Source organism: Emys orbicularis, chromosome 6 (assembly GCF_028017835.1).
Source record: "Emys orbicularis isolate rEmyOrb1 chromosome 6, rEmyOrb1.hap1, whole genome shotgun sequence".
Lineage (NCBI taxonomy): Eukaryota > Metazoa > Chordata > Testudines > Emydidae > Emys > Emys orbicularis.
This window is the reverse complement of record NC_088688.1, coordinates 86,299,321-86,876,036: the sequence shown is the minus strand read 5'-3', so window position 1 is coordinate 86,876,036 and position 576,716 is coordinate 86,299,321. Positions and strand designations below refer to the sequence as shown.

Sequence of the window (576,716 nt, the reverse complement as noted above, 5' to 3'; positions counted from 1 at the left end):
ATACATCCAAGGTCTTTCTCCTCCTCTGTCGCTTCCAATGATAAGTCTAGAATTTTATAGCAAATTTTTTGTTGTTAGTCCTTAAGTCCAAGGTCATGCACTTTGCACCATTAAATTTGATCCCATTTCTATTACTCCAGCTTTCAAGGTCATCCAGATCTTCTTGTTTGATATTCCAGTCCTCCTTCATATTGGCAATACCTCCCAACTTCTTATCTGCAAATTTTATTAGCACAATTTGATGTTTCTTATATTATGTCATGATATCATAGGAAGTCTTACTTACTAAACTCATAGCAGGCAATGTTTACCCAATGCCCTTTGCCAATATGAACCTACTTCTAAGTCATCCTAAATATTCTGCCATATAAAGGTGGTACATATTTTAGGCTCCCTATTTTATAGCCTCCATCCTGTTGTGATCAGTTGTATCCAGATTTAGTTCTGTTCTTCAGTCTATACTAACATATGGATGTATCTACTGCTGATGACCAGAGTCTAGTTCTTGAACCATAGATTGCTCTCAATATTTACCAATATATATCAAAGTTACAAAGGTTGCAGCCTTAACGCTTTATAGGCTCTGTACTGCCAGAGGTCACTTTCTTCAATGTTGCTACTCAAATTTTACTTCTGTAGCAAACAAGAATTCAGGCCAGGTCTACACTACAGAGGTTTTCTGGCATAGCTATGTTGGTCAGGAGGGTGAAAAATCCACCCCCCTGACTGACATAGGTATGCCATCAGGGACCTGCCATCAAGGACCTCCTTCTCCCCTCATCTCCCTTGCCCCACGTAGACACAGCTATACTGGTAAAATAGTCATGTCCTGATTTAACTATTGACAAAAGATCTCCTTATGCACATATCAGATGTATCTCCTCAAGTGGGCTGGTATAGCTATTCCAGTATTGCTGTATCTGCAATATCTTTTTAGTGTAGACTAGCCCACAGATTGTTCCTAGAATCTGCCATCTTCAAGTTCACTGAGTCAGAAACCACCTTCGATAGTCTCATGGTATTACGGCAGCCACAAATTCCTGGGTCAATACAGAGGAATCATTATAGCAATTTACAACATTATTACAGCAAACATTCTGTTACAAAAATAACTATAGACGAAAACCCAAGACAAGGGATAAATATTTCTTTTGTGTATTTAAAGACCTGGCTGTACTGTGTGCAATATTTAGTGATGTAATAAGTAATTGATGAATCCTTTATTTATTTCTCCTTCACTTTCATTAATGTTATGTGGAGTATGTGTAGTCATTTTTCATTTTCTTGTCTGTGTTAATTAATTAATAAAGTACTTTTTCATATATCGTTGACTACTGGTTTTATTTTGCACTTGGTACATCAACCTCCTATCAACTGCTGTGTCTGAGTGGAAAAATCTAGTCAGCTTCTGATGGGGCAAAGGCATCTTTCCTGTGCTTGGATATAATCTATTTTGCTGTTTTTTAATGTTTTGTGTTAAATGATTACTGACATATTTGAATTTGATGAGTGGGACAAATACCCCATCAGGATTCCATAAGCAGAGCACAGAACAAAGGACCCTGGTGCATGGATGATTGCCAGCTGCCAGAGCACAGCAGCACAAGCCACTTTCAACTCCAACTCCATTTCCATCAGGGTGCCAATTGCCATCCTGTACTGCTAGGAGGGGGCAGCACAAGGTCAGCCAGGAGATGAGTTGATTTGGCACATCTCCTAGGTAGCCTTCACTGGCAGGATTCCCCAGCTAGCTGTTCTCCTCAGGTAGAAGATCTGTCAGGGAGCACTAGTTTTATGTCTGCCAGCTCTCCTCAGGGTGAAAATACCCTAAAGTTTATATTTTGACAAAACACTGGATTGATTTACATGTCTTTAGGATTGAATAAACATAAAACTTTACAGCATGATTCTCCACTGCCTTGTATTTTCCATCCTTGAGTCCAGTTGAGCTATGTTAATCACCTCCTCCAAGTGAGGATTCTCATGGTTTACCTTGGAGCAACTTTGGACTGTTGTAACTTATGCTGGCAGTAACAGCCGTTCCATTGTCCCAAGTTTGCTTGATCAGAACACATTCTCCCCCAGCTTTCCCCAACATCAGGAGTTTATCCATAAGGATGTTTCAGATTATTTCCATGGTACAGTGACCAAACAGCAAAGTCTGGTGGGGGTGGGGCCCTGGCAAAAATACAGTTATGTGGAACATTAAGTAGAGGAAGAAAAATGGAGCCAAAATGCTGCTAAGAGAACCTTCTAGCCTCTTTGCTTTTCAGAAATGTATTCCTCACTGTGCTGTGTAGGAGTTTCATAGTTAATGAGGTCTTAATAGCATTTTTGGCTCAAGCCTAAAATTTTTTCTGTATGGCTAATGCACAAAATTTATTCCAGCAAAAATGCAACATAGGAGCTTTTTGCTCAACTTTTTATGGATTAAAATTGCACATAATGAGATCTTTCTGTAACAAGGTTTTTTGAGTGCACACATTTTGTGCAAGCAAATCTTTTTTCTGTATAATTTGGTTCATGAAAACTGTTGTTAGCCAAAGCAATTTTTTGTATGCAGTATCAAAGATCTGAACAAATTCTTTTTTTCATTATTAATACCACCCTTTTAGTTTACTCTTAAAATGGTATGTTTCCTGGATCAATATCCATTTTCTGTGCAATCATCTTGCACAATACAAAACAGCTAAGAGTATTATAAAGAGAATAAGGATGAGAGAGTATTATTAAATAAGCAATAATACATGACACAATGTGTGGATAGTTAAGCAATAAGATACAATTTGCTATGTGGCTATGCTGAAATATTGCCATAATTTATGTGCATTATTAAACATGTCTCCAAGGGTCAGGTGCAGCAGTAAGCCCCCAAATAGTTTTGTTCCAGTATGATAAACACCTAAAATATTTACAAATTCTAACCTGTGATGTTGTGCCAAGATATTGTTCCATATATTGACAAATCTGAATTCAGGATTTCTGAATACCAAAATATTAATGCATTGTACTTGCAAATATCTCTTGACATTGACAACAATGTCCAATACGTTTCATTGCAGCTCCGTCTCTCTTGGTATTGGGAAAAATGATTGATTCAGGTGATAATGACTGAATTAGTGGATTTGAAAGTTTTACCCACAGACAATAAATTCTTGAAACTGAATATAAAATCTGGAATTTCACTGACTGTTAAAGCCCTAAGAATTTCCATGCTGGACCACGTCTGTGATCTATCTAATCCAGTATCCTTTAACAGGGGCCAATACCAGATACTGCACAAGAAAGTGCAAGACATCTGTAAGGGGCAATTATGAAAAACCCAGTCATAGGAGTTTTACTAAAGTCAGGCAGTTATTGATTGGCTTGTGCCCTGCCCAGGACGATTTGTATCATTTTATAAATTTTAAAATAACTATGGACTTCAATATTAATTTGTGTCTAATCTGAATGTACTCTTGGTTTTAATATCTTGTGGCAGTGGGTTCCACAAATTAGGGGTGTGTGTGTGTGTGTGTGTGTGTGTGTGTGTGTGTGTATATATATATATATATATATATATATGAAATATGTTTTATGAGTTTTACATTTGTTTCCAGTTAATTTCACTGGACACCTCCTTGTTCTTGTATGAGATAGAAATGGCAAATGGGAGCCTCTGAATTACTTTTTCTGAACTGATCTGTATTTGATGGATTGTGACTTTTTAAATTAGCTGCTTACATAGTTTTAGCATGCAAGTTGATATCTTAGATAAAGGGGGTGGGAAATTGAAAAATTCTTTGAACCTTTATGGCAAGTGGCTTCTGAATACCAAACAGCCATTTGCAGAATATAAATTGCCAAACTAAAGAAAAAAAGCTGACAGAACTTCCATTGAAAACATGTCGCAGTGAAAGACAAAAATTAGTTTTAAAATCTAACAGCCATACTTAATAAAGAGAGTGAGCTTGAAAATCAATAAAATTAATTTTGATTAATTAACCTTTCCAGTGCCTGTAGCTCAGCCTTATTTGGCCTTCTGTGATGTGAACTCCAAATGGAGTTTTTATTAAAGAAGCTCCAATTTACTCTAAATTGATAATATTCCTGAGATTTGTTTCTATAAACTAAAACTGTACATGCTAATTAACAACTTGGAGCTTGCTTTTAGCATTCCCACTCACAATAGTACCTTAGCATACAAATTGCCCTACTGAAAGGAATGGAGCTACTCATGGAGAGAAGTACGTTTCTGCCAGTGTAGTGGTAGCAGAATCTTGCTCTTGGTATATATCTCTCACTCGGTATCCTTATTATCTTTATTATTGTGGAACCTAGAGGCAACTATCAATATTTGTTGGGAGAGGAGAGAAAGAGGACCAATATGTTATGTGCTGTGCGAACGTAGCGATAGACTGTAAACTCTTCATGACAGAGACTAACAAATGAGTCTGGGGAAAAACAAAAGGAAGAAGGAATGTAGGGGAAGGAGGATGAGTATAAAGAACATATCACAGAGTTACATAGGTAGCTATTGCACAACTTGATGGTTCCAAATGGCCTTTAAAAATTGTTGGCTAATTCAGCAAATAATCCAAGTTTCTGCTATGAACAGGAACAAGTAAATATGACAGTTCCATATTGATTGCATAGGCAATAAGATAAATCTGTTAAGAGAATGTATATCAGCAAGAACTTCCCAGCCACCAGATAAAGAAAAAGGTTCTTTATATCCTCTGCAAGAAATATATTTCAAAGTCCAAGTTTAAAAGTAACCTCTGCTCTTTTATGTTTCTGCCAAAGCCCGGTGGGTAACCTGGCAGCTTTTAAATGTCTAACTTGTAGAATATAGGACATGACCTATACACATTGCTAAGCCAAAGCAGCCGCTCTGGTCCTACCCCTTCTCCTCCTGTATTCTAGTTACGCTTTTCCCCCTTCTGATCCCTGGGTATAGGCATGCAGAGAGTTCACACAGGATACCCATTGCTCTGCATAAATCCTCTGCATCTTGTCAATCAAGCTCCTCCCCCCCCCCCCCAAAAAAAAAGAAAAAAAAGAAACAAAACTGAGAAGTAACATAGGCCAGTAAATAACAGCAGTGAGTTCAGAAGCTGAAAAGTAAAAGTCAGTGTGATGAATCTTACATCCTGAGGAAGAATGCAAGCTATAGCAAACCATATAATGGTCATTCCATCAATTGGTATACGTAAACAGGTAGCAGTAGAATCATATAGTGATGCCTCATCTGCACTTGTAGTAGTGGCATACATTTAAACAGGAAAAAGTTCCCAATTTTGACTCTATTGCAACAAAATATATATAAATATTTCAGAATTCAAACAACAAAACAAAACAATGGGGCCAATCAAAACATAATATATGGCTAGGTCTGCAGATAGTGGCCATCTGGTCCCAGGTTTCATATGATTATCAATTCAAAGTTACACTTCTGAACTATTGTAAGGTTTGTCTCACAATCTCAGTATGGTTACTCAACATGGTGATGACCCCTCCCCCCATAATGTTATCAGTAATATAGGGAATGCATTTGTCTTCTTTAAACTGGTCTATTCAGATATTACTTACAGAAACAAAACCATATACTTTTCTAAAGATTCACCATTGCATTTAGCAGGCAATATAAAATGAAATGTATTAAGTGCTCTTGAATTGATGCTTCAATTCTTTATATTTTTTGTAGTATCACTCAATGTGCAATCACCAAGTCATCTCAACGAAATCCAAGACAAATTTGTAGGACCATCGAATATTTCCCATTTTTTTGGGCACAGGTATCATTGTGATATACTGAAACACATTAGAGATTAATATTTCTGTCCTTTAAAGTATAAAAGGTTTACATCAAGTTACAGTGAGTGAAGGGTGGGCCTCTCAAGTCTGGAGCTTTGGTTTAGATAAAATAGCTTATTTGGGGTTTTTTTGTTTTTATTTACTCAGAATTAGAGGGTAAATGTGGCAGAAATATAACTTCATAGAGGATTCTAGGGACTTCTTATTTCCATCTGGGTTGTAGATAAAACTAAGAACTGTTATTTTTGCACTTTTGCTTCTGAGAGTAATCAAGTTTATGGACTGAAGAGGTTTTAAAAAATAATTAAACATTTCTGAATCTCGTAATATATTCAGGTCACATTTGGTTTAAGCTTTGAGTGATTGACAGGGTCATTTTTATTTTATTTGTACTTATTTAACCACCTTAAATACAGTGACATAATTTTGCAGGCTATGTACTTACTAGATCTATAGCAAACAAAATTCAGTGTTCACTGAATCTGATTCTTGTCAGCTAGATTATGGTTCTTCATTTCTCTTCCTCCACCTATGTGACTGGGAAAGAAGAAGACTATATCTGGATCCATAGCATGACAGTGATGTACACTCTGAACTTTCCTTAGATTCGACAGTCAGTTCATGTAGGCAGCAGTAGACTCAGTCTCCCATTAAATTTCAGACCATCCTCCAATTGTGCATACTCAGGAATTCGGATCTTCCTGGTTACAGGTTTCATGGATCCCAACAGCTGGCTCAAATTCTACTTAGTCTCTTTGTTATGCCACAATTTTACCATAAGTATAAGCCATATTTTGAAAGGTATTTAGGCATCTAAAGATGTAGCAAGGTGCCCAGTGGGCTTTTCCCAGACTCTTGGAAAGAAAGACAAGATGCAATGGACATGTTTTAATTAGTCGGCAAACTTTATTATTTAACTCATCTGGGAACTAACATAATTCATACAGTGCAAGTCATAATGCCTTCCTTAATTATTTACACCTGGCAGAAGACTGCCATCAGCCATCCCACACCTCCATAGCTTGTCCCAGCCCATTTCTGGAACCCCACTGCACTTCCCTCATGTGCGGTTTAAGAGACGGGGGGGAAGGGGCTGTCTCCTCGCTGTACTGAGCTTACACATCTAACTCCCCGGATGCAATTAGGAGCCATAGGTGCTTTTGAAAATCCCACTACACACGCATCTACATCTTTATGAATTTGTCCCATGATGCTTTGATTTGATAACACTGGAGTATTGGCTAGTTGAAAATCTGCTGCACTATACATGGTGTTTTGTGTTTTCTTGGAGTGTATAGATTTTTTTTTTTTTTTAAAGATGTGGGTTGTTCTTTAAAATGATTTTCATTAGAACATTTACAAATGAGAGGAAAAAATAGCTTTGGCAAAACTATCATTGACCTGATAGTCTTCTACATTGCAGGCAAGCACATTTGCAGTAAGTCATGGGTGCTTATTACAAGTTGGGGGGGGGGAAAGTGATTAGGAGGAAGGATGTGATGGTAACACAGATCTTATTATTTTGGAATAAATCCATGGTCTGTCTAGCTAATGTTCTGCCTCTGACAGTGACCTATGACCAGTACTTCAGTGGAAGGCAAAAAAAACCCAAAATACCTTGACAATGCATTTAGTAAATGAGATACCATACTGTGAGGGAAGATGTCTTCCTGGCCAAGGCTGAGGATCTCCTTATGAAATGGGAGTACTGTGGCTTCTAATAATCCTGTAATGTTAATTTTTTTTTCTGAAGATTCTATTTTTATTTGTGTGGAATCTTTTAATTTTACGAAGACTTTTACCTTAGTAATATCTTCTGAGAAACAAGCTAAATATGGACTACGTTAGCAAGAAAATTCTTGTATCTGTTTTAAACTGATTAACCATTTAGTTTAATTGAATATCACATTTTTATATATTCTGGAAAATCTGATTAGCCTTTCCTAGATCTTTCATAATTTGACATCTAGTATTTCTCTGTAGTATTTAATCTTCCCTTTCTCTTTTCTATACTTAATGATCCCTGACTTGGATATTATTTAAAAATAAATTTCACTTTCACCCACTTCTAATCAAGGTCAGTGACCTCTGAACTCTTCTGTTTCTGATCTACCTTTTCCAAGATATGTGACCAAACTGAAAACAATATTCAAGGTGATGATGTACCAAGTTATTGATACAAGCTTAATGCCATTATAATATTTTTCTGTATTATTCACTGAACACCACCAGTCCACATACTGATCCTGGGGCAGCCTGCTATTAACCTCTTTTCACTGAGAGAATTGCCTATTTCTTCTCACACTTTGCTTCCTATCTCTTAAACAGTTTTTAATTCATATCAGAACTTCACCTCTGACACTGGGATTGTTGCCAAGTTCCCTTAATGACCTCTTCTGAAAGGCTTTTATAACAATTTGTTGGGAAGTCTAAGTAAATTACATCTACTGGTTCTCCTCCTCTATCACTATATTGTTAACTATTCCAAAGAATTTTAACATGTTACAACATAATTTACCCTTGCACGACATGCTGGATTGTCCCGGTCATACTTTTAGAGGAGCTTTAAATCACACTCATGTTTTTTCTGAATTCTTTTTCCTGGATTGTCTGGAGAGGCTTAATAATGTTAGTGTTTCATTTGTATCATTCTTAGATAGAGGCTGATATTCTTAGAAAGATAAGCAGGAGTAACTGGAATTTAGAGATCAATATTGGTAAATAATCAGAGCCCAGACTTTTTTCAGCATTATGCTAGGTGTTCTTAGTTATGTACATTTGCATGAGCCTAGAATATGTGCATAAATACTGGGTATCTATTCTTGAATGGCGTATTAATTGTGTGTTCATGGCCACTTACACGCACAAGGTCAGAAAGGCATTTATATCTATCTTCGCACATGTCTATCAGTTAGCTTCATGCAAATATCAGAGGGGTAGCCGTGTTAGTCTGGATCTGTAAAAAGCAACAAAGAGTCCTGTGGCACCTTAAAGACTAACAGATGTATTGGAGCATAAGCTTTCGTGGGTGAACATCCACTTCGTCTGACGCATGTAATGGAAATGTCCAGAGGCAGGAATAAATATGCAGGCAAGAATCAGTCTGGAGATAATGAGGTTAGTTTAATCAGGGAGGGTGAGGCCCTCTTCTATCAGTTGAGGTGTGAACACCAAGGGAGGTTGAAGTGTTCTCCTACAGGTTTTTGTATATTGCCATTCCTAATATCTGACTTGTCCATTTATCCTTTTATGTAGGGACTGTCCAGTTTGGCCGATGTACATAGCAGAGGGGCATTGCTGGCACATGATGGCATATATAACATTGGTGGACGTGCAGGTGAATGAACCGGTGATGTTATAGCTGATCTGGTTAGGTCCTGTGATGGTGTCGCTGGTGTAGATATGTGGGCAGAGTTGGCATCGAGGTTTGTTGCATGGATTGGTTCCTGAGTAAGAGTTGTTATGGTGCGGTATGTGGTTGCTGGTGAGAATATGCTTAAGGTTGGCGGGTTGTCTGTGGGCGAGGACTGGCCTGCCTCCCAAGGACTGTGAAAGCGAGGGATCATTGTCCAGGATGGGTTGTAGATCACTGATGCGTTGGAGAGGTTTAAGCTGAGGACTGTAGGTGATGGCCAGTGGAGTTCTGTTGGTTTCTTTCTTGGGCTTGTCTTGTAGCAGGAGGCTTCTGGGTACACGTCTGGCTCTGTTGATTTGTTTCCTTATTTCCTCGTACGGGTATCTCCAATGGATCATCAGTGATCTACAACCCATCCTGGACAATGATCCCTCGCTTTCACAGACCTTGGGAGGCAGGCCAGTCCTCGCCCACAGACAACACTTCAACCTCCCTGGCCACACAGTAGCAGATGTCAAGGTAGCCATCTTACAGCAAAAAAACTTCAGGACCAGACTTCAAAGAGAAACTGCTGAGCTTCAGTTCATTTGCAAATTTGACACCATCAGATCAGGATTAAACAAAGACTGTGAATGGCTAGCCAACTACAAAAGCAGTTTCTCCTCCCTTGGTGTTCACACCTCAACTGCTAGAAGAGGGCCTCACCCTCCCTGATTAAACTAACCTTGTTATCTCCATACTGATTCTTGCCTGCATATTTATACCTGCCTCTGGAAATTTCCATTACATGCATCTGACGAAGTGGGTATTCACCCACGAAAGCTTATGCTCCAATACATCTGTTAGTCTTTAAGGTGCCACAGGACTCTTTGTTGCTTTTTACAGATCCAGACTAACACGGCTACCCCTCTGATATTTGCATGAAGCTAACTGATAGACATGTGGTTGGTTGGATTGTGAGATCATGTTGTTCTAATCAGATTATGGCCCATCCTTTTTATCAGACCTTCTTTCAAAAATATACAGACAATATAACTAAGCTGTTCAAGTAAACCAAACCAATTTCATGAACCTGTCTTAATATTTTTTTCTTTCATTTTTGTGACATTAATTGGTAACGGTTGGTTATAAAAAGTCATAAGGAGATTATTGTGAAAGACCTTGAAAAGTAAGAAGGTTTAAGGTTTTATTGAAGTTAAAAATTAAGTTTTGTCAATGAAACTTCTGCATAAATTATTCATGGGATACCATAGTGCATGAATAATTCAAGCTGTATTTTTAATTAGACACATAAAAAAAGTTCAATAGCAGCCTATTGGTGCTTTAATGATCTAGAAGCAGATCAGATTTGAAACACAAAGAACACTTGCTCAAAGTGAAATTAGCAGACAATTATTAAACATCTCATTGTAATTGAACTGCTATCAGTACTGTTTACATCATAATGAACTGTATGTTTGTGGGTATATAGTGTATATGAAATGCCAACAAAATGGAATCCAACAATGAGATTTTTAATGAAAATACTGTGGCATTTATAGGCTGTTATTAGAACTAGAAAAATGAGCCATGAATAATAAGCTTTTGAGACCTAACCGTGCAAAATAATGGAATATTGTATATTGGCACATAATAACCATGGCTGGTTACTGTTAATATATTTCTGAAAGTTTGCATAAAGAAATATCCTCATGACTGGAGTCTTGCCCTTCTTGGTTTGCTCTAATATAGTCTGAGGTGTTGGGGTTAAGGTCACTATCATATCAGAATAATATAATCAGAATGTTTGTCTTATTTTAAAACTTCTTTTCTTACTGTTTTAAGACGACTGATCTGTATAGGCATAGAAATGCCAGAAACTATATAGATATTGCCACTAGATCACAATGCAAATAACAGATCAGTGTTCTGATGATTTTCCCCTTTGGGGTGCCTGGAACACTGGTCTACTCAGGAACAAGGGAAAATCAAAGTAAAAATATTTTTCATACCATTTCTATATATTCTATGGCTGCTAATATATCATCAGAGTATTCATTTTCCAGAGGCCGGCACCCCACATCTAATATTTCAGACCCTGTAGTGCTTGTTCCAACCGGGTATTACAAAGCAACAGTAGCAGATCTTCAGGAAAGTCACCCAAATTTAACTGAGAAGGCCATGCAGAGAAAAAGCAGTGGTGAGAAGAGAATATTCAAAAGAATATGTACATCTATGGAGGAGGAGTGTTACAATGCCTCACCTCAAATTTGTCTCTAGAGCCCCCCAATATTCTAAGCACAATCCAAGTGTAGTGTGATATGAGTTTTCATTATAACTGTTCTATGAGGCTGATGAGATGGCTATGATTAGGCTGCTTTTGCTGGAAGTATTAGAATCAGTCAGTGGGAAGGGTTGGGGATTAGGAGATATTAGCACAGAACACTAGAACCCAATCCTGTCTCCTTCAGGTGATGTAGACAGAACCCAATCCTGTCTCCTTCAGGTGATGTAGACAGAACCCAATCCTGTCTCCTTCAGGTGATGTAGACAGAACCCAATCCTGTCTCCTTCAGGCTCAGAGTCTGGAGGCCACAGACATTCTTGCAGGTGGTCTTAATTTCAGGAGTGTAGCAGGGCTTGGGGACATAGGAGCTGTGCTGTCAATGCCTTCCTTCTAGCAGCTTCCCTCCACCTCCCCAATGCTGTATGATATTGGTGCGTGATAAGGAAACCAAATTACATTTATGTTGAGCGATCACTATTAAACTTGCCAAGAATTCCTGTGGCACTGATTGGTAGCAAGCCTCATCTCTTTGCATCCTAGCCTCACACCACTCTCTCTGAAGAGCACCTAGAGTGCATATCATGGTAATAACACACCACATTTGTGTTTTACCCTATACCCAACTTAATTCTATTTCCATTCATGCTGGAGGAGGCAATGATCAGGTCACCTAAAGGGAAAACAAAATTAAGGTCATTCCTTGCACTGCTCAGCCTATGTGTGTAGTTGGTAAACTCTAAAAACTATTTTCCGAAAGGCAAAATGTTCCATATTCCTGGAAGCAACTGACAGCTATACTAGGGAAAGTTTTTTTTACAACTGCTGCTTTAACAGTCAGATGAAAAAATTGTTACTCAAGTAAAATTTATTGACAAAGTTTTATGGAATTTTTTTACTGCACACCTTCTGGTACTGCCTTCAATTTACTGCCTGCCATGGAACAGAAGATTGGCATTGGTAACATCTGATGTTTTGTACCTTCTTTCTGCATGGATAGAGACATTTTAACCTACGCTTGCTTGTTTTATTGAAATGTTCCAGCAGTTCTTTAAAATCTAATACACTAGTAAATCAATAATCACAGAAAAAGCCTAGGTTTCTACACTTCTTACATCAACAAGAAAAAAAGACTGTTAGGCTGGCAGCTCATATTTCTTTAGGCATTGCCTATTTTTTCTTTGACTTTTGGGAAAATAATGCACTTGATTTTAAAGGTGAAATTAAATTAATTATTAATGCAGTAATATTACTATTTGCAAAATGACCTCCATTCCAACTGTCTTCTGATGCTGTTTGAAGACTCAGAAGCCATTTTGGTCTGCATTGCTGCAACCTGCTACAAAGTAGAGAGACCTGCTGTGCTTTCTCAGAAAATTTGTTTTTGTTGTTTCTTGTGTTTTCTTAAACTAAAATTATTGTACTCTGAAAGTACATATTTGTTCCTTGAATGTGGTAACATACCAATCTATGGGCCAGATGTCACCAGTGTACTGTAGCTACATTGCACGGCTTCAGTGACACAAAAAAACTGCAAACTCACAGTCTAGTTGAGCCACGTTTGTGTCACCAGAACAGCAGAAGCATCTGAAGCATGCCAGTAAATCTGGCTTCTGATAATGCCATTCTGACACCTTTTTTCTTTTTGGTGTCTTGTGGGTTGGTGTGTGAGGAGAAAGAATGACATCAGTGCATCTTAAACCAGTCCTTTCCTATCTTTGTATAGATCTCATATTAATATTTGTGGGTATTATGTGGATTTAGGATAATGTCTAGATTGAGGTTTGTACAAGTTTGATACTAATTTCTCATGATTATATAACTGATCTGGCCAATAGCATATCCTTTCTCTTCAGATACAGAAACAAACATTTATATCTCAGTATTAATTTTAAGAAATAATCAAAATTTAATTCAGTGATTTGAACAGCAAGAAAATAGTGCATTTTGAGCCTGGCTGACTAATCTCTCTCTCTCTCTCTCTCATCCTATGCCTTCAGGAAAACCAGTTCATCACTGGTTGATCAAAGATGTTAGTTTTCTATGTCAGAACCTTTTTTCTTTTTCTATAGTTTTGATCCATGACATGGGCAAGATGAGGTGATCTGTAGTGTCACTAATGCTCCAGCTGGCATAGCCTCTCAACAGAAAATGCTATAGAGCTATTCATAACAGTCAAAGAGAATGTCATCCTAACTGTTAGACATCTGATAGAAAAAGCCTAAATAACTGCTAAAGCATCAAAATACATTCTCAGTAAAAATGTATCTGCAGGGAGTGTGTGTATGTATGTATGTATGCAATATAGCTGTAAGATCTTGGCATCTTTCGTGCCTGGAAGGCTGTTGTTTCCCCATTTTTCTCCTTTTGTCATCATGTTATAATAAGTTTTAGCTTGAAATAAAAATCATATAAATAAAAGTGGTGCTTCTTAGTAGGTTCAGTAGGTTTATCTGTTCCAATATATTTATACAGTGAGGGGGCTCCCTGAAGACTATATTGTATTAGCAGTAAGATATATGTTACATGAAGGATTTTTGTAGTCTCCGTTGATTGCTTTATCTTCACAGAATGTATCAAAGATCAGGTTGTCAAGAAAACATGAACCAACTGTAACCTGATACCTCGTTTGGGATCAAACACATTTATTTGGCTCTAGAAGCCATATAAACTTTAAAATTGTCTGCTATTCCATATCTCTGATTGTTAAGTTGTAGGTAATTCTCTAGGTAGTACTAGCAGTTAGGAAGTTGTACATATTTGATGCCATTTGACAAAATACTTAATATTATGAGCATAATTTAGAAAGTGATATATGAGTGATGTGTGCTTGGTAAAATGACCAGCTTTGCCCTAACTTTCTGTTGTCCACTCCTATAAACTAAGTGTGCTTTTTGTGCTTAAAGGATTTCTCAGAATTGACACACTATCTAGTTGTCTCAGTCGTAATTATTCTCCCTTTAAGTAATGCTTGTGTTCTTATTGTTTGATCCTGATATTCAGCTGCTCTGTGCTGCATGGCTGGCACATGGTAGTCTTAAAGCAGTCACATTGGGTCACAGAACAATCACCCCTGTTTAGGAACCTTCTGGTGGCACAGATCTGGCGTAGTATTTCATATGTTCTGCCTCTATTTGCCTGAGTAAGGGACTGTGGCTGCAGGAGAAGGAGGTAAGGCCAGGGATTCATTATGCAATGGTAATGATCACAGTTCAGGGCAGCTGCATATGTATTGGGTCCTTGCAATGATCAGAAAAAGAGATGGTCCTAGGCATGTGCAAAAAGAACACCATTTTGTCTGTGGTGCTGTCTTGGTGACCAAATCTCTATGGCAAAGAATAGAATTAGGTAAATTATCTGTAGAGAACAGTCATATGATTAATTTTGCCCTCTGTTTTTGATTGATTCACAAACAGACTTTTTTCTAACAAATCTGCTCATTATTCAATGAATGTGTGTGAACAAGTTTCAGTGGCATACATTGGATAGAGATCAGAACATGGCATGTCAAAATTTGTGTTTTTTAGTGTATAAAAAAAATGCGTTTTCTGGTTATTTTTCCGATCTCTTCTCAGGAGTAATAGCCATAAAGTGTGTTTACAAAGAGGAAGGATGGTCTAGTGATTACAGCAGTAAGACATGGAAGGCCTCAGTTCAAGTTCCTCCTCTGGTACTGGCTTCTTGTGTGACCTTGGGCTAGTCACATAGCCACTCTGTGTCCCATCTGTAATAGGGGGATAACAATACTTCTCTACCTATCAGGTGTGCTGTGAGGAATAAATACGTTAAAGACTGTGAGGTGCTCAGATGGTACAGTGGCGAGAGCCATATAAGTACCTTAGATAGCCTTTTGTGACCTGTTAAGGATGAGAAGATTGAGGACAGCAGCACCCTATTGGCAGCCCTTGCATGTCCTTTAAAAATAAGACTGGCACTGGCCAAGTCCATTGAATCTGAATCTCATTAAGGTTGAATTCCACTTTCCAGTGAATCTCTATTGACTTCAGTAGAGCTATGACAAGTTGACACCAGCTGAGGATCTGCCCCAGAAACTTTAACGTTTCATAAATGGGGAATAACTAATTCTGTGTTGAACAGTAATAGACAACTCTTCAAATCTTGAGGCCAGATTCTCATTTACACTACATTCACATTGATTATGCCAACTGTATGGCCTCTTTACACTTAGAGTGGTAAAAGAACACAGGTGAGAATAGGTCTTTAGAGTTCAAGTTTTATTGGGATAAACATCCAACAGTTCTTAACTTTGTTCAGAGCATGAAAACCTCTGACTATAAAAGTAACAAGAAACTGTGTGAGGATACTGCAGCTTATCTCCTTTAGCAACATATTGTGTTGCTGTGACACACACAGCAAAGAGTCACATCCCACCTATTTAAGAAAGACTTCTGAAAATACACATCAGCTTATCTTTCAGCTTCCAGACTATTTAATAGATGTGGGCTGAGAAATGAAGTTCAAATAATGATCCAGTTTGTGTAAAACTGAGTTTGACTTTGAGGCAAAGACACAAAGACAGATGAGAATACGGTGAGTGGGCCCAGGAGTGCACACAGAGAAGGTGGTGACTTTGGGGGGGAAAAACAAACTAGCTTTCTGGAAAGGGAAAAATACACTGCGGGTTCTGGGCCTAAATGGGTCCCAGGCTGGGACCCTTGGCTCCCTTAAAGAATGTAAGTTGGCCTGTTCTTTCCTATAATTCAAGGGGGAAGCCCATCTAACTCAGTTTGTAGTGAAGTGTAAGACTAGATTGACAAATTATGCTTGTAGTCTATTTGTTGTTCTGAATTTTCTCTAATGCTTTGTCCCATTGGCCAATATAAACATACTTGTTTTAGAAAGGTTGTTGGTCACTATATCACTGGCCACAGGTCCCCCAAGTGAGCACCAGAACCTATTTGGGCCTGTTCAGTAATGAACAGCTGACACAGTCAGGGTGGTACCTGACCCTGAACTAAAGTAGTGGAATGAGACCTGACATTTGAGGATGTGCACTGAGAAACCAAAAAGGGGACAGAGTTGCAGCTAGCCCTGAACACTGAGTATCTCTAGGTTAAGGTTACACACTGAAGAATAATAGTTGAGACCATTCTACCTTTCATACCTTCAGAAATCTGCACAAGGGGAGGAGACAGGAGATGGCCAAAAGACACTGCTCACTGGAAGATTCCAAGAGCTCCAGCCACAGCTGCCTTGATTACTCAAATGTGTATATACAGAGGTCACCCAAAGAAGTAGCCATCAACTTTATTCTACACTTGCTTTTAATCAGTCACTGATACTGTATTTTACAGCAAAAAGCTTCAGGAAATAGAGGAAGGTTGTACTCAGTTTTACTTTTAAATGTGTGTTTCTTCCCCCCCACCCCCAATGGAAAAACACAGTGATTATTCAATGTAAACTTAGATTTATATATTAGTACAAAATGACGATGTGTAGGCATTTGTATCTAAAATTGCATTGTATTGTGTCTTAGTAATCAAAAGATGTATCTATATGAAAAATAACTTCATACATAATCTTATTTCCAAGGTGTTTTTCTTTGATTCACTTGTTCTTTATTCAGTTGATCCATATATGAATACCTAAGAATTTCCCTGAGGACACAACTACCCCTGTTTCTGTTTAAAAGTGGCAATAAGTGTCAGCTTATCCAGTGCATGTTTACTGTTTCCAATAATAATGCATTGACATTTCATTTCTAAATTGTCCAAATACCTTAACTGCTTTATTGTGTTCAATATATACTGAAAACAAATATGCAGAACAGAATACATAAAGGAAGGAAGTTTCTTTTCTCTCTTGGAAAAAGAACAGGATTATTTTCAAGACAAGCCTATAGTAAAAACAGAGAAATTCTTTGGGAACAAGGGTATGCAATATATGAGGAAAGCAGTACTGTGGGGCATAACTCAAAATACAACAGAGAACCTCGAGGCTATCATTTAAATAGACCGAAGATGATACATGAGAAGATATAATTGTGCCTACAATTAAGAAGTTTAAAGGGCTTTTATAAACAGTACACAATAGCAGAGAACTGAGAAATAAAGTGACACTGCAGAAAGAGTTTACCAAATGCAGAGGTGTCAAATGTCTATCCTGCTTTCATGTATTTTTTTGCACCTGTAGGATATAAGATTTCATTTAAAATCAAATGTTTCTAGATCTCTTGGTTACTCCCAATGCAGTGTTGTCGTCCTGAGGCTTCAGATAACCTGAAATAATTACTGAGTTGTGAACTCTTTTCCACTTCAATATTTCCTTTAGAATGTTAATTCTGAAGCTTAGTGATGACACTTTGAATGTCAGCATAATCTGTTTAATTACTGATCATTTTATTGAATGAAATGAAGAAGGGAGTAGGGAGTAAAGGAGTGAAGCCTCCAAGGGATGGGGCAACTTGGCGTTGCTGCAAGGTAGGAAATACAGAATGTTATTGAAGTGCTATTGAAATGTGAGAGGTGAATTTTCACAAGTCAATATAGTCATTCATCAGAGGTCTGAACTATAAGGGTAATAGAATTATAGGCAGGGCTGATAGTTTTACTTTTTATGAAGGTTGCCCAACACCTCCCATTATAAGACCTTATTTTCAGTTGTTTATAATTTGCCAATCTATTTCAGCTGAAATTTTACATGTCTACCTCCTCCTGATTTTGGGGGGGGGAGGGGGGGGGGAGAAATAGCCAAAATGGCTCAGCCATTTCCAAGAACAAGGCAAGTGAAAAATGTTGTTTTACCCAGGTTAAAAATTTCTGGCAACTTAATTAAAAACAAACAAACAAAAAAATTCCTGTGTGTGTCCATGCTTTGGAGCTGGGATTTGAATTTTGGTAGAATAGTGCCTTTGTGTCAGGGATATACTTTGTGCTGTCCTGTGAGAATCTGCCCAAATTATAAACCTTTGAAAAATTACAGTTTGCACTTGCTCAGTCTTCTTAGATTTTAGCAGATAAATTCCTTAAAGATTCCAACCACACTGAGAATGCTCCTGCCTGGGGCTAAGTAGGATGTTGCCTGCAATACCAGCTCTGGGTTACTGTATACTATGCTGGGTTCAGGTCCAGACAGTGGAACTGGAAGCAGGGAGATGCTGTCAATGACTCTCCCCTTCCTCCCCCCGCCCGCTGGGCCCAGGCCACCTGAAGTTGGGGGATGTGGGAGAAAGTGGGGCTGGAGCCTCATGGGGAAGAGAGTGGAATTGGGAGTTAGGGTGAAAGGGTGGAGATGGGGACGGGTTGGGAAGGATAGTGGAACTTAGAGTGGGATGGGGTGAGGCGAGAGGGGAAATAGATCTGACCAGGCATTGGGATGTGAGGGGGAAATTCAGATTGGTTGGAGATGACTGGAATGAGGAGCTTGGGTGGGGCGATGAGACACTAAGATTGGATGTAGAGCCTGGGGAGGGAAATTCAATGGTGTTGGTGGAATGAAGGGGCAATAGGATGCCAGGATGTGTGGTGGGAATGGGAGGCAGGTTGGATCAGATGCCAGGAAGAGAGGAGGGACTAGAACTGGCTCAGCAAGAAGATTAGGCAAAAGGAATTGGGTCGAGGCAGGGGTAATTAAAAATGGCTGGGCAAGGAAACAGGGACTCAGATAAAAGCTTGAGGAGTGGAGACTGACTGGCTAGGTGAGGAGAGTGGGAATGGGTTAAGGAGCCAGGCAGAGGAAGACACGGGACAGGGCAGGTTGCAGGAGATGGGGAGAATCATGCTTGGGAGGAATGAGCAGAGGAATCTGTGCACACTTCTCTCCCGAGCCCAGAATGAAATCCGTGATTCCTGAGTCTCCCCATTTCTCGGCTGCCAGCAAAGATCTGTGAAACCCACTGTCCAAGTGTATCACCCCCCCTCTAGTGCTGATCCACAGAGAGGATGATAACCTACTACTGCTATCAGACAGTCTGTTAGCTCAAGTGGCAGAGGTCTAGTGTTTCCTAACTTTTGAGCGTTTGACTTTGCAAGCTTACTTATGTTCTTTTAACAGTTTGTGTCCAATATTAATATCATGTTTTTATATAACTGAAGGTTTCTTAAATGTTCCCATTATATATTCTGTATAAGGGCTATATGATTTACTACAGCATTTAACAGTTAATTAATTAAGTTGTTTCTTGAGCAATAATACTAGTTACCTCCTGTAGGGTTGAAAGAATTAATAGATGCATATCTTGTAATTAATTGTGAATTATTAAAACCATTGTCAAGAGACAAGTACAGTTCAGTAAAAGTGAAAATTACATGTTTGTATAGTGTCTTCCAGATCTCCTGGAGATATGATGTGGTAAGATGATAAAAGAAAATAATATAGTAAAGCACATTAAGAACATTACATGTGAGGCTCTGAATGTGGAAAGCAATTTGGGTGAAAGTGATTCTGAAATGATGCATTTTGTTGTTCTAACAAAAGGAAGGAGTAACAGTAGGAAAATAACATTGGACCTCAAAAAAGGAGACTTTAACCAACTCAGAGAACTAGTAAGCAAGGTCCCCATGGAACAAAATCTAAGGAATAAAGGAGTTCAGGAAAGCTGTCATTTTCTCAGGGACAACATTAAAGGCACAACTACAAACTATCCTGATGTGAAGGAAAGATAGGAAGAATATGAAGAAGCCAATATGGTACCACCAGGAGCTCTTTAATTACCTGAAAATTTAACAGGAATCCTACAAAAAATGAAAACAAAGACCAATTGCTAAGGAGGCGTACAAAAGAATATGCACAAGCATATAGGGACAAAATCAGAAAGGCTAAGGCACAAAATGAGTTACACCTAGTAAGGGACATAAGTCAATAAGAAGAGGTTCTTTAAATACATTAGAAGCTAGAGAAAGATGAAAAAAGTGTAAGTCCTCTATTTAGCAGAGAAGGAGAGCTAATAACAGATGACATGAAGAAGGCTAAGGTGTTCAATGCCTATTTTGTTTCAGCCATCATTAAAAACGTTAACGATGATTGGACACTCAACACTATATTAACAATAGGGGGGAAGGAACTCAAGCCAAAATAGCTCAAGAACTGGTTAAAGAATATTTTGAAAAGTTAGATGTATTTACATCAGCAGGGTCTGATAAAATTCATCCTAGGATACTTAAAGAACTTGTTGAAGATAATTGCTAACAGTTCTGAGATTGCTTCAAGAACTCGTGCAGGACATGTGAGGTCCCAGAAGACTAGAGGAGGGCAAACATAGAACATACTTTTTAAAAGGGGAACAAAGAGGTCCCAGAGAATTATAGACCAGTCAGAATAACTTCAATTCTTGGGAAAATACTGGAGCAAATTATTAAACAAGCAGTTTGTAAGGACTGGGAGGATAACAGGGTTATAAGGGAGAGCTAGCATGTATTTGTCAATCATGGCAAACCAACTTAGTTTTTTTCTTTGACAGGGTTACCGGCGTAATGTATGGGGGGAGGGGAGAAACAGTAGTACCGTATGACATTCTCATAAACAAACTAGGGAAGTGTGGTCTAGGTGAAATTACTATAAGGTGGGTAAACTGCCTGGAAAAACCACTATCAGAGTAACTATCAATAGTCCCCTGTCAAAATGGGTATCTAGTTGAGTCTCATAGGGGTCAGTCCTGGGTCTGGTATTCAATATTTTCATTAACGACTTGGATGACTGAGTGGAGAGTGCACTCATAAAATTTGTAAATGACACCAAGCTGGGAAGGGTTGCAAACACTTTGGAGGACAGGATTAAAATTCAAAATGACTCTGACAAATTAGAGAATTGGTCTGAAATCAACAAGAGGAAATTCAGTGAAGACCAGTGCAAAGTACTTCACTTAGGAAGGAAAAATCAAATGCCCAGCTACAAAATGGGGAATAACTGGCTAAGTGGTAGTTCTGCTGTAAAGGATCTGGAGGGTTCTAGTGGATCACAGATTGAATGAGTTAATGTGATACAGTTGAAAAAAAGCTAATATTCTGGAGTGTATTAACAGTAGTGTCATATGTAAGGTACAGAAGGTAATTGTTCCACTTTACTCTGGACTGGAGAGGCCTCAGCTGGAGTACTGTATCCAGTTCTGGGCACCACACTTTAGGAAAGATTTGGATAAATTGGAAAAAGTTCGGAGGAGAACAAAAAAAAAAAAAACAGGATTAGATAACCAATTGGGTATGCTTAGTCTTGAGAAAAGAAGACTGAGGGTTGACCTGATAGCAGTCTTCAAATATGTTAAGAGCTGTCATAAAGAAGACTCTGATCAATTGTTCTCTATGTCCACTGAAGGTAGATCAAGAAGTAATGGATTTAATCTGAAGCCAGGGAGACTTAGGTTAGATATTAGAAAAAAACTTTTCAACTATGAGTAGTTAATTTCTGGAATAGGCTTCAAAGGGAGGCTGTGGTATCCCCATCAATGGAGGTTTTTAAAAATAGGCTGGACAAACGCCGGTCAAGTGTAATCTAGGTTTAGCTGGTCCTGGTTCTTATGTGGTAAATGACTGTTATTCTCACTGGAACATAAAAATGGCCATATTGGGTCAGACCAATATTCCATCTAACCCAATATCCTCTCTTCCAACAACGGCCAATCCGGGGGGAATGAACAGGCAATCCTAGTGATCCATCCCTTTCTCCCCCCCCCCCCCAGGGTCTAAAGACATCCAGAGCATGGGGTTGCATCCCTGACCATCTTGGCTAATAGCTATCGATGTACCTCTCCTCCGTGAACTTATCTAATTCTTTTTTGAACCCTGTTATAGTTTTGGCCTTCACAACATCCCCTGGCAATGAGTTCCACACAATGGCTCTGTGTGATGTTTAGAAGTACTTCCTTTTGTTTGTTTTAAACCTACTGCCTATTGGGTGACCCCCTGGGTCTTGTGATCTGTGAAGGAGTAAATAACACTTACTTTCTCCATAATCTGTCATTATTTCATAGATCTCTATTATATATCCCCCTTAGTCATCTCTTTTCCAAGCTGAAAATTCTCAGTCTGACTTGGGGAGGCCCTGAGTGGATAGGAGTAGAGGTAGTTCCTTTTGTGCTCATAATCTCAATGTTTCATTAAGCAACTACAAAACCTAGGAGTAAGACTGTCTGTGTCATCCTCCTCCCTTTCTCTCCCCCACACCCGCTGGGCTTCTTCTAGTGTCCTGTTTTGTTCCTGTCCTGTAACACATTTCAAAAGTGGTATGTTACAGGAGTATGTCACTAGAGTAGGGCAAATGAGGAGGCAGGATTCCCGGGTTCTACTATCAGCTCTGCCATTGGCTCACCATGGGAATTTGGATAAATAAGTCTTTGCATCTCAGATTCTCTATCTGTAAAATGAGGGTAAGGCTATTCTTCTGGAATAGTCACAGGCTGTGTCTGGTTATGGAAAAAGTACCTATATCCAATGGAGGTGAAAAATAGATTCTACAGTCCTTCACCTCTCCTCTGTGCAGCACACACAGATTAAACTGATTACTAAAGACAGTGGTACAAATAATACAATTCAACATGCAAAAAACACACACAAATCCCAAGTGCATACAACACAACAATCAATAAAAGGCAGTGCAGTGCTGTTAAACCTAGAAAGCTCTTTGGCCTGTCATCCCCCATGAAGACTTAAATTAAACATTCTGGGGATCTGTATCTTCTTTGTCTCCAATGGAGCAAATAAACTCTGACCACAGTAAATTAAACAAATGTGAAATGTCCAATAAACAATATTTTGTATGTCATAAAGTACCATTACCTGTCGCTAAAGTGATCCAGAAGAACAGTGGAACTGAAAAATGCTAGGCATGAACAGTGGGCATGAAGTCATTAGGCGTTTTAGGTGTGCAAAAAATACAGGATTATGCCCCGTTTATAGTCTTTTCCCAATAGCAAAAACTATATAGTCATTGTTACATCAACATTTTCACCATAACCTGTTTTTTTTGTTTTTGTTTACATGGTTGAACTATCAGAACAATTATTTTTTGGCCTGACGTTTTCCATGGTGGAATTATTGGTTTATATGGGCTGTAACAAGTGCACTACATTTGAGCTTGCCATATGTAAAGGAGTTAATTTTACCATGAAAGTTGCAGCTAGCATCATAGTTTCCCAAAGCAGCCAAAGGTATGCTCATGGATGAAACTTGAGTGTTTAAATTTTAAACTTTAAATGTTATATATAATTTTCACCTAATGAAAGGACCTATCCAGAACAAGCCCATTTGAAAATATCAGGTGATAAATTCAGTTTTTTAAAAGAGGCTTGTCTTGTTTTCAATAAAAGTGTATTTTTGTCACCAGTGTATAACCCAGAAAAGGCTGAAGTGGAATTTAAGTGCTACATTCTGGCCTTACCCATCCACTTTGCAAAGGTGGAAATGACTCCACAAAGTGCAAGGCAATGGAGAATCAGATGCTATGTTTTTAGAAGCCTGTATAAAAGAGTAAAATGGTCAATGGCTCAACAACTCCTTCCCTAACTCTGAACATAAGAATGGCCCTACTGGTTCAGACCAAAGGTCCATCTAGCCCAGTATCCTGTCTTCCAACAGTGGCCAATGCCAGGTGCCCCCAGAGGGAATGAACAGAACAGGTAATCATCAAGTGATCCATCCCCTGTCACTCATTTCCCAGCTTCTCGCAAACAGAGGCTAGGGACACCATTTCTGCCCATCCTGGCTAATAGCCATTGATGGACCTATCCTCCATGAATTTATCTAGTTCTTTGGAGTTGTATAATAGGCTATGATATAAATGAATGGGGTATCAGAATGAATCAATTGGCTATATTGCATGTCAGATTAGAACATATACATTTCTCAAATGTTCTATTTTATGAATTCAATTAATATTGTACTTCAGGTATTTAAGATGAAGTTCTAATAAACTTAAACACTTATTGATATGCTACAATAAGATTTTTTTCCCACAGCACAAATTGTATCATGATTTTGTATATAATGCTTTATCTCCATTGACAATTTTATTTCTTGAGAGTACTGTCTAGGCCTAAACCCGCAATCAATCAGCGTAGAAAATCTTATTGGCCTCAATGAGAGATCTGAGCACAAAAACATTTCAAGGTCAGACCCATATATGGGGCCAGATCCTTAGTTATTCCCAGGTGAAAAGCTGCTTGATTTCTGTTTCCTGATTTTTTTTTTCTTTTTTTTTTTCTCTTCTTGGTATTCTCTTCTTAGTGTATCTTATTTTTTATTCAAACTTAAGAACCCACTTTGAAGAGAGAAATGGATTATTTGCTTCTCAACCAGCCCATTTACTCCTGTTCGTTGGAAGTGGAGCACGGTAGTTGAATTATATTACTACAGGAAGGGCAATGTCAGTGAAACATGACAGTCTGAAAGTGACACTAGCTAGCTTTCAAAATGACAATTTCAAATTCAGTGAAAAATTCAGGAGTCAAAAATACTATTGCATATGAATTAGCATTTCAGACCAGATGCATTGTGTCTAGGGGAGACAACAGTTTTAAATCATCAATTTATTTACTATTTTAATGTCTTTTGGCATGGCTGTAGCAATTTTCTTCTCTTTTATTATAAGAGATACTTCCAATCCTCATGCTTTTGAACATATATATTTCAAACAGTAGGTCACGAATCATTCAAAGCTATGATTTAAACTAATAGTGTTAAATGAAGAAGTTTTCCTGTGTGGTATTTGTTTGCCAGATTCACTGAAAGATGCTATAAATCTTGATAACTAAACTTTGTACTAACCATTAAATTAACATGCTCCACAAATTTTATTGTTGAACAAATCTTTAGTGTCGTTACCTTATCATGAATCATTCTATGTCAAATTTGCCTTTTTGCTGCTTAGGAATATCAGTCTTAACTTAAAAAAAAACAAAACAAACAAACAAACAAAAAAAACATTAAGCTATCATTCTGCCACTATGCAGAATGATTAGCCTGTTAAACATTTGTAGTCAGTGCCAAGTCCCAGAACATGCAGTTGTTTCTTTTAGCTCCCCATTGTCACTTAGATACGAAGAGAAATGTATATGAAGGCACTCACTCTTGTGAGAGTTATAGGGAATATACTGAACTGCACAGATAAGCAATTACTGTGCTTTCCCACCTCCAGCTTTTTAGGGGTCAGCGTAGTCCTTGATGCTGATCATATTCTTTTCCCATCAACTTTGTTTCATTTTGTAGATATTTTACTGTGTTGGAGTTATCTTATCTGTCAGTTTAGATTCCACTTCTTTCAGATGACCGGCTTTTTCAGTGAGACAAAGTCTTTGAAGGAAGGGTCCTATGCCAATCTCTTGGTGATCCTGGAAAGCAGAACACCAAATTTTGCATTTAAAAAGTTTTAGGTGCACAGTTTTTTGTTGTTGTTGTTTTGGGGGGTGGGGGTGGGGGGGCTGCAGTTAATGATCCGTTCATGGGTTGGTGCAAATACTAACAGTAGGAAAGATGCTCTTTCAATTAAGACACTGGAGTGGGATTTAGGAGTTGCATGTTCCTTTCCTGACTGCCACATCATTCATGTGTAACTAGGGAAAGTCACTTAGCACAGAGATTATTATTGGTGATGGTAATACTTTCCTAGCTCACAAGTGTGGGCAAAATTCAAACTGAAAACACACATGTTACTGACAGCTAATTTAGAACCCATTGTTTTGTATGTGTAGTTGGGATTATGTTTTCCAATGTGCATTACTTTGCCCAGTCACCCAGTTTTGTGAAATCTCTTTGTAACTCTTCATATGCAGCTTTGAACTTAATTATCTTGAGTCACTTTGTATCAGCTGCAAACTTTGCCTCCTCACTGTTTAGCCCTTTTTTCAGATCATTAATGAATATGTTGGACGGCATTGGTCCCAGTACAGATCTTTGGTGGGACTCTGTTTCCTTCCACTATGAAAATTGACCCTTTTATTTCTACCCTTTTATTTCCTAGCTTTTAACCAGTTACTGATTCATGAGAGTACCTTCTTTCTTATTCTGTGACTGCTTAAGAGCCTTTGGTGAAGAACCTCATCAAAGGCTTTCTGAAAGTCCAAGTATGCTATCCTCTGGATCCTCTGGACAACCAATGTATAGGTTTATATATTGTTAGATTTGTCTCCTAAAAAGAATGGCTTTGCTGGGGGAGTCTCCATCACATTTTCTTCAGTGAAGACCAATGCAATGAATTTATTTAGCTTCTCCACAACAGCCTTGTCTTCCTTGAGTACTCTTTTAGCACCTTGATCATCCAGTGGCCCCACTGATTGTTTGACTGGCTTCCTGCTTCTGATGATCTTAATTTTTTGTGTCATTTTGCTAGTTGCCCTTCAAATTGTTCGATAGACTGCCTAATTATACTTTTAAACTTGACTTTCCAGAGTTTATGCTCCTTTCTATTTTTCTCAGTAGGATTTGACTTCCAGTTTTTAAGATGTCATTTTGTCTCTACTTGACTCTTTTTTGCTCTGTAGTTTAGCTATGGTGGCACTTTTTGGTCCTATTACTTGTTGTGTTGTGTGTTTTTTGTTTTTGTTTTTTTGTTTTGTGTTTTTTGGGGGGGGTATACATATAGTGTGAGCTTCCTATTACAGTGTGTTTTAAAAGTATCCATGCAGTTTGCAGGCATTTCACTCTTGTGACTGTTCCTTTTTATATGTGTTTAACTAGTCTTATTTTTGGGTAGTTCCCCTTTTTGAAGAAAAAATGCTTCTGTGGTAGGTTTCTTTAGTATTTTCCTTCCTACAAGGATGTTAAATTTAATTACATTATGGTTCCTATTACCGAGCTCTTGAGGAATGTTTACCTCTTGGACCAGATCCTGTGCACCACTTAGGATTAAATCAAAAATTGCCTCTCCCTGTGTGGGTTCCAGGACTAGCTGCTCCAAGAAGCCGTCCTTAGTGCTGTATACTCTCTGAATCCTGTCCTGAGCTTATATGTCCCCAGTCAATCTGAGAATAGTTGAAATCCCCATTATTATTTGGTTTTCTGTTTTTTGTCACCCCTCTAATCTCACTGAGCATTTCACAATTACTTGTCACCATCCTGGTCAGGTGTTGGTAGTATATTCCTACTGCTATACTCTTATTATTCAAGCATGGGATTTCTACCATTGAGATCCTATTGGTTTGATTCCTTTAAGATTTTTACTATATTTGACTATGCTTTCTTTCACATTTAATTCTACTCATCCAATGGCACGACCTGCTCTGACATTCCTGTGTGTTTTGCACCCTGGTCCCATTGATTATCATCATTCCACCAAGTTTCTGTGATGCCTATCATATCAATACACTCTTTAATAAAAGACATTCAAGTTCACCAATCTTAGTATTTAGACTTCTGGCATTTGTATACAACCACTTATAAAATTTGTCAATATTTAGTTGTCTGCCTTCATGTGATGTAATTGAATGGGACTCTCTTGTTTGACTGTTTCTCTTCAATTCCTGCCTGTACTTGATCAATTTCTATTCTCTACTCTTTACTAGGATACAGAGTATCCCTTTTAATAAATCTTCCCATAAGGGATGTGCCTGTCTAAACAGTGTGCTCCTCCACACCTGTAGGCTTTTCCCCCAGCCCTGAGTTTAAAAACTCCTCTATGACCTTTTTAATTCTACATGCCAGCAGTTTGGTTCCATTTTGGTTTAGGTGAAGTCCATACTTCCTTTATAGGCGCCTCCTTTTCCCAAAAGGTTCCCCAGGTCCTAATATATCTAAATCCCTTCTCCAAACACCATTGTCCCATCAACGTATTGAGACTCCATAGTTTTGCGTGTCTAACTGGCCTTGCATGTGGAACTGGAAGCATTTCAGAGATTGCTACCATCAAGTCCTAAACAATAATCTCTTTCCTAGCATCTTAAATTTGACCTCCAGAAACTCTCTCCCAGCTTTTCTTATGTCACTGACCACCGGCTCCTCCCCAGCACTGCACATAAAGCTGTCTACATATCTCAAGAGGTCTGCAACCCAGCAGTTCACCATGTGGTTCTGACAGTCATCACAAATCCAATTATCTGTGTTTCTAATAAATCAAATTCCCCCATAACTATTACCTGTCTCTTCCTAATAACTGGGGTTTCCTTCCACAGATGGATATCATCAGTCTGAGAGGATACCATGACATCATTTGTAAGGAAGGTCCCAATGAAGGGACTGTTTCCCTTCACTCCAGCTTGCGAGCTCCTTCCCTGAGACTTTCATCCTCCTCCTGTCAGACTGGGGGTAGGACCACTCTGAGTGTCTCTCCCTTAGCTCCTCCAATTGAGCCACTCTTCTCTCAAGAGGCCATACTCTGTCTTTGGGAACCAGGAGTGGCTTGCAGCACATGCCACCTGTCATACATGCTGTATTCAGAGCAATAAACTGGATAGCCCTCACTCTGTTGCTGGACTTCTGCCTGCATTATTTTTACTCTTGCTGGTTTTTTTGTTCTTTTGTGCGTGTTGTTTTTTTTCCCCATGGGGGCAGGTGGTTATTGGCTTAAGTTTAGAGAATGTCAATTAAGTGTATCTTGCTCTCATGCTCCCTCACAAAACTCTCCTGTTTGCTGCTTCCATTCACTGGTTCCTCTGGTTGCTTAGGAGCTGGCTTTTTAAACTACTGTTCTCCCTGAGTTAGCCCTTGTCCCTCATCAAGTGATCCTAAAGGGATTAGAGATCAAAGGATGGCAGGCTAGAGCCTTGTTAGGAAGCTCTCAGTCTTACCTAGCAGGCCACGATACATAGCACATAGTCCCCCCCCTCCCCCCAATAGACCACACTATAAACTTAAATCAAGCAGGCACAAAAGCAAACAGACAGATGACCAACTCACCCCAATGGTCACATAGTCACTTCTCCCCTGGAGAACTCCCTCACAAAACTCACCTGTTTGCTGCTCCTGTTCACTAGCTCCTTCAATGGGATGATGTTAAGAACATGCATACCCTCTGACTGTTCTGCATCTGTGCCCTGGATATGGTACTTCAAGCTCCAGAGCTGTTGGTCTTGCTTCTTTCCTTCACAAGCACTAAAAGGAAAAGAAAATGTCATTTCCTTAAAACGTGTACAGTACAATGTTGTTAATATTCTACAGTGGTTGGCAATGTAATAAGTCTGCTGACAAAAGAGTTTGGTTTGGAGGAATCTGCAGAGTCAGTGAAATGGAAACTCAGGGCTCAATGGAACAGTAAGATATTAAAATATGCAAACCGAAAAAAACAATTTAAATTGAATAACTCAAATTATCTTTAAATAATAATAATAAAAAAAATACTGTCGGGTTGAAGGTAAAAATAAGGTTTTTTCCAACTCTCCTATAGAACAGTTTTAATGTTTCAATGACAGTGTTTGGTTTTAGAAAATATTTCAATTCATCAAAACTAAAGTGCAGAGCAGTAAGAGTTGGCAAAAACCTGCTAGATTAGTTGACCTATCTCCTGGCCTGTAACTCTTCATTTTCTAGTGCTTGGTACAATCTAGTTTAAGTGTCCCACCAGTTGCCAGGGTAATTCATTCCACAGTAAAGCTCATTGTCAGGAAGTTTCTAATGACAATCAGTCTAATAATCCATGTCATCATTTCAAATAATCATTTATATTTGCTGTTTGTCAAGATTTTTTTTTCATATTGAAATGCTCAATGGGGTTTTTGTTTGATTTTAAAGTTTGTGCAAAATCCATTGTCATGGATGAGATATCCAAACACGAGAAGTATACTTTTCCTGGAGTAGCAGCCATGTTAGTCTGTATCCGCAAAAAGAGCAGGAGTACTTGTGGCACCTTAAAGACTAACACATTTATTTGAGCATAAGCTTTCGTGGGCTACAGCCCACTTCTTCAGATGCATAGAATGGAACATATATTGAGGAGATATATATATACATACAGAGAGCATGAAAAGGTGGGAGTTGTCTTACCAACTCTGAGAGGCCAATTAAGTAAGAGAAAAAACTTTTGAGGTGATAATCAAGATAGCCCAGGACAGATAGTTTGATCAGAAGTGTGAGAATACTTACATGGGGAGATAGATTCAATGTTTGTAATGGCTTAGCCATTCCCAGTCTCTATTCAAGCCTAAGCTGATTGTATCTAGTTTGCATATCAATTCAAGTTCAGTAGTTTCTCGTTGGAGTCTGTTTTTGAAGCTTTTCTGTTGCAAAATTGCCACCCTTAGGTCTGTTATTGAGTGACCAGACAGGTTAAAGTGTTCTACTGGTTTTTGAATGTTATGATTCCTGATGTCAGATTTGTGTCCATTTATTCTTTTGCATAGAGACTGTCCGGTTTGGCCAATGTACATGGCAGAGGGGCATTGCTGGCACATGATGGCATATATCACATTGGTAGATGTGCAGGTGAACGAGCCCCTGATGGCATGGCTGATGTGATTAGGTCCTATGATGGTGTCACTTGAATAGATATGTGGACAGAGTTGGCATCGGGCTTGGTTGCAAGGATAGGTTCCTGGGTCAGTGTTTTTGTTCAGTGGTGTGTGGTTGCTGGTGAGTATTTGCTTCAGGTTGGGGGGTTGTCTGTAAGCGAGGACAGGTCTGTCTCCCAAGATCTGTGAGAGTGAGGGATCATCTTTCAGGATAGGTTGTAGATCTTTGATGATGCACTGCAGAGGTTTTAGTTGGGGGCTGAAGGTGACAGCTAGTGGTGTTCTGTTATTTTCTTTGTTGGGACTGTCTTGTAGGAGGTGACTTCTGGGTACTCGTCTGGCTCTGTCAATCTGTTTTTTCACTTCAGCAGGTGGGTATTGTAGTTTTAAGAATGCTTGATAGAGATCTTGTAGGTACTTGTCTCTGTCTGAAGGATTGGAGCAAATGCGGTTGTATCTTAGAGCTTGGCTGTAGACAATGGATTGTGTGGTGTGTCCTGGATGTTCAGATCAAAACTTTTGCATTCACATTGCTTAGAAATGTCCTGCTTTCTAGATCTATTTGACACTTACAAAGCAAACTGTGTTTGAAAAACATTGGCTCAGAACTTTTAAAATGGTCGTGTTTAAATCAGATTTTTGTGGAAGCACATTTAGATTTTTTCCAGTCTTTTTAATTAATGCATTCCAGATGCTGTCACACCAGAGCTTTATAGCACCGCTTTGTTAGTGTCTCTTGTCTGCATGTGCAAGGTAGAACGTTACAAAGGAGCCTGCCATGTAGACTGCTCCTTAAAGTCAAATACAGTTTTAGTCCCTAGGCTCTCCTTTGCCTTGGCAACTCAAATTTCCACTGGCCTTTTTGCTCCTACTCATATTTAATTTCTTTTCACTATTATTCTTTCTGTCTTTCAGTACTACTGCTTCTGAAGTTTCTCCCTCCCAATGATGTGTGTTTCAGATTATTTTTACCTCGATGTCTTACTTTGCATTGGTTCCAGGTGTAGGGTGACCATATTTCCTAAAGGGAAAATGGGACATTGCCTGGGGCTATGAGCCCCCCTCCCCGTGCTGGTGGTTGCTGCTCCCCGGAGCCCTCCCTTACCAACCCAGCACAGGGCTGACATCACCACTCACTCCCTCCACACGCTCCTCCGCACCCCATTTTTTTTTTGACAAAAGTGGGCAGTTGTCCCGTTTGCTTTTGCCAACTTGATCAGTTGGCAAAAGCAAACAGGACAAATGCCCATTTTTGACAAAAAATTAGGCTGCTCGGACAGGGCTTAAAAAAAGAGACTTTCCTGGCCAAAACGGGGCGTGTGGTCACCCTATCCAGGTGAGGTCTCCAACAGTGAAAGACTCATGCATTTATATACTACAGTATGACACCTAGGATCTGTATCTCCTTTCACACTGGTATAAGTCAGGAGAAATTACATTGATATCAATTGTGTTCACTCTAGGAAAAGTGAGTGAAAAAGAATTAGGAGCCTAGGCTCTCAGATTACCTGTACACAGACCAAGTTAGTTGAAGACAAAACTTTGGTAAAAGAGAAAAACACTATGGGATGTATTTTTAAACTGCAAATATCACCTTGTGCTTTAGATGTTTATAGTTAATAAAACTGTGGTTTTATAATTTTGTTTCAAATATTTTCCTAGTGAAATAAATCAATATATCATTCCATACTTTGTAATTACTGACATTCTTTTGTGGATTCTGTTCATTCTATTTTTTTCATATACAGGATTTTATTGATTTTATTTTCATTCTTGGATGAATTAATGGATTTCTTCAAAACTATTGTGTGCTTACTACATTTGGGGGCAAGTAAAATGCTATTTCTGTTCTATTTTTATATAAAAACATTAATGCTGGTAATTTAAGGTAAATGCAACTTGAACTACTAACTTGTAGTGGCAATAGTATTCCCCTGAAGAAGTTGTCTCAGGAAGAGACACTAGTTTCTGGATGGGAGTGTGGGCTAGTGGTTTTAGAAAGCCTCGCTAAACACAGATTTTTACATTCATTCGGAAAGGCATTGTGGCTAAGAGATGCCATGTTAGAGATATGGGTTCTACTCCCCATCTATGTCAGAAGTGACCTTTTGCAACTTCTCAGTTAACTTCTTTGTAAAATTATGCTTTCCTTCCTTCTATGACATCTTGATCAATAGTAGGGGCTATGAACATCAGAAACTTAGCACCAGTTAGTGAAACAACCAAGACTAAAATTCATGGTCTTATGCTGGCTTCCAACCTTGTGCATCTTTCTTCAGGTCAAAGGAGGATGGCAGCTGCTGTTGCTGCATTCTGTCTGGATACCTAGTAGCATTTAGGAATACGGTCAATACAGTTGGCATGTAAAAGGCTGTGGGAGACTGGTACGTGCTCAGTGCAGATGAATGTTTTAAAATTTTATCAGCAAGGCTCTAACAACGTTTATTGAAAAGAACAGGAGTACTTGTGGCACCTTAGAGCCTAACAAATTTGTTAGTCTCTAAGGTGCCACAAGTACTCCTGTTCTTTTTGTGGATACAGACTAACACGGCTGCTACTCTGAAACTTGTCAAAGTTTATTGAGTGTGCAAATGGCACTTTTTTGAGACTTACAACAAATCTTCTGTTTCTCTAACCAAAACAGAAATTGATTTGATTTTTCAGACAGCTTTTGTTTATGGTAAAAATTTGTGTATTGGTAAAAATTGTTTAGGAAAAAAATCGAAACAACTTTTTTCAGAACTTCCAATGAAAAATAATCACTCTTCAGTCAGCTCTACTTATAATTCTGCCAAAACAAGGTGGATTTTCATGGAACCTACATAAGGTACTCCGCCAAATATCTGCCCCAAACCAACCACAATGCTAAAACTCTTCAAAGAAACAGAAGACATTTTTGACATTGACAAAACTACCTACTTCCCCTTCAGCTATTTTCAAAAAATGGTTAACTCTTTCATCTGAAGCTTTTCATGCATAAAAAAGTTCAGCCTGAGACATGAAAAGGTATAGCCTGAGTTGTTAAAATTGGGAAGAGTTATAAACAGCTGAAAATGGGTTTATAATGGAAAGACTTTGGCTACTTTAACTTCAAGGGTTCCTAACAGCTCTGCTAAATTATCCTTCCTTTTCGTCAAGTATACTATTAACATATTTTTATAAGACTCCAGAATTGAAAATAGGCAAAAAAAAAAAAAACGATTAAAGAAAAAATAGACAAATAGACAAATAAATCATAAAGAAGTCATCATATGTTTGATTTCCCCCTACGAGTAGAGGGTACAATGTGCTGCACACCAATTGGGAATATTGTTGGTAGTATTGCCACTGCCCTCCACTAGCAGAGTCAGATTTAAACTCTGGCCAGGCTTCCATAACATTCATACTGACAGTAACCGCACTGGACGTGCTGAGTCATTGCTATTGCCCCACTTCCTTCTTGACAGATTGTATCCAAATTGTGGGCAGTGCCAGCCAGTCCCTGAAGGAGCTGTGGTTGCCAGCAGCTTGCAACCAGAATCCAGGTATTGAATTTGACCCCAGAAGTAGAGGTACTCAATATTTTGTTATCTGTTTCCATCCTTATTTCTCCTATACCTGCTTCTTTCATACTTGATGGGGCATTGCCAGACTTAGTTCCTTTAGGCTAGGTCTTAAAGACTGAGAAGAAAGTTATACTGGCGCCTTGATGAGTGAGGTTTTTTCTTTTTGTCCACAAGGAGGTTTCCTTTAACTGGCTTTGAGTCGTCATACCTCCCATGTCTCTTCTTCCACTCCTTTCCCTGTGATACATATTTTAATTTTATAGGATCTCTTCAAAACTTTAAGTTAAATAGATGCATATCCCCTGGCACCATACTCCACTCCATTGCTTCCTTATTATCATACTAATTGATTACTTGTTGGATGTATAACTGAAGCAAACAATGAGAATAGTTTGTCTCCATCTTTCATATATGAGACGCTGATTAAGAAAGTTAGGGCAATAAAACATTTTCTACCATATGAATATCAGGTTTTGAAAGCGATAATGAAAATGCTGGCCTTTTTACCTTTATGGAGACTGAAATTCATCTATTAATCTACAGAACAGGTAAGGCATATGCAGGTTCTCACCCGATTAATGTGTTTCTATCATCTTAAGGATGAACTGCCATTCTGCGTGATATGGTAGGTCATTTTCCCTGTCCATTCAGTCCTTGGCCTCTCTGCAGAGGCAGCATCAGGAGTGACAAATAATTCATTAATACTGTTATGGTAGTGGCTTCTTTGAAACATACATATGACCACTACAAAAGCACTGATATCAGCTCACTTTATAGAGGTCACTGAACAATCAGCAAACAATGACCATTTTTGGTCACACTCAGTCCAGCTAGGTTGCATTAGAATCCAAGCTTTTCTTCACTAAGGCAATTTAAATACAACATACTGGCAAAGTGTGTGTCGCATCTGCCTCTAGTGACTGTTCCATGAGAGAATAATAGCCTATTGCTGTTACCATGTGAGGGAGTTTATGCCTTTAGCTCAAAAACCAGAGGTCTGTAATATAGTACTTAGATCCCAGACCCAAACCCTGCTGACAGTCCATATCAGATCAATTGTTAAATATTTTTTTACTAGCCCACCAAGTTATCCAGTGACCTAACAAAAATGGAACTTGAAATTGACTTTCATTTTCAAAAGAGCTACAACCAAGGATTTCAATAGCAAGACAGCCCCACTACCACCCCATTAAATATGTAGTCATAGGTGTTTTATGTTGTAGTATGAAAATGAGTTTTATTTTAAATATTTAATTGAGCCATTGCAAATATTAAATACTTTCACATTGGTGAATGCACTTTAAAGAATATGAAGCTAAGAAAACAAAGTATTTCACTGAGACTATAACATGTAAATAATTGATAAGACAGATAGGATAGGTAACAGTACATCTATAGCACATGACATTAAAATGAAAGCTGTCAATAATTAAATTGGTCTGTCTTCTCCTGCTACTTATTTACATCTTGTGGATTTCATTTAAAAAAAAATCTGTTCTGTTGCATGCAAATGGCAGCAAAAGATTTGCTACATTTTTTCTTCATTTTATAAGTGTCATTCTTTCATGAAAAAGTGTTGTTCCTGAGACTTGACATATATTTTAAAGCCTGTCTCATTTGGAGCAGACCCTGTGCCAGTGCACATATTTCAAACTGGCTGTTTGAGACTGGTACAGTCATATGTTCAGGCTATAACTTTATAAGCTATTGGAAAACAGGATGTTAAATTGTCTAAGTCGGTTTTATTTGTGAAATTTGGGCTTTGCATAAAGAAACAATAAGTAATTATTGCATTGTTGGACATTCAGGTAGCATCTGCTCTGGGTAAGGATTAACTTCAACTTGTCCTTGTCCCCCTCCTATTCTGGCTATTCCTTATCACCTCCTTGACACATTGATTCACTTATTTGTATGCTGACAATTGGCAAATCTACTGCCCCATATCTAACTTTTCTTTCTCCACTCCTGTATTTTGGGAATCTTGCCAATCTCCTCATATCCTGGGGATTGCCTGCCATCAATTCAGGTTTAGTAAAGCTAAACCTAATCTCATTTTAATTGCAAGACTCACTTTGCTGCCATTTATTTTTCTCCATTGCTGTTAATAGCACTTCATCCTCTCTCTCACCCAGACTTGCAGTCTCAGGGTCAGCTTTGCCTGGTTGCTTGGATCTTCTTCATGGGCATCCAAATCTTATATATGGTGCTCAGGTAAAAAGGTCATAGATGTCTTAGATTCTGACACATCCTGTCTGTCCCAAGATTTCATGCAATAATCATTCTATCACCACTTACTGTAACTTCTGTAAAAAGAACAGGAGTACTTGTGGCACCTTAGAGACTAACACATTTATTTGAGCATAAGCTTCCGTGGGCTACAGCCTACTTCATCAGATGCATGTAGTGGAAAATACAGTAGGAAGAATATATATATATCACACACAAAAACAGACTCTCGTTGGAGTCTGTTTTTGAAGTTGTTTTGTTGTAATATTGCGACTTTTAAGTCTGTAATCGAGTGGCCAGGGAGATTGAAGTGTTCTCCAACTGGTTTTTGAATATTATAATTCTTGACGTCTGATTTGTATCCATTTACTCTTTTACGTAGAGACTGTCCGGTTTGGCCAATGTACATGGCAGAGGGGCATTGCTGGCACATGATGGCATATATCACATTGGTAGATGTGCAGGTGAACGAGCCTCTGATTGTATGGCTGATGTGATTAGGTCCTATGATTGTATCCACTTCAATCTCTCTCTCTCTCTCTCTCTCTCTCTCTCTCTCTCTCTCTCTCTCTCTCTCTCTCTCTCTCTCTCTATATATATATAATATAATATCAGACGTCAAGAATTATAATATTCAAAAACCAGTTGGAGAACACTTCAATCTCCCTGGCCACTCGATTACAGACTTAAAAGTCGCAATATTACAACAAAAAAACTTCAAAAACAGACTCCAAGGAGAGACTGCTGAATTGGAATTAATTTGCAAATTGGACACCATTAAATTAGGCTTGAACAAAGACTGGGAGTGGATGGGCCATTACACAAAGTAAAACTATTTCCCCATGCTTATTTCCCCCCCCCCCCCCACACACACACAGTTCCTTATATCTCCTTGTCAATTGCTGGAAATGGGCCATTTTCATTACGACTACAAACAGTTTTTTTTCTCTCCTGCTGATAAAAGCTCACCTTAACTGATCACTCTCCTTATAGTGTGTATAGTAACACCCATTGTTTCATGGTGTGTGTGTGTGTGTGTGTGTGTGTGTGTGTGTATACATACATATACATATATTCCTACTGTATTTTCCACTACATGCATCCGATGAAGTAAGCTGTAGCCCACGAAAGCTTATGCTCAAATAAATGTGTTAGTCTCTAAGGTGCCAAAAGTACTCCTGTTCTTTTTGCGGATATAGACTAAACACGGCTGCTACTCTGAAACCTGTAACCTCTGTAGATTTCCTGAGACCCATCACTCCTGCAAAAATCATGCAGCCAAAATAATCTTGGCTACAGATCACTTTCAAGACATTGACAAACTCCACCTGCATCCAGTGTCTGACATTATTTCCCCATCTACCTACCTGCTCGACTAGCAATGCCATTGATCTCTTTCTACTCCCTTCTCTGTATCTCTTTCTCATGCCACTCCTTCTGTACAAAATATCCTCCCACTCCCATCTTGCCAAAACATCCTTAATGATTTATAAAACATAAAACAAAGTTTTAAGGTCATCCCTTCTCAGGGATTCTCGATCTGAGTGTATTTGAATCTATTATTTGGATACAAAATGCTTTCAATTGTTGTGTCCTGTGTACTGCTAAATATAATTATCTATTTATTACTATTGCATAATATCCCTAAACTATACCAAAATTTTCTAATATCTCATTCCCCACAGTTTTTCATAAGTCTGGTTACACATCTCAAGTTACTGAAGGCAAAATCTCAATGGTAAAGTTATACTGCCAAATATTTTGTTGATTAAAAAGCCATCATAACCAAACATATCTACTTTTTTGTGACTGTCAAATAGGAGGGCATTAAAATGCTTTAATTTCTATATGGTAGGATGGGATTTTTAGTTGTCATCCTTTTATGCATGTCCTTGTAAATAATACATCTGGGATTCAAAACATTTTCAATTGTGAGTAGTCTAAAAACTAGCTTACATTTTAAGGAAGTCTCTTTTATTCCTGTTTCTGTATAGTGCCCTGAAAGCTAAGGGAAATGACTGTTCACTATCAATAAAGATGTCACAAGTATTGTAGGATTCTGCCTACTGTGGTGAGAAATAAATTGATTTTTAGATTCTTCTGAGCTAACACCTTGTTCGGATTCCCTTTCAGAGGTTTTAAAATTGAGATAGGTTTGCTGTTCCACTTTATCTGATTAGTCAATTTTCACAGCTTTGGCCTTAGTCAACAATTTCTCTGTTAAATTCTTCCATAGCCATGGTAATAAAAATGCAGTTCTACAAAGGCAAAGCCATATCCCTCAGCTCATGGTGGCTGTTGTTTTTTAAATACTGCTCCTGGTTTTAGAGAGACAAGGTAGGTAAGGTAATATCTTTTATTGGACCAACTTTGTTGGTGGGAGAGACACGCTTTCAAGCCACACAGAACTCTTCTGTCCTTCACCACTATCATAATCACATGTTTTTGCACTAGGTATGCCTTGTGAGCTATCATTTGAAAAATCATGATCTGCCAAACATTAGTATCCTATTGAATTATGTATTACCATTGTATGTGAAGTTATGAAGTTTGGCTATCTGTTTGTTACTGAAATCTGTTTGTTACTGGGAGATGCCTACAGCTAGCCTTTCAGTGGCAACAAAGGAGCAACTAACACCCCCCAGATATATTTACATCAGGACTTGCCACCCATGTGTTTATGGTACATTAAGAAGAATCTACTCTCACAGTGAACCCCTCTTGAAGTCTCCCGAGAGAGCATGCACACGATGGGGCTGTCTAACCCCCCATGACACAGCAAGGCTCTTTACTGAACCTGGAAGAGTATAAAACAAGGGGCAATGACATCACCACTTGACGCCCTCTCCTCCTCCTCCTCCACCTACTCTGAAAACAAGAATGTTTGGAAGAAAAAGACTTTGAACTGGGGAGATTGGTCCCAGGCTGAGCAAGGAATTCAGCCTGTGTATTAAGAACTGTGAACTGCTTACAATGCCTCATGGAGTGAGGAAAAAACTGTTTGATTCAACTCTTGCTTAGTCTGAAAGTTTAGGATTTAGAATGCATGTTTACTTTTTATTTCTTATGTTACCATCTCTGACCTTTTTGCCTACCACTTATAATCACTTAAATTTAACCATATAAAGATTTTATTTTAACATTGTATCTATCTTTACCAGTGAGTTTGTCTAAAGTGCTTGTGGAATCTGCTCAGATTACAAAGGTTGGTGCATGTCCACTACCTTTTGAAGGAGTAGCAAACTAAAGGGGGTACAGCAATCCCACAGTCCAGGTTATACTGTGGGGGGTATCACACTCACTCACCTTTTCTCTCTAATATGGTGGGAACAGCATGGGCACAACTACACTGCATGCTTCTGGTTTTGTCATTTTGGTGCAGGAATTGTATCAACATCCAAATCTTTTAGGTTTATCTTTCAACAAAATAATTATGGCACTTATGGTGTTCAGACAAAAGAAGCCACCAAAGCAAACACTGCAAAATTGCTCATATCCAGTGGATCATGCATTGTAACAAAGAAGTAAATGTTAGATGGAGAATATAAAATTGCCAGTATGAATAGAGCTGTGTGAAACATGGTGTTTTCTCTTCATAGGGTTTTATGGCAATATTTTCTTTGCTTGTGAGCAAACTCCAGTTTTGCATTGACTTTTGCGCTCAAACATTAAAACAAACTCCGTCAAAACTGTTGAATTTTACCTAGTTTCACGTCAAAGCCACTGCATGATTCTTGATGGAGAGCCTGTTTTATTTCAGAAGCACTATGGTCTACCGGAATGACTACAGTTATGGGCAGGATCAGGCCCAATTATAGTTCTTCCACTGATTTGCTTGCACTGATCCCTAACTTGATGGCCATTTTCCCATTCTATCACAGGGCTTGTCTACACAGCAAATTTTAGTTTGCACTAGTTTGCACTAGTGTCATGCTCTAAATGTTCCCTAGTGTGCATTAACTTAGTACTGTTTGAAACAGGATTATATTAGCATGCACTAGAGAACTTTTAGTGTATGCCAGTAGGGTCCACACAGATCAGGCAGTGAATGACATGCTAGTGCAGATTGAAGTTTACACTAGTCTGGTGCAGACTAAAATACCCTGTAAACTCTTTGCAAAGTGATGTAAGAAAATTAGGCACCTCACAGAGATGTTGAGAGGACTAGGACACCTGACAATGTCCAGTGAAGCTAATGGAAAGATTCCTGTTGATTTCAATGAGTTTTGATCTGGCCGTAAGTAATTAATGTCTATACAGGGTTTTGAGCAAGTAAACATTTTAGAACTGCATTATTAAAATCACCCATTTTTCTAGCTTGCTGAAAAAGTTTGTGAAGCATGATTCAAGTAGTGGTCTCAGTACTAGCCACTTGAATATAGAACAGTGGTTCTTAACCTGTGGCCTGTGGGCCACTTGTGGCCCAATCAGCACAGAGCTGCAGCCCATGTGACATCCTCAGGGCCATACAAGTAGTATTGGTGCAGTCCACAATGGTAAATAAGTTGAGAACTACTGCTACAGAAACTGAATCACACATGGTTATATCTGTAAATTCAATGGGATCAGCTTCCACACATTATACTAGCCTGAACAAAAGACCTGCAATGATGTATACACAAAGAGCAAGCCAATGTTCCAAGAGCAAGTTACTAGCGTGACTTATTTTTGTATTTTGGATTCCATGAAAATCAGCTACTATGCTAAGTTAGTAGTACATATTATAAGATTCAGTAATTCACATCCAGAATAATGAGAGGATCGCTGAAGTCACCAGAATGATGGGTGTAAATAGGCTGTGTCAAGACTGTATGTGAAAATTAATTATGGCAATCAATCAATTAGTAATGGACAAGTACTTTTAGATAAGTAATGACTTTTCATTAAAAAGGAAAGATAATTGTAGTACAAATGTCAAAAACAAAACTTTGAATTACAGAGCATGCAACTATGAACTCCTGATCACACACACTTCCCATTGCTATAAGTGGAACTAATACAGCTAAATAAGAACTGTTCATTCACAATGAGTCAAGTTTGCAGGATCAGGCACAAAAGACTGTCTTGCCTTCTAGATGATTAATCACCATTTCTCAATGTTGTGTCCAGAATGATTTTACTTTTTTAAGCAAACATGTTTTTCCAGGAAAAAAAAATGCTTTGGGAAGTTTAACAGTCCTTGCATTTCATTTTTTAAACATCCAGTATTAACATCTGATTAACTTCTTACGTAAGTCTCATTTGTGGCTACAGGTGAGCTCATAGATGTAAATGAATACTCCTTCCTTAACATTCACTTGTAACTCCTTCAAAATAAAAGTGCAATCGTGGGCTTTTACACTATAGAGGGACACTAGTCAAGTATTGAACACTCTTGTATCTCTATAGAACCACAGCGGTTCTGCATGTGTCTTAATAAATTAGCTAAGCATGCTTTTGAATAAAACTATTAATTTACGCATTTAATCCATTATAAAATGCTTTTCTAAAGCTGCAAGTGCAATGTTTCATTCTTATTAATATTTCAGTTAAGAATGTGGGCAGTAGTTAGTCTCCAGAGGCCATTGCCAGCACTGTACCGTCTGTATCTCATCTGTCATAAGGAAAGCAGTAGTGTGATGCTTGTAGTACTGAAGAGGTTCTACAGACAAGCTGGGATGCCACAAACAGCAGGAAACATTCAAGGACTCAATTAGAGGGGAAGTAATCTGTCACCTGGGAAAAGCTTCTAGCCTCAACATTTTGCAGTATCCACAGTAATTGCTACATGCAAACAAAAGCAAATTGAACAGCTAGAAAAAAAATCCATTCCAAAGCAAGGTGAACATTCCAAGTTAACAATTTGTTAGCATTTCAAGGTGGGACGGCTAGGTCAAGAGATTCCATATGCAGGAATGGCCTTAAGGACAATCATAGCAAGCAATCACTTGTGGTCCTGCTCTTCTGTGTCTCTCCTATCCCATGCAGCTCATAGGCTGACCATAACTCCTTGGCAGGCAGCACAGCTGGGAAGTAAGTATTATAAATAAACATGCTTTCACCCATATATAAAGATTAGTCACAATAACTTTACTCTTTATATAATGAAGACATCCTTTGTACATTAGAAGTTTCCCTTGTATTGGGAGCTGGGTGCCTCAGCTGCCTGCTAAAGGAAGTTTCAAGTGTCCTTTACTCCACTGGAGTAATGTAGAGGACACATGAATGGGAAAGGATCAGTCCCTATGGAGAACCTCTCATTAACTTCAATGGTAGCAAGATCAAGTCCTTGGGACTTCATCCAAAATCCAGTGAGGATAATGGAAACATCAGGCCTATAGTGAGGGTTGAGGATATGGTCCACTGTATTCTCTTTTACGTGCTGCTGTTCCCCATCTATGTAAGCGTTGATTTTATTTTTTAAAATTAGATTCTGCTCTCAGGTTTTTAAAGGGATGTACATGCTGCTGTGCTCAGTGTTGCAACACCTAAATCTCATTTTCAAAAGGGATTTAGGTACTTGGGAGCCTAAATCCTCTTTTGCAAATGAGCCCAGCAACACCTAAAGCCCTTTAAAAATCTGGGGTCGAGTGATTTAGGAGCATAAGTCCCATTGACAGCTGTCACTTCCAAATGCATTGATCCCTCAAGCAGAGGAGGTATTTTGTGACTCACTCCATCATTTACATATTTGGATGTTTCCAAGTCCCTTGTCATGTTGAATGATTACCTATGGAGTAGAACTGCACTGCTATTTTCTCCATGGGGAGAATACTTCTGGAATGAGTGAATCACACGTGCAAACTGTCACACTGGATGGCATATGGTATCTTCAGGTATTCTATGGTTTATTGAATAGAGCTGATGGTAGGACTTATTAGAATGAGCTTTTAAGTAGTGATACAATCACATATTATACCTATTAGTTAAAAAGCATTTAATCAATACCTCTTAAAGTGTAACCCCAAATGCTTAACAAGGTCATAAAATTTTATAAATATTCAGCTCTTTAACAATCTTTTAAATACAGGGCAAACTTTTCCAACACATTTTTTCTGCATGAAAATTTTAACCTGCAAGTGTTAATATCTGGATACAAAATTGTTTATTATGCCTTAAAATATGTATGTTTTAATTTCAAGGCCCATTACATTAGTCAAGGGAATGCAACTAGCCTTGTAGAATCTCTCAGCTTTAGGCTGCAGAAGACATTTTAAAAGAAGCAATAAATCTCTGGAGATCATACCAAAACCCACACAAATTATTTGAAATGGAACTTGTGAAAGGTCATTGAGCCTGAAAATGATGCACTGAATGTCTATTATCAAAACTTTGTAATGATGACCACTTAACCTTTTCATATACTAATATGAAGTTCATAAAGTCCTCCCTTAGAATGACTCTTAAAGCTAAACTAATTCTTATGCTTTCTTACATTTTCTGTCCAGGAATTTGAACATGCAAATATGTACACAATTTGCAATGTTTTATTTCTTTTAAATTTTCCATATATCAATTCCAATAGGGCCAAAAGAAACCTAAACAAAAAATATGCCATGAACCATTTCCCTGCCAGAGGGATACCCTTGATGATTTCCTAAATAGCTACTCAGGGATTCAATGGGAGTTTTTCTCACTTCTTTTCCCCATGATATTGAATATCATGAGAACAGACCACTTAAATACCTAGAATTCTATTATGTCCTATCTTAAAGGTTTACTAGATCATCAAAGTAAACACACACAAGTCTTGTGCTGCATATTCGGCTTTGGGAGGTTTAAAGCATTGCAGATTTTCACAAAGCACACCTAAATAAGTGACTTGTGCTTACAATTCCAAACTTGCTGAAAGTTAGTCATCTAAGTAAAGCACCTGACTTTGAGCAGGTCTGAGCTGCTGTTGATGCAATGGGAGCTGTGGGTGCTCAGTACCTCTCAGAGTCGGGCTAATTATTGATGTGCCAAAATGTGCATTCAGACTTGTAACTTTAAGCAAGCACCTATTGACTCTAGATACTGCATAGGTGACTAAAAAACTTGTTCTTGTTCTCATATTCTGCTTGCATGGGATGCAATTATTGAACTGAAACTTAAAAAAGAGAGCTATGTTAGCTCCAAATACCTAGTTGTCGTAGCTCTTCTCCAAGTAACTTTGGCTGAAAACAGTTGTACTGTCATACAAAAGTGTTTCACTGAAAAAAGTATTATACTAAACTAAACAAGCTTTTAAGCTACTTTGCTAATGTCCATGCTATTTTAGTTGAGCTTCAGAAGGAAAAAAGCCTGCTATCAGCAGAAGCAAGATCTATTAACAGGATTAACTCCACTTTCTATTAAGCCAGCATTTAGCAGACCAGAAGGAAGTGTAAGATTACCACTTGGATCACAGGGTTTGTGAAAGATAATACTAGAAACTTAATAATGGGAAGAAGTGTAAAAATATTTCTTTCAACCTTTGTCCTTTCTGAAATGTATGGTTCTGACCTGGCTAGCCTAATGTAAGCCATTAGGAGATTTCAGCATCACCTGCCCATACCAAAAAGGAAGATAAGAATATCGGTTAGTCCCTTGTTAAAAGTCTGAATTCAGTGGGCTTGGTGTCACAGAATTTTTAAATACATTTTTTTTCTTCTGTGAAGCTGGCTTTAAAGTTAGAAATAAAATGTGTTTATTGGTTTCAACAGTCTTTAATGGACCCATGCTTTTCATTCTCTACCTTATACAGACGGGACTGTCTCTGCCAATATCTCTAACAATCAGCACCCACAATTTCCCAAGATTACAGCGTATGAAGAAAATTGTCTCCAGTGTCGAGCCGCTACATTTCCCCCTTGATGGAGTCTGCACTGCCAGCGAGAGGAATAGTTTTACAGAATTTTGAGATGCATTCACAAGACTCCCTGAATGCCATTTCAGGCATTGCTCTGAAAATTTCCCCAAAGTTCCTGTTTTGAAGATCTCTGACGGAAACAATGGGATACTGGTAGGTGTTTCAGGGAATCCCAGAATCCACCAATGCAAAAACAGCAGACAGAGAGATCATGATTAGATGTGCCAAACTGTTTGTTTCAAAAGCTGAGTTGCTGTGGGGATGTGTTGCACTAGTGCCAAGACAACTGGTGCAACTGTGCAATCTATGCCCCTAAAAAGATGCACTTGCCTATTTTTAAATACCACCATACTTGGGGAGGGAGGGAGGGAGAAATCTATTGGACCTCCCTTTAAAGGCAGTCAGGAAACATCTTCACATGAAGGCTTTAGAACTTCTCTACATGGTGGAGAAAAGTTCTAAAGCCTTCATGTGAAGATAAGTCTTTGGGGATAGCTCTACACCAGGGGTCGGCAATCTCTCAGAAGTTGTGTGCCAAGTCTTCATTTATTCACTCTAATTTAAGGTTTTGCGTGCCAGTAATACATTTTAACCCTTTTAGAAGGTCTCTTTCTATAAATCTATAACTAAACTATTGTTGTATGTAAAGTAAATAAGGTTTCAAAATGTTTAAGAAGCGTCATTTAAAATTAAATTAAAATGCAGAGCCCCCTGACTGGTAGCCAGGACCCGGGCAGTGTGAGCGCCACTGAAAATCAGCTTGCATGCCTCCTTCGGCATGCGTGCCAAGGTTGCCTACCCCTGCTCTACACCCTCATCTAACAGTGTAATTCCATAGTGTTTCCCTGCTCCCTCAAGGTTAGGCAACAGTAGGCTCAAGGAGGAGTCTTGACTCTCTCTGCAGAACCCCTTTGCTAGTGTGTTTTAATCTCACATGAAGAATGCTATCTGACCTGAACCAGCTGTGATTAAATGATCATCACTGTAGAGAAGATAAAAGAAGGAAATTGCATTTGCCACACAGCATGAATGTGCACTATTTTTAATGGTGTTGGGGCACTAGAGTCAAGACTACTCAGTGCTCCTAACCTATCAAGGAAGAGATTAAACTCTTTGCCATTCACTAAATGTGACTATCACAGTCAGATGTCTTACCTCGTTGCAGTCAGTGCTTCTGGTTTTTCCTGTATAAAGAAATGCACTAGGGGTCTTCTTCAGCAACTGCAATAGAAAGTGTAATTAGGACAATTAGTGTTGTAGAGGATATATTCCCAAAGGATTTGCAACCAACCAGAATAATCAACCTTAAAAATGAAACAACCTGAAAATCTGAAAGCTTTGATTGTAATTCATAGAGAGAAAGTCTAATGGTACAGTAAACTGTTGGTTTTTGAGGAATTTCTGTAATGCCCACTGGATAGTTCCCTAGATGCTTGTTTTAATGCCCATGAGCGATTTTAGGCATGGAGACTTCTTAGATAGGCTAGACACCAACACATCAGAGAGGATCCTAGCTGGGTTACTGCTCGGATGCTAGACATGTATTGAACATTTTTATTGATTTTAAAGAATGTTTACAACTAAGGAAGTCTCAAAGTGGAGGATTTATGCTGGAATGCCAGACAGTTTGTATTTATTGTTTCCCTCTGGATACTAGTTTCATTCCTTGTTGCAGTTAATTAATTAAATGATAGCTCAGTGTTAAAGCTATACAAGGATTCTGTGTGAATTTTCTCATTTAATGTTGTCATTTCTTTAACTAAGGTTATTGACTGTTACAATTTTGGATGCATGGTTTAAAATCTGCTTGTTCTTTTATTAAGAAAACATGTTTTTTCAAACTTTCCCTCAGAGTAGGAGAGCATTATTCTAAATTTAGTTAGGACTAATTTTGATTTTTTAAAATATTGGGCCTGATAAATTGAATATTAAAGCTCCCATTGATTTAAGTGGGAGCATATTTAGTTAGTTAGTACCCATTATTCCTCCGGTGTTTAGGGCAGTGACAAAGCGCCTCCACTCCTGTCTGTTTCTGGCAAGTCTTTCAATGGTTCCCCAGCTATGTCCCGGGTTTTTCAGCTCAGCTTTCACAGATCTTCGCCATGTTTTTTCGGGCGGCCGCATTTTCACTTGCCTTCAGGTATCCACCTTATTGCTATTCTGGTGATGGAATCAGTTTCCACCCAAAGCACATGGCCAATCCCTCTCCAAAGCCACCTGATAATAATGGTGCTCAGATCCTCTTGGCTGCACTGTTGGTTTGAGATTGTTCTGAGCCAAAAGATAGGGAAGATTTTTCTGAGGCAGGTTGTATGGAATGAAGACAGTTTGGACATGACATATATTTTGTCATTCCCCAACATCCTGCACTATACTGTAGTGTTGAGAGTACCCAGCTCTGATAAATCTTGAGTTTGGTTTTGGTGTTACATTTTGATGATTTCCAGACTGTATTTAAGCTCCTGAAGGTGTGCCTAGCTTTATTGATTCTGTTCCTGATGTCCTGTCTTGTTCCACCGTCCTGGCTGATGGTGCTGCCTAAGTATGTGAATGTTCCTACATTGGTGAGAACTTGATCCTCTACCCGTACTGCAAACAACCCTGTCCCGTTCATAAAAAAAAAAAAAAAAAAATTACAGAAACAGCGGCGGGAAATACCACGAGCACTATAGCAAGGAACAGCAGGAGGTCAAACGACTTGTAAGGGTGGACAAACAAAATTATATTGTAAAATAAATAACACGTGGGAGCATAGTTTAGCTGAAAACTCTCGTTAGCTGAAATGGGAATGTCTTGTGCCCGCATTTTAGTCAGCAATTGGATACTGGTTTAGATAGTGCGGGGGTTCAGCTAATAGAAGGATCCATTAGAATTGAGAGGAGGAGTCCAAGGAGGAGAGCTCCTGGGAATAAGCCAAAGAGCTGAAGAGAAGAGATGAGTGAACTAGCCACTAGCACTCTTCATACGTTGAAGGCCCTTAGCACACACTGGCTTCAGTACTTCAGTGCATAAAAATTGCTGTAAACGTTTAAAAAAAAAATCAATAAAGATCAATAGCTGCCTGTCATCCTAGCAAAAGCAGAGCTATGAGCCACACAGGAGTTTTAGGCTTGTGCTCACATAAGATTCACTTAGTGGCAGACATGGTAAGTGTCCTATGATAATTAAGGTGTAAAAAATTAGAGTACGTGTAACTCTCTAGTAGGAGTTGTTGGCCTAAACTGTTCATCAGAGTCAACAATTTTACCTTTCATTTTACTATTTTAATTACACGTGCAAATTAAAAGGTTTTTTTTTCATAATACAAATAATGAAACCAAGGAAAAGAACTAATCCTTAAGCACATGAGTTTTTCAGCACATCAGGTGACTTCAAACCAAAAACTGAGTGCAGAGTTTAAAAGTAATAGATTGGGGCAGGAACTGTCTCTTACTATCTGTGTGTTTAGTGCATAGGACAAAGGGGTCGGATCTTGATTAGGACCTTTAGGTACTACTATATTGAAAGTAATAAATAGTAGCTATTCAAGTATTCAGATATATCCCAACAGGGCATATTCTTGAAACTTCACAATCAAGTTTCTCAACTGATCAAGGATATTGCAAATTTAGAAAACATTCACAAGTCTAGGATGATTCAGGGCAAGGAAATTAACATGGAGTTAAATGGGAAACCACTGCAGTCCATATGGTATATGTAAGCAGAGTCAGGATAAGCTCTACCCTGACATCTGGTGGTGAATTATGGTGAGGGTGGAAAAGAACTTCAGGGGCTGATGTGTTTGCATAGGCACACCCACCCGCCTAGCCTTGGACAACAACAACTGAAAGTGGTTACTTTGGCTGGTGTGGGATCCCCGGTTTCTCTGTTATTGGGGCAGGAAGAATAAAGTGTTGTTACCCTGATTCTGTGAATCAAGGCCAATGGAACTGTTGTATGACAGAGGGACTCACCAGTAACTAAGTAGCACTTGCTAGACAAGGGGCATGGATTACAAAACCCAGTGAATGGAGAGAGGTTGGGGACAGGTATGTGTAGTTGATGGTATGGGCCCCTTTTGAGGGCCTGGAACACCAATTGCACTACCCCCTCTCTCCACTGTTGAATAGCAGAGCTAAGTTTGCTTCCATTAGGAGTCTAGCTAGAAGTTGCTGAGCTGAATTCACTTTGGGCCAATGGTGCACCAGCACTGGGGCTCCCCTACTAAGAGCTGAAATCACTAAAAGAGCTAAAATTGCTGAGCTGAGATCACTGAGTGCTGTGTTAACCAGTGGGGGAGCCTGAAGAAATATTGCTAAGCAGCTGGCAGAGCCGAGCAGTTTGTGGAACAGTTGGAGCGGCCCATGGAACAGCGAGTGGAGCAGCGCAGAGCGGAGCTGAGCCATTTGCGGGGGCAGCTGGAGCAGTTCATGGGACGGCTGGAGGAGCGGAGTGGCGCGGTGCGCCTGGTAGAGCAGAGCCATTCGTGGTAAAAGCTGCAGCAGAACTCCACGGAGAGGTGGGGCAGTCGGCCTCGGACCACGTAAGGTGCCCCTTAACATCCCATGTGCCCCCCCCATTTCCGCCCAGGCTGGGGGGGTAAAACTCTGCAGATAAACTTTTGAACTCTGTGGCGGCACTGACCAGGGACAGAGACTTTGGGGGTGTTGGACTTTGGGGTGATTGGACTTAAGACCCCGAGGGGAAAAGGATACTGCCAAACTTACTTGGAGGTAGGTCTTTTGCTCATGGTTTGTGTTATGAATCCTGTTTGTGGTATTTCCCCAACATAATGCTGCATTGTTTCCCTCCTTTATTAAAAGGCTTTTGCTACACTCAGACTCCGTGCTTGCGAGAGGGGAAGTATTGCCTCCTAGAGGCGCCCGGGGGGTGGTATGTAATTGTCCCAGGTCACTAGGTGGGGGCTCGAGACGGTTTTGCATTGCATTATTGAAACGGAACCCCTAGATACTGAACCCGGCCCTTGTTGCTGCCACCTCAGAGGGGCAGAAGGGTTACATATAGAAGGAGTCTTTTCCCCCCTCCTCAAACACTGTGATGAGACCATGACAAGGTCTGGAAAGCCCCAGACTTGTATTGCTGTTTGCACTTGAGGGATGCTAACATGTGCAGGTGCAATGTCTTACAGAGTTGCCGACAGGAGGGTTCATTCTGGGGGAACAGTCTACACATTGCACAGTTTAGTTGAGATGCTGGGAAGATGGTAAAATCTAAAAACTACGTATACTGGGAATGGCAAGCGTTGGGTGGTGGCTGGAGGGGACCACTTCCAGTATGGACCCAGGGAATGTTATTTTAATAATACATAATGTGTTCAAGGCTACTGCATGTGATATACCCAGTAATAACCTTTGTAATTTGTTTGGTTTAGGGAATAGAAGAAATAGAACAAGGTTGGCAGAACACACTTTGGAACAGTTGACACCCATCAACCAGGTCATATCTGAACAAAATAATGAGGTGGACACCACCATTCTAAGTCTCTGTCCTGTAGTTCAGACATAATATTTGTTTTTGATGGTTGTACAATTAGTAACCACCACTGTAGTCCTGGGTGTGTATTTTTGGGTAATAAACCTTTTTTTTTTTTTAAGTGGAAATGTAGGCCTTGCATGAACAATGAAAGGTAAGAGAGGCTAACAATGGACAAGGCATGAATTCACAAGTGGCCTTGTAAATAATATGTAGCTAGTAGATAAACAGTAAGAGGAGGAATAGGTGATAAGCTTGTAGCTGCACATACTAGCACACTTTGTAGCACATGGCTAGCTCATGATCTATACAGGGATTGGTTCACAAAATTAGTAAGCCAATCAAAGTGTGTGAAACAATGTAGAATGTAACATGCATGTGTTGGTCTGTTTTATAATTATGTACTTTGGAGTTGTAGTGCGCCCTAACCCACTCCCGTACATCTGAGCCTGATCACCTGAGGTGTAGCTTTATGAAATGTCAGTTAAAAAAACCTCAGTGATGAGTCTGGATTCAAACTGACTTTTTGGATTCCAGAGAACTGGCTAAAGTGTTCTCCCAGAACAGGATGAAGTGTTCTGGATAACCCCAGTGCATCCCACCAGATGGGAGAATGGATTTAATTAAATTCTAACCCAAATCATACATGGGCCTGGTTCGTTCTCCCAGCACAAAAAAGTGGCTTTTCAGAATGATCCTCCTGCTCGCATGCAATTAAAATGCATTAGACCAAGCCAAAATCATTTCAGAGGCCTGCTGATTTTGCCAAGAAGTACTTTGCAGTGGTCAGTACTGAGTGTTAACATGGTAAAATAACTGATGATGAACATCAGTATCCACATTAAAATATGAAGGCCAAAAACTGTTTGCAGGGATCAAGACTGTGAGCCAAAGGCTATTGAACGACCCCTCTGTTGCCTGATTATAGGGGATTAATAATATTGTTTATATGATATGGGTCATATGCTCACCAATTAATCTGATCAGAAGATAAGATTTTTGTCCCAGAATGAGGCTACACAGAGTTTTGCAAGGACCCTTGGGATGTATGATCAGGACACTCACACTGAAAACAAAATACATCCTTAAAGACTTTTATTGAGATAAATTGAATAATAATCAAATGGAAAAGTAATCAATCATAATTTAAAGGCAATAACATTGTCCTAGAGGTACATGTGGTATTAGCTTTCTAGATTAATACATTCAAACCCTTCCTTGGTAATCTGGTAGTAAGAGACAAAGAACCAGCCTTGCCTCTGCCATGCCAAAAGAGTCCTATGGTTCAGGTTCCTCAATTCTCAAGTGGGAGATGCAGAATTTAGGAGAAGCTAGAGCTAACTTATTGCCTGACTATAACTAACTAACTAGTTAACATGGTGGGTTGCCCATTTTATCAACCCTGAGCACTATGTGCCCACTTCCCATGTCCCAAACTTAAGTTCCTCACACACAAAATATCAGGATACACTTACTCTATAGGCTGGCATGTTCATATGTATTAATGACCATTAGCTCATTCTCACATCTGTTATTTCCAGCCTAACCAGTTATTTCCATGTTCTTTGTGGTGTACCTGTTAAGTTTAAAGAGGGCATGAATTTAGGTAGCCATCTATTTATGCCAAAGATCTAATTTGCTTTAATTCATCATCACTTATCTAGGCTAAAGGTCCTGAACATATGTATGCTAACTTGCTTTAGCTCAACATACAGGATGTAGCCTGTAGACCCCTTGTGTTATGGCCAAAAATACTCTAGTACAAATCTATAAATATATTATAACAAAACAAACAATCAAACCCAAAAGAAAAGATCTAAGCAAGCACCCCTTAACACACACACACACACACACACACACACACACACACACACACACACACACACACACACACACACACACAATTAATTCAGTGGGCTTTAGATCCAGTCCACCAAAAGAGTAGCCTAATAGAAATTAAGTAGTGAGTAAAGGAAAAGAGAAGGAGGGCCACAAAAAGACAAGGAGAGGCAGAGAAAAGGGTTAGAAAGAAAATTAAACACACTGAAGAGGTGTTGGCTCGGGCAGAGCAAAATATAAGAGACACATTTTGAAGAGCGAAGGCTGAAAATTATAACCTTCTGGGGATTCATCATTTTACTCAGAATGGGCAAAACTCAAAGGATTAAATTTTAGTTTGTATAAACTTGTCTAATCTTATCCCTGAACCTCTTTTTGTTGAGAAATTGCACTGAAAATGTAAGAAGTCAGAGTGTTTTATTATAGTTCAAGTATGTCTTGGTTTCAGCCATGCTAGGATATTACCTCCCTCGTTCTCTTTTGGCAATTCCTGTTAAACAGACACTGCAACAAGAGTGAAAATATTACCAAATTTAACCAAACTTCCTTGCTTTGTAGAAGTTTTAGTTCTGGGTCAAGGTTTGGGTCAGTTCTTATTTTATCTGAAGTGACTGGTTTCTAGTTCATTACCCCCTAGAAGAGTATTTTCACTGAAAAGGGTTGGATGTTGTTTTTTCCAACTATCTTTCTTCTCTCTATGGGAAACAAATGTTTAATGTCAAGCAATGAACTGTTACATTTACAACTGTGTGGTGAGAATCCACTTTTCTTTAATTTTATAATTCATATGAAAAAGTGTTTTACATGTTTCACTTTGAGGTTCACTGGATGTTAAGAAACTGCAATACTATCTCCTTAAAAATTATTCAGTTATGTTTTTCCTCCACTGATGATGCTAGCCAGAAAAATCATAGAGGACAATTGCTTTATCTTCATTACCAATGAAGATTATTAGTATATCTACAAATTCTAAAATATGCTTGATGAAACAATAATAGAAGAAAGAGTTCCACCACATCCCAGTATTAGTGAACAAGACAATTAGAGGCATTTGGAAGTGTTTACGTTTTTTTGCCTCATTATTTAAATGAAAGTGAAAATCCTTGTTGTGTATAAACAAATTGGCTAGATATTTATAAGCAGCTTAAAGTAGTGTTGACAAACTCCAGAGATTCAGAGGTTTAGTTCAGCTAAGAACCACAAAATCCATATATCTCTCCAGACTTCTCAAAGCAATCTGACCTTCCTGATTCATCAAAATAGTGCCGAAAGTCTCATAAGCAAAATTATAGGGCTCTCATGTGGTTTATGATGCTTCTTGTTTCTGGTTGGGGAGGAAAGGACATGATTCTAGCCTCTTACAATATTTCAAATTCCTGAACTTCAGACAGATGCAGAAAGTGCAAGGTATAAACAAACAAACAAAAAGTTTTTGAAATCAGTAAATCAAACAAGATTTCTGGACCACCCACTTATTCCTCCCAGCTCCTGGAAAAAAGTTGGAAGTGGAGATTTAAAAAGGGATTTGGTAAAAGATGCAGATAGCATCTTAATTACCCACATTAGTTTCCCCAGTCCAACTTATTATCTATTTTTAACAGCTGCATTACTTCCATCATCAGAGAGGTACAGACCTGCACTTATATCCCAAATAAATGCAGGTCTGTAACTCTCTGATGATGGAAGTAATGCAGCTGTTAAAAATAGATAATAAGTAGGACTGGGGAAACTAATTGTATATCTATCTGAGGAAATCGAAGTGGGTTGCAATACAAGGGGGTGAGAGTTTTCCAACGTAATTTTTTGGCAGCCTTTAAAATGTCAAATGTAATTGTAAATGTAAATTTTTTTTTGTACATTTCCGTGACTATTAGTGATTTTATTCTTTCAGATATTTTATCAAAGTTCCACAGAAGTCCACTATCCAGAGATGTGTAATCCACAAAAAGAGTGATAACCGCAAACAGGGAGCACTCCTGGAGACTAGTTAAACCGGTATTTTGTTGAAAGGAAATAACAGTATGCTTTAAAATGTGAGATACAGTAGAGGGTAATGTTTGTTCACAATAAAGCAACAAAAATGTGGATATTTTTCTGATACAAATAAATGAGTGATTCAGACAGTAGCCGTAAGTCTGTGACAAGCATGACACTGGGTCAAATTCTGATTTAATTTACACCCCACCACCAAACTGTAGTCAGTGAAGTTGCCCTGATGTAAACAAGAACAGATTTTGGCCCCTTACATTTATGGGTGCCCAAAAAATGCATGACATTTTAGCTGGGCCACAGCCTGGCCTGTAAAAGGTTAATTCAATTGCATATAAAGTACTGTTACTCAGCAACCAAGAAAAGTATGTTTTTTACTTAGCAATGTTTTACTGCTAGGGATTTAAATGAAAGTTGGTGTTCAACAACTTGTAGGAGAGACTCAGAGTAGGGAGAATTGGGTTTTAGTAACTCAAAGAAAATAGTGATACTAGAGACATGCAGTGCAGAAAGACTTTTATGTTAGATAAGTCTCTCAGTTGTATGGGTGAAGTCAGTGAGGTTACACTTGGAGTCAGAAGAATTTGGCACAATAATTAATGAATATTCTTAAATAAAGCTTCACTCCTTGCCTCCTGGCCAGAAGAGATGGAGCTGGGCCTTATAAGAAGTCTGAGGGCACTCAGGGATGGAGAAAAGATCTAGGAAATGAGTGATGGGGAATTCTTGCTCATGCTGGGAAAGGCCTTGGGTAAGCAGAGTAAGGAAGGCTCCAGGGACAGGATTGGTCCCTGTGGTGGACTGTAGGGGGAAAAGGGAGCGAGATGTAGGGAGAGACTGTGGAGAAGGCAGGACACTCCTGTGGAGGGAACCTGCAGGGAGCAGAGTAGGCTCCTGTGGGAGTGAGCCCTGAGATATGGTTTGTAAACAGAGAAAAGAATACTTCAGTAGCCCAAGAGTGCAGAATTATCCAGTTTTCTTTGGACTTATTTATGATATCCTGGAAGGTGTCTGAACTTCAGTGATTTGGTCAGAGGGCTGAGCCACAGATCTAGGGCTAGATGAAGGCAGCCTGCAGGACATGCTGGAGCCAAAGATAGAGGCAACATCTCTGCAGTGATGCAAGGGGGGTGGTCCAAAGGTGAGCGAGCACTGCCCCACCATCTTTCCTTTTTTTAAAATACTGACATCTGTTTTGTACAATGGTAACTGTAGTGTTAAAATCTATCTGTTGGTAGGAGGTCAGTGCTTCAGCAGGGTCATCTTAATTCAGAATTGTCCAATCCAATTTAAATAACTTTTAAGAATAAGATTTCAGGAGAAACTGTATCGAATGCTTTACTGAAATCCATTCTATTACATCTATTGCTTTCTTTTCATCCAGTAGTTGTTTTATCCTACTAGAACTCTGCCACAGAACTCTAACTGAAATTAATGGGATCTCCATGCTTGAGTGCTTCCCTCTTGTACTACAGTAAATGTCAGACTTTTAAAGGTATTAGCTCTGACACTCCCATTGTAATCAGAGTTAGGTGCCTAAATACCTTTAAAATACACAAAGGAATTTAAGCATCATAACTTCTAACATTTATTTACCTTGCCACTCAGTGGAATCCACAGCCCTAAGTTAGGCACCTAGGGTCCTTACACAATGCATGGGGAAATAAGTCACCTAAGAAAGGGTTTCACAAAAGCCAGCATGCTCAGAATAGAGCCAATTAGGTGATAGAAGATACTGAAGAGAAGGGTTTGGGCTAAGCCTGGTGGGAGGCAGACACCCATCTCTACTTCTGATTCACATCTGTGAACCCGCTCCCGGTGTTAGGTGCCTCAGATATTTCAAGAAAGGTGGAGAGTGCAAACCTCAACACAACAGCTGGGGGAAGGGCTGGCAGCAAAGGCCTCCCTTGCCCTGATTACCCTTATGCCAGTAATTAGGGCCTCATCTGGGATATGGAAGAAAAAGATTCAATTCCTCTCCTCTCTGATGTGGAGAAGGGATTTGAACTTGGGTTTCCCATCTGTCAGGTGAGTGCCCTAACCACCAGGCGTGTGTGTGTGTGTGTGTGTGTGTCTCTCTCTCTCTCTCTCTCTCTCTCTCATATATGCATATTTAGTTATTTATATACAGTAGAATAGCTTCAACAAGAGAGACTGAACCCCATCCCCAGCAGAATAAGCCACAGACTAGTGCACGGTCTCAAAGTCCCGGCCCATGGGCAATCTGTGGCCTGAGAACCTCCCCACTGCCGGCTCTGTCTGCTGCAGGCGCTGCCCCCCACAGCTCCCATTGGCTGTGGGAGAGGGACAGAGATACCATCATTAGTTGCCGGGCAGAGTCCGCCATGGAGGCAGCATCATTAGTTGCCGGGCAGAGTCAGCCATGGAGGCAGCATCACATTTTTTTCCACAATGAATATAAACAAGTCAAAATACCAAACACAACTATCTGATGCACACCTTGCTGCAATCCTGAAGGCTTCAACTGCTCAGTCACTGAGGTCAAACATCAATGAACTGAAGCATTGCCAGGTGTCTGGCAAACGCTAAAAACTCTCTGGCAGGCGAAGAATTGTATAAAGTTGTATGACAGTTTTATTATTTCTAAAAAATTAGAAATAAAAAATACAATATAAACATTTTCTTTTCTGAACAACATCTTCAGTGACATTATTGGCCCACTGGGAGGATTTGAGGACTGGCACTGGCCCTAGGCAAATTGAGTTTGAGACTCCTGGTCTAGTGGTTAGGGAAGTCATCTGAGAGGTGGGAGGCTTGTTAACAGCTGTGTTCATATTCTTTCACCACATCAGCCAGTGGAACTGGAATCATAATGCTCAAGTTCCCTGGAGGTATGGTCACTCTGGGGACACAGGAAAACAGCAGAATGTGGGGATTTAGACTGGAAGCAGCTCATCCATAGGGACAGAGTAGTGCACAGGGTTTGACAAAATTCCACTTGTTCAATTTCACCTGCATTCAGCTTCACCCTTTGCAAATGAAACACTGACAACTCTCAGCCCTTCATAGGCATCACATGACTCCTTCCCAGATAGTGTGATGATCAAATGCAGGTGGCTGGTCTGTAGCCCTTAAAGAGGCAGGCCACCCTGTTACAGCTAGCTCTACATTTTAAAGGCACAATAGATCCCTAAAAACTTCATTTCTTGCCTTAGGAATCCACAATTCCAGGTGTGGCGCATGACTAACTGGGGTTTTATCCCTTGCCTTGCCAGGGATGGGACTTAAGCCCCATCACAGATGCATTTTTTAGTTGTTTTTGTCAGAACAGAGGAGTTTCATCTTTGTGGGGGGAAAAAATCTTGAGTCGTGTTATTTCTATGACATGACAGGTTAGAGTACTGACAAGTGGACAGAAATGAGGCTGACAGACCATGACAAAGAGATGCTGATAAACATCAATATGGCAACTAGTGGAGAAAGCCAGGAATTGGTGTTAAATCCATTCTGATTCAACATCTTCAATAATGATATGGAAGATACACAGCCTCACTCAATCTGTAGATGACATTTTTTTAGGAAAAGTTTTGACCACCTCTGAGGACCAAGAAATAGTTCAGGAGGACGTAGAAAGCTTAGAATTATGGATAGACAAAGTGATATTTTGATTGAAAAATGCAAGATTATATAAGAGAAAAATAATGGAAAATAAAAAGATTAAATGGGAGGGAAAAACTTGAAAAGCATTGATGCTGAAAGAGACCTACAAGAGGGGTGATGGTGACTCAATCTTATTACAAACCTTAAGAGTTCTAAACTCACCAATCTGACCCAATAATGGTGACATTATTAAATGATTATTATGCCAAGCAAACAACTTGCTATTTTTCAGCTTCTTCCCTTTTAAACTATAAAGAGAGTCTCCACTAGGGTGACCAGTTATCTCGATTTTATAGGGACAGTCCTGATTTTTGGGCCTTTTTCTTATATAGGTTCCTATTACCCCCCCCCTCCCCCATCCCAATTTTTCACACTTGCTGTCTGATCCCCCTAGTCTCCACCGCCAATTTGTGTGTAATCATTTCAGATTGAAAATTCAAATCTTAAAAATCACACACAAAGCAGACCTTCCCTCTGTGGCAGCTTACAAGGGTACTCCACTTACCCTCTGCCTGTCTTCTGGGATGGGAAAGCAAAAGATTCCATCCCTCTTCATCTCTCTTCCCTGTCACCCTCCTGCCTCACTCCACATTTTCCCAGCTTCTACCCACATATTCAGCGATGTGTACCTCCCTCCTTCTCAGTCTCCACCCTGTCTTGCCAAGTATCCTGCCCTGTGTGTCTCTGTGCCCCAGCACATTTTCCCACTCCCGACATCATCTTATTCTTCTCATTCTCTCGCTCTCTTTCTCTGTATTCCCCCATCCTGCTCTTTTCATAATCCCCTTGCCCCTACATGCTTCTTCACTCTCTCTCCCCCCAGAATGTTCGCTGAGGGTAGCCTGTGGTTTGTTGCATTGGGAAGACAGGCACCTGGTAGCAATCTTTATTTTGGTCACAATAATGAGAACGCTCCTAATATTCTTAATAATTAAAGAGGAAAAAACAACAAAATCAACAAAACCCCTTTAAAATTGTGATACGTGTGATAACATTGCAACACTTGGCAACTCTGTAGACACGCGTTTGCAAAATGATATATCAGCAAGAAAGTCAATGCTATTTCAGGCTGCACAGTCATGGAGCAAGGAGGTAACGGTTCCTCTCCACACAGCTCTATTGCAACTATACCTGGAATACTGCATTCACTTCTGGGTACCTTATTGTTATCTGATATTGGCAAACTGTCAGGAACTCAGAAAACAGCTCCAAAACTGCTCCGAGTTGGATGGATTGATTTATGAGCAGACATGAATAGCCTGGTGAATTAATGATGGACAGTGAATATTTGTAAATTGTAAGTGCCAAGGAGGGAGTGGAATTATTTAGGGTAGTAGAAGAACTAGGAATAAATGGAATAAAATTAAGAAAAACGAACAGTTAGGTTGACTATCAGGTAAAACTTGTATGTTATAAGACCTTCGTTAGGCTGTGGGGCTGTTTCCTAAGGGACTAGTGGATGCCCCATCACTTAATATATTTAAAACAGTAGATTGGATAATATATTAGAAAATATAGGAAATGATTCTGCATTGGCATGGAGACAGATAAGTAGGTTCCATTTCTGCATTGATTTCAACTGGACCCCCAGTGAGTAAAGTTAAAGATAGGTATAAATCTGTGGGATTGGGCCCTAAATTATCTTCACATCCTAGAGCATGGCTATTACAACCTTTGAAACTGAAAATTTGTTGTAGACAATAAATTTATGGGCAGAGTCTAATCCCAGGTGTCATTAGAGTAAATCTGGAGTTACTCACTATCTGAATGGAATAACTCTGGATTTATATCAGCAAAACTGAGATCAGGATCTGTTCTATAAAATCTGAGACAAAAAATGTACCATTTAGAAATTTAACAGGGCTTTTATTTTAGTGGTGGTGAAATTGTTCAGAGGAGACCTGCTGTGTTTTCTCCATGCATTAATCATTTGAATGTGGCTCTTATACATATGAGATTATATCGTAACTTTATTTAATATTACAGGAAACCAGCAAATGATAATTTATTATAGACTGCTTTTAACCCACAGCTTGAAACTCTGCACCTTTATTTATTATAAAACATTCTGCAATTTTCTACTTCTCAGAGATAATTACACAGATGGCAATTTAAGTACAAAGAGCTATGAATAATTAGTCTTTCCTTAATTTATCAAATGAAAGAATTTAAATAGTTTATTTCTTCTGAAAATTAAAAAAAACCACATAATTGCAGTCTGCCTCCAATTATAATATTTATAATAGAGACTAAAAGAAAAAGCATAGAGTGAGTGCTGACCTGTAAGGCTTAATTCACAACAGTATTCTGCCACTCTTAGAATGACATGGCTGCTTCTTTCTTAGAGATTTCATGTGTATTACCATAATTAACAGTTGAAAGTATTGAATATCAAGGAAGAACTTACATTCTGTAATGCATTCTTTCACTGAGCCCTCTGGAAGTAGAGGATCAAGTTGGCAAATACCCCAGCAGGTAGAAGCTTCAGGAACTTATCTATAAATTTTCTAGCCACATATTCAGTATAAATGAATGCACTTGACATTATCTTCGGATTATGTGAAAGTCATTCTTCTATCTTATGGACAATTTGTTCTTAAAGGTAGATTTGATATGAGCAAACTATACCTCTAATAAAGAGTTTCTGCTTCATTTTGATCCTGCTATTAAAGAACTTGGATGACAAATTCTGATTGTCTAGTCCTGCTATATTTCCTTAGGTGAGAAATTCCATTAACTGCAAAATAATATATTAGTAGAAAAATGGAGGGCCACATTTTTTTTTTAAAAAGGGGGTGGGAGTGGGGGGTTGGCTCATAAGTCCATTTTTAAGCACCTAAATAAGTAGCTTGATTTTTCAAATGTGCTGAGCATCTATCAGTTCCTACTGGAGTCAATTGCTCTTGCTAGTGCTCAGCATTTTTGAAAACCAAGTCTTCATGTAGGACCCTGATTTTAGATGCCTGCTTCTGAAAATCTTGGCCTTAGAACTTAATTTGTGTCATCTATTTTGAACATCTTACATGAGATTAATTATTAAAGGTTAATATCATCTTCTGAACTTGAAGCCTTCCCTCGCTGTCAAATATTGCTTAAGGCATGAACAAATCTCCACCATCCCTGCCTATCTTGGGCTGTTTTTCCACCTCCTGTATGTTAAATCTTATACGTTTTCCCTCTCTAAACATTGTTCAGAGGGATTCTTTCAGTTGGCCACTTTTACATGCCCCTCCAGCTGCCCACCATTGGCACCTGTCACGGCAGGTGCTCTGGCTTTACCCTTAACATATGACCCAACTATTTTCATCTTCTTTTCTGGATAGCTTTGGAGATAAGGAGTTGAACTTTCTAACAAATTTTGGCATTGGTTATAAATTCATTTCATTTAGTACTTAGTATTTTCCCAAGACATTTGATTTCAAAGGTATTTAAATGTCTCTCTGTACCATTGGTGGATTTCCAGATTTAATATCTATATCTTGAAGTGGAAATAACATTTGAGTTCAAGATTCATAGTTGGGTCTTTAAATTGTAAATTTTCTATGACCAAAGCTTAAGCTGATGAATCCATATGCCAATTTGCCAACCTATGACATTATTTCCTTCTGGACATCCACTTTACCTTGGCAATAGCATGCAAGCCATGTAAATTGACTCTCCTCTTTTATACCTTTGCCTTCCATGTAATGCTTGATCTGGGAGTTGCTGGGTTTCATTGTATTTGTATTTTTTCATAACTACTTTCTTATGATTCTGGACAATCTTTCAGTCGTTGCCTGCATGCTGGTTGAGCTGCCGTTTAGAAAAGCTAGGTCATCTACCTAAATCTAATTTCATTTTGGCCAACATTAACATAGCAAAGTGCCTGCCTAGTTTCAAATTCAGATATTTACTCCTTTGCTTCCACCAAATCTGCTGAAGATTAAAAGTTGTCCAGTTTGAACATCCGGGCATGGCCATTCAACAACCATTTTCCAAAGGTTCCACAGGTACCTAATATAGAGAACTCCTGAGTGGGAGGAGAGCTCATAATAAAGTTAGCCACAGAATACAGGGTCAAAAGGAAAAATTGAGGATGCATGCTTGAGAAATGTAAAATACTGCTTATTTCTTCTTTTATCTATCCATTAATATTAATAGCAGTATTTGTAATGTGATATCACATACAGGCACCAGTCAAGAACTCATAATAAAGTTAGCCACAGAATACAGGGTCAAAAGGAAAAATTGAGGATGCATGCTTGAGAAATGTAAAATACTGCTTATTTCTTCTTTTATCTATCCATTAATATTAATAGCAGTATTTGTAATGTGATATCACATACAGGCACCAGTCAAGAACTAGGTCCTCCTTGTGCTTGGCACTGTTCACATATGCAACAAAAAGATGGACCCTGCTTGCTAGGGTAGCTTCTGTAGCATTTAAGACTAGACACATGATTCATAGATTCTAGGACTGGAAGGGAACTCGAGAGGTCATCGAGTCCAGTCCCCTGCCCGCATGGCAGGACCATGATGAAGACCTTGGGTGAAATCCTGCCTCATTGAAGTCAATGAAAAGTTCCTATTGACTTCAATGTGACCAGAATTTCATCCTTTTACTTTTGTTTTATTCTCGGTTTTCTCTCTTCATAAATTTGTTTTTAGGTAGACCACTAGATCTTAGAATGTTTTGTGGAAAAGTTGCATGGCATGGTCTATCTGAGAATTTCCTGAAGACCAGCCCAAAGAGGTAAAATAGCTGAAATTGTTTGTGGGGTGTGGTGGAATTTTTCTGTTTTTGATTTTGCATTTGAAAATAAAGTTGTATTGAAACAACATGTATTCAACAACATTTCTTATGTCCAGGGTGTAATTTCTGGTCAAAAATATGAGGGTGAGAGAAAACCCCTTGCTAGAGGTTACAGTATTCACTTAGGTTGTGGGAAAACTGGGTGCACATCCCTGATCTGAATCAGGCAAGTGAGTGGCCTAATGGCTTTTCTGGGATGTCTCTATGTGTCTGTCTATCTCTTCCCCTCCCCTCACTCCTTTTCTCTTCCCCATATCGTTAAAACAAAAATCAGAACAAAAACAAATGTTGAATATTCACAATTTTTCACAAACTGGAAATGTTTTCCAGCCAGCCCTAAAAATTGCTTTCCTCCTCGTTTTCTTTTTACAGGTCTTTGGAGAGTACTACTTTGGGACTTCTTGGTCAAAAGCAAGTTAATTAAGGGGCCATTTCCCATAAGGTGTTTTGCAGTCAGACTGCAGTCCTCTGGATGTACAAGGAACACCTCTATAGATGGCAGATGAGAACTGAATTCAAGGGGCATAAGCTGACCGTCCACTTGAGCCTTTTGTAAAATGGAAATTTAGCTAGAGCTAGACAACATTTTTATTTTTAATTGAAAGGTATTTTCAGTGGAAAATGGACTTTCGATAAAAGAAATGTTCACAATAAAATGTAGGTTTTCCTTGCAATGTTTTGAGTTAAAAAAGGAAAAAAAGATATTAAAATAATATGCTTTTAGTAGAAAAATCATACTCACATTTTTTTAAAAGTAAAAATCTCACCCCCTACTGGAGAAAGAGAAAAAGTAAACATGTCTGAGAGTTCATTCCCCAGCCCCCCCCCCGAAATGGAACACTATATTTCAAATAAATATCAAACAAAAATTACAAAGTGTGAAAAAATTCAAACAAAATGATAAAAAGTTCCCTACATTTCAAGACATACTTACTTCCTCCTCTCTCCCAACTGGCTCTAATTTATCAATACTTTTTCAAAACTGTTTTCATAGGAAAAGTTGGTCTCAGGGAATGTATGTTTTTAAGGGTTTGTCTACACTTGAAATGCTGCAGTGATGCAGCTGTAGCACTGTAGCACTTCAATGAAGACCGTACCAGTGACAACGGAGGGGTTTTCTCATCGGCATAGATAATCAATCTCGCCAGGAGGCAATACCTAGTTTGACAGGAGAATTCTCCCATCAGCCTAGCACTGTCTGCACTCTGGGGGTTAGGTTGGTTCAACTGCATCACTCAGGGGAATGGATTTTTCACACCCCTGAGCAGTGTAGTTACTGACCTAATTTCCTAGTGTAGAACAGGCCTTATAATCAGAGCCAGTTAGGATAGTCATGGTTCAGTGAGAAATTTCACTCTCCTGCAGCAACTTTCTTTAGCTCAATTCATTAAATCTACGCCAGTCATTTGGTATAGTAAACAGAGTCATTGATCCTGGGATGATGTTTTACTATGTACCCTGCTTTGAAAATAAACACTTCATCTTTGCAGCAGGAGACCATTTTCCCTTTTTATCATCAATTTAACACTCAAATACTTCTATTTGTGTGGGGGGGGGGGGAGGGGGAGGTTAAGAGTGTGTTCACATTAGAAAGATAAATTAAACTAAATAGTATTTTTGAGTGAATCTTTTGTTTAATATACTATTAAACTTGCTGAGGATCACCTCCAGACAACTGAATGACAGCCTGGAACCATTTTACAAGTGTTAAATCATGATTTTAAAAGTCCTATGTTGCCTAAGAAAGGATGATATTTTTTCCCCCAATGGTCTGGATTATATAAATTACCTCTATTACGTCACAAATTATAAACGTATTTTGTGATTGGTGTTCCTTTCCTTTTAAAAAGGAATCTCCCTTCTCCCCCCCTTTTGAGGACCTACCAGCTACTAAACCTGGTTGTAATCTGGAATCAAAATTTTAAAAGAAAATGCTTGAGTAAAACCAAAGTATGGCTGCTGGGAAATTAATTCATGGGGAAAAGGTGTCAATTCAGCAAAATTCATTATCCTATGCACTAAGCTCTCAAAGGGTAAAATTCTCTCCTGTGCATGTCTGATGTAAGTGCTGTGCTTACACTCTGCCCAAACTGTTTAGAGGTTCATATTGCAACATATTTTACAAATATTTTATCATTTCCTCTAAGAAAACCCAAGTCCATTCAATGACTCTCAAGACAACTGAATATTATGAAAAAATAAATCTTGTCTTGAGCACACAGGCCCCAATTCAAGAAAGCACCTAAGCATGTGTTCACATGTTTTTCTGAATAGGGATAGATTTAAGCATGTGCTTAACTCCTTTCTTGAATTGGGGCCACAGAAGTCAGCATTTGCATCAAGATTTTAATCTAGCTACACAGTGAGTTTTAATCTCTTCATTCTTTAGAATTATATGGGCAGCTGATTATTTCTATTCATTTTAATAGGAACTGAGGCCATGATCCTACAAACACTTTTCTGTGTGCTTAACTTTAATAATATGGGTAGTTCCTTTGATTTCTATGGAACTAATCATGGTGCTACTGTTAAGTACATGTGCATGTGTTTGCAGGATCAGGCCTGAATGGCAAATTTTGCTTCACACCCTGATAAAGATTGATCATAACTGTTGATATTTTTCAAAACCAATTATTTCTTAGATTTACATAGCTGCACTTGTTTTCTTCAGATTAACTTGGGTTTGTGTTAATCCTAATTCTTTTGTACACAAGTACATAGTGTACAGTACTAAGAAATTGGAACAACTCAGTCAATACAAAATAAAATGTTTCACAATAAAAACAAAATCCTGGGTATTTCTTATATTAAAACTGAGTTTTGAGAGTCCAAAACTCTGATTTGTAATTTTAGACAGATCTTGACTCTTAAAAAGATCTGACATGGCTCCTGCCGGCAGGTCATTATTCCTTCATTAGCTAAGAATTAACATGTTTTCTTCAAAGGAGCACTTTGTTTCGCCTGCATCCTTATTGGAAGACTTGTACTATTCTATGAATATTCTAATTTTTAAAAAAAACAAGGTATTCAAAATAGTCATAATAAAGAAAGAACATTTCAGCCATGTGAAGATGTGGTTTCAATCAAAACAACCATATTAAGGAAGATTTATTATTTAAATGGTTAAATTAAACAACACAGTTAGGCTAACTTAATTGCTTTTCCCAATTCAAAATTCTCATGTGTATGAGTTTATAAACCATACAAGGTGGACCAAGAACAAAGATACCTTAAGACCAGCACTTAAAGTTGTCTTAAAGAAGTCATGTCGTGTCTGTCATTTCCTAACTATGGAATAAATTTTTGGGGTACTGACAACTTCTTTAAATACATTTACTTTAAGGAGGATACGTTTTTTTGTGGGGGAGGAGTTTATTTAAATATTAGAGAGTGGAAGCAAAGGAGATACTAAGGTGAAATGGTAAATTTGCCAATGGGGGAACCTATTTGGAAAAAGTAGCATGATACTAGCAGCAGCACTGCAGAATCTGATGAGCTGTTCCCCAAATGTTAAGTGATGGGTTTGAAAAATCTAAACAAATTGAAAAGTCAAAAAATAAACCAGAATAAACCCATAGGATTTGTTCCCCACCTGAAATGACCACAAACTCCATTCCCAATAGACATACCCTGCTCCCATATATAGCATATTCAGTATGACATCATTGCTGAAAAGTACATGCAACATACAGAAAAATGACCAAAGAAAGGGTGGTTATATCTGCACACCAAAGTTAATTGGTGAATGTTATGTCAGACTTGTGGATGTAAAGACTTTTCCATTAGTGACCAATGTGCCTCACATGCACCTCAGATTTTTTTCTTTTGACTAGCTGTCTCACCATGTGCAACTCATTCCTCTTTGAAGTGCACATCTACTCTGAAAAGCGACTAGACAAATAATATTGTGAGGTTCTGTGTTCATGCTATTTAATTGATTCCAGATCACATTCTCCTATATTTACAAATTAAAAGTTGCTCCTCTCACTAACTGCCAGCCCTGAAAACTTAGTCTGGGAACTCAGTCAAACTGTTTTTTTTATAGCTTCTGCTGGTTGAACCAGACTGGATTATTGCAATACAATGTATGATTGCTTGAAAGCAATAACGCCTAGAAAAAAGTTGCAGTAGTTCAGGAAGTAGAAAGAGCTCTCTTCACAGCTATACAGAGTACCGAGAACACATTCCCTTAATCTTTGTTCAACCAGCTCCCTGCTGAACATGGAGTCTTCTTAACCCTTATTTACAATACCTTCATTCATTGTTTGTTCATTTCTATGTGGTAAACAGAAATGAAAGAAATGTCTAAGGGAAAAGTGCAAAATATGAAAGTGAAATTCTAAATTTGAAGACTATAAAAATTACTTAAGCTGTTCCTTTAAAAACAATATGTATAATTACCCAAATTTTGATTCTGGCATGAGCATTAATGTCAAATCAAATTTGGGGATTACTTTAGAAAAATAATTTAGCATTGTTTGTTTGTTTCTTTCCAGAGGTGTATTTCATAAACTGATAAACACAAAACAAAATATGGAACCTCAAGGAAGCTAAAAATAATAAAGCTTTGCGGTTTTTTTTTTTTTTGAACATTGCATTTTATTGTATAAACCGCTAAATATCCCCTTATTTCTTCCCAATAATGTGGGTTTATTTAATTAGCTGGACCCATTAAAATACTGTGGATGGCAATTATAAGGTTCATCTTGCAGAAAATATTGTAAAAGAAAAAGCATTTCATATCCTATTACTGTACAATGATATAGTTGCAGTTTTAAAACGTTAGACAACTTCTGCTCCAAGATTTATACTCTTTAGATGAATAAATAACTATTTTATTCTCATGTATTCAGATAATGCCAATTCCAGTTTCAACAGGATTCAATTTGGAATTGATTCTCATTTAAATCTGTAGCTTAAAGAGTTTACCATCATTTTGTGATCAATTCTAAAAATAGCAGTAGGCACCATTTACCATATGGATATTTGTTTCGTTGGAAAAAAAACAGAGGAGTCCTGTGGCACCTTAGAGACTAACACATTTATTTGGACATAAGCTTTCATGGGCTAGAACCCACTTTATCAGATGTATGAAGAAAAAGATACAGGAGCAGGTATAAATACATGAAAGGATGAGGGGTGCTTTACCAAGAGTTAAGTCAGTCTAATGAGATAAATCAATTAACAGCAGGATACCAAGGGAGGAGAAATAACTTTTGAAGTGGTAAGAGAGTGGTCCATTACATAGAGTTGACAAGGTGTGAGTAACAGTAGGGAGAAATTAGTATTGGGGAAATTAAGTTTAGGTTTTGTAATGACTCAGCCACTCCCAGTCTTTATTCAGGCCTAATCTGATGGTATCTAATTTGCAAATTAATTCCAGTTCTGCAGCCTCACCTTGGAGTCTGTTTTTGAGGTTTTTTTGTTGAAGAATTGCCACTTTGAGGTCTGTTATTGAGTGACCAGAGAGATTTAAGTGTTCTCCTACTGTTTTTTGAATGTTATGATTCCCGATGTCAGATTTGTGTCCATTTATTCTTCTGCGTAGAGACTGTCCGGTTTGACCAATATACATGGCAGAGGGGCATTGCTGGCACATGATGGCATATATCACATTGGTAGATGTGCAGGTGAACGAGCCTCTGATGGTGTGGCTGATGTGGTTAGGCCCTATGATGGTGTCCCTTGAATAGATATGTGGACAGAGTTGGCACCGGGGTCTGTAGCAGGGTTTGGTTCCTAGGTTGGTGTTTTTGTTGTGTGGTGTGTAGTTGCTGGTGAGTGTTTGCTTCAGGTTGGGGTGCTGTCTGTAAGCGAGGACTGGCCTGTCTCCCAAGGTCTGTGAGAGTGAGGGATCGTCCTTCAGGATAGGTTGTAGATCCTTCATGATGTGCTGGAGAGGTTTTAGTTAGGGGCTGTAGGTGACGGCTAGTGGCGTTCTGTTACTTTCTTTGTTGGGCCTGTCTTGTAGTTGGTGACTTCTTGGTACTCTTCTGGCTCTGTCAATCTGTTTCTTCACTTTGAAAGCTTTGTTGCCTTGAGGGCCCATACTTCTAAGCTGGTTTGATGTAGACACTGTATCACTGATTAGTACTCTTGTGTCTGATGAAGTGGGCATTCACCCACGAAAGCTTATGCTCCAATACTTCTGTTAGTCTTAAAGTTGCCACAGGACCCTCTGTTGCTTTTTACAGATTCAGACTAACACGTCTACCCCTCTGATACTTGACTGATTAGTATGTTCACTTGGCCAGTCAGCTTTTTTTTTATTTTATAAGCAAAATTTAATATTTGTGTTTTTTTTCAAACTTTGCTTCAGTTAATTCCTGTGTAATCTTTAAAGATCCAATATTAGTTAAAGGAGTTTTATCACTGACTTCAGTGGGAATAGGATTGGGTTCTGGATGGTCAGCCGCAAAGTAACTTGTAAATCTTTGCATGAGCTAGAGCAGATGTAGTTACTTCACATGGCTCAAAGTTATGATGTTGGTCCATTTGAAAATAGATGTTGTTTGATACCATTTCCTATTTTCCTTACTGTTTGAGATCCCAAATCTTGCCTTTTAATTTAGAAGTCTGGACAAATACTATACAAGGACTCATTTTCAGTTTTTATTTTGTGGACAATTTCACATAAATTTATCAATGTTTATTGCAAAAATTAAAAATGGTGAAAAATCAGTGCAAAGAATTAACTTCACAGTTTTCTCGGTAAATATCAGAGTGGATGAGAGGATAGAAAAAAGCAACAAATAGTGTTACTTAAGAGTATTGAAAGTAAAAAGTTTAATGCTGTGGTTTATTTCATGAACTGTATATTAATAGTATGTACATCTATGCACAAGCGTGTGTATGCGGGGTATCTTCCGCCACATTATCTTACTTTAACAGATAGCCTCCCTGTGGCAGGGCGCTGCAGGGGAAGCTCCTGCCACTCCAGCCCCAATCAGGGGAAATGGGTTGGGGCTGGGTAACTAGCTAGGACTGGCCTGGAAACTGGCCACACCTGCCAGCCTCATTAACAAGGTCTAAAAACTTGGGAGGAAGTGATTGCCGCGGGAGGGGGGCGGGATGGCAAAATCTGTAAATAAGCTGTAAATAGTTTTGCGCTTGGTGGTGGGGACCAGACACAGGAATAAAGAGCACAGGTGTTGCACCAGCTTGAAGTTGTCCTGACTCATTGGGGAGCTGGGCCGGGAGGCTGAAGCCAGCGTGGCATAGTGAGCACCCCGTTACACTCACATGTACACGCAGACTAATTTATTATTGACATAAACTCATCTACCTAATGTACTGGATTTTCTTAATATAATTTTCATGTATTTGAGTGGTTCAAAATTCAAGTGAAAGTCAGTAAAAGCCAAATAATACCTTTTGTAAAACCCAGGAATTTTTCAGTAAAAACTGAAAACAAAAGTTCTTAATACCACACCACAATTCCCCAGGAAGCCACCTTCCTTTAATTTCTTCTAAGGCTCTCATTGATAGAAGTCCAATTGTCTCTGCTAGGCCAGATGAAATCCAATGTAGCATTCCAGAAACAGGGTGGCATAACATTTGAGGGCACCTCTGACCCTGGAAAGCTCTGAAATGTGCAGTATTTGAATATAACAATTGGTCAGAATCCAACAGAGAGTCTGCTAGACCCAAGAGTTAGAACCTTAACCCCTCAGTATGATACAGCAGTGGTAAAGGGCCTTTTGTGAATCCGAGCTAGGGAGGTGCTGAGGTGAAAATTACATGACCTGAAATAGGGAGGGCCATAAGCATGAACCTTTTTCTCATGAAACTCTTTAAATATTAATTGAATTCAGTTCTATCCAGGGGCCACAGCAGGGGATATATAAAGCTATAATGAATTGCAATATCATGGTACTGTACATTCTTCAAAGCTTCAACTCAAGGAGCAAAACAAAAGAATGTGGCAGCTAGCCAGTGGAGTGCATTAATTACAAAGACAGTGGCCTCAGTGTGTTTGAAGTTGACTTACCAAGTTATATATCATATACATATATTTTGAACAGCATCCAATTGTTTAAACTCCCCCCCCCCCGACCCTTCTATGCCTCCAACCCTTTCTTTAGGAACACTAATCTGCTCCCTTCCCTGGCTCCCCACCATCCTCTTTCTTTATATTACACGTCAAAGCTCCTTATAGTCCTTCAAAGAGCTGAAGGGAAGATTTGTAAAGGTCTTTATGCAGCCTAAAGATACTGAAAGGACCTAGGCTTTTGAAAATCCCATTAGGTGCCTATCTACATCTTTAGGCACTTAAAGACCTTTAAAAATCTGGCCCTGAGAGCCTCCTGATAGGGGATTAGTTTTGCTTGCCTGACATTTAAATCAATGGCATTTCAGAGCACTCATCCCCTGGGTGGAGGCATTCATTCACCTACAGGTTCAGGCCCCAGAGTAACTATAATGAAACTCCATTTATAGTGAAATGGAATGCAAGACCCATTTGATTTGCTGCAATGCAATGTGAAATTCTAGTTACAATGAACTAAAATAGTGAATTTATTCTTTTTTAAGAGGAAGAGTGACTTCAAGAAATTTTTGAATTCCATAATCTTTTGATCTTCTACCCTTGATGTGTATTTTTCCATAACTCGAAGCCTAGTCTCATCATCCTCACTCAAGGCCTGATCTAACTCTCCTTAATTGAAAGACTTCCATTGGATCAGCCTTAAGCAGGAATGAGTTCAATAGCATGAGATCAGCAGAGGGTCTGTGGCCTATGAACATTCTTATAAAGTCTTAAGTCTTAAATGAGACTTAAGTGGTGAGTAGCCATTGTACTTCTGTGAAGGGCATGGAAGATACTTGTCTTTTTATTTTTAATGAATACTGTGTGTATCTCTATTTGGTGGAGCTCTGGGGTGTATCTGGCTGGTAATTCCAGCTGGAGCTTTCCACACATGACCAGGAACTAGGCAACGACCATAATTCAATTGCCAGAACTTGATGAACAATACAATGAATCCATTGCTGGAAGTCTATCACCTAGGAAGATACATGCACTGGATTGATCAGGTTCAAGTACCACAGGGTTAACAAAGGGCTTTTATTTGAATAAAAGTCTGCATGAGAACTCAGGAGAAAAACTGATTGGGCATCAGACTGAGAGGTAGAGGCTGGAGGGGTAAACTGCCTCTTCCAGACCACTGTTGGGGGAATGGAACTCCAGATACTTTGATTACACAATGCATACTGCTTGCAGCACAGGGTACGGGATGTTGGGCTAGACACAGATTGATTATGCAATGCTTGCAATATTAAATTTGGAATTTTTTTTTTGTTTGTTTTCACCAAAAAGTTTAGCAGTGATTGGACGAAATCACTGGTTAGATACCTGCAAGTAAACATCACTAGTTAGATACCTTCAAGTCAGCAGGACCTGACAAAGTATATCCTATAATACTTAAGGAACAGGCTTTGAGAACTCATGGAGGACAGGAGAGAGCCTAGAGGACTGGACAAGGGTAAACAGAGTATAGCCTACCTATAAAAAAGGGCAATGAGTATAACCCAAGGAATTAAAGACCAGTCAGCTTAACTTTGGTCCTTGGAAAGACAATGTAGCAAATAATCAATCAATTTTGTAAGCACCTCGAGGATAATAAGGTGATAAGTAACAATCAGCATGGATTTGTCAAGAACAAATCACATCAAACCAAGCTAATAGCCTTCTATGACAGGACAACAGGCCTTGGATGGTGGGAAGCATTAGATGTAATATATTTCAACTTTAGTAAGGCCAGGTCTACACTACAGACCTATATTGGTGTAACTACTTTGCTCAGAGGTATGGATTTTTCACACCCCTGAGCAATGTAGTAATACCAACCTAACCCCCTGTGTAGACAGTGTTATGTCAACAAGAGAGCGTCTACAGTCAGCATAGCTACTGCCTCTTGGGGAGGTGGATTAACTATGCCAATGGGCGACGCTCTCCCATTGGTGTAGTAGTGTCTTCACTAAAGTGCTACGGCCATAGAGTTGTATGTGATGACAACCCTAAATCTTTTGATACCCTCTCACATGAAATTCTCATAAGCAAAATTAGGGAAATATAGTCTAGACAAATGTTCTATAAGGCAGGTGAACAACTCATTGGAAAACCAACTTGGAGAGTAGCTATCAATGGTTCACAGTCATGCTGGAAGGGGATCTGCAGGGGATCTTTCTTGGGGCCGGTTCTATTCAATATCTTCATAAATATTGTGGATAATGGCATAAAGAATACACCTATAAAATTTGTGGACAATACCAAGATGGGACTGTTGGAAGCACTTTGGAGGACAGGATTAGAATTCAAAATGATGTTGACAAACTGGAAAAATGGTCTGAATTAAGTAGAATGAAATTCAATTAGGACAAATGCAAAGTACTACATTTGGGAAGGAATAATCAATTGCACAAATACAAAATGGTAAATGACTGCCTAGGAAGGAGTACTGCAGAAAAGGATATGGGGGGGGGGGAGGGGAGTGGATCACAAACTAAATATGAGTCAACAATTTAATAATGTTGCAAAAAAAACCCAACAACCCCAAATATCATTCTGGAGGAATGGCAGGAGTGTTGTAAGCAAGATACAAGAAGTAATTCTTCCACTCTGATCAGCACTGATAAGGCCTCAGCTGAAATACTGTATCCAGCTCTGGTCCCCACACTTTGGGAAAGATGCAGACAAATTGGAGAAAGTCTGTGGAGAGCGGAGAGCAATAAAAATGGTTGAAGGTCTAGAAAACATGACTTATGAGGAAAGATTGAAAAAATTAGGTTTGTTTAGTCAGGAGAAGAGAAGACTGAGGGGTGACATAACAGTCCTCAAGTATGTAGAGTTTATTGTAAAGGAGAGTTTGATAACTTGTTCTCCTTAACCACTGAGGATAGGACAAAAAGCAATGGGCTTAAATTGCAGCAAGGGAGATTTAGGTTAGACATTAGGAAAAACTTCCTAACTCTGAGGGTAGTTAAGCACTGGAACAAATTGCCTAGGGAGGGTGAGGAATCTCTGGCTTTGGAGGTTTTTAAGAACAGGTCAGACAAACACCTGTTGAGGTGGACTAGCTCATACTCTCTCCTGCCTTGTGCAAGGGAATGGACTAGATGACCTATTGATCCCTTCCAGTCCTACATTTCTATTAATCTGTGATTATAACAAGGCCAGTTTTGAGAGGGGGAGTTAAGTGCCTAAATATCTTTGAGGATCTGGGCCTCTGTTCTTCATTGCTGTCCATCCTTCTTATTTTACATTACAGAGAATAATTTCCACAATAAAATTTTATTGTCAGGATAGGATTTTAAAATCCTCTGTTCATGCATAATAAGATCACTGAGATTTATCTTACTACAGTAAAATGTATATGCTCATTTTGCTCACTATCTCATAACTCTGTGGCAGATTTCATGAACTACCAAGCTTCAGATTAACTAAGTGGACACAAAAAAATATAAAAATTTGACTGACTGAAATAAAGAATTCCTGTTGGCAGGCACAATAAAGAATGATAATAGAGCAGGTTGAAAAAAATGTTTTAAGTGACAAATTTTGATGAAAACAAAATCTTTTTCATTTTGGTTTACATTTTTCCTTGAACATAAGAATGGCCATACCAATGGTCCATCTAACCTGGCATCCCATCTTCTGACAGTAGTTGGTGCCAGATGCTTCAGAGGGAATGAACAGAACAGGGTGATTTATCGAGTGATCCATCCCCTCACATCCTATACCAAATTCTTGTGGTCAGATATTTAGGGACACCAAAGGCATGCCCATTTGGCTAATAGCTGTTGATGGATTTATCCTCCATGGATTTACCTAATTCCTTTTTAAATCCACTTATACTTTTGACCTTCACAACAGCCATGGCAATGAATTCCATATGTTGATGGTGTATTGTGTGAAGAAGTACTTCCTTATGTTTGTTATAAACCTGCTGCCTATTAATTTCCTTGCGTTACACCTGGTTCACGTATTATTGAAGGGGAAAATAAGACTTCCTTATTCTCTTTCTCTACATCATTCATAATTTTATAGATCTCTATCATATCCTCAGTCATCTTTTTTCTCATCAAATGTCTGAACAGTCTGTCTTTTAAATCTCTCCACATATGGAATCTGTTCCATACCCATAATAATTTTTGTTGTGTTCCTCTGTACTTTTTCCAATTCTAATATATCTTAAGTGGTAACAGCTAATTTAGACCCCATGATTTTGTATGTGTAGCTGGAATTATGTTTTCCAATGTGCATTACTTTTCATTTATCAAATTGAATTTTATCTTTCCTTTTGTTGCCCAGTCACATAGTTTTATGAGGTCCCTTTGTAACTCTTCACAGTCAGCTTTGGACTTAACTTCTGTGAATTATTTTGTAACATTTACACACTTTCCCCCCTCGCTGCTTCCCTCTTTTTCCAGAATATTTATTAATATGTTGTACAGTGCTGGTCACAGCACTGATATTTGGGGGACCCACTATTCACCTCTCTGTACTGTGAAAACAGACCATTTATTCCAATCCTTTGTTTCCTGTCTTTTAACCAGTTATTGACCCATGAGAGGCCCTTCCCGCTTATCCCATTACTACTTAAGAGCCTTTATTGAGGAACCTTGTCAAAGGCTTTCTGAAAGTCCAGGTACTCCATATCCACTGGATTACCCTTAACCACATGTTTTTTTGCACCCTCAAAGAATTCTAATAGATTGGTGAGGCACGGTTTCCCTTTACATAAGCTGTGTTAACTCTTCCCCAACACACCATCTCCATCTAGGTGTCTGATAATTCTGTTCTTCAATATAGGTTCAACCAATTTGCCTGGGACTGAATGTAAACTAACCGGCCTGTAATTGCAAAGATCTCCTCTGGATCCTTTTTAAAAATTCGTCATCCATATTAGCTATTGTCCAGGCATCTGGTACAGAGGCTGATTTAAATGATAGGTTACATGCTACAGTTAGTAGTTTTGCAATTTCATATCTGAGTTCCTTCTGAACTCTTGGGTGAATAATATCTGGTCCTGATGACTTATTATTTTTTAATTTATCATTTTGTTCCAAAACCTCTTCAATCAATACCTCTATGTGGGACAGTTCCTCAGATTTGTCACTTTGAAAGAATGGCTCCCATGTGGGAATCTCCCTTTCAGCCTCTGCAGTGATGAGTGATGCAAAGAATTCATTTAGCTTTTCCACAATGGCCTTGTCTTTCTTGTGTGATCCTTTAGCACCTCGATAATCCAGTGGCCACTGATAATTTGACAGGCTTCCTGATTCTGATGTACTTAAAAATGTATTTTCTGTTAGTTTTTGTGTCTTTTGTTAGTTGCTTTTCAAATTCTTTTGTGTCCTGCTTACTTATACTTTTACACGTGACTTGCCAGAGTGTGTGCACCTTTCTATTTTGCTCAGTAGGATTTGACTTCCAATTTTTAAAAAAATTGTCTTTTTGTCTCTAGCCACCTGTATTGGAGTGTCTACCCCACACAGGAGTGGAAGGGGTTAATGGAGGCCAGAGGGGCCAATTAACCTAGCAGACTGAAGGTTGAGAGAGAGCCCTAATTAGAGGAACAAGCTTACCTGTACAGGAACAGGCGGGGCCTGTATAAAGCCAGATAGCTGGCTGCAAATGGGGAAGCTGCAAGGAAGCAGGCTGCAATCACTCCCTGAGTGGAGGGAGTGGTTAGGCTGGCAAACCCAGAGAGTGGGGGGAAGTCAGATAGGTAGGAAGAAGCACAGGGAAACAGCAGCTCAAACTATACAGGGACCATTGCTACTTGTTATAGGGTCCCTGGGCTGGAACCCAGGGTAGATGATGGGCTTGGGTTCCCCTACCAGCCACTGGGAAGTGGCAAGGGCGTTGGAGATACTAGCCAGACATCAGGTCTGGAAAAACTGTCAACTTCCACAAAAGGGGAGGACCTTAATGACTTGGCCACAGGGCTAAGACACAAAGAGGAAGCTGCAGAGCTGGGAGTGAGTGGGGCAGCAGGGTGAGACAAGATGTGGCAAGACTTCACCAGAGGGGCAGGGACTGCTAGCAGGAAGCACTGCTAGCAGTGACTGACCCTGAGACACCACCTCTTTTATCTGTTGTGTAGCCATGGTGTCTTTTTTTTTTTTTTTTAAATTGGAGTATACATTTAATTTGAAACTCTATTATGGTGTTGTTGTTTTTTAAAGTTTCCATAGAGATTACAGGCATTTCACCCTTGACTGTTTTTATTTCCATTTAACCAGCTTCCTCATTTTTGTGTAGTTCTCCTTTTTGAAGATAAATGCTACTTTGGTGGGTTTCTTTGGTATTCCCCGCCCTCCCCAAGGATGTTAAATTTAATTGCATTAGGGTTGCTATTACTGAGTGGTTCAGTTATATTCATCTCATGGACCAGATCCTGTGTGTCACTTAAAACTAAATCAAGAATTGACTCTCCCCTTGTGGGTTCCAGGAAAAGCTGCTCAGAGAAGTAGTCATTAATGCTGTCTAGAATTTTATCTCTGCATCCCATCCTGAGGTGACATATATCCAATTAATGTGGGGATAGTTAAAATCCATGTTCCTCCCTCCTCCCCACCATTTTATTAGGTTTTCTGGGTTTTTTTAGCCTTTCTAATCTCCATGAGCATTTCACAATCACCTTCCCCATCCTTCAGGTGGTTGGTAATATATTTGTACTGCTATACTCTTATTGTTGGAATTTGTATCCATAGAGATTCTATGTTACAATTAAATAAAACATTACGATTTTTACTATATTTGTCTCTATGCTTTCTTTTACATATAATTCTACTTCCCCACCAGCATGGCTTTTTCTGTCATTCCTATATATTTTGTATCCTGATATTGTTGTGTCCCATTGATTATCATTATTCCACCAAGTTTCTGTATTGCCTATTACATTAATGCCCTCATTTAATACCAGACACTCAAGTTCACTCATCTTAGTATTTAGACTTCTAGGATTTTTATGTAAGCACTTACAAAATTTCTCAATATTTAGGTGTCTGCCTTCATGTGATGTTTTTTTCATTTGACTGTTTCTCTTCATCTCTTTCCTGTATTTTATAAACTATCTTCTCCTCTTTACTAAAATGTAAAGTATCCACTTTAATAAATCCTCCCTGAGGAATGGGTCTGTCGGAACTGTTTGTTCCTCCACAACTGTTGGCTCTCTCCAGCCCATAGTCTAAAAACTCCTCTACAACCTTTTTAATGTTACATGCCATCAATCTAGTTGTTTGGTTTAGGGGAAGCCCATCCTTCCTGTATAGGTTCCTTCTGCCTTAAAATGTTCCCCTGTTCCTACTAAACCCAAATCTGTCATCCAAGCACCATTGTCTCATCCATGCATTGAGACCCTGAAGCTTTGCCTGTCTAACTGGCTGTGTGCTTGGAACTGGAAGCATTCCAAAAAATGGAGGTGCTGGACTTTAATATTTAGCAGCCTAAATTTGGCCACCAGGACCTTTTACGTACTTTTCCTTATGTCATGTATCACAACTACCAGCTCCTCCACTGCAATGCACATGCCTATCTAGATGTTGAAAAATGTCAAGCTTTCTTTGAAAAACTGTAAACTGAAAAATTTTGACAGTATATTTTGAAAACGTATGTTCAACTGGAATTCAACTAGTTTTATATCTGAAACCACAAATAAATATGAAATGATATACAATTCAATGGCATGGATTTTTTTTTATTTACTTATTCATAGTAAATATTTTGTCAACTACCATACGTAAAAGATTTAGCCCATACTAATAACGCATTTGTTTTCTGAAGCCAAGGTATTCTCTAGAAAAATAATACTCTCCACCCAATCAAAGTAGAAATGGACTTCAGTTTCTCAATTTGATCTTTGACAAATTTAAGTCATAGTCCAACTCTCACTGATTACAATGTCCCTTAAAGGGGACTCAGTCATTCCAATATAAAAAGATCAAGTTAGGGGCTTGCTGCTCACCAGAACAAAAAATATAACGCTAACTCCCAAACAAAGCAGAAGAGACAAGAGAATATTGGGGAGGTCTTTCTATGATTGTTTAATATCTATGATCTTCTAATATACATCCATTTCAAAATTTTGTAGTTTGTATAGTCCTAATTCTTCATGTTTTATAAAATGCCAAAATAATCCAATCTAATTTATTCAGCACCAAGCTACTTGGGTCAATTGAATATATTAGTTACATAAATTTTCTGATCTTAGATGAAAGACTCTTTTCAGAATGCATATTTTATAAGGTTTTAAATACATTTATTTTATTTGTAGTTTTTATGTTACTAGTAATCTAAAGCAATTCTGCAATGTAGTCACCCACCACAATCTCTAAGTGACCACAGTTAGGGCTATTTGAGAAATCTGCACATGGAATCATTTAAATCGCCACTTAATCTAAGTTTTCTTCCTTTGACTGTTTCAAAAACAATCTCATTGTCCACATCCTTATTGAAAGTGTGTTACTTCACAGCTGCTTCTCCAAGCATGTTGACAGATGTCTACTTTATAAGTACATGTTTTTGGATGGCCAGAAAGTCAGAGAGATGTTAAAATATGTTGTCAACTGCCGAGATGTGCTGAGCTGCTAAGTAGATGTGGACATTGGCTGCCTAGTGACCTTTGAGTAGCAATAGTAACGTTTTAAGGACATGGGATTTATTTAAACTCCTCAAAACTGTTGACATTTTACATAAGCCAGAGGAAACTCTGAACTGATTTTGTTACCTAGGAAACATCTCCCTTTGGTATATATTAATATGGGTCAAAGTCATTCAGGGTGTAACTGCATTACATCTAATGAAGTTACACCTTGAATGAATTTCTAGTGGTCTCTTAGGCATCAAAGATAAATGTGCCCCATTTGTGTGCAGGATAGTCATTGTACTTTGTCAAAATGGGTTTGTTTAGCTGAATTTATACTGTATTTGCTTTTATTGTTAATTCAGTTCTGAATAATTTCCTTCGTCATTTTTTAGAAAGTGAATCGTAAACTTACAATATTTCTTCTTTTTATCTTTTCCTTGCCCTTTGCACTTGTGCTGTTAGGGATTCTCTCTCATTTGTTCACATATTCTGGTTTACAAGGTTAAAAAAACAAAATCAGAAGTTAAGTCATACTCTGTTTCTGCATACATCTCCCAAGTACTACTAACTTCAATGGGTCTTCTCTCACATGTATGTGCACAAGCTGGCCACATTTTATTTGGCTGTGGATTTTATAGGCTGCAAACAACTCAAGCACTGGGTAATATCTGCTCTCACATCCACGCATATCCCCATGTACTAATTAATATTATTTTTAACTGAACATGGAAGTGCCAGCTTTGGAAAGAAAGAAAAAATATTTTGGTTTGGGAACAAACTGAACCAATCAAGAACCATTTCAGTTTTTAAATCTTCAAAAAGCCATTAGCAAATTATAATAAAAGTGGCTTTGGTAACATCTTTTCTCAGTGGGTTATATAAATGTTTGACCTAAAGACCTCAATTATTATCTTTCTTTAGCATACATGAGGGCCCAAGCCAAGGAAGTTCATCTTCCCATCTGTTTTTTGACATTGCCCTGGAGCTCATTGTATTAGCCATTAGGCAAAGTAAACTCAAAGTATATGGAACTCAGTACAGCTAGCACGACTATAAAGAGACTATATACTAATGGGATTTTATTTATAACAGAGCTTCAGTCTGTCCCTGGGTTTCTTAAACTTATTAATGAATTTTATCAAATTTTAAAGCCTAAAATAAACTAAAACAATCCTGAGTTCATGCCCATTTCTGTAGGGTGCTTTAGATCTCAGTTTGTGGAGTTGAATTTTAAATGGGAGATAAATGTTATCAAATATCTTGGGATTAATATATCTACTAATGATAAATCTCTGGTAAAATTGAATCTTGACACTCCCTACCCTGAATTGGCCTCAGTAAAAATTGATGTTGAAAGACAGGAACGACTGAATTTGACCCTTGATAAAAATCAATATAATTAAAATGCATATCGTCCCCAGGCCATTGTATTACTTTATCTCTCTGTCAATACATGTTCCAAAATCTTTTTTTTTTTTTTAAACTTAAGATAAGGAAAAAAATGGGAAAAGAGTCAGTGTTTTGTACACTAAATTTAAGCAAGGGCCCGAGCTGCCAAGTTCAGAACTCAATCCGCATCTAAACTTTCCCAAAGTTCAGGGATTTGGGGCATGGGGTTTTGATTACCCCAGTATAGAAATAGCACCCAGTTGCAAATTTCAAAATTTCCTCAAACATGAACATGCAACAGAGACTTTGTTCTGAGCCTAGCTCCATAAATATGTTCTTGCCTATGGAGGAAAGTAGTTTGGGGGTTTGTAATATCTCTGGAAAATCACAGATCTGAATGTTGAGAAATGTTAAATGAGCCTCACTAGATCTAAAACTGAAACTAAGGAGGCTCAATTAGTATCATAAAGACCACTGCCAAAATGAGAGCTCTTAGTCCCCAATTCTACAAGCAGCACAATGTAAATGCAGAGGTCTGTCTATGCAGGTTTACTTGCATGATTGGGGTCTTAACATGTGTAATAGTAGCAAATATTGTTGCTGTTAAATTTAAGATGCATTTATTGAGTAAGGTTAAATAGCTTTCTTTTTCTTTTAAAAGTTTTGTAGAAAGGGAAAAAATGGTACAGTATATGAACTATGTAAGAGCTAGGAATATGGCAGGGAGCATTACCTCTCACCTTACAAAATGATTAGCATGAATATAACTTTAATTCTAACCTGTAACAGAGGCAGGGAAAATCATCTTGATGAGTAGTTTTCTGGCTCATGCTAAAATGAGCTTTTAAAAAAAGATAAAGTGTCTGTATGTGATACAGTCTGTAAAAGTTGAATGCATTTTTATTGTAATAAGATTCTTTATCAATTATTTTGGTTCCTAAACATTTAACACTTAAGTTAGGTGGCAGCCTAAATTTAAGTTTCCAAGAGTCAGGCAAAGTTTAAATATATTTGCCATCGCATAATCTGGTAAAAATGAGGCTCAATGAAAGAATGACACCATTATTTGTCTCATTATTATCCTACCTTATATCCTGCCCTTTGAAGTTTAGCTAGAGTGCCTCCTGATGCATTTTTTGCTTGCTCCAATTTAATTTTCTGCTAGGGATTTAATTCCATATTAATCTTGATAAGTCTGTGCTGTCCCTCTGTCCCCATGTTTTTTCACACTATACAAGTTCTCTCATAATTTTTAATGGTTTCCAGTTTTTCTGGAAAGGCAATTAATGCTAAAATTTATTCCTTCACTAAATCCTGATTAATTTCCCTTATTTTAATCTAGACTCAGTGGTGGAAACATATTATTTGGCACTAGTAGAGACTTATTCTTGATGTTTTGGCCAGAGCTCTTGTTAATTTGACCGCACCATGCATTAAGCTGAGGCAGGGAATTGTTGTTGGAGGAAGGTGTGTACCTCGTTAAGGGGTTAGAGAGGCATGGAGTGACTGTTACGGCAGCTGCAGAGCAAGTCAGCATGGGGATGCTGACTCCTCCCTCCTCCCAGGTGAGCAGAAGAGGGGGGGAGGGACTATATAGGCCCAAGCCAGGCAGAAAAGGCCTTTGTTTACCTGGACTTGGAAGACCAGCACACACCCGCCCATTCATGGAAGAGGTCAAATACCACGTTTGGTGAAATACTGTTGTGGGCATTGCAGTAGTCACTCCTTTCTCCGCAGGCTTGGGAAGGAATTTTTTCCCTCACCGCTAGATTGGCCAAGGTGATCTGGGATTTTTCGCCTTTCCCAGAGTGTTTTGGGGGGGGGGAGGAGGAGGAGGGGGCTTAGTTGGGGGAATGAGGAACAGATGTTAGGCTATGATGTTGCAACTCATTATGTAAAGATAGGGCATATGTCCAGGGCAGGTACTCTGTAAGGAAGGGATACAGTGGTCAGATAAAATGGATTTGTAAAGGATTTAAAGGAGGTGTTGGAAATGAATGGAATGGGTATGGCTGGGATGCCAACCCCTCTTCCTTTATAGCCCCAGCTTGGCTGGGGTCCAGGAAGGGTAAGGGGGAGGACCGATGGAAGCCCCCAGGTATATTTGGAACTGATCATGGAATTACCTGCACTGTGCACTCTTATCTGCTGTGTACTCTGAGACAGGTACATTTTGTCCTAATTAAATCACATCTAGTGCCTCCTTCCAGCATAGCCGGACAAGTCTCCCTTTACATTTTTTCTGCTCCTCCCCATCCTTTTCTCTTCCTCATCAAGTAAGACAATTAAAAGTTTTTATGACAATTACAAACTAATATTCTGAGATGCAAATATTTCAGTACTTCAGGAATAAGGCAGCAAGGAAATGAAGTTTTAAAATTGGTTGGGAAAATAGACATTATGCAATTTAGACTTTGTCTGGAACTGGAACAGTAACAGTAACTGGAACAGAAGCAAAACTCAGTTTGTAAAATATTGAAAGGTCCAGTTCCTTGACAAAATTGGTGTAAAAGTAGCCACGAAAGAACTCTTCTGTATTTACTACTTTTCACTGTGAATTTCTTGTTTTTCCCCAAAGCTCAGCCTTAACTAGTACTGAGAAACAGCTCTTACAGCACAGCAAAAATCTCTCAGTTCTGTCTTACCTTCCCAACTGTCACTGTCCACTTTAAATCTCTCAAGAGAATTCCTATTGACACCTATTATAAGGTGGCACATTGGGGTATTGTGGGAACACACTAAACTCTGGCAATCCCTAGCCTGTGTAACAGCTCCTCATGGACTGTTCAAATGAGTGAATATAACTCAAAGCCAGCCAAGCCACCCCTGGGATTGGAGGGGCAGGAAGGTAGAGGACAGCTTTACCCTTTCCCACCCTTTTTGGGTGTGCTGAGCACAGATCTGGTGCACCTGGTTATTGAAACCAAAATATTTATGAACCCAGTTGCTGCTGATCCAAAATACCTCAGACCACTTTGCATGGTGTAAAAGACTACACAAAGTACAGAGCAACAATGAGCCAGTCCCACTGAGTGAGAACTATTTTTGTGTGTGTGACTATTTGTACTTGACATGGAAAATAAACAGCGTGTTTTTGACTGGAATAGGGCCAGACTGCAACACTTGTAAACTGCCCTGCTTTGATTGTATGTGGAGCTGAGGGAGAGCTCCAGAACGGATGGGTGGGTACACCTGTCTCACCCCCAATGAATGGGCAAAAACAATAATTTATAATAGTTACAATAATAATCCATGGAATCCTTGTTTATATTCAAGCACTGGAGAAAATTCATGTTCCTTTACTATTTTATGTATTAATGCTTGGCTGATGATGATGTTCGTCCATCGTTATCAATGAAGACCTCAACAACTCATTCTTTCGATGACCGGGCTTTGTGCGTCCGAAGATGACTGATCAGTCCGATTCGGGCGTGGAACGTCCTGTCACACGTCGGGCAAACATGTAATGGCACTGTCGATGATGTATGAGCAGCTCTGGACTTGCGCAGCTCACGCTTTTTTCCAGCCTCAGCAATACGCCTCGCCTCAGAGGTATTACTGCCTGTGTGAATGAGGCTGTGCCATGCTGAACGGTTCAGTGCGAAGGTTTCCCATGTGGCGGTGTTGATCTCGAAGGACTTCAAAGAGGTCTTCAGCATGTCCTTGAATCGCTTCTTTTGTCCTCCATGGGAGCACTTTCCCTGAGTGAGTTCTCCGTAGAAGAGCTGTTTAGGAATGCGTTCATCTGACATTCTCACAACATGTCCGGCCCACCTGGTCTGGGCTCTCATCAGCAATGTGTGAACTGACGGCAGACTGGCTCTAGTAAGGACATCAGTATCAGGCACTTTGTCCTGCCATCTGATTTTTAGAAGCTTTCGCAGACAGGAAATGTGGAAGTGATTGAGCCTTCGTGCATGACTCCGATAGACAGTCCACATCTCGCAGGCGTACAGCAGAGTTGGAAGCACCACTGCTCGGTAGACCTTCAGCTTCGTTGATAGGCTGATCCCTCGACGTTCCCAAACATTGAAGTGCAATCGGCCAAAAGCAGAGCTGGCTTTAGCAATTCTGCAGTTTACTTCATCATCGATTGACACTGCTCGGGAAAGAGTACTGCCCAGGTACGTGAAGTGGTCCACTGTCTGAAGTCTCTGTCCATTTACAGTGATGGACGGTTCTGAGTACGGAGCGTGGGGAGCTGGCTGGTGCATGACCTCAATCTTCTTGATGTTAATAGTGAGACCGAAGTTATTGCATGCAGTTGAAAACTTGTCCATACTAGCTTGCATTTCTGGCTCAGTACTAGCATTCAGAGCACAATCATTGGCAAAGAGAAAGTCTCAAAGTACAGTTTCCTTCACCTTGGTGATGGCACGCAGTCACCTCAGATTGAATAATTTCCCATCAGTTCTATACTTCAGGCCTACTCCTTCAGTGCAGTGTTGAAAGGCATCAGTCAAAGTGGCAGAGAATATCATGCTGAACAAAGTGGGTGCTAAAACACACCCTTGCTTGACGCCGTTGGTGACTGGGAAGGCCTCAGATGTTTCACCATCATCCAGGACACGAGCCATCATACCGTGATGAAATTGACGTACCATTCGTATAAATCTGTCTGGACAGCCAAATTTCGACATGATCCTCCACAGGCCCTGGCGACTGACAGAGTCAAATGCTTTCGTGAGGTCCACAAAAGTTGTGTAGAGTTCACGATTCTGCTCTTGACATTTCTCCTGTAGCTGACGCACAGCAAAGATCATGACAATAGTCCCACGACCTTTGCGGAAGCCACACTGTGATTCTGGCAGTAAGCCCTTCTCCAGGTGAGTAATCAATCGGTTCAACAGAACCCGTGCAAGAACTTTCCCGGCTGTAGAAAGCAGCGAAATTCCACGATGATTGTCGCATACCTGGCGATTGCCCTTCCTCTTATAGAGGTGCAAGATGGACGCGTCTCTAAATTCCTGTGGAATGGTTCCCTGCCCCCAGAAGGACTGAAACAGCTCAGTGAGTTTCCGTAGCAGCACGGGTCCACTGACTTTGTACACCTCTGCTGGTATGGCATCTGACCCTGGGGCTTTGCCACTTGACAGCTGATTGATAGCTTTCTTCACTTCGTCCTCTTCTGGTGAAGCATCCATGGAGTCATTGATTGCAACTTGGGGCATCTTGTCAATGGCCTCATCATTGATGACTGAGGGGCGATTGAGAATTGCTTCAAAGTGTTCAGCCCATCTCTGGAGAATCTGCGTCTTCACTGTAAGGAGCACAGTACCATCAGAGTTCAGGAGGGGAAAGCTCCCAGAAGACTGTGGACCATAGAGTGTGTTAAGGGCTTCATAAAACTGCTTAAAGTCGTTCCTGTCCGCATATGCCTGTATTTCATCTGCTTTGGCGCTCAGCCACAAGTCCCGCATTTTGCGCAATCAGTTCTGTACTGTTCTGCGAACGTTGATAACGGCGGTCTTCTTTGCCGCCGAGGATGGATCGTTTTGATATGCACGATGCAGGCGGTGCTTCTCAGCAAGTAAGGCCTGGATTTCTGCATCATTTTCGTCAAACCAGTCTTGCCACCTGCATGTGGAGGGCCCAATACCTTCGATGCAGCTGTATGGACAGTGTTGCGGAATCACTCCCAGTCTTTCTCAGCGTCATCCTCAATACGAAGATCAGCAAGCTCATTCTCTAGGTCTTCCGCTAGATTTTCAGTGATGCGGCTGTTCTTCAGCTTCGACACGTTGATCCTTTTGAGAGCCTTACAGCCTTGTGGTCGTCTCTTCGGCATGATACGGAGCTTCATTTTGGATACTATGAGCCTATGATCCGTCCAACAGTCAGCGCCACACATAGCTTTTGTAACCCTGACATCTTGTCTGTCCCTTCTCCTGATGATGACATAATCAATCAAATGCCAGTGCTTGGAACGGGGATGCATCCACGAAGTCCTGTTGCGGGTGGGAAGGCGGAAGACCGTATTGCTGATCAGAAGGCCATGTGCTGCACAAGTTTTCAGCAGTAACAGGCCATTGCTGTTGCACTTTCCCACTCCATTTTTCCCGATGACTCCTTCCCAGGCTGCGGCATCGCATCCGACTCTTGCGTTAAAATCGCCAAGCAGAATCAGCTTGTCTGTGCGGTGCACTGACGATAGCAGAGTATTTAGTTCTTCGTAGAATTTATCCTTCACATCCTCTGGGTTGGTCATTGTAGGAGCATATGCGCTGATCAAAGTAGCTTGTTTTCCTTTTTGAAGCGGAAGCTGCATTGTCATGAGCCGGTCATTCATACCCTTGGGGGACCTGGCAAGTTTCCGAACAAGATGATTCTAGATGGCGAAGCCAACTCCAGATTTGCGATGCTCATCACTGCTGCGGCCACTCCAGAAGAATGTATAGCCACCACCTGACTCGGATAGCTGTCCTTCATTAGCAAGGCGAGTTTCGCTAAGGGATGCAATGTCAATGTTGTAGCGTGCGAGCTCTCTAGCGACAAGTGCTGTTCTTCTCTCCGGTCTGTCTGCCGTGATGTTGTCCAGTAACGTGCGCACATTCCATGTGCCAATGGTGATCGGTGTCACTCTAAGTTTTGTTTTTGTTTTTGTTCGACCACTTTTATGGGATCCCCGCCAGCTGCGGTATGCTGGCCAGGGTAAGGTGAAGCAGGCAATGTTTAGGGCACCTTTTCTAGCCCCCTCCTCGTTCTACGGAGGTGAGCAGTGCAATCCTGAATAGGGCTGCTCAGTCGCTCAAGAAGATGCCGAGCTCCACTGCTGCTTCGGTCAGTGAGGAACGACCATTATGCCTGAGCCGCCTATGTGCAGGTCCGCGGCTACAGCTCCCAGTGTATCCACACCTGCTGCTTCGTCGCTCGCCCATCGCCACAGGACTTGATATGATGTGATATGATATGATATGATGTCGAGACTTGCGCGTGAATTGGATTAAAGTGAGGGAGAGTTGCGCAACGTCAGCCTCACTCTCTCTTCCCAGTTCCTATCTGTATCCAGTGGCAGGACAGAAGTCGAGACGGCTAATCATCATAACAAAACATTACATAGCATTCTTTTAGCCCACTTTCTTAAAAATCCAAAACTAAATTATTTAAACTACACTTCAATTTAAATATTTTGGCTTTAGGACATACAGCTTAGTTATCAGTGGAATACTGCTGTGTGAGCTATTAAGGGAGCTTGTTTTGAGTATTACTAAAAAATATCTTGAAGATTTCATGCTTCCCAGAGACATAGTATTACAGTGCTTATGTAGATAAAGATTCTACTTATGTCAATGGGAGCTTTGTCTGAATAGGGACTCAGACTTTAGATGAAGATCTTCATCTTCAATGATGGAAGGAACACTAGTTTCTAGAAGATGCAAACTCATGTATGTAATTAATACCTTTTGGACTTAAAACAGATCAAGGTGTCCTTCAGTATGGCCATTGCATCAATTTTGAACATACTAGCTAATAGTGTTTATTAACTGCATCATATAAACCCACCTTATTATGTAACAATTGCCTAAAGGAAGAGAACAAGTATAGAAAACTCAGATCGTTTCCTCAAATAGGGAATAGGTGAGACTCTGGAAAGAATGAGAATGTTGTCTTTCCTCTTGGTAGACACAATGGGCAAAGTTTGGCTCTTATTTGCACTCAGACAAATTCACTGATGCCAGTGGTATTTGGAAAACAGTCAAAAATTCACCCAAACACATGTGAGTATGTAGGAGAGAGATAAAGACGAGGGGGGGGGGGAGGATGGACACAAATAGACGTGTTTACTAGAAGAACAGAATGGAGATTTACAGTAGCAGATGAAGCTGAAGATAGTACAAAGTTTCTGTGGTACTTAAGCCATCATCTATGTAGTTTATTTACAGTGCACATCAGACCACATAATACCAGAATGTAGCATTGATTTATATGCCATGACCTCAACAAACTCACCTAACCTTGTATGCCCGCCGTGCACAGATGGCTTGTGAAGTCAGGCCCAAAAGCTCCAATTCAAAGTGAGACAGCAGCTCTTAACTCATTTCCACTGATTGGATACATTACCTTGAAGTACTTTATGAATTATTCATCAGATTCATATTTAAATTTCCTTTCTGTCTGCTGCTAACATCCATGCAGACTATGTAACATTTTGTATTGCATAGATTGCATGCTGTGTGAGACAAAGACCATCTTTAAGTGTGTGAAGAGTGCCTAGCACAATGGGGCCCTGATTCCTATATGGGGCCACTAGGTCTTACTGCACTATTAAAAACCAAAACAAACAAAACTCAGCAATTTATAAATAACAATAACAAAGTTTTCATTGATTTAAAAAAAAAAATTCCCCTCTGGAATAATTCTGAGTGACTTCAGTCTGTTTTGTTTATATGTCCCATGAAAGGAATCAGTAGGAAAGAACCTTGTTAGACAATCCATTTGGATATTACCTCAATTCTTGGCAGGAATTAGACTTTCTGTTTTATAAGATCATCATCAAAATCAAACAATTCTAAATAACCTGGCTTTTGAGTACATTTTTTTTTGTTTTATTCTGCCACCTACTCTAGAGAACTTAAAAAAAAAATGCTGGCAATTTATAACACCATAAAAATCATATCAGAAAAATTAGCAAAGTTGTGACTTCTAGAAATCACCTGCCATGACCCCTCAGTTTCAATAGCATCTGCAGCTCTATGTGAGCTGATGCCTTACAGCTAGACATACTGTTTGCTAGCTGCCTGTGTGAAATAATATTGAGAAAATGAAACTGATATGTAAGGAAGTTGAATCAGTGGTATTTCTGTGTCAATCTCCTCTTTGTCTTTTGTTGCAGGTGCATATACAATATATATATAAATTGGGACCAAGATCCAGATTTACTAAGGTATTTAGACACCTAAAAGATGCAGATGGGTGCCTACTGTGATTTACAAATACACTTCTACCCTGATATAACGCGACCCGATATAACATGAATTCGGATATAATGTGGTAAAGCAGTGCTCCGGGGGGGGGGGGGGGGGGGGAGTGGGACTGCGCACTCAGGCAGATCAAAGCAAGTTCGATATAACGTGGTTTCACCTATAACGCGGTAAGATTTTTTGGCTCCCGAGGACAGCGTTATATCGAGGTAGAGGTGTACATGTGTAAATCTAGGCTTTAGGGCTAGGCTCCCAAGGGATGACTTGGGTGTCTAACTGCCACTTTAGGGGCACAAAACTACTTAAGACCTGATGGCACTGAACTGCTTAGCATCCTAACAAATGCCTAAACTCTGGCGGGATGCTCCAAAACAGATCAGTGAAGATTTGAACCAGGGTCTCCATATCCCAGGTGAGTGCTCTAATGACTGGCCTATTGGGTATAAGGACACCAGTGTCAGTGCCATCATTATTCGTGTGAAAGAGCTGACACAGCTCTAAGCACCTAACTCCAGGAAAGGGTTCACAGTTGTGAATCACAAGTGGAGAAGGTGTCTAACTTCCTTTGAGAGGTGGGGCTTAGACCACACACCCGTCCTCAGTATTTCCTATTGGCTAACTTAGGCTGCTGTCCATTTGTTGTTGTTTTCTTGGAATCCCTTTCTTAGGTGACCTGATTCTCCCCAGGCATTGTATAGGGAGCTGAGGCACTCTCCTTGCTTCTTGGGGGTTGTGATTTCCATAAGGTGGCAGGGTGCCTACAAGTTAAACACTGCAATGCCTAAGTAACTTTTGAAACTTAGATGTTTGTTATTTCAGGCACTTTTGAAAAATTTTACCAACATGCTTCCATGTTATATAAACAATAACTTACTATGTCTTTCCAATTAATGTTTGCTAGTGCATCTATCTAAATATTTAAGATGCCCAGAACATCAGAAACTTGGCTTGTGCAATTCAAATGCCTGTGTTTGAAACTTCAGCAGAAAGTAACAAAGGATCAGTGTATCAGCTGGTGTAAATTTGTGCAGCACCATTGAAGTCCATGGAACTACATGAATTTTCACCATCTGAGGACCTGGTCCAATATTTCCAACCTAAAACAGCAGAAAGTTGAATTCTCTTGTAGTTTCTGAAAACTAGGGTGCAAAGCCTTGAATGGCAGTGTACTCACTGTAAAAGTTTGAGCAGTTAGGGACACATGCTCCCATGTAAATCCTGTCCATAATAATCATGAAAGTCTTTTCTGGAGGAGTTATCTTAAAGTAACCACCAGGCCTTACCCATGCAATTTCCCCAGATAACACAAGAAGAACAAATAAATGAAGATTGAAAGAATGATGGAAAATGTAAAATAATGCAAATTAGTGCAGAATCTTTCCTCATGTGGCTATTTCCAAATAAGATTAGTAAAATTCATTTAACTTTCTATAAACTTCATTTAGTTTCCCTATACTGGCCTATAACATCATTTCCCTTTGATCTAATTCATTTTCCACTAGTCTCATGCTTCCAGAACATTATTTTTTTCCACTTTGCAATTTAGGAATGTGATATGTATGTCTGAGGTTTTGTAATAAAAAAAAAAAGTCTGCACACAGTCAGCTTTCCTTTATTTCACTAATGTTTAACTGGTTGACCCAATGGCATAGAAGAAACACATTGGATTACTAATTGTCAAACCAAAATTTGGTGGGGGGGGGTACTGTCCCATATCAAATAATTCTTCTATCTCTTTAACAATTTTGACTTAATTGGTTTGCATCATTGCAAGGACCTTTATATCTAAAGATGCTCTTTCCCCAAACCATTCCCACCCCACATCTTCCTTTATCATATTATATCAATATGATTTTTGTACTTGTATTTCTATAATTTATAAATGCTAATGGAAATAGCAGCATCCCTTAACTTGCCCAAGTTATGAGTACACTTTCTAAGAGCAGGCACCATGATGAATGGATGTTTCAAACCCAGTGGCAGCATTAAGTCAGGGCCATATCTGATCAAAAAAAAGTCAGGCTCTAACATATCTAATTGTCAGCATTTTCTTTAATTTCTCTCACAAGATATCACCATCTCCAGAAGAAAATATCCGTAACAGAGTTAATACTACTGGCACTACTGCAGAAAACTTGCTCTGTTGTACAAGTGATATTGATGGCACTGAAACTGATCCATTTTCAAGACAGGTTGTGCTGAAAATGACTTAAGTCAGATCCAGATTTTTTTTCCAAATCCGATTGCCTTTAACTACACAGGGAGAGAAGCTTATAATGGTTATTTCAGATGGTTGTGCCATTTTCTTTTAAACTTTAAGCACCTACTTCCATGTCCAGTGAGGGTCTTTCTTTTGCTATTAGTCAGCATTGGATCAGTTTAGATGTTCTAGATGTTAAAAAAAACAAAAACAAAAAACAACAACAATAGGCTGAAGTCCTCATGCAAAAATTCCCCTAGATTAATGTGCCTACAGTTGTACAGATAAGAGTTCAAAAACTTTCAGTGGAAACTGGCTTCTACAAAAAATAGGGTTTTTGACTAAAAGTGGGTTTTTTGTTTGTTTTTTATGTGGAAAATTTTGACTTTTGGCCAACCCCCCCCCCCCCCCCCCCCCAAAACCTGAACACTGAAACGTTTTCAGTTTAAAAATAAAACACTTTTGGCTGCAAACCAAAAAATAGATCTATATCCAGAAATGCAACCACAGTGTTTCATAGGAGTTCAAGTTCAATTTTCCCAGCCTAACTCCCTTTGTGATGTTGCATTACAGCCAGGGAGTTCCTTGAGACACTCCAGTGGCTCAGCATGTGGAGAAGATGAGAGCTAGTCTGACTAGAGAGTCTCATAGCGGCGAATGGGGGAATGAGGTACTCAAACTACAACTCCTAAGCGACATGACAGCTGTATTTCAAAACTGAAACATTGTGAAAAGTGAAAGTTTTGGGCTTTCAAATTTTCACTAAAAAATCAGAATTTCTTCAGGACAAAAATTGTCTTGATCAGCTCTGATAACATATACTTGTAAAAATGTAGGCCTTTCCTCTTGCACATTGGGACCTAAGGTGCTAGCTGGTTTCATTCTCAGTGATCACAGTAAGGAAATAAATATATTTTAATTTCTGAATTAACTTTTAAAATATAGTTGCAAGTTTTGGAAACTTCAATAAAATTAATGACGTGATAATGAAATGGAAACAAATAATGATAGTAGAATTAATAATTGTCCAGAACTAAAACCAGAAGTGTTAGCTTACTTTAATAAACTCTATTTGAGCAAGATTTTCCAGTCAGTTTATGTATATGATAAATTTGGATATGCTCAGGAAAAGCATAAAGAACACATGCTTGAGAGGTTACACACACTGCTGGGAGGTGCAGAGTTCCCTTTCATTTCAGTGAGAGGTGATAGTTCTTAACACCACTCAGAAGGCACACAGTATTTTGCCAGATTGAACTCTACAGCTTTTGGGAGCCTAGCAGAAGTGACTTTCTGAATGGGTCACTCCCAAGCCATGGATGCAAACACTGTTAGAAAATTTCAGTTGTGTACTCACACATATTTTGAATCTACCTAATCTACCCATGCATAATTTTACAGCATGACTGGCAAAATTCTACTTGTCTAGTGTAAATAAACTGTTGCTGAGCAAGTAAAATAAATTTAGTGGGTTTTTTTCTATATCTTAAAAACTTGAAGAATAGATTTTGTTCCTTGGCAGGTACCTTTTTATGACAAATTTACAAGGTTTATACAGAGTCAATTACACATGTGCAACACCACTGCAATAAATAGGATCATTTGGTTTCACTAAGGTCAGAATCTGGTGCTTTGTGTTTGCTGAAGGTGGGGAATTGGTGCCTTTCTTTTGTTCTTCAGGATGTTACATATAGTAGACACTACTTGAGTTACTGTGAAAGAAAGTGTTGTTCAAGAGAATTCAGCCAAATCCCAGGTGAAAGTGAAAATAGAAGCTAATTAGCATAAATAATTCCACTCAAGCAGCTCCCCCAAGTGATATTCCTCCCAAGTGAGCTGTAAACAATAATTAGCTATCTAGACAGTGTTCAACTAGTGTACCTGTGCTTGTAAAAAGTTTTCTGGCATTCCTTTTAGATCAGAAGTGAAGGTCTCATTTAACTGTATAATCTTGGGAAAAGTTATAAAAAAGAAATGAGTGGTTTCATATTTATTGGCAATATCTGTACCTTGACACGACTGCACTTCAAATTCAAGCACAAATCCCAAACTTAAATGATGTGGTTTCAGCTATCCCCTAAGGAGACTACTTTGTAAAAGTACTATGCATACGTTGGCACAATTTTCTGTGGTTTCTTAGGGAAGGCCATAATTAAGTTATGCTGACTACAGAGAATAGTCTCTGGGTCAGAGCTGAGGTTAATGGAAAGACGTTCATATGGCACTTGTGTGCCCACTGGGTCTTTGAATAAAAATGGGACTTCACTTTCCATTTCTTCCAGTGCCCTCAACTTTCAAGAGCAAACATGCACACATTTAAAACTGAGTGAAGTCAGAAATATTGCAAGAAATAGAAATTATTTCTTCATTACTCTAAAGCAGCTTTTTTGTAAAATACATGAAAATTCAAAACACAACAAGGGACAAATCCTGTTCTTGCTTCTGTGGCTATAGAGGCTGCCTTAGCAGTGGCACCAGTGAGATTTGACTGCACAAAAGGGAGACTGGAGTTTGGGGAGCCTTAAAAGGGGTATAATTGCCCTTTGTGATACAAGCTAAGCCTTGCAAGGTGCTACAGCCTGGCAAAGCGAAGGGACAAGAGAGGGGTGAAGTATGGGTGGGGTTATGAATAGGGCAGGGAAAGTCACTGTTAAATGCTTGTACCCATGGGATCAAGCTGAGTTGCAGAAGCCATTAAGATGGAGTAGCCTCTTCCAGGTACATCTGTCCAGAGCCTTATGTTTGTTGCTGGACAGAAAATTTGGTTCCAATAGAACAACTGGAATAATAATCATGTCAGGGACCTGCTGAAAAGGGGCTGGGTCTGCTGTTTATATTTTGATTTTATATTCATCACTGTCAAGGTACAAATTTGTAATATTCTAAATATTCCATACGGTAGGGACTCTTTCACAGTACGGACCACCTCTTAGTATTGAAGCCATCTCATGGACCACGTCTCCTCTTGGTCTTCCAATAATGCTCAGACTTTTTATCACACATCATCCCTGTGCCAGCTGCTTGTGATTGTATCACAAATATAGAAAAGCACAGTTAATAGAATGCAGTAAAATTCCTTGTTTGTCCTTTCTGAAAAAAGAATCTGTCCCTTTTGTTCCTCTTTTCAGCACTCTTCCCCTCACCCCTTGCCACTCTCAGTACATGCTACTCCTTTCTCTTTCTCCGTCCACTCAAAATCAAGTCTCCCCCAAAGACAATTGTTGCCCTACACACAATCAATTTCCTCCTCAGGCAAATCAATTCACTTCACGCCCCAATAAAAACTATTCTAATTAATATAAAAATACAGAGATATGCACACATCATCACAGGCAATCCCCTGACTCTGAAATTTAGTTCTGCTTACTTTTCCACAATCACAACCCATCCCCCCGTCACCATGCATTAGTGGGTCACTGCTGAGAATACCAGATTCAGGACAAACTGCTGAGAAATAGGGCAGACTCACCCCCAAACTAGGTGTTGTTCTACCATTAGATAGTAACAAAAGTAAACTTCTGTCTCATCACACTGTTGGGGTCCACTAGGCATAGCTACCAGGTAACTCGGGAGAGTGGAAGACCAAAGTGTCAATGAAACTCTCTTGCTCTGGGCCTATCTGAACCCCCAAACTCCATCTTGTGAACTCTCACCTACTTCTGTGTTTACTGCTTTACATGCTCTGTAGCAGGCTGAAGCAGAAATGTATTGGTCAGCGTTTCTAGCAGATGGCTGCAGTTTCACTCACACTAGCAGAAATAATAGAGATAAGGAGGAGGGAACAGAGGGGTAGTTAGTTTGCAGATGTCTAATTCAAGGTCGCAGAGACTGGGAAAGTTTTCTCACAAGCTTATTGTAACAGTTGTCTGGAAGGGAGGGGTGGGGGAATAGCCAGACAAAGGCTTACACAGAAACAGTTTGGGGTATAAAAGGTAAAAGTTATTTGTATTTGTTGCACTGGATTTGAGACATGCTGGTCTCCTAGTGCCATTTCAGAGCTCTGAAATAAACTTGGCTTGCTTTCTCCCCTCGGTGTCTTTATTGGTGCTAAGCACACCGGGCCACGGACCTTTGATGTCCCCTCGAGCCCCTTGAGCGGCCAACAACACTGATTAACACGAAGTCAAAAATGCAGTCTTTTTGGGAATTCCAGCCCTTCTCACACCACCCAGACATTGGACTTTATGGTGACTAGCTACTGAAAACCAATTTAATCAACCATAGGGTTCTTCTAATCCCAAGAGATTAGCCACATAGACAGGTCAATATATAACTCAAATTTTACCCAATAATTATGCTGCTGCCACTCCTTTAGTCACTAAAATCTAAAGGTTTAATAAAAAGAATAAAGAATAAAAAGAGAATATGAGTTAATAATGGCTAATAGATCATATACATCAAAATAATTGCAAAGGTCTTATATTCACTTTTTAGCAGCAATGGCATAGACTGCTGGCTTGTAAAGTCTCTCTGGTAACTTCCAAAAGATTAGAAGGTCCTCAGTCCATAGTTGGAATGCTCCTTTTTGTTGTAAATCTACAGTCCATAGAATCAGGGATGGAAAGAGGCAAAATGGAGAGATTCCAGGGGTCTTTTATATCCCCTGCCATGTGCCTAGAAATTTATAGTCTCAAACAAAGCTCACAGCCCAGTCTGCGGAAAGCTACTGGCGCAAGATGGAGTCCAGGGTCACATGAGCATATCACATATGGCTTGATGACTCACAGGGGGTAGCCATTGGCACCCTTAGATGAGGAGGCATCTACAGGAAGGCTTACTGGGATGAGTTTCTTCTATGGACCATTATTAGACTGAAGTGTCCTTAATGGGTAGGGCCCTACCAAATTCAGGGTCCAGTATGGTCAATTTCACAGCCATAGGATTTGAAAATTGGTAAATTTCATGTTTTCAGATGTTTAAATCTGAAATTTCACTGTGTAACCATGGGGGTCCCAACCCAAAAGAGGATTGGGGGGGGGGTCGTGGGATTGCCACCCTTACTTCTGTGCTTCCTTTGGAGCTGGACTCTGAAGACAGCAACCACAGAGCTTTCTGTAGCCACAGGAGGTTCCTGGAGGTGAGTCTGATCTTCCCCCCAGGCTGCTGGGAGCACCACAGCCAGGGGCACCTAGCTGCTAGTCCTGGCCATCTTGGGAGGACAAGACTTACTCTTCCTCTGCATGTTTGACTTGGATACCTCTCCCGGCTGCAGAAAGCTCCGCACACCCTTCCACATTCCTTGCCCCCATCGCTCCACATCAAGGAGGAGGGGGAATGCCTCTGTACAGGGTGCTCCAGATGCAATTATTAGCTTGTTTCAATAAAATAAAAAAAGGTCATGTGAACTTGACAGGATTTATTGATTGACACTTTACAGCAGCAAATAACACTCAGGGCTCAACTTCCTGATTGGTAGATATGGGCATCTGAGACAGTTTTGTAGGGTAGTGATCGCAGTTAGTAGCCTCAAACTTGAGAACCACAGCCTTAAGTTAACAAAAACAAGTGAAAAAACATTCTGGTTTCAAATGTCATTAATTGAATGTCAGCATGGAGCATCCAGCAAATGTGTCTTTCCTCATTCCCTGTCTCTGTGCTGAAAACCTGTCCATGTTTAGACACTGCTCTCTCTGCATCCACTGAGTTTGTTGCAATTGTCAGATAGTGCTCAGCTAGCTTTGCAAGATGGGGGATTCTGTCTTACACTGGAACTCAGTGGAAGGCAGAATACACCATCTTGCCTTCCACTGAGCCAAAGGCAAACTACAGTCCGCTTCTTTCACAATATTTTTGTAAGCAGGCATCTCCAGCCTACAATTTTTATCAAAGCCAGGAATTGCATTAAGCAAGGTTAAATGCACCACCAGCAGGTGCATTTATGTTGAGTCAAAACTACACACTGCTTTTAGGACCCCTGCTGCAGGTTGTTGAAACTTTTGAGCCCCTTTTGCTACATTGCTTGACTCTTCCCCATAGAGGTAGTATTGTCTGAGTTTCTTTGACATGCAAGAAAAACACCTGCTGAGTACTGGCATTTGACTCAGCATTGTCAGCATGCTTTTCGTTTGACTGTGCTTCAGCCCAAAACAGTACATCCATTACTTTGTTGTACGCTTGATGGATTGTGACATGTTGAGATTCAAGCCAAGCGATTAAGTCCATGAGTTCTGTGGCATTCTTGGCAATGAACTGACTTTCCTCATTCAGCTGAGCATTGTTTAGAAGAGTTGACAGTTCGGTTAAAACCTGCGTTTTCGGTGTCAGTGTCAGCTCTTCTGAGATGAATGCAGCGTAGTACTTCAGGGGAGCTGAATGGTATTGTATAGCCCGAAACCAGGAATTCCAATGAGTAATTACTGGCTCTGGGGGAAGTGCAATTTTTTTGTTTCCCCCATTTCAGTCGTGTTTGCAATGTGCTGCCAATCAAAGTTTTCAGCTAGGGCAGAGTTTAAAGATCATTTTAATGTAGCTGACCAGGTATCAACTTTACCAAACTTGCACCTCCACAGCTCACTGACAAGAGAAATTCTATGTGCATTATATGTAATATGGACAGCATTTGGCATTAGATCTTGGAGAACTGATTTGAAAGATTTCGTCATGTAAATTGCATTGTCACTTATAAAAGCAGAGACTTTGTCAAAGTTCGCACTATAGTTTGAAACTGAGTGTAGTTTCTTGAGAAACTGTAGTGTAGTTAACAGCATCTAAATAAATGCAGTCAGCGAGCACTGTTGTTAGCTTTCCCGACTGCACATCTTCGGCCTTGTCAGAAATAAAATCAAACAGAACATGCAGTACATAATTGTCTTGCTCATCTGTGGACTCATCGGCAATAATTGCAAAAGACTCACATCAGTTAATCTGAGACTTCATCACCTCAAAATGTGTAGCAAAAACTTTTGGAAGGTAGTCCTGTCATAGCTTATTCCCACTTGGTAAGCCACCGGAATTTTGTACATTTCGTTGAATGAATTCTCGCAGCTTTGGGTGATCAAGTTTTTAAAGTAGCTAAGGTGGGATGGGCCCTGCCCCTGTGGGATGGATGACTGGGAATGGGGGATGGTCAGATCCTGCCCCTATGGGAGGTCCAGGGAGGGGCACACTCACACTTAGGAGGTGGCACCTGTTGTGGGGCTGTCTGGGCTCAGCTCCCCCCTCTGAGTGCTATGACCTTGTCTCTGGCTAAAGTTTGGCCTTGCTGCCTCCTGTCACAATTTCAGCTGGCTAGTGCGGCCTCCTACAATGTGATTCTTAGGGGTGAATTGGAATCTAACACACCTATTACAAAAAACAGGCACTATGAAAGCATAATGCAGCCCATAGGAAAATGTGACCTCATAGTCACTGAACTGAAAAATAGGCACCTACTGAAGTTTGTGATCGCGGATAGTAAGCACCACTGACCCATCTTGGGGAACACAGTGATACCAGCCATAGATCTGATCAAAGTGAAGTTCAGAATTTTATAGCTGCAGTGCAAGGAGCAAAAGAGGGTGGCCCATGGACAATGAAGACAACTTTAAAAGCATATGGCATGTTTTCAGAGGTGACAAGTGCCTTGAAGGAAAGCTGCAATTGGAAGTAGACCCCATTGTGGAATTTGTGTGTTTACCACAAAGAAAAATCAAATGGCACAATATAATCCAGTACACAAGGAGCAGAGAAGGCATATCATATCACCTAAAAGGTGTGTATATATATATATATATATATATATATATATATATATATATATATATATATACGCACTGTGGCTAGCCTGTGTCAACTTACTCAGGCTAAATGGCTCTATAACTGCTGTGTAGATATTTGGGCTCAGGCTGGAGCCTGAGCTCTGGGACCCATGACCCCATTCTGTCTTTCTCGCTGCTCTCCAGCTCCTTCGTCCTCATCTGGCTTTCTCTCAAGTATCTCTTGACTCACTGATGGTGGTTCTCTCCACGGTTTTCTCCCAAGTACTTAGCCATGCAGCTCTCCTCATGGAGCTTAACCTCAAGAGCTGGACACCATTACTTTTTCAGTGTTAGATGATCCCTTGATGTAGCAGCTTCTTATGGTGACCATGGCAGTAGCAGCAGCAGCTTGTGGGTGGAGAAGACAATTATAACTTGTATGAAGCAACAGCCCCTAGTGGCAGCTCTAGTACAATATAGTTTCAGATGTAGGCTTACATAATTGGGGCCAAGTCAATAGTTTACATTGCTGTTTCACAGACGAAGTGTGGAGCACACTTTACAATATAGGGAAGTTTAAGTAACACTGCAGATACTGACTTGCCTATATATATTAATCTGTAGCTGTTCAAGCCCTGGCCTGCCTGTTTGCACAGCGTCTAGCACAACAACAGGGCCATGAGCCTGATTCCTGATGGGGTCTCTGGGTGCTACTGCAACATAACATTGAAATAGATAACAAATAAAACCATGCCAATTTTGCCTTTGTTAAGGGTAACCACTGTATAAAATTGCTTCTTGAGCAATCCGAGAAAAAGAATGATCTTCAAATACTGTACTGTTAAAGCACTAGAGATTTTCACTTTCTTTGCATTCTCTTTGTTGATAGCCTCTATTGCTGGAGTCTATTTTGGTACATCATTCTTTGGGAAATTATTGCTTCTATTCATCTTTCTTATAGAATTTTTATAAAGGAAAACGTAGATCTATTTCTATGCGAGAGGTTGAGATGAGAGAAAACAAGATTTATTGAGTTACAAACAGGACGCTGAGGTAAGCAATTCTTGCTTTTCCTTGGCATCAGTGTTTCTTCAGCACTAACAACAGCAGCATAATGCTGTATTTGTTCCAAAAATATCTTTAGCTTTTACGAAACTCCTACTACAGCATTCCTAGGTTATGTGAGCAGTCTTTACACAAATCATCTCACTGATGGCAATGGACATTTTGTATGGGTTAGTACTACTCACAAGGAACAAGGGTTTGCAGGATCTTGCCCTCTACACCTTATCTAGCACCCCTTATAAGTTAGTTACATTTTTCCATTGATTTAAATATATTTTAAAACTAATGACAACTTACTGGTTTCCTTTGACATTCCTCAATACTTTAAACTTAATTTTGTGCCTTAATTTTGAATGAGCTGTCACCTTCAAATGTCTGGGGCTCAGTTGCGCCTGTGCCAGATCTAACCCACAGCCCTAGCTGGAAGAAATTAATACTGCCAGGAGCTGGGTAGAATGGGAGATAGGAGAAAGGCAGTAGAAGGGGGAGAGCTGGGCGGAGAGGGACTTATAGAGGAGCAGTCCTAGGAGTTGGTTCTCTATAAGAAAGTCAGGAAAGATGCAGGCAGGGATATCTAACCCTACAGGGTTGGAGAAGGCTGTCAGAAGTGAAGACGAGCCCCAAGAAGGAGGTCTATGGTTATCCTGTCCTCAGCAAAAAGGCATTTGAGCCCAGGATTGTGACTAAGAAAGACCTAAGGGAAAGGACTCTCCAGAAAGGATAGGCTGGTACATAGGAAGATGCCTTGGTAAAAAAATGAAGTGAGTTTGGATTTGAGTTATTGGGCACATAATCCATTTGTTTAGGGTTCCCAGGGTTGTGAAAACCCAGAGCAGAGGGTAGGTGTAGGTTTCCCCTATACCACATCACTGATAGAAGATGCAGCAACCCCTACTGTTAATTGGAAGGAAGAAGAGAATGACTTGAGGCCAGAAAACATGGACGCTGAGCCCAGGGAAAAGAGACTGGAGACTTTGTGCAACCGGAGAGACCCTTAGAGGAAGGACTGCACCTGCCACACATCTGGGGAGGAAGGCTGATATTTTTCCTTTCGATTTTATTACCCTGGAAGAAGTGGACCTTTTTCTTAACTGAAATGCTAAGTCACCTCAGCAACAGAACCAGGCTGAGAGAATCATAGAAGATGAGGGGAAACTAATGTAGGGTGGCTGCAGTGCCATGCCATAATGGGGCATGCTCTGGGCCTGCACCCTGCAACGTGCAGGGGATTGGTCCTTCTTTGAGCAGGGGGCTGGACTAGATGATCTCCTGAAGTCTCTTCCAACCCTGATTTTCTATGATTCTATGATATCTATGATTCTATGCCTACCCCAGGATTTTGAACAAATTCTTCTCTTAACTACAACTTCATAAATAACCTGCATCTAATCCACCATAACTACTACAGATTTATGTTTGTATAGTTAAGAGCATAATTTGGCTCATTCTTCCTACTGTATTTAGTCACTTCCATTTTCAAAAATGAATATTTCATTTGCCATCAGAACTGATTTCCTTATAAGATGCTCCATGCTAATATTCTGGCAAGACCCCATTTATCAGCCCGACAATCTTAGGAGGAGGAGTACCTTACTTTGTGAAAAATCAAAGGAACAACAGAAGGAGCCATATTCCCCAACCCTGTAGGGTTATATATCCCTGCCTGCATCTTTCCTGACTTTCTTATAGAGAACCAACTCCTAGGACTGCTCCTCTATAAGTCCCTCTCCGCCCAGCTCTCCCCCTTCTACTGAATATAAGGCAGGGTATTGCAGTATCTCTCTTGAGACAGATGAGACAGTACTTGGGTATAGTGAACACAAAGTAGATTTTTTTTACTTAGGATGTTACACATTTGCAGATCTGTACGCTCCTAGGCTCTGTAGTTCACAGACTGAGCAATACAGCTTTGTTATGCCCTCTGTTACCACACAAGAAAGGTCTCAAATCTGGTCTGTATGGAGTAGATTATTGACTACTCTACAGAACAATCTGGTTCTTTAGGAAAGAAAGTTGGAATTACATGAACTTACTGTGTGAGCTTCTTAGAGGTGAAGAACAGAGGACACAGCCCTGGGGCTGGTCTAACAGCTGGAATAGGCCCTGGCGTAATGTACATAGCCTTGAGAGTTAGTCAGGCATGGGGAATATATTGTCTGTGGGTTGGATTCAGCCCATTGCTCAATTTCAACTGGCCCACACATGGGCGGTGGGTCCCATAGGCTGGGGAAGGCTCCCCAAACAGCCAGGCATGGACATGTTCATGCTCCGCCCTGCCCAGACCCCACCCCCCTCCTGTTTACCACCATGCTGCAGCGGGCGGCTCCTCCAGTCCCCCTGTGCTCCATCAGGGGCCGGGGGCGGGCTGTGATGATGCCACCCTCATGGCACTCTGGGACTGGGGAGACTTGCGCGCTGCCCACCTTCCTGGTGCTCTGGGGCTGTAGAGGCTGTGGCCCCACCTCTTCCCGGAGGCCCCTGCCCTGCCCCCTACTCACCGCAACACACCCTCCCTCCGGCATTTGCTCTTCCCCGCCCTCACTCAGTTTCACTGGGCTGTGGCAGGAGGTTGCGGTGCAGGAGGGGGTGATGGCTCCAGCTGGGGGTGTGGGTTCTGGGGTGGGGCCAGAAATGAGGGGTTCAAGGTGCAAGAGGAGCCTCCTGACTGGGGCAGGGGGTTGAGGTGCAATAGGGGCTGCAGCTGAGGGGTTCAGGGTGTGGTAGGGGGCTCCAGGCTGGGGAGGGGGTTGGAGTGTGGGAGGGGGTGTGGGCTTCGGGAGGGAGTTTGGGTGCAGGAATGGGTTGTGACCTGGGGCAGGTGGTTGGCGGCTCCTAGTTGGTGGCACAGTGGGGCTAAGGTAGGCTCCCTGCCTGCCCTGGCTCTGCGCTGCCCCTGGAAGTGACTGGCACATCTGGCCTGGGTGGAGGCACGGCCAGGTGGCTCTGCAGAATGTGCACTACCCGCGCCTGCAGGCGCCACCCCTGCAGCTCCCATTGGCCACAGTTCCTGGCCAATGGGAGCTGCGAAGCCAGCATGCAGAGCTTCCCTGATCGCCACTGCACTGCTGACTGGACTTCCAATGGCCCAGTCAGCAGTGCTGACCGGAGCCACCAGGATCCATTTTCGATTGGGCATTCCAGTTGAAAACCGGATGCCTGGCAACGCTACTGGGGTCGGGGGGCTAGCAGCCATGGTGGGGAGGGCTTGGGATCAGGTGTGTGGCCCACAATTGATTTCTTCAGTTGGTCAATGGCCCATGATAGAAAAAAGGTTCCCCTCCCCTGGTCTAAGTTATGGTAGTCTCTCTGTGAGCTGCAGAGATGCCTGGAATCTCCACTGCAAGCCTTCCTCCTCTTGCCCCTAGCTCCACCGCAGCATGCCCCTTACACTAGGGTTTGCAAGAAGGTTGCAGTGCAGTGCCAAGGGACTCTCCTGTCTGGAACCACAGCTATTAGGACCCCTTTATCATGCTCCAGCCCTTAGGGGCTCCAGCAGAAAGAGCTTGATACCCCCTGAATTGCATCAGACATATCATATACTTCCTGGCTTCAACACCTATTGACCAATTAAAAATCAGAAATTCAGAATGCTATAGAATATTTTTCACTTTCTAAAACATAACAAATGGAATTCAAAAGAAGTTAGTTGTAGTCTATTTCACCTTCATTCTGCTTTGTTTATAAACTTCTTCCAACAAGTTTTATTATTTAGCTTCATATAGGGAGACAACGACATTACTACTTAGCAATAATAACAATAAACTACAACTCGAAAGACTACTGTTTTTATATGTACTTACCTCTGCACAAAAAATCTAAAAACTGATCTGCTGAATCCCTCAATTTATTTTGATTTGATTCTTCAGACTCAAACATGACTGATTTTGGTGGGTTTAGACATCTGCCTAAACTTTTCACACAGGGCCATATTTTGCTCTGATTTACAAAATTGTAAATATGAAATAACCCCATTGAAACCCCATGCAGCTTCATGACTCCATCAATTCAAGGTTTAGTGACAGCTATTTATACTAAAGATGTCTGCTATTTCTTTGAGGCCATTTCTAAGTTGTTGAAAGCTCATGAAAAAGTATCAGTTTATTCAGCATCATAAATCCAGGACAGGGATTCTCTTAGAAACCAGAACGATCAAAGGTAATCCCCCACAAAAGAAACATTCCAAAGCTCCTTTCAAATTCTTCATGGGAGAAATTTTGACAACTTCCTGATTTATTGAACATTACAGTAGTTCAGTTCCCTAAAAAGATGTCTTTCTTTTTTTGGCTTATAAAATGGTTTGTCAAGTGGAACTGCTGTGTGCTGTATACCCCTTATTATGGCAATATTTTTGCTATTTAATTTTAACTTTATTTCTTAAATATAACCTCATATTTAAGTTAAGAAAATTCTACGTGAGCAAATCCTTATTCATGAAAAGATTAAATTTCTTGCCCATAAATGGTATACAGCATGCATTATTTTTGTTAACATTTTAATAGAATTAAATACAAAAGAAATGGACAAAAACACTTGTGGGAGAAGTCACACAATAATCCCATAACTTCAGGAATTCAGCTGGAAAAGTTCAGCTGGTTCATATGATTCCAGCTGGTAAATTAGGTTTTGGAAAATAACAATAGGTCCTTTGACCTACTAGCTCCTGGTGCTACTAAATGACTCTCAGATACAATAATATTGTTTATGATATAGCATAGGATTTTAGCTATCTAGTTACCAACTAGTAGATGCTAACAGAGACCAACAGAAGGAGTCTGATAAATGCTATTGACATGTTGACCAGGTATTTAAAGAGCAAAACTTTTTCCTCTCTTTTTGATTGTCCATTACTGACCGTGTTGGCTATTCCCTTCACAACCTAACCTAATGTAAAGGCATATTGAGGATTCGCCCATTCAGCTCATTCTCTCATACGTGTAAAGTATCTATTGTATAATCTCCAGAAAACAAAAAATTCTGTCTTATCTAATAGGGTTTATAATACAGTCTTCAAGATTTCCTTGATAGTTTTATTTGTTCAAACTTCTTCCAGCTTTTTAACTATGTGCCATAATATAAAAGAGTCACAAATCACCATGAAAACAGCACAACTATATTTCTATCCTAGGGAGGCTTATCAGTATTTTTGTTTTGATAGAGTTATTGTGTAACTACAAAATAAGCATCTCAGTTCATGAGGTTCATTTACTAGACATGAAAGAAAGAAAAACCCAACCAACATAAGACACTCCACTGCACATGTTTCTCCCACGGGGGACAGGATGAGTGAACAATCAACATGCAGGGCCAGCTCCAGGCAGCAGCGGAGGAAGCACATGCCTGGGGCAGCACATGCTAACGGGCGACATTCTGTCCATTCTTGGCGCGGCATAGTCCGGGCGTTTTTTGTGGGGTTTTTTTGCTCGGGGGGGCGCGGCAAAAATGGTAGAGCCGGCCCTGTCAACATGTGACAGATGTGTAATCATATTGCTTAATGCTTTATAGGAAGGCATTCAGATACCATGTTGATGAGCATAGTATAAAAATCTACATAGAATAGAGATGACTAAATTTATTCTGACCATGACAGAGTTTTCGACCATCACTCAGGATTTCTTATCCTCTAACAGAGAGGTTCCCAAATTATTGTTTCTCCCCCCACACTTGGAGTTTCATGTCCCATGCATGCTCCCCTGCCATGGGAAACAGGAGAGGGATCAATTGGCAATGCTGAGGAGAGTGGAAGGCACAGGGTGTTTGGTGCCAGGAGGTGGGGGTGTCTGTGGGAGGCAAGGGCCTGGGTGGCAGTGGGTGCATTTGTGAATGCAAGGGATTATAGACATTGGGTGGCAGTGCAGGGGGGAGGCAGGGTCACCCCCAGTTCACTCTCACCCATTGCACCACGGATACCAGGAGCGGATACCAGGTGCCCAGCCATCCCCATCTGCAGCCAAACCCAGAAACTATTTGCCACTCCTGGGGACACTCTGCTTCCTCCTTGTTGCTTCTTTCCAACAGCGTAAAACTACAGCTACAGTGACCGCCCTGCCCTCTCCTCCAACCAAATCTGGCACCCCTGCAGTGCACAGGAGCCTCAATGCTGTCACTGTGCCTACCTGACCCCAACTGGAACAAAGCCCCTTCCTGGAGCCCAGGCAAAATTTACAGCTGAAGTGGCAGGACAAGGTCAAAAATGAGGAGCTTCTATGTCTCTGGGCCTGATTCTGGGCTTGGATCAGTGTAACTCAGGCTTAGGGCCACTGAAATCATAAGAGTACCACCAATGTGAGATCAGGATGAGGCCATGTGTTTCATCTTCTTTTTATCCATATATTATCATTAGTGACTTTGTGGGGAAGGGAGTCAGAGGCCTCGAATGCTGAATTCTTTGCATGAAAAAAAACATTCCCATTGTAATTCTTTATCATTTATTTTATGCCTAATGGGATTGGTGCTGTACAAACATAAGACAAAACATTTTTATTCCTTTTCCTAGTAGTTTACTATGTAATTCAGATAAAGGTAATATAACCAAGACATATACTGGTAAAAGACCAGAAGAGATAGCAAGCTTGAAGTGGAGTTGGTGTTATGGAGAAATTATCACTGAAAGGCTTAACAGAAGAGGTGAGAGGTTTTAAGGATGGATTTGAAGAGAAGAAAGGAGGTAATTTGGTTCTTGAGAAGATTCAAAGAGTTTGTCTAAGCATAACAGATGGCATGGAAAATGGCACAAGAACAAAAATGGGAGAAGCATGCAAATGCATAGCTGCTGAGCAAAATGCATAGGCATAGAGCTGAGCAAATCATTCACAGTGGTTTATTCATTGAATTTCACCTCATTTTTTGCAAACTGTTCACAGATGTCTCAGAGTACTCAAAACTATTTGTGAAGTTAAAGATTTAAATCATTGTGAAATGGAGTCAATAGGAGTTAAATGGTACTCAGCACTTTTGAAAAATCAAGCCATATATTTAGGTGCCTAAACATAGCCGTAAAAATCTATTTTTGAAAATCTTGGACACTATATGTACATACATTTTAGTGATTGTTTTAAGGCAAACTGCACCATTCCTCCTGGAAGCACTGAGAAGAAAGAACAGGAAACAGAACTAGACAGTATCAGTAAATATATTGCTTGAAAAATTTATTAGTCGAATTTTTTGAAGTGCTAGGCTGTACAGCCCCAAATTGTACACCCTTTTATTTATCATGCCAGAGGAAGATGATGTTCCACTGTCACCTCTAAACTTCCTCTGTCTTCTATAATACAATTAATCTGTAGTTTAGATAATTATGTAGATACTGAATCATATATTAAGAAGGTAAAACACATAATTTCATTATTAGTAAATGAGTTTTCTATGTTTTCTATGGGAGAGTTATGAATATTTTTATACGTGGTGCTTTGATGATTTTCTAACTGATTTGATTGGCATTAATTGATTTATTTGCTACTTGTTGAAGAGTATAAAGGAAAGCAGGGGGTAGTTTGTTTAAAGGAAGCAGCACAGGGAGTGACAGCATAATTTGTGCAAATTGTCAGAGGTTGTGTTAAAAGACAGAGTTAAAATGTTTTCTGGTACAATGATTTGCTTTTTACCTTTCCAAGAAAAGCTTTAAAAATTTAGAAACATGAGATCTGTTTGATTTTTGTATTGCAACTTAAACAAAAAAACAACACTATTTTCATCGTAAGCACGAGTTGTCACGTGAAAAGAATAAGGACCATTTTCAAGTATATTAGCCCTGCAATGTGAAAGTGTAGGTACTACAAATATTTTTAAAATAAAGATAGACTGGAAGGGATTAATCAACCAGTCTGGAGAATGGGGCGGGTGGGAAAGGACGAGGAGAGCTTTTCTCCTCTCTTTTTAAGGATGACCATGATCACGATCAGTAAGTGAGATAAACAAGCTTTCCACCCCCACCACCTACTTGGTCAGAGAGAGACCACGGACTACATGCTGCACAAGATATGGGTAGGGTTAGGTTGCTTGTCGAGAACAGTTTACTTGAGAAAAAATATATAAAATCAAAGCTTTATGAGATTGTTTTGTTAATTTTTAAAATCTGAGGAACTGAATCCGATCTTACACCAGTCTCACAATGTCATAACTCCACTGACTGCAATATAGTTAATTAATCTGAATCAGAATCAGACCACAAGAGTGAGTATACTAACCCAATAGTTCAGTATGTGATTGTGTTTGCTATAGATTTGAAGTTAAATTTTCTTCATGAAGCTGAAATAAATCCAGCTAATATTTGCAGAAAACATTGTGAAGCACATACATAAAACTTATATGGACAGAGTATTTAGTCCCCTTAAGGGCTTTGAGATCATAACATTGTTATTTGTTCTCCCCTCTGCACCGAGCAGCCTGCCAGCAATCATTTTATGGTCCTCCAAGTCACTTTATCTGAAAAGATGAAAGCAGAATTGGCCTAACAATGCATCAGCATACAAAATTATTTAAGAAGTTGGTTTTCTGTAGTTTGGCAGCCTTTTTTCTTTTGAGCTATGTTATTTGTGACTCTGGCATATGCTAAGAACTTTGCTTTACCAAAAAACTAAAGCAATGTTGAAAACAAATCAATTGTGGATTAGTTGAAAACCCAGTGATGTGCTTCCTCGGTAGAGTTGGTCTTGCTATCTGTGACCATTATCTAATTACCCTCTTTTGAAAGCTTTGACTCCTTACTCCTATCTTATATTTTAAACATGGTATTTTTTTTTTAAAAAGCCACATATACATGAAATGGCTGCAAAAAAAATATCCTTTTTATATTAACTAGCATTCAGGGAACTTATCTGATGCTGCTTACCCAACTTTACTTTCTAACAGTTTATACAAATGGAATTTATTGCCCAACATATAATCAGGTTGACAGCTGAATAATTTACCTCAGGTTTTGAAATCTGCAGTCCTTATGCACTTGTAATTCCAAATGCATTCTGTGTATATAACATCTATAGGTTCAGAACTAAAAGGATTGGACCACTATTTTATTTTGTTTATTCTTCTGAAAAAAATCCCTAGTTTATTTTTTTCTGATCCACCCTGTTTTCTTTTTATTCTCTGTTTTGCCACACTTAAAACTTTTTTCCTTCCTACACTACATAAATCTTCTTTCCATTATTTACTGTGTATAGATTGCAACAGTTTTTGATGTCTTCAAATAAGCCTAAAAGTGTTTCCACTTGAGACAATTACAAACATCTTCTGCCTCACCATCTTGGCTGTTTAGTTCTTACATTCCTGCAGCTAAGTAGGTTTTACAAAGAAATAAGATGATAACAGCTCTAAAAATACCCTTTTAGATTTTGTTGAGTGTTGATGTAAAGGTAAGTTTTTAGGCAGAAGGTAGGTAGTGTGAATTTGAAGAGTGAAAAGTGGATGGGGAAAGGGTTAGGGAGCTGAAATGTGTGCATTGAACAATTCACATAAAAAATCAACAGCAAAATTCTCTTTGGTTTGTTGTGTATTTAGATTATGGTGGAGGGTGTTACAGCCCATACAGTCATGAATTCTCAGAAACATAAATAAACAAAGACAAGAAGATATTTAAATAATCCAAGCTAAATGAATTGTTATATTCTGGGAAAGACAGTAACTAGCTGATCTCAGTGTTAATCTAAAGTGTCAAGGCTTTGATACAAAATGAAAAGTCACCAACCAAAATGCATAGTTAATACAAGATTAAACATGGATCCTAACAGTGCCTGGTACGGTCACTGTTATATTGTAGTGAGCTGGGTGAAACCTTGTTATGGGTTCAGTTAAAATCATATTGAGAAACTGCTCCTTTTGTCCTTGGGTCCTTCTGGATTCAGAGACACAGGACTCTGTATATTCTTTGTAAATAAAACTGCATCAAAGAAATACCTATCACCAATTTCTACTTCCAACTTGAACATCCACATGGCCCCATGCTCTGACTAGCCGCAGTATATTTTTTAATCATTCAGTTCCCCCCAGGCCTGCAGTATCTCTTGCCAGAACTCCTGTGGCACTCTTGACAGAGGAAGACCACAATGTCTTTTTCCATGTCCTTTCTCTCTCCCTTTCTCAGTCTCCCTTGTTAGGCCAGAATACTTTGTTTCTTCAATGAGGTAGAGCTGATTGAAACCCGGAATTCTCATTTCATGGGAATTTTCAGCATTTTTAAATTAGTTTTGGTGCTATTCTTTCATGAAAAGTCAGTAGTACTAGCACATCAGATACACTTCTGTTAATGAGATGTCATATGTGACATAGTATAAGAGTTGAAATATTCAGTTTTTATCTTATTCTATTTTTAAAAGCATTAAGGGCAGCTGCTTAGTACTGATTGAAACATCTTATCTCCTTTTCTAGAACAAAGTGTCTCCTGTTTGCTTGGCAATGAAACAGTTTGACACCGACAAATGATTTTAAATGCTGCCCCTAATGGTCCTCAAAAAAGCTAAAATAAAAACAACAGAGTATTTCAACTTATTATAATATAGAACATTTCAATAGTATGTCACATTATGACATTGTAGTAGCTGCTGACATGCAAAGAAATGTAAAATAATAAAAATATAAAAAATACAAAAATTAAAATGAAATTCAAAATGAAACTTTAAAACACAAAATTATGAGTTCTCCCCACTCCCCAAAAGGTTCAATTCAGTTTCCCTACCACCTGCAGGAATTTCAGTCAAAATCAACATGTTTTTCAAAACATTGCAATTTTGACAAAAATGGCATTTTTCATCAAAAACATTTTGAGGCAATATTTCTGACCAGCTCTACTCTGAGGCCACCCAATTAGTCAGCACTTTAGTTTAGATTTAAATTAAAGATAACAGGAGTACTTGTGGCACCTTAGAGACTAACAAATTTATTAGAGCATAAGCTTTCGTGGGCTACAACCCACTTCTTCGGATGCATATAGAGTGAACCATATATTGAGGAGATATATATACACACACATACAGAGAGCATGAACAGGTGGGAGTTGTCTTACCAACTCTGAGAGGCCAATTAAGTAAGAGGAAAAAAAAACTTTTGAAGTGATAATCAAGATGGCTCAGTACAGACAGTTTGATAAGAAGCAAGTGTGAAAATACTTACAAGGGGAGATAGATTCAATGTTTGTAATGGCTCAGCCATTCCCAATCCCTATTTAGCCCTGAGTTGATTGTGTCTAGTTTGCATATCAATTCCAGCTCAGCAGTCTCTCGTTGGAGTCTGTTTTTGAAGTTTTTCTGTTTTAAGATAGCCACCCGCAGGTCTGTCAAAGAATGGCCAGACAGGTTAAAGTGTTCTCCCACTGGTTTTTGAGTATTATGATTCCTGATGTCAGATTTGTGTCCATTAATTCTTTTGCGTAGAGACTGTCCGGTTTGGCCAATGTACATGGCAGAGGGGCATTGCTGGCACATGATGGCATATATCACATTGGTAGATGTGCAGGTGAACGAGCCACAGATGGTATGGCTGATGTGATTAGGCCCTATGATGGTGTCACTTGAATAGATATGTGGACAGAGTTGGCATCGGGCTTTGTTACAAGGATAGGTTCCTGGGTCAGTGTTTTTGTTCAGTGATGTGTGGTTGCTGGTGAGTATTTGCTTTAGGCTTCTTTTCCATGGGTCCAGATGATGAAGATGTACAAATCTGTACATTGATGACATCTTCATCATCTGGACCCATGGAAAAGAAGCCCTTGAGGAATTCCACCATGATTTCAATAATTTCCATCCCACCATCAACCTCAGCCTAGATCAATCCACACAAGCGGTCCATTTCCTGGACACTACTGTGCTAATAAGCGATGGTCACATAAATACCACCCTGTACCGGAAACCTACTGACCGCTACACTTACCTACATGCCTCCAGCTTCCATCCAGGACACACCACACGATCTGTGGCTCGTTCACCTGCACATCTACCAATGTGATATATGCCATCATGTGCCAGCAATGCCCCTCTGCCATGTACATTGGCCAAACCGGACAGTCTCTACGCAAAAGAATTAATGGACACAAATCTGACATCAGGAATCATAATACTCAAAAACCAGTGGGAGAACACTTTAACCTGTCTGGCCATTCTTTGACAGACCTGCGGGTGGCTATCTTAAAACAGAAAAACTTCAAAAACAGACTCCAACGAGAGACTGCTGAGCTGGAATTGATATGCAAACTAGACACAATCAACTCAGGGCTAAATAGGGATTGGGAATGGCTGAGCCATTACAAACATTGAATCTATCTCCCCTTGTAAGTATTTTCACACTTGCTTCTTATCAAACTGTCTGTACTGAGCCATCTTGATTATCACTTCAAAAGTTTTTTTTTCCTCTTACTTAATTGGCCTCTCAGAGTTGGTAAGACAACTCCCACCTGTTCATGCTCTCTGTATGTGTGTGTATATATATCTCCTCAATATATGGTTCACTCTATATGCATCCGAAGAAGTGGGTTGTAGCCCACGAAAGCTTATGCTCTAATAAATTTGTTAGTCTCTAAGGTGCCACAAGTACTCCTGTTATTTTTGCGGATACAGACTAACACGGCTGCTACTCTGAAACCTGTCATTATGCAAGGCACTGCATTTAGCCGTATGGAGTGGAAATCCATCAACTTCATGAAAAAACTCGTACAGATACAGACAGACATCATCTTCCTTTCCAAATGCAAGCAGATGGACATCATACCAAAAGGACTAAAGGTAAAAAATCCATTACAATCTACATATCACACAGACTATGCTGAGAGACTGTGTCACACACTCTCAAAGAAACTGCGAAACCACCTGATCAGCATCCTATACAACAAACAGGGAAAGATTAAGAATGAGCTCTCAAAACTGGATACTCTCATAAGAAACCAACCTTCCACACAAACTTCCTCATGGATAGACTTTACAAAAACTAGACAAGCCATTTACAAGACAAACTTTGCCTCTCTACAAAGGAAAAAGGACACTAAACTATCTAAACTGTTACATGCCACAAGGAGCCACAACAGTAGTTCCCTTAACCCACCCAGCAATATTGTTAACCTTTCCAGCTATACTCTTAGCCCAGCAGAAGAGTCTGTCCTATCTCGGGGCCTCTCCTTTTGTCCCTCCAGACCCACGAACATGATACAGTTCTGCGGTGACCTAGAATCCTACTTTCGACGTCTCCGACTCAAAGAATATTTCCAACATACCTCTGAACAGCATACTAACCCACAGAATCCCCCCTACCAGCACTACAAACAAAAGGATTCTGCGTGGACTCCTCCGGACGGTCGAAACAACAGACTGGATTTCTACATAGATTGCTTCCGTCAACGTGCAAAGGCTGAAATTGTGGATAAGCAACATCACTTGCCCCATAACCTCAGCCATGCTGAACACAACGCCATCTACAGCCTCAGAAACAACCCTGACATCATTATCAAAAAGGCTGACAAAGGAGGTGCTGTCGTCATCATGAATAAATTGGAATATGACCAAGAGGCTGCTAGACAGCTCTCTAACACCACATTCTACAGGCCATTATCCTCTGATCCCACTGAGGATTACCTAAAGAAACTACACCATCTGCTAAAAAAACTCCCTGACAAAGCACAGGAACAAATCTGTACAGACACATGCCTAGAACCCCGACCAGGGACATTCTATTTGCTACCCAAGATCCATAAACCTGGAAATCCTGGACGCCCCATCATCTCAGGCATTGGCACCCTAACATCAGGCTTGTCTGGTTATGTGGACTCTCTCCTCAGACCCTACGCTACCAGCACTCCTAGCTATCTTCGAGATACTACTGACTTCCTGAGGAAACTAGAATCCATCGGTGATCTTCCAGAAAACACCATCCTGGCCACTATGGACGTAGAAGCCCTCTACACCAATATTCCACACACAGATGGACTACAAGCTATCAGGAACAGTATCCCCGATAATGTCACAGCTAACCTGGTGGCTGAACTCTGTGACTTTGTCCTCACCCACAACTATTTCACATTTGGGGACAATATATACCTTCAAGTCAGCGGCACTGCTATGGGTACCCGCATGGCCCCACAGTATGCCAACATTTTTATGGCTGACTTAGAACAACGCTTCCTTAGCTCTCGTCCCCTAACGCCCCTACTCTACTTGCGCTACATTGATGACATCTTCATCATCTGGACCCATGGAAAAGAAGCCCTTGAGGAATTCCACCATGATTTCAATAATTTCCATCCCACCATCAACCTCAGCCTAGATCAATCCACACAAGCGGTCCATTTCCTGGACACTACTGTGCTAATAAGCGATGGTCACATAAATACCACCCTGTACCGGAAACCTACTGACCGCTACACTTACCTACATGCCTCCAGCTTCCATCCAGGACACACCACACGATCCATTGTCGACAGCCAAGCTCTAAGATATAACCGCATTTGCTCCAATCCCTCAGATAGAGACAAGCACCTACAAGATCTCTATCAAGCATTCTTAAAACTACAATACCCACCTGCTGAAGTGAAAAAACAGATTGACAGAGCCAGACGAGTACCCAGAAGTCACCTCCTACAAGACAGGGCCAACAAAGAAAATAACAGAACACCACTAGCTGTCACCTTCAGCCCCCAACTAAAACCTCTCCAGCGCATCATCAGAGATCTACAACCTATCCTGAAAGATGATCCTTTACTCTCACAGATCTTGGGAGACAGACCTGTCCTCGCTTACAGACAACCCCCCAACCTAAAGCAAATACTCACCAGCAACCACACATCACTGAACAAAAACACTGACCCAGGAACCTATCCTTGTAACAAAGCCCGATGCCAACTCTGTCCACATATCTATTCAAGTGACACCATCATAGGGCCTAATCACATCAGCCATACCATCTGTGGCTCGTTCACCTGCACATCTACCAATGTGATATATGCCATCATGTGCCAGCAATGCCCCTCTGCCATGTACATTGGCCAAACCGGACAGTCTCTACGCAAAAGAATTAATGGACACAAATCTGACATCAGGAATCATAATACTCAAAAACCAGTGGGAGAACACTTTAACCTGTCTGGCCATTCTTTGACAGACCTGCGGGTGGCTATCTTAAAACAGAAAAACTTCAAAAACAGACTCCAACGAGAGACTGCTGAGCTGGAATTGATATGCAAACTAGACACAATCAACTCAGGGCTAAATAGGGATTGGGAATGGCTGAGCCATTACAAACATTGAATCTATCTCCCCTTGTAAGTATTTTCACACTTGCTTCTTATCAAACTGTCTGTACTGAGCCATCTTGATTATCACTTCAAAAGTTTTTTTTTCCTCTTACTTAATTGGCCTCTCAGAGTTGGTAAGACAACTCCCACCTGTTCATGCTCTCTGTATGTGTGTGTATATATATCTCCTCAATATATGGTTCACTCTATATGCATCCGAAGAAGTGGGTTGTAGCCCACGAAAGCTTATGCTCTAATAAATTTGTTAGTCTCTAAGGTGCCACAAGTACTCCTGTTATTTTTGCGGATACAGACTAACACGGCTGCTACTCTGAAACCTTAAATTAAAGAGAATTTCATTGGCAATTGTATAGAAACAGAGTGCACAACATATAATGAAAAGGTACAAAAGAAATATGTCTAAGTGAATAAAAATCACCAAAGCAGTACTAAACTTAGAGAATATCAAAAATTGCCTAGAATATGGCAGGCCTTTGCCTTATCACAGCCTAAATTTGCTCTCTGTTAGTTGCAAACTGAATGCAGCATGGAGGAGCCATTGCGGAGTTGGATACAGCTCCCTCATATTCTGCCTAGCTCCACCCCAGCCTTGGCTTAGATTAGAGCAGCCTGGGCACTGCCAGCTGGACCGTCCATTAGTTGGAGCACAGCGCACACTTGACATTGCTCCTGACACTCGGCAGACATAGGTAGCATAGCAACCAGTTACATGCCTTCCTGCAACTCCGAAGCAAATCTCTGCTCCTTTTATATCAAAAGGAGCAAAAGGAGTGGAACAGGACATTTAATCTGACCATAATTGCCAGTTATTCTTTTGTAGAGCTAACGAGTCAAAACTCTAAACCACCACCATATGATGAATCAAATAGAGGAAGAGGCTTTGCAGTCAGTCTACAGTGGGTTCAAGAGAGCCGAATTATATTTGTAAAAAAAATTGCACGAAGAGCACCAATTATTGAAATGCTCAGTATTTGTACTGTACAGCCAGTCAAATTATCAGACAGGCTGGAAAACTTCTGTCAGTCTGTCTATATAAAAAATCTTCTAGATCAGTGAAATCCACTTCAAAATAACTTGGCAACTATGAATAATGGATTACAATGGGCAAAACCTCATTTCCCAACACAAAATGTTAAAGTCAGTATAATGGATTATAATAGAAAGAGACTTCAATATCAAAGCTGTAAGAAAGACTGGAAGAAAGCCAGTGTGCCATTTCTAAAAAAGGGTAAACAGGATGACTGAGGTAATTTTAGGCCTGTCAGCCTGACATCAATCTCAGGCAAGAGAATGGAGAGGCTGATATGGGACTCAATTAGCAGAGAATTAAAGGAGAGTAATGTAATTAATGTAAATCAACATGAGTTTGTGGAAAACAGACCCTGTCAAACTAACTTAATATCTTTTTATTTATGAGATTATAAATTTGTTTGATAAAGGTAATAGTGTTAATGTTAATAGTTAGACTTCTGTAAGGTGTTTGAATTGATTCTACATAACATTTTTGATTAAAAAACTAGAATGATATAAAGTTATCATGGTACACAATAAATGGATTAAAAACTGGCTAACTGATAGTCTCAAAATATATTTGTTAATAGGGAAATGTCATTGAGCAGATGTGTTTCCACCCGCAGTGGTCAGTTCTTGGTCCTATAATATTTAATATTTTTATCAATGACCTGGAAGAAAACATAAAATCATCACTGATAAAGTTTGCAGATGACATAAAAGTTGGAGACATGGTAAATAATGAAGAGGACAGGTCACTGATTCAGAGTGATCCAGATCACTTGGTACGTGCATTTTAATATGGCTCAGTGTAAATGTATACATTTAGGGACAAAGGATTTAGGCCGTACAAGATGGGGGATTCTATCCTGGAAACCTGTGACTCTGAAAAAGTGTTGGGGGTGTGTTGGATAATCAGCTGAACGTGAACTCCCATTATGACACTGTGGCCAAAAGAGCTAATGTGATCCTTAGATACATAAACAGGGAATCTTGAATGGAGTAGATAGGTTATTTTACTTCTGTATTTGTCATTGGTGCGACTGCTGATGGAATTCTCTGTCCAGTTCTAGTGTCCACAAGTCAAAAAGGATGTTGATAAATTGGCGATGGTTCCAAGAAGAGCCCTGAGAATGATAAAAGCATTAGAAAACGTGCCTTATAGTGATAAGCTAAATAGACTGAGTGCCCTGAGCCTAACAAAAAGCAGAAGAAGGTATATCAAGATCCAATAGTTGGAAGTTGAAGTTAGACAAATTCAGACTGGAAATAAGATGTACATTTTTTACAGTGAAGATAATTAACCATTGAAACAACTTTGTGGTGGATTCTCCATCACTGACAATTTTAAAATCATGAGTGGAATTTTTTTCCTAAAAGATATGCTTTAGTTTGTATTTGGGGCAGGTATATGGCTTGTGTATACAGGAGGTCAGAACATTGATCACAATACTCTTGGACTCTATGAATCTATCATTTTGAATCAAAGTTGAGTTTAGTTTCATACCTAAATTCTTTATTTGGAACATGTAACCTCAACAGAGAAACATAGGGTAGTGGTGGCAATGATAGATGTGCCCTTCTTGGACAGACACAAAGGCCATACTCATGTTGACAGACTTCCCCATAATATTTCATATCATCTACCATGGAGACCTAATGCCTAGTCTTGGATGCATGGCAAGAGTTAGCAGGGATCACACTGAGAAGGTTTCAGTCATTCTTCTAAGAATGCACCCACAGAGTCATGAAGGAAACCTTCTTCCCTTCCAGAGCTCTGTTGAGTTCTGTCTGTTGAGTTCCACAGGCATCCATGCTTTCCACAGTCCTGTTCAACATCTTCATAAAGGTCCTAAGCAACATTCTGAATGGGCAAGTACTAAAATGCCAGCTATATGCAGATGATCTGTAGCACTATCAAATGGAAATGGCACCAACCCTGCCTATAAATGGCATAGCTGAGAACAAATACTGGATGAAAAGCAGTTGTCTGAAGCTCAATCCCTGAAAGAATGCAGTGATGCCAGTAAAGAAATGGAAGCACTTTGAACAACAGACCACAGGATTGGGGGCTCCTCATTTCTTCTTGATACCCAAATAGCAATGGCCTTTTTAATTGACAGCCAGCAGGAAGACTGTGCCTCCTCCTGTTGGTGTCATGGTCTCCAGATTTGATTACCAGAACACCTCAAAGGGCACTTTTCATGGAGCAGGATTACACCTGATGATCTTTAATTTTGTCTGGGAGTCAAGAGGGAATCATTAAATTCTTGTATCAATCTTTGTTATTTTTTATAAGGCAGAGGACTGTGAGATTTGCAGTCACCCTGTAGAGCTCACATTTTCCCATGTACAGTGAGTTGCAGAAGTCTAACCTGGTCTAATCAAGAATGGTAAGCACCATGTTAGAAATGAGATGGGATAGTCTCTTGGCCAGCTGGAGGTGACAGTTGGCAGTCCTTGCCCCTGTTACAATATGCATGTCCACAAATAATTAATAGTCCAGCCTGACCCAGAGGCTGCACACTATTTTGAAGATGAGAGATAACCTACTCTCCACCAGTGGGGATGTCAGTGTCTTAGCAAGTTCTATGAAGTATTTCCCCTTCCTTATGGTTTCACTTCTCTCTTCCCTGTATTAAATCCCCTGTATTAATGAACAGCTGCCTCACACTATTTCTTGCAGGCATTGAGGTCCTGGTGATGCTGGAGGCTTCATTGCTGGAAGAGGAGGTATGTAGCTTGTCACCCACATACTGTCCATTAAAGTCCATGGTGTCCCAGTCACACTCTCTCTGAGAATGCTCATATAAATATTGAAGAGGTGCTGCTGGAGTCTGTTCACCTCCACCTTCTAAATTAGTTTTGCAAAGAAAAGAGATTGTGGAAAGAAGACAATAATTTGTGAGGTCAGGAGTAAGAAAACATTTCTAAAATTAGCTTCATTATTACATGTGGCTGGTAGTTGCTTTCTTTAAAGGAGGCATTGATGAGAGTTATCATGGGGGCCGCTGGTCTTTGTTAGCCTGCATTAGCCATGTGGAACATTTTTGTGCACTTTGAGATTCCAGTAGAAAAATATCTATTTTTAATATTGACAGAGGGCTTGCCTATATGACAACTTAGTTTGCAGAAAGGGTGTAAATCTACCTCACAGCTAGCCTGCTGCACACTAATTCTTTGAGTGGACCCTGTTGCCACCCACTAACATTTCCCTAGTGCACTTTAATCTACTTCTGCATCAAAGTGGGCTAGATCAAAGTGTACTAGGGAACTTTTAATGTGAAACAGAAGTATCCTGTAGCACTGCGGACTCACCCCTGTGGCGCCTCCTGCTGGTAATCCTTGGGAATTAGCTCTTCGACCCAGGAGCACCCTCTGCAGGCCAGTGATCCACTTACCGTTGGCCCCCCGTGTCCCTCCCAGGACCCCATTGCTCTTGTCTCAGGGTTCTGCCTCCTGCAGTATCCCACAGTCTTACTGGGTTTCCCCCAGCCCAGGGGAACCCCCACCCCCTATCCCCACATCACCTCAGTTGTGGCTACTGCCAGTCTCTGTTTAGCCCCCGTGCCCTGGGGCGGACTGCAGTCTATCAGTCGATCATCAAAGGCAACAAGGGGTTTGGACTGGCTGCCTTTACCCACCCTCCAGCTGCCCCTCTGCAAGCCCAATACCTAGGTAGGTTGCAGTCTGGGGAGTTGCTGGCCTAGGGCTTCCCAGCTCCTAAGGCCTTTCCCCAGCCCTGCCTCACTCTAGGTCTCCTGGGTGAGTTCCCTAGCAGCCAGGCCTGTCTCCCTCTCCAGTCAGAGAGAGACTATCTGCTTGAGCTCAAGCCTTTATAGGGCCAGCTGGGCCCTGATTGGGGCGTGGCCCCAGCTGAACCTGCTTCCTGCCAATCAGCCCAAGCCTCTTGCCCTTCCACAGCCCTCCTCCAGGGCTGTTTTAAACCCCTCAGGGCAGGAGCCGGTAACCACCCCGCTATATATCCACATGGAAATGTAGTGCATGGCAGACTAGTGCAAGGCAGCTTGCTGCAAACTAAGTGTTCATATAGGCAAGCCCTGAGTGTTGTAGTTCTCTGCAGATGTGGTATAAGAAAAACATAGTATTTTTCTATGACTGTATTGGAAAAATATAAAGTATTACACAATGTAAATATAATGAAATTATTCTTTGACAAAGTAGCACATGTTGGATTCTGTCATAACTCTGCTTTATAGAGTTGAAACAAAGAATGATATGCTAATTTTCCTTCCAAGATATTATATTAAGTTCCATGCAGGAGGGATAAATTCTGCTGTCAAAACTGCATGGAGGAACTTGACTCTCATATTCTACTCTTTTTACTTCTGTAGACTTCTCATTTGTGCCATGTAGGACAATATATATTCAATAAAATCCAAAATGACAGCTCACTGATGGCAACCCTTGTTAGAAGAATTAAGTGATCCCAAACCATACTGTTTCAAGGTATGTAAAAAAGGTGAGTCAACATAAATATCCTGAGCCATTTCCTACAATTTTCCCTACCAATGCTAAGATTTTATTATTATGATTTACTATTCATTTTTACAGAATATACTATTAGCCATGGAACTCATTGCCACAAGATGATATAGAGGCCATGAGTATAGGGGCATTCATAGATTCGACATTTTATCTGTAAACTTAGAATATTCACACACACACATTATGTAGGACAAAACATCTACAAATTCTCATACCTCAGATAATAAGCCAAAAACAGATAAGGATTAGGAAGAACTTCTTGTTTGTGTAGGTTATCCCATAACTGTCAACTATGGATCTTTTTGAACCTTCCTATGAAGTACCTATCACTGTCAAAAACAGGGTACTTGAGTAGCAAGACCACTGGCCTGATCCAGTAAGGCAATTTCTATGTTTCCTATAGTTAGGTGTAATTAGGTCTGTGACCTTGTCTGATGAAATCATTTTCTTGTTAAAGTTAAATGCTCATTAAACTGTGCTACAGTATCACTTTAGTGTTGCCCAAATGTATCTGTGCCCAAAGTTGTATTTAGGACTCTAGAGATGCTCTGCTAATTACATGATCTGTTGAGCTACAAACGTTGTCCCTTTTTCTGCATGGCTGTATTTCAGCAGCACTGACAAGTCAGAATCTGTAATCCTTCATTTACTTACAGAAATTACCTGACAGCACTTCCAGCTCAAAGAAGGAATTGTGTTGGTTCAAAAATTCATGGTACAAGGGATCTCTGCCTCTGGAAATGTCTGTCATCTCAGAGTTTGAATAGCAGTTGAATAACGGTTGAGGCATTATAATCCTGTAAGCATGCCATCAGGCTACGCACAAGTAGCATTCAGAACTGAAAGTGAGCCAGATTGGCAGCAGCTGTAAATTGACATCAATGAAGCTATGCCAGTTTACATCAGCTGAAAATCTGACACTCGATCCTCTAACCCTTTAAAATTTAAGATGTATATAAATTGGACTTTTATCAAGTTTATTCTTGAAAGGGCCTCCATCTTTAACACGTATAGGCTTCTTCACAACATTTTACTACATTTTATCTCTTTTTCTTCTTCTTTCATACTACTGTTCAAATTGGTATCTCTAAGGTCCACTTATTTCCAGTCCCTGTACCAAGTCTTTGGCCTTGGTCATCTTCTATCCATGATCATTGCAAGGGCCAATGCAACTCTCAGGTCTCCTCTGGAGATGTACATGCCAATGTAGCCTAGCCCTCCCTCAACTTATCTTCACTTGGGGCAATCCGCATTAGCCTCCTCACACCTTATTTCATTTCCTATCACAGATTGTCCAACCATTTTAACATCTCAGCATTTTCATTTCCATGGTGATTTCCTTTCTTGCATCTGGCTAAGTCTCTATTCCATACAGTAGGATGGGTCAAATTACAGATTTATATATGCTACCTTTCAACCTATGGCAGGACTAAGTATTATCTAGACCATCCCTCACAGGTGTTTGTCTAACCTGGTCTTAAAAATATTGATGATGAGTAGCAGAAAATTTCCAAACCTGTTCTTAAAAATCTTTCTGGTGGGTAGCAAAGAATTTCCAGTAAATATTGGCCTGCATCAGGGGTCAGCTTTGAGCCCTTTTTTGTTTGTAGTCTTGGATGTGGTAAGTGAGAATATATGAAGTGAAACGTTGTGGAATATGCTGTTTGCTGATGACATAGTGATATGTGTGGAAGATTGTGAGACCCTGCACATCCTTTGAAAAGTGGCAGCACAATTTTGAGCAAGATGGACTTAGAGTGAACTTTGGTAAAACTGAGGCTATGATAGCTGAAGGAGGAGGACCCACCATATGGGATTTTATAGTCAGATAACTTAGAAAAGTGAAAGAATTTAAATACCTAGAATCAATCGTTGCTGACTACTGTAGTAAAAAGCAGAATTTGCCCCTTTTGTTTTTTACTACAGTAGTCATTCTGTCATACATATCCTGGGAAAGAGGGACATATCCTTCTGGCACACTTCTCAGTCACAAACTGAAAACTAATTCTCTTGGTACGCAATCATATGCCTTCTCCAAGCTGTTTCTTCAAAGTTCATTCACACAACCAGAAATTGCACATTTGAATATGACAATCCCCTATATTCTTGACTCAAGTTCATAGCACCCACCTGGTAGTGTGAATTAGCAGAAATAAATAGGCATTTTCAGAAGGGTTCCAACCCCTGACATTAGGGGTACCTCTCCACTGGACCTGGAGGTATAATTTCCAGCTCAGGTAGACTTACGTTGTAGTTTCGAGTGAGCTATTGTTCTAAAAATAGAAGTATTATCTCAGCAACGTAGGTGGCGGGACTAGCTAGTCACCTGAGTACAGTCCCACCCAAGATCCTACATATTTACAAGGGTAGCTAGCACGTTCCACTGCCAGAACCACAACAGCTACATGGCTATTTTTCAGCATGCTAGCTCATCAAAGCTAGGGTGGTGTGTCTACACCTCCAGCTCCAATGGACACATACCCTAAAGTGAGTCAGCAGAAAAGCCTTCATTGCTATGCACATTTCTACAATCTGTCACCCTTTACAATATTCCTTTCATAGCTTTAAGGTTCCAAAAACAAACTATAAGAATTACCTCATCAGATAACCATTTTAAAATTTCACCTATAGCATTTAAACATTGTTCTTCTATTTCTATTAAATAATGCATATACAGAAAATGTTACTGCTTTGTTTTATATAGTTATGGAGGGCAAATATTTTCCATGGTCAGTCTACATTGAGTAAAATTAATCTAAATGGTTGCATTACCTTTTAACTTCTATCCACTGTAGATTCCCCGCTGAGTTTTAACCATCCAACAAAGATCTAGACTGTAGTCCTGCTCATCTTATAATGAGGTGGTAAGTGGATTAAGTAGCATATGAGGTTTGATAAATTATTTGTGACTAATGTAAAAAGATGGCCTTGTGTTTCCAGTGTTAAATATTACCAATTAGCTGGTCACTTAGGAATCCTGGCCAGGTTAAAAAATGGAGATTCTTAGATTCCAAAGCCAGAAAGAACCATTGTGATCACCTGGTCTGACCTCCTGTATAACACAGGCCATAGAACTTCCTCCCAAATAATTCCTAGAGCAGATCTTTTAGAAACACATCCTATCTTCATTTAAAAATTATGATGGAGAATGTACCATGACTGTTGATAAATTGTTCCAGTGGTTAATTACTCTATCTGTTAAAAATGTACGCCTTATTTCCAGTCTGAATTTGTCTAGCTTCAACTTCCAGACAGCTAAGTTCCAGATATCAGTGTAGTATAGCAAAAACTCAATACCAATAAACATCACAACTTTCATATTATAATAGTATGTATTGACATTAAAATTTCCTAGTCCTTCTCAATTAACACAGAGTTGCAGGCAGCCCACCAGGGCAGAGTTTTTATGTCCACGTGAAGAATCTGCTTTTGTACTTTGTGGCCATGTTGGCCTAGATCTACTAGACTGATATAATGAGTGCTGGAAATCTAGTTCCCTTCAATGTCCCAGGTCTAAGATATCAAGTGACTTTCATATATTTTGTAATACTGTCACTTATATTTTATTAGTCATTAAACAAGGATTAAAAAAATATGAAGACTGTAAAAGTTGTCCAAACATCTGATCCAATCTGGCCACACACAGCTGATCATAACTGATTCATTTCATACATTAGATTGTTGTCAGAGTTGCTATGTATGCCAGAACAAAAGACTGCATAGTGTATTTTAAGAATCCAATGACTAAGAACCTTCAACTATTCTTCCATTCTGTCTTTCCTGTCTTTGAGGATTTCCAAAGAGAAGAACCTGTGATGTATTTAAATCAAGAGGAGATGAATCTGTTGCTTAGATATCTCCTGGGAAGATTTGTGGAGGCAATAAAAATGAAGGAAACTGCAAGATTATTGGATGTGGAAGCTGTTAACAGAACTAACAGCCCAGGGGCCAGATGAACACATTCAGATTGGATTTTTAACCACAGAGACATTACAGCAACTATTAGAATTGGAAAGAAATCACACATTGACAGCATTGTAATTTCTTTTTCACTCTTCAGGAGTTTCTTTGATAATTCAGTGAACTGTGAATTAAATAGGTGCCCAGTTTCCGGCTGAGGAGGCCTTAGTCAATCATGCTTCATTGGGATATTTGAGTCAGAGTTAGAGCTTTCTCTGAACCAGACAGTGTAACATATCATTTAGTTTTTAAACTGTAACATGATATGAGCTTTCAAATGTCCTACTAAGAGCTGATACTGATACCTTGAATGCCTGATGTGAGAATATGTCTACACAACAGTTAAACACCTATGGCTGGCCCAGGTCAGCTAATGCAGGCTCCTGGGATTTGGGCTGCAGGACAGTAAAGTTGCTGTGTAGATGCTGGAGGTCGGGCTGGAGCATGAGCTCTGGGACCAAGGGAAGGGTCCCAGAGCCCAAGCTCCAGCCGGAGCATGAATGTTTGCCCTACAATTTTTAGTCCCACAGTCCAAGTCTCACGAGCCAGCATCAGCGCTTGGTTGTGTTGTGGGTCTTTTATTCCAGTGTAGATGTACAGACTCCAATGGCCATGTATAGACTCCAATGGCCATGTGAACATCAGATTAGGTCCCATCTTGGGTTATCTGGTTGATAAATATTTGTCTGGTAGTCAGTGCAAAGGTGTCATATTTTTGGTAATATCAATGTGCAGCTCATGACGATTCCTCCTGGTACCACTGGGAGAGAGCAAAACTGGAAAGGACGGGGGAACTTAAGAAGACAGCCTGATGGCTCCAAAAAAGAGAGAATTTCAAATTTTAATCTCTAAAGGGAGTTCAAGAAGACATGGGGCGAAATACACCCTTGGTGTAACTACACTGAAACCATTCACTTGGGTTGAATTTGGTTTTAAGTGTGAAACCAGAATGTGTAATTTAGATTAAAAAAAAAGAACCCAAAACAATAAAAAATGCTAATGCATTACATGATTCATGACTTACATTAAAGTTTTTATCAAGTCTGCAGAATCACTGTGATCTAATTTCATTTTTTTCCCATTTTTTCAGACTGCTCTAGGGCCTTATTCAGAACTCTGTACTCACTGTTCACGCAATGGAAGTTTAATCTGAGTAAGAAGAAATTTAATTCATTATAATATTTAAACACAGGCTTTATTCCCTTTAGAAGGGCCAATGTGCACTATAGTTTTTTCCCGACAGAAATGTTGTCCTGATGGATGATAGAGAATAACAGTATATCCCTGTCCCATATCTAGGGATGGAGACGATGATAAAGATTGTCAATGATAGTAAGCTATATGTCCAGCAATAAGTATTTTCAGGAGCGGGCCTTGCATTATAAGAGCTTATTTAGAATATAAGCTACTTATATGCAACCTGACCTTGCAAACACTTATGTATGACTATCTTAACTCATGCAAATAATCCCATTAAGCTCAGTGGAATATTCCTGCAAGTAAACTTACTCACAAACATATCTGTGTTATTTTGGACTTAGATTTCTAGCTCCTTATTTAGGACAAAATTCTGCTTTCCATGCTGGAGAGAGGGGCTATGTTATAGCTGGGGTTCCCAAGAGGAATTCCGGCTCCATTTACTTTATTGCTGGAGCATTAGCTATGCCAGCATTGGAGATGGCACAGCATTCTACTTGCTCAGTGGCTGGCAAGCTCTGCTGACTGGTGAAGCTGGGTGGCAGGTAAGGGCAGTGGTCTCACTCTACCTATGTTCGGACAGCTAGCTGAAAAGCAAGAAAGAACTACTCATCTCAATGGAATTCTAACTGACTGCTGTACAGAGGCAAAGGAAGTGGGGAGAGGTTTTCTTTGTCCTTCGTACCACACTGATGCAGCCTCACAGAAGCTGATCAGTAGCTGTCCCTAAGGTTACAAACTCTTGGGGGCAGGGACCATGTTGTCTTTTTCTGTATAGCCCCGAGGACAATGCTGACACTCAACAACAGTAATGATGTATATGGTTCATTACTGAACAGCAATGGTACAGGGCCAGTAACTGTGATAAGAATGTGCTATTATACTGTACATAAGGTATCTACAGTGATCCCTCTACTAAGGAACATATTAAAAGCTTTTTTCCCCCTCTACCCATTTGCTGCAGTAAAATTGTTACTGAAGTTCAGATCTCAATTTCCAGTAATTCACAGGAGAGTTCAAAGCTCTCAAGCGACATTTATTTTATTCAGCCTGCAGAATTCATTGGCATGTCTGCTTATGTACAGTTTATACAGACATATTGCTCAGACACATACAATGTATTTTGCAATGAAAGCTGAGTTACAGTTTTTCATAACCCAATCTTGAAGTTTTTCTCTTCGTGGATTTTCTTTTTTTGAAAAATATCTGTGTGATAGAAGCTTTAGGGCTTGCTGATAAATTGAAAAACATGGATTTGGAGTCAAGGGCAGCAAATTCTGGAAAAGGAGGGGTAATTCAGGGATTCTAATTAATGGCTGATGAAAGTCTTGATAGTTATGTCAGTAATAAAAACCAAAGTGGTATAAATTCACGAAATTTAAGGACCATTAGACCCAGATCCTTGGCTATGGCTAAGGACAGCACAGTGCAACTTGGTATGTGGCCTTTGTACTCTATCCAAGCCTTGGTCTCCTTGCTTTAAATTGCACCAGCTGTCAACAGTAACTGGGGATCAGGCAGATTTACAGAAATAGTGGCGAAGCCCTCTTTTCCCCAGCCACACCCCTATCCTGACTGTAAAGAGAGGATGGGAGTAATAGGAGCCACTACCCCAGCATTACATCACCAGAGGTTCTTCCTGTTTTTAGGCCATCTCTCATCAGGGCCAGATTTAGGGGCAAGCGAACCTACTATGGCATGAGGTTCCTTGAGATGGGCTTTGTATTTTCTAGAGATCTGCTTAAACCACACAGTTTTTTCAGCTCCTTTAGTCTAACCATGCCTTAGGCCTCCTTTATTTTGTGACTGGGTTGGGGAATAGCAATGGGGATTTACTGAGACATTTGTTGGATAGTCACCAAATAGATCAAGTGGGATTATTATTTATTATTATTATTAATTATTATTATTATTATTATTATTATTTTGCTTGTTTAAGGACAAATGTGTCATCAGTCTGTGAAACATTTTAGTATCATTATATGTAGACTTCTGACAAGGAAGAATTTCAGCATTTTGACTATACTATACCAAACTGCACAAGTTACATGTTTAAAGAGCTGTCAGTGTTATGGGTATGGATGCAGGTTATTAGAACTGCAGGTCAGAGGTATAAAGCAGGAGCAAGCTAATAATCAGTAAATCTGCAGAAATGATGAAATATGGAATTAACCTAGTAGGAAAACAGATTAGAGGAAATTGTGTAAACTTGTCAAAAAAAAATTTTTTCATACATCTGCAGGGGAAAAGATTTTTCATTATAAATTCAAAGAACATTTATATTTAGCATTACATTTGGAAATTATTAAGAGTGAAATGTGAATTTAGTCAGAGACAAATAGTATAGGCTTTTATTAAATTGGATAGATTAACCCAAAACATAGCCTTCCTTCTAAGTGTCTTATCGGAGCTAATCCTTATCCATGTATTATAAAGGCAATGAAATATTTATCAAATGTCTTTTCAAAAATTATTTTTGTAAATGTATAAAGACCACAGCCTGTGTTTTTCAAAGGAAATCTTTGCATAAAAGGAATGAAAAGGTTCATACACATTTCAACTTTATGTGGTATTTTGCAACTATTTCTGAATAATGTGTCCATGACTTAAGCAAGTACTCTACTTAATCAAAGGAGACATGGCCTTAAAGATTGGGTGTCATTTACATATAGCGCTGCAGAAAGCCATTTGACTGAACCTTTTCTTGTGGTTGCACACTTACTTTTGCTACTGATGATGACAGCAGAAATAAATGCTATGTGCAGAAAAAAATTACATAGATTTACTTGAGTAGGCAGGCCTTCTACTGAGAAAGAAGAATATCAAATCATGACTTCAAGGAGTCTAGTAATATAGAGTCCACCATCTTTCTTGAAAGCATTTTTCATTGGTCAAAGTTGATCTTACAGTTACAGGTCTGGTTCTGCCATTCTGACCTACCTTGAATAGTACCTTACTCTGCAAGTAGTCCCATTAATATCACTATGTTGGCCATTGCATAATAAGGCGATGTGGTTTTACTTCAACAGATGGTTTCATCCTGATAGACATGGGGAACAACAGTCTCTCTCTCTCATCTAGAGATAATGGCTGTAAATGGGCATTCCTGTGGAGAAAACAACTACTCAGCAAGGGTAAATTTCAGTCTTATTGATATTAAATTCTGTTCAGCTTCTCAGACCCTTTTCTCTGTTCCTGTTTATGCCTACTAATTCTCCTTTACCATCAGAGTGCACCATGTCAAAGTCTCACGAGAGGTGCAGTACAGGGCAAACAAAAATATTTTTGCTTCAGGGTTCACGTTTAAATCCTTAAGTCCCCACTTGCTAGATGAACAACTGGATCTCTTGGCTACCAGTTGCCACTAGCTATTTCACAATAGCTCTTCTTCCACATTAGACTGGAGTAACACTATATGTATTCTACAATATGTATTCTGATTATTGGCTCTAAAGTGAAATTATATATTTCTGTCTACATGCAGTGGCAACCGTTTTGAGTCCTTGCTTAAAATGGTCCTGGTTTCCCATTTGTTGTCAAGTTTCGGGTTTTTTCCGCCACAGATGTACTGAGCTTGGTATTGTACCTGGAGCATGGAGCCAAGCAATAGGGACAAGAATGTTGGGTGTCACTTGTTTATTATAGTATTGTATTTACATAGTATAGTAAAAGGTTTTCAATATTATTACATACACTTTGGAATGCAAAATAATATTATAATATTGTTTTTCTTCTGAGCCTTGATTGTCATCAGTACAATAGGAATATATATTTTCTACTGTCACAAAGCTTTTAAGTCTTCATTGAGCAAAAGGAAATAAACCATTTACTTAGTTCATGTGTTTAATTTTGTCTAGAAATACTTATGTAAGTTTGTAACTGGAACTGATCAAACTTTTCAAACTAAACTGAGTTTTGATGGAAAATGCTGGTTTGCCAAATGTGAAATGTTTCACAAAAGTAAGTCAGGTTTGATGAACTTTTATCAAGTCGCAAGCAGGCTCCACAGCAGTGAAACTGACAAGAATGTCAATTTCAATCAGCTGCTGCTGCTGGTGGGGAACATATTTTGTTTCAGAAACACCATGTATTGACATTTCTTCAGGAGTTCCAGCTCACAAGAAATTTTGAAAAAAATGTGGTTTTAATCTCTATTTGTAACTGCCTGCATGTATTTTTAAAGAGGATTTCAACTGTGATAATATCTGATATCCTCCTACTCTTTGCCTTTATACTCTGATGTGCCAGATGTACTTTACCTAGTAGCTGGAATAAGGCCAAAGAAGGCAGCACATAGCTAAATGCATCATTTGCATGCCAAGGATTGAAGCACAAGTCTCTTTAGACACATATATTCTCTGCCCATGCCTGCTCCGTCTTACCCTGCACTCTTGAGGGTAAATGAATTGGGAGCAGGATGCAAGGAATCTGAGACTTACTTGTGCTCTGTCTGGAGGACTATGCTTAACATTGAAATGTACACATGTGCTCATGCTTGGATCTGAGTTCAACAACCTTGGTAATTTGTTCCAATGATTAATTACTTGCACTGTTAAAAATTTACGTCTTATTGCCAGTCTGAATTTGTCTAGCTTCAATTTCCAGCCATTCCTTCATGTTATATCTTTCACTGCTAGATTTGTTCCCTATGTAGATACTTTTAGACTATAATCAAGTCACCCCTTAACCTTCTCTTTGTTAAGCTAAATAGATTGAGTTCCTTGAGTCTATCACTGTGAGGCATGTTTTGTAATCCTTTAATCATGCTTGTGGCTTTTCTCTGAACCCTCTCCAATTTATCAACATCCTTCTTGAATTGTGGACATCAGAACTAGACACAGGATTTCAGCAGCAGTTACACTTAACCGTATTAAAACACATATTGTTGGCTTGTGCCCAGTGTACCAAGCGATCCAGATCTCTATCAGTGACCTGTTCTTTTCATTATTTACCTCTTCCCCAATGTTTGTGTCTTCTGCAAATGTTATTGGTGACTTGTTTTCTTCGAAGTCACTGATAAAAATGTTAAATAGTGTAGGACCAGCAACCCCACGGGACCCCACTAGAAAAACAACCGTTTGATGATGATTCTCAATTTACAAATATATTTTGTGACCTATCACTTAGCCATCATTTAATCTATTTAAGGTGTGCCATGTTAATTTGATAATTTTAATCATGTCATATGGTACTAAGGTAAATGGCTTACAGAAGTGTAAGCATCTTGCATCAACCCTATTACCTTTATCAACTATAATTGTAAACTCATCAAAAAAAGATCTTGTTAGTTTGACAGGATCTATTTTCCATAAACCCATGATGATTGGCATTAATTATATTATTCTCCTTTAGTTCTTTATTAATCAAGTCCCATATCTGCTGCTCTATTATCATGCTAGGCATTGATGTCAGATTGATCCGACTATAATTTACCTGGGTCATCCCATTTACACTTCTAAAATATTGGCACAGCATTTCTGAAACTTTCCCAGTGTTGCAAGAATTATTGAAAATCAACATTAATGGGCCAGTAAGATACTCAGTCAGCTCCGTTAAAATGCTTGGATGCAATGTTATCCACACCTGCTGATTTAAAAACACCTAACTTTAATAGCTGCTCATTAGCATCCTCCAGAGATATTAGTGGAATGGAAAGACTTATAATATGATATGACTACATCATCTCTTTTCCCCCAATAGAAACAGAAATATTTATTGTACATTTCTGCCTTTTCTGCATTATTATTAATAATTCTACCATTTCCATCTACTACTGGAACAATATCATTGTTAGAATTCCATTTGTTCCTAATATACTTTGAACAACTCCTTCTTATTTTCTTTAAGTCTGCTGGCCAAAGAGTTCTCCTTGTGCCCCTTTGCTTCCCTTATCAATTTTCTACAATTACTAGTTTCTGATTTATTTTCATTACTATCAATTCACCCTTTCTTTCATTTGTTTATATATAGCTTCTTTCACCCTCCACTCTAAACCAGGATAGTTTTTAACCAATATGACCAAAAGTTAAGGCTAGATACTCAAAGTTTCTGAGTATCTGGCACCACCATTTATGTGCTGAAGACAATCAGGACAAATTCTAAATAAATTAGAACCAGACTATACCCAGTCCAGGCACAGGTGGGGAAAGAAGGGAATTGGGAAAGGGCGTACAAACCATCCTCATGAGCGCAACCACAATTAGAGTCCTTGATGGCCATGAGTGGTGGATGGGTAGTACATGATGTAGCCCTTTAAGGAAAGTAGCACTCCAGAAGGCATGGTATCCCCAGAGCTCCTACGGTGGCTCCATATTATTGCCTATGCAGAGATGTATTTATGAAGCAGAGCCCTAAATAAGGAACATCATAACTATTATTTATTACATGAACTCACTTAATGGAACATAAGAGATGCTATGAGAACCCAACAGCAATGTCCACTTTGAGTCAGAGGGTCTGATTCTCTTCTCACTCACTCACTCTGGTTTTATATTAGTGTAGCTCCACAAATGTTACAAGAGTTAGTCTGATTGGCATGCCAGTACAAGAGAGAGGAGATTCAGGATTATAGTGTAATAAGATACTACTAACTTTTCAACATCAGATACACCTGCCACTATTACTGCTGTAGTGGAGCCGGGTACTGCTTGGGCCTACTTCTTTGGGGCTATTTTGATAAGTTTTCTGTCATTTAATTGCCTTCTCCTTTTTTCTTTTAGAATTCTGAAAACTTATTTCTTACAATGTCCTTCAATTTCCTTACAAACAAAACAAGAACAAAATAAAACAGTACCTTTTTAAAGCCAATTATTTGCACAGAAATGCATACAAGATGAAAGCTAAGAGATCAACCCCTCCATTAAAGAGATTTTTTTTTTTTAGCTAGTTTTATTTTTAGCCTGTATTTACCTCCCCACGGGCAACTGGATGACCGCTTTTCCTGCTTCCAAGGTCTCCCCTTTGGGGCAATGAGCAACATTTCTGATAACAAGGAAGAGACTTAGATTGCAAGTGAGCGAAGCTGGGAGCTGAACTGTTACCTTGATTATTTCCCTCTTGCCTTGTACTGTGACATGCTGCTTTGGCTTTTGTGTCTATATATTGGAAAACTGGGAAATGGCACTGAGAAAAGCACTTTTTCCCCCTCAAACCTTGTGTGTGTGTGTGTGTGTGCGCGTTTGCCTATGTGTATTATATATATATATATATATATATATATATATATATATATATATATATACACACACACACACATTAAAAATAGACTACACTGGTGGTACAAACCTAACAATCTTCAAATTAGACTATATGCCCTTTGCAAAAGAGACTGTCTTCCTACCTTGCTATGTGTTTGAGCAGCTTGTAGCATAATGCAGTCCTGACCAGAAGTACTGCAATACAAATATTACCGTAATTAATAATAATAACACCGATTACAATCATGCAAAATCACTAAAACAATGAAGTGTTGAACGTGAGGAACTAGAGATGATTTTTGCCTTTGATTTACTGGTGGTGAGGCAAGAGCACAGTCACAGTAGGAGCAAGAAAACAAGCCACCATGTGACTTGGAAAATATACTGTTACATTGCTGGGGTTTCAGAGGAATTTTGTCAATTAAGCCCCAACAGCAGATGACCCAACACACATGGTTTTGGTGTCATTTGTCAATTATTATTCAAGTTAAATGGGCTTTAAATCCTTTTACTTTGGTGGGGGGAAATATAAGCAAGAGTTGGGGGGGGGGAAGGAGGGATAGCTCTAGTGGTTTGAGCATTGGCCTGCTAAACTCAGGGTTATAAGTTCAATCTTTGAGGGGACCACTTAGGGATCTGGGGCAAAATCAGTACTTGGTCCTGCTAGTGAGGGCAGGGGGCTGGACTTGATGACCTTTTAAGGTCCCTTCCAGTTCAAGGAGATAGGATATCTCTATTTATTTGTTGTTGTTTTTTATTAATTTTGTCTGGCTGTGATGTAGGTATTTCTGAGTTCTTACAATATCCTATTCTAACCTCAAAATCCTTCCACTCTCAAAATCAGTTCTTTGCCTGTCTCTCTTTGCTCTACACCACGCTATGCTGTAATGGCTCCAAAATATAAGGGGTGGGGGGAAGTTTCATAGAATATCAAGGTTGGAAGAGACCTCAGAAAGTCATCTAGTCCAACCCCCTGCTTAAAGCAGGACCAAGCCCCAGACAGATTTTTTCCCCTGATCCCTAAATGGCCCTCTCAAGGATTGAACTTACACCTATGGGTTTAACAACCAATGCTCAAACCACTGAGCTATCCTTACCCCCATTACATTTGTTGTTTATTTAGAAAGATATGGCTTATCCCATACACAGGATGCTAATACTAACATAGAGCTCAATCATTCCTTAAAGGCAAAGGAGCCACAGCTCTGAGAGAGCTCCTGCCTCCAAGCTCCAGGTATGCAGGGGGTGCAGAACACTATCACCTCATTCTTCCTGGCCCCTGTTAGTATTTCTGATGGTAAGAGAGAGCAGTCTGCATCTGAGTGAGTGAAGGGACTGAAGATATGTCCAGCTGCTGTGCAGGGAAAGAAGATTCTGTTTCTCGTGCCCTACACCTTCCTATCAAATCCTGGAACAGCTGGCACCGTCTGGTCCATAACCCCTAATAGCAATGCTGTGACTCCTCTGGGGATTTAACTCTAATGAATACAGCTGCATTGGCTCTTGAAGCTTATTGTTCTGATCTTAAACCTCCCAGGTGAGAGTCAAAAACTAGTTGGATCTTTAAGACAATGTTTTTTTAGGTCACTTTCAAAACTGAAACTGAGAGATGTTATTGTTCACTATAAGCTGAGGACATAGAGCTTTTATACATAGGCTACTAAAAGGGCTAATTAAATTGTGCATCCACAATGCTTGAGTCACACTTATGTAGGGGTGACACGTACCCCAAAATAGCACCCAGTAAACCCCATATTCATCATTCATATATGGTTCTGATATTTCATACAAAGCATGACATGTTGTCATAACTATAAAGGGAAGGGTAACAGCTCTCCTGTGTACAGTACTATAAAATCCCTCCTGGCCAGAGACTCCAAAATCCTTTTACCTGTAAAGGGTTAAGAAGCTCGGGTAACCTGGCTGACACCTGACCCAAAGGACCAATAAGGGGACAAGATACTTTCAAATCTTGGGGGGGGGGAAAGGCTTTTGTTTTGTGCCCTTTGTTTAAGGGGTTGTTCGCTCTTGGGACTGAGAGGGACCAGACATCAATCCAGGTTCTCCCCATCTTTCTAAACAAGTCTCTCTTATTTCAAACTTGTAAGTAAAAAGCCAGGCAAGGCGTCTTAGTTTTACTTTGTTTTCTCAACTTGTAAATGTACCTTTTACTAGAGTGTTTATCTTTGTTTGCTGTACTTTGAACCTGAGACTAGAGGGGAGTCCTCTGAGCTCTTTAAGTTTGATTACCCTGTAAGGTTATTTTCCATACTGATTTTACAGAGATGATTTTTACCTTTTTCTTTAATTAAAAGCCTTCTTTTTAAGAACCTGATTGATTTTTCCTTGTTTTTAGATCCAAGGGAGTTGGATCTGTATTCACCAGGAGTTGGTGAAAGGAAGGAGGGGGGAAGGATCAATTTCTCCTTGTTTTAAGATCCAAGGGGTTTGGATCTGTATTCACCAGGGAATTGGTGAAAGGTTTCTCAAAGCTTCCCAGGGAAGGAAATTAGCTTGTGGGAAATGGTGGCAGCAGACGAGATCTAAGCTGGTAGTTAAGCTTAGAAGTCTTCATGCAGGCCCCCACACTTGTACCCTAAAGTTCAAAGTGGGGATACAGCCTTGACACATGTAAGCTATCATATGAAAGGTCATGATCTGCTGAACCCCATTGTTCTGTCAAAATATGTATATCATTAGTATATATGAAATTATGAGATTTTGCTGAATGTTTGTTATTGACATATGTTGTACGTTTGGGACTCCTCAGCTGCTAGTTCTCCAGTGACAACAAAGGAAGTGATCCACACCCAGGTGGGTGTTAGACGACCATTAATCAGCAGGGGGCGTTGTAAACAAGTGAGTTACAATTCTGTAAGAGAAGCACCACACAATGGAGGTTGCTCAACCCTGTGACTCAGCAAGGTATACCAGGGACATGAACTACGGTCATGTCTACACTGGCAGAGTTACAGCGCCAGCAATTACAGCACCGCTCAGAGAGCGCTGAAGGGAAACCCCCGTTGTGTGTTCACACTGTCAGCTGTCTGCACAATAGCGTGTTCACACTTGCGGCGGTATTCGGAGCGGTGCACTCTGCACAGCTATCCCATAGAGCATCTCTTTCTCTCCTGCCGCTAAGACTTGTGGGAAGGCGGAGGAGGTCGCGGGGCAACCTGGGTCCTAGCCCAAAGCCCCACGATGCATTGCTTTGCATCCCAGCAATCCCTGTGCTTCCATCCACATTTGGTGCCATCTTTCAACGGTTTGTGTACTGCGCGCCCTGCCTCTTCGGGCTGCAGGAATGGATCCCGACCTGTTGACCAGTATGCTGTTCACTCTGACCAACACATCACGAGTGGCAGTGGAGTTATTCCTTAAACTATAAAGTCAAGAGGCGTGCAACATTGATCTCGTCACACATAGTAGCTACGATACAAGATTGCTTGTGGCGTTCATGGAGGTCCTGACCATAGTGAATGCAGCTTTTGGGCTCAGGAAACAAGCACTGAGTGGTGGGATCACATTGTGATGCACGTCTGGGACGAGCAGTGACTGCAGAACTTTCGGATGAGGAAAGCCACATTCATGGGACTGTGTGATGAGTTCACCCCAGCCCTGCGGTGCAAGGAGACGAGAATGAGAGCTGCCCTGCTGTTGGAGAATACAATTGCACTGTGGAAGCTGGCTATTCCAGACTGCTACTGATCAGATGCTAATCAGTTCAGAGTGGGAAAGTCGACCGTTGGACTCCTGTTGATAGAAGTCTGCAGGGCCATTGATCACATCCTGCTCTGAAAGACTCTGGGCAATGTATGTAACATTGTAGATGGCTTTGAACAAATGGGCTTCCCTAACTGTGGAGGGGCGATAGATGGCACACATATTTAAATTCTGGCACCAGACCACCTAGCCACTGAGTACATTAATTGCAAGGGGTATTTCTCAACGGTTCTCCAGGCGCTTGTGGATCACCGTGAGCGTTTCACAGATGTTAATGCAGGTTGGTCTGGAAAGGTGCATGCCGCACGCATCTTTTGGCCTGTTCAGGAAGCTGCAAGCAGGGACTTCCTGGACCAGAAGATCACCATATGGGAAGTCAAAATGCACATTGTGACCCTGGGAGACCCCACCTACCCCTTAATACCGTGACTTATGAAGCCAAACATGAGGCAACTTGACAGCAGCAAGGAGCAGTTCAACGACAGGCTGAGCAAGTGCAGAATGAGTGTTGAGTGTGCTTTTGGCCATTTAAAAGCCCGCTGGCACTACCTCTATGGGAAGCTGGACCTGGCCAATGACAATATTCTTATGCTTATAGCCATGTGCTGTACGCTCCATAATATTTGTGAAGGGAAGGGTAAAAACTTCACTCAGGGCTGGACCACAGAGGCTCAGTGCCTGGAGGCTGAGTTTGAACAGCCAGAGACCAGGGCTATTAGAGGGACACAGCATGGGGCCATAAGGATCAGGGATGTCTTGAGACAGCAATTTGAAGCTGAAAGCCACTAATATTTGTTGCTATGCTCAGGATTGCAGTGCTTGTAGTGCTAGGTGATGATTGGTGCAGATGATGCAATATGTGGGTTTAACATAATTGTATGTTGCTTTGCATGTTGCTTTCAATTAATGGAATAAAGATTGCTTTCAAACCAACACAATTCTTTTATTAAAAGACAACAACCGGAGGAGAGAGTCAAACAAACAAACAAACAAACAAACAAAAACCTATCAGCAGTGAGGGGGATGAGTGAAGGGAAGGTCCCAGCAGGAGGAGGGGTCCTGGGACCGCTAAAGATTTGTGTGTGTCCAGGGATCATATCCAACCTTCTCCTTTGGAGTACAGTGCAGTGGGTACTGTACTTCAGCAGGGCCAAACTGCAGAGGGATGGGTGTTGAGTGCAGTGGGTACTGGGAGTCCACAGGGCTGGACTGTGACACAGGAGGAGTGGAATGCTGCGGGTACAGACTGGAGCCAGGAAGTTGATAAGAGTGTGCTGGCGGTGTCTCGGGGGGGTGCATGGGAAAGAGTTTTGTGACAGTGGCTGCAGGGGAAGGCGAGCGGGGAGCTGCTCGGTTTGCAGTGCTAGTATTGCCTGAAGCGTGTCTGCTTGGCACTCCATAATGTTTAAGAGCCACTCCGTGGCCTCATTCTGGCACGCTGTATTCTCCTTTCGGTCCCTCTTCTCGCTGTCCCACCACTCCTTCAATTCTTGTTTCTCAGCGGCAGAGTGCATCATAACATCATGCAGAAAGTCCTCCTTAGTTCTTCTTGGCCGCTTTCTAATTCTGCACAGCCGTTCAGCTGCCAATAGCAAAGAGGGAGGCTGGGCTCCCAAGGTCATATCTGTGAAGTTTAAATGCAACATTTTACAGAAGCAGTATTGTTTGCAACACAGAGAACACTGATTCAGTGATTTAAAACACAGCCAGTACTCACACACCTGTCACTAACTGGCTGACCCCAGGCAAGCACACATGAGTCACAAGACCCACAAAATGGTGAGTACCCACAGGGGCAGGCTAAATCACTCTTCCCGGACCCTGCTGTACACTTGACATGTGGCTCTTGGGGAGCTCCAGTACTGTAGGGGGAGGCCCAATAATCATTCCCCACACTTTCCACAGGATGTGATCATTACGGAAGCTATCTCGCTGCTGAGGGTGAGCAGGGAATCAAGGGAGGGTCTTCTCCAAGAATTTGGCTTCCACCGTGGCCCGTATATGGCTCGCCTGTGTGCAGCAATGGTCCTCCCACCCCCCATGATGGCACAGTGGTGTGGGTGAATTACCATTAATGGGGCAAGAAATAAAGCAGCTCTGCCGAAGAACCTGCAGCAGCGGATTGCCCAGTATCTCTACAAGAGTTTCCTGGAGATCTCTGAGGGAGATTCCCATGAAGAGAGGGAGTCAATCAATAACCTGTTCCACTGCTCAGACTAGGCATGTGGTGGGAGACAAGCCTGCTTTCTGCAACCCTCCTGCCCCCAACAACTCGCTTCAGCGAGTCCCAAAATCAAGTCCACTTACCAGGGGCTAAGTACCAGTGCACTAAATGGCTTGGCAGTGTGTACACCTTGGGAGTTACAACCCAGAAAGCTCCTTTACTGCGCAGAAACTTGCCAGTGTAGACAGGGCCTAAGGCTATGTGCTCTGTGCACCTTACAATGTGACAGCAGTGCCGCTGTAAGGTACACAATGTAGCCACTCTTTGTTGGCAAGAGAAAGTTGTCCTGCCGACAAAATAAAACCAACCCCAAATGAGGGGCAGTAGCTTTATCGATGGGAGAGTGTCTCCCACCGACAAAGCACTGTCCACACCAGTTTTTTCACACCCCTGGCCGATAAATGTTTTACCAACAAAAGTGCAGTGTAGACATAGTCTAAGAGTATAAGATAAGGGACAGCGGCATCATGAGGCCACCTTTCTCCTCCACCACCTACATTGAAGGCAACAAGAATGCTGGGAAGACACAGACTGGAGCTGAGGAGACTGGTCCCAGGCTTAAAGGGAAAGCCTGTGTATTAAAGACTGTATCCTACCTGCAACATCCAGTGGGGTGAGAAAAACTGTTTGATCTAAATACTGCTTAGTCTAATAAGTTTTAAGATTTAGACTGCAAGCTTACCTTTTATTCTTGGGGGGGTGGGGTTGGTACCTATCTCTGACTTCTTATGCCTACCACTTATAATCATTTAAAATCTATCTTTCTGTAGTTAATAAATCTGTTTTATATTATGCCTAAAACACTGAGTTTTGGCCGAAGTGCTTGGGAAATCGCAGCACAGTTTACAAAGGTTAGTGTGTGTCCTCTCCACATTGAGGGAGGGGACGGACTGGGTAATGAACTTACACTGGTCAGGCTTCTGATCAGGGCAAAACAGTACAGTTCTGGGGTGCAAAGCTGGTGGTTAGGAAGACTTGCTGGAGCCTTTCTCTGTGTGATTTGTGAGCGGCTTGGGAGCATTCATGCCATTTACCTGGGTGTGGGGCTCCACATGCTGTTGTACTGAGTGATAGCACCTGGCGGGTTTGCTGCTTGTCACTAGCAAAGCCTTGTGAGAGACAGCCCAGACTGGAGAGTTAAGGGGGCACAGAACTACCCCCGTTCCAGGTTGTACCCCAGGAATCCCATCACAGTAGGGCACATCCACATCAAAAAGTGCATTCTGACATTTGAAAATCTGAACCTAAAAGACCTTTTGTACTTATTTTTCTTGGTAGGTGATAAAAAATTTGTAATTTCAGCGGAAGTGAAATTACCTGGTTTTGAAAAAAATATAATGTGGTTTTCTGTCTGTCTTCTGAAGAACTAATACATTTTGTGTGTCTGTGTATACATTTTCATTTACACGCATGCATTAAGTTTTACATTCAGAAGCCCCAAAATGAATTCATTTAAGGAAATGACAAAAGCAGGTAAGGTGATTGTACTTTTGAAGGGAGAGTTCTATAATACAATGTATCCTCAATTATCTGAGCAAAACAGTAAAGCCATTAATGTACATTGGATCTAGTCTAGGCATTAGAATGCACATTTCTTCCTGTGCATTTCTTTTGCTGTGTCACTGCCATCTTTTTACAATAATTATTTATATATCAGTGGCCTTGGCTGTTTAAATTGTTGATGTCTTTTTAAGGTAATTGGACCAGCTGTTCCTTAAGATAAACTCAGAGAGCACTCTGGAGAATCTAAAGGAAGTTTAAGACCAATGAAAACGAACCTTGTTGTCTTTTGAAATCAAAGGGACAATGTTAAATTAATCATGTCGGCATATTTTTACAGATTTCACCTAATATTACAACAACGGAAAAAGATTAGAGAAAAATAGAGGTTCTCTCTGTTGTTTGTTTGCTTGCTTTGTGCATTTGACAGCTTTTCACATATAGTCAGTTTAACTTTTCCCCATTTTAGTTTCCTTTTCTGTCTGTGTGAATTGGTCATACAGCAAGATGGTAGAGAATTTTTGTAAAAGAAATAGGTAAATGTGAATGTAAAAATCGTAAGTGTTGGCACAGGGAATCAAGGGCAAGTATCTTAAACTATTAACTCTTTTTCAATTGACTAGATTTTTAAGTTGATGTTGTCCCTTTAAAGATGCCTTGGCTTGTGAAAAACAGACATAAGTGGACGTTCTGAAGCATAATATACAGCCAGATTAGGAGTGGAAGGGGGAAATAGCAGGGCATCTGACAACATTACAAACTGTTGTCAAATTATCTCAGTCCTTCTAGGCACATTCCATACTACAAGTTGTGACCTTGTCATTTTACGTCTATAGGGAACCTTACTTCACTGTAATAAAATTGTTCAGTGAGATTCATTAAGCTGAATCCAGATTTAATAGAACAGAGCCTGGATAAATACTTTTGATCTTCAGGGACATGGGACTGGAAACTGGTTGATTGGATTCCTTTCCAGGTTATTAGTGTTATTTTGGCTTGGTTGGTAGAATTTGATGCTTGTTTGGAAGCCTTTTGCAATATATTTGTGGGCTCATTCCAGTTCCTAATAGATAGATGGACATATTACAAAACCATAATAACTGGCAATCTTTTGAGTAAAGTCTAGTACTGAATGCACTTGGAGACATTTTGTCACCTATGTAAGGAATAGTTTTATACCAGTGGCCTACCTGCCATTTCACAGAGCAAGACATGCTGAAACCATTCTGAGGGTATGTCTACACTACGAAATTAGGTCGAATTTATAGAAGCCGGTTTTATAGAAATCGGTTGTATACAGCCGATTGTGTGTGTCCCCACATAAAATGCTGTAAGTGCTCTAGTCGGCGGACCGCGTCCACAGTACCGAGGCTAGCGTCGACTTCCGGAGCATTGCACTATGGGTAGCTATCCCACAGTTCCCGCAGTCTCTGCCGCCCATTGGAATTCTGGGTTGAGATCCCAATGCCTGAATGATGCAAAACAGTGTCGCAGGGGGTTCTGGGTACATGTCATCAGGCCCCTCCCCCTCCATCAGAGCAACAGCAGACAATAGATTCGCGCCTTTTTACCTGGGTTACCTGTGCAGACATCATACCACGGCAAGCATGGAGCCCGCTCATCTCATCTCACTGTCACCATATGTCATCTGGGTGCCGGCAGACGTGGTACTGCATTGCTACACAGCAGCAGCTAATTGCCTTTTGGCAGTAGACGGTGCAGTATGACTGGTAGCCTTCATTGGCGATCTGGGTGCTGGCAGACGTGGGGCTGCATTGCACACAGCAGCAGCCCCTTGCCTTTTGGTAGAAGATGGTATATTACGACTGGTATCCGTCGTCATCGTACTGCAGTGGCTGTCAATCATGGGCACCTGGGCAGACATGCTCAGTCCTATCGAACTGTCTTGATGATGATGGCTATCAGTCGTAGTATGCTATTTTCTGCCAAGCGCCCAGTATTTTCTGCCAAGCACCCAGAAGATGCCGAGGGCTATCAGTCATGCTGCACCATCGTCTGCCAGCTTAAGATGTAAAAAATAGGTTTGTTCTGTATTCATTTGCTTCCCCCTCCCTCCGTGAAATCAACGGCCTGCTAAACCGAGGGTTTTGAGTTCAATCTTTGGGGGGGGGCATTCTGTGTGACAGTTGTTTGTGTTTCTCCCTGATGCACAGCCACCTTTGTTGATTTTAATTCCCTGTACCCGGTTCACTCTACTTCCCTGTAAACCAACCACCCCACCCTCCCCTCCCCCCTTAGAGCACTGCTTGCAGAGGCAATAAAGTCATTGTTACTTCACATTCATGCATTCTTTATTAATTCATCACACAACTAGGGGGATAATTGCCAAGGTAGCCCAGGATGGGTGGGGGAGGAGGGAAGGAAAAGGACACACTGCAGTTTAAAACTTTAACTCTTATTGAAGGCCAACCTTCTGATGCTCGGGCAATCATCTGGGGTGGAGTGACAGGGTGGCCGGAGGCCCCCCCACCGTGTTCTTGGGCGTCTGGGTGAGGAGTCTATGGAACTTGGGGAGGAGGGCTGTTGGTTACACAGGGGCTGTAGCGGCGGTCTCTGCTCCTGCTGCCTTTCCTGCAGATCAACCATACGCTGGAGTATATCAGTTTGATGCTCCAGAAGCCGGAGCATCGACTCTTGCCTTCTGTCTGCAAGCTGACACCACCTATCATCTTCAGCCCGCCACTTGCTCTGTTCATCCCGCGATTCATCCCGCCACCTCTCCTCTCGTTCATACTGTGCTTTTCTGTAGTCTGACATTGACTGCCTCCACGCATTCTGCTGTGCTCTCTCAGCATGGGAGGACATCTGGAGCTCCGTGAACATATCATCCCGCGTCCTCCGTTTTCTCCTTCTAATCTTCACTAGCCTCTGTGAAGGAGAAACATTTGCAGCTGGTGGAGGAGAAGGGAGAGGTGGTTAAAAAAGACACATTTTAGAGAACAATAGGTACACTCTTTCACGTTAAATTTTGCTGTTCACATTACACAGCACATGTGCTTTCATTACAAGGTCGCATTTTTCCTCTTATATTGAGGGCCTGCCGGTTTGGTGTGAGAGATCACTCACGCAGTGCCAGGCAACAGATTTCGGCTTGCAGGCAGGCATGGTAAGACCCAGTCTTTTGGCTTTTTTAACCTTCTTAACATGGGGGAATGGTTTCAAACAGTAGCGCTCTCATTTCCCATACCAAGCACCCGTTGGGTTGGCCATTTAAAATGGGTTTGCAATGTAAAAGGAGGGGCTGCGGTTTCCGGGTTAACATGCAGCATAAACCCAACTAACTCCCCTCCCCCCCCCCACACCCAATTCTCTGGGATGATCACTTCACCCCTCCCCCCCACCGCGTGGCTAACAGCAGGGAATATTTCTGTTCAGAAGAGCAGGAAGGTGCACCTCTGAATGTCCCCTTAATAAAATCGCCCCATTTCAACCAGGTGACCGTGAATGATATCACTCTCCTGAGGATAACAAAGACCGATAAGGAATGGATGTTGTCTGCATGCCAGCAAACACCGGGACCATACGCTGCCATGCTTTGTTATGCAATGATTCCAGACTACGTGCTACTGGCCTGGTGTGGTAAAGTGTCCTACCGTGGCGGACAGGATAAGGCAGCCCTCCCCAGAAACCTTTTGCAAAGGCTTTGGGAGTACATGAAGGAGAGCTTTCTGGAGATGTCCCTGGAGGATTTCCGCTCCATCCCCATACACGTTAACAGACTTTTCCAGTAGCTGTACTGGCCGCGATTGCCAGGGCAAATTAATCATTAATCATTAAACACGCTTGCTTTTAAACCATGTGTAATACTTACAAAGGTACACTCACCAGAGGTCCCCTGTGTGCCCTCAGGGTCTGGGAGCACGCCTTGGGTGAGTTCGGGGGTTACTGGTTCCAGGTCCAGGGTGATAAACATATCCTGGCTGTTGGGAAAACCGGTTTCTCCGCTCCCTTGCTGCTGTGAGCTATCTACATTATCTCCATCCTCATCTTCCTCATACCCCGAACCCGCTTCCCTGTGTGTTTCTCCAGTGAGGGAGTCATAGCACACGGTTGGGGTAGTGGTGGCTGCACCCCCTAGAATGGCATGCAGCTCCTCGTAGAAGCGGCATGTTTGCGGCTCTGCCCCAGACCTTCCGTTTGCTTCTCTGGCTTTGTGGTAGGCTTGCCGTAGCTCCTTAATTTTCACGCGGCACTGCTGTGCGTCCCTGGTATGGCCTCTGTCCTTCATGGCCTTGGAGACCTTTTCTAATATTTTGCCATTTCGTTTACTGCTTCGGAGTTCGGCCAGCACAGATTCATCTCCCCATATGGTGAGCAGATCCCGTACCTCCCGTTCGGTCCATGATGGAGCTCTTTTGCGATCCTGGGACTCCATCACGGTTACCTGTGCTGATGAGCTCTGCGTGGTCACCTGTGCTCTCCACGCTGAGCAAACAGGAAATGAAATTCAAATGTTCGCGGGGCTTTTCCTGTCTACCTGGTCAGTGCATCTGAGTTGAGAGTGCTGTCCAGAGCGGTCACAATGAAGCACTGTGGGATAGCTCCCGGAGGCCAATAACGTCGAATTCCGTCCACACTACCCCAATTCCGACCCGCTAAGGCCGATTTTATCGCTAATCCCCTCGTCGGAGGTGGAGTAAAGAAACTGGTTTAAAGGGCCCTTTAAGTCGAAAGAAAGGGCTTCGTCGTGTGAACGTGTCCAGGCTTAATTCGATTTAACGCTGCTAAAGTCGACCTAAACTCGTAGTGTAGACCAGGCCTAAGTGTATTACTGGGCATCCATTCTGCAGGGTTAATAATAAATCAAATCAATCACATCTATAAATATCCTTAAAGAAACAAATGCAAGTATATTAGACTTTAAATATAACTGTTTCCCAATTTACTACTTCCTAGATCTGTTACTTCAGTCAATATAAGATCCCTGGAAACTTTTTCAAATATAGGGTTCCTGCTGACACATTCATCACCTCAAAGATGACCAGCCAAATTTCTCTGGGGCTGGGCCATTCTGTTTCCCCTACAGATGCACAAACATCCATGCCTCACATAACTCCTCTAAGGATGGCAGTGTTATCATCCAGCTTTGCCTTCCTTGGGTAATCCTGGTGCAGTCTTGATTTTCACAGGATGGTACAGGGCTTCCTTATTTCTCTCACTAACCTTGTACAGGTGCTGCTTCTCTCAGGACTTCTTCTTCCTGGGTGATCTATCGTTCCACAGAACTGTTCCAGTTTCTATATTGACTCTACTGTTGCAACTACCCCCATACCACATTAGGCAAAGGAAGCCAGCATCAGCTCAACATATAATAGAGCCTCCCCTGGTAGCGTTCCATTTGAAGGCTTCATTTTGTTGCATCCTTTATAAGTTATGAGGACTACTTGGTTAAAAAAACAAATCCTTCCCCTTCCTCCCACTCCCACTCCCATTCGCTCTCTCTCTCTCTCTCTCACACACACACTTTAACCAAAACCAGAGCTGTAACTAGGTATTTTTGCGCCCGAGGCAAGAATATAAAATTGCGCCCTCCCCCCAGACCGGCTCTTTGGTGGCAATTCAGCAGCGGGTCCCTCAGTCCCTCTCGGAGGGAAAGCGCTGAATTGCCGCCGAAGAATGAATGAAGGGGTGGTGGTAGAGCCTTTGATTTTGGGGGATCAAGTCATGACTTTTGACTGCTTGGGCTGGTAATGTTGCTTCCAAGATGGTCTTTGTTTCCAGTCCAGTTCCAATCCAGAGAGGGACTCACAGGTTAAGAGAGGAGGGAGGTGCTGGATATCAGCAGTGGCCACTAGGGATCAGCATGTGTCCTGAGAATGCTGGGAGTTAAGATTTGCAGGGCAGGATCAGGGGTGGCAGGTTTGTAGAAATTTTGGTGGTGCCCAGAACCCGCCCCCCACCCAAACTCTGCCCCCCTCACCCGCCCAAGGCTCTGGGAGGGAGTTTGGGTGAGGGAGGAGGTCTGGGGTGCAGGCGCTAGGCTGGGGCAGGGGATTGGGGTGTAGGCTCTGGGAGGGAGTTTGGGGATGGGGGTGTGTGGAGGGAGGGGGTGCAGGTTCTGGGAGGGAGTTTGGGGATGGGAGGGGTGCAGAGGGATGGGGTGCAGGGGTGAGGGCTGTGGGTTGTGGCTGCAGATGAGGGGTTTGGAGCGTGGGGGGGCTCATGGCAAGAGTCGGGTGAGGGCTCTGTCTGGGGCTGGGAATGGGAGGTTTGGGGTGCTGGAGGGGCTCAGGGCTGGGGCAGAGGGTTGGGGTGTGGGGGGATGAGGGCTCTGGCTGGGACTGGGGATGAGATGTTTGGGATGCTGGAGGGGCTCAGGGCTCGGGCAGAGGGTCAGGGTGTGGGGGGATGAGGGCTCTGGCTGGGACTGGGTATAAGGTGTTTGGGGTGCTGGAGGGGCTCAGGGCTCGGGCAGAGGGTGCGGTGGGGGGGGTGAAAGCTCTGCCTGGGGGTGTGGGCTCTGGGGTGGGGCAGGGCTGGGGATGAGTTTGGGGTGCAGGCAGGCTGCTCCGGGACAGGGGCCAGAGGACTCCCCCCAGCCCTTTCCCTGCCGGCAGCAGCAAGCTATGGGGGAGGAGCCCCCCTTTCCTGCCCCCCCCAGCAGCACACTCACCCCACCACTGTCACTGCATGTGCTCCTAGGGCCCCTCTCAGGTCCAGGAATCTCCCTCGCCTCCCCCGTGGTGGGTGCTGGGGGGCGCTGCGTGCGCCTCCTCCCCTGCTGTTGCCCCTGACTGTAGTCTCACTGGGGGTGAGGGATGGGGCTGCCTCCTTGCCCAGCATGGGGCAGGAGCGGTGACTGCAGGCATGGGGGGGGGCCCCTGTGCTGCTGGAGGGTCCCATTGAAAAATGAAAGGGTCTGAGGGGGAAGGGCAGGCTCAGAGTCAGTCTGCCCTGGCAGTGGAGAAGGGGGGCACTAGTACCCTGCGGCAGCAGTTGCTGCAGGGAGGCAGCATGGAGCTGCTCTGCTCCGGGTCCGGGAAGGGTGGGGGGGAAGCAAGTCAGAGCCCAGCCTTGGGGGAGGTGCGGCGGGGCGGCAGGTGTGGCTGGGGGGAGATCACCCCGGTTATAAATATCTCTGTGCCAGCGGCTTTTTTTTTCCCCACCACTTTTTGCGCCCCTCGGCTTTGTGCGCCTCAGGCAAGTGCCTTACTTGCCTTGCACTTGTTACGGCACTGACCAAAAGTCATGTTTGCAAACATTTTCATTTAGCAATGTCAATCCTGCCTCTTAATAAACAGCAGCCATTTCAATGGTTTGGATATGCAGATTAGAAAACTTTTGCTTCAGTTCCTTTATTACCCTTGCAGTAACTACTATTTCCTTGAAGCCTCCTCAGTAAGGGGTTTAATAACCCTTATATCTAGACATGATCCCTGCAAGTCAGGAGTAAAGGTCATTGGGTTTATTTTCCAATGCTGTCACTCTAGCACATTCACAGGAAATAGAAACATTGTGGTAGGTTTTCAAAGACACAAATGGATCTTCGGCACCCAATAACCATTTAAAGTTACAGTCAATGAAAGTCAGTGGGAGTTGGATGCCTGGTTGCCATTTCTGCCTTTGAAAATCACCCACAATTCTTATTATTTAAAAACAAAACCAAAATTAAGATCCATTCATCAGCCAGAAAATTCAGTTCTCTGAAAAGCTGTCCCTTTAAGAACATCAAGCTCGCTCTCTCTTAACTTACATTTTTGTGTTCTTTATGGCATCTCTGTTTAAAATGTCACTGCTCTGGACATTTCCTCAAGACTGTCACTCAAAGGTCTTCTACCATATTTCCAACAGCACTAGCTGAGTTATAGAAAGATGCAACACAAATTATTTGCCACTTTCAGTTTTATTTGGAAAGGCCTCACAATAAAAAGCAAAGGATTCAAGTGTAAGATGGTCACAAAGCAAAAGGTATACTGCTTTGAGAGGAAGATAGAGCTGGTAGTTAAGGCAAAGGCCTGGATCTCAGAACACATGGGCTCAACTCCCAGCTGTGTCACCTACTCTTTGAGACCCTGGACAAGTCATTTAATCTCTCTGTGACTCCGTTCCCCATCTATAAAATTCCGAGAGTAATAATTTATTTTTGCTTGTGCTCTCTGTTTATTGTATAACCACTTCTAAGCACACACTGTGTCTTACTATGTGTATTGTAGCAGCCAGCACAATGGAGTCCTGATCTCAGCTGGAGCCTCTAGGCACTACTATAATATAAATAATAATGTAGACAACATATGTTTCATATGTAACCATGGGTAACAAAACAACTTTGCAATAGAAACCCAGAAAGAAAGATGAAAGAATTAAGGTATAAATACTCTTGGGAAAAAATGTAATTGGGCAGTTTAACCATCAGATATACAAGTATCACTAGATCTATACATATGTTGACTATACAGCAAGCTATTTGCATTGTGTGCCCATTGTGCTGTGGAAATGCTTTATGGAACTGATTCTACTTGTTGTAGTCATAAATATTAAAAAAATAAAGTTCAATCTTGGAACTTAGACTAATGAATTGCTATTCCAGTGTTTGTTGTTGTTGTTTGCCTTCTTGAGAAGGTCATGATACAGCGCATAGACTGGAGCTTTGCGGAAAGTTTACAATATAAAATATTGACCTGAGCATTTTCAACAGGGAATTTATATTGGTGCCCTACCTTGAAGTTACTTTTGCTTTTATTGTGTTGCACATAATTTTACACTGTTGAACTAATGTCATAAAACTTGATGCATGTCACTTATTAACACACTGTATCAAATCAGAAATTTAGGGACGTATGTGCCATTTGCAAGGCTAAAGTGAAAAGTGAAATGCAAGACTGGGTATATGCTTTCATTCATTGATTACCACACTTCATCTTTAATAGCTAATAGTGTGAGGGATTGTGACATCTAGAAACTGTGTACAGCAAAATCCAGCTGATGTTTGACTTGTGCTGCTCTCATTTCCTGCAGCTCCTTGAAATGAACAGAACCTGTAGCTAAAAACTTCATTGTCAGAATGATGAGCAGGGCATGACTCCAGGCAATATTTACAGTCTTGCATAGATGTATGTCAAGTTTAGAAAAAAACAATAGCAAGTAATTGCATTACATTACACTGCTTATTGGGCCTGATTCTACTATCCTTATTCACATTGGGCAATACCTTACTCTACACATAGTCTGTTGAAATCAGTGGCCCTGATTAAGGTGCTACTCTGTAGGCTAGAATGTGCCATTTAGAGCAACAGATGTGTGCTGGAGGCAGTGTAGAGCTGTACTATCCCAGGAGGAGTACTAGAGACATTAGAACAGGTTTTTAAAGGTGTTTAGGTGCCAAAAGATGCAGACGGATGCCTTATGGCATTTCCTTAAATGCCCAAGCCTTTTAGGCACCTATATTAATGCCCACTGATTTCAATGGAAGGTAGGTGCCTCACCTGCTTAGGAGCTTTTGAAAACCCTACTAGGCACCTATACAGTATACCAGTGGTCCCCAAGCTTTTCAGCATCATGCCTCCCTTACCCCTGTCTGTTCCCACTCCTTGAGCTGGGGCCGGCAGCGGGGACCATGGCTCCTGGGGAGGGTGAAGCAGACAGTGGTAAGAGGACCAAGGCTGGGGCTGAAGCTGGGGGGGGGGGAAGGGCATGAACAGAGGTCTGCAGCTGGGGGTGGGGCCAGAGCAGAGTGGGGCTGGATGGTGCTCCCTCCCTGTCTCCCATGGGGGCTGGCCTGGGCCCTACTACAGCCCCCCTGAACATTCCTCTGTGTCCCCCTACAAGGGCTGTGCTCCATAGTTTGGGACTTCTGCCATAGACCTTTGAAAAACAGGCCCATTCTGACTCAGAGAGGAAGAATGCCTCCTGAAAAGTCCCTGTCATATGGGGAGTGTACAAATGGCTACACCCCTGCACAGGGTGCAACACGCCCTGCATAGCTGGCTATGGCTCTTCCTTCTGCATGCCTCACTTTGAGCACCATTTGTCCCCAGAGCGCACTTCAGTAACACTTCTGTGGGGAACTTGCAAATCTGGCTGGACATTATATGGGCTGTGTCTAAGGGTATGTCTACACTACGAGAGTAGTTCGATTTTACTTAAATCGAATATGTGGAATCGATATTACAAAGTCGAACGTGTGTATCCACACTAAGGACAGTAATTCGACTTTGTGAGTCCACACTAAAGGGGCAAGCATCGACATTGGAAGCGGTGCACTGTGGGCAGCTATCCCACAGTTCCCGCAGTCCCCGCTGCCCATTGGAATTCTGGGTCGAGCCCACAATGCCTTCTGGGGAAAAAAATGTGTCGAGGGTGGTTTTGGGTAACTGTCGTCATCCAACCATCACTCCCGCCATCCCTCCCTGAAAGCGCCGGCGGGCAATCAGTTCGCGCACTTTTCTGGTCAGTGACAGTGCGGACGCCACAGCACTGCGAGCATGGAGCCCGCTGCGACTATCGCTGCAGTTATGGCCGTTGTCAACACCTCGCACCTTATCATCCACCTTTTCCAGAGGCAGATGCTGAGAAATCGGGCAAGGAGGCTACGGCAGCGCGGTGAGGACATGAAGTCTGAGCAGGGCCGTCTCTAGGCACCAGCAAAACAAGCTGGTGCTTGGGGCGGCACATTTTTAGGGGCGGCATGGCCGGCGCCAGAATGCCGCCCCTAAAAATGTGTCCCGGCCACCCTAGCTCACCTCCGCTGCTGCCGCTCGCGCGCCGCTACTCTCCCTCCCTCCCAGGCTCTCAAGCCTGGGAGGGAGGGGGAGCAGCGGCGCGTGAATCAGCTGTTTCGCGCGCCGCGGCCGCTCGGGGTCTCCCCCTCCCTCCCAGGCTCTCAAACCTGGGAGGGAGGGGGAGATCCAGAGCGGCCGCGGCACGCGAAACAGCTGTTTCGCACGCCGCTGCTCCCCCTCCCTCAGAGCCTGGGAGGGAGGGGGAGAAGCGGCGCCCGCGCCGCGGCCACTCGGAGTCTCCCCCTCCCTCCCAGGCTCTCAAACCTGGGAGGGAGGGGGACACTCCGAGTGGCCGCGGCGCGGGCGCCACTTCTCCCCCTCCCTCCCAGGCTTGAGAGCCTGGGGGGAGGAGGCAGGGAAGGGGCGGAGTTGAGGCGGGGCCGGGGGTGGGGTAATTAAAAAATGGGGGGGAGGGGCGGCCAAAATTGTTTTTGCTTTGGGCGGCAAAAATCCTAGAGCCGGCCCTGAGTCTGAGAGTGGCACAGACCTGTCACAAAGCACGGGACCCCGCGCTGTGGATATCATGGTGGCAATGGGTCATGTTGATGCTGTGGAATGGCGATTCTGGGCCCAGGAAACAAGCACGGACTGGTGGGACCGCATAGTGCTGCAGGTCTGGGATGAATCACAGTGGCTGTGAAACTTTCGGATGCGGAAGGGAACTTTCCTGGAACTTTGTGAGTTGCTGTCCCCTGCCCTGAAGCGCAAGGACACCTGGATGCGAGCAGCCCTGAGTGTCCAGAAGCGAGTGGCCATAGCCCTCTGGAAGCTTGCAACGCCAGACAGCTACCGGTCAGTCGCGAACCACTTTGGCGTGGGCAAATCTACCGTGGGGGTTGTTGTGATGCAAGTAGCCAACGCAATCGTTGAGGTACTGCTGTCAAAGGTAGTGACCCTGGGAAACGTGCAGGTCATCATAGATGGCTTCGCCGCGATGGGATTCCCAAACTGCGGTGGGGCTATAGATGGAACTCACATCCCTATCCTGGGACCGGACCACCAGGCCAGCCAGTACATTAACCGAAAGGGCTACTTTTCAATGGTGCTGCAAGCACTGGTGGACCATAGGGGACGTTTTACAAACATCAACATCGGATGGCCGGGCAAGGTTCATGACGCTCGTGTTTTCAGGAACTTTGGTCTGTTTAGACGGCTGCAGGAAGGTATTTACTTCCCGGACCACAAAATAACTGTTGGGGATGTGGAGATGCCCATAGTCATCCTCGGGGACCCAGCCTACCCGCTAATGCCCTGGCTCATGAAGCCCTATACAGGCGCCCTGGACAGTGAAAAAGAACTCTTCAACTACCGGCTGAGCAAGTGCAGAATGGTGGTGGAGTGTGCTTTTGGACGTCTCAAGGGGAGGTGGAGAAGCTTACTGACTCGCTCTGATCTCAGCTAAACCAATATCCCCATTGTTATTGCAGCTTGCTGTGTGCTCCACAATCTCTGTGAGAGCAAGGGGGAGACCTTTATGGCGGGGTGGGAGGTTGAGGCAAATAGCCTGGCTGCTGATTACGCCCAGCCAGACAGCCGTGCGATTAGAAGAGCCCAGCGGGACGCACTGTGCATCCGGGAGGCTTTGAAAGCTAGGTTCCAGAGTGAGCAGGGTAACCTGTGACTATTAAGTTTGTTTACAGAGAAGCTGAACCTGCCCCCGTTTCTTTACCCAGTGAATGTTCACTATCCTCTCCAGTTACATACCCCGTTCCCCCCCTTCCAACACACGTTTAAAAATAAAATCACTGGAAATTTGTTAATGAACACAGTTGTCTTTATTACTGTTTTCGCGGTAAAGTGTTGAAACTGGGACGCAGACTGTGGTGGGGAGCGGGTGTAGTGTAGTGATGCAAAGGACGCTTCTAAACTCGAGGAATGACAGGCTCCGCACTGGTGGACTGGTTGTTTCAATGGAGCCTGCCACCCCTCCTGTTCGGGACTCTGTGTGTGGGGGCTATGTGACTTTGTGGCAGGGGGGAGGACGGTTACAGATCCCCTGCTGCATGGCTCTGTGATCCAGGATAAGGACCGCTGCATAAGATCTCTAACCGCCCTCCCCCGCCACAAAGTCACATAGCCCCCCCCCGAACATGAAAACCACCTCCCAGACTGACCAGGGTGCCTAGTGACTGCAATGTGTGTGTGACCTGCTGCTGAACCTGCCCCCGCGTCTGTACCCTGGTAAAGGTGACTGTCCTGTCCAATTACCAACCCTCTTCCCCCCCTTCAAACAGACTGTCCTCAAAAAGAACATGATGGAAACAGTAATTAACAGGAACGTATTTTTTATTAGCAACTACACAGTTAGGCGATGAACCTGGGACGGGGGCTTGGGTGAGGCGGGAAGGAAAGGACTTTTGGGGAATGACAGCCTTCTGCTCCTTGAGCAGTCTGCAGGGGTGGAGTGAGAGTTTTCACGGACTCTGCCGCCCCTCCTTCTTGATACTTTTGGTGAGGGGGGTATGGGACTTTGTGGCGGGGGAGGGCGGTTACAGATAGACTGCAGCGGGGCTCTGTCCTCCTGCCTCCGGTCCTGCAGAACATCCACAAGGCGCCGGAGCATGTCCGTTTGCTCCCTCATTAGTCCAAGCAGCGTTTGAGTCGCCTGCTGGTATTCCTGCCGCCACTTCTCCTCCCGTTCAATGTGTGCTCGATGGATTTGGGACATGTTCTCCCTCCACTGGGTCTGCTGGGCTGCCTCGGCTCGGGAGCAGCCCATAAGTTCTGAGAACATGTCGTCCCGTGTCCTTTTCTTTCTACGCCTAATCTGCGCCAGCCTCTGGGAGTGTGATGCCAGGGTAGGTCGGGAGACAGTCGCAGCTGTGGGATGGGAAAAAGGGAGTGAATTCCTCAGAAAGATAAATTTTGTTGTGAACAAAGAACATAGTCTTTCTCTGTGAACAAGACCATGCACAGCACCTATCACATGCGCACTCAGGACAAGGTCGAATTATCGGCCTTCGCATTCAGTGCCTGGGGTCTTGCAGTGCAGATCAGAGAAGTGGGGCAGGACAGCGGAATTTGGGTAGCAGGCTGACATGGTAAGCCGTAGACTTGTGGCTGCTTAAAACTTTAATAATAGCACTGGCCTCCTTTCACGGTCAAAGCAATGCTCCTAGCGTTGGCCAGTTCCTGCTGCCAGCAATCCGGCAAGCATGAACTCTGCCCCTGTCCCACCCCCTCGCGGCTGTCCCAGGGAAAGATCCCTGTATGCTGCCCCTCTCCCACCTCCACCGCGTGGCTGTAAACCGCCGGTTACAGTTCTGTAAAGGAACAGGCAAGCAGTCCCAATACTAACATTCCCCTACCTAATTCAAAGCAGGTCACCATGAGCGACATCACTCTGATGAGGATTTCAGAGACCGAGAAAGAACGGCTGCTTCGGGAAAGCCTGCAAAGACCAGGGCCGTATGCCACCCTGCTCTGCAAGGCAATGATACCGGAGTACTTGATGATCTCCTGGCGCGGAAACGTTTCCTACTACGGAGGACACAATAAGGCCGCTCTCCCAAGGAACCTCATGCAAAGGCTTTCCAATTACCTCCAGGAGAGCTTCGTGGAGATGTCCCATGAGGATTTCAGCTCTATCCCCGGACATATAGACCGAATTTTACTGTAGCTGCACTGGTAAGGACTAAACAGTAGAGCGCCTAGGGCAAACCAATCATGATAAACCGGACATTGTTAGATTTTTTTGCAGTAGTTGCACTGCCAAGGACTGAAACGTTAAGCACCTAGGGCAAACAAATCATGAAGAACCCACTGTTAATATGAATGTTCTGTTCAAAATAAATGTTTACATGTTTAAAACACTTACCGACTGATCCTTCCCCTGATTCTGGGTCAGGATTAACGCCTGGGGACGGTTGGTAGGGGATCTCTGTGAGGTTGATGAAGAGATCCTGGCTGTCTGGGAAATCAGCATTGTAAGCGCTGTCGACTGCCTCGTCCTCCTCATCTCCTTCCTCATCTTCCCCGTCCGCTAACATCTCCGAGGAAGCGGCCGTCGACAATATCTCATCGTCAGAGTCCACGGTCAGTGGTGGGGTAGTGGTGGCGGCCGCACCTAGGATGGAATGCAGTGCCTCGTAGAAACGGCATGTCTGGGGCTGGGATCCGGAGCGTCCGTTTGCCTCTTTGGTCTTCTGGTAGCCTTGTCTCAGCTCCTTGATTTTCACGTGGCACTGCGTTGCATCCCGGCTGTATCCTCTCTCTGTCATGGCTTTTGAGATCTTCTCGTAGATCTTTGCATTCCGTCTTTTCGATCGCAGCTCGGAAAGCACGGACTCATTGCCCCACACAGCGATGAGATCCAAGACTTCCCGATCAGTCCATGCTGGGGCCCTCTTTCTATTCTGAGATTGCATGGCCATCTCTGCTGGAGAGCTCTGCATCGTTGCCAGTGCTGCTGAGCTCGCCACGATGTCCAAACAGGAAATGAGATTCAAACTGGCCAGACAGGAAAAGGAATTCAAATTTTCCCGGGGCTTTTCCTGTGTGGCTGGTCAGAGCATCCGAGCTGGGACTGCTGTCCAGAGCGTCAACAGAGTGGTGCACTGTGGGATAGCTCTCGGAGCTATTACCGTCAATTTCCATCCACACCTAGCCTAATTCGACATAGCCATGTCGAATTTAGCGCTACTCCCCTCGTTGGAGAGGAGTACAGAAGTCGAATTTAAGAGACCTCTATGTCGAACTAAATAGCTTCGTTGTGTGGACGGGTGCAGGGTTAATTCGATTTAATGCTGCTAAAGTCAACATAACCTCCTAGTGTAGACCAGGCCTAAGGGAGGGATGAAGAAAGCTTTTCCCCTCCCCTTAGCCATGCGTCTATGGAAGGGGTAGTCACAATCTGGCCATATCTGAATAAAGTTGGGAGACTCTGGTGCTGAGAGAAGGAAAATGAGGGTACTGAGTGCTGAGTGTATAGCATTGCAAATCCCAAGCATTCAAAAATTTTAAGTGAGGCGCCCCAAAATCACGAGGGTGGCCTAAAAATCATGAGATTTGGGGAGGGGGGGAGGAGGGTTATTTGCCTTCTGATTTTTTTAGTCTCTCAGGGTCACCTTTTTAAGCTTTTCTCCACATCCATGAGGGCTGGAATCTTCCTTTTTAAAAACACAGAAGTGAAAGCTGAGAATCTTGAGTAATCACCTGACTGCAGGAATGGGGCCTTTAAGAAAAACACCCAGTATCACAGATTCATGGTAGACTCACAAGAAGCCAACAACACTAAGTGTGAGGGAGCTGAGCAAGTCCATGCGCCTGTGAGGTAAAACTGAAAGGCTTTGTGTTTGTCAACTCTCTTGTGATAATAGGCTATGGGGCTCAATACAAGGGTAACTTGTTGAGATTATATGGTCTGTGTTATACACTAAGTCATGCTGCCTGATCGAATGGTCCCTTCTGGCCTTAAAACCGATTAAATTCTTTTAATATTCTTTTTGTGAAATGTCATGAACTTGTATCCAAAGGTACACATTTAGTGTGCATTTAGTGTTTGAGATAACTGACATTTACCTCTCCAAGTCCCCAATATTTATTCACTTTAATCACATTGGGTATGAATATTTCATAAAGCTAAAACAAAGAACTGCCAGAAATTCCACCAGGCTTTTGTTGTATACCACCTCCATTCCCCACTCTCCAGCCCTGCACACCCATCTTTGCTTGGATGCTGATACTAAACTTCCCTGCCACTCAGATCCATTTTCACTTGTTACAAATATGACTGGCTATTAGGGTATGTCTACACAGCAAAGAAAAATCTGTGGCTGGCCCATGCCAGCTGACTCAGGCTCCAGGGCTGTTTCATGGCTATGTAGACTTCTGGACCTGGGCTGCTAGCTGCTGTATAGACAAACCCTCAGTTCCTTTTGCATGCCTGGGATATTGTTCTTGATTATTTCTTAATTAAAGCTTGCATAAATGAAGGTAGTAAGCTTCTGCAGTGAAATCTTGGCCCCACTGATGTTAATAGGAGTTTTGGTACCAAATAGTATACCATCCAATCTGTATGTGATTAATCTGTATTCTAGTGTTCACTGAATTTTCCAGATGTATGTATCAAAGGCTTGATTTCAACGGCTTCTCCTTCTCAGGCTCCAGCATTTCCTTTTGGGAACTGCTGAAAAAGAACAGGGATTGGATCCAAAATCTTTTACTAGGATCCAAAGCTTTAGGTCAGTTGGGTGCTCAACTCACCCAATCTGCTTTTGAAACAGATTTCTGCTGTTTTTGTTTCCAATGTATTACTTTACAATGGCCAAAAAATGTGACAGCACAATATTGGCTAAAGCTGATCTGCTTCAGTGAGAAGGTAAACTTGTAGATGCTATGTGTTCCTTCTAGGAGCAATAGAGTAAATAAAAAGATCATCTTCTCCCCCTAGGATTCAAAGTACTTGTTAGACAAGTTGGGCATTTCATCATGAACCTTTTAAAAAAACCTGAAAATGTATATAGTTAATTTACCTAGTAGTTAAACTAAGACCTGGGAAGTCTTTACATGGAAAAACAGACTGCACCAACATAGCATAACAACTACCCTCTTGTTTTAAAATATTTGTGATGTTTGCTCATTGCAACCACAAGGCTCTTGTATTATTTGGAAGTGGTAGGCAAATTCATAGGACACCTTTTCCTGGCTGCATTAAAATACCCTGATAGTAGGGAGTGTGACAAAGTCAGGCCAGACACCTATCAGAGAAAGGAGGAAGGCAGGTATGCCAGCTGTAGAACCATAAAGGCCCTTTTTCCCTATGAGCTGAAAAGAGGCTACCTCAGGTCAATTGGAGAGACCTGAGTCTCAGGCCTGGTCTGCACTGTGGGGGGGATCAATCTAAGTTACGCAACTTTAGCTACGTGAATAACGTAGCTGAAGTTGACGTACTTAGATTTACTTACCACGGTGTCTTCACTACCGGCCGGATCGGCGGGCAGTGATCGATCCCCGAGCGCTCTCCCGTTGACTCCTGTACTCCAGCTTGGCGAGAGGCGCAGGCAGAGTCGACGGGTGAATGTCAGCAGTCGACTCACCGTAATGAAGACACCGCGCTAAGTAGATCTAAGTATATCGACTTCAGCTATGTTATTCACGTAGCTAAAGTTGCGTAACTTAGATCAATCCCCCCCACCTCCTAGTGTAGACCAGGCCTAATTAAGGTCTGCCTGTGACCTTTAAAAACCCATCTTCTGGTGAGAGAGGGAAGAGAGATGAGACACAAGCTGGAGCAAGGGTAGTGGGAGCAGGGAGAGAAGGCTTCTCCTGAGTGGAAGGCTGATTTCCTCCCTATAGAGGAAGCAACTGAGCTAACAGATATGGTGGGGGAAGGACTGATGCCCAGAAGCCAGCATAGTAAGGCAACACCCAGAGAGGGGCCAGGGAAAGCTATTCCCTTTTTGTGTTGTGAGTCTCTCTTGTTTGACTGAAGAGTATTTTTTGGGCCTACATGGAGGCCAACGATGTAAATATCGGAAAATAAACCCAAGTGAGGAATAAAACTGTCCAGAGTGGGACTGATTTACTCCAGGTCCCTCCATAGCTAGAGGGGGGAAACGCTGAGCCTGCTGAGGAGAAGGAGATGCCTTGCCACAGGAGGGGAGTAGGGAGTAAATCCAAATCCAAGGAAGATAATAGAGCCTGATTCTTCATCCTTCTAACTTCTATAACTAATATCCCAATTTATCCTTCCTTTCAGACACTTATCTTTTAAATACTGCAAAAAATGGTTGTTTTCATTATGTCACACTGAAGTAGTTACATTTCTAAGAAAAGGTACCAACATAAAGTCTGAATTCACCTGTGTGGCTGAACATGAGCACACTGTAGATGACTGACACTCAACAATGATTACTCAGCCCTGATCTACACTGGGGGGGGGGGGGGAGGGATTGATCTAAGTTATGCAACTTCAGCTATGTGAATAATGTAGCTGAAGTCGACGTGCTTCGATTGACTTACCGTGGTGTCTTCACCGTGGTGAGTCGACTGCTGCTGCTCCCCTGTTGACTCTGCTTGTGCCTCTCGCGGCGCTGGAGTACAGGAGTCGATGGGAGAGCGCTCGGGGGTCGATTTATTACATCTAGACTAGACACGATAAATTGATCCCTGCTGGATGGATCACTGCCTGCCAATCCGGCGGGTAGTGAAAACATACCCGTCAGATTAAAAAAATAGATGTGCTTCTGTTCTCAAAGTGGGCAATAAGAAGGGAAGACCATAATAACCAGATGCATAGGAGCAGTCACTAACTGAATGCATTTTATTCCACCGCTCTACAGACCAAGGGACTCTGGCAAAGAGTTCATTGATTTCAATAAGGGACGCAGGATTGGGCCTTAAGGTAGTAGAAAACACTTCTAAGATATAGAGAGGGGGCTTGGTAGTGCCCAGGCCGAAAAAATAAAATATTTTCCATTGAGGAAAAAATGGGGACAACCTACTCTGTTGTGGGGAGGGCAACTCAAAAATGTCTATACATTTCAATTTAAAAAATTATATATTCCTCCAGTAATCCATAATGAGAACAAGTTGCTTTGGCAAATTTGAAAAAAAAGGATTTAAAATTATGAGTATTTGAAAATTCAGTGCAGTGCATGCACAGTAAAACACACATATAACATTTACGGGGATAACTTAAACATGCAGCAGCCATTTAACTATGTACCAAAACGGACAGTCAACTGAAATGATTCATAGATTCATAGATTCATAGATTCTAGGACTGGAAGGGACCTCGAGAGGTCATCGAGTCCAGTCCCCTGCCCGCATGGCAGGACCAAATACTGTCTAGACCATCCCTGACAGACATTTATCTAACCTACTCTTAAATATCTCCAGAGATGGAGATTCCACAACCTCTCTAGGCAATTTATTCCAGTGTTTAACCACCCTGACAGTTAGGAACTTTTTCCTAATGTCCAACCTAGACCTCCCTTGCTGCAGTTTAAGCCCATTGTGTCTTGTTCTATCCTCAGAGGCTAAGGTGAACAAGTTTTCTCCCTCCTCCTTATGACACCCTTTTAGATACCTGAAAACTGCTATCATGTCCCCTCTCAGTCTTCTCTTTTCCAAACTAAACAAACCCAATTCTTTCAGCCTTCCTTCATAGGTCATGTTCTCAAGACCTTTAATCATTCTTGTTGCTCTTCTCTGGACCCTTTCCAATTTCTCCACATCTTTCTTGAAATGCGGTGCCCAGAACTGGACACAATACTCCAGCTGAGGCCTAACCAGAGCAGAGTAGAGCGGAAGAATGACTTCTCGTGTCTTGCTCACAACACACCTGTTAATACATCCCAGAATCATGTTTGCTTTTTTTGCAACAGCATCACACTGTTGACTCATATTTAGCTTGTGGTCCACTATAACCCCTAGATCCCTTTCTGCCGTACTCCTTCCTAGACAGTCTCTTCCCATTCTGTATGTGTGAAACTGATTTTTTCTTCCTAAGTGGAGCACTTTGCATTTGTCTTTGTTAAACTTCATCCTGTTTAACTCAGACCATTTCTCCAATTTGTCCAGATCATTTTGAATTATGACCCTGTCCTCCAAAGCAGTTGCAATCCCTCCCAGTTTGGTATCATCCGCAAACTTAATAAGCGTACTTTCTATGCCAATATCTAAGTCGTTAATGAAGATATTGAACAGAGCCGGTCCCAAAACAGACCCCTGCGGAACCCCACTCGTTATGCCTTTCCAGCAGGATTGGGAACCATTAATAACAACTCTCTGAGTACGGTTATCCAGCCAGTTATGCACCCACCTTATAGTAGCCCCATCTAAATTGTATTTGCCTAGTTTGTCGATAAGAATATCATGCGAGACCGTATCAAATGCCTTACTAAAGTCTAGATATACCACATCCACAGCTTCTCCCTTATCCACAAGACTCGTTATCCTATCAAAGAAAGCTATCAGATTGGTTTGACATGATTTGTTCTTTACAAATCCATGCTGGCTGTTCCCTATCACCTTACCACCTTCCAAGTGTTTGCAGATGATTTCCTTAATTACTTGCTCCATTATCTTCCCTGGCACAGAAGTTAAACTAACTGGTCTGTAGTTTCCTGGGTTGTTTTTATTTCCCTTTTTATAGATGGGCACTATATTTGCCCTTTTCCAGTGTTCTGGAATCTCTCCCGTCTCCCATGATTTTCCAAAGATACTAGCTAGAGGTTCAGATACCTCCTCTATTAGCTCCTTGAGTATTCTAGGATGCATTTCATCAGGCCCTGGTGACTTGCAGGCATCTAACTTTTCTAAGTGATTTTTAACTTGTTCTTTTTTTATTTTATCTGCTAAACCTACCCCCTTCCCATTAGCATTCACTATGTTAGGCATTCCTTCAGACTTCTCGGTGAAGACCGAAACAAAGAAGTCATTAAGCATCTCTGCCATTTCCAAGTTTCCTGTTACTGTTTCTCCCTCTTCACTAAGCAGTGGGCCTACCCTGTCTTTGGTCTTCCTCTTGCTTCTAATGTATTGATAAAAAGTCTTCTTGTTCCCCTTTATTCCCGTAGCTAGTTTGAGCTCATTTTGTGCCTTTGCCTTTCTAATCTTGCCCCTGCATTCCTGTGTTGTTTGCCTATATTCATCCTTTGTAATCTGTCCTAGTTTCCATTTTTTGAATGACTCCTTTTTATTTTTTAGATCATGCAAGATCTCGTGGTTAAGCCAAGTGGTTATGATGTATAAAGGCAAGACATATTGAAATGCTGGAAGAAGTTATGTCCTTTGTGACCCTGTGATTTAGAGGAATGAGCATAGGAAAGGAAGCTAGTTGAGTTTCCCTTTCTATTACAGCCACTGATGAGCTTGATAGTACTTTACACGTATACTGCTCAGAGAGGTTGATTTGCCCAAGGTACACTGAAAGACACTGCTTTAAAACATAGAGCTTCAGACTTCTATTTCCATGTCTAATTGGTTAGACCAAAATTATCAATGGAGATAGCTTTTGCACTCACTCTTAGTTTTTCCCTCTGTAAAATGGGTATTACTTATTTATCTAATGCATGAATCCCATTGCCCACTTGTTTAATCCAAAGTTTAAACTACTTAGTTTACTGATATTCTTATTTGGTGACTTATGAGATGTGTTACAGATAATCCACTTTACAACAAATGGGGATTGAGGTGCCAGTCCACCGATGCTAATGTGTACATAAGTGCATCACTGAATCAGCATAGGGAAGAAAACTTGGAGATTGATTACGTTTTCAATAGAGAGGGATAAAATATTTGCAATCAAAGTTTTCTTGGTTTTGGCTTTATGAAATTGGAGTGATTTTGACAATTTTTACATTGCTTTTCTGTATTCTGAGTTGGTTTAGTTCATTGTGGTAGGTCACATCAGCCTGGTAGTATTGATTCTGGTGTCCTGATTGGCTGAGCCTACCATATGTGGTCAAGAGGACTAGTAGAAAGGTATTTTCTCACTTTTTAAGAGGGCACGGCTGCATTAAATTAGAGAACAGTAAAGGTGTCAGCATCAGCAGGAATCTGTGAGTGGCAGTATGATTACCTAGCACCACAGCCCCCAAAAGATATTGCAGAAGTGGGAGGTCCATTTACTAAAGATCCCAGAGAGTAGCAGTCCACTAGTCCTTGCTCCAATAAAACTCCATTAATTACGTCAGAGTGCTAGGGATCATCAGGCACAGATTTCTCATAGACAAATGAATTATATGGCGACAGAGGGTGATATGTTCCAATAGGGTCCTTCATAACATGGTTCTGATATTTCAGATAAGCATCCAAACTGTGAAACTAATTAAAGCTCCCCATCACTAGCTGTATAATTTTTGTTTGTTTTTTTCTTTTCCTGATGAAAATGTTGTGCAGAATGCTTTTATGTGTAGTTTAGTTATACTGCAATTCACTTAGTCATACATGTAGTCTGGCTAAATTTATTCTGGCGTTTGAATATTTTAAAATGTATGCTTCTCATAGTCACAAGTCCATACAATTCAGTAATGGATCCTGGTGGGAAATAGAATAGGTTATCTTCATCTTCTGCCACTTTGCTGCAACAATAACCAATGGACTCTATTTCTTCTTAATTAAAAAGTGTCTAAATTAACTCTGAAATGACTTAATGGAAAATAAACTGCACATTATCTAATTCATCCTCACAACACCCCCCTGCTGCAAAGATAAATATTATAATCTTCATTTTCGCTGAGTGGGAAACTGAAACAGAGAAGTGAATTGTCCAAGGCCACACAGCAAGTGAGCGGCCAAACTGGAATGAGAATGTAAGGCTTCTTGACTCCTGGCCATGTGTCAATTCCTCTAGACAGTGCCACCTCTAGGATGCCTCTAAAGTATCTATCATAAATCTTATATAGCAGAGACCAGAAATGGCTCAGCGGCTTTTTTTTTTTGACATTTATACATAATTTATACATAATTTTAGCTTTGGACCAATGCATATTATTTAACATATATGTAGAGTGCCTAAACATTGTTGCACTATGGACCTATGCAAGTCCCATTAAGGTAATGCCCTCAGTCAGACTAAGCCCTATATTACTAAGAGCCAGATGTTTCTAGTCCTAGGATGGCTTAAGGAACTACTCCATCCCTAACACTCTGGGGCACACAGTGCACCAAAAGGGATAGGGACTGATTGGGAGGATGCTGTGCCATGGCTCTACTTTCCCAATACACCAGCCTGCAGAACTGCCCAGTTACTCAAGGGGAGTAAAATGCAATCCTCAGAGTAGTATAGAAGCAAGTGTGCTGGATGACTCCACATACTCCTCCTTAGGTAATGTGCTTTCACACTGTCCCACTGCAGGGCTATATCACATAGGCACAATCTATCTCTAAATAACCAACTCAATAATTGCTTTAAAAAAATCCTACATGTAATTAAACCTGGCATTGTTCTGGCATGCTCTGTACCTTGCATGTTATAGAATGGAATTTGCTATAAGCATGCAAACTAGCACCTACACCAGTATGAAAGGCAACGAGGCCTCATGGTGAGCAAATGCAGAAAGGCCAGCTTGAGCTATTGCCAATAACGCATGTTTTATTGTAAATGTAGTTAGTTTAAGACTATTACCATGTATTAAAGGAAATTAAAGATGACTACAGCAATGGAGAAAGGACTGTTAATCCCTAGGAAGTGCCATACTGGGTAAACAGGTACTACACAAGGGCAAAATTTCTATCACTCTATATATTATGTGTCTCATTTAAAACATTTCATTTCTAAAAATGTAACATTTAGCTATCATGGGGTACAGAATAACAGGCATTCACTAACACTTTCTTAATTGGATTCTAACTAAATAGGTTTATTTGTAATCATAAAATAAGACTGTCAAAGCAACTTATAAACATTTAAAATTCACAGTGTAATGGGGTACTGTTGCCCACTGTTGTTACTTTCTATAGAGGAAAATATATACTGCTGTGCTTAATTTACACCTGGAAATACTTTATTGTGCCAAATAAATAGCTGAGTGTCAATCTGAAAGTAAAAAATAAAATAAAAAAGCATTTCTAAGCACGCTGTACAAAAAGTAATTGACAGATGTCCGTGATAACACAATCCAAATAAACATTGTTATACAAAATGAAAATATATCTATACAGAGCTTTATAAAAGAAAACATTTCCAGAGCTGTTTATAAAACAATTATCATAATAGAAAATGTATCAATTTGCACTCTCATTCCCCTTACGTATTCTGTGCTCTGGGAGCCCAGCACACACAACACAAATACAGCAATGTACAAAACATCTTCTATAAAAATATAAAGCTATACTGCACTTCAATGCAAATCTGGACTTGGTGCATTTTTCAGAGGTTTGATATCATATTTTAAACTGAATCATACATGAATCAGTTACTATCCACCAGGATTCACTGAAGAAAACTTACACTATAGAACTACTTTTTTTAACTTGCACAGGAATACATTTAAAAAAAAATGCATTTTCATTCTAAAAAGTACTTTCAATGTTACTCAAGTGGGCATATACTATTTACTTATTTGCTGAAGAAAAAATGCACTAACCACCAAACATCTCCAGACTAGTGAACATACTAGTTTAACTATACCATGCGAATTATCCCAGGCACATTGAAGCCATCAAAACTTATATGGTTACCAGTCCTAGCCAATATTGCTTCATCTAACAATCAGCATCTGAATGCTGCCAATAAACTGGTCACCAAGGCACAGCAAATGTCACTTCCCAATGTCCAGGGATAGACAGGAAGTTCCCTGTCACTGACTCTGTAGTAGCAATCCTACCTGGACAGTGCTGCACACTTTCCATTCAGCTGCTATCATCTTGAGCTCATGGTGGTGGACCAAACAGGAGAGAGATGCTGCCACTACCAGGAACTCTCACATCATCACTAGGCAGGATGAACAGCTACTTGGCTTTGGGCTTCCATGCCAGCTCTAGAGCCAGCCTAATGGGTTCAAGTGTAGTGTGGTTCACTGGGCCAAGACCAGCCATGCCGAGGGTATCCAGGACAGCCCACTGCTGTTGGGTTCCTTGGAGGTCTTCTCAAGCTGAACACCGCTGACTCTGACTGGAGCAAGGCCATTTAGCTGTTGTGGTTCCTCCCTGTCCCCCCTAGCCTAGCCTTGCTTGTCTTGCCCACATACAATCACTGTATAGCTATAATTTGTGTCTGTTGCTGATACACAGATCACACATAATGGGCCTTCATTCCTCTTTCTTCCAAAGCTCACATTGACTTCAGTGGGAGGTATGGCTGTTCAAGCAATGCAAGATTATAATAGACATGAAAGGCTGTAAAAACACAAATTGTTTAAGTTCTTCCCCCAACTACAGCATCACTATATCCTCAGCGGGTATAAATCAGCGTAGCTCCATTGACGTCAATGAAGGGAGATTTATACTGGCTGACATTAACAATTAGAAAGAAGTAAGATATCACATACACCTCTGTGTGATAACTTCTGACAAATATGGATTCTTTTTATTGGTGACCTCACTAAGTGCACATTTGTTATTATGATCAACATTTTAGAGCACAGTTTCAAAATATAGAAAACATTAGCTTGCTGACACTATGTAGCTGTGTTAAAGGTAACAAGAAATGCTTATTTTTGCTGCAAAGATATCAGAATGTGCTTATGTTTAGTTATTTAATGAAGTGTTGTTGATGCCACTTAGTGCAAGACATATGTGAGGCGATATGCAGGATCTATAATTTATATATGTAGAATGGATTTACAGCTATTAGTTTACAGTAAAGCTTTTTTTTTTTTAAATGTGCAACAGTAAATGTGGTAGAGATAATAGAGAGCAGCCAGGGTGACTAGAAGAGTACTAGAAAGGGCTAATGAAGTAGACAAGAGGACTAGGGGAAGGAGGGATAATATCTGGGAGAGCTCAATATCCCAAGGAGCCTAAGAACATCCGAGAAGCTGCCCAGGTACCTTAAACTGGACAAATTCCCTAGGCTAGAGTACACATGGCTTAGTGAAGGAGTAATTTACTCATTTTATACATTCACTCCTGGCTAATTCTGAAATCTTACAGCTTCACTGCTAGCAGCTACTTTGTTGTAATGGAATTTGTGCTCTGTTTTGTGCTTATCCATATTAAATCCATCCTGTTCGCTTCAACTATTGCCCACTTACATGAATCTGCTGGGCACTGATTGCTGCTAACACATGGCATGTGAGTATATTTGCTCCTTATGCAATGGTCCAAGAACAATTTTTCAGGTGTGAATCTGTCCTTACACACAGAATAGGAGAGGAAAATCAATGTAAAGACAAGGAATAAACTCCTGAAACAAATTGGCTAAAAAAATATGGGTAATTAACATATTGTTTAAAAGAGTGATGCTGTGTTCCATTATAATAATATTTATCATTTATATAGTGATTTTTCAGCTTCAAAGTGCTTTACAACATTAATAATTCTACCTACACACAACCCAACTATTTTTCTCCCTATTATACATATCGAGCAGAAAGGTTAATGGTTTCCACAAGGCCAGAGAGGGGTGTGAGGGGTAAAATTTGAAGTACCTGGTTCCTTGTCTAAGGTTCAAATCACACATTTCTTTATTCACAGAAATATGATGAATGTCTGATAATTACTTATGTCACTTTTAAACAGGCACTTATCAGTTCACTGATATTGTAGCAGAGGGTCATGTTCAGTACCCTTTTTTCTTGGCCCAGTGTCCTTTATGCTGGATACTTTCTAGTTAATGCTGGCCACATCAACTGTTTGCAGCATACAACTGTTTTCTAAAACAAACACAAATAACCCACCCCCCAAAAAAAACAAAACATGAGACTATATTGTGCTAAAAAATGGGGGGGGGGTACAAAATTGTACACTCGTGTCTTCTGTAGTGGGTATCACATCAGAATAGTTAGAGGATTCAAATGATAGATTTTAGTAAGCATCGTGGCGCACAGATTTTTGTATTCAAATCTGAAAATATAGCCTAACCAGTACTCAGTCTCACATGGGTGCTGTTGGGTGCTTGGTGTCTAACACAACAGCCATTGATTCCTCCATATTCCCCCTGGAATTTAAGGGGATTTGGGGTGGCTGCTTCTTTTCCCTCATGTAGGATTTTAGGGGCTTTCAGTAAAGCCCACTGCCTCACTTAATCTGCAAAACAATCTTCTGAAGGGAAGGCTGGAGATGCAGCCCCCTCCCCCCCAAAAAAATACATGGTTGATTGTTTAATAGAGCTGTGCTTGAAGTAGATACATATACACAATCCATTGCGTTTCTAATTGCTTGTTTGTCCAAAATATTGCAAGAATGTGGATTATTTCCCACTACATTGCACACTGGACTGTCCATCTTTTCACTCTTTCCAATCATTGTGTAAAGTATTAGGGCTTTGGGCCATGGGTTCATATACTGCCTAGATCAGTAGAGACTGTGGGCCAGAACTCTATCCTTGATTAGCCCCAATTCAATCTTATTTAAAGCAATGTATTTGCACAAGAATAGCTGAAGGCAGAATTTAATCACAGGTCAAAGAGAATGGACCTAGCAACTTATATGAAATGAGGTCATGGTTTCATTTCAGTTCCCCCAAACCAGGGCCGGCTCTGGCTTTTTTGCCGCCCCCAGGCAAAAAAGCCTCCTGCCGCCCCACCCCGCCCCCCCAGGGGAGGGCGGCGAGGCCCGCCGGGGAGAGCGGAGCTCCGGCGGCCAGAGCACCGGGGGGAGGGCGGCGAGCCCGGCTGGGGCTCCGCTCTCTGCGGCGGCCAGAGGCTGCGCCGGGGGGAGGGCGGAGAGCCCCGCCGGGGCTCCGCTCTCCCCGGCGGCCAGAGGCAGCGCCGGGGGGAGGGCGGCGAGCCCGGCCGGGGCTCCGCTCTCCTCGGCGGCGAGCCCAGTTGCTGCCCCCCTCCAGGTGCCGCCCCAAGCACCAGCTTGGTGGGCTGGTGCCTGGAGCCGGCCCTGCCCCAAACTATCACCACAACTAGCACCAGTTGGTTCCTTTCTTTGGCAATTGAAGCAGTGAGATAAAAACACTAAAAGGGCTGAGAAGTCACACAAGCCCAGATCCTGAAAGGTACTCAGGCACCTAACTCTCTCTCCTTTAGTGTCTAAATACCTTTGAGGATCTGAGCCATAGTCCCTCCAGAACAGAACTGATGCAAACAAGCAGGGTTAATTATCAGATCTTGCACCATAAATACCCCTGTCATATTCTGATGTTGGTTCCTTGTGCTGTCAGTTTGCCTTTATACAATTTTATCCTTTTATTTAATACTGATTTCTGCAGTTTTTCTAACTAATAGTGCTCAATCTCATTAAATGATCAGAAGCTCCAGGGATTCATTTGTGTTTTGTGCTGCAGAATTAGGGCCTGATTAATAAACTTCTGATCACTTCAATTATGTGGCATTTTTGCATGCTCTGCAACTACACCCCAGAGAGTAATGTTTTCGCAACATGAAGTTTTGTGAATTAAATTCTTTTTCTGTTGCAAACAAGAGGACACATTTTCCTGATAATACAATGTGGCACTGCATAGCTCTGTACGGTTACAGCTTCAATATGAATGTGTGACCTTCCCAAGTTTTCTCAAGTTAATGCATTTTATTTCCAAAGTCACTTGTTGAGCTGTAATAATTATTTTATTCATCCTGTGCCACATTCCAGAAGTATATATTAGCATCAGTGTTAATTTTTGGGCTGTATGACGTGTTTCTCATTAAATGTTTGTAGCGTGCTTTCACTGCATTTAGTATGTTACACAGGCTTGGGCAATGCACCAACAGAAGTGTTTGTTTGAAGATGAATGAAAAACAATTATTATTTTGCAATGATTGACTAAATATAGGATGTATAAATGATTGCAGCCCTTATGCAGCCTTAGCCCACACAAAGCATTACAAATTTCCTCAGGTTTCATGCCACTGTTTACTGTATTTGCCATGGAAATGGGTCAGTGCATAGTAGACATGCTATACTAGGTCTAGGATGCACAGCATTTTTATAAATAACCACACTCACCAGTATGTTATATGCACTTCTACTTTTTTTACTGCTTTAAGAAAAAAAAAGAAGAGAGAATCAGTATATTGTCCTAAGTTTTAAACTTTTTTATACAAATTTTTAAAAATATTTTCCTCACTTTCTTTTAAAAATTGTTTTATTAACAGAGCGAGGCAAAAGATTACACATTGGGATAAGAGGGTCAAGGAAGGGACAGCACAATGGTGTACAATGTATCAGTGCACTTTGGTGCCACCATTTTGTTGTACCCATAAGAAGGCAGCAAATAGTGGATAATGTTGTTTCATTGACTCTGAACCTGTATATACCGGACTCCATCTATGAATATATGATCAGTCTTTCTATGGCAGAAAATGGGCATTTATTCCTTCTGAGAGATGCAATTACGGTATGCTACAAATGTGTAGATGTGCATTCAACAACCACCACCCGTTTTTTTTTTTCTTTTCTTCACACAGTAAAACGCCATAAAAGTTCTTAAACATAGTGTGTCATTCACACAGGGATTTTTTTTTTCATATTTAATTATTTTGCAAAATGGGTCTTTACTGAGCTACGGCCTTCCTGTTGCCTTTTTTTTTTTAAAACACCCATCAATGAATAATGAAAGACTACAATCATTCTTTTGACAGAAAGTGAAAGAAGCAGCTTTTCTTTCCATTTTGACACTCAAAAACAAAGTTAAAACAAACAAATGGAGGAAGAAACAACAGGTAACTGGAATGTTAAATTTGTATATTTCCAACTTGTCCTGGTGTGGATACACTTTGGGTTCCTATTACAATCTGAAAAGTATGTGGGAAGTGCCCACAAAGTATAGTGTCTCTTTTATAATTCAATCAAATATTTCTTTGTGGCGGCAGCATCCAACACATTGAGATCTCCAATATCATAAAGAGTTTAGTCCTGTCCCATATGGTCACTGCTGCACCCTTGACTGGTAAAGGTATAGGTAGCTTAAATGGGGTTCTTACATCAAGTGTTTATTTGGAATAGCAGTTGCACATAATGAATAGAGGAGAGTGGGACATTCATACCAGTGCTATGGAGGAGGGAAAATATTGGCAGAGTCATTAGTGATAGAGGGATTTGATCCAAAGCCCAGTGAAGGCAATGGAAAGATACCCATTGAATTCAATACTCTTTGGCTCAGGGCTTTAAAGAGGGACAAGGTGCTTCGCTCTTTAGAGAACAGGTTTGGGGCAGGGGGAGAAGAGGGAGAGTTTAAATCAGACTAGATGCAATTGCAATAAAACAATGTTTAATGGTTATGACCCAGGAAATGTAGGAAAAACTCAGCACTGAATAAAGAAGAGGGACAGAAGGAGACTGTGTGCCTAAAGGATGTGTGTTTGAAAAGGCTCCCAGTGTCAACAAGAAGGGGAGAAATGTACTCCTAGACATGAAGAGGAGCTGTAAAGAAGACAGTAGAAAAGGGACTGTGAGACTCCAGTGAGGAGTTAATAAAAGTGAGGAAGGAAAACAAACCTAAAGGAACATATTTTCAAAGAGACCTCTACTCACCCTCTAAATTTCTGTAAAGCAATTTTACACATGCACATTTTTGGCCAAACTTTTGTGCTCAGATAATGTATTTGGACATCTAGGGTGGGATTTTCAAAAGTGTTCAGAGTTGAGCTAACCCTATACCCATTGACTCAGTGGGTACTACCATTGGTTTCAATGAAAGCAGAGTTAGGTCAGCACTGAGTAATTTCTAAAATCCCATCCCTATCTTTTCAGACAGAAATGATATTTGCATTCTTAAATCCAGGTTTTAGACACACAACGCTTAGTAACTCCAGAAAAGCTCATGTCCCAGAATGGCTCAGACTTAGAGGCAAGACTTCTGAAAATTTGGCCTAATTATTCTATATGTTTGGCTTTGAAGGGAAGTTATTATAATTTACTGTAATATCTCATTGAGGTATTATTAGGTATTATTATGGAGTGCAGTGCAAGAGAATTAGAGCATCAGGAAGTGTGCTATTTTTAAAATGTCTTATCTTACCAGGATCAAAAAGAGAAACTGATTTCCTTTATTTTATACAAATTAACCTCGGGACTTGGAAGATCATATATCTGCTGCTTTCAGAGAGCATACCTTTTGTAGTGAAGGGAGACAATTACATTTAGGCTGCATTGATAAATTTCCAAAATTTACCAGCCCAGGTACTCTATTTGTCCACCTTCTGCTGTTATTATTAATGATAATCAATAAGTGAATGATATTTTACTCATCTTTACAAATAAGCAGCACTCAGAGGGTGCTGGATTATGCAAATAATGTGGTAATTTGCTGCAATCCACTGCCAAACACGTGATGAAAGAGCTTGTATAATTTAGTGGCACACTTTGTGCACACTTCAGCCTGCACCTTGATAGAACTGCAAACTTCAAAATTAAATTCAGTAGCTAAAGATTGTCAGTGTGTCCAATTGAATAAAAAGGGCCAAATGGATCCAATTACCCCATTCTCCATAGCCAGGTTAGAAACTGATCTGTTAATGTCATCATTGGTCATTTCACATGGAAAAATAAGTAAGGGTTTTGTTTAGTTTTGGGTATCTGGCTTGATGACTCACGAGTAGAAGTTGACACTGGCCAACAGTGGTGGAAAAGGGATTCAATATCAGGAAGCCACTGGGGATCACTATAAAGCAACATAGCAGAGTTTCTCAAGTAAACGTTACAGTTCAACTTTGACCTTGAACAAAATGCCTGAATCACAGATTTTAAAGAGATGGATGGGGGCAATAGCTTAACAATTCTCCCACTTAAAAACCATATTCAGCATTCACGTTAAAATTCAGTTGTAGAAGGTCACATCAGAACAGTCAGAAACTACCAACAATGAAATTGGTTACAATATCTAATTCACTGTTACATAAAATGCATTTACGGTATAATAGCTAAGGAATGCATGTAATTTAAAGAGGCCTCCTACAGCAATCACTGAGACTGAACATATGCAGTATAATAGGTCTCAAATCCATTGCATTTACTTTGAGTGCAAGAGCTTTTTTGTCCATTGAGAGCCCCTGGCTTAGCAAGAAAGTCAGACTGTCACATTATTATATTAAATTAAATCATAAATGCCAATCAGAAGAAGTATTCCTTTTGATTTTCGTTGACTGTATTTTGCATGCTGAGCTCACATTTCAGGGCAGTCTCGGCACTGTCCTCATTTTCTGATCCTTTTGCCTCATTTTTTTTATATACGCTTTTTTTTTTATAAATGCGTACAGCTATGGCAGTGATGCAAAGCAGGATGAATATCACAACTGCTATCACACCTAGGGAGGAGAGAGGAGGAGAGAAAATTAATCAGATATACTAGTCAAATAATAAGTGAGGTTCATAGCCGAGGTTCAACCAGTGTGTGCTGTAGAACCGATATGGTGGGACGCCCAAGAGGGGAAATGGAAGTATGACAACAATCCCCCTGAAACTCCCAATGAAACTAGAACTTCAGAGCAAACTGGTGCAGTCCACAAATGAACAGGCTTGGCCAGAAAATGCAAGGAGTGAGGAGCATTCAGAAGAAGTGCTAATTCAATACCTCCCCGGACATCCTTTTATGGAGTCTAGCCAGAGTTTAACGCTTCCCATCCCCAGATATGATGGTGCCAGTACCAATACCTGCCCTCCCCTCTTAGAAGAAAATCCCCATTCATAAGTAGTTTCCTTTGGAAGCACAAGTTGGGGTGGGCAGGTGTTCACAGCCCTAACTTATGCCCCCTACTCTGAATCAAGCCCTACATCTATACTGTATCGTTACAGTCTACTATTAGATGTTTGTCATAATAATCAAGACATGCTTGATTGAAAAAGACCACATGTTCTTTGGGCCCCTAAGTGAAAAAAATGTGGGGTTCTTTTCCTTCCTGTAATCAGGATTGTGTCATTGTGTGTGATGGGTGAGGTGTGAGCATGCCTGGTCCCTGAATGAACAGGAACATTTGTGGCTCCATGGATAGCATTGGCTTTGCTACTTCTTCAGATGTTTTTGATTTAGTCTTGCCACACAATACCAGCACCACACCAATCATCACAACAATAACACAGTAGTCCAGAGCCTGCTGAATGGAGGAAAAATAAAGGGTGAGAGAAATATCTTTGAACACTTATAATTTGGGGAAGCACTCAGATACCATGGTGATGATCACCATATAGGAGACTAAATAGATTGGGCAGATAGGATTAAAGCTGCCAGTACTGAAGATTTATAGTACAGTTCCTGTAACAGGGTAGGGCAAGAAAGAGAGAAATGCTTACAGTTCCATATCAACCACATAGCGTAAATGAAAACAATGCATCCGTTCTAAAATAAAAGCAATGATTTGGCCATTTGTCATCATCTCATAAAAATCTACCATCTTCAAAATGCTTCATTTTATATTAAGTTACAAGGACCTTATTGTGAATTTTTTCTCTATATATAGAAATCTCACTGATGTTTTGAGTGCAGACTGACTGCATGATCTTTATTAAGATACAGTAAAACAAAACAGTGTACATCCTGGTGTAACAGCACATACATACTCTGAGGGCTTATCTATGCACAATTTTCTAAAGCGATAGAGTTAAGGTGGTATAATCCCTTATGTGTTAATGCAATTATACCTGTAGAAAGGTGCTTATATTAGTATTGGGGTTTAACTAATATAACTAAAGCAGCATAAAAACTGCGTGTACACTAGAGCTGTGTGAATTATTGATTTTTTGGTTTTATGGCACTTACAATAAAACAGTTTCAAGTCAACCCAAGAACTAATTTATTTAAATTTCAGCAAATTGAAACATTGAAAAAAAATAATTTGTGTCAAATTAAACATTTTGATTTGAAACTAAATGTTTCATTTTGATTTTTGAGTGTACTTTTCTTCTTAAATTAAAATAAATCAAAGGTAATTTCAAAACAAAAAGTCATTTTGATTGAAAAATCACAATATTTTGTTTTGAAAATGTTTAAATGAAACATTTCAACCTTTTTTTGAATTGTTGTAGTAGTTTTTTTAAACCAAAATAATTTGCCAAAATCAACACAAATTTGTGAGTCAACCCAAATCTGTATTTTTCACCAAGGAAGAGTTTTGGTTGAAAAATTTCACTCACGTGTAGTGTACGCCACTCTTAATGTGTTCAATAGCAATAACCAGAGAGGTTTACATTAAAAATAGTGGGAACTTCAGTGTCTCTTGCAGTTCAAAAACAATTATGGTTTTAATACACTTAAAAACATAACCCTCTAAAATGTATCTAGCACATAAATTAAGTATCTTTCCTACATAATAAGTAATTATGACAGATATAGACACATGTGAAAACCCAGTATCAGGAACCAAGTGTAAAATCTTGACCACATATAAGTCCATGACAAACTCCCAAAGAGGACTTCAATAGGACTGAATCTCACCCCCAAAAGTTAGCATGTTTTTAGGTACTAATTTTTTGTTTGTATATTTGTTTTTCATTATGGCTGAATATACAGTAAATGTACAATGGGCTTTTAAGACTTGCAGGTGCCTAAAGCTTGCGGGTGTTCTCAGCCATTGCTCAGTTAATAGTCTGAGTTGAGGTGCTTACTCTATAGTTGTTTTCTATTTATGAAAATGAAAACAAGAAATAGGAGGCAAAATTGTACCAAAGTTGCAACCTAAAATTAGAAAGTTAAACATTAAAGGTCCAACATATATGGTGGCACAAACAATCAGGGTCTTTGACCTTTGAGTGACGTAAACTGTGGAAGAAATAATTGTGTGTGCAAGAGTAGCTATGTTTCCCCTTCCTTTATCTGCCTAACCCAGTACAGATCCCAACTCTCTTCTACTGACCAATCATGTTTAGAAGGAGGATGACCCATGTCCTGGTGCTTTCCAGGGCACCCTTAGAGATCCTATACTTAGGGAAGTGGGTGCAAATCAAGCACCAGCCAGCTTGCATGTGACTATCCCAGACATGCCACTCACACTTGCTTTGTATCTGTGGGATGCTGTTAATGCTTGCACTCCATGGGACTGAATTTCCATTACCTTGCACCTCGAGTTGTCATTTACATTGATACACAGTAAGTACAAAGTGGGTGTGGTACCATTCTGATTTGGTAGCAATTAACATTCACGTTGTACAAATATAAATGACTAAACAAGATGTAAGGTAGTGGAGAATTAGGCCCAAGACTAGGAAACATCAACATCCAGTGAGTTGTACAGCAGTCACTAGGCTGTATAACTGATATTACTGGAGATGATGTGTCAGATGAGAAGAACCCAATTTGATTTTTCAGAAGCTGAAATGAGTTTGCAGTGCTGACAGTAAGAAAAAAAAATCATTTTATTTCTAAACTGAGAACATTTGATTTGGAAATCATTGAGTGACAGACAAACACAAAACCTTAAAATCGCATGTTTAATGTTACTTATCAGAGTAGAACACCTTAAACTGTGTTAAAATTGCAGTGTTTTTAGGTTCATGAACATCTTCCTTTCTTCCCTTGCTACAACTGTAGGCTTGAGATTTCAGACTATGGTATTTTTTCCCCACCCTAACACCTTTAGTGTGTGCAGCAAAGGGTTTCTGTGGAGAGCTAAGTAACTGATTTTAAAAATCAAATGGATGTTTGTTTGTGTTTAAGTTTTAGGTGAGTTAACAATTACAGATCTTTCACAGCAGGTATCCTATTTCTGCTTAGGCCAAACTCCTTGCAATCTGCAGTACCAGTCTTCTAGAGAAAAGTGGTATCAGGATCAGACAAACTGTAGAAAGAATAGAAGGAGCATGTCCTGATGCAAAGTCACCTTAAGTCAACAGAATGCCTTTGAGCAAATGATTTGGAGATTCTGAGTATAGGACCCAATCAGAGTGGATGGATTATAGAGTGCAGACTAGACAGATTTACATATTCACAATCCAGTTATTCTGCTGTGAAGAACTACACTATGATTATCTAAATATCTTCACTCTGATTGGCAGAATATTAGAATAGCATATTATTACTGACATGCATCCGACGAAGTGGGCATTCACCCACGAAAGCTTATGCTCCAATACATCTGTTAGTCTTAAAGGTGCCACGGGACTCTCTGTTGCTTAATACTGAGAAAATTACAAACACTAGATAAACCAGACACCCAGAACCAATCAGAACTGAAGGAATGGCATAACTTGAAAAATCTGATTGGCTGAGACAATTCCATTTCAGTATAATAATAATAATCACAAATTTGTATTCACTAGAATGAAAAATTAAACTGTGTGCATAAGACTCCTCAAATGCCTCGATACCACGGTGATTGGCACCTTATAATTTCCCCCCACCCCCATTAGTTTGTCTAACAAATTAACCTAGGAAAGGTGCTTGATTCAGAAGCACTTTTGTTTGGAGTGACACTTTGGTTTGCTGGAGGGGCCCTTTGGTAGGGAGGGTTCTCAGTCCCTTTTTGTCTGAATTAACCTTTCCTTGCAGGAAAAGTAGCATTTTTTTCTCAAATCAATGTTACTCAGTGACACTAAAATAACTGAAATCCCCATTGACAGAAATTGTCTGTGGGTGGAATTCATCTATGACACAAAGGATCACCACCAGTTTCTTAATCATGACTTTATTGTACCATAGGGTCCTGCATGAGGCTGTACAAATATATCTGCATACTTCTCACTTCCCACAAAAAAGGGGAATGAAGGTTGATGATGGAGTGGGCCGCAGACGACCCAGGTGAGGGGGTTATGGAATTGACTTTTACATTAACCTAGTGGCCCCTCTGGCTAGAGTGGTGGCCCTATAGCCTTGAATAGCAGTCATAGAGGGTCTGTGCTGCAATCTCACATTCCAGCCCTGGGTTAAATGTTGGATTTCACCCCCTCAGCCCACTCATCTTCACACCCATAGGCCATTATTTTTCAAACTTTGTGGGAGTGAAGCTAATTTTCTCCTATGAGAAGACATAATAGTTTGGTACTGAATAGTCTTCCTGATTTACAAGGAAATTTTGACAAATGAATGACTAAATACCAGAATAGAGGATAGTTCTAAGACCCTCTCAAGTTTGTGACAAATATACATATAACATGCTATGTACAATATAAATCTAATTAAGGTTGACAGTACCAATTTAAGTTAAGGGTGAAAAACATTACAGGGATGTTGCAGCTATTCCCAAAACAGGCATTATAAACCTAGGAAATTCAAAGTTAAGGATTAATTTAAAAGAAATTCAAAAATGTTAAGACATGGAAATGCACAATTAAGAAACCCAAACAATTAAAAAACCCAACACAATTAAGAAATCCTTAACACTGCTCAGTAGTGACAGTGTGAGAAAAAATGTGGGGAAAAAAGATGTTATCTATAAACATCGATTTAATTTAATCTGGGACTGCAAACACTATGAGACCTTAACCATAATCCTTTGGTTACTCAAAAATAACAGGAGTACTTGTGGCACCTTAGAGACTAACAAATTTATTAGAGCATAAGCTTTCGTGGGCTACAACCCACTTCTTCGGATGCATCCGAAGAAGTGGGTTGTAGCCCACGAAAGCTTATGCTCTAATAAATTTGTTAGTCTCTAAGGTGCCACAAGTACTCCTGTTATTTTTGCGGATACAGACTAACACGGCTGCTACTCTGAAACCTTTGGTTACTGCATGTCATATTACAAGGCAGAGTCAAGGTTGATGAAGTGACTGAACTGTGCATGTCCATGCTATACAAAGTGTTTGGTAAAATATGGAAAACACACTGTAAAAGAAAGAAATATTTTGTTTGGCTAGCTGAGGCCTGGTCCAAACCCCAGACAAATCAATGAGTCTTTCTATTAATCTTAAAAGTAGTTGGATCAGGTCCTAAAGCCATAAGTAGAAGTATCTATTTTATTTTCTATAATTTTTGGTTGAGAAGTCCTCGGATCTGATTACTATTCATTGAACCTGGTACCAATAATACTAACCTCGTACTTTTCTTTTCATACCTTTACCATATATAAAATTATCCACTCATTTCAGGACACTACATATAATTTCAGGACATTTCTAATACAATTCTAATGTCATTTCAAGACATTTCTTGGCTCTCCCAAACATTAGTAACAAAAGTAAAAGCACTGTCAACCTTCTGTATTCAACATTGTTAACCGAAAATATTCCAGAATTTGCCCTAAAATTGCAGACTTTAGCACTACCATTTAAGCAGGCAACCTTTGATCAACTGTTGTTTTAGTGGTTTTAAGGAAGTGACTTGTGTGGACAATACGCCATTAATCATCTGCAATATTGGGTAGAGGATGCCATCATTTCAGTTGTTCTATATGTGACTGCATATTCTGTAGTTATAAATCCCTTATACTTGGTGGGAAGATTTGGTAGTTTTATTCCACTAAATTTTGTACTTTGTATGTTCAGGCTCTTAAGGCCCTTGCAAAAGAAACATTCAAAATTTAACCAGAGATGACAAATGATGGACTCTCTTTTTTCAGTACAAGTCACTAATTGAAATTGAATCACTGAATGATATAGCAGAAAAACCATTTTCAGGACCAAAGAGAAGTTCCTTCATCTCTCCTCTTCCAAAGAAAAAAAAATACCATCAGAAAACTCTCACAGGATAGAATCTCACAGGGTAGCTATTTAAAGAAATGTCACTGTCATATATTTGTTCCAGCACCATTTGTGGAAACTGAAATTCTACCGAGAGTTTTTTGTCCCCAGACTCACATTATCAGACTTGCTTGACTTCTCTGAAGTTTATTCTTCTGAAGAGAGAAAATTGTCAGGCTTTCTAGCAGCTCAGTTCAAAAGTTCTGAGAAGTCTGCAAGAGCCACGATCAAAACCTGGATTTGCTGACTCCAAATCCATAGTACTCAATTTCAAGGTTTTCTATTGACAATATAATGTACACCTTGAACAAAATAAAATGAGACTTACACAAGATAAGTGCCATTTTATTTCATTTTGAGTGATCAAATTGTGTATGATTCTCCCACTGCAGAACCTTTAATAAAAACAGATTTTCTTAAAAAGTGCTTAAACAAGAACTAAATGTGATTTTCCTGAAAAAACAGTTAGGTAGATCAGCAGAAATTGTAAGGAGAATCAAGAAAAACAATACTCTGATCAACATTAACTATATTTTTAACATCTTAATGTGGATTTTATTTTCCAAGTTTTTTGAAACACTGAAAATCAGTGCAAATGGAGCTCAATCCATGAGTATATTGCACTGAATGGCAAACCAAAATGAAACCGGCCTTGGGGTACAACAGGCATTCAAGCCATGCAAATTCCCCATTTTCTCAAGCATAAAGGCAAGGCAAAAGCTGTGCTGCTGAGATCTATTTAACAAAGGGCTTCCTCACTTTGAACATGCTCCATTGGCAAAAGTGAATCATTGTAAAAGCCAAAAAGCCATAAAAATGCTCTTTCCTTGAAAATATGCTGTATGCCCTAAGGTATCCAAGTAGGTATCCATATCATAGATACTTGCATTAAGCAGCTTAGTAAACTGTTCTTAAAATGCTGTGCATCAATAGAGTATTCAAATATTTATATAAACTGTCACTATATAAGCTAATATAATAAGTAGACAAGAGTTAATGATATTTTAAAACATCACTTTGACTTTTTCACTCAGCTCCTAACACTTTGTAGTAAAACGGAGCTTCTTTTAATTTGACACTGTTTTCCTTGTGCACCCAAAAGTTCCACTGACTTCACTTTAGCATTGAAAGATTCAAAGTTAATTTTAAAAATGGTTCCAGTGAAGCTTTTATAGTCCCTATTACCTCCAATAATTGCAGAGTCACTTCGGATTGCATTAGCTAAGGGCTCTCCCTCATCTATTGGTCCAGAATGATCTGCAACAGAAAAAAAAAGGAAAATGACAGACAAGTAGAAAGGAGGATTCTCAAGATACTTATATATGGTTATGGTTCACACACAGTATGGAACTGTGAAGTTAGTGTGGGTCTACATAGTTCTAAAGATCAATGTTGTAAATCACACTATGTGGAGGTGAACAGGAAAGTGAAAACATTAAGAGGAAATGACAGAGGCTAGAAAAATGGAAGAGAAGAACAAACAGAACAGAGCACATTTTCAATCTACCCCTGTCATGTATACCCACATTAAAAGACGGTAACGAATGAAGTTCTGAGAACCCTTCTTGTGTTTTAGAAGGTAAAACAAGTGATAGCCATATGCTACCTGCAAATGAATGGGTTGTTTCACTCGATGTTGAGTCAACTCCAGTTGAAGTACCGCAGTTAGATTCAGTGAAGCGTCCCTTTACAATGACTGGTGCTGAGCTGGTATGGTGCAATGCAGCCTTCAAAGGAGCAAAGTGGTTGAACTGCACTGAAGAGAGACATCCAATAAACCCCTGAGAGTTTGCCTTCATTGTGTCCTGATCTATATCATTACTTTCTGTCAATCAAAAGAAAAAGAACACAATCATAGTACAAATGTACAAAACAAAGTGAAAGAAGAATAATTAAATAATGAACCTGAATTCCTCTGACTATATTTATGCTACAGCAACAGATGTAGATTTGCTGAATTCCTTTCTTGTCTGTCTTTAATGAAAAGACAGCGAGATATATTCAACTTTTTTTTTTAAATGGATGACAGTTGCTAGTCTGCTGAGGGACATGCAGTTAACTCACTATAGTAAGTTGCAAAGCAAAAAGATTCAAATGTAACTAAAATATTTAAATTAAAATGTATCCCTCTTTCATTCTGCAAAGAAATAAAGTACATTCACGAAAAATACATATTATACTATGCTCTTACTCATAAATATGTACATTATGGAATCATATTATTTTTACAGATTCACTACTCCTTTCCATCATCAGCATATCTGTCAAACAAAAAACATCTGCAGACCTCAGATACTGGGAACTCATACAGATGCCTTGCTTGTGAAATGTTAAAAATGAATATTGGTCCAATCTAGTGTACCTGTTAAACATGATACCTTTCCTGCTTCACTAAAGGGGAAAAAAAAACCTACTAACTGTCTCTTGGGTTACCTTCATAAAAAGTATTGCCCTTTCAAAGCCCTTTGTCTACTCACCACCCAGCATTCCCCTCTGGAATGTGGATAGAACTCATCTGTGCTGGCAAATTTAATTTAAAAAACAAATTCTGGGTAACACATAATATTAATTGTCCCAAAGATATGCTTACAGAAAATAAGTTTCTGAGCTCTGTCCAAGTTAAATCATGCAGTCACAGCCTCTACATTACCAAATATTACAAAGTTGATAGAATGTATGCTCAGTCTAAGCACAGAAATTAGCTCATAACCTTTGCAGTGCTGGAAGTTGTCACCATTATATCAGTAAATACCTGTACATTAGTTTGTTGCTATGTGATGAATGGGATGACCAACTCAGTCTTACCATGTGAAATGAAAACCTGGATAGGATGTGGCAAAATATAAAACTTAACACCTTCATCAGACAATTTCTGCTTAATTCAAAACAATTTTTAAATAAACATTACTGGGACCTCAGCAGGACACTGCTTGCTCATTTCAAATGACAGATTCTATAAAAGTGTGATAAAATTAACCACCTCTAGTACGGAGACTCATCTAAAGAACATGGTGGTTAAATGGCCAGTAGCTGGTCTATACTAGTGTTCCCACCATACTAACATTGGAGCTGCACTGCTGGTACGGCAAATGATGGGAAACAGCCAAAAGTCATGGCTAGAGCTGCTAAAATGGGTGAATTTGCCTCACTGCTATGTGCTCTTTAATAGGTTTGGGGCCGTGTCAGCACAGCACCATCAGAACTGTGGGAATATACCCTTACCAATGAAGTTGAGCAGCTCGAGAGAAGAATCATACAGAGAAGCCCTTTAAGCTGGAGAGGGGACAAAGATTGTCCCAAGATGCGTATGAAGGAAAAACCCTTTGTCTAACTGTGAGTACGATGGAAAAACTGAGTAGGATAGAAAACCTGGCATCCTTTGCCAATAAAAACAGATTTGGATATTTAATAATCCTTGTGTGTGAATTTCACTCATTTACTCTCCTAAACAAAATAACATATCTGAAGTCTAGACTTTCCTGACCATTTGTAGTAATGGCATGTTTTTGAAAATAATGTGTTGGGGGGGGGGATTAGTTTTGTGGTGCACTGTAGCTCTGCACTTTTCACATAGGTATTTTATACCAGCATTTCAGCTCATTTGCTAAGTGTATTTTGAGATGATTCATAAAATAAAGATAAAGTTCTCCCACCTACATTATCTCCTTCTACAAAGAGCTTGTTTTGAATTCTGCCTCATCTATCTGTCCTCAATGGAGTGCAGAAGGTTAGCAGACACACAAATCTTAAGAGAACAATTTTAAAAAAGGAACTAGTGCAATCAAGAGACTTCTGTTTGACCTCTCTCCTGGACAATTTCCAACAATGATGATGATAATTAAGGTTTCACGGGTTTCAAATTCCTGTCAAGTGTAATTTTATGTTGAATTATTTTATTTGCTTGACTTTTTACACTGTCTAGACTTTCATGACTGTCACTTAGCAAAACAGAAACACTATTCATTTTTGACATTCAGAGCTAAATTTAAATGGTGCCTTAAAAACACACTTGTACAAAATTCAGCATTTGTACATAGTTTTGTGGGCACAATGGCTACCTGCACATTTTTGCTGACACAACTATTATATCCTCATATGAAACTGTGGTCTGAACAGTCAGCATTGATCCACTAGCATGAGTGGATATATTTCTGTGTCTGCAGGGGATACATCTGGCTGCATGTCTGTAACATAGATATTTTCATTTACACTGTGAAATTTTCAAAACATGAAAAAAACAGAATATATAGAATAACTAACATAACGTTCTGGTGAAATCATTTACATACAAGATTGTAGTGCTACTAAATATTGCAAAGTGGGTGGAGTATACTGGCCAACTATTCTGCTGGAACAGAAGTATTAGAAAGTTAAAAATATTTGTATTATTTATTACTGATAAGTAGTTGCTGTGAGGATGCTTAATTTAATATTCTTTCATTGCATAATCACTTTTCTGTGCCTGGGATTTCTTCAATATAGTTCTAGGAATACTACGACAATTTCAGAGCCCTCTTTCTTATCTAGTTACAAGAGTAAAACATGTTTACTTCTGACAAAAATTATCAGTAGGGAAAACAGGAAACAATACGATATTTCATGAAATTTCTTGCTACCTTCATTAACAATCTAAATGCCAAAGCGAAGAGAGTAACAAATGGTTACATGGCTTTATTTCAAAAGTTGTCACTTCCCACACTCATGCAAGTACTAGAAATAATAAGATTAAACATAGCAAACAAATATTTTGCCAATAGAATTTCCCTTAAACGGATACATCTTGGCTAAATTCCTGAATAGTTAGGGTTACATCCGGTACTACAAGTTTGTAGAAACTTTTTCCCCAGATGAGTATCCTGTATTGTTCATTTGTTGCATGTGTGCCTAGACTAGCTTTGCTGACTAACATAAATAAAAAATCTGGTGAAATAATAAGAGTTTAAAATATGTCCCATGTGAACTCTCTGGACGACACCTACATGTACAGTAAACGAAGACAGCTATATAGGAGACTCAGAACATATTTTACCAGTGACTCAGAGATGCATAGTAAAATTGGATACTACATATTTACTGCAGAGACTCATTGAATTCCAATTATGTGAAAATTGCAAATTTTTGCCATAACAGTTTTTTTTTTAAAACCAGCCTTTAAATGCCATTCTACTGTGGTTTTAAACAGTAATGCAGGGCTGGTGGACAGAAGTAGGATTTTTTAAGCAACTATTGATTAGCAGCTGTTTCACTGCAGCACTTGTATAGGTGAATACAAACACCATGGTTTTAATAGGCTGATTTTATTAAGAGCTTGAATCCTTCCCTTACTCTTCTCTTTAACCTCTCACTCTCCTCTGGCTGTTTCCCCTTGCAATACAAGCATGCACTAGGCTCTCTCATAACAAACAAAATAAAAACACACCCTTGACTCCACTTGTCTCTGCAACTACCACCCCAACTCTCTTCTCCCTTTCATGTCTAAGATTATTGAATGCACTGTCTACAAGTTCTACGTGGAGTTCCTGTCCTGCAGTTCATTCCGAGACCCTCACATTCCAACTTCTGACCCTTGTCTGTTATTGAAACTACTCTCACCAAAGTCTCTAATGACCTCGTCCTAGCTAATGTTCAGAACCAGTACTTCAGCCTCATCCTTCTTGACCTGCCTTTGACACCACTGTAAATGATCTTTGTGAAATCACATCATCCCTTGGCTTCCATGACTGTCCTTTCCTGGTTCTCCTGCTCCCTCTGTAATCACTCCTTTTGTGTGTCCCATGGAGAATCCTTCTCATGCACCCACCAGCTTTCTGCAGGGATTTCTTTGGTCCCCTTCTCTTCTCCCTCTATGCCTTTTCTCTGGGTAATCTCATCTGCAAACACAATTCAACTACCATCTCTATGCTGACGACTCACAGATCTACCTCTCTGCTCCAGATCTGTCTCCTGTCCAAACCAAAATGTTGGCCTGCCTAATATCTCCTTGTGTATATCGACTGTCAGCTCAAGCTCAACATGCCTAAAATAGCGCTCCTAATAGTTCCGCTCCTCGCCCACCCACAGCCCTCCCTGCTACCTCCTTAATCACAGTGGACAACACCACCATCCTGCCTGTCTCCAAGGCCCTTAACCTGGATGTCATCTTCATCTTGCACCTGCCACTATTTCCTCACATCCAGGCTATATCTAAATCTTGTTGCTTCTTTCTGAGTACCTCTCTAAGATACAGCCTTTCATATGCATTCACATGTATCCTCTAATCTCTCAATCTCATGTCTTGATTACTGCAGTATCCTTCTCTCTGGCCTTAATATATGCAATCTTGCCTTGCTCAGATCCATTCAGAATACTGCTGCAAAGATCATTTTCCTAGCCTGTCCCTTGGACAATGTCACCCCTCTGTTTGCCTCCCTCCATTAGCTCCTCTTCTCTGGAAGCTATTTGTCTTCATTTTCACGGTCTAGCCCCATTCTATCTCTCATCTCTCATTCAGAACTGAAAGATCAGCTCCAACCTATGATTGGTCCATGATGCCAGCCTCCATTGTCCACTTGTTAAATTTTCTAACAAGCACCGTCGTGCTTTTTCCCATGCTGTCCCTTACATTTGGGAGGATCTCCCCATAAATGTTCACAAAACTAACTCATTATCCACCATCAAAACCCTCCTCTAAAGTCTCCTTTGCTCTGATGCCTAAAAAAAGCCCGACAACAGTTAGGGTGCTGGTGTGCTGAGCCCACAGCCTATCATGCTAATGAATATTGTCTCATTGTTAACTTGTACTTCCCCATCAGTCTGTCTGTATCCATCTGTTGTATCTTGTCTTGTACTTAGACTATAAACTCTTTGGGGCAGGGACTGTGTTTTTTGTTCTATATTTGTACAGTGCTTAGCACAATGGGGTCCTGGTACATGACTAGAACTCCTAATGCTACAGTAGTATACATAAAGTCACTATATTTTACTTCTCAATGAAGCAGAGCAATGGTCTTGAAACTGCATCACTCCTTTATTAATAAAAATTAACAATAATTAATAATCAACTCTTACTGTTCAAATTTCTGTACAAATATTAATTATGCCAGACAAATATTATTCCCTTTTTAGATATGAAGAAACAGATTGAAAATGTCAAATTCATCTGATTGATTATGAACAGCTACCAAAAGCTTATCTACACACAGAAATTGTGCTGGTTTAAGTTAAATTATTTTAAAACCTGATTTAGTTAAATGGTGCAAACTTCTGTGTGGACAGTTATAGCAGTTTAAAACTCATTATATGGGTTTAGCTAGTGCCTGTAGATTTACAGGTCTAAGAAAGGGTTACAATCAATTTCAGTGTGTTCACACTCAGAATAGCACTGGTTTAACTGAACTGATTTAAAAATCTCACCTTTAGTTACCACTGTGTGTGTAAACAAGGCGTAAATAGAGCTTGTTGAGAACATACCCTTATCTTGGTTGGCAGGGAAAGGATTACCATTCTTTCCCTGAGAAGAAGAACTGCTCACATAGCTACCTGCCCTCATACAGGGATTGCAGTCATCACTGTCATGAGTCAAATGTCAGCCACCCTCCTCAATGGATGGGGAACTTGTTGGGGCCAGAGGTGATTGGGACAGCCACAGTTGAATGGGGAAGGAAAACACACACTGAGGGGATGCAGGTGTGTCCCTCCTCTTCAGAGTCTATAGCCACTCATTGGCTAGCTTGGGGAAGAAGGGCGTTGATTAGTCCCTTGCTCTCCACTTTCGTTCATTTAAAACATAGCCCAGGCCATGTGAAGGCTCCTTTGGCTCCGTTCAAGCAGCAGCAAGATTTTACTGTTGGACTGGGTTCTTTCCACTTCCCAGATTCTACCATTTTCTGGATGACAGAACAAAGAGGAATTGAGGTGGGCTCTGCACATAGGAGAAGCAGCGTCTGGAGAGTAAATAGGAGCTCTACAACCTCCTTTCCCTGTGTTTGTAGGGTGCACTTCAAGTGAGGGGTGTCTGTCTTACCATGGGGATAATACCCCTGTTCCCCATCCTGGCAGCACAGTTGCTCCAGGAGCAGGAGCTCTGCTGGGGGAAGGTTGACAATGCCTTGCACTCCCCACTTTGTCCCTACTTGCAGGTGACAGATATGTGGAGCTGCTGCTGCCATCATGGTCCTGCTGCTGGGACTTGCTAGTGTGCTGCTTCCCCACCCTCTCTCCCTGCTCATGAGCAGGGAAGTATGAGGCATGTCGGACACCTGCTACTGCTGATAGTGCAGCAGAAGGCACTTCAGGTGCACACTCCCAGAGCCATTCACCTGGGACCCAGCAAGATGTGGTGTCCCCTTCCCTCCCTCCACAGCTCATGGTGGGATGCTGTGGACCTCACTCAGTGGGGAAGGCAGCAGTCACAGACAGAGACTTGGGGAAGCTGGCAGCTGCAGCTGCCTGTCCCTGTGCAGCTATAGCTGGGGCAGGTTCTCCTGGGGGAAAGGGGAACATTGGAGTGGCCAGGTATTGTAGAGGAGGGTCTTCTCCTGGATGCATTAAGAGTTGTTGCCTGTGAGGTGGTTGAGAACACCACTTTATTGGGGGAATTGTGGGTTTAGGGTCACCATCCATGGGGAACAAGATAATCAATTTCCTAAGGCCTTTGGAGTGGATACAAACCAGGGGAAGGCTCTGATGAAGATGAAGAGTTGCAGGAGTAGGGGAGCAGGAGGAGAAAGGGGATTGAGGAGCAGACTAGGACAGGGAGATCTCAGCAGACAGGAAGCAGGACCCCAGCTAGGGCCGTTCACCTTGAGGCTGTAGACTGCAGATTTCAGCAGTTTGCCCCACTTGACAGGAGAGATCCATTGTTGCTGCCCCACCAACTTTAGATCTTTGGTATCTGACAGACTTGGGACTAGTTGAGAATTCAGTTGCCCCAAGGACGGGCAGTAATTATATGGCCTGCCTTACAGAGTTCAGACTTTTGAACTCAGGAAGGGCTCCAGCATCTATGGCTCATCCCTAGGCACCAGGTGGTGAGATATGTGAAGTCACTGGTGCACTCTGGGTTAGCTCTCTCCACCAGGTAGGTGGCCTGTCCTTTGGTGCAAGGTTACCCAGTCCCACACAGAGATTTCATTGTGCGGAAACTCTTAGAGGAATGGTTCAGAGGCGACAGGCATCCCATAACCATAAACATTCTTGCAAGGTTATTAAATTCTCTACCCAGGACATGAAGTTGTGGGACAGAGGCCATTTTATTTAAGGCAGCATTTGTTGTGGCCTTTTGTTGGCACTTCTAGGTACCTCAGTCGGATGCGGACACATCCAGGCAGGCACTGGAATTATCGGATATATATTTGTCACCCAGAGCAGTGTTGTTATGCTTAAGGTAGTCTAAAATGGACCAGAATGGAAAGGGGCTTCCGTGGTGTAATGGGAATGTGTGGCTGAATGCCTCTGTGCTGGCCATACAGAGCCAGGAGCCGGGTCCACTCTCTATTCATGGGGATAGCAGCTTCCTGACGAACTAACAGTTTGCTGAGGTAATGAAGAAAGCTTTGGCCTACTGCAATCTCAACCCATCTAACTTTGGTACACATTCTTTCACGATTGGGGCAGCAACACTGGCAGCATGGAAGGGTTTTGACTTTCACAAGGTTCAGGCTATAGGGTACTAGAAATCTAATTGTTACAGGACTTATGTCCACCCCAGGAGAAAGGTTACTGGAAATGGCAATAAGCAAAACTAAACCTGTCTGTTTCTGATTCCAGGGGCTATTCAAAGCATAGTCAATGTTTGGACTGTGGGCACTCTATAGAACATGGGGCTCACAAGACGGTGGCCAGGTCAGCAGGTGGATAAGGGAAACCATGAAAGAAAGTGAACCTTGAGGTTACTATGATACTCTTGGAGACTGGTGGTTCTGTGGTCCAGCACAGGGACACTTGTTATAATTGGCCTGAGTTTTTCAGGGATAGTGGAGTACATTTGTCAGATGCAGGGGCTGACATTTAACTTAGGAATGTGAGAGAATGAAATGGGCAGGAGTTCTGATACCAGGCATTATGGATAGACAGGGGCATGACCAAGCAAGTCGCTGGTACCAACCAATGGCAGGTTTTCTAGTGTGGTCAAAAGGATTAAAGAACAGTTCATAGAAATAAAAGACCTGGGATTTTGCTGATGGGCCTTGTGCCCATGGAATAGGGGAAGACAATGTGGCCTTCATAGACCATCTTTAGTACCTTCTCCCTCTCACTGGGGGAGGGGAAGGGAGTGGCAGTAGGATACAAAAGAGTGAGCCGAGTCCTAGGGGTAGGCTGAGGAAAGTCTACCCCAAGTTATGGGTTGTATGGTAGGAGCCCCTCAGTGGAACCATTTAAAATGCCTGACAGATGATTGTATGGATGACAGAGCAGGTGGTGCCTTCCCCTGCATAAAGTTTAATAAAGTTTAATAAAGGTGCAGCTTGCCCTGTATTTGTCCTCATTTGCTGCCATGTCTACATCCGTATGGCTTGGCTGAGCTGAAGTTACTTTGTCAGGAAACAGCTATAAGCAGGGAGAGTTTAATAGTTTTTCTGAACTGTGGGATGCCTTGAGAACCAGCATCAGCCTGGAATAAGGGGATAAGGCTCATTGAAAGAAGCCTTTTGCATTTTATCTTCCGAACTCTGGATGCAATCAGTCTTTTGCCTACATTTAGCTAAATCCCGGTATCCTCTAGCCCTCAGTTTGCCTGTTTTGTCACAATATTACAGATGAAATTGAAAATACCTTAAATTGCAAGGCTTAGGTTTAGTGAAAGGAGAGAGAGAGACCTGGCATTTTTCAGTTTCTCCAGGAACCTAAGATTATTTTAAATGTGCAGGTAGTGGCCCTCAGATTTGCTTTTCATGAAAACCCTAGGCTATATGTAACAGTGGGATAGTTCAGACAAGTGCCTCAACACCCTGAAGATTATTTTCAACAAAGCCTTGTGTTTTCTGATCAATAATAAAATCTTTTCTGATCAACACCCCAAAGCAAAACTAAGAACATTATGATTCAATATTTTGGTAGCCTTGCCCTTGCATATTCTTTGTTAGGTCATGCTCTACCATGTTACAGTTGGAGCAGCAGCTCATATTCTAAACTTAGTTTGGACACTATATTTAAGAAAAAAAATAAATGTGAGCTGTTCAGGCCACAGCTGATATGCGGAAATCTAGGTCATAATCAAACATGCCATATACATTCATTCTATAAGCCTAAAGCCCAATTAACTAACAGCTTTATAGAGTTTGCTTTCCCGATCTAGTTTTCAGTTAGTGATAAGTTAGGGTATGTTTACACTACACATCACTGGCGGCAGTGTGGCAGTACATACACACTGCAGTTAAAAGTAAGTAGTGTCCACACGGCATTGTGTAGCTATACGTGGCAGTGAAAGGCTCTGTCTGTGGGAAAAGGCTGCCTCCCCTCAACCAGAGCCTTTCTCCACTGCTGGAACCTTTCCCTGTGGCAGGGAAAGACTGTAGCAGTTCAGAGGCAGCAGGATACATACACTGCTTTAAAAAAAGAAAGGCTACATGTGGGGGAGGCACTGCTTGGGCATATGAAAATAAAACAAACTGGAACACTTTGGGATTTTTCTTTAACTACATTACAGTATGTAATTTTAAAAATAATCAACTTTCTACTCAAGTTCAATCTTCCAAAATCTTTACTGATATTTAACTCTAAGATTTTCCTTTCAGAAAACAAAATTTCTGCCATCTCTCATGAAAGCCTATTTTGCCCAACCCATATTTCATCATTTTCTGTATCCACTAAAATCAAAGCGTATCTGAAATTTTAAAAAGTTGTGGAATTTACAAGGATTTGAAACTTTTCAAGAGATCCAGTTATCTTTGAGCTTGGGGATAAGAATGAGCTATCCAGTGATTTTCTTCAATTCTATTTTTTTTAAAAGCCAGGGGGAATGTTGATGTGGGGGTTATGGTGCAAGAGGACAAGATGATGGAAAGTATGATCTGCTAGAAGGCAACACCATACATGCTGGTTCTAAGGGCACCAGGAGCAACCTCTCTCTAGCAGGTTTAGAGGACACTTGATCACATGGGCTATAAGTACCTACTCTGGGAGAACACATTTGATTTTAGGTAGTTTTTTTTAGGGCCTGTTCCACTGAAGAGAATGGGAGTCTTTCCAGTGGCTAGACACTGACACTATCAACATTCTGATTAGAAACAGGAAGCATCTAACAGTGGGGATAGTCAACAATTGGCATAGTTTACTGAGGTAATAAGTTGAATTATCATTACTTGGAGACTTTACATAGAAATTGGATGGCTTTCTAAAAAATATGTTCTAGTTAATCAGAAGTATTTGGCCTCAAAAGTGTTTACTTACATGGCGGGGGGGAGAGAATAAATCCCTTCCACTGCAGGAATTATGGGTCGATCTCTATAGTTTATGTTATCCAGGGAATCAGACTAAAATGATGATTGTAGCCTTAAATTCTATGAAATTCTCTGGCTGCATTAGCTGCAGTGGATGAGCTCCAAGGATCACTGTGACACTACTCCTGGAGCTTGCTCCCTAAGAAGGGAGTGCCACAGTACAGATGGATTCTGCTTTTATGTTAACACATTCTCAGGCTTTGTTATTTTCCACCAGATTCCATTTTAATTGCCGGGAGTGGGTGGGTGGGTGGGGGGGGGGATGAAATACATAGTACACTCTTCCTTTCCCCAAGGAGGTCTCCTCCCTCCATTGAAAGCTATCTGCAGAGTGTAGGAACAGCAGCTGGGAGGAGTGCTGCAGAGATGGTTGACTCCCACCTCTTTCCATGACAATCAGCCATTGCCTGCTTCTACACTCTCAATTAAACCAATTTAAAGCCAATGAAAGTTTGATTAGAATCAAACCCATTTGATTAGAAAAAAGCCTTAGCCAAATGGACTTGTAAGCAGGGCCGGCTCCAGGGTTTTTGCCGCCCCAAGCGGCACAAAAAAAAAAAAAAAAGGCCGCGATCGCGATCTGCGGCGACAATTCAGCGGGAGGTCCTTTGCTCCGAGCGGGAGTGAGGGACCGTCCGCCGAATTGCCGCCGAATAGCTGGACGTGCCGCCCCTCTCCGGAGTGGCCGCCCCAAGCACCTGCTTGGCAAGCTGGTGCCTGGAGCCGGCCCTGCTTGTAAGTCCTTAAAGTACCCTATGAGCCAACTTCTTTGTGCTGCTCTGATGATTCAAAGCCGCTAGAAAACTGAGGAATTCCCCATCTTTGGTCCTACACCAAATGCAGGTTGGCTGAACGAGAGAATCTGTCCCTTAATTTCAAAATTTGATCAAAATAGATTGTTACTTCTGCTAGAATTTATGTCCCATGCTTTAACATCAAACTGATTTTTGCAAATAAATGATCAACTCCTGAATATGAGGTTTTATAATGGAAAAGCTGTCAAATCCTTAATTCCTGTACCTGAATGGTGGCACTATGATACTATCATTACTTTGCAACTGAAGTGTATGTTTGGCACTGGGAAATTACTACTTTTCAAAGACTTAGGTAATGATTCAGATGTGATGATTATTCGTCCTGTAACTGTTTTTAAAGCGGAATCTATTTCCTGCATTTTTATCTCCTACTGTATATTTCTGCTAATGCTGTCTTCTACATAGATGACACTTTCAGAGTGCTCATGCCTTTTTTGTGCTTGTTGCCCAAAAACATTCATGCATTTTGAGTTTTACTGCTCTAAGCCAATAATAATACAGTACAGGAAAAAGGTTCGGTGTGTCTCCAGGGAGGTATCCTGTGCAGCGATGTTACATTCACCTTACACAGAAAGCGTGCTCCCAAAATTACACATTTCAGCTGGTACTGTTTATATGATGATTTTACAAGTTACACGTCTCTTTACATGTCTCTAAAATCAAACCCATCAATTGTCCCAGTTCCCGGAACTTGTGCTGTTCCTTCCCTAACTTAGTTTTGGATACTAACATTCCAGGTACTGGTCCATGAAGACTTCAGTCTTGTACTAAGACAGATAATGAACATATTTTGATTTTGAGATGTTTCCTATATGCCAAAGCTTACTTCAACTAATGCAAGGTATTGTGGGATATTTACAATAGCAGAACAGGAGTATAGTACATTTGGCCTATATAACTATTATATTATTTGTGCTTAATGATGCAGATAACGATATTATTAATATGATGTATGCACTTGCCAGCATATATTAGTCAACACTAATTATCACTATGGGTATTAGTATGCTTAGATTAATTATCTTCTACACAAGATTATTAAATTGTGAGTCTATGTGGTTTTATGTAAGGATTATCCTGAACAATGTATCTTTAAAAAAAAAATGACAACAGCAGCCACCTTAATTCTGTCTCTCTATATCAACACATTACAATGCAGGATTTATGGCCAACCTGAAGCTAGTATAGAGTCAGTTTAGCCCAACAGAATCTATACAGTCTAGAGGAGGGCAGAGAACTAAGGGTACGTCTTCACTACCCGCCGGATCGGCGGGTAGCAATCGATCTATTGGGGATCGACTTATCGTGTCTAGTGAAGACGCGATAAAATCGATCCCCGATGGCTCTTAACAAATTAAGACCTCATTTATCCCAAGAGGAGGAGGGGAACTGATTGCAGCTTTCACAATGCCTTTAATGTATGTAAAGCTTTTAGCTATGATAACCTCTGAATACATGTCTGTAGACAAATAATTATTTCCAAGCTTACCACCCCAGCCCAATGGCAGAATGGACATTTTGAGATCCAGGCTTTACCTCTCAGTGGAAGTTATCATTTGTATTCCATATTCATCCTCAAACAGTATTTCTGGACCTGTTACTATTCCAGAAATACTGATTTACCAAAGCTGTGATGTTATTCCCAGATGTACTGTACCACAAGGAGCAAATTAGACACTAGGCAGTAAAATATCTTTAAACTAAGCCTTGTAAAACTGTGTTAAGAATCACTTTTTAAAACTTCTGTTTATGGGGAGGTAATGTATAAAACACAGAAAGTGTTCCTATACCTACAGAAGGAATATAAAGTAAATATATCCCATACACTATTCGTGGGGGAATTCTGCACCACAGTGTGTGCACAGAATTCATGTCCTAAGCAGATTTCTTTGCTTCCTCATCATTTTCTGCAGGGAAGCAAAGGAAAGCTTCAAGAGGGGTCATGCATCCTTCCCCAGCAGTGAGGGCGTGCCATTTCCAGCCCAGAGAAGCCAGCAGAGAGGCAAATCATGGGGGTGGGAAGGGCTGGAGGTGCCCATGGGTGTAGATGGGGGAGAAGGCAAACAGGCATGGGGGAACATGTGAGGTCATGTACCACTACCCCCTTATTCTGCGAGTGCAGAAGGGTGCTGCTGGGCTCACTGACTCTGTAGCTGCACATTGCCTCCTGGGTCCTAGTGCCAGTCTTGCACCCCTTTTATGTGTGCTGGGCACCTTCCTGTTTTCTGAACAAGGGTGAGTGACCACATGTGGCAGGGCAAAAGGGGCGGGGGTGGGATGTGGGGAAGAGACAGTGATGATTGAAGGGGGATGGGATAGGGCAGGGAGAGGGGGATGTGGGAGTGAGGGGAGAGGGATAGGGGCAGGGGACAGTGAGGAGAGGAAGGGGAGGGGATGGGGCACTGGGGAGGGGATGCGGAAGAAATTGGGGTAGAGGAATGGGGAGAGCGGGAGTCAGGTATGTGGCATCCTTGCAGCAGCAGCAGCAGCAGCAGCTGGGGCTCCCCCGTTAAGCAGGCCCATTGAACCCCCACTCTAACGAGCCTCCCCCCCACCTGCACCTGGACTACCCTGCTGATCCCCCCACACCCAGACCCCCACATGCTGAGCCCCAACTACCTCAACCTGGACCCCCCTGCAGAGTCCCATTATCCCTGCACCCAGAACCCACAAATGAGCCCCTGTGCATCCAGATCCCCAATAAGCTGCCTGCACACAGACTGCCCCACACAGAACCTCAGGTTGCCAACCCTCCAAGATTGTCCTGGAGTCTCCAGGAATTAAAGATTGATCTTTAATCAAAGATTATGTCATGTGATGAAATCTCCAAGAATTTGTCCAACCAAAGTTGGCAACCTTAAGAGAACCCTCTCACCCCACACCTGGATCCCCCGCCACCCACACTAAGCTCCTCCACACTTGGATCCTGCTGGGTTACCTACCTACCCATCCCTGCTGCACCTGGAACTTAGGACCGGACCCAGGGTGTTTCTGGGTCAGGCCCAGCCCTTGTGCTGTGTCAGGGTCGCGTGCAGCCTCGCTGCTGAGTCCCTGTTCCAGGGGAGATCTAAAGGGTGATCTCCCACCTCCGTGCAGCCAGTGGCCTGTGCTCCCCACTGCCATGCTGGAGCCTCCACATTGATTTTTTGACAAATAAAATTGGCAGAATTTTAAAATATTGTGCGCAGAAATTTTATTTTTATTTTTATTTTATTTTTTGGTGCAGAATTCCCTCAGGAGTAATAGAATCATAGAATCATAGAATATCAGGGTTGGAAGGGACCTCAGGAGGTCATCTAGTCCAACCCCCTGCTCAAAGCAGGACCAATTCCCAACTAAATCATCCCAGCCAGGGCTTTGTCAAGCCGGGCCATAAAAACCTCCAAGGAAGGAGATTCCACCACCTCCCTAGGTAAAGCATTCCAGTGCTTCACCACCCTCCTAGTGAAATAGTGTTTCCTAATATCCAACCTAGCCCTCCCCCACTGCAACTTGAGACCATTGCTCCTTGTTCTGTCATCTGCCACCACTGAGAACAGCCGAGCTCCATCCTCTTTGGAACCCCCCTTCAGGTAGTTGAAAGCAGCTATCAAATCCCCCCTCATTCTTCTCTTCTGGAGACTAAACAATCCCAGTTCCCTCAGCCTCTCCTCATAAGTCATGTGCTCCAGACCCCTAATCATTTTTGTTGCCTTCCGCTGGACTCTTTCCAATATTTCCACATCCTTCTTGTAGTGTGGGGCCCAAAACTGGACACAGTACTCCAGATGAGGCCTCACCAATGTCGCATAAAGGGGAACGATCACGTCCCTCGATCTGCTGGCAATGCCCCTACTTATACAGCCCAAAATGCCATTAGCCTTCTTGGCAACAAGAGCACACTGTTGACTCATATCCAGCTTCTCGTCCACTGTGACCCCTAGGTCCTTTTCTGCAGAACTGCTACCTAGCCATTCGGTCCCTAGTCTGTAGCAGTGCATATATATAGCAATATGAGGTGAAAACTCAATTCCTTATCTGTTAAAAGTCACAAGTTGCTAGATTTAGGATCAGCCATACTTGCATCCCACACAATGCTATTTTAAGCAAATAGATACATTTCAACATTAATTTCTAAAAAAATGAGCTTGTAAATATTGGAGAATGGATATTTTGAGTTAATCACAAAACAATGAAAAAGGTCAAAGTGGTGATATTTGCTAAACAGTTCTATTTCCACATTCTTGTGTCAAAAATTGCTGGAAGAGCAAGACATATACAAAACTAAACATCACATGATCATGAGATATAAAAACATTCAGTATTCTAACTGCTTTACTAACAAAGGAAATAGCATTCCCTTCAAATTCTTCCCACTCCCACCCCTTGCTCTGTCAATCTGGTCTCATAACAAATAATATTATAAAAAGACTGTCTTTGAGAATGGTTATGATCCTTCCTAGCTTCTTTAATTAAACTGACAGGGATAATAAGAATGGCAACTGGGGTTAGGTAAATTCCATCTAGAACATTATTACAGAGAAAAATAACAGGCAGCTATTGACAAGTCACTACTGGATGAATGACTTGGTCACTCTCCATAACTTAATCAATTAAAAAAAAAACACTGGACATTTTAGCTTACAACATCTTAACCCTAGCTGCATTGTTTAAAATCAAATTGAAGGAAGAGTCTCTGACACATCAACTAATTACTGATTAATCCTGGGTTTATACATATGATTTGATCATGATTTCGTTTTTCAAGAGTGTAAGAAAAATGCCATGTTTCATTATGCTTGATTGCAAAATGAGAGAGATAAGTGTGAAATTATTTTTAATGGAATCCACTTGCTCATCTTGCAGGAAGCACTTACCCATGATTATATGTGCACTTTGACAAGACTAAAGTTTCTACCTTGATTGTCACTCACTGCCTAATTAAATCTAAGACAATGAATGTCTCTCAATAAGATTAGGGCTATTATTTTTTATGTGGCATGATGACATTTTGATCCATGTTTCAGAAAAAAATGTGTGGTGTTCTACTTACCTAAAATCTTTCCAAGTACAAGGGATTTGATTGCATTGAATTCTGTACCTGAAGACAGAACGAATTGCATCCTTTCATTCTGGTTAATCTGCAAAATTGTTCAGTGAGAAACAGAAGTAGCATAATGGAAGAGAATTCAGTTGGGATGTGTAGGTAGGGGAGAGGATGAGAGAAGGTGAAAGAAAAAGAGGAGAAAATAACAACTTGTCATTCGTACTATAAAGGTTAGGATAGCAATACTAAAAAGTGAATCAGCCATTAAAAGGCAGATAATTTTATAAACAACATGGTATAACTTCTTCAGAACCCTATGATTGTGGCTGAGATACATTTAAGCATCCCCACCCTAGTATACAATTCTCCTTTATCTAAACCATTTAGATAAAGCCTTTGTATTCATCTATAGGCAGAATATAATTGGTAAGCCCTGTGAAGAGATGCAAAAGGCTTTTAAAAAATAAAATAAAAGCTCTCACTTATCTCAAAATGAAGCTTTAAACATGAAACAATTAAATGTTATGCAGTGAATGCTGTGCTTCCAGAGCCACTACATAAATTGCTTGCCTTGAAATACTGGTGACAGTGCATAACTGCATCATCCAGTTCTTATCCAAATATATTATTTGATTTGTATCAGAGTAGCAGCCGTGTTAGTCTGTATCCGCAAAAATAACAGGAGTACTTGTGGCACCTTAGAGACTAAGTCTCTAAGGTGCCACAAGTACTCCTTTGATTTGTATCGTTCAGAATCATCAATATTTATTTTACAATAGGCCCTTTTTCCAATGCCAGTTTCTACAAATATGAATTGTGTTAGCTAATCTTCCAATTTCCCTAGAAATCATGAATCAATATAGATACAAACACATTTTCCTAGCAAGTGTTCCCCTAGTCCTAAAGCAAGTGCTGAGCAATAGCTGTTGAAGAAAATAAGGGCTTTGGGTACTCATCTTTGAAAACCAGACCAAATACTTTGTTTTAAATTATTGTTAAATTGCTATAGTGCACTAGTACTGCTCTCTTGTACCCTCATTAAAATAAACAAAACCATTGACAACTTTTATCTGTTGGGGTAATTAGTAGAGTGTTCCACATTCACACACAATCTAGGTTGAACTAGAAAATATTTCATTGCCTACTGAAATGAAATGAGAAGGTGGAAGTGACCTTTTAAAACGGACAAGGTGAATGTCAAAGGGATCTTTTAGCCTAGACTCTCACTTTTAAAGCAAGAATCTGCTGTGTTTTGCTTTATTTCCTTGAGGTATTAAAATACAATTTATGTTGGGGGTACTCCTTTTATTGAATTTATTTATTTCATTTTGCTTTGGGTCTTGTTCCATTTGATGACAACCCACTTTTTTGCTTAACTGCATTACCTCTACATAGAGCATTTCCTCCTCCCTGTTAATCTTGACATGATGAAGCAGCCCGTCAGCCATGCTTTTGAAATTGATGCTAAAGACATCCGGATCTTGATGGCTATCTAGCTTGTACCTAATCTGTAAACTTCCTGAAGGGATGGAGTAAGATATTTTAGTTTCAGAACTAAAATATGTACAAAATAGCAAGTGTAGATCATATATACAATACTTCCTCTTTTGAGACATACATAATATGAAAAGTTGTACAAATGTCTGATTAACTTAAAGGAACAGCTTAAATAACAGACACAAATGCAAACATGAAACGAATGAAAGAAAGAAATAGAAACAATGACTGGAAACCATGGTTGGTCTGGATTACAAAATTAAGATATGCCAGTGTACAGCAAATTTCCACTATGTAGCCTCATAGAAGAGTTTATGTTGCAGTTCATATCAACAGTGGTGCCCCAAATATAAGCCATAATACAGCGGAGGGCAAACTACAGCCCGCGGGATGGATCCGGCCCATCAGGGCTTTCAATCAGGCCCATGGGATTGCCAGCCCCGTGGCGCAGCGGGGTTAAGGCAGCGTCCCTGCCTGTCCTGGCCCTGCGCCACTCCTGGAAGCGGCCGGCACCACGTTCCTGCAGCCCCTGGGGTTGGGGGAGGGCAGAGGGCTCCATGCACTGCCCTCGCCTGCAGGCACCCCTCCTCCCCGTTGCTCCCATTGGCTGGGAACGGGGAACCACGGCCAATGGGAGCTTCAGGGGTGGTACCTGCAGGTGAGGGCAGCACGCAGCGGAGCCACCTGACCCACACCACCCCCAGTAGCCACTGCCGTACAATCTGGCCACTTCCAGGAGTGGCGCGGGGCCAGGGCAGGCAGGGAGCCTGCCTTAGTCCTGCTGCGTGCTGTTGCCACCCCAGATCTGCTCGAGGTAAGCGGTGCAGGGCCAGAGCCCCGCACCCCAAAACCCTCCTGCACCCCAACATCCTGCCCTGAGCCTGCTCCCGCACTCCGCAGCCCCTCCTGCACCCCAACCCCCCGGCCTGAGCCCCCGACCCCCGGCCCATAGCCCCCTGCTGCACCCTGCACCCCTCCTGCACCAAGCCCCTGCCCTAAGCCCCTTCATGCACCCCGCACCTCTCCTGCACCCCAGACCCTTGTCCTAAGCCCCTTCCTGCACACCGCTCCCCCTCCCACAACCCGCACTCCCTCCCACACCCCAACCCCTTGCCCCAGTCCTACATTCATGGCTCTGCATACAATTTCCCCACCCAGATGTGGCTGTCAGGCCAAAATGCTTGCCCACCCCGCCATAATATCTAGCACTGTTCCTGAACTAATAACTGCTTTACAACCTCAAACTCATAGTGATTGATCATTTGGTAGGACTGGGAATAAAATCATGATATTCTCCTACACTGTGATAAGTGTAATAGCTCTGTTCCTGTTTAAGAAATGTTCTGAGCACTGTGGCCACACCAGTTCATGGTTTTAAGAAGTGACAGAATTTAGGATCTTATGCTTCAGAACACAGACCTACACATCATTTGAGCTGGAGAACCTCTATTAGCTGTAGACGTAGGGCTTTTTATCCAACAGAAAGCAATACAAGTCCCAAGCACCTGAGCAGACCTAATTTATCTGTTCACTGAAGGGCAGTGGTATAACATTAGCCAATGTATTGTGTAAGGCAGACAAAACACTTAGAATCAGGAAAACTAGAGCAAAGATTTAAAAACAAGGATACTGGACAAAATTAACTGCTGGCCTAAATGGGCACAGCTCCATTGATTTCAACTAACTTATGTCCATTTTGGCTAAAAGTGTATTTGGCCAACTGTATTAGCTTGCAAAAATGCTTTGGGTCTAGCATGACATAATATGAAATTAAGATAAATAAACTGTAATATTATTTATCATAAAACTACATGTTTGTCATTTCTGGGCTTTGGAAGAATGTTATAGTAAACATCTATCAAGCCTAACCAGACAGTTTATTTCAAAATAAGCAAAGAATTTAATTTAGGATATTTTTATATATTACCAAAGGGTTTCCAGCATTAATCAAACAAATACTTATTTCCTACATGGATTAAACAAATATTGTAGGAAAAAATCATTTTAATCAGGTATTGCTGCAATAATTTTTCGTGTGGAAAGCATTTATTTTTTGGCCTTGCTGAAAAATAAATCTTGCACCTAAAGAAAGTGACAATGGAACAAACATGCTTTGGTTGGGATTTGGGTCTGAGAATCAGAAGAAATTCAGAGTTGTTACGATAGCTCTGAAATTCAGTCATAATTTTGTTCATTCAGTTTTGTTGTTGTTGTTGAACACTCACCATTTTTGGCAAGAATAACTGAGAGATACTCCTGGTAGAAGGAGCTCACATAAAGCAGTAAGCTTGGAGTCCGTGTTGTCCGAAAGGTAAATGAGATTACCTCCCTGATCAGAGTCATGTCAGCGTAGAAAGAAGAAGCATGAGAACTGGAATTTTTAGCTAAGGTGTAATATTCTTGAAAATTGTACACCACTGAGGTGCCAGCTCCAAAATAGGCAGAAATCTCTGAAACGACATGTAATTTAGTTTTGTTAACATCCTGCAACCAAATATTAAGGTTTTTCTTTTTTTACAGAAAGGATTTTTAAAATATTCATAGCTACTATGATTAAACTGGAAAAGAAATATCAGTAGCACTGTTGATCAGCATGGTAGATAAGAATATGGGCCAATATTGCCCTCTCTGCAACCAATCCACACACGGAGGGGACCCTCTACACACAGATTTCCCCTTCCTTGTGAAAGTGTGTGTGTTCAACCACTTCTGCTGTACTATCCTGCCCTCCTTCAGACCCTATGTAGGGTGCTCTCTGATTTAGGATTTGATGTTGCAGGAGGGGGCAGAGTGGATAGGATGGGACACAGAATGTCCCCCTTCAATCCCTGTAGAAATTATCTGGTACAGATAACACAGATTGGAGCTATCTTCTCTTTTCCACATAGCCCTCAGACTTCGGAGACATTTTGGAAAGTACCATGACCCATAGGAGTAAAGTGACCTGGTCCACGGTACTTTTGATATAGTCTGGAGATGAAGAAAGCCTATTACTGTAGGTCATCCAGTGCTTCCAGCTGCAGCACAGAATTAGTCCCTATGGTATATAGGCTAATGTTACCTTGTCTAGTTTAAAACTTCTCGATCAGTGAGGTTTCAAATCCTAAACAGGATAAAGAGCCTTATCTTGCGAACCTAACTACTGCTGTGTAATTCCAGGGACTTTGTGGGACTGGATCTCCGATGTCTTTCTTTGTCATAAATATTTAAAAGTTCATATTTCCTTCTACAGTTTATTATTTCTCCAGTCTAAGAACCTAATAATAGTTTGGTGCCATATTTTGGGAAGTTATTTAAAAAATAAAAATAAATGAAACATCAGGTGAAATAATGCAATAGGAATTTCAGGTTTACAAATCTTACTATTAAGAAATAAATTTACCATGTATTGAAGGTTTTATGTAAAGGCAGATAATGTCTCAAAAAGGGGTTTTATCCACTCCCTTTGCAGTTTCTGAGTATATATGACTCCCTTACTGCAAGGTGTGTTTGTGAGGATGTATTGGCTCCCAAATAATAGAAGTGGCAGGAACACACGGAGCTCCATTCTGCTTCTTTGGCCTGACCATGAGTGTGATCACTGATAATGATGGGAGTTGAGGTCACTCAGCACTTTGCAGGAGACACTCAACACCTTGTGGGAACAGGCCCTTCATTTTTAGCTGCCTAACAGGATTATTAAAAAATAACAGAAGTATTATTTGGATTATTTTATTACTGAAAATTCAAATCTGTGGCCTTCTAATTGACCATCAGTGCACACAATGAATGGAAAATGTTAACAATTGTGGGCCCATTCATATTCCCTGGATCTACATGCAGTGGGAGCCATTTAGCTCTCTCCTTCAGGAAAATAACATAATTAGATCTTCCCCTTCTCCCCACCCATAATTAACTCCCCTTCTGAAATTTGGATTTGGAGGACAGAAATTAAATAGTTTGTTGACTGACTTTAAAAATACATTCCTTAATGACAATCTTATAAAAGGAAACCAGAAACATTGAAAAATGTGACGGCATCTTTTAACATACAACTTCCTCCCCTCTCCCGCCCACCTAGAATAAAATGCCCACATGTCCTAGTTTCATCATTTACCAAGATTAACTGGCTAAACTATTTAGACTTCCTTTTGAAGTTCTCTGGTTCATTATCTGGAAGGTGCAGACAAACAGTTTTCTAAGCCCTCTTCGCATTAGCAAAAGGCATTACCACAGCTAGCAGTTGTAATTTTTGATTCTAATAGCAGAGATGCATCAAGCAGGGAAGGTTACTGATGCTCTCAAGTAATGTGAGTATCAGCTTTAAAAAGTACATACTGAATTTAATCCTTTGGAGACCCATAACGGGGTTTAAGTGAACTATTCACTGGCTCTGCAGAAATACAGCTGAAAGCATATTTTTCTACATTAAATAAAGGTGAAGTAAAAAGACATTTTTGCAAATAGAAGTTTGAAGTGTATAGACACATCTCTTCAGATAGTGGCGTAGAGCTTGCTCCAGATTGTATGAGTTGGAATAGTTTGCAAGGATTATCATTTTCAATTATTCATAATGACAGAAGAGATCATTTTATAATAAATACTCAGTAGTTACATGCTTCCACATGTGACAGATTTACTATTTATGCTTGCCTTTCTTACAGAATGGCCCGGTGTAAGCAGAGAAAGCGCAGTCACAAGAGAACCCATTGTATTTCTCTCTACATTTTCCTCCATTGTGACACAGGTTACCGTAGCTGCTACAATGTCCAGGACAACCTGGTTCAACTCCTGGAGTTATTTTTGCTCTCTCTTCAAGGTCCAGGGCTATTCCATTTAACTGCAAAGAACGAATACATCCCAGAAATCCTTTCTGCCTGGATGCTGTTCCACCTGAAATAAATCCATATGAACTTTTTAAATTAAAAAGAATGGATGTGTAAGAGCCTCTGTTTTACAGCCCAAACATTCCATTATGGTCTATGCATGTGCAAATATTTATAAGTAACTCTGAATGTATATCTTGGTTTTTGTTTTTGTCAAGTAATTACAACAAATTCTTGAAGCTTTTTATCAAAGGAAATGATTTCACACAACAAAAGATACCAAGCAAAGGTACGTTGTATTAATTCACAGAAGAGGAATATATGGGCATTAGATTTAAAAAAAACAACAATCCACAACACCTCTATGTGAGGACAGGGAGTATAGTCCAGTGGTTAGGGCCCCAGCCGGGGACCTGGCAGACCCAAATTGGATTCTCTGCTCTGCTGCAGACTTCCTGTGTGATTTTGAACAAGTCACTTAGATTCTCAGTGCCTCGGTTCCCCAACTATAAAATAGGGGGAGTACTTCCTTACCTTGCAAAGGTGTTGTGGGTATGAATACATAAAAGACGGTGAGGTCCTCAGGTGTGGGGGTCATATACATACTATAGATAGATAATTTACTCTTCTCTTCTTTAGATTTCTCTGTGTTCTGACTTTTCTATGTTTGTCTTTAAGACTGTAAACTCTTTGGAGCAGAGATGATCTTTATGTGGAGCACTGAACAGACTATATGGTGCAAAGAGCCATAAAGGCAGAGAATCTGGCCCCTGAGGAATTCCTCTAGTACAAAGGGCATGCAAAGGTGCTTTCCCTGGCAAAAGGAGGCTGGAGTGCCTCTGGCTATTCCTGGCTGACAGAATGACCTCTTTGGGGCTACAGGCAGCCAGGTGAAAGTAAGGGTAGTTCTGAGGCTGCTCTAACTTGTGCTAGGAGCTGAAGTGGTTCCCAACCAGCCCCAGAATAGGAAAGGTACAAAAGTGCCTAAAACAGCTTCTCCCTCTACAGCCCAGATAGTGCAGTGAGAGGAGCTAGGTTACATCCATGACTTGGGCTTTCCGTCTATTTTCCATTATCATGACAGTCTTACTTTCTTGCTAATAAGCTTTTTAAGTGGAATATAACCACTATTTTAATGCCCAATACTCTATTTTTTCCATATATGTAAATACCATTGACTTTAGTGGGCTTATCAAGCAAGGAGCACTATTAGAACTCAGCCCTTTGTTTCTGTCAGTGGATCCATCTAAATATTTAGTTACTGCAAGCCTTCACTCAGCAGTCTTTTATATCAACATAAATATTCAGTTGTCACTGCTGCCAGGATTTTAACAGATACATACAGTCTTTAGCATTCTCAGCTACAGCTGAAAAAAGAGAGATGAAAAAAAAAAACCGAAGAGAAACCTGATTACTGTGGTTTTTAGTCCTTTGATCTTATTTACAAATCTTCCTTTGTGGTCTCATATTTGATTGCCATTGTTTCTGTATGGTATGTCTCCTGACAGCTAACATCTTATTCACTATGGTATTCAGAGAGATGAGGCAATCTACAATCCCTGTGAGAACAATACTTGCCCGTTGTTAATAATTGCTGGTCTAACATGCATCTAGAATTAGCTTCCTTTAAAAAGCAAAGACAGCAAGTACCATACAAGTCCAATATTGTCTGCAATTCTTATGTATTTCCAAGTTTATTTTTAGTTAAAATCCTATATCCAATTTTTCTCAAAAGTCTTTTTTTTATTATTATTATTTTTATGATTCTAAGAACATATTTACTTCCTCCTTTGAAGAATTTTGGAGCTTTAGTGGAAAAGGTTGATTTTAAATGTTCATAAAGCAGAATGGGAGAGATGTGGGTTTTAGCTAATGAATTACTTATAACAAGAGCTGGTGTTAATTATTTTTACAAAGTTATTAGGGTTTTCTCCCATCACAGTTAGAAATTTGGAGAAAAACTTTAGTTGAAATTTCATCAGCAACACTACTCAATACATATGAGAAACAAATACAAACAAAGGCCTTAAGAGTGAATTAAACTTTATAGTATCCAGAAAGATATCTGTTACCTATACACTGGTTTTATGACTTTCTAATGTTATATACTACAACAATGCATCAAATATTTTTGTGTAACACTAATTTGAATGCTTGTTATTTATATACCATCCAAAGTGTATGTACTTTACAAACAAATAAAGGATAATGTTTCTACTCTGAGATTACAATTTTAATACACAAGAAGATGACTCATAGTTAATTATGGCAGTTATTATGCAAATAAGTTGATACATTAATAAGGATTGACTCTGCTAATGCCATTCTTAAACCACTGATGTCCACTGTTAACTAGATGTTTTCACTAGCCTATACAGGCTCAAAAAGTAATGACAGATTGTACAGCTAATAAAAATAGACAAATAAAAAGTTTGATTATCCCTCCCCAAAGAAAAATGTCATTTGACTTAACAGAAAATAATAATAAAAAAATCAACCTGATCATATGAATAAGCTGGGAGTTGTTGAAAAGATACAGTATCCTACAGACTGAATTAACTGTAAAACAAAATAAATTACAGATTCACATTGATCCATATGATTTAATTAAAGCCACAAAACATAGACATTAGCTAAAGGCAATTAATGAGTGTCAACAAAATTTTCTGAACCACAAACATTCACTGTATCAGATGTGGGAAAAACATTTGGGCAAGTAAAGTTAGTTTGGTCAAGCTCTAATAAACCATTTGTATTGCATCAAACTTTTACTATACCATTTGGATATTATAAATTTAAGCAAATGCCACTTTGTACGACTTCTGCTCCGAAGAGTAATTGCAAAAATCTTTTAGGGATTGCAAGGTACTGTAGTATACCGGCTTGTGAGGGAGGGATAACTCAGTGGTTTGAGCATTGGCCTGCTAAACCCAGGGTTGTAAGTTCAACCCTTGAGGGGGCCACTTAGGGATCTGGGGCAAAATCAGTACTTGGTCCTGCTAGTGAAGGCAGGGGGCTGGACTCAATGACCTTTCAAGGTCCCTTCCAGTTCTATGAGATATATTTCCATTTGACCCAAGGATCTAAAATGAAAGGAACCAGCAAATTTTTCACAGAGAAATAATAATAATTAAGACATCTTACCCTGTAACTAAAAAAAAATGTAAATGCGGTTATAACGGAAGTTATCCATATGTTAGACCTAATTTGAAGAAAGCAATCCAGGCTGCTTATTCAGATAAAAATAAAACTATTTTTGACCTGATTACCTCACAATATAAGATGGGTCTAAAGACATTTATGCAGGTGAGAAACTATTTGGCTAAATGAATTACAAATCTCTCCACTCAAAGCCCATAAGTGAATTGCTGAACAGTGACATTGACTGGCATTGGGAATAAAGGCATAAACAGGTATTGAAACAGTGAAAAATACTGGTCACCAATCTACCAATTTTACAGTGGCATGAGTTATCAGGGATGCATTATCAGTATGTGCCTCTTCTGGAGGACAAAATTAATGTCTTACAAGGAAGAGTTTCATTTGTATCAAGTAACAAACAATTCAGAAAAGAAGTTGCACTTCTTAAGTTCCTCCATGAACTTTTTTCATTCTTTTATGAACCCAGTTATATTTTTTGCTCTTCACAACAACCCCTGGCAATGAGTTCCACAGGTTGACTCTGTGTTGTGTGAAGAACATGTTTGTTTTAACCCAGCTGCCTATTGATTTCATTGGGTGACCTCTAGTTCTTGTGTTATGTAAAGGGATAAATAACACTTTGCTATTCATTTTCTCCACACTATTCATGATTTTATAAACCTCTATCATATTCTCGCATAGTCATCTCTTTTCTAAAATGAACAGTCTTTAATCTCTCCTCGTATGGAAGCTGTTCCATTCTCCTGACCATTTTTGTTGCCCTAGTCTGCACCTTTTCCAATTCCAATATACCTTTTTAGAGATTGGGTAACCAGAATGGCAAGCAGTACTCAAGGTGTGAGAATACAAAGGATTCATATAGTGTCATTATGATATTTTCTATTTTATTATCTATCCCTTTCCAAATGGTTCTTAACATTCCGTTACCTTTTTGACTGCTGCTCTACATTGAGTGGATGTTTTCAGAGAACTATCCACAATAACTCTAAGATCTCCTTTTTTTGAGTGGTAACAGCGAATTTAGACACCATCATTTTGTATGTATATTTGGGATTATTTTTTTCCAATATGTAGTACTTTGCACCTATTAACATTGAATTTCATCTGCCATTTTGTCACCTAGAGAGAACGTGGGTGAGGTAGTACCTTGTTACTTAGTGTATGTTTTTTAGGTGTATCTGCCTCCCATACACCCTCTCTCGACTCCCTCAAAAACTCCCTATTTGATGCTCCTTTTTACTAGCTCCTCTGGTTGCTTAGGATCTGGCTTTTTAAATCCCTGTTCTCCCTGAGTTAGCCCCAAACTTTTGTCAAGGGACAAGGGATCAAAGGACAGCAGGATAGAGCCTTGTTAGTAAGCTCTCAACCTAGCTTAGCACACTCCTGCCACAGTCCAGATCTAGTGCTGTCACATTATAGAGGGCACTCACCCCACCCCCACAACAGGTACCTTTGGGAGTCTTCCCCATCTCTTACCCACACAGTTCCTGAGCCAGTGCCACAAGGAATCAAGTTCTCATTAGACTCCCCTACCTTCCACACAATCCTTGTGTACTAAACCCCAGTCTCTTCTCAATAAAACCACTCCTTTAATATTTGTATCTTTCACCTGGCTCACAACCCTGATCCCCTGTGGTTTAATTGTCAACTCCTCCCCAGTATGTAATAAACAAACAAATGAACAAGTTAACATTCTTGTGTGAACCTCGCAATGCCTCTTGACTTACATGTGTCTGTCTTCAGAACTACATTTTTCAAGGCATTATATGAGTCTTACATTATCAACAAACAACATATAAATAATACTGTGTATTTTTGTGTGGATGTTACTAATATTTATTGAACATGTATCACTTATATCACTTAATTTCACTTATATAGTATTTCTATGTTCAAAGAGACTCACAAACATAAATTTAAATATGTTAGCAGCAATTCTTCCATATATTAAGTAGAAGATGGCCAATACTAGGATCTTTCAGTCAAAATCCCTTCCCCAAAGTATGGTCATTTAAATAAAGATCTGAACTGCTACTGGTTTTGCAAGACCAAATCACAACCTCCCCAGCTGATTTGCATATTAATTAACCTCAGCATAAGTATTTTATTAAAAGTGCTAGTTAAAAGGCAGGTGACCACATCCTGCAGTTGTTACTCAGGCAAGAGTTCAATTAGATTCAATGTGAATTTTGCCTGAGGAAGAACTACAGGTTCAAGCCTTGAATTTGTAAGTGGACTTTGAAAATATTGTATTTCTCCCACTTTTGTATTAAGGTCTTCATCACACCATATTAATCATATTTAAAAGCCACTGGTTCCTACCATTCTTCTACCCTCACATGCAGATAATAAGGAAAGAAAGGGTCACCCACCTACAAATAGCTGACTGTTGAGCTGCAAACGGATATGTCCATCAGACGGTGCAGTGAGAGTCCTTTGGGGAAGCTGATCCACTTGTAGCAATGCTTCTTTGATGTTTCTTTCAGCCTTCACATAGTGCCACTGGTTGTCATTTAAGGGAGTGGGTGATTGCATTGTAACTTCAAAAGGTCCATTTCCCACATCAAATGAAAATGTCACTTCAGATGGAGCTAGAAGCAATACATAAGAAACACATAAGTTAGCTCTCACACGTAAGAAAGTTTAGAATCTTGGTCATAAAAAGAAATTCATTAAATGTTAGAAAGGGTTATTTCCTCAAAAGACCTGTCCTATTATTCTCTTCTTCTGGTTATGATGGGATGGTAAAATTATTTGTTTCGTGGACAAATGACTTCCACAGCAATAGGGAGCTATTCTGGCCTCAAAAAAGTCCACTCTTCAGACCATTAGCTATTGAGAGCAATAGTTTGTTTAAAGAATGAATACTGAAGTTATGTCCTCAAAGCAAGTATACTAGTTGGGAAACAGTGACTGTGCTAGTTTCTTTAGTTTTAATGTGAATAAAAATCATTTCCTGCCAACATGCTAATTGGCTGTCATTGATACCTTTACATTTTAGTTACCAATACCCAGGGCCGGCTCCAGGGTTTTGGCCACCCCAAGCAGCCAAACAAACAAACAAACAAAAAAAGCCATGATCACGATCGCGATCTGCGGTGGAAATTCGGCGGGAGGTCCTTCGCTCCGAGCAGGAGTGAGGAACCATCCGCCGAATTGCCGCCGAACAGCTGGACGTACCGCCCCTCTCCGAAGTGGCCGCCCCAAGCACCTGCTTGGTAAGCTGGTGCCTTAAGCCCCAAAAAACAAGTTACACCCTCAGTAGGCTAAAATCTATTTTCTGATAAGTTGATGAAACTCCCACTGGCATTAAAAGACAGATTTTTGGCTCACACAGCACACATATTGGGTAATGGAAAGTACTAGTCTATTCTAACACCTGGTAAAGTGTCCAAAGTTTACTTCTTATCTTTGGGCTATAACATACTTTTCTGCACAGTCTTATTTCCAAAAAGTAACTCACATGATTCTTGTCTTGAACTGAAATGCTTGAGTTAAACACAGCAAGATTCTGACTTTGTTCCCAGGAGTACTTAACTCCTTATGACTTCCTTTTTACAGACATTGGAACTACAAAAAGGGGTGTAGTTTGGACTAAGGGGATAATTTTATGCCAAAAAAATAACTGTGTCAGTTCCTGATATACCAAAGTGTAAATTCCTAGTATACTGCTCTCTGTAAACAGCATTACTGGACACCTTTCATGAGCATAACTTATGTTAATATCGACCTTTGGTAGAGTAACTCCCTCTGCAGTCTCATGAGATGCATAGTCAATAGAAACTGGATGGCCACATGTATCTACTCACGTAAGCTTCCACTGCAAACCTAGGCACCAATGAATGATAGTAGGCTAGAGTTTCTGCTTACATAAATCAATGTAATTCCACTGAAGTATATGAGCTACACCAATTTATATTCTCTGCGTATCTGGACCATTATGTGGATTTGGGACAGCCCCTAGAAGATTATGGTTCCATAAACAATTACAGTTATTTTGACAGCAAGAGATATATATAGTGGTTCTTTTAATATGCTGCTTTAAGAGAAACTACTAATTTTGTTCAAGCCAACACTTTGGTATGTCAAAAAAGGTTACTTTTAGCATGACTAAGATCAGAAATAGAATATAAATTAACATTAGAACTGGTAAGAAAATTTTAAGATTTTCTGTGAAAAGATTTGTTTTCTTTTAAGCTTTTCTCAAAGCCCACAAATGTGTGTGTGTGTCTGTGGAGATAGATATATCTATCTATCTCCACAGACACACACAGAATTTATAGTAATAAAATCAAATTAAAACTAGTAATCCCTAATCAAACAATTACCAACCATTTACATTACTGGGGATTTGATTAAAGGACTAAAGACCTAGACCAGAATCTAAGACAATGAAAAGGTTCCTACTGACATCCAAGGGGTCTGATTTAGGTTCTAGGGGGAAAGCAATGATATTAAGGGCTAGTCTACACTGGCAATGCTAAAGGATGCCGCAGTAGTGCTTTAACAGGTCTTGTGTGGTCATGGCACAGCTCTCACAGCGCCTTAAAACCCCCACCTAAACGAGGGGCATAGCTACTAGCGCTGGTGCACTGTCTACAGTGGCGCTATACAGCACTGAAACTTGCTGCACTCAGAGGGATGTTTTTCACACCCCGAGCCAGAAAGTTGCAGCGCTGTAAATTGCCAGTGTAGAAAAGCCTTTAGAGCTGGGCAAAGGGAAACTGAGAAACTTCAAACACTATTTAAAACAAAACACTAGAGGTTTTTAAACTCTTTAGGATGTAGATGGGATCAAGGTATCAGAGTTTTTCACTTTTTAAAATACCTTTAGATCAACTTTGACCAACTTTGCATCGATTTACACCTCATACATGGAATCCCATTGAAATCTATGGGGTTGCATATAATGTTAATCGGCACAAAATTTGGCTTCTGTTGAGTACCTTGCATGGAGCAAAACAAACACCGGAGTTAAAAAAAAGAGCTACCATAGTGTCTGCCTTGTAATTAAAAGGAGCCATATCCTGAAATCAATGTCTAAGCAGAACTCCACTTTGAAGTTAACGGCCAGTTCTGCTTAAAAATGGTATATGGCACAAGAAGACAGGTGTTTCAAGACTGTTTCATATTAAAATGATTGTGAAGGTAAATCCCTTCCACAGCGACTATCTTATCAGACCTCTCAGAATGAAAGGAATGCAGCCACTCAACAGTCACAGTTAATCCATCCCTGCTGTTAACAAATAGGACACTGTCAGAGTAGTATAGACCAAAACTCAAAGAAAGAGACTCCCTTATTTTTCCTCCAAGAACCAATTCTGTGACCAAAGGAGCAATAAGATCGAGCAATCTTGTCCTCAGTGCAAACACAGAACTTTGTCAGATGTACAAGCAACCCTGATTAACTAGGTTTTTTACAACATGGAACTGGTCTGCTTACTGGCAGGGGCTGATTAGGGTTTTGTGGGGCTCCTGGGGCAGAGCAAGTGGGGGTCCCTCCCCACCCCTTCTGCCTGCAGTCCCCTCTGCCCCGCCCCCGAGAGCTCCTGATGGGGAAATGGGGTCAGGGCACAGGGACTTGCCCTGCTCTGTCCACCCCATGCTTCAGCCAAGGAGCAGGGTCATAGCATGGGGGCTTGCCTCGCTCTGCCTGCCTGGCGCTCCAGCCGGTGAGCAGAGTCGTGGCACGGGGTGTGGCTGGAGCACCAGGCAGGCATAGTGGGGCAAGCCCCCATGCGCTGACCCTCTCCCTGGCTGGAGCACCGGACAGACAGGGGGAGCGAGGCAAGCCCCTGCACTCTGACCCCACACCTCAGTAGGAGCACTGGGTGGGCAGAGCAGGTTGGGGGCACAGGCCCCAATTGGCCAGGGCCCCTGGGCACAGGCCTCATTGGGCCAGTGGCTAATCAGCCACTGCTTACTGGGTGTATGTGATGATTGTGGCAGAATTGAAGAAATATTGTTTTTTTAATCCTGCAAAATAGTGGCATTATTAATTATTATTATTATTATTATTATTATTTTAAATAAAAAGCCACTCTGTGTCAAAACTGGTCCAGTTCAGCATGGATCTTCCACTACTAACATTCTTCCCTCTGGCTTCACTAGTCACAAGTCATTATGTGAATAATATGGACGTATACCAAACTCAGTATGTGTGAGGGAGAGTTATGAAGATTGTGATGGGTGGGGGTAGGCATGAAATAGGTGTGTATGAATATAAGTATTTATGACAAGAGATAAAGAGTCTTATGATCTCCAGCTGAATTGGATAGATTCTGTGTGTGAAGGGGTGGCTGAATTTCTCCTATTTAGGCTGTGTCTACACTGGCAAGTGAAAGACAGAACTTTTGTCATTCAGAGGTGTTAAAAAAAACACACGCCCCAAAAGACAAAAGTTTTGTTGATGACAAGGGCTGGTGTGAACAGTGCTTTGTTGGCAGGAGAGATAATGCTAACACCACTCCTTGGGGGTGGAAGTTTTTTGTCAGCATGACAGCTCTCTCCTGCCGACAAACAGCGGCTACTCTGCGCGCCTTTTAGCGGCACGTCTGTAGCGGCACAGCTGTGTTGCTAAAAGCTGTGTAGTGTAGACATAGCCTTAGTATTCATCCAAATGCTTTCCTATATAGATGTGTAATTTCTACCTCATTATACCATTTGTTCTGAAGTATCAGCATCTTGAGCTTGGAACATCAACATACCACAAGAATGTCATTATTGCTTCTGAGGTTCTGCTCTGAAATGCTAAAGAAGAGCATATTATTGAAGTTTTCTGTATTTCATGGCTCTCTAGGCTATTACATCATTGTACTGTATACCAAATCACACCGTTCTAACTAGAGTGACCAGATCACCCAAGTCAAATATCGAGACGCGGGGGGGGAGCGTGGCAGGGGGGCGGGGCAAAAAAACCCCCACCCTTCCTCCACAAGCGCTGGAGGGAGGCCCGGGAGACGCAGGGGAAGCGCGGGGCCGGGATGAGTGAGAGTCCGGCCTGGCCCCAGTGCAGGCAGGACTCAGTCGGGCGGTAGGGAGAGTAGGGGGGTGGCCCGCGGGGCCAGGCGGCAGCTGTTCTCCCCCCCGGGCAGCGGGACTCGGGAGCAGCCGCTGCTGCAGCTCCCACTGCCGCGGGGGGAGGAAGCGGCCGATGGCCAAGCTCGGCAGCTGCGGCTCTGGCACCCGGGCCCGAACCTCCCGAGCCCGGGTCTGCTGCGGGGACCCAGCAGCGCGCACGCTGCGCCCAGCCCCTGGCCAGTCACGTCTGGGCTGCTGCCCAGCTGGTGCTATCCCGCGGTGGCCCCGGAGTGGGGGCAGCAGGCCCCAGCCCCCACGTCCTGCTCGGGTCCTGCAGGGGAACGAACGGGCCTGGGCTGCCGATGCCTCTGCCCCGGGGCCGCCGCGGGATTGCATCAGCTGGGCAGCAGCCCATACGTGACTGGCCAGGGGCTGGGCGCAGCGTGCACGCTACTGGGTCCCCGCAGCAGGCCCGGGCTCGGGGGATTCGGGCCCGGGCGCCAGAGCCGCAGCCGCAGCCGCCGAGCTTGGCCATCGGCCACTTCCTCCCCCCGCAGCAGTGGGAACTGCATCAGCGGCTGCTCCAGAGTCCTGCTGCCCAGGGGGGGAGAACAGCCGCCGCCTGGCCCCGCGGGCCGCCCCCCTACTCTCCCTACCGCCTGACTGAGTCCTGCCTGCTCGGGGCCAGGCCGGACTCTTACTCACCCCGGCCCCGCTTCCCCTGCGTCTCCGGGGCCTCCCTCCAGCGCTTGTGGAGGGAAGAAGAATCGTGAGCCTGGGGAAGAGGCGGGGATTCGGGGAGGGAGCCAATCGGGGGAGGAGGGGGCGGAGTCGGGGGGTGCGAGCACTTCCGGGCTCCGGAGCATTTCCTTGTTTGTCCAGTGTCCTGACCGCACATCGGTCGGGACGCGGGACAAACAAGGAAATATCGGGACAGTCCCGATAAAATCGGGACGTCTGGTCACCCTAGTTCTAACCGAATACAATTCAATGATACTGTTGCCTAATATGGAAAAATATTAGGGGAAAATAGGTTCTCTCTCATTTGAATTCAGCATTACAAAGTGCTAATTTTTGACAATCTAAATGAAAGCAAAAACCAAAAATCGTTTATTAAATATGACTTACAATGCAGCTCTATCCTTATGAAGTCTTTAATCCCCAGGTTCTCTAAAAACATGCCAGAGGAAGCTGTAGTCTTAAAGAAAAATGACACATCTGCACTGAGTTCTCCATGGAAAGTAGGGAAATGAAGATATGAGGCCTCAGTATTGAAGGAGGCTGAATTCCAAAACGTCCCTGGTTACAGCAAAAGAAAACATTAAATGAAACAGCAATGTCTAATATTGTTTTTATATGTTTTTAACCTTTACAACTAATGAAGCAAAGAATCCAATGCAAGAAACAGTTTGTAATGTATGTCATTATGCATCTCTACTCTTAGAAGAACATGTAAACACTGATTTTATGTGAATTGTGATCATAGCCCTGCTATAATATGTTACATGTGTGATCGTGGGTGGAATTGTCACTTATAATAAAGAAGAAAAGCTTATTTATACACATAGACCCAGACCCTGCAGTTGTTGAAGGCAATGGGAGTTCTTCTACTAACTTCAAGGCAGTAGGATAAGTCTCTTAATTTCTATGGAAGTACCGTAGTTAACTAGTGTCCACAATGTTTTGCCCTTTAATTGATTAAAAAATTAGGGACTCATACTGCTTTTTTACTCTCATGAGTACTGAGACTGAAGTCAATGTGACTACTTGAGTAACGGTTACAAGGTCAGATCCATAGATTCCAATGGTCTTATTTTTCCATCAGCTGATATTTCATTATAATTTGTTGAATTTTGCTCTCAACTATTCAAAAACCTATCTAAAACCCCTAATAGAACTAAATCTAATGGGGATGTGCTCTACATTCATGAGGCCCAATTAGAAACACCTTGTTCTTATTACTGACTTCTTATATGTATATCTATCTTTTTAATAAACTATATTGCTTTCTAAATCAAATGAGGCATCCAATATCTTCTTATGTAATTGAACAAGGGCAGTGCATATTTTCCTGCTAATGCTGTGATTTAGTATGAAATAGATGCAAAAATATGACTTTCGCTCCAAGCATTCTGAATTTTTGAAAAAAATCCCAATTTTCTAAACTTTTCTCTTACCTGCAATATAGATCTCTAGAACACATTGTGCCCTTAGGGGCCTCATTCAAACCCATTGAAGTTAATGGAAATACTCCCTTTGACTTCAGTGGCATTTGAATCAGGATTCTGATCCTCACATAAAGCTCTCACTGATTTCAACATTTTGTGGGTTTTTTTGTGGGGTGTTTGTTGGGGGGGGTTGGTGTGTGTGGGGAAGCAATCGGTACCTTCATTGTGAATAAGAGCTCTGCATTTGGGTTTGAAGGTACTCATTTTGCTCTTAAAGAGAAATGCTACATGTTAATCTTATTGTCTGCTATATCCATTGCCTCCTCTGTGAAGTAGTGGAGTGACTACATCTCATCTCATATTTTGCTTTCTCTCCCTCAAAAGTGGGTACTGCAGATCTGGCCATTTGAGGGCTTTGGAGAGTGACACTTCCCCAGTACACAGTCAACATTCAATCAAGAGCTAACCCCATATCTGGGATACAACTGGGTGTCTTTTTGGTTGAAGGTCACCTACTCCAGCTAACCCTGACAACTAGAACTCAGCCTTTCACCCAGATAGCCCAGGTGTCCAGCCTCCCTGTCTCTGGGAGCTGGAGAGGCAGAGAGCCCAGGTGCCCAACCTCTCTGGCCTGAGAGATGAAGGAGGAGTCTGAAAGCTGGGGAGGCACAGAGTGAGAGTGCTCAGCTTTGGCAGCCCTCCTGAAAAGCTTTTGCCAATTTCACTTTCTGACTGTTGGCAGAAAGTGAAATTGACAAGGGCCTTCCGAATGGTCATTCGTTATCCCAATGGAAAAAATGGAATTTTTTGATAAAATTGAAGTTTTCTTGTGGAAAATTTTGGTTTTGCAAAAAGGGCCTTTTTGATGGAAAATAATTGAAATTAAAAAAATCCCAACATCTCGACTTACAAGATTATTTAATTACTCCCTACACCTATGTGCATACCAGGTATTCTTCCTGCACAGTTCCTATTTAGTATGTGGAAGTATCTGTAGAAGCATCATTTCCACAATGACATCAGGATACAACAGTGTAGGGGGATCTTTCAGTAGCACAGCGCTGACATTGTGGCATTGTGCCAGCCACTCCCTGTGATTGGTGTAGATGCCACAGCCGGGGCAAAGGATCATCCCTGCAATGTGGCACACCCCAGCTGGCACAATAGATGCTTGGGGCTGTTGCCTGCCAGTATAAGTTAGAGCAATAATCAGGCCAATGTTTTTACACCAGAGGACTGGAGCAGTTAAAACATGGCCCAGGAGTCGGGGAGTAAAAGAGTGGCTTTTCACCTGACTCTCTTGAGTTGTGTTGTGGGCTCCTGAGCTGCAGTCAAGAACCTGCATAATCCCATGGCGGGAGGAAAAAATCTGAAGAAAAGACCTAACATTCTGGAGTCATTTCTTTTAGCCCCTTTTGTTTTTTCACTGTCTCAGATCATATTGAACTTCACTGCAAGTATGGTTAGTGCATATACTAGCTATTTAGTAAATAATGGGCTAGTTGTTGCCAGTAATTCAACACAGTTGGAAATTTAATACTAGCAATTTATACAAAATGGGTTAAACATTGCTGGCAATTAGAAGGGAAAATAAAGACAATTGTCCAGCATAGAAATTATGTGATTAGCTCCAATGAACCATTTGAATATGCATCTGAGTGGCAATGGGGCCTTTAGCATGGGGGACAGATTTGATAATTGCCACTCGTTCATCATTTGGCAAGTGAACTAGAACATTTTAAGGTAAAAGGTAGAAAACTCCCCTTCTCCTTTGATTATGATAGCTCTGATCTCTTTTTGAGACCCTCATATGGAAAGTGCCACTGAAGTCCAAAGTTGAAAGTATAATTCTTCCTATTCCTCCCTTACTCCATCTTTCTTTTCTTTTCTTTTTTACTGCATTATCCCAACCCTGAAACAGATACATAAAGTATTTATGAATATTAAGATATTAAAGGGATAGCCACAAAAAGAGCCCCATTAGTAAATATATAGTGCCAGATCCTCAGCTGCGGCAAATTGGTGTGGCAAAAGAGATACTTCAGTGTACAATATCTGAGGATCTGGCCCACAGTCTCTGTTTAGTAAGCTGAAACTAACATCATGGAATAAGGAAATCGACTATATTTAGCATTTTATTTGAGATGGTAAGACTTGAACCTCCACAAGGACTAAAGAAAAAGCAGAAGAAAGGCAGCCCTGTTTGCTATAAATAAAACAACACCCATATCCATACTGCAAATAATACTTTGCTTTCAAGATTTCAGAGATTCATTAAGGAGAACATTCATTAACAAATCATCTTTTATCTTACCAATTTTAAAATAAAATATAAAAAGACAGGAAGAAAAATAAAAACATGATAGTCAAGTTAGTAGTTTTGAATGCTACAAAGCTAATAAAAAAGGACTCCTTCACAACAACTTTTTAGTTGTAAAAAGTCATTGGAGCTGTCAGAACATCATTCTTTTTTTATTTGTAACAGCTCCTCTGTTGATACTTTTAAGTGCTGTATCACATACTCTATGTGTGAAACTCCAGCAGGGATCAAAGTGAAGGGAAAAAAGTAAACAAAACCAAATAGCTTCAAGTGTGAAACAATTTACAGTTTTTAGTGCAGATCAATTGGCAAAAAGAATATAGTTTTCTGTAGATGTCTCCTATGGGTGTGTGTTGGGGCTGGGGGAGGCAAGACAAAACTCTGCCTGGCATGGCACAAAATTTACCCATCTCTTACAGATGAGTTTAGCTAAAGCACATAACTGGTAATCAGGAGATCTAGATTCTGTTCTCTAAGATGCCACAGATTTCCTGTGTGATGATGAGCCAGATATTTAATCTCATCCCAGTTTCCCCAGGTATAAAATGGAGATAATACTGTCCTATCTCAGAGGGGTGTAATGAAGCTTACTATATTAACATTTCTAACATACCCAGAGGTCCCCCAATGCTACTACTGTATATAAGAGCCACATGCTGGTCCCACTGAAGTCAGAAGCTTTGTGTTTCATCTAAAGTCAGATCCTTACCATGTTTAAGTGCACATTATTACTCTTACTTTATAAAGCTGTACTTCTATTGAAAATTGAATATCCTGCCAAGCCTTACAGAACTAGTCCAACTGACTTCCGTGAAACTACAAACATGAGTAGGGTGTGCAGTATTTAGCCTATAGATGAAGAGGCTCTTTGGTCTAGTTTACTCCATTTTGCCTTCTATCCTGATAGTCTGGTTTTGTTTCTATGTGGATGTGGTCGCTGCTTCCCAAGTGCCCTCTCATGGCCTGGGGTGGCTTTGTGGTACCTTGTGTCAGTTTCTCTTAACCTCGGCAGCCCCCCCATCCAATGGTATTCAAAACAAGGTTCTCAATCTAGGATTCAATTTATTAAATCTTGCCAACAAGGTGGCATAAACCAACCAGAACTTGCAACAAAAAAGACTTCATCCCAGTCTAAGGCTGAGCCCAGCCCCTTGTCCCCATGGATCTGTCTTCCCTTCACAGTTCACACACACTTCTGTCCCAGGCCTAAACTGAGCACAGCGCCTCCCATTTTCCTGCTCTCTCGGCAGTAACTCCCAGGCCTTCTTGCCTGGAGTTTGGCATTCTTAGCCTTCTCCACAGGCCTCTGTTTTATATATCCTGGGCCTGATCAGTCCTTCACTATTTTCTCCACCTGGGGACATAAGTTGATCTTGTCACGTATGGAGCTGAGGTCCATCTCCCCTTAAGGTGGCCTTCTATATAAAAGTACATTAGAAAAATGATTTTTTCCCCGTTGTGGAATATCAGAGGTGGGGGTGGGGGTGGTGCTGGTAATAATCAAACTCTGCTAGTTACATGACTCATTCACATGTTTCTTTTCACATTTACCCAACATTTCTTTTGATGATGCAACATGGAAAAATTCCCATTTGCTCAGCACAGCAGTGTGGAAGGCACAATTACTAAAAATCTGCAAATTACTTCTTCTAAACGGATCCTCCTAACATTCCAAAATCTGGCAACTGTTTGCCTTTGATAATATGTGAGTACAGCTGCCCCATCTGTATCACTACTTCTAGCTCCCCTGTACTGCCGCTTATTATAAAATTCATAGATTATAAAGCGATAAGGGACCATTGTGATAATCTAGTCTGACATACTGTATAACACAGGCTATGAGATTTTCCTGAATTAATTATTGTTTGAACTAAAGCACTTCTTTAAGCAAAATATCCAATATTGATTTAAAATTTTTCAACAATGGAGAATCTATCACTACCTTTGTTAAATTGCTCCAATAATTAATTACACTTGCTGTTAAAAATGTACACCTTATTTCTAGTCTGTATTTGTCTAGCTTCAAGTTCCAGTCACTGGATCTCACTATATATTTCTCTGCTAGATTAGTGAGCCCTATGTTAGCATATTTCTATTCTGCATTAAGGTAATTATAGACTATGATAAAATCACCCCTTCACCTTTTATTTTTTTTTAATCTAAACAGATCAAGTTCCTTGAGTCTTTCACTATAAAGCATGTTTTTCAATCCTGTAATCATTCTTGTGGTTCTTCTCTGAACCCTGTCTAATTTAGCAATCTCCTTCCTGAGATGTGGACACCAGAACTAGACACGGTATTCTAGTAGGAGTTGCACCAGTACCAAACACAGAGGTAAAATAACCTCTCTACTCCTACTCGAGATTTCCCTGTTTATGCAACCAAAGATTGCATTAGCCCTTTTGACCACAGCATCGCACAGTGAACTCCTGTTCAGCTGATTATCAGCCATGATCCCCAAGTCCTTTTCAGTCACTGGTTTGCAGGATAGAGTCCCACATCCTGTAAGTATAGCCCACATTTTTTTTTTCTAGGGTGTACATGCATATTTTTAATAAAAGTCAAGGACAGGTCACAGGCAATAAATAACTTTGGCCATATTAAAACACATATTGTTTGACTGTGCCCAGCTTACCAAAAGATTCAGATTGTTTTGTATCAGTGACCTCTCCTAAGGAGCATGGATCAGCGTTCACATCACACTACACATCAGTACCTGGCCCAAGCCGGGGAAGATAGTGATCCAACCAGCAGACCAAATTTGATGATGAATCCTGGTCACATGCTACCTGAGGTGCATTGTGCATACACTAAGACGTGACCTCTCCTCATTATTTACTACTCTTCCACTCTTTATCAGTGATGTTTTTCTCTTTTCTTCCAGGTCATTGATTAAAAATGTTAAAGAGAGTTGGGCGAAGAACCAATCCCTGTGGGACACCACTAGAAATACACCTGTTTGATGATTATTCCCCATTTACAATTATATTTTGAGTGTTATGAGTTAGCTAGTATGTAATTCATTTTTAATGAGTGCATTGTTGATTTTGTATCATTCTAGTTTCTTGATCAAATTGTTGTGTGGAATCAATAAAGCTGTGCAAATATCTGATTTTTTGGTTCATGGCCATACCAAGCAAACAAATAAAAATCAATGAAACAAAAAGTTGAAAAATAAATTCTTTCTGGGTCACATGAAATGTTTCATTCAACCAGAAATTTGTTTAATTTTTGAGCATTTAAAAATTATTTAAAATATAAAATTAAAATAAATTTTGAAAATGAAAAGTAATTTTGAATAGAAAAAATACTTTCTTTCAAAAATGTCAAAACAAAATGTTTTCACTTTTTTTTTAAACTGAAACAATTTGGTAAAGTTGACACAAATGTATGACATATTTTGGTTTATCCTAATCTATACTTGAGAGATCTGTCTTTGTATAATTTATGAATTTTGGTTGATTTTATGAAGTTGCTGTATTACTGAATGCTTCAGTGGATGTGTTGTCAGCCTTTTGTTATCAGAGCTGGTGTCCCATCTCTCCCAGAACAGAGACAATGGAGACACATTAACATTAATAGCTCCCATTCGAATGGAAGCACATCAGGATAATGGGATGGCTGATGCCTAGGGGAACCAGGAGGAGTGGAGTCACACAGCGGGTCCTGGATCCTCACTCACTCAAATCCCAAAGAAAGCTCAAGAGCAGTGAGGAAACGGAGGCAGGGATTTGTTTGTGTTTCTTGGTTTGCCTAGATATGTACATCTCTTTTGCTGTCTAAAGTAAAAAGTGATTGTGTAAGAAACCCTGTGAAAATTCTGTCTTTGCTTCCACTATCACATGTCCCTGAAGGGATAAAGCATAAATCAGAGTGCCCACAAAGTTGGAACTCTGGGAAGAGTGTACTTAAGCTACTGGGGAGTCTGGGGAGCTGGCACTAATCTCAGGACCTATGCAGTTGGGCTGTGGTACCCCAACTCTCAGAAGGGGATGTTAGACACAGGATCTCTACCACAAGAGTGTGCCTGGAGACACAAAGGCAGAGACAGTGCCTGGACTCTGCTCAGATTCAGCAAGCCAAAAGCACACAGGTCCAAGCACTGGGATTCAAACACAGGAACCTGGTGAGTATCCCGCAGAGGGAGCTTGACCAGGACTGTGACAAATGGCATTAATTATCTTACCTTCCTTTAATTCTGTATTAACAGAGCCCCATATAAGCTGTTCCGGTATTTTGCCCAGGATCTATGCACAGTACTAGCTTTCTTCCAGTTCTCTGGAACTTCCCCAGTGTTCCAAGATGTATTAATGGTTCAGAGAGCTCCTTGGCCCGATTTTCAGAAACCCTAGCATACAAGTTATCTGGACCTGCTGATTTATAAATGTCTAGCTTTAGTAGCTGCTGTTTCCATTTCAATTGTAACTAAGGAGGATGTTAAAAGTATTTCACCATCATCTTATGATACTAATGCATCACTTGGCTTTTTCCCAAAAACAGAACAGAAATATTTATTGACACTTCTGCCCTGCTTGCATTATTACTGACAATTCTAACATTTCCATCCAGTAATGGGCCAATATCATTGTTAGGATTCCTTTTGCACTCAATAACTTAAAAAAAAAACAAAAAAAACCCACACCCTCTCCTTCTTATTGTCCTTAACTCTGCTGATCAGAGATTCATTTAGTCTCTTTATTTGCACTAAGCCCAGCTACTATGTCAAATCTGAAACCAAAATCTGTGGGATACAATTTGTTAGGTACACAATAATGTGCAAATAGAAATGTATGAAGGAAAATGGAGAAAGCCAACAGCAGATAGCCCAAGACTATATTGTCAAGAGAGAAAGGTGTGGCTATGTGTTATGAGCAGAGGACTGAGAGCTATGAGGTCCCATGGTCTGACCGTGGGTACTTGAGAATCCCACAACCTCTGTGGGTCAATTTCTGCATCTGTGAAATGGAGATAATAGATATACCTCTATCAGGTGTTCGGAGATAATTAATTAATATTTGTATAGATAGATTATGATCTATAGATATAGATGTGGTAAGAATTATATTTATCTCAAATACTGTATTGCCTTGACATATTCCTGTCATATCTCAGCTTGACTTCTGGTCCGCATTAGTGTTTAGAAGCTATGGAGTATACTTGTGTAAATGACAGCCAATGAGGATAAACAAACACCTTAAAAAAACCCTATTTTATTCACCGTCATACTGAACACACTGTTTAAGCCAATTCAGTGCACTATTTGCAGATCTACTTTATTTTGATGTTTGCCATAAACAATTATTTTTCATATATGTATAGGTGATTATTGGACCATGAGATTTCACAACCTTCCAGCCTTTGAATGGAGCATAGTGTATGTATGTCAGGAAAGGAAGTAAACATCCTCCCTCAGCCCCTTCTGAAGAGTATGCCAGTGAGCAATTACGATGCTACAAATTTCTGTCTGTTAAAAAAGAATAAAGGAGATAGGTAAATAAGAGGATATCCCCCTTGAAGTGGAATCATATAATTTAGTGTTTGACAGTGGCACAAACAGAAAGAAACAATAATCTCTGGTGAGCACTCAAACCACGAATGTGAGTCCAAGAATATCTATTTTTCCTTGTTCAACAGCACTTCTGAGAAATGGGTATTTGCTATGAGATCTTATTTGTGTTGTTCTCCTGCCCAGAGGCGCAGAACAAAATAAATGTTACTACCATGCTTACAATTAGAATGCCATGGATGTTTGCCATTGCATAGTACCAAATATCTTACTGGTACTCTGCATTATTCTTTTAAAAAAATTAAAAAGTAGTTCTAATATTTTTCCACTAATCTAAAAGATGTGCTGTTTGTGTTTTACAAAAGAGTTTTCATTAATCTGTGTTCCCTTTGGCCTTATTTTGTCAGTGTTATCTGATTTCAAATTTAACACACTATAATATATGGAAAATTGTGTTCAAGCATAAGGTGAAACTATGTCCTAGTCATAGCATGGTCAGTGGAAATAATATTCTTATAGGTCACAGCTGTTCATTTTTCCCCAGGAAATCAATTGTTAAAGAGTAATCTTTGATTCATTCTCTTTAATATTATCCAGGCAGAATGATTTCAATGACTAGTGATCCTACCCTGGTGTAGGACCTGGTAGTACTAGTTTGGAACATAATATCCCTTAGCACAATTTTCTCAGCCACACCAGTACCCATTTTAGCTAAGTACTCATAGTATCTCAGGTCCTTTCAAATTATGATATGAAGATACCAGATAAAAGGAGTGGTGTAAATTAGTGGACTGCATGTCCAGTAAGGGGTGTATTTCTCCCAACACACTGCAGCACATCTTAATCATCTCTGCACAGTCATGCTTTAACCAAAAATGGAACAACATAACACAAAACCCATGAGTCCCAATGTCTTCATGCTATTCAAACTAGATCCATCATTACCTCTGGTCTACCTCCTCATATGTATAATACCTAATTATAAATGCATTCTGCTTCCTTGAAGATAGAGCCAGGTGAAATTTTTCAGGTGAAAAAATGCAGATTTGGCAACACCAAAACATTTTGTAAGGTCATGTCTATTTCACCAACTTGTTCATTTGAAAAAGAAACATTTTTAAAAAAATGTGAAACATTTAGTTTTGACACATAGTAAATGAAAAAATTCAATTTTTCAGGTTGAAATTATTTTTCATTTCAAAATTCCTTCATTATTATTTTCAAAAATTGCAAAAACATGAAAAAGACGTTCAAAGTCAAAATCAAACGTTTCATTGGACCTGAAATGTTTTTGGGTTATTTTTACTTTTTGATTCTCCAAAAACCTGAAATAATGTCATTTGCGTGTAGATGCAAAATTATTTTTTATTTACTTTTTTCAGAACTGCCAGCAAACTGAAAAATCTGTTATTTGCACACCTCTGCTTGAAGATCCTGTCTCTCTCTCCCTCGTTTCCTATTGAATTAGCCATTAACAGTTGGTTGATCTTAAAATACATTGTAGACAGTTGAACACTAAGTGTGTAAAACTAGTGAATTATTTGTAGCTTGAAAGTTTCGGTTGTTGTTACTTACTATCACCCCGACAAAGCAAAGGCCCAAGCTTGTAAGCTGCTTCAGAATTTGGTCGGTCTGTATCTGTGACAACAATTTCAGTTACTGGTAGATGCTCTTTATAAGAGAGGAATCCAGTATCATTAGCCCTGAAAAATTAAAATAGAAAACAAACATCTCCTAAATATTTCTGATTAACAGTCACATAAGAGAATTATATTGTCCTTTTAATGGACTCATTGAACTAAAAAAAGAAATACATTTAGGACTAAATTTTAAAAAGTTATAGCTGTACTGTTCAGGTAAGATGGGTGATTGTGTGAATAAATGGGAGCATACTTACAAATACTTTCATATTGACGGCATGGTCAGTAAGAGTATTTAAATCTGTTGCAGGCCTAAGTGAGATCACAGAATCAAGTGTGTAGGCTTAGGGTTGTCATAATCATGACATTTTATTTTCAACATAATTAGGTACTTTGCTTCCTTCCTAAACCTAGTGTGCATTTTCATGTGTCAGTAATTTTGTCTCATAAAGAAAGCAGTGCATCTAAGATGGCTTGTTCTCTAATTGTGAAAAATTAAGATACTTTGAGAGTGTAATTTTAATCATTTTGACATTCTCTTCTATTTAATTTTATAAAGTTAAAAAGGCACACTGAAAAGACAACAAACCACAAAAGGATACAAAAATCAAAACTGAACTAAGCATGTAGAGTACAGAAATGACCAATATATATTGCTTAAATTATTCAGAGAGGGAGACAGGGTGGTCTACTAGTTTGAGCCCAGGACTGATAATCAGAAGATCTTTTAACCTTAGGTAGGCTATTAACAGCATACATAAGCTATTAATCAACTAATTTAGATAGGAGCAGGACTGGACCTTTGAGTTTCATAAGTATTCAGTACTGGCCTAACTTTGTTCCCATTGAAGTCGATGGGAGCAATTAGATCATCAATGACCTCTTTGGAAAATTCAACCCTTTGATCCATTTCTAATTCACTGATAACATATTTATTCTGATAAATAGTTTAAGACTACATCCTACCTTAACTGACACAGAGACGGGAATCAGAAACAACCACAGCATCCACAGGTAAGAGCAAGGGAATGCCTTGTGAAACACTCTTTGCTATTATCCTGAGCTGTGTGAAAGTGCTAGATACACTTCCCAACATGCAGACCATCTCTCTCTGTGGATGTGATAAGCTTTTAGCTACCCATCTCTCCTAGAGTTCTATGGACTTGCACTGGAGGGGAGTGGAAAAGGGTTTGCTTGTAGAACTGAGTGAAACTGATGAATTTTTCCACCCCCCCCCCCCCCCCGCCCCCAAAAAATCATACAAATTCTTGGCATTATTTTGTACTCTAAAAGTGCAATCATTTGAGAAATATCAGCAGACTAAACCTTTTTTGCTGTGAAGCATGAAAACTACAAAAGCATCTTTTGCATGCTTTTTTGGCTAGGAGTAGTTCAATTTTTGAGTAGGGCTGCAAAAATTCACTCAGGAAAAGTTGTTGTTTCCCTTCAAGCCATGTGCTAGAGTGGCCTAAACCCAAGGCTGGGAATAAAGTGGTCTTGAGTCCTCAATCTATCCATCCCAGTGAGTGAACTTCATAATACTTGATACTTACATAGAACTTTACAAACATTATTTACCTGTGGGATAAATAAATACAGTTATCTCTATGCTATGGATGTGTAAACAGATTCAGAGGTTTTGACTTGCCCAATGACACACAAAAAGAACCAAGATTGGAAGCCAGGTGTGGTCATGTCTAATCTACAATGCCACAGTGTTCCCCCCTAAAATTGAGATTTTCAGACACATACAGTAACTTGGGGTGATTTAATTTTGGGTTCTTGATAGTTCCCTAAATCCTGCCTTTGTAATAGAGCAGAACTGAACTATTTCTGAAATACCCATGCCTCTCTGTGCCCAAAGAGGCATTGAGGTAAATTCCATTTTTTATAATGTATCGTTCCAGAACAAGTGAAAATGCAAACATTGCATTGTAAGAAAAAGATGCAGAGACATAATGCACATTTTGATAAATTGTCAATAAACTATTTTAATATACTTATTCAAATTACACTCCATGGTTAAAATGGACACATACATGTTCCCAGTCTGTATCTATTTTGTCTTATCTCTTTTATACAGCTGTATAAAGCACATATGACAGGGACATATGAATGTGAGCAGGGATTAAATGGTGTGTGCCCAAAGTGAGCAAGAATATATTGCACATATTAGAAACTATTCAAAATCCTGTCTCAAAATGTGTTTACTTATTTACGTTTATTTGACAGCTGGCAAACATAAGCTCTCTATATTTTTGTATGGTACAGTAATAGGGAAATTCTGTGCATTTGTTTAAGCTCTGTAATAGAAAGAAAATAGGCAGATATTACCATGTGAGGAATGCACTGAAGATGCACATTCTTTGTGTTTCTAAGTACATTTGTAAATCTATGGAAACTGTACCGGGTTGTGACTAACCCTTTGTTGTGTTTTCATTTCTGCATCTGCCAACTTTCCTAACCAGCTCCCCCTCTTTGGAGTATCAAAATTCCCAACCCAAGCCCACTAGCTGTTCATTTGAAGGAGGGCCGAGTGCCTATTTTGAGGACAATGGGATCCATGGATTCCTATTTTATACAGCAAGGATAGCAACCTGCTCTCTCCCTCACATTCTCTATCCCAGTGCCAGGAGGAACCACACCCATGCTCCTCATTTTCATGGTATTCTCTGAGACACTGCACCCCATATTCTTCAAAGTGATATTATGATATGATTATAGCATACTTATGATGTATTTTATGCAAGATAAGTCATGTGAGGTGTCATTGGAAAAGTTATGATTATCCTATTTGTATGCATGTGTCATTTTTGTATCTGAAGTTAAGCATATTGACTATGTATCTGTACTTCAAATGTAGTTAAACCTGGGTAACGCCCACTAGACAAGATGCTTTCAGTCTAGATAGTGGGTGGGAAATATTCAGGCAATGGGCCATTAGAAAAAACAATAGGCCTTAGGAGAAGCTTATCCCCCACATGGTAAGCCTTCCTGAGAACGCTACAGATAGGCTGTAAGTAATGGTTACTATGACTCTACAAGGACATGTGGCCAGGCCACATGATGCTGGACTACTTTTTGGGATGTCAGTATTTTTCCACAAACCGGTCTGGGAACTGAGTTTTGAAACATAGTGTTCCCTCCATGTGCTAAAGCTATATAAGGCAGGGAGTGACATCATGTGTGGTTCTTCACTCCCCACACAAGAGGATTCCTGGAACCTAAGGAACAAAGACTGAACTGGCAGAAGTGCTGGACCCAGGCTAAAGGGATTTCTAGCCTGTGTATGAAACACCTGGGGATTCCAAGATGCAAAGCAATTGTAGCTTGTGCCTTATGAATCTACAAGTCTGCCTGCTAGGTAATCTGATTTGATCTGTTTGCTCACTTATGATCACTTAAAATCTATATGTTGTCGTTAATAAACTTGTTTTTGTTTTAATCTAAACCAGTGAGCTTTGACCGGAGTGCAAAGCCCTCCAGCCTGCACTTTCACCAGCATTCACCCAGGCAGCAACCTAAGTTACCTGTAAGCTGTGCTGCCGCACAGCAGCCTATTTAACACCACGCAGGCACTTAGGGAACCTGCCTGGGGACCTGCCATGTCAGGGGGAGGGGTGCCCCTCCCCAAGCCCCCACCTAGTCTGGCCTCCAACCTGCCATGGGAAGGGAGCCCCTCCCTCAGCCCCAACTCACCCTGCAGCCCGGACCTGCCGCGGTCGAAGTGGCCCGGACCCAGCCGTGGCCGGATTGGGCCCAGGCGTGGCCAGGGTGGCGTGGCCCGGGTGGCCCTCCCCCGTCCCGGACCTGCTGGGGCTGGGGGAGGGGTGCCTATCCTGCAGCCCCAGCCCCAGCCCTCCCGCAGTGGAAACAGGTGCCTCTCCCCCCAAGCCCAGATGCTGTTGCGGGAGAGAGCTTCAATATTTTAATAACTGAAATACATACCAAATGTAAGCCTTTAACCACTGGCAAAACAAGCAATTTACTGAAAATTGGACAGTCTAAATATAAAAATATATCATCCTCAAATAGCAACTAAATACAAGAAATCACAGCAAAATATTATATATTAACCCCTTAATTTAGCTAATGATGGTGAGAAATCATATTTTGAACTGGGGGTAGCAGCATATTTTACAGGTTTGTGTGTTTTTGTTCCTAATAGCACTGCTTGTCCATAGCTGCTAAATCCTATATAATTGTTGAGTTTGTTTTTCAACAGCAAAGAATTGAGCACAAGCAAACAATACAAAAATCACCATTCATTTCTGTCAGCATCGCAGTTGCAGTAATGCTGGGAATCAATGCAGCTCCCCTCTAATCCACAAGCACATTTCTGAACATCAGGCAAGGATCCTCCCCAGTAAGTTTGTGTTTCATTGGTTCTTCCAACCCACCAGCTCAATGGAATCCCATCTAAAAGACAGGTTAGAGGAAAATTAATATCTGATCCCAGTTCCTGCTCCTCCCAATTTCCCTCACCCAAACAAATTTCCAAGCATTACGTAAAAAAAAAACCAATTTAAAAAAATGACCACATTACTTTAAAAATGCTAACCAATTATTCATTTTAATATTTTATTATCAGGGATTAAATGATAGTCACAGCTTTTTGCTTACATTAGTGGAAAAGAGATCTGGTAGTCCTTGTTCAGTCAGGCATGATATTAGAATCATTTATCTTAAGCAGTCCATTTATGTACTTTCTTTTAAAATAGCACATGAAAAAAGAGATGCCGTCACCCTAAAAATCAAGTTAATTTATACTCTGAGGCAAAGATCAATTTGAGATCATGGAAATACCAGTGAGGAAATGAGAAGAGTAAAACGCATTATAAATGGATTCATTTCATTATTGAGAATACTAAACACACCTTTGCTGCATATTAAGCATCTGGCTTAGTACTACTGTGTGGTGAGAATCAGAAATGTCAGTAGTCATGAGTTAGATCACGCACAACAGTTGCGGAATTTATGTAGTCTGAGACTGTAGAAATCATGTTAATGGTTGTGCTACATAACCCAGTTGATGTATCCAGTGACTAACAGCAAAGTTTCTCAGAGCCTACTATATCTCTGTGCAATGCACCCATTCAGCATTGATTATAGTAAAATGATAGAGCTGGATGTCTTCTTAATTCTGCAGTACTGCACATTAAGTTTAAAGATGATGCCAAGTAACCAGAGCAGTAAAAGCACAAAATATACAGAAAAAGATAATTGCTAACGCATATGAAGCATGAAGGTAATCCATCTTAAATGAGAGTGAAGAAAGGTGAAAGATTAAATGAATACAAAGTCAGGGCATGAGAGGAAACAAGTGCTGTCAAATGGAATGGTGCCTCATAGAGGCACTTGGTTTGTGTGTTGTTGAAGCTCTCAAGTTTTCAGCAGTGGGCCCACACCAAGAGGCTTGCACTTAACCCAGCTTCAACCTTACTTGCAACTGCCATGGCTTATTATAACTCACTGTTAGGTAAGACCTCTGTTATGCTTACAATCTCTCAGCTCGTAAACATATTGACTGAATTCATTACCACACAACTGCCAGCCCAGCAGGCCTAAAAAACAGTGAGAACAGTTCCTAGAAAAGTCAGACATGCTCAGTGGCATCAATGTCTAGCATCGGTATTTGTGTTTGCAGCCCATCACACAGGGAAGAAAAGCTAGAGAAGGTTTATAAATTATTTATGAGACAGCACTTTAAAAAATAAACAAAACAAAACATACATATATAAAACCAGGATATTTCTCCTGTTTCAACAGCTCAGAAACTCTGGTCCTGTAGTTCTGAGTGAATATTCCTGCTCTTTAACTGGGGACACTGGACTATCTTTAAAAGCAATCCTGAAAACATTTGTTTGCATATTAGCGTGAGAGCAGTATAGCTACTAAAGGATCATAATGATTAGCTAGCTCTGCTCTGGCAGTGAATATTGCTAATCAAAATGATGCAGCTTCTTCAAAATGAACACACAAAATTATTAGCATAGCAATTCTTCATTGGAATCATTTATATGCTCTACATAGTGAAGACTGAGTGCAATACATTCTTAAGAATTGTTCCAATAAAAATTACTTTTTATACTACATGTCCCAAAATTATTTCACATAACTATCATCAAATGCTGCATTTGTTAGACATGCCCAGTGGAGATTACGGATCACAGTAGTGAGAGGGATAAAATTATGTGGACAATTTGATAATGTACTTATTTGAATTTCAAAGAATTGTATTGTGTTCATATTGTTCAATGAAAGAGAACATGCTATATTTTTCTGCAAGATGTTATTTGGATTTTGTTTAAATATCAAGAATGGTATAGTAGGTAGCTATATGTGACTGGATTCTTTTATTTGCTAATTCTAATGATCCAAGGAAATGCACACACAAAATGCATTCAATCAGGGAATGAACAGTTGTGATCTTAAATAGGACAATGTTTGATAAAGAAGATCTTGCAAAATCATATTCAGAGTGCAATAAAAATAGCTAATTTGAGAAGATACATGCTAAAATTGCAATCAGGTTGATTAATTTTGCCTCCCTAAAACTCACCCTGTATTTTCAGTTTGCTACAGTATTCTTCTTCGCTTCTCAACATATATTCTAAACACTTGGGGAACGTATGATCCTCCCACAAGAGTCATTATCCTTGTGCTGTTCTGCAGTGGAAATATACGTGACAACAGAGGAGTCCTCTGTGGATAAGAATCCTGGGAATAAAAAGCCAAATGGCAACTGGAGCAAACACAGCTACTACAAGGTGACTGTAGCCAACAAGAAACTCATTGGAAGTTTCAAAAGGCAGTGGTTAGTCAGAGGAGGATGATCACATACCAATGTGGTAGCTGACTTGTGCTCCATCCTGCTACCACAGTCCTTAGGGACCATACTCTTCAAGAATTTGGGGAGTTCTGCCTGTCTTGCACTAGCGAGCTGACATTCAGGAGTGGAAATCCTGGCTGATGATATCTTTAGAGGCACGCCAACACTTGGCAGCAGGTTGGCGACATATGAAATTAGCAGACAGTCTCCATTTAGTATCTAAACAAAACCATAGAATCCAAAGTCCTCTGAACTTGTAGGTTTTGAAATCTGATCCTGGATCTAAATGTAAATTTTGTCGCTCTCCTCTATATTTGTAATAGTCTGCACAAAACTGTGAACATGCCTGAACTTTGTTGGAGTTCTAAAGTCAGCATCAGGGGCAGTGCTGGTTTGCTTTCACCCCTTCCCCCCCTCCCAGCATAACCCTCTGATAGCAGCTGCCACTCTCTGTATGTCCAGCTCTGAAGGCAGAACGGAGAGAGCAGTGGCTGTTGGCCAGGCACCCAGTTCCAGTAGTAGCACGGGAGTAAGCCTGGGCGGGGGACAGAGGTGTCGGAGAACAGCCTCTGACCTGTGTCCCCGCCCACCGCGGTGCGCTGCCCAGGTCAGGCGGAGGATTTAGGGCTCCCCACAATGGCCTGACTGACCCATTGCAACCTGGGCTCTTGGGCCCTGTCCCCCACAGTCGTTGCTCCCCAAGGGCTCTGCCGGCCCCAGAACCAGTCCCCCCCATCTTGGTGGCTTTTACTGCCTGCAAGCAGCTGGCACCATGCACTGCCCAGCTCTGACTTCCAGACTCTGACCGGGTCAGGGGGTGGGACCGTTGGGGGCAGGAGCTGAGGCCCACCTCAGCCCTCTCCCTGCCGGAAAGAGGCTGGCACCGTCCTGGTCATGGTCTCATTTCTAATTCTTTATGGTCACTAATTCTAATTCTTTATCACTAGTAATGTGCACAACTCAAAAGATGCAGAGTTTATTTAAGATAAGCATGTCAAAGTTTGTATGCTTATTTGATCTATCCAAATCTTGTGTGTCTACAAAACTAGACTGTATAGGTCTAGAGATAAGTCCTCAACCCACCATCTGTTTGCCTTCTGCTAGAGAGTACATAGTTGGAGCGATTTATATGCCGACAATCCCTAAGTTACACAGGGGGCTTGTGAGTTAGATTCACCTTCCCCATGCTTCTCTGAGTTCAGCTCAGGAAGATATGAAGATCTAGGCCCAAGACAACAGGCCTCCTCACTATATTTCTGTTACTTTCAGTTTCCCAGGAGATCAGAAATAAAAACAGTCTGGGGGGAGGAAAAGTTAACATAACCCTTAAAAAAATAATAAAAAGTTGGGTTTGGGTTGGTTTCAAGGAAGGATGAAGTACAAATTGATGCTCATTTTTATGGAAGCTGTTAGTTCATCCCTAGTGTCTACATCACAAAAAAAACCTATGACAACTGGTACTTTTATTAGTAGTCTCAGCACAGAAATCAAAGACTGAATGGGCTTGGAGGCTGATCTACCTTCTCACCTGTAGAAATGTCCTTTCCAGAACAGAGTGAAAGTGCACTGTGTAGAAACATGGGAAACGTTATCTGATATTGCTCGTGTTAGCACTGTTACAACTGATTTTAAAAAGTCCTACAAATTCTGCAAAATACTTTCTTGCTGAGTTTTACTACTTCTAGCATGAAAAGATTTAAAATGAGACAGGGTCTAATATGAACAAATGTTTTCACTGCATTAACTTGCTGATAAAACATATATATGTAACCCTCACCAACCCTGAATACAAATGTATAGAATCCTAGAGTCTCAGTGAGACTGTTCTTTTTCCTTTCTGTGCCTGTCTTACAGTCTTGCATTTTTGCTCAGCAGATGTGTCTGGCAAACACTTTCATCTCTCACAGTCGCCTTAAAATTGTTAGTTCTGAAATGACTGTATTAATCCTAGCAATCCTAACTGAAATTTAAGTCAGACATTTGGGAAATCTAATTGGGCATGATCCTGCATTCAATCCTTCAATATGATTTATTCCCCCTGAAGTCAGTGGGAATTATGCATATGTGTGAAGAGAGGGGCACCTTTTGGGTACTTTGATATCAGATTAGAAATGTTTGGCCATTTGGTCAGGAAGAGATTCTGAGTTAAGATATGTAACTTCTTTGTACTATAATCCCTGGTGATCACTGTAGTAGTATTCATATAAAACATATCGTGAGTCAGATGCCTGTATACCATGGAGTTGGGGCTCTGTATGTTAGAAAGGAGTTTGGGAGGGAATGAGGGAGGGAGGGAGAGGTAGTGTCAGGGAAGCAACACTTTATGCAGTAGGCTCACCTGTAAGCCTGGTAGATTTCTGAGCAGCAATTCTCATGAGAGTTAATGCTACTCTCTGCAGAAATTCATTGCATTCCATAACCTCTTTGAAGGGAAGGTAGGATGCAGAGAGGAGAGCTAAAGTCTGCTTAGCTCTTGACAGCCATTCTGCTAAGAGAAGTAGAGCTCACAGGGCATGGAGGAATGACCAGTTTTCTACTGTAGTACCACTAAATCCCTTGATAGGAGAATGGCAAGTATGGTGTGTGACATGAGTCTTAGAATTTCTAGTGGACTATTCGCCTCTCACAGATTTTTGTGACAGAGGAGACAATTGAGGCTTGATTTGCAACATCTACATATCAACAAAGGAACAAGGAATATAATCTTTCTTTTCAAGTTATTTTTTTTAAATTTAGAATACATTTTCAAAATTAAAATAAACTAAATAGATTGCACTCTACCTGGTGAGAATTAAAATAAGACTTGAACACAACAATCTAGTTATGATATTTTGTTAAGATTTCTTTGACTACATCAGAAGGGCCTGTAATTTCCTTCATAAAATAACTTTTTTCCCAATCTTTTTAGCATTTTACTTTAGGTCTCCTCTGTGCTTGTGTATTTTGGACACTGGCATATTAATGTCTGCGATACTTTACCTCATGCCATTTGCAAATTCAACCACTATACGATGCGCAGTATCTGAAAGACTTCAGCTGATATTTATGCAGTGTATTGTGTTCCTTTTATCAAATGTTTGCTCAATATTTAACCATTTTTTGACTAAAATCTAAAAATCCCCTAGAGGCAAGTCAGGAAAGGCTTTGTTATAATTTCTATTAAATTGTAGGTTTAAAGAAGACATTGGTTTTGAAGGAAGTTAATGCTTTGAATGAAGCTCATTATGAACTGACCTTGATTTTTTTCTGGTTCAAATCCCACTCAACAATTTATAGATTTGGGACTTGTTTGCTAGATATTTAAGGATTTTACAAACTATAGTGGCAAAATGCCATAACCTTGGCTAAATTAAGTATCATGAAACATAATAAGATTTGTCTGCTTTACTTACCTCGCTTATTTAAAAGCCTTGACTTTTTGCAGTGGTAAGCAAGCTCCTGTTCACAGTGTTCTGCATAGTTAATTGTAGCCTGAAGCTGTTCTAGGGTGGCAGTATACTTGAAGAACACAGTATGTGGGTTCTCTCGATTAGCATTTTTGACTCTGGTTAAGTCCGTATTGTTGTGCTGTATAACTGTCCAAGTCGTATCTTACAAAACAAGGAGGGAAAAAGTAATGCAGAATGTAAAATAGCTGCAAAAGTTAGCAATGGAAATAAAATGTGTAGTGAGGTACACCTGGGATTAATGTGAGTTTTCCTGTCCTTTTGGGGATGTGAAAAGGAACACAACATGTCTGGGTAAAACGTTCTGCAATTAAATACTCTTGATAGGATATCAATGTTCCCTTTTTTGAAACTTCTGTACTGTGCATTCTGTCCTGCGCAATTACCAGTCAAAGAAATACTAGATGAAGAGAACCAAATATCTATTTTCCAAACAATACACAGACCCTAAGCTGAAGTGTAATGGAGTAAAAATCACAGACCCTAAGCTAAAGTGTAATAAACTTTTCCTATGGTTATTTCTCCAAGGTATACCTTGTTTATAAATGGTTTCAGAGTAGCAGCCGTGTTAGTCTGTATCCGCAAAAATAACAGGAGTACTTGTGGCACCTTAGAGACTAACAAATTTATTAGAGCATAAGCTTTCGTGGGCTACAACCCACTTCTTCGGATGCATATAGAGTGAACCATATATTGAGGAGATATATATACACACACATACAGAGAGCATGAACAGGTGGGAGTTGTCTTACCAACTCTGAGAGGCCAATTAAGTAAGAGAAAAAAAACTTTTGAAGTGATAATCAAGATGGTTCAGTACAGACAGTTTATATTTATAAACATTTTGTTTATAAATGGAGACCAAGTTATATCCAGGCTTTCATTATCTGCACAACATTTCACACTATTTTTTTTGAATAATTGATTTTGTCTTAGAGAATATATAGCAATGGCCAAAACTCACTTTTCCACTGCCCTATACAAAAAAAAAAAAAACAATACCAGAAACAACAATGGACAAACTGAATAAATCCAAGTGTTATATTTATTGTGAAGCAGAGAGGAAGACAGGTGCTTCCACCCACCCCAAAATCAAATTATAACTATAATTTCTGACATGTGTGACTGTAATTAAAATATCATCTGTATTATCTACACAAATGTATGATGTGTACTGGGGCTGTTTTTAAAACACAAAATGTCTTTCTTTCCTGACATTTATTGGGAGAATAAGTGAAAACCTTAAGTAAAATAAAATAAAATATGTATTGTGACAAAGTTTCTCCTCTATCTTGGTGGGTCCTGCGCTTATTGGCGGATTTTCTTGCCTCAGAGATTCACCATGTGGGTTGGGGAACAGCCCAGAGACCTTCCCCTCTGGAAGAATCCACAGTCCAGGTCAATTGGGAGGTTTGGGGGGAACCCGGGCCCGCCCTCTACTCCGGATTCCAGCCCAGGGCCCTGTGGACTGCAGCTGTCTATAGTGCCTCCTGTAACAGCTGCATGACAGCTACAACTCCCTGGGCTACTTCCCCATGGCCTCCTCCAAACACCTTCCTTATTCTCACCACAGGACCTTCCTCCTGGTGTCTGATAACGCTTGTGCTCCTCAGTCCTCCAGCAGCACACCCTCTCACTCTCAGCTCCTTGCGCCTTTTGCTTGTTTTTAAATTTAATTGGAATTTATGCGGATTGTTGTTTCTATACATTCATCCATCCTCTGCACCCTCCTCTGATATGAATTCTCTTAATTTAGTAATGGAAACGTCCTGCAGAGTACTGAGAAGGGCCTGAGCTGATCAGTTATGCCATTTTTGTCATCTAGTTCTATGCTTCCAATGAAAGATAAGTGACATGCCAGTACAGTTCATATTAGCTAGCCACTTTCACTATGAGGCATTTAGATGCATGTACCATTACATTCTAATAACGCAAAACTTTCTCAAGAAGAGGGATAGTTAAACCAAGTGGATGTGGAAACTACAAGAATTTTTTTTAACGGTAAGAGGAAAATAATCTTGTCATGTTATCTTCAGATAGGCCTGGTACTACTCTAACAATATCTTCCCTTGTCTTATATTGTTGCACTTTCTATAAATGCTTAAAGAATGCACATATATATTTTTATTAATGAAAAGTAGTCTTCATTCAAATGTATTAGGTATATAATAATCAGGTGCTGACTGAGTATATACTAGTGACCTCTTGGCCTTGAAAGTAATTTTTTATAGCTATCTTTGGATGTGAGCAGGGGAGTTTAGACATGGATCCAATCTGAACAGCCCCTAAATTGAAGGAAGTTTTTATCCAGTTTTCAAGACGAGGCCCATCTTTAGTTCAAACGCTTCCCAGAGAGAATGACGCCGGGAAACCCTCATAGGGCAATGTTGATCACAACAGCACCTTAATATAGGCTGCAGTTAAATGGAATGATCTAGCCCATTTAACTGATTTGGTTTGTAAATTTGATTGTAAGACTTTCAAGACAGAGATTTTGCCTTCCTGTGTGTTTATATAGTGCCTGGTATAACAGGGGGCCCTCAATTCTAACTGGAAACTTTGGACACTACCTCAATAAAAAGAACAATAACAATACACTATAAAAGCCATAAGTAATCTTATATCACCTGGATTGATCTGAGGTCATACTTTCTGTAATGATCCCAGATCACAAGGTATTTAAGAAAGGGACTATGATTAATTGAGACAAGAGGAAAGCAAAGATTATCAAAATATTATTTCCAAAAATATTGCTAAAATTGCTTGTATCTTATGTGTTACTATGTCAGTTGATATATTCTTGTATTATCTACTAGTAAAAAAACTCCAAATGATTTTTCTGAATAGTGAAAAATGCCTTTCAATGTCATCTTACTGGAAAAAAATGGTAGTAAGGATATTATATTACTATCTATATTGATTTCAAGCCATCTATTGGTGCATGATGTACTGCATGTCCACAGAGTGACACATGTATGTTCCTGTAAATGTAAGACATGCAACTTTTTCCTGTAATATGGACTCTTTCCAACTTGACCCCCTCTATTGTACAAAGGTGACAAATCGGGAACATCAAGAACATTTGATAAATTTGATAAATATTCTTACATTAATCATTGTAAGACTGATCTCTAGTTTCACAATAGTTGTGGCAGGAAAGCAGTTCTACTTAGAAATTGTAAAAGACATGGTAAAAGTTGCAGCAAATAAATTAAATAACCTTAATGTTACAAAATAGATATAATAAAATCATATATTTTATAATCTACCTGTGGCAACAGGGTAATGCTCTGGTTTGCTTGTGCTTTGTGAAGTTATAAAAGACAGTTTTCAGCCACACTAACAAAACACAAGGAACACAAAGAGTCCGACTGGCCATGACTATAGCACAGGTGACCAGGAGAGAAAGCTTTATACACACCACAAAATTTTAAGGACAATAGCAATCACTGTGCTTAGGGAGTGCAGACTCATGTTCCCCTAGGGATGGTAAATTGCTTTAAACAGGGGCTGGAGGTAATGCAGCACACTGTTCTGTCTATAGAATGATGCAGCTTGCACATTCCCTTCTGTGCACTGGGGAGAGGCGGACTGGGATTGTGCCCTCAGCTAGCCCTATTAAGATCTGTACAATCTAACCCAAATATCTAAAACTATTTTTTGAGAATAAAGATGAGTGAACTGGTTGCTTCTTAAATCTGATTTGAGTCAGCTGAGTCAAATTCAGAATCAGCAGTTCAGCAAACTGTTGGGACTTTATACCCAACTTAATTCTAGTAGTCATTGGAAATGTTAATCGCCCTCTGTCCTTGCTGGCTTTGCACCTTCTGTAAGAGCTCACTGCTGTAGTCTTAACCATTTTGTTCACACTGAACATATTTGTAGGATTCAATTCTCCTTGGGCTTTAATCAATATTTTCCTTCTAACTCTAACAGTTCTGCAGACCTGTGCCCCCTGTACTTTATTTCCTATATTTCTTGCAAACTGGGTATGACTGACACTAAAGGAAAATTTAGAATAAGAAAAGAACTAGTAATCACCTAGAGGATAAGCATGTAGCAAAAAGCCTATGGGAAGCATCCAGACGCCTATTAATCAAATATTGAACTTAAATTAATCTATGTATGCAGATTTATTACCAATACTTGTAAATGTTTTGCTAGAAGAAAGGATTCACGCTAGTGCTGTTGGGAAACAGGGAGCTAAAAGTGAGAGCAAGTTCAGAGCTATTTTTTCTACACAGCTCATAGCAAATGGAAAGAATAAGAGAGAAACAAGGCAGCTGTTACATCTACTTCTACACCCCCAGAAGGGGCGAAACTAAAAGAACAATATTTCTGAAAAAAGTTTTGTCATCTTGATTGGCTCTTTGGACCCAAGGCTTATGATTTTGAAATTGACCTCTAAGAACGAGAGAGGGTAAAGGAACCTCCCTCCCAGCTGTCAAAAAATAAAGCCACATGAATGTCAACAGCAAGGCAGCATTGCAAGAAATGTGGGCATCTGCCTTCATGGCCTCTGGTGGGAAAAGGGAATACCAGTCATGAGGAAACTGGGAAGAAGACAAATATAGTAGATTCATCCTGTCAGGCTGCATCTCTAGATGAGGAACTGATCAATGAGATTTTCTTAATGTGTTGAATAAAGAGTGACTGATAGAAGCACTAGCAGCTGTTCATGGATACACAAGGAAGGATAAATCAGACACTAAGCTGTACCTTGGAGAGCTGGTTTCCTCCTGATACTGTTTAAGGACACTGGAGTCTTTCTTCCATGAGCTTCTTCTTTGGTTCAACCTCATATTAATTAACAATGTAGCTAGCACTCTCTGATTTCTCTTTTTAGGGGCCAGATAGTTATATTGGTGATCTCACTAAATGTCAATCCAAAAGTATGTTACCAATATCAGGCAGACCACTTTCTTAAAAAGTCAAAGCACAGTCTTTGTTTTTTCAGGCAGAGTTAGTGGTTGAGATTTCCAGTGTTATCTAAATCCCGGCCGCACTGAGTTCAAAGGAAGTTTCACATTCACCTTCCATTATTTTGATGGAAGATATGTGTAAAGCCCCCTACACTGTTTTGAAAACCTCAGCGAGTGGCTTTGCTTAGAGGTAGACTTCTATCAATCCTTCAAGAAATAAACAAGATTATTACAGATCAGTAAAATATCTCTTTATTTTCCCTCAGTGTAACTATGTTCAAAGAATATCAGTATGGTTGAAAAATCAAGCACTCAAAGTTTCAAAAGTACCAGAAATAAAGTTGTCCATGCAAACTGCCTTAAAATTTAGGTTTTGTAAAAATATATTGTTATAAAACATGAGACCAAAAAAATGTTTCTATTAATTTTTCCTATTGTTTCCAAAATAAACAGTTAATTTTTTAATTAAAAGTTATCCTGAAATGCTTATAACCCTAACATTGCAACACTGGGATAGTGCTGGAAAAACTTTAAAGTGAAAATTGCTATAAAATGACCACAAACAAAAGTAAAACTAATTAAAAGTAAAGAACACAGCATAAAAATGAAAAGCATATTAGATTTTGAACTAATTCAGCATCTACAATCTATGGTTAATTGCAGGCACACATAGCAGTAGGCACAGTTAAGTTCAATTGGATGTCTAAATACCTTACTGATCCACTCATTGGGGGTGCAAAAAATAAGGCCATATTTTGAAAATGAGACTTTATGAGTCCAATTAGTTAAACCAAATCTACCCAAACCAATTACAAGTAATACACAATTCAAAAGAGAAGGTTTAATATCAGTATTTGTCCCACCAATTGAAGGTCAACTCTGAATTACAATCTTTCATAAGGGTAGGGGGGGAAAAAATCAATAATTTTCCTCCGAAAATTCACTTATATCTCAGTTTCTTCAATGCCTGCAGAGAAGTAAGATCTAGCTTCATGAAATCAAAACTGTGCAGAAAATGAACTAGTCTGAAATCCTTCACAAATAGGGCATATGTCCCATTTACGCAGAGCACAACAGGAACCCAGTGTTAGCTACACAGTCTGAGTCTTATTATTCTAATTTCTCTGCTTAATTCTTTGTCAAATATACTGAGTAGAGGAGTCACCTTCACTTTGCTGTATACATGTACATTAAACTCTTGAGATACAAAACTTCCTACTTTGCTTCGATATAATGAGCATGCATACAATTCCAGCTGTGAGTTAAGGAAGTTTATCATCTCACCTGTCATATTGCAGTATACAAGAAACGGTCCCAAGGGGCCACTTCCATCTGAATCGATATAGTAAAAGCCTGAAGTGTTCCCTGTGTGCTTATAGGCTTCACATGATTGCTCATAGATGGCTGTAAAAGAACATCTTCCATCACAAACGTAATGGCATTATTTTACCTTTTATTTGGGGCAAGGAAAAAATGTGGGAAGTTGAACAATATGACATGCATTCAAAGGTGAGGAAAACAGGGGAAGTCACACAATAAAAAACTGTACTATTATTTGCATCAGTTAATAGAATTTCATTTTACTGGGGAAAAAATCTGAATGGGTGTTTTTATGGATTTGCTTTTTGGCTCCTAAATTAGGGTTCTTAGGGAGGGACAAATGGCTATGAAAACCAATCATTTAAGGTCAAAATGAGTAATATTTAGCAACTGGCTAGATTATGAGGAACTTGGAAACTGAACATTAACCTTTTCAATTTTATCAGATCTCCATACAATTTGGCAGTGGTATAGTATTTCCAGCAATTCCAACGGACGTATTTATTTCATGAAATTTTTTACTCATGCTTTTGGCTGCTGGGAAGACCTTGTTTCTTCCTCTGTTTTTTTCAGTATCAGGGTAAGCTTGTTGTCAAAGTCTGCAGTCCAAGAGTAAATAAGCAGCACAGAGAAAATTTTGGCTCTTCAATCCCACATAATATTGATTCTACACCACTCAAGAGGTAGTGATCTGAGAAGGTTTTATATGACCAAACCTTTGGAAACTGGACTTATGAATGCAGCTCTATAATTAAATGGCAACACACTACTAAGTAAAATAATATTTCTGGGTAATAATTGCACATCTGAAGTGCATCAGTTAAACCTTCTTAAATTATCCATTGCTACCTAGTACAGTTCTCCAATTAACTGTTTGTTTTTGAACTTGAACGTACTTTGTCAGAAAGAAACTTTCCTTAACAAATAAAGAGACAAGGCGGATGAGGTGATATCTTTTATCATGCATACTTTTTAAAAAAAAGACATTTCTAAAAAGAATACACAAAATAAAACAAAGAACACACACTTTTCAATTTCCTGTATAAGTGGGAACACAACACAGTATGAATTATGAACACTGAAGGAGGCTTTTATCCAAAAAATTTGTCTACTTAAGCTCAATTTATTCAGATTTACAACTGGGTATATTATTACACAAAATAAGGTAACATTATTGAAAAGTGCTAGGATTGACAGCACTGTAGCTAAAATCTAATGTTAATCCACAGAGCAGGTTCAGCAGAGGCAGAAACAACGTAAGCTTCCCTAATGCCTGATCCCTGAATTGGTGTAGAAAGCTGCTAGGCCAATCTACTTGTCTATTTGGTCTTTTGCACCTCTATCAAGTAGGGTTCCACAATGTAAATTGTGATGGTAGTTCTGTGATATACAGATCTATCTGGTATGACAGTCTGAGAGCACAAATTTTAAGGCTGCCCAAACTGCTTCATGTAGTAACAACTTTCAGTATTCAATGCCCATTAAAGCTAATGAAAAGCCTCCCAAACAAAGAACCTGGGGTTAGGTGAGTGCCATTTTTTCCCAGTTCTTTTGCTGATGCATTACAATATGATCAGCCATATTGGATTGGGTCCATAATACTGAATTATAAAGTAAGGAAAATAAACATCCTCATTAGCTAAAGATTACTAAATGGACCATTTTTGCCACTGCTGGAATATCCAGTAGGCACAGTCAAGGTCACTCACAAGTTTCAAATTATAGCTCCTTAGGGTAAAGAGCCTTAAATCAATTCTCAGTATAAAATAAAAGGATAAAAGTACTATAGAGGCAGTATGCAATAGCATATCATCATATCCATTTTGAATTTTATACTAGTAGTGACAGCATGGAAAATTCTAATTCCTCTAAAGCAGATTTTGGGAGTATGGTCTCATGCTTCACAGTGTTGCCACTAATCAAGAACTCATTGCTAGGCCTATTACATCAAGAGTCTCAATGTTTATTCAATAACTAAACAGCCATATTCTCTTTTTCTGTAATTGCACAGAACTCCCATTGAAGTCAATGAGAGTGTAGTTCATAGAATAAGGGAAGGATACGACCCTTAACTTTGAGACTATTGACAGAACAGCACCATAAGACTGTACAGTTGGAACCATTACTAAACTACTGTAAACAAATTTAAAGGGACAGAATGTTATACTGCTGCAACTACTATATCATATCTACTGTATACTTCACAGTGCTTTCTTATTATTAATAAAATGTATTATACCTATTTTTCAACATTAAAAAATTGAGCAGGACGACTTTCATATACCTTATACACACACCATTGGGCTCTTGATGAAAAGTTAGAAAATGATGGAGTCCATCCATTTTTTTTACACCCTTCATCAATTGATTAAGTAGATAATTTATTAAAAATTATGATGCTTAGTCTTGTCATCCTCTAATAGAATACAAAAGGAACAGCTCACAGTGATCTTTGAAAAGCCTGTACCATCAATGTTCTTCCCTTGCTATAAAAATTTTACCTTATCCATAAATCTTGAAAGGCTAGCTATCAATTCATTTAGAGTTCAGATGGCACAGAAACAGTAATAATTGTAGGTGGTCTTTATAAAGTTTTGCATTCAATGGAAACAAGCAGTTTTTCCAAAATCTGAAATTTTTCAGAACAGACCAGGAGCCTACCCTCCACATGATCCCCAATAGGAGTTTTGAGGGCAAACAACTTAACTTGTTTTCAGAGAGAGAGCGATGGACAAATTTATGAGTACAACTGTATGACCAGGTTGTTTGTGGCAGTCAGGGCCGGCTCCAGCATTTTTGCCGCCCCAAGCGTCAAAAAAAAAAAAAAAAAGCCGCGATTGGCAGCACCTCTACCGCCGCCGCTTCATTCTTCGGTGGCAATTTGGCAGCAGATCCTTCCCTCCGAGAGGGACTGAGGGACCCGCCACCGAATTGCCACTGAAGAGCCGGACGTGCCGCCCCTCTCTGTTGGCCGCCTCAGGCACCTGCTTTCTGTGCTGGTGCCTGGAGCCGGCCCTGGTGGCAGTAGCGGGCTTGGCTCAACAGCACTTACGGTTTATTTCTTATGTTCCTAAAGCTCATGCTTCAGGGTTTCAATTGGCCACTGGCATAGGTCAGGAAGAGATTTCTCCCCAATGCAGTGAATTCTGGCAGGCTTTTTGGATGGCCATGGCTGGAGATGGGACACTGGGAGTGTGGGTCAGGGCTTTGAGGTGGCACTTGGCTTGGCTGGCTGAGTTTTGCTCACATGCTCAGGGTGTAACTGATTGTAATATGTGGGGCCAGGGAGGAATTTTCCCCCAGGTCAGATTGGCAATGACTTTCGCAAGGTTTTGTCTTCCAGCATATGAGTGTGGCTCACTTGTCAGCATTATCTGGGTATATCTCACTTAATCATTTCCCTGCCATTGCAGAAACATCGAGCACTAGTGCACCTTGGTCCCTCCTATTCTGTGCCAGTGGCACATAATAGTCTAGGTCTCCTATGAGCTATAATACTTTGATCTAATTTTGGTTGCTGGGTTTAGTGTGTGGATGATGGGTGGTGTTGGTAGCCTGTGCTGTTACAGGAGATCAAACTAGATGACCTAGTGGTCCCTTCTGGCCTTAAGCTCTATGAAAGTCATAACTATTGTGCTACAGGGATTGTATAAATTGTGTGAAGATGGGTTTGTTTTAACCACACGATTTTTTCTTTTGGCTATAATAATGTATAGTCTTTTTGGTATTTTCAAAATTCCTTTTATAGTGCTTTAGACAGATTTTTTTCAAGTATGCATGCTGAGAATCTGAGACTAATGACTTTTCTTAATAAACTGTCCCAGTAAACAGGAAAAAACTAATGGGCTTCATGCTCATCTCACATATCCCAGTATAAATCTAAATCACCTTCTGGGAAATCACTGGAGTCATATTAAACTATTGAAAGTAAGACAAGATTCAGACCATGGGTGTGAAACTCATTCAGTTACATTTATGGTTACACTGATATTTTCTGAAGTTCTCTCTTATATAGGCTGATCCTGAAAGGACTCCATGTGCAAAACTCCTACAGATGAGTGAAAGGTCGGTGATGTGCTTGCTAGATTGGGTTTACAGGGCCTTATTATCTTCTCATATACACCAGTTTTACCCCACAGTCACTCCCTTGAAGTTACTCCTTGAAAATTACTTAAGCATGTGCTAAAGTTTAAGTATATGCTAAACCCCACTGACTTCAAAGTTAAGCATGTGCTTAGTCCTTTTCTGAATAGCGGTGAAGTTAAGTACATATCTATATGATTTGATACATCAGGGCCTTATACCACTGTGAGAGGAGAATTAGGTCCTCAGTAAGTAAATCATGAAATCTAAGAACTAAGGGAGAAATATTCAAAGACACATAAGGGATTTAGGACCACACGTCCCACTGACTTGCAATAGGACTTGTGCTGCTTAATCCTTTAGACAATTTTGAGACTCTTTCCTTGAATCAACTCTTTGTGAATATTAACAAAACTGACATGCCTTTTAATAAAAAACTGTTTCTTGTAGCAGTAAAATAACTCATAACTAAAACAGTATAAGAAAGTGTCTTGGGCTTACAGTAATGGCAAGTAGCCCCCATGTAACCTGTATTTGTACAGTTGCAGTAGAAGCTGTTCCAGGCCTGTGTGCATTCACCACCATGTTCACAATAATTAGGCAAACATCTAAAAGGACAAAAAGAAACATATTCACCTTAGTACAAGTACATGACATTTACAGTAACCATAGTTACCACAGCATGAAGGTGGTCTTTATGACAAAGATGATAACCGAGGTGCAAAGGTGGATGTTGTATGTATGGGTGAGAGACCTGCAATGAAAATACATAAATCTTGTAGCCATATTGCAGGAAGATATCAACAGGACTGAAAGAAAGTTGGGGAAAAGGAATGTCCCCTTTATCTTCCCCCACTAGACTCTAGTCACTGCTCCTAAGGATGCTAATGATGCAATAAGAACATGAAACATATATAATTTTCATTGTGGCTACCAGCAAGGCTCTCCAATGAAAGTATGGTACCAATTGATACACCAATGATAAATTAACATTGATAACACTGCTCTACAGCCAAAATGCTTCTGAAATAAATGTAGTCAAACTTTACTAATTCTGGGTCACTGAGAATGAAAATGATGCTTAAAATTGTTGATTGGCTCTAGTTTTCAAGATATGCTATTGGGTCAGTATATACGACCCTTGACTTGGGAATGGCGGAGGATAAGTGAGTTATAAAGGGAAGGGATCTCAATTTAAACCAGAAATGACTAAAATACATCTTTGACTGGATCTATGAATAAATCTATGACTGGGTTTGGACAGTACTTGCTTTTTAGGCAAAACAATGAATGATGCAATCTGAAGCTGGTATTGCGTCATACATGATATGAATTGCATCATGTTATTCCTAGAAGTCATGGATGATGCAATCATAACGAAGCTTACATCACTCGGCAGAACAAATTGCCCTATATCAGCTCTAGAAATCATACAGTGTCGTGCTCTCTTATTTGTCAGTGTTTGATTTTGCAAAGGGACACATTTCTGTTTAGCCAAAGTGAGCAGAGATGCCTCGTACTTGTGTGAACAGTGCAGATAACTTCTGCTATGTTTGTGGTGAAGTGACTTTTGCATCACAAAAGCGCAGTATAACCACTATGGTTAAGAAAGCCTATCACCTTTATTTTGGCAGCAAAATTGGAGATCAGGACAAGAGGTGGGCCCCACACATATGCTGCAACACTTGTGCAACAAATCTTCGCCAGTGGTTGAACAGGAAAAGGAAATCTATGCCTTTTGCAGTGCCAATGATTTGGAGAGAGCCAACAGATCATACCAGCAATTGTTACTTCTGCATGGTGCCTCCAGTTGGGAAAGGTGTGTCAAAGAAGAAAAAGTGGACTGTGCATTATCCAAACATTCCATCAGCTTTACGCCCAGTACCCCACGGAGAAGGACTGCCGGTTCCTGATGCACCAGAATCATTCTCACTTGAGTCAGATGAGGAAGAGGAAGAGGATGAAACTTTTGGTCCTGAACCATCAATGTCACAGGACCCACATTTTCTCCCATCCTCCTCCTCTGAACCACACCTCATAACACAAGGTGAACTGAATGACCTTGTCAGGGATTTGGAACTACCCAAGAGTAAGGCAGAGCTGTTGGGCTCCAGACTACAGCAGTGGAATCTCCTGGCAGGTGATGTTAGGGTTTCCATGTTCCGTGACCGTCAAAAGGATCTTGTCCCATTCTTCTTCATGGAAGGTGATCTTGTAGCCTGCAACAACATCGATGGTGTGATGGCAGCCCTCAACATCGTTCACGATCCAGATGAGTGGAGACTATTCATTGATTTATCGAAGACGAGTCTTAAAGCTGTTTTACTGCATAATGGCAATGTTTTGCCATCAATTCCAGTTGGTCATGCAGTCCATATGAAGGAAACCTATGACAACATGAAACAACTTTTGAGGTGCATAAACTATGACCAACATCAGTGGCAGTTTTGTGGCAATTTGAAGGTTGTTGCTCTCTTGCTTGGTCTGCAGACTGGATACACAAAGTACTGCTGTTTTCTCTGCGAATGGGATAGTCGTGCAAGAGATTCCCACTCCATCAAGAAAGACTGGCCACTCCGACAGTCATTGGAGCCTGGGAGAAAAAGTGTTCAGCATCCACCACTTGTTGAATCAAGGAAGATTTTGTTACCACCCTTACACATCAAGCTGGGTCTGATGAAGAACTTTGTCAAGGCCATTGACAAAACACAAGCAGCTTTCAAGTACCTCCGTGGAAAATTTCCAAGGTTAAGTGAAGCTAAGATAAAGGAAGGTGTCTTTGTTGGTCCTCAGATTCGTGAACTTCTTTGAGATGATGCATTTGACCATGCACTGCGTGGCAAGGAAAAGACGGCATGGAAAGCCTTCCAGTTAGTGGCAATAATTTTTCTCTGAAACAACAAGGCAGACAACTACAGGTTGTTGGTGGAAAACCTCCTCAAGGCATACAAAAGCCTTGGTTGCAACATGTCATTAAAGATACATTTTTTGCACTCTCATCTAGATTTTTTCCCACCGAACTGCGGAGCAGTGAGCGACGAGCACGGCGAGCGATTTCACCAGGACATTGCAACAATGGAGAAACGCTATCAGGGCAAATGGAGCCCATCAATGCTTGCAGACTATTGCTGGACAGTGACAAGAGATGCTCCATTTAATGAATACAAGAGACAAGCCAAGAAGCGCCGAGTAGACACTGAATAGGACTAAACTATGTACATAATAGTTTTTTGCCTTTTGTTTCATAATAAATTTTATTTATATAACCCTTTTGCTGATTTTTAAAGTGTTACATAAACAGGACAGGTGAAATATTATCATGTAAAGCAACCATAAACACATGAAAAGACCTAGGTTTACAATTTATGATTAAAACTCTACTATCTACACAATATACATAGACATAAAATGTAAAAACTTAAATATCTTAGAAACAGTAGCCAATCAGTTGTTTTAGTTGTCATATTTGAATTCAGCACATCAAAATACATAATAAATAGCACATTTTATCTCTGAAGCAGACGACTTCTCAAAAATTGTAGACCAGTGTAATTCACTGGCAAATTTTCTAACAGCTGCATTTTCTTCCATAAGATCTTTCATAACAATGCAGTAATTCTGTGGATCATTGTCCCTATAATATGACCATGAGAAGTATAAAATACTTCTCTTTTCAGGAAACTATAGGAATAGGCAGTTGTCATCATCAGAAAATAAATATTTACTGACTGTTATCATACAATAGTATCTGAGATACTTTAGTTATTTCCTAGTCTAAGTACAGGCAAACACTTAAGTATCTCAGATCCTACAGTGAGGTAACTATGGATGAGTCCAGACTGTTAATTCTGCTTTCAGTTGCATGAGTGAAAATCTGGAAAAACTCCATTATTTCAGTGGAATTACTTTTGATTTAAATGGTGTAACTAAGAAGAAAATTTAGTCATAAGTATTCAATGGTGAAAACTGCATGACTGTCCCTCAGTATAAAGTACAAACTACTACATGATTTGGGGGCAAGAGGATAAGAGAATAAAAAAATATTTTTCCACAATCTTAATTAAAAAGATACTGAGTTGGAGACTTCATGTTTTACTTAATTGTTATTCAGAATGTATAGGGAGGTTTTACTGCTAAGGGTAATCACTAATAATAATTTTAACAAAAAAGACAGCTTAACAATTTCTTTCACACTATCTGAATACTATTTTTCAGTACATTTAATAAACATAGAGAAGTATTAGTTTAGGGGTGTAAGAAATGCCTCAGTGTGCTCATCTGTCTGTGAATATTCAGATTCCTACTTCCACTACTGTTAATTCTTTATGAACCCAATCTTTCCTACATATCTAGAAACAAAATGATAGGAGAGATTTCCGAAGGAGAAAAATTGAACCATGTAAATAAATCTGATTCCACTGATTTCAGCGTAGTTATACCTATGAATACAATCTAAGGAGCTGGCCTTTATCTCCTACCTCATTTGCACAATAGGTTTCTGCATCTCAGCTCTGCATGATAAGTTCAGTATTAGCTGCAATATAATTTCTGAGTAATTCTGACTTGGGGTATAAAAATAATCTTTATATACTTGAGACTGAACTATTGTTATACTAAATAGATGTCGTTGGAAGGAATTGTTCTTGCAGAACAAATGTGGATAGTAAAGGTATTTAGAGCTACCCTAATGATTTATTTTTAATGCTGTATAGATGTGACCAGTCATCAGCTTTAACATTCACACATATGCTAACAGTCAAACTCATAAGCCATTTCTATAATTGTCATTCAGCACTTTTTTCTCCATCCTGCCTCAGTTGTTTCTCCTAGTAAATATTTAGTATCCACCTTTACTGATAAATATATCAGTATCTGCAAATCTTAAGGGATTTACATGATTGCCATTTATATTGACTCCCCTTCCATTTCAATTTATCTTTTTAACAGTCTTCACAAGATCAAAAATGTAGGTGATATTGAAGATGCTTAAACCAGGTTTAATATAACTAGAAACAATTTAAGTTATAATTAAAACTTTTTAACATTGAATTTTAGATCCCCCTTCCATTATAGGTTTCATAATACAAAATAGTCACTAGATAAATCAAAAGAATACCATACAAATAATCTAATTCATTGCAACCCTGACTGAACTTAGATTTACAATAGTCTTCTCTATGAAGGAACACATCTCTTAGTAAACCTTTTCCATTGATGCTGCTCCAAAACATAGCTCATTTCTCACTAAATTACCATGCTCCATTTATTCCAAAAACACCAGAAAGAGAGTGGATCTGTCATTTGCCATGTGGTACTTGGCAGCATACTTTTTAGGTGCATGACATCTACAGATGATGTGTAACTTGAAAACTAAAGCAATAGACCGAAGATAATCAAAAGCTAATCTTCAAAACAACACATTGAACCAGAACACAAATACATCTTTTTCAAAGAAAGAATGTAGAAATTTACACATCAGTAATGTATTAAAGACATCCTTCCTGAACACTCTACTTATTAGGTTTGCAAATTATGTGTAAAGATACAAAGGTGTAAAGAACATGTATGGAAACCTGTGTTATTTTTATTTCCTTCATCTGTGATTAAAGTATATTCATCAGCTTTCCTAGTGCTCCAGAACTTACATCTCCACTTGAACCCTTTGATTCCATTTTCTGCGGGCAAAACACCAACAGCAATAATTCTCTGTGGGCCATCTTACTTCTCTGTGTAGGGGCGGATGTAATTATGTCAGATGCATCTGACATTTTCTCCTCAGAGACTGAATGCAATAACTTCGTAAGGCATTTAAACTGACATATTGTCCTTTAAAGCTATTTTTGGGATGGTCTGTGTGTAATTAGCATTTAATAAATATGATAGTAAATGGATAGAAAAATAGAGAGAAAGAACACTAAGGAGTAATAGTTGAAGAGAAATATTTGTATACCCAGGGGGGTTTATGAGCCATATAGCTACACAGACACCTGTAATACCATTAAAAGGGCAAAGTGAAAGAGCAAGCCAAGAGCGATGAGTAGGAAAGAGGCATAACAAGGTAAGTACAAAATGAGGGATTGGAAAGATTGTTGCAAGGTATTAATAAAATATTAAAAATGAATAATCATAGAAAGTTAAATGAAAATTGAACAAAAAACAGAGACTGAGAAAACATGGCCAAGTGCCTAAGGACCAAGGAAATGACCAATAGGCAACCCAAGAAATGAGTATGATGAATTGTTTGGGGTCTATTCTCCTCCAGATACATGGGAAATCAATACACAAAGAGTAACTTGTGTTTATGTTAGTAGAAGTTCAGTGAACTTATCGTTCCTCAGAAAAGACCATTAGATTCAACAGTCCAATTATTGCTGTCCATTACACAGATTTAAATCCTCAGTAACTCCAGAATATTGTCAATTGTATCAACTATGGGGAATGTGGGGACAGATGCTACATTACCATAACATTTAATGATGGGGAGAAAAAACTTCAAGAACAGACTGGATCTATTGTCAAATTCTGACAAATATATTGAGATCTCCCCAGACAAAAAAATAAAAAACAGTCTGGGAACAGTTAAATTAGTAAAGGGGAGAGACTAGCATATGTGTGCAGTTAAGTAAGGATATGGGGAGATCCAAAAAGTTAAAGATGTTTTGCTTGACTTCAACTGTGGGGAAGCATCCTTCACTGGGAACAGATACACCCTGATATTGTTAAATTCGAGCTAACATACTCCCTTTCCATCCCAGCCATGTAAAAAGCATTCTTACATGAGAATACTTGAAAATAGATGCATTGAACATGCAATACAGTACAAATTGTATAATACAAGTTGCTTTAATAGATATAAACAAAACAATATAGAGAGGCAAAGAAGAATGCATATATTCAGCAGGGATTTGAAATGAGACAGAGTTAGTGAGAGAAAGAAACTGGAAGACTGATAAACTACATAAAGCAAAGGTGATGGGATTATGTGAAGGAGGTCAAAAGAAATAATGTCTAGAATAAATCCATGTTTAAAAACAAAAGAAAGGATGCTAACATGAAATGAAGGATGCTGAAGTGGATGCTGAAATGAACCTGGTATGAGAATGGATAGGGTGGGTAGCAATATGCTGAACATGCTGGAGACCTGAAAGCTGATATTTGCAAGGCTGTGTAGAAAGGAGTTGCAATAATGAATGCAAGAGGTGATCAAAATTAGAATGAAGAAAATTTCAGCAGATGGAGAAAAGTAAAATAATGACTGAGATGTGCACCAATTTCTTTCTCTAATTGATATGTTATTGACCGTGATGGAATGCATTTATGGCTCATTACTGGGGGATCCATGGTCCTACTAGACCCTGCCCCAAAAAGCAGTGAGCTGAAAAGAAGGGCTTGGGCGAGCAGCGACGCCAGCCTTGCTGGGGGAGGCGGATTCGGGCAAGCCCCATGTAGTGTCCCATTTTCTCTTTGGGAAATATGGTCACCCCAAGAAGGGCATGGTGCTTCACAACAGAAAACAATACATTCTATCAGAGATGTTGGTGAAGAATAGTTGGTGTCCGCTGGTAGGCTAAAGTAATCAATACTGATGTGTTACAGAGGACTAGTCAATAGACTGTAGAGACAATGACTCAAGAAAGAAGGCTGAAGTGGTTTGGATATGTCATACAGATGTAAAAAAATATTCCTAAACAAGCCCTTGACTGGATATCACCTGGTGAAATGTGGAAAAGACGACAGTGGATGACATGACATGCTGCTGTCATTGAAACAGACTATGATGGAGCACGAAACAGCACTAGAGAGACAGAAGTGGACTCTGGTTTGCCTCCTGTGTCACAAGGCATGGAGATGTCTAATCTACTCTTTCCCCCACTCTGTCCATGTGTTGCAGGAAAAGAGCAAATGGCTTGTCAGATTTGGAGTGTGTGGACCTGTTACTATAACAATAAGAGTAGCACTCTTATGCTTTGGCAATTAAGGGGCAGTGGAGATAGACATAGAAAGGAATGAGAAAGAGGGAGAAGATACAGAACAGAAAGAATGGAAGAGGAGAGGTAATGGATGAAGTAACATTGGATAGAGAGAGTGAGGAAAGGGACAAAATGAAGAGAAAAAGTGGAGAATGAAAAAAGAAAGGCGATAGCAGGTAAAAAGCAAAACAATTTGGGTGGAAATTATACCCTCCCTTGTATTCCATAGCCATCAGGGTCCAACAATTCAGAGGGTGAATCCTGACCCCACTGAAGTCAAGGTGAGTTTTGCCCTTGACTTCAGCGGAGCCATAAGTGTACATTCACACTGCAGTGAAAGAGACACACCAGTCTAGACACTTGGGCTGGAACCTGGGCTCCGAGACCCAGAAGGAGAGTCGGTCTCAGAGCCCAGGCTCCAGCCCAAGCCTGAATGTCTACACTGCTATTTTTTGTTTGCAGCCCAAGCCCTCCGAGCCCAAGTCAGCTGACCTGGGCTCAGATTCAGTGCCACAGGTGTTTTTATTGCAGTGTAGACGTATCCTGAGTGTCTCTGTCCCTCACTCTAGTTCTGGAAATTTGAGAGATAGGATTAATGTTCTATATGGAATAAACTACTAAGGGCAGAAATAGAAGTTATAACTAAGGCTATGATTTAGTCATGGGTATTTTTAGTAAAAGTCATGGAGAGGTCACGGGGCTGCAGAGCCATGCCAGCAGTGGCCAGTGTAGCTGTTCCCTGGGGTCAGCCAGACTGGCCACTGCAGAAGTCACAGAGGTTGCGGAAAGTCACAGAATCCATGACTTCCGTGACACAAATGGAGCCCTAGTTATAACTATACATTGTTATATACTGAGACCACTATTTGTGTGTTGACCAATTCTAACTTAATTGAAGTGATAGAGTTTTAAACAGACTGTCTTGCATTCTTCCATCTTTGAATTTTTCCTCTCTGTAAGTTTATTTGTAAAATTAGGGAAAGGACTACAAGAACAAAACAGCAAACTCCCTTCTTAATATCAAAAGATAGAAATGACACTAGTAGTGACATCAGAATGGATTAAAACGGAACCCTCTTAAAAAGATGGGAAGCAATTTGTAGAAATGTATACACTTGCTCAGTTCTGAACCTACCCTGAGCAGATTGTCAGCTATGATGAATCATAGCTAATGTAGGTTTATGACAAACTACAGTACTCTAGGGCAGTGGTTCTCAATCAGGGGTACGTGTAACCCGTGGGGGTACTCAGAGGTCTTCCAGGTGGTACATCAACTCATCTAGATATTTGCCTAGTTTTACAACAGGCTATATAAAAAGCACTAGCAAAGTCAATACAAAGTCAAATTTCATGGACAATGATTTGTTTATACTGCTCTGTATACTATACACTGAAATGTAAGTACAATATTTATATTCCAGTTGATTTATTTTATAATTATATGGTAAAAATGAGGAAGTAGGCAATTTTTCAGTAATAATGTGCTGTGATACTTCTGTATTTTCATATCTGATTTTGTGTGTGTTTAGGTGAGGTTGAACTTGGGGGTACACCAGACAAATCAGACTCTTGAAAGGGGTACATTAGTTTGGAAATGTTGAGAGTTTACTCCCTAGAGCAGTGGCTAACACTACTAATCTCAGGTATTAATGTTCTGAGGGGGAAAAAAAATAGTTTTATATGACCTGCATATAAGTATCTGTTTACTTAAAATTAGAAGGGGGAAATGTTTTTTGTTATTTTTCTTTATTATGCAAATTGAAAACATCAATCACCAACAGCTTTATTACACTCCAAATTTGCACATTTATGGTGAATTCCCTCAGCCTCTAAAAAGGGCCTTTCCCATTTTCACAATTCCTTGCAAGGAACAAATATAATAGGCTACACATTACTTTTAAAAGAGCACTCCACTGCAATTCTCAATGAGGACAGCACTAGGAGTTTCAGTTACAGGAAGGAAGTTGTTTATTCCATAAATTTATAAACTTTTACAATAAGTCAAAACCACAACAAATGGTTCTAACCATATTTACTGTAATTTTATTTGTAAGTACTGACTTAATACAACTGAAAATATCTTCTCTTCATTGTAATGAGTACATCATAATTGTTCTAGACTTTAGGGCATATGTGGAAGAGTCAAAATGTTCTATTTTCTGAAAGCTCTATTCTTGAACTCCAGGTAAGTGTGAAAACAACTCATTCATAAATAAGTAAAAATAAATAGACTTTCCTTACCTGTCTATAATACCACACAAGTCTATCTGAAGGTTACTGAAGTTACCAAGGGAATTTTTCTGTACTGAAATTAGATCCACTGCTTTGCTACCAATGGTAATAAGTCTCATACATCCTTGAAAACCAGCAAATGGACTTTTACATTCAGAGCTGTTGCCATTGTTAGGACAACCTGAAACAAACAAACAAAAATAACTGATTTTGGAAAAGATTCATCTTACAAAATCAATTTGTATATTTCAATCCATACTCTAAAAGCAGATTGAAAGCTGCTGATTTCCTGTCTCTGGGGGCTTTGTGGGGAGAGTTTAGCCATGAGCTCCTTTGAATGACGACTTTGAACCTCTTGGCCTTGTAGTGTAATACTATAATTCTCTTTTTGTTCCTGTGTACTGATGTAATTTTTATATGGAATTACATCAAAGAACTGGGGTAAAAAATAACCTAAACATCAAAACCCAAATTCAAATGAGGTTTATCTTTACGGAAATAAGCTGTTCACAAACACACTGGTGTTATCAGTCAAAATATTCAGAGTGAGAGACTTGGAAAAATAAATTTTATAACTCTTACACATTCCAAGTTAAAATAAAAATAAAAGGAGCTACTGAATATACTGATGCTTATTTATTATTGTACTTTTTGTTTTGGTAATTTTTAAAAGGTATACACATATATTAACTTTGAACACACAAATATAGTGCCAGTAAAATATATAAATGAAGTCCACTGAAAGAAACCAGATCAGCAGGCATATTGTGAAAATGTTGCTGCAATGGAAGAAAAGGATATAATGAATAGATCATAGTAAAGGAATACTATATGTAAATCAGTTATCTACTGTAGTATTCAGGTTGTTTTCGGGAGAAGGGGAATTCTATTTAGGACTCATTCACTTTGATATACAAAACAGTAATAGGTTACTGAGCAGCTACATGACAAAATATGCCTCCAATTTATTTGTTTGCTGGCTTTCTTCCAGAGGTCAGCGTTACAACAGGAACAAAGTACAGGGAATGCTACTTTGCTCTTAATCAAACAATATAACCTCCTGGGTGGGATCAGTCAAAGAGCTTCTTGTCTCCTAATGTTTGCACGCAATGACTTAAAGACACTTCCACGTTCCATTGAGCTAATAGGTATTTTCTAAATCTTCCAAAAGGATGGTGGCATTTATTCTATGGGAAAATGAAAACTAAGAAATACATTGAAGTGAGTGAAAAACAGCACTGAACGCTTGGAGAGATTTTCAAAAAGTATACTACAGAACATGAAGGAAAACAAGGGCTCCTCCTCTGGCAAGGCATTGGACTCCCTTAACTCTTATTGCTTTGTACAGGAGTTGAAAGTGCTTAGGACCTCATCAGTATTGGAACTTAAGAATTACAACATTTAAATCATATACTACTCAATGGGACTAAAGATTTTTTACATGGAAATAATAACCAATTCTGTCCTAATTCACACCCTTGCAAGTCAATGGATTTGCAAGAGTCCAAGGGAGGGCAAAATTAACCCACAAGAACCTTAAAGATCTATTTTATTAAATAGTTTTTTTGTAACTTGTGGCAAGACAATCACTACTTGAATATTTACAATTAATTGTGCATTTTAAAAATAACTAGCTCATAGATAATTTTGCAATTACTTTTTTTCCTCATAGCATTCTGAAGTTCTACTATTTTCTCCAGAATAAATTTAATCCAGTCTTATATTCTTTCATAACCTTTTGTCTTTTGAAATATTTTGTCTTCTCATCATTCTATTAGTAAAGAATAAATCTTTAACATTAATATTAATGAAAGTGGTCTTCAGGCTTGTGGTCAGCATTCTAAGTTATATATCAAAGTGAAAGCAATAATTCCATAAATCATGCAATTCACCCTATGTGAATATGTATTTTTCATTAATTTCTCCTTGTCCTTACAGTTGCCAATCACTATTATCATTTCCAAGTAAAAGAACTGGAATATTCGGCATTTTCTTGACTCCTGTGTGATCTGTGCTAGCGTTTGCCCACAAAGCTAAAGAATTTCCAAACTAATTAAACAGATTCTTAGTAAAGACTAAATCTCTCTCTAATATTTCATATTCCCAACAAAAATACATCTCTTCTACTGGAATGCTTCTCTTCATATTTATACCTGTGTACAGAGACACACTACATATTTCAGCAAATTCCAACATGACATAAAGAAAGGGTGTTCCAAACTCCGTTGCTTTTCATCAGCCATTTCCCAAGTTTGGATGACATTGTACAGGCTGCTGACTTGATCATAAAGCTGTACTCAGAGAAGCTGAGGGGTGGATAGTCAATTAGAGATTTCAGTGGTTTTGGCATTAATTTTAACCCCAAAAGATGTATAGAAGTGTTCTGTTGTACAGCTTAATTGGTTATGTCATTTTTTACAAATGTCCATGTCCCTTCTGACGTGTACACCTGTGCTATCAGCTCTGCAGTGTTCACTGGTGCAAAGCACATAATCAGAAATGTGGGAGCCAAGAGCCGTTCAGAAAATACAAATATGAAACAACATTTTCCCCTTGTTTAAACAAAAATATAACAGATATTATCAATCTCTCTGTCTATTTATTTAGTTTTTTATATGTTGGACCTCACACCTTGGTATCCGAGGAAGCCTTCATATTAATCAAAGTCACTTTTGAAAATGGGAAGTAGGTGCTTCTAAAAATTTTGCCCATGATGATCATAATGATCCCTTCTGGCCTATGAAACTTGTATTTACAGCAATTAACCATTTAAATAGTTACAGTGAGTTTTGCAATTCCTAGATTATAAAGCCAAAGAGATCATTGTGATCATCTAGTCTGACATCTTGTATAACACAGGCTACAGGTCTCCCCAAATTAATTATCATTTGAACTAGAGTACCTTTTAGGAAAAAAACAAAAACACATCCTATATATTGATTTAAAAACTTCCAGGATGAAGAATTCTGGAAGAATTCATCATACTAAGTACAGAGAATATTGCAAATACCACAAATACTATATAAATTATAAAAGACAAGTTTTTAAAGGTGCCAATTATACAATGAATATACATAATCTTCCAGAGGATAGTTCCATTAGTAAGTGTGCGTTTTAACTAAGAAATTAAAGGACAACTTACTGCTGAAGCAAACAGAACTGCCAATAATTAATTATTTTTCAGATGCTCTCAAAACTTCAAGACACCACAAACTTCAGTACAGCCATACACATTACTTACCACCTAAGTGAGAGTGCAGCAATGAAAATTAACCCCTGTAGCTAATAGCCATTACTATATCACAACATCATAATAATTAGGAGCAGAAAAGAATCTGTAGTAAACCCAGGCTTGATTCTTTCCCGTGACAGAGCTCCTCTTAGCACATTTAGGTGGGAGGGGATAAAAGTTCCTGATTCTTAGGGCCAACCACAGCCCTAATTGTTATAACAGTGCAATATAGGGGACTATATTTTTAAAAGTGCCTAATGAGTTTGGGTTCCCAGACTGAGTTTTAGAGAGTGCTGAGCACCCACACTTGAAAGTCAGGCCTCTTTAAGGAGATTCAAGTTGAGAACATAAAACTTGAGGCAAGCCAAATCATTAGGCACATTTGAAAATGTAGGCCATGAACAACAAGCATTGTTTATTTATAGGCTGTTATCAGTATAAACAGAAATAGCATCTTTCACCTCCAAAGTAGTAGGTGTCTCCTGAATAAATATGTGTAGGTACAGCAGCATGAGCAGATGAGGTTACATCATTGTCCACCATTAGGCTCATACGACTTCGTTTGGCAGACAAGGAAACTGAATGCCACTGGCCATTATTTAATCCAACACCTAGGAGGAAAAACAAGAGTAAGCTGAAACATCTACAAATACTATTTGTTAAAATAGTTGATCTTCATAGGTTTTAAATGGAAAGCATATGATAAGCATTTAATAAACTACAGTTACTCAGATATACAAAGAAAGAAAAAAGAAAGAGGGGATATCACTATATCATGTGAAAACATAGAACCTTCTTCCATTCCTTTTCCTTACTTTCGATAGTTAAAATACCTTCAGTGGATGGCAAGTGATGTTCCTAATGATCAGTAATACATCTCTTTAAAGTTAGTGCCTATTTTTGTGTCCTAACTGAGTAGGGTCTTCTGGAAAGAAGCACACAGATGCTTTATATAATTTCAAATTAAGATTCCACAGACCCTGCAGCTCACAGAACACAGTGAGCAGCTTCTCTACCCATGACTAAATGAACTCTTTAGTAAAACTCCCAAACCTGGAATGAACTCCCATGACCCAGCTGCTATACTTAATACTCTAACAGAAAAACCTGGCATGCATAATGGAATGAATTCTCCATAAACACTACACCAATAGAAAATGCCCCCTCTCAGTCTAAGCAAGTTACAGTTAAGACATAATCATGGTGTCTGATACAGTACTTTACAGATAGTGGCTGTAATGTTGTGTGCTATTACCAGGACATTATTTAATCTTTGAAAATCAAATGTAGCCATCACCTGGAAACCCGCAACAATATCAAAATGTTGTAAATGCTGGGATTACTAATGCAACTGTCATGTCAATGTTACAGTATTTATTTTTGTTTGGTTGTCGGTTTTATAGGGACTTTGGGGATGACGTCTTGAGGTTGTTTACCAGGAGTTTAGGCATATAATACCAGTTGATATTAACTAGAGTTGTATAGGTGAATATATCAGGTAACAAACTAAAGCTCCCATCCAGGAAAGCTCAAGCATATTAACTTTAAGCACATGCTTAAGTGCAGTTTTGAATAAGAATCCTCTTTTGAATCAGGACCAAATATTGTAGCTCTTGAAATATTTAGGGCTCTTTTCTTCACTTGTATACTCTGCAGAGAGATTAGATTTGTGTGTTACTTGAGTAACTGGTTTTCCTATTGAAATGTCATTTATTTCTACAGAATGTAGAATTTGGTGTGTATTCTGGGAAAAATTGTAAGCAATTTGAACCATGCATTTATGCTAAAAACAGAGAAAGGAAAACATAACAAAAAGGAAGAAAAGGTTCAGATGGCCAAGTTACTCATAAGCCAGGATTATGTAAAGTATTATAAAACAAGCACATAAGAGAGTTTTAACTTGCACAGCAGCACACACTGAGCATATAAATCTTAGTCTCATAGACCTCAGCAGAATGACAAGGGGTGTATATCCACATGGATAAACTGTCTGTGAAGAAGTTCTCTAATATATTGGACACTAACATGTTGTTTCTCTACATTAGACTTATGTATCTTTTGTCTTTCCCTATTTGTTTTTCCACTTCAACAAGCACATTTGTTGTGGACTCTAAAAGGAGAAATTTATTCTCTATTCAAATTAGAATTCTGCTATACCCCCTCCTTAGGCGGAATCTCAGGAAACCTGGGGCCTATAGATTGTCTTGTCCTGCCCTCATGCCTTCTTGAAGAGGAATCCTTTCCAAAACTCAGTGCCAGAGAGCAAGAGGGGTTGTTTACTGCCATTCTGCCAAAATGCTGACAGTGATTCTTTGGAGCAGTGATGTTCAATGGAAAGGGGGTATCTGAAGATCTAAAGTGCGCTCCTTCTTACTTCCCAAGAAAAGGGAAACAAAATATGTAAGTGGCAGATTTGGTGGCTCTAGCAGTAGTCAGAAGCACTGTAACATGGTAGCACCCACGTCTCACGAGCACCCTGTGACCAGGTGTGCTTCTGCACCTCTCTTAGTCTGTGGTGACTCGTCAGAGATTTCTCAAGGGTTTTGAGACATAAACAAACATACTCTTCCAGTGTATGAGTCCCAGAGGGCCCTTCTGGTGTCCTCAATGCTGTTTTAACACAGTCCTGGCCCTGGTATCAAGCTGTACCCCAGGGCTTCGTCCCTGGAGGCAATGGTTTTGCCCTCTCTGGGCCCTTCTAGTCCCAGCTCTCCAGCTGGACCACTATACAGTTCAGTTCCCCTTCTAGGAGGTGTATCAAAGTCCAATATAGTCTAATCCCTGACCCTCTTTGGGGTCTTCAATCTCCTTTCTGAGGTTAGTTCAACTCCCCTCTCTGGGATTAAGGTCATTCCATCTGTAGCTGGTGGGTGGGATCCATGGACCCTATGAATAGCAGCCATGTGCTGCTGTGTCCCCTTTAACTCTTCCTATGCTGCTACCATTCCCTGGACCACTTTCCTGTGGCCTCAGCACCTTCACAATTGCTTCACCCTTACCATAGAGCTGACATCTTGTGCTCAGTCCCAGCAGCGAGCCAAGAACTCCTTCTTGCTTCCCCAGTCCATTTCAGCAACTGCTCTGACTGTGATCCTCAGCTAGCTGGGAACACCAGCCTCAGTCCTTAAGCTCCCAACAGCAACTGACTGACTCTAGCCCTGCAGCTCCTTTCATGTGAGCCTGCTGGGCCCTGACTGGCTGCCCCTTGCAGCTTCTCTTTAACTGGCTGTTTCCCATGCAGCCTCTCTAGCAGGGCCGGCTCCAGGCACCAGCTGAGCAAGCTCGTGCTTGGGGCGGCAGATTCTACGGGGCGGCATTCCGCCCAATCCTAGGGTGGCACGGCCGCTTTTTTTTGTTTTGTTTGCCGATCCAGCCACCCTGTAGGGGGCGGTGGCGCGGAGGAGGGGAGTGCCCTGCTGGGAGTGGGCTGCGCACTCCGTCTGCCCCAGCCGGTGCCAGGTCTGTAGCAAGCCCGGCAGGGCAGCCCGCGTCCTTCCCTCCCCGCCGACCAGAGCGGTGCGGAGTCCTCCCGGCAGGTGGCGCGGCGGTCGAGGCCGCATGGCAAGCGCCCTGCTGAAGCCTTGGCCGCCCCCTTCTCTCTCTCTCCCCACTCCCTTCCCCTCCCCCCCGCTAGCCGGGGCATGTCGGCCGCCCCGCAGTTTTTTTTTTTTTTTTTCCTGCTTTGCCGTTCTGGCCGCCTTGATTTTTTTCCCCCCTCTTTGGGTGGCAAAAAAGCCAGAGCCAGCCCTGCTCTCTACGCCGCTTGGAGGACTCACCTCCACAGCTCCTTTCTGGGACAGGGTGTGGTAGGAATCACAAGACTCCAGCAGTGGGCCTCAGTGCCTGGTCACAAGCATAAATAACATTATCTTGCAGGATAAACTGATTTGTGAATCATCTTCTTCAGGAAAACTTCCTACTAATGATATTTACAGAATGTGCTATTTTTCCAAAGGGAAATATTAGAAGCCTTAGCCCAGATTCTCCCTTGTGCTGTCACCATGGTAGACACAAAGTAGCACTAAAATAATTGTACCTGACCATGGAAAGATCATCCCACTATAGTGGGATCCTTTGGTAATACAGAACTGTCATAGCAACCACTGTTCTTCTCTTGCCATCGTAGAGCTTCCCTGCACTCTAATGATCTCCAGCTGACAAAAAACAAAAACAAAACAAAAAAAAACAACCCTTGGGGCCATTGGTAGACAGTGTAATTGACAGCAGCCTTCAGGGGGTTGGCTTAGTATAGGGTTATTTCAGAATAAAGGGAGTGCAAGAGTGCCTTGGCTACTGGCAACTTTAATATTTGAAACTGGTCTGGACAAGGCACTAGAAAAATATTACTCTTATGTAGACAGTTGTTATGCAGCATCAAGGGGTTGGATTTATATTGAAGTATTTAGACCAGTGGTGGGCAACCTGATTGCAGGCCGTGAGACATTTTGCGGATGTTGACCATCTACAGGCATGGCCCCCCCGCAGCTCCCAGTGGCCGGGGTTCACCGTTCCCGGCCAATGGGAGCTGCGGGAAGCGGCGGGCCACAGGGACATGCTGGCCACCGCTTGCCGCAGCTCCCATTGGCTGGGAATGGCAAATCGCGACCACCGGGAGCTGCGGGGGGCCGAGCCTGCGGACGGTCAACATCCACAAAATGTCTCGCGGCCTGCAATCAGCTTACCCTGATGGGCCACAGGTTGCCCACCACTGATTTAAATCTATCAGGTGTTATTTTCCATATCTTCCATGATATTCTTAGTACTATTGCACAGATAGAACTAATCACATGTATCAAAGTGTTTTATAAACTTCAAATAAAAACCACCAAAAAACCACAACCAGATAAAACAGTTCTTAATGTAAGTCTTTTAATCTGCTCTTGCAAACAACTGAACAAATAATGCAGAGTGTTTCTATCAAAGAAGAGCTAAGTATGCCAAAACATAGGATTTGGATCATTCAAATGAAGACGTCAAATGACAAAGTTAAATCTAAGTAAGAATGTTTCCCATTTCCCAGGAATTTAATTAATTCCCTTACATTAACCATTGTAGGGCTGCCCTTCAAGTGACAGAACAGAACATAAACAGCACATATTCTACAAAACTTGTGTTCATCATACCACGTTTTTATAATGGCCAAACACAAATTTTGAAAACAAAGTAATGTTTCCATATAAGCCATTTTCCCATTCATCAAAGAACTGCATAAGGCCTTGTAGGCCTAAAATAACACAAATGAAGAAAACATAACAGACACAATCCTTTGAGGTAGCTCAAGTCCCTCAACATGTCATATACCCCAACAGCATGGAGTTTTCCTTTTGGCACTTCGTTTTGCCATGCTGGGCTAGTTTTGTGTTCCATGTCTTCATTCTGACTGAAACAGATTTACAGTCTAACAAACTTTATCAGCCTCTAATCCTTGGTATGGCATGCAGCCTCAATAAACTTTCTGCTCTAATGGGATTCCATTTTCAAAATATTATAAATGAAAATCACAAGTATTTGAACAATGTGCAGATTACAGAATGTTCTGTTACAAAGAGGCAGCCTGCATGAGTGACTAAAGTAGAGGAACTAATTTGGTTAATGGGAAATGTGTAATAGAACTTTCACAACACCATCTACTCATCTTTGGCTTCTTTATAGTAATTTATTGGATATGCATAGAAATACACAAAGTTGTTTGGAGATATAGCTCATCTCCACTTTGGACAGAATGCCATCCAGAAGGATGCTATTGGAGTTGGACACCCATTCGGCCCACCCTGGAGTAAGGACCTCCATAAAGTCCCTTGGTTAGACCTGGATGCTATAGAATGCCAGTGGGAGAGGTAGAATGAAACAGTCCAGAGAAAGTCCTCCACTGCAGATATGGACCTAACTAGATTAATGAACTGAATATATTTATTTATGTAGGAGGGGTAGTGTAGTGCTGAATGTCTGCAGCAGAGGTCAAGGGGTCACCAGTATAGATTTTGCTGATGGAAATTGTATGATTTTTTTTGCTGAAATATATCTGTGGAATTTTGACAAGAAACATTTCACACAAAAAAAAAAAAAAACCAACAAGAACCCCCCAACACACAAAAATGAGGAGGAAAATGGTGATTTTAATCACACTATTTATCACACCAGTATAGGGCAATGACCTTTAAAAAATATCCACATAGTCATAGGTAGGCCACCAACATGGTAGTATCTGAGTATCTACAATTACACTTTCTACAAAATATCACCCAGAATTCTGTGTGAGGTCACCCATGACAGAAGGAAGATAACACTCTTCATAAACACACACACGGCAGTGTGCATGGCTTTCAGTAAGTAATGAAAGACTTTGAGCAGGTCTAGAAGATAATAATATGTAGATTAAACTGAAGTACAGCATCTGAATGTAATGGTTTTAAAAATCATTTAATTAAAAATTACATTTTTAAAAAGGCACTGCACATTAATAAGCTGGGTAGTAATATTTCAAACATTCATCCATATGGTAACTCAATTTGGACTCATCATTGAACACAAATTAACTTTGTTTCATTTCTTCCTTTTTTCTTTAAACTGTGTTCTATTGCTTTCTGAATATTTGATGACCAACTTGCAAAAGGGGCTACAAAGGAAAAAAAGATATTAAACAACCCGTCTGTAACAGAAGGATTTCGCTTATTATAACTTAATCACTCATGAATTTAATACGCCATTCTCCTTTTTATATGGCTCAAGAAATCTTTAAAAAACTCATGGTAATGAATTCTGAGAACTGTGCTCAAACTAATATGCTCTGATTTAATTATCAAATTTTGTATGTGTGAAAGCCAGGTCATGAGTCTTTGCCTGTAGGGGAACAAACCTGTCCAACCATCCATAATTTAATTACTCAATCTCCAAATGCAGACTTGATTTGCTTCAGTGAATGTAGCAACAACAAACACTTCAAAAGCTCAAAAAGAAGTTCACTGTATGGTTTTGTTAGATAACTTCCTGCTTTAGGAGAGAATAGGAGTTGTGGGTTTGTTTATTTGTTTGTTTGTTTAAGAAATGCATTAGTGTTCTGCATTTGCATAGACAAATGTTATTCCATATCTCAGACCATATGGAGGGCTTGTGGTATTCATCACATAATAAAGATAAATCACATTTTAATATAGCATTTCAAGATTTATTGTGAGGATTTTCAATCAATTGGGAATATGTTATGTATTTTTATTGCCACTTTATAGTTTACTAATTTGTCATACATACATGTCAGTAGTCTACTTAGAAGTCATACTACCTTTAGCAGGCCTGTTAAAGTGATATTGCATTGAAGCCATTTCATTAACATATATCATATAATTGAGCTGTGATTGAAACAGCTTCTGAAGAAGTCTAATATATCACAGTAAACTACACATCATTGCCACTCTTACTGTGGAATTAACATTTTCTGATGGTGAGCATGAGGAAGCATGTTAGTAATTAAAATGGTGCTCTCTGTACATCATTTATTTTAGTTTAAAACACACACCTGACTGATCCTGCTCCCACTGAAATCAATAGTTAACCTCCCATTTATTTTCAATAAGAGCAGGATTGTCATCTTTATGCAAATTCCAACATTGCTTATTACCATTACTGGCATGCAATCTTTTCCTGAATTAAAATAATCAATTGTTTAAAAATTCCTATTTCCATTATTATAGACATGTGGAAAGATAATGAGCTGTAGAGTTATATTTAATATTTCCCCACCCCCACAAATTAGCATTCTGTATCAGCTGGCATAGATAATGGAGAAGAGGGATCACATCACAGACAGAGAGAAATGGTGTATTCTAGTGGACAGGGCACAGAGCTAAAATTCAGAAGACCTCTGTTCCATGCTCAACTCTGTTGCTGACCCAGTGGGGGTCTTTGGGAAAATCTCTGTTTCACTGATTACCCTCTCCGTTGTCTGTCTTATCTATTTGAACTGTAAGCTCCTCTGGGCAGGGACTGACTCCTACTACGTGTCCGCCCAGTACCTAACAACTTTAAGTGGGGCCTCTATGCATTACTGTAATACAAATATTTTTGTATAAAAAGGAATCACAATCTCTAGTGAGAACATTGACAAATATTAGTTTCTTAATAGTCTAATAGGACAGTAACTGATTTCCCTTTCCCAGATGGAAAATAAGATAAGATGCTCAAATTCTACAATTAAGGGATTCATATAAGTGCCTGATTCTCCAATGCACAGTCATGCAAGTAATTTGTTTCCTGGGAAATTTGTCAGTAGTTTGAAATGTGCACATATGAATGTATGTCAGAAAAGGGAAAAAACACTGCTTTCGAAATCTTCAGATGTAATACTCACATGAGCAAGGATTACACACATGAACAAGAGTTCCAGGACCGGCCCCTTGGAATGGATCGTTGATCCAAATATAATAGCTCATGTGACACATTTATGCATAGAAATTAATTTTCTGTTACCTGCAGTGATGTCACTTTGTGCTTTTCCTGGTTTATAGGTGCTCATTTTAACTTTCCCATCACTCAGATAAAGGAGGAGACCACCTGAAGTCTGGTGTAGTTTAGTGGACAACAAAAGTCCCTCCTTGTTCCAGGTGCGAAATTGAAAACTGATGGACACTTCATCTTGTCCTGATGTGCCAGGCAATGCTAGGTAGCTACTGGAGCTCAGAAAAGTGACAGGAACCATCTGTGCTTCTGAACAAGAGAAGGACATGTTGCCCTGAAAATAAATAAAATAAATGCAGCATTAGGGAATGTTCTGAGAAACACAGTTCATTCCAGTTGCATGAAGTTATGTGTGGATACCATACTGCCTATGGTTCATCATGACAATGAACAAAGGCTAATGTTCATATTCATTTTGGATGTTTTAGTCCAAAATTTAGGTAGGACTATGAATAAATAAGAATATCAGACATCAAAAGAAACATTCACTAAGTTGTTCGTCAGATCATAGAAGCCAATTCCCTCCTAGGTAATCACAGGGTAGATAGAGACCTGTACCAACTAAGGTAAGATCCTGGGTTACACACATGACAGAATGACATCCCAGGGAGTACACAGAAGTATTCTGTTTCTGTTTTATTTTGGACTCAGCCTCTGGGAGCTTCAAGAGCTTAGTAGGACTTCCAGATGCCAGATAAAATTCCAATGGTAGCAAGAGTCTGCTATGAGGTTTAAAGGAGATTAAATGCTTACAGGGAGGAAGAGGTGTTGCAGAGGGGCTGGTAAGTGCTATATGGTGGTCCATATTTGGTTCTTGGGAAAGTCAGATTATTGGACTGAAAAACAATCTTTCCAATTCAATGTAATTTGGATTCTGTACTGAACTCACTCTGGTGGGTGGGGAAATGCAGATATAATTGTAATTCACCCAAATAAGAAGCACAATTTTAGTAAAGCAGATGACCTCACTGCACATTAAGCAGTGGGGCTCTTTGTCTGGCTTGTTGGAGAAAGTGACTAGAGAGTCAGAGAGTTACCTGCTAATGGAGGCAGCTCCATATCAGCATCCCCACAGTGACCCATCCCCCCACCGCAGGTGACCAGAAGAGAAGGGGACTATTTATGCCCACATCTGTGCAGTAGAAGCTCTCTCTTCAGCTGCACCAGGCTGAGCAGCACCCAAATAAGAAGCATGGATTTAGTAATGCAAAAGGCAACGTGCCCAGTTGGCAAACAGGGATCTTACAGTACACATACAGTTATAACTAGTGCTACAAGATATGTGGATCAGAATAGCAACAGCAGATTTCCACAGATTAGTGACAGAGCTAGTTAGTGAACATTTTAGGACTCTTGATACTCATACAATACGAACTATATGATCTAAACACTTGCTGGCATCTTTCAAACTGTAAATAAAAATCACACTATATCAGGGGTTCTCAAATTGGGGGTCGGGACCCCTCAGGGGGTCAGGAGGTTATTACATGGGGTGGGGGGGTCGCGACCTGTCAGCCTCCACCCCAAACCCTGCTTTGCCTCCAGCATTTATAATGGTGTTAAATATATAAAAACGTGTTTTTAAATTTATAAGGGGTGGGGTCACACTCAGCGGCTTGCTATGTGAAAGGGGTCACCAATACAAAAATTTGAGAACCACTGCACTATATCTATAATGGCTAACCAATTTTTTTTCTGGTTGAGACAAAACCTTTACATTTTCTAAGGTACATAGAACTATGCCTTACCAGTGCAGGGCTGTAACATCTCTTTAAGAAAATATACATCCCCAAATCAGTAAAATATGTTTTCTTATGAAGAATCCAGAGAGAAACTGGAACACGCACTTGCTTCTGACCTTGGCAACATTATGTCTAGACAGCAACTAGACACCCATGCTTGGGCTGCAGCATGTTTCACTGCTGTGCAGATATCTGTACCTGCAAGGCGAGAGGGTCCCAGAGCTCGGGCTCCAGCCTGAGCTGGAAGTCTACACAGCAATGAAACAGCCGTGCAGCCACAGCCCAAGTCAGCTGGCATGGGCCAGCTGTGGATTGTTCTTTGCTGTGTAGACATACCATACGTTTCTCTATTCTGTTTTTTACTGTCAGTGGGGTTGAGGGAGGAAGCTCTCTGTTTATGAACGGAACCACAGAAAGGTGAATAGTAAACTGAGTTGACCCACAGTGAAAAGGCAATCATCAGACTAATAAAACTTGTTAAAAGCTAAAAGCTTTACCATCTGCAGAGTCTCCCTTCACATCATTTGGACAGCTGCCTGATACCATATCAAACTAGCACACTGCCTATTTAATAGGCATTCTGTGGTAGCCCATATTTTCTGGCACTTTTACAAGCCTAAGACACTTCCTAAATATTTTTCAACCAAAGTAATACAGCAGTTTATATTATTTGAGATGAAGCTGATGTAATTTCTCATCTCTTGTTCAATTATTCTGTAACTACATCTTACTAAACAAGTTCCCATGAAGAGACAATCAGAAAGGATACTACCTACTTATTTGTTTTCTATCATTTTTTATTGAACTTCTGGAATGTTTTCAGAACAGGTTCATGCAACAAGTAAAACAAATTAAAGTAGGGAAGGGCTCAAATATTCCAATTTATGGGAGAGAGAGATGAACTGGCCTGATTGTTTAGCCATATTTTGGCCCCAACTCAAAGAAAAACATGTTGAGGTTGGAAAAGTCTTTTATTTATTTATTTATAGCTATTTTCTTTTTCAATTCTTTGCTTCTGGCTAACGTTGGAAGTGGAAATTCCAAAAACCTCAAAAAAACTGTTCATGTGATATTATTGCCCTGAGAAGTAGCAGTAATTATAGCAACCCTTGCAAGAAAGTGTGCAGTAGTGAGTTTTGCAGTCCAAATTTCTGGATGCTAGAGGCTTGGATAGGTCAGATAAGTTATTGAAACCAAACCTCTAACTGGTTGGGGTTTGTCCAGTCACAGCTCTTGGTTGTACCGTGGCAAATGGATTAAAACATACCAGGCTAAATTATATCTCTTCAGACACAAGGCAGTCTAAAATGGGGAAAAGCATGTGAATGCCTAAGTGCTGCAGAAGTAGCCTCTGTAAGACAAAATGCTCCTGAGTGCTGGTGAGGAATAGTGCATTTGCTATTTGCTTTAAAAAACAAAACAAATGCCTTCTGGCATTTGCTAGTAGGCACAGGTGATGAGGACATGGCCACAACACAGCTGTACTCTGACCTCTCTACAATTCTGAGGCTGTCTGGCCTCAGCATTCCCAGAGCACAAATACCCAAACTCTGTTTGCCTCTAGGAGAAAAGAACTGAGGATGGAAATCCTCAAACTGCTGAAATTCACATGGAAGCAGCAATCTTCTAGCCCACATTTCTTGATTTAGACTGTGATTTGATTTTCTATGTATCAAAGGTTGAGAAGCTTTGGGTTATTATTATAGGACACTTGAGATTGACTTTTTCTTCCAGTAAGAATCTCTTACCATAATGTAGATCTGAGGTTTACGTCTCTTTGCCAAATCAATAATGTTTACTCCATTGTAATACAGGTTTTCAAAACACCCATGAAAATTCTTGCGTGGTAATGTCACTGATTTTCCAGGCACTGGGATCCCTCCAAAGCTGAGCTTAGAAAGAGAAGAGAAATCAATAATACTATTAAATAATTTTCTGAAAATCTGCTTGCAAAGCTGACGATAAATTTTAACAACAGTATAGCAGCAGCAGGCAGAAACTGGACAATTGTGAATCAATCTATTTTTTTAGCTCTTTGCTGTCATCAAATCTATTAGCTTAAGATATAGGTTAACAAAATGTAGACCATATACAAATATGTATGCATTAAAAAATAATTTAACCTTAGAACCTTTATTTTCCTGAAGAGGCTCCTTCAGGAGTTTTAGGTAAAAAAAAAAAAAAAACATGCCAAGAAAAAGTATATTGCTTTCATAACTCAGAAAACCTTTACATTTTGGAAGTAAATGGGACATATAGCAAACAGCAGGAGTTCTCAAACTTTTTCATAGCGTGAATTATATTTTAATATAGAGATTATTTCTTGGCCAGTTTATCCTTCCATTTTTGACCCTGTAACAACTACAGCAATCATTTACATTGAAAAGTAATATTAGAAACATGTTTATGCATTTTTAGCCAACTTAATGAAAAAAAGTATTTTATCACACTGTCTGCTAAAACTCTTCATTTTGGGATAGATCCTACATGGTGCTGAGCACTCTGGCTTTGATCCAACGAACTTAAGCATGCATAGGCTTAACTTTAAGCATCTGAATGGTCCAGTTGAAGGAATAGGATATTCAGTGCTTAAATTTAAGTATGTGCTTAAGCACCTTGCTGGATTCAGGCCAGAGTGTTCAGCATTTAACAGGATCAAAGCCCTTTATCTCCCCCATTCATCTGTTTTGCTTCTCTCAACTGAAAATAGGAGGGGAGCCAGCACTATGTGATCAGCCAGCACTCCACAGAACTGCTCCAGGGACCAGTGTTTGAAAATCTCTGCAGTACATTATACACACTCCTTTAGAAAAACCTGTAATTTGCAGAAATGAGAAAGATGTGTGGAAGATGTGAGGCTCAGAAGCTTGTTCATTGTGCAATTTCTAGATTTGTGGTAAATGGAACTTTAAAACTAAACATTTCAGAGATGGACCGTGTCAAGTTGATTTTCTTTGACCACACCTTGTGGTGTGATTTTTGGGATATGTCTGTACAGGATTTTGGATGTTACTAGAAACCACCATAAAAATAATAATGAATATAGAATCAAAAAGATGATCTGTGGACATAGTTTTGACGTTATTGACATAAACTGTGACCATATAGATCATTGTTGCAACCAGGGTCCTATGGTTACACCAGTTCTTGTACAGAGGAAGCCCAGTGGGGTGTCTATGGAAAGGTTGTAGTTTGCTGGTTATGATTATGCTGTCTGTATGTGTGTATCATTTTTGGATCTGAAGTTATGAATATTGGCTATGTATTTGTTTGATTCTAAATAGCCTCAGTGAAGCATTTGGTCAGCTTCTTGAGAAAGGGCACTTACTGAGAATAGTCCTATCAAGAAACACTTAACTGACAATGGACTTTGGGAGACACCAATCCACATCTGAGCTTTCCTGGGAACGTTCAAACTAACATGTAAACAATGGTGTCGGCCTGCAAAAAGCTGAATCATCCATAGACGTGTGACTTGCCCAGGTGGCTACAGACTCCATCTTGTTGCTGTGATTTAGCACAGGAGAACAAAGGGGTTTCTGCCCACATGAGAGAGAATATAAAAGGCCCTGGAAATCCCTCCATTTTGTCTTAAGATTGCTCAAAAGATAGCCTCTCCACCCCAAAGAGATGCCTGAAAGAAACTGGAACAAAGGAGAGTAACTCCAGGGGTGTGAGTGATTGCTGGACCCAAACTAGGAAGGAGTGTAGTCTGTGAAAGAAGCTCATTGGAGCATCTCTGAGGGTGAAATTTACCCGCATTTAGTTTCCTATTGTATTAGAGTTAGACTTGAGTGTTTTTGTTTTATTTTGCTTGGTAATTTACATTGTTCTGTCTGTTATTACTTGGAACCACTTAAATTCTACTTTTTTACATTTAATAAAATCACTTTTTGCTTATTAATTAACCCAGAGCAAGTAATTAATTCCTGGGGGAGCAAACAGCTGTGCATATCTCTCTATCAGTGTTATATAGGGCAAACAATTTATGAGTTTACCCTGTATAAGCTTTATACAGAGTAAAATGGATTTATTTGGTGTTTGGATCCCATTGGGAACTGGGTGTCTGGGTGCTAGAGACAGGAGCACTTTCTAAGTCGTTTTCAGTTAAATCTGCAGCTTTTGGGGACATGGTTCAGACCTGAGTCTGTGTTTGCAGCAGGCTAGTGTTTCTGGCTCAACAAGACAGGATACTGAAGGCCCAAGCTGCCAGGGAAAATGGGCTCAGAGGTAGTCTCAGCACATCAGGTGGCAGTCCCAACAGGATCTCTGTGACCCAACCCGTCACTGCAGTGTCCTGTAAGGTTTTGCAAAAGTATGGTAAGAAAACATTTCTCTGATCCATTCCTTCCAAATATAAACTTCACCAAAATTTGAATTACTACAAAATTCCCTAAACAGTTCTGTTCCCTGCACTTACATAACAAAGGTAATAAATGTAATAAATGAAAGGTAATTTTCACACCTCATAATCAAGGTCCAAATAATTGAGTTCCCCCTTTGCATGAAAATGATGACTATGTTTATCCACTGTAAAATTTACTTGATTGTTAAAGTGTTCAATGAGGACTGAATGCCAGTGCTGATCATCCAAAAGGCTGCCCAGGGTAATATTAGCAGAATGAATTTTAGCATCACCTTGAGATGAGAAAAAGAACAAACTGAGATTCATTTTATACAAGAATATGGATATTTAAACAGGCTCCTAGCTTATGGCATACAATAGGTTAAAATAAGCTTAATATACAGGGATTTTTGACACAAAATCTAATGGGTGCAGCAAGACTGTACACCCCATAGCCATTACCTAAATTAATGAATAAAGAAAGTTTTCCTTTTACTAATTCCAATGTAATGTGATCTCCATTCTGTCCTCCTCTGTGCAGTAGAATCCCATCACTTTGCATTGTTTTAAACTTCAGAGAAATCACATCTTTCAGGGCAGTCATGGATTTTTGATTGAATCTGTAGAGCAGGCAACTTTTCCCATCAAAATCAGCCACCTCAGACCCTAGCAATAAGGGAATTAAAGATAACTTGTAATCGTATGTTTAGACAACAAGGGGTTTACTTTGCTTCATAGTGCATGGATGAAGTGTGAAGGAAGCCTTCCCCTCCACACCCCACTACACACCAACTCAGGACCCCGTTAAAATGGCACTCCTTGTTCTCCCGAGTGCCAGGACTTCTCCAGACTTGCACCATTGCTGGCACTAGACTCCCCAGAGTGAGTGGCTCCGAGGGGGCATAGCCTCTAAACACTTCTGTTACTTAAAGTACACTCTGAAGCTTGCAAAAAGGTAGCACTGCAGCCTTGTGACCTGGAAGTTTTGGGCCTAATTCTGATCTCATAGTATTCTGACACCAGTGCAATTCTATTAAGTTCAATGCAATTGCTCCTGCTTTATACCAGTGTAAGAGGAGCATTAAGCCCATTATGTCTTACTGAGGCCTGGTCTACACTAGGAGTTTATATCGAATTTAGCGCCGTTACATCGAATTAACCCCGCACCCGTCCACACCACGAAGCTATTTAATTCGACATAGAGCTGTCTTAAATTCGACTTCTGTACTCCTCGAAAACGAGAGGAGTAGCGCTAAATTCGAAATGGCAATATCGAATTAGGCTAGGTGTGGATGGAAATCGACGGTAAAAGCTCCGGGAGCTACCCCACAGTGCACCACTCTGTTGACGCTCTGGACAGCACTTCGAGCTTGGATGCTCTGACCAGCCACACAGGAAAAGCCCCGGGAAAATTTGAATTCCTTTTCCTGTCTGGGCAGTTTGAATCTCATTTTCTGTTTGGACAGCGTGGAGAGCTCAGCAGCACTGGCAACGATGCAGAGCTCTCCAGCAGAGATGGCCGTGCAATCTAATAGAAAGAGGGCCCCAGCATGGACTGATCGGGAAGTCTTGGATCTCATCGCTGTGTGGGGCGATGAGTCCGTGCTTTCAGAGCTGCGCTCCAAAAGAAGGAATGCAAAGATCTACGAGAAGATCTCTAAAGCCATGGCAGAGAGAGGATACAGCCGGGATGCAACGCAGTGCCGCGTGAAAATCAAGGAGCTGAGACAAGGCTACCAAAAAACCAAAGAGGCAAACCGACGCTCCGGATCCCAGCCCCACACATCACGTTTCTACGAGGCACTGCATTCCATCCGAGGTGCGGCTGCCACCACTACCCCACCAGTGACCGTGGACTCAGAGGATGGGATACTGTCCACGGCCGGTTCCTCGTCGGAAATGTTAGCGGACGGGGAAGATGAGGAAGGAGATGAGGACGACGAGGCAGTCGACAGCGCTTGCACCGCTGATTTCCCCGACAGCCAGGAGCTCTTCATCACCCTTACCGAGATCCCCTACTAACCATCCACAGCCATTACCCCGGACACCGAATCAGGGGAAGGATCAAGCAGTGAGTGCTTTAAACATCTAAACATGTAATTTTAACATAACTGGTCCACCGTGGTAACACACGTTCCCACGCCATGAGTCCAGTAAGTAGTCCGGGATCATGGCACGGCACAGCATGGCGGCATACGGCCCTGGCCTCTGCATGGTCTCCCGAAGCATTCTTCCCCTCTCGCTCTCCGAGATCCTCATTAGAGTTATATCGCACATGACGCCCTGCTTTAAATTAGGGAGGGGAATGTTAGTATTGGGACTGCTTTACAGCCACGCGGTGGAGGCGGCAGAGGGGCAGCATACAGTGATCTTTCCCGGGGACAGCCGCGAGGTGGTGGGACAGGGGCAGAGCTCATGCTTCCCTGATTGCTGCCAGCAGAGAGTGGCCTTGCATTCAGTGCGAAAGGAGCCCAGTGCTACTATTACATTTTTAAGCTGCCACAAGTCTACGGCTTACCATGTTTTCCTGCAACAAAAGTAGAGGTGTCCTGCCACGCTTCTCTGATCGCAACTGCAAGACCCCAGGCACTGAAGGCGAGGGCCGAAAATTCGACCTTGTCCTGAGTGCGCATGTGAAAGGTCCAGTGCATGGTGTTGTTCACAGAGAAAGACTATGTTCTTTGTTAGCAACTTCATTTATCTGTCTCAGGAATTTACTCCCTTTTTCCCATTCCCACAGACACATCTGCGACTGTCTCCCAACCCAGCCTGGCATCAAACTCCCAGAGGCTAGCGCAGATTAGGAGAAGGAAGAGAAAGACGCGTGAAGACATGTTTTATGAACTTATGGAGTGCTCACGAGAGCAGGCAGCCCAGACGACACAGTGGAGGGAGAACTTGTCACAAATGCACAGAGCAGTCATGGAACGGGAGGAGAGGTGGCGCCAGGAGGACCAGCAGGCTACTCGAACCCTGCTTGGACTAATGAGGGAGCAAACGGAGACGCTCCGGCGCCTAGTGGATGTTCTGCAAGACCGGAGGCAGGAGGACAGAGCCCTGCTGCTGTCTATCTCTAACCGCCCTCCCCCGCCACCAAGTCCCACACCCCCCTCACCAAAAGTCCAAAGAAGGAGGGGCGGCAAGGGCCGTTAAAACTTTCAGTCGGCCCCTGCACACTGCTGCAGCAATGGAAGGCTCTCGTTCCAAAGTTTGAAAAGCCCTTTCCTACCCATCTCACAATAGCCCACGTCCAAGTTTCCTCCCCCCCTTTTCATGTGCGGTTCATAATAAAACATCTGTTTCTGTTAAGTACTGTTTCCGAGAGTGTCTTTTAGAGGGGATTCTGTCTGAAGGGGGGGAAGGGGTTTGTTACTTGGACAGGACAGTCACCTGTAGCAGGCTACAGAGGCGGGGGCAGGTCCAGCATCAGGACACATACACAGTACAGTCACCAGTTACCCTGGTCAGTCTGGGAGGCAGTTTTCATGTTCTGGGGTGCGAGGGGGTTGATCTGTGACTTTGTGGCGGGGGAGGGCAGTTACAGATCTTCTGCCGCGGTCCTTATCCTGGATCACAGAGCCACGCAGCAGGGGATCTGTTACCCTCCGCCCCCTGCCAGAAAGTCACTTGGCCGACACATACATGCAGTCCCGCCCAGGACTGCTGGCAGGCTGCGTTGAAACAACCAATCCAGCACTGCGGAGCCTGTCATTCCCGGAGTTTAGAAGCATCATTTGCATCAAAACAATAAACCAGCCCCCCGCCACAGTCTGCGTCCCCGGTTTAAAACATTCCCGCGAAAACAGTAAGAAAGAGAACCTTGTTCAGTAACAAAACGGAACAGATTTTATTTGTTGGGAAGGTGGGGAAGGGGGTATGTAACTTGGAAGGATAGTCAACAGTAACTGGGTAAAGAAACGGGGGCAGGTTCAGTATCTGTGTCCACAAAGTGAACAGTCACTGGAGACCCTGCTCAGTCAGGAACCTGGCTTTCAAAGCCTCCCTGATGCACAGCGCGTCCCGCTGGGATCTTCTAATCGCCCGGCTGTCTGGCTGGACGTAATCAGAAGCCAGGCTATTTGCCTCAAGCTCCCACCCCGCCATAAAGGTCTCCCCCTTGCTCTCACACAAATTGTGGAGCACACAGCAAGCAGCTATCACAATGGGGATATTGGTCTCGCTGAGATCACAGCGAGTGAGTAGGCTTCTCCATCTCCCCTTGAGACGGCCAAAAGCACACTCCACCACCATTCTGCACTTGCTGAGCCGGTAGTTGAATAGTTCTTTCCCTGAGTCCAGTGCGCCAGTGTAGGGCTTCATGAGCCAGTGCATTAGCGGGTATGCAGGGTCCCCGAGGATGACTGTAGGCATCTCCACATCCCCAACAGTTACTTTGTGGTCCGGGAAGTAAAGACCTTCCTGCAGCCGTCTACACAGACCAGAGTTCCTGAACACCCTAGCGTCATGAACCTTGCCAGGCCATCCAACGTAGTTATTGGTAAAACGTCCCCGATGGTCCACCAGTGCTTGCAGCACCATGGAAAAGTACCCCTTTCTGTTGATGTACTGGCTGGCCTGTTGGTCCGGTGCCAGGATAGGGATGTGAGTCGCATCTATAGCCCCACCGCAGTTTGGGAATCCCATCTCGGCAAAGCCATCTCTGATGAGCTCCACGTTTCCCAGGGTCACTACCTTAGATAGCAGTAGCTTGACGATTGCCCTGGCTACTTGCATAACAGCAACCCCCACGGTAGACTTGCCCACACCAAAGTGGTTAGCGACGGACCGGTAGCTGTCTGGCGTTGCGAGCTTCCAGAGGGCTATGGCCACTCGCTTCTGGACAGTCAGGGCTGCCCGCATCCGGGTGTCCTTTCGCTTCAGGGCAGGGGACAGCAACTCACACAGTTCGAGGAAAGTCCCCTTCCGCATGCGAAAGTTGCGCAGCCACTGGGATTCATCCCAGACCTGCAGCACTATGTGGTCCCACCATTCTGTGCTTGTTTCACGGGCCCAGAATCGCCGTTCAACAGTATCAACAAGACCCAGTGACAGCGAGATGTCCTGGGCGCTGGGTCTCATGTTCTCAGAGAGGTCGGAGCTAGTGTCCGACTTCATGCCGTCACGGTGGTGCCGTAGCCTCCTCTCATGATTGATCTGCAGCTGCCTCTGGTACAGGTGGAGGAGAAGCTGCGAGGCGTTGAGAACTGCCACAACTGCAGCGATGGTCGCAGCGGGATCCATGCTCGCACTGCTGTGGCGTCCGCGCTGTCAGTAATCAGAAAAGCGCGCAAACTGATTTCCCGCCGGCGCTTTCAGGGAGGGAGGGAGGGAGGGAGGGCGTGAGTGACGGACGGATGACGACAGGCGCCCAAAAGCACCCTCGACACATTTTTTTACCCAGAAGGCATTTGGGGCTCGACCCAGAATTCCAATGGGCAGCGGGGACTGCGGGAACTGTGGGATAGCTGCCCACAGTGCACCGCTTCCAATGTCGACGCTTGCCCCGTTAGTGTGGACTCACAAAGTCTCACAAAGTCGAATTACTGTCCTTAGTGTGGACACACACGTTCGACTTAGTAATATCGATTCCACATAGTCGAATTAACTAAAATCGAAGTACTCTCGTAGTGTAGACAAGGCCTGAGTGAGGGACAGGACTTTCAAGCTACCCCGACGTGGACTATAACTTTAAGCCACTATTAAGGGCAATCTGTGTGTTTTTATATTCATTTAAATTAATATTAGTTCATTTTATTCTGGAAAATGAATAAAGTTGATATTAGGAAAGAAAACCCATTAATTATGATGTAGTCAGTCAGCCCTGGTTCTCTTCTCACCTAGTGTAACTCCACTGACATCAAAAGAAATACTCTTTTTCTACACCAGTGAGATGAGTATCAGGCCATTTAGATTTAGAACTAGAAAAAGGAGCTTTGCTATATCCCATTGGTTATCTGTTTCTCAATATGAGAAATATTTTGCTAGAAATGGAAACATCTTGGATACATAAGAGGTCATTAGAAATTCATACTATAATACACGAAAGAAAGCAAATGCTCTCTAAATTTAACAGATAAAGAACACAGTGACAGTAGGGAGATGCATGTTTTTATGTTTTTTCAGTTATTTTGTTTTACATTTATAGTCTCAGTGACTTATTATAACAGGCGCATTATTGCAGCTGTGTGACAGCTGCCCCAATGAAGTCTACTTTCTGTCTTGTGAAAATGTTTTATCTAGTCTCTTTCAAGGTCACATACATTCACTTCACCTGAAAAAAAAAGTGATTTTAGACCAATAATATATAAAAGAATATCTGTCAAAATCAGTTGTATATTGAACAAGAAAGACATGAAGGAACTGATATCACCAAGAAAAGCTCTTAGAATATTCACACCTCATAAGTAAAGAAGAAAAAGGTAATTGTCCTTGAAAGATACATTTGTGAAATAAATGAAGATGTAAAGGGCACCCAATAAAATATTAAGTTACTTTTCAACTGACTGACTGACTTCTTCCAAGTCACTGGAAACACATTATCTATTTACTAACTTTATTTAATTTGACCAAAAAAATTGCTCCACATTGTGGCATAAAAATGAACTCAATTTAAATTATCCATAGTATTTAAAGTTAGCCATTTATTTTCACCACTCAAAAATCCTTGTCAATTTAATGCAGCTATGTTTTGAGAATGTAGTCTGTTGATTTTCTCCACATCTTGTTAATGTACTTTGTTCTTATGAAGAATTCATTTACCAAGTGCACAATGAATATGCATTACATTCTGCCTAAAAAGCATCTTCATTTGACTATTGTTCTTTGTTATTCCACTGAATAAATGTTGAAAGGAAAAACATAAATCCATGGCAAATACAAATGATGTGCTTTATGTTTATTAGATTGCAATAAACAAGTAGGAGTGTCAATAAAACAGAGCTTTTTTTTTTAAGCTTTCACAAATGTAACAATGCAGTTAAAACACTCATTAGACATCCTTAACAGGCACTGACAATAGTGTGCTTTCATTATTGGTACACGCAGGTATTGGTATTAGCTGTTGACCAAGTTGAGCAACAGAGGAAGAATAATGTATATGCCTGCTCTCCAAAAACACTTCACTATTCACAATGAGCTTAACGCTGTAGTGCAGTGGATCTCAAACTTTTTTACTGGTGAACCCTTTCACATAGCAAGTCTCTGAGTGTGACCCCCCTTATGAATTAAAAACACTTTTTTATATATTTAACACCATTATAAATGCTGGAGGCAAAGCGGAGCTTGGGGTGGAGGTTGACAGCTCGCGACCCCCCATGTAATAACCTCGCAACCCCCTGAGGTGTCCTGATCCCCAGTTTGAGAACCCCTGCTGTAGTGCTTCCTCAGTCCTTACTTGGGGAAAAAAAACCTTTAATATGAATGAGTGAAGACTGTGAAAAGAATGCGTCTGACGAAGTGGGTATTCACCCACGAAAGCTTATGCTCCAATACTTCTGTTAGTCTATAAGGTGCCACAGGACTCTGTTGCTTTTTACAGATCCAGACTAACACGGCTACCCCTCTGGTACTGTGAAAAGAATGTAACTATTGATCATAGACATTATTAACATTCTTGTGCATCTACCATTTTTACCATCAATTCATTCCCACCAAAGTGTGAGGAACAGGGGTAGGAAGAGGAAGAGAGGACAAAATGCATACTGGTCATCAGGGTAGAAGTTTATGATTCTAATTAACAAAGAGTGTTACTACTTTTTCCCCCTTTACTATAGTCATTAACTCATATTTCGGTGAATTTGTTACCTGAACATCAGTCTCAGTAGGTTTCTTCTTCTGCCCTTCAAGTAAAAATATTAAAAGAAAGGTAAATGAAAAGGCTGATTCACTTTGTGAACGCAAATCTTTTAATTATCATTTTTCACAAAGTCAAAACACAGGCATGTTTTCAGAATTATTTAGTCCAAAACTTAGCTATACTCCCAAAGATACATAAGTCCCAAAATACAGCAGAGCTGTCATAAATCACAGAATGCTGTAGCTCCCTGCATACCACAGAATCAAATTTTTCAATGGTTCTCAACCAGAAAGTAAAAGTTTTTGATAAAGCTAGTCAAAGTATTAGTTGCAAACAACAGGTTTGAGTTTTGCAAATTTGTTCATTGTTTGAAGTTGTCCAATGAACACTCCATAGAAACAAATTTCAAACTCTATTCACCGCATGTATTCCTTAATCGTTATCACTTTATTTATATGTATTGTTCCTGGTTGGATAATTGTCATTGTTAAAGAGAAGGAAATGAAGATCAAGTCACTAGGCCTCTGTTTCTTTTAAGGAGAGAGGATGGGAACAGTTTATGGAGTTAGGAGGAGCTAGGTTTGCCACTTGAATCAGGCCTTGCATGAAACAAAACAGCTGGGAGAAATTAGGTTACTGTAATATCATAGATAATGGGCCACATTTAAAAATATAGTTTTGTCATCACATTTGCACAGAGTTCTTGCAAGTGTATATATTATCCTAGCTATACAGATTGTGGACAGACCTTTGTCCAGCTTACTTAATTGTTCCAAGGATTTTGTGTAGCCCTAGTATAAAGGGGGTCGTCACAAACCCTTTGCTGCAATCACTTAACAGTAGTAGTGCCAGGGCTCTGGCCTGGAGGTTTTGGGATCACAGTCCCCATGATGTTATGTTGCTGCTAAGTATTGTCTCCCATCTTAATTAATGTGTCTACCAGGAACATTTCTTGAATTTACTAGTGTCCATTTTTTAAATTCTGTTTTCATAGAGCACAGCCATTGTCACAAACCCTTTAGAAATTGTAACAAAAGTGTATGTGTCTGGTCCCATTTAGGAAGGGGATGGTTGGATCTCCATAATGTCCTCCAAGTCAGGGAAACATTTCAACTCATCTGTCCTTTTGTTGTGTGAAATATGAATTGTTTGTAGCTGCATTTACTGGTCATCCTCAGATGGACTGAGCAAGAGAGGTAGTAGTTGAGGGGAAAAAAGGAGTCTGCCAAAGAGACACATTTAGGCTTCATGCAGCTGCCAGGGGTCAATTCTAACACTGACACTGGCAGCATAGCTTCATCCTCACAATCTGACATTTCAGCTAGTGACAAAACACAGGAAACTGCTGCAGAGATGTATCTGTCTAATTTGCACACTTTGAATAGGAAGAACAAGCAGCCAGGAGCTGAGAGGCATTTTTTTTGTAAATACAGAGGATATGTTGCCCAATCACAGCATGATGCAGATGAGGTCAATATATCTGGGGAAGAGTATTCATCTGCAGCTGGCAAATGAATTTTTTCTTCTTCTGAGAAAGAAAAAAAAATGCCAGTTACACTTAAGGAGAATGAAACGGAGGAACTTGGCAGAGACAGCAGGAAAAAAAAAACCAGAACATGGAGAACAATACTATGGAGGGACTCTTTTATTCATACAATACATATTAAAATATTAAAATTAATAATCTATAATTTCATAACTTATTATTGCTATTTGTGTTGCAGTAGTCCGTTAGAGACCAAGCAGGTCAGGGCTGCTTTGTACTAGGTACTGTAGAGAAAATGACAGTGCCTGTTCAAAAAAACTTATACTCTAAAACATGCTGTGTGGAAAATTTACAACAACTGCCTCACTTATATGGATATCTTTTCTGGAGATCATTTACTTCAGTTAGTTGATAAGCTGAAGCCACCACAGCATGAGAGAGATCGAGGATACTAGCCATCAGTACTTGGGAGCTGTCACTTGGATGACAGATATTACACCAGATAATTTAGAATTAGTGCTAGCTATGATATGTGATATGCTATGTATATGTTTCCCCAAAAATATCATTGCTGGTGCATATGATTACATGGAAGATGTACTTAGGGGTGTCTGGCCTTCTCTGAAATCCAGTGTAGAAAATTGTACAGAGGGGGATCAGTTGGGCTACAGCAAGATTTGAGCAAAATTAAACCTATTGCTGTGCAAAAATGCATGCAACAGGTGGCTTTTGATTTCATGTACCTGGAACAGCATTATACTGCATGGAAGAGAAAGATGTGAGACCTTACAAAAGAAACGACTACTCCCACTTCCAGACATATACCCACAGACGTAGAAACATGATTAATCAGTAGACTTTTCTTACTACATAATCTGGGGGCCTTTGGAATGTTCTCTTTAAATAAGTGAAAGTGATTTTTTTTTTTTTTTTTGCATAGAAGCGTAAGTGTCCATGCTACAGAATTCAACAACTAAATATTCTATGGTTTCATGTTGTGAGCTGCATGTGCTCTCAGGTTTTGGAGTACCTCTGAAAAGAGGAGATGAAGAACAATTATATTGGGCATCATAGGTGACATTTGCTCATCTGCAGAGGGCCCGCACAAGGCTTATGCCGCACCTATATTGCACTTATAGAGCTAAAGTGAGACTTAAGTGGTGTATAGACCCTATATTGGCTCTCCCAGCAGGGATGGATTTCACCCTTTTTAGATGGTTAGCTCTTCAAAGCAGGGATCTTGTCTGCATATCTGTGCATAAAGCACCCATATTACCATACTCCCTCTATTTGCTGTATAAATCACAATTGCTAAAGGAGGTAAAAATCATGCCAGTGAGGGTTGAAAGAGTGATTTAAATGGATCTACACTGATTTATACCAGTGGAGGAGCTAGCCTATGGTTTTCACATATTAATCCAACAGTCCATCTTGAATGAGTTGCTACCGTGGAAGGTTATACATGTCTCCACAGTGTCAAGACAAAACAACATCCTGTAACTCAGTTATTAGCTAGCAGTACTGATCAAAAAATGAATAGGTCACATCACTTTACCCAAGAACCATCAGAGTGATATCCAAAATGGCAGCATACTATTTTTGTTACCTACATATTTCTGCAATGTTTAATGATGATGGGGCAAATCCTACTCTTAAATACATTGGTGTAAATGTAGAGTAACTCCACTGAGTTCAAGAGAATCACTCCAGATTTCATGTGGTTGTAGAATTTGGGAAAATAGCAATCTAATTGAGAAGTAAATATTCTATGAAAAATAGTATACGTTAACATTGAATGTTGCATAATATGATATATATGATTTCCAGAGTGGGAATGGAACTATAACAAGGGAATGGAGAATTAACATAAGGCTGTAACTGGGGAATGTAAATACAATGTAATTTAATGACTGAGGAATCATTATTTTGGGCATTATTTCAGAATCTATAGAAGGTGGAGGTGTTCAGCACTTTGCTGCATACAGAAAGAGAATATTTGATTATAAGGTTTGATGTAAAAGATTTATTGTCATGAGTTTGAGACAGTTGCATTAATTATGATTAATGATGCCATTGCAATAGTCAGGCGGGTACAGTTGATCCCAAATGAGCACTAGTAAAACTCTTACCCCACATCATATAATCATATATTGTGTAAATACCAAATATGTTACTTATAAACTATTTTTAAAACGCTTTAGATTGCCATTTTAAAAATGGTATTGCATTCATATGTTAAAAGCAAGGATTGTACAGCAGTGTTAAAATGACAGAACAAGTGGAAAATCCCAACCACAGCGGATAAATCTTGTTTTGTGTGTGTAGACTGAGCTTTTCTTTTTCTTTAAGCTAACTGTGTCTCTGATTAAAAAAAATCCTGCCAGTTGTTTTTCTTTTTAAATGTATTCTCCCATTTTTCAGAGTATAGGAGCACAAATGCTGCCTGGTTCCTTGTAATTTACCCATTGCTCCTGTTTTTCTTGAGTTGGGAGAGGGTGTGTTAATACTTGATTAGAACTTATTTATATTAATAACGTTTTAAATGTATTATATTTCTTTATATTTATAAAGTGAAGTTTCAACGCCAAACATATTGTGCATGAGACTCTTATGTTCCAATAACTGCTTGCCCATAAGGCTGAAAGTTAATTGCAGTACACACACCCACACACATCATATAAAAACGTAATTTCACTTAAAATAAATTTAGGTTTAAGAAACTGAGAACAATAATTCTAAACTAGACATTAAAATCAACAAAATATCAAATGATATAAAATAATGCTTTGCAGTTCTGTGGGATGACCAATTAATCATTTAAGCCTAATAATATCCCTGTTAAGCAGGGTAGCAGTATTAAAACAGACTTATGGACACGTAAATTGAGGCACAGAGAAGCCAATAGATGTGTCCAAGGTAACAAAGTGACTCAGTGGCAGAGCCAGAAATAGAATCTAATTGTCGCAACTCCCAGCTTGGAGCTGCTCCCTCATTTTACACAAGACACTGTAGCCTTATCTATAGTTATGGGTTACTTTAACTAATTATGCACTCCAAGGTGAGTGTTCTCACGTGTACTTTCAGCTGTGAGAGTTCAGCCCCAAGATTAACTACAGTAGCGAGTATCAGAGGGGTAGCCGTGTTAGTCTGAATCTGTAAAAAGCAACAGAGGGTCCTGTGGCACCTATAAGACTAACAGAAGTATTGGGAGCATAAGCTTTCGTGGGTAAGAACCTCACTTCTTCAGATGCAAGTCTACAGTAGCGAGGTTATCAATAGCAGGGGGAACCCCATAGTTAAAGTTAAGATTTTGTTACAGTTATCTTTAGTAAAAGTCAGGGACAGGTCATTGGCAATAAACAAAAATTCACGGAAGCCATGGTGGCTGATAGTTCTGGGCCCCCCGCCACCATCATGTCTGACAACTCTGTGGCCCTTGCTGCAGCCCCAGCGGCTCAGAACTCTGGAGTCCCTGCCCCCTGCGGGGGCGGATGGCTCTGGGTCCCCACCGTCCCAGGGGCTGGGAGCTCTAGGTGCCTGTAGCAGCTGGGAACTCTGGATTCCCCCACCGCCCACAGTACCTTGGAGCTTCAGGGCTGATGGCTGGGAGCTCTGGGTCCCCCTGCTGCCCGCCTAGGGTTGCCAACTTTCTACTCACACAAAACCGTACACCCTTGCCCCGCCCCCTGCCCCACCCCTCCTCCAAGGCCCTGCCCATGCCCCACTACATCGCCCCTCCCTTTGTCACTCGCTCTCCCCACCCTCACTCACTCGCTCATTTTCACTGGGCTGGCTCAGGGGGTTGGGGTGTGGGAGGGAGTGAGGGGTCCAGCTGGGGGTGTGGGTTCTGAGGTGGGGCCAGGGATGAGGGGCTTGGGGTGCAGGAGGCATTGCCCTGGATTTGAGGGGTATGTATACCCCAGAATGTGATCAAACTAATTGCAACCATATTATGTGCATTCAGCCACCCTAAATTAATAAAATAAAACACCACATAGTTAAGGGTTAATTTGGAGACAGGCTTTCAGAAGCCAGGTTAGATCTAGCTAGCAGTTTCTGCTAATCAGAATGGGAGGATGGGACAAACAAGTAAACAATTAAAACTAAAAACCTTAATGGTTAAAAAACCTTAAATCTAAACAACTCTAATATTAAAAAATTATTACAACTTTAAAATAATAATAATACAGTAGGGGTTATTATAACCTATGTATTTTATAAAAAATAATTATAAAAAAAATTGCTAAAGCAGTCCTCTGAAGCCATTTAAAAAAAAAAAGTTTTCCCCAATATCCTTTCTCCCCCGTGGGTGAGCAACTGGGCACTGCAAACTAGCTGTTAATTACTCAATATCTTTCCAGATATTAGGTAAATATCTGGGATATTCTAAATCTATTGCTTATGTTTGTGGATGCTTAAATCTAATAAACTGAAGTTTTAAATAAAGCACACTTCCTTGCATAAATCTTATCGGACGGAAGTGCTGTAGTTCCTGTTAATTTATTCCTTACACTGCCTGAAGTAAAATAGTTAAGTTGCCCTTGTTGGGGGTTCTGAAAATCCAGGGTAACAGAGCGGGCTTTGGGCTGGGGGGTGAGGGATTCAGAGTATGGGAGGGGGCTCTGGGCTGAGGCAGGGGGTTGGGGTGTGCAAGGGGGTACAGGCTCTGGGCTGGGGCCAGGGTTGAGGGATTTGGGGTGAAGGAGGGAGCTCCAGGCTGGGGCAGGTTCAGAGTGCGGGAGGGGGCTTTTGGCTGGGGCAGGAGGTTGGGGTGCGGGGGTGAGGGCTCCGTCTGGGGGTGCAGGCTCTGGGGTGGGACCAGGGATGAGGGTTTGGGGTGCAGGAGGGAGCTCTGGGCTGGGACCGAGGGGTTCGGAAGGCAGAAGTGGGATTAGGGCTGTAGCAGGGGCATGGGGGGGTGAGGGCTCCAGCATGGGGCTGGGAGTGCAGGAGAATGCTCCAGGTTGGGACCGAGGGGTTCAGAGGGCAAGAGGGGGATCAGGGCTGGGGAAGGGGATTGGGGCACGGGAGGCGGTCAGGTGTGCAGGCTTCGGGGCAGTGCTTACCTCAAGGAGATCCCAGAAGCAGCGGCATTTTGCCCCTCCCAAATCCTGCCCCGTCTGCAGCTGCTGCCCCTGCAGCTCCCATTGGCCACGGTTCCCAGCTAATGGGAGCTGCGGAACCTGCGCTTGAGTTGGGAGCAGCGTGCAGAGCCCTCTGGCTGCCCCTATGTGTAGGACTGCAGGGGGGACATGCCTCTGCTTCTGGGAGCCACGCAGAGCCACGGCAGGGAGCCTGCCTTAGCCCTGCTGCACCGCCGTTAGGCCCGGTCAGCAGTGCTGACCGGAGCCGCCAGGGTCCCTTTTCGACCAGGCGTTCTGGACACTTGTCAACCCTATGCCTATGTTGGCTGAGTGCTCCTGGTCCCCTTGCTGCTTATGGTGGCTCCAAGCTTCAGGGCCCCCACCAGCTGACAGCTCTGGCCCCGCCACCCTGGGGCTCAAGCAGAAAATGTCACGCAGGTCTCTGAAAATCATAGAATCTGTGACTTCTGTGACCTCCATGACATAATCTTATCCCTACCCATGGTGCACAACAGACTATGGTGATCTTTCTACAATATTTACTTTTATTAGCCAACCAAACAACAATACACACACTGAAATCTGTTAAAGGAGAGAGAGTGAGAGCAATACAGTACACATAGTATTTGCATTATTTACAGCATGCCTTGCAGAAAAACCTGAAATGTTTGTCATCATTCGCACCATCATCAGCACCACCTGTGGTTATCATCGTGGTGTCTCCCACACCATGGCATGCAGGCTAGAATACAGCTGTTGTAATGTGTTACGCTTACACCAACTGGGGTTCAACTCCTTTTCCTTATTTGAACACCTACACCTCACTACTTTTGGGGTGTCCTATTTTTCCTTTGTTATTTTCCTTTTACTTATTAACATTTCATAGAATCATAGAAGATTAGGGTTGGAAGAGACCTCAAGAGGTCATCTACTCCAAGCCCCTGCTCAAAGCTGGACCAACACCAACTAAATCATCCCAGCCAGGGCTTTGTCAAGCCAGGCCTTAAAAACCTCTAAGGATGGAGATTCCACCACCTCCCTAGGTAACCCATTCCAGTGCTTCACCACCCTCCTAGTGAAATATTTGTCACATTATCACCATAGTAATGGATAAGGAAGTCTAACATTTCACCCCAGCTATCAACAGTCATCTTGTGGGGTCTACTGATCTCTCATAGACATTATTATTCAATACTCACCAATATTTTCAAAATATCAGCATATCATTAACATAGATACAAAGTCAGCAGGTTTATTAATTTACTTATCTAAATTATCTTAGCTTCTTTATCCTAAATCCTAAAGCCTAATTTGGCTAAGCTAAATATCTTACAAGCCTGAGTCCTGTAGGCCCTGTTACAACATTAATTCTTATATTTTATATGTTTTTATGTTTTATTTTAAGAAATAGGATTTCTTGGGTAGTGTGATCACCCAGGGGAGGCTTAGGAGGCAATGAAATCCCAGTGAAGAGTATGAGGACAGTGTGGAACTCTCTTGGAGCTAGAACTGATGGCTGTCCACAGACTCAGGGAAAACAAGGCCCCCTCACTAGTCTGTGCCCAGTTTGAGTTGGGGACATTGAGTTTGCTGAGCCCTGTCCTAAGGCTCTCTCTCTCTCGACAAAGTTCCTCCTCTATCTTGGTGGGTCCTGCACTTATTGGCAGATTTTCTTGCCTCAGAGATTCACCATGTGGGTTGGGGAACAGCCCAGAGACCTTCCCCTCTGGAAGAATCCACAGTCCAGGTCAATTGGGAGGTTTGGGGGGAACCCAGGCCCACCCTCTACTCTGGGTTCCAGCCCAGGGCCCTGTGGACTGCAGCTGTAACAGCTACATGACAGCTACAACTCCCTGGGCTACTTCCCTATGGCCTCCTCCAAACACCTTCCTTATTCTCAGCACAGGACCTTCCTCCTGGTGTCTGATAATGCTTGTGCTCTTCAGTCCTCCAGCAGCACTCCCTCTCACTCCCAGATCCTCACACTCACACCACAAACTGAAGTGAGCTCCTTTTAAAACCCAGGTGCCCTGATTAGCCTGCCTTGATTGATTCTAGCAGCTTCTGCTTAATTGGCTCCAGGTGTCCTAATTAGCCTGCCTGCCATAACTGGTTCTAGCAGGTTCCTGATTACTCTAGTGCAGCCCCTGCTCTGGTCACTCAGGGAACAGAAAACTACTCATCCAGTGACCAGTATATTTGTTCTCTACCAGACTCCTGTACCCCACTGGTCTAGGTCTGTCACACTCTGTTTCCAGGGCCTTCAAGAAAGAGAAATGGACAAGAAGAAGGAAGCCTTGAAGAAACAGCAAGCAAATAGGAGGAAAGAAAGCAAGTCACTGAAGGTGGAGGAGAAGGAAAGAGACTCTGGACAGAGTGAGGGTCCATAGCAAAGGCTCAGGATACATGAGGCTAGTGAGCCTTTTAATACCTTGAGCAGTGTGACCTCTCTGTAATTAGAGTTCAGGTCTGTGCTCTTTTGGGCTCTCAGAATTCTGCTCCTTCAGCTAGCTAGTGAGAGTGACTCCCCTGTAATTAGGGTTCAAGTCACGGTTCTGTCGTTTATGGGGGATATTGAGCTCCTTGGAACCTTGAGCAGTGTGACCTCCCTGTAACTCAGGGTAAGGTCTCTGCCCTCTTTCCCTTTTGGCATTATGCCCTGTTGGCAGTCTAGTCAGCGTGATAACCCAGTAACAAGGGTCCAAGTCATGAGCCTCTCTCTTTTATGGGACAGCTTGAGGGCTTTGGTACCTTGAGCTGTGTGGCCTCCCTGTAATTCAGGTATGGTTTCTGTCCTTCAGGCTCTTGGCATTAGGCCTCTGTAGCCAGCTAATGCTAATGGACCACCCTGTAATCAGGTGCAGGTTGAATCCCTTTCATTTAGAAGGGATTAGGGCTATCTCTGTGCCATTGGTACTGTGACTGGCTCGTAATTTGGGTTCAGGTCTCCACCCTCTTGTCCTTTTGGCTTTGTGGTCCATTGGCAGTCTAGCCAGTGTGAACCCCCTGTAACTAGGGTGTAGGTCGCATCTCTCTTGTTGATGGGGGCTTTAGAGCCAGTTTCATTCCATGGCCCATGTGACCACCCTGTAACCAAGGTTCAGATCTCTCCCCTTTTGTCTGTTGCAGTTATGCTTTTTCGTTCAGCTAGTCCAGGGGTCGGCAACGTTTGGCACGCGGCTCGCCAGGGTAAGCACCCTGGCGGGCCGGGCCAGTTTATTTACCTGCTGACGCAGCAGGTTCGGCCGATCGTGACCCCCACTGGCCGCGGTTCGCCATCCCGGGCCAATGGGGGCGGCGGGAAGCCGCGGCCAGCACATCCCTCACCCGCGCCGCTTCCTGCCACCCCCCATTGGCCCGGAACAGTGAACCGCGGCCAGTGGGGGCTGCGATCGGCTGAACCTGCCGCGTCAGCAGGTAAATAAACTGGCCCGGCCCGCCAGGGTGTTTACCCTGGTGAGCCGCGTGCCAAACGTTGCAGACCCCTGAGCTAGTCCAAGTGACTCCCCTGTAATTAGGGTAAAAGTTGCCATCCTCTTGCTTAGGTGAGAGACGTAGCTTTGAGCTGTTTGACCATCCTGTAATGAGGGTTCAGGTCAGACCTTTTGGCCTTTTGATATTATGCTCTTGTGGCTACCTAGTGAAAGGGACTACCCTGTAATGAGGGTGCAAGTCACGTGGCCATGGCTTATGGGGGATATTGAGCTGATTGGAACCTTAAGCAGTGAGACCTCCCTGTAATGAGGGCTCAGGTCTCTGTTGGCAGTCCAGTCAGCATGACCCTGTAATTAGGGTGCGTGTCATGAGTTTCTCTCTTTTATGGGACATATTGAGGCCTTTGCTGCCTTGACCTGTGTGACCTCCCTGTAATTGAGGTTGCCTCCCTCCTTGACCTACATGGAGGCTTGGGGGCATTTTAGTAATTTGGGCAGCGTGTCCTCCCTGTACCTAGGGATCCAGTCCCTGCCCTTTAATCTCTTGACATGATGCTATCGTAGCCCGCTGGTCAGAATGAGCATCCTGTACGTAGGGTACAAGTCTCATCAGTCACTATTTATCATGCCCCCTTCCCACTCAAATAAACTATATCCAGAGTCCAGGCCCATTACACCCTTTGCCAGCTTGACTGCGATTATTCAGCCAAGCTTCATGATTTCTTTCCCACTTTGTTGTTGGAGACAAACGATTTTGCAGCAGTTTTAAAAGAAAAGATTTCTTTGGCAGTTTTGGCATCCATCAGTGTAAGTGTTCTTTTTGTCACTGCTCTTGTGATATATGTCCACTATTTCACACAGTTCTTAGTGATCTTGCTGAATTCTGTATCAATAATTTTGAACTATGCTGTGTATGAGTTCTCATGGGGAAATTTGGAGATCTTGACTTTGGAGTAGGATTTTCTTGGTAATATTCCTTTGCCGTTTATCCTTCTTGGTACTGTGCTAATTTACGTAGCTCATCAGAGTTATTTCCCCTAAATTATATTGCAATTATATTGTAGTCACTATTTATAATTTCCCTCTTAAATGCTGGGCAAAGTTCTCGCTAAGCACTGCTTTGACGTTGCCTGTGATTTTTTCACCCCAGTTTTGCTTTCCAGAGATTGTGTCCATTTTAGTTCATTTGAAAAATCTTGAGTTTATTTGAATAAATTGATGTGTACAATCCTTTTGTCCTTTGATTTTGGAATTCATTTTTTACTGCTTTCAATCATTGTTTCTGGGTTTTGTTTTAAGAATTTTAAACTTCTTTGGAGTTTTGTTAAAAATTATCTTGCATACTCTTTCCAGCCTGATAGGGACAACTGCACAATAAGGAAGCCCCTGACTAAAAAGTAAGAAAAAAGAATGAAAAGGAACTATGGAAAAGTAAAGGGGAAATACATGCTGAGAGTATAATTATTGGAAATCCCCATAATTATGAGATACTTTCTAGCATAAATCATACAATACGCTCACACAGTGAGTAAAAGTTAAACTAACTTAGTTCCCTACAGGAGTTTCTAAAGCAATATTAAGTGTTCCTTTTGTACCTCATAATAAATATAGTAAAAAACAACAACCTTTTTTTTATTCTTTTCAGGTTTATAACAACACGCATCACTGTAGCATCTAAATTGGAAGGATAAATTCAACAAAATGACTAGCATCTCTCACCTATTAAATGCTGTTAAAAGGCAGTAGTATATAACAAACAATCTCAATTCACTAGTCATATTAAAGAAAATTGTTGATGAACCACAACACTAACGACTGAAGTTTGCTGCTGCATCCTTTCACTGTTTCTCTAACTACTTTTATACACTGATGATACATCTTATCTAATAGCATGTGTAAAGGTCTTAGCAATCAGCCTAGAAATCATGCTTTGTACATCATACATTCACATTCTGGTTAAAAAGCAGGACAGGGCATTTGGATTTAATTTATTAAAGTTAACCTTTACCATTCCTTCATAGCCACTTTGATGTCGTTATTTAGGAATCTGGGCTGTATGTTTTGCAAACAGTCATTTTGACATTCTTAATCTATTAGCTGTAGAAAGGTGTTCAAAGCTCAACCACCATTTGGAAAGAATATAAGAAAGAACTAAGATACCTTGAGGCAACCCTACAGAGGCCACTAAAGAACTTATATATTGCCATTGTACACACTATTTACACTTCTCCCTTCTCTCAGCCCATAAGAAAAAACTCTTTTAATACCAGAACAGTGCAATAGTTATGTGACGTGGAATTCAACTAAATGTCTACCTATTTTGAGATGCTGGCCAATTAGAAATTGTCACCAGAACTAGAGAATTTCCATCTAAATGTTGATTTCATCTTGATAAGTAACAAAATATTTCAAATGTATATTTTATTGAGGTGACTACTTGGTTTTAGATGAAATGGAACTTAAAAGTGAGAAGAGGATGCTGACAGGGATAGAGTCCTATGCTTTATTCATGAATAGTGGGAGAGAAAAAAGGACAACCTGTCACAAGACCCATTGAAGAAAAGGCCAGAGACAAAGAAGGAGAACCAGTAGAGAAAAGTAACACAAAAAACTAAGGGAAGACAAAATCAAGGAAAAGTTAGTGTCCAACAGGTGGCTTATAACCAACTATAACACATACTACTGATATCTGCAACATGCTTGTAACTTCTATTAATCACATAATAATGCTGCACAAACTATTTATAAATGTACCCTTAATATAATCAATGACCTTGAAGTAGTATTGATTTATGGGGGAGTCCAAAATTTCTGCAGAGAAAATGCTTTCTGTGTAGCCAAGATCAATAATCTTCTAGGGGCCTTATGAGTCCAAATTAGTGAATATTTTTCCTTCTGAAGAGAGAACTACATTTATAAGGGAAGTATGTAACAATAGCAAATAGGAGTTTGGGGTGAACTAGCATTATTGAATTACATCCATCTACTTGATACTATTGAGCTTAGGATGTAAAGAGCTGGATAGTAAGGAAAACATTGCTAGATGATGCAGCAATAGATAACATCTATGCATACAAATATTAAAATCAATAACATTCAGATAATTAAGCTGACAAATCTACTTCCATTTGCCGTTTAGGTAAAAAAAGGCAATGATTGATAGTAATTTCATTCAGATGATTCAGCAAATACTTACTATATGTGCAGCCGTATACCTCAATACGCATTCCAATTCTACCATTGGGATTCCAGTCCAAGGGGACAAAACGGAGAAATCTTGCTTTGATGGAATGTTGAAGCTTATTGTGCACAACACTGTCTGCATTTGTGTTTCCTGAAAAAGCCTAGAAAAAAAACAAAAAAGGATATTAGTATCCATACTGCATATAGAAGTAAACAGAAGCATTATTGACCTACTTTTCATTTTAGGGCCTTACCCTACAAACACTTATGGATATGAGTAAATTTACTTATGTGGGTAGCCCCATTGGATTCCATGGAAATACTCACATGAGCAAACTCACTCAGATGCTTAAGTGTTTTCAGGATCAAAAACTTAGTAATGTATCTATCCATCCAACTATTTATATCATGCTCACTTGAGTGCCTTCAATCTTTTACAGTTTAAATAAGTGAAACTGTTTTTTTTGTTTTTTTTTAAATCCCCTAAGAACTCTATGTTGTGATACCCTTATGCATCAGGGTATTATGCCATCTAAAATTCCCTGTATATATCATGGATAGGTTATTATTATACTCTTCTCTACCTCAAAGGGAGTTTAAAATCCAATACCTTGTTGTACTTTGGCTGTGAACTATAGTAAAACCCAAGAATTACTGTTTCTAGAGAGAGAGAGCTCATCTTGCGAATAGGACTCTAGGTTGCCAGCTACTGGAAACAACTTTTTATAGGAAGAATTTAAATACCGCAATTTTGGAAAAAGAAAAACAAAATCTGCACTTGTATTTTATTTTATAGGTAAAGCTTGTATTAGCAACAATTTTTATTTCTTGTAAGCTGTACCATTGCTTTAGTTAATGAAAGAAAATAAGTGAAACCTCTCCTCTACTAAATATTACAAACTTAAATATTTTAAAAACCAAAAAAATAAAGTCTGTTTTTGGAAGTGGATGCTTAGTTTAATTTTTTTTTATTACTGAGGTTTGTGATATAAAAACATGCAATGAAATATTCAAAACAGTTAAATTTTGGGTTTCTATGTTTGACAATTTAGACAGAGATTGCTATCCCTGAAATATGCTGGTTAACTGAAGCATAGCAAATAGGATACATTTCCATAGGAGGACCACAGGAACATCTTAAATTTGAATGATCAGTACATCTCCATTTCCATTATGTTTTGATTGCCTAGGAGACATTTGCTATCACTGTATGCCATGGATTTGTTGTGACCGTAGAATGAGATTTTAAAAAGGAACATTATGGTTTATACTTCTCACCCCCTTTTCATTTTGAAGTGGAGGCAATTCATCATGAGTCTCCCTACATAAAGATAAAGCTTCCCGCTTTCCCTCCCTCATCCTAGTGGAATTTCAAATTAATTGTTAGCTCAGAACATTGAGTATGAAGAAACAGCTAGTGAACAGGCTCATTAGAGCTAACCTATTAAGTCGGTAATAAGTAATCAGAGTCAGCAACTTTAAATATCTAAACCATTTGCAGCTTCATGCTTTATAATCTCACTTTCACAGTAGAAGGCAGAAACATTCTACAACAAACGCAGGAGAATTGCCACTATTTTCAGTATGAGACCCTTCCTAAATTCTTGTCCCTTCAAATCGTATTTGTAGTCACTAACAGATGTAACTGCTATTGAATGTGCCAATTAGTTTGTTGACTGAACCAGAACCCAAACCCCAGAAGTTTAAGTGCTATGCACAAATTAAGTGTTCCATTAAGATTTCAATTTTTTCTAAGATTGTTTCTGGAAGGCATGCCTCTAGCAAAAAAGAGTTCTTAAGTTTTGGATAAAGTATGAAATGCCTGATTTGTTACTTCAGGGGATACTTGAGCCATGTGCTCTTCATTTAAAATTAGGTTTCTGATAAAAATAATCTAAAAGTGAAACATATTCTCCTTTACACCACTCTAAATGGTCAGATTTGAAAATAAGATTTTCCAGCTATTTTACAACACTTTTAGCTGGAAAGAACGAATTCTAAAGTATATCAGTTGAGTCAAGTATTACATATACCTCAACTGCTTGATGTTAAACATTTAAAAGATTAAAAATACTATCCGTGCCTGTTGTGAGCACTTTTCAGTTTGAAGAGAGAGAACAGAAATTAACTTCTGCACTCAGCCTGTTTCTCTTTATTGGTCTATAAGTGCTACATGACTGATCTGAAGCTTATGGAAGTCTTTTTAAGGAAGTTGTCATGCTCAACATGATGACAACATTCTTGATTCAGTAATGGGATACAATTTCTGTTTTACAATCCAGTCTTCCAAATATTTAAGCAAGTGAATAACTTTACTCATGTGTTTAACCGATTATATAAGAACATAAGAATGGCCATACTGGATCAGACCAATGGTCCTTCTAGCCCCATACCCTGTCCCCGACAGTAGCCAGTGCTAGATGCTTCACAGGGAATGAACAGAACAGGGCAATTTTGCATGATTCATCTTCTGTTGTCCAGTTCCAGCTTCTGACAGTTGGAGGGTTAGGGACACCTGGCATGGGGCTGTGTGTCCCCGACCACCTTTTTACATCAATATTGATGTAACTATGCTCCAGAAACTTACCTTAATTTTTTTTTCAACTCATTCATACTTTTGGCCTTAACATTCCACAGGTTGACTGCATTGTGTGAAAAAGTACTTCCTTGTGTTTCTTTTAAATCTACTACCTATTAATTTAATTGGGGGAACTTTGACTTTTGTGTTATGTAAAGGGGTAAATAACACTTCTTTATTCACTGTCTCCATACCATTCATGATTTTATAGATTCCCCCCTTTGTCATTTCTCCTCTAAGCTGAAAAGTCCCAGGCTTTTTAATCACTTCTCATATGGAAGCTGTTACATACCCCTAATCATTTTGTTGCCCTTTTCTGCATCTTTTCCAATTCTAATATATCTTTTTAGAAATGGGGCAATCCATTGCACTATTCAAGGTGTGGGAATACCATGGGATTTATATAGTAGCATTATAATATTTTCTATCTTCTTATCTATCACTTCCTGAATGGCTCCTAAAATTCTGTTAGTTCTTTTGACTGCTGCTGTACATTGAGAGGCTGTTTCAGAAAACTATCCACAATGACTCCAAGCTCTGAATGGTAACAGCGAATTTAGACCCCCATCATTTTGTATGTATAACTGGGATTATTTTCTTCCAATGTGCATTACTTTGCACTTATCTACATTGAATTTCTTTTGCCATTTTGTTGCCCAGTCACCCACTTTAGTGAGATTACATTGTAAATCTCCACAGTCCGCTTTGGATTTAACTATATCGAGTCATTTTGTATCGTCTCCAAATTTAGCCACTTCACTGCTCTTCCCCTTTTCCAGATCATTCATGAATACGTTGAACAGCACAAGTCCCAGTACAGATCCTTGGGGGACCCCACTATTTCCCTCTCTCCATTCTGAAAACTGAGCATTTATTGCTACCCTTTGTTTCCTATATTTTAACCAGTTACTGATTCATGAGAGAATCTTCCCTCTTATCCTATGACTGCTTAGTTTGCTTAAGAGACTTTGGTGATGGCTATAGTCCAAGTACACTATATCCACTGGAACATCCTGGTCTACATGCTTGATCCCTGAAAGAATTCTAATATATTGGTAAGTCATAATTTCCCTTTACAAAAGCCATGTTGACTTTCCCCAACAAATTGTGTTCATCTATGTGTCTGATAATTCTGTTCTTTACCACAGTTTCAACCAATTAGCATGGTACTGAAAGTAGGCTTACTGGTCTGTAATTGCAAGGATAGCTTATGGAGCTTTTTAAAAAAGGTTTCAGAGTAGCAGCCATGTTAGTCTGTATCCGCAAAAAGAACAGGAGTACTTGTGGCACCTTAGAGACTAACAAATTTATTAGAGCATAAGCTTTCGTGGGCTACAGTCCACTTCTTCGGATGCATATAGAGTGAAACATATTGAGGATATATATATACACACATACAGAGAGCATGAACAGGTGGGAGTTGTCTTACCAACTCTGAGAGGCCAATTAAGTAAGTGAAAAAAACTTTTGAAGTGATAATCAATCACTTATCACTTCAAAAGTTTTTTTCACTTACTTAATTGGCCTCTCAGAGTTGGTAAGACAACTCCCACCTGTTCATGCTCTCTGTATGTGTGTATATATATATCCTCAATATGTTTCACTCTATATGCATCCGAAGAAGTGGACTGTAGCCCACGAAAGCTTATGCTCTAATAAATTTGTTAGTCTCTAAGGTGCCACAAGTACTCCTGTTCTTTTTTAAAAAATCACTTCTATATTTGCTACCCTCCATCTGATACAGGAGCTGAATTAAGTGACAGGTTACATACACAATTAGGAATTCTGCAATTTCATATGTGAGTTCCTTGAGAACTCTTGAGTGAATACAATCTGGTCCTGATGATTGTTTAATTTATTAATTTGTTCCAAAATGTCCTCGATTGACACCTCAATCTGGGACAGTTCCTCAGATTTGTCACCTAGAAGGAATGGCTCCGGTGTGGGGAGCTCCCCCCATATCCTCTGCAGTTGCAAAGAATTCATTTAGCTTCTTTTCCTTGTCTTCCTTGAGTGCTCTGTCAGCGCCTTGATCAGCCAGTGGCCCCACTGACTGTTTGCATCAGAAGCAGGAAGCCTGCTATTTAAAAAAATCCTTAGTTAGTTACTTTTCAAATTCTTCCTTACCCTTAATTATTTTACTTTTACACTTGACTTGCCAGAGTTTATGCTCCTTTCTATTTTCCTACCTAGGATTTGACTTTCAATTTTTAAAGTATGCCTTTTTGCCTCTAATCATCTTTTACTCTGCTGTTTAGCCATGGTGGCATTTGGAGTATACATTTAAGTTTAACCCTCTATCATGGTGTTTTAAAATAGCCTCTAGGAAGTTTGAAGGCATTTCACCCTTGTGATTGTTCCTTTTAATTTCCATTTAACTAGCTTGCTCATTTTTGGATAGTTTTGGATTGGCTTTTTTCCCTTTACAAGGATGTTAAATTTAATTACATTCTGGTTGCTATTACCAAGTGATTCAGCTATATACACCTCTTGGACTGGATCCTGTGCTCCACTTAGGACTAGACTAAATCAAGAATTGCCTCTCCCCTTGTTCCAGGACAAGCTGCTCAAAGAAGCAGCCATTTATGGTGTCTAGACATTTTCTCTCTGCATCCTTCTGCATTTCACTATCACCATTGCTGTCCTGGTCATGTAGTCGGTAGTATATACCTACTGCTATACTCTTATTGTTCAAGCATGCAGTTTCTATCCATAAAGATTCTATGGTACAGTTTGATTTATTTAAGTTTTTTACTTTATTTGACTCTATGCTTTCTTTCATATATAGTGCCACTCCCCCACCAACACAACTTACTCTGGTATTACCATGTCCCGTTGATTATCCCCATTCCATTATGTTTCCGTAATGTCTACTGTATCAATATCCTCATTTAATGCTAGGCACTCTAGTTCACCTATCTTAGTATTTAGACTTCTAGCATTTGGATATAAGCACTTGTACATTTTGTCAACATTCAATTGCATGCCTTAATGTGTTTTATTAAAATGGGACTTTGTTTGACTGTTCCTCACTAGCTCTTAACTGTAATTTACCAGCTTCTTTCCCATCCTCTTTACTAGGTTATCGAGTTCCGCAGTTAACAAATTTATCCCTAATGGATGTCTCCACCCAAACTGTGTTCTCCTCCTCACCTGTGGGCTTTCCTGCAGTCCTTAGTTTAATTGTGGGATTTTACTGTTACATTTGTCTAGTTTGGGGCTTATCAGCAGGCAGAAGAGTCCTCACAACCTGCAACATTTGGCTTTGACTACAAGCACACTTGTACCCCATGAACATACATACTACGTATAATAAAAACTAGTTTAAAAGAGCTTTATTAAACCTGTAAAATCAAACACTCAAAAGTTAGGAAATCCAACAATTAACGTTTCCTGTACACCCTTAATTCTGCCCACTTCTCCATACGGATTATGACCACCTCTAAATACGTGATCACATGCTATTTCCCTCCACCCCCACAGGATCCTTATATCATTCAGTACACAGAATGGACAGTGCTCACTGAATGAGCAGCTATTCAATATCTTGTTTTTTCATTGTTGTTCAGTGTGCAGCCCTATGCCTTATTTATTGCACACTAATCAAACGCTTTCTTGAAGGCAGAATTATTAATTTCCTCATGGATTTTCCTATGGCACAAGGCAACCTTAATTCTGTTATTTCCTAACTTATGAACCATTATCAATTTACCCCCAATCTATTGTTCCCAGTCTCCTTGTCCAGCTAATCTCGGTTCCTCCACTCCTGGTTTCTCATTCCATGTTTCTTTAAGCCATTGACCCTGGCTCACATTCCCCCTCTCCATTGGCTCCCAGTTCTGACCGCCCTTCCTGGGCTGCTCATACTAGCTCAGTGTCTCCCAACCACTAATCTCCTTGCCTCAGTCTCTTTACCGGGCAGTCCCAGTCCAACACCTCAGGCTCCTTGTCCCAATCTACTCCCCTCTCCTACCCTCCAAGTCACCTCCACACTGCCTGGGCCTGGAGGGGATGTGTGTTACTGAAGTACAGGAAAGATTGACTCCCTGATCTCAATTCAGGTGTCTGGAGCCAGACCTAGAATGGTCTGTTGCAGCCCAGAGCTAAAACTGCAGGCAAAGCTGTACTCAGCCCTAGGATGGAGCATGCCCAGCATGGACAGAATCTTCTAAAACTGAAGAAGTATCTACTGAACATGTGTGAACTGAAATTTTTCAAAGTCTTATAAACTTGGCCAAATTCTGGTGGATTTTCATAGGGACAGCTAAAAGCACACCCTTCACACAATGGCCAATCCCCCTGTCAAATTTTAAGTCCACGTTCCAAAGCATGGAATTCTAGAGCTTTTCAAATAAAGGTCACCAAAATTTTTTAAAGTGGACAAAATAACACATTTTACCCTTGCCTTGTTACTGGAAACTGCTGAACCGTTTTGGCTGAAAAATCCTTCCTTACCCTCAATTTTCCTCCTGAGGCAAATTCCTGGCCTGAAAAATTGTGAGCAACCTCAATAAAAGGTGGTGCTATATTATAAGTCAAAATATGCATCTTTTAAAAATATGGCATAAGTGTAGAAAAACAGTCACTGCAAGATTACAGCAAAGTGTTAACACGGATGTTCCTTCTGCCCATCTCTGTTGTCTGCCCAGATGGAAGTTAAAAATTATTTTCTAGAAAAAAAAAGGTATAATAATAAGGTCATACTCAAAATTCCTTTTTCCAGTAAAGTAGGTTCCAGTGTGCAACATTGTGGGTGAGATATTGGTGTACTGAAGCACTGACTAATCTGTTCTTCAGGACCATGTGGGTCAAAAGATACTGCTCCATAAATGCAAGATTTATTAGCATTATTTAAATACAAATTCTAAGTTGATTTTCAAATGGACAAATATTGCATTAAGGTCCCAATATAAGGCCAGACCATTCCTTAGAAGAGAACAAATTTGCAAAGGGGACTCAAAACACAGTGACTCCAATTAAAATGCCCTTCTTCCCAAAGTCCTAAAAACACTAGCCCTTTCCTCCCCTGAGACGTGTTAGCGCATGAGTCAGGTAAAAATCAGAGCCAAAAAAACACATCAAAATATTTAAAATGGAAACAAAAACAGCAGTTAACAAGACATGTCAAAAGCTTCACTGCTCAATTACACTGCTTTTAATTAAAAAAAAAAACGAACGAGGAGTACTTGTGGCACCTTAGAGACTAACAAATTTATCTGGGCATAAGCTTTTGTGGTCTAAAACCCACTTCATCAGATGCATGGAGTGGAAAGTACAGTAGGAAGATTATATATATACACACAGAGAGAACATGAAAAGATGGGGGTTGCCATACCAACTCTAACGAGACAAATCAATTAAGGTGGGATATTATCAGCAGGAGAAAAAAAAAACTTTTGTAGTGATAATCAGGATGGCCCATTTCACACAGTTGACAAGAAGGTGTGAGTAACAGTAGGGGGAAAATTAGCATGGGGAAATCGTTTTTAGTTTGTGTAATGACCCATCCACTCCCAGTCTTTATTCAAGACTAATTTAATGGTGTCCAGTTTGCAAATTAATTCCAGTTCTGCAGTTTCTCATTGGAGTCTATTTTTGAAGTATTTTGTTGAAGAATTGCGACTTTTAGGTCTGTAATTGACTGTTCAGGGAGGTTGAAGTATTCTCCGACTGGTTTTTGAATGTTATAATTCTTGACGTCTGATTTGTGTCCATTTATTCTTTTGCGTACAGACTGTCCGGTTTGGCCAATGTACATGGCAGAGGGGCATTGCTGGCACAGGATGGCATATATCACATTGGTAGATGTGCAGGTGAACAAGTCTCTGATGGTGTAGCTGATCTGATTAGGTCCTATGGTGGTGTCCCTTGAATAGATAAGTGGACAGAGTTGGCAATGGGCTTTGTTGAAAGGACAGGTTCCTGGGTTACTGTTTTTGTTGTGTGGTGTGTGGTTGCTGGTGAGTATTTGCTTCAGGTTGGGGGGGCTGTCTGTAAGCGAGGACTGGCCTGTCTCCCAAGGTCTGTGAGAGTGAGGGATCATCCTTCAGGATAGGTTGTAGAGCCTTGATGATGCGCTGGAGAGGTTTTAGTTGGGGGCTGAAGGTGACGGCTAGTGGCATTCTGTTACTTTCTTTGTTGGGCCTGTCTTGGAGTAGGTGACTTCTGGGTATTCTTCTGGCTCTTTTAATCTGTTTCTTCACTTCAGCAGGTGGGTATTGTAGTTTTAAGAATGCTTGATAGAGATCTTGTAGGTTTTTGTCTGTGTCTGAGGGATTGGAGCAAATGCAGTTGTATCTTAGAGCTTGGCTGTGGACAATGGATAGTGTGATGTGGTCTGGATGAAAGCTGGAGGCATGTAGGTAAGTATAGCGGTCAGTAGGTTTCCTGTATAGGGTGGTGTTTATGTGACCATTGCTTATTAGCACTGTAGTGTCCAGGAAGGGGAACTCTTGTGTGGATTGGTACAGGATGAGGTTGATGGTGGGATGGAAATTGTTGAAATCCTGGTGGAATTTCTCAAGGGCTTCTTTTCCATGGGTCCAGATGATGAAGATGTCATCAATGTAGCACAAGTAGAGTAGGGGCGTTCGGGGACGAGAGCTGAGAAAACATTGTTCTAAGTCAGCCATAAAACTGTTGGCATACTGTGGGGCCATGCGGGTACCCAGATGGTGAAACTGAGACACAACTGGTTAAATGAGTTGCCAAAGGTAACACAGTAGGTCAGGGAGAAAGCCAGGAATGAAACCTATTCCCCTGACTCTCAGGGTTAAAATATTTGCAATACCCCTTTGCAAGTAGTTATGTAACCATGATTTTTATGGTGCTCCCTACTTGTATTAAAGAATAAACCAGATGTTCCCTGTACTTAGGCAAAAAATAAAATGTAAAAGATTTGAAGGGTGACCACCATACTTCAGGACTGAAATCTATTTAGACTCTCCCACCTGAGTCTCGTATTGTCAGCCATTTCATTGCATTACTTATATGTGGTTTGAAAGCTAAATTTAGTCATGTTCATGTTTAGGATCATATTAATACTAATGTATTATTTTCAATCAGTTTGGGCATGTAATTTCACCACAGCACAATTACCAAGGATTTAGATGGACAGCCTGCACACTACTATTAGTGCCATCTTTCCTAGATCAAGTCTCTCACCTGTCACTCTTTGACAGCCTCTCTTCACTCCACTTTTCTTGACAATGATGCATCAAAACCTCAAAATAGTATCAAATGCTTAAACAGACCTTACCAAAAAGGACTATGTGGATGGAAGGTTTTTATTTTATTTTTATTAGATTTAGATAAAGATATCTAAATGCCACAAATATATTGAGGTGCTCCCTGATGTCAGTTCAAGTGCCTGGATCCCACAGCAGCCCAGAGCCAAATTAGGGTGAAATTTCATATGAACAGCAAAAGTCATAACACCTCTGCCAAATTTCAGGACAATGTTCCAAAACATGTGGTCACTAGAACTTTTCAAATGGGAAAAACAACATTTTTTTCCTAGCTTCTCTCAGAAATAACTGAACATTTTTGGCTGAAATGTTAAATAAATAAAATCAGCCCAAACCAAAATTTAAACCCAAATAGTTAAAGTTTGGCAAAATTATAAATACCTGAAAACAGGTTCTTATCATGGAAAGTACCGGGCAACCTTAATGATAAATGGTGCTATCAACCCCATCTATATATGTAATTTATTTTCCTTATGAAAAATCCAATACAGACCAAAGTGCCTTTAAAAAATTCTTTAAAATATACTCTGTTGAAGAGCCACTACCAAGTGTAATAGTCCAAATATATTTGCAGGCAATTCTTTCATGTATATATTATAAAAATACATGCTTAATTGAGAAAGCCTACAAAAATAAAGCACTGTGCAGGTGTTGTAGAAGAGTTAAAAAAAGTGACGGAAAAAAAATTAAACTAAAATTTCCCTGAGTTTACAATTTTTAAAAAGCGAGAAAATGAATCATTTCAACCATTTGCTGCAGACAATAATCCTAATTTTATTAAACTGAAATTTACTAAGTGTCTGATTCAGCAACAGTATCTAAAGCCTTTTGGAACACACAAGCATTGGAAAGTAACAACAGCTACTTATTCCATAATGGGTCAGCGAAAGCTTGGTTCACTGCAGAAAGCAATTAAAACCTTCAGCTCCATAGTGAGGCATTATATTGCTGCTTTGCAGTCGCAGAGTTCACGTCAAAATCATCCCAACTTCCTGGAAACAACAATTCTTGATTCTTGGAGCAATCCATCTCATGATCCAGTTGACCTTATAATCCTTGGGCACAGGGGTTCTCAAACTTAGTGAACCGCGACAACAAACATTTCTGACAAGAAAAATTTCTACATGATGCTAGGAGGGGGAACCGAAGCCTGAGCCTGCCTGAGCCTCACCGACCCAGCCGGGGGGCCAAAGCCTGAGGCCTGCCTCCCAGGGCTGAAGCCCTCAGGCTTTGACCCCGGGCAGTGGGGCTCAGGCTTTGACTTTGGCCCCGGGTCCTAGCAAGTCTAACACCATCCCTTGCAACGCCATTAAAATGGGGTTGCAACCCCCTTCGGGGTCCTGACCCACAGTTTGAGAACTGCTAGGCTAGCATATCTTTTCTGGTATGATCCCCAATGGGGAGATAGTGAATCAGAGCCCAGGCCTGATCTGGGTAAAACAATTCACTGGGAGGAAGGACCTTTTGTTTCCATTTACAGTGAAGACAATCCCACATAGTTGGAAACCTGTTGGAAAGGTCCCCCCTGAACTTTTTTAGAAGGTGTATATTTATCTTTGGGCTGCACAACCCTTCTCAGTCTCCTTAGTTGAGTTTTACATTGGTGCTATCAGGCAGTGGGAACCAGATACATTCAGGCTGGAGTCCCTTTAAAATTCATCCCTGGATGCTTAGTCATTTGGGGAAGAACCCAGCAACACATTAGGACACTGAGCAACTCATACGACATGCTCAGTGAGCCCCAACAAGAGGAGTCTCTCTCAATACATTAAGACATTGCTGTTAACCTAGAGGGAATTGCACTTTGGAATGAGGCGCTGTCTCAGTGACCGCATAACCTAGGAGGCCTGTATAACTTCCATTGGCCAGCAACTGCCAAAGCTCCTTTTCAGCTCAATAGGGACCTCAATGGAGTTGATCTAAAATTAATAGATTAAAGTTTGGAGTTTTAAACTATATATCTTAATAGGCTTACAATTGCTGGCATTTATAGTTAGTGCATTTCACTCTTTAATTATCATGTTTATCCTGTAGCGAGCTCTTGTTAGGTTCTATCCTTAGGAAATCTGTTTAACAAGGCATTTAATCTGGTAAGGCCAGTGTCGTATAGAGAATGCTTCTGACTGGCTCACGAGCATGCTCAATAGATCTGAATGTATAAAGAGGAACTATTGACATGACAAGGCTTCTATATGGGAAATACTCTATTCATAATGGAGGTTATTTAAGCTTCTTCAAGACCTTTCTGACCTGAGGGTAGCATTTCCTGGGGGACTCAGCACTCACTCTTGCTGCTTACATACAATATATCTACTGCAGACATCCAGTGATAACTCTCTGTTGTTGTATTCATGCGGCAGTCACCTTGTGTCCTACCTCATTCATTCTAATGCAGCAATGAGTTACAAAATAAGTAAAATAATTTGCCACCATTAGGGGAACCCCTTGTAGCAATACAAACATAACTTTATACTACATGTTACATCCGCACTTAAAAATCAACACAATAATTCTAACCAAACTTCATTAATTTCTAGAGTGACGTGACCATGTAACTATGAAAATATCATGTTTTGTTTGTTTGTTCACTTTAAATAAAAAACATATGTATTTCTCTCTGTGAATATATGCACACTCAGAGAGCCTATAAAGATCAAAAGGTGAACTGAAATTTTGTACTAACACTCACAATATAAGAATCTTTAATTATCTTTGCTTTTGAACAAGATCTTCAAGGATTAGCTAACTCTAACTGATCTATCTATATTTTAAAATATAGGATCAACTGAGAACCACAATAATTTGACTTTTGATGTTCTCAAAGACAACTATGATGATCTTTGAGCATACCAACCAAAATATTTTTTTATACAAATGTAATGATTGTTTATTTGAATTAGGCCAATCAAAATATAAAATTTGTGACCAACCTATCCTCTATGTAGAGAGCACCTTCTAGATCTTGACTGCAAGGCCTCTACCCTTTCTATTTTCAAATCCCCTCATGAGGTCCAACTTCTTCCACAGTCCTTTGTAAAAGAAGCAGATTCATTAGTGGCAGCAGGGGTTGAGGGTAAATTGAGATGTTTCATAATATATGAACTAATAAACCCCCAAGGTGTTATCAAACGTTTTATCTGAGGGTATGTCTACACTTACCGGGGATTGATGCTGCAGTGATCAATGCACCAGCGGTCGATTTAGTGGGTCTAGTGACGACCCCGCTAAATTGACTGCAGATTGCTCTCCCGTCGACTCCAGTACTCCACCGGACCGAGAAGCATAAGGTAATTTGATGGGAGAGTTTCTTCCATCGACCCAGTGTGGTGTAGACACCGCAGTAAGTCGACCTAATCTATGTCAACTCCATCTCCGTGAATAACTCACGTAGCTGGAGTTGCGTAACTTAGGTTAACTTACCCCCATAGTGTAGACCAGGCCTAAGAGTGGCCAGTCACTCTACCTGTTTATTGTACCAATCTCCAATGCTCTTCATCTATGTTTGTTTTCTCTTTTTGCCCTCCAGATTGTGAGGTCTTTAGGGCGGGGACCTGATTTTTATTACTTTACAGTGCCTCACCAGAGAGATATAATAAATAAGAATATATTCCAATGAAGATAATAAGGTATTAAAATATTTGTGACACAACATAGCACTATGCCTGTCAACACCAAGAGATACCAATTTGTGGATAGGAATATAAAAAAAAGTCTGTAAATTACAGTACTTCATTCACCTGGCATACAATATCACACTTTGCTCTGAAAATGAAATTAAAGGACCAGAGAGAACCTCATTACCTATGCAATATAGAAATTGTGGAAGAAATGCTTTGTAGCTCTTAGGTCCAGAGGATCATAACTAATATAATAGTGCAATAGAAAGGTTTCCTATTCAATTTATTTCTGTGGCCTATCATTTTCCTAGATCAAGTCTTGTAGTTTTGGCTTTCAAAAGAAATGCCAGTGTACAAATCATTCTGTAGATCTTAAGCTTGGTCTACACTTAAAATTTAGGTTGACATAATTATGTTGCTGGGGTGTGACAAAGCTACACCCCTGAGTGATGTAGCTATGCTAACCTAACCCCCAGCATATGCACAATTAGGTTGACAGAAGAAGGCCTCCCCTACTATTAGATGGGGAGGTGGTGTTCCTACACCAACAGAAAAATTTCTTCAGTCAGTGTAAGCTGTGTCTACACTTTGGGGCTTTGCTGGCATAGCTGTGGTGATGTAGCTATGCTGGTATAGTCCCCAGAGCGTAGACTTGGCGTAATCCCCCATGTTGAACTTACAGTGCTATACTACACAGCATGTTAATAGTAATTATGGTCAGATCCTTGTGTTTCCACAGCTTCAGAATTGGCAAAAAGAATGCACCCTCTTTCCAGTGAAGAACTTGGTTACAAAATGTAACCTTTCATTTACAACATTTCTAGTCCTCCTTGCTAAAATGCAATCCTTTCAAAAGTAAAAGGTTTCCATGTTGTTCTTTTGATCCTGCTGAAAAAATATGTTGAAGTGATAGCCCTAAGAGACGTCTGAACTGCTCCCATCCATCTCAATGGGGTGTTAACAGTGAAGCCCAGTGATGGCAGTTTAATTGTGGACACTGCTCAGTAATTCACCACTGATCATTTTAGCAAAAATATCTAGCAAATATGTGTTTACTGCATTCAGTGGCAGATATGGGCAGAAAAGGGAAAGAGAGGACAATGGGGCTACTGGTTCGCAAAGGATACCTGAGGTGGCGAAGCGGAGATTTAAACCCCCAGAAGTGTCAAGTCACATCTGTAACTGCTCTCAAAATAGAGGGAAGGAGGATATACATCTCCTTTCTCCTGCCAAAATCCTCAAGAGACCTGAGATGCATAAAACACCAAATGTCCCTTACCTAGCTCCCCAAACCTCTAGATGATCACTTCTACACTGAAATTATGCTTTTCTACTACAGCATTCTACACCCCACTACATCCCTGAAGGCAGGGTGAAATTGAAACTATTCAGAACTGTGTTTTGTATTGAAATGAACATTCAAATCAATAAGAGGAGAAAATGGTGATTTACCTACAATCGCCACACACAAAGGAGCAAGTGGATAAAAGGAATCCATAATCCCTCATTGTGGTCTCTGTACATCACTGATCAGAGCAGGGGATGAAGTAGGCTCCACAGGGAAATGACTTCCCACCCCCAGGTAGGTATATGGGGAATGGGCTGCTCCCTTTCATCCCCATGTTCTACCCAGCATTTCTGAACCAATTAGGACTGAAAAGTAAATAGTGTTGGCAACTCTTGAGAATTAATCATGAGTCTCATAATAGTGGATGTTTTCTTAAACTCCAGCTCCTGATCCAGGTGATTATGTGAGAGTCTCACTGGCTAAAGGCAGCAGAGGGTGTCTTGGTATTTGTTTGTTTGTTTCTTAAATAAGTTTCTTGCTTTCATGATTTCAGAGAAAAGCTTGAAAAGATGAACAGTGTGTACCATAAATACTCAAAAAACAGAGGGCAAACAAAAAGAACCTGCATTTATTTATTTGAAGTCTAATGAATTTTAAGCTAATCGCTTGATTGTGGGGGGTCTGAGTCAGGATTTTTCAATGCTTGGGGTTGGCAGTACTATATGCTACTGACCAGTAGCAAATTACTTCCCCCAGGGAGCAAGGTGGAACTAGAGAAAGAAATGTGACTCTGAATCACCTTTTCTTCCCTTGTCTGCCCCGAGCTGGCTCAGCTAATGGAACCACTTATTTCTGGCCATGGGCAAAGTCACAATATTACCTCAAAGGGATAGTTTACTCTCTGTATCATTTGCCTTTATATTTAATTGAATAAAACCTCTTATTACTACATTCACTAGAAGCAGCTGCATACATTTCAACATTTCAGATTTCAGCACTTCTATGTCACAAAATTCAGGAGGCTTTGACTGAGAATTTTGATCCCATGTATCGCAGAGCATACAAGACCCTGAACATAACCTAGAAACATTGTCTTGGGCTCAGGCAACATTTAGCACAAGACAACAGTTTAATTAATGCTATGTTTAAAAATATCTGCAATGCAAGCACAACCAAGGAAGAATCAAAGATAGAGTAACCATGAAGCAAATAATGTTCCACTTATGAATGGAGGTCACTGGATGGATTAGTATCCTTATGTTGTAAAATAAAAATAGAGTGTGGTTTGGTCTCCAGAATCAAAGACAGGCAGCCTAAGTGACCCACTGAGCTGTCACTACTCATAAGAAATCCTCTATGAGTGCTGACAGTGATAACATCCTGACGTTTTTTGTCGGGATTCAATTTGGAATCTAAATGGAAATGCAGAAGTACTGAAGAAAGAGGTAGGAATTTGAATTATACAAAGCAAGAAAAGGGTATTTGAAAGAAAGCAGCATACACCTATGGAACAAAGTGGTTTAAAACCCCAGCAAAAGGTCACTTGGCCTCCCAGGAACAACTCCACATCAGCCTATGATGCTGTTAGTGACCAGAAAAGATCCAAAGCACTTTACTTAAGTCTTTTAGGGAAAAAAGTCACTTATTAAAGGATGACATTTTAAGTCATTTAGAAAGACAGATTAAGAGTCTTTTGATAAGATGTAATAGATGCACTGTGTACTCATACTTCATATTAAGAACAATGGAATCCAGACTTAATCTTGTCCAGTACTGCATGCTGTGTATCTAAACTCCTTTATTCTGTATTTAAAAAGTGGAAGAGATGTAGAATCTTCAGTTTAGATTCAATAAGCACAAAGGAGCAGGGATTTATTTTTCTCCTTTTTAATTTTCTATTATTTTTACATGCCAGCCACTGAAATAAGGGCCCTGATACCTGTAAAACAGGCCTTAATGGGGTGAAAATTTTCATTTAGCCTAGTATCCTGTGGGATTTGGCTACTGCTTCTTCCTAGTTTTAACAACTCATTCTAATACCTGTGAGACACTGACTGTGACACACTTGGAATAAGACAGAGGACAATTTGTGGCTCATAAACTATTCAAAGAGATGCTAACCAATTCCTACATGTTACAGAATGCGTTTCAACAGCCAGCAACCACTTGTCCAGTATGGGTTCCAATACTAGCCCACACAACAGTTGTGGGTAATAGGCAAAAGACATCAACATTCCTGATAACTCAAGCACCAAACTAAAGCAGTTGAAAGCAAGCCACAGACCGATCTGGTTGGCAGCAGCAAACTCATCATATCTGCTAGCCTAGGAGAATCTCCAAGAACCCACCTCAGGAGAAGGGGAGGAGAGAACAGAACCAATCAGCTGATCAAAGGTGATGAGAGGCCCCAAATGTGTACTTCAACACCACAAGGAAGTCAAAGTGGGGAAGCAATCCTGCTTACACACAATAGGCACAGGGACCATGCCCAAGAAGAGAGTGGTGAGGAGAGGAGAATATGACTCATTCCCTCTGGTCTGGACCTAGAGGGGTGGGTATTATTAATGACTGTCTCGGTACTCTCCTTTCTATAAAATGGACAGGACAAATTTTCCTTGTTGTGTGGAGATTAATCATATCCAGTTTACAAAACATATTGCCCAGCTGCTCTCAGATTGCTTATAAAAAACAATGGATGCTTAAATAGCACAAACTAGCAATATTTTTATTAGCATGAATTTTAATTATATATTTTAAAATGTTAGATAATCAGATGATGCTTATGAGTGCAGATCACACTAAGTCTGATTTGTCTCAAGACATATACTTAGTCAAAATAGTTTGATAAAATAATTTATTCTAATCCAACTCACCTTCTTTAGTGTTGCTGCAAATTTGACTCAAAAATCACATTGCCTCATTAATGTTTGCAGCTAGTCAAGAACAGAGATTACAAAGATAAATCCTACTGTAAACTGGACATAATAAAATGACAGTGTTTTCAAGACATCCAGTCTCTGTGGCTTACAGTCTTGAGACCAGGAACCAGATTCTCTTGGTATAAACTGGAATAATGCCATTGACTTAAATGGAGATGCACTGATTTAACAATAGTTGAGGATCTGTCCCCATGTGATTAAGGTTTGGGAATTGTAGTGGCAGCTTGTAATTCTGATCTCTTTGGTTATGTAGTCACACTAGGCATTAACTTGCATCTCTGTGTGCACCGCAGTCTGTGAGGATAAAAGCTAAAACACAAGCCAATTAAAAACAGTCCTGAATGGCTGGGCTTGCTTCTAGGTTGCAGATGTCCATGCTATCAAAAGCTTTACTCATCTAGACATTCAAACATTTCCCTTCAATAATGAACTACCTACTGGAGAAAATGTCATTAAAGGGAGTTGATCAGTATGAAGCACAGTTCTTTATATTAAAAATGATCTTCCTTCAATGAAAGATTTGGCAACTTCTTTTTTCACTTACTCAGCATGGTGCCCCTGGAGGGATGCTTTCAAACTAGCAACATGTTTATGAGACAAAATCAAAGCCCTGCAGCCCCGCTGCAGTACAAGTGTTGCCAACTTCTATTATCATAATGTTCACCATACTTAATATCTTTTATGTCTAACAATTATCACAGTTTGAAGGATGAGATGCAGTCAGAGACACTTAAGTTGTGTGTTACAAAACTGGAAATTGTGGTTACGTGGCTGGACATAGATGGGTGTCCAGATCTCACCAGTTAAATTCATATGTCCTCAAGAATCATTAAGAGTTCAATACTGGTTATGACACTAATCTACAATACACCAGAGCAGATGTACTATCAAAAGTACATGGGAGTTATTCTGTCTACAAGGATTAGCATCTTTCCAGAATGCATTTGTAAACCAATTCCTAAACAAAGTCAGTAGTTGAGGGCAAGGGTGTAGAGTGGCATGTGATGGTGTTGCACACCAATACTGAGTCAGTAGTTGAGGGCAAGGGTGTAGAGTGGCATGTGATGGTGTTCCCCCCAATGCAACTATTCCCACAGTGCTAAGGGTTATGTAAATCAGTTTGTCCTTTACCCTATGGGAGTTTTACCAGAGTAAAGACAACAGGATATGGCACAGTGAATTCAAATTCAAACCAATTTGTAATTGTAATGCTGAGAGGTATTTAGATACACACAACCCTACAGAATTTCTTATTCAAGTTCAAAAGATGGTTGCACTGAGCAAACTCATCGCATTAGGTCTGATCCTCTACTGCCTTACATCTGATGCAGTTATTTACACCTAATATGCCAGATACTCATTCACACTAATACCGTTTTACACTGCTCCGGCAGTGTAATGGCACCATAGAGAGGGTGTAAATTAAACTGGTCTAAGTGGGAAATTCTAATTTTAATAATAGATATTAAATGTGTTTTTAGGTTTATTTAACACAATTTAGCAAGTTGAAAATAAGGAGGAGAGTTAGCACCATGTACTCATCTAATTGTTCATGGTTCACCAGTCAGTGGCCCATGGAACACTCTTGAAAACTTTTACTGGTACATCCACAGGTAAACAGTTTGCCCTCTCATATTTAACTCCTGTTAGCAACTCTTTGTATTTGATCAATGGATCTATCCAGGGCCGGTGCAAGGAAGTTTCGCGCCCAAGGCGAAACTTCCACCTTGCGCCCCCACCCAGCTAACCCCGCCCCCTCCATGGCAGCTAACCCAGCCCCCCACCCGGGGAGCCCACCCCCTCCGCCCGGGGAGCCCCCCCCCGCAGCAGCTACCCCCCCTCTGCAGCAGCTAACCCCGCCTGGGGAGACCCCCCCCCCGCGGAAGCTAACCCCGCCCGGGGAGCCCGCCTCCATGGCAGCTAACCGCACCTGGGGAGACTCCCCCCCACGGAAGCTAACCCCGCCCGGGGAGACCCCCCCCGTGGCAGCTAAGCCCCCCGCCTGGGGAGACCCCCACCTCGGCAGCTAACCCCACCTGGGGAGACTCCCCCCCCCCATGGCAGCTAACCCTGCCTGGGGATCCCGCCCCAGCTCACCTCGGCTCCGCCTCCTCCGCTGAGCACTCCAGCGTCGCTCTAATTCTCCTCCCCTCACAGGCTTGCGGCGCCAATTGGAGGAGACAGAGCGGGGGCTGTGTGCTCAGGGGAGGAGGCAGAGTGGAGGTGATCTGGGGCGGGGAGCGGTTCCCCTGTGCGCCCCCCCCCGTTACTGCGGGCGGCCCTCCCCGCGCCCCCCCGCCCCAGCTCACCTCCACTCCACCTCCTTGCCTGAGCAGGCTTTTAGGCGCCCCCAACCACTAGGCGCCCTAGGCGGCTGCCTAGTTTGCCTAAATGGTTGCACCGGCCCTGGATCTATCTATCTTCTATCTATATATATATGCTACAGTATAAACCCTGCTCCATTTCTCAAGAACATCCAAGCATAGAAACAGATAAATTATGTAGAAGCTCAGGCAAGAAGGTTGTTGTCCATATCACAGCAATGTAAGTATGAAATACAGCATTTGAGTACCAAAAAAAAGTTCAGGTGAAATCAACTTCTTTAATAGAAATGAAACATATTTAATTGGAGATGTAAAGGAAAGCTGCAACAACAGCCTAGTACACACAATAAGAAGACTATTTCTCCAAGTGTCTCCAAAATAGAACTGACTCATCAGCATAAGTTATAGATATTCTATATAGAACAAAACTAGCAAAGGAATTATAACTCAGTTTTACCACAAACCATTACATTCAAGCAGTCCATCTCACAGTTAATGAGAGAGATCGCTTCAACTTCAAACCACTCAAAATAATCCACAGAAGTCAATTTAATCATTATCAAGGCCTGCGTCCCACACACTTGACATCTAATACAATTAAAAGTTTGTCACTTCATCCTTTTCAAACCAGCCATATTATTCTTTCACTACTCCTGATTCCTTGAAAAAAATTTTACATTCTTCTCATTACCAATGACCATTCAGCATTTGATTAAACTAAGAGCTGTTATTTAATTCATTCAGTAATACCAGAGTCTGGTTTTTGTGATAGGAGAGTTGCCATTGAAATATTGAATTGTTTGGTCCCAAACAGCATTGCCATCACTGCATGACTCATACAAGAGGACAAAGCTGATTATAAAGGAAGAAAACTTGTGCCTCTAAATAGGCATCTTGGCAATGGGCAATAACGTCACAATAAATACAGAAACAGTATCATGATGACTTAATAAGGTGTCAATTGAATATATTTTAGGTCTGCCAAAATATGAAATCACTCTTTGAATATCAAACAGTACTTCAGATTATCTTTATTGTATTTTCCCCCAAGATTATATAGAATGATTAAGAGACTTCAGTTACTTTTGTTAACCGAAATGTCATTCATGTTGTTGCGTTTAAAATATTCATAAATGTCACATTTTGTAAATTCATTTACCTCATGCCAGCAGTTAAGAAACCAATGACAAGTTAATTCTAAACAATAGCACATAGTTTGGAATTTTTTTTTCTTTTTTTAGAGATATATGCAATTATTGCCATGTCAATTTGGAATAACTACATGAGAAGAAAGAGTAAGACTAGTAAGGATTTTTGGAAAATACCGAATGGGTCTGAATTAGTTGTAAGAATGGTTTTAATCTTTCTGGAGATTCTTGTCTACTTCATGTGATTTGTACAACTAACCACTCATTTTTATTGTAATTAGGGTGTTATTTTAAGTTAAAATCTCTACATATTGTATAATGGGAAGTATGTCTCTGTAGAAATATTTTATGGAGAAAATAACTAGCATTTTTATACATTTCTACTGAAATATTACAGTAACTGAGAAATCAGGTTAGAAAGTCCGGCCATATATAATTATGGCTTTTTAAAACTCTTTATTTTCTGCAGGGATATTCGTTTATTATTATTATTATTATTAGGGCATTTAGAGCAAGCATATAGAGGCTTTTTTAGAGTTTGTATAAAGCTAACTAAATACTGAGATTTAATCTGCCATGCATCATTGCAGTAGCAACATGACTAGCATCACACAGATCTTCTTGGCAGAAATATTAAGTTTTAAATTAAATTAAAAATCAAAAAGAGAGTCTGCAATGGAACTTTGATAGCAATTCTGTTGATTATGTACAAGCCAGAACTGACCAGGCCAACTCTGAAAGCCATATTTACTTTGCAATGCCAACAGGAATAAACGGTAGCCCAAAAAACAAAAACAAAAACCTTACTCATTAAACTCAGCAGCTGTGACATGGAATACGTATAGCATTAGTCAGATGCTTACCTGGTGTAAGTTATCATGGCTCAACTAACACCAGTTGAGCTACAATTATTCAAACAAATTGAATATTTGACCCCATATCACCCCGCAAAGTGATGGAGAAGGAAGACCCCATTTTTACATGGTCACTTTTCTGAGTAGAACAGTCTAAGGGATATTAACTTTTGCCACATAAAAGCAATATACAGTAATACTATGTAAAACATATGGGAAGGGCGGGGGAAAACAAAACAAATGGAAGTCACCAAGACAAAATAATAACATATCACACGCATGCCCCAATATGCTTTTCCAAACTGAGGACAGATATGTAAGAAATGAAAATACTACCCGTGTCCTCTAAATCTATATATGTGTGATTTTAAGGAAATTATGTTTGGTTACTTAATCAAGTCACAGTAGCAATTATTTCTTACTGAAAAAAATCAATGTTTCAGTCTAGCAAACTCAAGTCTCGTCTTTCTTGTAGTTGTTTCTTTGTATCTTTACTTTTTCCAGATAATTTTCACTATTTTGGTTTCTCTTCTAACAACTTGATCTCTTTATTTATTTTTTTTAAAACATCTGTCTCTGGTCTGCACATTTTGCCATGAACAGAAAAAAAAAAAGGATAAAACATTTTTGAAATAGTCGAGTTTTCATTTGCCATGTAAGCATTGTAGAACAAATATTAACTTGACTCGTTAAAAAAAATAGGCTTTTGAATAGGCTACTTGTGATGTAAATAAGTATACTTATCATTGAAACCATGAACCTGAAAGAACTGAAGCTAAAGAAAAATCCCAAATAAAGTGTATGCTTTATATCAGCTTCTGCTGATTTTGGATAGCTAAATCTCTGTGCTGGCTTAATCTTCAGTCAGAAAGCTAATGATTATCCTTGTTTCTCACATAGCTCAAGTTACAACTGACAATAGGACTATTCATGTTATTCAAACTACTCCGCGAGCATTGTATGAACAAGTTTCTGTAACACTACTGGACTTTCCCTGCATAAAATTTAAATTCTAATTTCCGCTTCAAAGTACAGTTATGTTGTATATGGAGTTTAGTTTTTCAGTAAGCAAATAAATATTTTTTAATTTATAATTGTGTGAAAGAGCTCTCAGTTTGTACCAAGACGGCATCCAAAAGTCAACTGCCTGAACATGATTTAAAACATATTAAAGACATTGTCATAAATGAGAACTGAGGGGCTCAAAACACCTCACAAGACTGGATGCTGACACTGGGCTAGTATCATTCCAGGAGATGATTCTTTTTATCTTAGCCCTTGTCTACATGTATAGAGGGGGGTTAGTTTGCACTGACTTGACACACATTAGTTGGCATGCAATACGCAAGCCATACAAATAGTGTACACACATCACAGCTCTGCCCACTTTCAGTTCACATGGTGTAGATATGGTGCGGGCTTGTTACGCACTAAGCACGTGGCATTCTGGAGGGTATCCCAGGGTCCTTTGCTTCACTGCTAATCAGTGTTCACTCTGGGATTTTTCTCACTGTGCATTGTGGAATACACAACAGAAGCCAGTGGAATTCTAGGATTTCAGACAAATTAAAAAAATCCCATTATTCTGCTCTCTTGGCCCCATGCTTCTCCTGTTTCTGAATTGGCTAACACAAATTTCAAATTGCTGTTGGTCAGCAAACACTCAACAATGCTCTGTGCTTTGCAGGCAACTGCAAATGAGCAGCGACTGTTTGGGTTTAATTTGAATTCTTGGACTTTGCCCATTGTACCACTTAGCAAATGTGATTGCAGCAACATCTTCCTTCTCCAGCAGCTGCAGCATAAGTACAAGGACAAGACCGAGCAACTGCTAATACAGGAGCTGTTTCTGGAGCAGTTTTACACACAGCACCACCATTTCTGGGCTTGGGAAACCAGCGTTGATTGGTGAGAAAGGATCATTCTGCAGACCTGGGATATCCAGCAGTGGTGAGAGAATTTCAGGATGTCAAAGGAAACCGTTTTTGAGAGATGTGCTGAACTAGTTCTGGAGTGGCAGCTTAACAACATGCAGTGTCCCATACCCGTGGACAAGCTGGTTGCCATGGCCATCTGGAAGCTAGCCACCCCTGAACATTACTAGTCTGTAGCCAGCTAAACAATCTGGCATAGAGAGATTTCCAGTCGGGGCCATTGTCATGTAGGTGTGTGATGCTATGCATAAGGTACTGTTGCACATGGTTATAAAACTTGGAAATGTTCAGGACATAATTGATAGCTTTGCATACATGGGGTTCCTAAACTATATTAGGGCAATTGATTGGCCTCCATATGCCTATCATTTGCCCCACCCCTACGTGCATACCAGGGCTTAGAGTTTAAAATCTGAAAGTTATTTTTTCCATGGTGCTCCAAGGGTGGTTAACCACTGTGGAGGTTCACAAACATAAATGCAAGATTGTCTGAAAAGGTCTATGATGCTAGGAGTTTTTTGGGGTGGGTGGCAGTAGGGGGTAACTAAGCTCTATTTATCTTAATGGAGAAAGGAGTGTTTGCCCAGAGGATCACTCTAGACAATGTTTTGGAGATTGCTCTGGTTATTCTGGGAGATCTGGATTGTCCTCTGTTTCCCTGGCTAATGAAGAGGCCGCTTGGAATGATGGAAGGTATTGTTTAACTATGGCCTCAGCAGTTGCAGAATGACAGTGGGGTGTGAATTTGGCCAGCAGAAAGGAAGGTGGGCACTCTATGGGCTAAGTTGGAAGCTGCAGGGGGAAAAAACTTGCCTAACATTACAGCTGCAAGTTGTATTTTGCACAATATTTCTGAGAATAAGGAAGAAAGCCTTCATGATATGTGGGCAGTTGAGCTGCAGAGACTTGCTTAGGAGGCTAAGCAGTGAGCAAGGCATCCTCTAGAAAATGGAAACAGCCAGGAATGCCTATGCTCTTAATTAGAGTCTCAAGCATGAAAATGTGCAGCTGTACATCCAGCTGTTATCCCAGGGTGGGGGTGGGGACTGTGAGCATTGGAATGTCATTTATGGATGGTACAAGTGGCACATTATGCCCATCCCTATTTTATCTTGTGTCTGTGCCTTTATACTTTTGTAATAACCTAATGCTTATGCAAAATGTATGGGGGGGGGGGTCTGTCTACCATGCACTGAAGAGTCTTTATGAATGAATTTGTAATGGTTTTTATTTTTAAACAACAAATTTATTATATAACCACCAGAAATAAACCTTTAATTAAAACAGCCACACAACAAAGCTCTAAAGTGAGACAGTGCACTGGAGGGCAGCACACAACAATGTAGAGGCTCCAATTCACTGGTGATTACACACCTTGCCTCTGCTTCTTCTTGTTGTTTTGCCTTCCCATGCTAAGAATTGGGGCTCAAAGTTATCAAAGCTGGGTTCCAAGTTGCAACTGTTCTCACTGCACTGAACTTTGGTCAGGGAGGGGAATGGCATCCGGGAGTATGGCTGTAGGGTACAGCATGGAACATGCTGGTGTTCCCACTACCCTGTATTGTCCAGGGGCTGTAGAACATGGCTGGGTCCTGGATGGAAGTACTGAATTGTCAGGAGGCCCGCTAGCAGCATGTGCTACATCAGAGCATTCTGCTTCCATATTGCCTCTTCTTGTATTCCAGAGAGGCTATGATACCATTTTTTAAACTCTCCTCGAGATTATTCTCAGTCTTGGAGGGACCTCAGAGATGGCAAATGGTGTATATATCAGGCCTAAACTGGGATTTTGGGTATTCAGTATATGCTGTTTGTGTTTGCAGTTGTGCCATGGAGGCTGTTGGGGGTTAGGATTTGTCTTCCTGGTCTGACTGCAGTTTTGCTCTGCCTTGAAGATGCTTATACGGTGTTGGAAGAATTAGCAGGGGGCATCTGGGGGCGAGCTGGACAGTAATCCCCTCAGCATCCTCTTTAGGCTGCCTGAACTCTTAAGGTGTGTAGCTAGGAGGCAGAGAACGGCCTTATTCAAAAAGGCAAAGGTCAGTCACCAGCAAGATGTGCTGTGAAGTTATTCATCAAGATGGTCCCTGTAGAAGTGTTGCAGGAGTGGAAAGGAATTGTGAGCTCTGCTAGGGGCAATGACTGTAAACCTAGCCTGCAGAATGTCCAGACCAATATCAAGCAATTTTTCAGTCTTATATTCTGCTTTATCTCCCCTGCAGATATGCTGAAAGTGCAGAGAAAAACAGATTGAGTTCTGCACTGATTGTTTGAAGACTTAACTGCTTCCAGTCTTTTTCTATGGAAACATGTGAAAAGCCATTCAGAGCTATAAAGCTATGCCATCCCTAAGGTAAACTTCTTTTCCTGTATGAATGCCTCGTGAGACATGACAATTTCATAATCAAACTAGGAAAATGTGGTCTAGATGAAATTAATATAAGATGCTGCATAACTTGTTGAAAAAGGGTACTCAAAGAGGAGCTATCAATATTTGCTGTCAAACTAAGGGGACATATCAGTGAGTTCCCTCAGGGGTCTGTCCTGGGTCTGGTACTAATCAATATTTTCATTAATGACTTGAATAATGTAGTGGCTTATAAAATTTGCCCATGACACCAGTGGAGATGAGTTTCAAGCATTTTGTAGGACAGGATGAGAATTCTAAACAACCTCGACAAAATCGAGAATTGCTCTGAAATCAACAAGATAAAATTCAATAAAGACAAGTGCAAAGTACTATACATAAGGATGAAAAGTCAAATGCACAAACTACAAAATGGGGCATAACTGGCTAAGCAGCAGTTGAAGGATCTGGGGATTATAGTGGATCACAAATTGAATATGTGTTAACAATGATACAGTTGCAAAGAAGGGTAATATTCTGGGGCATATTAACAGGAGTGCCCTATGTAAGACACTCTCACTCTACTTGGCACTGGTTGTGATACCTTGTGATTAGCAATGTCCACAAACACATCTTTTTTCCTGTGGTTGGCCCCAAAAGCTTGCTGCACCAATGCTTCTCTCCAGCTGGCAATGAGATCTGGGGTCTCAGCACGCTCCAAGTGACTGTTCGAGGCACATTTTAAAGGCTGCTGGAATAATATCCTGGCATCCACAAGCAAATGGGCTGATCCTGGCAACATACCAGCTTTTAAACATGGAAAGGGGACATCCAGTCTACTTGACCCCAAAAACAATGAAGGACACACAGATAAACAGAGAGGTCAGTAATGGACCCCCAAAAGACAATGTGGAATAGCAACGTGGAGGACTACCGAAGTAATGCACAGAAGCATTCCATGCACATGAACCACAGACTGCACAAACTCGGTTCACATCAAATTTTAGAACACTTTGAAGAGGACTCTAGAGCAGGGGTCGGCAACCTTTCAGAAGTGGTGTGCCGAGTGTTCATTTAATCACTCTAATTTAAGGTTTCGCGTGCCAGTAATACATTTTAATGTTTTTAGAAGGTCTCTTTCTATAAGTCTATAATATATAACTAAACCATTGTGTGTAAAGTAAATAAGGTTTTTAAAATGTTTAAGAAGCTTCATTTAAAATTAAATTAAAATGCAGAGCCCCCCGGACCGGTGGCCAGGACCCGGGCAGTGTGAGTGCCACTGAAAATCAGCTTGCGTGCCGCCTTTGGCACGCGTGCCATAGGTTGCCTACCCCTGCTCTAGAGTTTGCAATAAATGAGGAGTTAGTGGCTCAGAGGAATGTATCATGCATACTCAGACATTTTCATACCAGACTAAAACAAGTTTGTGCAGACTAAACCTCTCCAACAGACAACCCCATTCGTTTTCTTGAGATAAGGAAGGCAATAACTGTGCGGGTTTACTGTCTAACTGAAATGCATCTCCACTTTATAAAGTGCACTGTTTGCAAGTCTTGCTAGATCTGTGTTGCTGCCACTTCCCTTCTGTTTCAAATAATTTTTTGGTCTATGAACACATCCATTTCATTTTTGTTTTTACTCCAAATTGACTGAAAAAATCTCACAAGGTATTTGCACTGTAATATGACAACAAACATCCAGGGGGGAAATGTATTTCTAATATGACAAGATAAAACATAACTCTACACTGGAAATTTCAAAAAGAAAGTTTTCAAATTTGCTTTAAAATGGGACATGAATTAAAACTTGAGAATAAAATGTCACACATTTCTATTGTTTAATTTGGTTAGAAATAGGAGTGGCATAAAAATAGTCTCAGATACCTTACTGCACACTGAAGTATTCTATTACACTATTAGCTCTGTTAGATAAAACTGTATGTTCTAACCATAGATGGGTCTAAATCAAATCCTGAGTTCTAAATATCCTCAGTTTTTTGAAAAATTCAAATCTTAATCCACACTTTCTAGTTTATGTTTAATTCCAGTTCTAACTCCACACAACATTGCTATTTCTAAAATTGTAATGCCATATTTTGCAAGATCTAATCCAATTCCATGCCATGTTTACAGAAGGAGTCTACATGTCTATTTTCCTTTGACAATAATGGTTACTAATTCATTAATTATTATTATAAACATATTTCTATAGTGTCGTGACTATATGTAGAACTCTTTGCTATGTGAATGGCTCTCAAATTTTTTCCGTCAACCTTCAAAACACAGGATTCTACTCTAGAATAGCCAGGTGGTCCCACCAAAATGTTATGAAAATACCTGCTCAAAGGAAAGATTCTTGCACAATCTTGTTATGATCACAATACTCTGGTCCCATCTGATTTCTGGAGAGAAAGTTGGTTCCAAAGCTGCAAACCCTTTACTGAGACAATTCCTACCAAGTATCCCATGGAATTTGCCAACTTCAGAATCCCTGCTGATTGCTGCCCTAGAGGGAGATGTGGATCTTAAGGCCACAGGCTTGAGAAGCCTTACACATGAGCTTAATTTTAAGCATAGGACTATTCCTATTTAAAGTTAAGGGGGTGCTTAAATCTTTACAGTGTATTTTATGCTCTGTAGATGAGAACCAGGACCTTAAATGCAGAACACTGGTATGGTAATAACAAAATTAAGGTTCTATCTTTCTTTCCATTCTAAATCTATATAAATTAGCTGCAAAATTTGTTCTGAACTAAAATTTGGCATGTGATATTTCAAGTTAGGAATTATTTTAACCTTCAAAGTGCATTTTAAAAAACTTTGAGAAGCTTCTTTTTGAGTCTGGATGAATCAAAATTGGCTTCTATTGGCCAAACAGTTAGTCCATAGTTTTATCCAATTACAGTGATGGGCAAATCTTACATGTTTCAGAATCAGACATAAAAGCTCTGACCTACATATTTATATTTATATAAAGCTGAAAGCCAGTGCCTTATCTGAGTTTGCTCAAGTGCAGGCTGTCTACGCACAAAAAGTGTAAGCTTACTTTTATGAATTTGGCCTCCAAATTGTATCTTTTTAAAATATGGGCCTAATCTACAGCCTATTGGAATCTTTCAATTGACTTAATTGGATTTTGGAAAAAAAGCCCATCTGAGCAATTTCGGATTATTGAGTTGTGTTGGAAGTCTTACTAGAACAGGCTTTCAAATGAATATGTTCTGCTCCTGCTGAGGCCAGACCAAATTCAAGGCTTTTTCACATTATTTCAGTAGTTCTCCTTTAAGTCCTGGCCAGAACCTGGAAATGTCAAGGTATGTGAAAACAAAAAATAATGGGTAAACTAGAATTTTCAGAACCACAAAAATATTTCAGATCCAAATTTGGTTTGAATTTTAATTAGATGTCTGGGTATATTTTAAATATAATAACTAGTTCAGACATCCCTATCTAATTGTTAGTATTTTGAAGGAGATGGGGGGAAAAGAAAAATTTAACAGCTGAAATATTTAAATTTTTGTTATTGTAAGTAACTACTGCAGAGATGTAGGATGCACTTTCAAGAGTAATTTCATAAGGATTTCACTGTGCATACTTAATATTGTCATGATAACTGTCATACAATTCCAGGAAAGATAAAGGTAGGGGTGCCTGTGTAAACACATCTAGAGAAAGTTAGTTATGATATGAGAAAAGCAGAGGCTAATTAGAGACCATTTTTTCAGGTTATGTCTGCTTATTAAGGGTTTTATTGAGCACCCTCATCTCCCACTGAAGTCTTTTGCAGGAGGCCCTCAGCACTTTGGAAGAATGTGCTCAGTTTGGTGCATGGACCAAATGAGACACGAATACTATAATTTTGCTTCTACTCACTATAGCAATTGCATTGCATTTGAAGATGGATGATACAATGGATCACTTATACTGAATGACCTTAGCCAGGATTTTAAAAAGTATCATTTGATCAAGTAAAAAAGCTGGACTAGTTTTAAGACTGGCAGACAAGTTACATGCTGCCATCTGTTTTGTTTTACAGGGACAGTATCCAAGTTAGAAGCTTTACAACCTATTTCACCCAAACTTCTGACACTAGAGGAGTGGGCTGCCGTGAAACCAGGACCTCACCGGGCTTCCAGGCTCCCAGGTCCTCTGCAATCCACATGGTAGGCTGTAAGGAAGTCTGGACTTCCAGGAGGATTGCAAAACAGAATAGGGGATACAAGTGAACCTGGAAGCCTGAGAAGCATTTTTTTTTTTTTGGAAATACCTAAACCTCCCTGCTCTGAGAACATTTTGGTATTTCTCAAACTAAATATTGCAGAATTTTGCTTCCATGAAAAGCATCCAGGTTTTTGCTTTTTTTGTCAGAATTTTGGATTTTGCCCCCAAAAAACCTTGAAAATGTTCATGGAAGTTAATTTGGTGTCTCAGTCAACTATACTTGACTGTTGCTGACTCCAACATTTCTTTAGAAATATTGTCTTTTTCTATAAGGCTCATATGATATGAACTAGCACATGGTTCTCATTCTGTTTTTAGTCTACATTTTTAGTTGGATTTAGGGTTACCATATTTCAACACTGAAAAAAGAGGACACTCCACGGGGCCCCTGGCCCCGCCCCAACTCCGCCCCTTACCCACCCCCAGCCCCACCCCAACTCCGCCCCGGCCCCGCCCCTTCCCCAAAGTCCCTGCCCCAACTCTGCCCCCTCCTCTGAGCACCCTGCATTCCCCCTCCTCCCTCCCGCTCTGATCTTGGTTGGGGGTTGCTAAGTGCTTCCCTGCTCCCCACTCGCCCTGCAGCCTCTGCACCCCCACCGCCCCTGCAGCCTCTGAGACCCCTGCTCCCCACTCGCCCTGCAGCCCCTGCACCCCCCCGCCCCTGCAGCCTCTGTGACCCCTGCTCCCCACTTGCCCTGCAGCCCCTGCACCCCCCTGCCCCTGCAGCCTCTATGCCCCTGCCTGCCTTTCCTCGCCCTGCAGCCCCTGCACCCCCCTGCCCCTGCAGCCTCTGCGCCCCCCGCCTGCCCTGCCCCTGCAGCCTCTATGCCCCTGCCTGCCCTGCTCCTCCTCGCCCTGCAGCCTCTGCACCCCCCGCCTGCCCTGCTCTCCCGCTCCCCCGGCAGCCTCTGCCTGGCAGGGGCTTCAGACGCTCACCGGCGACCAGGGCGGCGCGTGTCCCTGCAGCCCCGGCCGCAGCCTCCTTCCTGCCGCCGCCGAGCACGTTCCCCAGCCTGTTGTCCTCGCCGGAAACAGCTCCCGCGGCGCCGGGTTCCGAGCCGCACGGGGCAACGGGGCCACAGGAAGGGTCCTCCCATGGCCGGGGGGTCCCCGCCCGCGAGGGAAGCCCGAGCCCCCCCCCGCCCAAGCTCGCTACAATGTAGTCGGGGCAGCTGGGCTGCGCTGCGGACCCGGCGGATCGTGCTGGGGCCGGGCGGACCCTGGCTTATGCCTCCCTATTTCCCCGGACATGTCCGGCTTTTTGGAAATTCCCCCCTGGATGGGGATTTGAGCACCAAAAAGCCAGACATGTCCAGTGAAATCCAGACGTATGGTAACCCTAGCTGGATGTAAATGGCAGAGGAGGACACACTGAGAAAGGAGCCTGTTATTCCTGATTTTCATATGGTCACATGCAGCAACAGTGTTATCAAATATCCCAATTAATAGCCCTGTTCTATTGGCAGACTGTGAAGCAGATTTTACCTCCACCACTTAGGCCCTGATCTAGCAAAGCACTTTATTATTATTAAATATTTGTGTTGAAGTAATGCCTAGAGGCCCAGTTCAGGGATCTGGGCACCACTGTACTATGTATTGAACACACACATAATAAAAAAGATGGATCCTGTCCCAAGAACTTAAAACCTAATGAATATATGGAATGACAATGTGTGCATACAAAAAATGGGGGAGGACAAAGTAACAGTGAGATGATTTTGATTAGCATAATAGGCAGCAGTCACCGCACACAAGCTATGTATAGTGCATTAATTTGACATGCAGATCTCAACTGTCCTTCACTGGACAAGACAGCTTATTGTTATGATAGAAGGTGTTAATTGAGGATCTTTAATCTAAAGACAATCACTGACCTTGTTAAAGTTAAGAACCTTTCTTTCAGGGTAAATAAAAGGAGCAATTAAATTTTGGAAACAGGAAACCACCACCCAAGGCAATAGGCTGCCTGGCGAGGACAATCAGAAGCAAAGCCATGGGGGATAAGAGCTTTCCCTGGGACTGACTGAAATCACAGGGGCTATGGGATTTCAGGTGTGTGTGAATGAGTTAGGCATCCAAGCCTCTTTGAAAAAAACCCAATGGGTATTGGGCACCTAATTCCTTTTGGGGCATTTAAAAAACCCCTCACCTTACATCCTTTGCTAGGTCTAATTTGTATAGTAGGTGGAATACAAATTCTCTATAGGCTATTCTACAGCATGTTAAATGAGTTTATTCAGCAAGCATCACCATCTCATCCAGGAACTTTTCTCTCTGTGATTTTGTTTATTACCCTTTCTCTTACAGTACTCAAGGGCATCTTTTCTAGCCTTGAGGGTTTTGGTGGGCTTTCACACTCTATTAAAAAAATCCCATGGTAATGGCTCAGTTTTTTCCTTCCATTCATGCTATTTAGACTGATCTTTGATCCATTTAATTGTATAACTAAAAGAAATACTGACAAGGTTGGATGATGAGCTAGTTTTTCTTTTTAAAATATGCTTACAAACTCCATGTAATTCTATATGTATTTTTTCCTTCAAAACAAATGCTTCAACAACATTTATTTATGTCTTCAGAGTCCTTATAAACACATTGATATTGGGCCCCAATTGCTTTATCTATGGTTTTCACATTAAAAAAAAAAAACAAAAAACAAAAAACCTCTGTCTTTGAATCATTTCCTTCCATGGTGCTGCTTCTCCAAGCTATTCCATGGATATTTAAGGAGCAAGCAAGCCCATCAGCCCCAAGTTCTGCATAGGGGAAGGAGAATGGAAGATGACCCCTCTCAAGAATTAGAGGCAAAAAAAGGGAGCCTGGAAGGGCACCAGATCTCCCACGATAAAATAGGAAAGGGAAAAGTTCAGGATCTTTTGGTGGGAAAAGGGATCCTGAACTGACCAGGCACAAATAAAACCAAAAATTAGGCCAAATATGAAAAAAATTCAGGCTTAATCCCCAAATTTCCTTCTCATCAAAAGGAATTTTGGAAGTTAGCGAACCTCTAGGACTTTCACCTTCATGACAAAGCCTGATTTGCGGTTTTAGATTTTGTTTCAAAAGGTTTGTATGGCTCTAGCTGAGAGATAAATCCATCATCAGAGAGTGAGAGGAATAAATATATGGACTGAGACCTTCACCAGATGTTAATGCAATCCTTTCGGAATTCTGCTGATAAGATGAAGATTTGAAGACAGATACAGTACTCCAGATAACACAAAACGAGGAGTCTGTTGGGTTTCTGTGGAAATTAGTAGAGCAAAGCTGTATCAGGGTTTCATGCCTAGTAAAGTGAAGATATGTGTGTGTGTGTGTGTGTTGGAGGGAGGGGGGAGTAGCAGAAGAGAGCAGTTAAGTGGGAAAAGAAGCAGAAAACAAGAGGAAGCAAAAGACATTTAAATTATAGGAGAGGTGATGCTACAGCAATGGGAAACAAACGGGAAAATCCAAGAGTATTCTTTTAAATGTTTTAAAACAGTCACTTCCAAGCTTTCATTTTTGTAAATAAAACGTATAACTGGCAATCCATAAACTCTCATTTCCTCTGTTTAAATAACCTGTGAGAGTCATAAGCAGACACAACTGCATTTGTGAAAAACACAGACAGCCTAGAATTTATTATTAAAAAAAAGGAGATCACTTCTGCCAACATTATTCTAGTTCCCCACGGTTTTAGGGGTTACCATATTGCTTTTCAAATGCAATGTTTGTCCTCAAGATTTGAATCTTCTATTCAAAGAACAGTTACAACATAGCACACTATCCCACTAATATGTCTCAAACCAGTCCAAAGGCATAAGGTTAACACCCCAGCTTGAGAGGTTATTTCAGCGTTCATACTTATTGAATCTTTGACCTCTCCAGCTAGACTGCCAAGTTTGATGTAGACACCTATGTGCTGGGAATAAGACTGAGATTAACCACCCACTACATATAGGCCATTAGACTACCAACCAAATGGTACCTACCAATCTAGGCCACAACTGAACTGGTACGATAAGTGTAAGATGAAAAGTGACCAATCCTTTTGAAGGAGGCAATTTCCAGGATTGGGATGCATACAAAATATTATGCTGAAAATAGGAGACAATCTAAATGTGAGGTAAACTAGTACTAAATTGGGAATAGACATACAGAATAAATTATCACGAAAAATAATTAAAGTGAAGAACATATATGAGTTCAGGCAACACCATAATTTGTTTTGAAGAAGGGCATTTCAGGGGCATGGCAAAAACAAAAAAACAAAACAAACACTACTACTCATGATTCGGAAAATTTTAGATAGACAACTACATTAAGATAGACAGCCTTTTTTTCTTTACAAAATATCTTTCTTTTGAAGAGACAGAAATGCATTGATATGTGTTTATTTAGAAAGTTAAAGGCCAAACAGCCCACAAAATAGATATGAGAAAAGTCACAGTACTGCAAACAATGAATGTTTTTACAGTAGATGGACATCCTGAGAACTTTTGAGGCCTGAACCTTCCAGGAAAGCTTAGACATAGTAAGTCTAATTGATCTCAGACATTGGTTTAAAAAAAAAACAGACGAAGGTAAAGCACTGCAAGCTACTCAGCATTATCCTATAACTTTTATGAAGGAAATAATTGTTTGCTTTTGTGTTAATGAAGTAGAATAAATTTAAAAATGTATTTTCCCTCCAAGATACATTTGCTGTATTTCACAGTGGCTGTTCCACAGCAGAGACTGATTATAGAGCATGACAGTCGCTACAGCTTAATCTCATTAACCCTTGTGTAAATTTCTCAGTAGTAAGAATGAGTCTACTGTATTAAGGTATAACCAGACTCACATGGGGGAACCCCCTGAATTTAATTACCACTCCATGGATAACGCTCATAGAAATTTCCCGCTACAAAAACCTCGATGGCTCAGGGTACTGATAATAAGATGTGCAACATTGCACCTTAAGGTCACCCCTTCTAATGTGTACCAGGATCTTGCTCCTGCTTCAACTCTCAATGACAAAAATCCCCTGACTTCAATGAGTGCAGGATAATAATCAGAAACAAGGTGCTTGACAGATATACTTCATTTAGTCTCTGAGTTCCAACTGCCTCTTAGTTACATAACACAAGCTTATTTGCAGTGTTGTTACATCCATGTTGGTCCCAGAATATGAGACACAAAAGGTAGGTGAGGTAATATATTTTTATTGGATCAACTTCTGGTGGTGGAAGGTACATGATTTCAAGCTACACAGCTCTTCTTCAGGTCTACTTCCTTGCCCAGCTTCCAATGAGCTTCTAAATTAGATAACATGAGCTCCTAAAGGTACAGTTTCCCACAGTAGTGATGGACAGTCACCTTCTGATGGATGTGCAAGGGCCTAAGTGAATTAACTCATTAATCTCATTTTAGTTACTAGAGGCAGAGCTGGATTGAGACATTATAGGCTTGTTCCTAAGACCTCAACCCCTGGAGTCAGGTGATTACATCACAATCGTCTAACCCACATGATTGGAAAGAAAAGCTTGAAAATATCACCCATGTGTAACTCATGCAGTGACCTGCCTGAGACTGCAGAAAGCCTGAAAGAATAGCTCTGATAGATGTGAGTTGTCCCATTCCAAACAAAAATCCAGTGTAGTTAGCAACCTCGTAGGCTGTTTCAGCAAAGAGCAGAACAGGAATTGATAGTCATGTAGACTGAATTTCATCCCTAGAGGTTACCATTCTTCCTGGCAAGTCAGGGTTGAGGGACAGTGAAGATTCCTTTTGGAGCAATTTACATTGATGTTGCCTTTGCTCTACCTTTTCTGTAAATAAATGGAGGAAATTTGGTTTCAAGCACTTTCAGTCTGGCTCTTCACAAGAATCATGTTCTTCTTGATTTAAAAAGGTAAAGGAAAGCAAGGAACTGGTAATTTGGATCTTAAATCACAAACTTTGGTTTTCACAAATTATAGAAGTAGAGCACCACAGAAGAATATTTTCCTACTAACTACTGTATGGATGCAATTTTAGTTGCAAGGGGTCATGCAGCACAGGAGAGAAAGTCTTCAGGCTCCCATTTGGAATCCCACAATGTCCTCTGGTAGTGTGGAGAAGCAATTCCAGGGTAAGTCCTGCTCAGTCTCTGAATCCCTGGGTTCAAACATACTCCATGCAGATGGGATTTTCAAAGAATTTCATGCCAAACTCTAACAAGTCTCTGAGCATATGCAAATTGAGATTTTTCAGAGGCTTATAACTTCGCCAAATTTGAGTGATGTTTCTCATGGGAATCAAAAGTCACATCCATGGCATTAGCGTGACCTCCCTCCCCTATCCCCTGCTAAAATTGCCAGCCCTTTCTCCAAAGCATGGAGAGCCTAAAGCTTCTCGACAAAATGATTATAAAAAATATTAACATGAGCAAAACAACATATTGTTCCCTTAGGTGAAACTTTCCTCAAAATTTCTGCCCGAGGCAGAAACCGGGCATAGAAAATGTCAGGCCAAACAGTTAAAGTTTGGCAAAAAGTTATCAGCAATAGAATACAGGGTCTTTTATTGGGAAGTGTCAAGGCAACCTTCATTATAGGGGGCACTACCAGCTATGCCTCTCACATAGGGAAGAGATAAAAGCATCAGATATTTAAAATCTGTACCCACTAACTACAATATGTGATCTGAGAAAACAAGAACTACGATAGGTCTCCCAGTAGAATTCCAATGACAAATTGAACCCATGATATAGGTGGAAGCAAAATCAAAAGCAGACTGTAGATAGAAAGTGGAACATAAAATACAGTGCAGAATGGTTTCCATCTTGACCGAAGCTGAAGAATAGCTTTTGTTTCACAATATATCATTTTTATCGTAGAACTCTCTCAGCTTCCAGCACATCTCTCAGAAAAATCTTGAGCAAGTACTCAAGTAAATCAACAAAAATGAACTATAACTTGATAAAAGTGCCTTTTACAGCTTTACAATTATTTTCATAACATTTAAGTCATTCCTCTCAGTGCAAGTTGTGTCTGTCAGGAGTCCAATTAATCCATGTATTGAAAGCATCACTCTTCAGCACACCTGACCCAGGACTGAGATGTTAAAATTCCAGATGACTTGAGACACTTAGGAGAATGGTAATGGAGCTTTTCACTTCTAGGTCACCAGTTTGAATGCAACCCAAGTAAAGTAGTGCCTTAAAATCATTATCTGAAGGCTGCTTTATGACCTATGTGGAATCCATTGTTGATCTCACTCTTTTCAGTGTCAGACATATCTGGGCTTAGAGACTGAACTATAGCGTCCTCCACAGAGGTGATGTACACTGGGACAAGGTGGGATGTGAAAACCACAATCTCCTCTACCTATTTAGTGTGTATTCTATGGCAACACAGAATGTGACCAACAATCAGACCTTCCATTGGCACCTTTCAGGAGCAGAGAAATATACTTTAAAATAAAATTCAATTTTAATTAAAAAAAAATCTGTACAAAAACATTAAGAAATCAGTCTTCTAAAGAGGAAGGCTGATCTTGTGGTTAAGGCATTGGACTGGGACCTAGGTTACATGTTCAATGCCACTTGTGTGACTGTGGGCAGGTCACTTGCTCTCTGTGCCTCAGTTCTGCAACTGTAAAATGGGGATGAAATAATACTTTCTTCTCCACGCTCTATTTATTTTGTTTATTAAGACTGGTTCTTTGGAGCCAGGGCTCTTTCGTCAATGTGTTTTTACAGCATATACAATGGGATTCCTAGGCACTATTGCAATATATATAAATAACAAATGTAAAACGAGAAACTATTACCACTGGAACACGAAACAAGAACTCTTGGATCCAAACCCAGCAAATTTATCAATTAAGTCAAAAGAGATTCTCCATAGCGGTCATTAGTATCTACCAGAGAGGAGCGGGAGAAGAGTAATTAGTTAATTTTGTCTGTACTTTGACATGTAAAAAGCATTATGTGAACACTAATCATCAGCAAGACCCCTCTCCTATGGGCATATTAAATCTCAATTATGCAGCAGGAACACCAGAATTACATGGCACAGTGTCCACAGTCTCTCTCCCTTTCACTTACTCCCCACACCAGTCCAATGCATCCAGTATCCCTTATTATTTATTTTGATGCTAATGTCTATTGTTCATACTGTCCCAACATTTTCAATATTCTGCAGATGTATGTATTGAAAACATAACTCCATATCATTAGTAGATAGATGGAGACTTCAACCGTTGTGGTGTTGGGGCTTCTGGCACCCAAAAATGCAATTTGGAATTTTTATTTATTTTATTTTACTTTTTTGCAGTTGGAAGGTCATGTGTGGTTAAAAATGACTGGGGAATGTAATTTGGATGCAACTCAATCATCTTACTTCTGAAAAGGCAATGAAATTCCAGCTAGTGTGTTGAGTAGCAAAATAAGAAAAAGTAGTGTGTGACTAGCACTGGTGTCAGCTGCCTCCAGGAGGTAGCAAAAGTGACCACCGTTTACTGCTAATCATCATCATCATCATCATGTTCCTTTTGCGTTTATGGTAGTGATGACGCTCTTCCACTCCTGTCTGTTTCTGGCAAGTCTCTCGATGGTGCCCCAGCTGTGCCCCAGATTTTTCAGGTCGGCTTCCACAGCTCTTCGCCATGTTGTTTTCGGGAAGCCTCGTTTTCGTTTGCCTTCAGGTGTCCATCTTATTGCTACTCTGGTGATGGAATCAGTTTCCATCTGAAGCACATGACCGATCCATCTCCAATGCTTCCTGGCAATGATGGTGCTCAGATCCTCTTGGCTGCACTGTGTCAATAGATCTTGGTTTGAGATTGTTCTAGACCAAAAGATACAGAGGATTTTTCTGAGGCAGGTTGTATGGAATGAAGACAGTTTGGACATGTCATACTTTCTCATTCCCCAGCATTCTGCCTATAAAGTAGTGTTGAAAGTTCGCAGCTCTGATAAATCTTGAGTTTGGTTTTGGTGTTGTATTTTGATGATTTCCAGATTGTATTTAAGCTCCTAAAGGTGTTCCTGGCTTTATTGATTTTGTTCTGGATGTCCTGGCTTGTTCCACCATCCTGGCTAATGGTGCTGCCCAAGTATGTGAATGTTTCTACATTGGTGAAAACATAATCCTCTATCCGTACTGGTGATGATGAGGCAATATAAAAGGTCATGATATCTGTCTTATTGCGGTTGATTTTCAGTCCAATTTGCTGGCTGAATGCGTTGAGTCGAGTTGTTTTTTCTTGTATATGGTGATGGGTATGTGATAGGAGAGTGACATCATCTGCGAAGTCCAGGTCTTCAAGGGATGAGAAGACTGTCCATTTAATGTCTCATCATGCCTTCTGTTGTATGCCGCATTACCCAGTCAATGGCAATGTTGAAGAGGATTGCAGAGATGACACACCCTGGCATACTCCTGTTTTGACTTCAAAACTGAGCTCTGATCAACACTGTATGTAAAGTTGAAATTAAAGCTTTTGATGACGTTGATTATATGGAAAGGAATTCCATATTCCCGCAGAATGCGCCATAGGCTATCAATGCTATCAAAAGCCTTCTCAAAGTCTATGAAATTTATGTAGAGTTACCATTGCCATTCTAAGCACTGTTCTATTACGTTTCATAGAGTGAAGATCTGGTCTGTGCATCCCCGCCCTTTCCTAAAACCAGCTTGCTCTTTTCTGAGAACTTTATCAACTGCCTCTGATATACGCTGGACTATGATCTTACACAATACTTTGCTTGGCACATATAAATGTGTGATACCACGCCAGTTATTACAATCACTGAGAGTTCCTTTCTTTGGTATCTTCACTATAATCCCATTGGTCCACTCATCTGGCACTTTTTCCCTTTCCCAGACTGATGTAAATAGAGGGGCCACGATAGATGCTGCTAATTTAGGAGTTACCTTGAACAATTCTGCATTCAAGTTATCCTTGCCAGGAGCTTTCCCATTTTTTAAGGATTTAATGGCTTGAATGATCTCTTCCTTACTTGGGGTGTCTGTGTTGATATCAAGATCTTCTTCTGCCTCCTGGATGTTTGCTTCCTCTTTAAGTGACTCCCTGTTCAACAATTCTTTGAAATGCTCTGTCCAGTGCATTTCTTATTCTTTTTCGGTTGTTAGTAGGTGTCCTTGTTTGTTCCTGATGAGAGTGTTTGTTGGTGTCTGCCATTTACCACTGATAAGCTATGTCATTGTGTAGACAGTTCCTTGTTCACCATGAGCAGCTGCATCCTCTGCTTGTGTTGCCAGATTATCAATATAATGCCATTTTTCTGCTCTCACAAGGCATTTGACCTCCCGGTGTGCCTTGTTATACTGCTCGAGGTATTTGTTCTTTAGCTTCTGGGATTTTGTGTCTAAAACTTTTTTCTTCAAGGCTTATCTGGTTTCTATGGCTTTCCATGTGCTGGGTGTAATCCACTCCTTCTCTTCTGCCTGTAGCCTAGACAGGCTTCACTGCTCTGTTTATAAATTGCTGTTGCTTTGTCCCACTTCTTGTTGATCTCCTCATCTGCATTCCCCTCCTCTTCATCAAGGTCTGCAAGTGCTTGAAACCTGTTCTTTAACTGCAGAACAAAGGCTTTCTGTATTTCAAGGGACTTTAGCTTGTCAATGTCATAACATCTATGTCCCTTGTTTGGTGGACCCACACTTCTCAGTTTTAGCTTGATGGAGGCTGTCACAAGGTGGTGGTCTCTGCCAACATCTGCACCGCTTCTCACTTTCACATCTGTCAGCGAGCATCGCCATTTGCCATTGATAATGATATGGTCAATCGGTTCTTATCTCTGCCATTTGGTGAACACCATGTCAGCTTGTGAATTTCATGATGTTCAAATAGGGTTTCCGCCAATGACTATGTCATTCATATTACAGAAATCAACAAGCCTTTCTCCATTTTCATTCATAGTGCCACACGCATGTCTTTCCATTACTCTGTCGTTGTTTGTGTTGTCCTTACTGACCTTGGCATTCAGGTTTCCCATGACGATAGGTCATGGCATGGTTCTCTCTCTAACTCTGCCTGTAGTGTAAGGTAGAATTTGTCCACTGTCATTTGTTGGAGCATAACATTGAATCAGGGTGATATTATTATGGTTCCCTTTCAGTCTGGCTCTCATAAGTCTGCTGCTGATGGATTTCCATTCAAGCAGGGAATGCTCCACTCCCTTCTTCAAAAGGATGGTAACACCCTCATGGTGTTGTCCATCATCCCATCCAGAATAGAGCAAAGTTTCTCCCGAGGCTGTTGTTAATCTTCCTGATCCCATCCATCTGCTCTCGCTGACACCCAGGATGCGTAAACTGTAGCATCTCATCTCTGCTGTGACCTGAGCTAGCTTCCCTGCTTCGTACATTGTCCGTACGTTCCAAAAAACAAGTTTGGTTTTTATGTTGCTGTTGAGCACTTCAGTCTTCATGCCAGTGGCTTGCTTTCACCACTGGCAGTCATACGGGTCATTGACTCCTGAAGGCCATCACACACAGTAATGGTCGATTTCTCCATCACTGTTTCCGTAACATATTTTGCTTTTTATGGGACAGAGTTGTTAGCCCTGTGCTTACTGGTAAAAATTATTAAATAAACAGTCAGATTGAGAAACTTCAATTGATAAATGTTCACTTAACTGTTTTGCAACACTGTTTACCCTGAGAAGACTGGTATAGCGTCCTCTCTGCCACCTTTCCCTTTTCCAATTGCATCTGCATCCTCAAAAGCAGTATCACCTCTCAGTCACAGATTTGGCTGCCACTGTGTTGGGTAAACATGGGGGAGACAGCAGTAAATTACAGATACCTAAATATGTGAAAAGGATGACGTTCCTGTGGGCCCCTGTTTCTGCTGGATTTGTTAATGGCTCGGATAAGCTTAAAAATTAACGTATACACCAGTTTGAACATACTGGGTGAGATTCAACTGAGGATGTACAGCAACTTTTAATGGCAAACATCCTGCTGGCAAAAAGTCCACAGAGGGGGTACACTGTAACCTCAGAAATTAGCTACAACCTTTGGTCTATCCAGAGAGGTACTGGAAGATAAGGGTGATTGACAGATGCAATTATTTAGATCCAAGCAGCCTCCACAAGTAGGGTCTCCTATACAGCCCTGTCCATTAACTGAAGATGAAACCCCAAGAGATGGCAAGCAGTTTCACTCTCCATTAGGCTGACCAGCACAGGGATATAAGCCAAAGCAGCGAGGAATAAATTTCACCTCCTTACCCCAACATCAGTGAATGTGGCACATTAAGGATGAAAGAGGAACATTTTGCCTCAAAAATCAAACAATCAATCACAATTTTTGTGATGTCTGGAACATTTTTGTTTGTTCGTTTCTGGCTTTATTTGAATTTTTCCACTCCTCTGCACTTATTGGTTTATATCAGGGCTGGAAACATTAGTACTGTAATAATATACTATAAAAGCAGATTATCTTTGGGTAGGTCTACACTGCAGCACATACCCAAGCTAGCTTTAATCTAGCTAGCTTGGGTACTGGTATCAGTGAAGGCATAGCAGCATGGACTTCAGCACAGGCTAGCCGCCCATGCAATCATCCAGGGTCCCGGGTGGGCTGCTACAGCCTGCACTAAAGCCTGTGCTGTCATAGCTTCCCTACTCTTGGTACTAGCTTGTGTATGTCTACACATACTGAGATCACACACCCCAACTGCAGTGTAGACATACCTTTTTGTGATATTTTTAGTCTGGATGAAACAATAATACTCTAGAAATACAGGGCCTAACACAACTCCTGTTGAAGCCATTGGGGGTTTTTCTATTGATTTCAATGGGAGCGGGATTAGACCCATTATGGAAAAAGTCTGATTCTCATGAGATCCACTCCAATTTTGGAAGAGACTTGTGATAAATTTGGATAAGCATGGACTTTGGGAGGTTTTGTCTGAACCAAACCTGAAAAAACTTTAAAGGAGTGTTCATTACTAGTTGTAACTCCTTCAATCAGCCAAGTCCTTGGAGAGTAATGAGTTGGCATCCCACAAAAAAGCAGGCAATAATAAGGTTCCCCATACTGAAGAATATGTTAGCAACTGAATGTGTCTTTTTAGCTACATCTACTTAGATGCCTGTACAATATCTACAATGTCCATCATCTTCTGTGTTCAGAGAAGTTTGAACTTAAAAATCACCATCTCTTTTGCAAGCTCTTATCACTAATTTTTGTCTTTTGCATTTGAGATACTGGAATAAAGTATCCTTAGTCTTTGGCACATCACTGTGTCTTACAGTACTTTTTCTATATTCCATTACTTCCATGTCACATGCCTGACACACACACAATCAAGAGGAAATTAGCTCTAGTTAAACATAAATGACATCCCTCGGGGTGTGGGGTGATGGCTTTTGACCATGAGGGTCAACTGGAGTTTAATTTTTACTTGCTATTGGTATACGGACTTTAACTAAGCATCTTCACCACTCTATTCCTTTTTTTTCCCATTCTGTTTCTCAGATTTGTTTCCCTTAGTGAGTTTCAGGGTTTGATAAAATCGATCTTGCTTTATAAGACAGCAGAGGTGTAAAAATATGACACCCTATGGTATCAGTTATTCAGTACTGTGACAAAAAGTAATACATAGAGCTTAAATGCTATCCTGATCAAAGGAAACTGAAATGGTTCATAAAGCTTTTGAAAAGTGAAATGTTGCTTATGGCAAAATGTTCCATATGTCCTCCTCATATATAATGCCCTCCTCTTACAATGAATGTCTTCTGAGAATTAGAAAGGTTTCACTAGAAAAGTTTTACTGCAGTTCTTTTTTAAATAGCACTCTGTAGGGTAGTGTATTTATGCAGTAATTCGGTACTCTTGATAATTTATTATAAGAAATTAAGTCAAATAATTTACATCACCTTCCAAGTGCATAACTCTAATGTAATGGTAATTTTCCTTCCACACTGTATTATGAGGCTTTAAATCTCCTAAAGAGACAGTAAAATGATGTTCAGAAAATGTGCAGTAGAGGCAGTACAGTGTTTATATGGGTATATGAGTTCAAGTGGGGAGTGGGAATCAAAGGGAGAGAAGACATCTGTTTTCTAATGGGACATATTTCAATCAAAACAATAAGCCTTTTGAAATCAAGGACAAAGTAAAATATCTCTGTATAAAATAAAATGGAAGCAGTGTCCTTCCCTTGATGAAATTACAGACTACTACATGTGGAATTTATTGAAACACTTGTGTATGTAGTTTGTTTACAGGAAAAGAGAATCTCAAAAAATCACACTGTGCTATTAGAGATGACTGATCACGGTTGACTATGGCTTTCACAATGATTAAGAATAGCTATAACAAATATCTACAGTACTACAACATAGTTAAAATTTACATAGTCAATGAAGGCTGGCTCTTAAAGAAACAATGGGCCTGGTTCTCCACTGATTTTCACCTTGTATAGTCATTTATACAAGTGCAAACTGTGTACAACTGCAATTAACTGAATGCTAGCAGTTCACTCCCATTCTGCACTAACTTGCATAAGTGTGAATGACTACACAAGGTGCATGGCAGCATAGAATCAGGCCACACAGCATATCTTGACTTAATTTTCTAAATGTGGAGTAAGAGTTAGATCTAGTTACACTGCTAATTCAAACACAACAAGGAGTCTGGTGGCACCTTAAAGACTAACAGATTTATTTGGGAAAAAACTTTCGTGGGTAAAAACCTCACTTCTTCGGACGCATAGAGTGAAAGTTACAGCTGCAGGCATTATATTCTGACACATGGAGAGCAGGGAGTTACTTCGCAAGTGGAGAACCAGTGTTGACAGGGCCAATTCAATCAGGGTGGATGTAGTCCACTCCCAATAATGGATGAGGAGGTGTCAATTCCAGGAGAGGAAAAGCTGCTTCTGTAATGAGCCAGCCACTCCCAGTGCCTATTCAAGCCCAGATTAATGGTGTTAAATTTGCAAATGAATTTTAGTTCTGCTGTTTCTCTTTGAAGTCTGTTTCTGAAGTTTTTTTGTTCAATGATAGTGACTTTTAAATCTGTAATAGAATGACCAGGGAGATTGAAGTGTTCACTTACTGGCTTATGTATGTTAACATTCCTGATGTCTGATTTGTGTCCATTTATTCTTTTGCGGAGGGACTGTCCGGTTTGGCCAATGTACATGGCAGAGGGGCATTGCTGGCACATGATGGCATATATAACATTAGTGGATGTGCAGGTGAATGAGTCCTTGATGGTGTGGCTGATGTGGTTGGGTCCTCTGATGGTGTCGCCAGAGTAGATATGGGGACAGAGTAGGCAACGAGGTTTGCTACAGGGATTGGTTCCGGGGTTGGTGTTTCTGTGGTGTGGTGTGTAGTTGCTGGTGAGTATTTGCTTCAGGTTGGGGGGTTGTCTGTAAGCGAGGACTGGCCTGCCTCCCAAGGTCTGTGAGAGTGAAGGATCATTTTCCAGGATAGGTTGTAGATCGTGGATAATGCGCTGGAGAGGTTTTAGCTGGGGGCTGTATGTGATGGCCAGTGGTGTTCTGTTATTTTCCTTGTTGGGCCTGTCCTGTAGTAGGTGATTTCTGGGTACCCGTCTTGCTCAGAGGACCCAACCACATCAGCCACACCATCAAGGACTCATTCACCTGCACATCCACTAATGTTATATATGCCATCATGTGCCAGCAATGCCCCTCTGCCATGTACATTGGCCAAACCGGACAGTCCCTCCACAAAAGAATAAATGGACACAAATCGGACATCAGGAATGGTAACATACATAAGCCAGTAAGTGAACACTTCAATCTCCCTGGTCATTCTATTACAGATTTAAAAGTCACTATCATTGAACAAAAAAACTTCAGAAACAGACTTCAAAGAGAAACAGCAGAACTAAAATTCATTTGCAAATTTAACACCATTAATCTGGGCTTGAATAGGCACTGGAGTGGCTGGCTCATTACAGAAGCAGCTTTTCCTCTCCTGGAATTGACACCTTCTCATCCATTATTGGGAGTGGACTACATCCACCCTGATTGAATTGGCCCTGTCAACACTGGTTCTCCACTTGCGAAGTAACTCCCTGCTCTCCATGTGTCAGTATATAATGCCTGCAGCTGTAACTTTCACTCTATGCATCCGAAGAAGTGAGGTTTTTACCCACGAAAGTTTATGCCCAAATAAATCTGATAGTCTTTAAGGTGCCACCAGACTCCTTGTTGTTTTTGTAGATACAGACTAACACGGCTACCCCCTGATAGTTGACTGCTAATTCAGTCTCTCACTTCTCAAAGGTTTTTGTTTTCACTTCCAAAAATATGTGATTTTACTGCAAGATAACATGTTAGCCATCCTACTGCAGAGAAGCTAACTGTACTCTGGTTTTCGATCAGTGTAACTAAAGAGAATTTGGCCCACAGAGTCTATTAACCATTGGCAGTCATGTTTTTTTTTTTTTTTAAACAAAGTACACCTCTACCCCGATATAACGCGACCCGATATAACACGAATTCAGATATAACGCGGTAAAGCAGTGCTCCGGTGGATCAAAGCAAGTTTGATATAACGTGGTTTCACCTATAACGCGGTAAGCTTTTTTGGCTCCCGAGGACAGCGTTATATCGAGGTAGAGGTGTAGTATTTAGCTAACTAAAATAACTCTGTAATCCATCAGAGATATTAGACATTTTCATTGAGAAAATAGGACAATTAAAAGAAATACTAGGCTTTTCTGTGGAATTGTTTTTAATAGCCAAGGTCAAGAAGATATAATAAAAGATAACAATTACAACCTCTGATGTGTAGACTATTTATGATCCCAGAAAAGGAAATGGTCACAGAGTTCTGTGATCTTATGTCATACCCTAGTTCTATTTTCCCTCCCTGTAATAAAATTATCAGTTGAAATTAGCCATAGTCCTGACATTTATCTGTGGGATTAGCTCCCAGGGCAGATAACAATCTGAGGCATGTTAATTAGGTTTGTCTTTTGCAACTCTGAAAATTTATATTAGGCTCACTCCTTAATTTATATCAACTTTCCTTAACTAATCCCACACATAATACAGAACTATGTGAATTTCTCAATTCAAATACAAGAGACTTTTGATTGGATACTGTATTCTCATCCTTTGGTAATATTTTCTGTTTATTTCCTCAGTTCACATTTTCTATATCATACATTTTAATTTTTACAGTATATTGATAAGAGGCAAATCAGTTTTAGGAGAGAAATTTCTCTGTTTCCATAGAACAATTAATAGTTTTTAGACATATGGTACTTCCGAATAGCACTAACTGTAAATGTTATATTGCAGTCACATTACAATATCTGCCTCTAAACTGCTGTTTACCCCCTAAACTAAAGCAAAACAGGCTTCAGAGTAGGGGAAAACTTCTCTATTAGTACATTTTAAGCAAGCAAGAAAGAATAAATATAGGTGAGAAGTGAAATGCAAAGGTGAATTAAATTGTCGAATTGTAGGACTGTCTTTAAATTTTAAAACTCTCTCTGCTGAAATTAATAGAATTTAAAAAAAATCAGGCACACCTCTCCTTTTAAAGAATGAACGCTAAAGCAACCACAGCAACAAATTTATTCCTGACATAACTCCGCTGAAGTTAGTTATATCAGGGATGAATTTGGCCCTTTTCCTTTTTTTACACAACAAAATATGACAATTATTCTTAGTGATTTGAAAATAATGAAGATTAGATGAACATTTTTGACAGTGTTTTATGCATAATACAGATAATGCCATTTCTAGTGCTATAAGATCCCCTTTAAAAAGAATGTTAAAAGGAGATGAAGTTATTAAAAGCATAGAATTCCAAACATTTGAATTCTGATGCTGAACACATTTCTAGCCATGGTACCTGTTTGGTTTTCTTGAGGCAGTTTAACAGTTTGAAATGTGCACTAACTATAAAGGTCTAGAGCATGACATTTAACACCTCCTTAAGTAAGCATGATGCTACACCTCCCCATTGGGAAATCAGGGTGGTATTGTGCTTTGCCTTGGTCTGGAGGAAGAATGTGAATGCTGCATCCAACTTTTATGATGGCTTTGACCTATTACCATTTCGAATGATGTGCACCCTGAGGCTGCAAGCCTTGCATGGAGGCTCCTTGCAGTCCATGGAGAGCCCATGAGCAATCTGGGTGAAAGTAATTTGGATGATTATCTCCTGAACCTCTACACAAGGTAACTGTACAAGAACCAGCCTGAATATTCCTAGACAATATACAATTAATGTAGAATTTCTAAACCTGATTTGCCAGAATTTTTTTCCAGGCCAAAGGAGAACAGGAAACTTGAATTACAATCTCATGATTGTACCACAGAAAAGTTATCAAAGAGCTCCTTTTTACACATTAGCTGTTGGGCTAAATAATGGATTACTTACTCTTAAAAGCTTCTGTCAAGGCTGTATCCCCACTTTGAACTTTAGGGTACAAATGTAGGGGCCTGCATGAGGACTTCTAAGCTTAACTACCAGCTTAGTTCTGGTCCGCTGCCACCATTCCCTACCCTGGGAAGCTTTTAGAAACCTCTCACCAATTCCCTGGTGAATACAGATCCAAACTCCTTGGATCTTAAACAAGGAGAAATTGACCCTTCCCCCCTCCTTCCTTTCACCAACTCCTGGTGAATACAGATCCAAACCCCCTTGGATCTTAAAACAAGGAGAAATCAATCAGGTTCTTAAAAAGAAGGCTTTTAATTAAAGAAAAAGGTAAAAATCATCTCTGTAAAATCAGTATGGAAAATAACTTTACAGGGTAATCAAACTTAAAGATCTCAGAGGACCCCCCTCTGTCTTAGGTTCAAAGTACAGCAAACAAAGATAAACACTCTAGTAAAAGGTACATTTACAAGTTGAGAAAACAAAGTAAAACTAAGACGCCTTGCCTGGCTTTTTTACTTACAAGTTTGAAATAAGAGAGACTTGTTTAGAAAGATGGGGAGAACCTGGATTGATGTCTGGTCCCTCTCAGTCCCAAGAGCGAACAACCCCTTCAAACAAAGAGCACACACAAAAGCCTTCCCCCCCCCCCCCAAGATTTGAAAGTATCTTGTCCCCTTATTGGTCCTTTGGGTCAGGTGTCAGCCAGGTTACCCGAGCTTCTTAACCCTTTACAGGTAAAAGGATTTTGGAGTCTCTGACCAGGAGGGATTTTAGTACTGTACACAGGAGAGCTGTTACCCTTCCCTTTATAGTTATGACAGCTTCTGTTGCCAAATTCAGGTGTACTTTGTAGATTATAGCTATCTCTATGGCATGAACACACATTCTGTAAAAGGAGTGCCTATCATCTGCTGCTTGATAAATCTTGAAATACAATGGACTAGTCCAGGAACCCTTCCCATTTCCTCACTAATTAACATATATTTTATCTAGTGAGTTCTCTCTGTCTCAGCCATCCTAGAAGTCCCTCATCATGATGGAAAACAAATGTGCTCTGCAGCATGCCCTGTAGGTTGATCAGCTAAGACTATTTCAGACTTGGAGCCCATATGGTTCAAAGCTGAGGGGTCTTCACAGACAGAACACCCTTCCAACTGCACACTCTTTTTTTGTCCCTACATGAGTGAGCTCCAGCTCAGGTGCTTCCACTGATCTGAACCATAGCCGTGACACAGGAAGTGAGGGAGTCTTTAAAATTAGTAATATATTTGTTCTTTTGTTCTAGGGTGTGAGAGTTTCAGATTTAAATAATCTGTATTTAACTATTTTTTCTGTGTTTTTTTTAAATTTTATTTTAAAGGATAGCTGTAGCCTAAAGAATTACTAGCGGAAGATATGATGGGGTACACAACCTATCTTGGTTCTGTTGCAGTTAATGGCAACCTTGCACTGATTTCAAGGGAACCACAGTTTGGTCCTGGTCTCTTAGGATTATTTCCTTTTTTGTTTCCTTAGCGTAAATTATCCTACCTTGTAATTTGCTAACTGTCTCTTGCATCACTATTTTAAGGCTGAAGCTCCGTTCAAAAGAAAATTAGTTCTAGTTAAACATAAATGATATCCCTGAAGAATAATGAGATGGTGGGTGTGGGGTGATGGCTTTTGACCATGAGGGTCAACTGGAGTTTAATTTTGACTTGCTATTGGTATAAGAGCTTTAACTAAGCATCTTCACCATTCTATTACTATTGCATTTGTTTCATTCTGTTTCTCAGATTTGTTTCCCTTAGTGAGCTTCAGGGTTCGGTAAAATTGATCTCGGGTTATAAGACAGCAGAGGTGTAAAAATATTACACCCTTATTGTTGTTATCAAGCTGTCCTTCAGGGACTCCAACTCTCATCACAGTATCCATCCATGGGGAGGTGAAAGGATCCATTTGGCTACTGGATCCATAAGTCAAGCTCTGAATTGATCATCGGGGAGCTGAAGCCTCTCTTTAAAGTATAGCACTGGGTGATGCTTGAATTTCAGTATCGTCCAGTCTTCCCAACTGCCTCCTGAAAGGGTCCCTTATAATGTGTGTTAACTACTTATGCTAAATAATCTATTCCACCTTGTATTTAGCTCTGACACAGAGTACCTTTTCCAGACCTGAAGAAGAGCTCCATGTAGCTCGAAAGCTTGTCTCTCTCACCAGCAGAAGTGGGTCCAATGAAAGATGTTATCTCACCCACCTTGTCACTCTAGAAAGGGGAAAAGAGCTGCTACTTATTAAACCCAGGCCTCCAAACACACCACAAACAGCATCCCACCCCAATCAAGCCTAAATGAGATGAGTTTGGAAAAAGGTAAGTTATTTGCTGAAGAAACATGTGGACAGAGAAAGTCCTGTAACCTCCTTTGGGCAGCAGCAAAAGTCAGATTTTGTCATCCCCTGGCTTGGTGTTACTCAAAAAAAAAAAAAAAAAACCAACCAACCAACCAAACAGTCCTCTGCATTATCACAGGAACAGAGCAAATAAATTATAAAATATAACCATTTTCCCATGGTAATAAACAGAAGTTTTTACAAGAACTAAGATTTACCTCGCACCCTAGATAACCCTCTTATTAATACATATAAAACCAAGTAGTAAGCCAGATTTCTGTGTTATTTATTGATGCTGTTTTAATGCAAAGCCAAGTAATTTAAGCCGAACATGTTTGCCCTACCCTAAAATATTTATAATCTGTGAGGAGCTGTCTCCACAGTCAAAAACTCAGTTGAAAAAGCACTACTATTCCTGCATCCTATAATGGCTGCACGCCTTACACTGAACATTTTGGAAGGGGGAGAACAGAAGAATTGGAGAGAAGGAGATGGGAATGGTGGCTGGAAACAGGCAGGCTGGTGAGCAGAAAATGCCACAGTGGACAGGGAAACAGATGGATGGGTTTGTGGGAAGATGAAATGCCAGCTGGAGAGTTGGGCCTGCCAGTGAAGAAGAGCTGGAGCTGAATGTTGTAGCTGGCTTGCCTGGCTGGCAGGAGAGATAAGCAGAAGCCAGCAGGGAGAGAGGAGCTACAGAATCACAGCGTTTTGTGTGACCGAGTTGCTTCATGATGGGAGCACCAAAATGCTCTGCTTAGACAACCCTAGTGGAGTATCACTAAAATGGAAGCTCTAAAAGGAGAGAGGTCAAACATAAGGCATTTGCAACCAGTACTGAATTCTACCTGGACTACTTAATATAAGATTATTCATATTAAATTTATTAAAGACAAACATAACTATTTATGGCTGTGTAATCCCTCAGCCATATTGGTTTAATGTTCCCTCCAAAATAATCAGATAACTACCTGACATCCCTGAGTCCTATATTTTTCATTTGAATCTCTCATTCAGCTGACAGACATAGGAAATGATATCCCTCAGGATCTGAGGAGATTTGTGCTTTTTTTATTCTCATAAATGCCATACATAGAAAATATAGTATGTTCATTAAATATAATCCTGTTACATCAGAGTCAAACAGAAGTTTTCAAATAGTGCACAGGACTAAATCTAAAAGCCTTTTGATCAAGACAGACAACTTTTGCTGTGTTTGACCAGAATGCATTAAGCATACTTAAATACGTTTTAGGATATATAAGTATCAGCATTATTCCTGTGGAGCAATTATTTTGTATGGAAGAAGTTTCTAGCTCCTCAAACACATTTCTTGGTGTTCCTCATGGACAGCTATGAGAACTAAAATAATAGTCTGTAAGCAAAATGAGATTTCCCACACTACTTCAAACAGAATATACACACATTTTCTGTGGTGCAAACTAATTTATTTCCTAGGATTTGCCTTCACACCCACACCAACCCCATTCCTAATTTATTTTTCTGAGAAAGATGCTCCAACTCCTCTTATATCTTGGGCTGTGTAGCAGGTGGTTACCCCACTCCTGCCCTGAAGGGCTTAAAACAGCCCTGGGAGAGGGCTGTGGCAGGGGAAAGGAGAGGGCTGTGGCAGGGGAAAGGCTGCTCTAGATTTGATGTTGAGAAATAGGAAGGAACTGGCTGAGAATTAGAAAGTGGAAGGCAGCTCAGGTGAAAGTGATCATGAAATGGTAGAGTTATGATTCTAATGAATGGTAGCAGGGAAAACCGGTCTGGTTCTGTTCAATATCTTCATCAATTATTTAAATAATGGCATAGAGAGAACATTTATAAAGTTTGTGGACAATACCAAGTTGGGAGGGTGTGCAACTGCATTGCAACCTGTCAGGGATGGTCTAGATAATACTTAGTCCTGCTGTGAGTGCAGGGGACTGGACTAGATGACCTGTCGAAGTCCCTTTCCAGTCCTACAATTCTATGATTCTAATTGCAGTTTAGTGGTGGTGAAATAATGCATTATTCACGTGCCCACATTCTGCAACTGCATCCATGTGGACAATTTATAATTCTGTAAAGTGCTTTGACACCTACCAAAAGTGCTACATGAATCAATACATAACCACAATACTAACAAAAATAGCCAAACCACTACAAATGTGATATTGTTTTTTAAAAATTAAATCACATCAGAACAGAGATATTGCATGTGAAATCCCAGATTAAATTAAACTTTTATAGCCAAATTATAAATCGTACAGCGCTCAAAGGTTTCTGGAAACAATGGCAAACCCTTAACTCTGTTAGAACAGTCTCTATAAATAAGTCCATCCTAGGTAAAAGGACTTAAAACTAAATTATTGGATCTAGTTTGTTGCCTTCTATTCAAGCTACCTCAGGGAAGAAATTGGATGTCTCCAGAGACTCTGTCCCTCACAGCACTGATAAAGTCCTCTAGCCAGAAGGTAGTAGTACTGCCAGTACTGTAGTTCCATAAACGATAAGCTTTATTTAGCAAGTGACCTATTTCATGTTGTCAATATAACTGTCATACCAGGTTCCCAGGAATGTAAAGCATTGTTGTCTCAGAACAGAACAATGGCCCATCTAGTCTGGTATCCTGTTTTTGTTTTTTTTTAGTGACAAATACATGCCTCAGAGAAGGCTTAAAACCCTCTCATGTACCTAAGTGTGGAATATTATACAATGAAGAAAGATTTCTTCCTGATGCCAACTTGTGATCAATTCTACCCTGAAGTGTGAGGATTATACAGCCCTTCTAATTTTACTCTAGCTATATATTGTGACAGACCCAGACCAGTGGGGTACAGGAGTCTGGTAGAGGGCAAATATACTGGTCACTGGATGAGTAGTTTTCTGTTCCCTGAGTGACCAGACCTATTGGGATCCAGGAAGTGGGCGGGCGAAGCCCGCCCACTGCTAAAGGATCCCCCCCCAGCCTAAGGGGGGGTCCACAGGACCTGGAGACCAAAAAATTACGGGGGACAACTAATAAAAGAACAGGGACAGGAGTGAGGTCAAAGGGTCAAACGAAGCGAACCAGATGGGGACACCGAGCAGAGAACCCCGGACAGCGCCCACTGCTCCTCGAAGGCGTCAAGGGAGCCAGTGGACGCCGCCCAGAGGAACTCTGCCCGGATACGTGAAAGAACGGAGGACCTGACATACGCCCCACAGTCACAGGAAACTCCATCGGCCAACCTCCTCACTCTGGTTTTATAGATGACCAGTTTCGCTAGGGCCAGAAGGAGGTTGACCAGGAGGTCCCGCGACTTTGTGGGGCGACGGATAGGGAGTGCATAAATAAAAAGGTGAGGACAAAAGTGCAACCAAAATCTTAACAAAATATCCGTGAGGAGCCGGAATAGGGGCTGCAGCCTGGCGCACTCCAGGTAAACATGCGCCAGGGTCTCCCTCACGCCGCAAAAGGGGCAGGTGTCTGGGATAGGGGTAAACCACGCCAAGTACACGCTCGTGCTCACGGCTCCGTGAAGGAGCCGCCAACTGATGTCCCCGGTGGGCTTCGGGATCAGAGCAGAATAAAGGCTGGCCCACCGGGGCTCCTCACCCTCCAGAGGTGGCAGAAGGTCCCGCCACTTCGTATCGGGGCGGGACGCGAGGGTGAGGACATGAAGAACATGGAGCACGAGCGTGTATAGATGTTTCCTTGGCGCGGTCCGGAACAGAACCGGCTGCAGATGGTGCAGCCGGCTCATGGCAAATGGACAGGGAGGGGGCTGGTTGGGTCCACAGGGCAGGGGCCTGATGAAAAAGTCTGGAGGGCTCGGAGTGGAGGGTGGGCGGGGCATGCCCTCTCGCAGGACCCGGTCGAGATAGTCCCGAGCAGCGGGCGGCAAAGCGGCCCTCACCTCCTGAAGTACGCGCCGGGGAGTACGAGGTCTGGAGAGCCCCATGCGCTGAGCGAGCGTCAGAGGATCCAGACAGTCTCCCCGGTCGTAGTCCAGGAGGTCTCCGACTTTGGTGACTTCTGCCAGGACCAACCTCTGGCACACCATGGGGGACTCCGCCACCTGCACACGAAGCTGGGGGTTGTGTAGCAGGGGCTCCGCGAGGAGATCTGCCCCCACGCTGGCCGCCACGGACCTGGTCACTGAAAACAGTTTTCAGGTCCGGAGGAGGTCCTGGTAGAAGACCGGCAGCTCGGAGAGGCCTCGCGGAAGACCTCTCGGATGGAGAAAAAGGGGCTGCCGGTCATATCGGAGCCCTCGGAAGCGGCGCAGGAAGGCGTGCGCCAATACGCTCCATGCCGGACTACCTGCACCATAAAGGAGCCTCTGCAGGGCCTGGAGGCGGAAGACGTGGACCTGAGCGTGCAGACACTTCAGGCCCTGCCCTCCCTCCTCCAGGGGTAGATGGAGAACCCCCGCAGAGACCCAGTGCAGTCCTGACCAAAAGAACTCCAGAATCAACGTCCGGAGGGTGGTCAGGAAGCCCGGGGCCGGGACCAGGGTGTTGAGCCGGTACCAGAGCATGGACAGGACTAGTTGATTGAGCACCAGTGCTCTCCCTCGAAGGGAGAGACACCGGAGCAGTCCTGTCCATTTCCGGAGCCGCTCCGACACCCTGCCCTCTAAACCTAGCCAGTTCTCCGGCGGAGACGGATGCGTGGCAGAAAGGTAAACGCCGAGCTAGAGCAGCGGACCCGCGCTCCACCAGATGGCCTGAAGCGCGGGTGGGAGGGAGCTCGCCTGCCACCCGTCCCCTACCACCAGGCCAGAGCTCTTGACCCAATTGACCCGGGCGGAGGAGGCCGCCGAATAGATGGTCTGGCAAGCCTCCACCCGCACCAAGTCGCCCGGGTCCTGGACCACGAGGAGCACGTCGTCGGCGTACGCCGACAGGACCAGCCGCAGCTCCGGCTCCCGCAGCACCAACCCTGCCAACCTCCTACGGAGGAGACAGAGGAAGGGCTCGATCGCGAGAGCATACAGCTGGCCCGAGAGGGGGCACCCTTGACGTACTCCTCGCCCGAAGCTGACCGGTTCGGTCAGGGTCCAGTTGAGCCTGACCAAACACTCTGCGGAGGCGTACAGCACCTGGAGAAAACCCACAAACTGGGGCCCGAAGCCAAACGCTCGCAGAGTGCCCAGGAGATACCCGTGATCCACCCTGTCGAACGCCTTCTCCTGATCCAGGGACAGGAGGGCGAACGACAGACCATCCCTACACCCGAGTTCCAAGAGGTCCCGGACCAGATACAAGTTGTCGAAGATGGTGCGGCCCGGGACGGTGTAGGTCTGGTCTGGGTGGATCACGTCCGCCAGCACGGACCCTAGCCGCAGCGAGATGGCCTTCGCTACGATTTTATAGTCCGTGCTGAGGAGCGAGATGGGACGCCAATTCCGTAAATCGCGGAGGTCCCCCTTCTTCGGCAATAAGGCGAGCACGGCTCGCCTGCACGAAAGAGGGAGGCCCCGCCCTGCAAGGACTCGGCCCAGACGGTGACAAGGTCCGGGCCGAGGACGTCCCAAAACATGCGGTAGAACTCCACGGTCAGCCCGTCCATGCCTGGAGATTTATTGGTGGCCATGCGGCGGAGGGCTTCCGAGAACTCGGCCAGAGTGAGAGGTAGCTCCAGCCGGTCTCGGTCGCCCGCGCTGGCCGTCGGGAGTTCATCCCAGAGCATTCTGCAAGCGTTAGGATCGGTCGGATCCGGGGAGAAAAGGCCTGCGTAGAAGGCCCTGGCCCTCCCGCACATTTCCGCCGGATCCGTGAGGGGGGTGTCGTCCTCTGCTAGAAGGCAGGTGACGTGCTTCTTGGCCCCCCTCTTTTTCTCCAGGGCATAGAAGAAGCGGGAACCGTGATCCATCTCCCGAAGGAGGCGGATGCGGGATCGAACAAAGGCACCTCGGGCCCGATGGTCCTCAGCTCTTCCCGCTTCTCCCGGCACGCTCTGCAGAGGGATGGATCACCGGGGCTGGCGGCCAGAAGCCTCTCCAGCTCTAAGACCTCCCGTTCCAACTGCCCTATCGCCGCATCCCTCCGTCGGCTGGCGCCCCGGGTGTAGTCACGGCAGAAGAGCCGGGCGCGCACCTTCCCCAGGTCCCACCACCGCCGCGCCGAGGGAAAGGCATGCTGCTGCCATCGCCAGGCCAACCAGAACTCCCGGAAGGACACCACGAAGCCCACATCCTCCAACAAGCTATTATTAAAGTGCCAATAGGCCGGCCCCGGCCTCTCCGCGCAGAGAGAGGCTGTCACGGTGGCTAGATGGTGATCTGAAAAAGGGGCCGGCCGGACGCTGGAGGAGTGGGCCCGGGAAAGATGGAAGCGTGACATATAGATGCGGTCCAACCGGGAGTGGTACGACCGATGGACCTCCACCCGGACAAAAGTGAATGTCGAAACGTCATCCGGGTGGTGGTCGCGCCAGACGTCCACCAGGGAGTGATGTTCGACGATCTCCCGGAGGACATCCGCGGCGGCCGGGTGCTGCTCGGTCCCCGAGCGGTCCCGTTCCTCAAGGGTGGCGTTAAAGTCCCCGCCCAGGACCAGGCACTCGCGAGGATCCAAGGTGCCGAGGAAGGCGGACGCCTGCTGATAAAACACAACCTCTCTGGGCCCAATGTCGGGGCGTAAACGTTGACGAGATTAACCACAAGCCCCTCCATGCGGACCCGGAGGTGTAGCAGGCGGCCTGGCACAGCCTCGGCGACCCCCAGCACCTCGGGCCGTAGGTCGGGGGAGAACAGGGTCGCCACTCCAGCCGTACGAACTGTGAGGTGGCTAAAATAGACCCTGTCCCCCCACTCCAGCCGCCAGCTAGCTTCAGCGGCCGGATCCGTATGGGTCTCCTGCAGGAAAATCACAGAGTACCACCCCTCCCGAAGGAAGGAGAGCACCTGGCTCCTGCGGAGACCCATCCTACAGCCCCGGGTGTTTAATGTTGCAAAGATGATCGGTGCCATAAGGAGGGCTGGGGGGGATCCTCGCCGGCAGAGACGCTCACGGCCTCCGTCGGGCCGCGCAACAATCCGTGACCTACCCCGTGGGCGATTAAGGAGTCACGGAAGAGGCGGACCCATTGGTAGGCCGCAGCGGCCTGCCTCCCGGTCCTCTTACCCTCCCCCATGAGGGCCCTCGCGGCCCGGAGGATCTGATGAAAATCCCCCCATCGCTGGAGTGCAAGCTGTACCTTGTTGCGGGAGCCACGGACGTCCTCAAGGAACTCCCGTAGCTCCTCTCTCAGCGTATGGGGGGGTGGGGTCACTGATCTATGGCTTTCCCCCAGTGGGGCCCCTGTCACAGCCCCGTGGCCCACCGAGACGGGCAAGCAGGGGGCAGACCCTCGACGTGGCGTCCGATGGGCCGACGCCACGTGGCCCGCCTCAGATCCTGGCTCAATGGGGGGCGGCGGAGGGAAAATAGCAGCCCCTGGTGGGTCGGGACAGGGAAAAACAAAGGCCGCTCCTTGGGGGTCATCCTCTGGGATATAGAAGGAGACAGCCCCAGGGGCGGCAAAAGCATCACGGGAAGTGGAGGGGACAGGGATGGAGTCAGTGTCAGGGGTAGGGCTGGAATCAGGAATAGGGACAGGGGAAGGGGCGATATTGGGATCGGGGGTCCCAGCAGCCAGGCCACTGGGTGGGGGGGGGTAACACCCCACAAATGGGCTCAGGGATTTGCGGGGAGGGAGGTGGGCCCTCGGCGATGCCGGGCTCGTGCTCCAAGGCAGATGGTAAGGCCACGGCATCTGTAGGTGTAAAATCAACGATGGGGCCCCCACCCGGGAAGGAGGTTGGCTGCCCCTCAGCCACGAGGGAGTCCCCTGGCGACTCGGGTCCCGGCTGCGTGGCACTGGCCGTCGCCTCAAGAGGCTCGGCGGCTGCTAGCGGGGTGCCATCTGCGGCCTGGTTGGTGGAAGAGTCCAGGGGCTCCTCGGAGGCGGGAACGGAGGCAGTGGATAAGGGGACGGAACACGGGGAAAGGGGGGCTGAGGCGAGGTCATTCAAATCGAGGCCCACTGGCAGAGGGTCGTCCTCCCCCTGGGTAACCGGGGTCAGACCCAGGGCCTCGATCTCCTCATAAATGGAGGGGAGATCACCTTCCACCACCCCAGGGTTCTCCCCGCCAGCACCCAAAGCGACGCTCGCCTTTGTGCTTGCAGGGGCTTCAGATTGTAAGGGGCCGAGAGGGGCCTCAGCAGGGGCTTCCATAGGAAGGGACTGTGGAGGAGGGGCGATATTACCTTCCAGTGCTGCCACGGCATCCCCAGCCGGCACCATTGAATTGGAATCGGCAGGGGGCAAAGCGGAAGGCTCGGCATCGGTGCCCCCCTTCCTGGTCTTCCGGGGGGCTACTGCATCAGGTGGGAGGAGCGGAGCTCGAGCCTTCCGCTTTCCCCGCTTCCCCTGTACTAAGGACCAGCCCTCCATGGCATCATCCGGGGGTTGGCTAACAGGGGTCGGGTCAGGGAGCAAGGACGAAGGCTCAGGGACTCGGGGAGGCAATGGTGGGGCAGCATGTAGGAGGGAGGAGCCACCCTGGGGCATGCCCTTTTCTATGCCCGGTGGTATCCCTACCTCACCCTCCTCCACAGGCCCCGCCAGATCGCAGGCGGCAGAGGCGGGGCCCTCCCGCTCGTCTAGGCACACTAGGGGAGATACTTGGGCCCGAGCGGGAGCGTTGTTGGGCCGGAAAGGAGGAGGGGCGGCTTTAGGCCCCGGGCAGCCAGGGGCGCCGGCGATGACGGGGCCGGCGCCCTGCCGGGGCTCGGGAGTCCCGGATGCCCCTCCGTGCCAGAGAAAGGGGCAGTCCCTCCGGACGTGCCCCATCGCCCGGCAGAGGTAGCACCGGGCCTCCCCCGTTGAATAATGCATCCGCTAGCGGGCCCCCTGGTAGGGGACCAAGAAGGACCCCTCAAGTACCTCACCGTCACGTGCCGCCGGCGGCAGTTGTAACTGTACCTGCCGGCGGAACGAGAGGACATGACGGAGGGCGGAGTCTTTGCAGCCCAACGGCAGAGGGCTGACCACGGAGATCGGCCTCCCCAGGGTAGAGAGGGCAGGTAACAGGGCGGCATTAGGAAGGAAGGGAGGGACAGAAGTCAGGACCAGTCGGGCGCCCAGGTCTTCTAGCGGCTCCAGGGGGACGAACACGCCCCCCACCGCCAGGCCCTTCTCCACCGCCTCCTGGGCGGCGGCCTCCGATGCTAGGAAGAAGACGACTTTTCCGTACATCTTGGAGGCCGCCACAATGGCCGTGGGCCCCACCACCCTCGCCAACGCCCGCACGTAGGTTTCCACGTGGGGCGAGGCGGGTACCAGGAGGCAACGGACGCCGTGCTTCCTAGTCAAGGTGGGGAAGGGGCCCCGGCCACTATAAATGGTAGCAGAGACAGTGGTTGATTGAGATGATGATGCAGCGGCAGGCGGGGGGGCCGCTACCTGGGCATATGCCCTGGGGGCCGGGGGAGGGACACCTACAGAGCTGGTGGAGGGAACAGCGGGGAGGGATGCCGCGGCCGATGGCGGGGCTGTGGCAGTGGGGGCAGCCCCCGCCATGGAGGGCCTGGCCTTCTTGGCGGGGCCTTTACCTTTCTTTGTGCCCTGGCCCTTCCTGCCGGCTGGGGGGGCTCCCCCAGAGTCGGAGGGAGTGAGGGACATGGCAGCAGCGGAGGTCACCTCGGTATCTGCCGCTGCCGGCGCTCCAGCAGGGGCGTTAGCAGGTGGCACGGCAGCGGCGGTTGAGGTAGAGGCTAGGGGGGACGATGGTGGGGCAGGTGGAGGAGGGGCAGCAGGGTCTGCCCGAGAGGTCCCACTCGCCTCGTCCCCTGCCATAATGAGGACGGGGGCAGAACAAACACCGGAGGGGGCAGGGAGAGGGGAAGCAGGTCGACCACTTCTCCCCGCTAGGCTGCAGGCAGGGGAGGAGAGCGCCAAAAAGGGGTGGGCTGGATGGGAGCGGGACTATCAAGGGCTAGGGGTCAGTCACTGACTCGGGGAGGGTTTCCGGCTCCTCTAGTCGCACCAAGGAAGGGGGAATATAACAGCATTGGGGGATGCAGTGAGACAAGGTCAAACTAAAACGGGAAGGGGCACAAGCGCAAGGGAGGGGACATGGGCGCACGAGGGGAGGGGCTAATCAATGCAAGGTGACCGCAGGGGAAGGGGAACAATCAGGCTGGGAGTGGGGCAGAGGAACCACGGGGCTAGCTTCAGAGGCTGGGGCGGGTCAAACAAACAAAGGCTGCAGAGGGAAAGGGCGGGACAGGCAAACAAGCTGGAGCTAGCGAGGGGTTGGGGCAAAGGGGAGGGGTAAAAGGCAGCAAGGGGCAAATGCGTAGGCAGCAGGGGCAAAACTGGGGGCTTGCTGCAGGGGGGAGGGGGTCAGTCCAAAAGGGGGGGGGCACGTGCACCCATATGCGCTTGCAATGAAGATAAAGTCTTTTAAGGTTGGCTGCTGTTTCAGGCCCAATGGTGGCAACAGGGCGTGGCAAGCCTAGGTGAGCAGCTGAGTCCCAGAGGTAGGAGTTCGAGGCAGATGGTGAGTAGCCGGTGGGGGTGGTGGAGGGGGCAACGATGATGGTGGTGGTGGGGGTCGGGGGGGACACAGATGGACCAGGGGGCAGGCTCCACGCCACACGCCCTGTGTCCCCACAAACACAGTCTAGACTCCCACCACAAGAGCACAGTTCAAAAGTTACTCAGTCCGTAAGGGCCCCCTCCACGGTGGTCTGTGGAATTCCTACGCGCTCCCCCACTGGTAGATGGTCTTCTTCTTCTCCTCCTCCTCGGGGCTTCAGCAGCTCCCAGCAGCAAACACAGCAGCTCCAGGCAGCAGTCCGGTGGCCAGCAGGAAGGACCCCTCTCAGGTGGAGATGGTGGTGGTGGTGTCTACAGCAGCAGGAGCAATGGCTGGGGTTTCTCCCTCCCCTCCTCTGGGGAGTGGGCTAGCAGCCCCTCCCAAGGGGCTGTAACTGGAGCAGCAGCAATCAAGGGTGCGGGGGGTCTAGCAGCCAGCCAGCAAGTAGGTAGCAGAGAAGGGGAGGGGGGGGTTCTGGCCCAGCCAGGGGAGTAGCTGGAGCAGCAACAGTAGCTGCAGTTGTAGGGAGAGCCCAAGGCCTAGTAGCAGGAGGAGCAGGCCCCTACCTTCCTCCCTCCCTCCAGGCCAGAGGGCTACAGGAGAGTGATCTATTAGTCCCAGGTCAGACAGGGTTTCTGTTCCCTGAGTGACCAGAGCAGGGGCTGCACTAGAGTAATCAGGAACCTGCTAGAACCAGTTAAGGCAGGCAGGCTAATTAGGACACCTGGATCCAAGTAAGAAGAAGCTGCTAGAATCAATTAAGGCAGGCTAATCAGGGCACCTGGGTTTTAAAAGGAGCTCACTTCAGTTTGTGGTGCGAGTGTGAGGAGCTGGGAGCAAGAGGTGCATGGAGCTGAGAGTGTGCTGCTGGAGGACTGAGGAGCACAAGCATTATCAGACACCAGGAGGAAGGTCCTGTGGTGAGAATAAGGAAGGTGTTTGGAGGAGGCCATGGGGAAGTAGCCCAGGGAGTTGTAGCTGTCATGCAGCTGTTACAGGAGGCACTATAGACAGCTGCAGTCCACAGGGCCCTGGGCTGGAACCCGGAGTAGAGGGCGGGCCCGGGTTCCCCACAAACCTCCCAATTGACCTGGACTGTGGGTTCTTCCAGAGGGGAAGGTCTCTGGGCTGTTCCCCAACCCACATGGTGAATCTCTGAGGCAAGAAAATCCGCCAATAAGCGCAGGACCCACCAAGATAGAGGAGGAACTTTGTCACAATATATATCAAAATACATAGATATTCTACAGACTCTGATCCTGTATATTACCAATGCATTCATAATTTGTATGTAATGTGCACTAAATTGTTTTAAAAAAAGGTAAAATATCTATTTCAATGGTGGGCAACCTGCAGCCCGCGGGCTGCATGCGGTCCATCAGGGTAATCTGCTTGCGGGCCGTGAGACATTTTGCTGACGTTGACCATCTGCAGGCACAGCCCCCCACAGCTCCCAGTGGCTGCGGTTTGTTCTTCCCAGCCAATGGGAGCTGCAGAAAGCAGCAGCCAGCATACCTGCGGCCCGCCGCTTACCGCAGCTCCCATTGGCCAGGAACAGCGAACTGCGGCCACTGGGAGCTGCGGGGGGCCGTGCCTGCGGACAGTCAACATCAGCAAAATGTCTTGCAGCCCGCAATCAGATTACCCTGATGGGCCGCACATGGCCCACTGGTTTCCCACCACTGATCTATTTGGCTCATTTCTCTTTTAAGGCTTGAGCTTGCTCCAACTGTCTTGGAATGTACTCAACCTAGGATACATTTATTACATTGTAAACAGGAAACACTCTCAAGTTATCTTTATAATACATGACTCTCACAAACTTGTGCTTTCCTGCATAACATAAGAACATAAGTCAGACTGGGTCAGACCAAAGGTTCATCTAGCCGAGTATCCTGTCTTCTGACAGTGGCCAATGCCTGATGCCCCAGAGGTAATCATCAAGTGATCCATTCCCTGTCGCCCATTCCCAGCTTCTGGGAAACAGAGGCTAGGGACACCATTTCTGCCCATCCTGGCTAATAGCCATTGATGGACCTGTCCTCCATGAACTTATCTAGTTCTTTTTTGAACCCTGTTATGGTCTTAGCTTTCACAACATCCTCTGGCAAAGAGTTCTACAGGTTGACTGTACGTTGTATAAAGAAATACTTCCTTTTGTTTGTTTTAAATCTGCTGCCTATTAATTTTATTTGGTGACCCCTAGTTCTTGTATTATGAGAAGGTGTAAATAAAACTTCCTTATTTACTTTCTCCACAGCAGTCATGATTTTATAGACCTCAATCATATCCCCCCTTAGTCGTCTCTTTTCCAAGCTGAAAAGTCCCAGTCTTATTACTCTCTCCTCATACAGAAGCCATTCCATACCTCTAAAAGCCATTCCATACCCCTACTAATACATACCCCATACTGACTAATTGTTGTGAGTCTCAGCACAAATTTTGTGAAAATGACCTCAAAATGGAAACTAAAAAAAGAGAGAGAGGAAGATTTCCAGGACTGTGGAAACCTCTAGTAACAAAAAAAAAAAAAAAAAAAAAAAAAAAAGAATCCATATGAAACATCTGTTTTAAGCCTGAACATAGAAATAGAAGAAGTAGTATCTAGGTTTCATATAAAATCTCTTTTGGGGTTTATACAACTTAAGCAAACTGTATTTTTAATCCTTCCTGGTGCAAATGTTGTAGAATTGTTTTCAACAAAAGGGTTCATACTGAAGGAACAACAACAACAAAAGAAAAGAAAATGCTTGTTTTAATCCAATTCAATTATTCAGATGTGTACTGCATGAAAGAAGTGGATCCAAAGTGAGTTTGTCTTAAATTCTATCAATCACAGGAATCAAATGGATGTTACCAGATCACAGAAATTAAAGGATGGAGGGATCTGAGAGTAGAGAGAGGTTACAATACAGTGCTATATAGAAGGAAGAGGCCAACACTATCCCTTCAGTAGCAATCAGTCTTTTTGACTGTCCTTTTTGTGGTACATGAATCTATTATTTCTTATTTGTAATAACAGGAGCAGCACCTATGAACTCCAGTCAATGATTAGGGCTCCATAATGCTAGGATCTGTATATGCATGTACCAAACAAACAAAAACAAAAAGACATCCTAGACATGTAAATGTGGCTATGATGGTGAGGATGCAGAAGAAGAGCAAATGAGAGTGACCCTAATGCAAATGTTAGTCATTAAGGTGATTGCTCTCAATGTCCTGGGTAATGAATTATGCTCAAATCTCTAATCAATTAGTCCCCAGATATGAAAGCAAAAATGACAATTGGGGCACTTTAAAAAAAAAAAAGTTGTTTAAATGATTCAAGAAAAAGTAGCATTTGGCTTGTGTCAGCAAAAGATTAACTGGGGTTGACTGGCTACTCTGGCCAACAACAAGCACAAAAAAATGTTGACAGATGCTTATAATTCAGAACCACCATAAGAAGAGAGAGCACTGGTTTACTTGACACCACTGTAACTTGTATCACGTGTAGCAGACATGCCAAACCCAGGGGGGGAAAACGCAGAAATTAAGCTTGTTTGGGGCTTAATTGGCTTGTGAGTTACTTCTTGGCTAGTTTTTGGCTTGTAGCTTGTTGCTTCTTTTTTTTGATTGGCTCCAGGCAAGCAGGGGCAAGGCGGGGAGGGAGTCAGCGGTGCACAGCAGGCTCATCACAGTCCCAGACTGCACGTCGGGGGAATCTAGTCACAGAGTGTTGGGGTTCTTAGGGATTGGCTTGTTTTGAAATAGGATTCGTTTGATTTTTGGCTTATTGTGAAAGTTGGAGTGCTTATTTACCACATGAAAATTGGCAACTGTGAAGTGTAGCAGCTTTAAAATTGAAGCTGAAAAATACTAGAGGAAAACAAATTGGAGACTAATCCTCAACTGATATGGAAACAGAGCAAGATCCTGCTCTCATGGCAGGAGTTATGCCATTTACTTCAGTGTGAGCAGGATCAGACCCTAGATGATGTTAATATCTTCTTTCTGTAAATGCCATGACTGACTGACAGCTGCAGTTCTCTTAATATGGAGTAGGTTTGCAGAGTACAGAAAATATAATGCACAAAATATTTCATAAATACAAAATGAAATGCATATTAGTCAGTATAAATTTTAAAATAATTTTATCTTTACACCCATTTGTGCAGTTATCTGCAGTCATTTTCAATCTACATTTTTATAGAGTGCTCATTTTACTTTTTTTTTTTTTTAAATGATTGACACCATTCTCTGTTTTCTGTGGGGGGAAAAAGTACATTACATCTGGTAATATTTTCTTTAATAATGCCACAACAGTGAATTTCACAGTAATCTCTTTTATTCTTATCTTGGTAGTAATTCTGAATTTAAATATAGCAAAAAAGTTCTGACAGCAGGTTGCAAAGCTAAAGTAATTGTGCACAATGAATATTGAAACATAAGACAGATTGAGATAGGAGTAACTTGAAGGCAAAAAACTAATAGGAAAAGGGCCAAATGAGGATCTACAACAAAAAGTGACACTTGATTGCCTCAGCTTGACTTCACTACTGAGAAGTTTCAGTGGTATCTAGTTGAGTATCTATGCCAGATAGATTCTTAAAAAGTCAGTGCTGATACCCCAATGAGCTTTTTTATCATTGGCTTTTTTGTTTGTTTGCTTGCTATCTGTTTGGTCCAAGTGAAGAATAGCTATTGCTGAGTAACTCAATATAGTACCTTTGGGACCTTCTTCTGTGACTCTAATCCATTTCCTTAAAATAAATATGTTTTTTTTCTGCATCTGATTTTTGTCTCTGTGGGAACTTAAGCAGATAAAGCTATTGCAGAAGTGTAACACAGTAGTACCCTAGAGATCCCGTTCCATTGCTTCAGCAATGTTCTGATTTGTATTTATATTTTTATAAAATAAATGTATTAAATACAAAAAATGCTTATGGCTACAACAGAAAAACAAAGAAACATTCTGTTCAACTCGTTAATAGATACATTAACTAAAATAGAAAAAGAAAAAGAGGCCAGAGTAAATTCAAAACAAATTCTATTTGCAGAGAATAAATTAAATTTAATTCCTTTGAGCTGTCTATCTGTATTGCAAATACTGCTGTATGAGCAAAATAGTACACTTGCTCAACGATCCTCCAAAAGATTCCAATACTAATGCTCTGAGGATCTGATCCCACCCCCATTATATTATAGCTGGTGGGAGTTTTGTCATTTTTCCAGATGAGCAGGATCAGTGTCTAAACTACTCCTGACCAAAATCTGACTCCCATTGACTTTAATGGAATAGAGGTGGTTATGTTTAAGAGAAATGAGTTTTACTGTATCATACCTATTGTGATGCTCTGTACTTCAGGGGAACACCCAGCACCCCCACGTTCATCCTTGTAAAATGATTGTGTGGTATCCAATGCAAAGTTTGTCATGTCGGGTGTCTTCGGAAGGTTCATGGTGCACTGAGCATTGTTGTTACAGTAATGTTATAGGTTATAATTTCATATATGTAGTTATGAGGCTGAAAATGTATCCTCATGGCTTAAAATAAGCCCAGGCAAAAACTCTTCAAGAGCAGAGAGGCAGTTCACACCTCATCAGGGCAGGTCTAGGACAAACCCAGCCCAGCCTCACAGGAACAAGAGACACTGGCCTAGGCAGCAACAAAAGGATCTGTTGGACTCTCGAGTGAGTCACCCACTTTCCTTTGGCCAGTTTGGGACTGCAATGAGGTAATGCTCACCTGACTCTGAGGGGGGGTGGAGGGGACAAAGCCAAGAGGGAAGAAAGAACATGATAAAAGGGAGAGACTTTGTCATGTTCTTCCTCTCTCTTCCACCTACATCTACAGACACCACCACCAAGTGACTGAAATGCTGATCAAAGGGGAGAGCCTGGCTGAAGAGCAACCAACCAGCCTGTGGTGAGAAGCATCTAAGTTTGTAAGGGCACTGAAAGTGTTAAAATCAGCTTAGAATGCAATTTGCTTTTATTTCACTTGACTAAATCTGACTTGTTATGCTTTGACTTATAATCACTTAAAATGTATCTTTGTAGTTAATAAATCTGTCTGTTTATTCTACCTGAAGCAGTGTGTTTGGTTTGAAGTGTATCAGAGGCTCCGCTTGGGATAACAAGCCTGGTACATATCAATTTCTTTGTTAAACTGACGAACTCATATAAGCTTGCAGCATCCAGCGGATATAACTGGACACTGCAAGATGGAGGTTCCTAGGGTTGTATCTGGGACTGGAGATATTGGCTAGTGTCATTCAATTGCACAATCCAAGGAGCGGCTTACATGCCAGAGGCTGTGCGTGAACAGCCCAGGAGTGGGAGTTCTCACAGCAGAGCAGGGTAAGGCTGGCTCCCAGAGCCAAGGATTGGACTGACCTAGCAGATCACCGGTCCAGATAACACCAGAGGGGAATGTCACATCTATGTCTCAAGTGTTTTGATTGTATTGGTAAATATCCATAAACTATCCAAGTGTGAAGCAATTGATAGGTAAGCAACTAGAGGCAAAAAAAGTGATAAATACACAACATACTTTGTTCCATTGTCAATTGTGCTAAACAATTTGGTTTTTTGAAGAATAATTTAATGGTTAAGGAAATGCAGTAAACCGTGGGACAAAGGTTCAAACTGAAGGGCAAGGTTCAAACATTTATGTATTATAAATGCGTTTTTGCAAAAATGTTTCACTGCTAGAACAATGAGAGCTGGATTTCCACCACAGTTTCTGAAATGGGAAACATATTTAAAATTCTGTCCCACCAACAGCATGAATGTGTAGGGTCCATGTTCGAAAATTTCAGGAAACTCACAACTAACAGGTAGGGAAGAAGAGTTTCATAAAGAAATAGGAAGAGGTTTCCATCAAACATGTCTACAGATGACAATTAAATGAACACTCCCAAACAATTAGTTTACAATCAGTAAAACTTTCCAAAAAAGTCATGCTTGCAGAAATGAGAGAGAGAAGGATCCTGTCCTGTTATTAAATTGATCCCAAAGCAAGAAGCCATTTTCTGGAGATATCCCCTCCAGCCTCCTGATACTGGAACAATTAAAAAAATAAAAACAGTGACTGTCCTCAAATAATACATCACAGGTCCTACACTGAGTGCACTGTATGCTAAGACAAGACTCGGGAGACTGTAGTCAACTTGGGGCAAGGTCTGTCGGTTAGTATGTATATGTACAGTACCTAACATAATGGGGCTTTGATCTTTGTTGGACTCTTTAGGTGTGATTATAATACAAATGATGATAATCATCAGTAGCACTGTGTGGATAATCATTAAGTGTAGGCAAAAAATATATCATTTTTATGAACCTCAACGTTGAGTCTCAGTAGCTTGATTTAAAGAAGTCCCAATAATTTGTGACAAAACTATTGTACTGCCAATATGAATCAGTACTTGTAGTGTATTTTGTCAACTTCCCATTATTACTTATATGTGAATGTTACTACAGTACATTCAATAACATACATGGAGCAGATCATGGGTTCTATGCCTTGTACACCCAGTGCATCTCAGAGCAAACAGAATACTAAAGTGGCAAGATCCAGTTTTCAGGCAGGACCACAAAGATGACCTAAAAAGAGCATGGTCTGTCCCTAAGGATATAATTCACTTCATAACCTGCAACCAGTTTAAGAACAAAGCTTGGTAAAGAAACAAAATCCATTTCAGGATGATATTTATACATTTTCAATTCTATCTTGCCTTTCTGCGTAGTATATAATCCTCCTTGCTTGCTGACAGTTGAAGACACATTTATAATTTTTTCCATTCACAATAGTTTGCTATTAAATTCCTCAGCCAATTATTTACTTAAAGTGACACAAATGCATGCTAAAATCTTTACTGTTGTCTCTACAGGTAATGTTTTTTCTCCCCCACATGCTGCTGACAGAAGCAGCTTCCTAATCAATCAATAAAATGATAGCAGAAATCCTTAGTGACATGTAGTATTTCCACCTAATTGATTACACTGTGTCAACTACTATGCCACTGGAGCATACCGTACTAGCTTAAATTACATGCAAGTCAACAGCAGGACAGAATTAAAAAATATAAACATAATAAATGTTCCAAACCAGCATGATTTGCCTACCAATTGCCATCTACTAATTTGCTGTGTGTACAGCATGGTGGAAAAGAATGGTGCTTGGAATGAAAGAAAAATAGTATTGTTTGACAAAATCCTCAACCCACTCTATTTATACCCTGTGTTATACAGAAGGTCAGACTAGATGATCACTTCTGGCCTTAGAATCTACTAATCTATTATTATAGACCTTACCATGAAGTTTCGATAAGCCTCCAAAACTTCAGATACTTATGCACAGTCTCACTGAACTTCTGTATCTATAGAGGTCTCATGACATGCAGAGCATTCGTACTCAACATGGACTGCTCTCCCATCATCCATCATGCCTACCATAGATTGTTTCATGTCCTCACCCACACACATCTGCTCAGCACCAAGAGCCTACAGATTACCAATACAGCTTTCTCTAATTCTAATTAACTCCACATTTTATTCTGCACTTCTCTTAACTTTCAACTAAAGTTTGAATGATGGCAGTGTGACCCTCTGGCCCAGATCCAGCAATGAATTTCAGCATATGCTTTAAATAGGTAGGTAGTCCCATTGAGGCCAAAGTTAATAGTCACATGATTAAAATTGAGCACATGCTTATGTGTTTTGCTGGGCCAGGGCCTCTGTCATGCAGAGTGATACTGTTTGCATCAAAACCCAGCCAGATCACCTGGTTAAGAATTTCTAAAGCTAGCAGTTATAAGTCACCTAAATGTGTAGCAGATGAACAACTACACCTTTGGATGAATGTTAAGATAAAGAACCATAATCAGAATCTAACTTTTGCCTTCTCCCATGGAGGCAGATTCATCGCTGGGGCGGGAGGAGGGTGTGCAAGCATGCCACTGGGACAGAAAGAAGGGCATATTGTACCTGCTCTATTCAGGAGTTGCAGGGGCCCCTGAGGACTGCCTTAAGTTGTGTTTCTGAATCAATAGCCCCAACTTCCCTAGCCATGCCTCTTCCAGCCTACTCCTGTTCCACTGCAAAATGCCTCCTGCACCCCTGACTACTACACTGGCACCACAGCCTTGGAAGAACTGGCTCTGAATCATCTGTGGAGGTTCTCTGTGCCAGGGATATTTCTTGGGGGGGGGGGGGGCTTAGGCCTGCTCTAAAGTACCTTTGTGCCCTCCTATGTGGTACAAATTGGCCATAGCACAACCATGAATTAGGCCAATGGATATTATGGTCAGATGTGAAAATACATTATATTAGATACTTTCTCTGTGCTGCAGGAACATTGAAGAGACATGTGGGAATTTAAATAGTGTGATTGTAGTGCTAATAGAATCTCAAATGTCATTGTTAGCAAACAAAACTGCAAATGACTGTAAGAAAAAAGGGAAAATTAGTCATATGTCCTAGTACAGAAAAGTATAGACAAGAAAGATGTTTTGTGTTTCCCTTGCTATTTTGTTTGTATTTTTCCCTAACTAAACTTTGGCTTTACATACGCAACAAGGTAACAGGGTCACTGGTTTAACTATAAATTCTACCATGGCACAATTTACTAGTACAAGAGCAAAAGAACATAAGAACGGCTATATTGGGTCAGACCAAAGGTCCATCTAGCCCAGTATCCTGTCTTCCGACAGTGGCCAATGCCAGGTGTCCCAGAGGGAATGAACAGAACAGGTAATCATCAAGTGATCCATCCCCTAACGCCCATTCCCAGCCTCTGGCAAACAGAGGCTAGGGACACCATCCCTGCCCATCCTGGCTAGTAGCCATTGATAGATTTATCCTTCATGAATTTATCTAGTTATTTTTTTAACCCTGTTATAGTTTTGGCCTTCACAACATCCTTTGGCAAAGAGTTCCAGACTGTGCTTTTTCCACTATTGGATTAGGCATTCACATAATATTTTAGGACATTTTCTTTCATATAGCATAAGTCATTTATTATACAATGGCATCTACTGATCAAGGTATTCATCATGTTAGCTGTCAAACAGATTTTTTTGTCATAACTCTAGCAAGCACGGTTTTCTATTCCATGTAATATTTTAAATGTAATAAACTCCCATTTTATCAAGTAATAACTTTTACCTTTTAGTTATCATAGCATTCAGCATGTTATCTGCAGCATCAATAAAATAATAAAAGAACCAACATCCAAATAAATGTAAGTTGCATTTATATATAGATTAATACAATTTAGTCTTTTCAAAATATGTAAAACATCTATTTATTCACAGCTAAATACATTCTCCATGCAGAAAAATTCAGCAAGACTACAAACTGAACTAGTGACCTATGAGGTATTTCAGGAACTTTATTTTCCTGATTATAAACTATTTCTGAAAGCCATTAAATTCCCGAACTAAGCAAAGTCATTATATTTCACCACCTTTGCAAACAATAAAATGTAACAGCTTGTGAAAACTGGAATAAAGAGTTCCAAGCTTGTTATCTTTAGCTTTTATTGGCTGCCACATTATATTCATGAGGTTTTCAATATATACTTGTATTGAGGCATTAAAGACACAATAATTTGTTTTAGCTTTGTACAATATATACATTTAAAGGTATATACTTTATAAGAGCAAAATACACTGGACACCCTCTTCAAGATGCATTCTCTTAAAATATGTGGCCTGAGTGAATCTGACACCTATTCTGGATGTTGAAGAGAAGTGGGGTAATGTCAACACAGCCAACGGCCTTCCCCCAAAACTTGAGCAGGATGAAAGGGTAATTAAGAATAATTAAGATTTGGCAGGATACGCTAGAGTTATTTATGTTGCATAAAGTTTTCTTTGTATTGACAATCTTTATTTATTTCTTAAGACAAGCAAACTCATTTGCCACAGAGGCCAGACAGATATGAAATACATAGATGAAGTGATTCCAGCAAACAGATTAAATAAAATGGATATAATGAACAGATACTTATAACTGATGTTGAAGATTTACAGCAGTGTTTCATCTGCTGCTGCTGCACCATCTTTAGGACCCAGTCATACAAACACATAATCCTAGACAGTGCATAACTTTGCTCATGTGACCAGTCCTATTGATATCAATAGGATTAGTCATGTGAATAAAGTTATGCACATGCTTAGGTCTTTGCAAGATCATGGCATTAATCTGTTGGAGAACAGATGACTCAGTATCTATATTGTTATACAATGAACCTTGAGAAGACACTGCAATATCAGAAGAAACACATGCAATGACACAGACGTGCACTTAGACAAATAAATGATACCACATTGATCAGAGGAGCCCCGTGGAAGCTTTGCAAAGATTACAAGTGCAGACAAAACAAGAGATATCAGTTGAAAGATCAGAGTAAGTGTTAATTAGTTCCTTAAAACACTAATTCCAAATGAAGAACTGAGATGGCCCCAGCATGTGGGCTTGTGAAGATTTATTGACGTTAGGTTTGGGGAATACACGCAGGAGTTAGTGTAAGCAAGTCCATAAATACCAAGCCACAGGAGAGATACTGAGTTTCTTGAGAAGGCAGCATTTATATACAATTCATATTCCAGTTGATCCATTTGAACTCTTAACATGAAGTATAGTAGATGATCCACATCTGCTCTTCAAAATGGGAACCAGTCAATGGGCAATCAAAAGGGAATAAAAGAAGCCTCCTATTTTCATATCACTTCTCACTTGCTCTCAAACTCTCATCCTATCCAATTGTTTTGGCCTTACTGATTGGCCAGTGAGGCCCCCGCTTACTCATAAGAAATACTTATAAGCAAAGAAGTACCTTGTTAATGCTATTTTAAGTCCATAAGAAAGACTTAAACTGTGAAACCAAAAGAAGAGCATAGCTTGAAATAGTAGCCTGTCTACACAAAGAAATTGACCAGAATTTCTATTGCTGAGTAAACTATTCTGCAAGTGCTCCCCATGTAGACAGTCTTTATTACCCAATAAGTGTGTCTACAAGGGGAATTATTCCAAAATAGCTATAATACTTTAAATTCCCACCCTACCTTATTCCAGAATAAGTAACAAGAATTTATATACACATATTATTTCCTTGTCTCAGACAGGCAGGAAGAAAAACAAGATGCAAGAGATGTAGTTTAATTAGAATGCAAATGTATTAACTTATCGGAGAACTGTCTGGAAATAACTTCTACAGTGCAGGTCTTGATTCCTTCCTCAATTATTTCCATCTGGAAGTGGCCTGCTATTGCCTGGACCTCACTGCCTTCCCCTCATATGAACATTAAACGACTGAAGAAGGAGGCTGTTTTCTCACTGTACTAGTCACAGGGAGCCCCAATCCTGTTCCTCAGCTTCTTCAGGGAATGCCTGCCCCTAAATCCAGACCAAAGACCCCATACCCACCTTTGAGGTTACGGGGGTTGCATTCTACCTAGGTGACAAAGGGGTTATTCTAAGTTAAATGCTTTTCACATAATACCCAAATTATATATATAAAAAAAGCCTGTAAATAACTTAAATATGTATTTTGTGTTTTTGTTTCACAAGTTTCAGATGAACTGTTCAGAAATAATTTTAAGTCAATAGCTGATTAAGACTGTTGATACTGGAAAATTGTTACATTAACTCAGAATAGCACTAATTCTACAGGAAAGAATTTACATTCAGTTAAAAAAAAAAAAAAAACCCCTGAAAGAAAGCACCCATGCTTAGAGAAATTACAGTCCAGTGAATTTTCAGTTAAAGTATTCATAATGTCAAAAGGAAATGACAGCTTCTTAGACATGAGACAGAAGTTTGACTTAAATGAGTTGCATTAACTAATGAGTTTACCAGTTTCAACATTTGCTTTGAGTAACTTAAGATCTTAGAGTAAAGATTCGTTTTATAGATTACCTGTGATTACAACTAATGAAGAGAAATCAGAACTAGCTTTGAATCATCGATGGAGAAATTCACCCCTATGCGGAAGAAAAACACAAGCTGATTCAGGCAGAGAGAACAGTTGATTCCACATCTCCTGCCTTAATCACCAGGATACAGAGGTGTTCTCTCTCTCTTTCTGACCCAATGAATATTTAAGTACTTATACAAAGTGGAAAAACTTTAACAGGAAAGATGGGAAGCACCCCCACTCCAGAATAGCCTATAACCTGGTGTTTAGGATGCTCACCTGTAAGGAAGGAGATCTGAGTTTCAAATCCCTGCTCCAGAGCAGGGATTCAAACCCAGGTCTGCCACATTCCAGGAAAGTTCCCTAACTAGTGGGGTAAAGGTCTTAAAGGCAGATGTATTTTGGTGACAAATTCCAAACATTTTTGGAACCAAACTAAATATTTTTTTCAGATTTTTTCATTTGCTGATGAAACTGAAAAAAATCAGTTATTCATCCAAGTCTAGTGAGGTCTCTCACATGCTACCACTTGTGGCATGTGGATGAGCCATCCCTCACAATAAACTGTACAGATCTGTGACACTCCCTCTCCTCTCTTACATGAGGAATGAAATAGTTAACACAAATTATCATCACTGGGCACTTGAACTAGCATCTCAGAGATGAATGAGGCAGTTCACACCTCTCCGAGTTATTGCTCTAGGCTCTCTGAAGACTCAAAGGGATCTCTGCATTGATTACACCTGCTTCACATTTTTTAGATTTTTTTTCACAACCATAACAGCTAGTGTCTTACTTTTCATTTAAAAAAGCAAAGCTGAGATTCTGGAGAACAAGAATGTTGTTTCGGAGATGTGACAATATGGGTTATGAGTGTGTACTGGTTGTTTCTGATCTGTACAGTCTCCCAAACTCATATAACTCCAATTATCATAGTAAGCATGACCATTATGTGTGGTAGGCTTCTGGTTTATTGTGGTTGCATTAATTATTTGTTGATAAAACCTGTCATTCTATGTTAAATTAATTCATTTAAGTTTTGTAAACTATCAGTTTGCTGTCCAAAATGTCTTAATTTCATATTTTATTTATAAATGCATAAATATATGCATTTATAAGAATGTTATTTTAAAATAAGCTAATCTGAAGTTTAATAGTTTTATGAAAAAACTGATTTGATTACTTATTATTTTACTATATGTGTCTATAAATAGCAATCTTAATGTTCTCACATAGCTCATGAGAATTTGAAACTTCTAGGTTGTTTTTAATGTAATGCTTGACTGTAATTACCCATTAGACCACAGGACTTGAGGACTATGTATGATAGTACCTGAGACACAAGGTGGATGCATCACTAATATCCGGGACCAAAACAACTACAAAAACATTACAAACATATAATAATACTTAACTCATATACAAAGTCAGTTCTTTAGAAATGCAATTGCACTGAAGTTACTGTGTAGGCATGCAAAGTGGCATAAAATCAGTTATAATGGATTGGCACTGTCCACTTTAGTCTAGATTGTGAGACAAAATTGTACAGTCACCTAACCATATTTGTTAGTTAGGATAAAGACAATTTCTTAAAGTTTAAAAGCATTATGTGCTAGTGTTCCTAAATAATATATACAGCACTGTGACATGTTCCATATCAGCCCATAAAGCTTTACAGTACACCTGATCCAAAGTCCATTGAAAGCAAATGAGCTTCAAATGGGCTTTGGATCAGGTCCCTAATGATTACTACAGAGAATGGTTCTTATACTAGTGAGAACATTCAGCTTATAGGTTTAATTTTCCATGGCCTTTCAACCTTGTGTTGTCTTTTAAATGCATATAAAGTAGAGGCAAAACATGATAATTTTGTTCTTTGCACTGATGTATATGAATACAAAAGGAGCACGTCAATGGAGATCAGGTCCTACATATTCCAAAATAAACTCTTGTTTCCTATCACTGACTTTTCAAAATATTGCAATGTATAAGAAATTTGGTTGTTACAGAAGTACAAACAAATAGATACAAAGAAAAAAGTTTTGTTCCCATGTCTTTATGATACATAGAGCCAATGTTATGGAAAGTAAAAATCAGAAATATCACACTGATAATGTGATAAATCAACAAAGTATGTTTACACTACAATAATGTAACTATTTGATTATGTTAAAATACACAACTCAGAATTTCAAGGTGAGAACATGAAGTTATAATCACTCCTGTTTGTTTTTACAGTGATCCATTAGTTTCTGACGATTTGGGTGAAATACAGTTTCTGTGCTGATAAAAAAGAAAATTAGGATCCAGTAAATGCCACATGAAACCCTGAGTTTGCTTTCTGTGGTACAGACTGTCACAATGCATAGGGACTGGGTTTATACAGCAATTGAATAATCTCTCACCCTTTGGAAGAGTATAGTGCTTTGGAGATGATGGCAGTCTCTGAAAGGCCATGTACAAGGATTAAGTACCTTCTCTTGACAACAAGATGGAAGACTTCTAGAGCAAGACAGTTGAACTATGGATTATCTGCTTTAAGAATGATATGAAAAGCCTTGATGCCATGGTGGCTGTAAAGTACAACAACATAAAGAGGACAAGTAGATTCAGTATATCAATCTTAAAGGCTTGGGGAACAGAAGGGCCGGATCTGATCTTACCCTGATGTAAATCATAAGTAACCATTCTGAACACAATTAAGTTGTGGAACTACATTAAAAGAAAAGATTAAAATCAGGCCCATAGTTTCCTTAATATCCCGCCCCTACCAATGAGCCCCCAGCAAAAATGACAGAACACAGAAATACTGGGGTTTTAAAGCCTTAGTTCCCATCTTCAAGCAGCTCAGAGATCCCGGAGGATGAATTGGCAATATGGCATTGAACCACACATCATTTTAGTTACTTGTGAGAAACTTCACACAAGAAATCTAATTTGATTGTAACAGCTGTATTACCCTCCTTCCCCTCCCAAAAATCTGAGAGATGGGTCTGATGCTCCCATTCCTTAACTCCAGTTTTCCACCAGTGACACTCTACTGAAGTTATTGGAATGCAGAAACAGGACCAGATTGTCTTCTACGGCAAATAGTTCTTTTAACTGGCAGTGGTTAATCCAACGTTATTTTTGGTGTGCTGGAGTGGCCAGCGATATATAGATTATGTATTACCGAATCTTGATGAAATGTATTTTTGTTGAAAACAAGAAAACATAAGCAACTCCCAAAAACATTTTTCAGGTGACTCAAACAAAAATAGGAATTGCTGCAGCAAATTAAACCAGTGATCTATCTAGTTCACTATGCTATCTGACAGTGACCTTCACAGCTGCTCTAAATCATGCCAGATTCTCGCAAGCCCCAAGGGGACACTGTCAGCTTTGGAAAGCTTGCACTCAAAGAGCTGTAGCCATGCTCCTTTTTCCCCAGCCATAATGTTATGACAGGAAGGAGGTTACTGAAGATGCTGCTATGTTAGTCCTACGCCACCCAGGGAATCCTCAGGAAGCTAGATCTGCCAATTGTATAGCTTCATTGCTCCAGTGGACTGGAGCAGAGTAGTCACCACAGATGCCAGATCCAGCTTGCTATCTAGAATTGCACAACTCTATTTTAATTAGTCTAAATCATGCTAATTATTAAATTTACTCCCGAAGAGGACATGTGTGGATGACAAAAAATTAACTACTAGTGCAGATTAGCCAAACCAGAGAATATTTAGTATGCTTCATCCAGGGATTAAAAAAACAACAAAAAAAACCCCCAAACCCTACAGTATGCATGATCCTCATTCCAAAAAGATCCGAGGACTTGAAGACAAGACACGAGGAAAGACAGGCAAACAGTTGTATAGTTGAGAAAAGGCCAGACTCCGAGGGATGTTATTGTAGTCTATAACAGGGTGGCCAAACTTACTGACCCTTCGAGCCACATATGATAATCTTCAGAAGTTTGAGAGCCGCAAGACATGCACAACCTGGCCTGCGGGCTGGTGCTTGCTAGGGCACGGGGCTGAAGCCACACCCCGTCCCCAGTGAGTGGTGGTGGACAGCTCCATGAGCCGCACTTTAACTGTAAAAGAGCTGCATGTGGCTCATGAGCCACGGTTTGGCCACGCCAGGGCTATAAATACTTTCAATGAAACCGCATAAATGAAAGAAAGGAATTATTCATGGTCTCAGAAGATAGTCAGAAAGTGGTCTGAGGTTAAGGGAGGAAAAGTTTAGACTACATCTCTGGAAAAAGTTCTTGAAAGAAAGAACAATCAGGCAACTGAAAGAGAAGCCAATATAAGTGATTAAGTATCTCTGAGAAAGATATAAAAAGAATGCATAGACTAGTGGTTTAAACCCACAGGTAGAAATTAGGAATTTCTGAGTACTAATTATGAGTAAAACTCACTCCCTTTGTAATCTGGGGCAAGTGGCCTATTTCCTCTGGGTGGGATTTTCAAAAGCACCTAACTGATTGAAGAGCACAAGTCCCATTAAAAGTCAGTGGGACTTGTGCTGGAAAGTTTTACCACTTATACCTACCCACATTACCCTGTGTGGATACTCTTATTCCAGTATAATAGTGGCTTGGGGAGGGGGGTAAGGAGTAGTTTAAACCTATTGCCATACAACAGAAGCTAAAGCAAAAAGGACACTCTTGTCCTGAATAAAAGAGTATGCACATGGGGTTATACCAGTATAACAATATCATTTACATTTATACTTTAGCTTATACCTTTTCTGGGTAGATATTAGTTTTGAAAATCCCATACTGTTTCCCAGTATCCCCATCTTTAAAACAGCAGTACTGCTGCTAACAGGTTTAACAATCCCTACCGTAGAGGGCTGCTGTTTTGGAAGTTACTTAAGCAATTTTTGGAAAACACTTGAAATATGAAAAGCACCGTACAAATTCTAAGTGTTATTATTTAGAGCTAGCTAAACATAACTTTAGTGAGCATGATACAATAAATACCACAATGCAGGGGGCAGCCTGGATGACCTAGACAGCATTTTCTCTCCATTCAGTACTATTTGTGCAAAGTGCTACCTTGTTCAATATTATATTATACTTGGGTCAGCTAACAATGTTTTTTTTGTGTGTGTGTCAATACTAATACTTTCAGGCTAAATCTTGCAGCCCTCAGAATCTACCATTACCTTGGATAGGAGTTTTGCCTTAGTAAGGACTGCAGAATCTGGCCTTGAATGCATAATGTAACGGGCACAAGTTTTATACCTGGAGAAATAAGACAATACTGACTATGCTACATCTACAACAAAGATACATTCTAACAATGCTGGTATAAGGTCAGGTCTTTTCTATCTCCTGTTACTCACAAGAGTTTACTGATATCCTTATTGTGCCTTTTATCAAGTACTAGTAGTAATAAAACTGAGGCTTCAAGGACAAACGTCAAAACATTCAAAAGCCTTAATTGTCCTCTTTTCTTGTTTTTATTTCAGGATTGTATATTGCTGTCCAAATTCTTTAAGTTTGACATTTTGCATAAAAATGAAAAGCAAAACGTAAACCTTTTTAAATATACATTTATTTAATGGAATTTTAATCTTGCTTCTGCATAGAGGCTGATAAGCAAATTTGTTTTTGTTCTCAGGCACTTTTGAATAATCTTTCAATTTCAGCATATTTTTAAATAATATTGAAGCAATGTTCCTAATATTAAAGATATGGAAGTTTCTTTTACCATGGGTGAATCCCAAAGCAAACTGCTGAACATGTCTCAAGCAATGACAGCTCTTCTAGCTACTTAAAGAATGCCTCACACATCTGTTTTTTCTGTTAATATGCTTATCTCCTAGTTACACGCAATCAGTTTCATGGCCCAATCACCAGCTTTTTTTAAAAAAAAGTTGCCCATGTGAACAAGCTCATGCCTTTTTTCCTTCCCTAAATTTTGAGGTTTTGCACATTTTAATCAGCGTCCACAAACAAAACATGACTTGACCCACACACTAGCACAAGGGAGAGAGTAAAGCTATGTGGATTTCTGCAGGAGACAAGACCTTCTGATCATCAGAGCTCAATACAGGCATTTTCATGTGGCTCAGCATTCTGAAGACTCCTAGTCATCACAGGGATCTATTTTGTTATTCCCTCCTTGTTGGTGAAAATTTCATCCCAATGTGAAGGCCCTCACAAACACTGACTGCTCGAGGATATTTGCACACCAACGGAACTGGATGGCACATAGGCCACTTTTATTTACATATACAAATTAATTACTAGTGAGGATAAAGTTCTTGCTGCCAGGGGTATCCTTAGCTAATCTTCAGATTATAGATGGCCCCTTGTTCTGCCTGACAGTCCAGAGACCCGAAAATCCTTGAAGGTCTGCTTCCAAATGGTGTTCCATACAAACTGACAAGGTATAGTACATAAGCCAGCCAATTCTCTATCTTCATAATGAGAGCTAGACTGTCCCAAGCCAACCCCTTGGTACTCTCTGCCCATAATTTTACTGTCCTGGAGCACTGCAATTCCAGTTGCCAAATTGGGAGATATCACCTCCCCCTAAAATTTAAATGCCAAATACCTTGCAAATTTCTCCCACAGCAGCTATCCTGCCAACCCAAGGTTGCTAACCTGAGAAGCCAAAAGGATCCATTCAGTAACTTAACCATAATATCAAATTCTGATGCAAAAGAAAATATGCACTGTATTACTAAACAACTGCTTTACTTTATGCCACCTGCCAACAGCCCCGAAGGGGCTGTTTTATGCAACTGGGGAGCACTGCAGTTCAGAGGTGTCCCAACTATTCTCCCTGTGACAGAGTCCCTGAGGATGGTCTAGAAGCCACTACTATGGCTCTCATCACCTGAGAATTCCTCTATACAAGGGAGATTCTCACATAGTACCCTACAGAATTATGGTTGTGTTGGGGTGTCTGACTAAATCGGTCCCAATACAGGACATATTTGTGTACACAGTTATACAGAACACTCTGACATCTGAGTTAAGATCCCTCCCTATTGGCCTTTTTGCAATGCTGTTTACATTCCATAGTCAATATGGACAGCCTACATGTGAAACAGAAAGAAAATTGAGTAGCAGAAAACTTCCTTTCTTTGAACATCAAAACTCACCATTACTTATTAATAGAGATGATCCAAAAATTGAAAAAGAGAAGGAGGAGTCAATTGTCCTATTCCCCTGCCCCATATAATTTCTGATCTCTTCTCAATTCAAAATTATAAAGCCCAATGAATGCTACTTACTCCCCTTGTTGATATTTTACCTTAATAACTTGTGACGGTCCTCAGGGCATCCAGGACTGAGAGTCATCTTGTTTCCTGCCTCCAGTGAGAGGGAGTCTTTCTTGTGATAGCCGGGTGTCCCTTCAGCCACCCAACCACTCTCCTCTTGGCTTATGCCAGCCCTCCTCCTCCTTGCAGCTTAACAATAGGTGCACATCAATCCCCAAACCCTTTGAATTGTTCCCCTGTGATATCCGGTTACTAGCTATTCACAGAATTTCCACATCCTCTGCACCCAAAGATGCAGCGTGACCCAGCTTTACCTTAAACCATCACTTCAGTAAACCACACCGCACGTGTGAGCTCATATTAAAAAAAAAAGAAAGAAAAAATTTTATTTAAAAAAGAATAAAAATTTAACTGGAATCAAGAGAGAGAGTGGAGGAAACAAATTGTTACAATACAAAATAAAATCATAAAATGCAAACCTGGGTCTACCTTATCAATAGTTACCTTTCTTATCTAAGGGCTTGTCTACACTGGCAATTTACAGCGCTGAAACTTTCTCGATCAGGGGTGTGAAAAAACACACCCCTGAGCGCAGCAAGATTCAGTGCTATAAAGCGACAGTGTAGACAGTGCCCCAGCGCTGGGAGCCGTTCTCCCAGTGCTGGTAGTTATGCCCCTCGTGGAGGTGTTATCTTTAGAGCGCGCTCTCCCAGAGCTGCACCGTGACCACACAAGGCACATTAAAGCATTGCCATGGCAACGCTTTACCATTGCCAGTGTAGACTAGCCCTAATAAAGCAGATTTGCCCCCATAGTTCAGACCATTGCCCACTCATCTGGTTTCTCAAAAAACAAGATCTAAAGGTTCATCAAAGCACCCCCTTCTGCCGGGTGTTTTCCTGAGTGAATGAATCCAGAGTGCCTTTCCCTATAGTCTGTTATACTGAAAACAGGATTTTGTTTCGATTCACAGGCAGTCCCCTGCCTTGTTGTAGAGTTTCTTTTCTACCTTTGAAGTGGTTTTGATTATTTGTCTTTGTCTCCAATGGTTTTCCATTGACTCTTCTGGGATTTGCAAGGGTAGACAATGGAACCTTACATTACCCCCAAGGCTGACTAGGGACGGGTAACAAGTACCTACTACTTGAATGTGTCATCGAGACACATTAATGCCGGATGACTAATTTCTACTCCAAGTCCACAAAGCATACTTTCAATATAGTTACATTATTGCTTAAATATTATCTGTGCATTCATCTGACAATGATTATGAGTCTTGATACGTTATGACCTTTCTGTAGATACAGTACATATAATACATAAAGAGTAAGACATTTGTTTGGTGTAGTGAATTTGTCAGGTCTGAAGCGAGAGTTGTTTGCAAAGAGCAGGGGACCCAAAGGCTTTTCTGTCACACTTGTCAAAACAATGTTATACTGGTAGGCATTTTGGACTCTGGAGAATCACACTGTTAGAATTTAAATAGCTAATAATGAGACAGGATTAATTAACACCTCAGTTTTTGTTCATTTTTCAGCTTTGGAAGGAGGGGGTTTTGCAAGTTATGAGATGGTCTTCATGCAGCCAAGAAGTAAGAAACCTCAGAATGGCAAGTCAGGGTACTCAAAGAATGAACATTAGATAACACAGGAAAACAATTTTTTTATCATGGTTGCAAAAATATTTTTGCTATTCTATAATAAAAACCACATTTGGAAGATCATCCAAAATCATCTAATGAAAAAAGCAAAAAACTTAATATGCAGAAGGGCCAACCCCAGATATGTGATTGGGACAAGGATCTGCCTCTAGAGCACAGCAGCAAATCAGATCCAACATTCTCTAAATCTGTATGGGCTGGTAATCAGCTGCATACCAGACAGAGGGAGGGGATGGTTGTGACTGGGAGGTGTTTACTCCTGCGGCATATCATAGTCTCTGAACCAATTATCAGTTCTTGTGGAAGCATTGGCTGATAGTTGACCCCCATGCCTACATGCACGAACCTCCAGCATTTCCCTACATCTGCCTAGATGAAGAGCATATGCAAGTTATCTGAAGGGCAGGGCCGGCTCCAGGCACCAGAGAAGGAAGCAGGTGCTTGGGAAGGCCAATGGAAAGGGGCGGTACATCCGGGTCTTTGGCAGCAATTCGGCAGCGGGTCCCTCATCCCCTCTCTTCCTCTTTGAGCTGCCGCCGAAGTGCCGCTGATCGGCTTAATTTTTTTTTCTTCCGATTCGCCGCTTGGGGCGGCAAAAAAGCTGGAGCTGGCCCTGCTGAAGAGATACAGCCTTCAAATCCTCCTAAAATCTTTCCTTAGCCAGGATGCCTACAAAAAACTTGACCACAGTTACACTGCTGGTGTTGAGATCACTGCCTATCATATTGATCAATATTGTCTCATTGTTTACTTGTACTCCTCTATCTGTCTATATCTATCTGTTGTCTCTTGTCTTATACTTTAGACTGTAAGCCTCCTGGGGAAGGGACTACATTTTTGCTGTTTGCACAGTGCCTAGCATAATGGTAATACAAATAAATAATAATAAATGCATTGTAGATATCAAACCTTCATTATATCTTGATATGTGCCACAGCAAAACTACAGATAAGTGGCACATAACACACACACGTACATAACTGTACGTAGAACAGTGGTTCTCAACCCACAGTCCAATCAGCACACAGCTGCAGCCCATGTGCCATCCTCAGGGCCATGTAGGTAGTATATATATTGTGTGGATACGGCCCACATAACACACAGAGAGCTGCATATGTGTGGTCCACAATGCTAAATACATTGAGAACTACTGATATAGAAGCAGCTTCCAACAAACTCAACATCCTCTGCTGTCATTTCCATTGCTGTTAACAGTGGAAAGCATTGTTATTTTACTTAAGTCTTACGATATGTACAGACAGGTAAAGAGGGTTCTTACTGGCTAGCACATGTTACTTGCCTGTTGGCCTCCTCGTTTTCTGCAGGGACTTTTTGGGCATAGCAGATACCTACCATTCTCCCTCTCAGCTGCAGTAAGATGTTGGGAGATTTGGGGATGGTGCACAGGTATTTGAGCCTGTTGAGTGCAGAGGGGAAAAAAATATTGCTCTGTGGCCTGACATGCCTCCTTTCAGCTCCTGACACATCCTCTATGGCCTGGAACAGGATAGGAGCTTGCAGGAGAACACAAACTGAAAGACAGAATACTCACAAATCTGAGCATCTTCAGGACAAAATGGAAAACTCACTTTTTCTGCCTAGTTATCCCATAATAACTCACCTTTCTTACCACTATTATTTCTGTCTACCCGAATACAGCACTACATCCTTTCAGAGTCAGAAGGTCATCTGTGCAACCTCATGAGCTAGAAATGAAAACAGAAATTCTGCAGATAAGTACCCATATGGAAGAGTACCAGCTCCTTCCAATTTCTAAATGTCAAGAGCCAGATTTTCAAAACAGAGGCCTGACTGTTGTAGCAAAAACCAAACAACCATCATGATTGCATGCAGAAAGCAGGTATAATTGTGTGAGTAGCGAGCTAGACTTTTGTGACTTCATGTGTAAATTTAGGGTGCATATTTTCACATAGATCCAGACTTTCATTCTGGAAAACTTGGCTCCAAAATGTCAACTATATTAATAAAGATTTAACATTTGATACTCTGTCTGTTTTTCTCCTTCATATCATGATAAGGTTATGGGTTGTCTTTTACGGAAATGGAGGAAATAAAACAAGGGGATGGATTTTAAAATGGAACACCACTGTAGTGGAAGGGGCTACTCCTCAAAAAACTCCACAACAAAGAGCTATCTATTTTGATCCAGTGCAGTTCTAAGTGGCATCATGCAAACAAACTATATCCAGAGTTTGCGCTCTGCAACATAACCTCAGCCTGCCTGTGACTCTTCTTGCCCTTCCTGTCCAAGGTGGGTTGAGGATACACACACAGCATTCTTCAGTCCTGGAAAACTTAACAGTCTCTCTCCCTCTTCCTCAGGGCTAATAGGGTTCATCTCCTGGGTCTCTCCATCATGTTTACTCTGGAAACTAGCGCCATTGAGCCTCTCAGCTACACTGGAGACTGGCTATAATTTGCAACAAAACTACAAACTTGCTTATAAACTACAACTTTTAAATCCTTTCCTTAGATTTAACCAGAACCAGGACTCCAGGATGTTGCAAGGAAAGGGAAAAAACCCACTGGATACCTTGTCAAGAATTCCTTCCTGGTTTCAGAAAACTGTCAGTCAGATCTCCAGCATGTTGGAAACACAGATCAAACTACAGTTCCAATAGGGCAAGAAGAGCAGGACAGTAACTGCAGCAGGATGGCTTCTGCATGCCCTGACTGTTTTGCTTATAGGAAGGGGTGCATGATAGAGAGTCCGGCACTGTCCCTTCCTCACAGCCTAATCCATGGTGGTAAGGAGAAGCCAGAAAAACCTATCCTCTTTTCTCCTCCCTGCTCATCCCCCCAGGCATGATCTCAATATACATTTCTGCTTAAGGAGGAGGAAGGAAGGCTCCAGAGCAGTCTACCCCTTATCAATGAGGGCCACAGAGGCTCGCTATGCCCTACCAGTCTGACCAAACGTCCACCTGCTGATTCAAGGAGCCACTTTTAAGCACTGATCTGTATTAATATGCAATATTGTCATCTGAGAACACCCTGGCATTGGTGTTTTAATTAGAGCTGACTGGAGAATAAGTCTGTTTTGAGGTTTGTTTTCATTCCAATTGGAACAAAACCAGAAACTTTTCAAACATTTTTTTGCAAAAATAGAATTGTGTTGAAATGTTCATGTTCAAATTGAAAACTTGAGGGGCTTCAATTCTGGAAGAGGTTCTGAAGTGAAGCAGGGGCGCTACACCCAGGTTCACGTGCCTGGAAAATGAAGAGATTTGAAAAGTAAATGGCTGTTTATTATACCATTGTACATTTGAAACCAATGTATTCCATTGATCCAATAAACTGTCTCACAGAGCTGTTATAGCTTGTAGTTTCAGTGGCATTCACAGCCATGTCTTTTGACATAATAAACTGTCAAATAACTATAGTAATCTGATGATAAATAAGTGAATTAAATCCACAAAGCTAAGTTCAGAACTACTATTACTGTGTACTTACAATGCCTAGGGTAGAGCCTCAGCTGGCATAAATTAACATAACTTAATTGACAACTTTATGACAGCTTAGTATCTGAGTTCTTAGCTGTAGTTATTTCACAAACATATTGTAGCAAACAGCATTTGTTATAAATACTGTACCTGTGCACACAACAGGTTTCTTAATCTTTTAAAGGGACTTTACCCCTCCCCACCACTGGTGCCTTCCTATCTTAGGACAAATTTCTCCTCTCTATTCTACACTGCAGGTCTCTTTCTCTCTCCCTATTGCTTATGCTCCCTGGTTCAATAGGCTGAATCTATATTAAAAACAATGAGGAGTCCTTGTGGCACCTTAGAGACTAACAAATTTATTTGGGCATAAGCTTTTGTGAGCTAAAACCCAATTCATTAAATGCATGGAGTGAAAAATACAGTAAGCAGTATATATATATACACAGCACATGAAAAGATGGGAGTTGCCTTACCAAGTGGGGGGTCAGTGCTAACGAGGCCAATTCAATTAAGGTGGAAGTGGCCTATTCTCAACAGTTGACAAGAAGGGGTGAATATCAAGAGAGGGACTCAAACAGGTGGGGAAGGGGGCTGCTATGCAGGAAGTGCAGAGGGAGGTGGGTGGGGGTGTGCCATGCAGAAGGGCTGCAAGCGGGTCTGCCTGGCTGCTCCCATGCGGCCACAGTGCTCTTCTGACCTGCACTCCCAAGTGGCCTTCTGGAGCTGGGATTTGCAAGTCCCTTGGGGCTGCTCACCCTGGCGTTGAGGTGGGAGATCAGCAAGTGATGGGAGGAGGGGGGGACGAGGAGAAAGCAGGGACAGGGCTTCAAGGGAAGAGGTGGAGCAGGGGGTCTGGTTTTCAGACATTAGAAAATTGGCCACCCTATTCCCTCTGCACCCTTAAGATTTGTGTTAACATCAACAAATGCCTTTGAATATGGGGTTATCTTCATAATTTCCCTTCTCCACAGTTGGCATTTGCCAACGCTTAGACAATCAGCTTGTAATACTTTGAAAATGTATAGAAGGATGACCAAGTGACAGCCTTGAACATCTCCTAAGAAGAAAAGGATTTTTCTATCAACAAAATATTCTCTGGGTCTGACAACCTTTGATGAAGACAAGGGGAGTTTGACCTTTTATGTTGAATGTTTCTTTTATACAATACTGAGACATCAGACTCTCAAGAATTTGGATGCATTTCCTTTGACGGCAGGAAGGCATAGTACAGAGAGAGTACAGGATATCCTCAGTGGTTTTGTCCTAGTTGGGTTGGTTCTTTCTGCTCTGTGTAACCTAGGCCTGGTCTACACTAGGAGGTTATGTCGAATTTAGCAGTGTTAAATCGAATTAACCCTGCACCCGTCCACACAACGAAGCTATTTAGTTTGACATAGAGGTCTTTTAAATTCGATTTCTGTACTCCTCCCCGACGAGGGGAGTAGCGCTAAATTTGACATGGCCATGTCGAATTAGGGTAGGTGTGGATGTAATTCGACGCTAATAGCTCCGGGAGCTATCCCACAGTGCACCACTCTGTTGACGCTCTGGACAGCAGTCCGAGCTCGGATGCTCTGACCAGCCACACAGGAAAAGCCCCGGGAAAATTTGAATTCCTTTTCCTGTCTGGGCAGTTTGAATCTCATTTCCTGTTTGGACATTGTGGCGAGCTCAGCAGCACTGGCAACGATGCAGAGCTCTCCAGCAGAGGTGACCATGCAATCGCAGAATAGAAAGAGGGCCCCAGCATGGACTCATCGGGAAGTCTTGGATCTGATCGCTGTGTGGGGCGATGAGTCCGTGCTTTCGGAGCTGCGATCGAAAAGACGGAATGCAAAGATCTACGAGAAGATCTCAAAAGCCATGACAGAGAGAGGATACAGCCGGGATGCAACGCAGTGCCGCGTGAAAATCAAGGAGCTGAGACAAGGGTACCAGAAGACCAAAGAGGTAAACGGACGCTCCGGATCCCAGCCCCAGACATGCCGTTTCTACGAGGCATTGCATTCCATTCTAGGTGCGGCCGCCACCACTACCCCACCACTGACCGTGGACTCTGACGATGGGATATTGTCGACGGCCGCTTCCTCGGAGATGTTAGTGGACGGGGAAGATGAGGAAGGAGATGAGGAGGACGAGGCAGTCGACAACGCTTACAACGCTGATTTCCCCGACAGCCAGGATCTCTTCATCACCCGCACAGAGATCCCCTACCAACCGTCCCCAGGCGTTAACCCGGACCCTGAATCAGGGGAAGGATCAGTCGGTAAGTGTATTAAACATGTAAACATTTATTTTGAACAGAACAGGAATATTAACAATGGGTTTTTCATGATTAGTTTGCCCTAGGCGCTCTACTTTTTAGTTCTTACTAGTGCAGCTACTGGAAAATAAGGTCTATATGTCCGGGGATAGAGCTGAAATCCTCATGGGACATCTCCACGAAGCTCTCCTGGAGGTAATTGGAAAGCCTTTGCATGAGGTTCCTGGGGAGGGCGGCCTTATTGTGTCCTCCGTGGTAGGAAACTTTTCTGCGCCAGGCTATCATCAAGTACTCTGGGATCATTGCCTTGCAGAGCATGGCGGCATACGGCCCTGGTTTTTGCTGGCTTTCACGCAGCATGCGTTCTTTCTCTGTCTCAGAAATCCTCAGCAGAGTGATGTCGCTCATGGTGACCTGCTTAGAATTAGGGGAATGTTACTATTGGAACTGCTTGCCTGTTCCTTTACAGAACTGTAACTGGCGGTTTACAGCCATGCGGTGGAGGCAGGAGAGGGGCAGCAAACAGGGATCTTTCCCGGGGACAGCCGCGAGGGGGTGGGACAGGGGCAGAGTTCATGCTTGCCGGATTGCCGGCAGCAGGAACTGGCCAATGCTAGGAGCATTGCTTTGAACGTGAAAGGAGGGCACTGCTATAATTTAAGTTTTAAGCAGCCAAAAGTCTACAGCTTACCATGTCAGCCTGCTACCCGAATTCCGCTGTCCTGCCCCGCTTGTCTGATCTCCACTGCAAGACCCCAGGCACTGAATGCGAAGGCCGAAAATTCGACCTTGTCCTGAGTGCGCATGTGATAGGTGCTGTGCATGGTCTTGTTCACAGAGAAAGACTATGTTCATTGTTCACAAAAAATTATCTTTTTGAGGAATTCACTCCCTTTTTCCCATCCCACAGCTGCGACTGTCTCCCAACCTACCCTGGCATCCCCCTCCCAGAGGCTGGCGCAGATTAGGCGGAGAAAGAAAAGGACACGGGACGACATGTTCTCAGAACTTATGGGCTGCTCCCGAGCCGAGGCGGCCCAGCAGACCCAGTGGAGGGAGAACATGTCGCAATACCAGCGATCACACAGCGAACAGGAGGAGAGGTGGCGGCAGGAAGACCAGCAGGCGACTCAAACGCTGCTTGGACTAATGAGGGAGCAAACGGACACGCTCCGGCGCCTTGTGGATGTTCTGCAGGACTGGAGGCAGGAGGACAGAGCCCCGCTGCAGTGTATCTCTAACCGCCCTCCCCCGCCACAAAGTCCCATACCCCCCTCACCCAAAGTCCCAAGAAGGAGGGGCGGCAGGGGCCGTGGAAACTGTGACTCCACCCCTGCAGACTGCTCAAGTACCAGAAGGCTCTCATTCCCAAAAATTTGATAAGTCCTTTCCTTCCCGCCTCACCCAAGCTCCCGTCCCAGTTTCATCCCCTAACTGTGTAGTTGCTAATAAAAAATATGTTTCTGTTAATTACTGTTTCCATCATGTTCTTTTAGAGGAGAGTGCGTTTGAAGGGTGGAAGGGGGTTGGTAATTGGAGAGGACAGTCACCTTTACCAGGGTACAGACACGGGGGCAGGTTCAGCAGCAGGTCACACACACATTGCAGTCACTAGGCACCCTGGTCAATCTGGGAGGTGGTTTTCATGTTCTTGGGGGGGGGGGGAGGGCTATGTGACTTTGTGGCGGGGGAGGGCGGTTAGAGATCTTATGCAGCGGTCCTTATCCTGGATCACAGAGCCACGCAGCAGGGGATCTGTAACCGTCCTCCCCCGCCACAAAGTCACATAGCCCCCACACACAGAGTCCCGAAAAGGAGGGGTGGCAGGCTCTGTTGAAACAACCAGTCCACCACTGCGGACCGCTCTAGGAGCAGGAGCCTGTCATTCCTCGAGTTTAGAAGCGTTCTTTCCATCACTACGCCCGCTTCCCACCACAGTCTGCGTCCCAGTTTCAACACTTTACCGCGAAACCCGTAATAAAGAAAACAGGGCTCATTAACAAAGTTCCATTTATTTTATTTTTAAACGTGTGTTGGAAGGGGGGGGGACGGGGTGAACGGAGTATGTAGCTGGAGAGGATAGTCAACATTAACCGGGTAAAGAAACGGGGGCAGGTTCAGCTTCTCTTTAAACAAACGTAATAGTCACAGGTTACCCTGCTCACTGAGGAACCTAGCTTTCAAAGCCTCCCGGATGCACAGCGCGTCCCGCTGGGTCTTCTAATCGCACGGCTGTCTGGCTGGGCGTAATCAGCAGCCAGGCTATTTGCCTCAACCTCCCACCCTGCCATAAAGGTCTCCCCCTTGCTCTCACAGAGATTGTGGAGCACACAGCAAGCTGCAATAACAATGGGGAGATTGGTTTCGCTGAGATCAGAGCGAGTCAGTAAGCTTCTCCATCTCCCCTTGAGACGTCCAAAAGCACACTCCACCACCATTCTGCACTTGCTCAGCCGGTAGTTGAAGAGTTCTTTTTCAGTGTCCAGGGCGCCTGTATAGGGCTTCATGAGCCAGGGCATTAGCGGGTAGGCTGGGTCCCTGAGGATCACTATAGGCATCTCCACATCCCCAACAGTTATTTTGTGGTCTGGGAAGTAAATATCTTCCTGCAGCCGTCTAAACAGACCAGAGTTCCTGAAAACACGAGCGTCATGAACCTTGCCCGGCCATCCAACGTTGATGTTTGTAAAACGTCCCCTATGGTCCACCAGTGCTTGCAGCACCACTGAAAAGTAGCCCTTTTGGTTAATGTACTGGCTGGCCTGGTGGTCCGGTCCCAGGATAGGGATGTGAGTTCCATCTATAACCCCACCGCAGTTTGGGAATCCCATCGCGGCGAAGCCATCTATGATGACCTGCACGTTTCCAAGGGTCACTACCTTTGACAGCAGTAGCTCAACGATTGCGTTGGCTACTTGCATCACAGCAACCCCCACGGTATATTTGCCCACGCCAAAGTGGTTCGCGACTGACCGGTAGCTGTCTGGTGTTGCAAGCTTCCAGAGGGCTATGGCCACTCGCTTCTGGACAGTCAGGGCTGCTTGCATCCGGGTGTCCTTGCGCTTCAGGGCAGGGGACAGCAACTCACAAAGTTCCAGGAAAGTTCCCTTCCACATCCGAAAGTTTCACAGCCACAGTGATTCATCCCAGACCTGCAGCACTATGCGGTCCCACCAGTCAGTACTTGTTTCCCGGGCCCAGAATCGCCGTTCCACAGCATCAACATGACTCATTGCCACCATTATGTTCACGGCGCGGGGTCCCGTGCTTTGTGAGAGGTCTGTGCCCCTCTCAGACTTAATGTCCTCACCGCGCTGCCGTAGCCTCCTCGCCCGATTTCTCAGCATCTGCCTCTGGAAAAGGTGGATGATAAGGTGCGAGGTGTTGACAATGGCCATAACTGCAGCGATGGTCGCAGCGGGCTCCATGCTCGCAGTGCTGTGGCGTCCGCGCTGTCACTCACCAGAAAAGTGTGCGAACTGATTTCCCGCCGGCGCTTTCAGGGAGGGAGGGCGGGAGTGACGGTTGGATGACGACAGTTACCCAAAACCACCCTCGACACATTTTTTGCCCCAGCAGGCATTGGGGGCTCGACCCAGAATTCCAATGGGCAGCGGGGACTGCGGGAACTGTGGGATAGCTGCCCACAGTGCACCGCTTCCAGTGTCGACGCTTGCCCTGTTAGTGTGGACTCACAAAGTCGAATTACTGTCCTTAGTGTGGATACACACGTTCGACTTTGTAATATCGGTTCCACAAATTCGATTTAAGTAAAATCGAACTACTACTACTACTACTAGTGTAGACATACCCCTAGAGTAGGCTATTATTTTTCTTTGAGATGAACAGGATTTGGACTTAACATGTGGAGTCTAATTTTTTGTAAGTTATAGAAAAAAAGAGCTGGCCATGTGTTTGAAGAAAGGACCCAGATAGAAAAAGTAACATGTCCTGTGCAATACCAGGAACCCAGATCTGCAGCTTCCCAAGAAAGCAATCATGCTAAAGGAGCAATCTCTTTAGCTCGAGTCAACTGAGTCTATTATAAATTATGCAGACTGCAGTGCACTCTCCATGCACTCAAACCAAAAGTTTATTTTCAAGCTTCTCACAGATAAGGCAATAAGCTGAAAGAGCCTAGTGTGGTTACCATTGGAATAGTGTCAGTAATGCCCTTTAGCATCAGAGTCCCCCCCCCCCCCACCCAGAATCACAATTTGTTTGAAAGCAATGCATTTCAAACCAATGTTAGATAAATAGCCTATATTGTTAATATGATAGCAAATGCAAAAATCTATGCTAATGCAATGTTAAGGTAGAACAGCTGCAGTCAAATGTTCAGGAAATGTGATTGCTAAGGTCCCTTCCTACAGCAGTATAAAATCAGCTATGTTGCACATTCTGTATATTTTATGGTAACCATTTTCAGACAGAAACCAAAATACAGAAAATACTATAATGATGCTATATACCTGCAGTGCACACTTAATATCCCAGAGGGACAGGGTTTCAGCTTGTGCAAATTAGTTTAGCTCCACCGACTTAAGAAGAGCAAAGCATTATTATGTGCAAAACGGAGGAGTTAAAATTACTGTTGATGCTTTAATTTTAGCTTCTTCTGACACATTTGGTGAAATTCACACTTTAATGAGTCACGCTTCTGTGCAGGCCTTGGTGCTGTGGAGATGCAAAGGGGCCTTGGCACACCTTATCTTCCAGGGAGGTAGGCCAGGGATCGGTAAGGATAGGCTGCTGGAGGATCTGTACATACACTACAAGGCGGCAGTGGATGAGGCTGGCTGATTGACCTTCACCCCTGCGCCGCTTCGAGCTTTCCTCTTACACTTGCAACTTCACTCCATACTCAAGCATATAGTACCTCCAAGGAGCACAGTTCCACAGTGCACCGATAATGTTTGAGTTCTCTGCAGGGCTGCCCATTGATATCCCTTTCTCAACCTGCCTTACAGACCTCACCAGTTCTGCTGTCTCTTGGTCAGTATGTGGCAACACCATAAGAGGGAGGATCTGAAAAGATTTGGGCCACAGTTTGTATCCCATTTTTCACCTGCACGGCCACCAACTCACATCTCTTCTGTGGTCTTTTCACTTCTCCCCTATGTTTGCCCAGCACAAGCCTTGTTGTTACACCTTGATTGGAGAGGACACGTCTATTTATGCTCTTTTGACTAAAACCTCAGATGGGGGATTAGGTGCCAGAACTTTCAGTACCAATCCTTGGAAGTTGAAGAACTTTACTCCCTTTCAGGGTTGCCTGCATGAAATTATCCAATGCAACTGTAGCATTCTTTAGAAGATTTATTTCAATACAGAAAATGGTAGTAAAACAAAAGAAAAGGTTTTCCACAATATACCTCATCTGATTGCTTTGCAAAGGCCAGTGAGATAGGCTCCCCTTAGCTTAGTTATCAGAGAGGCAGGAGTAGGGTGACCAGATGTCCCGATTTTATAGGGACAGTCCCGATATTTGGGGCTGCGTCTTATATAGGCGCCTATTATACCCCACCCCGTCCCGATTTTTCACACTTCCTGTCTGGTCACCCTAGGCAGGAGAGAGGGGAGCATTGCAGCTCTAGAAAGTAAGTCCCTTCTCTGATCTTTCCTTGCTCAGACTGACAGTCTCCCTCTGCTTTGTGCAGAGATCGCCCCTTGTCCTCCTGGAACCTAGTACAGCCCTTGGTGAAAGAGTTCATCATCCCAGATGGTTAAGCATCTGCATTCTACATCCTCCTGAACATGGTCTAGTACCAGGAAGGAGTTTTTAGTCATGTTAAATTGTTGACTTTCAAATACTTACCTATATGAGTCAAGTACAGCATTTCACAGATAATTATTCAGGCCTCCTAATCGTGCATATTGGATTTTCCTGTCTACACATTTCTCTAACATAGCTTCATTTGTTATGAAATATAACCCTGTCTCACACCCAGATACGCTGTCTCATCATTCCTATATCTTATCTTTCCCAGCCTTCTCCTCTTGGAACATAATGGAAGACGAGGTGACACAATATCACGCAGCAGTAGTAGTACATGTAAAACCTGGGCCTGAGTTTCAGAAGTGCTGAGCACCCAGTGCTTTCGCTGACTTCAGGGCAGAGTACCGGGTATCTGGCACTTCTGAAAATCAGACCCAAAACTTGTCTGTTGTCAGTGTGGAGATATTACATGATGTCTTCCACAATCTATTCAGTAAAAGGGAGCTTATGACAATTAATCATAACTCCAGGAAGTCAGAACATCTGTTATTAAGCTATTCTATCTTCTCATTGACTAAGTGGTTTCTTTCCTTGGTTAGCAGAATTTTTTTTCCCCCTTGGTTATTCACCCAACATTTCACTGCAGAATACTAACTCCCTTAATTATTCCCATCTTTGAGGATCAATTGCTTTGCCATTTAGTTGGCTCTCAGTATGATTTTTATTTATGTGCTGCATTTCATAAATTGAGATTATTATTTTAAGCAATCTGAAGTCCTAGATATACATATTATGTATACCAGTGTTGACTGCTGATAGCCTACTCATACTCATTTTATATTGATAAAGTATTATCCGGCATAATAGTTTGCTTTATTCTTAAAACAAGCCTTTATTCTCAAGGTGCCTGAATGCCTTATGCTGTTTACACACAGCGTTCATCCAGCAAACAAGGAAGCTACGATTAGCTATTTCTCCGCCGCCCCCCACTTCATTTAATTAAACCCAGGAGAGCTAAGGGGCTGATCCCAGCTCTTGCTCTATAGTTATGAAGGGTGGCTCTCTGGACCCAAATGCCTTGAGGCAGGAAAAGGAGGAGGGTGGGGCTTGTACCAGGTCCATGGTATGGGCGGGCTAAGAAAGAAGCAGGCCGAGGGAACCTGCCACTGCCCTGATCTTCCAGTCCCCACTCTATTATTTTTAAAGTACTGCATTTACTAACTTTCATTAATCTTAACAATCTTCTGAGGCAGGGAAGTATTACCTCTAGCCTCTATTACTACTATTCACCTATGAAGTAGTGAGGGGAAGTGACTTATCCAAGGCTCAAGAGTGAGTCTGTGGAAAAAAAGAAAGGATTGAAATTCAAATCTTCCTGATTCTAGTTCTATGCTCATTTATCTACAGCATCTTGCTTCCTAACATTTAACTTTTTATTTTCTTTTGCTTAAATGAGCAGCCATATTATATTACAGTTATTATGGCATACATGTTTACATCAAAATATACAAGACGGGCAATGTGATTTAGCTAATTTTGCCTTTGAAATCTCACGTTTTAGATTCCTTGACATTTCAGTATATTAATTTTGAGTTAACTTTGAGTTGTGTATTTTATTTACATTTTATTACTACTACCATTACCAACATCATTATTTATGTTGGAATGAAAAAGGGTTTCAGAGCGAAATTTCAGGGAGAGAAAATGCTTGGTACACAGGTAAAGGGAGGCTTCTCTATGCATGGAGGGCAGCATGAAAAAAAGACAGCTGACAGTGTGAAAAGAAACAGGCAAGCACTGAATCCTAACGTGAGAGTTGGAGGAAACCAGGATGAAATTGAAGGTGGGGGAGAAAGTTGCATATATGCTTAACGATGATGGTGAGACAATTGAATTTGATGCAGAAAGGGAACAAAAGCCACTAAAGGGATGCTGAGGCTGATCTAAAGATGAGCCTTGCATACAGTAATTCTACAGTACTTCTACATTCTTTCCTCCCACCTGAATTGCTCTGTGCTCTGCACAGCTGCAGCAGAGGTTCAAGTCCCTAGACCTGTTTATGATTTAGAACAATCCATTTACATTGTTAAGGGGAAAACAGTTCATTACTTAAATACTCAAGGTACTGGAAATCTCTTTTTGAACTGGTGCTTTCATGTATTTATCTAATTTTAATGGCTGAATTATTAATTTTTAAAATTAGCTACCTCACACACTGAATAATTTTGTACTCTCAGTGTGCTTAAATGATAACTCAGGATTATTTTTATATAAACATTTGGTAAAGCTATATTATCTCTCCTTTTTAGTGATTCACTTACTAATAATTTTATTTTACTGATTAACATTAATATATTAAAGATGCATCTCCCGTCAATTCCCAGTATTCAAATGTTGACACGTAGGTATTTGTCATGATACATTACAAAGATTTCTATCATGTATCTTCTCTCAGAAACATGCACATAACTTCTGTATTCTAAAGGGCTATTCTGTGCCTGTATCAGAGGACAAAATTTGACCCAAAATATTAAGTATATCCTTATAAGTGTTTTGGAGAAGAAATCAACGCTCTAATCGATTCATTATAGCACAAATAGTTGCATTTAGGTATTGTAGATATTTAAGAAAAAAATATATTGCCATGGTAGATTCCCTCCAGGGTTGACAGTGATCAGCTTTAAAATTCAACCCATTTTCCCAGTCTAGACAAGAAACATATGTCCACCAAGAAACACGGCCATCTCAGCTTTTGACCATTTACCACCTTGTCAGCCTACCTATCTCCCCAGATCTTAAATAGCATTTAATTTAAAAGGGTTACTATCCGTGAGTGAAGGAGTGGGAAGGATAAATTACATAGAGGTGATAAAAATTTTGCCAAAAAGAAAATTTCAAATTTGAAAAATTATTTTCTTTTTTATAAGAGACAAAGAAAGTTCAGTGAAAATGTCATTGTTGTTTGACCAGCTTAACTACCAGAGCTAGTAAATATGACAGAGTTGGAAGCTCAGGCCATCATGTTTGTTGTGAGCATATGGAGGTGGACTACTGAGGTAAGTAGCCAATCAGACTCGATGGATTTTATTGTTCACAGAGTGTACTGGTGAGAGGATGGAGAGTACATTTTGTTTCATTATGAACAATTTAAGTGGAGAGTGCTTCTGGTTAACTCGTTAATATCAATATCCTGGGCTAAGAAGCACTGAGGTGGTCCAGGATACAGTTATTACTGAGCTAATAGAAAGCACCTTCAAGTTGTCATTGAAATACTCAAGTTAGGGGGAGGGTGAAGGGAGAATGAAGAAAGGCTATCAACCAAGCAAGCTCCTTCATTTCCCTATTCTTCAATTTACCAGAACGTTGATATTATTTTAACAGAGTTGATCCTATCTAACAAACAATACAGGGTGCTATTATACTGAGCGATAGGCAAATGTTCTAAATGAGTCATCAACTGCAATGTGAATAGGAGTTAACTTTTAGCAATAACGCATGTCATTGGCTTGATGGGCTTTATATGCATTCTAAAGAATGTTTTATTAACAAGAGTTGTAATAATGTGTGCAACTGTATATGTAAATATGTGTTTAATATTCAGTAGCCATTGTTTCAAAGGCTATTATTTCTTAGTCTTCTGGATCAATCATGGTTGATGCAACATTTTCATTTCAAGAATAAATTACCTCATTTGATAAGTGTAGTTTGTTACTGTTAGTTTTCTACTTTTCCCATTTCTTGATTCCATGGTCTACTACATAAAGTATTGGAATTGGAAACTAAAGATTGACAAATACTATAATAATCATGCTTTATGTGCTCCCCAGATGCACCCCATTATATCTGCCTTACCTGAGGGTATGCTGAACTCTAGGAAGCTGCTAGGCTAATTGACCTTGAAAAAAGGGTATATACTTCAGAAAGTGACAATCATCAGCTAATCAGGACTGACCAATGCTGTACTGTCTCTCTGGGAAATAACATTCCCAGAAATCTATACTTTTTCAGAATAATGTAATTCACCAAGGCATGGTGTATCATCAGATGTGAAGATATGGGCCACATGAATTCATAATACATAACTGTTGATGCCTCTGAGCTTCCATAACCAATTTGAAAGGTAAAGCGGGATAAAAATGTTGATCTGCTAACATAAAGAACATAGACATAGATTATTCACTGAAATGTGAGATTGTTCACAATACAGCCAGAGTGTGTCCCCTCAGGTAAAACAATGGATAAAACAATTTGGTTTTCTTAAAAGGTCATCAAGGTGTTGTCAAATTGTCAATATTTCATTCCTGAATTCATAACTTTGACAACAGTGTGTTAACACTGTCAGCTGCCTCTCGGCAGTTTGTATGCATCACTCACTTCAAAAACACTTGACTCAATAAAAACAATGAGGAGTCCTTGTGGCACCTTAGAGACTAACAAATTTATTTGGGCATAAACTTTCATGGGCTAGAACCCACCTCATCAGATGCATGGAGTGGAAAATACAGTAGCAGGTATAAATACACAGCACATGAAAAGATGGGAGTTGCCTTACCAAGTGGGAGATCAGTCTAACGAGACAGTTCAATTAACAATAGGATACCAAGGGAGGAAAAATCACTTTTGTAGTGGTAATGAGAGTGGCCCATTTCAAACAGTTGACAAGAAGGTGTGAGTAACAGTAAAAGAATAAATGGACACAAATCTGACATCAGGAATTATAACATTCAAAAACCAGTAGGAGAACACGTCAATCTCCCTGGTCACTCAACAACAGACCTAAAAGTGGCAATTCTTCAACAATAAAAACTTCAAAAACAGACTCCAACGTGAAAGTGCAGAACTGGAATTAATTTGCAAACTGGACATCAAATACAGACTGGGAGTGGATGGGTCATTACAAAGTCTAATTTCCCCCATACTCGTTTCCCCCTACTGTTACTCACACCTTCTTGTCAACTGTTTGAAATGCATCTGAAGAAGAGAGGTTCTTACCCATGAAAGCTTATGCTCCCAATACTTCTGTTAGTCTTAAAGGTGCCACAGGACCCTCTGTTGCTTTTTACAGATTCAGACTAACACGGCTACCCCTCTGATGTTTGAAATGGGCCACTCATTACCACTACAAACGTGATTTTTCCTCCCTTGGTATCCTACTATTAATTGAATTGTCTTGTTAGACTGACCTCCCACTTGGTAAGGCAACTCCCATCTTTTCATGTGCTGTGTATTTATACTTGCTACTGTATTTTCCACTCCATGAATCTGATGAAGTGGGTTCTAGCCCACAAAAGCTTATGCCCAAATACATTTGTTAGTCTCTAAGGTGCCACAAGGACTCCTCATTGTTTTTGCTGATACAGACTAACATGGTTACCACTCTGAAACTAGACTCAATGTTTACGTTCTTTTTTGTTTTAAATCAGTAACCATTTCCATCTGTTGACACATATTCTCAGTTTCCTCTGGTTTTTAAACTACCATGTATGTCATTCTTGACCGAGTTAATTGATTGCATTCAGTAAATAATTCAGACTGTTACATTATATAAAATGCTAAATATGTATATAGTAATAGTCATGTGATGAATGACATTTACATGTCTCTGACAGTTTCTGCTGCACTTTTCCCACTAAGCTGTTTCTAACATTCCTAATGTCTGTGAAGCCTAAAAAAACTGTATTATTTAAAAACCATCAGCCTGCTAAAGAAATGTTTCCTTATTTCTCCCAAACTGTGGGATTCCTATACACATTATACATATTCCTTTAGCCCTGACCTAAGTCTCTAGAAGTAGGAAGTACAGATTGGTCTTTTCCCAGAACTCCTGTATACCACACCTTTGTGGAGTCAAAGGAAAATTTAATCTATTTGAGAAAAAATAGTCAAATGAAGACACCTGCGTCCCTCCACCTTGGAAGGAACCTTACAGAGAACAGAAGGAAGTGGTTGCAGAAATGTTCCTGAAAGCAAGCTGCATTGCAAAGAGACCAGGAAGTGTGAAATCCTTAATATTGCTACATGTGGCACTACCAGAGGCACTAGGCATAGGTGCTGGAACTAGGGGTGCTGCCGCACCCCCTGGCTTGACGTGGTTTCCATCATATACGGGGTTTACAGTTTGTTTCAATGGCTCTCAGCACCCCCACTATACAAATTGTTCTGGCACCTCTGGCAATGGGGAGTTGTAATATGATCTAGTGACAGTACGAAGGGGACTGCAAACTGCTAGACAAAGTCATTCAGAAATTTCAAGAATAATCACTTGGAAGAGGCACATTTTCTTTATAAGAAACTATCTGTCATATGAGACTATTGATTATTAATGTTACAGACTTGCAAAATAAAGCAGTCATGTGAATATAAACATATATGAAGTTATATATAAAGCTAATGTAAATATTAACAGATGGACTGATTAGAGTCAGAATTATTTGAGATATAAAATAACCACATAAAAACAAGTGAAATTAAGCAGAGACCACCTCAAAGAAACAAATGTTAATACAATGCTAAGTATAAGAGCCAAACACACAAAAGTTGTTTTTTTAAATGCAGCTAAGACTGAAACTTCAGTCTTAACTCTGCCCACTTATGCTTTTGTCTAAAATATACTCTCTCTTTATATCATTAGAATGTCTTTGTCAAATAATACAATGTATGATACAAATGGGAACTTTTTATAGAATTTTACACTTAGAAAGGTACATGGCATACTGACATTTGGCTTGTTTCTCAAGAAGATCTACAAAACAAGCCAGGGATTTTGATTCAATTTTTATGAAGTAATACATCTATTCTATAGTAATAATGTGCTGATTAAGCAGCAGTAATTGCCATTTAGTATTATTAGGTAATATCAATTTCCTGGGAGATGTTCCGAAAGAACAGTCATCCTAATCCAGCTTGTCACAATTAAGTGCATTGTAATATTTTACATTTAAATAGCACCTTTCATCCTGAATATCATATAGAAACAGCATCACTGAAGTAAAGTGGGCTCTGGGGTAGAGTATCAGCAGCCAATCAATATACAATAGGCTGTTCTACAATGAAGTGAGGAAACACTTTGTACATAGCCAATGGGACAAACCTGTCTTCCAAACCATCTCTTATATAAATATATCTTAACATAGAGCTTCCAAGATATTAGTTTTTATGATCTTGTCTGAAAAATCCACACAGTAAACTGCATGACACATAATACATCTATCTGGGGGATAAAGAATTGAGCCAGCTTTGTATAGATTTGAAACTCTGGGAATATATTCCAATCCTTCTGTTTAGTCTTCAGTCTAAGCCATCTTCACCAGTGGAGCCTAACATCACCGGTACTAGTCTGCATCACTGGTTACACTCACCGCTAGGGTGCCTTCTCCTGGCTGCTTGGGAGATTAGCTCCTTCTACATGCAATGCCCCTTTCTGTCGCTCATTTACATGCCCTGCTGCCTCTCTTTCTGTGATTCAGGGTGCTCTGTCTTCGGGGCTTGGCCCTTCAACCGGGTTGCCATAGCCCTCTCCTTCCAGGGAATCAAAGTCTCTCCATCCAAAATGGCAGTCTTCCCTTCACTGCCTAGGCTGTACCACTTCCCCAGTGGCTGCTAGGGGAACCTGGTCCTGCCCTTTACTCCGGGTTCTAGTCCAGGAATTATATGTCTGCTTATTCGCAGACCCTGTTGCTAGTTCCCTGGACTTCTTCCTACTACTTGGCTCAAACTTCTGGTTCCCCATCTCTGGGTTTACCAGCCCAAACTTCCTCCTCCCAGAGAGTAACTGCAGACTACTTAACTTCATAGCCCCAAATACACCTCCCTTCTCCCAAGTAGTGATTGTCGACTACTTCTCCAGCAGCACCTTTCTGCTTTCTACCAGCCCCATCTGTTCCTTCTCAGCTGGGCTCCATCAATCAGCCTTTCAATACCTGGCTCTCCCCCAAGTACAGACTATCAGGTTAATTAACCTCATTTAACTTGCTCTGCCATGTATGTGGTGGACACCCCATCACAGTCTGTGTATCCTTTCTTCTTCTTTACTTTTTATTTTTGTATTTGCATCACTTGCAGAAAAATATGCTTCTACCAAACATCGCTCCACGCCACCAACTTCACCCAAGCTTTCCCACTCTATACGCATATAAGAACGTCATCTCAACTATCCAGGCTTTGTGAAAGTCAATGAAGCCTGTATACAGCAGGATTCTTCTCTGTGCAGTGCTGTTCTCTCTTCCTCCAAGAAGCAAGCGGCTAATAAATTAATTGTTATTATTATTAAATAGCACTTTATATTTTCAAACACTGCTTCTTTAATTCTCAGAGCCCAGTGAGTAATAACTGTAATATTGTCTCCATGTTAAAGGTTGGAAAAAGCATAGTACATAGGGGATAACTGACTTGTTCAAAGTTAGATGGTCATTATACAAACCATTTTTAGAATCCATCTCCCCTCTACTAGTGTCATGTTTTTTTCACTAGATAAAAATGCCCTTCCACTCCGGACTTTGTTCATTCTTTGCTAATAAACAAGATTGCATCAAAGAAAATACCTGACTCCATCAATTTCTGCTTCCAACTAGAACATCTCCAGGACCCCAAACTTTGACTAGGTGCTTGAGTCAAAAAGAGGCAGCAGTCCCATACTACTACAGCTGATAAGATCTACTGGGAAGTGTGGAACTGTGATCTAAAACAGAATAATATAGCATATTACTACTCCAGGAGAGTCAAGTGACATGAAGCTTTTTCTTCTAACAATAAATAACTTTCAGAAAAGTGACTATTTTCTAGTCAAAACCATCCAACAAATAAAATAAACAAAAAAATAAATGTCCAGATTCAATACTATTGTAAATTATTTACAGCAAAAAAGTCTCCCTAGGGCAAAGGCAAAAATAAGATCTAAAATGAGGAACATTAATCATAAAGGATAATTGAGATGTTTGAGTCAAACTCAAAAACAGTTTCTATAATATTGTTGTGTGTTAGAAAATTTCTGCTCTTATTCAAGATCTGCTTTTAATAGCTGTTTGTCCATATTAATACTGTATTCTTCGAAACAGAAAACAGAGTTATTGATTGGATATAAGAAAAGAAAACAGACCTGCCAGTTGCTGTCACTATCACATGACACAAATACAAACAGAATTGGCATCAATGTATAAATAAATTAAAATTAAAACAAAAAGAAGGTAGGTTGATCATGAATGTTTTGGATTCTTGGCAGAAAAATAATTCAGATCAGCAGTAATACTGATCCTCAGAGACTTTTTTTTTTTTACTTTAAGTGAATATACCTCTCAGTCTGCAGCCTCTAAACCTGTCTGGAACACAGCCAACATATTCAATTAAAACATCGACATAACTTATCAGAGATTGAGATTTGAACCCCAGTGCTTCTGATCACTTAGAGTAACTGTGACAGGGAAGTATACATTGACTAAGATGGACCTATGAACTTCTAATTCCAGTAAAGCATTCACTTCTATAAATTGTGGCACAAAGTGTATTTTGAACATACACTATATTTTCTTTGTTATTTGAATCTGGCTTCCTTAGTTGTCTGACACATACAAGTTCTCATGCATGTGAATGATCAGAATCTGTACACTTACAGTAAATAAATATATATAATAATGTGTGTGTTTTGCATCTGTCCTTTTTTTTAAATCCATCTGTTACCACTCACCTAATCTGGGTTTTCAATTAAAACTAAATCACTGAATCTATATAAACAATATAATATTTTCATTTGAGTTAAGTTTTTAAAAAAAATATTACAAACCATATTACAGCTGGGGTAGGTTAAATTTGATGTATGCATTCATCTTTTCACCTCTGCTATTTTATACAAACTATCAATCTCTGTTAAGATATATTGTGACTGATAAATCAGACTTATTAGATGTCTGTTAAATGTTGTATAAAAATGTACATTACATCTTTTACACAAGTTTCCCCACCAACAAATCCTTCACTTCCATATTGCTGACGCTGGAGTTTCCCCTCCATCCTGCATCCCATCTCTGGCTTCCCAGACTTGAATTTCCCATCACCTCCCCTTCAAGCCCTCTCCCCTTCTTAGGTTCTCCTACATTTAGTATTCTCCATAGCACACTATCTCCCCCCCCCCCCCAAATAATCCTCTCTCCCCCCAAACTGCCTACAGCCACTGAGATATGGACAAGACAATACCCTATACCACACTGTCCACATGACTTTAACCATTTCCTTCTGGTCATGGGCAGGATGGGGCTATGCTCTAGGCAATATCTATAAGGTTAGAGTCCTACTACAGTGAGGTCCCTGGAGTGGACTGTGCATAAAATTGTCAAGAGTGCTCAAGTTATTTAAGTCACATTAAAGTCAATGGGGCTTGTGTGCCTAAATCTCTTAGGTACCTTAGTAAATTTTACCCCATAACCAAAGAGATGTGGCCTATATCACCTTACCTCCTCCTACCACCCAGCACTGTTTCTCTCCCAATTAGGGAAATGAATCAGCTGCTCAAGGAGCTAAAGAGTAGACACCTGAAATCAGGAGTTTCTTGGCCAACCAAGGAGATTTAATAGGTATAAATATGCATCAAGTTATTTTCCTCTGGAACAAAGTGAATGCTACAAAAAGCTTATATTTGTCCAGGTTTTAAAAACAATTTGAGTTTTGTCATGTCTACTTTTTTTGTTTCCTTTCCACGAACATTTTTACGAACAAGGTTACTAGCTGAAATATTCACCAAAGTATTCAAGATTGTCACAGGGTGCTCTACTCACCTCTAGGGGCGCCTCCTTTTTGCCATGTCCGGTCAGTTCTGACACCCCCTTCTGCTGCTCACTGCATGCCCTGCCATCTCTCTCTTGCTCCCTGTGACTCAGGGTATTCTTTCTTCATGTCTTGGCCTTCCGGACAGGTCATTTTAGTCTTCCCCTTCCAGGGTATCAAAGTCTTTCTCTACTAACAGTCTCAGGCAGCCTTCTCATGCCCTGCCCTAATTGTACCACTTCCCCAGTGTCTAGTAGGGGAACCCAGGCCTGCCCACTATTCTGGATTCCAGTCCAGGGACCCTATAGCTGTGTGTAAGCGTGCAGGACTCACCCCTGTGGCACCTCCTGCTGGTCTCTGTTGAGAATTAGCTCTCCAGCCATCAGAGCGCCCTCTGCAGGCCGGTGATCCGCCTTACCGCTGGCACCGTGTCCCTCCCAGGACCCCGGTACCCCTTTCTCTGGATGCTGCCAATCTGGCAGTAACCCCCAGTCTCAGGGTCTCCCCTCCCAGGGGAACCCCCAGCCCCTATCCCCACCTCGCCATTAGTCTTGGCTACTTCCAGTCACCACTTAGCCCCCGCTCACTGGGGCAGACTGCAGTGTATCAGCCACTCATCACAGGCAAGGGGGGTTTGGACCTGCTGCCTCTACCTTGCTTACCCATGGGTTTCCTCCTGCAACCCAAGTGCCCCATTGGCCTTATCCTAGGCCTGCAGCCTGGGGCTTTCCTAGGCCAGAGCTCCCCGGCTCCCTTGACCCTTCCCCAGCCCTGCTCTACTCTAGGCACTTGGTTAAGCTCCCTGCAGCCAGGCCCTTCTCTCTCTGAATGCAGAGAGAGACTATCTGCTTGAGCTCCTTGCTCAAGCCTTTATAGGGCCAGCTGGGCCCTCATTGAGGCATGGCCCCAGCTGAGCCTACTTCCCAATCAGCCTGGGCTGTTCTCCCAGCCCTCCAGCCCTCTCCCAGGGCTGGTTTTAACCCTGTCAGGGCTGGAGCGGGTAGCCACCCTGCTACACTGGGCAATTGTGGTCTGTATTCCCTCACACCTTGTTGCTCTTTCCCTGGCCTCCTTCCTCCAGCTTCTTGCTTCCCCTGCCTCTCTGGGTGTGGGAACTAAAACTCCCTCCTCCGAGGGAGTGACTATAGACTACTTCCCTGCAGCCCCTTTCTGTTGCCAGCTTCCTGGTTTTATCCCAGTCCTGCCTGTTCCTTCTCAGCTTGGTCCTGACATCATTCAGGGGATTACTTAGGCCATCTTATTCCCCTCAGAATAAGGCCTACTGGGTAATTGGCCCCTTCACAGCATCATTAACCCCTTCCAGGCTGGTGTGGGGTGAACACCCCATCACAAAGACATTATTGCAGAACATTTGTGTATAGTGAATTTCAAACTTGCTATTGCGAGCATTAACACTAATCTAATCAGGGAACAGAAATATACCATTGTGATCTATACAGCCAATCAAAACAACTCAGATACTGAACACCTGCAACAAACTGTTTATGAATGGAGAGCTAGAAGTATTTGCAAAAAGTATTATCCTGCAAATACTTTTAAACAGATGGATTCACTTGCATAAATCACAGTCTGCTCACGGACAATTCACAAATAGAAAAAGATGCAAAAATTCATTGAATAAATTATTTGTAATGAATTATTCACCTGGCTCTGCTCTCCTCGTCATTCCAAGTGAAAAAACAGACTAAGCATATGTTACAGCTATCTGAGTACAGCACAAACTTCATTAGCCAACACTTCTCCACTGGCAGGTGTTGGTCATTTGTATCTCAGATGGGATTTTATATTCTAGCTTGGTCCCAACTTGGAGAGTTTTAAACAGATAAATTAATTTTTTGGAGATATCCTATCTCCTAGATATGGAAGGGACCTTGAAAGGTCATTGAGTCCAGCCCCCTGCCTTCACTAGCAGGACCAAGTACTGATTTTGCCCCAGATCCCTAAGTGGCCCCCTCAAGGATTGAACTCACAACCCTGGGTTTAGCAAGCCAATGCTCAAACCACTGAGCTATCCCTCCCCCCATAAAGGTTTTCTTTCAGTTTCCATCAGCCATCTACATCCTTTAAGAGACCACTTTTTTCAATCTCCTGTGTGGCCACATAATACATGTTTCAGGTTACATTAAAGCATCTAGGGCCTGATCCTGCTGTCGCTTAATACAGTTTTAAAAGTCCCACTGACTGGAGCAGGAACGGGAGCATTTCTAATCTATTTACGTAGCTTTAGGCTTTACACTGCCACTCAGCACCACAGTATCTGACCCCTTTCCACATAATATCAGTATCAGTAACAAAGTCTCTAGTGGACTTAATGGAGTCTCTGGATCTACTTTTTCAATTACAAACTACTTAGTTTGTTCTTTTTCTTTTGTTGGTTGGTTGAATTGTCTCTTTGCTACAGGGTGTTTGTTTTTTGCAGGGGGGAAGAGTAGTGTTGAATAGATGATGGTGTCAGTGTTGCGACTGCTATTCTTGCTATGGAAAACAGGCATAGTCAAAGAAGAGCTAAAAGCATGAGCTCATTAAAAGCAAAACAATCAATTGTCAACACATAGTAGATCTGTGACAAAGGGCATCTATTTAGGATTTTTTGTTGTAGTTATTTGTTAAAAACACATATTCTGTGCAAAAGGTTATAGGGATTTTTTGTTTTGTTTTTATTTAAGATAGCAATGTCCTTGCTATGATAAACACTAGTTCAGGCTATATTGAGCTTAGCAATTTATATGCTAAATTAGAACATATTAAGTACATTTTCTTGCCTTTCATGCTGGGTTTTATTAAACATTAAAAATGCAGATGTTTTAAACCATAAGGGTTCATTCTGTAGCATTTTAAACATACTTTCTAAACTTACTGAAAGATAAATTACAAAGATTACTGCTAAGACAGGTACATTTTATACGTTATGCATGAGACATACAAACTGATAGAGCCTGAATATGTTTTCTTCTTGAGAATGCTATGGAGACACTGAGGTTGGTTGCAGTTTAGTTATTATGCATAAATGAATTATACAAAGTTAATTTGAATCAGACTGTTTCTGGTGTCTTGAAAAACAAGTCAAAATATCACCCAAACACCTGATATGCAAGCCATTGCAAATGTAGATACTTCAAAAAAGAGATCTATTAAAAATTCACAATGGCAGGCTGTCCTGCTGAGCCACATGAAGGGGAACTCCCCCTTTGCAAAAGGTAGGAATGGGAAAGTTGCCATTTCTGAAGACTCTCCACTCTGTGTACTGGACCCACGAAGGCTGGAAATCTGTGCATAAGGTGACCCAAGGGTGGCTGGGACTGGAGAAATATCTATGCCACATACATAGTCCCCACCACCAGACTGACAGGAAATCTATTGAAAAGTTATTCCAACTGGAGGCTGGCAGTGGAGGCCATGGAACTCCCCTCCCCTCACCTTGGGGAGGTCCCTGGAATTAGACTTCAAGGAGGCTGGAGTGAGGATCAGAAGTCAGGGCAGTGATACTTCCAGTTATAACATGAGCCAGGAAAAAGAATAAAGGAAAACAGCACGTGGAAAACAGGCCCCCGAATTTATCAGAAAAAATATTTTTACATTATTTTAAGAGGCATTTTCAAACTGTGTCTTCCACTGCATTTTCAAGACAGAGCTTGCTATTTGTGATTTCTCTATGTGTAAAAATCTGAATGCTGAACCCTGGTAATTTCTGATGTCACTTCTCTGCTTTAGGCTTATATTTGAGAAGATAGTTTAATAAATATTAATGGCACCTAGATCAAAGCTTTGTAATGGATAAAGTGTCATGTCCTTGAAAAACAATGAATTTTGGAATTGTGGACATTTCTCACATCGTATATCAGAAAAGGAAACAGGCTAGCTGTAATTGGAAAATAATTGCAATTTTTCCCCCTCCAAATCGACTGCATGGCATAGTGATGCATCCTTCAGTGGGCCATGTCACTTGTGTACTATGCCTTTCTCCCCCGCATCTGTTGCAGTTGTTTGGAAAAATAAGATAGAAAAGATGTTTATCTTTCTAGGGCACAAAGCTAGAACTTAAATGTGCATGTACTCAGATTTGCAACACAGATCACTATACAGAGAAAATGGGCCCCATTGTGTCTGTAATTATATCCTAAAAAATAGGAAGATGCAAGCAGGTTGAAGAGTGTTTTGAAAGACATATAGTTTCCACTGTTCAAATGCATTAACTGTGTAAAGTAATATAAAGGAACATCTAAAATTAAATTGAACAGAATTAATCTCTTCCAAAGATTAAATGAACTCTTTATAAAAGGTAAAAGTCTTATCAAAATATGTATTTTATTATTAATAAGAGCTGCTTCATTAGAGAATTGCAGGCTAATTAGAATTGTACCAAGTTTCAAAAAAAGATGTTAAGATTGATCCTAGGCATTACAGAGATAGGCAAGTCTTATTTCGGTACCAAGAAAAATAGTTGAGAAAATAAAGTACAACAGAGAAAATCTGCCCATGTTGTGCAAAGGGAAATTGTGACTGACATATCAGAATGCCTTGAAAGAGTTAATAAAACATAAGAGAACAGAACTGTTAGCTATACTCTCTAGTCTTTCCAAAAAGCTTTTATTACAGAATCTTTAAGAGTAAACAGAATGCAAAAATGACAGGTAAAGTCTTTTCATGGACCAAGAGATAGCAAGTAGGGAATATGTTTAAGTAGTCAGCTGACAGAGTAGGAAGAGATCAAGGGCCAGACTGTCCCCAGCCCTGTATGGGTGGACAAAGGGGACACATACCCACAAGCAAGTCAGCAGTAGCGCTGAGAGCACAATCCTAGTTCTTGTGCTCAACAACCATAACTCCAGATGCTTAGCTCGTCAGCGGTGATAGTCTGCTAAAAATGGATGGAGATGGGGGGAGGAGTCCCTTGGCAGATGAGGCCCTTCGCTGGAGAAGACAATGCTGCACCCTTTCAAAGGGTGTTCCCAAGGCCATATGCCCTTTGCTCTCCCCTGCAAGTATTGTGCATGTCTAAGGCACAACAGCTCTGGGACTTGTCACCAGGATGCAGAGTCTCCACCCCAGCCCCAATATCAGTTGCTTTACAGTTCAATTTAGACTCAATAGTGGCTATTTGATATTAATAAATAACACTTAAAAGGAACCAAATAGTGAGACATTAAATCCTACTGAAGGAATAAACATATTTGTTATTCAAGATTAGAAAGAATTTTCACAAATCCCAGAAAGACTCAACAAACATAGGACAATTGGGCAACTTGATGGGAGCTGGAATGAAATACAATGCAGGGTAATACATATTAAAAGGGACAATGTACTGCAAACTGTTTGCACACACTGATGAGTTCTGATTTACTTATAAACTCTCACGGGAGGGGTGTGTGGGAAACAAAGCAAAAACTCTAGGAATCACCATGAAAATCCCAATGAAGCTGTTTGCCCAATGCACGGTGGTAGTCCAAAACGAAATAAGGAATCACACAACCTGTTCTCCTTTCTCAGATGAGAAGTTCCAATGATTTTAGAAGGGGATCAATTGTTTTCAGAGAACAGAAAATAATACAGAAAATATAATGAAATTATAAATTGATGTGATGAGCTTAACTTGAATCCTGCATTTAAAGTTGGTCCCTTCATCTGAGAAAAGTCATAATAGAACTCTAAAAGGTCAAGAGAAGAACTACACAATAATTCGAGGCATAAGAGCTTCCATATAAAGACCAGAATTATGTTACTTAGTTTGGAGAAGAGAAAAGTAAAAGTTCGTCTAGAAATAAAGCATATAAAGAAAGAAGGGTATTGAAAAAAAAAAAGTGTTCCTGAGTTCTGAATCACTACTCCCTCAAACCCTGCCTCCAACCAGCACATTACAATCAGTAGAGTGTCCCTTGTGACTAAGTTTGAGGAATGGGAATTGATGTCTTCCTTCTCCACCACAGCAACAATTAACAACTGCACTTAACAACCATGGAAAAGAGTTTGATGTTTCAGTTATAATGATCACCAGTAAAATAGTTACCATCACTGACATTTAAAGTAGCCCTGTCAGGTTTCAGAATCAACACCTCATTGTAGTGTCCAGGCAGTTTACACCTCTCAGATTTATTGTTCCAGTCTGTCCACAGACTCCAGAAGACAATACTGTAGCACTTTGTGCTCATTTACCATTAAATTCCCCCCCCCCTTGTGAACATAGAGACTAGAATATATATTTGTTTTCTTTTTATGAAAACACATGCTGGGGCCCAAGTATGTAGCAAATTCAAAAAAGATAATTATGCAGCAACTTATGCCACTGCATAATCACATTATACCATACACAAGGCCTTGGCAATAATAGAATGAATAGAGCACTTAAAATCAAAAGTCAACAAAAAATAAAATGTATAAAATGAAATACATTTTAACACAATGTTTAATTAACCCTTGACACTCCCTGTAGTAAGAAATTATTGAAATGAAAAGCTTAGGAAATTGAAAAATGAATCAAACGTGTACATGTATAAGAAGAGGATAGGCGTTACACTAGGCAGGATACAATTGCAGTACAAGGAGTATCAATATTCTTGCTTCATTGCACAAATTGATAGCCACTGAGGATCAAGAAAAGTTCCCCCCTTTGTCAAATATTACAAAAATGCATGCGTAACATCGACTCTAGAATCACCTCTCAGGTGCTGAGCATCCTCCACTATCATTGAAGTTGGTGGGAGTGGAGGGGCTGAGCACCTTTTAGGATGGTTTTCTAGGGGGTTAGGGCTCAAAACATCAGAAACAGGATTCAATCGATATTACCACCAAAAGTTCTTGTGCTTGCACTTTTTTTTAGAAAGCCATGGTTTCCATTTGTTTTTGTTTTTTTTTAAATCTTAGACCATATGAAATAAGAAATAAGAACAGTAAAATATTTTAACTACTTTAATACAATAAAAGTGACAGTGAAGAAAAAACACCACTCCACTGTACATAGCAAAACAAAAAGGATTGTGCATTACCTTTTCATTCCTCAGATCACACCCTCTAGACTTTTTAATGGAATAATGTGAATTTAAACAAAAATTATCTTGTAGAAAGTAAAATTAAGAGTTATCTTTAGCTACACCTCTACCCCGATATAACGTGACCCGATATAACACGAATTCTGATATAACACGGTAAAGCAGTGCTCCGGGGGGGTGGGGCTGCGCACTCCGGCAGATCAAAGCATCGATATAACGCGGTTTCACCTATAACGCGGTAAGATTTTTTGGCTCCCGAGGACAGCGTTATATCGAGGTAGAGATGTATTTATTTGGATAGTCCTTTCAAAGTAATTCTTTACATTCCATTGCTCTATATCTATTGAACATGCTCCAACTTATCCACTGAAACTCAGTGCCTATCATTAAAGAAACATACCCAAATGATTTCTTCTTGATGATATTGTTTCCAGTTCCTTCCACTGTCACTGAACATCAGGAGGTAGCTTGTTACCCAGTCCGAACTCCCATATCCACCTTGGGTAGCAACCGCAGTGATCTCAGTTCTCTCACCAAGATCAATCTGGAGCCACTGATATTTGTTGGACACAAGAGGAGACCAACCACCAGCTCCTTTGAGAGTAAAGGGAGAAAAAAAAGAAAAAAAAGAATAGAATAAAAGTTGTAGAAAGATACAAATTATTAATTCATAATAGGAGTAAATATCAAACCAATGTATAAAAAGACTAATTAAATTCACACTACAGATGAGTTAGAAATGATATATTCACTATTACCTGTGAGTGCCATTAAAAAAAAAATGCCTGAAACAGTTTGAATGGAGGAATCTGAGCAAAAAATACTAAGATACGTTGTGATTTTGCTTTACTGCCTTTTTCCCCCCTGTCATCCTGTATCCCTCTTTTGCAATGGACTTTTCAGTGTACAGTATATGTTTGTTAATTATAATAATGCTCTTCACTTAGACAATGTCTTCATGCCGAGGTCTCAAATTTTTTTTACAAACCATAATTTACAAACCATAAATACAAACCATAATAATGTTCCCATAAAGTAAATATTTATGTCTATTTTTATGTTGGGTAAACTGAGGTAAGTGTATGGAGGGAGTTTATATGATTTTCCAAAACCACCAGTAAGTCAGTAGCTGATTCAGGAATACAAACTAAGGTCCTGATCCTGCAAACACTTATGCACATGCTTAATCAGTAAGGCTACTGACAGGAGAAAAGTTAAGTATATCCATAATTGTTGCAGGATCAGGGCCTACATCCTGTACTCTATCAAGAAACTAGTATACTTTGGGCACTATATAAATAGTAGTAGTCATTCCTAAACAGAACATTTGATTTGAAAAAGAGTTAAGTTTATGTTGGCTTTTTTTTTTACTTTGAACTTTGGGGTACAGATGTGGGGACCCGTATGAAAGACCCCCAAAGCTCATATTTTACCAGCTTAGGTTAAAACTTTTTTAAGGCACAAATTTTTTGTTCGTTTGTTTTTGGACGGTATTGCTGCCACCACCAAGTGATTTAAACAAACATTTAGGGAGAGGCCACTTGGAGTCCTATTCCCCCCCCCAATATTCCCCCAAGTCCCTTTACCCCCTTGGGTGGGGGGTGTTTGAGAATAACATACCAACCATTAGGTTAGCAAAGTGAGCACAGACCAAATTTTTGTTTTTTAGGACACTGAAAATCAATCAGGTTCTTAAAAGAAGAATTTTATTTAAAAAAAGTAAAAGAATTACACCTGCAAAATTAGGATGGAAGATAACTTTACAGGATAAATAAAAAGATTTAAAACCCAGAGGATTTTTTTTTATTTTGCTTTTTAGTTACAAAACAGGAATAAAATTACCTTTTAGCATAGGGAAAATTTGCAAGCTAAAACAAAAGATAATTTAACACTTTTTTTTTTGCTATTACTTACAATTTTTGTAATTTTAGATGCTTATTTTAGGTAGGGTTTTAGGAGAGGTTTTTTTTTCTGCCCTGGTCCCTCTTTGTTTGAGAGAGAACAACAAAGAGAGCCCAAACAAAAACCTCCCCCCACAGATTTGAAAGGGTTTTTGTTTTTGTTTTATTGGGTTTTTTTTTCTTTTGGTTAGGTGCCAACCAGGTTATTTGAGTTTTTTAACCCCTTACAGGTAAAGAAGGGATTTTATGCTACCCTTAGCTCTATGTTTATGACAGTCCCCCAAATTGCTGGAAAGTCTGTTTTACACTGGCTGTGATTTTTTTTGGGGGGGGGAAGTTTTAGGAGAAAACAGAATTAATAAGACACATGCACCTTTAGATATACTACTGATTATATAAAAACTAACAATATTTTTTACATTTTAAGGATGATTTTAACCAGTTGATTTTGGGAAATTTTTATGGGAGAGTGCATTAGCGACTTTGTTAGAAGCTTTTGAAATGTGTTGTATTTTAACATTAACATTTTGGAAAACTAAACTTTACCGAAGAAGTTTTTTGTTATTTTGTTTTGATGGTATGAAGCCACTTTAGCGCAGCATGGTTGATTTGCAGGTGGAAACGCTGTTTTTAAATATATGGGCGTAGCTTCTTTAGAGAGTACACAATTGTGTAACTTTTTTTTTTTTGTGATTGACCCGTGACTTTTTTAAAAAAAATATTTTTGCTGAGAAACACGACAGGGTGGAATTTTTGATCCCATTTATTTTATTTTATTTTATTTTGCATTAAAACTGCTTCCACACCACGCTCGGATGCATTTGTGGCTACTAGAAAAGGTTTGTTAAAGTTTGGGGCCCTTAGCACAGGGTTAGACATGAGTGTTGCTTTAAGATGGTTAAAGGCCTTTTGACACTTTTTAGTTTACTGAGATGCATTTGGCTGGTTTTTTTGGTTAGGTTTGTTAGTGGGGTGGCAATTTGGCTGTAGTGCAATACAAATTGCCTGTAATATTTGGCCAAGCCTAAGAAGGATTGGACCTGTTTTTTTGACTTTGGGACAGGCCACTTTTGGATAACATTTACTTTGGCCTGTAGGAGGTTGATAGTTTTTTGACCCACCTGGTGTTTAAGGTAAGTTACTTTGTTTAGGCCTATTTGACACTTTTTAGCCTTAACAGTTAGTTTTGCCTTTCTTATGCACTCGAAGACTTTTTGTAGATGCTTTAGGTGTTTTGCCCATCAATTAGAAAGGATGGACACATTATTAAGGTAAGCAACTGGAGATTTTTTAAATTTCGCTAGGAGACTATTTACAAGTTTTTGGAAGGTGGCGGGTGCATTTTGCAGCCCGAAAGGAAGCACATTAAATTTATACAGCCCTACATGGGTGATGAAGGCTGATCTTTTTTTGGCAGATTTATTTAGTGGTACTTGCCCATACCCCTTGGTTAAGTTTAAGGTAGAGATGAACTGAGCACGTTCCAGTTTTTTTAATAGCTTATTTGTGCCTGGCATTGGATAGTTGTCTGGGCGAGTTACAGCATTTAGCTTACGGTAGTTCATGCAAAAGCGTATTTTCCCATCTGGTTTGGGAACTAGAACCACTGGAGATGCCCATGCACTTTTAGAGGGGCAGATTACCCCCATTTGTAGCATGTCCTGGATCTCCCATTTTATAGCAGTTTTGGCTTGAGGAGCCACCCAGTAAGGTTGGGCTTTAATTGGACGAGCATTACCTGTGTTAATGGAGTGGTATGCCCATTTGGTTCATTCTGGGGTGGCTGAGAACATTGGCGTGAAGCTAGTGCACAGCTTCTTGATCTGTTGTTGCTGCATACGTTTGAGAGTTATTGAGAGGTTTACCTTTTTCATGCCACTGTTACTTTTTTTTTTTTTTTTGTAGTAGACACCTTAAGGCCACTTAGTGTTATTTTCTCCCTGGGCTGTAAACTGACAAACTTTTAATTTTTTGGAATAAAAGGGCTTTAGAGAATTAAAATGGTACACTTTAGGCTTTAGGTTTGAGGTGGGGGATGCTATGAGATAGTTAACAGCTCCCAGGCGCTCTTGGACTGTAAATGGCCTGTTTTATTACACTTTTATTTTATGGGCCTGGAGCACCTTCAAGACCATGACCTGGTTCCCTACTTTGAAGGAACGCTTTTTGGCATGTTTATTATACCAGGCCTTTTGCTCTTTTTGAGCATCTTTTGGATTTTCTTTAGCTAGGGCTAAAGAGTTTTGGAGGGTGTTTTGCAGGTTGTTTACAAAGTTTAGAATGTTAGTTCCTGGAGAAGGCGTAAACCCCTCCCATTGCTGCTTCACCAACAGTAATGGCCCCTTAACCTCACGGCCATACACAAGTTTAAATGGTGAAAACCCTAAACTGGGATGTGGTACAGTCCTGTAGGCAAAGAGCAACTGCTGCAACATTAGGTCCCAATTATTGGAGTGCTTATTTACTAATTTACATATCATGGCCCCCAAAGTTTCATTAAACGTTTTTTACCAGGCCATTTGTTTGATGGTGTTAAGGGGTGGCAACCAAGTGGTTTACCCCATGAGCTTCCCAAAGGCTTTTTTTGGTCCCTGCCAGGAAATTAGTTCCCAAATCCGTAACAATGTCGGAGGGTTAACCTACCCTGGAAAAATGTTTGTTAATGCCTGACACACACTTTTAGCCCTGGTGTTGCTTAGAGCTACTGCTTTCGGCCATCGGGTGGCAAAATTTATGTAAGTCAGTATGTATTGCTTTCCTTTGGGTGTCTTTTTTGGAAAAGGACTCAGAATATTTACAGCTACTTGCTGAAATGGAACCTTAATTATGGAGAGTGACTGAAGAGGGGCTTTGACCTGGTCTTGGTGTTTTTTCACTCTTTAGCACACCTTACAAGACCAGACATAAGTAGAAATGTTCTTGCCCATTCCTTCCCAGTGGAAGGATTTTTCCAAAGGGTTTTTAATCCTGTTTACCCCAGCATTGTCACTAGGATTACTGTGGGCTAAGCTTAAGAGCTTTACCCGGTACTTAGTTGGAACTACCAACTGTCTTTGAGGATGCCAGTTTTCCTGATGCCCACCAGAAAGAGTTTTTTTGTATAAAAGTCCTCTTTTTACAATAAACCGGGATTGAGTAGAAATGCTGAGAGGCGGTGGGTTGCTCCGTGCTGCTGTCCAAGCTCCCTGAAGGCTTTCATCTGCTTCCCGCTTAGCCTGGAACTGTTTCCTTGATGCTGGAGACATCAGTTTCTCACTGGATTGTGGACTTGGGCTTGGTCCCTCTGGAAGTGATGTAGGTGATGGGGCTGTTTTTGTTGATTGTGAACCGCTCTCCGCTGGTGCACTATGTTGTATTTTAGGTTCCAGATGAGCCTTTTGCATAGGTTTATCTGCTGCTGCCAGTACAGGCTCGGTGGTGCCCTCTGGCATTGGAGTTGTAGATGGGTTTGCAAGCGCTGGATTCAGTGCTGCTGCTAGTTCTGGTTGGGTCTCTGGGTCTGGATCCACTACAGTTATTGCAGTCATTGGCAGGGGATTCGGTTCTACTACCTCAGTTTGGGGCTCTGGTAACACAGACAGGGCCCTGGTAGAAGGCTCAGGTACAGGGATAGGTGTGAAGGCTTGCTTAGCCTGGCTGCAAGTGACCATTTCCACCCTTTTGGCTAGCTTCACATGGTTGGCCAAGTCTTTCCCCAGCAGCATGGGAATGGAATAATTATCATAGACTACAAAAGTCCACATTCCTGACCAACGCTTGTACTGGACAGGCAACTTAGCTGTAGGCAAGTTTAAAAAGTTTGACATGAAGGGTTGAATTGTCACTTGGGCCTTTGGGCTAATGTATTTGGGGTTCACTAAGGATTGGTGGATAGCTGACACCTGTGCTTCAGTGTCCCTCCATGCAGTAAGCTTTTTCCCGCCCACACTCACAGTTTTCCTTTGCTCTGAGGGTATTTGGGAGGCATCTGGGCCTGGGGACCTTTGGTGTGATTTTGGTGTAATGAACTGCAATTTGTTTGGGTTCTTGGGGCAGTTGGCCTTCACATGCCCCAGCTCATTACATTTAAAACATCACCCAGCTAACTGGTCCCTGGGGCGAGGTGGGTTACTGGTGTGGTGGGACGATAAGGTGTTTGGGGGGGGGGGGAGGTTGGGATGGGATGTAGGTGGGGGCTTGGGCTGTCCCCGGTGGTAGGGTGTTGTTTCAGGTTGCCCCTTCTGATATTCGCTTCAACTGCTACTAACTTTTTTTTTTCCGCCACCTCCACCCATTTGGTTCCGATTTCCCCCACCTCGATTACAGTTTTGGGCTTCCCATCTAGGATGTACCTTTTTATTTTCTCAGGAATACCCTCTAAGAACTGCTTTATTTGCATTAGGAAAGACAGATTTTCCAGAGATTTAACGCTTGCTTCTGATATTCAGGCATCCCAATTTTTTACAATGTGGTAGGTGTGTTGGGAAAATGCCATGTCTGGTTTCCACCTTAGGGCTTTGAACCACCGACGGGCATGCTTCGGTGTTAGCAATTCTAATTCTGGCCTTTTAAAAAAAAGTTTGTAGCTGTTTATGTGTTCCTTAGGCATTTCAGCTGCCACCTCTGCTAAGGGTTCACTGAGCTGTGGCCTCAGCATCACCATATACTGGTTTGTAGAGATGCTGTACCCAAGGCAGGCCCTTTTGAAATTTTCTAAGACCTTTGTATTATTGCCTACCTTGTAGGTTGGGAATTTTTTTGGAATGGGGAGCAGTACCTGGAGAAGGATTGTTAGGGTTATCTGGTAGACCCAGCTTAGCCCTTTCCAGATCTAAGCGCTTCAGCTTTAACTCTATATCCAAGAGTTTCGCCTCCATTTTCATCTCCAAGTGTTTTGCATGTTTTTTTCTTCTTCACTTCCAACTTTAAGTGCTTTAAGGCCATCTGTCTTTTATGTTTGGGGTTTTTTTTTTGTCTCTCTTCAGCTTCCAATTTGGCTAATTCTAGTTTCTTTTGGACCTCACTTTTCACCATCCTAGCCTTCCTGCACTTAGCCTAGCCTAACCCAAGAGCTAGAAAGAAAGAAAAGAAAGAAAGAAAGAAACAGCTTGTGAATTTCCTTGCCGTAACTTAACTTCTCTACCTCCAGGCAAAGAAAAAAACTCTGTTGCTGCTCTCAGCTTAAAAAAAAAAAAAGGGGGGTCCTTTAAAAAAAAAAACTCCCTGGTTTTCAATCAGCCAAAAGAAAAAATGTTTTTTAAAATCCTAAGGTCTGTGCTTCTGGTTCAAAATAATCCCACGGCTACCACCATGTCAGGGTTCCCTCCCCACTCTGAACTCTGGGTACATGTGGGGACCCGCATGAAAGACCCCCTATGTTTATATTTCACCAGGTTAGGTTAAAACTTCCCCAAGGCACACATTCCTTTCCTTGTCCTCGGACGGTATTGCTGCCACCACCAAGTGATTTAAACAAACATACAGGGAGGGGCCACTTGGAGCCCTATCCCCCCAAAAATATCCCCCCGAGCCCCTTCACCCCCTTTCCTGGGGGGGCATGAGAATAATATACCAACCGTTAGGTAGCAAAGTGAGCACAGACCAAATCCCTGGTTTTTAGGACACTGAAAATCAATCGGGTTCTTAAAAGAAGAATTTTATTTAAAAAAAAAAACAAGTAAAAGAATCACACCTGCAAAATTTGGATGGAAAATAACTTTACAGGGAAAATAAAAAGATTTAAAACCCAGAGGATTCCCCTCTGATTCTGCTTCCCAGTTACAAAACAGGAATGAAATTACCTTTTAGCATAGGGAAAATTTGCAAGCTAAAACAAATGATAATTTAACGCATTTTTTTTTGCTATTACTTACAATTTTTGTAATTTTAGATGCTTATTTTAGGTAGGGTTTTAGGAGATTTTTTTTTCTGCCCTGGTCCCTCTCTGTCCAAGAGAGAACAACGAAGAAAGCCCAAACAAAAACCTCCCCCAACAGATTTGAAAGGATTTTCTTTCCTTATTGGTTCTTTTGGTCAAGTGCCAACCAGGTTATTTGAGCTTTTTAACCCCTTACAGGTAAAGGAGGGATTTTATGCTACCCTTAGCTGTATGTTTATGATAGTTTATAAGTGTGTTTCACTGAAATCTACTAATAATCAAAATCAATATTATACTTTCAGCACCAAATTTCTACATCTTTTTAAAAGGACCCAAATAGTAAAATGTGTGGAAATGGCAGTTGGATCCAACCTTTTCTCCGTTATCACATTCTTCACTATCACCCCAACTGACTTACACAGCCCAGCCCACCCTAAACACAAAGGTGCAAAGAACAAATTATTAGGAAATTAAGCTCATAAAATAGGAAATGAGACTTTATAACCTCCTCTGAATTTATCAGGACCACTATTTTTATTTTTTCACATATTAGTGGACAAAGTTATGATGTGGTGGGCAGAATTACTGGGGTGCAGTGACAGTGAATGAGGAAGGGTTATATTTTATTTTATTAAATACAGTCAGATAAAAAGAGCCACTTTTCCCAGACGCTAGACATCCTTGACAAATGTTTAAGCAACACACTAAAGAGCAGCAATTTCCACCATATGCAGCGGCAACCAATTATAGTTGAGAATAATGATATATCAGTTTATTTCCATACATTTTTACATTTATGGGGAGTTTAATGTGCACAATGTTTTGTAATAAGTGTATTATTGAGTTTTAGGGATTGCAGGATTGTGATTCACAATCTCAATATTAACTCTTTTTAAATTACTTTTTTTTATGGTTCTCCTTGTTTTTTGAATGAGCCTTGAACACTTAAATCAGCTTGGTGTATATGCCCTGCAAGAAGAGAGCTCTGCTCTGGCCGATTATGGAGGGCACACCCATAATGCTATAACCCCCGTTTGCAATGCATTTATGTACTAGTTCAGCATAACAGCTTCCCTGGTTTAAACCCCTACTAAACAGATGCTTTTGTCTAGGCACCTTAATTAGGATTTAGAAGTATAAATGTAGATATCCAGGTTGGAACATTTTGGCCTTAATTCCTAAGAGGCTTGACTTTGCCACCTTTACTCATAGTGAGTAGTACTTTACCCCATAAGTGGTCCCATTGAAATCAGTGATACAGAATAGAGTAAGAGTCTACTTAACAAGAGCAAAAGTGGCAAAATCAGGGCCTAAATATGTCACTATAGTACTGTGCTTTGAATATGATTACAATTCAGCATTTATAGACTGGCTGGTATCTCTGTTTTTTCTTCTCAATTTCTCCATCACTTCTGTATTATCTTACAATTATGTGACATCTTTTTTCCCCCCCATTTAAAAATGTACTCAATTATCAACTAACAGCTTGAGAAGAGGGGTAAGAAAAATTCAGCAGCCACATGACGGTATACTTCCACTATACTAATATTGAGTCACCACACCATGCCACACAGATGGAAGCATGAGCTGTTGAACACCAAGTGCTAGAGTCTCTTCTGTGCCAGAGAGCCACTTCTCACAGATATTGGGAGAAGGCAGCAGGAGGATAGTTACTTCTCCCTAATTTTCAGGACTCGCCACAGACTTAACCCAGTTTAGAACTGCTGCTGGGCTGCTCCAAGTTGTGCTACTGGTATAGAGTCCTTAATGCACCTTACACCAGAGAAGAATAGGTATAACAGAGCTTCACCACACTCTGTCCTCACCCCACCCTACCTCCTTTGACATGCCCACCGTTGCAGGGGAGGGGACACAGGACATAACTGTGGCACACCTGTTCCAGCAGGAAAACCCCTCTGACAGAGGAATTCTCTACTGGTCTTTTGTGGCCACATATGACCGCTTTGTAGTACCTGAGTTGCACAAAGGAACTATAACTGCATAGAGAATCTGGCCTTGAATTTCCCTTTTAATCACAAGAAGTGATGCATTTATATAGTGGAATCACGTAAAGATGACTACAGTGACTACCAATAGCAAGCTTGTTCAAATAAATAGAGAATTCATTTTTTAAATGTCAGGACTACTAAAGAGAAATGATCATGATCATATCTGCAAAAGTGTACATAGTACAAACACAGTTTTTACAGGAGTAATTCTATAGTTTTGTCATTTATCACATTTTCCTTTAAGCAGATACCTCTCAATTACATCAAAGGGAAACATTATACAATGTCCAGTAAAGAGACAGTCAGTGATCAGCAAGCAAAGAAGGGATCATTTGCATAAGACACACATATAGTCCATGAAAATGGAATTGTCAAAAAGCGTCTGTAAGATGGTTTAAAAGAGCAGATGCAATTGCATAAGTTTTGTCTCATTGTTCCAATAAGATTAAAACAAAAAAGTAAATCTCTACATTGCATGTAAGCTTTCCAGAAACTCAAAGTACTCTTGGTGAAATCACAGAGATTGTTAGAAAACCTATCATTACTTATTATTATGAATGAGTTGTTTTGTTATTATTTGAAGACCAAAACTATTTCATTAAATCAAAAACACCTATTTACTAAGCCAACTAAGGCCAAGTGCTACTCATATCCACCTCAGCTTACTGTAATAGAAAAGCCATTGAGTTGAGAGAAATGTCTGTTTTGTTTGAAAATAAATGTTTGGGGGTTTGTCCAGTGTTTATTTGAAATTTTCTGTGCAATAACACTTTGTTATTCTTTGATAATAATCTATTCTACTGGTATTTCAAGTTGCTGGCCAGAGGTTCTGTAGATAAAACTCACTGTATCTCTAAAATTACATTAAGCAAATCAGGATCTTCCTTCATTCAGCTCACATGAAGACTAATTCATGTTTCCAGGATTCTTGAAGCACTGGCCACAAACGATTACAAATGTAAGTTATGGTAAACAGTCAGTCTATCATCTGTAAGTCTCCAGTTTGAATCTGGGCACATCAGCAGTAACTGAATTTGGGGCTAAATCATGCCCTTTAGGGAAAACACCAAATGACAGCTAAAAAACTCTACGTAATTCAAGGTGTGGGATTTCCTATGAGGTGGGCAGTGTTGAATTTAGAGTTGTGACCCTAACTAATGCATGAATGCCTCTAAACCCATTGGCTCAATGTCTCCAATGTTAGTCCATGGGCATCCTGACCCCACGCCAACCATGACTGTCTTCTCAGCAGCTATAACCCGCTTAGTTCCACACTTACAAATTTCCTATGTTCTGCTTCATTAAAAAAAACACAGTAAAATTAACACTTATTGGTATGCACGTTGGCAATCTCAAGAGACAGATCAAGGACTGGAATGATCTCCTTAGGACAGGACAGGTGTATTTAGTGGAACAGCGTGGTGGCATTTATACTGTAATGTAAAGGGTTAATAGCTCCAGTAACTTGGCCTGAAGCAAAGCCTTTGAAAGTGTGTTCCTTAGTGCTTGGTAAATAGGGAGGCAAATAAGGAGCCACAAAGTTAGGGAATAGAGGTTAAGAGTTCATATCAGTGTGAACATAGAGCTCCGTAACTCCAATAAAGGAACATTTAAATTTCACTCATTTGTGTGGTAATATTTGTTATGTGCCCTGGCCCAGCAACCTCAATTCTGGCATTTCCTAATTTTTGAGTTGTTGAATTTACAATCTTAATAATGTTAATCTAACATAGATTTTTTGTTTTGCATATTTATATTAAGACATATATTTCGTTTCAATCATTTATCTTTTGTTTAATTTCCCACAGCCTCTCTTTTCAGCAGGGGGGGAGAGGGAGGCATTTTTCCCCCCTTCATGGACAAACTCCCATGGAAAATACAGAGAACTGGTATGTGTTGTTCTGAATTAGGAGCCCTAGGCAGGTTCCTGTTGTCTCCAATCACCTCCTGAACACTTTGTCAGAAAAGATTTCTAATACAATCTTCTTTATTGCCCATTGTCCCTTGCTGCAATTGTCTCCGTTGGGATTATCTGCACAGAGTGTGCCTGAGGGATCTACAGTGAGGTTTCAAAAACAAACATAACACAAGTACTCTTTATGGGTAACATGGCTGACATAAGTGGTGCAAATAACTAATAAAAATAATCCTGACTGGATAATCCTGAATACTACTCCTTGTAGTATTAATTACAACTATGAAAAATCCCTTAAATATTTATTGTATGCTGAAAGCTGGGATTCTCATTAAACTTTGCAATTTTAGCCCAATGTGAAAAGCTACCATTCCTTCCACCTCTTCAGCCCCAAACCCTTTCCTTTATGAATCTGTGTTTTCCCATTTTGCTCTAGCAGCACTGTGTCTTTTGGAGCCACTTGACAGGCTAATGGAGTGTCCGCTGCTTTGTACTCTTCTGCACATCAGTCTGCCAGGGACCACAATGTGGTCAAACACCACACAGTTCCCATCAGCCAGCTGTTGGTACTTATTGAGTTCCAGACACCCATGCAACACTTACATATAAACCTGCTAATTAAGCTATAGGATATAAACATTTTAAAATGACTCATTTTTGAAAATGTTTAGATAAGCCTAATACTTTTTAGAATACCTCTGGCAAATAAATTTCTGAAATGTGATAGTTAAATACTGAGACTCATTTGCACATGATGATAAAATCTAAGAAACTGACCATTTTCAACAGTTATTAATATGCAGACATTTGACTTATGAACTCTCATTCATTACCATTTCTGTCAATTTCTGCAATGTTTGTCATCTAATATTATTTGTAAAGTTAATTTGATGTCAAATGTGTTTTACGTTGAACTTCATGGAATGCAATACATTTTGCATTATTTTTTAAACAGAGAATGCATTGTGCAATGTATTTTTGCAAGATAAGCCACCTTAAGGGATCGGACAGAAAGTCTTCTTCATAAAAAAAACCAACTTATAGCTCAATCAGTTATTTGAGCAAGCATTTCAGTCACTGAGCCATAAGCAAGGGCCATGCCTGCAGCTTGTCTCTAGACCTTGGGGAAGTTCACAGGAAGGGAGTTGCTTTTTTTTAAAAGCATGCAGGAGAAGAGCTCCCCTCCTGTGCATCTCTTACAACATCAAAAATGTAAGCTGCTCAACTATCCTGCCTGCAGCCCCCTTAGCCACTGCCTCCCCATCTTCTAGTTCACTGCGGCCCCCTCTCCACTACCCTATGCAGGTTTTGACTTCTGAACACATACATTTTAGACACATATTTGTTATGTATAATTTCAGCAAGTATAACAATTATATGTTTAAAACATTATAAATAGAACAACATAAGTATGCACAACTTAAGTGAACAGAAGAAACCTGGAGTGGGCTGAGAAGAAGAGCCAGGCAGTGGGAGGCAGAAGGTGCCTGTTTAGGATTTAGAGCAGATGACAGTTGAAGGTCTTGAGAGTGAAGCTGCCCAGGGAATTAGTGAAACAATCATATTCACTGTGTTTAAAACTTTACATTCCCAGCAGAGAAAGTATGAAATGACGATTGAGCTTTTTCACCTGACCTCACAGCTTGTCAGGCTGCCAGGCTCCTGCTGCTTCGTGTGAAAAGCTTTTAGAAGTCTAGAACAGAAACTGGGGCACCGATTAAAGTTTATCTCAGGTGTGCTGCCCCATTATTTTTTATACTGCTACACTACTTCCTTTTGCTGCCTTGGTGTGTAAATTAAACCAATTTACAGCAGCTGACAGCAATGTATCCTCACTCACACCAGTTTATCAGTGCATAACTTACATCATCTTTTATGTCACTGCTTAATGTGGTCATACTATGATGAGTCAAACTTTTAACAAACACATATAGTATATGTGTCTTTTCTCTGGTTAACAAAGCAGCATATTTCCCATATAGAGAAATCCATGGAACCTGATTTTACACTGAATTCAATGGTTAAACCGGAGATGAATTTGGATCCATATGCTACAACAAATTTTCTTGACAAAACCTAGTGGTGATTGTGATTTAGTGTGCTTAGAAAAGTTAATTTCATGAGTTAAATGAAATTAAGTAGCTTGCAATGTCAGTGGATATAAAAAATGACAAAACACATGGAGAAGTAAATACCTTGTTTTGCTTTTCTTCAAGCTAAATAACAGAATCATACTTTAAATAAATTAAATGTTCATACAACTGCAACCATACTTGTAAGCAAACTAACTAAGCAAGGTTTTTATAGAGTTGTCTACTGAACAGCAGGAGCCTGTATGCTTGCACTAAGATAGTAAATCACTTTTAGGACTCAAAACTTATTTTATTGACCAGATATTAACTCTGTTTAAAGATATGAGACATAATAAGATCAACAGGAAACTGCAGCAATTCCAAAAACAGCAAACGGATACTGAACAGTGATACCGAGCTTTTTAAAAACTGTATCTAAGGTCTATATCTAATTGCCACTTGAATGACCTTAATGTTTTTGCCTATGCAGTCTTATCCTATAGTTATGTTGGGGGTTGGGAGAAAACTCGTTGGAGCTGGTGGGCATAACAGCTGCCTTCCATTCAGGCTAAATGAACGCACTATTGAATACACCTTTGATTAGCTAAAGATTCTGAATTATGTAGGTAGAGGGGCTTCACTGTGGGCTGAATGTAACATAGGGGTGGGAGATTGATTTTGATTGTAGCTGTGCGTCAGTATGTGTGTGTGGGAGAAGGGATATAAACACCATAGAACCAGACAGAGAAGGAGCAAAGACGCTCCAAATGCACCCAGAGAAGCACTCAGTGTGGCCATGAGAAACAAACTAGAGAGAGTGCTGTGCTTTTGGACCGAATGCTGGCTGAAAGAGGTTTGGAGCTGTGAACAACGAAACTATATCCTATTGTTTTATTTCTACCATGTTCAGGGAAATAGAACCATATGTGAACTTTCTGTAATTAAACAGACTTGCATCAAACAAATCTCTTCATTTCACCTCCTAATAGAAACAACCTGTATGACACCTAACTTTGGCTATCAGCTTAGGTCCAAAGAGGTTACACTGTATTCCTCTGATGAAGATGTGTGTTTTGTGAATAGGAAGAAAAGAAAATATTTCCTTGTTGCACTGCACATTAATGTACACCCTACTTATATTCCTGATCCCATTACTTACATCAAAATAGCATTTATTTACTGTAATCATTGTAGTTTTCTAGGACAATTGTCAATGTGAGTTCCCATTCTCAGATAAGTATGCCTGGATAATAGTCCAGAATCTTCTACAAAGAGTGTCCATTGAGGCCCCTTATTTCCCACCGCCTCTTTCCTCATGAAAATTCCAAGGATATAGAACATTGAATTTCCACTAACACCTTTCAAATCTTTCCACTAGTTTATGAATCCCTTTACAGGAGACTTTGAAGTAGTGGGGAAGGTGGCTATATGGACAAATCATCATGGAGAACCACTTACCCCAGCATTTCTCCTTTGAGAATATGGATCCCCACTATCAGGAAGTTAACAATTCATGGCCCACTGTGAAGGGAGTATGAGTATATTAGTTAAAAAGGACTGCAAGATTGCCCTCCTGAATTGTGAATCATGGGTGAAATCCTGGTCCCATTGAAGTCAATGGCAAAACTTCCATTGACTTCAACAGGCACAAGGTTTTAACCCATATCTAGAGGCCAACTTGAAGGAAGGCACAAGAGCATATGATTCACCAAGTAGCTGCTTAGCATACTTCAGTGATGGAATTAGTGTGAAGGTGTGACAGGTTCAGTCACAGAGACCCTCTTGGGACTGTCACCTGATGTGCTGAAACTACCACTGAGCTCGTTTTCTCTGATGGCTTGGGACTCCAGAATCCTGTCTTGTTGAGCCAGACACGCTAGCCTCTGCAACACAGACCCAGGGTCTGAACCATGCCCCCAAAGCTGCAGACTTAACTCAGCAAGTACTCTTGTCTCCAGCACCCAGACGCCCATCTCCCAATGGGATCCAAATCCCAAATAAATCCATTTTACGCAGTATAAAGCTTATACAGGGTAAACTCATAAATTGTCTACCCTCTATAACACTGATAGAGAGATATGCAGAGCTGTTTGCTCCCCCAGGTATTAATCACTTACTCTGGGTTAATTAATAAACAAAAGTGATTTTATTAAGTATAAAAAGTAGGATTTAAGTGGTTTCAAGTAATAACAGACAGAACAAAGTAAGTTACCAAGCAAAATAAAACAAAACATGCAAGTCTAAGCCTAATACATTAAGAAACGGAATACAGGTAAATCTCACCCTCAGAGATGTTCCAATAAGCTTCTTTCACAGACTAGACTCCTTCCTAGTCTGGGCCCAAACCTTTCCCTGGTACAGTCCTTGTTAGTTTCAGTTCAGGTGGTAACTAAGGGTTTTCTCATGACTGCAGCCCCCTTTGCTCTGTTCCACCCCCTTTTATAGCTTTGGGACAAGGCGGGAATCTTTTGTCTCTCTGGGTCCCCACCCTTCCTTCTAAATGGAAAAGGTTTAAGATGGATTCCAGTTCAGGTGACATGATCGCATGTCACTGTAAGACCTCCTTCTTCATTACCTAGTAGCTAGGAGACATGTACACAGGAAGCTTAGAAGTACAACCAATTGTCCTAGTTAATGGGAGCCATCAAGATTCCAAGCCACCATTAATAGCCCACACTTTGCATAATTACAATAGGACCTCAGAGTAATACTTCGTATTTCTAGTTTCAGTTACAAGAATGATACATTCATACAAATAGGATGAATATATTCAGTAGGTTATAACCTTTGTAATGATACCTACAAGAGACCTTTTGCTTGAAGCATATTCCAGTTACATCATATTCACATTCATAAAGCATATGGAGTGTAACATCACAGAAGGCATACCTTTGACCTATATGAATGTGAACAGATATCTCCAGGTGTCTGAACCCCAGTTATAACAGTTACATTTACACACTCCATTTGGAGAGCCTTTTAGCAGAGATGGAATGACCCTGATTTTATCCTTATATTCTACAAAAAGTCTGGGGAAATTGCAGATAAGTTTGGTCCTTAAGGGGCTTCCTGGACATGAAAAGTATGGAGCCAAACCTCCCTCAATGTGAACAAGGAACTAACATGGAACTTCTCCTATGACAAGAAAGATTTACAGCTGTGGAGTTCATCAGGCTCTAAGAAATATCATTTGTGCGCTGTTGAAAATTGATTTTAATTTGTCTATGAGAAGCCACATGGACTTGACACGACAGTTGAATCAACATACCTCATGCTATATGTGCTCTGTTTGACCAATCATCTAGGTACAGGAAGATGCCTTGACAACAAAGAAAAATGGTTATGATAGCCAGGCATTTGGTGAAAATCCTCATTGCCACAGAAAGACTATATGATAGAACACAACACTAGCGGAGATCTTTTCATAGACAAGACTAGAGGTATATCGTTGGGAGATGTACAAATTGAGACTTGCTTCTTGGAGCTGAAAGCAACTGACAAGCTGCTCCCACTAGTAGAAGAAAAGTATTTCTGAGAAGAATCCTGGCTTCCTAGATGTTGAGAAAAGCTCTATATCTGGCAACTGAAGGGAGTGGGCATTCTCTTTTGTTTTTTTCAGGACAGCTCCTGAAGGAGTCATATTTTGCCAGCTCTGCTTTATAGTTGGCAACACTCAAAGACAGTGTGGCTGAGGAAGAAGCCAGAAGCCTCCAAAGCACTGCAGCGTATAGGGATTCCTCATAGGTACTCACAATAACTGAAGAGTTCAAAGGACATTCGAACAATGCAGAACATAGAGATGCTCCAACCATGCACTTTTCCTCCAGATACACCCTCTACCCCAGGGCCAGTAAGGGAGCTCGGCAAAGACACCAGTTCAGTAGCCCAATATCACCAGAGGATTCCTGCACTGCACAAGTGGGACCAACCATAATTCAGATCACTTTGTACTTGTGAACAAGTGCAAAACCAATGCAGCATGACTAAGAGTCGAGCCAATGATTTTAGTCTGAGTAGAAAAAAGAAACAAATATTTTTATTTCACTTTCCATTTTGGGTTGTCAGACTCATGCTCAGCATGTCAAGAATTTAAATTTCTAAAAAGTGGCAACATTAGTCTTACTAAAAGAAAAGTTAAAGTTACTAATAAACATGTACAACAAGTATCATGTACTATGCCAAATCTCAGCTAAGATGTTTCAGAGCCATTTTCAATCTAACTCAAGATGATAGCACGGCACTGGGAAATGATACTAGTAATCACAGGGCTAATTCAGCGTTCACCTAGCCCTTGAAGTCTATTGCATGAATGTAGCCAACCTTATTTTGGTCCCAATCTTCTGTGTTGACAGTTATTCAGATGTGTCCCATTTTGCTTTCCATCTTCTAAAGCCTTTGAAGACATTTTTTCTCAATCAATCATTATTTAAATATATTCCAGTGGGCTATTTCATAATGCAGTGGCTGACATGATGCATCAAAAGGACAGGTATTTGGCAACAATTCAAAGAGTTATCGAAGCCACTATTCTTTTTTCAGCTTTTCTATCAGCATAACACTGTAAAACGATATGGACTGACTGCCTACACTACATGGCTTCTTTTGCATTATACGGGAATATACTATACCATAGTTATACAGTTTGATACAATTAATAGTATACTCTGCACTTTACAAGTAGATTACAAAAAAAACTAAGATATGCCAAACAAATACCTCACAGTTTTAAGACATTTTATAACAGTTTGTGAAGACAATACTATGAAATTGATTCACCTCTACTAACCTGCTAAGCCTTATCCCCAGGGAGGGCAAGTGTTTGCACCAACAGCCTCCTATGGGGATTCTGCCAGAGCAGGGCACTTTTAAACCTCATCAATTTCTCCCTGGGGGCCCACTGGTGGACACTACTTTGGTAATATGCCAATTCAGTGCTCCCTTTAGCTGTACCTAATGCCCAGCCAGCACTGCATGTTTTTGCTCCTGTGCTGATCAGCTGCAGATAAACTTCTTTTGAGCACGTATTCTGACTTCTTCCCAGGGCTGATGTAGAACAGATTAAATTTTGGGAGGTTGCCTCATTCATAATAAATCAGTGGTGGGAAACCTGCGGCCCGTCAGGGTAATCCGCTGGTGGGCTGTGAGACAGGTTGTTTACATTGACCATCCACAGGTACGGCCGCCCTCTGCTCCCAGTGGCCGTGGTTCACAATTTCTGGCCAATCGGAGCTGTGGGAAGTGGTGCCGCGCACCTCCCTGCAGCCCGCGCCATTTCCAGCAGCTCCTATTGGCCAGGAACGGCGAACCATGGCCACTGAGAGCTGCGGGCGGCCGTGCCTGCAGACAATCAATGTCAATAAACTGTCTCGCGGCCTGCCAGTGGATTACCCAGATGAGCCGCAGGTTGCCCACCACTGAAGTAAATTGTATAACCGGTGTCAAACCCATGAGGGTAACTGTGCTTTTGATCCCATTGTAGCCTTCTCGAGAGCACCCTCACTCAGATCTCAGGCTTCTGCTGTAACCTATCTTGGAGTGGCAACTTGCATTCCTCTCCCTCACTCCAGACTGGGGATTTAGGCTGAAATTTCCTCCTGCAATCATTCCCTCACTGTGATCACCTTAGCAAGTCTGAGTTTAGTTCACTGGCTGTCCTGTTATTTCCCAGGGATAATGACAGGGTTTACCAGTGACCAGACAGCCTTCACAAAGCATAGTATGTATTTAGAACAAAATAATTACAGAGAAAATATATCTTGAAAGCAAGAAACAGCTTATCTGCACACTGTCTTACCAGGTGGCACCCATCTTTCACATGGAAACCCTGGTAGGTTTCCAAGTCCTTTAAACCTGTCTAGTAGGGTTTTCCCTTACTGGATAAAGTCTCATCTCAGTTCTTGATAAAGTGAGAGGGAACTTTCACCTATAAAAGGCTTCCCACTTTAAACTATTCTAAGTTTTTTGGATCTCTTGAACCCAGTCAAAACCAGTCAATGCATTTCCTCCCAATTGGTAGTACTTCTGCCAACTTGTTTACCTGTCTAGAAATTTGCAATAATTACCCCCATGATGTTAGATTCTGATAGCTCATTCTTGCCTAGTGGCATTCCTTCAATCACTGTGTCGCTTGTCTTGTTTCAAGAAAACTTAACATCTTCACACCCAGTGGGTAGCAAAATCAAGGGAGGGAGAAACTGAGTCACATATTGGGGAGCAGTAAATAATGAAAAGGACAAGCCACTAATACACAAAGGTTTCAGAGTAGCAGCCGTGTTAGTCTGTATCCGCAAAAAGAACAGGAGTACTTGTGGCACCTTAGAGACTAACAAATTTATTAGAGCATAAGCTTTCGTGGGCTACAACCCACTTCTTCGGATGCATATAGAGTGAAACATATATTGAGGAGATATATATACACACACATACAGAGAGCATGAACAGGTGGGAGTTGTCTTACCAACTCTGAGAGTCCAATTAAGTAAGAGAAAAAAAACTTTTGAAGTGATAATCAAGATGGCTCAGTACAGACAGTTTGATAAGAAGCAAGTGTGAAAATACTTACAAGGGGAGATAGATTCAATGTTTTTCAATGTTTAATACACAAAGTTCACTTTGAGTGCAAGCAAACGATGTGTTTTAATATAACTAAATGTAAATATATACATCTAGGGAACAAAGAACATAGTCAGACTTACAGGATGGGGGAATCTATCCTGGGAAGCAGTGACTCTGAAAAAGATTTGGGGATTGTGGTGGATAATCATCTGAATGAGCTCCTAGTGTGAAACTGAGGCCAAAAGGGCTAATGGGACCCTTGGACACAGAAACAGGGGAATCTCGAGTAGGACTAGAGAGGTTATTTTACCTATTTGGCACTGGTATGACAACCGCTGGGATACTGAGTCCAGTTCTGTTGTCCACAATTGAAGAAGGATGTTGAAAAATTGGAAAGGGTTCAGAGAAGACCCATGAGAATGATTAAAGGACTGGAAAACATGTTTTTTAGTGATAGACTCAAGGAGCTCAATTTATTTAGCTTAACAAAGAGAAGGTTAAGAGGTGACTTAATTACAGTCTGTAAGTACATACATGGGGATCAAATATTAAGTAATGGGCTCTTCAATCTAGGAGAGAAAGGTATAACACTACCCAGTGACTGAAAATTGAAGCTAAAAAAACTCAGACGAGAAATAAGGCATAAACTTTTTAACGGTGAGAGTAATAACCATTAGAACAATTTACCTGGGGTTGTGGTGGATTTTCCATCACTGATTATTTTTATATCAAGATTGGATTTTTTTGTTCATAAAAGATCTGCTCTAGGAATTATTTTGGGGAAATTCTATGGCCTATGTTATACAGGAGGTATAACTAGGTATCTACTAGATGATCACAATGGTCCCTTCTGGCCCTGCAATTTATGAATCTATAAAAATTCTTTCATAAAAATAAATCAGAAGTTTCTCAGTTCTCCACAGATAGTAACAAGAAAAAACCCAGAAAAAAAATGCTTCTCTTCTTTATTGCCATCATCTCTCATTGAGTTGCTGGGCTAAGTCTACCACACTCAGACTTCTGAGCTGGTTGCTTTGTATAGTATCCCATTTCTGGTTCCATATGTATTGATGTGGTGGTAAACAAATAAAGGAAGCAACCAACATTCAAAATGGATCTCCATATTAATAATATCAATATATGTTATAACAAAAGGAAGACAGAATTAACTCAAATACATGATGCACTAGGCTCTAGTACTGGTAAACAACTGTCTTTTACGCAAAGCACTGGCCCTCACAAAGACAGGTATTTAGCCCCTTTTCATAGGAACTGTTTTCTCTCTGCTTAGTTACCAATGAATTCTGAATGTTGGTTTATCCTTCTATAGGAGTCTTACCAACATGCCTTACTTGTTGCTGGCCCTTGAAGTTTAGGCAAGAAAACTGCCACAACCCAAAGTGATCTTTTTACCTGTGACTACTATAGATTTCAGCTACTTCCCACCAGCATGTAAGAATTCAGTTCCTTTTATGCTTTCTTTAGCTTCTTTTTCCCTAATCCCTGAGGACATGAACATCCTCACAAAACAAACTATCGTTCAATTTAAACTTTGTCCTTTTTTCCAGCCTAGCGTTGGCCTCAAGGCAGGGGACTGACACATTATTTCTCAGAGTACACGTGAATAGTACAAAAAAAGTCATTTGGCTTCAGTGCATATTATACAGAGAAGGAAGAAGCTTGTAGACCATAAATATTCACAACATGCTACTTTGACATTTTCCAGCTGGGGAGCTGTCTTGGAAATTAAATCAAGCTGCTTAGCTCATGATGTAAGCCACTTCTTGTGACTAGTGAGGTGGATTGCATTGATAACCTAGAGGGTTTAGTATATAGATCAAAATTCACTTTTATGATGCATGCCTTCTATTATGACTTGCATTCTACAGCATAGTCAAAGGGAAATCTATGCACCTAGGGAGAGCAGAGTGTCAGAGTCTTCCAGGAAGACCTGAAAGGAGATTTTTGCTCTTATGTTTTGCTGTAAGAGCCCTTATCAGTTTTCTCCATGTGGAATCACTCTGGGAATTTAAAAATAAAACAGTTATGATAGCTGCAAGGATTATATCAAATTAAATCTCTAAAAAGATTTTTATACTGCATCAGTTTTGCTATGAAGCTACAAAGAATGCCTGCAAATTGTATATTTGTCTTTAAAAAGGAGTAATGTGTATACTACAGTACTCTATTACTTACTGGGTCTGTTGCTGATACCTCTAGGCATATGAGTAAGTGTGTATTTCTGCCACTTCCATCACAATATTGTAGCATAAGTCCAAGATGAATCACTTTCTGATGATGGCACTCTAGTAAAGGCATTTCAATGCTGGAAAAGCGGATTCACTAATTTTGGCATCTTTCATAGCACAGATAGTATGGTGCAGTCAGTACGGTAGGCAAACAAAATGTTGGCACCTGCAGTTTCCAGGCAAAAATACTCCTTCTTATATTTAAAACTAAAATGCTCAATTTTGTTTTCATTATTATAGATGTAAATTGCTACAACTAGCAGCTGGGAATATTGGCCAACTCCATCTGGTTACTGGCCTGCACACAGCTCTGACATACACAAAGGGATCATGATTTTATAAGAAAGAAAACAAATGAAATGTCACCTTTATGGTGTTTAAATCCTAATTTTTGTGTGCATATTTTTAACATTGCTGCAAGCTAACATTTCTAGGTATCAACTCTATGAATATTTCATTTGTTCTCAGTTCTTACTCTATAGCAGTGATTGTCTCTCCTTTGAAGTACTATGGTGTGTGTGTGTGTGTGTGTGTGTGTGTGTGTGTGTGTGTGTGTGTGTGTGTGTGTGTGTGTGTGTGTGTGTGTGTGTGTGTGTAATTCTGTATTCCAAACACACGGTAGAACCCAACCATGTAGGTATGATTTTATTTGTTCAAACATTATTTCTGTAGTATAGTATTCCAGAGTTATACCTATGGTTCTTAGCACTCTGTGTACTTATCTAATTGCATCCCTTAGAGTAGTTACTTTCAAAGATGCTTGCATTAATAATCAGTGGCTCCTTTAAAAAAACTGTATGTCAGTCTATTAGCATCCGGTAATATCCCAGGATATAGAGGTTCGTTTATGAAGCTCTATAGACATACTGTGCCAGATCATCTGCTGTTGTACATCGGCATAGCTTTATTGAAGTCATTGTATTTAGTTTCCCTGCTAATCATCTTCATCAGATTAAAATCAAATGGGCCAGCATTTAAACCAGAAAAGGCATGCAAGAAATTACAGTTAAACCAATTCATGAGTTTACTTACATTCTATGATTTTGCAATGAGTAATATAATGTTTTATAATTCACATTTTTATAGAGTTAGATTCTAATGCAAGCTATCTCATTTCTCCTCTAACCCATGGGAATTTCTGCCTCACTAGATACTTCATGTATCAGAGTTCATGCATTCTGATTTATATTACGCTACTGTGGAATTAATAAAGAAACCCTTCTTGTTGAGAATAAACAGTATAGTAAGCACTCTAGAGCTGAGAAAGAGGACAAAAAGTATGTACTTCTGATTAGCCAATTTTAGATTGCTGCCAGCAATATGAATCTCATCAACAGTACTATATTGTTATATCATGCTAAAAGAGGAGGGGGGTATAACTGTGTTGGGTTGGAAAACAGCATTATAGAAAATACAATTGAGCTAAATTAAGGGAAGTTCACTCTTAGCAAATATAACCACATCTGGTTGTCATAACCAATTAATTGCCATAACCTATAAGCCTTTGTTTTTGGTTAGTTTTTTAGGGTATGTAAAACATATTACATGTAGATTACCAAGGTAAACTTTTTGTTATTATTTCATGTGACTTTGAAGGAAAATTTTTTAATCACCTAGCTACAAGTGAAGGAAAACAGGAGTTCAATTCAGTTAGCATTTTCTGCTTTGGAACACAACTTCATTGTTCAGGAATCTGGATTTTTCATAGACTATTATAATAGTCTTCATTTATGATTTTAGCAAATATCATTATAATGTTTGTGAAACTAAACCAGCCAACTTCAACAGCCAAATGAGAATTTCTTCTGGCTTTATATTAGCATTAAGTAGCAGCAATTTTACTGCATCTGGAGTATAACTAATGCCCAACTAGGCTATATTATTTATAAAGCTATGTTTAACTTATAAAAAACTCTTTCACATTTGAAAATTGAGTATTTATGCATATTTGGATCCTATCTTTTCAGAACATTATAGCCTCTGTTACAAAGTTCCTCCTCTACCTTGTTGGGTCCTGCGCTTATTGGCGGATTTGCTCGCTTCACAGATCCACCCTGTGTGTCAGGAAACAGTCCAGAGACCTTGCCCTCTGGTAGAAGCTATAGTCCAGGTCAATTCCTCCTGTGTTTGATCAGGAGTTGGGAGGTATGGGGGGAACACGGGCCCGCCCTCTACTCCGGGTTCCAGCCCAGGGCCCTGTGGACTGCAGCTGTCTATAGTGCCTCCTGTAACAGCTGCATGACAGCTACAACTCCCTGGGCTACTTCCCCATGGCCTCCTCCCAACACCTTCTTTGTCCTCACCACCGGACCTTCCTCCTGATGTCTGATAATGCTTGTGCTCCTCAGTCCTCCAGCAGCACACCCTCTCACTCTCAGCTCCTTGTGTCTCTTGCTCCCAGCTCCTCACACTCACTTCCTCTCCTCTGGCTCCCCCTGGCTTGACTGGAGTGAGCCCTTTTATAGCATCAGAGGGGCCTTAATTAGAGTCAGGTGGTTAACTGCCTCACCTGACTCTTAGCAGGTTAATTGGAGTCAGGTGGTCTACTAGCCTGGAGCAGCCCCTGCTCTGGTCACTCAGGGAACAGAAAACTACTTATCCAGTGACCAGTATATCTCCCTTCTGCTACTCTGCTGTTCCCAACTGGTCTGGGTCTATCACACCTCTTATATTTAAAGACAAATCACTATGGACAGAATGCACCCCTACTGAAATTGTGTAGTTTTAATAAAAAAACAACACAGAGAATAACCTTTAATAGTTACAGCATATGAAAGTTTTTTGCAGCTGTCAGAAAATAATATTCCTCATTATACTTACTGCCAGAAAGGCAGTGCAGTTGGACACTGTAGAGCCTTGGGACACTCCAGCCTAAAATTTGTATTTGTCACATTATTTAAAATCACTGAGAGACTTAAAAGACACACAAATGGCCAACATTTCACCAATCTATGTATAACCTAATAATAATCGTAGAATCCCTTCCGATTATTATAAACTAACTAACTGAGGTATCTTGCAACAATATGACATTTGTTTGGCATCAGTTTGGCAATTTAGAAATTAACCTGAGACCAAGATGACAAGCAGATTGGCAATTGTCTGTTTAAAAAAATATTATGGCTTGGAATAATCCCATCTAAATTGCAGATTATTCTCAACCTCTGGTAATGCATGGGTAACTAAAATGGTAATAAATAACTAGGGTGACCAGATGTCCCATTTTTAAAGGGACAGTCCCATTTTTGGGGACTCTTTCTTATATAGGTGCCTATTACTCCCCACCCCCGTCCCGTTTTTTCACAGTTTCTATCTGGTAATCCTATAAATAACCAAAACACAAACTCTTGGACAAAATGAAAGGCAAGCGATAAACAGAAGAGTAAATAGTTAGAATATGATCAGATATTTGTGCTTCGTTTACATCTTTCTTTGTATGTAATTACTGATAACGCACATCAGGACTAATGCTTTGGATGTATAGTGTTTTCTGGTTGGTTGGTTTTAAAGGACCTTAGTGAAATGTGTGTCCACGCACAAACATATGATACTCGCAACTTTATTGAAGTATTGATTATATGGCCAGAACCATTGCCCTTCATTATAGGCAGGAGCGCCGTAGATCCTAACAGTAGTTGAGCAGTTTTACAGGATTAAGCAACAAATAGGTTTCATCCATCCGTGCATATTGCCAAAAAGTCACAACTTCCATAGTTATCCTGCTACATCAGAAGATGTGCTGTGGCAATTTATAAGAAGTGGCATTCCTCAGTGGATTCAGCAGCAGATCAGCTGCTTTTATTTGAAACCCTGGCCCTGTGCATTTTGAAGATTTGGGAGGAATGTTTTCATTTGAAACATTTGTGTTTCTGTCTGCCCCTCAGGGCTACCTGTGTAACTTGGTATGAATTCTGCATAGTTTTAACATTGTTTGTATTATCACTTTGATTTAGACATTGTGACAAAGTTCCTCTTTGTCTTGGTAGGTCCTGCGCTTATTAGAGGATTTTCTTGCCGCAAAGATTCACCATGTGGGTTGGGGAACAGCCCAGAGACCTTCCCCTCTGGAAGAATCCACAGTCCAGGTCAATTGGGAGGTTTGGGGGGAACCCGGGCCCACCCTCTACTCCGGGTTCCAGCCCAGGGCCCTGTGGACTGCAGCTGACTATAGTGCCTCCTGTAACAGCTGCATGACAGCTACAACTCCCTGGGCTACTTCCCCATGGCGTCCTCCAAACACCTTTTTTATTCTCACCACAGGACCTTCCTCCTGGTGTCTGATAACGCTTGTGCTCCTCAGTCCTCCAGCAGCACACCCTCTCACTCTCAGCTCCTTGCGCCTCTTGCTCCCAGCTCCTCGCACTCGCACCTCAAACTGAAGTGAGCTCCTTTTAAAACCCAGGTGCCTTGATTAGCCTGCCTTAATTGATTCTAGCAGCTTCTTCTTACTTGGCTCCAGGTGTCCTAATTAGCCTGCCTGTCTTAACTGGTTCTAGCAGGTTCCTGATTACTCTAGTGCAGCCCCTTCTCTGGTCACTCAGGGAACAGAAAACTACTCATCCAGTGACCAGTATATTTGCCCTCTACCAGACCCCTGTACCCCACTGGTCTGGGTCTGTCACATATCCCTCCCCGCTGCTCAACGCCAAGTGGTTGGGCAGCTTGGGACGCCAGACAGTGCACATGTGACAAGCCATCGGCGTTGCCATGACGGCTCCCTGCTCTGTGTTGCACACGGAACTGGAAAGGTTGAGGGATAAGAACCATCTGGTCACCCTTGTGTTCTTCTCCTTGTTCCGCTGCATCCATTGAAGAGGGGCATGGTCGGTCACGAGGACAAATCTGCGCCCGAGCAGGTAGTAGCGCAATGTTTCCATGGCCCATTTTACAGCAAGGCATTCTCTCTCCACCACTGCATATTTTTGTTCCCTTGGAAAGAGTTTCCAACTGAGGTATAGAATTGGGTGTTCCTCCTCCCCGACCATCTGTGATAGAATGGCCCCCAACCCTACTTCCGATGCATCCGTCTGCAGGATAAACTCCTTGGTGAAATCAGGGGCTATCAGTACGGAGTTACTGCAGAGGGCAGTCCGTAGGTATGTAAATGCTTCCTCTGCTGCGTCAGACCATCTCACCAGATCAGATCCACGGGCTTTCACTAGGTCTGTCAGGGGGCTTGCCCTCGTGGCAAAGTGGGATAAATCGTCGGTAATACCCCACCACACCTAGGAACGCCCGGACTTGTTTCTTGCGACTTGGTCAGGGCCAATTTTGGATGGCCTCTAACTTGTTCACTTGGGGTTTTACCAAACCTTTTCCCACAATGTAGCCAAGGTATTTGGCCTCTGTAAACCCTACAGCACACTTGGCAGAGTTTGCTGTAAGGCCAGCTCGCCTGAAGGTATTGAGGACTGCCTCCACCTTCTCCAGGTGGGTTTCCCAGTCTGGGGTATGAATGACCACATCGTCCAAGTAGGCAGCAGCATAACTGTTATGCGGGCGTAATAGCTTGTCCATGAGGCGCTGGAAGGTAGCTGGGGCCCCATGTAGTCGAAAAGGGAGGACAGTATATTGAAAAAAGACCCTCTGGTGTAGAGAACACAGTATTTTCCTTTGCGTCTTCTGCAAGGGGAATCTGCCAGTACCCCTTTGTCAAGTCTAGGGTAGTCAAGTACCGGGCATTACCCAGACGGTCCACTAGCTCATCTATGCGAGGTATGGGGTACGCGTCGAACTGGGATACTTCGTTTAGTCGCCGGAAGTCGTTGCAAAATCTTGTGGTGCCATCAGGTTTGGGCACCAGCACGATTGGGCTGGACCACTGACTGTGGGATTCTTCAATGATCCCCAACTCCAGCATTTTTTTTACTTCTGCTTTTATTTCCTCCCTTTTTGCCGCTGGCACCGAATAGGGCCTCATTGTTACTCTGGCCCCAGGGTTCGTGACGATGTGGTGATATGTCTCGGTTGTTCGACCCGGTTTTGTTGAGAACACATCTTGGTTCCGGAAGATCATCTCAGATACCTCATTCTTCTGGTCTGGTGTTAAATCGGGAGACACTCTCACCTGTTGGGAAGGCTTGTTTTCCTGGGTTAGGTCTTTTTGGACTGTTGTGCATGCCTCTTGTGCATGCCAGGGTTTCAGAAGGTTAACGTGATAAATCTGTTCTTGTTTTCTGCGTCCAGGCTGCTGCACCTTGTAGGTTAATTCCCCCACGGGTTCAACCACCTCATAGGGCCCCTGCCATTGGGCCAGAAGTTTGCTTTCTGCCGTGGGTACCAACACCATAACCCGATCCCCTGGTTGGAACTGTTGCACTTTTGCCTGGTGATTGTAATGGGTTCGCTGGGCCTCCTGTGCCTTCTCCAAATGTTCCCGTACAATAGGGGTAACCCGGGCTATCCGGTCTCGCATCTGCATTACATGCTCTATTATATTTCTCCCCTCATTGGGTTCCTCGACCCAGATCTCTTTGGCGATATCTAGTATGCCACGGGGGTGACGCCTGTATAATAACTCGAAGGGGGAAAACCCAGTTGAGGCCTGAGGTACCTCCCGGATAGTGAACGTAAGGTAGGGTAGTAGGGTGTCCCAATCCTTCCCGTCCTGACTTACCACCTTCCTTATCATAGCCTTTAGGGTTCGGTTAAACCTTTCTACCAACCCATCAGTCTGCAGATGGTAGACCGAAGTTCTCAGGGTATGTATATGGAGCAGCGTACAGAGGTCCTTCATTAGCTTCGACATAAATAGGGTTCCTTGGTCAGTTAATATTTCCTTCGGTAGCCCCATTCGGGCAAAGATCCCCACCAGCTCTTTGGCTATAGTTTTAGAGGCCGTGTTCCGCAGGGGGACGGCTTCTGGGTAGCGAGTAGCATACTCCAAAACAACAAGTATATATTGGTGGCCCCGAGCCGTCTTCTCCAGGGGTCCCACTAGGTCCATGGCTATTCGCTCGAAGGGGACCTCTATGATGGGAAGGGGTACTAAAGGTGCCCTCAAGTGGGGACGGGGACTGTGCAGCTGACACTCCGGGCAGGAGGCACAGTACCTCCGCACTTCTTCATGTACTCCTGGCCAGAAGAACCGTCGTAGGACTCGTGCCAGGGTTTTCTCTACCCCCAAATGCCCCCCAAAAAGATGACTATGAGCAAGACTTAATACAGCGTTCTGCTGTTTTTGAGGTACTAGGATCTGCTGTACCTTCTGCCCCTGTACTGGTGCAACCCGGTATAAGAGATCCTTCTTCATTATGAAGTAGGGTCCTGGTCCCTGGGATTTCCCTTCCACGGGGACCCCATCTATTTCAGTCACCTCCTTCCTAATGCTGTCATACCTTGGGTCTTCTGCCTGGTCCCGTCCAATATTTCCTCTCCCGGGGCTAATCTGCCCAAGATCTAGGGGCCCAGTCTCTGTTGCCTCTACTGGTTCAGAAGCATTAGGGTGGGGGTCAGACTCAGGTGCTTCTCCCTCCTGCGTGGCCTCCTTTTCAGCTGCGCGGGTCCGCCTACCTACAAGAGTGACCCTCTGGCTTTGGGTCAGTATTCGGGTTCCCAAGGCCTTAGCCGCTCTTCTTTCCCTTTTTGTCTTTCTACCCTATCTGGGAGTGGAGAACAAATCTGGGGATATTTCAGAGAAGATTGGGGGTTGACAGTCTGCTGTGGATGCCTCACCAATTTTAGGGTCCCCATCTTTCTCCAATCCCCCTACTGGGAGTAAGTTTCCAAACCCTGGGAAGTCCCTCCCTATGAGCACCGGGTATGGGAGTTTAGGGATTACACCTGCTGCTACCTCAGTAGTGTTCCCTTGGATCTCAATTTTTACTGGGATGGTGGGGTAGTAACTAACTGTCCCATGGACACATGTTATCCCCGTATGTTTAGCCTGCAGCAGCTGACTACGCTTCACGAGCTTCCCTGAGATAAGCGTGATAGCACTCCCCGAATCAACCAGTGCCGTGGTCCCTACCCCATTTGGTTTCACTGGTCTGGTATACATATGTGGGGTTAGTGAGACCCCCACAAGGTGGATTAGGGAGCATGGATCTGCCCAGTTCCCCAGGTTACACTGCATAGGCTCCTCAGCATTGGGACACTGTGCAGCTATGTGTCCCCACTCCCCGCAGGCATAACATCTGTATGGAGCCCTAGGCGTTCCCCGGTCTTTTGGTTTGGGCAGTCTAACATCACGATCCTCTTCTCCCTCAGTGCTCCGACTCTTTGTGGCCTCTGATGGGCCTTCAGCCTCTCTCTTTTTCCACCTGGGCCCTCCTGGTGGCCCAGTCACCCGAACTTTAGGGCTTGGTGCTGCTAGTTTAACCCGGGGTGCCTCTTCCTTAACTGGTCGGGTCAGCTCCCTCGCTGTCCTTCGCCTCTCTACCAGGGCGACAACCTCATCATAGGTGGAGGGTTCGTTCTGGCTTACCCAGGCACGAAGGTCTGGTGGTAGTCCCCTCATGTATCGGTCGATGACCAGAACCGCTAGTATCTCTTCCGGACTCCGGGACTCTGTTTGCAACCACTTTCGTGCAAGATGGATGAGGTCATACAATTGGGACTGCGGGGTTTTGTCTTCCTGGTACCTCCAACCGTGATACTGCTGGGCCCGCACTGCTGTCGTTACCCCAGATCTGGCCAGGATCTCTGCTTCCAGCTGGGAGTAGTCTGCCGCAGCCTCTTCAGGCATATCATGGTAGGCCTTCTGGGCCTCCCCACACAGGAATGGGGCAAGGATGCCAGACCACTGATCTCGAGGCCAGGCCTCCCGTAGGGCTGTCCTCTCAAAGGCCAGAAGGTATGCCTCTACAACATCCTCCCATGTCATTTTCTGCAGCCAATGGCTGGCCCCTATGAGCCGCATCCCATCATGGCCGCGATTCAGCTCTGTAAGGGACTTTACCTGGTTTACCAGTTCCCGCAACATAGCTCGGTCTTGAGCAGCCTGGTCCATCAGCAGGCGATTAGTCTCTTGCTGCAGCCGCACTGCCTCCTGTTGGGCGGCTGCCTGGACACGGGTAGCCTCCGGCTGGGCCGCCGTAGCTTGTATCAGTGCCCGCACTACGTCATCCATTGTGGTGAAAAAAAATAAACCCTCTCCCTTTTTTTTGTTTTGTTGTTGTTGTGGTTGTGGTTTTTTTTTTAAATCACCGTCCTTCTTCCGCCACACTGTGCACCCCAAGATCCCCCCCGATACCAGTGTGACAAAGTTCCTCCTCTATCTTGGTGAGTCCTGCGCTTATTGGCGGATTTTCTTGCTGCAGAGATTCACCATGTGTGTTGGGGAACAGCCCAGAGACCTTCCCCTCTGGAAGAACCCACAGTCCAGGTCAATTGGGAGGTTTGGGGAGAACCCGGGCTCGCCCTCTACTCCGGGTTACAGCCCAGGGCCCTGTGGACTACAGCTGTCTATAGTGCCTCCTGTAACAGCTGCATGACTGCTACAACTCCCTGGGCTACTTCCCCATGGCCTCCTCCAAACACCTTCTTTATTCTCACCACAGGACCTTCCTCCTGGTGTCTGATAACGCTTGTGCTCCTCAGTCCTCCAGCAGGACACCCTCTCACTCTCAGCTCCTTGCGCCTCTTGCTCCCAGCTCCTCACACTTGCACCTCAAACTGAAGTGAGCTCCTTTTAAAACCCAGGTGCCTTGATTAGCCTGCCTTAATTGATTCTAGCAGCTTCTTCTTAATTGGCTCCAGGTGTCCTAATTAGCCTGCCTGCCTTAACTGGTTCTAGCAGGTTCCTGATTACTCTGGTGCAGCCCCTTCTCTGGTCACTCAGGGAACAGAAAACTACTCATCCAGTGACCAGTATATTTGCCCTCTACCAGACTCCTGTACCCCACTGGTCTGGGTCTGTCACAACATGTAAAGTGTTTAGTTTAGTTTTCTAGATGAGGTATATCTAAATACCTTTTGGAAGCATTTATGAGACCAAAACTGTATTTATTATTTGTATTGTGATAGTGCCCTTTTGTACGAGGCACTGTACAAACCCAGAACCAATTACAAAGATGACCCGTGCCTGCTGATAGTGGCGGGGGGCAGAGTGAGGGAAGCCGGCTTCAGCAGTGTTACTGATCATGCTCAGTACAAGCTAAGCAGCAAGTCTCGGGAGATGGAGAGGTGGGGGAAAGGCACTTGACCCCACATGCCTGCCCATGTGTCACCACTTGGTCCCTGCCCGGAAGAGCTGGTGTATATTTAAGCCCTTAAACTCACATCTGTAGTATAATCTACCTGTTTGAGATTGTTATATATTTTGCTGCATTAAGTTCTTATGAGCTTACTAGTGTTAGGCTTTGCCACTGAAGTTTATGGTCTTATAGTAAGTATGAGTGTGTATTGTTGTTTGGCATTTTGTGTTGATTTGTGGGGGTGGTGAATGAAGGGTGTGTGCTGTAGTGAAGGACAGTTTGAGTTTGGGGTTATTGTAGGTAGGCCAGCCTCATTGTTATTGGTCCCCGGGAAGGTCTTTGACCACATTTTGTTTGGTAGGAGGCAGCTGTTCCTTAGTGGACACCACTGTCCACAGCAATCAGTTTTCACTGTTGGGCAGTTGACAGTGGATGCTGTCCTTACCCTCTGGCTTCTGTCTGAACTGCACCAAGAATTTAAACACCTGATTCATGTGGCATTATCAACATCAATGATGATTTTGGTTCAGTTGACAGGTTAGCACTTTAGCTCACACTGAAAGGAGTTAGCGTTCTGGGTGTTCTGCTAAATCTAGTGTATGATCTTCATACTGGTACTGGTGCAAGAGTGTGTATTGGTTCACTGCTTTTACTGCATTTCTACACAACCACAGGTGTGTGGCAGTGATTTATTCTTTCCCTGGCACTATTCTGTCAAGATACTGGCTCGATATTTGGACTTGCCACTCCACATATCAGAATCAAGCCTGGCCAAGAAGTGTTCACTGACAAGACTATGCCAGCAACACTACCTTGCTTGTGGAGAGGTCAAAGAATTTCAGCCCAGTCCTTCAGAGTGCAGCCTACATAATGGGGTTGAATGGTTTAATGGTGGAAGATCAAGATCCAGAACTGGGTCACCAGAACCCTGGTGCGGAGATCGGGGCTGTCAAGTACCCTGGAGAGTGTTGATGAGTTCACCTACCTAAGCTGCAAGCAGAGTTCAAACAGTGGAAGCAAACCAGATGTTCTTCAATGAATAGGTCTCGCTGTCCCATGCACAAAGTCCACGTCTTCAAAACATAGTTAAGCTGAGACAAAGTTCAGGATCTATCAAACTTTTGCATTACCAGTATTGCTATACGGGTCAGAAACCTGGACCCTCTTACAGGCAAACTTGGAGCAGCCAGAGGCCTTCCATATGCACTGTGAGTGCCAAGTCCTGAGCATAAAGTGCTTTGACTTTGTGGGAAATGTCAATCTAGCAGAGATCTGACCCTCCTTCCATCCCACATTACATCCAAAAGTGGCATTGTGTGCTCTTCGGTCATGTTGCCAGGATGGACAAAAACACCCTAGCACACCAGGCTCTCAAACTTTCCATCAACGTGCAAAGGGAAGCATGCCCTGAACCTTTCTGGATGTTGCCCACACAGCCGCCCCAGAAATTTGTGGATTTGCAGGATTGAGTCAGATCTGAGAACTTCACTACATGATGCAAACTTGATCGAGCATGGTCATTCTCGCTGATGCAATGGTACACAGTAGACTATGCATGTTGGTTATTGTTAAGGATAGGATTTGGTCAAAGAATCCATGAGTTTCCAGGAGCTCCGGAATGTCTTCTGGGGCAGGGCTGGAGCAGTTGTCAGCTCTGGGGCTGCCAGAGCAGCGGCTGCTGAAACAGCTGATCAGCAGCCAGCTTGGGCTGCAAAACAGCTGACTAGCAGCCAGCCCCAAGGCTGCGGAGAAGCAGCTGCCAGAACAGCTGGGTAGCAGTCAGCCCGGGGGCTGCCAGAACATCTGCCAGTCCCAGAGCACAGGCCCTGACAACACCTGGCCAATGGCAAGCCCCAGGAACACAGGAGCAGCAGCCAGCCCTGGGCTGCAGTCCTGGGAAAAGCTAGCCAGTGGCCAGTCCTGGGGCTGCTAGAGCAGCGGCTGGGGTTGTGTCAGCCTCCCTGGGGCTAGAGCAGCAGTGGTCAGTCCCTGCCACAGGAGCAGCGGCAGGACTGGTGCATCTGCGAGCTCTGGCAGTGCTTTGTTTGTCCCCTCACCCATATTTTTAGTAAAAGTAATGGACAAGTCGTGAGCTTCCATTAAATTTTTGTTTATTGCCCGATACCTGTCCCTGACTTTTACTAAAAATACCCATGACAGAATCTTAAACTTCTATTGTGTCTACTGGTTGTGTTGATTTGTGTCTGGGGACTTGGGGGGGGGGGGAATCTGTGTTGATCTGTGCCAAATTAGGAGTGCGTGCTGCAGTTAGGAGTTGGGACAGAAAGTCTTTCCAACACTATATTATGTGACTGCATTCTTTTCTTTCATTATAGAATGACTGGATGTCATAGTGAGTGAGAGTAGGCAGGTGTTTTCTAACTGGTGTGATTTTAAACTCTTGCCAGCATATTACTGTTACAGCTGTGCAAAGCCAGTCAGTTTCAATTTTCAATAATTTTGGCATAATGTTCTAGTGGAGTCAATTTAAAAAAAAATATGTCCCAATCACCACCTTAAATGCACAGCTTAACATTCATAAGAATCCAAAAACTTAGTCTGAAACTTGGCCCAAACCGTATGTCTTTGGATGCATCCCAAAAGTGATGATGGTATTAACAATGAGACCTGCAAGTCAAAAGGAATGAAGATGCAGCACACAAAATCCCAAAAGGAAGATCAACAGGTTCCAATTTACTCATAATTAAATGTAGCTAAAGTTCCCTGCAGACTGAGAGAGGAAATTTTCACACTCTTAAAGCTCTCTGTTGTACAGATGCAGTGAACCTAAAGCTGCTCTGTCAGACAGCATCAGTGTGACATTAAAAGCAGATGGAGTCTGACTGAAAGGAAGGAAGGAGGTAAAAAAGTAGGGCCTTGTCTAAACTACTGGGCGAGATCAATCTAAGTTTTGCAACTTCAGCTACGTGAATAACATAGCTGAATTTGACGTACGTGGATCTACTTACCCCGGGGTCCACACTACGCTATGTCGACAGTGGAGTACAGGAGTCGACAGGAGAGCGATCTGTGGTCGATTTAGCGGGTCTTCACTAGACTCACTAAATCAACCACTGATGTATCGATTGCCACGCGTCGATATTCCAGTAAGTGTAGGCAAATCCTAGGTTGCCTCCTTTGTGGTAGGCAGTAGTGTTGGTAGGCCTCACAATTTTATCATGAATAATGTACTTTTGGCCTCACTGCAGGCAGTCTTGAGATGATGCAAAAACTTGTAGCCTTCACAAATTTTGAGAAAGCAAATCTGTAAAAGTGACTTCAACTGCCTCCATCCTCCCCAATAACCTTTGGTCTAGGAGACAAACTGCAAATCCACAGACTATAAGTTTTGGTCCCAGCGCTTCCTGTAGTTAATGTTTTTGTGCTCTTCACAATCCTCATTGTAAATCAAATCATGTTGCTACCTTGTAGAGGGCAATTATAATTTACCCATTTCACAGATAAGATATATGAGAGCTTGCATTGAGACAGAGTTGGGAATAGTACTCAGGTCTCTAGTAGAGTCAAGTCTCACCACTTTCCCGGGCTTTCAGAAGGAACAAGCCAAAGTATGTGATTCTGTAACCCATGTTAATACATTGTGGCTCTATCTCATCCTATAGCAGTTAGACCACTGGTACAGGCATGGCTGCCCCATAGCACCCCCTGCTTGCAAATATGGCACTGCAGGCTCTCCCTGCCTTAATTTTCTCCTCCAAAGTGGGCCCCTTCAGCCTTCTGCACATAAGTTGGAGTGGGTGACGTGACTTAACCCTTCCACCAAGTTACTAACCAAAACTCAACCCCTTTCAGGATAACAAACATCCACACAAACAAAAGGGTCTTCTCCCTTTCCCTTAGGGAATATCTTATGGGACATTCAGTTAATTACATGAAGCTCATTCACTCCCCTGGCAAAATGATAGCTACTAGAAAGACTATCTTCAGACTGAGGCTTGTAAGGAAAATTCTGAGAGAAGCTCAAGGAGAGCCTCAGAAGGACTAAACTGAGGTCCCAGGCAGAAGCAGATTCTGTAACCAGTGTCCAATGACTTTTTGAGAAATTTTGGTACCATTGGGTTTGAAAAGATAAAGCTGAAGAATGTTGTGAGGAGGACCTTAATGGAGCTGAGTGAAAAGATGCCTGATTTCAGTACAATATGTAGTCAAGGATCTTTGGTAATGGGGCCTGGACCAGATCTAGATTATATTGGTCTGCCCATATCAAGAACCTCTTACATTTGGATGAATATGTTTTTCTGGTGGATGTTTTCCTGTTCTGTATTAGAATTTTCTGTAAGAACAGTTCTCTGTCCATAGTACAGAATTAGCTATAAGGGCTTGCAGATCTCAAACCCGGGCCAACATGTTTCCAGGCCATGCTCAGACCATGCAGCTCACCTGAGCCAGTGGAGAAGAGGGCTACCCAAGCTCTAGATCACAAAAGGCCCCACTCAAGAAACTCCTGATTAGGAGAGACATCCAGCCCCACTAATTGGCTGGGACATACTACTTAAACCCGAAAGAGGCACAGGAAGTTGTCTAAGAAACTAGGTGAATCCCTGGCTAGCTAGAACTACTGACCCCGCCTATTTGCCTGGCTCCTGAACCCTGCCTTCCTGCCTGTTCCTGATCCCTGCCTTCCTTATCCCAGATGACCATCTATTCTTTCTTTCTGCTTTCCTGCTTCACTCAAGATCCTTGCTCCTATGCCCTACACAGATGACTCTGGCTTCAACCCCTGGTCCGGCACCTAACACTGTCTCCAGCTCTGACTTTGGTGTCGCACCTGATTCTGACCGTGGCTCTGGTTCCAGGCTTCTGACTCCTGGCATTAGGCATAACCACACATGCCCTGGTTCCTACCCAACTTGAAGCCCACCATCATGTGCAATGATTTTGGGTCTGAATAGACTATCTGGCCATGCTGTTGCGAGATCAGGTCCAAGCAGCCTTGGAGCTGGATCAGAGGCTGGATGGACATCTGTCTACTGTCTGTTAGCCAGAACTGCCCCGCCAATACAGAGCCACCGGAATGATCATTGCTTTGTCTCTCTTGATTTTGGAAGTCACCCTGGAGTTCAAGGGAATCAGTAACAAAGCATACAAAGGGGGCCTTGAGACCACTATGCAAGGTAGGTGTCTGGTAATGACCCCAGACTCTCATCCTCTCTGGAACAAAAGTTCTGGCATTTGGTGTTGCCATCAGTGGCAAACAAACAGACCTATCACTGCAGTCCCCATCACTGGAATATAGACCCTGTGATGGATCTCCACAATGACAACTCATGAGTGGTGACAGATTATCTGCTCAGAAAGTCTGCCAGGTTGTTGACATTCGGGAGGTGAACAGCTATCAGTGTTATCCCATATTGCTAGCATAGTGTCCAGAGCTTGGCAGCTTCCATGAAGAGAGATGAGCTTGTACCATCTGGATTGTTTATGTAGAGCATCATGGAGATACTGCCCATCAATATCTGCACTGTGGAGTTTTGAAGAGCAGGTATGAAGACAATGTCTGATGGTTGTGAGCTCCAGGACATGGATGTGATGCCCCATGTCTTCTGCAGACCAAGTGCTTTGCATTTGTAGATGCTCTAGGTGGCTTCCCCAATCTGTACCTGCTGCATCTATGATTAAAGTCGTTGTCAGGGAGGGGACAGAGAATGGTACCCCTCAATGAACATTTCTGGGTGCCTTCCATCAGCTCAGTTCTTTGACAATGTGAGGTGGGGCTGTCTGGTCTTTTGCTGGGGAATACACCAACCTGAGCCAGAGTTGTAGCAATCGCAGGACAAGTCTGGCAAGTCACTGGCATCTGGCCAACCATCCCCAGACACAGCCATACCATCAGTCGGGCCTGATTCTCTCCGGCACACTAGCAATTGCACAGAAGAAACCTATCTTTTTTGAGGTACTCTCTTTCTGACTAGAGCTCTTATGAACTCTATCATCTGTGATGGGATAAGAGATGAGAGGAGGCTTAGCTGAGAAAACACGGGGGAGGGCATATTTTAGCCTTACCACCATTGCCAATCCCATCATGGGATTTATGCTTCTAAGAACCTAAACCTTTTGAAAATGAGATTTAGGCTCCTAAATCAGTTAGGCTTTGAAACTCTGAGCACAGTAACACCTAAATATCTTTAAAAATGTAGGCCCTTGTCCTTAGGAGTTCCCTTAGTGGACTTCAATTTTTCTTGCACTGCGGAGATGACCAAGGATCCTAGATTTGAATGGGAATAAAAGTGCTTAAAACTTTTGGGGGCACCTGATACTTTTTTTCAAACACTTGGAAAAAGAGTGGCTGGGATCTGCCATAGCCATTTGGATATTTCCAGGATCCCTTCATTAATGAGAATGATTCTGACTGAGAATGTTATGCTCAGAATGTTATAAAGCTTATGAGGCTTTTCTTGTAGGAACACAGTCTCAGTATCCAGGGTCTTCACAATTTGGGATAGGAGGTCCTGAAAGACCTTAAGATCATCTGTGTTTGGGGCAAGCACTGGTATTACTGCCTGATCTGGCCATGAGGAGGATTCCTTGTGTGGAGATGGGAGTCACTGTCTCTCTATTGTCTCCTGTTTCTGTAGGCCCACACCTGGTTCTCATGTGGTTTGCCTAGTCTGACAATCCATTGAGGAGCACAAACTCCTCCTTTTCCTAGAAATTCAGGAAGGTGACTTGCTTATCGACATGTGGATGGACAATGTGGCCAATGTGGCCACAGTGACATGCCATATGTATCCTGGTTGAAATTGCTAGGCCAGTGCCAGTCTGTGCCATTTGGAGTGGCCCTCTGAAAAAGAGGCTCCCCAATACCTTCCTTTAAGTTGCTCTCTGATGGCAGGGGAAAGGCATCGCTGCTCAATAGCTGCAGGAAGGAATATGTTGGCAATGGTGAGCAGGAGTGTATCGTCTATTCGAAAAGCAGTGCCATAGAGTGGCATGGAGCCAGTACTGGGTCCAGCGCCTGTTGCCTCTATGGCACTAGGAATGTCTTCAGAGGAGATATGGATGCCTTTACTGCATATTTCAGGTCCTTGGTCAGCTCCACTATGGGCTTCAGTACCAGGATCAGTGCTGGGTCTCTTGTTCTGCCTGATTGCTTAGGGGCTTTGCCCTTGGAGGACTGATGTCTTGTGTTCTCTCTCTCAGATCCCCTTTCACTCTTGGAACTATGTTTAAGCTCAGTCTGACTCAGCTGGCATCCCATTTATGAGCAAGCCTATATCGTGATTTCCTGCCTGGTCATTGGTGTGGATGCAGCACTACAGGAGCTGTAGTCATCAGTGCTGGGGCATTCACGATGTTGAAATGGTCAGCATCAGTGTTGTCAGTGCTGATTCTGCCAGGATTTTCTTTGCTTTCTTTCCACTGCCCTATCATGGATCATCATTTTTTTTCTTTTAAATAAGAAGCATTCTTTAGGTGAAAGTGTGAAGATAAGGTTTCTTCGCCAAACAGATTAAGAATTGGTTTAGGGTCTCTGAAGACAACAGCAGGTCAGACACTGACTGGGTTCCATTTTTCTACCATGGGTGGCAAGAGGGAATAGAGGGATGTCTGTGGTTCTCCTGCCATTTACAGGACCATAAGGAGACACAGGGAACATGCGTGACCCTGAGGTACATGGCTATTCAAAAAAAATCCAATCTCATGTGCATGAGGCACATCCACACTTATAGTGGGATCCACACTGACATTTACTCAAAGAACTAAAGGTTCCAACCCTACTATGTTTATGCCCCATGTGGGTGTCGATATGATGCCACATGATGGCATTCCTCTTTCCTTCAGCCCGCAATCCCAGTTCATCCCCAGATAGGTCCATCCTGTGCACTGAATGAGGCAGATGTCCTATGAAAAGACTAGTATGTGATCATGTAATTAAAGACTTATCATAATGCACATGTACTGGTGGTAATGCTGGGGTGAATGTGTGTGTGTGCGGGGGGTAATTAAATTGTACAGGTAATGTAAGGCTGAGGACAGAGATCCCTATTTAAGAAACTGAAATACCAAGATTCCTTTTCATATATTTCCAAATACTCTTCCACAAGTGATGACTTAACTTAAAAATGTTTATGTATTACTAGTCACTCCATCTTGGGAGAGTTTAAATGGTGAAAATGTCTCAATATCTTCGGGAAAACCTTTTCCAGTTTTTTTTTTTAATATAAAAAGAGAGTCAAAGCCATCTCTAGTTCCCCAGTGGTTGAAACAATCATTTTAGGAAACACAGTAAATAGTGCATTGAGCTGTGAAATATATAGCTTTAATGGGTCATTTCATTCCTTGGTTCTTCCTGAGTTTTTGTTACATGACTATTCTTTTAAGCCTACCAATTTCAAAATCAGGTTTATATCAAACTCAAGCAGCTGGCCATGTGAAATGACATAGAAACTAGTTATATGAGCATAAGTAGAAAATGCTTCTCAGAGCTGGTGAAATTGCTTCCTCACAATGGATTTTTAAAATATAATTATTGATGTTTTTTAAGAAACAAGACAGAATATATGAATAGCCCAGGCTGATCTTTCTGTTTATATAGGGAGATTGTCATTTTGAAAGAGGATTTCAAAAAGAATAATGTTAGAATTCTGGAGGGCAAGTTTATACACCACTATCTTATAAAAAACAAAGACCTTGAACTTCCCCCATTTAAAATACAACTGGGTCAATTCATCCCTGGTATAACTCCAGAGAAACCAATGGCATGAATCTGGCCCCCGTATGTTTTAGCTCACATGGGAGAGGCATATTTATTTGGAGCTGAAAGTTCGTCATTCTGATCTCTTTGCTAAATGTGTGCAATTTACCAAACCTGTATCTTATATGTACATGGCCATGGATTTGTTACACTTTGTAAGCATAAGATGAAGAGGCAGCCAGAATACTTAAATTTTAGTAATTCAATGTAGTTATCCTATAATAGTTGCAATTTGAAGAAGTGAAGCCTTGTTCAATAGCCATCAAGGTTTAATGAGATGGAAGATTTATTCCTGTATCACTATTTCCTTCAACAACAATTACTTTTCTAAACCAACAGGAAGACTGGACTCTTCTGCCAGCCAGTGGCCACTTTAAAACAAGAGAGCAGTACTACTTTTAGATTTAATGTGTTTTAAGCTATATCGCTTTATGAAATTTTTGATGGAATTTCAAGGAATTTTAACCATATGGTTACAGAACAAAGTCTTACCTTTTTTGTTTGTTTTTTATTATTGTATAGAGACCAAATCTCCTGTTTGTTAAACTTTCTTAGTAGGACTCTGGAGAGTTAATTAAATATCAAACAAAGATCAAAGATGAGTTTCCTATATTTATTAGCCAAACCCAAAGAACTATTCTGCAACTAAGAAGGAAAGATTATTATTTGTGAGAAGACACTGATGCAAAGGCCTTATGACAATATTTTAACAAAAACAACAGGACATATATTGTCCCAGAGCATAACGAGTAATGAAGCCAAAATGTGTATTTGAACTCTTAATGGCTCATTAACCAATGCACACCTTAGAGCTATCATATTGCTTTTGAATGTAAAATATTGTACTGACATTTCAAGAAGGGTATGTGAGTGCTTCACTGAATATCCTATGAAAAATAGTTTGTGGTAAAACATAAATAACCATTTCCTACTGGTAAGTGATACATTTCTCCAATATTTTCTTCACTCTCAGCCTTCTAATTTCCAGCCGTCGTTTTGGGGTTTGTTTTATTCAAAAACACCTCTCCACTGAAGCTGTTCCTGTCGCTAAGGAGTATCAAATTCTTTTTCTGGCCTTTTTAAGGAAATTTATATTGAAAACTAAGGTATCAAATTCTTTTTCTGGCCTTTTTAAGGAAATTTATATTGAAACTAAGGCCCTCTCCATGTCTTTACAATCTCCTCTAGTTATTCTGTTGCAGCAGAGTATTCACCAGCCTGACACAAGTGATCTTAAAACAACCACAAATACATAAATATTTAAATAGTAATAGTAAATCTGCCTCAGCATAGTTTTAGAGACAGTAACACAAAGGGGACATGCCACCTGTGCCCAAAACAAGTCACCCCTTAGAAAGATGCATGGTGCTTGTTCTGCCACTGTCCCTTGAGTATCCAGCAGAAGAGTGACACATTACATTGTTGTGAGTGCACTATCAGAGCTCTACGAGAGAGAGGCTGCCCAAAGATGTGCAGCAAAATGCCAATTTAGTATTTCCCTTCTCCATCCAGCACTGCTCACTTTTGAGATTGTGCTGGCCAGCTGCAACGCCCCTCACCACAGCAAGTGTCTGCAAGCACTGCATGCCATCACAGTCTCCTCTATTAGGAGACCAGTTTTACATCAGCAGGACACAGCATAACCCCCATGGTGAATTGAGCCCAGAATGCATTACTTTTTGAAATGACAATGATCACAAAACTGAATTATCAATAGAGATCTGCTAATCTACCCTCGATGATCTTCCTTAGTTATACAAAATATACCAGAGAATGTTTAAACAAAAATAATTAAATAAATAATTAAAACTGAATTATAACTGTGAAAATAATTGAACTACGTACCTTTTTGTATATTTGGTAATGTACTTTTCTTGTATTATTGTATTGATTCACGTAAGTGTTCATTTGCAAAATTTAGACATTTGCAATGGGTCTTCCTACCATTACTGAAATTAATGAGATTCTGCTCTAATAACAAAGTTTCAACAGTCTTATTTCACTATATCTTATTTTCAGTTTTCAATATCATTTGTAGCCCTTAAAAATCAACTATCACAAGAGAGTTGTTTTTTAAGGCTCCAAACCAAAGCCAATTGAAGTAAATGAGAATCCTTTCATTGACTTCAACGGGCTCTGGATTGTACCCTAGCCACTAATTCCAATTTTGTCACTTTCTGTTCTTGCAATAGGCAACACTTGGGACTCCAATTGTGTCTGCGCGCACACATATGCTTGAACACCTGATATAGATCCCAATCTAGTCAATGGGACTATGGTATGCTTAAAGTTATGCAAGTGTTTAAGTGTTTTGCTGAAAAATGCTACTGATGCCACTCAGATTAGTTCTGCTTCTCTTTAAGTCCTCACCATGCACCAATATGTCAATCTGACTATTTATCTATGAAAAATCTTAACTGACATTTCACTCGTTCAGCCTTTGAACCTCCCAATACTTTTGATATTACACCTCTACCCCAATATAACGCGGTCCTCGGGAGACAAAAAAATCTCACCGCATTATAGGTGAGACCGCATTATATCGAACTTGCTTTGGCCCACCCTGTTTCTGGTTCCCTGACCGCCCCCTCCAGAGACCCCTGTCCCTAATCACCCCCAGGACCCAACCCCCTACCCAACCCCCCTGCTCCCTGTCCCCTGACTGCTCCGACCCCTATCCACACATCTCGCCCCCTGACAGGCACTCACCGGCAGCGGTGGGAAGCGGAGCAACATGGCCCCAGCCTGCTCCACTCTGCCACATCCCAGCTGTGGTGCTCCGCTTTCCGCCGCCGGTGAGTGTGGGGAGGTTGGGGAAAGGATGCCCCCCCCCGTACTCACCTGCGTCGGGAAGCGGAGCACCGCAGCTGGGAGCTGGCGGAGTAGAGTGTGCTGGGGCCGGGCTGTTCCACTTCCGCCACTGCCGGTGAGTGCGGGGGGGGGGATCTCTTCCCCCAAGCCCCCTCCCCCGAGCGACAAGGCTGGGGCCAGGGTGAGGGAAGCGGAGCGGGCTGCTCCCGGCCCCCCGCTAATCCCCCCGGGCTACTCTGGGACTGCGGGGCCCCCAAAATTGCCCCCCACAGCTCCTGCCTTCGAGACCCTGGAGGGGGAGGGGAAAGCCCCTGACCGCCCCCGAGACCCTCTGACTCTTATCCAACCCTTTGGTCCCAGCCTGGCATGGCACCCTTAACAAGCTGCTCAGAGCAGCGTGTCAGAGCTTTACCGCGTTGTATGTGAACCCATGTTGTATCGGGTTGTGTTATATCGGGGTAGAGGTGTACTAGTTCTACTTAGACCTTGTCTACACTGAAGATTTGCCTTAATTTCAGCCATCAAGGCCAGCCACGAGAGTAGCTGCACCAGTGCAAGCCTCTGTTGTAGACAAGGTAAACCACTATAAACTGTAATTCACATTGGGGCAGTTTACCCTGGTTCCAATCAAAAGTGAGCTCTAATTCACGCAAACCGCGGCTTTGTTTTCTACACTAGAAGTTTATACTACTGCAGCTGCACCAGTGGCTAGTCACCAATAGCTGTAAATGGGGCTAATCTACAATGTATACCAGTGGCTCTCAACCTTTCCAGACTACTGTACCTCTTTCTGATTTGTCTTGCGTACCCACAAGTTTCACCTCACTTAAAATCAACTTGCTTACCATATCAGACATAAAAATAAAGTGTCACAGCGCACTATTACTGAAAAATTGTTTGCTTTATCATTTTACCATATAATTATGAAATAAATCAATTGGAATATAAATATTGTACTTACATTTCAGTGTATAGTATATAGAATATAGAGCAGTATAATCAAGTCATTGTATGTATGAAATTTTAGTTTGTACTCACTTCGCTAGTGTTTTTTATGTAGCCTGTTGTAAAACTAGGCAAATGTCTAGATGAGTTGATGTACCCACTGGAAGACCTCTGCCTAACCCCAAGGGTGTGCATACCCCTGGTTGAGAACCACTGATATATACAAGGCCTTAAGTGCACTTCCTTCTGTTGCTCTGTATAGCACCACCAATCATCCACTACTTTCTCTACCCTACACTTTCCACTCACTGCATTCACTACAATCTGTCTGGTTGTCAATTAAACAACCTTCTCAGCCAACTTTGAAGTACTAGTGTTCCTAAAGAAACAAGGATGGCTTTACTGCAAATCCCATTGTTCACGGCAGTTCTGAAGGGAAATGGGCCTGGAGGTTTCGGTCTTAAAGTGTCACAGCATGCAATTATAAATTCTATAATACAGTTATATGTTACAATAAATACTTTGTATACAATATTTTTAAAAATCATACTACATCTGCTTATGCTTCCTTTTCTATCCCTTTCATCTTATTTTGCTCCTTTTTTCTGTTTCCTTCTTCCGTATTCTTCATAATCTAATATTAATTGTTCTCTTCCTCCCTCACCCCATCCATAACACCTTGCAAAGAGTCTAAACCTGAAACTGGATTCTTAACTGAGAACTGTTTGTCCTAAACATAAATTAATTATTTCAGGTCTCTCTCTCTCTCTCTCAAAAATGACATTTGAGTGGTGGACAGAGACTTTTGTTCTTTATGTTGTCTAGAGACCAATTAAATGTGTCCCAAACTGCTGAGTGATGTGGTTTTCACTAGCTGGAAGTCTCACTTCAAAACCCCTCAACTCATTATCGTTCGACCTGAACTAGGTTACAACTAGGAGTTTTTCCCTTGGAAAGTAATTTAAGAAATCTAATGAAGTGTGATGTATATGCAGCAATTTTTAAAATTTAATTCTGTGTAATTATATGTACACTATATAAATTAATAACTGTGACTGGTACACAAGGGAATTGTAGAGTGTTTTATTTCTAATATGTCATATAGCATCAGGAAGGACAAAGTCCATTTCAAGAGGATGTAAACATTTAATTTACATTTAGTTGCACATCAAATGGTAGTTGACTGGGACACAGCGAGCATACTACTTTTATGGAGGGTAAAATTTTCAAAAATGCCTAAATTACTTAATCTCTTAAATCCCATTTTTGAGAAGTGTTTTAGGGCCAGATTTACAAAGATATTTAGGTGCCTAAAGATGCAGATAGTCACTAAGGCTATGTCAACACTACAGCATATGTCGGCAAAATTATGTTGCTCAGGAATGTGAATATACCACTGCCCTGAATGACATAAGTTACACCGACATAAGCGTTTGCATGCACAGTGGCAAAAACTTATGCCACACATGGAGGTGGGGTTTTTTATTCCAACAGATGAGCTGCAGTGGTGCAGCTGTACCAATACAGCTGCAGTGCTGTTCTTATAGACATACCCTTAAGTGAGATTTTCGAAACTGCATAATGCTTAATTCCCATTGATTTCAATGGTCTGTTAAAATCCTGTAACTGTTTGTTTCCAGGCTGTCAATTACGGGGTTCAGGATTTTACTGTTTTGGTTTGGGGTTTGATTGTAGAATTTGTGTTAAAATGGTGTACTTTAAGAGGTTTGGTACTACGTTAGAGTAAAGCTCAAGCAATAGCATAAACAACTTTCATTCAGATTTGAAAATTTATTTTGATTTGATCTTATTCATGGTCCTTTCGTGTTCATTTTTATGGACATTTGAGTAATCTATCTTAACTGACAGAAACCCTCCTACAGACCCCACGTGCCCTGCTCCCAGCTCTCCTCTTCTCATTCTGTGAAGTCAAGCTGTAGGTAGAGAAACAGCCCCAAAGGATTTCCAAGGTAACAAGCCCCACTTGAAAGATGTAGAATTGTGGATGAATGGAGTCCTACCAGCTGCTGTACAGGCAGATGCTGCTACCTTTGAAGCAAACTCCCTGGTCCCTGTTCATAAGGAACCTCCTCCACTCCATTCCTACAGTGAGCCGAAGTGCCCACCTTAAACTCATCATCTGCCTTTTCCAACCTGCAAATTCTGTGAGAGTCTTGCCCTTTACAACTGCTATGAAATTGGCACAAGCAGGGAATAAACTAACTCTCTGTATAAGCCTGATTCTCCTCTTCTTCTCTGCACTGTCATTTATCCTCCTTTACTAACCTCACAAATAAAATTCTAAACTAATCAGTTCTAGGTGAAACACATTTTAAGTTACTCAATGGATTTTGGCTGTGGAGTTGAAAATTATGTTTCAGGAATAGTTGTAGGAACAAAACTTTTTTTCCAGAAATGATTATGAAAAGTATATAAAAAGGGTGCAAATAAGAGGACCTGAAATTAAGTTTTAGTTCACATTTTTGAATGATTTTTTCCATTATTTACACATTTGCAAAACTCCCATTGACTTCAACGGAGTCAAGATTACATATCAGGCCTCTAGTACTTGCTTTCATGTCATAGTGCGCATATTTAAAATATTTGGCATATAGACGCTGAAGCTATATTATGAAACTAAAGCCTGTTTGAGGTTAGTCTTTTGAAAAATCATTGATGATTATTCTATTTTGAAGAACTAGTCAGTCCAGTAATTGGGGGGTGGGGGGGTGAAGGTAGGGGGACAGGAATGTCTCACTCTCAATGCATTAATATGCAGCATCCTGTGCCTCTATTATGTATTAGTTATTGTAGCATTCATTTATTCAACCCAATTCAAACATTAAATAATTATATCATCTCTTTGTTTTTATTTCACCTATTCAAGTCAGGTAAGTCACAGAGGTACAAGCTTTGCTGTTAGCTGGATCAACTTAGATTTGCTGTTAATTTATAAAAGCACCAAGATTTCCATCAGATTGCATCATTTTCATTCTACCTTCATTTTCTTACAGCTTGTATCAATGTGAGATATCAGTCTTAATGCATTTTATTTGCATGCTAATAAAATTGAAAAAGTAAGCCCATTTTAATTGTCTTCTGAGGACTGTCAACCTCTTTGTTTATAAAACCAGTGTATTTATTTGTCCTTTGTCTTTTCTTTTGTTACTATTTATTGCAAACAATTTGCTGGATTTGGACCTTTCTTCTAACTGCTTATTGTCTGAAAATTGATCACATTTGTTTTTACATTTTTGTTTGCGCTTTTTAATTGTTTGGCGAATGGGCTTTACTAATATATTTTGGCCTATGAGTTGTTTGTAAACTTTTCATTGTGAGTTTTGATATTCAAACATCACTGTGCAATCTGTGTAATTTGTTGCCATAGTCTAGAGTTGGCAGGGCTGGCGGAACCAGGAGAAACACCTTTTTTCTTGGCAGTGTTTTGTCAGGTGATCATCGATCTTGATGCATAGGTTGACTAAGGCACCCATGCTGGCATGCATTATACCCATGCCAGTTCATCTGTAATATTGTTCTTTAGGTTGAGCCACAAATTATAATGCTGGGTGGCCTCATTCCAGTAGGTGTCTACTTCCATCAGGAAAGGTAACAATACCCACTTCAATAGCCCATGACCAGAAGGAGAATCCAAGGAGAAACAAGGGAAATAGCAATATCTGCCTCTTTGGCCCAACCATCATCAAGCCCATGACCAGAAGGAGAATCCAAGGAGAAACAAGGGAAATAGCAGTATCTGCCTCTTTGGCCCAACCATCATCAAGGTAACCTGCTTATCAAAAGCAGCATGTAGACTGTAGCATATACAAAACAAGAAGAGCATCATGGAGAGCAGCCCCATTCTCCATGGCATTAGTCAAACAGGTGTTGATATGAGTTTGATACCAAGCTTTCTGGTTGCAGTTGGGCTCTTTTGCTTCTCGGTCAGTTGCTACCAATTTTCCTCTAGCTGCCTAGAGTTTGGCATTAGTCTCTTGTAAAAAGCAACAGAGAGTCCCGTGGCACCTTTAAGACTAACAGATGTATTGGAGCATAAGCTTTCGTGGGTGAATACCCACTTCGTCAGACGCATGATGCTTATGCTCCAATACATCTGTTAGTCTTAAAGGTGCCACAGGACTCTCTGTTGCTTTTTACAGATCCAGACTAACACGGCTAAGTCTCTTGTAGTTCCTCTTGATTTGCTGCTGCTGCTGCAGCAGCATCTTCTCTCCCCTTATAGGAGCTGTTCATGCTCTACAAGCGCCTTCTCTCTCTTGTGCAATGTGTGCCCAGCAGAGATCCACACCTTTGGCTTACTGCACCCGCTGAATACATATTGCCGAAACAAGGACCTCAAATAGATATTCAGATACTCCAGTGACAAGAGAAGCAGCTACATAGATAAACCCCTCCACCACCACCTTGCAGCTGCTGCTGTGGACATTACTGTGGACCCTTTCTTGTGCTACTGCTTGCTGGCCCCACAGTTCTTCCCGATGGTAGCAAGAGGGGTGATGGCCCTACTCCCAGTCAGCAGCCTTTTTTAGTTCACATCGGCCGGCACCCATTTAGCAACAGCATCCCTGTGAATATCTGTTCCTGTGCTGTGTAGAGACGATTCCATACGATATGTGGCAAAATGGCCGATGTTGGTATGGCGAGTCCCGCACTTTTCTTGGTGGGAGGATGGAGCTAGGAAGCCACCTCTTGCCCTTGGGGTGCCTAGGGTCCAGCTAGTGGCCCGGGAAAGTGGTAGAGGAGGGAAGCGGGGAAGAGGTCTGGGTTTGCTCCTCACTCTGAGCCCCAGCCCCTCTTAAGCCCTGCGGGTTTCTTACCCTCTTCCCCCTTGGGTAGGGTTACCCTCGGTCCTTGACGCTGGGGGAGGGAGTCTCCCTTCCCTGCTGGGGCAGGGTCTCCTTTCCTCTGGTCTTTCAATTCTCAGCAACACACCTCCAAACTCCAGTCCTCTCTCCTTCCTCGCACAAACTGTCTGCCTGAAGCACGGTTTTTTTATTAGGTTCCTGACAGAGGCTTAATTGACTACAGGTACTCCAATTAATCTGTAGAACCTTCCCTAGTCTACAGGGAACCACGCCTTAATTAGCCTAGGGCTTATATATCTCCCCTCTACTACTCTCCCACCTCAGGATCGGAGACCTCCTGGACTATGACCGGAGGGACTGGTGGATCCCTATGCACTTGACTGGTGCATGGCGCTCTCTGCCCTTGGCACCCCCTGGCGCGTACTTCGGGAGGTGGAGGCAGCCTTATTGCCCACTTCTCGGTCTTTCCTCAAGCGGGTCCTGCGAGAGAGTATCCCCCGCCCGCCCCTCACCCCAGGCCCTCCGGATCTTGTTGTCAGTCCCCTGCCCCATGAGCCCTCTCGGCCCCCACCCCTTTGTACCCCAAGCCAGCTGAATGCTTTGCAGCCAGTTCACTTCCAAACTGCGCCACGGGACCACCTTTACACGCTTGTGCTCCACACTCTTCATTTCCCCACCCTCATGTCCCACCCTGATACCAAGTGGTGGGACCTTCAACCAGCTACAGAGGGCGAGGGACCCCGGTGGGCCAGTTTGTATTCCATCTTGGTTCTACGACCCTCCGGGGACATTAGCTGGCGGCTCCTTCATGGAGCAGTGAGCACGGGCGTGTACCTGGCACGGTTCACCCCTCTTCCCACTGTCTGCCCTTTTTGCGGTGTGAAGGATACCCTGGCACATGTCTAACTGCAGTGTGCCAGATTGCAGCCCCTCTCCCAGCTCCTCCAGAACCTCTGGTTGAGCCCACTTCCCGGCACTCCATATGACCACTCTCCCACTGCTCCCTGGCCCTGCTGTATCACAGATGATTGTCCCCAAGCATTGATCCCTGTCTCAATACTTAGCCAAACTGCAAACACTTCCTGCATGTTCTCAGGCTGGAACATGTACAAAATGTCCCTAATTAAAGAGACTTTTCAGGTGCTTCAGCTTCCACTCTTCTATCCCATCTAATCTCCCCTGAATGTTATCCATTCAGAGTTGCTGCCTTTTAAAAATCAATGGCTTTCTCATTCTCCTAGTCTCTCTGACTCCCAGCCCCCTTACTCCTAACTCCAAAAGGCCAGTCTGTACCGGTTGGCTTGGCAAACATTTCCTGTGTGAATATACTAACTTGTCTGCAAACACACACATTCATGAATATATACTTATATTTCCTGATTAAATTATCTTCCTCATATGGTCACCTACACAATATTGTTACAGAAATGTTCATTGAAAAGTACACACAGAAGTTAAAAAAAAGTCAAATCCTGATCTAGAAATTGTGAACCTGTTAGTGGGAAAAAATATTCACTAGTGGCCCAGGCCTTGATACTGAATCCCTACAGCACTCAAAAAGGAAACATAAATTAAAGCTAATTTATAGCTAGAGAGGGCATTTTCAGATTTTTTTCCCCTCCATCTCCAGGGAGAGTTGGATCATGCCATGTAAAGGTGGGTAACCAAGTTGTCTGGTCATGAACTACTACATAAACAAAATATCTGAGCATGATGGATGAATAAGACATTCAGATGTGTATCCTGCTGGGTACTGTGACCCTCAGAGGTAAAGAACGAGTAGGCAGAGAGCTAGCAATCTTCTAATTAGACAACCCACTGCTTTGGATATATGTGTAATAGAAAGATGCCAGAGGTAAAGCTATGATCATTACTAATGCCTGAGTACATTAGGGAGTAGGAAGGCAAAGGCAATTTAAAAAGTAATAATGCATTCTACTATGATGCTGATAGATTTCATAGTTTAAGAGATATAGCTAAATGAATTAACATTTTTGGGAGTGCACCTTACTGAGACAATCCTGCCATCTTCTCATGAAGAAATGCAAAGAAGGTCCTAAGGTAAGCATCCTTAAGAACACTTCAGAATACAGTCGATCCCTCTTATAATGAAGTCATTTTATTTTAACAACTTTATTCTAAGCGGAGGTTCACACTAATCAAATTTACAATTTACACATTGTTGTAATGAAGCAATTTGGGACTTTCATTCTACTTCACTATAAATAGTTTCAGAGTGCAACAGGAGTTCCAATGTACCATGGAGATCCAAGGATAGAAAGCTCTCTGGAAGTATCCAGTATTATTACTGCTTATCTTACATACTTATCAATATATGCAAATTCTTATTAAATAGATAGGGTGAGTTGAATGCATTTGAGTACCTCTTAATAACTAGAGTTTTTTTCAGTGTCTGAAATAATGCTGTATTACTAAGGGCTAGAAGGTACTGCCCAGGTGTAGCCCTGGAAGACTCAGAGAGGCACACAGCTGGGCCACAGTTTCTTCCCTGCTTATTCTTTGCTGCCAGGGGTAGTAATTTACTACAGGCACAGACCAGCAGAAAATTCCTACCTCCTGCCCCAAACTGGCTCAGCTACACTGCCCATTGCTTACCCATCTGCTCCATAAAGAGAGTAAGCAGGTGAGTAGCCTTGCTTACTCTTATGCACCTGGTCCCAAGGTTCAGGTAGATCACAGAGGGGTGTAACGTGGGCTCTTACTTCATCCTTAGACTTGCACATGAGTGTAGTCCAAGTCACAGTCTAGTCCTAAGCTTGAGGCAATCTTGTTTAGAAACAATAAAAAAATTCGGATGTCCACTTATATTTGTAGCTTAACTAAGAGTTTGGGCCCCATAAAGTAATTATAAAAAGAAATATTTTTAGCTACTTCTGCCAATGGGCTTTTGTTTACCAATAACTCCACTTTGCATTATTCCACTTTATTGCTGCCTAAAATCTTTTCTGAAGGGTTTTGTTCTCCCTCATCAGTAGCACTTTGATGGTAAGATCAAGAACCACCTTGGCACACAGGAAAAAAAGAAAAATTGCCTTGAGTGCATTATTGACAAGAATGACTAAGTTCCTGGATACATGTCTAATGAGGCTGATTACTGCAATTTCTTGGTATTTCAAAGTTTTTCCTCTCTTCAATGCCCTAAATACTTATGTTTATTTTTTAATTTGGATTTTGAGTGTAATTAGTCATTACTAATATGCAATTAGTACACAATGTCAACAGTGATATGTCCTTGAATGAATGTCTAACTAATTTTTCTTTCTAGACAAAGAATTCATGTCATGTCACAGATACTGTCAGAAAGCTTCAGAATAGTTGTCCTTCACACAAAGTATTTTAATAGATTTTTGTCGTTAACAACAGAAAATATGTTTATGGTAATTACAAAAATTTCTCTTCTCTCAGACAATTCCCTTTTCATGACACAATAGATCATTTAACATTATACTGTAGTTAGTTACATAGCAGTTAAAGAAAATATTTGCTGAGTCCTCTGTTACAACCTAAATTAAATAAATCTTCCAGCCATAATTCAGCAAAGTTTTTTCTAAAAAAATTTCTAATTTTAACTGCATTTTAATTAAACAATAAGATGTACCATAAAGTCCATTTGTATACATTAATTCCAGAAATTAACCTATCTGATATGGAAACCATATATAAGAATAAGGTATGGAAATTGGGTAGATATAAAGGACATGCTGTCATTACAAGAGACCAGAGTTCAGTACATATTTGCACACCTACGTTTGCTTGTATAATTCCTAGTATTTTGCATGCAAATGTAGATGCACAATTGCATGCTCACCTAACGTGCAACCGTCTGCTGTCCTTCACTTAAAAAAAAAAAAAAGGCCCAAAATATCAGTAGTTGCAGTTTTTGTCATTAGCTTCTAGTGTAAGTTAGGTGAATGCATATGGTGCCATTATTAAATGGTCAAATAAATTAAAAATTTGAATTTTCATCAAAATTTTGAATTTCCACAAAGCAAAACAAATTTTCATAAATCTTTTCATGACAATATTATCGTTTTTTCAATGACCTCTAGCAATTACCCATATTCCCAACCAGGTAACATATATTACCAATGGATATCCACTTGCCCCCATATTGGTATATATACCTTTGCACTTCCTTATATCTGCCAGGAATGAAAACAGATGTGTTGGAAATGTTCTTATGGAGTGTAATCCTGGCACCACTGACGTTAATGATAGAAACAGAGATACTAGAAAACGAATGAAAAAAGCCTTTTCTTGAGAGATTTCCAGTCCAATTTCATGAATTCAAGTATCCAAACATTTGGATGCTTATCCAAATAGATTTTCTGAATCAATTCAGCTTCATCTACTATTAGTATTAAATGAAATTACCGAAACTCCTCCAGTAGTATGTATGCAGTTATGTCCACAGCTCTCCTCGATACTTGTATATGACACAATGGTCTAACTCCCAGTGATAAAAATCCTATGTTTTCTAAAACTTTAAACACATATTTTAAAAAAAATATGCTCACTCTTTATCATTTCAACATTCTATGCAAGATAAAGTTGAAAATACTCACTGACCCTCATTTACTTTTTTCTATGTAATAAAATGCTTTGGAAAAAATGAGGCAATTAAGCAGAAATCAATAGAAAATAGACTCACCATCTCTTCGATTAAGCCTTGCAAAGCCAGGACTATGACTGCTAGACAGCTCTGATGAACTGCTGAATGAAGACTGAGGCAAGGCAGACACCAGCTGATCATCACAATTATCTGTCAGGGGAAAACAGCATGTTCAGGTTAATGCACTGAACACCGCTTACTGAAAATTATAGCCAGGAACCAACACTGGAAAAAATATCTAAATTGGCCTTTTGTTTCAGGAAGCATGTTCCAGAATGTTTGTCTCAGGGTCTATTATATGTACCAGATTAGTACTGAGCTGGCACTTTTTATCTCACTAATATTTCATCAGATTGCCATGGTGTCATTTCCTATATTCTCTGACTCCTTATATTCCTCAGGTTCTAACCTAACTTTGAAGACAGACTTGATAAATGGCTCACAGCTCACTAGCTACTATTTACAGGGATAGGTACTGACACCTGCCAGTCCTGCTTTAGCTTGAGCAGCATGAAGCTTTGACCTGAGAACCCGCTTTATATTTCTCTAGGTGTTGAATAAAATCACATTACATCCAATTACTATGTCCAAAAAAAAAAAAAAAGTGCTATGTTAAGATGGATGCCAGAAAGGATGGTACCTTGAGTTTGCAAATTGTGTGTGTGTTTGATGTAGAAGCAACATGAAATCACTGTTAGACAATTATTAGAATGCGAGTTTCAACTTCATACAGAAAGAAACCACAGTGTTTCAGATAAGAGGATTAACTGCAATTCACAATCAATGGTGCATAAGTAAGCAGATTCTAATCAATATTTTGGATGTTAAATCCCTCTCCAGCTCAATTACTATACAGGACATGTGTTCATTCTCCATTTATATTGCAAAATATAAATTGAGAATCAATACCTGTTCTAGCTTTAGCTGAAGGAGGACTGACTTAAAACACACACAAAAAGTGCAAGCAAGTCTTTTCCTGACTATACTTTGCTGGTATTTGTTGCTTAGAAAAAGAGGAGAAATTATGTAAACTATCACTCTTTGAGACGTGGCCTGGATAAGGGGACAGACCTGGTCAACTTGCATGGGTTCAAGCAATGAGGAAGGGACTGGTAATGTGAAGACTAGAGCTGGCAGGAGCTCGGAGAACCATTTTTTTAATGGAAGCCTTTGGTCTGGTGGTTGTCAATCTTGATACATAGGTCAATTAAAGCATCCAGGCTGAACGGGCATTCCACCCATGCTAGTTATTGTCATTTAGGCTGAGTCAGAAATGATAATGCTGGGTGGCTTTGTTCCACTTGGTGTCTATTACCAAGTGTCAGAACTCCACTGCAGATTTAGCAACTGGCCAGTGTCTCTGCCACAACACCTGAAGTGGATCATTAAAGCCATAGTCTAACAAGGTCCTCAAATTGTCTCAGAAGTGGACTGGATTTCTCCTGGAGTGGAGACTCCCAAGCCAGAGCCTCCCCAGTAAGCAGGATAATAATCAATCCCACCCTGGCTTGGTCAGTGGGATACGACCATGTGCATGGCAGAAATAGGAACCGACACTGATAGGAATCCACAAAATTTGTCACAATCACCATTTAACTTGTCAGTTAATGGGTGCTTGGGTTCATGGGGAGCAGTGTTTGGAGCTGAAGGTGGCATGCCTTGAGCTTTCAGAACCACATTCTGTGCCTGCAGGGTACCAACTTGGGCCTGCAAGGTCTGTAGGACTCCCACTATCTTCATCAGCGATATTGGCCTTTGTAGGATCCATAACTGCCATATCAGCTTTTTGTTGGGAATGCTTAAACTGTTATGTGATGGGGACGTAGGCAGTAGTGCCTACTGGTTGGAGCAGGAGTCAATAGCCTGGAATCAGAGCCCAGGGTCATAACTAGAGTCAGAAGCCAAATGCCAGAGCCAACAGGCACAGCCAAAGTCAGGAATTGGAGCCAAGGGTCAGAACTAGGTTACCTGGAGTGAGGAAAGACACAAGCAGGGCTGGGCCCAAGGCAGGAGTAGGGCTGGATCCAAGGTTGGAACAAGGAAGAAGTAAGCGGAGAACAAATGCAAACATTTGAGCAGCCATTGAACTACTGCTGCTGCTGGGATTAAGAGTATGTCTGCTGGCTCTTCAAACCAACCAGGTAGTGTAGCCAGTCAGGCAGACTACTACAAAGTCAGCTGCACTAGTTAGGTTACCTGGAGACTTGCTCTGATGCAGGCTCTGATTCCTCACAGCATGTTACTTCTACAGAAAACTCAGCCCCATCTTGCTCAGAAACATGGTCCTCAGCTCTGTAGAAACCATATCCCTTTAGTGCAGTGGTGCCCAAACATTTCCTCTCACTCTCCCCTTACCTGTAATGGAATGTGTTTGCACCCCGCCCCCAGCCAGGAGCGGAACCCGGGCCCCTCTGCACCATTAGATGTTCCTCCGCACCCTCCTAAGGGGTGCATTCCACTGTCTGGAGACCACTGCTTTAGCGGAAGAAAAATCACATTGGCTTCGGACAGGTGAGTCAGCTGCCTTTTAAATGTCTGTGTCTGCTGATTACATTATCCATTAGGTACCCTTCCTCTGTAGAAATATTCAGCAATGCTATTTTATTCTATTTAGAAGATCTAATAAGAGCTTTACTTTGATAGCTGCACAATGCGCTACATGCACAATGCTCTATATGTGACATTCCCAACCATGCTCATTAAGTATATACACCTATATATTGTGCATTGTATTATATTTATATCCTGTCTGTCTCTCTATATATATTAGACACACAGAGAGATAGCTGAATATACATAAGCTATTATTCAAAAATACAATATTGTAAGACAAAAATGGTTTGTCTCGTACAATGTATTGACTGAAGAGAAATGAGCCAATTACTGTAAATACATCTATGGATAATCATATATTTATTGTACAGCAGCTGTGGGGAATTTTTCTAGGAAAGAAACCTGACACTGCCTTGTTCTCTACAGCTTATCAAACCTAGCAAATATTGAGGATCAGGGGTTGCTATTCATTTTAACCCAAAATTTAGTAAGAACTCCTGAACTAAATCCAAAACACAGCTTGCAAGTGTTGATAATGGTCAGATGGTCTGAATTGACTTGTTTATTGCATTTAATAAAAGATATTGCATACAGATCATTTTCATTTGCTAGTTTTAGAACTGAAATATATATTCCATGCATGAAAAATTTGTTTAGTTTCAATGTAGGTTCCATGGCTACTATTCATTACTTCTGTAGGGTCTGGTGGAAAAGCTACTTTGTAATGTCTTACAAGAATACTCCTCCATATTGGCTATTGCCTAGCGCACCAGACTCTTTCCCCCCCTTACTTCAGTGGTGAAACAAAAGACTATGTAAGATTAGGCCTTCCTGCCAGCCACTTCCAGATTGATACTAATAAAGAATGATGTACCTAGGGAATATATTTTCAGCTTGGCTGTAAACTGATCAGTTTTATAACCATATTACTTTACTTTACTGGCACTACTCTTGATTTACAGGAGTCTAAATGAGAGGTGAGGTAAACCCTAAGTTTAGACCTTGCAAGAACACAGATATAAGGGGAAAGAGAATAAAGAGTCAAGTAAAATTCTGGGACTACTTTAATCTATGAATACATCTTGTTGGTAAAAACAAGGTTTAGGGAATTACAATTGTAGTGAACGGGAGTGTTAATGCAGGGCAATTAAGGTGAACAAGGAAGTCAGAGAAGAACCAAAAGAGTCAGAGCAGTCATCAACATAAAGTTCAAGGCCCCAACTGACTGATTATCATAGGTGCTAAGCATGTGCAGCTATCATTGACTTAACTAGAGTAGTAGGTGCACACACTGAAAAAATCAAGTCACAAATTTTCAGACAGTCCTCAAACCTGCCCCCAATTTTTCACCTACAATGTTTGTACGTAATCATCTGCAGCCACAATTAATTCTGACTTAAGATGATAATTAGATGATGAATAAATTATTTTAAGTGGCAAAATAGTGTAAATTTCATTATATGATATTCATTACATGTCCAAAACAAGGATAAATTACACAAATTTTGTATTCAGTGGGGACCGAATTCTGCCTCTGATATAAATGGGCATAACTCCTCCCATTTGGCCTAATTCTGACCTCACATTGCTGTCACATTAGTATAACTCTATTGACTTCAATAACATTACTCTTGATTCACAGTAATGTGAGACAGGAATCTGACACAACAGGAGCTATGCCCACTTTGCTTAAACTCACTTGGCCCCGGGAGTGTTGGAGATGGTGATTCATAAGCTAATGGGGGCATAGTGGGACTTGTTTAGTATGCCTATCACTATTCATTTATATTACAGTAGCATTCAGAATCTCCGAGTTAGGATCAGAGTGGGCCCCATGTGTTGGGTTCTGTTCAAACAGATGAACAGCCAGTCCATGCCTAGGAGAGCTCACAATCTAACTGAACACCTGGCATTGGAGTTACACACAGTTTGTACAACATCTGAAAGCCAAGTAAGTGAAAGCTACACTATTATCACTATGATATCACCATGGACATCTGTTTTCTGACCAACTTTTCCCTGACCTATAAATTATAATAGAATATATATTACCATTGAATTTGGCCTAGAACTTTCTGTGGGAGTTTCATTTACATACTCTAGACTGAATATATATAGATGTATATCTTCAAGAGGCCTCTCTTTACACCAGTTAAAAATAAGAGGAAAAATGAACCAAATTTAATAATATAAATCATCTTTGCAATACCGTTAAATTCTTGAGATAGATGGTCTAATTTGTTAAACAATATTCAACGATACATGATGCATAACTACATACCCACGGTTTCTGTATTATTCACACACATCTGGCACTGAATAAAGCCTACATGAAGAAAGAATGTGCGTTTGATGACACACTAGCATATTGTGATGTTAATGTTTGAATCTTGGTTTGGAGACACACACAGAATTTCAGATCTCAGGCCTACAGTATGAACAGGTTGCAGACCTAACATAATCAGTCTCCAGAGAGGTAGTAGGAGAAGATATGCAGTTGGTTGTGGTATCAGTACTGCCAGGGGCTGATGGAGCAATATGCTGACTTTAGTCATAATAGCAGCTATTTAAAAACCAGATGTCTGAAAATGAGAGGTTCAAAGAGAGACAGGAAAGAACAGTGCATGTTGTGGGGGAAAGTTGAAATACAATTAAAAATAAAACCCTGAAGCTACAAGACATAAACAGAGGAGAGTGTATATATGAGCAGAAAAATAATATTTGCTCTGTCAGTCACATTGCAGTTCATTCCAGTTATCTAAAGCCTTGTCCTTCAGTATACCATAATGTCAGTGCAGATTTAGTACAATCAAGTAAGCAGCAGAGCTTCTTATAGAAGCACAGCTGAGTGCTGTATATGCAAAATTGTCTGGTTTATTCCCCCCTGAACTTTAAATACTGACAGTATGCTACCTTTGAGAATTTCAACATGCACCTTCCAAGTAAACTAATATCAACTCACAGATAGCATTTATAATGCCATGTCATAGAATCGTAGAACCACCAAGTTAGAAGGGACCACAAGGGTCATCTAGTCTAGCCTCCTTCCAAGATGCAGGATTTGTTGTGTCTAAACCATCCAAGACTGATGGCTATCATCTAGCCTCCTTTTGAAAACCTCCAGTGAAGGAGCTTCCACAACCTCCCTAGGCAGTTTATTCTGTTGTCCTACTGTTCTTACAGTTAGGAAGTTTATCATGCTTTACATGGATCGGTTAAACGTGACTAGCATGTCACATTGTAAAGCAACTATTGTAGCCTTGTTTATAACATTATGTTTTATGTATTTGGATTGCATCTTTGACCCCAAATGCTGGCTAAGGGGTGCTTGAAGGAGACAACACTCAAACAAAAACAAGTTAAAAACTGTGACAGCCCGCTTCAGGATATTGTTAGTGCCCATTTCAACTTCTATGCAATAAAAAACAATTTCATTTATATTGAGCTCTTTCCTCAATACCTTCTTTTCCCTGTATCATCAAGAATATGTATGGGGCATTAATCTCCCTGATTTCAGTGGGAATCATCAACTAGATTCTTGTGTGCCACTGTAAAAACCTCAGGTCAAAGTTTTCAGCCATCCTCAACCCAGCCCTCAATATTGGGTTCACAGATTTTGCATGGGCACCTATTTAGACATGCATTTACTTTGAGAGCACACATGCTGGAGTTTGGCACCTAATTACCACAATTGCATATGCAAAATGTTTGATGGCACAAAAAGCCTCTGCTCTTGTGCATGTGTGCAGAGGTTTGTGTGCAGTCCACGGGATAGTTCTGATGCTGTAATGAGCCCTCCCAAAGTAGAGGAGAAGAGGCAGGAAGGGTGACGTTAAGGTCACTGATCCATCTTCCATTCATAAAGGGCTGAGTAGCAGATGCTGTACAGAGGAGCAGTGCAGCGGTACCCTAGCACAATAGCTGCACTCCTGTTTACACTTCCCCTCCACCGTGGGCTGTGGATTTAAACCATTATTGAGCCATGTGGCTTTTAAATCATTCATCACCCTATTACTCTTAAGCTTCATTAACTTTTGGAGTCTCTGCCATTTTCTACATCCCAGTGATACCTAGGCCTCCCTGGAATTAAACATAAGCACCATTGCACTTAGTAAAACTCATACATATTTTAATGGTGGTCATTCTATCTTAGGTCCATATGCTGCCTTCAAATGACATTTGGAAGGTGCTCTGAAATGAATGGGCATCATGAGACCTGCACATTAATTCACAGCAACCTATCTGCTCCACCACCACCACCCTGTACTCTTTTGCTGGGAAGTATCATAGGCAGGGCTGGAAAATGGGGATAATACTACTTAAAACTGCTTTGTAAAACAAACATTCTGGATCATGATTAGGTATTCAGGTTGCCAGATACTTCTCATTATAAAACCTTGTTTTAGTTGCTTATAACTTTTCAAATGTTAACCATTCAGGCTGAATTTTTCCATGCAGATATCTGCCTGAGGCTGCTTTCTTTTTTTTTCTTTTTTTTTTTTTCTTTTTTTTTAATTTTAGTCAAAATGGTACAGCCATTTCCAAGAACCAGGGAAAATACATTTTTTTGCCAATGTTAAAAAATTCTAGTGACTTTTCTTTGAACTGCTCTAGTGCCCCTAGACTAAACATTTGGCAGGAGATAGCCTTTTTGTCAGGGATATGCCTTTTGCCAACTCTGAGGAAATCTACCAATAATTTGGCCAAATTAAAAAGCTTTTGAAATTTGCTGAATAGGGGCTTATTCTATTGTAGCAGCTAAATTCCCTAAATATTCTCTCTGTGCTGGGCATGCTCCAGCATCTCACCTCCTACTTGTGAGCAGACTGTACATGTGCCATGCCCACAGAATGGTTGAGCATGTTCCATCCCCTCACAGCCCAGGGCTACAGGGTCTTTTCCTATAATGGCTGTTCCCCCTGTTCTGCGCCAGATACTGGAACTGAGAGTAAAGAGCCTCTCTGTCTCCTCTGCTCTTAATGATAACCCTGCTGGCACCCAGGCAGCATGGAAGAGGAAACTGCTTAATTCAAATGCAGAGGGCACAAAAGCCAGACAAGGGAAAGAGAAAGGAGTAGATTGGACAAGGAATCTGGTGAGACTGGGACTGGAGTAGGGAGAGAAACTGGGACTGGCTGGGCAAGGAGACACTGGGAAAGGAGACTAAAGAGCCAATGTCAGAAACAGGGGTGGGGACTGGAAGCAAGTTGGCTGCGGAGGAATACAGGTATGATGAGAAGCTGGAGAGTACAGGGGAGACTGGAACTGGCTGGAAAAGGAGACTGGGACTAAGAACCAGTGTTGGGGAGAATGGAGGTGACAAGGAGGGGAGACAGATCTGACAAGAAGGTGTGTGGAGGAGTGGAGGGGAACTAGGATTGGCTGGGTAAAGAGACTAGGCCTAGGATCCAGGGATTGGAGGGGCTGAGGTGAGGATGTGAGAGAGAGAGATTGAGATTGGATGAGGTGGTGGAGGTAGGACTGGAACTGGCTGGGAAAGGAGACTGGGACTGGGATGAGAAAACTGAAGAGAGGGGATTGGGACAAAGTTGGCAAGGAGAACGGAACTGGAATAAGGAGCCAGAAGTGAGGAAGAGACAGGACTTAGACAGGGCAGAAAGGGCTGTGTCCACTAGAGTACACTCCCTCCCAGAGCCTAGAATGGAAACCAAGATTTCTGAGCATCACAATTCATCTGCTGTCAGCAAATATCTAGGACACCGGCCAAGTGCATGTCCCATCCCTCTCTAGTGCTTGTCCTCATGCAGGATGATGAGAACATATTACTGCTGTCTGTGACTCCATTTGCTCAAGCGGCAGAGGTCTGTATAGTGGATCTAAAGGTTCCAATCCTGCTGATAACCAATGTGGATGTTGATACAAAGCTGCATGGTGGAATTTCTGGTTTTTCAGTTTACTTTATTAAAACCCTCTGAAATTATACACAAAAAACTATGATAAAAGACATGTAATCATGTAACTAAATACTGTATCATAATGCATACAGACAAAGGGGCCAAAAAGGGTATCTGAAACTGTTTCCTATAGTTAAATATAGGGGGGGGGAAGGCATATTATAGTTAGGAGAAAAAGTTATCGGTTTTTAGGAAAACTTAAAGGCCACCATCAATATCAATCTAAATCATAAATAGGTGGAATATGTGGAAAGGGCTCAGAATCTGGCCCATTATTTCTCTCTCCCTCTCTCTTTCCCCACTTTCATTAGGTCTGAGATTGAGAGACTGAGTTTAATTTACCATGGCCACACATTCTGTAGTTTAATGGACATGCCTCATTTGGTATCTGTTGCCCTGCAACTCTTATGCAGTAAAGTATTACGATGAAGCATTCAATAAGATATAAATTCATCTTTGCAAAAATAATCATGCAAATGATCACACATTACAATATAAATGCATTATTTTGTATTGTTAGTAACATTGTGAGGTATCCTTAAAAAAGTATTTTCCATTTTTAATATTTTTTTCCTTCGCTTTACTAGATGGCCAACTTAATTTTGAACCATGCTGACAGGTGTAGGAAAATGTGTCAAAAACAACCACCAGTTGTTTTATTAGCCTGTAATATAGTGAAATGAAGGAACTGCCTGGTCTTTGGAATTGGCGTGGGGGTGAGCGGGGGGACCAAGTGCCAACACCTAGTTCCTTTGTTGCTTCCATAGGAGACCATCTGAATCAATCCTTTCCCTGCTGTCCTGTCGATGCCTCCTTTTCAGCTAGTGCCATCCACTTTTGGGTTATGTTGCCTGCCTGAGGGCCACAGTACAGCGAGAGAGGAGGCCTAGTACTGAATCTGACTCCTACATTTTTAACTGAAATAGGAACAGATCAATGCCCTTTGAAAGCAATAAGAGTCCTTCCATTGAGCTCAATGGTTGTTGGGTCAAGCCCATATTTTTGTAGTTTTCAAATTGTGACCTTACAGTAGGTTGCTTGGTGTCTGATCTCAGTGGTGAAAGATGGAATATCAATCACCAATAGGACAGAATATAATTGTAATTTGATGGGAAAATGCACACATTTCCGATCAAATACTAGTTATTCACTTTAAAGGTGCACAGTGGTAGCTCTTAAACTTGCTGACTATCTTAGATAAACAAGTATTTTGTACACAGATAACCTCTGTATCTGAAGTATTCAAGGTATTTTCTATGGTAAATATAGGAAAGTAGAAGGGCATACTGTAGTTATGAGATAAAGTTATCTGTTTGTCTTTGGGAAAACTTAAAAGGCAACCACTAGTCTATATCAAATCCAAATCATACCTAGCAGGAACATGTAGAATGAATAATAAAGTATCAATAGAATCTAAAACCTGTGGATCTTGTTGTTCAGTAGTACCTGCTCAGTTTGCTTTAATGTAACTTAGTTTACACATCTTTTTTTAAACGTATTTTCTGTAAGTTAACATGCTGATTGGTGACACTTAATATGAATAGGGGATAACATTATTTATTTTAGCTATTTATCAGAGTACAGTTACACTGTTATGAAGAATGAGTTTATTGGTATGAAAAACGTCACCAGCATTTAAAGACAAATGTATACTGTGTTCATTTTGTGCGGAAGCATGAAAGGTTAATGCAATATATAAATTCCTGTAATGCAGACTGGAAGCATTAAAAAATGGTAATGAGTGGTAGGCTAGTAAAACGGCAAGACCTTGAAAGAGAGCACAGTAAGTTTATGAACGTATGAACTGGACTAAAAATGAATGTGATTTAAAAGTAAAATGATATTTTAATTCCCTGATATTGAAGAGATATATTTTAAGTCAATATTAAAAGTTTCACTCCATCATGTAGGTAGACTAATTTTGTAACTGCTTGGAATGTCATTTCCTATTAAATAAGACTGCCTTATAACTTCTCACTGGATTATTAAATTGTCACTCTTCTTATATGATCCCATTATGTTTTGAAATTCAGTATATTTTCATTATGTTTTTCATTTATTTTTCAGCTGAAATATAAACAGGGATGTTGGTGCAAATTTTGTTAGGATTAATATAAGTATATCTCTGTAAAAATTCAAATTATTTTGTAATGCATAATCAATGATGTTGTAGATGTCCTTTCTCTCTCTCCCACAAGAGCTTCTAGATAATGATAGAAGTTTTTTAACAGTTTCCATTCAAAGTACTTTATTTTTTTTTGCCCTTATTAAATTGAACTTTTTCATTGGGATATTTGACTATGAAAGCAAATCTGTCAGTTTGTGTGGAAAATTATCCAAAAACAACATCGCTTTTCTGAGGTGTTTTACAGACAAGAATTAAAGTTTCCTGCCTCAAAAATTTACAATCTAGGACTCTGATTATTGAGACAGTTGGTGAATTGAGACAGTTGGTGAACTGCTGCATTTGTTCAGAACCCCATCAGTCAGCCCATGTGTTATTAACTGCAGGATAGAAGCCTAAATGGAAAGAATTGGCCTAATTCTGCTCATTTAAATAAGGTAAACCCAGAGTGACCCTACTGAAGCCAATTGATTGAAACCAGATTTACATCAATGTAATCAGAATTTGGACCTATGATTGCATATGAAAATTTAGGACCTGATCCTAAGATGCACTCAAGATACTTACAGTGATCATATTTAAAGTGTCGTGCATTTTGGGAGAGATTACGTGTTCCAGCTATATTCCCTATTTTAAACATAAGGAATAACTCTCAAACCAATAGAATATTTCAAAACAAACAAAACTTTTAAAGTGCAGTCACTAACACTCATTGAATTCAATAGGAATTATACACGTGCAACACATCTTGGGATCTAGTAATAAAGCAACCATATTTTCTGTGAAAGTTAATCACCTCAGCTAGCCTTTGATCCAGTAATGAAATCTACCAGTACAAATCCTTACAAACATTGGGTGTTCCTCTGAAGTCAGTGGGATTCCATGACAATTTAAGTTTCCATAATGATGAATCCCTTGTAGGATTTTGGCCCTAGTTATCGTACTTCAGTCAAACCAAAAGGAGAATGACCTTTATTCTCCTTTCACATATTCCAGTTCTCTCATGTTGTAACTCCATTGATTTACATGTAGCAGCTCCTGGTTACCACTTGTGTGTGAGGTGTATATTTAAATACAATCCATACTAACTAAGCCTAATTTGCTTTATTCTGAAAACCTCCAAACCACTAAAATGAATTTCACACATGGCTTGTGCAGGCTGAAAGCATGAAGTACTGTTAAAAAGAGGAAAAAGTAACCTCTAGATCAGTGGTCTCCAAAGTGGGGTGCGCAAGAGGATCCTTGGGGGTGTGGGGCAGGAGGAGCGACTTTTTTTTTTAATTTTTTTTTTTTTTTTTTTGCTTCGTCAGGCAGGAGTCCAAGCGGCTTTTTTTTTCCTCTCTCTTTGCTTCGGCAGTTCGGACGGTAGTCCGAGCAGAACTTTTATTTATTTATTTTTTTGCGCTTCGGCGCAGCAGGGAGTGCGTGCTCAAAATTTTTTTACTGATAGGAGTGCGCGATCAAAAAAGTTTGGAGACCACTGCTCTAGATGAAAAAGGAGGCTAGGAGGTGAGAATGCCCTGGATGTGAGATATTTTACTGCATTTATTACTATTTTAAAATCTTCCCAGTTTTATATTATTTACCAATTTAATTAATATGTTCTTTACTCTTTCAGAATTATTAATGACGATTTTAAATATGACCGGAACTATTACCCATCCATAAGGTTCCATACTAGACTCATCCCTAAAACATGACTTATCACCATTTATTATTATTCCACCTTTTCCATTCCATATCCTAACCAAAACAATTTCAATTAATTTTTGAAGGCATATTTTTGCCAGAAACACCATCAAATACCTTACTACAATCCAAATACTCCAGTGTTCCATTCATACTCTAATACATCAATTTGTAATTTGAGAGTGCAAATAAGGAAAAAAAACTACCTTATCTTGTGGACTGAAGATTCTGTGTGTGTGGCACATGCTTCACTTTAAAAAAAATCTCAATTGCTGATCCATATCCAGAGTCCAGTCTCACACCACTGTAAATTAGATAAGAACTGCATATGCAGTTCTTTATCAAATATGTATTGTGTTAAAAAAAATTATAAACAATAAACTAAGAGGTTTCTCCTAAACCTACAGGACCCAGTAGATGCCCTGAGAAATAATGGAAAAGGTGTAGATTGATGTGGAGCTGTAAGGAGCTGAGAGAACTAAAACTAAATTACCTGCAATAAAAGGACACTGGAGAAAATAAAAAGGGACACGGAGAGGTGTTTTAATTTTCTCTCTCTCTCTTTTTAATCCCTATCCATCAGTTGTATGGCAAAAATCTATAAATATAGCAGATTCATATTTTTGATAAGGAACCTTGTATCCTTACAGAATGGAAGGTCAGTCATCACTGCGTATAGCTAGAAATGTGATATTTTTACTACATTTCTTAAATATCCTCTTTTTAGGTATGTCTTGAGAGATAAAGCTATATAACAACTTAGGCCATGATCCAGCAAAGAGTTATGCATGTGCTTAACTTTATGCATGTGAGTACTTCCATTTATGTACATAGAGAAAAGCACGTGTCCACTTTGTAAAGCATCAGGGACTTGGCCACAAAGAAAAAAAAAACAAAAAACAATGATCAGTAGATCTTTTGCTTCTGGTACTATGAAAGCCTGATAATCTTTAGATTCATCTTCTAGCATGACTGGTAAAAATCAGACTTCACTCAGGAGTTGCAGTAAAAACCCACACACAATATTTGATAGGACCAAGTAGGAGAGACTGGCATTTTTAGAAATGCAAACTTTTTCATACTGCAGGAGGATGTTGGTGTGGGCTTGCTGAGTTCTGAAAGAGAAGTGTTCACAGTGTGGAAAACTTAATATATGGAGATATACCTACCTCATAGAACTGGAAGGGACCTTGAAAGGTCATTGAGTCCAGTCCCCTGCTTTCACTAGCAGGACCAAGTACTGATTTTGCCCCCGATCCCTAAATGGCCCCCTCCAGGATTGAACTCTCAACCCTGGGTTTAGCAGGCCAATGCTCAAACCACTAAGCTATCCCTCCCCTTTTCTTAAAAACAAAGACAATATTTGCCAATATCTCCTGGCATTATTTGTGCTATAATGAGCTCCAGACACACACAACTGGAAAAATAAGTCAAAATATATAAATAATGGTCAATTATAAAACACCCATTTTAACAATAAGAACTTCTCTTTCACCATCAGTCATAGGGTCAAATTCTCTGCAGCTTTAAATATATGGAGCTTCATAGATCCCAATGAAGTTTTGACCATTTACACCAGCAGATAATTTGGCTCATTATCTTGTGTTTATGGCGTCACCATTTGATTCCATTGAAGTGATTTTGAGAAAAACTTTGCAATGCAGTGCTACATGGGAGGAAAAGCTGTGAGGGTGAATTTCACTCCTGCGAAGAGCAGCAGTACAAGGCTTATTCATGTACCACTTAAGTCTTATTGTGAGGGTTTAAGTGTTGTGTAGGCCTCATTATGGCTCTCTGCACACAGTGAATTTCCCCGTGTGAGAGAAAGCACTTGTTAAAATACAAATACATCTTACACACAAAAACTTTATACAATGATTTTCATTCTAGGACAAAACAAATCAATAATTGATGTTAGGCACAATCTGCCTTGATACAATCTATGGATGTAGTAAGTACAATGGGGGAGGAGGATTACCACCTGCCAAGTCCCTACCCCTTTTTCAGGGATTACTGAATCCCAGGAAAGAGGCCAAAAGAAAGCATGGTGCTTTTACTTGACCCACATGGAGCATAGCATCACTCATACTGACCCTGCTTCAAACAATCACAGAATCACATTACCCAGTTCTTCAGTAACTGAAACCCTATTTTCAGTGCAGGCTTTTTCCTGTATCAAACAGCAGTTTGGCATGGTTCTACTTTAATATCCACAAAAGAAAAAAAAGAAGAAGAAAGCATGCTAATATGGAAAAGAAATGACCGATTAGGCCTTTATAGAAGTCCTTTCATAATTATCATAGCTCCAAAATCTCTTATGTTATCCTAGCAGGTAGTTTATTTCGATATCGGGCACAAAGCAAAATATAGTGCAACACAGGAAACTGTGCTAGTAAACGACAAGAAAAATATTAGAGTCTGGTTTGTGCCGTGTCTCCTTTGCATCACCTAAACAGCGATTCAGTGTGTTAACAGCTAGCTGAAAATTTCCCTTGCAGTGAGGACCCTCTCCGCTGGCATAAACTGAGATGATGCAGCTCTTGCACCAGGCACCCCACCCAAACCCCAGTGTAAGCCTAAGTCTACACTGCAATAAAACACCCATAGCTGGCTCGTATCAGCAGACTCTGGCTTGCAAGGCTTGGGCTCTGGGGCTATACAATTGCAGTGTAGATGCTCAAGATGGAGTGTCCCGGAGCCTGGACTCCTGACTGAGCCCGAACATCTACAATGCCCCACTACCCAAAGCCCAAGTCTGTTTTACTGCAGTGTAGACATACCCTAAGAGGCATGTCGGAGCTAAGCTATACCACACCAATCCTCTACTGCAGTATAGACCCTCAAGGACCTTAAACCAAGGGCATTAGTTAAAGCAGCACTTAGGCTGCTCTCACAGGCACAGGGGACAGGCGAAGCAGAATCAGGGAGCTGTAACCAAATCTTTGACAACCACTCCCCTACACCAAGTGAAATTTGGCTGCAGTGAAGTATATAGCTCATTATTTCTAACAACAGTGCAAACAGGTTCTATAATGAGTCAGCTCAGCACATTTTTCTACAAATATTACCTGTGCTGAGGAAGAATTATCTTTATTGCGATAATTACATATTCCAAAATGTTTCCAAATCTGGCCCTGAGTTAGAAATAAGAAAAAAAAGTATCATTATACAGCTGTTCCTAAATTTCTCTAATGTACTTGTACCGAGTAAAGAACAGACTTTAAGGAAAAAGATATTTTTGTATACTGAATCACAGACCAAGCCTTTTTAAAAGCTTATTTCCAACATGCTATGTTAAAGTAGGTAAAATTGTTTTACCTGATAGAAGGTTTTCTTTGAAAGGACAATTTTGTAATGTGCAAAGCAAATCATTTTTTCCCCTTTCACGTACGCTGTGAAGCAATACAATGTACAGATAGAAGGGATGTGTCATGGTGAATGGAATACAATTTCAGGATTTTGTTTTTAAAACAATATATTCATGCCTCTATATGGTTGCCTTATTGTGAAGATGTAAAGATAAGGCATCCTAGGTATGTAAAATGGTATGCATCAAGAAGAGGTGAATATAGGATTCTAACTATACTGAAGATCTATGGTTCAAATTCTGATCTCACAATACTGTAAATCCAAAGCCACTTCACTGAAGCCAACTAAATTCATGTGGATCTACAACTCTGTAAATTAGATTGCAATCTCACCCTATTAATCTGGCAGCCTACATTTCAGCAACAATTCAGCTAATTTGTCCATGGAATTCAGGCTTTTCCTGCTCACAGTATAATACTGGCAGATTGAAATTTATGAGAAAGTATTTTTATGAGGTATTTGGCAATTAAACAAATTAGATCTATGAACTGATCAGAAATAATTATCTATATGTATTTGAGTTTTGGTATTAGAGCTGTGTTGGTAAATTTGAGAAGAAGTCATCACCTGGCATTGTTTCTATTCATTGAATGGATGAGTTCTTTGAGTGAAGAACTTTTGGTATCAATATTCATGTAACTTACTTTGAAATTCACTTTCTATAAAATTCAGTGATAGCAATTCTGATGGCAATTGAAGATTACCAGGATGCAATGATGCCCTGGCCTCACCTCAAATCCTCCAAACATGGCCTCTCTGCTGAGGGCTGAGAACAGATGAGATGTAGGACCAACTATGGCTGCTCAACGGCAATAAAAATTCCATAGGGGAGAAGAATCCTCAGGAGGCCAGATCCAGTGGCTTCATGGCTACTTTATCACCAGGGTCTGGCCCACAGTATTGTAAAAGTACACATACAGATGTTTAGGGTCTGTTTTTAATCTCAGAGGAGAAACTTCAGCTAAATAAATGGAGTTACACTGGCTGAAACCATTGTGAGAAGAATCATGTTTTTAGTTTCCACATTAAAGGGTATTTTAGTCTCCTGTAGTTACGTTTCTAAACAGTGTTTCAATCAACAGTTTCATATCTAAAGTAATTTTACTTAAGGGCAGTAAGGTTACAGCCAATATACTGAAGGTTCATATTCTGTTATGAATATGCTCCAGTAATTCCACTAAACCATAATCTACAGCTCAATTGTCATAAATGAAACAAAGCACTGTATGAAGCAGCTTTCAGTTTCCTCACTTTTTAAAAAACATGTTAGGGGAAATTAAGATTAAAGTTTGAAATGTTTCATGATAATAAGGATTAGTCCTGGATAATTATAACATACAAGATTGACTAAAGAACTGCACCATCAAAATGTTTCCTTCTCACTAGAAAAAGCATCTAGTCAAATAAAACTTATATCATCTAAGCAGGACTGAGTTTCAAAAGGTGTTGGAGACATTAGCAACCAACAGCCTTGATTTGATTGGCTACAGTCATTTTTCTTCCTCAGGATATCACTTTAAAAACATCATATGATCCAATACTGTACCACCAATATTTATAAGCACTTTTATTTAGATTTCCCAACATTATGGCTATTAAAAAAATCCTCTTCAGGGTGGAAACATCATTTCTCTAAATAATTAGAGTTGTTTAGATCCGAAAGGAAAGCTTGGTGCATCATAATATGTTTAAATCAATATTGGACATACAGCAATTGCTTATGATTTATGCATGATGCAATTTACCATGAGGTAAGTTGCTGTAAAACATTGTACAATAAATCTGCAAAGTAATTATTATAAAATACTTAGTAGACAACCAAGCAATAATAGATATACTTACAATATCCATTATTTACTCCTAACCACTTGGTCCAGTCTGAATTCCTCACGGAAACCAAGACGACAACAGGGAGTACAGAGGTCCACTAAAGACTCACTTATGTGTGTTTGGAACAAGTACTACTATGTGGGGGAAATTCTAAAAATGGGGATCTTGTGAGTAGATGTTGTTTGACTAGGAGTTCGGGTGTTATTCTCAGAACTACTGATTTAGTGTTGGGAAGCTCTCTTCTTCAGGATGAAGGACAAGACCTATCTTTTTTTCCTCTCCCAATAAAATAATCTAATCAATGCATGATGCTGGAGGAAACACAAGAGAAAGAAATAAAAAGGAAATGAGAAAAGAACAAGTCATTCTTTTTTCTACACACACGTATCTCTCCCATCCCTATAAAAAGGTTTGGGATGGATGCACAACTCAAGTGGTAAAGCCAAAAGTCCCAAATATTTAGTTCTGTTGGGTTGAATAGCCAATGACAAGTAGTGTATCTCTTTTTGCTTTCAGGTGGTAGATTAGGAGGAAGTTACTCCATGAAATTCTCCATTTAATTTCCATGACAATTTCTACCAAGACCCCATTATTTCCCTTATCAAGAGAGAAGTTTTGTTAATAATATAATTTGCAACTGTTTAGCACCCTTATCTAAAGATTTCCATGCAATTTACAAATCTTATTTAAGCTTTGCTGCTCTTTTGAGGTTCAGTATATATTATTATATATATTTTACAGCTAAGAAACTTGAGGCATAGAAAGATGTGATTTGTCCAAATTCACACCAAAAAAATCCATGGCAGAGTCAGTAATAGAACCCAGGAAGTCCTGTTCCTCAGTACCCGGATCTAAACATTAAATATTCTCCCTAACCATAAAGACTGAACTATAAAGTCTGATCTAGAACAGATCTCTCTTCTGGCTTCCTAAAGGGAAAAAAAAATCCTGCTTCATTTTTTATGTATTTTACATTTTTAGGATCACATTTTCCAGTGATTTACACCTTGTGAGCCCTATTCTCATTTACACTAGGGCCCCTTTACACCACTCTGTGAAAAAGATTCTTTAAGTGGGTGCAAATGTAATTTACTCCCACTTCAAGGCCCCTTTATGGTGCCAGAGCAGTGTAAAAGGGCCTCAACTGTAAATGAGAATCAGGTCTTAGTGACTTCAATGAGGTTATACAGGATGTAAGATTAGGCAGAATCTAGCTCCTAAACATCACATTTATTTGAATAAAGAGGGTTTCATGCTTTGTTCCTCCCTATGAAACCACCCAAAGTGGAAATAATGATGCTATCAGATTAAAATCAAATAATATATTGAAACCGAGAAAAAACATTTTCATTTGGCCTAAGAATGGCAATGGGAAGAGGAAAATTAATGTAAACTGCTATCAAGCTTGCGTCTGAAATAAATTGAAAATAATTACTTTATTTATCAATTAATTTAATCCCCAGCAATATACTCTACAATGGAGGTAATTGCATTATTAACAACGACAAAAAATTCTGTTCACATAATATGTGGACAAACCTTTGTTTCAAATCCTTTTCATGCTGAATATGGGTGAAATTCTGAGATAAAGCTTCAGTCATCGAATATGTTCCAAATAATAAAATCCAAGAGGTGGTGGAGAAACCTTGGTGGAATAAGTGCTTGTCAAATAAAATAGTGTTTCTAATGATCTGTCACACATTTGCTTCACTGAGAACGATGTGAAGGAAACACAAAGAATGTAGTTAATTGATGCTGAAAAATCTGTTCAGTGGGTCATCTTCCTTTCATTTCCTGCTTTCATCCAGTGATCCTCCCACTCCACATGTATTCATACAGTTCGTGTTCTGCACTAATGTGTGAGTTAAGATATGTCACTTTAAAATTGTTTTACATACACAGTCTAATTTGGCACACACAGCTGGAGCAATGTGTGTCTACAAAGGGACAGGGTTTGTTTTAATCCTTCATAATTAGTATAATTGCTGCCACTTCCACTTTAACATGTTTTCCAGGTACGTGATTTCTATTAATACCGTCAACCTGTGGGTCAATACTTTTCAGCAAACATCAGTGTACTTCAGAGCTTACCCACAGCTCCCATTGATCTCTACTGAAATTATCTATGGCTTAATATTCCTGAAAATCAAGCCCTCTTTTCGAATTGAGATGAACCAGAGCCAAGATACAGGCTCAGAATATAGTGCAGTCAGGTTGAGAAGACCAGGTGTCCCCAAATTCCCTCCTAGCTAATCCCTGCTCACCCTTCTCAACTCCATATTTTGAGGTGCCTAGGTGAAGGTAAAGATTGATCAGGCTCTCTCCTGAATCATTGCTTCGGGGGTATGGTTTGTCCCTTTTGTGAAATGGAGAGAGGGAGTGGCCTTACAACCCTTCAGATGTCCCAAGAGACCCATGAGAAATCCTTCAGCTCCTGGAACTTGTATGGAAAAGTGGGACATCGTGTGATCAGTCTCCACATTCCTCTTCCCACGAGGCCGACAACACACATGTGCAAAGAGGGAGACTGCATAAGATAATGCTGAGAGGATCAGCATTAATTTATGCATGGCAATCCTTGAAGGTGTGATGAATGATTGGAGGGTGAGGGCACTTACCTAGACTCCATCCCCACAACTCAGACACTCCAAAGAGGCCCAAACACACAGAAGTTGCACAGAGGGATTACTACCAAGTAGCAGGAAGAGAGATCTCTAAGATGCTCAGCTCTTTTCTCTTACAAAACTTTTTCAGTAGTGGGGGAGGAGTAGAGAGGATTATCTGGTTCTTAGTGTCAAAACCAAAAGTCTTTAGTACAAATTGTGTACAATACAGAAAGACAAAAATCATGCACTGGCAGAAAGACTGTATAACAATTTGGCAATTTCCACCTCTAATTTTTATGACTGTATACACCAAAATTGTCAAACTCATTTTACAGAGTGTGTGACTAATTCCATTATTAGGCTTATGTATTAACCTGACTCCAGAACAGATCCCCTCTCGATATCAATGGGAGGTTTGTACTGAGATAAAATGACCAGCAATGAAATAGTTAACATAGACTTTTGAAGTGGCGTCACTAGATTGTAAAATTAACATCCCCCCCCCACCTCAGGAGATGAATGGGGGAGGGGGAGATCACAACTCTAAAGACATTATTTCAGGATATCTGCAGACTCAGGCAGACGTATCTGTTTATACCCCCTTCATATTGGAATTTCATCTTCATCATCATCAGAGCTAGAAGTTCTGTCTGATATTGTGTCAATTTTGGTTTTAATTAATTGGATTTTTAAGCAGTTCATGTACCTAGAGAAAATACACTTTATAAAATTAACAAATCAATGCATAAATATTTAATAACTGACATATTTTACCAGAGGCATATTTTTATAACTAAATCCCTCTTAATTAAGTATCAGAGGGGTAGCCGTGTTAGTCTGAATCTGTAAAAAGCAACAGAGGGTCCTGTAGCACCTTTAAGACTAACAGAAGTATTGGGAGCATAAGCTTTCGTGGGTAAGAACCTCACTTCTTCAGATGCAAGTAATGGAAACCTCCAGAGGCAGGTATAAATCAGTATGGAGATAACGAGGTTAGTTCAGTCAGGGAGGGTGAGGTCCTCTGCTAGCAGTTGAGGTGTGAACACCAAGGGAGAAGAAACTGCTTCTGTAGTTGGATAGCCATTCACAGTCTTTGTTTAATCCTGATCTGATGGTGTCAAATTTGCAAATGAACTGGAGCTCAGCAGTTTCTCTTTGGAGTCTGGTCCCGAAGTTTTTTTGCTGTAAGACGGCTACCTTTACATCTGCTATTGTGTGTCCAGGGAGGTTGAAGTGTTCTCCTACAGGTTTTTGTATATTGCCATTCCTGATATCTGACTTGTGTCCATTTATCCTCTTGCGTAGTGACTGTCCAGTTTGGCCAATGTACATAGCAGAGGGGCATTGCTGGCACATGATGGCATATATAACATTGGTGGACGTGCAGGTGAATGAGCCGGTGATGTTGTAGCTGATCTGGTTAGGTCCTGTGATGGTGTTGCTGGTGTAGATATGTGGGCAGAGTTGGCATCGAGGTTTGTTGCATGGGTTGGTTCCTGAGTTAGAGTTGTTATGGTGCGGTGCGTGGTTGCTGGTGAGAATATGCTTAAGGTTGGCAAGTTGTCTGTGGGCGAGGACTGGCCTGCCTCCCAAGGTCTGTGAAAGTGAGGGATCATTGTCCAGGATGGGTTGTAGATCACTGATGATGCGTTGGAGAGGTTTAAGCTGAGGACTGTAGGTGATGGCCAGTGGAGTTCTGTTGGTTTCTTTTTTGGGCCTGTCTTGTAGCAGGAGGCTTCTGGGTACATGTCTGGCTCTGTTGATTTGTTTCTTTATTTCCTTGTGTGGGTATCGTAGTTTTGAGAATGCTTGGTGAAGATCTTGTAGGTGTTGGTCTCTGTCTGAGGGGTTGGAGCAGATGCGATTGTACCTCAGTGCTTGGCTGTAGACGATGGATCGTGTGGTGTGTCCGGGGTGGAAGCTGGAGGCATGAAGGTAGGTGTAGCGGTCGGTGGGTTTTCGGTATAGGGTGGTGTTAACGTGGCCATCGCTTATTTGTACGGTGGTGTCTAGGAAGTGGACCTCCCGTGTAGATTGGTCCAGGCTGAGGTTGATGGTGGGGTGGAAGCTGTTGAAATCGTGATGGAATTCTTCCAGGGTCTCCTTCCCATGGGTCCAGATGATGAAGATGTCATCAATGTAGCGTAGGTAGAGAAGGGGCGTGAGTGGACGAGAGCTGAGGAAGCGTTGTTCCAGGTCAGCCATAAAAATGTTGGCATATTGTGGGGCCATGCGGGTGCCCATAGCGGTGCCACTGGTCTGGAGGTATATATTGTCTTAAGTAATTACACTCCTATGAGGGCTAAAAATACATGTAGCCTTTTTGTGCATCTGAGTCCTGATTGATTAGATGCACTGGCTCAGCAGGGACAAAATGCAAAAATTGGTTAACTGGTTATCTAATATGAAACTGAAAAACTGCTCAATGGGAATTCAGAGCTTAGATAAATAATCTTCCTGCCTCCTATGCTCATCTCCCTATCTGTCTAATGGGTCCACATAATCCAGCAGGCATCACTAAAAATCTAGTGGACTAGAATAATCTCCACTAAATGGCAACAAAATTGGGAGGTCAAAAGGGTCCTGAATATGGATATCTAGTATTACATAACAAGCCAAAAAATGTCATGAGGGTGGTTCAGGGAAATTTTGAATGATCATATTGTTCTATGATGTAATTACTGTTAGTAGAAATAAATATTTTTACTATTAACATAATATAAATAAGAGGAAGATCTTTCTGGTCAATATCATTAGTACACAGAATGACATTTAATAAGTAAAATATATTATATTAAAGAACTTCTCAAACATTACTATTGCAATATTTAACATATATCAGTCCAAATCCTGTTGAGTTTACAAACTTGAGTAGTTTCACTGAGCTATATCATTTCGTATATTTTTAAGATGGACTACTCACAGATACTAATGAGATTATTAAAGTTGGGTGCAAATGGGAATTTCCATCCCTTTGAATATTTTGATATTTGTTTTGTCCCAAATTCAGAAGAAAAGTTGAAATAGTGAAAGTTTTTATGGAACAAAACATTCAAAAAAAATTAAATGTGGAGCTGTAGAAACATTTCACTTCTAGTCAGTTTGATGTTAAGCTGCATCTACTTATAGTGCAGAGGTGCCTCATGCCTTCATTCTTCCTAGGGGGCCAGACTCCCTGATTGGACTACCCCTCCCATAATGCAACACTGTCATGTGTTTCTCATGATGCACCATGCAACTCAGTCAGGGGAGAAATGGCAGTGCATCATAGATGTACTCCAGTCAAAGAACCCAGCACGTAGTAGAGAACGGAGGCATGACGCATCCAAACCACAGCTCTCAGGGCATGGTGGCACTTTAGAATTATACAATTTGAAGTAGAACTGACCCCAAATGAAATGTTTTGGTTCATTTGAACAAACTGAAATTTAGATTCAGGTCAAACTGAACCAAAAGTAAATATTTCTTTTTGCTATTTTTTTTTTTTGATGAAAAACAATTTGTTTTGGCAAAATCAAAAATTACCCAGCCAGCTCTAGAGATGATCTATGTAAAAAACAATAGTAAAAGGTAGCCCAGTGACTTCACTGGGATTACTTATGTGTGAGGCAAGTGGAGTTTGGCCCTAAAAGGTTACAGATTTTAACAATATTGAAAAAATAAATGAAAAAAAAATAGTAAAAAGCTGATCGCAGAGGAGATGACTGATCTGCTCAATACTAAAAGTATTTAATTTATGAATGAATTCAAGACAACTACCTGAAATCCATTATAGCCCATACTGTCTTCATCCATCATTTATCCATTCATTTCAGGTGATTATTTTAAAATATTTATTTTTTGCAGGTCCAACATCAGTTTGAATAGGAAGTTGAATGGAAGCAGCATCTGGCAGCCTTCATCTGAGCTGTTAGAACACTTGTAAATTTCAGCTATACCTATCAGCTGAGCTGGAATGGCTGTTTTTCAATATCAGCCCATGAACTCCTACAGTCCACATGCCAATTTACAGCACAACAGATCTATGAGGCCAAATTCTTCTCTCAGTTACATGAACACAGCCCCATTAATCTCAATACTGCAATGATAGCTTATCCAGTATAATTGAGAGCAATATTTAGGCAATCATCTTCAGTAGACTCTGGCATGGAGTAGTACAGAACACTAAACAATGCTACACAAGTGGTATCTACAGTACAATTGTAGAAAAAGGTGTCTGACAACACAGAAATAACATGTGACTATGTCATGTACCAAAAACTGAACTGAACTGAACATACATCCCTAAGATATTCAGAGATGTAAATGAGGGCAGAATTTGTCCCTCAGTAACACAACTTTTTATTTCCTAGGCATTAAAAACAAAGCCTGAATAATTGGTTTTATATGGCAAATTTCAGAGGCAATGGTGACTGGTTGTTCCACACCCTGTATTTGGGATCGTTGATCGACATAAGCACAGATCCAGTAGTTCCCATTCCAGATCCCTGTCACTGGTCCCATTCACATTAACTGTTAGACCCAGCAGCAAGCCACCACTCCTCCTCCCCATGGGACACCCATTCATTTATGTTCTGTCTCCTCCCTTTTCAAGGGGCGGGGGGTTTAAATAGTTTACATGGCCTTTTGTGAGGGAGAATTTCACCCTTTGGAAAGAGAGTCTCATCTCATTTGACTGGATAGAAAACAAGTCTCAGTATCAGAACCTGTGTGCTTCTATGGTTATTCATAGTCTTACCATGAGGGATGTTTGTTATTATAAGAGATACAGCAATAAAAATAATGTACTACAATAATGGAAAGACTCAAGAAGGTAAGAATTAAAGAATGGTATATGGTATGATCTATTAGCTAGAGAGAGAGGTGGCTGATTGAATGTGCTAATGGTGCCATAAATATTAGTGGAAAAATCCATGCTTGGAGAAGGGCTATTTCAGGACTGAGATCTTGCACAAAATGCTGTAGTTTTGGCTGCCTGTAAATAAGTTTTATATTCTTCATTTTGCAGGGTCCTAAGATCCCTAGCTTTTGGAGAAAGGATTCGTGGAGCACCTGCCAGGAAAAAATAAATAAATGAAAAGTTGGCTCCCGTGATGTCAAGGCTGCTTCCCCACTCTGAACTTTAGGGTACAAATGTGGGGGCCTGCATGAAACTTCTAAGTTTAACTACCAGCTTAGGTCTGGTCCGCTGCCACCACTCCCAAAGTGCTAATTCCCTTCCCTGGGTAGCCTTGGGAGACTCTTCACCAATTCCCTGGTGAATACAGATCCAAACCCCTTGGATCTTAGAACAAGGAGAAATTAACCATCCCCCCTCCTTTCTCCCACCAACTCCTGGTGGATCCAGATACAACCCCCTTGGATCTAAAAACAAGGAAAAAATCAATCAGGTATTAAGAAAAAGGCTTTTAATTAAAGAAAAGAAAGGTAAAAGAAAACCCTCTGGGAGAGATTAGCATACCAGCTACTCTCACAGACAACAGATTCCAAACACAGAGGATGTTCCCCTGGGCAAACCCTTAGTTACACAAAAAAATACCCAAAATACCCAATTTGACTATTCCTTTAATTGCACAAGACAGGTTACAAAGAAATAAACATAAACCTATGTATTTCCTTCACTAATACTCACTACTTAATAAGAGGCTGAATTCTGGAGCTTCCCCACTCAGGTCCAAAGTGAAACTCCACAGACAAAGGGGACTTTCCTCCTTCCCTTTGAACCATCTTGTCCTCCCATTGGTTCCTCTGGTCAGGTGTCAGCTAGGCTAGGTGAACTTCTTAACCCTTTACAGGTAAAAGAGGCATTAACCCTTAACTATCTGTTTATGACACGCCCCCCAAATCTCAGACAGTGTTGGACCGCACTGGCTGTGATTTCTTTCTAAACTTTAGAATAAACAGATTAATAAAACACATGCACCCTTACATATACTACTACTTAGGTAAAAACTACACGATTTTTCACATTTCAAGGATGATTTTAACCAGTTGATTCTGGGAAACTTTCACGGGGAGAGTGCATCAGCCACTTTGTTAGAAGCCCCTGAAATGTGTTGAATTTCAAAGTCAAAATCTTGAAGAGCTAAACTCCACCGAAGAAGTTTTTTGTTTTTTCCCTTGGCGGTATGAAGCCACGTTAGCGCAGCATGGTCGGTTTGTAGTTGGAAACGCCGTCCCCAAACGTATGGGCGTAGCTTTTCCAGGGCGTACACAATGGCATAGCATTCTTTTTCGCTGATTGACCAGTGGCTTTCCCTCTCAGACAGTTTCTTGCTGAGAAACACAACAGGATGGAATTCTTGATCCGGTCCTTCCTGCATTAAAACTGCTCCCACACCACGCTCGGATGCATCTGTGGTTACTAGGAATGGTTTGTCAAAGTCTGGGGCCCTTAGCACAGGGTCAGACATGAGTGTCGCCTTAAGCTGGTTAAAGGCCTTTTGACACTCATCAGTCCGCTGAACTGCATTTGGCTGTTTCTTTCTGGTTAGGTCTGTCAGTGGGGCGGCGATTTGGCTGTAGTGTGGTACAAATCGCCTATAATATCCAGCCAAGCCTAAGAAGGATTGGACCTGTTTCTTTGACTTTGGAACCGGCCACTTTTGGATAGCATCCACTTTGGCCTGTAGGGGATTTATAGTTCCTTGACCCACCTGGTGCCCCAGGTAAGTCACTCTCTTTTGGCCTATTTGACACTTTTTAGCCTTAACAGTTAGTCCTGCCTGCCTGATGCGCTCGAAGACTTTTTCCAGGTGCTCCAGGTGTTCTGCCCATGAATCAGAAAAAATGGCCACATCATCGAGGTAGGCAACTGCAGATTCTTCCAGTCCCGCTAGGAGACCATCTACAAGTCTTTGGAAGGTGGCGGGTGCATTTTGCAGCCCGAAAGGGAGTACATTGAATTCATACACCCCTGCCTGGGTGACAAAGGCTGACCTTTCCTTGGCGGGTTCATCTAGTGGTACTTGCCAGTACCCCTTGGTTAAGTCTAAGGTAGAGATGAATTGGGCATGTCCCAATTTCTCCAATAGCTCATCTGTGCGTGGTATTGGATAGTTGTCAGGACGAGTTACAGCATTTAGCTTATGGTAGTCCACGCAAAAGCGTATTTCCCCATCTGGTTTGGGAACTAGAACCACTGGAGATGCCCATGCACTGCTAGAGGGGCGGATTATACCCATCTGTAGCATGTCCTGGATCTCCCTTTTTATAGCAGTTTGGGCATGAGGTGACTCCCGGTAGGGTGGGGTTCTAATTGGGTGAGCATTACCTGTGTCAATGGAGTGGGGTATGCCTGTTCGGTCCGTCCTGGGGTGGCTGAGAACATTGGCGCAAAGCTAGTGCACAGCTCCTTGATCTGCTGCCGCTGCAGACGTCCACGGGTTGCGGAGAGGTTCACCTCTTCCACGCTACCGTCACTTTTTCCTTTGTAGTAGACACCTTCAGGCCACTCCGCGTCATCTGTTTCCTGGGCTGTAAACTGGAAAATCTTTAATTCTCTGGAATAAAAGGGCTTAAGAGAATTAACATGGTATACGTTAGGCTTTATGTTGGAGGTGGGGGATGCTATGAGATAGTTAACAGCTCCTAGGCGCTCCTGGACCGTGAATGGTCCTTCCCACGACGCTTCCATTTTATGGGCCTGGAGCACCTTTAAGACCATGACTTGGTCTCCTACTTTGAAGGACCGTTCTCGGGAATGTTTATCATACCAGGCCTTTTGCTCTTCCTGAGCATCCTTTAGGTTTTCTTTAGCAAGGACTAAAGAGAGTCGGAGGGTGCTTTGTAGGTTGCTTACAAAGTCTAGAATGTTAGTTCCTGGAGAAGGCGTAAACCCCTCCCATTGCTGCTTCACCAACTGTAATGACCCCTTAACCTCGCGGCCATACACAAGTTCAAATGGTGAAAACCCTAAACTGGAATGTGGTACAGCCCTGTAGGCAAAAAGCAACTGCTGCAACACTAGGTCCCAATCATTGGTGTGTTCATTTACGAATTTACGTATCATGGCCCCCAAAGTTCCATTAAACCTCTCCACCAGGCCATTGGTTTGATGGTGGTAAGGGGTGGCAACCAAGTGATTCACCCCATGAGCTTCCCACAGGTTTTTCATGGTCCCTGCCAGGAAATTAGTTCCCGAATCTGTAAGGATGTTGGAGGGCCAACCTACCCTGGTAAAAATGTCTGCTAATGCCTGGCACACACTTTTAGCCCTGGTGTTGCTTAGAGCTACTGCTTCCGGCCATCGGGTAGCAAAATCCATGAAAATCAGTATGTACTGCTTTCCTCTGGGTGTCTTCTTTGGGAAAGGACCCAGAATATCCACAGCTACTCACTGAAATGGGACCTCAATTATGGGTAGTGGCTGGAGAGGGGTTTTGACCTGGTCTTGGGGCTTTCCCACTCATTGGCACACCTCACAAGACCGGACATAATTAGCAACGTCCTTGCCCATTCCCTCCCAGTGGAAGGACTTCCCCAACCGGTCTTTGGTTCCGTTCACCCCAGAATGGCCACTGGGATGATCATGGGCTAAGCTCAAGAGCTTTACCCGATACTTAGTGGGAACTACCAACTGTCTTTGAGGATGCCAGCCTTCCTGGTGTCCACCAGAAAGAGTCTCCTTGTATAAAAGTCCTTGTTCTACAAAAACCGGGATCGGTTAGAAGAGCTGAGAGGTGGTGGGGTGCTCCGTGCCGCCGCCCAAGCTTTCTGAAGGCTGTCATCTGCTTCCTGCTCGGCCTGGAACTGTTCCCTTGATGCTGGAGACATCAGTTCCTCCTTGGATTGTGGACTTGGGCTTGGTCCCTCTGGAAGCGATGCAGGTGCTGGGGCTGTTTCCGCTGTCCGCTGGTGCACTATGTTGTATTTCAGGCTCTGGCTGAGCCTCTTGGGTAGGGTTATCTGCTGCTTCTGCCAGTTCAGGCTCGCTGGTGCCCTCTGGTGTTGGAGTTGTAGATGGGTTTGCAAACGCTGTACTCAGTGCTGGCAATGGTTCTGGCGCTGGTTGTGTTGCCAGTTCCAGTTCTGGGACTGGCTTTGGCTGGGTCTCTGGGATTGGATCCACTACGGCTGTTGCAGTCGTTGGCAGGGGATCCGGTTCCACCACCTTTGTCTGGGTCTCTGGTAACACCGACAGGGCCCTGGTGGACGGCTCAGGAACAGGGATGGGTGTGAAAGCTTGCTTAGCCTGGCTGCGGGTGACTATTCCCACCCTCTTGGCTAGCTTCACATGGTTGGCCAAGTCTTCCCCCAGCAGCATGCGGATGGGATAATTGTCATAGACTGCAAAAGTCCACATTCCTGACCAGCCCTTGTACTGGACATGCAACTTGGCTGTAGGCAAGGTTACAGACTGTGACATGAAGGGTTGAATTGTCACTGGAGCCTCTGGGTTGATGAGTTTGGGGTCCACTAGGGATTGGTGGATAGTTGACACTTGTGCCCCAGTGTCCCTCCACGCGATAACCTTCTTTCCGCCCACTCTCAAGGTTTCCCTTCGCTCCAAGGGTATGAGAGAGGCATCTGGGCCTGGGGATCTTTGGTGTGATTGTGGTGTAATGAACTGTAATCGGTTGGGGTTCTTGGGGCAGTGGGCCTTTATATGTCCCAGTTCATTACATTTAAAACGTCGTCCTGCTAAGGTATCACCGGGGCGATGTTGGTTTGTGGAGACTGGTGTGGTGGGGTGAGAAGGCGTCTGGGGTTTCCCTTGGGATGTAGGTGGAGCCTTGGGTTGTCCCCCGTGATAAGGTTTTGTTTCGGGTTGCCCCTTCTTATATTCGCTCCAACTGCTACTTGTTTTTTTCTTTTCTGCCACCTCCACCCATTTGGCTCCAATCTCCCCCGCCTCGGTTACAGTTTTGGGCTTCCCATCTAGGATGTACCTTTCTATTTCCTCAGGAACACCCTCTAAAAACTGCTCCATTTGCATTAGGAAGGGCAACTCTTCTGTAGATTTAACATTTGCTCCTGATATCCAGGCATCCCAATTTTTCCCAATGTGGTAGGCATGTCGGGTAAATGACACGTCTGGTTTCCACCTTAGGGCCCTGAACCGCCGACGGGCATGCTCAGGTGTTAGCCCCATTCTGATTCTGGCCTTGTTTTTAAAAAGTTCATAACTGTTCATGTGTTCCTTAGGCATTTCAGCTGCCACCTCTGCTAAAGGTCCACTGAGCTGCGGCCTCAGCTCTACCATGTACTGGTCTGTAGTGATGCTGTACCCAAGGCAGGCCCTTTCAAAATTTTCTAAGAAGGCCTCAGTATCATCGCCTGTCTTGTAGGTGGGGAATTTTCTGGGATGGGAAGCGGTACCTGGAGAGGGGTTGCTAGGGTTGGCTGGATTATTCTGCCTAGCCCTTGCTAATTCCAGGTCATGCTTCCTCTCTTTTTCCCTCTCCTCCATCTCTTTTTGTTTTTGCTCCATCTCTTTTTCTTTCAGCTCCATCTCTTTTTGCCTTAGTTCCATCTCTTTTTGGTTTTCCTCCATAGCTCTTTTGTGTGCAGCCTCAGCCATCTGTCTGTTATGTTCCTTTTCATTCTCCTCAGCCTGGAATTTGGCTAATTCTAGGTCCTGTTGCAAAGTTCTTTTTTCTTTGCCTGACATTTTCCCCCTGGTCTACCTTAGCTATCTGGGGAGGAGTGGGGGGGAAGGAAACAGCTTGGAATCTTTGGTTACTGTAATGTGACTCTTAAAAAAAAACAAGTAAAACAGGCTTTTGTGACTTGTCTTGGCAATGTTAATGACCCTCCAGTGCTCACAGCTGGAGCTTCCCTCCTAACAAAAAGCCCTCTGTTAGAAGCTCTTATCTGTTTGCCTTCAGGGTATCTCTCCTTCACTGCTTCCCCAGCATCTCAAAGGAGGGAAAAAAATCTGGCTTTTGGTTCCTAAAAAAATCTCCCACCGCTGCCACCATGTCAAGGCTGCTTCCCCACTCTGAACTTTAGGGTACAAATGTGGGGGCCTGCATGAAACTTCTAAGCTTAACTACCAGCTTAGCTCTGGTCCGCTGCCACCACTCCCAAAGTGCTAATTCCCTTCCCTGGGTAGCCTTGGGAGACTCTTCACCAATTCCCTGGTGAATACAGATCCAAACCCCTTGGATCCTAGAACAAGGAGAAAAGAGGCATTAACCCTTAACTATCTGTTTATGACACGTGATATGGTAACTCTTCATCTCCCAATAGTGCTTATGGCAGTCATGTGCTTAGTTTCCTTTGCGCTGCACTGAATGCGTATCCATAAAAATTTATTCTTCAGAGTTTATGCATTTTTCAAATAATAAATAAAAACATTGGAAAATGTGTTTTCAACAACAAAAAATTCTAAAAACTGATAGCAGGGAGTCTAGTCAAATTCTATTCAAATTGTGTAAATTTTTTTTAAGCAATTTTTTTAACTTTTAGGTTTTCTTCACTTTCATTTTTTTTTTTAAACTTTACAACTTTTATTTTAACTTAAGAAACAGGCCTACTTATCTTCAGTACCACATTATAAAACCAATGATAGGGGAAAATATGTCAGGATAGGGTACCTTCTGGAACTTAATGTTAAATATTTCTCAAGTTTTAATTTTATTCACTGGTAATTTTTTTCTAGTTTCATTCAGTTAGGTACTATAGACTCAGAGACTTTAATGTCAGAAGGGATCATCATGATCATCTAGTCTGACCTCCTGCAAATTGCAGGCCACAGAATCTCACCCACCCACTATGATAGACCCCAACTTCTGGCTGAGTTACTGAAGTCCTCAAATCGTGGTTTAAAGACTTCAAGTTACAGAGACTCCACCATTTACACTAGCTTAAATCTGCAAGACCCACTGGTGCCCAATGCTGCAGAGGGAGACAAAAAAACCCAGGGCCTCTACCAATCTGACCCAGGGGAAAATTCCTTCCAGACCCCAATTATGATAATCAGTTACACCCTGAGTGTGTGGACAAGATCCGCCCCCAACCAGACACCTGGGAGAGAATTATCTGTAGTAACTCAGAGCCCTTCCCATCTAGTGTCCTATCACCCTTCACTGGAGACGTCTGCTGCTAGCAGTCACAAATCAACTACATGCCATTGTAGGCAGTCTCATCATACCATCCCCTCCATAAACTTATCAAGCTCAGTCTTGAAGCCAGTTAGGATTTTTGTCCCCACTACTCCCCTTGGAAGGCAGTTCCAGAACTTCACTCCTCTGACGGTTAGAAATCTTTGTCTACTTTGAATCCTAAACTTGTTGATGACCAGTTTATATCCATTTGTTCTTATATCAACATTGGCACTTAACTTAAATAACTCCTCCTCCTCCCTGGTGTTTATCCCTCTGATGTATTTTAAAAGAGCAATCATATCTCCCCTCAGTCTGCTTATGGTAAGACTAAACAAGCCAAGTTGTTTGAGTCTCCTCTCATAAAGTAGTTTTCCATTCCTCAGATCATCCTAGTAGCCCTTCTATGCACCTGTTCCAGTCTGAATTTGTCTTTCTTAAACATGGGAGACCAAAACTGCACACAGTATTCCAGATGAGGGCTCATCAGTGCCTTGTATAATGGTAACAACCACACTTCCCTGTCTCTACTGAAAATACCTTGCCTGATGCATGCTAGGACTTCATTAGCCTTTTTCACAGCTGCATCACATTGGCAGCTCATAGTCATCCTATGATCAACCAATACACCCAGCTCTTTCTCCTTCTCTGTCACTTCCAACTGATACATCCCCAGCTTATAGAAAAAAAATCTTGCTATTCCCTAAATACATGACTTTGCACTTTCCACTATTAAATTTCATCCCAGCACTATTAAATGACAGAATTTGTATTCTTGTTTAATGTAATTGTTAGCTAAAAGTTGCTAAAATGTACATAACAGTACCCTAAAAATTGGGCATGAGCCAAAGTAATTCTCAAAAAACAATCATTCCATTTAACTCATGTTTATTCAAACTTATAGGCCATTACTGATACAATGATGGAAAATTTAATCTTTTTAAAAATTTATATTGGGGAAAAATGCAAAATTAGATTGCTTCAACCTAAAGCAGTGTTTTCCCAGGATTCCCAATAAATAAATATATATGTATATGAATAACTTAACTACAGCTTGTTACTTTTTTACATATATAAGTTTTGGCTTTCAGAGTTTGAAACCTGATAAGATTTCGTATGGAAAATTACCTGTAACGGTTCAGAGCTGAATTAGCTTAAGTGAACACTTTACACAGTACAGGACATAACAAAAAAGCAATCATGTTTCAGTCAAACTCTACTCTGGGACTCAGTGACAAGGGGAGTCTCGAACACTGCAGGGCTCTAAGTTGGTTTTGTGGGATGAGTGTCCTAGTTTTGATGTACTAGTTTTACTAAATTCAAAGCACCTATTGATTCACAACAGTACTATTATGTTACTTATCCATCTTTGTGAAATCTAGATAAAGAAATTTATATAAAAATCAAAGTGAATCAAGAGAGACCACAATATGAAATAGGATTATTCTTCCATAATACAATAAAAAGCATGCAATTCATTATATGTCAAAGTAATTTCCAGAAACAATTGGTACATTTCAAAAGCAAACATTAAACATTTATAAAACCTCATCACTTATTTCATGAGGTAATTTAAAAAAGAACTCTGAGCACATATTGATTTTATAAAAACCCACTATTCACTGACCAGTTATTTTTAACATGAACATTGTGGTTATGTTTATTGATAAGATATTTCACTTATTGTAACAGCAACCCCATTTCTCTTTAAAGTAAAAAAAGTTTATTAAATATGGATTTTCTTTGCTTTCTCTCATATATAATTTTAGCCTTAAACTATAAAGAGTATGTTTTATACTCTGTCTCAAAATATGGTTTTAATAAAACCTGTATGATCTTGACATTTCACAGGATCTGCAAAGTTGAAATAAACCACGCATTGATAAACCTTATTTTAAAGGCATATTATAACACCTATTAAATCAACATGTGGCATTTGTCTTAAAGGGGATAGACATAATTCAAGTACACTGTGCTTATATGGACCAGATCCTCCTCTGTACCTTTACAGGTAGAAAAGAACAATATGCATGGAAGTAAGTTTGCTTATAAACAACAAATATAACTGTCTGTTTTGGTATCCATGTACAACATTGCATCAGGTATGATGTATCAAAAGCTACACAGAAAAAATAGGAAAGACACTTAAAAGATTTTGCTATATTACTTACATATTGTCACAGTTATAATGCTATCTAGCTGTGCAGCCCGACACGAATCAGCATCATGCATCACATCACTAAATAGTTTTAGAAAATTAATTGTGCCTTTGAGACAATTTATTTTGCAATTTACTTGCACAGCAAAAGTAACCCTGCAGTGTTATAACTGTATTTCCATAAGAAGGATTGGACAGTGGGAGAAATTTGCCTGTGTAATTATGCAGCCAAACCCACTCAGCTCTAACATCCTTAGCCAAATTATCATCTCTCTTATCAATATGTCAATAAAATAATAAAACTAGAGGGGAAAAATCTGTATGAGTTTTCACTGCTTCGTATATGCAGGCTGTGAGCAGGAGTGATTAGTTAAGGATGGGGATGACAATCTTATTCCTCAGGCTACTACTCAGGTTTGTATTACCTTTCATGAATGTTGTGTCCCCTTCCTCTGTGACTTTAGCTAATGTAATATTTATTCATTGAGCATGCCCCAGTCTTCCTCAGTCCCACACCCAAAAACTCACCATGCTTTAGATCTCCCTACACGCACATACTCAATTTGAAACAACACCAATTTTGCTTTCTGCTATTGATTCTACTTTATACTATGTTGTTAACTCACTCAAAAAGAATTCTAGTAGACAAGAGAAGCACAGCTTTCCATGACAGAACATATGATATGATAGGGACAAATCAGCTTAAGTATTTATACAAAACTATATTTCATTTTTGTTTCAACAAATTATCCAGTGTTAAAGTAAGGCTCAATAGTCTTTAATTCCTGGGATCAGCACTTTTGCCTTTTCTGAAGACATACTATATTGGTTACCCACCTGTCAAAGTGAAATTCAATAAGAGATCACATATTTTTGCTATCAGGTCAGCAACCTCATTTTTCAACTCCTTCAGGACCATTGCAGGGAATCAACAATTTGTTTTAGTGATTTGTTGCATGGGATACTGTCGGATACAGGAGTGTCAAAAGAAACAAATGGACAATTTAAATAGCAACATGTCACCAGAATCAATGGTTCCAAGGAGTAATCTTTTATGCGGTACATACAATAGGGCTATAATCTAGCTGCAAATGCCCAGCAAAGAATTCCTCTGTTTGCTCAAGTGTGCTTCAGAGTAGGGGGCTGTCTTGGTGGAGGGAAGGGATATGGAACCTACCCTACTGGCACAACTCGGAGCAGCCCAGAAATTGCTCCAAATTGTATTGTGCCAGGCCAGAGAATAAAGGAGCTAGAATGTGCCTTTTGATGCCTCTCACTGACTCCTGCACAAAACAGAGCTCTGGCACAGGGCAGAATATAGCCCATAGCCCTCATCACTGCCGTATCAGTTTCTGCAATGTTTTTGGTAAATATATGGTATAACCAGTGAGGAACAGGTAGAATATGATCATTACTAGAGCCCTACCTATGGTCCATTTTGGTCAATTTCACAGTCATAGGATTTTTAAAATCATAAATTTAATGATTTCAGCTATTTAAATCTGAAATTTCATGGTGTTGTTATTGTAGGGGTCCTGACCAAAAAAGGAGTTGTTGGGAGGTTGCAAGGATATTGGTGGTGGTGGTGGTGGGAAATGCAGTACTGCTACCCTTACTTCTGCGCTGCTGCTGGCGGTGGCGCTGCCTTCAGAGTTGTGCAGCTGGAGAGTGGCAGCTGCTGGCTGGGAGCCCAGCTCTGAAGGAAGAACCACCACCACCAGCAGTGCAGAACAAAGGATGGCATGGTATGGTATTGCCACCCTTACTTCTGTGCTGCTGCTTGGGCACCGCCTTCAGAGCTGGGCACCTGGCCAGAAGCCGCTGCTCTCCAGCCACCAAGCTCTGAAGGCATCATAGAAATAAGGATGGCAATACCACAACCCCCGAAAATAACCTTGCAACCCCCCTGCAACTCTCTTTTGGGTCAGGATCCCCAATATGAGAAACGCTGGTCTCCCCATGAAATCTGTATAGTATAGGGTAAAAGCCCACAGGACCAGATTTCACAGGGAGGTGGGGGAGGGAGACCAGATTTTGCAATCTGTAACGTGTTTTTCATGGCCGTGAATTTGGTAGGGCCCTAATCATTACTAATCATAAACAGCAGGAATATAAACCAACATATCTGGTGGTACACAATACTAGAAGCAAAAAGGCTGTACTGGAAAACCAGGTGGTTGCCTCTCAGTTGCTCAGTAACTTATGATCCCATGAATCATAATGCCAGCCTTGTTCAACTGTAGTTCTTTCCACAGCTTTGCTGGTGCCATGCAACACCTGTAAGCAACAGTTTCTAAACACAAATCTAGCAGTCACAGTGTGCTTTATAACATGCTTCATTCACAAAACCCTGCAGAGTGATCAGGAAGCTTCTCCATGTGGGCACCTGCTGGACAGTGTAAATGAAATTCGCCAATCAACTTAAAAGGCATGCTAGTCCCACTAGCACTGTTAAAGATAACAGACTCCTTCCTAAACTGTTTGTCATGCCTGCACATTCTCTGCTGAAATGAATTCACATTTTCAGAAGCTGAAACTCCTGAGTTATAAAGAGGAATAGCTGTGTTCAATAGTACCACATTAGGGTAGCAAGGAGTGAGCAGATCTGCCATTAAGATGAGAAGTAAGCATTTTTTAAAAGCTAATAAAAATTGTATGTAATTATGTTGTTTGCCAGTGTAGAAGTAGAACTTGAGGAACTGTCAAGCAAAGCTTAGTCTACAAATACAGTTTTTCTTTGCTCATCTCTAAACAGCTTACTAAAAAACAAAGCAGCAATGTATCTTATCAACTTAGGCATAGTCAAAATGGAGGAAACTTACACTGTGTGATCCACACTAGAGATTTCTTATCCTCACTGCTAGGGTTACCATATTTAAAAATTAAAACAAGAGGACACTTCACGGGGCCCTGGCCCCGCCCCTGCCCCAACTCCGCCCCTTCCCCTACCGACCCTGCCCCAACTCCGCCCCTTCCCCGCCCCAACTCCGCCCCCTCCCCATAGCGCCCGCATTCCCCCTCCTCCCTCCCAGCCATGAAACAGCTGCCCAAGTGCTACCAGCTTCGGGCAGCCCCCAGACCTCCGGACCCTGCACCCCCGGCCGGGCACTTCCCCTCCAAGGCTCCAGCGGCACAGGGTCCGGAGGCATGGGGGCTGCCCAAAGCCGGTAGCGCTCGGGCAGCTCGGCTCTTAAACAGAGCCGAGGAGTCAGGGAGCACAGCAGCTGCCGCTGGAGCCCGGGAGGGGAAGTGCCCGGCCGGCGGTGCAGGGTCCGGAGGCATGGGGGCTGCCCGAAGCCGGTAGCGCTCGGGCAGCTTGGCTCTTACAGAGCCGAGGACTCAGGGAGCACAGCAGCCGCCGGAGCACACCCTAAGGTAAGCCAGGGATGCCGGAAGCTGGGAGTATTTTTCGCGGACATGTTCGGCTTTTTGGAAATTCCCCCCGGACGTGGGTTTGATTACCAAAAAGCCGGACATGTCCGGGAAAAACCGGACATATGGTAACCCTACTCACTGCAGCTCTGTAATATATCCTGCACTCAATCATTGTGCACAACTATTCATTGACCTCGATGGAAGTTCCACGTACATACTGAGCATGGAATAGAAATCTACATTATAGATTGCGGAACTGCAGTATGGAGCTAAGAACATGAATATAGTACTAAAACCACGGAAAATCTAGGAGTTTTGTTTTTAAACAAGGCTACATGCTGTTTACTCAGAAACATACCTCAGACCAATTTTTCAAATTCTGGCTTCTAATTTAGCATGCAAGACCATCTGTGGTTCACTACAGTTTGCATGTGCAGTCCTGCCAACCCCCAGGTGTTCAAAACTTATGGGTCAGACTCCGCAACATTATGAGGCCAGTTTTAAAATCAGATTTTTTTTTAATCCAATGAATTTAGTTCCTTTTATTTGCCCCCTTGTTACTGAGCCTTTAGGGTGTATTGATTTCATGTTTTCTGGCTTTCCTCCACAGCCATATGGGCTAGAATCTTACTTTTGCAAAACGAAAGCTGAGATTCTCAAGCAATCGTTTGAAAACCAGGGCTTTAAGGAAAACACCAAATTATCATAAGACTCATGATAAAATCATTAGATTTGGCAACACTGCAGCTGCAAATGACATTTACATGCACAAACACCGTTTGCATTTTAGTCTATTTACCTGTATAAAAGACGGTGCCTGCAAAATAGGCCATCAGGTTGAAGTCACTTCTAAATATTGGCTCTTAATATATTTAAGTTAACCATTGGTCACTTCTTAAAATTTGTCAGCACTCATACTTTAATACATTCAAATAATTACAGAAATCCCAAGTGACTAACTACTATGGAAGGCTCTTTCTACAAGTATTCAGTACAATGGGTGGAAAACTCCAGATTTCTTAGGATCAAAACCACCACACAGAGCCAAGGCAGTTCATCAGCATCCAAACCATATGTCAGAGCCACAGACAATTCCAACCATTGGAGAACATGCCAGGAAAACATTGCTGCTACAGGAAAATTACACAGTCTGGCATTTGGGCTTGTGATTTATATCGGAGGAGTAGGGGGAAGGGTTATAAAATATACTGCCTAAGTAACTCAGAGCAGTGGTTCTTCAAAACTTGCTTTTGATTAATCATGTACATTTTTTTTCCTTAGCCTCAGAAGACATTCTGCACTTGATTGAAAAAAAAAAACCCAAACCCCACACATTTCTAAGCAGCAAAACCAATACCAAAAACACTCTATGGAGACAAAAATCTTAATACATTATTTGAAATGAATTATCTATATTTAAATGTTATTTCTAAGCAAACACATTGATCTAAGTTTGATCAAGCCTAATGCTGCTACGCACATTTCATATTTGCATCCAAAGCTCTGAGGAGAACATTTTATATTAAGAGCTAAAATATTCTTAAAAGTTAATATATTAACATTAAGAAATCACCAACCTTGTGTAGGGGAGGGGAAATTAGAACTGAAATTATCGTCCATAAGGGAGGCCTGACTAATGTCTGGGTTTCCCCTCATTTAGATTTTCCCCCGGAATATTTGAATAAGTGAGAACACTTTACTTAATGCTATATTTTCAATATTGAGCTACTGAGGGCTATAATGAACTCTTCCAAAATCTGCTAGAAGTATTCCTGCATGGTCAATTGGGCAGAAAAAGACCACATGGTAACCATCTCTACTTTTCAGAGTAGCAGCCATGTTAGTCTGTATCCGCAAAAATAACAGGAGTACTTGTGGCACCTTAGAGACTAACAAATTTATTAGAGCATAAGCTTTCGTGGGCTACAACCCACTTCTTCGGATGCATATAGAGTGAAACATATATTGAGGATATATATATACACACATACAGAGAGCATGAACAGGTGGGAGTTGTCTTACCAAGTCTGAGAGGCCAATTAAGTAAGAGAAAAAAAACTTTTGAAGTGATAATCAAGATAGCCCAGTACAGACAGTTTGATAAGAAGCAAGTGTGAGAATACTTACAAGGGGAGATAGATTCAATGTTTGTAATGGCTCAGCCATTCCCAATCCCTATTTAGCCCTGAGTTAATTGTGTCTAGTTTGCATAGTTTACAAACATTGAATCTATCTCCCCTTGTAAGTATTCTCACACTTGCTTCTTATCAAACTGTCTGTACTGGGCTATCTTGATTATCACTTCAAAAGTTTTTTTTCTCTTACTTAATTGGCCTCTCAGACTTGGTAAGACAACTCCCACCTGTTCATGCTCTCTGTATGTGTGTATATATATCTCCTCAATATATGTTTCACTCTATATGCATCCGAAGAAGTGGGTTGTAGCCCACGAAAGCTTATGCTCTAATAAATTTGTTAGTCTCTAAGGCATCTCTACTTTCTGATTAATTATATGCTCAATCACGTAGGACATGGAATTCCTTCTGAATGAGTTACTGAAAGGAAAGCAAAACTCTCAGGAACTTTCTTAAAGTGATTGAAGTGGATTCACAAAGGCCTCCTTACGCATATCAGCATTTCAGTCGGTGGGTGTCTGTCCTTAAAGGAGGCTCCAAAACAGTAACTTTTGTATGTAGCCTCTCTTTTTAAGATGCACCACATAACAGTGAAGAATATATGGTACTCAGTGATGAGAAGGGCACTTCTTACAGGGGGTTTTCACCTTAGTGGTTGACAACTGATGAACGATGGTGCCATGTGGTGAGATAAACTGCAAAACAGAAGGTTAACATCTTTGTGGGATTGTGGTAAACATGCAAGAGCTGTTGGGGAGTCTTGACAGAGTTGGCAGTAGTTCCAGGGCCTAGGAAATTGACTGGAGGGTGCCCACTGCCAAGAGGGATGTCAAACACAAGGTGTACATCCATAATGCATACCTACCTGCCCAAAAAGCCAGGGACAATGCCTAAACTCTGCGAAGCCCCAACAAGCTAAGGACATGTGGGATTCAGCCAGTGCTTAATTTGTACCAGGACTTGCCACGGCTGAGCCCTGAATCCTCTAGCTTCGGCGGTTCATAGCTCCGGTACCTCTTGGCTTGCCGCATCAGTTATGAAAGTAAAAAAAATTGGATGAGCCCCGGCCCCTCTTTCATTACAAATTAAGCACTGGGTGCAGCAGTTAGATCCCCACAGCAGTCTGACAGGTGTCTGACCTGGAGGAGCTCAATCAGATCTGTGACAGATTGTTCCTAGTATAATGGTCAAAGACAGATGAGAAGAAAACTGAATATAAGAAGATACCTCAAATATTTTGCAATATAACAGTGCATAATCTGTACTGTGCAAAAACTGTACAGTGTGCAGCTCAGCAGTTAATTCAATTCAGAACAGTAACAAATATTAGTATTAAACACTGAGGAGTGAAATAGTGTTTATTCTGGTGATGAAGAATATTCTGGGGAAGTAGAATCAGGAAGAACAGCTTTTTTCGTGTATCCCACCATCATCTCTGAATCATAGAAGATGGACACAGAAAAACACTGTTTTAAATTTTATTTAAAAAAAACACTATTTTATCATCTTCTTCATCCCCCCCCACCCCCCCAGCATTCAAACCACTAGGGCTTGCATTATGTTCCTCATATCCCACAGGTCCTCTTTCATAACTGATATCACCATGATCAACACTACCCATATCAATATCAATTTGCTGGAGATTCTTCTCTCATACTGATATAAATCAGGAGTATCCCAAATGACATCAATAAGATTACACAGTCTAAAACTGGTGACACAGAGAGATGAATCAGGCCCATTGTTTTAAAGGGCGTTTTGATTTCTTGACTGATTTTCTTCTGAGTCTAAGGTTAAGTTTTTGGAAATTGAGTTTTGTTCAGATCTTAAGAAAAAGCACATTTCCACCTCCTTACCTATGTTCTCCTTCTCCAGTATATGCAATGGAGTCTGATTTGTTATTTTATTTGAATCAGAATCAGGAGAAACTCACAAATTATCAGACTGGAAGGAATACAAATTTCAGGATGGAGATTCAGATACTGGTTTCCATGTACTTTCACTAGCAGCTTGCTTAAGAGTATAAACCATTTTTTTTTTAGACTGAAGTTGGGAAACAGGCTGAGCACCTGCTCTAAGAGCTTGAGAACCTTTAACCATCCCCCGTGTTTGCTGAAGAGTCTCAATACAAGAAGTGTTCACCCTCTTATAGGACTGTGCTTTGAAAAGGTGCAACACATGCTTCCCTTTACACAGGATCTGATCTGCTGGCTGTAGAAGAGGATGAATGGATCTGTAGGATTGCCTTTGTCTTCCCCCCATTTCCGTTCAGGCCTGCTCATGGCCTCAAGTATTGTTCTAGCAGCTGGGATCACCAAGGCAAAGTGGGATCACCACTCCCTGATGCTAGCAGCTGGAAGGGGCAGTGATGTAGGAGCCACTGTGAATCCTCTAGGGGCCAGATCTGCTAGCTATCAAGTTTGATTTGTGCCAGGGACCTGGAGCAAAGCATCTTTACCCAACCTCAGATTTGGGATCTCAACATTTATTTCTATCATGCTGATAAACAATATATTATAGTTCTCTAAATGCAGACACAAGAGACCATAACATGTCTGTTAAGGACACATAAGAGCACAGGTGTGAAAAAGTCATAAATCTCTCATTTTAAAAAAATAATCTACTAGTTAACTGTTTCCTGGAATATTTGTGACACCATGGATACGAATAGCTCTAAAGGAATCATTCCAGTCTTTCATATAAATAACACAGATATTCAGCATTCCCTAAATATATTGAGTCATTACGATCTGCCATTCTAACAATATACTCATAATAGATCACTGATAGATCTTTTAATCATACTTTTCTATCCATAATGCTCAAACAGACACTGATGAACATTGAAGCTTAGTATAGTAGATGCAACTCAACATACATTTTCAGCACCTGGGGGAATATCTTAAAAATGCATCCACTGAAATAATTTCATTCTCTCACCAACTATATTACACACAAACATATACATTCCACTATAGGTGAATATTAAATCAGGAAATTCTAAATGAAGGTTTTCCAATCTGTGTTTAGCAATACTATTGTAGATCCCTGCAGAGTATTATCACAGTGATAGAATACCTCACTTCCAAGAAATGTAAAAAAAAACCTAAATCAGACTCTCAAACAGAATCTGTAACATAAAGTAGAATTGGAAACTGGGAGAGAAAAAGCACAGTTCAATCCCAGACAGTAGTGACTCTGCAGAGAGTAATACACAGGAGACTAAAACAGACACACTTTCTACTACAATTTCTAAAGGATGAAAGAGTGCAAGAAATATTTTCTCCAGTTATTAGATATAATATAAGACTTTACCTAAAAGATGAACAGTACCTAACTCTGGGAGAAAGGAGAGGGACAGCAGAGATGGCATCACTCTACATAGCAGCTTGTCACCAGATCAGGAATGAACAGCACTCACAAATGGGCACATGGAACAAAAACCTATGGCATGAAGCCCTCTTCTGGGCAGACTGTAGCTAGTTTGAACTGATACATAAGGTGTCTGATTCATTTGCACATGTTTATCTTTTCACTCCACTAAAGCATTTTTTAATGTAATTGAGTTGTCTTTAGCTCAGCCCACTGTGCCTATATTATGTAGAGTCCTGTCTTTCAAACATATACGACTTCACTTTCAAGTTCCTTCTGTTCTCTTTAGTGAACATCACTGTACAATAAAGATCTCAGTTTGAAATCCCATGTATGATAGAGTGAAAAACCTTAAGGAATAAATATGGTGACCTTAAGGAATAAATAAAAAAGACACACACACACACACACACACACACACTGCTATGTGTTTATATTAGAGAAGGCAAGATCAAAGAAATGCTCTTTGCACTTGGAGTGCAAGATGGTGAGGTTGTGACGGTCCTTAGATCCTGTGAGAGGTCATTCCACAGTCTTGGGCTGGCCCCCGAGTCTCATTAAAAGTCAGTGGGACTTGGCTTCTTACTATCTACGTCACTTTTGAAAATGGGCTCTGAGTCTGAGTCTTGGGCTCAGCACCACTTAGGGGCTTTTAAAAATTCTACCAATCATCTCATAGAGCCACTGGCAGCTTTTTTGGTTCCACATATCTCAAGAGAGTGATTTCATAAGCAAGGGAACAACCTAAAATTATTCCAACAGTCTCCTCCCCTCCCCCAGTTTCTCTTTAGTCAATTTGGATAAGTAGGTAATTCATATCAGCGATCTAGCTCTGTATCTGAAGCCTCTGAAGAAGGCAGGATGAAAAGGCATTTACCCATCACACTTTCATATAGACAGGTGATGAATAACTTACATCCAAAGGGTCTCACATATCACTGCTTGCTAGTATGTTTGAAGGCTCTTATTCAATTTTTACTTAGGCAAAAATCCTGTTGATCTCCATGAGAGTTGTGCCCGAGTAAGGACTTCAGGATCTGGTGCACAGCTTTTCACTTTTTAACAACATTTCTTAGTTACTGAAATGTGTGAATGTTTCTTTAAAGAAAATAATCAGTACCTCTTGGCATGATTACAAAATGCTTGCCAACTGGACATTTTGATTTCCTCTGTACAGTAGCTAGGAATCCCTCCATTGATCAGTGAAAGAAGTTATAGTGAGACATACGGTTTACTGGCTTACAGAATGTCAGGTCTTTCCAGACTGTATAAAGATCCATAATGGCACTGAGAAGCTTTTCTGCTTTATCACTGTGACATAGAAGGGAATGTGGAGGCTGTAGTATATTACTGACCATTCACACCCCTTTTTACACAACTTGCTTTCTGCTATAAAGAAAACCATCACCACAAAGACAACATTAAATTCTAGCAGGCTTTGGGTTAAATCGTGCCTTTAAATCACAGCCTATAATAGGGAGTGGGCAGAAAGGCAGCACCTTAGAATGAGTTCCAGAAGGAAATGTGCATCAGAAATTGTGGTCCCACTGAAATCAATGAGTTTGTCATTGATTTCAGTGGAGCCAGGATTTCACCCAGTGTTCCACTGTTCCCACTCAGTGGCTCTCACAACTATGCCATTACCCACTCCCTGCTTTGTTCCCTCTTGGGTGTCTGGGGCCAGCATCTGCAGTAGCCTGAGTAGTCCTTGCACTCAGAAGAGGTCAAGGTGTGCATCTGTGTCCAAACACAGCACAGGGGAACAAGTAGGACAGAAGACTATTTTTGGTGTCCTTCAGCTCCTATGTACCCACACTTGTATACAAGCTGATCAATATGACATGGCTTCAATAACTGGCCTTTCTATGCCATGAATTTATATTGTGACACTTTGTGTCTACACAGAAATCAATAGAGGCCACCACATACCTTAAAAATAAGGCATACTAGATAATTAGTGATGCACAGTGAGAAACTGGAAAGATTACAACCTATGCTTTTAACACTTCTATTTAATTAGTTCTAAAGGAAAATTTCTGGCAATGTAACAAAAGTATTTTTACATTAATATTACCTTATAATAAATATCATTATTTTTACTTCAATATATGCTACTGTGAAAAGAACATGTGTAGTTGTTGAGTTTTTTGTCTCCTACAGTAATTACAGGTAACAGATACTGATAACATTTAATCAAACCACAGGAGACTGACACATACAAATTATATTGCAGGTGAGTTAACTCAGATGCGTTAGGCTCCCAACATGGAATACAATCTATCTACATCATTATGTTTATCAATGTGAAATATCATCTTGATGTCTTCTTGTTGCCCAAAGCGTTGTCCTATAGACTTGCTCACATATTAAAAGGTTCCATGTAATCTGCTAGTTTGGTGTTTTGTTCAGTTACTCAGCATCTGAGGCTTTGTCTTCACGGCGGGTAGCAATCGGTTTATCGGGGATCGACTTACCGCGTCTAGTGAAGACGCGGTAAAATCGATCCCTGATCGCTCTGCCGTCGACTCCGGAAATCCACCTCGGCAGGAGGCGGCAGCGGAGTCGGCGGCAGCGCGGCAGCGGTCGACTTTCCCGCGTCCTCACCGCCAGGTAAGCCGACCTAAAATACGCAACTTCAGCTACGGTATTCACGTAGCTGAAGTTGCGTATCTTAGGTCGGACCCCCGCTGCAGTGTAGACCTAGCCTGAGTAACACCATGTACCTCATATTGCATAACCCAGAGTGTGTTGTGAGATTTCACAGATTTCTCCTAAAAACTGTATTTTTGCAATAACTTTGAACAGGAAAACCAGTTAAATTCAGCCACAGCCAATGGAGCAAAGTTGAGTACATTTCAACAGTTTCATAAAACAGGTGATTTTTTTAAACATTATTGAATAATAGCCTCGTGTATAAAGGACTCGTGCTGAAATACACTTCTACCCTGATATAACGCAACCCGATATAACACGAATTCGGATATAACGCAGTAAAGCAGTGCTCCAGGGGGGCAGGGCTGCGCGCTCCAGCGGATCAAAGCAAGTTCGATATAATGCGGTTTCACCTAGAACGCGGTAAGATATTTTGGCTCCGAAGGACAGCATTATATCGGGGTAGAGGTGTAGTTTTTCCCCTATAAAATTATACTTTAAAAATTTTATCCCTTTAAATCTTTTCCCATTGATATTTAATTGTGGACTAATTCAAACTTCTAAAAGTGCAAGATATAATTTACTGGTTAGCTGCATAGACAATGGTATTTAGTAATGGGAATAAATTCAAATATTCCAACATGCTGTTTCTAATCTAATTTTCCCTCAAGATCACACATGTAAATATACTAATTGCACAAACACTCTTATAGAAACAAAAAGGCACTTTACCAGTTAGGAACAAGCAATATCTTATTCTTGAACACTATCAAGTAATAAGATATACTTAATAAAAAAGTAATTAGACCCACTACCCAGCTGGATAGACTTCCTACTATATTGTTTTTCTTTCCTTTTTGATTTAAAACCTTAGAGGTAGTTTTCAACACTGGTCTATTAAATAGGTACGGTGTTTAAATAATAATTTTGTAGTTACTAATTAAAACTATTTAAAATGTCAAAAGTTTCCAGGCTTCAATCACTTTTCAAATTATTGCATTGAAAATACTCATTAACTGGAACATAAATGGTATCATTTTTTATCTGCCAGTTCACACTACTCTCTGCTCATTGTAAGCAGAGTCGTAGTTTCTAATGAACCATGAAGAGAATTTAGTCTGAAAAACAAACTGGTTTGGAGCCCAATCCTGCTCTTATTGCCATAAATGTATGGTGTCAATATGATCAGGATAAGGCCACTGTGTGTCTTTCTAAAAGATATGATAGACAAGGTGCATAAGGTAATATCTTTTATTGAGGCAACTTCTGTTGATGAGAGAGACAAGCTTTCAAGCTACATAGAAGAACTCTATGTGACTCGAAAGCTTGTCTCTCTCACAAACAGAAGTAAAAGATATTACCTTACCCACCTTGTGTCTCTAATATCCTGGGACCAATACAGCTACAACTACACTGCATACAAAATATTAGACCTTGAGAGCTCTATTTGTGTGCGTGTTCATATGTGCGCGCGTACCCCCCCATACTATAAACCCTTCCTGTCCAAAGTTTACAGTTAGCTTATTTAGGTTATGCCCCCAGTGCACTATTTACATAAAAACTCTCCCTCTTAATACTGTGTCTCACATTCATTCCATTCAGGGGGAAAAATGGTTTTGAGCTGTGTCCAAGTAAATAGTGACAATACATGATGGCATGTGGAGGTATGAAGGTATCATCACCACCAGTTTGGGATTGATGCATTACTCACTAGTGCCAAAACCACAAATGAGTTATGCACACCATGTCAAAGAAGTGCAAATACATGTTTTATACCACATCACACCATCACAAGCACATAGCATAAGGCATGTTTTACAGAAAAAAATATTTTACATGTGTCTTAGAGTTTTAAACAATGTTATTGGTACTATTTTTTGTATCCTTCCACCTATAAAATCAGGATTCCTTAATAACATGAATTAAAAGTGAAGGCTTGTCTCAGGGAGAGCAAAATTGTAATTTATAAACCTCAGAAACCTCTAAAATAGCCTAAAATAGCTGTTCGAAACAGAAAAAGTTGTTTGATTATAACATCTGATATATGAATTAAAGTTGGAAAGATGAAGAAGATATATTTAGATAATCATCTTTTTGAACCAGGAATTGTCCTTTTAGAGTGTTTGGAAAGTGCCTAGCACATAATAATGGGTGCTACCATAAAAAAGCACAACTAAATATTAATACTAATAGAAAAGGGTGGTGATTGGGGATCTAGGGAAGGAGAGAATTCCTAACTTTCACATAGAACAAAGCTATCATTTCTGTGAGATGCAGCACCTTTACATACTACTGATAGAATACCAGTGGTCAGTTTTGTGGGAAAATTTACTTTTGAAAGAAGGAAACATTTCTTCAGCAATGTGGTGGTGGGATTTTTTGTTTTGTTTTTCCTTTTTTCCCCATTGGTGCTATTAGAAGTTGCTCTTCGGTTTTGAATATTAGAAATTGTCCTACTGTTGATGATTATTAGGCAGACAACAGGTGAGCTTGTCAAAAGATACATAAGTAAAATTTATCAGATGCATATCACCACTCCTTACATTCTAGCATTATGCTACACATAAACAGGTATATACATGCCTTATGGAGGCGCTCTTACTGGATCCATAGTTATGATTACTTTAAGATATGCAGCTAATTTATGAATCTTTCTCTCCCCATCCACCCATCGGGATGGGAAAGAAAAATTCATAAATGGATATTCATCCATAAACTGAAAGAGAAAAAGTATAATCCTTGAGAGTTTGGAAGCTGTGGTATCATTAATATTTGCACAAGTTTGCGGTGAACTCAGTACTCCTGACAGGCAAAGAGAAAAGCAAGTTTAAAAGGAACATATACAATCGTCCCTAATGTGTGACACCAATTGATAGTACACGTTACATGTAATCTACTGTATTTTACTTAGACAGTTAATTTCATTTTTATTTTATTTTTAGATTTTTTTTCTTTTGCTTTTCAAATCCACTGAATATTCAACTATGAAAGGCTCAATATCATTAAGGTACTACACTCTAATAGCAAAAGAAAGGTTCTGTACTGCAACGGTAACAAGAAGTTCCAAAACGAAGACCAGCTGACTAACTTACACAGAGTATGGTCATTATCATATAACAATGAATGTTGAGTTCAGGGGTATTCCTAGACAGAAAATAAAAACTTTCGTAAATATGGAAGACTTTAGAAGCAGAAGTACATGCTTTCTGTCTTCACCTATATACAGAGAAGAGATTTTATGTGAGAATTCTTTAATTTGTTGGCAGTATTTCCATTCATTCCCCAAATCATCCTTAATAGTTTTGGTCACAGTTGAGCTGAAATGTGTGTGAGATTTAATTATGTTTCATGCAACACTTCATTTTCAGACAGTTCCAATGGAAGTACTGTACCTATCAGAGTTTCATGACCAAGTTTCAGGCAAGCATCCAGGAGCTAATTTACCAACTGACTAATTTATGGCTGTGGAGCCAGCTTCAAATAAAATAAAAATGTTTGCTGGCCCCCGAACAAAACTTTAAAGGAGTATTTGCCTTGATCCTTACTTTAAAACTCTTATATGACTTTTCATGGTTTCTGATTTATGGCTGTATAGGTCAATTCCCTTTCAAACACTTTTGGCATTTTAATTCTTTGGGAAAAGCTAACTACTTTCTAAACCTTTAACTGAAGCAACATTGGTACAGAACTTAAAGTGTATGAATTCCCAATGACAACCATTATCTTACTGTGCTAAACTGTTTAGTGTGTCATCCTTCAGGAAAGGACATATAAATGTCATGTTTCAATTTCAAAATGATACGTTTTTTCAGTTTCAAATATGGTGTACTTTAAAACGTCCTTACTCAGTGAAGGAATATCTCAGAACAATATGGATAGAAGAAAAACTTCAGAACAATTCATTTTGTGTCAAAAAAGGGGAATTCACAATCTAGACCATAATCAAACTCAGAAAAAGTTGCTAATAGAACAAGCAATTCAGATTTGTGAATGTACACTTCGTGGTGAACTCCAGATCTCCTTACTCAGGTGTTTTTCTATTTATTTCAATGGAAGTTTGAGTAAGGACAAAGTAAAAACTGAAGTATGATCTTCAGTATATGGCATTAAAGTAACACCAGAAAAAAAAACCCAGTAGATTTAGTAGAAGAATGAAAATGTCATCCCATTTTCTCTAGGAATAACTGTTTATCATTTAAAAACAAAGAAAATTCAAACTAAGAATCTGATTTTGTGATAGCTGTTTTCATTAATTCAGATAGGAGAGTCATGTTCTGAAAGGGATTTCAGTAAGTGAAGTACCAGTATGTTAAAGGGAGAGTAGAATTACTGCTGAATAACTTTGCAGTAATTGGGGGACGGGACACAACACTCCTGGGACATTTGAAAAACAAACAACTTGCACTTTTATGGGATACATTTTTTGTTAAATATATAGTCTGCCACCTCAGATGTAAACTGCCCTTTTAAAAATGATTATCCATGTGAAATAAATGACTTTTCAGGATTATGTTTTGTGTTCTTGTGTGAAATGAGGGAGAGGTACAACCTAGTGGAGACAAAAATCTCTCAAATTTTATTCCTGGCTTTGACACTGGTTTTCTCTATGGATTTAAGCTAGTTATTTATCTTCTCCAAACATCAGTTTCTCCATTTGTAAAATGGGGAGTAAACTTATTTCTTTATTTCAAAGGGGTGTTTTGACTACTAACCTACTAATATAGGCAAATTGCTTTCAATAGGAAAAAATAAAAGTGCATTAACATGGCCATTCATTTACCAACATAAACTTAGCTTGACTTCTCTCTGAGAAGTATTAGAGAAAAGGCAATAAATGTGGTTCCCACCTGATTTATTTTACCCTTCATAATTCTATACTGGGAAAAACTTGATTTTTCCCCCCAAGCCTTGTTTCTTAAATTGTAAGAGTGACCTCTAGTGCTTTACTGTTTTGTTGTATTCTGGAAGTACTATTTTGCAATAGTTTTAATATGCCTTTCTGATCTGATCTTGTCTTGTGCATACTGCCAAATGCTATTAATGTGTGATTCAATTATCATGGTCTTGTGAAAATGGATGTATTCATAAACTATACAATGCAGAACGATGAAGAGAATTAAAGCTGAGGCTGGATTGCAGCAGAGTGTTTTACCAAAGGAGTTTATTATTCATGTTTAGGGCTACTCTATGCACTTGAGTATCAAATGAGATATTACTGAATGACAGCACAAGATCATTTTGGTGCTGCAGTGTGATCATCAGGCTCATGGGAGCATGTTTAGTTTACAAGCTGTCCACAGGAAAACTCTTCAATACACATACCACACAGCACTTCTAACTTCTTTGTCATGACTTAGATGTTTGCACGGAGCTGTTCCCTGCTACAGTGCTGTAAAGTTATTCCTGAACATTCCCAGTAGCACTAACATTCACATTCTTAAAATACAATCACTATTTCAGCCTACCCCATTCATATGCTGCACAGCCAGCCCCTTAACTGGATTAAAAAACAAAACAAAACAGGCTGCTCATTTTAAGCATCTGACATTTAGGCAACTATTCTGGTAGATAAGAATATAAGAATGGCCATATTGGGTCAGACCAAAGGTCCATCTAGCCCAGTATCCTGCCTTCCGACAGTGGCCAGTGCCAGGTGCCCCCAGAGAGAATTAACAGAACAGGTAATCATCAAGTGATCCATCCCCTGTCGCTCATTCCCAGCTTCTGGCAATCAGATGTATCAAAAATAGAAATCATTATGGTCCACTGAGGCCAAAGTACAACCAAAGGAACGCCAAACAATTACTGAACAGGTAAAATGCTTAGAAGTTAGTGTCTGATACATTTGTTTAGGGTGAAAATGGTCAGACTTGATTCAACATTGAAACCAAAGATCCCAGTGCTAAGTCAAATATACATCAGATCTGCCTTCTAGAGGACAGGTTCTCTTACACATTGTGATCACTGTCTCTATTTTGCAATACCACCCTATTGGCTAACTATGGCTTATTCATTTAAAAAAAAAGAAAAGAAAAGAAAGAAAGAAAAAAAAAAGAAAAAAAAAAACTTTCTGCTGCTACTGATGGTGCCCTCTTCCTTAGTCATACATGAACACTATTCTCTAAGCAATCATCGCACATCTTGTCCTCAACATTTTTTCTTTGTTACATTTGCTTTGCTTATGAACTGTACACTACTGTGCATCAGATTTATTTGAGTGCCAGCTTGTTCAGGAGATGCAGATACCAGCCTTCCAAATTATAAATTGCTAAAAGCCAAGCTGATGCAGCATACAGTAGAAGTCTTCCAATAATTTCAATGTAAGACACAATGCCTTGTAAAATGCAGCACTTCTCAACAGGAAACAAAAATTAAAATGGGGATGGAACATGCAATTCCTTGGTAAAATGTTAATTTCAGATTATACTGGAACTCGAACTTCTCAATAGAATTCTGTATATAGATTTGTATAGAAATGTAGAGGACGGATTTTAAAACTTAAAAAAATCACATTTCTCAGCCAAGGAAACATTTTTAGCCAAGCTATTTGCTGTCATGTTTTCAGAAGCATTAAGCATTTATTTCAAGAACAAGATTTATTCCAAAGACAAATAAAATAGCCCAGAAGTTTTCAAAACAGTCTGGTCTGAGTTTTAAATCATTTGCAATACTTACATTTATTTCCTGCCACTATTGTGTTCCAGTTATGAACAGGTAACAGAAACAGCAGCTTAAGCAAGATTTCAGTGACAGAATCCATGCTCACATTTACTGAGGCACCCAAAAGAACTAGAGTATTGGGAAACAGCTGCTCTGCACTTCAGTCCTATTCTTGCTTCCTCTTCTCTCTCTCTCTCTCTGTCTTTCTTCTTTCAGTGCTTCTCAGTAGTCAGACTCCGCAGTGAAATGCACTCTGCAACTGCTCACACATGCATACACACCTCCAAATCTGCTTTTTTTCTCCCCTAACAACAGCAATCCCTTAAGAGCAGCTGCAAGAATCTCTCCTCCAATTTCACAGAATCACTCAGGGCTAAACTGCAAGACTACCCTGTACAGCTTGCTTACAGAAGCTACACATTCACGTGTGTCCTGGACACCCCTTGTGGTGATACGTAGGAAATGTGAGTCTCTGATGAAAGCCAGACAATATGATAGAATATATTGCACATGTGCACGGGGACAGAGTCTTTGCTGGGTTTTCACTGTGCCCCATTCTTTATAGTGATTTTTAAGTATGTGGAGAGTATGTATTTGTTGTACATTCTGCTTTTCCTCTTCCTTCATACACAGTATCTAAAAAGAACTTTCAGTTGCTAAAGCATTTAGAAGTACTGCATTTTGGAGAGAATATATTATAATTGTCAAGCATTTGTGGTAGGAACTCTAAGAGCAGAGGCAAAACTGCATTTCACTTTCGCTTGTAAAGTAAATGTAGGAACTAATAACCTAGTCTCCATCAGAAAATAATGCCTCGAAAATTGCATTATGAATACTACTTTGACATTAAGTAATAACCCATAAATGAAGGAGCTTCAATAAGATGTATGTCACTTGATTAAGATTGTGTCAGCCTTTCCTGCATGCTATAGCTTATTTTGAAGGTTAAAATAAATACTTTGGGTGGATATTTAGCACACAAGATAATAAGATTGGGACTGCAGTGTTCTTTAAACTGTCCAAAGGTTTGTTATAGGAGTATAAAATCTTTAGTTTAGATCAAATTTTCAGAAGGATTTTGATCTGTACATTTTAATATATATCCTAAAAATATATTTGCAAAACAGGCTAGAGTGGCTGTGAATGGTAAACAGAGTAATAGATACAAGCCTGCATCCATGAGAAATGGTATCCGTTTATTAGGGCCATCCTTGCATCAGTGAGGCATTTTGTGATACAGTGATCAGTCACCTCAAAGAAGGGCAGGTAGAGCTTCTATCACTACCATTTCGTCAGGGTTCCCGTGACAGAGATTAGATTTACACTGTAGACTGCACCAGAGGCTACTAAAATGATGTGTAGAGTCACCATGTTCCTAGCTTCTCTAAAGCATGCCCCTATTCCACCAAGTACCATCTTCTTTTGGGGCTCTCCCAATATGACTCCCCCAATCTGGTGGGAAGGTGGTTATGACCATCTTGTGTGATTACATCTTCTCCCTGATGGTTTTTTTCCCTATGGGGGCCTTCGTGCAAAGGTTTATGGTAGGATAAACCAGCCTTAACTATTGGTGAGTTCAGCCTATTTGGCCCAAATCCTGCCCTCTCTATTGCAAGCACACAGCTTCAAAATGCAGCAGGACCAAGGAGGCTCTCCTGTATGAGTGGGCCAGAGTGCGGAGGGGGAAGAACCCTTATAGAATCATAGACGATTAGGGTTGGAAGATATCTCAGGAGGTCATCTAGTCCAAACCCCTGCTCAAAGCAGGGCCAAACCCAATTTAAATCATCCCAGCTAGGGCTTTGTCAAGCTGGGCCGTAACAATCTCTAAGGATGGAGATTCCACCACCTCCCTAGAGAACCCATTCCAGTGCTTCTTAATATCCAACCTAGATCTCCCCCACTGCAACTTGAGACCATTGCTCCTTGTTCTGTCATCTGCCACCACTGAGAACAGCCTAGCTCCATCCTCTTTGGAACTCCCTTTCACGTAGTTGAAGGTTGCTATCAAATCCCCCCTCACTCTTTTCTTCTGCAGACTAAATAAGCCAATTCCCTCAGCCTCTCCTCTTAAGTCATGCGCCCCACCCCCCTAATCATTTTTGTTGCCCTCTGCTGGACTCTCTCCAATTTGTCCACATCCTTTCTGTCCTGGGGGCCCCAAAAATGGACACAATACTCCAGATGTGGCCTCACCAGTGCCAAATAGAGGGGAATAATCACTTCCCTCTATCTGCTGGCAATGCTCTTACTAATGCATCCCAATATGCCATTAGCCTTCATGGCAACAAGGGCACACCATTGACTCATATCCAGCTTCTTGTCCACTGTAATCCCCAGCTCCTTTTCTGCAGAACTGTCGCTTAGCCAGTCGGTCCCCAGCCTGTAGCAGTGCATGGGATTCTTCTGTCCTAAGTGCAGGACTCTGCACTTGTCCTTGTTGAACCTCATCAGATTTCTTTTGGCTCAATCCTCCAATTTGTCTAGGTCACTCTGGACCCTATCCCTACCGTCCAGCGTATCTACCTCTCCCCACAGTTTAGTGTCATCCATGAACTTGCTGAGGATACAATCCATCCCATCATCCAGATCATTAATGAAGATGTTGAACAAAACCAGCCCCAGGACAAACCCCTGGGGCACTCCGCTTGATACTGGCTGCCAACTAGACATCAAGTCGTTGATCACTAAGCGTTGGGCCCGAAGAGCTAGCCAGCTTTCTGTCCATCTTATGGTCCATTCATCCAATCCATACTTTTTTTAACTTGCTGGCAAGAATACTGTGGGAGACCATATCAAAAGCTTTGCTAAAGTCAAGATATATCACATCCACCACTTTCCCCATATCCGCAGAGCCAGTTATCTTATCATAGAAGGCAATCAGGTTGGTCAGGCATGACCTTGGTGAATCCATGTAGACTGTTTCTGATCATCTTCCTCTCCTTCAAGTGCTTCAAAATGGATTCCTAGAGGACCTGCTCCAAGATTTTTCCAGAGTTTGAGGTGAGGCTGACTAGTCTGGCATCCCCTGGATTCTCTTTCTTCCCTTTTTTAAAGATGGGCACTATATTTGCCTTTTTCCAATTGTCCAGGACCTCCCCCGATTGCCATGAGTTTTCAAAGATAATGGCCAATGGCTCTGCAATCACATCAGCCAATTCTCTCAGCACCGTCAGATGCATTAGATCCGGCCCCATGGACTTGTGCATGTCCAGCTGTTCTAAATAGTCCTTAACCTGTTCTTTCACCACTGAAGGCTGCTCACCTCCTCCCCATACTGTGCTGCCCAATGCAGCAGTCTGGGAGCTGACCTTGTCTGTGAAGACCAAGACAAAAAAAGCATTGAGTACTTCAGCTTTTTCCACATCACCTGTCACTAGTTTGCCTCCCCCACTCAGTAAAGGTCCCACACTTTCTCTGACCACCTTCCTGTTGTTAACAGACCTGAGAAACCCTTCTTGTTACCCTTCACATCCCTTGCTAGCTGCAACTCTAATTGTGCTTTGGCCTTCCTGATTACACCCCTGCATGCTTGAGCAGTATCTTTATACTCCGCTCTAGTCATCTGTCCAAATTTCCACTTCTTGTAAGCTTCCTTTTTGTGTTTAAGCTCACCAAAGATTTCTCTGTTAAGCCAAGCTGGTTTCCTGCCATATTTGCCATTCTTTCTGCCCATCGGGATGGTTTGTTCCTGTGACCTCAATAGGCTTCTTTAAAATACCGACAGCTGTCCTGGACTCCTTTCCCCCCCCATATTAGCCTCCCAGGGGATCCTGCCCATCAGTTCCCTGAAGAAGTCAAAGACTGCTTTTCTGAAGTCCAGGGTCCGTATTCTGCTATTCTCCTTTCTTCCTTTTGTCCGGATCCTGAACTCGACCATCTCATGGTCCCTACCAGGCCTTCCGATGCGGGGGGCGGGGGAGGGGGAAATGCAAAGGGGGAAATTGCCCAGGGGCCCGGTCGATTTAAAAGAGCCCGGGGGCTCCCGGACGCTGCTACTGTGGTAGCAGTAGCGGTGGCTGGGAGCCCTGGACCCTTTTAAATTGCCCTGGCGGGCCGCAGGGGTCCTAGGCCCATGAGACTGCTCTGAGCCGTGCAGGCCGGCGAGATTGGCCAGTGCACACAGGTGGTCCCCGAAGTGACGGGTTCATCACTTCCACCCCGGGCCCCGCCCCCCCAGGGATGGCCCTGTCCCTGGCGCCTGGAATTTCTGTCAGCGGCCCTGGTCACTGCTGCCCAGGTTGCCACCCACTTCTACTTCCCCTACCAATTCTTCCCTGTTTGTGAGCAGCAGGTCAAGAGGAGCACGGCCCCTAGTTGATTCCTCCAGCACTTGCACCTGGAAGTTGTCCTCAACACTCTCCAAAAACTTCCTGGATTGTCTGTGCACTGTTGTGTTGCTCTCCCAGCAGATGTCAGGGTGATTGAAGTCCCCCATGAGAACCAGGGCCTGTGAACTGGAAACTTCTGTTAGTTGTCCGAAGAAAACCTCGTCTACTTCATCCTCCTGGTCTGGTGGTCCATAGCTGATGGCCACCACAAGTCCACCCTTGTTGCTCTCACCTCTAAACTTAACCCAAAGACTCTTCACGGGCTTTTCTCCAGTTTCATACTGGAGCACTGAGCAATCATACTTCTCTCTTACATACAGTGCAACTCCTCCACCTTTTCTCCCCCACCTGTCCTTCCTGAACAGTTTATACCTATCCACGACAGTGCTCCAGTCATGTGAACCCTTGCATGCTTCAAACCACTACTCCATAGAACTCAATACAGGTCACCATACAGAGGTGTTTGGTGATGGGAGCAGACAGCGGGGAGGAAGTTTGGATAACGTTCATATAATCTGAACTTTTGGTTGCTTATCTAAACCAAGCTTCCAAACATCTTGGGCATTCACTGATTTAACTAGAGATGGGGAAAGGAGGCTGTTTTGCTTTTACACAGCCTGCGCCACTTAAGTTTTGGTTTTGCAAAACAAGACCAGGGGTGGCTCAGATCAGGGCATTAATTTAGCCAAACAACATATTAAGAGATATTTGGATAAAGGTTTGGTTTGATTCCATCTATAATGGTGAACCAGGGTCATTCAGATTAGGAACCTCTTTTATCCAAACCACTAAAGTTCAGATGGAGGGCACAAAGGAAGTTCAGATAATCTGATTTGGGCCCTGTCCAGATCAAATTCTGCTTTTATTAATATGGTGTAAAGCTGGAGTAACTCCACTAATAAAGACACAGAGATCAGAATTTGCCCTCCTAATTTTAACCTATACTTCTTCCCTTATATCTATTTACCTAGTTGTGTTTGCAAATGCATTGTTTTAACCTGGCCACTAGACTGAACTTTTGTCATTTAATTCCTCAAAATAATATTGACCTTCTGACAGACTGAACATCCGAAAAAATTTCTTTCAACTGCATCCCAGCAGCTACTTCTAAAGATCAGTATCCCATGAGAGAGTCTTGAACTCTATAGTTAGAAGAAATTTCATATTTAGAAAATAGGGCAAACAACATATAAAATCTTGGCAAGGACTCCCTGTGGAGTAAAGTTCTTTAGAATTAGCTCTACGGACCTTGGGGTTTCAGCATAGAAAGAATAATAATTCTGATAAAGTAGTAATATGGTCTATAACATTTGTGATAAATATTTGTTTTGTAAAATACCTATAGTGGTCAAAAAGGGGTGAGAGATTTCATCTGTGTCTGAACTACAAGTCAGTAAGGATTAATCTGATCCACTCCTTTCTTATAACTGCGGAAATGCCTTTTTTGTTTTTAGCAACAGAACATCATCCAGGGGTGTATTTTATACAGTGATTCACAGATGTGTGTGTAAAGGACATATCTGGCATTTCAGGTTAACCATCATGATCTTCCCTCAGATACTGTATGATTCATTGTGATGAGGTTGGCAGCTAAAAACCACACAAAATAATAAAATGTGTCTCACCTTGAATACTGCAACCTTTCTCTCTGCCTTCCCCTCATGGCACCCCCACGCTCTCCAACCTATTTAAAATGCTGCTGCTCAAACAATCTTCTTCTGTTGCTCTGACTGTATCACTCCTGTATTTGAATCCCCAGCAGTGGCTCACTTTTCTCCCCCACATAAAATTCATGCTTCTCATTAAGTTCTCAGCTGTACCTTGAGGGCCCTGCACCCACTTTGCTTCAGTTAATCTGTCTCCCACTCCCATCCAGCTGCTTATGCTCTTCACAAGCCTTTCTGCTCATTTGTAGTCCTCTCACTCCCATCATCCTGGCCTTTTCCACGCTATTCCTTATTCTTCAAATTCCAGTTCCCTCTTGTATGTCAAACAACCTTCTCTTCATTCAAATTCCTCCTCCAAACATACTTCTGTAATGCAACATTGATTTTCCCCAAGGTATCATATATGTGTAAATTGTGTGTTTTTTATATTATACACACAGAGATATATATGATTTAGAGCAACTATAAGTTCTTTGGGACAAGGACAATGTCTTCTTTTATTTTTGTACAGTGTTAAGATTACAGTGAAACATCAGCAGCATAGTATGGACTACAGAGGGTCTGGGATGGCTTGATTTTATCAAAACTTTAGTCATCCACTTGTAAGCAGAGTCAGGATGAGCTCTACCCTGACATCTGGTGGTGAATTATGGCGAGTGTGGAAAAGAACTCCAGGGGCTGATCTTGTTTGCATAGGCACACCCACCCGCCTGGCATGAGACAACAGCAACTGATAGTCATTACTTTGGATGGGGTGGGATCCCCAGTTTCTCTGTTATTGGGGCAGGAGGAATAAAGTGTTGTTACCCTGATTATGTGAATCAAGGACAATGAAACTATTTTATGACAGAGTGTCTCACCATCACTTAAGTAGCACTCGCTCGACAAGGGACATGGGTTCCACAACCCAGTGAATTGAGAGAGGATGGGGATAGGTGTTTGTACCTGATGGTATGGGCCCCCCTTGAGGGCTTGAAACACCAATTGCACCACCTCCTCTCTCCACTGTTGAATGTCAGAGCTAACTTTGATTCCATTAGGAGTCTAGTTACAGGCTGCTGAGCTGAATTCACTTTGGGCCAATGGTGCACCAGCACTGGGGCTCCCCTACTAAGAGCTGAAATCACAAAAGAGCTGAAGTTATTAAGAGCTGAGATCACTGAGTGCTGTGTTAAATAGTGGGGGAGCCTGAAGCTATATTGCGGAGCGGCGCGGAGCCTTGCGGGGACGGTTGGAGCGGCCCAAGGAACGGTGAGCAGAGCCGTTTGCGGGGACAGCTGGAGCGGCTCACAGGTCAGTGAGCGGAGCGGAGCAGCTCGTAGAGCAGAGCAGTTCGTGGGACGGCAGGAAGTGGACTGGCTCGTGGTGAAGGCTGCGGCGGAACCCCACGGAGAGATGGCTGGCCGGCCTCGGATCACGTAAGGTGCCCCTTAACACCCTGCGTGCCCCCCTTTTACTCTGGGGCTGCACTGACCAGGGACAGAGACTTTGGGGGTTGTTGGACTTTTGGGACTTTAGGTTGCTGGATTCAAGAACCAAAGGGAAAGGACACAGCCCAATTTGCTGGGGTGGGCCTTTTGCTCATGGTTTGTGTTATGAATCCTGTTTGTGGTGTTTTTCCAATTTAATGCTGATGTCGTTTACCTCATGTTATTAAACATTTTCTGCTACCACTCAGACTCCGTGCTTGCGAGAGGGGAAGTATTGCCTCTTAGAGGCGCCCAGGGGGTGGTATGTAATTGTCCCAGGTCACTGGGTGGGGGCTCGAGCAGGTTTTGCATTGCGTTATTGAAACGGAACCCCTAGATACAGAACCCAGCCCTTGTTGCTGCCAACTTAGATGGGCAGAAGGGTTACACACTTTTGGTACCACCATCCTCCACTTTCCAAGTGTCCCCTGCTCTCTTTTGACAGACTCAAATTGAAATGAAAATACTATTCCCCTGTAAAATAATTCTTGCCCTGGTTCTTTGGCTATGAGAAGAATAAAATTTTAAATCAAGCAAATCCTACTCCTGGCAATGCTCAGACATGCATAGTAGTATTAGAGGCATCAGAAAGATGGCAAAGCTCAGTTAATGATATAACTGTAAGAAACAGAAGGAAAGACACAGTAACACATAGGTTTAGCTGCTTCTTCCTTCCAGATCTCTTCAGTCAGAAAACAAACTTTACATAAGAGATTTCAAATTACTTTTAATTTCCACCATACCACAGGCGTTCACTACACATTATTTTATTAAAACAAATATTACAACTTAATATTTACAGCATTTATAGCCTGGAGAATGAGAATTACAAACAAGCAAAGTATTCAGTATTCCATGCCTATGCAGTACGAAGTATTACTTTAATCCTCTATATTAACTTTCCTAGCTCCCAGGAGAATTCCTCTTGTAGCTTGTAGCTCCCTGAAACCACAGGACATGCTGTGAGAATTGGCCAGCTACCTCCGTGTCTTATGCCTCTTGCTTTTAACTAATCCAACACAAATGCATGATTATTCTATCTCCAACAAACCAACATTTCCTGTACCCAGATACAATATTAAGGTTCTATTATGCTTTACTAAACTACAAGAGAGTAAAAAGAAACACACATGTTTAAATGCTTCAGTTCTCATTTAGTCAAAGAAAAATGGACCCTATTCCTTGTGTTGTGACCCTGGGTGTAAACCTCTATCTACGGCCACCTGCTACAGTTGTGGTATTATAGATTCCTCTTGACACTAGTATACTGTAAGATGATGCATGTAGAGCAAACCTCAACTGTTTATTGCAAACAGAGCTGTCACAAGAGCATAATCTCCCTCTCAACACTGCTAGAAATCATGCAAACCCCTACCTTAAACCTTGTCAGAATACATATAGGAGCATGCAAGAAAACAATCCCAACATGTAGAATAGTTTGGCACTTCACAAGCTAAAATAAAACCCGTCCTCACATAAAGCAATTGAATATATTGATGTAACTGTAGAAGTTTGTAATAAATATAGTATACAGTAAAAAGTACTTGTCAAAAATGAACAGTCTTACCATTAATTTGCCCAGCAGGGGCAGAGTTGTTCACTTTGTCTGTTGATTGTAAAATAACAGGCTGCAAGTTTCTCTTCATGGTGTATCAGTTGAAAAAGAAGAAAGGAAATGTTCTGTCTATAAATAGCAAGCTTTGCTGTTATTTTCATGAAAAATTATTTCATTAAAGGATAAAACTCTAAACCTTTCTCAGATGAAATAAAAGCCCCAAGTAGGGTGATGAGACAGCCAATGTGAAAAATCAGGACAAGAGGTGGAGGGTAATAGGAGCCTATATAAGAAAATGACCCAAAAATCAGGACTGTCCCTATAAAATTGGGACATCTGGTCACCCTAGCCCCAAGTGCAGCAGAACTAGTTCAGGTTGCCTGCAGCAGGATAAAAACTGCAGCAAGCCTGCATCAGAGTCCACTGCACAGCACAGAGCACCAGTATGTGTGGACTAGCTGTTGACCAGCAGGGCAGCAAGTTTAATGGCCAGGACCAGGTGTGTTAATGTAATAGCACCGCCAGAGGATCTACAGCTGCTCTTGAATCGTTGGGCATTCCTCCCCTTCAGGAGGTGTTTAAACCACCACAGGGGTAATTGCGGGCAGCTTTTCTGCCATTCCTTAGGGTATGTCCAGACTACCCGCCGAATCGGCGGGTAGTAATCGATCTATCGGGGATCGATATATCGCATCTCATCTAGATGTGATATATCGATCCCCGAACGCGCTCCCGTTGACTCCGCAACTCCACCAGGGCGAGCGGCGGTAGCGGAGTCGACGGGGGAGCCGCGGACATCGATCCCGCGCCGTGAGGACCCGAGGTAAGTCGAAATAAGATATGTCAACTTCAGCTACGCTATTCCCATAGCTGAAGTTGCATATCTTACATTGCCCCCCCCCCCCAGTGTAGACCAGCCCTCAGACTTGAGGTGTTGAAAGGTCTTATTCTTTTCAGCTGTCGTCGATCTCCTTATGTGCATAGTCCAGTCACTTAGGGTATGCATTGCAAAGAGGAAAAGAGAGTTTGGGCCCTTACTAATACAGTAACTCACCATCTCTACTGAAGGGAGTCACTGTAAGTGCTGTGGTACCCCAGCCCCCTCTGATGTCTAATTGCATTCTGGATGTAGCACACAGCCAGAGATAAGCACAGTAGACACTCAATTCTCTAGCCCTCAGTGGGCTCCCATAAATGTATTTTGAGTAACAGAGGATTATTTTACTAGGGCTGCCTGAACTAAAAGATACAAATACCCAAGTACAATTATTTTAACCTACACAAACACTTCCTAACCCAGGGGCAGTCCTGTACAGGAATGTAGAGGTAACAGTCTCATTTTAAGCCCTCTGCACTATCCTCCTGCCTTCAGGTCGCTTCCTGACATGCTCCTGCAGCAGTTAGTGCTGGTACCAGCAGTAGAGTGTGAATCTTCTCACTGTCTGGTCTTCCCTCCACAGCCAGTCCCTGGCCTGCTGCTTCCAGCCTGCCTCTTCCTACTTCCAGACAGCAGCTGGCCCTCTTCTGAGCTTAGCCTCTTTTGATCTTAGGATCCTATTTCCTTTTTCATGTACAAGGTTATGGAGCCCTTGACTATCTGAATATTGAACTGGTTAACATTATCCCATCTCTCCAGAGTAGAGTCAGTAGTTTTAAAAGTAACTATATATTGATGGGAAAATATTCCATTCTTTTTGGTTGTCATGCAGGTAGTGGCACACTGATGCCCCCCTGCTTAAAGAAAACCCACTCAGGCTGGGCTACTAATGAGACTTAGTCATCCAGAAGCCTAGAAGAGCCAGGAGGAGATACTGACCAATAGAGAGCCAGCAGGCCAATTAAGAAGGCTGGCTTACTTCCTCTAAAGGGCAATGCTGAGTAAGGCTGGGAGCTCATGAGTGCTAATGCAAAACTCCAGGGCCAGGTCATGTCCTCAGCTTAAAGTGCTGCAACCAAGAGGTCATCCTTTGTGTTTGGTTAATAATTTAAAGATGCACACAGCCAATTCTTGAGTTCTTTCATTGTTTACCATTTAAGATTGAGGTCGAGCTCCTAGCACGGACCATTCTTCTTCAGCCCACCTGCCACATCCTGTCTGTGTAAATTCAGTTATTGAGATCACTTTGTTACCTCTCATCTCTATTTTAAGAGGCTTATTCCATGCTTTTGGGGGGGGGGGATGGGGCAGAAGAGGGGTGGCACATAAGTAATTTTCTATCAATATACAAGAAAGGACTTTGGATATAAACCTAATATTATTTAGCTCTTATAGAAGGCTTTTCATCCAAACTCTGAAAGCATTTTAGAAATAAGAGCAAGTATTATCCCCATTTTACAGATAGGGAAACTGAGGTACAGAGGTGCAGTTATTTTGCAAGGACACCCATCATATCAGTGACACAATCAGGAACAGAACACATCTGAGTTCTAACCCAGTGCCCTATCTGCTGGACCATGATGCCTAACTGAGCATGGGCACTGACCAGTTACAATTTGTTCATTATTCAATTATTTACTATTTAGTACAAATATCTATGCAACTCTAATCAATACAGACCAATAATATTTTGAAGCTATGTCAGAGGACGACCTACTCTAAATCAGTTCATCAAGGAACAAGCTGTGAGAGAGAGAGAGAGAGAGAGAGAAATTGCTTCACTGTCAGCATTGTCAAAAGTCACCAAATGCAGAATCAGTATTCACCAGCATCGCCAAGTTTGACAACTGCAAGTAGCATTTAAGTAAAGACACATCCTTGTCAGTGGGTTGCATCCTCAGAAAATTGCTGAGGTACATAGAGAACAGAAATCATCTGTAATTTATTTGTACCATCAACATAGTGGTGCGTGTACTAATTCTGGTGTTATGGTTTCCCCCAAAACAACAGGAAGGATTTTTGATTAGCCCAGCAGGGATGATGATGTACAGTGCCCAGAAGGGATGGGGAGAAGGGAAGAGCACATGCTTGGCAAAGTAAGAGCAGACGCCTCTCCCTGGGGTCCTCCCCCTTCTATTTAAATTCAGCCTCTCTCCTTAGTTGTAGTACAGGCAGGGCCGGCTCCAGGCACCAGCTTAACAAGCAGGTGCTTGGGGCGCCCAAGGGAGAGGGGCGGCACCTGTGGCAATTCGGGGGCCGCAGGTCCCTCACTCCCTCTAGGAGCGAAGGACCTGCCGCTGAACTGCCGCCGCCGATCCTGGCTTTTTTTTTTTTTCCTCTTCAATTGCCGCCGCCGATCGCGATCGCGGCTTTTATTTATTTATTTATTTTTTGCTTGGGGCGGCAGAAATGCTGGAGCCGGCCCTGAGTACAGGAGCTAAGTTTTTCAGGATGCTGTAGGTCTGGCTGATCACTTATTTCAGGATCAGGAAGGCAGTTTTTCCCATTGAGCCAAACTGGACGAGGTTTGGTAGGTTTTTCACCTTTCTCACAGCATCATGAAGGCACAGTTGGGTTGAATGGAATAGGACTTTGAAGTTTAATATTAGGAAAAGTAAAACTGTTTAGCTCATCACAACTTTCAGCCAGTGTCCAGTGAGAATAAAGGGTAAAAAGGCAGCTCCCAGAGGTAAATGAGACCCTGACCTAGGATTTCACTGGTAAACCTTGTGCCTATAAGAGAAGGCACAGAATCCTCAAGTCCATAAGTCTGGAGGTCTTCAGTCCCTAAAGTCTTCATGGACTGAGGTCCCCCCTTAGTACCCTCAACCCCCCAACCTGAAAGAAGGAGAAGAGGATTCAGAAGTGAGCTGAGTCCTAGAGGTAGGGCAAGAGGATCTACCTTGAGATTTTCGCTGCACTAGACCTGATTAAATTTCTGTTATATGAGAGCAGAGGAGGGCATATAGCCTGAGCAGACTCAGATTGAGCCAAGCAGAACTCATTCAGTTAATAAAAATTGTACTATTTTCAGCTGAAAATCTGACTCCTAAATGCTTACTAAACCATGCACTGATCCTCCAGTGTAAGGGGAGTCTGAACTACTGCCTTACATAAAAACTATAGCTCAGGTTGAGAGGGGAGGGGAGGGTTTCAAGCCTAAAGAAGGGGAAATCACTTATTTGAAAATCATGATCTTTTGAAAGAAGCATCTGAGTAAGGAAAATATGGATTTTTCTACATTTCTGAGGTGCAGATTTTCTTGAATGAGAGCTTCAGTTTCTCTAGATACTAAAAGTGTAATTGAAAAAAACTCTTTTGGCTTGACTACATCCAAGAACAATCATATCCAGCAGCCACCTCAAAACTTTGAATTTACAGGGTCATCTGTACATTCCAAGCCTGCCATTTTATCTTCTTTCAAGATGCTCATCCTCTTTTAGCCGCTCTTAATCCCCACTATAGAGAAGTGATTTTGCAATGCATCATGGAAATTGATATGAATAAAAACTAGATTCAATCACCAAGTGAGCAGATCCAAAATTTCTTGCTAATACTCTATCACTGTCATCTATAGTCAGGAAACTATAGTGCAAGTATGAAATCTGATTTTATTTCTTTACATGGAAAGCAAAAGCCCTCCCTTTTAGGAGATGTTAGCAAAGTAATTATGAATGGATTGCCCACATAGGATTTTGGTTAGACCATTTGAAAGGATTTGCAAGACCACAATAGTTTAATTCTATGCAATTGTTTCATGTTCAAGGTCTGACACTTTAGTGGAAAACAGACAAGTGCTCTGTTGTTACGTAGGGTGACCAGATGTCCCGATTTTATAGGGACAGTCCTGATCTTTGGGTCTTTTTCTTATATAGGCTCCTATTACCCCCCACCCCGTCCCGATTTTTCACATTTGCTGTCTGGTCACCCTAGTTGTTACGAGACAGTCAGTATATCTTATATAAACTTGATTTCCACAGTGTTAAGGTGGAAAAGCTAGGCAATATGGCTTCCCTATCTTTAATTTGACTGAAATTGTTCTTTTGCCAGCAGAATTTTTGACTTGGGATACAAATCTGGTGTGTTTTCGAAGCATGTGCAAGAGAGAGAGAGAATGAAGAAGACAACAAACCAATTTGTGCAAGTTGTGCAGTCACAAATATAAGACTCAGCTCTTTCAAAAATCCAACTATGTATGCCCTGTCAGTACTGAGTTTATACAGCAAATAACCCACTTTTCATTCATCCAGACAGCTTTTTACAGAGCAAGGTCAATCTTTACTTACTGTAGGTTAACTCTTGTTGAAGATCCCCTTCAATGTGTTAGGCACAAACTTATTTCCCTAAAGGCACTGATTTTTGTTCCATCTCTTTTTCTTGAGCAACTTTTCTTTGGGGGGTAATATAAGGAAAATCCTATTACTTTTTTTTTGTTTACAATTCCCTCATTCTTCTGATGCATTGCCACAGAGCACACACTAATATGGTGGCTAGCTCAAATTAAAAAGAAGCAGACATACACAGTCTATATGTCACATTTGATAAAGTAACTCTTAATACCTATAGCTTCTGTTTTGGGGGGGGTATTAATTTCATTTTGGGGGAATAAGCAAGTTTATTATTTTATGTAGGTGTCCAAAAATGTTTTTTTTCCTCTTTCCAAGGATTTCCCTTTGTTTGTTCCTTACCGACTAATGTATATTATGCATTACGGTATATGCTTACTCTATATACTTACTATAATGAGTAATCTCTTTGTAATGTTCCCTAGTGCATTTTAACACAGTACTGTTTCAAACAGCACTACATTAAAGCACCCTAAGGAATCTTTAGTGCACACCAGCAGGTTCTACCTGGACCAATTAATGTGCAACATATTAATGTAGTTTAGAAACCACATCCTATTGCTCTGTGTAGACAAAAAAAACGCATGTCTGTGTAGACAAACCATTAGATGTAAGTAAGGATTTCTGGAGTTTATTGGATAAATACTGATTTCTTTTCTTCTTTTTATTATATCAAGGGTGGTTTTTTTGGTGTTCATCAGTTAAAACCAAAAATAGAAAGCCCTATAATATCTCAAAGGCATAGACCAGAACTAGTGGTTGCATGTTATAATGATCCCTTGAAGAAATGCAGTAGAATTTCTTCACATAAGTCTGTGAGGCGGTCTCCCCTTTTCTCCATTGCCCAGCAGCACTACATAGAGAAGACAAATTTGGAATATTGGCAATGGCAGCATGATTAAGAACCATATGAGTAGACTGAGCTGAGGCATTTCTCCCAGTCAATACCATGAAACAAATAAACAGATTTTTGTGGAGGCTGTCTCATTCTGAATGTAAAATGACCAGTTGATAACACTTGTACAATTCCTTTTCATGAAAAACAAAAGGAGGAATCCTTGTTGGTCGCTGCATTATTCTGGATGTAATTGGCCAAACAGTTTTCAGACATACTTATTTAGGCTGCCCTTTATGTACAATAGTCTATAATGCACCCATTCTCTCTCTCTTTTCAGCATAGAAGATTCATAGGAATTTGATCTCCCTCATGAGATGCAGCATCTCACGTGCCTCAGAGAATAGCAGGTAAACAAGATATTAGTGAACTAGGGGTATTTAGCAGCTTTCTCCAGCTACTATTCTCTTCTCCCGCCACCACTGTTGTTGAAAGATGTTTGGGGTTTTTTTAAGATCACTGTCCTTTATGTTTCATGCATGAGCACAGATGTGATCTTTTCCATCTGTCCTGTAGCAGCCATCTCAGAACTCAATATTCCAGCCATTGAATGGGGCAAAGCAGAATAAAGTTGTTTGAATATACCCCAAATAGGACAGGGAAGAAGGTAAGAAGAGGCTACTCAGCTTTCTCATCCGAATCCCTAAGTAGGTGGCAGCCCCTGCATACAAATATCTCATGTTATGGGCCCTTTGTGATTTGCATAAAGCAGCATTAACTTCTGATTAAAAAATTCTACACTCCTAGGAGCGGGAGGTGAAGTGTAACTGAGGAGACAAGATCAGCATGTCCACTAAGCTTACCATGCTGTTAAGGTGAGGGATGTCTCCCAGGAGCAAAGTGGAGGCAAGGAATTCATATTCTCGGACTTGGAACCAGGATTCACTTCAGATCCAAACATTCAACAGAATTAAAAGGAGGACCACATTCTTTACCCCCCTTCCACACTGTCACTCATCGGTCCCGTAAGAATAGATAATACACTGGGTTTTCCACAGGTTGAATTTTTATATTATTCTTTTCCAGTTCCACAGTTCTGTAGATGATGATGATTTGGCACATAGTCTAACCTTGAAAGATCAGTGCATGTGCCTGCTGATTTCAGCAGTAAAACTGGTGCCTAGAGAAGCAAGTAAGTAAGGGATGTTTTCAGATTCTTTGGAGAAGAGAGACATAAGTAAATGGCAGACAAACATTCACTGATTTTTTAGAAACACAGCAAAACACAATCAGGCAGATTCTGTGCTGCACTTCTTGAGATGCAGAGCACAGGTAGAGAAAAGCAAAGATGTCCAGATTTGGGGCACTGAAATGTCCCCCAGTGCAAGTTAATGCAGTATTGCTTTGTGGAACCCATCTTCTCTGCAGCTGCCTATAGGGTGCACATAAGTATTCTCCATAGTATTGAACTCGATAGACATACTCCCTCAGTTAGCATAGGTGCCGGAAAATAGGAGTGCAGGGGGTTCCTGCAGCACCCCCTGACTTGAAGCGGTTTCTATCATATACAGGGTTTACAGTTTGGTTCAATGGCTCTCAGCACCCCCACTACAAAAATTGTTCCAGCACCCCTGCCTCAGTACTCCCAGCCTCACCCCCAAGAACAGGACCTATACTGCTCCTGCACCTGGGGAATTCTCCCCATTCCTTGCAATTTCCTTTACAGACCCTACAGCCAGGTGTACACTATAAACTTACATCGGTATAACTATATTGCTCAGGGGTGTGAAAAATCCTCAACCCTTAGAGACACAGTTGTACTGACCTAACCTCCAGTGCAGACTATGCTATGTCAATGGCAGGGCTTTTCCCATTGACATAGCTATTGCCTCTCGGGGAGGTGGGTTAACTACATGGATGGCAGAAACTCTCCCATCAGCATAGTAGTGTCATCACCAAAGAGCTACAGTGGCGCCGCTGCAGCTTTTTAAGTGTAGACCTACCCTAAATGTGACCAGAGTGGCATAGAGAAGCCTGAGCAGGGGGGTAATATTCTCCCCAAAGTCTGATAAATAGAGAATGGTAAAACTTGTAAAAAGAAACATGGGATTTTTCAAATATTTAAAATCCATAATATATTTTTAAAAGATATAAAATTTGATAGATGTTTCTTTAAATAACATGGTTGATCACTTTGGTTTGATTAATTTATCAATACATTATTCAGGATATGATTTAAACTTGTCTGATCTGTGTATGTGCCAATCTCAATATTTCTGCATAATATTTTACATTCTTATTTATTTTGCTCTCTCTTTAATATTATGGAAGGATCAAATTAGGCATTCAGCTAGCTTTTTTATTTTCAAATCCAACTTCATCATGCACTATCTGAATGCACCATTATACTAGGTTTTTTATTTCTTATTTAATCTACATGGGTGATAGGGATAATTAAAAGATGGGGCTTCATATTAAGATACAGTAATGAACACACTGAATAACAAACTATTTGCTTTTAGGGGATGCACAAGAAAAAAAAATCAGTTAAATACTGATTTCATCTCTCATAACTTAATTGCTAGAATTTCCCAAGCTGGCCTCCTTTTTATGCCCACAATATTTGGCCACAAAAAAGGAAGGTACAGTTAAGTTCATGATGAAAATCAGATTCAAAGAGACAGATTCTATACTTCATTATACTCAAGTTGATGAGAATTACACTGTAGAAGCAAACTGGGTCCTTCATGTCCAAAGATAGAGTGCACAAGACATACTTTGTTAAAATCTAGTACAAATTTTCCCCAAATGGGTGCCTAAAATGAGGTTCTATATCCATATGCAGGCACTTAGGTGGACTTCAGTGGGAACAGTTGAGTGCTCAGCAATTTTTCAACATCAGGTCACTTATTTAAATGCTTAACTATTGGTTTAGACACCTAATCTTAGGAACTTTGGTTTAATTTTGGCCCTAAAATACTGTTTCTCCAAACACTAGGGAAACATAAGCCTTTTAGTCAGCTTTACTGGAAGGAGAGGCAGCACACTCCAGTGGTTAGGGCACTAGCCTGGTCTCAGTAGACTTAATATATGTCTACACGGCCAAAAAAAAAAAAAAAATGCAGCAGCAAGTCTCTGGGTTAATTGATTCTGGCTTGTACTATGAGGCTTAAAGTAGCAGTGTAGATATTCCTGCTTGGGCTGGAGCCTAGGTTCTGAGGCCATCACCAAGTGTTAGAGCCTGGGGCTCCAGCCTGAGCAGGAATGTCTAGTCTCCTATTTTTAGCCCCATGAGCCCAAGTCACTTGACCTGGGCTCTGAGACTCACTGCTGCGGGTGACTTTTTTATTTTAAGTGTAAACATACTCAAGTTTAATTCCCTGCTCTGCTAGAGACTTCCAGTGTAATCCTGACAATTCATTTAGTTTGTCTGGGCCTCATTTCCCCATCTTTAAAATGGGGGTAACAGTACTTCCGTATGTCTTGGGACTGTTACGAGGATTGTAAGGTGCTAAGATACTAGGGTAATGGGAGCCATACTTGACTAAGATACATACACTGATGCTATTATTGAGTCAAAGTACTTGCTACACCTTTGTGATAAAAGGTATCCGGTTCTGATGACTTACCTATTTCACAGACTATCTACAAATATTCAGATCAGATATCAATAGAATTAGCTATGCAGAAAAATACAGGAATTGGATCAAGAATTGTCTCCATAGTTATGGGCCAGCCTTCATTTAATGTAATTCTCTCTCCTTCTGACCTTCAAAATCTTGCACTTTAAAAAGCCCTTTGCTGTTGTCTATGATTGATATTAAACCCTATTCACACTTCCCTTTTCTCATTTACCACATCTTTGTTTACCACATTATTTTGTCATTGTAACTAGTAGGAATGGATATTTCTATCTATTCTTTGTCACATTTAAATTTCATCTTTTTGTTTCTCTATTCCAGCATTAACTAGCCTTTTGCCTTTTTCCCCCCCAACTGTATGAGATTCACTGAACCCAACTCTATATAGCAGCCTCTCTCTACTTCTCTCTGACAATAGTTTTGCAATACTTCAGATGAAGGAAGCTACATTAAAATAAACAGTTTTGTAATTATATTACCACCATCTCATCAACATTCATCACCATTGCCACAGGACGACAAACAAGAAACTTAAGCACATGCCATGCCATGGTGAAACACACATTATAAATATCAGAGAAAGATAAGTAGAGTAATAAGAAAAAAATATTGTATTGTGCAGTGAGCTCTTAATTAGAGTTGAGAAAAATACTGCAAAAAGTGTTCCATTATATAGTTAACATATATGCACATACACATTATATATATAACTTTTAAAAAACCAAATTCACTGTATGCTAGTGCGCTGATTATGTTTGTAATCCTCTAATACTCTTGCTAACCAGCTTATGGGCTGCAGTGGTCATGGAACCACAATTTTAAATAACAAACCGGACAGTATTTTCCCCCCCACAAGTGGAAATATTCACATTAGCAACCTATTTTAAGAGCTGTATGTACCAAGAGCATGATCCAAAGCCAACTGAAGCCAACTGGCTTCCATTGGCTTCAGTGAGTTTTGGATTAGGCCCCCAAGGCGGAAGTTTACCATGCAACATATATGTCTGATCAAAACTGACCAACACGGTCCAAATTTGTTCAATCTACAGTCCAAAAATTAAGCCTAGAAATTATTAATTATTTTACACAAATAAGTTTGAGAAAAAAATTAAATTTGTTCAAAAACAATTTGTGAACAATAAAATAAGTAAAATGAATCAAAGTCTGAATTACTTGCCAAACTCTTCTCTAGTGATTAAATCCTATTCAGGTTAATTTAGAGATAGTTTAAACACTATCACTTTGAACTTTCCTTGAAGAGATAAACTTTCAGTGGTTCTAGCTAAGAGTAAAAAGATGCCATTTTTTAAATACAGAGCGGATGACAGCAGAGATTAAACATGTCGTTTTAAAATTACATTTATATTCTATTGTAGAAACAGAGAGGTACAGGCTTCAAGGGAGATAGAAAGGCTCATGAATGAGTGAGGTTCTGCAGCTATCTGGTTGTAATATCATCGAGAGCCTATTGAGAGGTAGGATTAGCCTGATTTGAAGAACAACTTTTTTCTATTTAAGGCTTTTATGCAACTTGTTTTTATTGGCATTTCTTCTAGGTTACTTTATCTATATTTAAAAATCACACAAATTATGATTTATTAGTTTGAAATAAAACATGTAAGCAAGTACTGCATGGGGTACAAATTAAAGGAGGGAAAGAAAAGGAAAAAGAAATGAGAATAAAATTTCAGGGGTGGACTATAAACCATACTGGTACTGACTGTGCAGCTCCATGGTCATATTATTAATACTGCATGTTTTTCTAAAGCATTCATCACCATAATATTAGGGCAATCTTTTTCATACATTTTTATGTACCAGGAAACCCAGGAAAAGAGTATAGTGCCCTTTCTCTTCTCTGCCCATTAGAACCTTTTAATTTAAGGGTCAGACTCAAAGTGGTAACAAGTGGCAACAGACTCCAAGTGGTAACAACACACTTAACTTGTGAGAAAATGTAGAGGTGCGTTTTCTACAGTGCTTTAAATGGGAGAAGACTGTGTTTCAGTTTCATCTCTAGTGGAAACAAGTTCCAGAGCCTTGGGTCCTCCAATTCTTTATCCCCAACCCCAGTGTGCTGAGTGCTATCTTACATCAGTCAAAGTTTCCCTGTTTACCTCAGCTGCTGCTCTGGCGAATGGATAGTGGGGTAGTCTCTGAGGTAACTTGCACTCAACTTCTATATCCATTGCTCCGAAGTACACCAGCAATATTTAGATGGACTTTTGGCCTCTATTCATAGCTAGGAGCAGATTGTCCATTAGTGCCATCAATCTGCTGTATTGAGGGCTCAAGCCTGAATGGAAAGGATCTAGGATACTTGATGAAGTACATTGAACTCAATGTGTCACCAGCATTCTCAATAATCTGTTCTTGAAGACGTGAATTTCAGATTGAGATAGATAGAGATATGCAGAAAGATGCCCAAACCCCCCAAAATGCATTCCTTCTGAAACTAGGGTGAGGACGATAAAGCTGATGACCTGAAGGTTTTATTGATGGTGAACTAAAACAACAAGCAAGTCACTATTAATCAGTCTAGGAAAGGAAAAGTGCAAGCAAATAATATGGATGGGTGCATTTATTTCTGATATATATTTTTCATTTTCTATGCAGATTAGGCCTTGCGTATTGGGCAGGTGGGCAATTGCAGCCCATTTTGTTGTTGCAAAGTATGAGTGTCTGACATATTTATATAGTCCAAGGATAGTGAATAGCATATTCTTAAAATAATTGAGTTTGGCCATGATTTGAAAGCCAGTGTTTCTAGCACAGGAGATTTATTTTCTCCCATCTATAGGGGTAGGAGATTTTTTACAAATGTCTTTGGTATGCAGCATAAGAAACTTGGTATTATTTATCCCTGTGAAGTGTGTACAGGTTGAAAAATTAAAAGAAATGCAGCAAATTTATGTGCAAGAGAATAAAGTCTGGCCTTTTGGAACTACTATGATTTAAAAAAAAGAATATTATACCTGGGGAAGGTGGTCAACGTGTTTTATTTCAAAAATTTCAAAAACACCATATATCAATCTTTTTGATTTTTTTTTCATTTTGTTTTTTCACTGAAACCGTTCACTGCATTTGACCCAAATTCATGAATAGTTTCAGTTGACCCGAACTACATAAGCTTCTAATTTACTGGGCAAATGCTGCTCTCAGATACATATGAACAACCCTACTGAGGTCATCTGTTCACTTTTCTTTTATTCTGAAAAAAATTGGCTTCAATTCCCATACAAATGTGCTTCCTTTGTGAGATGTACATTATTTCTTGCTTTGAGTTGGGCAAGAATGCACAGCTTTCCCCACCATGTTTCATTTCTGGTTGAGTAAAGCAGAGGTTCAGGAAGATGAAAACAACGAATAAAAAAGTAACCAAGCATTTCAGAATTTTCATACAATTGTTGTTCCAGAAATGAGCAAATGTTTGCATGGGTTCTTATGTTTTCTGAACTGTCTTCCTATTCCTAATTCAAATGCGCACAGCACTCTGTATAAGTGCATTCATGTGCTGCGCTTACAGAGCTTAAACTATTCCCAGCCAATAATTTATTCAAGAAACTTAACCCTTTTTAGGACCTAAGCTTAGTCTAAATGTTTACAAAATTAGGCTCTAAACACATTCAGCATTGACTTTACCACTGACTTCAATGGGAGCAGAGTTAAGTTTCTATATCATACTTGTCATCCCAATGTTTGTGTTTATGGGCTGAGAAAAATGTTGTCTAAATTGAATTTTAGTGTTTTCGGTACTTCATGTACCCACGATGTTACAGTTGGTGTTGGTAAATTAAATCATGATGTAAGTGACATCATGCAGTGCAGCAGAAATTAGAAATGAGAAAAGTCCAGCTTTTCATATCAATTTTAGATGGTAGAGATGTCTGATCAGAACTCACTGTAGTAAAAAATTGTTCAAAAGGCTGAACTACCACAGTATTCACCGTAAAAACAACAGAAGCCTTAAAAGCTGCCTTTTAAAAAAAATCTTTATAACTGCAAACATGCATCAGTAACAGGGGCACCAGAGAGTACAGCCATATGGTGCACAGACCTTTAGATTGAACCCTGAGGCAGCCAGATTTTTTTTTTTTAAACAGAGGAAGGAAGGAGTTGATCCAAAATAATCAAATAACCAGAAATACGACTCTCCACTATAATAATACATACCACATATGTGACGGGTTGGATTACAGAAACCCCCTGGGAGCTGCCACCCGATGTGCCAAGACTACGTCTGCCTCTGCTTTCCTGCCCTGTCAGCTTAGGACTTCAGTGCCCTGCCTGGTTTAGGCCAGACTCGCTAGCCTGCTGCAAACCCAGACCCAGGTCTGAATCACGTCCCCTAAGAGCTGTAGGTGTTCTTGTCTTTAACACTCAGATGTCCAACTCCCAATGGGGTCTAAACCCAAATAAATCTGTTTTACACTGTATAAAGCTTATATAGGGTAAACTCATACATTGTTCGCCCTCTATAACACTGATAGAGAGATATGCACACTGTTTGCCCACCCAGGTATTAACACATACTCTGAGTTAATTAATAAGTAAAAAGTGATTTTATTCAATACAGAAAGTAGGATTTAAGTGGTTCCAAGTAATAACAGATAGAACAAAGTAAGTCACCAAGCAAAATAAAATAAAACACGCAAATCTCTGTCTAATCAAACTGAATACAGATAAGATCCTCACCAGTTCCAGAATGCTCCCTTTTACAGACTAATCTCCTTTTAGCCTGGGTCCAGCAATCACTCACACCCCTTGTAGTCACTGTCCTTTGTTCCAGTTTCTTTCAGGTATCCTGGGGGGTGGAGAGGCTCTCTCTTTAGCCAGCTGAAGACCCTATGGAGGGGTCTCCCACGTGCTTAAATAGACTTTCTCTTGTGGGGTGGAGACCCCCTCCTCTCTACTATCAAAGTCCAGCTCAAGATGGAGTTCTGGAGTCACCTGGGCAAGTCACATGTCCAGGCATGACTCTCAGTTTCTTACCAGTAGCAGCCATGGGTCACATGCTACCTTGAACATCCTCAAGTAGACTTCTTGTGTGGATTGGAGCATTCCAAGATTCATTGTCCTTTAAGTGTTTCTTGATTAGGTACTTAATTTCAACATTCCTTTCTCCAGGAACTGACCAAATGATCTACTAAGCTTATTTAGAAATCAAGCCAGTACACAGCCAATATTCATATCTTCGAATACAAAAATGATACATTCATACAAATAGGATTAATACATTCAGTAGATCATAACCTTTCCAGAGATATGTTACATGGCATATGTAGCATAAAACACATTCTAGTTATGTTATATATATATATATATATACATTCATAAGCATATTTCCATAAAGCCTTATGGGAGGTACCATCACAACATATATTGATTGTGTTTTCTTAAATCTCCAAAGCACTTTACAAACATCTAATTTACAACCTCAGCCACTGCCCTCATTCCCTATCCAACTATGTGTCACTATAAGCTATTCCACTGAACGGGAGATTCTTTTGGGAAGAGATACACAGTCTTGTGTAATATCGTAATTCTCACAGGATTCCATGTCTAACACATATTGCCTAAAATAATTCTTTTACGAGTGAAGAAGGAAGGGACAGTGCTGCAGCCTACAGTAATAGTCTCAGTTTTCTCGAGTTAGCATTCAATACTGACATTTTGCTTCTTTTGAGAAACTGTTCTTTAGTGACAGTCAGCAGAGCAGCAGCAGAAGAAGAGGGAGTACCAGCCACATTAACTAGACTTTTTGATTGATGTTCCAGAAGCCATCAAAACCTGCAGGAGCCAGAACCATAGGAGTGGCTCTTCAGTTTTCATTTCTTATTTTTCCCCGGACTGTTAGGGTATGTCTACACAGCCAGCATCAGCAAGCCTAAGCCCAGGTCCACAGACTCACGTTTGCACTACAGCACTAAAAATAGCTGTGTAGACCGTTTAAAAGTTGAGGTTGGGCTGGATCTTGGGCTCTGAAGCCTAGAACAGTGGTTCTAAACCAAGGGTACATGTACCCCTGGGGGTATGCAGAGGTCTTCCATCAACTCATCTAGGTATTTGCCTAGTTGTACAACAGGCTGCATAAAAAGCACTAGCGAAGTCAGCACAAACTAAAATTTCATACAGACTATGACTTGCTTATACTGCTCTATAGGCTATACACTGAAATGTAAATGCAATATTTATATTCCAATTCATTTATTTTCTAATTATATGGTAAAAATGAGAAAGTAAGCAATTTTTCAGAAATAGTGTGCTGTGACACTTTTGTCTGATTTTGTAGGCAAGTAGTTTAAGTGAGGAGAAACGTGGGGCATGCAAAATAATCAGATTCCTGAAAGGGGTACAATCATCTGGAAAGGTTGAGAGCCACTGGTCTAAAGAGATGGATGGGCTTCAGAGCCCCAGATCCAGTCCAAGCCACAACATCTACACAGGTATTTTTAGCACTGTAGCACAAGTCCAAGTCTGTTGATCCAGGCTCGAAGGCTCACTGCCCGGGCTTTGTAGGTTTACCCTTAAAAGCTATTAACCTGTGGTCATGGATTTGAGAGACAAGGGTCTGCAGAGATAGAGAACACAGAAGAAGAGAAAGTTTTGGAAATTTCAACATAAGGCATTCCTCGGTAGTTTGTAAGGCTATGTCTACAGGTGCGCCACTGTAAGATCTCTCATGTAGCCGCTCTATGTCAATGGGAGAGAGAGCTCTAGTCAACAAAATTAAACCACCTCCAACAAGCGGGCAGTAGTCGTGTCAGCGTGGGACGCTCTCCTCCAACGTAGCATTGTGCACACTATCACTTATGTGAAACTTACGTCGCTCATGGGGGTGGTTTTCCACACCCCTGAGCAATAGCAGTTTTGCTGACATAGGTGTTAGTGTAGACATGGCCTAAGTCTCTGAGAAGACAGACTCCTGAATCATCATCAGGTGCAATGTCAGAGACCACCAATCAGTGGAATAACGTGGGACACAGATCATAAAATGTGGGATATAATATGGATTCATCCTTGCTTCTCCGTCCATCCTCTTGATCGGTCTTTATCTTCTCATTTTGCCAATAGTGCCTATTTTGTCCCTTTTTCTTGCATTCTCTCTTTTTTCATACCAACTCTCCATAGCACCCAGGCATTGCTCATACAAGTCCCACACTTACATAGAGACTCTCCCTGCCTATGAAATGTATTAAATGTACAGAGTGGAACAGAATGCTAATCAGACTCTGAAATCTTTGAGCAAGAAAGAAGAACTTAAAGTGGGTTGGGTCACATGTGGTTGTGAATACAGCAAAAAAATATCAGAAAAAGACTTCTGAGGTAATGGTAAGAAAAGGGGATCACTACAGAGAGAACATGGATGTCTTTTTTAAAATAATGCATTTAAGCTAGAGCTAGTCAATAATTTTTCAATGAAACCTTGTTTCCTCAGAAAATGCTGATTTGTCAAAACCCAGACTTTTTTGTAGAAACTTATCTGTTTCAACAAAACTTTCCTCAGATCCAGGATGAAGTGGTTGGGCGGGAGACAAACTCCAAGTACAGACAATAGCTCAATGGTTAGGGCCAGGGATGTGGCAGAGCAAGGTTTCACTCCCCACTTTGAAACAGGCAGAGCAGGGATTTATACTTGGATTTCTCTTATCCCAGGTGACTGCCCTAATCACTGGGTTATTGGCTATACTTCGGGGTGGGGGTGTCTTTTTTTTTTCATGAAAAAATTCAACAGGTCTTGGTTTTATTCCACATCAGAACAAAAACAAAATTTTGAAACCTCCCATTTTTTTCATGAAATGAAATTCTTGTTTTCCATCCAGCCCTCGTTCAAATCCTATGAATTTGTCAAATACTAATGAAAACCCATTTGGGAGCAATCACAAACCTAGCAACCCTTTGAAATTGCTTGAAGCCCTGAGAGTAATATAGATAGTGTTCTAACATCAAGCGGTTTTGTAACAGCGTGGCAAGACAATGGGACATGGTTGGAAAAAGTTACCAAAAAATGAGGTTCCTTGCAAAGTACAGGAATTTGGAGAGGTCTGACAAGACAGGTAGCACTATGGCATTTTTGTGAGGTGCCTGATGAATCTACAAGCTCCAGCCAGAAAAGCACATCATCAAGATTATGTATAGATCAAGGGGTCCATTGGGCAACTGGGGCAATGGAGGGGGGAACCATGTCAGCCCCTGTCCACAGAGTCCCTTTCAGGTGTCTAGAGGTGGTGGCAGAGTTAGGATTTCCCCTGTCCTTGTTCTCAGGAAGTACAAACACCATAATAATGGTTTCCCTCTGCAAAAATGAGGTGGCTTACTGTGTCTCTTATCACCTGTTTACCTATACAGGGCCAATCATGATCTGCCCCAAAACTACCTTAAAAATAAAAGGAACCAAAAGGAAGTTTGTATGGTAAAGGTGTGAACTTCTGTAATCTCTTAGGTAGATTTGACCATTTATGACATTTACTATCCCTTTTCAGCAAATAGAAAATACAGAAGCTGTTGTGTTATAATGCAAATCATTTTTAACTTCACAGATGGAGTCAAAAACGTCCAGTCAAAAGAATGGTAGAATCACTCCTGCCAGAAGTGAACAGATGCCTCCAGACAGTTAAATACGGTCCCTGTTACTGGCTTACCAGTGCTCTATTTGTTCATATTTGTGGTCTAAGCAGATACTTTACTAAGAGCTGTGGTCTTGAAAATCAATAATAATTAGATTTTTGCTGATTGGCTCTGCACTATTTATTGATATTTAGGGAAAAAAGCATTATGATCATATAAACAGTGATTGCCTCTCTGAACTAGTAGACTGTTTTTTAAGTAAAAACAAAAAAAATACCCACATATGAGAAATTATTTTCTGTCTTTTTAACAAAGCAGTGAATGTTCTTAGCATGTCTTGGGTGACTATAATGGCTAGAAAATTGCTAATTTAAATGACTTGCCTCTTACAAAAAAAAACAGAGTGTGTAGTTTGTAACTAAGCAGCACTTCATTATATTGCGTTAATGTTCCTCATTATATTGCTCTAATGTTCTTCATTATACTACACTTAATGCTTTAAAGTAAATAATAATATAAGCCTTGTGGAATAACGACTTCACCTTACTGTTTAATGTAAGAATGAAAGCAAATTACACCCATTTTATAAGCAGAAGTGGTTTTAAAACTCATACTACCAGTTTGCAAAACATGGATTTCTACCATGCATCTCATGGAATAAAATAAATATCTAGCTGCACAGTCCAAAATGTCAACTAGACCAGAAAGGTCCTGATTTTTAGGTTTGGAAATGAGCAATTGGATATTTAAGCAGCAATGTGCGTGTATGCATATGCATATGCTTAGCTGGTTTGTACATGCTCTTGAAGTTACTCAAGGCATTTGGCTCATGCAAATGTAGGTCTAAAGATTTTGAAAATCCAAATCAAGGATTTTGTTCCTTAGTAATGTCTTGTACACCATACATGCAAAGTTGAGTCAGATGTCCTGGTGGATAAGAGTAGCTTTATGCCTCTTCATCACTAGAAAGGTAAAGCTAGTGTGAGGATCCTCACAATAGCCAGTTCAGGGAGAATGACTGGAGTGTCCCTAGACCCAAAAATTCTTGGCTGCTCTAATTGCTCCATAGGGCATAGGCTATCAACATTAGAGCAACTCTCTGGTTATTCACAATCAGAGAAGCATAAAGATGCCTTTACATTCCCCTCTCATCTACTACAGCTGAGGATTTGGCCCAACACGTTTTGAACTCCAGCTACATCCCAGAAGTGCAGTGCAAAATATCCTCCAAATGCCAAATACTGTATTTTAAAGCTATGCACATTCAAAAATACTATATACACACAAATTGATATTTGATATAGATCTGAAAATATAATAAATTACAAGCACAGAAATGACTCCTGCTAGGGATAGCTGTGCATGAGCAAGAATGAAGAAACAGCTGATACATATAGATGCAAAGTTATACCTTTGCATGAGGCAAATGATAGCATTTCCTTATTTTGCTTATATATATGTTAAAACTGCCTATAAAGAAACCAAAATAATCCCAACAAAGTAAAAAGTTTCCCCTCTAATTTAGTGATCAGTTCTTTAAACAAAGATGAATTGTTATAATTCTCAGATATAAATGGCTTTTTGGTATTTTTCCTATTCTGACTATCTGATTTTGAGCAAATAAGTCTAGATGTTTGACAAAACAGAACATTTTTTAAAAACATCCACTATTAGAAATTCAGCAAAAACTGAACAAAAAGTTAGTTTTCACATAGTTGGGGCCAAACTATCCACAGATCAGGAAAACAGAACTAAGATACAGTTCAGGATCTTGCCCTTTAAAAAAAATGTTTTTGGAAATTTTAACTTGGCACACAGTGTTAAATCCTGGCTTACATGTACCAAAAGGTTCATATGATAAAAGCTGAGGCAGAATGCTGCATAGAATTATTGAAAATAGTTATGACTTGCATTCAGGATCTCAAGCATAGGTATCTGGAGACACAGCCACTTCCCTCCAATATTTGAACACTACCACTGTGACCCAGAGAGTATCAAAGGGAGAAGGCATTGTCATTCAAAAAATTCAGGGTGAGTGATTGCCATCCTGGCTCCTTGTCAAGATGAAGATGGTTGATGAGTATCTCTTCCTGAATGAATGCTCGTCACCCCCATTAACAATAACTGTTGCAGGGGTATGTGAAGAAGAAACAAGGCTCTAGATTCAGGATGAAAAGTTTAATTCCCCTGATCACCTGGAGCACCACAAATAATTTGCTTAACTTGCTCAAGGGAGATAATATTGGATGCTATAAAAAAATAGGAAACAAGTTAATCCTTGCTTTACCAGACCATACTTTAATTTAAAATCAATTCACAGTCTGTTGGAATAAGTAGTGTTCAATTAAATGGGAACAATTAGACAAATGGTGCTTTAAACTGCAGATGTGCCGAGCTATCCACTGGTAATTCTATTTAAAGATGCATTAGGATGGAAGGCTAAGAATTTTGAACAACAGTTATTGTTGAGTGAGTTAAATTTGTACATTCAAGATCATAACAAGGTAAATTGTCACAGCTGCGCACAGAGTTTTGCACACAGCTCATATTTTCATTACCATGATTTGTGAATGTAACTTCCTTCGCAAAATAGAAAATGTGTGTCCTCTATCATTTTCATGCTTATCTCTGATCTCTGCCTTTTGCTTGCAGCTGGGAAACTCCCAAGTAAGGGTATCTGAAATAGGTGCTTTATGTCTGAAATAGTATGATGCAGGTATTTATACTTCTGATTTACAGTGTGAGATCACAAATGGTTAAAATGTAAGTGATAATTAATAAAAATATCATATTTATTTAGCATTTTTCATCCTGAAAGATAAAGAAGTGCTTTAAAACTTTATACATTATAACCCATATCCTGAAGCCCACCATGCAGCCCAAATGGCAGGCCTGTATAGTGAGGACTCCGAACAGCAGAGTTGTTCCATAAACCTGCAGTAACGGCCATATTTTCCAAGATCCTTTTCCACGTGTTTGAACAGTGTGGAACCTATGTAACAGCTAGTCCATCAAGCCCACCACCTTGGGTTATCCCTGCCTTCCATCCTAATCACAGTGCACAGTACAATTCAGGGAGCTTCATGGAGCTGTGATCTATATATCATCTGGACCCTCTGTACTGGCTCCACAAATCCTGCTCCCCCAAACTCAGCCAAACCATACCACTTCTGTTACATGTGCAGAGCTTCATCAAAAGATGTGCCTATGGGTCATACCCTGCTATTTTTTAGTCACCCTGAATCAATGGGAAATATTACCGATTGTAGGGTAAAATACAAACATACATACAGAAACGCAGCTATCATTTAAAATACAACTTTAATACAGCCATCTAATTCTAGGTTGAAAAAGAGCATATTGTTAAGGGTCATTCCACAGAACTATGAAGACTTGGTATAAGTAATTCCATTTACACCAGGTCTGAATTTGGCTGACAATGGTTTTAAATATCTTGATATATTGAAAGGTTTCAGAGTAGCAGCCGTGTTAGTCTGTATCCGCAAAAAACAGGAGTACTTGTGGCACCTTAGAGACTAACAAATTTATTAGAGTATAAGCTTTCATGGGCTACAACCCACTTCTTCGGATGCATCCGAAGAAGTGGGTTGTAGCCCACGAAAGCTTATACTCTAATAAATTTGTTAGTCTCTAAGGTGCCACAAGTACTCCTGTTTTTTTTGATATATTGAAAACATTCTCAAAGTACCCAGATTTTACCACTGTGTACTAAATGCAACAAAAATACATTGCTAGAATATCCAATCAATGCAACAAGACAGAAAACTATGCAAAGTGCTGGTATGTATTAAAATCCTTATGCACCACTCCTTTCGGCCAAATCCAGATCTGGTATAAGTCTGTATAACTGAATAACATCCATTTCACCCAGTGGCAGAACTAGAAGCACTATCATCACATCATTGGAATGCAGAAATTCTCAGGTTTCAAATGGGACACTCAATACTTGCTCTCTTACTTCTGACGGTCCTGAGATATTGGCCTAAAATTGTGACATTATGCTGACTAGAAAAGCTATTCAAGTAATCTTTAAAGGTTTCTAAAACTTCCTTAGATTTTTTTCTTCATCTCAGTCCTAAACAGTTGGACTCATGAAAGGAAGCCTGGCTGTATAGGGGGAGATATATGAATAAAGTAGCAATAAACATTTTAAATCAATTTCTAAAATATGTGGCATATACAGAATACATGAGAGTATGCTGTGCAAAGGTATGAAAGTCTTACTGGCACTCATTTAGGATGACCAAGTCACTCTTAGTTTTCCCAGTCAAGTTATATGGTCATCCAAAACTCATGCCTATACAACCTTTATGCCATACTATATCAAGTGTTCCATATTTTGATATATTCATATATATTTAATAAACAACATCTTTTGTTTTAGAAGGATCAAGGCCGATCAAGCGTGCATTCCCTAAACAAACATGCTAAAAAGCAAGGAGATGCCAAATTATGGATCACCATTTGATAGCCAGGGTTTCTTCTCCCCCTCCCCTAGTCTTGGTAGTTAGTAAAATATCAGACTTTAAATTTGCTACATCATCATCCATAGCAAAGCTCTTTTAGGTGAGTTTTAATGGTTCTAAAGTGTATTTATTCATATTTTCACTCTCGCACTGAAGACTGAACAGCTGGGTTCACAATAGTGAAGTAATCTGGATTTACAGGTGGAGAAATACAACAATAATTAGAGCTGGGTGGAGAATGATATTCCATTTTGTGAAGGATTTTGATATTTCAGACTTTGGTTTTGTTCCAATTTGGATTGAAAACCAAAAATTTCAACATTCTTGGTGAATGGGAATGGAGCTCCAGCTCCAGGGCGGTCTGCCTGCTGGGCTGTTCCAGAGCCACAGACCCTGGAAGCCCAGGCTCTTCAGAAGCCTTCCCGGTAGGCAGCTGAGGAGCCAGATGGGCAAATAGCCAAATTTTGAAACCTTTTGGAGGAATTTTGTCTAAATCTATCTTCACAAAACATTTCAATTTCAATGAACCCACAAACTCTGATAAAAAAATATCTTGTGTGACTTTTTCCAACCTCTCTAATCATAGTACAAATAACATGCAACAATAAAACTATGCAACGTATTTAGATATTTCTAAAACAGATTTTTGGCAAAAATATGTGGCATGTAGAGAACACATGCTTCTGTCTTACCAACATTCATGACCTGAAAAAAAATTCACTGATAAGTCATACTTCACCATTCACGAAAGAGACTATCTTTAACATGGCCATGACTTCCATAGCAGATATTGTGATTTGTAGCGGGTTTTCATAAAGTCAGGGTCTTTGTCACCCTATCATTCTCATTAACAAGCAAGAGTCTTCCATGGATTTTTACACATTGGCTCTTTTTCCGGTATTTTGTTATCTTTACCTGCTTTACAATTATTAATTACATGTAACACACTATTTAATACTTTCCAAAATGAAAACAAATTTCCTTAAGGTACCATGACTTCTAATTTATTTTTTTTACTATGACAACTATGTATTGAGTATTCCAGCCATTCTAAGCTCATGCTAATAGTTTTGTGGAATATCATACTATCAAAACAGCAGGTGAAAGATACAGCAGTAGTGTAAGCTTCCCCAAACTATCTGACCAATATGTCACATCCCAGCTTTGAGAAGGCAGTTCAGTTTCTACAGTCAGTCAATGCTGATCTCTTTGCTAGGAATAGGAGTAGTGGAGTTTTTTTGTGGAGGAGGTACATGCATTTAGAACTCCTCTCCAATCCAAACTGGGCTGAAACCAACATCTCATTTCACATAGGTCACTGACTAATCATCAAATGGCAATGATTTCCATTCACTATCAATAACATTTCAATCAGTGACCTAGAGCTGAAAGGTTCATGCCTCCTGAGCTATCCAGACTATCCATTATTCATCTACTTAAGAATTATAAAAAATTAATCTAATGATACTTATTAAAGTTTGTATTTTTATAAAGGGAGATAAGACAATTTGTTATTGTCTTAGTAAATATTTCATTTAATATGATATTTCAGTTATCACTATAATTATTTGTTAACTCAGAGGGTATTTATTTTACTTTATAAAAACAAAGCACTCATCCATCAGATGTTCACGGTATGATATCAAATGCATGCATCAAAATACTATACAATAAAATAGACTGCCCAGATAACATCAGAGAGATGACAGTATCTGACAGTTAGTAAGTCAGACTCAAGAGCAAAAATCCTCTTCCTCCCTCCCTCCAACACTCTGGAAAGCAGATGTGTTTGCTGTGCATACAGTAAGTTAGAGTGGGTAGTGCATTCCAAAATTAAAGGATCTGCACAGATAGCACTTCTTTTATGTTGAATTTTAATGTGTGTGCTGCTGCTAGGCTGTAAGGTTTCTCGGGTAACCAGGTTCCAAGCCACACAGGGCTTCGTACATTAAAACCTATTCTTTAAACTCAAACCAGAAACCAGTAGAGGGTCAAGGGCGGGGTTGGTGAGTCTGAAAATACAGATTAATCTGCCAAGTCCCATGCCTTTCAGAGGCTAATACAGCCTTGAGACTTTAAAAATGATTTCAAAGTGTCATCAGAGGCAGTATTTGGTTGCTGCCCTGCAAACTGCACAGAGCTCCTTTGCACGCCACATATTTAGGGATCAGAGTAGTCCATATGCAGGGAACAGAATTTGGCCGTTAGTTAACATTAATTAAAATATGTATTAATGTATTATTCAGAATTCATAGATTAGGACCAATCTATTTGTTATCCCATTAACAAATCTGGCCCATTGTCATCATGTTACTTTTTTTGTGTTCACTAGTCAAGCATTTGTTCAAGCAAAAAACCCTCATTCATTCATTGCATCTTTTTTTCTCCAAAGCTTTCACTCTTGGGAGTGCAGTTAATTTGGGGATTTGTGTCTCTGCTCCATCTCCACATATAACTTCCACTAGCATCAATGGAACAAAGACACATTATATATATATTGAGGAGAAAATAAGGCCCCTCTTACTGTATCTTATTGTATTCCCAATCCAAAATACCCTTCTTTTGCAGCTTTGAAATGTGCAAATCTCCAAGAATAAGGAAATGTTGGGTTTGCTTGATTGCACAAAGTGAAATAGAAGTATTTTGAGTTCTCTTGCAGGTAATCAGCCAGGAAGATATCAGAATTGTCACAATCCATTAGGCAGCATACACTTCTTTAGATATAAGGAGGTGGAGTTTTTTGTTTTTGTTTTTTGTAAACAAGAAATGTTTCGAATAATAATTAATTCAAACAAACCCTCTATTTATTTTACTGAAAATAAAGTATTTTCAAAAATTGAAAGTTTATCAATTTCTTAGGGATACTGTATTGGAATGAATAAGTATTCTTTTGAAATAATTAAACATTTGACAATTGTTTAATAAGCAGATTTAATTTAATTACAAGGCTCTTGGTTAATTTAGATTCTGTTCATAGGCTGCTGGAATAAGTAGTATTTAATTAAATAAGAACAATGCTGTTCTAATCTAGAGAAGTGCCAAACTACCAGATGGAAATTTGACTCCATTTCTCTGAACATTGAGGTACATGCTTTCTTGCCTACAGGGTACTTTTGTTTCCAGGTCACTTATGTCTATTGTTAACAAAAGAGGAAGCCCTTTACTGTTACAGTGCACTGCTTTGTTGTACATTGGGCAAAGATATCACTCCTTTCAGAAAGGAAGAGGTTTACTTTACTAGATCACAAATATCAAAATAACAGTGAAGTTAGTTAAGGGACACAGCCTACATTATTATAAGCTGTCACAAGGAAATTTACTTGAGGTGGGCAGAGGTGCCGAATCCTCCCTCTTAGGCCACACTGCTCATTTCCGCAGCTTCAAGACTATAGTAGGTTCTGATGGGTTGTGGGATTCGGCAGGCAAATCCACGTCAGAACGTCACCAGCCCCTACTGAGCTGCATGGGAGTAATGACCCATGTAGCTCAGTTCTGTAGCATATAGGGACACAGACCCCTGTATAGTCTCTCTGCATTCAGTACAAAGACACAGTTTTGTTGTGTTCAGGGCCTTCCATGGTCTTTACTTGGGCCAAAGGATTAGAATTATTTGCTTGCATCAGTTGTCAACATTTCTTTAATTTGGTGTTACATAATTTCTGAAATTCAATGGCTTTATAAAAAGGAGGGTAAACACTCATGCAACATAAACAACATAAATGGGTGGGATATATCATAACAGACAAAATAGTACTGTCTGCTTGTCATGGGTTTGTTGGACCATTTAAGGGGAGTCTGGCCTCAGGCTAGTGGAATCTCCATCATTGGGGATTTTTAAGAACAGGTTGAACAAACACCTGTCATGGATGGTCTAGATAATACTTAGTCCTGCCTTCAGTGCAGGGGACTGGACTAGATGACCTCTCGAGGTACCTTCCAGTTCTATGATTCTATCCATGACAAACTAGTTTTAAGAGGAACAAGCCAATCTAGGTAGTTATTGAATGATGATATAATGAGCTCCTGGGCTTGATAAAAAGGCCATCAGGGCTCAGTTACAGGGAGGTGCTCACACAGATAGAAGCTCCCTTAAGAGAGAGAAGCTCTCAAAGACACACAGGCCCCAAGGATGAGGGCTGTGCCACCCCTGAGTCCAAGAGGAGAGACTTTATTTAACGTTTATTTGTATTTAATAAAGTAGAACCCCAGCAGAAGAATTTTGTCTTACACCCTTTTATACTGTGTGGTGTTCTAATCAAAATATACTTTATTTTGCAAGGAAACCATAGCACTTCTATAGCACATTTGGTCCACATACCTCAAAAAGCTGGATAAGCATAATTAAACAGGCACAGTACAGAATTCACAGACCAAGCAGGCTAAGGCAAGCTTTAAGCCACCTTTATACCCTCTTATAGTGATCTTTGGCCACTATAGGGACTGAGAAGACCTTGGTAACGTGGACAACCCTGGGGACTTGTCTAAGTTGTGGCAACCTACCTTAACTACCCTATGAGCCACAGCAATGCCTAGAATCTGCACAGTGCTGCATGCTGAAACCTACGGGAGATGCCCCTCCCACTTCATACAAACCCTGGTATAGTGGGGTAGGGCTGAAGGACCTTGAGGGGCCACCTTATGGCTGTGTTCTACAGCGCCTGTGTCAGGGTAATCCTCCCACAGTCACAACTGGGACTTAAAGGGTTCCATTTTCCACTCCAGACCTTTAACCTGGCACAAACCAGCTGGTGCAGGGATGAGGCTCTCATCCAAGGCCTCCCAACTCCCAGTCCAGTGACCTATCTACAAGACCATGCTGCTTTAACTCTGATAGTGCACAGCCTTCAGGATCAGTCCCACAGCTCCAGCGGTGCAAGAAATGGGGAGGCAGAGAAACACTGCTGTCTGTTTTTCTGCACTGCTTTCCTACTTCATCCTCTGCAAAGGCAGCAGTAGCAGCAGCTCTGGACAGATGTATCTTAAACTAGCTGTATAAGCTCTGTGTCTTTTTTCCCTGCTGAATCTCGCATCCCTGCTACCCTGTGCCAAACAACCAGCTCCAATTATGATATTCCTGTTCTCTCTCAGCCTCCTAGGAAGCCCAGATTTTAAGCTGGCAGCTCAAAGTTCCCACTGAAACTGGTTCAGCTGTTCACTATCTCATCTATGGTAGCTAACCACATGAAAAAACAAAAACTCCAAGCATCAAAAGCTGAGGATTTCCCCCCTCCCCGAAATCCATGACTTCTGTGAAAGCTGTGACAAAAATGTAAACTCACTCATTACTATTGCAAATCTATTCAGCCCCTTGTCAGAAGTGCATAACTCTTATTCGTGTTAACAAAAGGTATAAAGGAAAAGAAAATAAAGTCCTCTGAGCAAAATCAATCCCTGAAAGACAATAGTGCAATATCAGTGCTTCTTAACTGGTGGGTTGATACCGCAGGGTGGGAAATCACAAAAAGGCAATCAGGGGGGCATGAAGCATGGTAATAACATTTTCAATCTAAAGCAAAGAAAATCACACTCCCCCACTTCCCACATATCCTTACCCTTCAGAGTCAAGTACTCTGCCAGCCTCGTGAAACATACAAATACATTATTTAGGCTTATTGTTGATGCTTTTTAAAAAACTCTTTTATAGTAAATGTAAGGGGGTTGCAAACATTTATGACTTTGAATAAGAGATTACCAACCTCAAAAGATTGAGAAACATTTGGCTAAGCCATACATTTTAGCCATAGTCCAGAATAAGGGGAGGTGCATATCCATACTGTCCCAGGGGAAATACAGGAGACATTCTGAACTCTGTGGTGTAAAGGGAGAGAATTCCTGCTCCTACTCGCATGTAGTGTTATAGTCAAGTGGATAGGAGGTCATGGGCTAGACTCCTCATTCTGAGTCAACATATGGCCTTGGGGAAGAAAGGAGGAAGTAGTTCCTAAATACAGGCAGAGGCATTGCAATTCTAGGCAACACAAGGGCATTTCGGGGTTCATTGCATTGCCTATTGCATCCAGAAAGTTAAATGTTTTCTGTATCTCTAAGCAACTCATTATATATGTATTTCTTTTTACCCATGTAAAGGTTTCAATCAGATACTTAGGACATGAAGGATAGCAATTTTAAGAAATGGATACAAACTACGTTAATCTAAAGCCATGACAGTATTTGTAATGTTATGCCAAAAATGAAAGATTTTGGTTTTTTGTTTTTTATCTTAGTAATCAGGGCAAACACTTAAATGAAGTAGAGCATATGGGAAATAAACCTAGCAGATGAACTTGTTATCTCACAAGTTAATAGATTCGCCACATGAAGCAATGACAGAAAACAGCATTGGTACAGCTAGTACCCAGAGAGGATCATGAGATTATAGCACAAAGGTTGTAGTGTGAATAAATTAATGATAGGCACATTTGTGATTTTATCGGAAGAATTAGGTACAGGAACGTTTATGCTACACATGAACAGAAAAATGATCTTTAATTCTGAAGATAATGGCAATGATAGAATTATGAGGCTTTACTGTTCCACATCTTTATTCTATTTTTTGGTATGGTTTATAATTGATTGTCTCTGTTCCATCCTTCTCCAATGGATTAGTGAAAATACAAATCATGTTGACGCTGCAAACAGTTGTGAGACAGCAATATATTTGCACTGAGTTAATACAATAGCTATATTTCTATCTTCAATAAATATGTTCTTATACTTTTATTCTATATTACATTTGTTACAATATAAGGCTCAAGAGTGACTAATTCTGTGCAGGTGCCAGTTCATCTTATGTAATGGGGAACCAGCATGAAAGACCAGAAGTGCCCTGTGCCAAACATCCAATAGGAAGACGGACAGGAGGGGGCCCATCCCCCTTCTGCTTAAGTCAGCAGGACACCTTCTGTGGTTAGATCTACACAGCAAGCCACAGCTACTAGCAGAGAGTCTCGGAGCCCACGTCTACAGATTCAGGCTTGGACTACAGTGCTAAAAATAGCTGTTGAGATGTTTGGGCTCAGGCTGGAGCTCGAGCTCTGAAGCCTAAGTGAGCTCTTGCCTGAGCCTGAACACATACACAGCTATTTTTAACATTGTGGCATGAGTCCTGCAAGCCTGAGTCTGTAGACCCAGGCTCTGACACTGGCTGCTGTGGACTGCTGCTTGCTATGTAGCTGTACCCTCTATGCTAGTAAATACCTCCAGGGACTGTCACTGGCACAGACCATCTCTACATATACCCCTCTCTCCATCATTGTGGTATGAGGAATGGGACTGGAGAAAGATGGTCAGGTTTCAGGAGTGATCTAATTTGGAGTGACACCTAGCGCTCAGGAGCGTAAACTGGTGGCTTAGGTACTACTGGGCAAACACAGGCCTTGGCATGTATTACTGACCTCTCCAAATGGTCACGAACAGCATTGCCAACTTTCCCATTTCTATAGTGAGTCTTGCAATAGCTAGTGTTTTATTGTTAGAGCTCCAGCTGTGGGAATCAGGTCATTACCTGAGAATTTCAGCTTTCATGGTAAAAAGAAAAGTACTTTTCTAGCCATCATTGGTACAGAGAAAAGCTTGAAAGTATGAACCCTAAATATCCCAACAACAGAAGGCAAATAAGAATGTCATTTTGTAAAAATCTTTTTTAAAGCAAATCTTATGATTTTGTGGGTTTGACTTGTGATTTTTGAATGCTCGGGGCTAGCAATACCACAGTAAAGATCTTTCTTTACAATTCTGCCTGCCTGCTGCAATACTTATTGTTAACGAAACAAACTAAATGGGCTTCAGCAGTAAGGAGAGCCAGTACAACAGATCATATAAGAAGGTTATTCACCTGGAATACCTAATTATGCTACAGAAAGGTATGATTTAATGCAGGTATATTAAATAGTTTGTGCCCATAAATATTTTGCCTATGAAAATATATTTAATTACAATTTAAGCAAATAGTTTCTCTTGATCGAGGACATGCTTCTCCACAGTACTAAGAAAGGGAAAACTAGGGGAAACCATAACAAGAATTTAAGAATGATGACCACCTGGAAGAGAGAGAAATAAAGCAAACAAGTGGCTGCATTAGGGCTGCAGCTGCTTGCCTCTGACAAATTTAAAAGGTAGGTCCCAGAAAGGCATGCTGGTATAAAAATTCCCTAAAATGGCAGCCCTGCAATTGGGAGGGTTAGTAGATACAAGGCAGTGGCAAAGCAAAGAGAGATTAGAGGAAAGAACTAACTTTGTGTTTCATGTGTGGCCCCTGGTACCACACTGTGTCTTTCTTCCACAATGCAAATTCTATTCCTGGCTATATTGTAGTGTAAGGAGGGTCTGAATGAATGCTTCCCTGACAGCTAGCTGGGATGGGGAATTACTTGGATGTGTTTATGTAAATACAGTTTGCTCCTGCTCTGCTTACATATTCAGCAAATACAGCGGTGTCAAAGTGATCAATATTGGCTGGTGTTGGGTACAAATTACCTTAGTATTGAATGCAGGGGTAGTGAACTATGATTACCAATGTTGTAATTATTGTAGGAATACAGGAAAGCAGGACTGTGCTTAACCTGTCCCAAATGAGGGGCTCACCCTCAGTTGAAAGAAACTCGTTAAGCCATGGGCTCAAATGTGAGAGCCCTGTGAAAGTAAGGGAGGGGGGAGAACAGGTATCCCCACCTTGGAGGCTGCACAGCCTCACCCTAGTGTGGTTTAACCTGTTCCTCCCCACTGTTCAAATAATAGAGCTAAATAGTTTTCATTAGGAGCCTCTTGGTTGTTAAATGTCCAATCAGATCTGAAATCAGTTGTGGTAGGCCTGCGTTTCTGCCCTGCCTGCTAAGAGCTAAAAATCATTGAGAGCTGAAATCACTTGAGATGGGGCAGTGTTTCTAACCAGCCATCAAAGAGCCAAAAAATACTAAGACTGATGTGAAATGGTCACAGCAGAGAGGCAGGTGGCAGCAGAAGGCGACTGACAGTCAGCTGGTGAACGAGTGGCTAGTGCAGCGGAGAGGTGTGATGAGTAGCCAGCAGGGTGGCTGGCAGAGAGGGGTGGCGAGCAAGTAAGTACCTCTTTACCCCACCCAGAGGTGGAGGTGTACTCTGCAGATGCACCTCTGAACTCTGGGTCTGCACTGACCAAGGACAGCAACTGTGCGTGGGTTGCAGAGAAGGGTCAAGCACATGAAAGGGACTTTTGAGTTGCTGGACTTAAGAACCTGAGGGGAAAAAGGACACTGCACAACTTACTTGGGGGTGGGTCTTTTACTCATGGTTTATATTTATGAACCCTGTTTGTGGTGTTTTCCCAAATTAACGCCAAAGTATTTCCCTCCTTTTAGTAAAAGTTTCTCTTCTACACTCAGGTTTCAGAGTAGCAGCCATATTAGTCTGTATCCGCAAAAAGAACAGGAGTACTTGTGGCACCTTAGAAACTAACCAATATATGTTCCATTCTATGCATCCGAAGAAGTGGGCTGTAGCCCACGAAAGCTTATGCTCAAATAAATTTGTTAGTCTCTAAGGTGCCACAAGTACTCCTGCTTCTACACTCAGACTCTGTGCTTGTGAGTGGGGAAGTATTGCCTCTCAGAGGCACCAATGGATGATGTGTAACTTTCCCAGGTTATTGAGCCAGTTCTGTGTTGTATCAATGGAAAGGAACCCCTAGATATTGAACCCAGCCCTGGTTGCTGCTGGCTCCACCTGGCAGAAGAGTTACAGTAATTTCACCATATATTTCCTGGTCAAAAGTGCTATCTCTTGTGGCTGGCCCACATGCAGGTGCAGATATGGGGGAAGGGAGTAACAACTCCTTTTTCTCCCCCATATTCATGCTGGGTGATGCATGTAAGGACACACAAAAGCAGAGCCACAGTACTCAATGTTGTACAGAAGCTGTCATTCCCGCCAAATGAAGCTGGCGGTGAGAGAAGTGGTCAGTATGCAGAAGTGTGGCTTCATACCCTAGGTGCCGGCAAGTATGCTATAGAAAATCACTGTCCCCATACTTACCTATGGAAATCCAGAAGGTACTGTGCTTGTCGAAGCTGAAGGCCTCCTGATATTCCTTGTGGAGCTCTACACCATCCCTTTCAATAGTGTGGGCCTAACAGACACCATTGGGTCACAAGAAACTAAATATATTTTAGTCAGTCTGTCACCTGTTTCTGCTATTACTGTTTCTACTCTGCTCATTTTTAAGCCATTCTTAAGGATAAAAGATAGAAAAACATGCTCGTAATGGACATTCTTCACTGTGTGTTATGGAACACAGTTGGTAGTCAGTAATATATCTCATAGTGAAACAGCCAACCAGAATATAGAATATTGAATAGATCAAAGATCTACAGCCATAATTCACAAACCACATCCCGCAATTATTGGTATTCTGAGATAATTCATTTTCTTGACAATTAAATCAGGAGAAGAAAAGAGGAGAAATTAATCAAGTTATGTAATAAAAATTAAAATGAAACTGGGACGTGGTGAGATGATAATCCACTTTCAATATAAAATTAACCCATTTTCAATGCTTATGGGCTCCATTTACTATAATTCATATATACAGTGTTCCATAGCATAGATATCCATGAATACTGGAAGCATGCTGATCTGCCATGTAATCCTAGCCATAATAGCAAGAAATTCAGATAGATGATTAAAAGCCTTCATCCAGCCCCCCCCCCACCTGCTGCTGTAGTTTGCAGATTTCTCCAACAGAGCATGGCTCATGGAAACAGTCATCTTTATAAGACCTTCTCCTTTCCACAAAATACACGTTGTAGTCCAGTAGTGCCAAAAAGATTCCCCTGGAAGCTGCTTTTGCATCTTTAAAATTATCCCACAGCTGTAGCAGAGTAGTGATGTCATATATCCTTAAAGACAGGAAGCAAAGAAACTTGCACATACTGCCTTTTCAATTTGAATGTCAAAATATTGGCATTGATCCTTTTGAAGAAACTTGACAGATATATACTGTTTATTTCTGCCTCCCTTCTTTAACTACAGTATTCTAATTGGCATGATTCAGGTCTGTGGTGTAATCCCAAATTTATCAGCGCTTGGATGCCAGTCAAATATATAGTTATTTTAGAACACATACAAGACACAGCAAGAAGATCTTTGTAGTGAAAAAAAAGAAAGAAATGATAAATGATGACCACATTTTTTGCACATAATTGTGGATAACAGTGGGCCCTACACCAGCAACAAATGCCTGCCTTTGTTCTTCCAACCTGTTTCAGTCTTAGGCATTCAGCAAACAGAAAAGTAAAGATATTTCCACTTCTTCAAGAGGATCAGTTACAGGCCCCTGTACATTCACCTTTTTGTTGAAGATTTCCACTCACTGAATCTTACAATACAATCTGCTATCACAAAGTGAGGGGGGTGAGGGGAAGGGAAAAAGAGGAGAAAATTGGCATGCAAAAAATAGCTTAGCTCCAACATCCAAACATCATTTCTCCTCTGATGCTGGCTGAGCAAAAAGGCATTATTCAAGTGTTCAGTTCACATAAAAAACATTTAGAAGCATTTGACTGTAAGAGAAGGTAAGGAAATCCCAGTTCTTTAAGGTAGTTCATGAACTATGAACTAAGTCCTGAATTGCTTCCAAGGAGTATGCAGCACAGCTCAGGAGATGTGTGCCAAGGTGCCATTTGAAAACCTTGATCCTTGGGTGGCTCAGTGCTGGGGAAGTTCTCACTTAGAGCAACTTTGGTCAGTTTCCAGTGGCCCATAAAGTCCATTCAAACAGCTGAGGATCATTGGTGTGCCATGCCTCCTTCCCCCCAATAACTCACTTCCTTCACAGGGGACACAGACAAGGAGTAATGTAGGAGTAATTTCATTTGCTCAGTACCATCAGAGTATTCTCCTGTATAGTGGGATTCCTCTAGCACAGACAGGCCAGTTTCAGGGCAGCAGTGTGTCACCAGAAGATATGGGTCATCACATGTACCTTTTAGGTATTCATATAGGTCACAAATCTCATTGATTGTAATAGCTGATTTTTCTTACTGACTATCCCTTCACATTAAAATGGGAGGAGCTAAACATCTCCATTTCCTCTAATGGGTGAGATAATATCTGGCACAACATGTGCAGAACATCCAGTTCTCTGTTTTTGTGGGGGGGGTTTCAGAATGAAGATCTTACTAGATACTATTGGATTCCTGAGCAAGTGCATAAAGCTGGATTTACCCCACATAGTAAATGTTGGAGATTGACAGTCCAATGGAAGCCTCTTTCACATAGTCTTTGAATGTCAAAGTATATCCACATTTTGGAAAGAAATGTGTGGTACTCTAAGACCACCAGGAGTAGGGGTTTCCCCTACATGAAGTCACTGTGTTTTGGGCATTCCATAAGATCTAACCTGTTCACCTAATGCCAGGAAACTCCTTGCTTGATGCACTTATAATGGCCAGAAGAGCCTTTTTACAAAAATGGAAATGTGCTATTCCCCTCACATTTTTTTGATTGGCTAACTGAGCTAACCAACATCACCCTCATGGAAAAACTGACATTAATTGACAGAGGCTCAGGAGTCAGGAATGAAGACATTTGGTCTTTCAAATTGACTGCAGGTATATTGGGCTTCTGATGCCTTTTTTTTTTTTTTTTTGGCATGAGAGGTGGAGTGTTAGGGAAGCATTTATCTTAGAACTCATAGGAATATTCATGAACATTCCATACTGTGGTGTTGTTAATCCCATTACTCTGCCATTGTATTTGAATATGTCTATATGGATATGTTAAAGCTTCTGGAGGGGAAAAATCCCGCCACACAAAGCTTTCACTGGTCTCTCATGGAATGTGAGACAATTTTGAACTGAAAGGGTAAATCATTGACCTGGTGGAAACAAGCATGTGAATGCCATTAATAAGAGGAGTTATGTGTATAACGTTCTTCCAGTCAAAATAGTCTTGTTTGCTGTAAAAGTGTTTGTGCCAGTGCCAGCCTATTTGGATTTGTGTCACAAAATGAAAGATAGACATACAGGTGAAAAGCGAGCCTTTATTTCCCAAGGGATCCTACCATCCTGAAGGACCTCTAAACTTTCTTGTTTAGTCTTTTTAACTTTGGGGAAAGTAGACTGTTCGATTAGTGTTCAAAAGGACTGTCATTTATAGCAGGATCTAAACCAGACCTTAAAAATGACTTTTTTAAATTGCCTGTGGGCTTGAGGAGAATCAAATAATTCACAGTTTCCAGACTTTTACTATAGAAATGATTGCTGGCATTGATATTCTGTTAAGTCATACTTGCTTGATGTCAGTATAGATATGACATTTTATGTTTACAGTTTGATTTCTCTCATTCATTTATCATAGACAGATATTGGCATATAGCTTATTCTACATTAATAGAAGCTGGATTTGAACTTTCAGTCTGATAAAGACATGAAACATTATATTATTAAGCTGACTCCATGAGGATAACAGGCAAACACTTTTTTTGTTTTATAGATGTTGAACAAATGGCCATACTTTTAATTATTTATGTACTTTTTTAACATTAATGAACTCAAGTAATAATTTCTGATTTTCTGTATTGGCAAATACAGCTCCAGCTCTTGAAAAGTAGCAATGAGTGGGACTGTATAATGGACAACATCCAAAATAGAGGTCCTATCTATGACCTTGCTCAGTGCAGCCCCTATTCTTTCATATTCATGTCTGCCTGGTCATTCCTTCACCATTCTTAAATTCTTATTAGACAGCCTTCCAGCGATACCTTGCTGTTTATAGAAATCCATTCTGGCTTCTACTCTTGTCCTGTAATTTTGCCATTTTACCTTAATTTTTTCCCCAAAAACTCAAAAACAAGTAAGTTGGTATGTCCATCTGCATTTGGACCACATTAGAGTTAAAAATGAAGGGTCCAGGACCTAGAACAGCGTTAACTGATTCCTTGAACTCATATTCAAAAGTATGGGAGGAGGCAGGGATCACAGAAGTGGTCAGATTGGGAGTAAAGGGGGTTAAGAGCCTGCCAAGCAATGGTCACAGATGCTTTAGTGGGAGACTGGAGGTCATTGACTGGAGGACTGGGCATTGAGAAGGTGCTTCTTTAAGATTAACTCAAAACTTAAAAAAAGGTTTAGATAAGTTTTGGTTTTGGAATAGGGTTGAGATGCTCATCCCCATGATTACCCATGGTCACCGCATTCATTTCAATATGCAGAATAGCAGCAACGGTATTTCAATTATGATAGGGGAGGTTCACACTTTTTAAAGACAAACATTCTGTGTAGAAAAATACCTGTTTAAAACAACCAGAAATTACGAACACTGTTAAAATTAGCCAAGAGATCAGCAGACACAATACTAATTATTTACTTATACTGTTTAAACTCACTCTCTCTTTCTCACTCACTCACTCACACATACACAGGATTCTTTTTTTCCCCATAAATTCATCTAATTTCATACAGGTGTTAATTAAAATGCTGGGTCGGAGTGCTCAGTGTCTTCCAAGGTTCTTACAGGGGCCAGAAAATTCAGCCTGCAGTGATCAAAGGGCAAAGATTTAATCTTTTCGTGTCTTTTTGAGTGGGTGGATTATTGGATAGGATTCAGAATCCTGAATAACTAATTTCCACAGTTATCATTTTGGTCACTTGATATATCTGTGTTGTCCTGATGCCACCACATGTGCTGGCACATCATGGGCTAATGGAGGCAGAATATATATTACCTCCCATCCTTACCTTACCTCCACTGCACTCTGATTCTCTCTCTCACACAGTGGTGGAGCCAATAAAAGGGCAGGGGAAAACCGCGCCGCTGGATGCCTTTTGATGTATGTGTGGCACCTTTTCAAGCCAATAGGTATAGTGGAAGGTGGTAACTACCCGCACCCTGGCTGCACCACTGCTTAAAGCTTTGCTCTGCTACAGACTCAAGAGCTATCACAGAGGTCTGAAGCAGCACATTGTTGAGCTCTCCTCAGCTAGTTCCATCAAGATGAATTTATATTGGAAATACTGACATCATACCTACAGTGGTGTGAACACTATGTTATGATAGTAATTAGTAATAAACCACGTCAGTAAGGCTGTCAGTAATGCTGCCAACTAGACATTATACATTGTTATTTACAATGGGTGAACACATGAATGGTTTAAAAATTAATCTATTGCAGAGATTTAATTTCAGTGCATTAAATTTGCTATTCATTAGCAAGTGTGCTGTTTATCTTATAAAGGGGAAAGAGCATGTTTCATGTACAGTAGAACTTACTTTCTCCCAAATACTGACAATTTATTTAGGCTTTACAACATAAAGACTATACCAGCATGAACAGTCATTGTGACATTGGTTTTAATTTTGGACAAAAAAAATTGAGCAATCAAAGATTGTAGAACTGAGTCAATATGTTTAAGAAGAAAGAGAATCAATAAATTACATAAAACAGTCAAACTAGAAAAATACTTATCATTACAGTTGGATGAGTGAGATTTCTCACACTTACATCAAACTCAATAAAGCAAGCAGTGAATACTGCATACCTTCCAGCCTTAAAGAGCTGTCAGGTGAAATAAACTCTGAGGTATTTAAATGAAGGGGCATATCCTGTGACCTACAAAGTATTTATGAGACCTTCTATTGGCAGTATACCTGCAGTGAAATCAACACATATTTACAATATGTTAGACTCAAACTTAGGGACACATGGAGTACATTACTAACAGGAAATAATAGAGGTTCTTTAAAGTGTAGGTACCATGCACATTTCAAGGGGTTTAGAGGATGTAGTTGTTGAATAAGTCATATACAAAGGCCCAAATTTCCCACACCTACACACAAAACAAGCCAGGCTGTATTTTTCATAATCATTCTTCCAAGCCTGTGAGTTCAGTGAAATCCCTCTGTGCAGCCCTAAAAACATGGGGGCCCAGCTGTCACTACTTTCCCATGATGCAACAGGCAACAAACAGATCATCCTTGTGGTAGCAAACACATAAGAATGGACAGACTGGGTCAGACCAATGGCCCATCTTCTCCAGTATCATATCTTCTGACAGCGGACAGTGCCAGATGTTTCAGAGGGCATAAACCGAACAGGGCAATTACCAAATGATCCATCCTGTTGTCCAGTTCCAGCTTCTGGCAGTCAGAGGTTTAGGGACACGCAGAGAATGGGGTTGAGTCCCTAACCACCTTGGCTAATAGCCATTGATAGATAAGTTCCTGGAGGATAGGTCTAATTTTTTTAAGCCAGTTATATTTTTGGCCTTCACAACATCTCACAACAACAAGTTCCACAGGTTGAATGTGCGTTGTGTGAAGAAGTACTTCCATATGTTTGTTTGAAATCTGCTGCCTACTGATTTCATTGGGTGACCCTTGTTTCATGTGTTTAAAGGGATATTAAAGATTTATCCCATTTAAAGGGATACATAACATTTCCTTATTCACTTTCTCCACATCTTTCATGATTTTGTAGACCTCTGTCAAATTCTTCCTTAGTCATCTCTTTTCTCAACTGAACAGTCCCAGTCTTTTAAATCTCTCCTCATATGGAAGCTATTCCATACCCCTAACCATTTTTGTTGCCCTTCTCTGCACCTTTTCTAATTCTAATACATCTTTTCTGAAATGGGGTGACCAGGACTGCAGTATTCAAAGTGTGGGCATACCATGGATTCATATAGTGACATGATATTTTGTGTCTTATTATGCATCCCTTTCCTAATGGTTCCTAACACCTTAGCTTTTTTTACTGAAACTGCCCATTGAGTTTTGAGAGATTCCTTTTAACTCTTCCCAATCAGCTTTGGACTTAACGATCTTGAGTAATTTTGTATCATCTGCAAACTTTACCACCTCACTGTTTAGCCCATTTTCCAGATACTGTAATTTATAAATATGTTCAACACCACAGGAGGTCCCAGTAGAGATCCTTGGTGGACCCTGCAATTTATCACCTTCCATTGTGAAAACTGACCATTTATTCCTAGCCTTTGTTTCCTAGTTTTTAACCAGTTACTGATCTACAAGAGCACCTTCCCTCTTATCCCATGACTCCTTACTTTGCGTAAGACTCTTTGCCGTACTATGCTTTTACACTTGATTTACCAGAGTTTATTACTCCGTACTATTTTGATCAGTAGGATTTGACTTCTAATTTTTAAAGGATGTCTTTTTGCCTCTAACTGCCTTTTACTCTGCTGTTTTCCCATTGTAGCTTTTTATTTATTTATTGTGGTCCTCTTACTGCAGCACAGGAGCACAAGAAGAGCTCGTATGGAGCTGGGTTCTATAGGGTACAGAAGCTGCAAGCCTCAGATTATGTGCCTCATACCTGCATAGCAGATCTGCAGTGTTTCAACTGTGCCTGGAGCCCTCTATGGCCGCAGAGGAGGAAGCAGTATTTGGACTAAAGAATGCTACAGAATAGAGTTTCCAGGCAAATTACTGAGAAACTATTTTACATAGCACAGCTTTTAAAGGAGAGTGTTATATTGATACCATTCACTTAAACATTGCAAAATAGTATAGCTAGAGACATTACTGACATACTCCAGAGATTACATGAGATTTTAATGTGAAAACTCATTGTTCTGAGTCAATCTGATCCAGACAATAATTTTGTCATTTCTACAAGAAAGCACCACTTTTTGCAGGAAAATCATTGAGGAGATATTTAGACTTTTTTTGTCTATGTGCCTTGGGAAGAAGTTCATCATCCAGCACCTTCAGTATAAATCCAAGTGATGAGTTGCAGTTATTTATATCATCTAGCACTAGCAGCAGCAACTACCAATCAACACAAGTAGTTTTTGGCACCACCCGATGGTCCCTCTTCTATGACACCCCACTGCCGCTTGTTCTTTCCCTTCTCATAAGGCAGCCACAGTAAATCTTTCATGAGGAGAAATTTTCCTAAAAAAAATTATAGTCAATATAAACAAAGTGAATGACATGCTGCCCAGCCCGTGAAGAGAGGACTGCTGTGCAGAATGTAGTGGCTCAATTATTGCATGAGATTTCTTCACCTGCAGCACATAAACAATGCAGCTCATCAGAGCATTGCTGTAATTTATATTTTTGCCTGCAAGGTCTCTCATGGTTTGGGACCTGTCCAACTGAGATACTGCCTCTCTTCTAGTGTGATGGCAGATGTGATAAGCAGGAGCACGTGAGGAGACAGCTTCCTCCTGGTATGAATAGGAGAGGGCTGATGGAAAGGCATATTTGCAGATTGCTTATTGCATTATTTGCCCATCTCTGATATGTGCCAACATAAATACTATACCTTCAATCAATCTTCCCCTCTCTCCCCACCCAAAAAAAGATCTTTGATGATGTTTTTCCTGTCTTTTAAGAAAGAAAGGTTTCCCACCTTGCTCTAAGCAAAGGTATACATAAGTCCAAGCTTATTCCACTTTTGGTTTTGCCATAGCATAATAAAGCAATTAAACTTCAGCTGAAACCCAAGTTTGACTATTCCCTTCAAGCCCCCAGTCCCAGATCCTAGTTCATTCTGCCACTGATAGGTGCTACAAAAACTGGGCATATCTTGGTTGAAGCAACTTGAATCCACCTGTTATTATGACTCAGTAGAAATTATGCTACACTGTTAAACATGCTTTTAAAACATCATAGCTAGGTGCCTTAAGTAAGAAGCCCTGCACCCTATACAGTGTCCTAGTATCCGCCCCTCGTCTACAGAGACAAAAACAAGAAGAGCCATATTTTGCCCTCATGTACACACATCAACTTCCTAACAAGTCCACTGGAGCACATATCTGAAATCAGAATTTGTTCTAAAATTTTCTACTTTTTTGTGACCACTCAACTCATTATTTGCATTTTTATAATAATTCATATTTTGTATAGAATTCTAGTGCTAAGGTAGTGACTTCAAAAGCCCATAGGAACAGCATCCTATGTTTCACTGTGATGAATCCCCACTGTTTGAGGTATTCTGTACATATGTGGTAGTTTCAGAAATGGTATTTCAGTGCCAGAAAAATGCTGATTCGCAGTCACTGAAATGTTATTTACAGAACTTCACCCCCACTAAGGCATTAGGTAATGTTCTTTCTTTGCCTCCTGTTACTTTTCAGAGCACTGCTATTCAAAGGATACTATAAAGCAAGACACAGTGTAAGTGCAACTACAAGGTTACCAGTCAGAATTATAAAAACGGAATATTGTTAATTTTTAAGAAAGAAAAAGGCCAGTGAAACATATTCAAAGCAACAGAAAGCCAATAGATACATTAGAATCAAATTACTATTTCTTGAATAAACTATTCACGCAGCCTCCATTAAGAGTATTTATTTTTTATGTCTGCTGCATAATTTAACAATTTTTTTTAACTTTCCAACAGCCAAAACTTTTTATCTGCAAGTAAACTTAGAAAAGAAATGGAGTAATTTACAACACTTTGAGAGATATGATGTGTCTATTTCATTATGTTTTATGTAAATTGAGAAGCAGAGTTTGCACATGATGTTTTAATGCCTCATAGTACTAAAAGCTATAAATCCTTCCCCAATTTTAAAAAATTGTGCTTCAAGTGAATATAAACAAATGTTGGGACTCATGGTCTGGATAGGAAGTGAATGTTTTGGTCATAGCTACATATTAGCAAAAAGTTCTGTCAGGAAAAAAGTCAGTGGCAGAAAATATCTTTGATTTTCCAAATGTTTACTACATTTGCTCTAAAAATGATCACAGATTGGATTTGATTCTTGTTTTGCATTTTAACAGGCTATTACTGTAATACTTCAAAAATTGCAATCCATTTTGCCTTAGAAGTCTAGCCCCTGTTTTAGGCTTTCATGAACTAGAAAAGAGCTGATCTCACAACTAAACAAACTTAATAGCTTCCATGACTGATTCCAACGTGACAGTCTAGATATTTTCCATTTCTATAGGGTATTTTTTTTAATCTTATTGTCATTGTTCTTCATATTATACATTGTCAAGGGTATCATGGTGGCTCACTTTTAGAACTTTTTCAGTTTCCATGTCACATTCTGTGGAATCTTTTGAACTAAACTGAGAGGATATTTCTCTTTGATGTATATTAGACCAAAACAGTCAAATCTTTGCTGGGTGTATATTAGGACTGACTGACTTTCAAAAAGATAATCAATTAACTTACCAGTTGCCAGCAGTCAAAGATATTGGGTAGTCCTAGGAAGAAATAAACTTTTTTTAAGCAAGTACTTTGGTCTCCATGTTAACAAAACAAGTTGAACATGATTAAAATCGTAGACTATGCTACTATTCCCTGAAACATTAGACAATTCCATTATCTAGAAGCTGAAGTGTTTATTTTATATGCACCAAACACACATACTAATCTATCTGTCATTTGCACTGACAATAATACAATTTCTTGTTAATAACAGAGTAAAAAAGTACAGTTATTAGTCAGGCAGAGAGTTCCTTTAGCATTTGTGTAAGAAAAAAACATCTGGTATCATCCAAGCTTTCTTTTATATGTTCCACAATTTACAGTAATAATGCATTTCTAATGCACTTGCCATATTATCTGGCACGTCAAAAACGTATTGTACATTATACTGTGGTAAGTTTCCATGCTATATTTATATATTATATTAATCAATCTCATTGCAAGAAGCAATTCAAGCAAACCTTATATTTCTACATTTTCATTATGTTCTTATATTTGCATCAAATAGACATGACCAGGCAGCTAGAATTCATTACATTTGGCATAAAGAGAGAAAATCATTTTGAATTGAAATATTCCTTATATATTTTGTTTTGATATTATCAAGAGTTGCTAACATCAACCAGCAGTGTAGAAAAATGTGTTTCCCCAAGTGTATTCATTTCTTTAAAGAGGGCCTTGACCTTACTCAAATTCTAGGTGGTTGCACCAATATTTAACTAACTAAAAGTTGGGACAAAAGTTCTCCCAAACAACATGATACCCAAAAAGCCAACTCCAACTTAAAATGTAAATCACACCATCAAAATAATACATACTCACATGTAAATGAGTAAGTCACTCAAATTCACAAATCAGATCATATTAAACAGAGAATACAGCTTCATATCTCTCTCTCTCTCTCACACACACACACACACACACACACAAACACACACACACTAAAGGCACTACAGTTCATACATCTATGTTAATGATCTGATGGTGTCAAATTTGCAAATGAACTGAAGCTCAGCAGTTTCTCTTCAGAGTCTGCATCTATAGCAGATGCAAATGAACTGAAGCTCAGCATCTATAGCATCTAAAAATAGATGTAAAGGTAGCCATCTTACAGCAAAATAACTTCAGGACCAGACTCCAAAGAGAAACTGCTGAGCTTCAGTTCATTTGCAAATTTGACACCATCAGATCAGGATTAAACAAAGACTGTGAATGGCTAGCCAACTACAAAAGCAGTTTGTCCTCCCTTGGTGTTCACACCTCAACTGCTAGCAGAGGACCTCACCCTCCCTGATTGAACTAACCTCGTTATCTCCAGACTAATTCTTGCCTGCATATTTATACCTGCCTCTGGAAATTTCCATTACATGCGTCTGACGAAGTGGGCATTCACCCATGAAAGCTTATGCTCCAATACATCTGTTAGTCTTAAAGGTGCCACAGGACTCTCTGTTGCTTTTTACAGATCCAGACTAACACGGCTACCCCTCTGATACTTGACACAATGCTATTCAAGACAACCTACACTTCCAGAACAATTAATGTGGATCCTTGATCTTTATCTATGAAATATCCATCCTCAGATAAACCACTCAAATGTGTTTAGGATGTTACAATATAAAAGGGCAACACAGAATGCTGTTATTGTTAGAAGTATGTGAAGTCATGAAAGTCAGTGGCCTTTCCTGTGAAGCTTCATTACTTTTCATCTTTAACAGTATAGGGAAACAGCAAAACCCATAGGTCTTAACCGACTAAGTACAGATGAACTTCCTGATAAGGCTTCTTGAGGTAAATGAAGAATTAGTACCATTATTGCTAAACTTCAAGCAAACATCCATCTTTAGAAAAGATAAGAATATATATACTAGAAGGGCATGGTATTCCCCATAACTTTCCGAGTTAAATAAGAAAATAAAGGTTATGATAATGCGTAACTTAGGATGATATGCATACAATGTACTATAGTACCAGAGGATAGGAGATTGCTGAATGGTAAAAATGAAGGCTAAATTTTGTTAGTTTAAATTTTGTTAGGTTTTTGACAATGTACGCTGAATGGTAAAAAGATAACAATTGTTTTGATGTAATGTTCATGATTTATGGGAATGATAAACAAATTATGAAAGTTTGGATAAATATGTAATTGGGTATGTGGCACAATAGATGATGTAGAACAAAATAGCGTATAAAAAAAATCAAGTGACCAAGGGCCCAGGTGGAGAATGCTGAGCGAGAACATCATGCCTGGAACCAAAGTACTCAGAAATGTGTGCCTCTACTTGTTCTGTCTTCTTATTTCTCATATCTATACAGTTAGAAATCATAAGTGACAATGATTCCATCTGAAAGTTTATATAGGCAAAAAATTGATTAAGCGTTAAAGGGGGGAGAGATTTGTGCTTCAGTTTCCCACCTTACAACGGGCAGCAGTACTTTAGAATTTTGTCCAAAAAACTGTATCCAGAAAGATAATTTTGCAAAGGTGTTTTATCGGGGATATAATTTAACTAGGGATGCTGGCTCATAGAGAACAATAAGGACATGAGGAGCAAATGACAACTCCCCTGAGCATGACACCGCCCATTTTCAGCCAAAATCTTTTGGTGTTCTGCTGAAAACTTTTGATTTTTGTCCAAAATATTAGGTAAGAAACACTTTTTACCCACGGAAAGCAGATCACACGTCTTTTGTGAAAAGTGTAATAAAAAACAACTTTTCCACCAAAATATAGGTTTGATGGAAAAATGTTGACCAGATCTAGTCTTGGTCCATAACTGGGACTCCTAGGTGCTACTGCAATGCAAATAATAAAAATTAATAATAAGTGGCTTGTCTTTTAATATATGTATATGTACAGTGCCTAGCACAATGGAACCCTGGTTTCAAAGGGGACTCTAGATTCTACTATAATACAAAATTATATGTATTTCTTCAAATTTATAAAAAATAATTATATTGACACCTATCCAATAAATAAATCTTATAAAATAGCACATCAGGACTTGCCAGAATATCCACAACAATCCCCCTCCCCACTCTCAAACCCTACTTACCCATTTACATTTGAGGGGGGAAAGGCATTAGGAGGTACAGGGGCAAAACTCATTTTAAACAAATCCAGTGCAAAGGGAGTTTAAGGTCTTCAGTTTTAGTATTTGGGTGTGCAAATGAGAGTGGACAAAAACGGTGCATGCATAGCCCACTGCAATCATTGGAAAGCTTCTCATTGACTTTAGTGGGCTTTAGATTTGGCCCATGGTGCACACAAAGCTAGGCATGCAAAATGGAGATCAGAAGAGATTGCGCCCCTTGATATCTGAGGAAGCCAAATTTCTCTCCCTTCACCTCCCCAAACCTCCACCCTCAGACACAGAGGCATGAGTGTATAGATGATTTTTTAAAAGGTGAAGTATAAAACAGCTATTTTTCCTCTTTCATTGCCATATTATGCCTTTTCTTTCTCTTTTGAGTTTTCCTCTTCTCCCTCAAAGCCATAAAAAGTGTAGATATACATGAACATGTGGATAACTGGAAACTGGTTCCCTTAGCAACAGAAGCAATGTGGAAGCTCTTCATAGTCAAGATTTATTTATTATTTGAGATTCAAATGTTTTGGAAAATACGTTAGTTAATACATGGTCTAGCAGATGTTACTATGCCGTGATGTGTCAGACTTTTGAAAGTAACTATGACAAAAGTTGCGAAACTTCACTTTTGTGTTCCAGGTTCTGAAGCTCCATTGAAAGTTCTGTGTTCAAGATACATCTGCTCACAGTTAAGCTCAGAATGTGAATGTGTTCACTTAACCTGAATCACAATTAAGACATTTTCCACGTTGCTATTTCTTTTGACGGAAACCATTTTCTTGGCATCCTCACACCATATTAATCTGTGTTCTAAGTTTGGGATTCTACAGTAGAGATAACTGAGATGCATTAGAAAGAGGAAGCATAAAGATCAAGCATAGAAAAAGAGAGAAAATGCTGTAATTTTAAAAATATCTGTAAATTTCCATCTCATGGTCTGGGATGAATAGAATTAAATCTTGCTTGGATATTGCTTTACTCAGGAGACATTCACTGCCTGACAGCCTTACTATTAGGGCATCTCTGCTCCCTGTTTTCCTACTTCCACCCTTAAATGTGATAGTCCTTTACAGTTTATTCCAGCAAGATCACAATAAAGTTTTCAGCAGCTTTAATTGGATCAGAAGTTTCTTTTCCAGATAGTACTCCATGTACTATTAATGCTGTTTAAATGAGTTGACCCTGCTTCAGCAGTCAATGCATGGCAATGGAGATTTCAGTTTTCTATTGCTGCACAGAAACTGATTTAAGCTCCCTTTGTCAATACGTGGACATCCCAACTCTGTACAATTTTATTTTTCTAATGTTCAATGTTTGGTTATTTTTCATATTCTGTGCATGTTTTACACTGATAATTGGGAAGGTGATAGGGATTTACTTTTATTTCTTTGTCCCTCCCCCTGGTGGGTCATTGTTTTTCGTTACATATATCCTGGAGCTGCCAGCATCCCTCATGGTTAGATCAAGGGGAACTGAGATATACACATGACCTTGAGCATATTGAACTTATGTAAAACATGCCCTTAAAAAGAAATGGAAATGTATCAAGGACCCATTTTCATGACCTATTCTTGCAGCCATATAGGACAGTTTAATTGCATAATCAAATATTGTAATATAATCGGAGGGACTTGTCTCAGGTTTGGTGCTGAATGCAAGTCCCATGAAACTTTGCAGTATGGGAAGTATGAAAAATTACCAGTGGGATGCACATGCTAGCAAGCATGATGCCAGATAGGGCAAAGAAGAAATACAGTTATTAGGCAAAATGTAATTGGTTCAGTTACTTGAGTAACAACTTACAAAATTGTAACCAAAACCACAAAAAGAGGAATAAAGAGAGTAAAGTGAGACCAAAACAGGTGATGTAACTGCAGCGGGGCTGTTCTCCACACGATAAAGTCATGCCTTCCTGCTTGTGCTGACATTATAAAGCCTAATTGATTGAGCTAAGCTATCTGGAGTCTCAAAATCTAATAATTACAAATTATGAATCTTAACATACCTGTGACTTGCTGATGCAACTACTTAGTTGCAAACATTTCCATTTTTTCCTCCAAAGACATTACAGAGTATTTAAATTATCACTCCTAAAGCAGCTCCTTAGAATCCTGCAGCTAACGTCCCATGTTGTAAACTCAGATCCCAAAGCTAAGCAAGATTAAGTACAGTCAGTACTATGGAAAACCACGAAGGAATGCTTAGGTTCTGCTAGAAGCAGTAGTAGTGATTCTTTAGGGGACATTCCACCCTCCATTGCTAGTGTGCCATTATCCTGACCCAGAAGGAAAGAGAAGCTTCGTCTACCTGCTCATTCAATCCTGTCCCTTCTTCTGTGACTGTCAATGGGGTGTCAAATGGGAGAAGAGAGGGGCATTTTTGAAGTGGAACTAGACTGAGACCACCAAATTAATGTCTCATAGAACACTAATAACTGATGGTCACAGTTCTCATCCACCTTTTACCTGGGCTGGATTAGAACCCAGATGCTAAAGGTGAAAGGTTCTGTATATCATTACCAATACTGAGTGATTTAGTGACCCACTGAAGTCCATTCCCCTCCCCCAAAGATGGATGCATAGGCCAAATATTCAGAAAGAATAGCCTGATGTGTATGTTCAGAAATTGTAGCTGCACTTTTACATATTCATTCCATAACTATGTGCCTAACAAGCATTTATGTGAGTGTATGGCCATTTAGATGGCTAACTAACCATATGCACCCACGGACAGGTAGAATAATTGTGTATAAAAAAAAAAGTGACAAGAGGTTTCTCCTCCTGCAAAACTGCCCCATGCTTTAGACTCAGACTCATAGACTTTAAGGTCAGAAGGGACCAATCTGGTCATCTAGTCTGACCTCCCGCATGATGCAGGCCACAAAAGCTGACCCACCCACAACAGAATCTTCCAGCCTGCGACCCCTGCCCTATGCTGCGGAGGAAGGCGAAAAACCTCCAGGGCCTCTGCCAATCTACCCTGGAGGAAAATTCCTTCCCGACCCCAAATATGGCGATCAGTAGAACCCCGAGCATACAGGCAAGATTCTACAGCCGGACCCTCATTTTACCCGCGATGTCACGTTAATGCCTAATTGACTAAAATCACGTTATCCCATCAACCCATTCCCTCCATAAACTTATCAAGCCTAATCTTGAAGCCAGAGAGGTCTTTCGCCCCCAGGTTTATCTCATCCCTCAGGTTTTCTATTTCATTTATGAGGACTTTATGTTTAATTTTTCTTGTCTGTGTGACTGGATTAAATTCATTCCTTATTGTATGGTTTATTTTACAGGATTAGTGTTTCTTCTGGTTTCCACTCAATTTGAGTCCTGGCAAGATGTCAAAACAAGGGCAAAAGGTTCACAGTGAATAAAATTGGTACATACTGGAGAACAAAATCTGATGCTCAACATGAGTAAGGGTAACAACATACTATGCCTCTAGCCTCATTGACTTCACTGGGACTACTTGAGAGACAAGTATTATTCAGAATGAGTAAAAATATCAGAATCTACCCTCATGATAAATATATTCTACACATGGACTGGGAGATTGGTTAAAGTTTAAAGAGACACTATTATAGAAGGTGGAAGGATTTAATGGATATTCAGATAAACTCTTCTACAATAACCTTGATATTTCTTTTGCATCATATAGCTCTGACCCCACACAAAGGAGGATGTTCAGAAGTTATCCTACAATATGTTTAGTTATTTATGCACTTTGGCCAAAATGACAAATTAAAGAGGTTGCAGAAATGTCACTTTTTTTAAAGATTGTTTTCATGTCTCTATTACTACTAGTGCTGGTTGGGCAGCCCTGGAAACCAGCTGACCCTCAGAGATTGGAAGGCTTGGGTCCCTAGTCCCAGGCCAGTATGAATGGTGCGGTGGCCCCAGAGCCACCGAACCAGAGAACCCTCTCAGCTCTGGGATGAAATTGATCTGATTCTTTTCAGTTTGGCCACTGCTATTCATATTTTCTTGAAGAAACACTGCATGTCAATGTTTACAAAAGGAAAACTTTTCAGAATTTCTTGTTTATAGGACATTTTTAAAAAATGAATTTGTGCCAGATCTGAATGAAACCAAATTTTGAAATATCAAAATTTCCCGTGAACTGGAGATCCCAAGTTTTACTCAGCTCTTATTATTTCCACAAATTCCATATGGGTTAATCTGCCGACTTCATTTTTATTTTTTCAGGTAGTCTAACAAAGTACTACCCTTAGACTATATACCATTCTACTTTTACCAAATCACATGTGATTATCTAACCCATTATTTACTGTCAGAGAATGAGCCAGGGAGAAATTAAAAAAAAAAAATCAGCTGGAGCAGGTGATCCCAATAAGACTGAAATTTCCAAAATTAGGTGATACTGAAAGTAATCACTTTGAAGTAATAATGCTCCTCCAACTCTTTTTCTTTTAGGTGATTCTAATATAAGATGCAGAGATTGTTATGCCATCTTCTCAAAGAGAGATATCATGCCATTTGTATTATACCATGCTCGTTTACCAAGGGAAGAGATAGGGCATGGCTGTCAAAGGAAAGGTGTTGTATTAGTAGAATACACTTTACTGAGGTCTTGCATTGTTCATACAAAGGCAAAAGATACTTAAAAATTGACTGCAGTCAACACACACAACTATTCAAATACAGGTAAACAGTAATTATATTTAGCACTTATATAGCACTTTACAAATGTTAACAAATCAATCCTGACAACACCTCTGTCAGGTAGGTAAGCATCATCCCATGTTACAAAAGGGGAATTGAGAGATAGTTAAGTGACTTGCCTAAAACTACAGGAATTAGTGAGAGATACGGGATTAGAGTTTAGGAATCCCTGGCTTTCTAGACCCTGTTTATCTTGATATAATAAACAGATGTAGCATTTCTAGAAGTGTTAAACCAGCTCTAGTGCATGCTGTGTGGAGAGCAATCCACTCCATGACTGCATGATGGATCTGCTAAGCATGGGACTACAATTCCCATCAGCCCCCTCTCTACTACACTTCCCTTTCCCCTGGCCAGGTAAGGGGATGGGTCCTGAATCAGGAGTTGCTGATCTCTGTTGGGAAGGAGCAGCCACATAGCAAGCCAGGAGCTGCAGGAAAGCTTGATGCAGAGAGGAACCACCCACGTAGAGCAACATGTGGAACAGGTGATGACTGCCAAACAATACAGGAAGGTGCAGGTCTGTGTGGTACATATGGGGGAGCAGCAGCAGTGTGCAGGGAGCCCATGCAGAAGAACTCCAATGAAAGACATGCCATTAATAATCCTAGAACGGAAACCTGCAAGCTTCTATTTGCTTGAATAGAGAATGGATTGGAGAGGGCATCCGAGGCACTAGGACTGAAGAGCATTGACTCTCAGTTGGATTGCCTCTGGGGCCCAAACAAGAACTGCTGTTTGAAGTGTAACAATTTATGCTTCTGTGCATAGATTGTTTGAAACCTATCCCTTTCCTGCCTGCCATAGTAAAATACACTTTCCTTAGCCATCCACTTCGTCATTATTGATACCAGCGGGGCTACTGCCTGCAAAGCCTAGCTGCTAAAGCACCTACAATTCTTGCCTCCAAGTCACA

The 576,716-nt window shown here is 41.0% G+C and overlaps 1 protein-coding gene across 1 annotated transcript; it reads right to left on the bottom strand.

The window, feature by feature from the left end:
• Positions 1–173,765: 173,765 nt before the first annotated feature.
• Positions 173,766–516,192, bottom strand: CNTNAP4 (contactin associated protein family member 4). The gene is made up of 24 exons (XM_065405994.1): positions 516,108–516,192; positions 463,646–463,756; positions 409,382–409,575; positions 296,209–296,356; positions 275,676–275,879; positions 275,334–275,506; positions 272,617–272,760; positions 269,139–269,400; positions 261,137–261,286; positions 257,453–257,624; positions 247,743–247,849; positions 243,123–243,242; positions 236,863–237,060; positions 230,901–231,057; positions 226,574–226,701; positions 216,133–216,303; positions 210,357–210,575; positions 204,650–204,889; positions 202,243–202,467; positions 199,906–200,039; positions 198,527–198,614; positions 181,867–182,085; positions 181,446–181,517; positions 173,766–173,959 (listed from the first exon to the last, which is right to left on the bottom strand). Exons 1-24 carry the CDS (start codon positions 516,190–516,192, stop codon positions 173,766–173,768), a joined length of 3,915 nt encoding a protein of 1,304 aa, XP_065262066.1.
• Between the last annotated feature and the right edge of the window lie 60,524 nt (positions 516,193–576,716).

Bases quoted from the DNA above. Each gene is read 5' to 3' on its own strand.
- CNTNAP4 (XM_065405994.1), bottom strand. From the start codon at position 516,192: ATGGATTCTGTCACTGAAATCTTGCTTAAGCTGCTGTTTCTGTTACCT. The intron at 275,507-275,675 runs GTAATGGCTATG...TCTCATCTCAAG, and splicing joins TTCTTTATTCATTAATTTAG to GTGATGCTAAAATTCATTCT. The intron at 243,243-247,742 runs GTAAGCCCAAGA...GTTCTTTTACAG, and splicing joins GGGGGCTACTTGCCATTACT to CCATCTATGAGCAATCATGT.